The 416,378-nt window shown below is 45.7% G+C and overlaps 1 protein-coding gene across 1 annotated transcript; it reads left to right on the top strand.

Moving 5' to 3' along the window:
* Positions 1 to 57,026: 57,026 nt before the first annotated feature.
* Positions 57,027 to 407,485, top strand: TNR (tenascin R). The gene is made up of 23 exons (XM_090048819.1): positions 57,027 to 57,263; positions 221,406 to 221,511; positions 333,864 to 334,422; positions 339,860 to 340,336; positions 345,313 to 345,576; positions 348,470 to 348,585; positions 353,117 to 353,267; positions 359,588 to 359,857; positions 362,425 to 362,610; positions 380,085 to 380,174; positions 380,627 to 380,890; positions 381,243 to 381,512; positions 382,907 to 383,026; positions 385,544 to 385,687; positions 386,451 to 386,570; positions 387,614 to 387,757; positions 388,372 to 388,502; positions 389,942 to 390,074; positions 394,798 to 394,949; positions 397,205 to 397,301; positions 399,353 to 399,514; positions 401,924 to 402,087; positions 405,302 to 407,485. The coding sequence occupies exons 3-23, from the start codon at positions 333,924 to 333,926 to the stop codon at positions 405,419 to 405,421; spliced, it is 4,074 nt and encodes a 1,357-aa protein (XP_089904945.1). The 5' UTR covers positions 57,027 to 57,263; positions 221,406 to 221,511; positions 333,864 to 333,923; the 3' UTR covers positions 405,422 to 407,485.
* The last annotated feature ends 8,893 nt before the right edge of the window (positions 407,486 to 416,378 follow it).

The following is a 416,378-nucleotide window of genomic DNA, read 5'->3' as shown; positions in this document are numbered from 1 at the left end:
GTTGATAGAAAATAATAGAGCTTTTCTTAGCTGAGGCACATGTGTACTTTATATGATATCAAGTGGCTGATGAGGTGCAGGTATGTGCAGCAGCCGTTCAGTACTTAGCACTCTCACATACCATCAGACGCTAGAGCTGGTTCTGAAGAAGAGTGGGGAGGTGAAATGTTCATGAGGAGAACAGAGTTATTGCCTGGCTGTCTAGAAAAGTGTTGGGGGATCTCTTGTTACCCAGACAGCCAACAGAGCCAGACAGGAGGGACCTGACTTTACATACTTGATTTCTTAGGAGAGGCAAGCACCTGAATTAGAAAAGTTAATGCATTTTGTACATCATTGCTTTATTCTCCCATGGGGGCGTAACATCCAGCTGCAACATATATTGTGCAGTGAATATGCTTGTCTGATGTCATAACCTTTTATCTCTAGAGAAGAGCCACTAGTCCTATATTTAATAGGAGCTGACACCAATTCAGTTAGTGTGTAGATGCTAAGGATTGCTAGCCAGCCCTGCCAGTCCTTCCTCCCACTGTCACTGAAAAATCAAGGTGGCCCCTTGAAATCAGAGCCCAGCCAGAGTTTTGGTCCTTTATTCCCCATGCTGGGGAGTGCTGTGTTTTATGCTGCAGCAACCCCTTCAGGCCAGAGCAGGAGCAGCACTGACTGGAGCCTTTTTGCCTTTTCTCACCTCATCACCTTTCCCTCACCAGTCTGAGAAAAATAAAGGGGGACTGGAAAGATGCTGTACTTCTAAGGGATAAAGAGAAAATGGTTCTAGGACTCAGACCCCAGCAAGACTCTGTAGGTACAGCAAGATACCTCCACCTTCACTGGGGTCATAGAAGCTGAAATTTTTCTGCTCTGAACCCAGATCCACCCAAAACACATGTCCTCATAGTCCTGGTGCTGGGAGCTGTGGAGGAAGACTGGGAGCAAGATAATCTTATGGCAGAAGGGTTTTTTCAAGGTGGTTCTTTCTCCCTCTGGATGCATATTAATAGAAAATGTGCCAGCAGGCAGCACCATTCACTTACAGCCCCTGGTCTGGCAATGGCCCCTGCAGGTTCCCCTGTACTGATTGTTCATGCTATCAGGTACAGACTGCAGTGGGATGGGGTAGCTGCCAGAATATAGAATATAGTCACAGCCACCTGCTCCTTTTGCACCTGTGTGTCAGGCCTGATCCTTATGATAGAAAAGGGGCCAATTTCTGTTTGGCAAGATTATGTTCTTGGCCTGTAAACTCTTTAGGGGCAGGGGCTATCTTCATTGTATGTATATGTGGGCTCATGAGCACCTAACATCTTCTATATGCACATCATGAGAGACCCCAGGCTGGAGAGCAAGTGTCAGGTGGTGAGAATCTCTTAGACCCTTCTCTTGCTTCTTATAGGAATACTGCAAAAGGGGTCAAATGTCCTGTTGAGCCTCTGTGGCACATCAGGGTGGCCTGGTTAATGTACACCAGTTTCAGTAGCGCGTATCACGTTCGGCTACCTGTGATCCCCAGTCCAAATGATTGTGTATCATTTACAGGTGAGTGGGCTAGGACCGGTCTTCAGCACAAGTCTGAAGGAGTTGTAAGAGGCCTTGATCACTCAGATACTGTACCTCTCCTTGTAAGGATGTGTGTGTAAAGAGTATGTGGACATGTGCACATGCACAGCTGTTCGCTTCACTGCATTGTTAATAGCTCAGTACCCTCCAGTGCCCACGGACACTATTGATGTCTTCCTATTGATGGAGAGATGGGGAGAGGGTGCTTCAATGTTGTTATGACAACCAGGGAGCAGCTAGAATCTGTGATTGATCCATGAGAACAAAATGACCTACAAAGGGGCCTCAAAGACTTGAGGGGTAGAGAGAAGGGGAAACAAAATCTAAACACCTCAAAGAATCATGAGATTCATTGTGCTACAGGAACAAAATTGGGACAAAGTTATGCTCAGATGTGTCTAATTCATATCACAGCAACTGCTGAATATAGGGAAGAGGCTTTGCTTCTGGCTATTAGCCACACTCCTGCACCAGTGCTTCACCAGCAAGGTGAATTATGCAATCTAGGCAGTGCCCTTAGGATAGTTATTCCTCTGTTTGAGTAGACCACGGGCTCAGGTGTGTGTCTGTGTGTACACATGTATGCAGTAAACCTTGTATAGCCTTTCTACATGTAAACTAGTTCTTTCTGTGCTGACTTGCTCCTGGTATGCATACAAACCCTATGCTCAAGTCCAGGTTCCTTTTCACAGAGCAGTCTGTTGCAACTGCACTTGCACCTGTGTGTCCTTATTCCTCCCATCCACAAACACAAAAGGCAGAATGGTCTCAGGGTTTGTTTTTTTCTTAACTGCCTCTGCCTGCAGGTTGACCCCTGAGATGCATTTGTGCCTTTTCTGCAGCTAGACATCAGCTCCTATAAAGATGGTAAGTACTAATCACTGTTGGTCAATTAGCCATTTGCTGTTTCTCTGTTTTTTAAAACAACAACAAATGTTTTTCTGAATTAACTGAAAGATGCCCCAGGACCATGGACAGCTCTTCTACGGATAGGTCCAGGGCTTATAAATCTAAATAAATTGTCCACTGAGACCGGTCAAACCACTTCAGGTAGATAAAAGAGAGAGCTCCCTTCTTCTGAGGTATGTAAAACACAGTCACTCCCTCCTGGCTGTGGTAGGAAAAGGAAGAAATCACCCTATCTTCTCTCCTTACAAAGTACTAGTACTTCAAGGCCCAGAATAGGTCCTGTTGATACCCTCACAAGCACCAGTCATTTTTCCCTGGTACCATCTCAGGCTGAATTTTTCTCCTCTCAACATGCATCCCTCAGAACCCAAACCCTCAGTAGCATCCTCAATACCCACTGCACTGGTACACAACCTCCTAGAACCACCACCATCATTGGTGTCACCACACTGGTACAGGTAGCTTCTATCCATCTTCCCTTTCTTATGTCATTTCCAGAGCTAAGCAATCTTACGGTCTCAAAGGAGCCTGAATCAGCTTTGCTGTCCTCTAATTTGAATACCCATCATAGCACCAACCACAAGAGGTGCTGAAATACCAAGAGCTTCATCAGCATTAGTCAGAGCTTTCAATAAATGTACAGTGATAGTGACTCATTTGTGCAAGTATGGAATCCATATTCACCTGAACCGTGGCAATTTTTCCTTTTGAGGGAAATCACCCCAACCCATGAGTGACTCCACTCATCTGGCATTGCAGCGCTTCACTACCTCAGGGCAGGATCAATCAAGACAAGTCCTGGTTTTTGCTAACCCACAATCCTTTTTGTTGGCACTCGATCCCACAATGGGAAAGGCCTGCCAGTTTGGGGAATAATTCAGTACCATATCAGATCAGTCAGCTGCAGTTTTATCCTCTGACACCAGTAAGTGCCTGCCTCAGACTCTTAGAACATGTGGCTGCATTATTTAAGGATGAGTGTTGCTTAAACAGTGTTAGAGCCCACTTTGCTCAGGCCAGAGCACTTACTGTAGCTTCTTTCACAGGCGTCCCCACCTCTGAGAGCTGCAGGCCCCAATGTGGTGATCAGGATACACATTTATACAGCACTACTCCCAGGTTACAGGATCTGAAGCCTCCTCTGGCAGAACTGTGCTTAGGGATTGTTCCTAGAGGCTCTAAGCACCTTCCTGGGCAGCAGATCACTGCAGCACTGGGTTGTATCTGGACAGGCACTTGAGGAAGAAGTTACTTGCAGTAAGTGTGGGTTTTTTAAACAAGTTGTTACATGTATCCCACAGCCTACTCTCTTCCCCTGCTAAAACAGGGCACTGTAACACTCAGATGCTATATTTATGAAGGACTGGATGAGTGGTTGGCCCCTTTGGAGGCCCCAGAGTGGGGAGAGCAAAGAACCTTAGGCTAAAAACAGATGTCACATTTTTGCCAAGACAAAGTGCAGTCATTCAGATGTTTATGTCCATTGTCCCAAATTAAATCCTAAAAAGGTTGATGAGATGAGAAGTACTAATAATGTATCCCAGGATATTGTGGAGTGTATCAAACAGTTATCCTAGGATTGCATCATGGAATTAATAGCAGAAAAGCAGCAATACATTCAGTCCCTCACTAAACCATGATTAGAAAGGCAGTGTGTGTAGTCACCAGTCCTGGGACATTTCTGTTCTGGGAAAATGCAGGCACAACTTATCCAGGGACAAATGTAACATATTTCTAGTTTAGGGCACAAGTACAGCACTCTGTGCACACTGCTGATGATAGGAATATGAGCTCAAGTGAGGAGTCATAGGCACCCAGAGAGGAATGCCGATGGACAGCACATCTTGGAGAGCTCTGTTACTATAGGTAAGTAATAATTTCTGCATAATTCTCCTCCTATACTTTTAAACTGGACTGTAGGTAAGAACGGTAATACTGTAGACAAGAACAACTAATTGTCATTTTATTTAAATGCAATAACTCTCCAGTCTGTGGCTGGTTTTAAAAAGGGTTTCTTCCCTTCCATTGTCCAAGGCATAAGTCTTGCATTCTGCTGTCCCACCTTAGTAGGAGAGCTGGCAAGAAGGGACCGAACGGAGCTGCTCAGCATTCAGTAGATGAGCAATAGTATGACACGGGCACTGAAAGAATAGCTGGCACAGATGCAGATGGAGAGAGCGAGTACATTTTACCGACGTGACATCAGGGCTTGGAAATTATTCAGGAATAACAAATACACAGAAATAATTTGCATAAACAAGCAGCGAGAACAATGCATGTTATTTACACAATTGCTTGCTGGCAAGAAGAGCAAAATGCAGCTGAGATAAATCTACCATGCAAATCAGGCTTATTTAGAGCAAGTATGGCTTGTTTATGAGCTTGTCCAGAGAGACCAAGAAGGAGGAGTGGGGAACATCTATTACATCTTTTTTTTCTCTTCCCTCTGTTTTTAGTTTTTTCCTTAAGAGATTAATGGTAACACTTTGTCTTGTAATGTGACTGTGCCTTATGAATTCTCTGTCTCACCATCATCCTTTAAATTATCCACATAATAAAATATGTATTCAGTGATTTCAGGTCATAATTTGATCTGCTTAGGAAAGAAAGAGAGTGATGGAAAAGGGTTGCCAGCATATTTCACTCTCCTCTATTTGTCTTTATTTATCATCTTTTCCTAATAATCTGTGTGCATAGACTGATGGAAACTGCAAGTACCTGGCTGCTGTTTGTGTGTGGAATGACATCATGCCATGTGTGGCCTAGATTCATTTCAATTCAGAGAGAAAGATTGGTGTTACAGATATTTGGATTAGGCCAAAAGGGCCAGAGGTCGTGACTGTGAATCCATTTTTCTTCTCCCTTCAAGAAGGCCTCCAAAAGAACTTGTCAGATCACTGCATTCATATCCATACATTATTACTAAGCATCCTGGAGGGATTCTAAACCTTCTCTTAATTGAGCTGCCTGTTTTTAATTAATGGGGATGTGGATACCATATGTGTGAAAGGGAATTGGATTGTGGGCAACCAGCCCTACTTGGCATAAAACTCTGTGTCTCTTCTCCAGGATATTGTTCAAGATGGCTAAGCCAGTCAGAGTTTGTCAGATGATGTCATGCTTTGAACTTAGCATTTCATTGGATGGATGCCGTGGAATGCTGGGGGTGGGATTCTTTGGCTACTCCGTGATTTCTCCTTCCTTCACACGCTGCAGAGCTCAGCTCTTTAAAAAGATCCCCGTTCTACCTGGGCTCCAGGCCATTTCATCTTTTTGTATCAGGTGCACCACGTTGGAACTCAGGCTGGGTACCTTCTGCTTCAAAGCCATTTACCCAGTCAGGTAGAAGAACTGCTGCCAGGTAGACTTTTAGAGACAAATGAGAATGAGTAAGCAATTGGAACAGATTAATGCCTATTCCAAGTGAAGAACTTGTCTCTGTCAGTGGCCAGTGATTAACTCCTTCCAAAAAAACATTCCCTAACCCCTCCATAATGCACTTAATTATGCAATGCAACTTAAATGAGAGAGAGATTTCTCCTGGCCCCTGTGATCAGCTTATGTCTAAGGACATAAGGATTCATGGCCCTTGTAGTGTTCATTATTAAGTACCAGAAGAGGGCAATCTCTAGTCTTCTGTACTCGCATCATACATCAGAACAGTAGGTAGTGTTAACAGTGGGGAGTCTCACCAGTCTGCAAATAAAAGGTCAGTGAAGTGCTTTCAAATAAACGTCTCATGGAGAGCTAAAGAAACAAGGCCTCAAAGCCATTTTATGTGCCAAGTTCAATCCCACGCATCCCTTTTTTGAGGGGGGCATGAGAGGAACACTGTGCTTCAGAATTTTACATGTGGTATTGCATAGCCCTGGAAAAGATTGTGATGCTATGCATGTTGGAATGGGACGTGACTGTACCACTCAGGAAAGAGGAGTATGATAGCAGCCTCTCCAGCCATTCACAGACTCACATCTGTGAATTCTTATACTCCCTCTGACAATGGCCCTCTTCCAAGAGCACATGGTCTGGATATAAGCAGGTGCCAGGGCATGGCACTCAGGAATAGCATGATTCTGTAGGACCATGAGAACTGATAGTGCCCTGAAAATGACTTCCTCTACTAGCTCTTTGTATGAAGCCCATGACAGGTCATATCTGTAATGAACTTGTCCTGGAAAATGGCTTTTAAATGTCAGATTAGTAATGGCTCTGGCTAACATTTGTTTTGCATGATCAGCGTGGACCAAGAGCCTGGTTTCCAGCTCCAAGCCTTGTAAGTGATGAAGAGCTCCAATTTAGAGCTAAGTAGATTTAGACCGATTTAAGTAGCATCGGTCATGTTCTGTAGGGGCAAAATCAGAGTCCCAGGATCCTGCTTGGTCCAGCAGCCTCTTTGGCCAGGTCCAGTCCACTCTGACCTGTGTCATTAGAGATCGTTCTTATCATGCTTTCAGATTCAGAAAAAGAAATGAATGTAGCATTGCTCCTATGCAAATATTTCAAACACAAAGGTATTATCAGAAAATGGTGGAGGGTTACTTGGACATAAGACTTTAAATGATACATGGCCACTCATACCACAACACCAACATGCCAGTGTCATAGGCTGAAGTACCAAATGCTGCTGAACCAACCAGCAAACAAAATCCTTGACCTGGAAAGATTATTGATTATTGTTGTTATAGTAGCTAGAGGGTGTACAGAGATTGGTGGCCCATGGAATGTAACTGGGATGAACCTCCTAGGGCATCCAGTCTAACCCCCTGCAATTACAGACAACCTTGCAATACGTGTCTGTTCACAAGGGCATTTACTCTGGTCCCTTCCAAGCCCCACAGCCACATAACATCACTTAAATTAGAACCTGTAGAACAACTCCCCACCCGCACCCCCTCCCCCACCAAACCCATAATGTACTATAGGGGGAAGAAAAGAGAGACAAAAACACTCCCATTGTCATACGCCCCTGAAATAGCAGGGAACTTGTTAGATAAAATATGCCTCAATGATCCTAATAAGTGGCCCATGCCTCACACTGCAGGGAAATGCCATAACCTCCCTCCACCCCCCAAAATGCACATAAACTAAGTGCCTTTGCTAATCTAACCTGAAGGAAACCTCCTTTCTGCCACTTAATCTGAATATTGGTTTGACCTTAAGTGCATGAGCAAGACCCACCAGCCAGACACCCAAGAGGGTTTGCTAGGAACACCAGTATGCCCTGCCCAGTCCCCCAACTCTAGCCATGACCTCTCTGAGGAAGGTGGGGAAAAAAATAGAAGCTAGATGATGTGTTCAAAGGGAGGAAGAAATTCTTTCTGGCCCTTGTTGGCAATCAGTGGAAGCCCTGTTGTAGTTGTGAGATGTGAGACAGTGTACACATGCCCTCCAATGCCCATCCTGAAGAGCTTATAGCTGAAATGCTCAAGACCTGACCAATGATAAAAGGAGCAAGGGTTAGTCTATGGCAGATCAGTGACGGCTGTGAATAGAACCCAAGTCTCCTAAATCCCAGATCAGTGTCCTCACACAGCAGAGCCTGGTGGCCAGGTCAAAGGATATGCTCTGGTGCCTCTGAAAAGAGACCACAGTCCAAAGTCCCTCTGCCAAGCAGGGTCTTCCTCTGGTGCTCTCCTCAACATTGCAAGGAGAAGCAAACAGATACAGGAGGGCTCATCTGATTGGCTATACTCTGACAGTGCAAGGGTCCAGGGTGTGTTTAAGGCTCAAGAATGAATGGACAGCAAATTACCTTTTAATTGTTCAATGTATGGACACTTTTTATGTTCTGGGACCAGTCCTATATGACTCCAGGTATCAAGTCCTAATAGATTCTGCATTGGTTAACTAACTGGGACCCTCAGCAGGCTACTTTGTGTGGGTGACATTAACTCTGACGGCACAGAGGCTGGAATGCTCCTGGCCATAGGGCTGTGTAATATTCAGCATATAGGATGTCCTGAGAACTAAAAAATGAAAGCCTGTCTAGCAGCTAGTGCAAGCTGGGGACATGGTTAAAGGCCCAGGAAAGGAATATTGCAACCTGCTCTGTGCACCTGCCCCCCACCACTCTGCCCTGCCCTACCCCACCCCCTCCCTTGGCTTGAGTAGGTTTGAAATAGAGCATCAGTGGCAAAGCCTAGGCATCAGGGTTATTTTCTGTCAGCATCTAAAAGCAGCAGGGGCTAGATCAACCAGGTCCCCTTGCACAGAGCAATATATTTATGTACTTGGTGTCTGGATAGATTTGCTAGTCTGGAGCCGTGGCTGCAACATTAGGAAGGGGATTTAGGATTTAGAGGATATTTCAGTGTGCATTCTTAAACAACAAGAGTACATGGGATATGGGAAAGTGGGATGAGGCAGAAATCTGGATCTCTTCTCAGGTGGGCCAGAGGGGGAGAGGATAGTGTGTACCTCTTCTTTCCTTCTCTAGTACATCTCTTCAGGAGCCAGCATAATACAGGCCCGCCCTTCCATGAAGGACGAGCGTGGAACAAAGAACATTGTACAGCCCTATGGTCCCACAGAGACTTGGGCATCTGCTCTGGCCTTGTACACATTACAGTGTTTTGATGGAAGAAGTCAAGTGAATACTCAAACCTCCCCTGTGGTTGCAGAACCCTTCTTTCTACCAGCAGAACTACTCTAGCTCTTCTGAGCAGAGCAAGACTTCTGCTGCCACCTGGCAGCTGGCAGAAGGCTCATATAGTCTCTTCTGTTGGCTGCCATGATCCCTTCAGCAGCTGGTGCTTTCCCAGGGTGCACTTCACTCTCTGGCAGCTTAGCTGCTGTTCAGGGATGTGCATACACTCTGATAACTGGGCAGAGGTAGCTATTGTCTTCCACTAGAACTTCTGCCAGCAGACATAGGTGAGCAGAAACAAGGCCTCTATTGCCAGTGTCCGGGGCATGCAGAGGACAGCATGTCATCTTCCCTTTTCTGCAACAGATATAAGGCATGTTGTAGTTCATTGCACTTCCTGTGTGATTCTGTTTGCTTTTGCCTCATAGGGTATGTCCACACTAGACACTTAATGTGCACTAGCCTAATAACACTGCACAGTAGTGTGCCAGGCAAAAACTGCGCTAATATACTACTGCACAGTCATATTAGGCTACTGTGTATAGTAAGCATCACTAAAAAACCCATGCACTGGCGCGACTGTGCAGTAACTGTAGTTACTGTGCATTTACGTAGTTCTTCATTAAGCAAGTAGTAAATTAAATGCACAATAATTACTGCTCATTAATGCTCAGTTAGACAATCATGCCCACAGTGTCCAAAGACAGCTCCACTCAACTACTCTTATGGTCTGGATGGTCCTTGGAAGGTACATGACCATGGCCTGCCCATACTTCATCCACAAGGGACCTTTCCTTCAGGTGCAATGGAAAAGGAGCATTTGACCTCTTAAAAGGAACCTGAAACAGATTCTGGTGCAATGCTGGTGAGGACTAAAACATGGACTGGCTGGTGTGAAACACAGGGCCTGATCTCCTCTCTCACCAGTTTCACAGTGGTATGACTCAACTGATTGTAGTGAAGCTATACTTGAAATATATCAGTGTGAGAGGACAGGGATCCAGGCTAGGAATTCCTTGTTTGTTCAATGTTTGGGATCTAGAAATTATGGAGGCAAAAAGTGTCATTGCTGGAACATGCAAATTAGAGCAGTGCTCTTATCCAGACGAAACATATCTGTGACGCCCACCTATTAGGAGTGCTATTAGAGCTTCCGCTTCAGCAGCCTTAATCCATGTTTTGCAGCTGCTGTCATTAAAAGAATTTCTAGAACAAGCGGCTTAAGAGTGAGAGAGAAAGGGAGGAACTACTCTGCAATGACAAGTGTTGCCCCTGGCTGGCCTACCTTCATGACAAATGTGCCTTCTAATCTCCCTGGAACAGCTCCAGCACAGCACTGAAGTTGGGGTTTTAAATTGCAAATTTTCATTAAGGCCACAGAATTCCTTTTGGGGAAATCAGTTTGTGGGAAAAGTTATCTATCTCCCTGCCTCATTATCTAATGAATTCTGTTTTTACTTTCCATGCCTTTCTCAACTGTCAGTGTAGTATGGACAATGCAGCCAGCGCTTTATCCAGAAGCTAAGCACAATGGAAGTAGCAGCAACAACTACACCAACAGAAAAAGAGATGCAGTAGAAACCTGTGGAAAGGTAAGGGTTAACAGAGTGGACTGAGGAGATTGTAAATGCACAGGACATTACTCCATTCACTTAATATAGAGGTAAGGTTGGCCTGCAGTGCCTAGTACCCTTCCAGAACGTTAGATGTACCTATTTTAATCTCTGAAAGCTGGAGAATAAAGTGTTAAGTTAAAATTAATTTAGGGCCTGGGAGTTCTTGTATTTCTTCCCCCACCCTCAGGGCTGAGACTGATTTCCTGAGTGATGTTGGACATGACATGGATGTTAGTTTAATTCCATTTTTTCAGATGGGAATAGTCCTGGAAAACAAACATAAGCAAGTGCTGGTTTGAGATCTGCTACTGGAGTGGCTGTAGCAGTGTATTTCGATGTGGGATATTGAAATGAAGCTTTGGGTGATGTGATACGATTTGTGCTGTGTTAATAAAGGCCTGCCATTCAACAATCCAGTCACTAGCAAAGAGGAAGGAGGGATTTCCTAATTAAAGCATAGGATTAGAACTCAGGTTTAATTTCTGGCTTTGCCACAGGCCTTGCGCAAAGTCACTAAATCTCTCTGCCTCATTCTCCCATCTGTAAAGTGGGGATAACCACCCTTCCTTCACCTTGCCTATTAGGCAGTAAGCTCCTTACATCAGAGACTATTTGTACCATGCCACTCCATTGAAGTTACAAGACAGAGCCATTTGTCCTCCCCCATTCCCAATTTAATCACATTCCATTTGATCTAAAATGTCTCTGTGTCCCTCTGCCCAAGATGAGCATTCATCACTGAAACACCCGGGGCTGTCAGATTTTAATTTTAATATTGGATTCTAGATTTGAACGTACGTTTTAATTGCTTTAATACACTCCTTAATATGCTATAACATTTGAATGAATTGCAGTGGATAATAGCAGCACTAAAGGGTATTTTGCATTTTTTTAAAATGAATTTATAATGCCTCGCTGAATACTGATGCCTCTCCAGAATATTTCAATCCCCACCCCGCCTGGAAATAAGAAGCCACCTTTCCTTACCCCAGTCATCTGACCAAGCTTAGGGCTTCTAGGGGCTGTCAAGAAAGCTGTGAGAGATCAGGGTTCTGTTATTTGCTACAGAAATGTTTCTGCTGCTCATTTAGGGAGTCTCTATTACTGAGCCACATACAATAAATACCATCTTCCCAAATAAGTGGCAAACAAAAATCCCTGTGATGGTAGGTGGGACTGGGAGTGAGAGTGGGACAAGTGACCATACTCTGAAAGATGCTGAAGATCACAGGCCTGATTTTTCGTTCATGATTCCCACTTCTAGCCCCCCTATCTTCCCTTCCCACAGCCTCTGGCTGGAAACATGTTGCCTTTGTACCACCATAATGATTTTTATGGAAGCACAAAGATAAAGCAAATAGACATCCAAGCCTTTGTCATGCCACAAATGCCTCTATGGCTATGACAAAATATAGTAGTAATTCGTGCTGCTTTTTATGGTAAATATCCATTTGCTTTATGGTAGGAGAACATGGGAAGCCCAGAACTGACCTGGGCAGGTGCCCCCAGGATTTCAGGGGCCCAGCCCTATGTGCCCCACATAGAATCAGGCTCTTCAAGCCCTGGGCACATCTGACTGGCTTTGCCTTCATACAAAGATGCGCCCCTGGGAATCTCCAAAGCACATCTCTGTAAGCAGGGAATCCCGGCTTTCCCTGCTTAGAGATGTGTCCCAGAGACTCCTGGGACCATGTCTCTGCAAACAGGGAGCATGTTGCCCGTTGTCCTGCATGATGAATGGGTAGGACACCAGGTGACATGTTTCACCCAGTGAAGCAGATCAGCTGTGCCAGGACAAATCTGGGCACAGACAATCCACTCTTTATACCCTCTCCCGCCTCCTTGCCATTTACATCCTTTCAAGATTTTCATCCAGTTGCATGCTCTCTGCGTCCAAACAAAATGCATCCTTAAATCCTTGCGGACCCATGCCTTGGTTTCCTTGGGCCAAGACCCCTGCTTGAAAGATAGTCACGTGTTTAAGAACCCTGCTGAATTGGGCCCTTCATCTTTCTTCAGGAATCAATGTCCAGTCACATTTGTGGTTCCTCTCTGAACTCCCTCCAATTTGCCTGTTTCTAATGCTTCTTGACAGCAGCCCTCTAAATTGGCCAAGCGGTATCTCAGACTCTTTGAAGCGTCTACCCCCTCCTGCCCTTAACCTCCCCCGCCCCATCCCTCCCTCCCTGCACTGCATGACCTTCACAAAGTTCAATTGATCCTGTGGTTTGGTTAGTGATGACTCTTTCTCTTCCCTCCCCCACCCCTTCCAGCCAGTCAAACTCAGGTTTATTGACAGGGCCAAAGCAGCCCTTGGGCTTTTCCAGCAAGCCGACCACAGTGCGCAGCAAAATAATTAGTTGCTGAGATGTCAGGAGCAGATGTTGAGCTGACATCTCCCGTTTGTGGGTGTCAGATTCAGCCATTCTCTGCCTCCTGCTAAATTATCAGCTGCTTGCCTGAGACTGCGATTTTCTGTCATTAAACCTGGAGTTTCTCCCATACAGGAATAGTGAAAAGCCTTTTGCTGCCCTTCCTCCAGTGCCCTTTGCCTTCTTGCTTCCATCTCCTCCTCTCCCTTCTTTATTTTGAGGAAGTGTTTTGTTCCCCTTCTCCCCTGGAAATCCCAAGTGCTTGAAGAAATGCTCCCACTCTTCCTCTTAAGCCTGCTCATGGATAGTGAGGGTCAGCAATGGGGATCTAGCTGTTTGGTGACCATTAACCCCTGGCACTTTCCTGCCTGCATGCTGCTTTGTTTACAGCGCTGAAGAGGCCATAGGGTGATACAGGGAGATCTGAGGCAGTTCTGATGAGCGAGGATGGATTTTTCTCTTTGCTTCTTCTAGCAGTTTTTCTGATGAGGCAGCCTCACTTCTTAAAGAGACACTCTTGCCTCATGAGAACTGCCAATAAATGCTCAATTTAAAAGCTGTTTGATCTGTGGATCCCAGAAGAGGACTTCAGAGCAACCAAAGAGGTTTAGATGCACATCTGCTCAGGGGGGAAAGAATCAGTGGGAAGTACATGGTGGCTAAATCCCTCAGCTGGCTTTGTAAATCTCAGCCCTTCTATTTTCTACGAAGAATTGCTTGAGCCATTGGTTCAGCAGGTTCAAATCTTGTCAATGCCAGTTCAGCCTTTCACCTTGAGACACATGTACGGTGCAGCACAGGGCTTCTCCGAGTGGCTTTTACACAGGGGTAGGCGAGTGCAGGCACACAACATATGAAACTCCACCTGCAACCCTGACCAGGCTGTTGTAGGTTAGAGCAGACCCGCTGGCAATGTTGACTCCAGGAGCAGGCTAAATGCAGCTTGGTCTCAGGCAGGGTGCATGAGCATTTATCAAGGTGATTTATATAAAAAGAAAGGTCTTGGGTAGCCACTTGGCATTCCTTAATGCTTTTCCAAGGGATCTGTCTTGTTGGCCCTGTGCTAACTTCCCTCTCCGTGACCCAGAGCTGTATGGATTTTAGTTGAATTGTGCACCATTCACACAACTGTAAAGTACACTGTGATAGTTTCAGTAGAAAGGTATAAAGTCAGCAATGGGTGAAATAGGTCCTTTGCTCCTTTTTTTTCCACCTGGCATCATAATCTTCTCCTTGCACCATAATTATCTCTGCAGCAACTACCTCTGACATCCATGGTTATGACTTCAGAAAAGGACTTTCTTCTGCTCCCACAGTCGCATGCTCATGAAGTACCAGCAGTTGTTTCAAATAAAGGGAGGAGATAGAAGGGAAAGAAAAGCAAAACAGTCTCTAAGCAGGATGCTTTTCCCTTTTTTTTTTCTTCTCAGAGACACCAGCAGCTTTGTCAAGTTTCATCTGGCCCTGCTGGCTCATTCCCTGTCTGAAGTCATACCTGTGTGATGTCATAGCTTGCTACCATAGAAGGGATTATGAAGGCACAATATCAGGCTTATTTGACTTCAGGACAAGAGGTGGGAGAAAGTGAAAGCAATGGGAACCAAACTATCCTTGATAAAGACAAAGATTTTGTTTTCATCCAAATGTAGTCTCTAATAATGATTACAAGAAAAAAAACTCCGGGGGGAGAGAGAGGCAGACAGACAGAGATAGTGAATCTGCGTGAGAGAAATCTAATGGTGTCCAGACTGAATGTTTTCTATGATTTTTCTGGGATCTCCCCAGCGGTTCGGAAAGCATGCAATATCACTTTTGACAGTTCTGCTGCATGAAGTGACAGCCACTCCAATTATGCTCTATGCCTGTGTTACTTCAGTGGACAGCTCTGGTATATCCAGTGAAAGGGTTTCGTTTCCCAGAAGCTGTGTAATCCAGTGGGCTAGGCGACATTACTATTACTGTTTGTTATTTACTATGCAGTAGCATCCAATGGCCTCAACAGAGATCAGGTGCTATGCAAGCGCACAGAGAGAAAGATAGTGCTTGTTTTGTCTATTTAGGTTGATGATTCTCAGTTGGGGTGCCATGAGGTCCTTTTACGGGTATCACAAGGTGCCATGAAATATTAGCATTGTTAGGTGCGTTAACCCCCATACATGATTCAAAAGATAATCCCAGAGGTTTTTGAATAGAAATCAAATCCATTTTGACCTGTTGTGATCTTTCTGAGTTCTTTGCAACAGAAAAAAGACTATTACTTTTCTGTAATCAGAAAATGAATGACAGCTAAGAAGGGGCACTTCCCACTTCTGCGAGCTCAAGCAGTTACACTAGTGAATTACTGGTATGTCTTCAAACAACCTATTCAGGACAGGTCAGTGAAGTTCAGCTTTTCTTGCACAGTGTGGTGTCACACTGCCATTTATATTGGTCATTGCTGAGTATCCCCTTGTGAACTGTGTGGTTTGTTGTGGTTAACAAATTCAAGATATTTGCATAAACTGCCAGGCTGTAAGTGTTTCATTAATTACAGTATAATATTATGGTTATTCATGAGTGGTTTTTTTTCTATTTTGGTTAAAAATGTTTTCCTAGTCATGTTGTTTTTTATGTACTGCAATACATAAATTCATTATTGAAATGGCATGCTGCTCAAGTCAGAGAAGTTAACAGCACCCCCATTTGAAAAAAAAGTTCTCATTCTTTCCCCTTTCACCCTTTGGTCTGAAGAACAGGCGATTAAAATCAATGGACCAAATGCCAAAAATGTAATATAGCCATACTTTGAATGTGGTGCATTCCCCAAGTTTTTCTGTCACTAGATGTGAGGCCAGGGCCATTCTCCTAGAATAAATTATTTTGGGCATTTGGCACATTCAAAGCAGGAGCAAGAGCAGGGGACATTTCCAGGGTTGATCCAGCATAGCAGCACTGAGGCAAGATAAACATGCCCCAAGAAGTTGCATGGGAGTGGAAAAGTGCATAAGCGTCCTGCTGCTCATTTTACAACACTAAGTCATGCTGCACTATTTGTTCCTGCTCCATGCTGAGGAGGTGGCTGTGATGCCAGAACAGAAAGCAGCTTACTTAAGAGCGATTCTGTCACTTGCCAAGGTGCAAGGAGGGATGTGGGAGATGCTGTGTGCCTGAGGCACTCACTCAAGAGCGGGGTCACTTCATACTGCTCCCTATGCAGGGCAGGAGCCATCAATCTACAGTCTACCTCTCCCATCTTATGTCTGTTTTCTTAGTATCCCTCGCTCCCATCTCTTGTCTAGTGGTTGCTACCTGTGCACGCACACATACACACACACAGAGCATTTTACGGCCTGGGCGGGAGAGCCCAGACAAATTTCCCTGCCAGTGGCAGGTGAGCGTTCCATCCATCTTCCCGATCCCAGGCCGTGTTGCTGAGCAGCTGGGGGAGTGAGTGTATGTTTTTGTTTTACAGCCTATTCTGCTTATGGCACTGGAGGAAGGAGGAGGAAATGCCACAGTAGTAAGAAAACAAAGCTTTTTGCATTCTTGGCCCTCTGGCTGAAAAACCACCATGATACGGGAGGTTGGAATCAATGCATTTCTCTCCCCTTCATCCCCAGATAACGTATCAGGAGCAAGAGAAGAATTTCAAAAACAAAATCCAGCACTGGGGCAACTGGAACGGGGGGGCTTGTGAAAAGAATGAGCAAAGGTGGTCTGGGCTTCTGGGACCAGCACACAAAACTGGGATTAAATGAAAGAATTACAGGAGAAGAAAAGGGTTATGGGGCTTATTTGCACACAGTTTGACTTGAAGATCCTGACTTTGGAACTCAGGAGAAGGGTTGTACTGTTGCAAGCAGCTGGGCCAAACTTTGGACCCAGTGGAAAGCTTGAGTTAATTGGGATTCCTGTGATAGGGCAAGGTGGGAATGGGGTTCCGCACAGCAGGCTTTGTTTACCAAAGGGTGGGTCTATCATCTGCCCCCTCCATGCTGTCTTTTCCACAGGGAGCATGGCCTTTGCACCTGCCAAGTTGCATGCATAAACTGGGTCACTTCCAGGACTCGGGTGCAAGTGGAGGCACCCCTCCGCACTCGGTGATACTTCAATGCCTTTCTTGGCCTCCACGGCCAATACAGGATGCAAACCCCTTTTGCTCATTTGTGTACTGTACTCAGCCTTATTTCAAATGGCATCAAAGCCAAGAACTGGGCCTTCTTAAAAGTACAATAAAAACCTATAGTATACTTTTATAGTAGTAGAATTAGAACATGCAAAATGACCAAGGTCAGGTGAATGGCAATGGGCTAATAGCTAACAGAACAGAAGTGTCAGGATGAGATTTGTGTTTCCAGCCTCCTTTCCACCAACACACGTTGCTTCCTGCAAAGTGAACTTGATCCAATTTCTTTAAGTGAATGCACACAGAGTCGTGGCTCCTAGGAGGTCTAGTATTTGTGGTTTTCATTTTTCACAAGCTAGTTTGAACACCTCAGGGAGCCTTATTGGTCTGATGTTCCCTTCATGGCATGCTCAATACCAGGATTGTGGACATACCACAAAGGAGGCCCATTTCCTACCAGCTGCTTGAAGTATTAAAGCCCTCAGTTAGGAAAGTAAGGACACATAACATGGCTACATGGATTTATTCTGGTTTATCCCCAAACATCTCATCTCCGTTTTAGTCTAATTCCTGCAGAACCTGGATCTGCATTCCCAGCTTATTAAAATACCTCTGCTGTTGTCAAAAAATGAGCTGTTTAGGGTTGTCTTGAAATCAGACTCCAGGATGGAAAAAAAAGCCCTCTTTGTATTCTTCTCTGCTCCCTGCATGCATATATCATCCCCTTGCAAGCCAAATAAACATGCAGACTTGGTTCCAGTCAAAGTGATGCTTTGTGCAGGTGCTTTTAATAAAATGATATTATTACCTATTACATTGTTATGATCTCCATCAAACCAAGCAAGCATGGGAAATCAGAGTGAAATTCCACAATGACACTTATCTCCCACTGAAGTTTTTGAGAGAGAGAATTTCTTTGCCGTTTGAATACTAGACTGGGACCCAGGAGATCTGGCACCTTATCCCTAGTATTGCTGCAACTCCATGTGGCCATGGGCAAATCATGTAAGTCAGGGGTGTCAAACCCATCAGGCTCTGTAGCACCCCCACCCATTAGATCCAACACATGGGCATGCACTGCAGCCAGTCTGGGATGGTACTGCATGTGCTGCTGTGTGGGACCAGCCTGGGGTAGATGCCACACATGGAACTCACACCTGCCAGTCAGGGGCCCAGTGGGAAGAAGTCTAGCATCCCAGGTGCTTGGCTACTGCCATGGGAAGAAGCCATAGGCCAGGCTTCTCCTTGCCGTGCTGCTGAGGCTCCAGTGCTGCTGCTTCTGCTCAGGGGCTTGGCAGCTGAATAGGCAAGAGCTGCAGGACTGGACCCCAGCAGCCTCACATGAAGAAGCTGAGCATGCTAGGTGCTTGGCTGCTACTCTGAAAACAAGATACAGTTCCAGGCTTGTTCCAGCAGTGCTCCTGGGGCTCCAGCAGCGTGGATCTCACCCGGGCATTTAGATGCTGCTGCTGGAAAGTTCCCCATCACAGCCAGGGTTAGGACAGTTTGCAGGCTGTCTGACATGGCTCTGTGGGCTGAATGCAGCCCATAGGCTGTATATTTAACACCCCTGATTTAAGGCATGTCTACACTGCCTTTGTGCCACAGCCCAGAGTACCACTGTGAAGTGTACGGTACCGTCCAACCTCCTCAGTCACACTCCATGCATGCCAGAGGCTAAAAAAATGTCAAGTAGCCATTGAAGTGGCACTGAGTACACACCATCAATGCATCCAACCTTGAGAGCATGGGAGTGGCTACAGGCATGTCCCAGGCACATGTCAAACCATGGCTACCTCACTGTGTTTCACTGCAGCACTCCCAGCACCTGTTCTTTATTGGCCTCAGTTTCCTCTCTGAGAAAGGGAAATTGTACTATTTCCTTTATCTAGCTTGATTGTAAGCTCTTTGTGACAGAGTTTAGGGGTGTGTATGCCACGGTAGAACTGTTCCATCATGCTGCTAAGGCAATAAGCCCTGGCTACCTGCTTCTACTTCACCAGTATCAACCCTGGAAATGAGGTAGCAAGGCTGTCCTGTGGATATCTCAACACTGCACACAAAACCTGGGCTTCCAGGGTGCTCAAGAGCAGCAGCTTGGGGTGCTCACAGAGCATCCTCCTCCCTCCCCTTATTTCTGGGGTTGACGCACATGGAGCAGTGACAGAGCTGTTTGCCATTGTGGTGTAGACAGACTCTCTGTGTCTGCCTGAGTTTATACAGCTTCTAGCACAAGGAGACCTTTATCTTGCCTGGAGCCTCTAGATGCTCATGGAATAGAAATAATAATCTTTGTGATGATTACAGCACATTAAAACTGCCAGAAGAGGGGCTGTCTGGCTATGAATAGAATTATCTCATAGCTACCTGTGTTATATCCCCACTCCTCTGCTCTGTGACCAGATCATCAGCTGGTGTAACTTCACAAGTCCCTTTGAAGTTAACGTTAACTTACACCAATTCTGTCTGCGCTCAGGATGTTGCCCTGTGCTCTGCTCTGAGTGCAGCTGTATGTAAAACTGAATGAACAACTCACTATTATTTGGTTACCCTGAGGCCTAAGAAAGTGGATATTAAAAAGCAAGAGATTATAAACCTAGATATATTACATTAAATATCAGGCAGAGAACATCTCAGGTTTGTTTGTAATAAAATTCATGTTTTAAATGTTTTGCGTTTAACACGCTCTTTGGAAAGACCCTGCCAGTTATTTTATTTTATTTTCAGCTGTTTGTATCACTATTTGTCTGTCTGTGAGGCTGTAAAGTCTTCTCTACTGCATTGGTACAACCCTATTGATTTCAGTTGAGTTGGCTGGTATAACAGGGATGGGGATATAATGTAAGAGTAATGCAATCATCAGTTCATAAGAAAGGCTAGAGAGGTAGAAAGGGGCAGGGACCATGGTGGAACTTGCAAAGGAAGGGAAGCTGGTGTGGGCAGGGTCTCCCAGGAGGTGGGTGAGATCTCACTAGCACTGAAGCATAAGAGCAGCACACTGGAGTTTCTTGTTTCCAGCCCTCACCCAAACCAAAGAGACGCACAGAAAAAGAACCCCAAACTGAGTCATTTTTCCCTAAATCTCAGTAGGAACTTGTGCTGCGTGGTAGTCAAAGACTTGCGCTGGTTTTCATTCCACCTAGAACTGCTTTGCCCTAACCTAGAGGGTACAGTGCAACTAGAGGGCTTTGGGGGGAAACGCAGTCGGTGAGATAAACCGATTCAGGATGAAACTCTGATAGATACTTGGGGCCCAGATCTAAAAAGTTGGTTCATGCTTGGGGAATAATGTGTTAGCTATGAGCAAGAGAAGTGACCCAACAGACCCCTTGAAAGAGCCAGACTATCCCATCCCTTAGGGCCTAGAAATGCTGGCTTCTCCTGGGGTGGCCTGAATTTTCCAATGGGTGAGCTTATAAGGATAACATCCCAAGCTGGTGTAGATACAAGGCAGCCCTTTAAAAAAAAATCAGGATGCCAGGAAGGAGGATGCACGAGAGTCTGGTTGGCTCCAACAGCAGGACCTTTGTTGAAGTACCCCTATGCTGCTTCCTTCTGGTATTGCCAGCACCCTTAGGAGACGGCCTCCTCCAAAGAACGCAGCTCTGGTAAAACCAGAGTGACAGTTCCTGACAGAGGTGTCCATTCTCTTACCAAGGGGGCAGTTTTTTGTAGCCACACAGTTCACACCAAGAGATGCTGTTTACAGAGACATTCTCCAAGACATATACCCAAATCTTGTGATCATGTCAAAGAAGAAGACCCCATCTGCTTCCCTCCTATCCTTTCCTGAAGCCTAATGGGCACTTTCTACTCTCCTGTGATCTGAGGACCATAATGCAGCAAAATAAACTATCTTTCAACACTCATTTTTAATAAGCAAGGTCTGAGGGGGCCTAAATTACAGATAAAAATTAAAAATAACACCACCGATATTTTTAACTTAATTCTAACAGTAATAACACAATAGTCTTAAACTGTCTTTACCTTGTTTAGCCTCTGTGACCAAAGTGGGGTACAGATATTCCTGCAAGTCCTCGACTGGAGGAAAGAGAAGGACAAGCTGAAGGGCAGTTGGCAGATGTAGCTTGTTTATACTCTTGGCTTGTGGAAGGTGGATGTGAAGAGGTGCATAATGTTATTTCCTGCGCCTCAAAATATCATGCAATCAGGTGGGGAAAGCACAGGACACCTGCAGTGAGGATTGCGGGAAACAGTTTGAAAGGGGGAACTTCGGGTTAGTTTTGGGGGCTTGATTTTCTAGCCTGTTATACCATTTTCACTCAGAGATCTAGGAGTGAAAGGTGTGAGCACTTCTGTATGAAGAAGTAGTCACACCTGGTCTTGTGCATGATGAGATGAACATGGGGAAGCCTTGAATTTAGACTTGGTCAAAACATGCCGATTGTTTTTATAAGAAATTATGTGTTTTAATTTCCCTGTACACATTTTTCATGTTTTGGGAGGGACCCATTTTGGCTGGAAGTGAGCCAACTTCCCCTGCGCTCATGAAAGGCAGTGACCCTGAGTAAGCTTATTTGTCTCCAGGTCTGCAAGCACGAGTCCCTACAGCCATTGCTGTGAAAGGGAAGGGTTGGGTGTCTTGAGAAGTCAGTAGTAAGGATTTAGCGTTCACCGGGAGTGAGAGTGGAGTGTGGCAGCAGCACATACCGTTCAGAGGCAGTTTAGCAGCTCATTTAAAAGAATACGACAGATGTAGCAGAAATGAAGCGAGGGCTGTTAGCACTTGTTCACCAGCCAGGGCTCACCTTATTTCCCCTGCCATTTTATGCAGACACCAGAATTGCTGCTAGCCATGATGCTCAGTTAAGAGTAAATATTTCAAGTTGTCCAGAGTTATTTAAATAATGATGCATTACAACACAAAACAAAACGCTATTTTCTTTCTCCCAGGAGCCCTGCAGCTTTCGGGCCCCCTACAATGGCCATCTAATTTAACTCTATAGCACAGGAGGGTTTTTATGTGCTAAATTGAATCCAACAGCTTGCTGGCACTGGGGGTGCAGGGAGGGAGGCAGGATATCCTGGGACCATGGGAAAGAGCATGACTGAGCTTCCAGGCTAATGCCAAACCTCTCCACCTTCCAAACCCCAAGGCTCGGAGAGAAACAGCCTCAGAATTTGTGAGGTTTGTGGTGAAGACTTGGATTTTATAGCTGTGCCCATTTCTACTCAAAGTAGGGTTTGCTTTGGGACAGTCACTTAAATGAAAAATCACGTGCTACCGATGCAGTAAAGGACTCTCAGGCCTCCAGTCCCTGTCCCATTTCTTCCTTCGGCTGCAGGGTTTCACTAGAGCCCTGATGTGCTCAGCTTCTGCAGAGCTGTGGGGTTGTGGCTATTAGCCACCAACTTTGCTATTGAAGTTATAAAGTAGAGACTTCCAGGGAACATCATGTCCCCCTCAAGATGGCTTAGAGGCAAGAGATTAAGCAGAGTGGTTAAGATATGCTGCTGATGTCTCAGTGTGAGGAGACTCCATCTCTTCAGCCGTAAGAAAATGAGGGGGAGACAGCAAGTACTCACCGCCTAAGGACAGGGCCTGCATGCTAGAAAATGGCCACTTCAACTTTACAGTTTCTTGGCCTGCCATGTTTAACGCACAAACCCCAAAAGGGTACTGGGAGAAAATATTCTAGTGAGAGCATCCAAGAAACCACCCAAGACAGGGACCACCCCCCGCCCCGTCCCGAGGGAGGGACTGGAGGAGTGGCAAGTACTACAGTTTCATACATGAACTTCTGATTTCTGTTTACAACTTGTGACACATTGCTACATCTGCTCTAGACTACAGGTGCTCAATCTTTTGGCCATGTGGGCCAGGTAGGTAGCATAGGACCCATCTGTGGGCTGGACTGGGCTCTGGGGCCCGGCATCACTCCTTCCTGCCCCCTGCATGTCAGAATTGGGCCCCAAGGCCCAAAAACAGCCCCTCCCAGCCCTTGAATGCCACAATTTGGTCCCAGGAGGGCCCAATAATCCTCATTCTAGTCCCCTGTGTGCCAGAGTTGGATCCTGAGGGGGATGGCACTGCCCCCTCCTGCCTCCCATGCATTGGGATTGGGCCCTGGGGCCTAGCACTGCTCCCATCTGGCCCTATGCACTGGGACTGAGCAATAGGTCCATAAAGAAGGCCCAGGGCTTCCTATGGATCTAGAGATTTGGCAGCAGGAGAGCAGTACCATTGCTCCCTCACCACCAAAGTTCAAGACCTGTGGGGAGACCCATGGGCCTGATGACATGGTGCTCTGAGCTAGATCTGGACCATGGTCCAGAGGTTGAGCAACCCTTCCTAAGGCCAATAGATGCTCCCTGGCTACAATAGTTATAGGACTAGATCCTGCTTAATGGAGAAAACTCCCATTTAAGCCCATGGAAAGACTTCCACAAAGATCCTTGGGCTTTGGATCAAGCCCACACACCAGTGCCAGGCATAACATTATATGAGAGTGACGTGCGAGCTCAGTAATTGATGAGAATGTCATTGAAGCAGTTTCTCTCTCCTGTGTACTGTCAAGCATTGTTCAGCCATCTCCTACTGAGCTGCTCAGTAGGCCATCTCAGCCCTGAGCCCCAGGAGACTGCTTGCCTCTCGCATCTGCTTTTAAGGTCTATTTATTTTGAAGATGGGGGTACTATCTATGAGGACTCCATATATCATGCATGCAAAAGCAAGAGGCCCATCATAGTGACAAGGCTTTAAAGGTGATGAAGTATCAATGCCAGGATCACTTATCTGGGAAGCTGGGAAGGGGGAGAAGGAAAAAGCAAGTGGGTGTCTAGTGACACTTGAGTCTGAGTAGAGCGAAAATAAGCATCTGCCACTTCACATGCTGGACAAGACTACCTGTACTTGACTTCACCAAGACATTGTCTCCAATCCAAGGATCAGAGGAAGCGCAGTGGGTCCTTTTGCAAAGGGAAGATGCTGTTTGACCAGATGATTCACCCTTCCAGAAAAGGCTGGAAATCATCCAAGTTCCCCTCCCCTTCCAAGTGCAGGGAGCTAGGCATGACTTCCTCTGGTTCATCCCCACAGCCAGTCCTTGTTGTCCAATAGCATTGAATAGCAACCCCCAGCTCTCTTACAGGCTAAGAACATTGAGCCTGGCTACTATGAAGTTCCTTTTTGTCTGGATGAACCCATTTAAACATGAGATATAATGATCAGTCACCATCCAAAATGCTCCAGAGCAAACTCTGTGTCTACGTAGCCTTCTCATCTGTGTTTTCTCTCCTAAAAGCTTAGTGTTGCTGGGCTGGGGCAATGGGGATTCATGCCTGCCTTGGCCTCACAGCAGGAGCTGCAAAGGGCACTGCTTGTTGTGCCGCCTACCCTACAATATTATCAGCTGTGTCCTTGAACAAACGTGTATGGCATATGCATTTTAAGTGAAATATTTTTATCAGACTAACTGGAAATTGAAATGCAGCTTGATTTAATACTGCTTCTCAACCAGTGAGTCGTGCTTCCGCAGCTTGGGGGGTCACAGGGTGGCCATTTCATAACCGTTCTAAAGCCACAGCAATGACATGTTCCAGAATAACTTTACAGCAGCTAAAACTTTGTTGTAGGAGATATGGGTGGGGAATTGTTAGCATTAACATGATTTTTATTTACTTTTTATTTTACTGGAAACAAGGGGGGTTATGGAGGTTTTTTTACTTTGAATACAGAGCCGCTGCTGCTGACGTGTGTGGCCTCAGGCAAGTTGCTTCACCACTCAGTTCCCCCTTCTGCTCTTTCAAGCTCCTTCTAATGCACACCTGTGTGCCTGGTTCATTCACAGTCCAGATCCCTGGCTGAGGCAAATCAGCGTAGTGATAGTCCAATTTATGAATTGGATTGCTGATAGAAAATTGACCTAGACTATGCAGCTCTTTGCTGTCAGCACGGCAGGATTTCATCCCAGAGAGATAGATTCTTCATTTATTGCAGGCAAGTTCTACAGAAGAACAGTGGATCATTTTTCACCTGCCGAGATGGCCTTGCTGCTGCGGCTGCTGTTTACGTGAAGCCAGTGAAAAAAAGTAAAATTCAAGGCAAAGCCACAATATCTTTTGTGCTATTTGCAAACCCATGAAAACATGATGCCTTGCCAGTGACAAGAATGATTACTTTTTTTACACTGCTCTACTGAAACTGGGATAAGAGGGTAATTTAAACCTCATGTCCTCCAAGAGAAAGAGAAGAGAAAGGAGGAGGTAGAAAAAAGGAAGAGGATACATAGTTCTCAGCCTTATCTTTACAGAATTTGCCTCCATTTTTCTTGTTAACAGCATTGCCAATATGCAGCAAGGCACTTAAGTACATGGCCTACTCTACGCCTGCAAAAAATTTCAGTTGACTTCAGTGAGATCACTCATAGGATTAAGGTTAGCTATACGCTTAGATAACTTGGTGAATCAATCTAAATACAGCAGGAAACCAGAGAAGAATTGTCCCAAATACAGCAATAGATTTAGGAAGGTGGTAGTTGGGGTGGGCAAGGTGGGGGGGGGGATGCATTTCCTACCTACCCAGCTTGCCCACAGAAAAGAACCATAGCTCGCAGGTGGCACCTTTGCCCAGAGTATGGGTGCAGGGGGTGGGGGACAAGCTCTTTTACTCAGAAAGAAGGGCGTGCCCAGTACTTTCTACAGAAGCCCTGGGGTTCTCTGGGATTTCAACCTAGAGAGGCTGACGTACTGAATAGAGAGATACTCAGACACAGAGGCAGATGCCATTTCAAGTCTGCATTGTGTCTGTAGCCTGAAGCCATGGGCTGCTCCAAACTGAGAACATTAGTGGTTTGCATTCCAAATCTGATTGTTTGAGACAGACTCGAATCCTCAGAGGATAGTCAAAAGCAAAAACAAGAGAGAGAGACATTTCAGGAGTTTAGACGGGAAGCCTTAGCACCAAGAATTTCTTTCAACACCACAGAGCAATTCTCTCTTTAAGGGTTTTATATATAATGTATAATTACATCTCCCAAAAACTGTGCTCAGGGAGTGTTATTAAGGTTGCCAGGTCAAGCACTCAGAAGTTAGGAAATGCTGGAATTAAGGTTTCTGTGCAACCTTAATTCATCCTCCTTGTGCATGTGCATCCTAGTAGTCTTTAATTTACACGCTTGCATACTCCACATTCAGTGTTCTCCTGCCTTGTTAAATGTGCAGCCTGGACAGGGCTCATTGAATGAGCAACTAGTCAATATTCTGCTTTGTCCTTGTTGTGTACTATGTGGCCCTGTGCCATATTTAGTATACACCATTCAGCTCCTGCTCAGAGGACTGAATTATTAATTTCCTCATGGGCTCCTTTGTGGCGCTCATCACTATTGCATTCAAATGCTCCACAAACATCCTATTTTCACAACACTGCTGTGAGGTGACGGGATATATTTTACAGATTGGAGACTGGGGCATGGAAAGCTTAAGGCCAAAAGCAACTGGGTACCCAGTCTGAGATGCCTAGGGGCTGATTTTCCTAAGTGTTTAGCATTAGATATGCACAACAGAGCTGACACTGATTTCGGTGGCAGCTGTGAGCGTTCCACCCCAAGCTTTCAAGCCAGGCACCCAGAAATTGAGGAGAACACGCTCAGTGAACAGCAGTGAATATTTAAATGACTTGCCCCAGGGTCAGGTAGGAACTCTGTGGCAGAGGCTTGACTGCAGTACTTTATGACTTAATCGTGAGACACATCATTTCTCTACAACACTTGAAGCACAGGTTCTGTACACAACAACTTCCTTCGCTGTGCAACCTCGATTCAGCTCCAAAGCAGGTTCATCCTGACTCCTCATCCAATTTCAGCCTCACCCCCGCTGTTCTTGTGATGGCTTCATTCCTAGTCCCATTCTTTCACTCCTGGCCCCAGTATCCCCCGCAAGTTCCTATTCCAATGTATTCCCCCTGCTCTGCACCCCAGCAGTCCCAACCAGAGTATACTCTGTTGGAGTGATGCATACACAGTCCAGTTAGTCTGTTGGAGCTGTGTAGGGGCAGAGCATGCTCAGTGCAGTGGGATTTACCTCCCTAGGTGTAACAAGTCTTCACTGAACACAGCAAATGGGGCTTTTTGTCAGGGCTCAGAACTTAGCCAGACTTAAACCAGGTGTACCAACCTGACTTGATCTGCTAACACAGAGATGAAGATGGAGGTAGGTCCTTGATCTCTATCTGCCTGGTTGCCTCTAGCCAAGCAGCTGCTGCCTTTTTGGGAATTTCTCCTCAGATTTCTGGAATACTCAAGTCTAGCCCTTCTTGCCAAAGATGGGGCTTGAGATGAAAGATCTGCAGCTAAATTAAGACTTGCCAAAGCTTAGGGTGCACAGCCTCAGAGTTGGCCCATTGTGGCTACCATCAATAGCAGCTGGTGCTCACAATCATGGCAGACTGCATGAGTTGGCAGGGGCCAGGTGCTACAGGGAGCACATGTAAACAGCCCTGGGTGCTACTTCTGTAGAAGAGATCTCCCTTTGCTCCACAAAAGCCTGTTGTCCTGCCTCTGCCTCTAGTCAGTGTTGCTCCAGCTGTGCATGGCTCCTTCAATGGCATGCAGCAGATGGCACTGCATCCTGGAGTTCACCAGTCACACTACCCAATCGTGACATCACCACTGGTAAGTTTAATCTCACAAGCTTCTATGGGATCTGGGATATAGGGGATGAAGCTGAAGGAACAAAAGTCACCAGAAGAAATGCAGTATTGCCAACTCTCATGATTTGGGGCATTGTTCTTAAAATCTACACTTCGGGAATGTGAAAAATGTAGTTCTTTTTCTAGTATCTCTATATATATCTATATATCTCTATATATAGAGAGAGATATAGATAGATAGATAGATAGATAGATAAAACAAAGAGCTACATTTTTCACATTCCCAAAGTGTAAACTTTAAGAACAACACCAAAATTCAGGAGAGTTGGCAACACTGGAAATGGAGAGGTTGTCTATACTGCAGGACTGGACTTGATAGCCCTTAGGAGACAGGAAAGAAGGAACAATTAAGAAAAGAACAGATGAGACTATGCTTTAAAATCCTCAATACTGGGGTTCATTTCATCTTAAAATATCATGTTTGTAAGCACAATAGCAAAGCAGTGGAAAGAGATGGGAAATCTGGGTGCTTCCCAAAATTTCAGAGGTTTTCTGAGTTAGGGCTCTGGTTTGACACAGTGAGTGCTATCTTTTAATACAAAATACAAAGGTATCTGGCATCCAGACCCAAACATCTCCAGCACTTGGAGTGGTAGGAGAATAGTGTTAGGTTTGGAGCCATCACTAAAATTGTAGGTTTCTCAAAGTATGAGATTGTGCTACAGATATATATATAAGCTATCACATTTTATTCAGTGTGGCTTTGTGATGCCTTCTTTTTGAGGTCTGCTAGCACTGAAATGCTGGGAAAAGTCTTTTTTCCTGCTGTGGTTGTTCGATTTTGCTTTTATTTATTAAATTTTTTCTCTTAACACCACATGCTGCAGAGTCCCCTGCCTGCAGATAAATACTGTCTGTGGCTTTCTGAAAATTACCATCTGCAAGAATGCGTCTCATCTTTAGCATGAGCTATAAAGCCAGGTTCTGAATTCCCGTGAGTATTAAAAATCTGGTGGCATATTTTTGTAGGGAGAAACGTTTGAACTAGTCCCTTGGCTAAATTCTAAACAGGTAATTGCATCTTGCCCTCCTGAATCAGTCTTGCAGTGTCAGACAGACACGTGATCTTCTCCATTGCCCATTCCAAACAGCTGTGTAGTACTTGGTAGGCTGCTCTGCAGCTGCTATGTCCCATCTCGGAAGTGGTGACATTTCAGTGGTAGGTGAAGATAAGGCTCTTTGGAGTTACAAATAGGATTGTGTATTGCTTTGGGGCTCCGGGGTGGAATTCTCATTATAAAAGTTGCTTGCTATCAGGTAAGTCATTATACTTCTCTACCACACTGTCAGCTTAACTCATCCCATGACAGAAGGTAAGAGTTTTTCATTTTGGCTTTTGTCATGCATCAGGCCACAAGTCTGGCCCCGACCTTCAATCAGTTTGGTAAGTTGAAGGCAAGAAGACATTAGCTTCATTCCCAATGTTAAATTACAGTTATGTTATTGTTCCCAGTGTCATAATTAGTGCTGAGTGATTTTTTTTTTTTAATTTTACAAATAATATGGAATGACCAAAAAAAAAAAAAGGGAATGTTAAGGGTACCAAATTTAATACAATTTGGGGTCAAATTTGATGATATTTTTGTTTGAAAAAAAATGGGGGGAAAATGTTTTTGACATGTTAAAGGAAATGTTTCATTTTGGAAATGCTAAAAGGTTTCATTTGGATACCTCCAAAATGAAACTTTTGGATTTTTTATTTTGAAGCAGTGTTCTAGTCTAAAACTTGACCCAAATTAAAAGAGAGTTTAAAAAAGATATTTCATTTCGGCTAAAATGAAGCATCTTGAGTTGAATCAAAATGGATTTTTTTTCTTCATTTCACTGAAACATTGCTTTCAGTTCAACCTAAACCAATTATTTTGTTCTTGACATTTTTTTCAGCTCAGCATCCAAACAGATTATTTATTAGTCACCCAGCTCTAATCATGACTCAGAAGTTCTGCTTCTCAAATTAATGGGGGAAGACCTCCCATGACATAAAATAAGTGCCATGACAACAAGCTCTGGGTAAGAACTCTGATGGAGTTTGGAGCTGAGGACTTCATCTGTGATTTATCTCTCTCCTGTCAGCTTCTAGGGAGGAAGTTGGCTCCAAGCTAGGCTGCTAGATGACTGGTGCTAAATTAGGAAAGGGATTTCCCGTTCATCAGTGACTCAGATCTCTTTGGTTACTTACATGGCTTTTATCACTAATTCAAGCCCTTTTCCTCAACCACTCAGGTGAGACAGAGAGGACCTGTTATCAGAGAGCAGAGGATTTAACAAGTAAAGAAAGAGGCCACGGTGAAGCAGTCTTGTTCAGTGGCTCCAGTAAGGATGGTGGTATACTCTGCATTTGCAGATCTGGAGATTGGCAGGTCCTGTTTGTCCACACAGTAGGTACGGTACAGGCAGCAGCAGCGTTAGTTTCCCCCATGGTGACTCTTCCAAAGTGTCTAAATCCTGACCTAGACTGATGCATCTCCACGGGAGTTCAGTCCCAGTTGATCCTAGGTGCCTCTGACGGAGTTTCTAACAAAGCACCTGTTAATGCCACTGGGCATGTTAGGTTTTTATGATGTGGCGATCACTGGGAGTAGGAAAATCCTACCAAATGCAATAGAATGGTCCATTCCCATTAAAATGGTCTGTTTTAGGAGCGGTGGGGTTTGCAGGAAAATGGGCAGTGCAGGCAAGAGGTTTGAGGGTGGCGTAGAAGGGGAGAGAGAACCCAGGCTGTCTGAACTTGGACCCTCCCTAGATTAGGTGTAGAGGACCTGTGAGATGCAAGTCTCTGGGGTATTGGGCACATCTGGAAGACAGTAGTGTGGAGAACAATCCTGCTAGTAGAAAGCCTAGCAGGGACAGGTTTAGGATTCAATTTAGTGAACAACCCTCTGAACCGAGAGTTGTTCACTGTAGTGGTGTAGAAGCTGTTTTTGCATTCCTGATAACTTTGTTATCAACCCCTTCCCAGGAAGGGCAACACAACCTAAATATTCTAGGCTTGATTTAGGTTAAGGAGAAGGATCTGGGACAGACTGGGAGGTACAGGGCCATGCTGTGCCAGCAAGGGGACTGTGCTGAGATGGCACTTGGTTATTCCAGGTTCCTCTGTAGCTTAGAAGCTCTGTTTCAAATAAGGGGGCAAGAGGAAGAAAAAGAGAATTCAGCTCAGAGTGACCATTGCATCCTTTCAAATATCTGTTGTTTCTCTACTCAGTCTTCTGCCCCCATTGACGGCTATCTCATCCTCTACCCCAAATGACATCACAGCGGAGTAGGCTGGAGTAAACATCAGTAGTGTTGCCCAGAGGTGAGTTCCAACACCCTATTCTCTTGTGTTGGTCGCTTGAGAGAAGAAGTGGTTGGTGATGCAGAGCTTGGAACATTTTATGTTTGTAACACCAAAAGCATGTCCACCACTGATTCCAACATGGAAGGAGGATGAAAAAGGGTGCCTTTGGGGATGATCTTATGTAAGGAGAAAGGAGATCTGCTCTTTGCCCCTGGCTTTTGTGCATGCTTAGACTATGATCTCCTTGGGCAGGGACTGTTAGTTGCATGTGTTTGTACAGCACTTAGGAAGCCAGTCACAAATGCTACTATAACATATACTACCCAGCTCAGGAAATACAAACACCCATTCCCTTAGTTCCCATCCTTGAATTCAGGTTCATTATTAAGAAATAGATTGACACTCCAGATGTGCTCTTCTTAGATACTAGAGTCCCTCAGCTCCTAGCCTTTGGCCTAAGTTGTTTTTTTACAACACTGAGGACAGAGCCAAAAAGAGAAGTGAGAGCTGCTTAGGGTGGCAGAAGAGTTATGATTAAGACTAGTAGGAAGTAATCAATCCAGGGGAAATTTTAGGCTTTTTCTCTGAGGAACCCATTCCTCTGATTGATCTACCAGACTGTACAATAATCTCCCTCAGAGAGCAGGGAAAGCCTCACTGCTTGAGATATTGGTAAAGTGGAGAAAACCTGGAAATAGACTGTGGAGAACAAGCCTGTCCTGGAAAAGGGATGGCCATGGAGAATAATGACCTGTAAAGTTAATGATTCCTATGGTCCTAGACTACCTCAGAAGCCAGGATTGCATATTTCTAAGACTTCTTATACAATAATCTCAACCTCTAAAGGCAGGGAGGGTGAGTATCCTTCATACTGTGGGTTGGGCCAAGCCTCTGAAGCAGGAGCAGACCACAGGTTCTGGTGGGCAGGCGTCTCTCTGCCCTCTCTGGGTGGTGGTGGCAGAGCTGCTGCCCTGCCTCCTTTACCCAGGCTTGTGGGTCTGCCTACATTGTCTGTCTGTGAGCCAGTGTTGCCTTTCATCTGTGTTCCTTCTCCATCTATCTCACCTGGGTGCTTTTGTGCTGAGGCAGCTGATTACACACACATCAGCAGCAGCAGATCAGGGGCTGGGAAGATAAACATGCCAGCTGAAGCAGGCAGTCTGCATTCAGCTGACTGATGCTGCAGCTTCATCTGTGTGGTTTCCAGGAAAGAACATGTTGCTTGCCTGACCAGAAGAATCTGGGATCACAGTGATGTACTTGGCCAAAACACTTGGCTATCTCCCACAAAGACTCTTCCTATCCTGTTCTCCAATAATAGGGTATTCCTGCCTGCCCAGTCTTCTACCTTCTCATACAACCTCCAGGTTTCTCTCCTGCCTTGAGGTCTCCAGCCCATCCTTGCAGGCAGCTGGCTGGCAGCATTCAGGTCTCCACTACACTGCTTCCTTCTGACTAGCTGCCCTACCTGACTAGGTGTCTTTGCCCAGCCTGTCTCCTTCCAGACTTCTGGGATTTGCATGTGCCCATCCTAACCTTGCCTCCAGCAGTAGGGTGGTTCAGCCCAGTTACCCAGCATCACATGCATATGGTAGCCTCAATATGTTGCTTCTGCCTGAAAAAGCCATGACTCATGCTGCTGCTGTCTCTGTGACTTCCTCTCAGTCATCAGGAAATGTCTTTGGGTAGGAATTAGGTCTGTGTCATTACTGCTGCAAAGGGAGAGGACTCCCTGGGGAATATGTTTTATTCCACTGCTAAATTTAGCTTCTTTTTTTAAAGTAAAACCAAACAAAGTGTGTACACAAATCTCTGCCAAAGCACATATGCAGGTTCCTTAGTACCAGCACCTAGAGTTCCCTTTGTAAATTTAAGAGAGAAAGGAAGAGATTGGGAGAGCTCTCCTTAACTCTTTCATAGCTGTGAATATGTCTACTGGCACTTGCTTACTCTGATTTTTATATACATGGTGTAGTGAAGACCCTGGAAAGTGAATCATCCAGAGCTGTTATCCACTTGCCTGAGATCTTGCGCAAGGGACAAGGAAGGTGTTGTATCAAAGACATTGGACCAATAATTCTCAACCAGAGTGCCTTGAGATCCTTTCAAGGGTGCTTCAGGGTGTTGCATGATGTTAGCACTGTTAGGCGTGCAAACATGAGTCACAAGATAAACACAGATTTCAAATAGTAATCCTAGTGTTAAAAAGGTTGCGGTCTTTCTGAGTTTTTGCAGCAGAAGAATGGCTCTATTATTTTTTATAGTCAAGAAATGAGTGAAAACTAGGAGCTAGCATTTTATGAGGGGTGCCTTGAGTCTCTCAAGGGGTACCTCAAGTTTATTGAGGGATGCTTCATGTCTAACATGGTTGAGAACCACTGCATTGGACTGACTGTCAGGAAATCTAAGTTCAGTCCCTCACTCTGCCACAGACTTCCTGTGTGTCCTTGGGAGGATACTCAACCTCCCTATCCCATAGTTTTTCATCTGTGAAATTAAGATAATTCTTCCGCTCTCTGTCTAGGGCAAAAGGAACCCTTTTCTCTGTCTGCACAGCACCTAGCACAAACCCCCAGTCTCATTTGAGACTCCTACTGTTACTACTACGTAAAAGAAATTAGATTTTAGAGGTGGGATATCCCCTTGCAATTCAAAGTGCCCTACTGACTTAATACAATGTATTCAGGAATTGCTGCAAGCACAACCCCACCCCACTAAAATTCATGAAAGTTTAGGACAGGAACTGGGTATTCAATCGAGCATGCAGTAAGAAACGTTAAAAGCCCCACTGGAATCTGGCCAGGGCAGTCAGACTAATAACCTTGCTGTTGGAGGAGGTTGGGGGAGAAGTTGTAGTGAAACTGCAGGAAAACATTCTGGCTACCTGATGGGGAATAAATGTGAATTCTTTCAAATGGTTATGTTCCAGTGGTGTGCAAGGAAAGGCACGGCAGCATCCACACAAGAGAAAGCATCACCAAAAATGTAATCCTCAACACAATCAGTAAGCACAACACAAGGAAGATGCTGTCCATATTGCAGGAAACCCAGCAGACTAGTAGGTATGAACTGTAACTTCCTGAGCACCAAGGCAGAAGTATTCTAAGCAGTCCAGGTGATGTGGGGATACCCTTTATGTGTGGTATCTGGGCGTCTAGTTCCTTTAGGCAGGGTTGAAGATCTCAGTAGAGGATGCAGTCACTCTGTATTTGCTGATGCATATTTCAGACAAAGCTCATTGCAGGCTGTAGGCCAGACTTCAGCTGGGGCTTCTTTGATGTCAATGCAGCTATTCTGATTTCTAGCAGTTATAGGTTTGGTCCTAGGACTTGAGGGCTGTAAGTTTTAATGGACAACAGGGCCCTTAGCACTTATGCTGGGAAGTATGCTGTGCATGTCCTTAAGTGACTTGCTGGTGACTGATAGCTTGTGTAGAAGCAAACTGGTTATGGCTCCAACCAGGAAAGTGGGAGTCAAAAAGGTGTGATTTGACTAATAGCAGGTTTGGGGTCAATTAGTTCCTCCCTCAATTTTTCACTGTCCTTTTATAGCCTCACTGTCTCTGTTTCCGTATATATTCCCCCGGGCAAACTCCCTCCCTGCAGGAGTCAATGAGCCTGTAGAACTTTGCACTGTGCAAACTACTTGTACACGACCTTCTCCCAGACCACCCAGTTTTCGGGTCCTGAGCTCTGGTGCAAGGCATGAGGGTGAAAGCCTGCTGCACCCCCGTGAGCCCAGGGACCCCCCAGGAGAGACCTCAGGGCCCCCGATGAACCCCGGCCTGCCCGCAGGTAAGCAGGGGCCCATGGTGGGAGGGACATAGCCAGCGGTGAGGCGGCTGAGTGGAGCCAAGGAGGATCATGCCCCCACCCCGGCTCCTACTTGGCTCAGCCCCCCAGGGAGCCACGCGACTGGAGCCTCACGAACAGGCCACACAAACAGGTGTACTTCTGGGCCCAGCACGTGAGTTAGCATGGGAGTTTGCACAGGAGGGTGAGCAGGAGGGCCCATGGCCCTGCCAGTGCACCCTAGGGAAGGCAGTCCCAGGCGTAGCTGGCCTACTAGCAGCACAATGCAGATGGGCACATGCTGCACCCCGAGGGTCCCCTTGGAGTCTGCGCTCCTCTCCCTCCCCCCCAGCACCTCAGAGGCCTCCATGCAGACGGAGCCCCTGGCTCTCAGCTGCGGCAGCTGCCTGGCATGTTTCCAGGCTCCTGGAAGTGGGAGCACGGCCACCTCCCCTTATGGGGTTTGCTCCACTTTGGAGTCTCTGGGGAGTTAGTTGGAGTCTCTGGGGAGTTAGTTGGAGTGGCTCCAGGCCACTGTCCAGAGACTGCATGCCATCAGGGATGGCGAGCAGGAGATCGACTCCCACTGCCAGGCCCTTCACCCCCTGGAGGGTAGACCAAGGTCACCTCCTAGGACAAGGGAGGACTTGGGGATCTCCCGTACTGTCCAGCCAGGGGGTTGGACCAAGGTTGTCAAGGGCCCCAAGGCCTGCCACACCAAGGTCCCCTCCCTTTTGGGACTCTGCAACAGGTATGGACCTCTTGCAGCCCCAGTTGAGCCTGCAGAGATGCCAGCTCCTGCAGGCAAGAGAGGATCACCCACCCCTACTCTTCCTAAGATGAAACGCAGAGTGGTTGTCATGGGAGACTGCCCCCTCAGTCCCCCTCAGGAGGGAATCTGCCACCCTGACCCCCTAATCCAGGAGGTCTTCTACTTCTTGGGGGCCCGCATCAAGGACATAGCAGAGAGGATACCAAAGATTATGCGGCCCTCCAACCACTTCCCTATGCTCCTTATCCATGTGGGCACAAATGACACAGCTCAGAGCAATCCCAGCTGGGTCATGAGAGACTACAAGGCTCTGGGAGTGGGGCTTAGGGGTTGGGGGTGCAGGTGGTCTTTCCCTTCTCAGCCCATGACCCACAACTGGGAGGAGCAAGGAAGAGACAGGTTGAAGTAGTCAACAAAAGACTGTGGTGCTGGTGTCATCATAAAGGCTTTGGCTTCCACGATCACAGTCTGCTCTTTAGTGAGAGGCGGTGGTCTGGTGGAGAGAGATGGCCTCCACCTCAGTCCACTGGGGAGGAGGCTCTTCTCAGCCAGACTGGCTGACCTGCTCGACCGGGCTTTAAACTGAGCCCACCAGGGGTTGGGGGGATTACCACCACTGCTGGCCCACTGGGTAACCCTTATAGATCCAGTGGGCCAAGGCACTTAAGGGAACCCACCCCTACCCTACCCCCAGAATGATCTGTGGGGATGGGAAGGGCCACCAATGGGACACGTGCCTGCCTGTACACCAATGCCAGGAGCTTGGGGAATAAACAGGAGAAACTGGTCCTCCTGCTAAACAAGAATAATTATGACCTCATAAGGATAACAGAGACCTGGTGGGACTCCACCTATGACTGGGCCACAGGTATAGATGGCTTTACTCTGTATAGGTGTGATCGTGCAGATAAAAGGGTTGAGGGTGTAGGCCCCTATGTCAAGGACAGCTACACATCCCTTCAAATTGATATCGGCACCCAGGAGGGATGACTGGAGTCTCTCTGGGTCAAAATACATGGGGACCGTGGCTCAGGGGACCTCATGGTAGGAGTCTACTACAGACCTCCTAACCAGAAACGAGAGCTGAACCAGGAATTCACCAGGGAACTGGCTGATGTTGCATGCTCTTGATGCATGGTTGTCATGGGGGAGCTACCCAGAAATCTCATGGGAAGAGCATTCGGCCAAATCCAATTGGTCGTAAAGCTTCCTCATGTGTGGATGAGCTCTACCTGACTCAAGAAGTCTATGGGCCAACAAGAGGCAAAGGGTTGTTGGACCTGATACTGGCCAAAGGGGATGACATAGTGACCTAAGAGCTGATGGAAAGTTGGGTGATGGTGACCACGAGCTGATCACCTTTTCTATTCATTGCAAAACTGGCAAGTCAGTCAGCAAAGCAGAAGTCCTTGACTTCAGGAAAGCTGGCTGATAAGGGAGCAATCCTGACAGCACAAGGGATCCCATCCCATCTCTGAGGAAGGGTAGTAAAAGGGCGCAGCAACCCCCTTGGCAGGGAACCCCCTTGGCAGGGAACTTGAGGACCTCCTATGCCTCAAAAGAGAGACTGATAAAGGATGGAAGGTTGGAATTACCTCCAAGGAGGAGTACTCAGTACTGGTCTGTATCTGCAGGGAGCAGATCAGGAAAGCCAAGACTGCAACCAATCTGGCTTCACATATCAAGGATAACAAAAAGTCCTCTTTCAAATATGTAGGGAGTTGGAAAAGAAGCAAGGGTAACAATGGATGCCTGCTGAACCAAATGGGCAGTTGATAACCGACACGCAGGAAAAGGCCAACCTGCTTAACAGGTACTTCATGTCGGTCTTTCATCAGTCCAATGAGACCGCCCTGCCTAGCAAGGTGCAAGACAGCCAGGGTGAGGGCATATTTATACCCAGCATTGGTGTTGATCTAGTGAAGGATCACCTTGAGAGGCTGGATACCTTCAAGTCAGCTGGTCCCGACAGACTACACCCTAGGGTACTCAAGGAGCTGGCAGGTGTCATAGCTCAACCATTGGCAAAAATATTCCAAAATTCATGGTTCTCAGGTGAAGTCCTGAAGACTGGCAGAAGGCCAATGTGCTACCCATCTTCAAGAAAGGGCAGAAAGTTGATCCTGGGAGTTACAGGCCAATCAGCTTCACTTCAGTCCCTGGTAAGATTCTCCAGAAAATTACCAATGAGACCCTTCTGGGCAATATCCTGAGCGGGGTAGCCAGCATGGGTTTGTCGCAGGTAGGTCTTGGTTGACGAATCTCATCTCCTTCTATGACCAGGTGATATCACCTGGACAAGGGAAAAGGGATTGATGTCATATACCTGGACTTTAAAAAAGCCTTTGATCTGGTGTCCCATGACCTCATAGAAAAATTGGCCAAATATGGCCTCAGCTACACCACAGTCCAATGGCTGGGAAATTGGCTCCGAGGTCAGACCTAGAGAGTAGTGGTTGATGGCAGTGAGTCATTGTGGCACTCCATGACCAGTGGTATCCCCCAAGGCTCTGTTCTTGGACAGGTTCTCTTCAACACCTTTATCAATGATGTGGACATTGGTGTCAGAAGCGCACTGGCTAAGTTTGCCAATAACGCTAAACTTCGGAACATAGCGTCCACACCTGAGGACAGGCTAGTGATCCAGGCTGACTTGGGTAAACTTAGTAAGTGGGCGGACATAAACCTGATGATGTTCAATACTGATACATGCAAGGAACTGCACCTCGGGGGGTGGGGGGGAAACCTGTAGCATACTTATAGGCTCCGCAGCACTATGCTTGCTAGCACCACTTCTGAATGAGACTTGCCACTAATGCAATGTCACAGCTGGTAAAGCAAACAAAACCCTGGCTTGCATCTATAGATGTTTCTCAAGTAAATCCCAGGATGTCATCCTCGCCCTGTACTCAGCCTTGGTGAGGCCGCACTTGGAGTACTGCGTCCAGTTCTGGACTCCACAATTCAAGAAGGATGTCAAGAAGCTTGAGAGAGTCCAGAGGAGAGCCACGTGTGTGATCAGAGGGCAAGAGAATAGGCCTTACGAAGAGCGGCTGAGAGCCATGGGACTCTTCAGTCTGCAAAAGCGCAGGCTCAGGGGGGACCTGGTGGGTACATATATGTACACAAGGGGTGTTCATCAGGATCTGGGAGAACATCTGTTCACCAGAGGGCCCCAAGGAAAAACAAGGACAAATGGTTATAAACTCCTACAAGACTGTTTTAGGCTGGCCATAAGAAAAAAAATTCTTAACTGTCTGAGCCCCCAAGACCTGGAATAGACTCCCTCCAGAGGTGGTGCAGGCACCTATTCTGGACTTATTCAAGAAACGTTTGGATGCTTATCTTGCTGGGGTCCTTTAACCCTAGCTGACTTCCTGCCCCTGGGGCAGGGGGCTGGACTTGATATTCTTTGAGGTACCTTCCAGCCCTAACATCCATGCAACTAGTTCCCCATCCTTGTTTTATTCTAACCAGATATACATTCTCTACTGCATACATAATCTCTGGGCAACTCCCAGAAGAAAGGCAGTCCGGGCAGGGTCCTTGGACACTGCTATGCTGATACTAACATGGATGGTCTGACTCTGGCTCTCATGCTCCCCCCACCCTCCCTTTCCTGGGAACCCTTTTAACCTCCTGCCAGCTAATTATCTGGCCCCTTTGCCAAGACAGCATGTAAGCCCTGGCAAGCCTACAGCCTGTCCCAGGCTCCTTGAGCCGGCAGGCTGCTCCCTGTTACTGAATTTCTTTGTGACCTTGGGCAATCACCTAACTTTTCTTTGCTTGAGTTTACTAGATGTACATTTACATGGCAATCTCAGCTTCATAGCTCATGTAGCTCTGTATGGTGGTTTCCAAATACTCTGAGTCTCAGACGGTCTCTTTTTGAGAGGGTTGTTTGTAGTTAGAGGCCAGTCCACCCTGCAGTGTTACTTACTGCCAATCTATCATGTTAGAAAGAAAGCAATGGGTATATCAGTTCTCCTGTAGCCTCTGTGATCAGGGTCTAGAGATGGTGCAGGATGTATGATTAGATCATAGAGATCAGTCTGAGGTGTAAAGTGCATACACAATGTCCCAAATCTTGGAGGTTTTTGGTGCCCCTATAGTGCTGTGTAATTGTCATTCTGGTGAACACTGTGGCAGAAACCTCCAATATGCAATGTGCCTTAGCAATGTGCTTATGCTTAGCCACTGTGGTTAGATACAGTAGCAGACAGGGTAAGGGGGTGGTGTTGGGAATGCTGCATGCTTGTGGTTACTGACCTAGGGGACAAGGAGTCCATATCCTAACCAAGAACATTTTGAGTCATTTCTACAGCCACCCATAACAGGAGGGAGGGAAAGAAGAAATGTGTCCTCTTGCCAGTTTCAAAAACCTCAGGGATTTCCTGAGTCCACGCTTCAGATCCTCCACTGGTGTAAAGCAAAATAATTATATTGACTTGCATGAAGCAACAAGAGTTTACAACCGCCCCACCATCAGTGCTGTATGTTCCACTGTTCTACTGCCCAACTCTCAATTGCCCATTTTACCCACTTGCTCACCCCCGCCAACCTCTACAATGCCTTTTGGAACACCAGTACAGCAAGTTGTGCAAAGCTGAGCACTGGGGTTTCCGCTCAGAATTTATATAGCTCCTGGGAAGCTGCTCTGTTATTCACTTCTGGACTGTTTTAGTGTAAACCACTTCGTATGGAGCTGCTTGAAACTGCCATACAATTCGCATTTTGCTCCAGAAACTGTGGCCCTTTGGAGTAGGAGATTAGGCCAGTTTGCTTCAGATGAAGGCCTTGCTTATCTGAATATCATTTGCATAGCATGTTGCATTTAATCCTAATAATGCATAAACTGTCCCATTCTACATGTGTGCATCTATGTGGCTTTTTCATAAATCAAGATCTTAAGTCTGCCTAGTTCACTTCTTTGTTTTAGTGGATGGTGATGAATTGTGCTTTTGGATGATAAAGTGGCACCATGATCTCAGCAAGCAGGACTTGTATGCAGCTGACTCTTGCTACACCAAAGGGATCAGCTTCTTCCAGAAGGACAATGCCAAGAGCATTCACAAAACACCTTGGTTTGAGCTAAAAATATGACTAAATACACAGCCTAGATTATGGAGGGCAAACTAAATCAGTGGTCTCTCAAACTTCTCTGGCCCTTGACAGTCATGCAGAACAAGTAATGCAGCACAGGCAAGGTCATGATCTGTTCTGCCTGTCAGACTTGTTTTTAACCTATTAAGTGTCTATGAGCAACATCAGAGGGTCTTGCAGGCAGTGTGTCGTCTGTGAGTCAAGGGCTGAGGACCACTGAACTAGATAATTGTAATAGAGCCTCTGGTCTTAGAACACAGAATCTATAAATGAATGCAGGGTTGGAAGCACATGTTCCTTTAATGTCAGGATCCTTGTCTCTTAGTTATTCTTTGATTGATCTTAAAGAACCTTGCTTCTCATAATAGGTGACTGCTTTTTTTTCTAAAGTTTTTTGGGTTAGTTTAATAGAGACATGAGAAATATGCACAAAATGAGAAGGAACAAAGTTAGATTTGGTGCTGAAACTGCCCTAACATGCTGATTGAACCCAAATACGGGAGGTGCACTGGGACCATGTTCACCCTGTTGACCACTTATTGTCTCACTGTTTCTTTCTGTTCCCCAGACATCAGCATTCATCTGTCTTCTGTTTTGGGTTTTGTTTCTGTTTTTTTTAAACCTGGGCTGTACATGCTTTGGGGCAAGAACATTCTTTGTGTTTTCTGTTTGTATAGGCACTGATGTGCTACTGCAACATGACTAAATAAAACATGCCAAATTTACACTTTTTTAGTTTCAAAAGAAAAAAATAACTTAAAAGTAAGGACCTCTTCTTTGTGTGCTGCACCATTGCATTGGATCCATGGTATTACCCACCTAAAGGGAGTTCAGCCTTGTGGATAGTGGTTTGTGGTATTTTTTGTACTTCTGCAAATCTGAGACGGGAATAAAAAAAGACCTGTAAATTAATACAAAGAAACCTGCCCCCTGCCAAGAACAACCTGTGTTTAGTGTTTTAAGCAGCGGTGCTATTTAACCACTTCAAATGCAACAGATGACAATTCTATTTGCATTTTATCATATGCTGCCCTGGGTGTGTAAACTCTCATGCTGGATATTTTGGGTATACAGCTTTATGCAATATTACATCTATAACACACACACCCACATACACTATATATAAAAATGTGGAGACTTTACCTATGTTTATATCAGCTGCAATCACCGTCACAAGATTTCTTGGATTTCAAAGTGATGCTATACAATAATATTAATATTTAATACTTGTATATTCCTTCATATGTGGAATACATGTATCACTAAAAAGAAAAGTTTTGCTAGATTTGCAACAAGGTCTCTGATTTGACTTTTATCATGGGAAGTTAAACAAGCTCCATGAAGATCAATCTGGTTTGGTGTGGAGTGGGCACGGTAAACAACAGCAGCCCTTGATGCACACTTTAGGTGTAACAGCCAGGCTAGTAAGAAACATTTTAGAAAAGGCAGTGAGAATGAGAGAATTTAAATAGAAACTGATTTCAGTAAGTTGCACTACATATATTTTCTGACTGGGGCTAAACAGAGTGAAAACCCCTATCATTCTGAGGCTGCAGGCATGCAAATCGTAAAACCATAGAAATTTAGGGTTGGAAAAGACCTCAGGAGGTCATCTAGTCCAACCCCCTGCTCAAAGCAGGACCATCCCCAACTAAATCATCCCAACCAAGGCTTTGTCTAGCCAGCTCTTAAAAACCTCTAAGGATTGAGATTCCACAACCTCTCTGGGTAACCTGTCCCAGAGCTTTACTACCCTCCTAGTGCTTTCAGGTAGTTGAAGGCTGCTATTAAATACCCTCTCAGTCTTCTCATCTGCAGACTAAATAAGCCCAGTTCCCTCAGCATCTCCTCGTAAGTCTTGTGCCCCACTCCCCTAACCATTCTTGTTGCTCTTCATTGGACTCTCTCCAATTTTTCTGCATCTTTTCTGTAGTGGGGGGCTCAAAACTGAACACAGTACTCCAGATACTCCTCACCAGTGCTGAACAGAGGGGAAGAATCACTTCCCTGGACCTGGACCCAGTATGCCATTAGCCACCTTGGCAACAAGGGCACACTGCTGGCTCATATTCAGTTTATTGTGCACTGTAACCCCCAGGTCCTTTTCTGCAGAGCTGCTGCCCTGCCAGTCAGCCCCCAGGCTGTACTGGTGCATGGGATTCTTCCATCCTAGGTGCAGGACTTTGCACTTGCCCTTGTTGAACCTCATGCGATTTATTTTGGCCTAATCCTCAAATTTGTCTAGGCCACTCTGAATTCTAGCCCTACCCTCCTGTGCATCTACTACTTCCCCAAGCTTGGTGTCATCTGCAAACTTGCTGAGGGTGTACTCTATGCCATCTTTCAGGTTGTTGATGAAGATATTGAACAAAACCAGCCCCAGGACCAACACCTAGGGCACTGTGCTTGACACTAGCTGCCAACTAGACATTGGGCCACTGATAACTACTCTCTGAGTCTGATACTCCAGCCAGTTTTTTTTATCTACCCTACAGTCCATTCATCTAGCCCATACTTCATTAGTTTGCCTAAGAGCATGTTGTGGGAAACCATACTGAAAGCCTTGCTAAAATCAAAGTATATCACATCCACTCATCTCCTTGCCTCCACAGAGCCAGTCAACTCATAGAAAGCAATCAGGTTGGTCGGGCATGACTTGCCCCTAGTGAATCCATCAGGGGACAGATCTAATCTGTGGGCTAGGGGCTGAGCACCTCAGTTTAGACTCTAAAATAAAACCACAGCAGATTCGTATCCTATTCGAATCATAGAAAATTAGGTTGGAAGGAGGGCTGTTCCTAATCACCTTGTCCTCCAAGTGCTTGGAAATGGATTCCTTGAGGATCTGCTCCATGATTTTTCCAGGGACTGAGGTGAGGCTGATTGGTCTTCCTTTTCCCCTTTCTTAAATATGGCACCATAATTTGTTAACCCCCTTCTGATCATCTGGGACCTCTCCTAATCGCTATGAGTTTTCAAAGATGATGGCCAGTGGCTCTGCAATCTCATCATCCAATTCCCTCAGCACCCTCAGGTTCATCCCATCCAGCCCCATGGACTTGTATCTGTCCAGCTTTTCAAAATAGTCTCTAACCTGTTCTTTCACCACTGTTGGTTACTCTCCTCCTCCCCAAACTGTGCTGCCAGATGCAGTAGTCTGGGAGCTGATCTTCCCTGTGAAGATGGAGGCAAAAAGGGTATTGAGCACTTCAGCCTTTTCTGCATCCTCTGTCACAAGGTTGCCTCTCCTTTTCAGTAAAGGACCTGCATTTTCCCTGATCCTCTTCTTGCTAGCAACATACTTGTAGAAACCCTTTTTGTTACCCTTCACGTTCCTTGCTAGCTGCATCTCAGTTGTGCTTTAGCCTTTCTGATTTCATCCCTACATGCCCAAGAAATGGTCTTATACTCCTCTCTAGTTGTTTGTCCAATTTTCCACTTCTAATAAGCTTCCTTTTTGTGACTAGTTGGCTGCTCCAGCACTTGCACCTGGATTGACTGTGCACTGCTGTATTGTCCTCCCAGCAGATATCAGGGTGATTGAAGTCCCCCATGAGAACCAGGGCCTGTGATCAGGCAACTTCTGTTAGCTGTTTGAAGAAAGCCTCATGCACCACTTCCTCCTGGTCTGGTGGTCTATAGCAGACCCCCACCACGACATCCCCCTTGTGCTCTTCCCTCAGGCCTGTTGAAAGTCTCTGGGTTAGGGTCAATCTCCAGTTTCCTACTGGAGCTCTGAGAAGTCATATGGCTCTTCTACATACAGCACGACTCCTCCTTCTCCCCTGCCTGTTGTTTCTGAACAGTTTGTACCCATCCATGACAGTGCTCCAGTCATGTGAGCTGTCCCACCAAGTCTCTGTTACTCCAACCACATTGTAGTGCCGTGACTGTGCAAGGACTTCCCATTCTTCCTACTTGTTTCTCAGGCTCCATGTGTTTGTGTACAGGCACCGGAGGTAACTACTTGATTGCCCTGATTTCTCAGGAAGGATTAGAGCACCTCCCCTGCTGCCCCCTCCTGCTTGCTCTTCCTCCAGGTCTCCCGCTTCCCCACTTACCTCTGGGCTTTGGTCTCTTTGGTAAATGCTAAGATGTGGACAGGTCCCGCTGACATTCCTGGTTTACCCATGTTGTCACCCTAGTAGCCATCTTGTGACCATTAGGCCTGTGCAAAGTGGCTAATATTCGCTTCGGATTCGGATCTGGCCGATTTGGGGGACAGTGATTTGATTCGGTGATTCGAATCACTGCCCTGAATCAATTCAGCCGAATCGCCCAGGCCCATCATCTGCCCAGCCCAGCAATGGCTGCCCTGCCTACCCCAGCTCCCAGCACTTGTTAAAAAAAAGCCCCAACTCAGCGGCTGCTGCGGGGTGCGGGGTGATCCCCGCTGCCCCTCACTGCCCCACACTGCATGGGGGGCTCTGCCACGAGCCCCCACCCACCCACTGTGGCTCCGGTCTTTTAAGAACAAGAAAACCAAAAAACCCCCTCGCTGCTCCTGCAAGACGGAGGGCAATCCCCACTGCCCTGCGCGAGGCTCTGCATGAGCCCCCTGAAGCCCCGAGGCTGCTGCAGGAGCGGTGAGTCCTGGGGCTTTTCTCCCTTTTTTTTTTCTTAAAGGGCTGGAGTTGGCTCAGGCAGGGCACCCATGGCAGGGTTGGGGGAGTGGGGGGTCGGGGGGCTAATGCAGAGTCCCCCATGCAGCATGGGGCAGTGGGGGGCAGCAGGGATCACCCCCCTGCCCAGCAGCACCTGGTGAGCACCAGGGCTTTTTTTTTTAAAAGGCCGGGAGCTGGGGCTGACAGGGCAGCCAATGGGGGGGGGCTGACCCCCACCATAGTCTCCCCCGGACCCTTCTCCTCCACCCCTAGTACTTACCAGCTTGGAGTGGCTGCAGCTCCCAGGTGCAGACACTGGGGACTGCCCGAATCATCAAAGCTGTCTGAATCTCTTTCCAAAGATTCAGAGAGCTTTGAATTGATTCAGACCTTTTCTTTGGTCCCCTGATTTGATTCGGATTTGGAGATTTGACCACCAAATCGGGCTGAATCTCCTCCATATCAAATCACCACCTGAAGCTTCACACAGCCCTAATGAACATGCTTCCTGACTCAGTCATGGTTGAGTGGAGACTGGACTTTATTTTTCAAGGCCTACTTTACTCTGCAGTCCATTATCCATCTGAGTTTAACCTAGGTACAAGCACAGCTCTAAATATGAATCTTATTCAATGGGGTCTCCAGCATCTTTCAGCTGGCCTGTTCAAATGGGGTCAAACTCTTGAAAGAAACATTCTCAGGCCTAGGTATAGACTGAGCTAACATGGTTTGGTGCCATCCGGGAGGGGTGTCTAATCAAAGCAGATTTGCTCCTTATTCTACTTAACCAGGGTTCTGAAGTGGTGGTGTTAATTAGGTATGAATGAGCTTTGGGCCTAAATATGATGCAAAACCCAGGAAAACTGGAATAGAGTTGATCTCTCAAATCAACTTGAGACAAACCTATTTCAAGACATGTCCCTTCTGGCATGCTGCTTTTGTAGAGTGGTAATTAGAAGCCCGGGCTCTGGTGACTTTGTGCTCCAATTGGTGTTGCCATAGCACTCCATGCTTTGAGAGTTATTTTGGTGTGGGAAGCTTCAGCATTCCTGCTCCGTTTTTTCATGGCCTTGTATCACATGGTATGTTGCCACATCCTTTGGCCCTTAAATAATTTCTCCAACCCCTGCAGACCTGCAATTATCTCAACACCTAGCATTGTCATTTTATGAAGAAATTATAAAACTCCATTTATTGTAAATGCCCTTAAAAATTACTCCTACCTCATTTAGAATTTCCTGCTCTAATAACTTCAATTTTAGCCCTTTGGTTTGGGTCATTTGTCCTTGTTTTTTTTTGTTTTAAACAGCCAGCTTAGCATGACTGGCCACCAGCAGCCTCTGAGGTATATCAGAAATACAGGGAAAGGAAGGTTGCTTTTACAGAGGTAAGACAGCATAATGCTAACCCAGGGTATGGGCTACTGGGGGGGATAACCTTCAGAGAATGACGTAGACCTGACTTGTATTTCCAGACTTCACTGAGGTGAGAACGGGGTGTTCTTCAGTCCCCCTTTGCAGGGAGTGCTTGGGAGAACATTGCTGCTACTTTCATGGCTCACTGACCAAAAGGCAGGCTAGATTTGCATCTTATAGACTAATTAAATCAGAGATTCATAGCATTAGCTTTAATAAGCGGCAGGCTTACTTCATCAGATGCTGGGAAGAGACTTGCAGGAAGCAGAGCTGCTAAATAGAAAGCACTGGTTAGAATACAGTTGGTAGAGAAAGGGAGGAAAAAGAAAAGGAGGAGAAAGACACTGCTGAGAAAGGTAAGGTGGGTAGGAGCAAGAAAAAGCAGTTAACCCATAGGGGGTATAAAAGCTAATCCAGGTAGGTAGGGAAATACTCCATCCTTGGAGGTTTTTAAAGCCTAGTTTGACAGAGCCCTGGCTGAAATGATCTAAATGGGGCTGGTCCTGCTTTGAGCAGGGGCTTGGACTAGATGACTTCCTGAAGTCCCTTCCAACCCTCATTTTCTATGATTCTAATGGGATAAAAATCTGCTGTAGTCTTACTTTAGAGTCTAAACTGGGGTGATCAACCCCTAGCCCATGGATCAGATCTGGCCCCTGCTACCACGTTATTCAGCCCACAGGGCTCCTCATGAGCCTGTGGAGAGCCTCACAGGCTGTGGCCCCGCATACTAAATAGGGTGCACAGGGTGGCTCAGGGCCTGATCCTAGCACAGGGGGCCCTGGAGCCCAGTTTTTTTCTGATACAATATGGTAGTGATATGGGCATTGCAAGCTTTCCCAGGAGTGTCCAAGAAATGAATTTGCAGAGGGGAGTAGTCCAGAGTGAGTTGATGGAGGGATGGAAGTTGTTAAAGGCCTGGTAGAATTTCTCAAGAGATTCCTTCCCATGTGTCCATGTAAGGAAGATGTCATCAGTGTACCTTCTGGTATACTGGGAGGCTGGGGGGTGAGAAGGCAGCTGTAAATCCATTTTTGTCTCATGACTACAGCTTCTGTCTGCCCCAAATCTTCATCCCAGGTCTCCAGAACGTGCATGCTCTGGTTGCTTATTGAATGCCAGAGTCTGAACCTGTGGAGCTTCACCTATCTCTGGTTATGAAGCAATACCCTGTGGCAACAGTTGCAATGGCTTTGCTCTGCAACCCCATTCCTAGAATGCAGAGAGGAGGCATTGGATCTGTCTAACATGGTTAGAACTAGAGATGAGCCATAACTAGAACCCACAACCCTTCAAGCTTTGGGTGTGTACCACATTTGGGTTCCTGCCCAGGCCCATCTCTCCAGGATGGATCTGAACCCTGTCGTGTTCCAGATCAGTCCAAGCTTATCTTCACTTGGACCCTAGCTGTCCCCAGCAGGAAATGCAGTGAGAAGGGAGTGCACATGCTGTTTGTGGGGTGAGTCAAAGAGCTTGCATTCCACGTTCCCAAAAAGATTGAGCTAAGTTCTGATCAAGTTGCGGCTTTGTTTTCCAGGGGCCTGCTGCAAAGCCAGCACTTATTCCCCAGCTCTGTTTGCTGGCTTCCTCATATTGCCTAATCCATAGTTCTTCCTCCCTCACCCCCTTTTCTGCACGTCTAGCAGTGCTTGCTGCCTATTCAGCTGTTGCACAATGGCAGATAATTTGGTTTTTGATTGTAGGGGATTAGATGGATTTAAAGATTTGGGTTTATTGCTTTCACGATTATAGTCAAACCTTCTTAATATCACTCCTGGTTTATAACGCATTCCCTCTTCAACCCCCTGAGCATTTATGATACCACAGGAGGCAGCTTTGTTTATTACCAATTCTTCTTAGTATTCAAGTATGTCTGCAGTCCCCTACAGGTGACACTGAAAGGCCTGACAGTAGTGTGCCTACATATTTTGCTGGATCTAATAAGTACCGTCTTACTTGTATCTTCTGTTCATACATCAAACCTTCCTCAAGTGAGTAAAACTGCTTTATTTCCCTGCCTTGTCTCTATGGTTCTGTAATGCTGTAGTTACAATCAAGGAGTGGATGGCTCAGGTGACTGGTAATGGGTTTACTGAGCCTTTCATCTTGGTGGCCTGTGTTAAATGAGTTCATAGTCTTGGTTCTAAAGGATATGTCTTCACGCTGCAAAACTGGCATGTTTGGCATCTTTGTCTCTCACAGCTAAGGAACTCTCTCAAAATAAGCTAGATCCTGTAAGGGGAGTCAGTTGAGTTTCACCTCAGCCTAAGGAACAGATGACTGGAGGACTGGACTTACTGGCCCCTTCTTATGTCTCTAAAGGGATGGAAAGGAACCCTAAGCTGAGGCTGCAGCACACTCTGGGGAAGTGTGTGTGTGTGGAGCTGTCAAAGGTTTTTCACTGGGTGATCCAGGGACTACAAATTCAGGGAGTGTTGAGTATGGACAAGCCACAGCCCAGAACCTAGGTGCTGTGTCCTGTAGGAGAGGGTTGGCATGGTTTCCCCCTTACTGTACTATCTAAAGGGACAATGCAGGCTCCCTTTATTAACAGAGTTGGAAACCTGAGTCCATGGGAGGGTTAGCCAACAAGGAAGAGTCAGAAAAAAGGACAAGGGAGCACTAGGGAAATGTGAAGCACCCCCTTGCTGGTACAGGTGGTGTGCACATCCTGCACTGGCAGGACAAGTGCCAGCTGGTATCCAATGAGGGCAAACTAGCTGTTTGGCAGGGGGCAGAAACCCCTGAACAAACCGGAGAGAGAGACTACGTAGCTTGTGGGACTTCCTTCCCAGAAGGGAAGGACTCTAAGAGGGGGCTTGGTCATTGCCTGCAACCCTCCTTTGCCTCAACTCTCATTTCTGCTGGGGGAAGGACAGGATACCATCACTGAGAAGTGGAAACTGAAGCTTCGCAGTGTGGTCAGTTGACAGGAGGGAGTAATACCAATGACATAGTCCAAGTACTGGATCAGCTGTGGGTGCCACCTTCCCTTCCTGACCTCTGGGTCTTCCCTTCACTAGAAAATTCAAATCTGTTGGAATTGGCCACATTGAGCTCAGTTTGTTTTTATGGTGTGAAACTTGGCTCTGTAGCCCAGGTGAGCTGGGACTGTTGTCTTGCACCATGCCATGTTTGTGAGCAAGCTCTGCAAGAACCAGGAGGCATCCACCCCAGAGCACATGGGAGTTCCTTTGAGTAGATGTAGGGAAAAGCAGTCCTGATAACTGTTCCAGTACTAACCAAGGGATTTGTTGTGACAGGGAGGTGTCAGCACAGTACTCAACTAACCAGGGAAGGACATGAGAATAGTCATCTGGAAAGAGACCATTTAACTGGTGTGTATAAATAAGACCCACCCTATGCTACCCAGCTGTTCTTGCTGCCCATAACACCCAAGCCATCTGAGCATTGGCCTTACCAGAGATCCCTTGCTTCTACCTTTTACATCAGTGCTTCTCAAAGTGGTGGTCTGCAGCGAGTTGCCAGGAAAGAGAGAAATATATTTTCAGAAGCATAACATCGATACGTCATAGCGCCACAGTTTGTACGTTCCAACACTCCAGGTGACATCACATTGTGCGGGGTGAGGAAAGAGAAAGAAACAGCCGGTCATGCATTTGTGTAGCGTTGTTACGCACAGTTGCTGCCACCGGCTGAACCGGGCACCAGTCCCTGGCCCACTGGAAAAAAAATTGCCGGTCTGCCACATCAGATAGTTTGAGAAGCACTGTTTTACATGACACCACATCAAATCCTCTGATTTGTGTGTGCACATACATGAAATTTCTGGTGGCTCTCCCTTAAGACTGTTAGCTGAGGAACTGGAAGCTGCCGCTCGGACCTGCAGGATTCTTTTCTAGCTTCCTGATTGCAGGCAGAAATCCTGCCCCTTTCCTTCCTCGTCACTGCAGCTCTGTAGAAGATGAAGAGTTAGTGTGCTCCCTGTCTCAAGGGCATCCCTGTATCAAATGACCTATGGGAATTACATGCCCATCTCCCGCAGACCTGAGGGTTGGCATGTTTCTTTCGGTATTCTCATTGCTACATCTTGTAGCTGTGTCCTCATAATGGACATGTCATCCTGCCACTATTCTCTGGCTCAGACTCTGCTAGGTGATGGCATGGCTTTGCAACAGCCTCCTGGGTGGTGGGCATCAGGTATCCCTCCATCCACTTCATCACCCACAGAAATATATCCCAAGTACCCCTGGCATGGAGACGGCTAGGCAGCACAGCCTGATATGGAGTCAAATACTTTATTCACCATGAGATGCAGGAGCATATGCAATGAGAGCTAATGATGTCTAGCAGCACGCAGATGGACTAATTAACACCAGCCCCCATATTGCAGCAGTGAAACCAAAGCACATGACCATCCAGGGGATGTGGCTGACAGACTTGCTGTAAGAGCTGGGATCAGCGCTCATGAGTCCATGATTTCTAGTCTGGTGCTCAGCCCACACTGTCAGCATGTGCTTCAAGGATAACAGACAAGGTGATAATTTCCTGTATGGTTTTCAAGTCTATTTAGAGCATCCCTGTGTGTGACTTTCTTGTGTCAGCAGGGGGAGCTGTTAGTACTATATATGCCATATGGTATAATGGATGCTGGGGTAGGGAGCCTGCAGTAGGAGTGCAGCTAGCATTCTGTGATTGGTGATGCCTGTGTGCTGTTAATGGCTAAGGTCACAGTTAGGTGGATAAAGCTGCTTTCCCAGATAGACCAGCTTCCTAACCCTACCTCATCTTAGGTAGGCCAAGACACTGAAACTAGAGTACACATAGCTCAGACATGGGTCCACAAACTGAGGGAGGTGATGCTGTGAAACATTGGACTGTGAGTTTTCTAATTCCCTGCCTCCATTCACACTGCCAGGTGCAGACTGAGTTATAGATTAGCCACAGAGAACAAAGCAAGTCATTAAAAGTACAGCGCCCAAAATGTTCCCATTCTAAGGAAAACCCAATCTGGAAGGAGCAATTGTACTGGATGATTCAGCTTACTCAGACAGGCTTGCAGTTGCCAAGCAGGTGACAAGCAGAACCTGATGTGGATTTCTGTGCTCCTCTGGTATAAATGGCATATGCCCTTGACTGTAATGGAAAAAGATGGAATCAGAATGGATCTACACACAATTCCTTACCTTGGTGAATGGAGACATATGTTTAATTTTCTGTTAATGCAGCCTGGGAGTTCTGGCTTATTGTCTAGTGCACAAATAATGATCACTATTGGCAAGAGGCAACCCTGCTTGATACGTGCAGGTTTTTCCAGTATTCCTCTGGAGCTGCTATCTGTAATGTTGCAGTGGTGAAACAGTGGTCACTGGGTTAAAATCCTCCACAGACACAAGCTCTGTGTTTGTTGGCTTGTATGTTTGCCCTGTGTGCTGTGTTGCTCATTCCTAAAATAGAACAGGTCTGTTCAGAAAGTCCCCTGCACCAGCTGAATGCATGGATCCATTTCTGTAACTCGCTAGATGGGAGCCTGCATATGAGGAAGAGGAGGTGCCAAGTCTGAATGTATGTGCTTGGCTGATGACCATAGTACATGCATTTATGCAGCTACTGATGTTGACAGAATGGCAGGCATCCTTTGGGCTGAATGCTTATGAACCTCAGCTGTTTGGCTTGAATCTTCAGAGCATGCTGTCTCACTCTCTGTTGGGAGGAGCATGTGGTAAGATGGCTTTATAAACAGTGCCTAGTACTGCTACCTGATCTGCTGGAACCTAAGTTATGGGAGAGCATCCCTCTGCTCAGCCAATAGATCTATTCTTTTTGTTGGCTCAAATTTTAACCCCTTATTTTCCTAGACAGGCTGGTTGGAGGAACATGGAGTGCAGACCCCCTTCCTTACAGTTCTCTGGAGGGGTCTCTGCTGTCCACTCACTGCAGCCAGCTGGCAGCATTTAGGAATAGCATGTGGCCACCCAGAGTCGTGACAAAGTGGCCGCCAACCAAGCAACTTTAGTGAGTATGGAAATGCCTGCCAAAGCAGTGACAGATGCTGAATCACAGGTTATTTGGGAGCCTGTAAACGGTCTACTAAGCCTCATTATTAAGGTACAGAATTAGCAGCCTTAGTCAATGCATTCCACTCTGTTTGTGGGCCAAAGGAAGAGGCTTAAGGCTCTAGCCTCATTATAATTGCACTGTGTAAAATGTAGGCTGGCATTAGCAGGAGCTGTTTGTTTAAGCATTTCAAAGTCTGGGTCAGGAGTATGGAGGGAGCTCTTGTTTTGTTTAAGGGTACCAGGAATGAAAGTATGATAAAGCTCTTTGATACCAGTACTCTTTCATGAAAACACAAAGGTCTCTGCCTAAGATATGGGGACCTCCCTGTAAATACAAAGACTGTCTCTGCTTAAAGTGTAAATAGACCAGATTATTTTATCCCCATTTCACAGATGGGGAACATAGAGATTACACAACATGCCCAGAAAATCACTGGAAAGGAACTGGGATTGGAACTCAGGTCTTTAAGGTCAGTGCTCTGACTATGAGATCACGTTTCCTTCCTGCACCAATCCCTTGCAAGAAGCTGGATTTAACAGCACTTTGCTGACAGTGAGTCACAGTCGGGTTAAGTGACTTGCCCAAGGCCTTGGGTATCAGGAGGATCTGAAATAGAATCAAGGACCCCTGACCTTTTGTTCAAACCACGTGACTGCACTCTGTGGGAATTAAAATAGATATTTTTTAGGCTGTAGGCAGCAGGACACAACTAGCATGTACCAGCTCTTGTCCCTAGCCAGGAAGATATAACAGCAGCTGAGTAGTATGAACAGAAAGCACATAGCAAACTGTACAGGGGTTTTGATCACTGTGAGGGTGGGTTTTGAGGGGTGTCCTGCTCATCTCCCTTTTAGCTCAGCTGCTGGAATGCTTGTCCAGGAATGAACTTCCTCATCCAAATGATGACTCTGCCGTCAACATGATTTTCCTAATTGCAGCAGCGTTGTTCTGCTGTTATGTAGATGTTTGTTTACAGGGCTGTGTGTATAACACCCTCAGGGTCATGTACATGGGGAGCATTGCAGGGAATTTTATGTTGCAGTGAGGTGTGAAGGTGCACAGTAAGCAGCTTGCAGCTGGGCATCGCTGCCAAGTGGGCCATAGGAAAAGATCCTGCTTATACAACATGTCTCACTGGCTCTGGTACAGCCTTGGTGCTCCTTTGATGAACAATGTTGTGTCACTTAGGTTTTAGATGTAACCTCAATTTCAGTTGGGTATTACTGCAATCCAAGTCCCATAGTGCTGTGTGCTGTACATATTGCCTTGTGGGAGAAAGTATATTTTACTTTGAGAAAACCATTTTGCCCTAGAGGCAGACAAACAACAGAAATGGAAGAAAAGGAAACTAGACTGAGAACCCCATGATCTGACCCTCCCTTTAATCATGACCTATGGCATCTGCCAGAGAGTCGGTGGCTCTAGGATTGGCCTTTCTAGCTATCAATGGACTCATCTACAACTCTTTACTTGACCCATGGGAGTGATCATCCTTGACCATGAGAGATCACCATGCATACAAAGTAAGAAGTCCCTTCCCTAAAGAGCTTATACTCTAAGCAAGACAGACAGACGAAGTGAGAGAAGGGGCAGTGATGAGTGACCTGCCCAAGGGCAGGCAGCAGATCCTTGGTAGTACTGGGACTGGAATCCAGGACTTGGTACAAGGCATGTGTGTGCATGTCTGGATTGGTTCTGCTGCTTATTAGCCTTGATCTTAAATGTGTGCACAGAGTAGGGGGAAAATTAAAACGTAAATCAAATGAAATGTTTTAGGACCTAATCCAAAGTCTTATCAGTGGGCTTCAGATTCAGAGCAAAAGGAAGAAATACTCTAGGAATTTCTTTTTATCAAACAAATTACTTATACTACCTTGAAATGGTCTCAGCTTTTCTGTGGCCCAAGGTTGGCTCGCATCCAAGTTAATGGCAGTGTCTCCATTGATTTTGATGGTTGCTGAAACAATCCCTTAGAGCAATGCTGCACTTATTCAAGTGATCAGCTGCTGAATTTATGTGGAACTCGAAATGGAGGATCAGAAAGAAAATAAGATGAAAATCAGAATGATGTCTTTTTTTTTAACCGCTTCCTGTCTTTCATCCTATTAGAGTTAGGTACCAGATTGAGTTGAGAGAGGTTTTCTTCCCCACTACACACATTGTGGTTTGCTGAAACTTTTCAGATTTTTTTTGGAAAAATGAAATTGGCTTTCCAGTGAAACAACTTAGAATGGTCTCAGACACTTCCTGCAGAAATTTCCATTTTGATTAAAAAAAAAAAAAAAAAAAATCCATTTATCCTCTCACATCTCAAATGAAGAATTTCAGTCAGCTCCACTTGATGCACTTTGGCAGGACTGGTACAGATTCTTTCAGGCTGAGTGAACCTTTCCAAACACTGCTCACCGGCCAGTGAACAGAAAGGAATGGAAAAATATAGTCTGTGCTCCTTGAGAGGAACGATCTCCCCACTGTGCAGAGAGTGTCTTTCATACTACTTAATGGTTCTTGCGCAAGTGTTCCCAAACTACTTGCTCACTCTTGGGAGATTTCCTCAGACATATCTGACTCCTGGTTACAGTTTGCACCTACTCTTTTCCCCCCATCTCTAAAGGAGTTGTTCTTAAAACCTTCCTGCGCTCACATCATGGAAAGCGGATTACTCATCCTCTTAACAACGTTTCCCTCAAGTATTTTTAGGGACAAGGTTTTCTGTCACTTTCTTTTCTTTTTTTTTTTTTTTTTTGCTTTCTGCCACATTGGTTTCATGTACAGTCCCTTTGTACCCATAGTGGCTATAGGGCTAAGTTGCTCTCTCTTTTCATTCCACTGCACATCTGAGTGTTATTAGACCTAGAAGCAATATATCCTAATAGCCTGAACAACCTTATTCATGTCCTGAAGAGGCAAGTAACATTAACTCTTTTGTCCTGACAAGAAGCGGCATGTCAAAAATACCAGACTTGGTTGGATTGCAGGTAAAGCAATTTACATTGCTTAGGGAATACCATGTCCTGCTTCACTGTATTCTTGATTTTAAGGCTGGGTTGTTACTGTTGGTTAAAATGCAAGGTAACTTTTGAAGTGAAATGCCATTTTGATACAAAAATCAAAACAGCATGAAAAGTTCAAAACAAAACATTTTGCATGTTAACAGGTGGGGGGTTTTTGGCTGAAATGCTGATGAATTTGACATGAATTCACAAGCAGTTTTAGCTGATCTCGAATCTGCAATTGTTTTGTTGAATGGCATGTTTACCAAACCCATCTCTCCCAGTTCTAATGGTGACTGTTGGCAAGAGGACACAGATTTGGTCCAAACCGTGTCGGTGACACCATCAAACTGCCACAGGGAAGAGCAGAACATCCTGAACTCAGAACCTCGCAGGTCAACTGCAGAGGGACTGACTAAAAATCCTCTTGTCCTATGCCTTGGCCAATCTGGTGAACCTGCCTAGAGACATATCCTGCTCCATGCACCAGCAAATGACAACCATCTCACTATCCACTTCATAACAGGCCAGTTCTTTTCCAGTTTTGGGAGGCATATTAGCTGGGAGGGGAGACCCCCTTGTGTCCTCAAAGTGGGGTATCCAGAAGAAAGTGCTTAGCAGCCAAGTAAAGCTCCCTAAATTGCTGCCACCACCTCTCCAGAAATGGCTGCATTTCAGTCTTAGGCAAAGGGATTTCAATTTATGTTGGGCCTGTTTATTTTGCAAACCAGGATCCTTTTAACAGCCACCTACTGAGGAGCACCAAGTGAAGGAGTCTGTGTGGAGGACAGCCTGTTTCTGAGAACATGATCATCACCTCCTCTGCTGCAGAAACTCCCTGCAAACTGGCTCAGGCCTCCCCCCAGGTCCCTTTTGGAAGCTAGTGCCTTGCTCCTTGCAGCAGGGAAGTCGGGACAGGCTCTGCTCCGTAGTGGTGCGGCATCACTGAGGATTTGTTTTGCTTTGTAGGATCTAGGTTGGTTTCCTTTCTGCCCACTAGGTGGCTGCTTGCAGGGAAATCGGGGAGAGAGAGAGACAAATAGAGGGGGGGGAAAAAGCCATGCTGCTGAAATTTAAGCAAGAGAGAGAAAGCGAGTGTGTGAGAGCGAGCAAGCAAAGCAATCGCAGGCTTTCTCCACTCCTCAACGCGGCTGTCGCAGCAGCAGAGGCCAGCTGAGCTGAGGCTGTTCACTAGATACAAGCAGCCTGAGAAGGACCGGGTGGGAAGGGACCTTGAATCCTGAGGGGATTTGCCACCAGTGGAGTGGGCCAACTGACTTTCTTTACCTTCTTCCTCGCCCCCCATCCCCACTCCCAACCTGTCATCTTGCCTGCTACTCTCTATGAGGAGGAGAAAAGGGAGGGCAGAGGTGTGCTTGGGAAGCAGGAGACCTAGTCGCCTTGAGTCTCAGGAATTCTCCCACCAACCTGCACCCTCTTCCCTGCTGCTGCTGCTGCTTCCCAGCTTGGGTAAGTCCCGTGCACTTGTTTCTTGAATTTCCTATTTTCCCAGATTTCAGCACCAAGGAGAGCTGTGCCTCCGGCTCTGCCGGCCTGTGTGCATGTGCATCCCCTTGGCAGTGCGTGCGCCTCCCTGTGCCTGAGCAGCCGGTGTTAGGAAGAAGAGAGGGGCAGGAAAGCCTGCCCCCTCCCCATAGGTGTGCTCGGAAAGGCAGGTGAGGGCTGTGCCGCGTAGGTGGCACTGAGCGACCGTGCCCTGGACAACCCCCTAGCTCCTTCCTGGTGCATCAGAAATAGAGACTTGCTGAAGGGGAAGCCAGAAGTTGAGTTGTTGTGGGGGGGAGAGAAGACAGGAGGATGCATTAAGTGGAAGGAATTCTAGCTCCTCTCTGTCCCTAAATTGCCATCATGGGTCAGTGTGGGTGTAACAGGTGAACGCCAATGAGGGCAGTACCAGCATCACAAGGTCAGGTCCTTGGCTGATGTAAATCAGTGCCACCTCGGAGGCCGTAGTAGCTGTAAGTTCACCTCCCCCTCCCACCCTGGTGGCTCTCCCCAGGTGTCTGTCAGTGGCATTGTTTAATGAGGAATGGCTCTGTCTTGTGCTGCAGCAGCAGGGAGTTCAGACACTCAGTACACTTTTAGCCTTTTCTCTGGCTGCAATGAGGTTAAAGTGATTCTGCCGTAGTCTTGCTCCCAGCACCTGCAATTTAGAGAGAGTGCAGGGGGGCGGGGGGGGGCGTTGCTTATTTCTGCATGTTAAGCAGACAGCAATGGGCCTGAGATGAGCACCGTCTTGGACAAGCCTTTCTCTCTACACTTTTTCTCAAACCTGGATGTCTCCAGCTGTCAAGAAGCCCCCTCCTGCAGCCTCTGAGCCAGCCCTTCCTTCCCCCCCTGCTGACGAAAACTGGCACGCTCCTGTCTCAGTTTTCTCCTTTTCTCTCACCTGCCTTTGCTGTGCCCCCTTAGCCTTCCCACCTTCAAACCCACGTCCTTCTCCAGTTCTGTGGGTCACTCTGTAGTGGAAGAGGGGGTCAACACCCCTGCACAATGTTAGGGGGCACTGCGCTCATGCAGGTGCTGTCTGTCACCTGCTATTAGATGGAGGTCCCCACTATTTATGGTCCCTAACAATCCCATGGTGCTTTTGCCAAGAGGAGGGATGTTAACTCCAGTGTTACAACTAAATTCCAGCTTAAATATCTGTATTTTTAAAACCTCCTTAAATTTCTTCTACAGTCTGAACTGGTTGTGATACTTTTTGCTGCTGGGTCAGGCTCTCTAATTTGCTGCTGCCTTCCATCCCAGAAGTTACTGCATTTCAGGGGTCGGAAATGTGATTTCATCATATATTGGATCAGGTCCCTAGTAGGGGTAAATGCACTGAGTTCCAATGGGTTAAAACTGTTCACACCAGCTGGGGATCTGACCTAATATTTTGTAAAACTGAACTTATCAATAAATGTAGAATACGGTCTGATTTTGATACAGAGCCAGAACACGGGTGCAGAGAGTGGGCTGAAAAGTCACAAATGGGGCAGAGAGAGGGAAGAAATGGATGAAACTGTGAACACCCAGAAAGAAGTGCCCAGCACTGAATTTTTTCATGTGCCCTTTCCGTCACATTGTAAATGTTGCCATTCCCTGGAAGTGAAGCTGAAGATGTGTCAAGCTGACTGGGGGTTGGCTCTTCTGTTACGTTTTGGTTATAACTAAGTAAGAGAAGCTCTGATTCTGCAGATATCAGGTTGGCTTCCCATGGATGGGGGAGGGGGAGCATCTGGAAAGGGGAAGGTTTGGTTGTTTCCAAGGCACAAATTAATTAAATGTGCTCTGTTAGCAGTTACCTGTAACAGCTCCTAGTAGGGAGCATCTGCCCTGGGGGCAGGAAAGCTGGGCCCCAGATAAAACGGTAGAGAAATAGATAATTTGACAGCAGGTGCTAGGGATGCCAGGGAGAATGTTTTCTGCCTATTCTGCTCTTCCCCAGTGACAAGTGCATCCTTTTGGGCATGAGACGGGGAAAGGAAATCCCACAGGCTCAGTCAACTACAGATACGGGGAGAACTAGGGATGTGTGGCACTTTGTCTTCACAACCCTGAGACCTGAGATTCCCCTGTGTTTTTAACCATTGTCTCCCACTCCCAGGGAAGATGACCTGCTGGGGAACAAATAACATTGATACCTGCTCTGCTTGCCTACTGTGGGACAGTGTGGTGTACTCCTCAGGGTCAGAGCTTGGGGAGAGCTAGCTTGCTGGTTCATTGGGGGGTCTGTGTTGCAAAAGAAATGTCTCTTCTTCCCTTGGATTTTTGGAAGGCTTTTCGATGGCTCTGCCTTTGGGGCTGCCACAGCACCGGGTGAATACACATGTGAGTTATATCGTTGGACAGGGAAGCTGCAGTTTAATTAATGGCTGGAAAGACTGAGCAAGGACAAACAAACAGGGAAGTACAAACTTTAGCGATGGATGGGCCCTGTAACCAGCTCCATGGCCGTGGCAAAGCATCAGCTTGCTTGTTTATCAGGGTGTTGGGGGATTTGATGGCAAACAAAATACTGTTGGTACAACAGGAAGTATCTAATACAGGCTGACAAGAGGCAGAACTGCTGGTGTTCATGCTTCTGAATTCAGTGCTCTGGGCCTTGGCTTCAGGGTGAGAGAGGTGTTTTGGACCACATGGGCAGCATCACAGGGACTTGATAGGATTTAAGCAAAAGACTGTACAAACATTCAGTCTGAAAAAAAGTTGTTGTAGAAGGTTTGAATTGTGGATTTCTTTATGGCCAGTCAGCACAGTCCTTAACTACTGGCACTGGGAGGTTTTGCACAACCTGATCTTTGCACTTTGCAAGGGAAACAGGCATTCAGGTCAGATGGCTACACTACACATATAGTGATCATTGGGTTCAGTGAAGACAGTCAGGCATGAATGACAAGAATTAAACAAGAGTTTTACTATGGAGCAGTAGTCAAGCCTCTGCAGACAAAGAATTTGTTTCTCTAACTGCCTACTCCCCAGCTGAGGGACCATCTTTCAAGTCCTACCTCTTCTAAATTGGGGTGAATCTCTAAACTTAAATTATCACAAGAAGAACCAGGCAAAATGGGCCTGAGAACTGCTTTTGTTTGTTTGTGTCCACAAGCCAAAACCCATGCTGTAGGAAGAGCTAGTGCTGACTCATTAATCTGGAGCAGTTTGAGGAGGAAGAATGTCTGCCCCTTTCCCCCAAACTCCCAGGGCCCAGTCCCCCTATCCCCCAAGAATTGCAGTTGCAGGAATATAAAAAAGAAGACTTAAAAATAAGGAGCTGGAAACAAAATGGTGTGAAGAGTTGGCATCCTCAGATGTTCAGGTAGAATCTGGTTAAAGTCAGCAGCCCATGGCTGGCTCCTTGGTTGATCTACAGGAAATGAGTCTAGGGGGCCTCAGTCCAGCTGGAAGCTCTGAATGCTGGAAGCTGTAGGGGAAGAGGGCAAGGAACTGGTCAGTTTGGATAGGCCATGCATGAATGCTCCTCCCCTTAATATCTGCTTTCTACCACTGATACTAAGCTAGATGGACTTGGTACAGCATTTGTAATGTTATGCTCTAAGCAGATAGGTTTCCATGCCATAAATAAATGGGGGGCCTCGGGAGTCACTGAGGTCATGTCTACATGATCTGATCCCTAGTCTGCCACTGGCAAAATAAGCCTCATGTATTTGTTCACACCTGGGCTCAGAAGTTAGGCAGAGTAGAAGACTTGTTTCCAGGTTTGATATATACCAAGTGAAAAAGTGTGTGGGGGGCCAGCTTCTCGGCAGTGCTCTCAATAGTAATGAGTAGGGTAGGCATATGATGACTACAAGCCCGAATGGTTGAAGTGGGCTTGAGCAGAAGGGAGATGGAATCTTTAAAGCTCTGAGATACAGGCAAAAGTAGAGAAGCTCCTATGTGATGCATACTGGTATCTACTGATGCTGATGGGCACTCAGGACCCCAGTACTAAGAGGAATGGATTAGTGCAGTGGTTTTCAACCTGGGTGCTGTTAGATCCTTTTAAGGGTGACACAATATTAGCATTGTTAGGTATGCAAATACCTACATATGATTCACAAGATGATCCCAGAGGGTTTGAACAGGAATCCACAGTTTCAAAAACATTCTGACCTGTTGTGGTCTTTTTGAGTTCTTTGCAAAAGAATAATTGGTCTAGTATTTTTCTGTAGTCAAGAAATGAGTGAAAGAGCTGACATCTTACAAGGGGTGCCTTGAGTCTGAGAAGAGAGACTTTGAGTCTAGAAAGGCTGAGAAACACTGCACTAGTGGCTGCATGCGGGAGGAAGGACTCCTGGATTCTGGGTCTGAGCACAATTTCTTGTGTGGCTACGGGCTAATTGCTCCAAGAAGCAGCTTGCTGTAAGAACCAGCTAAGCACCTGTGGCTTCCAGAGACTGCAGCTGGAGTTTCAAGGCCTTAATCTCTCTGTGATCTAGTTCACCACTAGCATGCAGAATGAGGTTTGGGACGTGCCTTGTAGGAGTCTTCGTTAAGGCTTGTAAGCTCATGGGGATCCTGGGCTGGAGTTAATTAGGAAGTATGAATTTGGCATTTCTTTAGGGCTGACCTCAAATGAAGTAGTGGGGACAGAGAACCTGAATTTGTTTTAAGATCAAACTCTGTAAGTTTGTGGTTGGGGTACTGTGGTAGGACTGGGAGTTCTCGATTCAACACTCTGTTGCAGTATGGTAGGTTTGGGGCAATCCCATGCTTTGTGGCCTTTGCTAGTTTGTCTGTAGGGAACAGGAAGGAATTCTCTGCCTCCACGAATACTGCTGGCATGTGTTTCTTAACTTCCTCCTGAAGTACTGGATGTTTAGTGAAGTATGCTGGATGTTTAGACCAGTGATCTCCAAAGTGGGGTGCGCAAGACGATCCATTGGGGTGCAGGAAGAAAATATTAGAACTTCTATTTACATTCATATTTATATAAATATACATGTATTGGGGATGCATGCTCAAAAATTTTTTTACTGATGGGGTGTGCAATCAAAAAAGTTTGGAGATCACTGGTTTAGACAGTGGTGCTCTGCCAATACTTATAAAACATTGAGGTTTCTGGTTAAAGGGTCTTGCTCCTTTTCTCGGGGCTCTCATCAACTTTAGCGTGGAATTTTTTCCCCTTTGGTCAGATTGTCAGGGACTCTGGGAGTTTTTGCCTTCCTCTGTAGTGTGTGTCATGGTCTTCCTCATAGGATTGTCTGAGCATATATTAACAGCTACTTCCCTATTATTATAGTGGCAGGATACTGGAAGTACTCCCATCTCCATCCTATGACATGTTATAGGGTGTTGCTAATGTTCGGGGGGGGTTTTGCCTTGTAGTCATGGGTGTAGGCTTAGAGTGGCAATTTTGAGGGGGCTGGACAAGGAGGCCCCCCTCCAGCTTTGTGTTTGTGTTCCCTGTAGTCCCTAATTAGACTGGACATAGGGCAACTCTGAGGTGCAGTGTGCTAGCAGGCAGATCTTTGGTTAGCAGCACAGTCTTGTCTCTTCAGGTGGAATATGAGAGAGTGGTGGTGGATGGGGCAGTTTCTCCCTGGAGGGATGTGGGCAGTGGTGTCCCCCAAGGCTCTGTCCTTGGACCAGTACTGTTTAATTTCTTCATCAGCGGTTTGGATGAAGGTGTTGAAAGCACCTTTTCCAAATTCGCAGATGACAATAAACTATGGGGCACAGTAAACACACTGGAGGGCAGGGAGCTAATTCAGGCAGATTTGGACAGACTGGGGAAGTGGGCAGATCAGAATAGGATGCAATTCAACAAGGATAAATGCAAGGTGCTGCACCTGGGGAGAAAGAATCTCCAACACACCTATAGACTGGGGGGGTACCATTCTGTGTACCACAACAGCAGAAAAGGATCTTGGAGTCCTGGTTGATGCAAAAATGAACATGAGTCATCAATGTGATGAGGTAATAAGCAAGGCTAACCGCACTCTTTCTTGCATCAGCATCATAAGCAGGTCTGGGGAAGTGATAATTCCCCTCTATGCAGCATTGGTGAGGCCGCAGATGGAGTACTGCATCCAGTTTTGGGCACCACACTTCAAGAGGGATATGGACAACCTTGAGAGGGTTCAGAGAAGGGCTACTCATATGGTTGAGGGCCTGCAGGTAAGACCCTATGAAGACAAACAGAGAGATCTGAATCTCTTCAGCCTCCACAAGAGAAGGCTGAGAGGTGATCTTGTGGCTGCCTACAAACTCATCAGGAGGGGCCAGCAGGGAATAGAGGGACACTGTTTACCAGAGCACCCCTTGGGGTTACCAGAAATAATGGTCACAAACTGAAGGAGCATAGATTTAGATTGGATATAAGGAAGAAATTCTTTATGGTAAGGGTTGCCAAAATATGGAATGGGCTTCCAAGGGAGGTGGTGCTTTCCCCTACCCTGGAGGTGTTCAAAAGGAAATTAGACAGGCATCTGGCTGGGGTTACTTCACCCCAGTGCTCTTCCCTGCCTGGAGCAGGGGGTCAGACCCGATGATCTACCAGGTCCCTTCCGACTCTAGAAATCAATGAAACTATGACCACCATTTGAAGAGAGAGTGCATATCCAACCTCCTACATGGAGCCTCTACAGTGAGTACAAGTGAGATGGCCCTAGGGTATAAATGTCACTGTCAATGTCATTCCAGCTTTTAATCACATGGCCCCTAGTGTATAACCTGCTTAAGCGTCCCAGACTCCATGCCATAGAGCAGCTTTTAAGAGCAACAATCTCTTCACTATTGCTGGCTGAAGGCAGTTCCCAATCATGGGGTCATTTTATCTGAAGAGTCACGGATGGCTCAAAAAAAGTCACAGAAAGCAATGATACCACACAGCAGAATCCATGGTTCTCTGAAAGGCATCATGATAGTTTCATAGTGCTTAGGGTCGGAAGGGACCTAACCAGATCATCAGGTTCGACCCCCTGCCACGGGTGTGAACAACTGCCAGGGTCATAACACCCCAACCAAATATCTGTCCAGCCTCCTCTTGAAGACCCCCAAGGTAGGAGAAAGCACCACTTTCCTTGGGAGCCCATTCCAGAGCCTGGCAGCCCTAACTGTAAAGTAATGCCTCCTGATGTCCAGCCTGAACCTTCTCTCTAACAATTTGTGGCTGTTATTCCTAGTAACCCCAGGTGGTGCCCAGGAGAACAGAGCCTCCCCCAATTCCTGCTGGTCTCCCCGGTGAGTTTGTAAATGGCCACCAGACCCTCTCTTAGCCTTCTCTTGTGGAATAGGTTCAGGCCCTTTAGCCTCTCTTTGTAGGGCCTGTCCCACTGCCTCTGGACCATGCGAGTGGCTCTCCTCTGGACCCTTTCAATGCTAGCCATATCCCTCTTGAAGTGCGGCGCCCAGAATTGGACACAGTACTCCAACTGCAGCCTGACCAATGCTGCATAGAATTGGTCAAGGGGTGATATGCTAGGATACCATGAGCCACCCAGTGAAATCTGTTGGCTGGGTTTGTTGGCAGTGCCAGGGAGAGAATCTTGCCTCTGGCTCAGTAGAGTTCTGATTTACAGTGCATTTGGGAGAGGCAAGGATTTTTTTTTAACCCTACATTTTTATGGGTTTTAAAGAACCGTTCAGTCTGGCCTCCTATATATCACAGGTCAGAATGATACAGACTGAATTTCAGCTGGGCACAGCTGTCCAGCTGTCTTTGACTCCCCAAGGTGAATGATCAGATTTATAATTGAGAATGGTCATCAGCACAGACCAAGAGAAAAGCTCAAATCCTGTTTCTGGCTCCAGAGTAAATACCTTCATTACTCTGCTGCTTTGGTGTCTCCACTATACCAGCAGGACCATTGAGTTCAAGACAGTTCTTTGACCTTGACCTCAGTATTGAGCTCAGCCACTTGTGCTTGATGCAATGTTATAAATTACTTCTGCTTGCAGACTCTCAGTCCTTCCCTGGATAAGCCAAGGCTGAGACAAAACTCACCTTCTTGATCCTACCATTCCCTCTCATCCCTAGTGAGTATGCCCAAGTTTAAAAACCAGGGACCCCATCTTCCTCTTCTTTGCCCCTTTTGCCACCCCCATAAAAGAGGAAGGTTAACACGATTTCTTCTATCTCTTTATACAAGGGGCATGTCTCTGGAGGACCAGGACCCAAACTGGTGTTTCATTCTAAGACATCAGAACACATTATGAACCAAAGTGAATACAATGCTCAGTTTACTCATGGCAATGATTGGGGACAGGTTACTTCACCTGTTTGCCTTGGGACTGTGGCATGTAGCAAACCACTGGCAGGGTTGGATTTCAGATCCTAGTAGCCTGCACGTATGTGTGTTGAAGGTGGGGTGTAGCCTAGGGTGCAGGCAGGATGATGATTGCATTGGAAATTCCTCACTCAGCTATGGTTTCCTGGTTGGTAATTTGGGCCTAGTCTAGTTTTGTTAGCATTATGTCATCCACGAATGTGAAAATCTCACCCCAGCCAAGATAACTGCACAATTCCTAGGTAGATGCAGTTATACTGGCAAAGCAGCCCTTTTGCTGATAAATCTCATTTTCTTTGGGGAAGCAATGTAAACTATACTGGAAAAAGTTGTCTTTTGCTGATATAAGCTGCATTTCTACTGAGAGCTAGCAAGGCTGTTACACATGCATAGTGATACTGGCAAGGCGTTTCTACTGTAGACAAATCCTGAGGGTGCTGTTGGTGGTTCAGCACTCCTGGAGCATAATGCTCCAGGTATAACTTTTACCTTTCTGGAAAAGCTATTTTGCAAACTCCACTCTATTTCTAGAGTCATCTCATTAAGGATTCTGATGGGGGGGGAACAGGGCCAGTAATAATAACTTTAGTTTTTTGTCCTTGAAAGGCATTTTATAGAAAAACTCAGCACTTTTTGGCAAGTCCAGACATTCCTCCCTGAACCCTAGCTACTGTAGATACTTTGCTCTTTTGCTTTTGATGTATCCCATTTGCTCATTGCAAATTTCCTGGGTTTGCCTCTCATTTTTGCAGAGAGAGAAGGGATACTTGTGGGTTATCGCTCAAAGTGAGTTTAAAGTTGGCTAAAGGAATGGGAGTCCTGGGGGCCAGAGTCCAGTCTCCAAGACAGGTACAGTGCAGATGGTGGCAGTGCAAGCTTCCATTTTGCTAGGAGCTTGACTGATAAATGTTCAACCAGTTGAAGAGGAAGCAAAAATGAATAGAAGTTGAGGATTGGTAACAGTCCTGGCTGCTGTTTTGGTGTCCTTGACCATTCATAAATATGGCATCAGCCTGTGGAGGAATTTTCTCCCTTCCTCTCCAGATCTACTCATCTCTGTCCTCTGCTGTTGCTATCTGATGTGTACCAGTCCTGATCCCTGAAATGGATGAAAAGGTTATCTAACTTCATAGCTTGTGCAACCGCCAGCCTTTCTGCTGGGACTGGTTAGCAAGGGTGTTTGATTAGAGCTACCTGGTATGTGACACCTGCTGTGAGAGGAACCCCTGACTGCTGGGAGCTGCACTGAGATCACCAGCTCTTCCCACACAGGCCACAGATGTTAAGAACATTCATCCACACTGTCCTGGATCAGGATAGGTCTGGTAACTAGAAGTGAAAGGCTTATAGCTGATTCCTAATCCCTTGAGCCATTCAGCCCTCCCCTTATATTTGTGTGTTAATCTTTCTTGAGTACATGGCAAAAAGCAATAAACATATACAGGAAGAGGGAATGCTAATTAGCAAATGCAAGTGTGTAGGGTATAAAGTAGGCATTTAAGAATATATTATAAGCAAACATAAAGCAGTCATAAATTAGGTGGTGGAAGAAGTCAATTCATTGATGAAATTGCCCAAGCAGAAGAGAGAAACCAAGTGCACGGTAGCTGAGGCAAGGTATAACACGATGCGGCCTTCACTTGTAATCCTGTCTCTTTAATTATGTCCGTAATGAGAAATGAAATGTCAGTTTCATTAGATTCTGCTCCCCAACCAGGGAGAGCTTGGCCTTTATCTGCTATGGGTTTTTAGTGATGGCTTCATGATTTTCATTGAGACTGCATCAGTGCAGTGCATGGCTTGCCAGCTTCTCTTAGTTGAGGATTAAACCACAGAAGCAACAGTAATGGAAAAACCCCCAGCGTGATCTTTACAGTGCCATAACATGACCTGCTCTGGTGCAGAGTACTTAGGTTGGGGCTTGCATTATTGTATGTAAACCAGTGATTAAAATCCCAGTGTAGATAAGGCCTAAGTCTAGAGGAAAAAGTAGAGCCTTCATGAACTATTGACTTCTCTCTCTTTAATGGCCCCAATAAGCTCTCCACAATGGTTTTATCTGGGCAGGTGGGTCTTGATTCCCTTGTGGAGCTAGCTGGGGCCACCAAGCTTGATGGCTCATACACACCTGCAACCTAAAAGGACCATCAATGTTTTTATAAGGACAAAGGTAGAGAATCCATCCATGTAATGATAATGCACTAGTATCATACTACAGGCAGTCCTTGACTTACAATGTTTCGAGTTACAACATTTCACACTTACATTTATAAATTGACACCCTGTTTCAACTTTATGACATCAGTTTCAACTTTACAACACTTGATCCAATGCGATGCCACACCAGTGAACAAGTTCACTGCATCGCTCATCTCCCTGGAGAACATCTGTCCAAACTTCCTTGGACACTTTCTTTAAGAAAGCAGACAAGACTCCAGAAAAACCTGCAGCCAAGACTTCTGAGAAGACCCCAGCCAAGAACCCTTCAAAGAGTCCAACCACGAGTCTTTCAAAAAGTCCAGCAAAGTCACCTCAAAGTCCTTCCAAATCAATATGATTGCTATTTACAATGTAAATACATTAATGTAGCTATGTTACTCATCTATAATTGATCAAGTACAAAATTCTGGGGTGTTTTTGGTGAAAACAGGGTATTGGGCCTTGGTTCAGGAACCAATCCCCCATTTATAACATTGCTTCTTATGAGAAAATTGGTTCCGAGTTACAATGTTTCAACTTAAGACACCGGTTTTCGGGAACCTATTGGGTCGTAAGTCCAAGGACTGCCTGTATTTCAAAACTGCTCTGTTGTGTCATGTCAGCCTTTTAAATGAACTGTAATGATAGGCATTCTCTCTTTTCCTTCAGTCTCTCATGGGAAAGTCCCTGCAGAGAATAAAACAATCCAGTCAGACCATCAGCCCCTACCAGAAATTATGATAATTCAGAGCATTTTTACAGCAGAATGATTTTTTTCACAAAATTGAGCATGCTAGTTATGCTTTTCTGCTTACAATTTTATTCTATGAATCAAGCAATCCTGCACAGCAACCTTGTGTATTTGTTACTTAAGAGGCTTTTTTTTCCGACTAATGTTCTCTTCTCCATGAATTACCTCGTACATAGGACTGTCCTGACTTAACAAAACATTCAAAAGTAATCCCAAGGTGTCCAGTACACTTTTATTTGACCTTTAGTTAAAGACCATCTCTATACTGAGCAACTAACTCTCGTGCTGGTCTCATAGCTGGTTGCATAATTCAGATTTCAGTGTAATTTAAGAATCCTTTGATTCCATCCTAATTTTGGAGAAAAATGTTTGCCTTATTCCAAGACAGACAAAGGACTCCATGCCAAAGGAGTGCCACCTTGCTTGCCCCTGCAAAGGTCAGACTAAGGGTACTGCAGTGACTGCACTGTAGTATAGCTATACCCCAGCAAGTTTTATACGAGCTAACTTGGGCCAGGAGCAGTCTAGTTGTGGCAGCATGGAGGTGAGTACAAGTTAACTTACCCTGCTTCCCAGGTACTCTTTGCCTCTGCCTGAGTTATTGAGTTTGAAGCCAGCTCAGGTATGTCTAGGGTGAGGTGTAATCATAGAATGAGCATCATTTGAGCTGCATGGATGGGTGGTAAGTGGATGTACAATATCAAGGCAAGTGCTACAAAGACCACTGTCTGAAATGACTGGCTTCAGGACATCAAGATTCTTTACTATGGTTTGTAGCTAATCAGCACATGGGGAACCTACAAGTTGGTATCCTCTTGTCAGTCAATGACCAAGATATACCAGTCTAGATCTATACATGCATGGTTGGGCCTTTATCATGTTTCTGAACATTTAATCATGCTCTGGGTGTCTCATTCAGTGGTAGCAGAACACCTCAGTGCCTTGTATTCTGTATCTGTCTCTGAGCAGTTGCCCTGTTCATGGCAATTTCACTGTCATTTATAGGTAAAAATAAGAAATTTGTACTGAATAGAACCTGAGCTGCTGTGTTTTGAGGTGCTCTGGGGCTTCACCTGTGAAATATCGGTGATACAAGAAGAGAAAAAGTTGTCTAGAATCTGTTCTACTCAAATCTGTCCAAGAGGCAATAAGAAAATGAGACTCCTATCCAGTTTCGCTGCCAAGCAGTCTGCCTTGTCCTGTTGTCATCTCTAGAGATGCAAATGACTCTTGGATTTGGATATTTGGTCATATGTTAATCTAAGTCCAGACTAGAACTCATTCATGTTCAGGGTCACCTGTCAAGCATGAATAACCAGAAGCAAGCTAAAGAAGGACACTGTGGATCAGGGAACCAGGGTCGGAGGAAACCTAGATAGAGCAGCCAATTTGAGGCAAATGAACATGTGGCCACCAGCAGGACACAGCTTCCTTACTGGGGAGGGAATTGCTTCTTTGTACCTAATCTTTTTTGGAAGGAATATCAAGGATTCTGTAATGGGGAGATGATGGGAACCCCTTTCTTATGGGGCTGGCCTGTCAAGAAGAGTTGCGGGAACACTCGGGTACTGGGGTGGGCTTGTCTACTTTTGTGTGTTCCAGTTAATTTCCCCAAGAGTTTACAAGCACTAAAGTCTAAAGCAAAGGAAAAAAAAGAACCGCTCGGTTAAGAAATACATTAGTAGATGGGAGAAACCTTTGATTTTTGGATTATGCAGGGAAGTTTGGACAGATGGTATAAGGGGTAAAGTGTTTCTAAACTTCACTTGTATGTTCCTTGGATATGTCCATGGACAGGTAAAAGGCCAGTGGTCTCTGAACCTGTGATATACTTCCCTGCAGGTTGAAAGGGCGTGGGATGGCTGTATTATTATAAAATGCGACCCATTGCTAAACAAAATACAACTTAACAATTAGGCCTGGTTGGGGATCTTCTGACAAAACATTTGTCATCAGATAAAGACTATTCATCAAAGCCAAAGTCTCTGGGGGACAGCCCATCAATTTTGATACATGAAATTTCTGGTCAAAATGAGGGCTTCACCTAGCCCAGAATAGCCAATAAACAAGTGGTTAAGGCCTTCCTCTGGGAATTGGGTTGTTTGAATTCAAATCCCTCTGCCAATTTAACTTGGGACTTTAAATTGCTGTTTCCCATGTCCCCAGACAAGTCCCCAGATCACCAGGATATTGGTTATTATAGGCTAGGACATGCAGATGTGGGTTTCTGCATGCAAGTAAAAAGCTCTTGGCTTTTTTCTGATGTGAAACTAGAAAACATAGACACTGTGAAGTCATCTGTGGGATGGGAAACCTGTTTCCTGGTCAGTTCTACTTATAGGAACATTTAACTTGAACAAATCCAACTGTGTGAAAAATAGCGTTAAGCAGCAACAGCACAGAAAGTTGTACTAGGTGTTCTGGAACTGGCCCTACAGATCGTTTCCAGAGGTGCCTGGTGCAATGCCTAATTAGCCCACTAGAGAGGCTGCAAGTTTTCTGGGTTCTGTGCAGTATGAAAAAGCACTTCTTTAATGGCATCACTTGCTGTGTCATGGGGGACCCATGCTGCCAGACACCATGATGCCTTTTCATTACCCTTGAGGACGAGAAGGACTAGTTCAGCTTCACCTTGCAACCAGGTTCCAGGGAATTTTTAAGTCTGGCAGCCTAAACCGACGCCAAATCAATCCTATTCTTCTACAAGAGGATTACCCCCTCCTGCTCCCCCCCAGTTAATATGGGTCTATTGATGCACTAAGACTTTGCTTAGCATCAGTAAGACAGAGAATTGGACCCATAGCCTTTGTCCTGCCTCTCACGAACAGTGTCCTGAAATGCCTCCCTCTGGCCATTTCCTATTCATGTAGTTTGGGTTAGTCTGTCTTGCCATTGTTGCTATTTTATATCTTACTGGCATAGGTGGCCTGGTTTGGCTGGCATTTTGTATGTCTCTGGCATGGGGAGCATTGCCTGTGTGGCATTCTGCATCTCTGAAATCACCGGTTAGACTGTCTTGTCATTTGAATCTCCTTGACCCTAATGGTCAGTGCTGGCTGGTATTTCATCTCTCTGGGGCATTAATAAACCTAAACTAGCTGGTATTGCATATCTCCTGAGGCATGAATTGTCTGTGTTCGCTTGCATACTCTTTCCCTTGTGCTAGTAATGTAGACTGCCTCTGGCTATCAGTTGGCTCCAGCTAATCACCAGGAAATGGTCTTTTAATATAACTAGCAGGTGCCCTACACTGACAGTGGCCACTGAGTGTGAGCTGGTAGCTGCTGCTTTCTAGCCCCAGGGTCAAGCTGGTCTCTATACTTCCATTTTATGTCTTTGTCCCCTCCCCTCTCTAACTCCCATCTCTGGTTTTGATTTCTGAATCATCTTCCTTTCTTTATAATTGTTCTAGTGCAGGGTGTAATCTCCTGCAGCAGCCTTCTGATGAAGCCCAGGTAATTGCTTGAATTTTTTTGATGCTTTGCAATGTCAGAGCCTTGAGTTTGTATAGATTGCTACAAATTTATCTCTGGCAAATGCATCCAGAGAGGGAGAGGGAACGGAGCCTACCTCATGAAGTATTGTAAACACTGCAGTGTGGGGAATAGCAGTACTTGTGTATTCGGTGTTCGCCTAAATGGATTTCAGTAAAACACACACTTTAATAAGTCAGCTTTGTCAACCTTGCCTTTTTAAGTGGCAATGGAGAGCTTCCTGTCAGCTTGTAAATATCAAGGTCAGCCTTGGCTGGCAAACTGGCATGGACCAGAGGTCGGGGGTACAATATTTCTCCCTGTTCCTCCCTGCATTATAAGTTGAACTGCCTAAGTATTCTGTGAACACTGCTACAACCAGTGCCATCCCAGGTCTGGAAGTAAATGCGCAAAAGGAGGTTAGACATGGAAGTGGACACTGGGGACAGATGTGGCTGACACCAGAGTTCAGGAAGTGTAATTACAGAAGCCTGTTTGGGGGTGGGAAATAAATAAAGGGGTAGATATACACAGAGTCCATAAAGGTGCTGTCTCCTCTGCAAAACATTGTGCCTACCAGAGATGGATGGAACTTATAAACTCCACAATACAGCCTCCCATTCAAAGCCATATATATTTATAGATGTATAAATGAAGTTTAATGCTGTTGAAAGTCTCTGTAAAAAACAAAAAAAGGCAAAAGACTTCATCTGTTTCTATACACCAAGCAGGGATCAATATAGATTCCCATGTGTCTTTATTTTCTGAGCATATGTGTCCACAATGTGATATGTACATAAGCGCACTAAATGATCAGAGCAAGTACAACTGGGAAGAGGGTGCCTGTAGTGTTTATAGGAAGTGAAGCTGCAGCTGAGAAATGCTTCCTGGATGTTTTCAAAAAGAGGCTCTGGAAAAGTCCCTTTAAATGATGCACTTAAGAATTTCATAAAAGGAGGGTTTTGATTTGCTTGGCTTTTAACAAGCCTGACAGATGGTTATTTCCATGTGTGATAAGGCATGATGGAACGTGTGGTCTTAGGGCTGGGTTGTGCTGGATGGTATACAAGGACTTGGGTAGGGGGTGGCCAAGTGGTTTCCTTTTTCCTTATCAGCAGGAATCCAGGTTTTCCATTTCCCACAAAAAAAACCAAAACCTGGAAAAAATGCAGATTTCCTCCTTTACCCAAGGAAAACACGGATTTTTCATTTTAACAGAGAAATCCAGAGAAATGTATTATAAAATAGGTTCTAAATGCCTATAAATTTTGGTATTTGATTTTGGGTTTTTTTATCATGGAAAATCACAGTTCCCCCTGCACCCTTGGCTCACAGAACGCAGGTCCAGGCCCCTCGCTCCCAAGCCACAGCCCCCCATTTCCCCCCACTCCCACAGCCCCCCCAGCCCTGCCAGTGCCCTTCACTACCACCTCCTTCCATAATCCTCCCCAGCCCTGCCAGTGTCCTTTACTTCCCCCACCCCCATATATACATAGCCTGCTCTTCACAAAGAAAAGAAAACTGTCCCCAGTGTATATACACATATATAGTGGCCTTTCATTTCAATCATGGATTTAAGGTTTTTAATTGGAAAATTTTGCAAGGGTTTTTTTTTATCAGGGAAAACCAGGACCCCTCCTTATCAGATATTTCATTTCTCAGGAGCTACATCACATGCTAGAAGGAGGTGTCTAGCTGCTGGTACTTGTCACAGAGTGAGATCCCCAGGGGTGGCCATGATGCCCCTGGTGGCTCTGTGACGGTGCAAGCTCTGCCCTTAGGGTGCCCTCTTACCTTAGCTGCCACGTCTTTGATGAAAAAATAACTCGGAAGGCTGCCCACAAGCTTTCACTTTGTCTTGGTTCACTGAACCTTACTCAAGCTCTCTGATCTGTAGGCCCGTTGCCAGGCCTCTCTTCAGTACGGTGCTGCATGAGATACCTTAGGCCTTATGGGCCAACTGCATAGCTCCAGCCACCCCTTTACCATGCCCCATGCCTCACAGGTGTTATATTTCTGTTATGCTCTGCTGGGGCCTTGGCCTACTCGGACCCCGCCCCTTTGATATAGCGAGGCCTTCTAGCCTAGACCCACTGTGTTGGGCCTAGCTTTGAGGCATTAGCCCACAAACTCCTCGTATTACTGGGCTCTCCGGCCCCCTGCAGCTTGCGTTCCCCTGGCACTGGGCTCTCTGGCCAGAGATGACCTGAGCAGGGAGTGGGGCTCAGGGCAAATCAGCCTGTGCAGGGTCCTGCCCCCAGAAGCAAGGAAGTTGGTGGGGGATGCCAAGTGGCCGGAGGTGAAGCTGGTGGCAGCGCAGAGTCGCCGCACTGCTCTGCCCAGCTCTGCAAGACCCCTCAAACTGTGGGGCCTGGGGCAGTCGCCCCATCTCCAGCCCCCTGCAACTTGTGCCACCCTGGCACTGGGCTCTCTGACCCCCTGCAACTACCGGTTCAAACAATAACACAAACCTAATCCCCTGGGCTACAACATAACATTAATAATAAAGGCAGCACTCTGCCCCTTTAAGAGGGCCAACTTCCCCCTCCCCCTTAGAATACCAGCCCCTTTTATCTCTGGCCCCCTTGTGAGGGCCTAGACTCCAACTGCATTTGGAGGTAGCAAAGCAGGCAGCCAGATGCACTGGACCACTCTTTTGAGCAGGAGCACCTTCTTGCAGTTGCCAAAGAGAATGACCTCAGGCCAGCCTCAGCCCTGAGCTTATATGTGCCCCGGGCTGTGACTCCTTCCAGTTAGCTGACCACCTGCAGGTGCCAGCCAATTGCTTTGTTAGCCTGTTACTCCGGCAACCCGCAGCTGTGGGGCTCTGGGTGGCCTGCCAGGCTCTTTTGCTAAGCGGCTTCTGCTCTTAAAGGCACAGGCACCCCTAGGTGCCCTGCAACAGTACTCTACAGGCAAGAGTTCTGCAAATGGGATGCTGTGCTCTAAGGATTGCTTCATTGCTATGGTCAAATTCTGACAATTCTTGTCAAAGCCTTAGGGTAAGGCTTATAAAAATGTTTATGAGTTTATAAAATGATAACAACCAGAAGATATAAAAGCTGGTCCACTAAAAGAAGGGATTGGCACAAACACTGGTTACCACTGTACAGTCAGCATTGTGGTTCATCATCTTCTATGGCTTTTGTTATTGTGGCACCTGACCGCCTTGCAGCTTCCATTGAACTCCATGCAGGGAAAAACTCATGGAGGAAGTCATGGAAGTGTGTGAGAGGGAGGGGCAGATGGGGAAGGTAAAGGAGGAATGGGTCAGTGGAGCTTCAGACAGGAGGTAGCTTTGTGGCCAACTCTTGCAATTTCTGCAACAAGTCTCAGAGGTTTTTTGGTGTATTCCTAGGCTTCATTCTTAGCTTCAACATCCTCAAGAATAGTGAGTTAAAAACCCTGAAGCAGAAAGAAGTTTCTAGCCCTCACAGTTCCCATGTTTCATTGCAATGTTACCTAACGCAATATAGCCATACAGAGACTTCCTGTTGTAGATGGGTGGAGTTGTGCTCGTGGAGATCCAAGGACCTATGGCCAGGGGATAGAGAGCAGAAGGGAGCAGAACTGTCTTAACAAAGGACTTCACAGTTCTCATCTAGGTGTTGACATGTATTTTTAAATGCATAGCAGTTATTATCTTAACATTTTCCAGTGCTGAGAAGCTGTAGATATTAAAATGGAAAGTGTGAGTTTGCTTTCCTTCCTTCCTTCCTTCCTGTATTTTATCAGCTTAATTTAAGTCCTTGGCGAATGCAGCCTGTCCTGTATTTATCTGGAAGGCAGGTAAGGCTAAGTGAGTTTCTTCAACATTGTTGCTCTTTCTCTGGTGGTACATTTGTGGAGCAGGCCTTCTTGTCAAGGTATAATAAGCACAAATTCCTCTCAGCTGTGTTCTAGAGCATATGGTGCATGACTGATAATTAAAGCAAAGCCCAACTCCCATTGACTTCAGTAGGTGTTCCAACTCCCCTGACAGTCAGGCTTGCCTGCCTCAAGATGGCCATGAAAATATCTGGGCTTGTGGAAGGAGCTGATGCTTGACTTTAAAAAAAAGGGGAGGTGGGGGCAGGAATGTAATTATCCTTGGCTTTCTAAAGATCATAGAATGCATCCATGCCATGTCAGGAACACAGCATCAGACTCTCTTCAAAGGCTCAGTGATCCTGTCATAACACAACCCTGACTTGCCTGGCTTTGACCTTTGTTACTGACTAAAGCCACTGTTCACTGAGGCTCTGGTATTTCTACCCCACCTGGATCAGTTAAATGGATCTGGAGCTCCTTGTGATTTTTCTCCCAATGTAACGAGACAACTCCAACACCCTGTCTCCAGACCATCACAAATGTGACATTTAGGCTGCGTGATCTTCATGATTTTTATTCCCTTTATAAGCAGCATGTTTGAGTTCTTTTCATTATGTGTCTACTCACCATGGCAAGTTCACCCCAAGAGTTGGTGTATTGCCTTCAGTGAGATTCTTGGGGACAAATTTGGCCCAATTCTTTGTCTCCAAATGCACTTTGTTTTCTCTTGCCATGGAGGGACCAGACAACGAACATGTTAACGAAAGCTGGGCTCAAACCTGTTGACTGTATTCAGTGATATTAGAAGATTTTGTGCATACTCCAGCTGATTGTGGGAAAGTACTGCAGCATACTATCAGGTGCACATGTGGCCTGTCCTGCACATTCACAGGATCTGGCAGTTCTCATTGTAGTGCATTTGAGCAGGAGTTATGGGGCATCTGCTTAGATGCCTTCTGAGTTAAAAAATAAAAATTGATACTACAGAATATGTGTACAGATTTTAGGATTTGAGATTCAGCGGTTTATAAGATTCAGATTGGTTATAGGAAATTAATTCGCAAATTAATTTGGACTTCAAACCCCCCTCCCCTCAAAACCTAAGAATGAAGCCATGACCTGGTCCAATGTGCAGCAATCTATTTTTATAGTAATGCAACTCAGCCTGACTGCATCACTCTCCTCTGTATTGGTTCAGTATGGAGCACAGAATCTAGTTCTGAGTCTCTGCACTGATACATTCATGGTTTAAAACTGGTTACCTGAGAGGGGGCTTGCTGCGCTGCTGTGGCCTTCCACCATACAGCACAGTGACAACCAGCAGGGAGAGCTTTGTAAAGGAGCAAAATTTCAACAGAAGTGGAATTCAATCCAGCAAGGTTGAAGGCCTTGCTGTGTCCAAAACCAAATGCTACACTTGTGTCTTTACCTTGGCTTTCCTTCAACTAGGTCACCCTCCCTCTCTTGTGCACACACACAAATCCTAATCAAACTGTTTCTCCTACAGCCTGTGAAAGAAGAAAGGGAAATAAATTATTATTTCTGTTTAAACACTTAGGCAGCCTTCAGCTGCTACAATGATTGCAGCCATTCAAGTTGCTTGCTAGATAGATGGGACAAGACTTTTTCTGCTGTGCTGTAGATAATTCTGCGTTACTCTGAGCATAAGCTTGTGCCAGTGCTAGCAATGTTTTCCATGGGGTGGGGGGCTGTTAAAAAAATTACATACACGCACACAGCTATTACACAAGAAAAAGAAAAGAAAAAAATATATATATTTCTTTCCTTTTTCTTTTTCCTGTATAATAGCTTTGCCTTAAACAGCCTTGAACAGGTTTCATAGTTTCTAGGGTCGGAAGGAATCTGAGCAGATCATCTAGTCCGACCCCCTGCCATAGCAGGAAAGAGTACTGGGGTCAAACGGTTCTTGGAATGGTCAAATGGGATTCTTCCTAGTTGACCCAATGGAGAGAGAAACAGTTTGGTTTCTCAAAAGAGATAAAGGGCTTGTCAGCAGAGCCTTCTCCTAGAGATGCAGAGCTTGTAGACCAAAGGGTTTTTTCTGCTAGTATAATTACACCACCTCCCCAAATGACAGCTGCTGACCCAGGAAGAGCCTTCTTCTGTCAACATAGCTGTGTGGAGACTGGGAGTTTCACCAGTATGGCTACTTTGGCTAGGATGTGTATGATCTTTTTTGGGCCCATAGCTATGTTGGCAAACTGTAGTGCAGACCAAGCTAAAGGTTTAAGAGCTCAAAGCCTGTTGAGAAGTCAGTAGGTGTCCATTCCATTGGTTTTGGATTAGGTTTTAAGAACGTGTTGGATACAGGAGCTCAGATGAAAGAGGCTGTGTATGAATGGGGGGGGTACATTGCAGCCATGAGGAGAGCCAAATGACAGGAAAGGTACTCAAGAGTTAGTAAGGGTTTCAGTGGTTTGGGACAGGAGGAGGAGATGCAGGGAACTATCAACCCAGCTGAGTCTGCAGTATCATTTGAATTTCTTTGCTAAATAACAGATTTACCAGTAGTTCGTGCTTCCCTGACTTCTCTCCAAGAGCTTAAATGCTACAGTGCGCAGGAGAGAAGGTTAAAGAAGAAATCGTGCTTAATGAGCACAAAGCAGGAGGAAGGGAGGGGGAAGGAGGAGCTTCTGAATGCTCATTCTATGCAGCTTAAGTGTGGAGGCTGCCGTGGCTCTATTTAAGAAAATTGTCTGTTCTGTTTATTCAACTCATTTTCATCTTGAAAGAATGTGCAGCTTGGAGGCTCTCTAATGCCAGTGAATCCACTCAGCAAGAGCACTTCCCTGTTGATTTGTATGTCAGCAATCCAAATGGGGGTATTTAATGGTCAAGCAACAACAATAGAGGTATAAAATACTAATGTCACAGGAAACCAAGAGAGGAGGGAGCTGGTGTTTGTATCTCACCTGATGCCCTGGTTTGCAGCTTTGAGCTCCAGAGCAGAATTGGCCTGTACGTGCTTCTTGAAGTAGAGGGGAATGTTTGTTAGCCAAGTGTAGCTTGGTGGCACACCACTGATTTCAGTAAAGCTATACAGAGTTGTACCAACTGAGGATCTCATCCTTAGAAAGGCAATTGCTTCCACTCCTAACTCTTCACTCCAGTGCACCTTGGTATTAAGCTTCTTCCATTCCCCACCATGGGGATTTATCTTGCTTCTCACAGACAAAAGCAAATGGCTTTGGACAAGTCTGTGTAGTTGAACAATTCTGGCTAGATCCAAGCTGCATTTCATCTCTGTCTCCGCTGTCTGGGGGGAAGGAGTTGGGCAGCTTGAAAAGCTTTCTGCTGAGGTCTCACCCATTTTTTGTGACTCTGCTGGTCACAAAAGGCCTGGTGATTAAGGCCTGGGTCTGTCCATCAGGAGATCTAGGCTTTTGCTGTTTATTTGCTGTGTAAATTTTGCCAAATCAATTTGTGCCTGATTTTTTTGAAGTAGGTGGGCATCTCTGAGTCCCTCTGAGTTGCAGATGCTCTTGATGGAGAAACTGAGACATGTGCAAGCCACAGAGCTACTTCATGCGAAGTGAAGAGCATAATCCCTAGAGTGCATGAAACCAGGAACTGCTTCTAAACTGCCTCTGACATCTCATGGATTTGTCTAGGGGAATTCTGCTTTGAGACCATGTCATCCCATTTCTATTTGGGCAGGAGAGTGAAGCCTGTAATAGAGAAGGGTGTTGCAGGCCAAGACTGATGTGTCAGAAGAGTTTTGGTTTAGAACAAGACAGAGGCACATTGGCAGAGCTGGAGGGAAAAGGTCTGCAAAAATAAGCTTATGTCTGTAGTACACATGGGGACACAGATGTTGAGGCAGGATTGAAGAAATAGTAAGCTACATTGACATAGCTCCAGTGGGACCCAGTAGTGGTACAGCAGGGGGTTTGGAGGTCAGGGCAGCTTTGCTTTAGCAGAGTTTGCCCAGCGTGTGACTCTAGATGATATTGTAACTCTTGTTTATGATCTCTCACAGTCCAAAAAAAACAATATAAAACTGCAAGCAATTGCCCTGTGAACCCTATTCTGATTCTGTGGTGCACAGGGTAGAGGGCCCAGGATCAAAGCAGAAATTATCTTTGAATTACTCTAGACACAAAACTGGAAGGAGAACTCTCATACTGTGTCAAGAAAATGAAGATCACAACACTGAGTGCAGAGGGAGGGGTGACATGACAGATGGAATGAAACTGGGAGCAGAGGAAAGGAAGAGGTTCCACTTATCATATGGACAGGTGCTGGAAGAGCACCCAGTGTGTCTCAGCTGTGCTGCAGTCACTGAGCAGGTAAACCAGCACCATGTCTATACATCTAAAATCACTTATGGCTCTAATAGCAGGCAGGCAGCTCGTGATTGAGGTTAAAAATAAATCCTGGGGTTTGGGCCAGCAATACCATTCTTGAATTGCAAAAAAGGATAGGGGGAGAAGGAAATTGCAAGCGCAGGCATGGGAAGAGAGTGGTGGGAGGTGGTAACAGTAGCAGGTTATATTCCCTTGGCACTGATAGTTCTGTATGGATGGCTGTGGGGAAAGACTGTGTGGGAGTAGTATGTTTCTCCCTCAAGGATGATGGGAGGAACGTCATTCTAGAATCTCAGCTGATCAGAGGAACTTTTGTAGCAAAGCTCATCAGGTAATGATTTCAGTAGCACTTGGAGTCCCAAACCATATCAGGGGTCTGTTGTGCTTGATGTTATGTGAGCATGGAATAGGAGACTGCATGGGCATGTCTGTGCTGTCAAGGAACTGCCAGGGAGTACAGCAATGGAGCACGGCATGCCTGATCCATGAGCGCACTGCATCCCAGCCGTGAATGACTGGTGCCTCCTAAATCTAGGGAGGGGACACCTGCAGAAGCTGTGGATGGCAGCGGCCCTGTCGGGGGGGCACCAGCCCTACTGACAGCATCAGTGTCAGCCATCGGGGGGCACCAGCCCCATCGGGAGGAGCACATGCACCCCTGTGCACCCCCTATGAGTCACCTGTGATCCCAACCTGGATGCAAGATGCTCATTTTACAACAGCATTGGGCAGACACCAATAAATTCACCTATGACTGGGAGCTTATTGGAATGTGCCTTTTGATAGTGCAGATGGGCCCTCCCTGGCCCCAAAATCCTTTCACCTACACATGCCAGACAGGCAGTGGGAATGTTGTTCCAAATCTCTCAGAAACGGTCATGCAAGGAGTCATCAGGCATCCCCATGCTGCTTCACAGAGCTTCTGGGAGTGTTACCAAAGGGCACACCCTCCATCCCACCTTTAAACCCAATCTGGACATGAGGTTATGGAGCCCCTGAGGTGCTCCTGGCTGCCAGCCTTGAAATCTGTGTCCAACATGCTTGGGAGTAGGGTCCTATCAGGGCAGCTTCACCACCTCCTTTCTGGGTTTGGCACATGTAGTGGGTAGGAAGAGCATGCATTTCAGGAGTTCTCTGGAAGCAGTGTAGACATACTCTGGGAGAGCCAAGAAGTGAGATGGTAATCAGAGGGTGACTAGAAAAATTTTAACAAATTTAGTGAAAGCAGAATGAAGGAGAGCGGTGCTGGGACTATTTACCAGCCCCCAAGAGTGTTATGAACTTAAATATGTGACAAAATTCTGCTGTATCAGTGCAAGAGAATCTGGGCCACATTGCCACCAACACGGGAAATTCAGATTGAACAAGTGAGTCTGATCTCTTCAGGATACAGGGAGGATGTTTCTGTAGTTAGAGTACTGTGCCGGGTGTCAGGGGGCCTGGGCGTTCTGCCTTAGCTTCCTTGAGCAAGAGGTGTCTCCCCATCTCAATTTCCCCATGTCTCTAAGATGGGGGTGAAGAGAATAGTAAAGTGTTAACTTTTTATGTTATGCTTGGGTACTACAATGATGAGCTCCTGGCCTTGAAATACAATAAGCTCATTTCACTGTCAAAACTGAGTGAGCATCAAAGGGTGAAGAGTAAATGAGTTTTAAAAACTCCATTCTGCTTTTAATCATGCAGGTTGTTATTAGCAGCACAGGAAAGGAATTATTTTGTACTATTTAATTTTTATCTGGAGTGTGCCTTTAATGTCAAGTCTGGTAGCTTGACAGACATGCCTGAAATGGGACATTTAAAACAATGAAATGTTCCTCTTGTCCAGATTTGAACCGTTTCTCTCTCGTATGGGGAAAAATAATATCAAATACATTTCTTTCAAATGAAGGCCCTACTATGAATGTCTCTTGTCAATATTAGGCATAGGGATTCATAATCTCTCATCACATCCAATTCAAAGCCCGCTGAAGCTGATGGAAATGCTTTTATTGCTTAGAAGACGTCCATGTCTCCAGCCTTTTTTACATCATTCAGTAAGACTGTTCAAATTATTCTTCAAGGAAAGAAAACTTATAGAAAATTTTCTGCATTTGCTTTGAGAATTTCTATGTTTTGATGAAACAAAATGAAAATTTTGCTCAAATGTAGAAGGTGGTTGGTTTGGTTTTGGTTTAAGTAAAACCAAAAGAAAGTATAGGTTTTCATTTGCAGGAAAGGAGATACTTCCTCTATTTTCCTTCCTTGGCCACATACTTTTCAGAGGAGGAGGAAGATACGTTTATGAGGGAGAATCTTTTTTTCCTGAAATGGAAATGCTTCATTATCAAATCCCTGACATTTTTGAAGAAATTTAAATTGATTTTATTCATTTGAAGGCCTGTATATAACAGCCCTGACTGATGTCAGGGCTGACTTATAAATACAGCCCCTTTTTTGCTTCCATAAGTGCCACTGAGGCAGTAAAGGCAAAATGAAATTTGTGGACATACGTAGCTGCATGATGACAGCGTCTGGTCTTCGTATGCAGTTTGGAGTCTATCTGTGCCTGTGTAGCTATGCTATCCTGTGCTTGTCTACTAAGCATACACAGGAGGCTAGACTAGGGCCACAAAGGTGCACCCAAGGCCCCAATAGCTTTTCTGCACTTTGCATTTTAATATTAATTAGATAAAACAGGAAAAGTGTGGGCTGGCTTTGCTCCTTTGGGGATGGTGCTTCAGGCCAGGGCCTCCTCCCTCCCAGGGCAGTATTTAGCTCTCTGAGCCACTTTTACCTTTTAATCTGTGTACTTCTTCTGAGACTCTGGTATCTTCCCTTCCTGGAAGCCCAGTGGACCAGCTTTGAGAGGAAGGCTGGAGGGTGCCCTGGGCAAAGCCTAGACGGTGGTCTGGTGGTTTAGAACTGGGGTTGACAACCTGTGGCACATGGGCTGGACCCAGCCTGTGTGTGTGGCGCTCTGGCTTTGGGCTATGGGGACAGTAGCATCTGCATCCTAGTTCCTCCCTGCCTGCCAGTCTGACCCAGGTTGGGTCATTCCAGCTCAAAGCTGGGTGCTCCCCTGAGGCACCAGTGTCCTAAGCAGCTTAGAGGAATGCATGGCTTTAAATCAACAGTTGAAGAAATTCACTAATCCTGAATTTGGCAACACAAAGCCGCACTTGGTAGACGTTGCAGTTGCACACATGGGGAGGACTGCATGCCAGGCTCAAGATGTGTGTGCAGAATCAAAGCTAGCATAGAAAGGCTTCTTCAGATCAGGGCAGAGGTACATTGGTACAGCTGGTGGTGCAGGGCCAGAATAGCAAGTGATGTTCAAAGTTGCAATTAAGATGTACTGTATTAATAAGCTATGTATGCAAGCTTGCAGCCCACTGCGTTCAGTTCCAGCAGCAATCTTTCCGACATGTCACTGCTGTGGCAGTAGTCCATCCAGGGAGGAAATGATGATTGTTTGCCCTTTGTGGATTAGTTTGGGCTCATAACAATCACCGTTTGTGAGTGGGGACAGGATTGGAAACCAGGTCTCCTCCTACAGTAGCAAGTCTTCTGTAATAACCCCCTGCCCTCCCCCCATCCTAATACGTGTTTTTTTATGAGAAGTCTCTGCTGATTATATGGGGGATAAATTCACTACAACCAGGTATATCTGGTAAATAAGTATCCACTAGAGGACAGTATCACAGTTATTCTATCTGCTCTACCCTTCTTCACCTGTTACATGGCTTAATGTATGAGAGCTTTTATGCAAAATGTATAAAGTCCTCCTCTCCTTAGTTTGGCATTATAATGTATTGCACATATTTATATATAAAACATCTCTAAATTAGATGTTCTGCATGAAAGCATAAAGGCCAGGCTAGATAAGAAATCCCAGTCAAGTGCCTCTCATTCTGGAGTTAAGAACTGAAATAATGTCACTTGTTATAGCCAACAAAGGCTGAAGAAATGCTGCAGTTAACTCCCAAATGTTAAAAAGCTGGAAATCTCACATTAAGATTTTACTTTGCTGGTAAAAAGAATAAGCAACTACCCAAATATGGAACCCAAGCAACCTTAACTCTGCCCTTCTAAAGCCCCTCTGAGACTATGGCAAACTAATTGATATATCCTGCATTTTTACTTCTTGTAGAGTTACATGCATGAAAATACCTTCCGCTGAGTCATGCAGCAGTTGTCTGGACACCTTGTTTTCTTTATGACTATGAAAAGAGAATTACTTTAATTTCTGATGAGACAGACAGCAGGCTGAGGACGGTCATGCACTTGAACATACGCTTTTTAAGTGACTAATCAATTTGTGCTTCTGTGTTCACACAAAAACAGATTTTAAATCTGTTATGATTTCATGCTGTTTCCTATAGGGATTTCTATTAAAAACACTCAAAGGCCTCTCTACTCAAGAGAAGTGCACTTTGAAGTTTGCAGGTACAGCTGTTTCTGAGATACGATGAGCCACAAACACTAGGAAAATTGCTTGAAAGTGTTCTGAAATAACATTTGTGAACTTCTAGTTTTCCAGGAAATGTTCTTTGATTTGTTTGATGGTTAGCAGAGTAATCTTTGCAGGGAAGAGAAGTAGTATGTGATGTTCCAGGTCAGTGGCTTTTGATTTGGTCATGAGGCATAACTTTGGGCTTAAGACCTGTCTAGTTTTGACCTATATTACAGAAGGCAGAGAACACTCATTGATACTACTCTGCAGTTTGACAGTCATTGGGAAGAAGAATAGCCCAGAAGTGCAGGAGCTATTCCAGAATAGCTACAAGAGCTGGGCTGAATTCTTCACTTTGCCACAGTCTTCTTGAGTGGCCTGCATCAGGTCACTGAGGGCTAGACTTCCAAAGGAAACCAAGGGCCTATCTTAGTATCTTTCTCTTTAGTCATTTTTGTAACCTGACTGATGAGGTTAAGGAACCCCACGCTGAGGAGCAGAGAACTGGGAATACCAATAAGCTGCTAGTGACTTGAGCTGCTGGCTACCCCTAACTCCATCTCCTGGGGACTATCAAGTCAGTGTGCCAGGGAAGGAGAATGCATCCTGGTTTGGGAAGCCAAGGAAGCAGGGGCTGCCCAGCTAACAGGTGCAGAACTGGAAGGCTCTCGGTGAGCAGAGAATTTCCTAGTTGGAGGCCACGTTGAAGACTTCCAGAGTCCAGTGGCGTTTCTGTAGTAGAGGAAGAGGAAACCCCAGAAAGAGACAATTGGCTCAAAGTATGAAGGAGTCTAGGGAATTCGTGGCTGGAGTTTGAGAAAAGCTGTATGGATTTATACATACAGGTAGACAGGGGCCTGCCTGGGAACTTGGTAGAACGGGATGATTCAACCTCACCCCCTAACTCACCCCCCTTGTTGTGGATGGTGTCAGAGGTGCCTCCACTGAGAGGCTAGTGACAGTAACAGTTAGAGTAAACTGAGGCTTCGAGCAAAGGAAGGAGAACTGTAATTCTGGGTTTTGCTATGCCTGAGACAGTAAACCAAGCTTCACGGGAAAGGATGGAGAGCAAACCCCAGATGCAATCACACTGACCCCTATTCTTTTCCCTTGTTCCCCCTCTGTAAAACTTCCCTGCTTTGTAGCGGGGCAGGGGTGAAGATAAAAATGTTGGATACTGTGAGGTATTCAGGTACTATGGTGGTAAGGCCTGTGTTAGTGCCGTAGACTGATTTCACCCAGGCTTGTCAAGATGCTTTATAGAGGTGACTAAGTAATTATTATTCCTATAGGGGGAAATTGAAGTGGAGAGAGGCCATGTGACTTGCAAAGCCAAGGACAGATCCCCAGAGCTGTGTCTCTCTTTCTCTCACTCCAGCCACTTGACGTCCTCCCCTCTTTCACTAACAAGATTATTTTGTTGTCTTGTACTATGTGTTGTCATAAACAGGCTGTGCAGTTTTGCCCATTGATTTTCTGTTTCGGAATTCTTGGGAACTGGAAACAAAAGGGCACAATAGACAATAATATGAAGGCAATTTCTAAGTGGAGAGCTGCTCTATTTGCATTAGCTGGGGCATGTGACTGGGTGATATAATTACTCTTTGTTGGCCTGACTGCATTGAATTTGCAAATTGATTGCCGAGTCAATACTGATGCACATGAACATGAAGGAGCTGCTTGCTAAAGGAGAAGGGAGTGTTGTAGGTAGGCTTTCAATTAATAACCTTACATCTAATCTTCTTCAGAGCAGCCAACTATTTTGGCAGGCTACATGCCAGCCCATATAACTCCCAAGCTTCCCTGATGATTGAAAGGCTATGTAGAACTTTTCCATGGCACTAAGTGGCTCAGCCTATTGCCATCTGTGTTCTCTCTTACTCCAGAAAAAGATGGCAGCAGAACTTGCTTACTGTGGCATCCAGCTGCTGTTTCATATACTGTGATCACTAGCAAAATACACAGACAAATGGATTGTCTTGCCATATTTTTGACTTGACCCACCTCGATTTACATGCTCACAGCTCGACTGTCACACAGGTTTTGTTTACCAAGAACAGAGCTGCATGAATAACTTATTTTACAATTTGCTGGCTGAGCAGAAAGCCTAAAAAAATATTTGCAGTTGAGGTTCTTTAACTCTTATCTTAAATTTAAATGGAAATGGAAAATGTCATTTCAGAATGAGAAATCCAAAATGCTGAGTGTCAAAAACCTTAAAATGAGATGTTTCGGCCCTTAATTATTTTCTCAGTGTTTTTGGCCAAAACTCTTCATTAAATTTTGCACAAAATTTGCAAATAATTTTGGTCAACCTAAAACTGCATTGATCAATAAATGATTTGCACAGCTCTGATGGAGGACCACAGTAAGTCATACCAACTCAGCTGCATAGACACAGAGTTAATGTTTCATGCTTATAATCTCAAAGAGCTCAGACCTAAGCACTTACAAGTTTTTAGGGTGTCTGGTATTTGAAGTCAGATCTAGACTTTGCAAAGTGAGTCTTTTCTGTTCGGACTGGCTCGAATTAGCAGCGTGAAAACAAGATGTATTGCACATTGCAATAAAACCCCATTATATTGTATTCAAGGTCTGTGCAATCTCTCTGTTTTGTGATGTGTGAAACTATGAAGGCATCTCTTGCTAATCTACCTGAATACCATGTACAGCCCTTGGTGGCCAAACTTTCATAAAGCTCAGAATTAGATATTCCGTTGCTTAGTTTTCATGGCTGGCTCCCATTTTTTTTCCAGAAGAGCTCTGTCTTGATTTTTTTTTAAAAGCAAACAAAACCCTAAACAGGCAGATTTTCCCAAAGGGCTTGGTACTTGGCACCTCCCTTTGTGGCACCACCAGCCAGACTTGACAAGGAACAGCATGTCCAACGTATATATTGCATTTGAAAATCTGGTTCTACCTTCATTGGTTGCCTAATAGGAACATGAGCTCTTCTGAAGATTTTTAATTGCACGCTCGCTCGCTCTCTCTCTCTCTCTCTGGCATAGATTCTGCACTTCTCTCACCAGTTCTCATCTGCTTTGTCTGTTGCTGCTAACTTGTTGCTTGGGTTCTTGGTGGTGCTTACAACTCCTGGTGTTCCTTTATCCCAGGGTAGGCATTTTCCTTTTATGGTTGCTTTGAGGTCCATGGGGGATCTGTCCCAGGGATGAGTTGAAAGGAGTAGGGAAGTCTTATCCACAACATCAGGTGATTTTTGACAGAGCCTAATGCTTCTCCCCTACTTGAAGCTGCAGTTTAGTTATCTTTGAGATGTTAGCACTGCTGAGGGTACTTCTCATGGAGGAGTAGGATGGCAGTGGGAAGAACAGCATGACCAGTCTTTCCCTTGGAGAGATGTCAAGAGCAAGTTCTCATTGTTATCTCTATTATATGGATATGGAGGTGGTGGGAAGAGATGCGAGTGAATGGCTCAAGGTCATACAGCAAGGTGGTGACAGAGGAGAAAGGAACTAGGATCTTCTGATTTCCCCATGTCTGTTTTCATGACAGGATGCCACATCCTTCCTCCTTAACTGGTGCCAGCTGACGAACTCTCAAATTGAAATAAAGAGTCCATTTACAGAGCATGCAGCTGGCCTAGTAAATAATAGGGGGTGAGAGATACAGAAAAGACACCCTATAATATATATAAAATAATGGCATATTTTATAAGTCTGTAGTACCCCAATCTCCACTAAATGGTGGTCTGGGCACCATCACCTGATTTTTAATAAGCTGGGTTTCACTGCTAGATCCAATCTATACTTATGCCTGGGTTTGCTGGTGCATTCATGATCTCTGGGGCTCTGGCATCTGAATAATTACAGTGGAGGCTCTGATGAATTTGGGGCTAGTAATTAAAACTCCCATTGATTTCTTGCCCCCCTCCTTCTCCTCCCTTACTGTGGAATTCCCTGTAGCTGGAAGAAAAAAATGAGGGTGCGAGGAAAGAATAAACAACCCAAGGAAGGCAATTTCTAAGTAGTGGCTTGTTCAATTTACATTAGCTAGGGCCTGCAACTGGGTGACACCATCGTTTTTCATTGACCTAGATGTCTGGAATTTGAAAATTGATTCTCCCATCAATACTGGTTTAGCTCAAATCACCATCTGGGGAGGAGCAGGATTCACCAGATCCACTTATCCCCCACCATGAATCTGTCTCCTTCCATGTCCCGGTTGGTTGGTTTGTTTGTTTGAATTATGCATAGTATATAATTGGCTCCTTTTAATCATCTGTGCTCATCAAGCAACAGGGTTTTTTTCACCAGGAGCACTGATGCGGGTTAAGTACAGGGTGATGCTTCTTCCAAACAGCATAAGACAAATTTCAGAAAGTCAGAGAGAGGAGAGGCCCAGGGCAGGGGAAGAGAGAAAGAGAAGGGGACCTAGGTGAACTGTATTGGGGTCTGTAGAGGGGCAGGGTGAGTTAGAGCTAGGGAAAGGAGCTGAGGATGAAGGAAACATGGAGGGAGGGGAAGCTGCAGAGAGGCAATCATGAGAAACTCATTTTAGATCTTATTTAAAGATCCCTTAAGTCATTTGGGTGCATTTAAGTCTTAATTTAACTGCTTTTCCTCCAGCTAATTTGAAGCCTTTACAAGACAGGCTAATCAGTATAGGATCTAATGACTTATTTTCCAAAGCTGCCCTTGAGATCTGTTCCCAGGCAGATCCCATCACTCCAGGTTTCTTAATTTCCAGACCTTTATACTCCCGTTCCTGGAAAGGACTTTTCTGCATCTTGATTCACTTTTCTCCCTGAATTTCCATATTTCAGTTTTTTGTGATTTAACAAGGATGATTTTCTTTGATGGGCCTTGAAGAATCACATCCTCAGAGATATTGAGGATGTGGGGGATGACTCTTTTTAGGTTGCTTTGTATAGCTCCTGAAAGGACAGTATTGTGCAGCTCCTGGGTTCTCTCCTTTCCACTGATGAGGGCAGTGGCAGCAGAGCTTACTCTGTACAAATCAGTGCCTTCTAGCAATGGTTCCTAGCTCTTGCTCTGCTGCTTCAAGCTCTTGCTTAGGTTCTTCATGTGAAACAGAAACTGCCTTACTGCTCATACCAGCACTCTAGTTTTGTGGTCCCTGCTGCGCCCCCCCCCCCTCCCCCAACATAACCATGGCCAGAAGCAGATGTTTCAGAGGTAGAGGTGCGGGAAACCCTGCTGGGATTTTGGAATAAACCAGGACAGCTGAAATCTTCAGGATACCATGCTCCCAGCTGAGTTACTGCAACTTTCAGAGCTCAAGTTTTTTCTAAGGGTTTATTTTCTCAGAGAGGATCTTCTCAGCATCTGCTGACTCCATAAATAATGTTCATGAAACTAGGCACATGCTTGGGCCAAAACTGTTTTTGGGGTTTTGTTTTTTGTTTTGTTTTTAAATGATACTTGATTTGGGTGCTTTGATTTTTGGGTGCCTCACTGAGGCTTGTAGGCCTAATTCTTCTGCTGTTACTGAGAGCCTTCACCAGCTGAACTAAGAAGTGGCTGCAGTTCATCTCTGAAAATCATTCATGCTCAAGGTATCTGAAAGCAGGCACCTCACATTAGTGGCCACTTCTGACAGTATGTCCCTCGCACATTCTTGTTGAACATGTTTGTGATAGCAAAGACTAAATAGAGCAGGCATTTGGAACTGGCGATACCCACCTTTCTCTGTGGCCCCTACCAGTTTTTGAACAATTTTTTTGCTGCTTATATTCTTTTTAAAAAATGGAGTCCCTGGGCTTTGAGGTGATTATGAAGTATACCTGAATGTGACTTCATGTAGTGCTGTCTGCCCCAGTGTGCAGACTGACAATAACATGGGGCCAAATTCAGTCCCTGTGTCAGTGAGCGCATGTTTTCTGATTGAGTCCTGCTCCAATTGACTCACGTCAAGTTAGGCATATGTCTCTATCCAGTCTAGCCACAGGTATACCCTGAGGACCTTTGTGACCAATTTGTGACTTTTGTGTTCTAGATTATGTGGCACAAAAGGCTCAATGACTCCTACTCTGGATATGCAAAATGAATGTGATCTTCACTTCTGGGGTAAAGCATGGTATGTGGAGCTGGGAAGCAAACTACATAGAGGTCCAATGCCTATTTCACAGGTTCCTGACACTTTCTAGCAGTGAGTTATTCTCATGTTCATAATGATACTTCAGGTCTGCAGTTTCCACTCTGAAATGGTGATAGGCAGACCCATGCAATGAAGAGCTTATGGGTAACCATTTAGAATAGCACTGACTGAAAAGTTCATGCAAAACTTCACTTTTTGTTCTGCAAGTGACTAAAACAAACACTTTATTTGTGAAAACCCATCATGAAAAATTGATAAATTCTTCAATTTTGAAATCATTCTTTTATTTATTTATTTTTTTAAATATTGCCCTTAACTTTTCTCCCTCCTTTTGCCCCTGGAAAGAAACTGGAACAATAAAAGGTGATCTAGCAGTGGCAGGGCATCTTTAATTTCATTAGCAAATTAGAAAAAATTGAAATAAAACCAATTTATATTGAGGGAAACTTTAAGAAAAGACCATAATTTTTGTTTGAAAAATCTCAGGCAACTATAGTTTGGATTTGGCTCAGAGTAGGTGCAAAATTACTTCTCATTGGAGCCAGATAGTTTTATTCTGTCCTTGGTTGGAAAAGTATAAGCGATTAGCAAAGAGGTGTGCCAAACAACCTAGGAAGGGGAGTCCGTGAGGAATGGTTGTTCCTAGAGAATTCAATCCTCAGAGCACAAGGAAAGTCTATCCTGTCCTGCAGGAAATGCAGTCAGATGACAGGGAAGCCCCCTTGGCTCAACAGGGAACTTCTGGGTCTCCTGAAACTTAAAACAAGCCTACATCAGATGGAAAACTGGAATTATCACCAAGGAGGACTCCTCAGCACTAGCCCGTACCTGTAGGGAGTGGTCCAGAAAAGCCAAAGCAGTAACTGAACTCAGGGTCACCAGAATCAAGGATAACAAAAATTCATTCTTCAGATATCTGGGAAGTCGGAGGAAGGACAAAAGCAACATTATTCCCCTGTGAGATCAAATGGGGCAGCTGACGTCTGACACTGAAGAAAAGGCCAATCTCCTAAACAATTACTTTGCATCAGTTTTCCACCTGCCCAAGGGGGTCATACTGTCAGACAGGATGCAAAGCATCCAGGGCTCAGGAGATAGGCCCACAATTGACCTAGATCAAGCGAGAGAACACCTCGAGAGACTTGACATCTAAGACTTGACAGGCCCGGACAAATTGCATCTAAGAGACTTAAAAGAGTGTGCCCTATGGCCAAGATATTTGAAAGCTTGTGGCACTTGGGGGATATACCGGAAGACTTGAAAAAAGCCAATGTGGTCCCAGTCTTCAAGAAAGGGAGGAGGAAGGGCCAGGGAATTACAGACCTATTAGTCTGACATCCATCCCTGGAAAGATCTTGGAGAAAATTATCAAGGGATCTATCTGCAATAGGCTAATGGAAGGCAACCTACTGAATGCCAGCCAATATGGTTTTATTACTGGAAGATTTTGACTGACCAGTCTTATCTCCTTCTATGACCAGGCAAAGCATTGCCTAGACAAGGGAGACAAGGTTGATGACATTTATCTGGATTTCAAGAAGGCCTTTGACTTGGTCTCCCACGATGTCTTCACTACCAAGCTGGGGAACTGTGGCCTCAACCATCTCATGGCTGGGGAAATGGCTCCAGAGTCAGACCCAGAGAATACTAGTTGATGGGAAGAAATCAACGTGGCACAACGTTACCAGTGGAGTCCCCTAGGGCTCAGTGTTTGGGCCAGTACTCTTCAATATCTTCATTAATTATCTGGATTCGGGCGCCAGATGTGGACTGGCAAAGTTCATAGATGACACTAAACTATGGGGGAAGGAGGTCCTTCTAGAGGACAGGCTGAGGATACAGGCTGACCTAGACATGCTTGCAAAGAGGGCAGACCAAAACCTGATGGCATTCAATACAGGGTACTCCTCCTTGGGAGAAAAAAGCAGCATCATACTTACAGGCTTGTCAGTGCTATGCTCACTAGCACCACAACCAAAAGAGACTTGGGGGTCTTGATTGACCACAAGATGAACATAAGCCACCAATGTGATACTGTGGCTGGCAGAGCAAACCAAACTCTGGCACGCAATGCATCTCAAGCAAAACCAGGGATGTCATCCTCCCGCTTTAGTCAGCCTTAGGCTGCAACTGGAGTACTGCGTCCGGTTTTGGGCCCCCCACTTCAGGAGGGATGTGGAAAAGCTTGAGAGAGTCCAGAGGAGAGCCACCAATATGATGAAAGGCCAAGAGAGCAAGCCTTAAAAAGAAAGGCTGAGGGACATGGGACTCTTCAGCCTGGTGAAGAGAAGGCTCAGGGGGGACTTGGTGGCTGCCTAGAAGTATATAAGGGATCTGGGAGAGCACTTGTTCACCAGGGCTCCCCAAGGGATAACTAGGTCTAATGGCCACAAACTTCTAGACGGCCAATTCAGACTCAATATAAGGAAAAACTTCTTTATGGTCCAAGTGTCCAAGGTCTGGCACAGACTCCCCCCAGAGGTGATACAAGCACCTACTCTGGACTCATTCAAAAGGCGTTTGGATGTTTATCTTGCTGGGATAATTTGACCCTGCAGACTTCCTGCCTCTGGCAGGGGGACTGGACTCGATGATCTCACAGGGTCCCTTCCAGCCCCTAATGTCTATGAAATCTATGAACTGTGTGGGAAATCTCTGTTTTCCAGCTCTTTGCCACTATTTCATGGATAGATCAGAGGTGAGTGTGAGGAGAAGGAAAATCTCAGTTGCCTAAGAATGAGCAGGAAGAAGAGCTTTCCCTTCTTTACTGGAATCAGAGTATCACCAACCACAAGCATTTAAAAATGTGGTGGGTCCCAGGAATCATGACTATGTTATTACTATTATTATTTAATGCAGCTTGTTGTCTGTTTTGCCTTCAAGTGTCTGAGCTTTTATAACACATGGGAGTTGGCAACACTGTTATCCTAGCCCAGTGACTGAACTTTATTTGTTGCTTCCAGCATTTCCCTGTATTGAATTTGCCCACTACATGCTGACAATGGTGGAATTACTCTTCACTTCAACATCAGAAGTTACCCAGTTTTGCACAGTGCATTGTAATTGCTTCTGTAATTGCAACTATTTTGTGTGCTCTTTATTCCAGTAAAGTTTCCTCTGCCCTTGTCCACTGCTGCAGGCTACCAGTTTAGAACAAAGGCTCACTTGAGAGTCAAGAGAATGGGAAAAGTCATGTCCTGTTATACACTGACGTTTGCAGAGAAAAAGTTAACAGGCAGAGCTGGTAATATGAATGCTATGCCTTATGGTATTAGAATATCAATCCAAGGTTGATCGGTATAGCACACTGTGGGAGAGACCTCTGTTAACTGCTGCTATACCTAGTGTGCCTGGGAGAAATTCTCCAGAAAATACAAAGCCTCCCTTTTTGGAGTAGGGCTTGAAATGGGTTTTTATGAAGTGACAGATAGCAATGGGGAAGAAGAGTGGCTCAGAGAAGGACTGGTAAGTTTGGGTGCTCAGATGAACCTCCTGGACCTCCTCAGTCTGGCTGTAGAGCATTCACAGGGGCTTCTTGCTGTGACCTCTGATGCCTCTGGATTTCCAGCTGCATTGGAAATGACAGGAAAAAAGACTCTCTTCTGCTACAGTGAAGCTTTTTTTTCCCTATTGAAAGCAGAAGGTGTCAGGGTGAAAATACATGGAAATGGAGAAGGACCATGTATCCTCTCAAGAGATGTTGTGTTTGGATTATGGGGAAGGTTCAGTGCATGAATGGAGGTTGGGGGGAAGGGACACAGTTCTGTAAGAAAACAACCCAAGAAAAAGCATAACAGAGACTATCTTTTAGTGGAGGTGATTGATACCAGTGATTTTGGGGTGGAAAGGCTGTCAGTGCTTAGGAATCTCTGCAGCATTGTGTAAACAGCACAGTGAGTGACTGGCTAGCACAGGATCTTAACACCACCTAGAAACAGAGCCCAAAGAAAAGGAGGAAAATTCAGGAGAAAAGGGAGGAAGTGTTTAGCTTTCTAGTCAAACTGGGCTGGAACTTGCATTCTATGAAGATATGAATTCAGTTCCTGGCTCTGCCACTGATGCCCTTTATGATCAAGGGATTAAGTCCCTTTATCTTGCTATACCTCAGTTTCCTTTCTGTTTAAACCCCTCCACCCCCAACAACAACATGGGGGAGGATGGGTACACTTTTTCCTTTTCCTTCTTTGCTCATAAGTTTTTCAGTGTAGGTGTGATCTCCCTCTCACTGTGTGTACAGCCACTTGCACAATGCAGTCCTGATTGGCTTCAGTTTCTAGCTGCTACAGCAATATAACAATGTATGTGTGTGTCATTTCTAAGAGCACGCTTATGCTAAGATTTTCCAAAAAAACACCTTTTGCAAAGTGCTAGCATTAAACTTATCTCTAATTACACAGTTAATTTATTATGTAACAGCAGTAACAAAGCAAACTACACGAATGACTCAATGTCTCTGAGAGAGCACTCCAAGAATTACTTAATTTAGTAAATAATTTTAAGTTAAGTAATTATTTACTGAAAAGGAGAGCTTACTGGAGTGCCTCAGGGGCCTCTTTACTCCTGGCCACAAAACCAACCCTCTGTTTAATTCCTGATTAATTACTTTACATGAACAGCACATTGTTTACTTTGAACAGCAAAGGGAATTAGCAGGAAATTGTGGTATTTGAGTGATTTTACTCCTTCCTCACCTTGCACTCATCAACCCTTGGTTGCCTGTTGTGTAGCCTCATGGGCATTAGAGAGCAACTTCAGTGCAATGTGAGGTGCCTTCTTCCCTCACCAGGGACCAAAGGTCTGATCCAGAAATGTTCTAAATGACTCAGTCATCTGTTGAGATCTGTGGGACATACACGTCATGAGTGCTGGACAAAGCCTAGATATGTAGATGGTTGGTTGCCAGATACGGGGCCAGCAGATGGTGCTCAAGAAAGTGCATGATTGCTCTTCCTTTATATGGCCTTGTAAAGTAAGTGGTTTCCTGAATATCTCTCTTCCAAGTGTTCAGCATTTTTTCAAAGCAAATCCTTGTTGACTGCTTCCCTGCTTTGACCTTGGCCGATTCTTTAGAATTTTTTTTTTTTTTTTTTTATCTGCACAGTAGGCTGGGAAAACTTTAAGTTTCACCCCCATGATCCAAAGCCCATTGAAATCAATGGAAAGATTCTTGTTAACTTAGCTTGGAAGCAAGTACTGCCTCATTCCTCTAATGAGTCTGGAGAAGATCCAAGCCTTCTGGCCAAAATGATCATTTTCTGGTTTAAGGGGAAAGCCTGGGCATTGCCATCACGGGTTCCCATTGATCCTCAGTTAGCCCAATGTTTGGTTTAAGCAAGGTTTTGAGAGGAGAGTGGCTCCCTTGTCCCAGGAGAGAAACCAGAGATTGAATGTATCCAGAAGAAGAATTTTCTCCCTCGTCTTTCCAGCTGGTCTCTCTAAGATTCAGTGGCAAGAGCAACCACCTCTGGGTCTCCCACTGTGTGCAAGAAATGCTAGCAGACACATCCTTCAACTCCTAGGCAAGTAGGTGATGACTGTGAGACACAGCTTCCCTTTCTCATGTGGTCTTCTTCCCTGCCTCTTATAGCTAGCAGTGGAGGAAAGATATGTGAGGTCATTAATTTGACTGATAGAAAAATCCCTCTGTAAACCAGGCACTTGTGACAAAGCCCCCTGCACCCTGATGGCAGCTCTGTGCATGTATATAATTGTATTTTAGGCCCTCTGGCAATAAAAGCACTTTTGGGCAATGGCACAAATAGAGGACAGCTCTCCCAACTGAAGTGAGGGATGAAACCCAGGAAATGAATTCTCAGAGCCCAGGTTTTAAACAGCGTGTGCGCAGAATTGGCATATGCCATTGCACATGTGAATTCTTACAATGGGTGGTTATGAGCTATGGACTAATAATGCATGTCATGTTAGACACACAAATAGCTGTTTTTGTTGGCGTCTGCCTACCTTGTGTGCAGTAGCATAATGAGCTACTAGAACACCAGCAATAGGCACTTGATTAGAGGAGATGTGTTGCCAGCCCTGCCCTTGCCACCTTCCCTACCGTCATTGCCACCAAGGACATTGACCCTCATTGTTACACCTCTGCTTTTGTGCACCATGAAAGGCTTTGACCTCATCCTCAGTGTAACGGGGCCTACCAGGGCCGATCTCCATGTGGCCTGCCCACCTGTTCTTGGGCTAACTGCCTGCTTTCTCACCCACCATGCCTTGATCTTAATTGATTAATTAATAGATGTAATTAGGCAGGAGGCTGCCCATTTTCTGCCCTGCTGCTAGGGGGCACTATCTGCAGCTCCATTCCTCCCCTATACCACAGCCCAAGCTTCACAGATGACATCATGATGTTCTCATATACACCAGTCCTCCACGATAGGGCCCAGAATCCTGCTGTAGGACCCCACCTGGGTTCCTCCCTTCAGGCAGACACTGCTGCTGTCATACAGGGCCACATATCACCCTGCCATCAGTTCCCCTTTGGGTGTAGTACCCTCTCTGGGACCTTTGGCTCTCACTAGCCCCAACCCACCTCCAGGCCAGTCAGGACCCCAGGCCCCTGGCTCTTGGGCATCCCTCTCAGTGGAGCTCCTTGCCCTCCTGGTCCTGGTCCTGGTCCCAGCCCCAGCCTGGGCCAGTCAGGGGAAGGTCTGGCAGTCCTTGATGTATGACCCATACTCTTATCCCAAGGTCCCCCTCTCCAAGTCCTCCTCCACAGAGGTGGGGAGCTGGGGTTACCTCACACCAGGACTGGGGCCTCAGGGTCTCACAGGGGACTCTCACCCCGCCAGCAGCAGGTCATGGTGCTACTAACGGTGTTATATTCAACCCAAACTCTGCCTCCCTGCATTGGAGTACTTACTGGGGTCAGGACTCAGCTCTCTCTCTGGCTGAGCCCCCCTCACACTGGTGACTCCACACACTGCCCCCCCTCACACTGGGGGCTATGGGGATCCCCACAACTACCTCCAGTGGAACATGACCCACCCTAAGGTGAGGGCTAGGGGTTAAGGCACCCCAACCCACCTTTCACCAGGGGGATCACTGGCCTGGCATTTCCTGGGAGCCCCCACTCCAGGCCACCCACAGCTCCTCCCAATGAAATTCAGCTACCCTCAGACCAGGCAGTGTTGTTACCTGTCCCCCAGCAGCCAAACTGCCTTCTTTATATAGGCAGCCCTGAGCCTAAAATGGCTGCCCTCATTAGGCACCTGGAGACTGCTAGCTCCAGGGCCTTAAAGTGGCAGACATGCCTAGTGCCCTGCCACACACAGATTTGTGTGGAGTGAATCCAAGTGTCTCTGTGGAGCCCTTTGGAAGAAAATATGGCTCTGCACAAGCCTGAGGGTCCCATTACAAAATATAATCTAGACAGGTAAGCGTATCTGTGCAGATAGGCAACTTGCAGTCCTACCCTTAGCTGCTCTTCTTTGCCGCCAGACAGAAATGCATCTCTGCTGGGCTGTCTAATTTCAGGTGTACCACCCCTTTTGAAATATCCTTTTCCCCAAGCCTTTTATGGGACTTGTTGTGAGGGGAAATTAGCCAAAAAAAGAAGGGGGATGGGGTGAGGGAGCCGTTGATAAGTTGCACTGGGCATCTGTGCAGGCACTTCTTAAGCTGAATGACAGGTTTGCATGTAAACAGCCACGACTCATGAAAATAGCTTTTAATCTACTTGAAAGGCATATTCTCCAAAGGAAATCGAGTTCCCTCCAGGTATAGGGAAGTGCTTTCAAAGAGCAGCTGCCACAGCAATGCAAACTGTTATGGGCAGTCTCCTTTGATTACCTTAGATTCTCTTCCACCCGCCCAAATGAAACTGCCGCTGAAACAAGTCTGTTCTGAGGAGGCGGGGGTAGTTCTCCTCTCCTGCCCCACTGCCCAGGCCTGAACTGCCTTAGATACACTGGGAGAAGCCAGTCAGAAACCTCGAGGTTGAAGAAGTGACTACAGAAAAATTGTGGGGCTGAGATTCTCAGAAATGACTAGAGATTTCAGGTGTCTCCATTTTTTCAGGTCCCCATGTGAGACCCCAGAGGGGCTTCATTACCAGTAAATACCCAGGTAGTCAAAGCTGGTTGTGCCTTAAAGTCCTGTCCCAAAGCTGCGCAGATGCCTGAATAAAATCAGATATCATAACTGTCATGTGTTTTCCCAAAGCTTTTTTGTCCTCAGGAGCCAAGATTGCACAGATGGAATATTCTTCTTCTCCTCTTTCTCCTGTTCCTGGGTCTTGGATACTTTTGGCTCCCTGAGACATTAAAAAAGCCATTGGGGAAAACCAGGATCACAAGGAGGGAACTGATGCAAGAGCTTCTTGAAATGACTCCAGGTCAAATGTAAAAGGATGTCATTTTGTCTGCCCTTGTACTGGGATAAATGATAATGCAAATTGCACAGCAAGAGATAATCAGGAACAAGTACTATAGGCATACCCAATTATTCTAGCAAGCTGGAGTTTTCGGTTCCCCCCAGCTCTGGCTCTTACTCCCTATGGAGACTGCATCTCACTCTGCTTTACTGGCCCCATCTGTAAAATAGAGGCAATAAATTAGTCTTTCTTTCCCAAAGTGGTATCAAAGTCAAAAGTACTCCATAGCCTAGATGTCCAGTCAAGCTGGGATGGTTAAGGCATGACAATTTCTGTAGCCAAAGGTACACAAGGGACTGATGTGGCTGGCATCATATCCAGCCCCTTCTGACTCTTGAACCTGAGTGACCAAGTACTTATTTATAACTGGACTGACTAGGTCTGCTTCTGGCACAAATCCAGAGAGGGACAAGAACTCACACTTCTGGGGATGTAGTGAATAGCTTCTCTGCCACCAGCTTCCCTCGAAGCAATGTGGAGAGCAATAAGAGACCATGAGTACATTCAGGCTGTGACTTCCATGCAAGACATCTAAATGTTGTGATGGGGAATACAGAATAAGGATCTAGATGGATACCATTAGACTGAACATTTGCCCAGTGCTTTCATTATGTTGGCTTATGGGACACTTATGTACCTGTACACCAATGCCAGGAGCTCGGGGAATAAACAGGAGTAACTGGTCCTCCTGCTAAACAAGAATTACTGCAGTCTCATAGGGATAACAGACCTGGTGGGACTCCACCTATGACTGGGCCACAAGTATAGATGGCTATACCTTGTCTAGGAGAAATCGTGTAGACAAAAGGGGCGGGGGTGTAGCTCTCTATGTCAAGGACAGCTATATATCCCTGAAAGTCGACATTGGCATCCAGGGTGGACGGCTGGAAACCCTCTGGGTTAAAATCTGTGGTGAACATGGCACAGGGGACACAACAGTAGGAGTCTACTACAGGCTTCCTAATCAGGATCAAGAGCTCGACCAGGAATGCACCAAGGAACTGGCTGAGTCTGCATACTCTCAGTGCATGGTTGTCATGGGAGACTTCAACTACCCAGACATCTCATGGGAAGAGCACTCGACCAAATCCAAACAGTTGCAAAGCTTCCTCACATGTGTGCACAAGCTCTATCTGACTCAAGAAGTCTATGGACCAACGAGAGACTAAGCACTGCTCGACCTGGTACTGGCAAATGAGGATGATCTAGTCAGTGACCTAATCATCAAAGGGAAGTTGGGAGACAGTGACCATGAGCTGATCACTTTCACTATCCACCACAAAGCTGTCAAGTCAGTCAGCAATGCAGAAGTCCTCAACTTCAGAAAAGCTGACTTAGACAAGCTCATGAGGCTTGTTGGCCAGGCCCTAAGGGACCATGACTCAAAAGGGAGGGGAGTCCGGGATGAGTAGTTGCTCCTCAAGGGAGCAGTCCTGAAAGCACAAGCAATGTCTATCCCATCCCAGAGGAAAGGTAGTAAAAGGGCACAGCAACCCGCTTGGCTCTGCAGGGAACTTGTGGACCTCCTGCATTTAAAAAGAAGGACATATAAAGGATGGAAGACTGGAACCACCTCAAAGGAGTATTCTGTACTAGTCCGGACCTGTAGGGAGCGAACCAGGAAAGCCAAGGCTGCGACTGAACTCCAACTGGCTTCATACATCAAAGACAATAAAAAGTCCTTCTTTAGGAGCTGGAGGAAAAGCAAGGGTAACACTGGACCCCTGCTAAACCAAATGGGACAACTGACAACCAACGCCCAGGAAAAAGCCAACCTACTTAATGGGTATTTTGCATCCATTTTTCACCAGCCCCAAGGGATGGCTCTGCTCAATATGGTACAGGACAGCCAGGGTGAGGGAGAATTGTTACCCATCATCAGTGTAGGCCATGTAAAGGAACACCTTGAGAGGCTGGACACCTTCATGTCAGCTGGCCCAGACAGTTTACACCCCAGGATACTTAAGAAGCTGGCAGGCATCATAGCTCAGCCCCTGGCACAGATCTTCAAGAACTCATGGCACTCAGGTAAAGTGCCCACAGACTGGAAGAAGGCCAATGTGGTGCCTATCTTCAAGAAAGGGAGGAAAGTAGATCTGGGGAACTACAGGCATATCAGCCTGACCTCTGTCTCAGGGAAGATCTTGGAAAAAATTATCAAAGAGACCATTCTTGGCAAACTGGCTGATGGCAACATCCTGAGCGATAGCCAGCATGTGTTTGTTGCAGCTAGATCTTGCCTGACCAATCTCATTTCCTTCTATGACCAGGTGACCTATCACCTGGACAAGGGAGAAGAGATTGACATCATAGATCTTGACTTTAAAAATGCCTTTGATCTGGTGTCCTACAATCTCCTCATGGAAAAATTGGCCAACTGTGGCCTTGGCTATGTCACAGTCCGCTGGCTGGGGAATTGGCTCTGAGGTCAGACCCAGAGAGTGGTAATAAACAGAAGTGAATCATCATAGTGCGCCGTGACCAGTGGGGTCCCCCAAGGCTCTGTCCTTGGGCCTATCTTTATTAATGATGTTGACATTGGTGTCAGAAGCAGACTGGCCAAGTTTGCCAATAACGCCAAACTTTGGGGTAAAGTGTCCACACCTGAGGATAGGCTGGCGATCCAGACCAACTTAGACAGGATCAGAAAATGGGTGGATGGATACCTGATGGTGTTCAACACCGAAAAATGCAAGGTACTCCACCTTGGAGGAAAAACACCCTGCAGCATGCTTATAGGCTTGGCAGTGCTACACTTGCTAGCACCACAGCTAAAAGGGACTTGGGGGTCATGATTGACCACAATATGAATATGAGCCACCAATGTGATGTTGCAGCTGGTAAAGCAAGCAAAATTCTGGCTTGCATCCATAGATGCTTCTCAAGCAAATCCCAGGATGTCCTTCTCCCCCTGTACTCGGCCTTGGTGAGGCTGCAGCTGGAGTACTGCATTCAATTCTGGGCTCCACAATTTAAAAATGATGTGGAGAAGCTTGAGAGAGTCCAGAGGAGAGCCACATGCATAACCAGGGGGCAGGAAAACAGGCCCTATGATGAGAGGCTGAGCACTATGGGACTTCAGCCTGGAAAAGGGCAGACTCAGGAGGGACCTGGTGGCTGCCTATAAGCATATAAGGGGTGTCCATCAAGATTTGGGGGAATGTCTGTTCACCAGAGTGCCCCAAGGGATGGCAAGGGCAAACAGTCACAAACTCCTCCAAAACCATTTCATACTGTCTGAGCCCCCAAGGCTTGGAATAGACTCCCTCCAGAGGTGGTGCAAGGACCTACTCTGGACTCCTTTAAGAAACATTTGGACATTTATCTTGCTGGGATCCTTTGACCCCAGCTGACTTCCTGCCCCTGGAGCAGGGTGCTGGGCTCGATGGTCTTCTGAGGTCCCTTCCAGCCCTAATGTCTATGAAATCTATGAAGTATTCTTATTGTGAGAGTATTATATGAATAATGATGTAACTGGCCTTTTGCTTTGCAATATATGTGGTACTCACTGTCTGCACAACAGAGCTGCGAGGCAAAGCTCTAGCACTGAACTTTAGACCAGGGATTCCTCATAGCTGGGAACTGGGATGTCAGTCTGATCAGATCTCTACTGCAGGTGAGCTTTAAACCAGTAATTTTACCATACTAGTGTGGGAGCATGGCTATTTGTGTGTCTGCTGCAAAGAGCAGCCCCAGGTACCTCACTTCTCTTCTGCTGTCATTCTGCATGGGTGAGCTGCGTGTGTTGGTTCTGGAGACAGTCATATGCTCAGCCCAATGCCATGTGGACCCAAAACATCACTCTGATTTGTAGCACTCCAGCCAGGATGAATTGTTTTTCTCTGTCTCTCTGGCTAGTTGCCTCTTGAACATACAGCTGGCTGCCTATGAGGTAGTGTCTTCTGGCAAGGTCAGTGCCTTTTTCTAGCTGTGCTAGTGCTTTTGGAGCTACTGTGTGATTTACAGAATGAGAGGCAGAGGGGCAAAGGGAAGAGAGCTATGATTCTGACTGTGGGGCTTGTACAGAGCCGGGTCCATCATCTTTTTGCCTGGATAAAGCACTAGAGAATAGATTGCATAGTCTCAAGCTATGATCCATGGCACAGAAGAAGGTGTCAGATCCAGGAGACAGTCCTGGAAGTCAGCTGAGTGAAATCAGGCAGTAGGGGACTGTACTGTTGAGACAGGTAGTGGCTCCAGACTGAGTCTCTTACAAAAGGGTCTGATGAATGACAGAGTCAGTTATGCCAAAGGTCCCCATTAGCCATCAATGGGAGCATCTGCATGTGTAATTAATGTGCATGAATAAACTTATTGCTCTGGAGTTTTTTGCTCTTGGGTGTGCCATTTGAAAGTGTGCCCGGAACAAAAGGCTCCAGAGCATATTACGCTGGAGTTTATTCCTGCACAGCACATGGAGCCCAGTTAGAGCAGCCCAGCCTGGCAGGGGACTCGGGAGTTTCAGCCTGCCAGCCCAGGGCTGCTCCATCTGGCCTCCACATGCTGAAGAGGTGCTGGATGGGGCACAAGGTTGCTTCAGCACAGGGCCTGCCTGCTGGATAGCCCTGCACTGAAGCACCCTTTGCCCCAGCCAGCAAAGGCAGTCTCTACGCATGCACTGCTGCACACAGAAAAACTCCACTCTGCTGCGAAGCTTATTTGATGCGCACATGTGTTCATAAGAGCACATGTGTAGATGCCAAGACATTTACTGCGGAGCTAATTAGTCAACTGTGCAGTAAACATCTTTTGTAGATGTGCCCAGTGAAACCAAATCCAGATCTCCTGAGTCCTAGTCCAGTGCTGTAAATGCTTGACCACCTTTCTTTCCCCTACATAGAGTATGGAGGACTTTATTTATTGATACATCTAGCATAACTGGGAAAGCTGCTTAACCTGGCTTGTTAGGGAAGAAGGAACGAAAAAGTGACCTAAACAGTCTGTTCTAAGACAGTACCTGGAGCCACCCATATTGATGGCAAGACACCATTGATGTCAAAACCCCAGCCAATTGGGTCCAACTCACAAGAGTTTCAGAAGTTGGCAGGGGATAAGTAAATTTACAAGAAGAATCCAATAAGTCCCTGTGTGTTTTTTCAGTCTCCTGAATGTTGACATCAATCCAGGAAAAAACCCAGAAGAGATTGTGCAAGCAGGAGCTGGTTTCACCCTTCAGTCTGTCTGGGGCTTCAAATGCTAGAATGATCTGAGTGTTGCTTTTCCATTAGGCTTTTAACCAAAGAATGGGAGGTGATTTTATTCATTTTTTAAAAATCTTTTTATCTCTGTCTGTTGCTCAAGGCTCTTTCCTTGATTAAATAAGTAAAACCATCCACCTCTGAGCCTGGCATTTCTGGGGCCAAGTACAAGTGAAGAAGAGAGAAATGAAAGTGAACCAAGGGTAAAAGTGCAGCCACCATATCTATCACCCTGTCTGCAGATAGCAGCCTTCTCTCTTGTTCTCGCCAAAGGCATTTTGAGTGACCAGCAATACAGGGACAGTGTCCTTGTGTGTTTCCAAGTCTGTGTGCACTATGCTGGTTGAGAGCCTTTTATCCAGTGGACTGTGGCAAGGATGGTTGTGCAGTGAAGTAGGTACAGGCAGGGCAGCCCCTGCATAGGTCCCAGCCAAAGGGTTGATTCTTCTTTCTGACCGTGGTGAAAATGAGGACAATTGTCACTACCTGCAATGTAGCTAACAATGAAAGGAGTTAGTGTTGCAGGAGCTGGGTCACATCAGGAGCAAGGTATAATGGCAAGGCTTTGGGGGTTGGCAGAAGAAGGTTATATACACCGACAGAGCTATGAGGGGTCCGGGATCTGTCTAGCAGATGGTGTTGTTGATGAGAAAGGTATCCCAGAAGGGCTGGGCAGTGAGCACTCTTGTCTAGCACTCTTGTCTATTGCCAGCTCTGTTTTCTCCTGCAACACTAGAATTGACCCCAGACCCCAGGGCATTAACCCCTCTCCCCCCCACCCACACACCAAGCTAATAGAAATCCTCTTTCCTAAAACAGAGTGGAAAGAAAGAGTGGCCCAGCAGAGTAAGGATAAGAGAAGGGTTAAAGAGAGGAGAGAATAAGAGATGACAAAGGAGGTGAAAGAGAGAGAAAGAAGCAAAAGGGGGAGATGGAGGAGAAAGGGGAGATGAAATTGAGTGGAAGGTCAGCAGGGTAGAAAGAAGAGAGGAGGTAAAGTTGGGCGGGGAGAGAAAAAAGGAGAAAAGAGGGAGAGAGTTTAGAAAAGGAGGGAGGAGAGGGATTGTGAGAGGGAGAGAGAGGGAAGGCAGTGAGATGGAACAAACCCAGCTTTCATGAACAAAGGCAGAGTAGCTTGTTATAATAATGCCATTGATATTGCTGTTTCAATGTACATAAATATTGGTGCGCGCTAATAGAAATGGCAGTGCTGACGATAGCCGTGCTGAGAGGTAAGGTTATTGATGTCTGTCTGAGGGCCTCTGGAGGAGCCTTGCCAACGCAGTAACAAGTATCCTGAAGTTACATCAAGCCAATTGATTCTCCATCACCCTGGGAAGCCTCTCATTCAGGGGGAGCTGGCAAGCGCATGGCCGCCTGTTAGAGAGTCAGTGCATGCACATGGCTGAGATCCTGTAGCTGTTTCATTTTATCAAGGATGTTGGCTGCTCTCCTGCTAGATCCCTGGCACCTTTGCCTTTTATTTATAATTCATTAATATTCATAGCACCACAATAAGCTTAAGTGAAATGTGGTGGCAGGATTCCTACTCCTTGCTAACAAGCTCCCCCTTCAGCAAAGAGAAGGCTACTCATGCTTGAGGATCAGAACTACGAATTCCTTATTTTTAAAAAGCCCATTTGAAATGGGGACTCAGAAACACAAGGCACAGGTAAACAGGTATCACACAAGCCTCCACGCCACACCTCCTCATCCACTAGTATTCTGTAGTCCAGAACTGTAATAGCCCTGCTATTCAAGTGTCAAAAGCTTCTCACAGCTCTAGGAATGCACCTCACTACTGAAATGTTATCTGCTATTCCTAGGCATTTGTATACAGCTGGGATAAAGCCCCTCATCGCTGACTCCCAGCTTCCCTGATATTGCAGTTTAGGGTGCCCTGCATAGCTCTGCCAGCACCCGTCCATGCTGAACCGAATGGTTCAGGGTCTGCCAAGTCATTCTGGGGCTCCCCTGCAGTTCTGGGAGAGCCCCTGCATGCAATTGCTAGGGAGGTGAGTACCAGTGAAGAGATATTTGAGTGAAATATGTGAAGGCCTCTTTGTCCGCACATTCTGATTTTGTGTGTGTGTGTGTGTGTGTGTGTGTGTGTGTCTTTGGTAAGTGAGGAATGTGAGGTCTGTGGTTGGTTGTTTCCCCCCCAGTCTTAAATAAAAAGGCAGAATGCATGTCCAAGGCACAGACTAAAGAAAAATAGATTTCTGTTTTTCAAAGATCTCCAAAAAAAAGAATAGGGAAGGAGCCAGAAAGCATAAAAAATACAGTCTAGAGCTCACGGAGCACAGGATTTCTGTAGTGTGATTGAAACATGGGCCCGTTCCAGCTGGTTCCTTGACTTAGAAACTGATTGCTAGCCAACACTGCAGAAGACCATAAGACCATAAGTGTACCAGCCCCTGCCAAGCCCAAGACTGCCATTGAGAAACAGACCCCACCTGTTCACTCTTGTGACAGAGAACCTGAGAGCAGCACTGATTAATGCACTTGGGACCCTCTGAGATGTCTAGTCCACCTGCTTAGCTAGCTCAAGAGTAGAAGTGAATGGACAGCAGGGAGATTGCTATACATGTAGCCATGGTGAGGCAGAGGAATGGATTGCCTAGGGAAGCAGTGGAATCTCCGTCATTGCAGGTCTTCAAGAAAAGATTGGATAAGGATTGGTCAGAAATGACCTAAAGGTACCTATGCATTGATTACTCTTTGAAGAGCAACAGTTAGAAGCCCGGGAACAACCCTCCTCCCCCAACACTCTCTCTTTCTCATGGGAAGAGCTCTGCAGTCCAAAGCAGGTAGATTGGACAGGACCTGCTCACATGGGGTGAAGAAGGAATTATTTTCCCTCCCATTCTACAGGTGTGGAGAAGAGAGAGGATCACCTTTCTTAGAAGCATTGCATGTTCACTGCAGCCAAAGCTTGAGATTTTCATAGATTTCAGAGACATCAGGGCTGGAAGGGACCTCGGGAGATCATCGAGTCCAGCCCCCCGCTCAAAGGGCAGGAAGTCAGCTTGGGGCATAGGATCCCAGCAAGATAAGCATCCAATTTGCTCTTGAAGGTGTTCAATGTAGGTGCTTGAACCACCTCCGATGGCAGGCTGTTCCAGACCTTGGGGGCTCGGACAGTAAAGAAATTCTTCCTTATGTCTAGCCTGAAATGGTCTTATAGTAGTTTATGACCATTTGACCTCGTCATCCTTTGGGGTGCTCTGGTGAACAAACGTTCCCCCAGATCCTGGTGGTCACCCCGATAAACTTATAGATGGTCATCAGATCACCCCTGAGCCTGCGTTTTTCCAGGCTAAAGAGTCCCATGGCTCTCAGCCTGTCATTGTAAGGTCTGCTTTCCTGACCTCTGATCATGCGCATGGCTCTTCTCTGGACTCTCTCAAGCTTCTCTACATCCTTTTTGAGTTGTGGAGACCAAAACTGGATGCAATCCAATTTTGACTGGAATGTGCCAGTGATCCTGCTGGAACTAAAACCTGGGGGTTCCTGGTTAGAGGGTCTTGCCCCTCCAGTCAGGATGACACTGATTGCCATATCTGGGATCAGGAAGGAATTTTACTCTGATCAGATTGGTATGGACTTCTTCTGTAGCAGAGGGCATGGCCTTCTTCCTTGGATCTCTTAAGTACATTTGAACAGCCCTTGCAGCAGTGAGACACTGTAGCTCTCATCCCCGTGCTTTATCTCACGAAGTCCCTTCCAGCCCTAAACTTCTGTGAATCTGTGACAGGTTAGAGTGCTTTTGGTGTCTGGGCAATATGCCTTATACTTGTGCCACAAGGTTGATTGTATAGTTTTAGGAATAGGTTAGATGAGCACTTTTATGGGATTGTTTGGATAGGGAGGATTTTGCCTCTAGCAAAGGGTTGGACTAGATGGTGTCTTGAGGTCCCTTCTAGCCCTGCTTGTCTAGAATTCTCTGCCTATACCATCTGGCGTGCTGTGCAGGATTTGAGACCATAACCGCACTGAACCAAGGGTGTAACACCTCCCATCAAGAGAAACCCTTACTGACTAGACAGTACTAAAATGCTGGAGTTTAGGAAGCCTGGTGGTCCAGCTGAGGATGGGCACTGTGGGAGAATGGCTGGAGAGAGCCACTAGATTTTAGTATGTCTGGTGTGTAAGGCTGCATAGCTGAGTGAATAAAACTCGGGTTACTTATCACAGATGTTGATTGTATTCCCACCTCCCTGAAGTGACTCTCATCCCATAGTTATCACATAGAAGTATAAATTCAGTAAAAGCGAGATTTGTTCTGCTGGTTCTGGACATGGTCCATGAGGTGAAGGGATGCTTTTTAGAGAAGCTTCTTTTTCTCCTGTCCATATTGTCCCTACAATAGCACAGGAAGCCTGAAGGATGCAAAATTGTGCTGGGAAAACATGCCCTTAACTTTTTCTTCATGCACAGGGGCTTGAACCTGAGACTCTAACTTTCATCTACAGATGATCACAAAACAAATTAAGGTTTTGTTTTGGCACAATTTCTTTGTTGAATGCAGGTAAAGGTCTAATCCCACTGTGTGCCTGGAAAAGTTTGACACAGCTGCTGTTGATCCACTTATATAATCAACAGTCCTGCTTATGGGCGTATATAGTAGCCAACACTGGAGAATTGCTTGTAACTTCCTGGGATAGCTCCATATGGGAGGAGGAGGAGGAATGAGTGTGTTTCCCTTCAGTATGTCTGATTTAATTTGCAGCTTGCCTTACGGTAGCAATTAGTCCATATTGTTTACTTTCCTTCTTAACACTTTCCCCATAGTCTCCTGGTACTTGAATTGCTCGTAAGTTCACGCCTGGCTTGTTCAGTGAGTGGATGGCACTTGGTGTGGGGTGGGGGCCCAGCTCCCTCTCTCCACAGACTCTGGGAGCTTGCAATTCAGTGTTAACATCTGCATCTGAGCAGCAGCAAGGCAGACTCTTTTGCGGGTGACTGTAATTAATTCTACACTGTCAGCTTCTCTCTGAGAAGTGAGGCAGCAAGTGTCAGAGCTTTTGTGAACTACAGGCAGTGGTGTGCCCTTCCTCACCTTCCCCTCCAGTGGCTCTAGGGACAGGGGTAATTGCAGGCTTACCAAGATGTCCTGTTCCAGTTCTCCTTTCCTGACACCCATCTGAAGCTGGCTAGATTTTGCTGCCTCCCACACACTTGCTCCTGATTGGTGTGGTGTCTATGAGCAGACAGGCAGGCTTCCTGTGTTTTTGGACTGGAAAATAATGGACTTCTATTCGCAGCATAAATAGTGGCAGTGAATCCCACCCCAGCTTGCCATGTATTTATGTCTGGAAACTCTCTACAGAAACCAGTATGCTGGATTCTCCATTGCTTTATGTAACCCGCTGCTTGGTGTCACTAACTTGGTCCCTGCTCCACACTGGTTCCATGCTGTTGGGATTGGCCTTGTCCATGTTGGAAAAGCAGCAGTGATCCCATCTTTAGGGCAAAGAAAGTCATTTTGCCTCTGGTTCAATCCTTTGTCTGGTTGCAGAAGCTGCCAGCAGAGGGGTGGTGGTTTTTGTCACATGAACATCTACATACCACGAATTTCAGTGAGTCTCCAAGGCCTCTCTCCTATAGCTTGATTATTAACCTATAGCCTACTGAGTGCCAAGGACCCTCCTCTTCCAAGGAAATCAATAGGTGAAGGTAGTTGATATCTTGCAAGATCTGAACCATGGGGAAGGAAATCTGTGGCAGGTTCTCAGTAGAGGGCCTAACCACTCTCTTCTGCTGTCCGTCATGCACTGTTAAGCTGCAGCTTAAATATCTTTGCAGTTAAAGCTTTAATTGATGTTAGACTATTTTAGGAAAATTGTGCTATGTATGTTTAGTAGATATGACAGTGAACTAGGGCCAATATCAATCTGGGTACTGTTCCTGGCCCTGCAATGAACAACCTGCTGGAAGCGTGTGTGCAAGTTATTTCCACTCTCTTTGCTGCTGGTTCCCCTCCCAGATTGCATCTGCCTTGTCTAGATGGTAAACTCTTTGGGCTAGGGTGAGGAAAAAATCAGGTATTCCAGTGACAAAAGCAGCACAAATGTCATGTAAGATAAGGTGGAGAAAGATAATAAGACTCTGTTAGTAGCTTCTGCTTTGTGTTTCAAGCCGATAAGGTTAACGTGAGTGTTTGTAATGACCTGGAGTGTGGGTGAGTGGGTGTGTGCATGTGTATCTCCTCCACTTACTGAACCAAATTGGAAGGGTTCATTTGTTTGTCATAGGCCTTTCACAGCTTAAGGCTAGCAAGTGTTTCCCATTTATCTCAAGCTGTTTTGGAGCAGGCGGGTCTGAATTCTCGCTCTGTTGAACCCCTGAAAATCCAAGTTGCCATGGAGTACAGTACAGTGACAGCTGTGAAGTCACTAGGTGTTTATGGATTTATTATTGCCTCACTGACTTATTCATAGATCCATCACACTGTTTTTTCTGGCCCATTAACGAATGGGTCAGTGTTCTGATTCCTGACCTACGTAAGGAAGGAGTGAGAGACCAATTTGGTGAAAACCTGCATCTCGGTGTTTTGCTAAAGTGTCATTTCTTTTTGTTGGTTTTGCATAATGAAGACTAATCGCAGTGGGACAAAGATTAACATGTGTTGTGCTTTCCTGCTGGGTGAGTTGCGATGAGAAATGGGAGCTCAACCAGCAGAGCTGTAGACAGGTGACATAAACAGAGCGTGCCGTGGACCAGCCCTCATACAAGCCAGAGCTCTCGTAAAATCATATTAGTACATCTGTATTGCTGTAGGTGTACCAGAAGGAAAAATAATGGATTTGTGAATAAAGCATCAGGCTGAGTCTGGAGATCTGGGTCAGACCATCCCCTGGGGAGGCATAAAGGAAAAAAGGGGGCAAGGTAAAAAATAATCCAAAAATTACGAGACTGTGTAAACTGCTCCTTTCATCATTCCATCCCCCAAGTGACTTAGGTAAGGATAGCTAGGCTCCACTAAGAGACAAGGTTTATTCAAATGCTGCAAAAATATGATCATCTACATTTCAGGGAAACTTGAAGCACAGCAGACTGCTAAACAACAGCCACCAGCTAAAATGGATAGTGTGCATAGGCATAGTGTGCGCTGATGGTGTCAGCTCATGATGGCAACAGCAGCAAGTAGACAAATGGACCAAGTGTGGAAGGACAGAATATAGGAAAACAGTCCTGAATCCTTGGAGAAATGCGCTTCTACCACAGCTGTGACAAATCAGAGGTGTAGGCAAAAGAAAAGCCCCCTGAATGAGCACACACGCTGCTTTGGCCTGTGCCTAATGAAGCTACCCAATCAGTGTTGTTCCTGCTGTATCGCAAGATGCATGTTAGCTCTGGGGTGTTGCTCTTTGTCACCAGTACAAAAGTGAGGCATAATAACATTCAGCCTAAAAAAATCTTGAGCATGTAGTAAAAGGCACAGGGATTTGCATCAGCTTCTGACCCAGCGGGAAGGAGGGGGGCTGGCAGTCTGGGAAGAAGAAATTAGGTAGCTGTCATAAGGTCATTCAAGAGGAACTGTTGGATGGGTTGCTTCCACTTCTGATTAGTGAGTTAGGCTCTCTCATAGGGGAAGAGAGGGCCGCCAGGTATGTTCTGTTGGAATGGGTTATACTTTGTGTTAAGACAGCAAGAAAACAGCAGAGGAACAAAAGTAAAATGTTTGGGAAAGAACATAGTGTGAATGTCTCCATTGTGAGGCTGCGCTGGACCAAATGCAGAATAGCTAGCTTTCTCTTCAGACTAGAAATATACCACAGCTATATTTAAAAAGGAAAAGGAAACAGAATGGTGATACAATGCTGCCCCACCCCCGAGAGGGCAACAGGAAGGACTGAAGGATGGATTTGAGGGAGGGCACTTCCAAGTGGCCATGGGAAAAACCGAGGGAGACGGAAGCCACTGGGGCTTTGACAACCCAAGGGAGGTGGTAGGAGAGAGAAGGCAGGAGGGTTGTCCAAGCTTGCTCTGCAGTACTTCCTGTGACCCTGGAGAACTAAAACAAATGCTGAGAACAAATCTGGTGGTTTCCCTCACCTGGCCCCAGCCTCAGCATCCTATTTCCTATTGGCTAGTCTGCAAAAGTACTGTGTTTTTGGCTGCTTAAGTCCTCTGTAAGGAACAATGGGCGAGTCTACATGAGATGTGCTTTACTGTGCAGCAGACTAATTTGCTGCACAGTAAAGTATCACCTTCTACATGTGCCTGGCAATTAGGTGCAGTAGACTAATTTACTGCAGTGCTGGATACCACTTGTATCTGATGGGACTATCCAGCAAAGCAGTAAATTATTGCACTTAAACACACATGTAGATGGTGATGTCAGGATTAGTTTACTCCAACTCAATTAAGCCAAAGTATATTCAGTCAATTAATTGCACCTGTAGATGTGCCCACTGACTTCTTCATTGTCAGTGGTGGTGAGCTCTGGAGCCGGCACAAGGAATGCTATTTTCTTTTTCTAAATTAACTGCAATTGGAAGCCAATTTTCTGTGGCTTCCTTGCACTCTCACGCACATGCACACTCTTGACCTGCCCACTACTGTATTATCAGCTGCAAGGCACATACTTGCACATGTGGCCATGTGACTGCCCTCGTTGCCCAGCAGGAGAGGAAGAAGTTACTCTATCCTCACCAGACAGCAATGACTTGACTACCTTTGAACTTCAGCCTCTAATGGCTGTAGCTCTTGCTTTATCCTGAAAAAGAGACAGCTGGGCAATGAAATGTCCAGCTGCCAGTTCAAGTATGACCCAGATCAGAAGTAGCTAGAAATCATTCTAGGCTGGGGTCTGCTTGATGATGCTGAGGTAAAATGAAATTATTGCTCAGTCTGATCAAATCCACTAAATGCTGTCATCACCGCTATGGCAGATTTCTCCGCTTCTTGCTGGTGCCCTTCTGGGCACATTCAGTGGAAAGGTTAATGACACAGTGGGTTGTGCCTGAGCTTCCCCCTCATCTTTCAAAATGGTCTATCTTTGGGTCAGGTATGAGGGACATGGGTGACAGCGGAGCAGGAGAAGCCTGTTTTGAGGAGATGTGGGTTTATGGTTGCCAGCCAGGCTCCCTCTGCCAGTATGATACTCACTTTTGATGGAGCCTGGGTTAAAGCAAACCTTTGGCAGGCTGGTTTTCCCATTGCAGGCGGCTGGAAGGAGATTGGCCTGTTTTGTTCTATGAAGATGCTGACTGGGGAATTTTTTCATCCAGAACCTGTGTTAGCAGAAAGCAGAAACATTTCCCATGAGCAAAAAGCATTGGTTGGATTTGCCTCAGTCATAAGCTGGCCCAGTTTTACTCGAGTCAGTGACTGTCATCAATGGGCACTCGAACCCTCCAGTTAGATCTGCGCTCCACATGTTCCCTGCCCTCATCCCCTTGTTCTGCCTCTTGCTTTATCCCATAGTGCCGTGCTTTGACTAAAAAAAATCTTTTGGACAGGGCTAGTCACTCACATCCATCCTTCAAAGTTCCTCACAGCTTGCCTCTGTCCTGGTGCCTGCTAGTAACTACTGAGTGGTCAACTGGGTTGACTGTTACCAGCTGGCAAAAAATGGTGCACACAACACCCATGCTAAAACTTCCTGTTGTTTTTGCTACCCCATGGTCCTCCAGCCAGCTGTCAGGTTTGCTGTTTTGGGCTGTAAGCTCTTTGAGACAGGAATTAGCACATACAGCAACTCACCCTGATTGGGCTGAGTCCTCTATATGAATGTTAAAACACTAGGGCTTAGGTCTCCTTTTAGCAGCTCTTACACCAGTTACACTGTTGACACTGCTCTGATACCATTACCCCAGTTTCAGTGGGTGGAGGATCCCTTGCCATGTCTGTCTTTAAGCACCATGCAGACTCGTGGTGCTCTTTACAGTTGTTCAGTAACAAGCTACTTCACCCATGCTGAAATACAGCAAGCCTTTAATAGCACTCTCCACCGACATTGTACACTGCTGTAGGTTAGGAAGCAGAGCATACTGTAGGTGCACAGAATGCAGTTATCTTGACTGGAATGAGGTCAGGACTGCACAGTGGAGACTCCATACTCTCATGAAGGGTGCCCTACGGTCATTAATGGCCATCAGCACTTAAGAAGCACTTGGCAGCGCATCAAAAGGTGATGCATGCATCTGCCTGGCACCTTGTACCAACACCCAAGCAAGTATTGGTCCCATACTGACTCTAGGGGAGAAATGTCCCCTGTTGCACCCTGGATCTTCACCAGACTTTTCCTATGTACATGTACCAGCCAGAGCCAAGCTCCCTTAGTCCTTAATCCAAGTCCAGCATAGCACAGCTGCAGGCATGTTGCTGCCTCCTCAGGAGGACAGTAATCTCTCCCTGTATGAAGCTACAAGACAAAGGGCCATATAGGATGCATCCCAAACCAAACAGAGTCCTCCTTGTTTGCAGGAAGTGGGTCACCTGTGCCCAAAATATGAGAAAGCGGGTAGGGTGTGGAGATTGTACCAATGCCAGAGAGCACTTGTGACAAGCACAGGGCAAGTTGTTACAACATGTAAAGCAGCAAAGCCCCATCAGATTCAGACTGACACCAGCTGAGAAGCTGACCCTCTGCGTAGAGACAGCGTGCAGCTGTTCTGTCTAAAAGCTTTTCCCTCTAGCTGATGTTCTAGCCAATGTTTGTTTGTTGATGGAAAGGACTAAGGTCCGAGCCCTCAGTTGGTGTCAATCAGCATAACCGCACTGACTTGAGTGCAGCTTTACACCAGCTAAGGATCTGACCTGTGGTTTGTTGTGTCACCTCCTGGCTCCTTCCCTCTTCACATTCGCATTTCGTGGTCCTTGGGGCTACAGCAAATGGGCTTTCTTTATTATCTCCAGCAAATGGGCTTTCTTTTCCTCCTGTTCCCTTCAGAAGTTTCTACCAGTGCTGAAATGTTTCTCTCCTACTGTCTCTGCCCAGCCCCATCACTTCTTTCTTTTAACTGAGACCAATTCTTTTCTCTTCTGTCCCCTCTTTAAAGCCTGGAGGGCTTATGTATCAGGCAGACCCTGCTTCCCCTTCTGCCCTTCCCCATTCAGTGTGCATGCCTTCTCACTTTGTTAGCTCACATTTTGAGTGTGTGCTCCACACTCTCCCGTGGCTGCTTCTTCCCTCTACTCACCTTGCAGCATGTTTCCCTCCATTGCCTCCTTTTGCTTTTCTCTCTGATCCACCTCCCCCCTCCCTTCCTTTCTCCTCTGTCTATTCTTTTTCTCTCTCTTGTCAGTCACCCCTTCCCTTCCTTCTCTCATAGCAGTGCCTCTCTTTTATCTGTTATTTAGTTTTATCCCCTTTTCTCTTTTCTTCTTCATTTGTTCTGTGGTCTGATTGTGTTCCCAGTACCTCTCTTTTTCTGACTCCCATCTCTTCCCCCCATCCATCTCCCATCCTTTGGTGAGTGCCTCTTCTTTCCTTAGAGCCAAGGCCACCTCCTTTCTTTTCTTCTGCTTTTGTCAATGTCTCTTTCTTTTTCCCCTCCACTCCCTCACTCCCCCTCTCTGTCTCTGCCTCCTGTGCCCACTCACTTTCAGCTTCTCTCTCGTCCTTTGTTTCCCTCTCGGATTCATTTAAAAGCGCTATTTATTACATTACGCATTAATATGAAGAGAGTCTCTCTCTCTCTCTCCACTGCAGATGGGAACCTTGTTCAATCCAAGTCCTGTTCTCTGCCAAAGAATAACAATGAACTCAGGATCTGTGGAGAGACAGAGAAAGAACATCTCTGTGTTTCAAGAGACATCTCTGTCTCGGGGGCCAAAATAACTTCACTTGTTTTATTTATAAACTCAGGGGACCAGGGAGTGACTGGCATACAGATGTTGTTGCAGCTGGCACTGTTGATTGTGCCTGGGCATCTACGTGCTTTGGGGCTCAAGGGCAGCTGAGAGTGGGATCCTTCTGAGTGGGAAGTTTGGGGAAGTCTTCAGTGCTTTTAGGCTCTGCATAAACAGGTTCTGTGTTTATGGCAGATGTAGAAAGGTCAGAAACCCTCATTTAACTAAAGCACAGGCTCCTTTAAAGATACTGCTGTGGGGGGTGGGGGTTGCACTGTGCTTGAAAAACAGCTGCATATGTCAAGAGTTAGTGCTGAGAGGGGGTACTAGATCATTTAGGGCAGATCATTTAAAATATGTAGCAGATCAAGGCAGGGGAAGAATCATCTCTCAGAGGAAGGACAGGCATGTCATTTAAGTGGGAGTCATTCTGTTCTTGGCACTGCTACAGACTCATTGTTTGGACACTTACTGCATCCCTACTTTAGTTACCCTACCTGGAGCATGGAGATGATTCATAGATGTTTGGGTTGGAAGGGACCTTAGCATATCATTGAGTCTGACTCCCTGCCCTGGGTAGGAAAGAGCTCTGGGGTCATATGACCCCAGCCAGATGCTTGCCCAGTCTCCTCTTAAAGACCCCCAAAGTAGAGGAGAGCACCACCCCCCTTGGAAGCCCATTCCAGATTCTGGCAACCCTCCCCATAAAGAAGTTATTTTTGATGTCTAACCTAAATCTGCTTTCCATCAGTTTGTGGCCATTGTTCCTAGTTACTCCAAGTGGCACCCTGGTAAACAGAGCATCTCCTATTCCTTACTGTCTCTCCCCATCCCCTCCCCACCCCGATTAATTTGTAGGCGGCCACAAGATCACCTCTCAGCCTTCTCATGTGGAGGCTGAAGAGATCCAGGGCCCTCAGGCTCTCCTTGTAGAGCTTTGCCTGCAGGCCCGTAACCATAAGATTGGCCCTCTGAACCATCTTGAGGGTGTCCACATCCCTCTTGAAGTGTGGTGCCCAAAACTGGATGCAGTGCTCCAACTGCGGCCTGGCCAGTGTCACATAGAAGGGAAGCATCACTTCCCTGGACTTGTTTATCATGCACCTGATAATGCATGATAAAGTGTAGTTAGCATTACTGATCACTTCATTACATTGACGACTCATGTTCATCTTGGTTTCAACGACGACTCCAAAATCTCTCTCTGATGCTCTGCTGCTAAGAAGGTCCTCCCCCAGCCAGTAAGCGTACTGGTGATTCCCTCTCCCTAGGTGCAGCACCTTGAACTTATCCTTATTGAACTGCATCCTATTCTGTTCCACCCACTTTTCCAACCTGTCCAGATCCACCTGGATTTGGTCCCTCTAGTGTGTTAACTTTACCCCATAATTTGGTGTCATCTGTGAATTTGGACAGAGTGCTTTCTGCACCCTCATCCAAGTCACTGATGAATCCATTGAACAGGACCGATCCAAGGACTGCGCCCTGTGGGACTCCACTGCCCACATCTTCCCAGGTCGATACTGACCCACCCACCACCACTCTGTAGGTGCGACCCCTAAGCCAATTTACCACCCACCTGGCCATGTAATCATCTGCAATACAGTAGCTCAGTTTATTTGTGAGAACAGAATGAAGCTGAAGATTGTGAAGCTGAATTTGTGAGTGTGATGCTTGGAGAAGTCTTTGGTACTTTTTACTGAGCTTCCTTTGTTTATGGCAAAAGTAAAATAAATATAAAAAGTTGGAAGCAGGAATAGATATGCACTTCATGGACCAGCTAAATAAGATACACATAGCAAACTTTCATGAACTTGAATTCACCTCATCAGGTTCTAATACAGTTAATTACCCCTCGCAGTTTCTGTTTAGCTGAGATGCAGGCTCCCTTCAGCTTCTGTCTGCAGCTCTGAACAAGGAGGCAGCCTCAGGGGAAGTGATAGCAGGTAGCCTCTGCATGGCTTTGCTGCTGCACTTCTGGGTTTGGCACATGTGAATGGGAGTGCCTGGGTGAGGTGTGCTCAACAGTAATATTCCCCAGAAGAGCGGGGGTGATGCAGGTTGATAGAGAGAGATGGTGAAAGCCCAAAAGAGCTTGCAGTCTAAAAAGGCAAGAAAAAGGGTGGAAGAAAGGTAAAGCATCCCCATTTTGTGGAGGGGGACATGAAGCCATTGAAGAGTAAAGTGAAGTTTTTCCAAAGTTCAGCACTGATTTAGGCAATTTGGTTTCTGAAAGGGCTTGGTGCTTTTGAAAACCCCACTGGACACCTTACACGTTCCTCTTTAAGCACTGAAATACCTTCCAAAGCTGGCCATGAAACAGGACCCAGGTTTTTTACATTGCCCAACATGTGTTTTGCAGTGGGGCAGGGGGCAAAGGACCCACCTATATACCTGCCATCCCTCTGAGGTACAATGGATAAAGAATGAAGAGCACTTCAATAAATCTGACAACTTTATTGGGTACCAGAATAAGAGCCATGAGGTGATATGCTGAAAAATGCAGTGATAACTGATCTCAAACCTTCCTCATTACTGTTTTAACCATTCTGTCCTGTTCCCCCCCACAAATTTCAGCCCAGCCAGAGACAGGAGTGCTCATTTAGATTCTAGGACTCGGATGTTTGGCCAGCCATCCTGTATGATACCAGGTTATTTGTCTGGGATTTTACTAGACAGCCTTAAGCCACGTCTTTCTCTTGTTCTAGCCCCCACGTAACTATACAAGTTAGAAATGTTACCTATGGGGTATATTTTTGTTCTCTTTGATACCAGAATCTGAACAAAGAAACACATATCTTTGCTGATGTCCAATGTAAACATTGGTTTTATTATTTGCAAACAGCCATCACCTTTTGTTTGATATTCTCTCCCTGTCTCAATCTCTTTTTTTTTCTCTCTCTCCCCTTCTGTCACTGTCTCTTCCTTTGTCTTCTGCCTATGAAACAGGCAGTCTGGGAACTTTACAAGCTATTTTCCTGTAACAGTGGCACTACGACATCACTTTAAACCCTTTCTTGATCTACAGTTAGACCAGGGGTGGGAAATCTGCAGCATGAGTGCCACAAAGGGCATGGGCAGCCTCTGCATGTGTAGCATGTGGCAGATCAGGTAAGGGGCAGGCAGCACAGTGGTAGATTGCGCAGAGAGCAGAGCAGCAGAGCAGGCTGGGGAAGGGGATCAGAGTGGAACTCTGCAAGAGTGTTGGGCTTAATTTTGGCATGCCTGCTAGAGAGGTTGGCTCCCGCAGACCCAGGCCACAAAGTGAGCTGGAGCTGATGTGCTGCAGTTATCTCTGCAGGAGCCCTGAGTTGCCAGTGCCTCTTCTAAATTAAAACAAAAAAACACAATAAACCAAAAATAGGAGCTAATAGTCTTTCATGAGAAAAAAGAAAATGATGCAAAGACTGAATAAGTTATATAAGAAGACATGTGCAAGAGGCTGAAAAGGAAAAGAGGGAGACAATCTTTTGGTTAATCTTTGACTGGAACTTAGGAGAGTTGGGTTCAGGCCTTAGCTTTGCCACTTGCTTCCTGTGAAACTTTAGATAATGGCATTATGTGACAGACAACAGAGTGCAGGTGAAAAGACTGCCGTTGCCTCTCACAGTGAGCAATGCACCTGGAGAGGAAAGGGCTCTTAATCTCTTAACTGCAGGAGTCTCCTCACCCACTGCTGAAATGCAACCAGCGCTAAGGAGAGACTCAGGAGCTGCTCAGAAAACCCACAGCAATCATGTGTGATCATTTATGACAGGCAGATGAAGATATCCAGTTTAATTGGAATTGCAAAGGACTGTGCAGATAAAATGTAATGACTTGAATTGGAACTAAATACAACTAAAGCTAACTGTACAGCTACACATCTACAGGCATCCTGAACTACATATAGTTGCACACATAAGGGCATCATATAAACTCTAGTAGCTGTAGAATAATAAATAAACACTAGCATGTCACCAATTTAATAGGAATTAATATTTAAATCTGTTACATGTACAGTACGGATAAAGTATATTGGTAATTTTCACTTGTTGGACAATTGTGAATGACTTACAAAATATGTAGCCAAAGCTTTTCATAAAACTCTATTGTTCCCCCCTCCACCTACACACATTTTGGGGGGCTTTTTAAAGTTTTAGATTGTGGGCTATTTGGGGCAGACACTTTGTGTGTGCAGCCAGAATAGAACTGCTAATACTGTATTGGCAAGGGGTGGGATTAAATTACTGAACTATTCTCGTCCTAAACCAGTCAACCATCCCACAGTTTGCTGGCATGGTCATCAGTCTGGGGGCTGTCCCCAGAGAAGGATTTTTGTCTTGAATTTGAAAAATCAATCCCCAGTTGGGGCCAGGCAGCATCCTGTTATGTCTGCTGAAAAGACACAGTACCCCACTGGTACCGTATGAACATGGCCACATTGCTTCTGGGTCAGGAGGTAGCTCTGGGTTACTAATGAGATAATTAGTCCATCTGCAGTGCTGCATTGAGGTTCTGCACCAAACCATTCAGGTCTGAATATATTCAGGTCTGGATGCCTATGGGGACTGTGCTGCGGATTTTGTTCCGTGAAAGTGGTCACTTTATCTTTTCAACTTCTATCTTCTCTGAGATGATAGCAGGATATGTGTGTGCGCACAGGGATGCATTGTCAGGTAAGGCCATACAGTCAGTGATTAGGACTATGACAGGGGCTTATGTGACCTAGGTTCTTGTCCCAATTTGGGACCTAACCCACTGTGAAACTTGGACTGGTCAGCTCACATCTCTGTTTTCCCTCACTCCCTTTAAACAGACAGGCCCAGGGGCAGGGCTTGCCTGTACTCTGGCTTTGTACAGTGTGTAGCACAGCAAGGTATTGGTTCTTGGTAGGGGCACTTGAGTGTTAGTTGGATGTTAATAACTAGTATCTACCAGCTGGCTGTCTTTGGAAGGCAGTTCAGTACAGTGCCACTATCTATAAGGCACATACAGTAATGACTCCTGTAAAACTCATTTGTTATCCTTGAGAACAGGTTCTACAATGCTGCATAGTGCTAACAAGCTGGCTGCTGTTAGCCCAACACAACTGGATGCAGAGAGAATCTGAAGTGATGGAGCCTTGTTCTGCTGTTACCTAAGGGCTCCTGAGCTTACAAAAGGGAGCAAAAAAGGGCACTTCATCATAATTTATATGGCCTCAAACATGCGTGCGCGTGCACACGCGCACACACACACACACACACACACACACACACACACACACACTCGAATTAACCACAATAGCAATTTGGTGGATTCCTCCTCCACCTGCACCTGAATTTCTCTCACCCCCCCCCCCACATTCTTCCCATCTCTTCCTTGAGCTCCCACTAGTGAATTGGATTAGTCACATTCTTAATTAACTGTGCCGGTGCGAGCTCTATTAGGTATTAAATGTTTGTCACAATCCAATTAAAAAATCCATCTCAGCAGGGCAGGTTTTTCTGAGTCGCTGCAGATTGATGCATTGTGTTTACAGCTCTTGCCTGGCGGTCGGTAATGCGAGGCAGGCCCACCAGGGAGGGAATGTGGAGCTGTGGGGGTTGGAACGACAGATTTCATTTCCTCTCTGGGGGATGGAGGAAATGTTCCACTTTTCCTCTTTGCAGAGATCTCTGAAGGATGCGTCAGCTCAGGCTGGTGGCTGAACACCACCCCCCCCCCCCCCGGCCCAGCAAGGGAAGAGTAGCCTTAGTGATGATGCTGATTATTAAGATGAAGGGGTCAATAGCTGCATACTTTGTCCACCCCTGGATTTGTCTCACAAGGCAGTTTGTCTCACCACCTTCCTACGCGGAGGACCTAAGCACATCACGCCCACTGATAAAGACTCTAGACTAGAGGTTTAACGTGTGGGAAGAGGATGCCACAGGGAAGCTTTTGCTCTGATCTAGCAGAGTGGGAAAGACCAAATACGAGCTAGGAACAGAGGTGATCAGCTCCTGGTCAAACCTTCTTGGGAGCTGATCCTTAGCAGCTGTGAAGAAGCAGCTACAGAGTGATGTGAATATTGCTATCCCAGTTTATACCAGGAAATAATATTGCCCGGTGTTTCAGGAAAGAGCCAGCCTAAGATCATCCTGAGCTCTTCTAAGGCGAAGCTTTGCTGTTCTTTCTCTCCCTCTCTCATCTTCCCCCACACTCATTCTTTTGACTTCTAGCTCATGGGCAGCTTTGCTGTATTTACCCTTCTGTGTCCCACCAGACTAGGGCTTGATCCTGCCCCTTTCTTGCGTCTCTCTCTGCTCACGATCCAGCTCCTCTCTTCCTTGGAAGAATTAAAGCTGGGAACCCTATTGGGAGAGCTGACCAGAGTATGACAATTATGCTATGTGGCAACTAATAGGGTTTTGAAGTTTTGTTCTTGTTCTATCTGGCAAGGAAAACAAACAGCTTTCAAACATTTTCACAAAAAACAGAACTGCATTGAAATGGCCACTTTCAAACTGAAGTCTATGCCATGTCTGCTTTAGAGGGCTCTGAAAAAACTGTTCTGAATCAGGCAGAACAAGGACCAGAATCCAGGTCCCTTATGTCCGGGCCCTTTAGCCAAGCCACCAGGTTAGAGAGTATGAGAGAACATCTCTGTTTGGTCCTCAATCACTCAAACCTTTTAAATGAAGTTCTCATTTGCACCAGGGATAGGATAAACCTAGTTCATGATTCACCCTATTTTTAGTTTGATACAGAATTACATTTTCTCCTGTTACTCTCAGGCTAAGCTCAGTTACCTTCTCTATATTTGTATATAGCCTATTGCCAGTGTATCAGTAATACATTTTATCTTTTCACCTCATTTTCCCTCACCTACCAGAGACTTGTTCTATTTAAAACTAGAGCAGTAGCATACCAAGTCGGGAGGAATGGGGTCTCACGTGACAGCCTCTGACACATGCTGCCTATTAACATAAAAGAGAGGCAACACTGGCATAGATAAAGACTTAAAAATGAGAGTAATGTGAAGATCAGAAATGCACGGTACAGCCTGGCAGCTGATGGGTTAAGTCTTAGGGATCCTTGTGTGGTCTTTCAAAAACTCAGAGCTCTCAGGAATGAGGCAGTCCCAATGGAAAATGATTAGGGATATTTTAAAAGCAGCAATGTACTGAATACACCTCTTCACAATCAGGCTGAGACATAGTAATCCCTGGAAACAGACTGAGTGTTGGCAATTCAGGCATTGTCTCCATCAGGAGAGAATAACCAAACTCATTCCTTTTGCCTAATTTCTGAAGTGCTCCTTTAAAAAAAAAAAGATTCCTGGTCTGGTCCTCAGCCTGTTAAACTCGGGGGGGCTATGGGTCAGGTCCACAGGCTTTGGAGCTTGAACTCCCTGCAGCTCTTGAGTGAACTGGTGAAATCAGTGCCTTCCCAGAGACACAGAGCCCCACTGGGCTGTGATGCAGCTGAAAGATCTCTCATGTGAAACAGGACTTTCCCTTTGGATCACTCCAGTACCACCCTGAGTCATATGGGCTTTCCCTGACAGTCGCCTGTTACAGTTCATTTGGAGGAAAATATAAAGATCCCATAATAAACATTTCCATGGGAACCTATATAATATGGAAGTGTTTCCTGTGGTGATTAGTGCTATGACATTTAAATGGATGGACAGAATGGTAGATAGATATAGGACCCCTCTCCTTTATATATTTTATGATCTTAGCCAAGGCAACTAAGACTGTTATTCAGATAAATACCTAATCCATGTTTCTGTTGTCAAGTTTTTGTCTTCTGTAACATCTAGTGACTGTGCAGGCCATGGGCAAAGGCATCTTATGTATGCATTTCTTTATATGAGTCTTGTATATACTATGTTTCAATTTCCTTGTTCCTGAATTATGAGGAAGTAAAAATGGAGGTTTCTCATTTCTCTCTTTTATACCATGTGCTACTGCATATACCTCTGTCATGTTATTTCCCATTCATCTCCACTCTGGGATGCTACTGTTATCACTCACTCTTCACATAGGATTCTTTCCCTGCCTTTAATATTTTTTCACTGCTGTTTTCTGGAACTTTTCTATTTCTGTCCTACTCTCCTGGGAGAGAAGATGACCAAAATTGCACATGCTATTCAAGCAGATGGTGTGCCATTGATTTATAGAATGACACAACATTTTTCACCATTATTCTTTTTTTTTCTTTTGTTAATACAGCCAAACATCATGCTTACTACGGCACATCTTTTTTTTTTCCTTTCCAGAGTGGTTACAGTTAATTTAGAGCCCATCAATGTGTATGAGTAGTTCAAATTGTTCCTTACCTCACGCTTGTCTGCTCTGAATTCCATCTGCATCACGTCACCCAATTTCCTGGCTTTATTAAGTCCTTCTGAAGTTCTTCACAATTCTCTCTAAACACAGCTACCCTAAATAATGTTGTATCCTTGTACGGCTCATTGGGGCACCCCGCTGGCAATCTACTTCCACACTGAAAATTGACCATTAATCCTCCTCTTTTTCTTCTGTCTCATAGTTGGTTTCTGATCCATGACAGAATTTTACCTCTCACCTTAGTTTCCTTAATAGTTCTTTATCAAGACTTTATCAATGTCTTTTGGAAAATAAGAAATAAATTATATCTATTGGTTTTCCATTATGCACTGTTTTGCTGACTTGTTCAATACAGAACTCTAATAGCTTAAAGTGACACTGTTTTCCTTTACAGAAGTTGGGCTGGTTTTGTTCCTAGCATGCTCCATTGGGTGTTTTATTACTCTAATTATTTTTTTTCAGCTAATTGAAAGAGTCGCTGGTGTGTGATTCACAGGATCATCCTTTGTGTTTTATTGAAGGCTTGGTAAACTGCTAGCTAGCCCTCTGGTATAGTAGTTGATTTAAATGATAGATTACCTATTGTTTTAGCAGCTCAGCTGCTTCATATTTAAAACCATTCAGAACATGGGTGTGAATCCCATCTGCATCCCAGCTGTAACATCTCCTTTTCTGAAAGTGACTGGATAGAGAGCCTCAAAAATAAAAAATTCAGTCTGCAGCAGGGAGTGTGCTGCTTGCTCACCAGGGGGGCACACTTGTCTCTGAACTAGCATTGAAGCCAATGTTGTTACTTTACCTGACCTAATGTGATCCTGGTCTCTGTCAAGGCCTGAAACTGAACCCTTCGCCCCTTGCGGAAGTTACCAATCCCATGTCACTCTTTTTATACAAGTTTAGGGATATTAACTCTACTGTCCTGGCTGAACTTGAGGAACTGTATGCTGCCTCTTTAAATTTCCTTTGCTGTTTTAGTTGGGGATAGCTTCATTTTTCAGCAAGTGCTCAGAAATGTTGTGCAGGATAAGGCTGCTGTGAGTTGTTAAACAGTTGGCGGGTTATGTTCCACAACTGGCTGCACTTGGCTGGTAGGTGTGTAAAACCTATATCCAGTTTATAGCTAGCACAATGCCTGGAGGTTCATAGTTGCCTATAACTGCTGTTAACAGGGATGGGACCAGACAGGTGACTCTGCCAGATCTGCAAACTCCAGGAGAAATATGCTTAGCCCATCTCCTGCTGTTTTGGGCAGGTGCAGCCTCCTGATGTCTCATGTGGCAGAGCTGCTGTCTGTAGATTGTGAGGGCCCTGGTGTGAATCTCAGCTGCAGTAATAGGCAGGATACACATACACGGTGTGGTGGGAGCTTGCCTCTAAGCTGAGGTGCATGCTGTATTCTTAACCTAGTTGCTGACAGAAACAAGGGCCCTCTCTTCATCCTCTCTCTTCGTTAAAGGGCTGGGCTATGATGCTGCAGCAGGTGGAATTCTCCTTCCCTTCTCATTAAGTTGTTGCCTGTTCCACCAAATTCAGATGTGAACATGTCTGAGCTCTGGTCTGGTTAACAGGCTCCTCAGCCAAAGAACTGAATGGGCTTCCCTGTGGAAGTCTGTGAGTGACAGGGGAGAAAGGTCGGTAACTCTCCGCCCTTTCAGTAGCAGCTTCTCATCTTGCAGGCACTGCATCTCTGCTAGGCAGAAACTCCACTGAAGCTGTCTGGGCATTGGACCTGGAAAAATTAAGGTCCTTATGCCTGTAACAAACAGGCTTTACTAATGGAATAATTGACAATGAGAGCCTCAACTTCCTAACAACATTCAATTTTCCACACCCAAATGTCAGAGCTCACTGATCTGGAGAGTGCACGCTGAACAACAGCAGTTGGCTGACACTGCCCAGGAGCTACCTAATCACAGCCTCCGGCTTCTTGGAGGAAGAGGAATGGGACCATCAAGCCAAAGTTTTGTTTTTGCGGGGCTCCAAGTGAAAAGCACTCTAGACAGTGACATCTCCTTCCCACTCCATTGCCCCCCACCCCCAACGGGTGGCAGAAGAAGAGAATGCAGACATGAATCCAGCCCTCTTTTCATGCCATCAGACAGGGAGGAAGGCAGCGGCAGTGCTGAGACTGAGAAACAGAGAGCTTGCATGGGATGGGGATCCTGAAATGGCGCTTGCTTTGCCCATGGCTAAGCCCAGTTTTCCACACTGCCATGCAGAGTATAGCAAACAGCCTGTTTTCAGTTCACCACTGCACTGCACTTTGTGTTGGCAGAAGTTTCTGTGCGAAGTAAGCATTACTTCTCACCTCTAGTGGACTCTGCCCACCTAATTCTGCTGACATGGTCCTTACCTCATACAAAGTGGGTGTGGTGGCTGTGAGCCACTGGGTTAACTCCAAAAGATAAGTGATGGCGCCAAACTGGAGCAAAAATCTGCATTCTGCTTATTCCCTGGGTAAAGCTGATGTAAGTGATTTGTACAAACTAGAGTGACCAAAGCTCTAACTGCAAGTGCAAAGCTGTTGTGCATGGACTAGATTCAGTAACAATGGCTACTCAGCCAGTGCTCCACGCTTGCCCCTATGCTGATGTCCCTGGATCTTTCTTCATGTTTTCCTCTCCGTAATGTATTTTTTTCCCTCCACGATCACTCCCTTGTATATAGGCCATAGAAACTGAAAGTTATATTTGCAACATTTAAAGAATTACCTGACTTTTGAAGAATAAGTATTCATGGATGCAGGAGGACCTGTGCAAACTGGCAACATGAGAGAGAGCAACAAGTGGCCACTGAGCAGCTCAAAGGCTATTAAAGTGCAACTTTCACTCTCCAGATCAGAGGCTTAACTAGCAATTTCTGCACCCTGGGTGAAATCAGCCATGTGGCCAGGTTGATGGTGGAGGCAGTGGCTAGGTCAGCAGCAGCCATGGCTGCTACGATTCTTGAATCCTTCTAAATCAGCTTCCGGGGCTGCTGCCCTGCTTGCCCAGTCCTACCTATGCCACTAGTCCAGACAGTAGTAAGAAGCGCCATGTTGCAGGCTAACACCTGAGCATGGTACAAGAGTACTGTTAGGGCAGTGGTTTTCAAACTTTTTTCATTTGCAGACCCGTAAAAAATTATGAATGGTGGTGCAGACCTCTTTGGACATATAGAATGTAGGTGCAGACTTCTTTGAATTATAAGTGTGGGCATTCACATACTTTTGATTGGTCATAGTCATCTTTCATGAACCCCTTATTTATAATCTGTGGACCCCCGGGTTGAAAACCACTGAGTTCAGGAGAAATTCCTATGCGTGAAACCTTTTCTACAGAGGTGACTTTCCTCTCCAGATTTATTAATCATTTGCCTTTGCTTACATACAGCCCGTTTAGAGCCTTTTCACCTAGTGCTGAATTTCTTCATTCCCTCAACAGCAGTAACAAGTCCAGCTGTTCAAGCCTTGCAGCATTTCCATAGGCCTCCACTTCAGCATTAAGGGAATGAACAGGGCCAGAACTACGGGCTCCTACTTTCCTTCCACTCCTCCTGTTACCCAAAGGAGCTCCTGTCTGCTCATGTGCATTTCTGGAGTGCAAACTACTGGGGAAGCAGGAAGCTGTAACTTAGTTACAACTCAGTTACCCAGAGATTGGCTGCTCTAGCACTCACTTTAGACCTGCAGCCTGGAGCCAACACTGCTGTGCCCATGTTTATTTCCATCCTAACTCCTGGCAGGCCCTGACAGTCTTATTCTGTGTGATTTGTGAATAGGTTGTTTCACTGGATCTCTTGTGGAGGGAGGAGTGGCTAGGCACTGTCTGGATCCACAGGATGGTAGTGGAATAGAGCCTGTCGCCTTCCGGTTACTTGCTGGAATCCAGCCTACATGGACCAGGGCTGAGAGTCTTTGCTGGTGGACAATGTGGTTTTGTGTCTCAGCGGAGCCTGGTAGACAGGTGATCGTTCCACAAAATGTCTTCCCTAATTGAGTGTCTTACTGCCAAGCACAGAGCAGAGAGGCTGGGGCTGTTCTACACAATATGGGTTCTTATCCTGGCCTTGTCACTGCAGTGTTGGAGTGCTTTCTGGTTATACAGCAAGCGATAAGACCAACATCTCCCCCACCCTCCCCACCCCGCCCCACACACACACACTTTCGGTTCTTTTCCTCTTTCCATAGGGCAGGGGTTGGCAACTTATGGCCCATGGACCAGATCTAGACTGTGGACAAGGGGCGTTGGCTGCAGGCACTCTCCCCATGCTGCTACAAAGACAAGCCCACCCGTTTTTGATCCAGGATTGGTCATTCTGGCCTTCGGTCTACCCATCAGCCTATCTCTGCCCTAAAGGAAAATTGTTTCTGCAGTAGAGAGTTCTGGTTTGGTTGGGCTTAGGTTTGAGTAGGCTCTTAAATATGCTCATTGCTCTGTGTTTTGGTTGTTGAAGGCAGGTTGAATAGGTGTATCTTGCTCGTGGAGCAGAAGGGATTGAGGTTTGTGGTCATCCTTCATCCCAGAGAAAGTGAGTTCTGTAGTCTCAGCCCAACACTTGAGACAGCTCCATCTCCTAAACAGAGGAGCTCCCCTTTGGGGTAGGAAGCTCCATTTTTTGTTGGAGAACCAGAGCTGTCCACCAAGGCATTCAACCCAGAACCCTAGCCTCTTTTTGATATGCTGGGCCTGCATCATTGATCACTTTGAGTGAGATCTTGAGTTTGATCTGCTGTTCTTTGGGAAGCCGGTGCATAATTCAGGGGTTGGGTTTGATGTGCTTATAGCAGCCCCATGTTACTATAGAGACACACTGATGGGTTTTCTCCATGATGAAGGTTTCATTTCCAAATGTCTATCATTGCTGTACCCCAGCTGAGAGGTGATAACGCAGGAATCACTGAGACCTGGTCATCATCTGTCAAGACATGGGACAGATTCTCCTAGTCAACATGAGATGGGAAACAATGTTCCTCCTGGATGCTGCTTTGCCAGCTAGCATTAGCAAGGAATCTACAAGCAATTTAAACTATAGACTTTAAGATCAACTGGTCAATTGTGAGTGTCCACTGTCCATCCCAGAAGACTCACCTGTGCTACCAATTCTCCCAAGTGCTTTTCTCTGGTCAGCAGCAGAGTCAGTTTTGACCAGCTGTTCTGTATCCTTAAGCTGATTTTCTCAAGCATGGAGAATCATCTCCTTTCTCATCATGTAAGCTTCACAGAGTACCACATTTAGCTGGGTAGGGAAATGAGATGGGGCCATCTCTGTTCATAACACAAGAATTTTCCAATCTATCTGTGTTGGTCCTGGTACCTTTCCCCAAAATGTTAGCTCCCTTGGATTTTTATAAAAACCCTATAAACTCTGCCATTGTGAAGGGGCCTTGAGAGTCATCAGCAGTGAAGGGGTCAATTATTTGCTGCAGAATGGGCTGCGGAAAGTAGAGCCCAATGGGGAGTATCTCATTTGCAGTGAAGGCAGAAACCTTAATCCCGTTAAATTTCTCTTTATTGATTGTGGATTTACAGCTAAATCACTTGCTATAGAAATGCATTAGCTTCCTTATTCCAAGTGCATTAACAGACTGAGTGAGTCCTCTACCTGTCTGGCATAGGCATATGAGTGCTAGCTGTGTTAGGGAATGCTTAGAGCACAGCACTTGGCATGGTCCCGAGGAAATCCCAGAAGACTTCATCTGAGCCCTGCAGGGCTTAAAAGAGGTTGCGGAGAACTTCTGAGTCAGTTATCGGCCAGTGATGGGATTTCATTAATTTGTAACAGAAACTGGAGGGCTCAGCCCAGCTTCTCTTATGGGTGGTGAAGGAGGGTGGGTTTGTAATGCTTGAGTGCAGAAGCACCGTGTATACCAAGGTGAAAGCATCTGGATTCTCAGCTGTGGAGTGTATCTGCAAGCTCTAGGTGACTCAGCTGAAGGAGTGGGTCCAGGCATGCAATGCAACTTCCAGCATGCTGCCAGTCCTCGTGGCAAAGGGTAGGAGGCTCCAAGCCTATAAAATCAATGATGGACAAACAGGGGAAAATGGACCTGGGAGACTTGCATCCAATGCAAAGCAAACATGAGCCTGTTCCCAAAGTCTACCCTCCCTCCCCCTTCTTCCACTGTGGACATCATAGCGTGAATGGTTGGTGCTATACCCCAAGGGTGTGTGGATCTGGGTGACCCACTCTGCTGCTAAACCTTCTGGTGCTGCCTCAGAACAGGCCCTGATCATGAATGCCTGGCACATGGGACTCCCAAACAGCTGGTGCTTCCAGCTTCCAGCACATGGACAGGCATATGGGGCAATGGCCAGGACACGTTTATCAGTGCTGACCACAAAACCCAGCACCCAGCTGTATTACCCCACCCAGCTCCTGACTCCTCTGTGATTAGGAATCCCAAGTGTCACCATGTGGTTTCTATTATCCCCTGGTCTTCTGGGCTCTGCTGCTGGTTAGGACCCAGTCATGTTCAGGGCATCCTTTTTTGTATCCATGCTAGGGAATTTTTTACAGTAATGGCTATATCCAAGAAGAAGGGGCCTGATTCACCAATGTTTTGCCACTTGTATGGTCACATACCTGGGCAAGTTGGTTGGAAAACTGCAGTTAGTGAGGAGGACTGGGTTATACAAACATAAGATTAGAATCAGGACCATAGGGTGTCACACTTGCTCTGAATGGATGCAAGTCATGATGACACAGAGGCCCAAAGGTCTGTCATGTGCCTTGGGCTCCTTCTGGGGTATAGGCTGCTCTCTATATGTAAGATGGATTTGGGGTTGTATAATAATGTGCCTTTTTCCAACTAGTCTGCAGCTGGGCTTGTGCATATTTCACCTTTCATTGCTTTTTCCTTTCAGAACAAAGCGCATACTGTGCAATGCACCTTTGGTCCAGATTCATTAGTAACCCATCAGTAACTGAAAGAGTACTGGTGGGACTGATTTTCCTTCTCCTCCTGTGTAGGCAGTAGGCAGTGCCAGCTGCACACTTCCTGCTGCTGTGCTTTGCCTTTTCACCTGCGGATCACCTGTACTGCCATTTTGAGGTTGGGGCATTTCCCAAGGGCTTCCTCCAGTTCAATCTCATGTGCCCCAGGCTGAGCTTTTGAGGACTGGGCCAGAGGGAAAATGAAACTCCGACAGGTTATTGATCCCAGGAGCAGAGAATCTGCTGCTCTTGAGGATTTGCTTTCAAGCAATCAATGAAAATGTGTTTATCAGGAAAACATGTTTGACCTGGACAAGTGTTTTAGCAATGTAAACAAACCAGGAGAGAGAGATGCAAGAAGAGAGGGGTAGAGGGAGTTAGATATAAGATGTGAGAGGAGGGATAGACTCTGATATAAAGGAATATAAGAGAAAAAGAGAAAAGGAAAGGGGGAGAGAGGAAGGGAGAGGAAGAAGAGAATGTTTGGAAAGTGATTTGGAAGTGCAAAGTGCAGCAGTAAGTTAGGCATTGTGCCTGCTATTCAGGGCAAAAGCACAGAAATGAAGGGAAGGCAATAAAGGAGACTGAAGGTGCATGCACAAATGTTTGGGGAAAGGGAGGGAGAAAAGTTGAAAAAGAGAGCTGGACTCCCTAGCAAGTTTTGCTGACAGAAGTGCTGTTGGCATACAGCAGCCCTTACTGTACAGCCACCAGGCCACCCACACCTCACCGTGCTTCTTCATAGATTTCACAGATGTTAGAGCTGGAAGGGACCTCAAAGATCATCAAGTCCAGCCCCCTGCCCCAGGGGCAGGAAATCAGCTGGGGTCAAAGGATCCCAGCAAAATAAGTGCCCAAATGTGTCTTGACTGAGTCCAGAGTAGGTGCCTGCACCACTTCTGGAGGTAGTCTATTCCAGGTCTTGGGGGCTCAGACAGTAAAGACATTTTTCTTATGTCCAGCCTAAAATGGTCTTGGAGGAGTTTATGACCATTGGTCCTTGTTTTTCCTTGGGCGCTCTGGTGAACAGACATTCTCCCAGGTCCTGATGTATACCCCTTATGTACTTCTTCTGTCAGCACATATCTCCACCGCAGGCATCTGTGCAAGCTGAGTGTGAAGCACTGGGTGTTTGCAGCAATCGTGTTGCTTTAATGCCACTATGGGTACAAGCAGAAATCGTATTTGTTGGGATGATACAGACATATGCATCCATTATCCCACTTGTAGTCCCTTTGAAGTATGCTGCATAAAATGCACTAGCACTTTTTCCTGGGGCATCCTGTTGTACATTTGGCCAGTTATTGGGGTGCATTTCAGATTGCATGCTCTCACTCACCTCCCACTGGTGATAGAGCAATAATGCAGCATGGAAGGGCGGCATGTGTACAGGTCTGTGCTGCACCAACTTTAATGCAAGTCAAATGAGACACCTGTTTATAGCCGTGATTCTCATCCAGGCTGTTATGGCACCCTGGGATGCATTGAGATCCTTTCAAAGGTAACGCAGGGTGCCATGCAATGTTAGCACTGTTAGGTGTGCAAACGTGATTCACAAGATAAACCCAGAAAGTATAAATAGGAATCCATAGTGTTAAAAATATTCTGATCTGTTGGGGGGGGGGGGTTGAGTTCTTTGAAACAGGAAAACTGCTCTATGATTGTGCCATAGTCAAAAGGCTACTGGCAACTAAGATCTGGCATGTTCCAAGGGATGTCTTGAGTCTAGCAAAGAGTGCCTTCAGTCTAAAAAGGTTGAGAACCATGAGTTTACAGCCAAGTAGTATGGATGCAGTTGTGTCAGTATAAAGAGACCTTAAAACTATATCAACATATTTTATTCCCTTCCTTACCAGAGTAAAATAGCATGATATCAGCATAATTCCATCCATGCCAGGGCTTGTCCTGGTACATTGGATAAAATCACACCTCTAACTAACTGAAATAATTTGAAGAACTGAGTAGACAAAGCTTCTGGAGGACCAAGGAGTGTTTTTCTATCAGTTTAGTAAAATCAGTGCAACCCTGTGTTTGGACTTCCTTATTTCTGTTTAGCTTAGATGGGAACAGATTTAAGTTTAACACAATGTTAGCATCCAGCACCACCCCCACCCCTAAGTTAGTAATTTGCTCTAACGTACAATGCAGGTTCTCTCTCTCCTTTTGAGCTGGCTGAATTTTTTTTCTGTAAATAGTAAATCAGCTGCAACATGGAGGTTCAAGAGGCCAAAATGCTACCTACTCTTCAACCAAAATAAGAACATCTATATGGGGACATACAGCAGTTTAACTTGAACCAGTTTAATTAAAACTAGTGCTGCTTTGTAGTACAGAGAGCAATGGTAGGAATAAGAAGAGAGATCAAAGAGGGACTGGGTTTCCATGGAAATAAAAGCAAAATGGAGCAGAGAAAAAGAATAAAATGATAGAATGAGAGGCAGTACACTGCAAAAGCATGAAGGAAAATTGAGTGAGAGCTGTGAACTGACTGAGATGTTTTGCTGGATATGAATGCATCACAGAGAAGACAGAACGTGGACAGAAGCAGAAGGCTGGTGTGAAAAACAGTGGGGGAGAAATTAGTTTGGGTCAGACCAAAACAAGATTTTTTTTTTAGTTTTCAAGCAAACAAAACATAAGAAATATTGGTTTGGCCAACCCCAAATACCTAGCTGAACCTACGCTGCAATGTGTTGTTTCATTTGAAGGTTAATAGGCTCTTCATAAGACTGTTAGTCTCTTTTCAGTTAGGTCTGTTTTTAATAAAAAATGCCATTCTGATAAATTACATCAAGGCATTTTAGTTTGAAAATACTCAAACAAAATACTCAACATTTTCAACCCTTCGTCCTGCGCCAGTATTTCTGGCCAAAAATATGTGCTGACTTCAGCCTGTAATTTTGGTACCTCTGAAACTACAGTTTTCAGCAAATTTGCCATTTGTCAAAAAAAAAAATCCAGCCAACTCCAAAGTAGAGAGAGAGAGCCCATAATCTACATTAGAACAGGGTAGTATCTGAAGGGGGCCTGGCTACCAGCCAAACATTTAGCTAATGGGGACATTAATGTTGCTTCCATTGTATAACTGCAAAGATCATTCATCTCTGTCTCCCCCTTCCCCCCACCAAAACTCCTCTCTGAGTGAGGATGGGCCTGTGGGAGGCAGGTGTTTTCCTGGAAGCAAAAAGTTCCAGCATTATCTCCATGCCTAATCACTTCCCTTGTTGCTAGCCTCAGTGAAGTAAGAATCAGCACATAGTCTTTGCAGGTCAGTGCTGTCCCTCTTGCCTAGTGGGGCTAACACTGCCGTCCCTTGTGTCAGACCTGTTTGGAGTTAGCTGGTCCTCATTCATATACCCCCTAGGCTTCTTCCTTTGTCTCATCCTCTGTAATTATTTGATCCTGATTTCATGCTGGTGCTGAAGGGATGGCCAGTGCTGCCCATGTGAAAAGCTGAGAGCTGACATAACGAGCTGAACAGCATGCATCAGCATGCATAGCACAACCACAGTCTCTGCTGGCCCTAAAAAACCTTGTCCCTGCACCGCACCTACAGACACTTCACAAACTGGCTCTCTTCATTAGGGGTACTCACTCAGCCCCCACCCCACAGGCCAGGTCTGGCCCCTGGCACTGTGTCATCTTCCCATGAATCCAGAACCTTGGCAGCAGGAGAGTCATGGCACTGCTCCTGTCAAATTTCCAGACCTGTGGGAAGCCCCTGGCCCTGCATACCAAGGTGCGTGTGTAGGGCCCAATCCTAGCATGCAGGGGTTAGCCAAAGCCATGCAGCGCGGGGCTGCATCCAGCTTGTGAACTGGTGCTGCCTCACTCGTCTGACCTGCAGCACCAGAAACTTGAGCACCACTGGTGCACCTGGGTGCAATCATCCCTTTGTTATGGCACCCTTGTAACACAGGTGTACTCCTCTATGGGCCAGAGATACCCTCAGCTCCATGATTCTCTGCTTGGTGTCCCTGACTGGCAAACTCCTTTTACACTTCTGACCTGAAATGGCCTCTCCCTACTTTATTTTCCTTCTATCATCCTGCTTTAATGGGCCTAGCTTATAACTGATCTATCCCTTTATTGCCTCTTCCAGAGGCTTGCTCTTCCCACTTATGGATAAGGGCAAGCACCTATTACAACCTCCTAAGTGCAAATCTACGGAGCAGTATTTCTCAGCTTTTTTGGACTCAAAGCATCACTCATTAAACTCAAGGCACCCCTCGTTAGACTCACAGCACTCCTCAGAAATTGCCAGCTCTTGAGTTCTCTCATTTTTTGACTATGGAGAAATAATAAAGCAGTTTTTTTCTGTTGCAAGGAACTGAGAAAGATCACAACAGGTCAGAAATGTTATTAACACTATTTGAAGTCTCTGGTTTCTCCTGTGAATTGTGTTTGACCACCTAACAGTGCTAACATTGCATGGCACCCCTTGAAAGGATATCAAGGCACCCCAGGGTGCCATGGCACCCTGGTTGAGCATCACTGCTATAGTGCATATGTAATGGTATGTACAGGATATGTGTGTGTATGTGTTTAAGGAATGCAATAGGAGATACATCCTAAGGCAGTTCCTTTTGATACAACATGTTCTAGGCTACTTTGTGTGGAGGACTACCACTTTTTTACATTTCATCCATGAAGAGGCTGTAGGTGCATCTACACGAGACACTTGCAGGGTCCTGGTGTCAAGCAGTGCCAAAATGAGGTAGCTCTCTGCCCCCACCCCTGTCCCAGCACTGCTCAGCTCCAGGCTCCCCACAGGAGCTTAGCAGGACTGGGACTGGGGGCTCTCTTCTTCCCTGCCCAGCTAGGGGCTGGCCAGGAACTGTCCCACTTCTGGGGCAGGTCCAAGCCAGTCCCTGACTGGCTGGGAAATGCCTGAGCAGCTGAGGGCTGGCTGGGCACTGTCCCTATGTGCATGAGACCAGGAGAGCTCTGGCCCCATGCACATCATTTTCTTCCCAATGTGCACGAGGGGCAGGCAGCAGATAGTTGCCGCTGCAGCTGGCAGAGCTCTCCTGGCTCCATGCACATTGGGACCAGCCCCTGCGCTCCCTGCCAGCCCCGGAGCTAGCACCAGAGCTAGCACCCTGGGGGAGGCTGGAGCTCCTCCTGGATGCTGCAGGAGGCCAGAGCAGGGTAGGAGCCCTGTATCAGGCTGCTCCTGTTGGGAAGAGATTTGGTCCCAATAGGGAGCATGCGTAGACATGCTCCCATGGAAAGCTTACTGTGCAGTATTTTACTACACAGTAAGCCTCTATAGCATTAATAGCATGTGTAGGCATGCCCTGCAGGTCCTTTTTATTCTCATTGCAAGAAACAGTTTAAGGGATGGAAGGAGTGTGTTCTAAGGGAGAATTACTGGGTCAAACTCATCCCTGCTGAAGTTAATGCAGTTAACACCAAGCATCAGTTTCAGGTGTCATGGCATTAAATTGAATTTTTTGTTCGCTCCTTTTGTTGAGCTTTTCTCTGGCTAATTTCCACCATCTCATTCTTCTCAACATTTGTCAGAGCAGAATAAGACATTGGATCATTGTACTAAAAAGCCTTGATTAAGGACTTTAATCATTTTTCTGTTGCAAGATCTGATGCCCTACTGTCCACTTTGATGATGTTCTGTATGTCTACAGTATGGATGTGGCATCCAGGGATTCATGTTCAAATGGTCAGCTTCTTGTCTTCCTACTTGTTCATTTTTAACCTACTGGTTGATTGCAAAAAAAATAAAAATAAAAATCCTGTTCCTTTATTGTAAAGCCTCAGGCTTAAATTTTGGACCTTTTCATTTTAGTATCTTATATCTGGGCCGAAAATCATTAGTAGGGCTATGCAAAACAGCACCATTTCATTTCGACTTCCATTTCACAGGTTCAATGTGACAGTGTTTCATTTCGAGTTTTGTTTCATTTCGAAAGCACTTTCCCATTTTGTTGTGTCGAAACTATTTTGCTGTTTTGACACTGTTTCAACATTTTGCCCATAGCCTATAATGGGGAAGCATGAAACTGCCTATAACTTTGTCATTTCTTACCTGATTCAGATGAAACTTGTAGGAATGGTATCCACTTCCGAGGCCATGAAGCCTGCCACATTTCAAGGAGATAGGTAGAGGGGTTTCTGGGAAACTGCACCTCCAGCTGCTGACAAGCAAAACTCCTGATGTGTGTGACACTGTGTGTTAAGGCACAGTGGGGTGAAAACTGCAGGGATGGTAACCCCCCCACCACACACACACACACACACCTTAGTTTCTCTTTAGCCCAGCTTCAAAACTTGAAATGTTTCAAAACTTTTGAAACATTTCGACTGCCCTCATTTCATTTCAAGGCTGTTTCGAAGCCTTTCGTTTCTTTTCGATTTTGCTGTTTTGAGCTCGAAATGAGTCAAAACAGTGTCAAAATGAAATGGGCAGTGAAATTTCGCACAGCCCTAATCATGAGTCATAAAGGATCCCACATAAATTTGCAAACAAAACATATAAAAATGTGTTCCTCCATCACTGACATACTGCCTTCTGTTTAGTAGGATGTGACAGCTGTTTAATGGGTCACCACGACACTGCCCAGCAGTTCTATGGAGGATACTCTCTCCATTTAAAATGCCAATGGGATTTAAGTAGGGAAGATGTAGTTGCACAAACTGAAACACAGCCAGTTCACCAGAGTTAATATGCTTACCCTTTGCAAAATGAGCCAAAGGATCGTAATGACTGCAAATGGTCAGGACCTGGTTTTACATATTTTCTCAGCAGAAGATAAAATGCTTGCCCTTCTGAGTCAATTGGTGTTGCACCATTAACTTCAAGGAGGCCAGGGTTTCACCCAGAATCTCACTTGCCCAGTAGCAAGCTCAGGCACTGGTTCAGGACTAGCTGAGACAGTAGTAGCATCTATTGAATCACTAACATAATTCGCTGCAGAATCAAGCTTTATTCCAAGTGGTCTTCCAATCATACACTGAAGAAACTCAGGTGCCTTTGGCTCCAGCATCAGCAAGAGGGGGTGTGTGTGTGTGTGTGTGGGGTGAGAATCAGGCCCAGTATCTTTGCCGGCAGTTCCAAATGATTCACATATCTGAAAATCAGGCCTCTGATGTTTAAATGCCAAAACACGTATTTACATCTCTAAATTTGGTTACCTGTTTTTTAAACTTTCAGCTTCAGCAAAACTTAAAGTTGATTTGTACCAACAACCAGATGCAGGTGATTTTGGAAAGAGCAGATTTCAACGTTTCATCGCTTGCTGTTACCAGCATTTGGGTGTTGGGCCCTGGACCAGCATTTACACTGGTACAGTATGGGACCATATGTTGCTGGAGATAGGTCTGAAATAGAACTTTGGATGTGAATGCCCCAGACGCTTCTTCCTCAACACCATATACATTATTCTCATTGTCTTTGGTGGGTGTTGATCCCATTTAGGCACTAAAAAAATGGAATAGCTGTCTTGTCATGACCACTGAAGCAGATCATCTCTCTTTCGCTTAACTTTCTCGCTCGCTCTCCTCTGCATGCATACACGTGCACGCACGCACACACATGCACACCCCCCCCATCTGCCTGCTCACTCCCTATCTCTTCCTGCTGCTGATTGCCAAGTGTCAAACCCAGCTCAGATAATAAACCTACCTGATAAGTAGCAGAGGCTGTCAGTATTCCTGCTGATTTTATTTTCTTTCTTTGCCTGATTAATTGCAGGCTGCGCAAGGATGAACACGAAACCAATCAGCTCTGGTCTGTCTTTCTCAGCAAATCCAACAAAGTCCTTCGTACTCTAATCCAAAACTGCTCAGCTACTAAAATGGCTGGGCAGATACCTGGATTGTAGGGCTGTGCAAAGCTTCAGGTGGTGATTCGATTCAGCCCGATTCGGTGGCTGAATCTCTGAATCCAAATTGAATCAGGGGACCAATTTAAAAGTCCAAATCAATTCAAAGCTCTCCAAATCTTCGGCAAAGCTTCAGAGAGCTTTGATGATTCGAGCAGTCCCCTGGTTGGTAAGTACTAGGGGCAGGGGAGGTAAGGCTGGGGGAGGATGGAGGGGTCCATGGGGGGACCCCTGCCAGCCCCTGCTGCCCCAGCTCCCAGTGCTTTAAAAAAAAAGCCCCAGTGCTCACCAGGTGCTTCCAGGTGGGGGGCAATCACCACTGCCTCACGCTGCATGGGGGGCTCTGCATGAGCCCCTCGATGCCCCCCCCCAGTCTCCCCACATCTGCCCTGCCTGCTGGGGCTCTGGCCCTTTAAGAAAAAAAAAAGCTGAGAAAAGCCCCAGGACTCATGGCTCTTGGTGCAGCCTTGGGGCTTGGGGGGCTTGTGCAGACCCCCCACGTGGTGCGGGGCAGTGGGGATCATCCCCTGCCAGCAGCAGCAGTGAGACTCAGGGTTTCTTCAGGTTTTTTTTTCTTTCTCAAAGGCCCGGAGCTGGGTCGTGCAGGGCACCCGTGAGGGGGCTGGGACAGTAGGGAGGTTCGGGGGCTTGTGCAGAGCCCCCCATGCAGTGGGGGGCAGTGGGGATCGCCCCCCACCTGGCAGCACCTGCTGAGCTGGGGCTTTCTTCTCCCTAAGTGCTGGGAGCTGGGGCGGGCAGAGCAGCCATTGCCAGCCTGGGAGAGGGACGCAGGATGGGTCTGGCCTGGCTGATTCAGAGATCTGGCCAAATCGAATCAGGACAGTGATTTGAATCACCAAATCGAATCTCTGTTCCCCGAATTGGCTGAATCTGAAGCAAATATTAGCCGCTTCACATGGGCCTACTGGATAGGACAGCAAGAGCAATGTTTACAAAAATGGCAGGACAGATGCTGGGATAGGACAACAAGAACTACAGCAATGCTGATAAATCATTAAAATTCCTTTCCAAACTGGATGGTTCAGGGGATTGTTAGTGGGGTCTGGAGCTTAGGTGAAATCATACCAGCTGTGTGGTCAGCTCATGCTGTTATGATCCAGGGAATGTTTGGTGAAATTAATAGGTGCTCCAGTCTCGTTCCTAAAGGCAAGTGTTGATACCTTTGGTAAAAATAGCCTCATTGTTAACAGTCTTAATGGAGGTTAAATATTTGATCCAGGAAAAGTAAAATACTTGCTCCCCACTGGGACTCTTACCAACACACTGAAGCTCATGATGGGAGCAGGTCTGCAGAAAGACATTGGCATTGCAGCTGCTGTCACTGAACCTGCTCTGTGAATTGAAGACTTTGGTCTCCAGAGTAGTTGGTCTGTCATGAAGCTCTGTTTTTCAAAAAGGCACATACTTTGTTTCCTGGAAGTGAGAGAAAACCGCATTCTCCCATGCTGACTTCCAGAGCTATCTTCCACCTGAGCTCTCCTGGTGCGCACACATATATCTCTGTCTGATGTTAAATAACCGTAGCAATGTTTACTTTTGAACTAACCAGGAAACATGCAGCACTATCTGTCAGCTGGGGAAAGGCACAGTGCTAATGTTGCTGTGTTTCACTTCACAAGGGGAACTTTCTTAATGGCAGTATAAATAAGTCCCTAATATACCAAGAAAATGATGGCACCTTCCATTATTGCTTAAAATCTTAAACCAAGACTAATGCTAGCATCCACATCTTATTTAATTACATGCTCCCTGATGGGCTTATCTCAAGAGCTGTGGAATTCTTGTTTCATGGTATCTACTGGTAAGTGGGTAGAAACTCGTTTCCCTTGACATGTCGTAGGTTTTTCATGATATATAAAAAACAGATAAGAAAGTCCCCTGATTTCACTGCAGAAGAAAATAAAGCATTATCCTAGCTTTATTTTATATATACTTAGTGAGTATGTGTGTGTGTGCATGCGTACATGCATGTGATATACATTCAGTTTTACAAAATAGTTTCCCCCTTTAGGGAACTGGATGAAATCTAGTCCAGCCCAAGTCAGTAGCAGTTGAAAGCTATTAGTCTCTGACAGCTGCCTGGTGGTATGCTTGAAAGGCACTGCTGCAGTTCAAAATGGGCAAGAGTCCACAAGCATTATCTTGACAATTGCCGCTTGTTGGTAATCCCAGCAGAGAGGCCAAGGATTGAATAGACCAGGGCACCTGAGATACCATAGAAGTGATTGCTATGGATCAGAGATGAGCCACGTTGATGGAGAACAGTGCTGAGAAAGTAAAGATGGCTGTTAATAAAACTGGGAAGGTTTGGGAGACAAGTCAAGGAATCTAAGATCAGGTCTACCTGGAAAATTTGACCTGTCCTAACAGCAGTACCCTTAAGCACATCATATTGTTTTAAGCAGACTGTTTTCTAAACTAAAAGCAGTGTGGCCACATTGGTACAGTACTTCAGATGGACTAGTTACCCTGTTATGTCACATACAACATGCACCATTCTCCAGAAACCAACTGCTGGAAATTTGAGTGCACATTATATGCGAGGAAATATGGTAAGAGATATTTCTGCCACTTACTGGGCAAAAGGGAAAGTAAAGTCTATGCAGGATCCATAGGGAGCAGAACAATGAGCAGACTCCGCTCCTTAGCTGCTGCTGCTTGATTATTTGCTATGGGGAAAGATCTTTTTTCTTTATTTTGCTTTTCAAAAACAAGATGTATATCTTATTCCAGAGTGAGTTGTATATAAAAAAATACAATAGTACTTATGTGTGAGAAGGTGTACCCTTCCCATGCCTCTCTGGCCATTCCATTGGTATGTATAAAGAATGAAATTCAGCCTTCTTCAGGCAGCTTATTCCAGGCCTGAGGTAGCACATAGACCTTGGCTTGGCCATAAGCATAACGGTGAATTTCATTCCTAAGGGATAACAAGTCAGGGAAGAGCTGTAAATGAAAAGGTGTTGGAAAGTGACTGAGCATGCTTCTGAAGGCAATAGTCTGCAAGGGAAAAAGGTGCTATGATCGGAGCAGCATGATTTGTGAGAGGGTTACTTCTGATTCTGTTGAGATTTGTTGGCTGAAATTTCTCTTTTCACATAACTTGTAAACCCATGTGTAACAGGGTCCTACTCCAGGAGTGACCATAAGGCCCCTGGAACCCCCTCAGCTCTTGTCACCTTTACTGTCTTTGGGCATCTCCCCTCCAACTTGTCTGCCATGCCTTGATGTAGTTATGTTTTTTGAAAAAGGGGAGGTTGCCTCCAGACTTCCCAAGTGAGATCTCCCTCTCCTGACCGCTGATTGCCTTAAGAGCTAATTACATGGCCGCCTCATTTCCCCTTTTAGCCATGCCCAAGCCTCACAGAGGTTACCAATTATTGGGTGTTAACACCCATTGTCCAATCCAGTCATCCCCTCATCCATGAGCCTTTAGCCCCAGTGTTAACTCTAGTCAATGCAGGTCTCTAAACCTGGAATGGTCTCTGTCACTCTGGGGGCCTCTGGCCCCGCTGCGTTTAACCATCCCAGTCCCTCCTGGGCTCAGGCCTCTCTTGGGCTCGGGCCTGCATTCTCTGCCCCTCTTGGACTCAAGCTTCATTACTCCCAGCAGATTCCACCCTTTAGAGGCTATAGGTTCCTTGGCTCTACTTATTCTCACTCCTTGCAAACTACAGGTTCCTTGACCCTGGTTCTTGCCCCTTGCAGGCTAAAAGTCCCTGACCCTGTCTGGTCTCATCACTCTTTGGCTATGGCCCTGATCCTTGGTCTTGGCCCCTATCCCCTTGGGCCCTGGCTCTACTACCGAGCCGGTTGAGACCTCCACCACCCCTGAAGCCTCAATCCCTAAACCACCCCTGTTGCCTACTGCAGCTCAGGTATTAGTTGGGAGCCTGGCTGCAGCCCTTCTGCTCAGGACCTCTTTTGTCCATGACTTCCAGGTCAGATTACCTGCTCAGCTCAGGCCCTGGGCTTATATCCTGACAGCACAGCCCCCTTTTTGGGTCTTGTGGCTCTCTTGATTGGCCTCTGCCTCACCTACAGCTTGCTTCTCCTGCAGCTTTCCTTCCCTTAAAGTAGCAGGAACACCAAGCTCCCTGTTACACTATGGCAACATCCTTCCCCTTGTAGCTAAAGCCCTGTGATCTGCACATGCACTGACCCAAAGTGAAGGGCAGAAAAGTCTAGCTAGGCAGTCCCATGCTGTCTCCTGTAATGGGATTTTTCATGTGATTTCGTTACAGCAGCAATGGTTTTTGTGTCACAACAGTGTTTTTCTATATCACACTGACATTTCCACCTTAGGACTTGCCACATGTGTCAACAGCTGTTTCAAAAAGTACTGACATATGGACAGAATCTATTGAGAATTCTTCCTGATTTCTTCTGCAGAGTAAATTTACCAGACAGCAGCTCTCAGACATCCAGCCAACATGCAAAGAGCCTGGGCATCTAGTTAGCCAGCATGCAGCAGGAGACAGGTAGGCTTGGCTAACTGGAGTCAGAATCTGGATTGAAATTCTCATAAGTGTTGAGGGTTTGGATCCAGTGTTCCATATGAGGCCTCATTACAGAAAAAGGATTGATGTACAAAGCTTGAATCTAGATCCAGGCTTTGCTAATATTTGAGGGACTTTGGAGTTCTGGTTTTGTCACTCTTCCACACAGAGTTATCCAGAGTAGCAAGACATACGTCATGAGGAGGCCAGATCTTGATCTTGTGAAGCTCATGCACATAGGACCAAATCTGGTTTCCCTGTAAACCAAGAGAAAAGCTCAGCTGGATCAGGCTCATACCATAAGCAAATCATGCATTAAAGTGATAGGTATTTAGTAATGGGCTGTTGGCTTGTCAGAGCTACATCGATTTTCCCCACATATCCATCTGACTTCACATCCAAGCCATTTAGCTAAACGACTGGTTTCCTGGCCCAAGTGGATAAGCTATTTCATTTGATGCAAGGCTACTATGATAAGACTACAACAGTTTCCTAAGTGGGGAGCCCCATTCACTGGTCCCATTATAGACGTGTATGACTCAACCAGCTGGTATAATGTGCTGACTGACACCAGTGCTGCAGCCTGGAGGTGCCAACAGCTGGCTTGCCCATACAAGCCATGCCCAGATGGTGTATGGACAGACAGCCGTCTTGTTTGCTCCTGTCATAATGAATGCTCTGTCCTCTTGTGGCATATGGTTTGATTCAGCCTGTCCCCTAATGACACTTTAATGAGCATTTGTCTAACGTGAAGTCTAGAATGGTAGACCTGAGTGTGTTAGTGCCTGATTCTTTTATTGCTCGATCTCTGGTGTCAAGGGTGATTTGAGTGATACCTGAGTGAATTAAGCTTGGAGGGAATCAGCCTAATCATTATTTTGGAGGTTTGTCCATACCATGCCCACCCTTCAATCATTTGATCTAGTGGATCGTCTCCATGTAGGGAAGCCCCAGGATAGAAGAACCTGTGTTCTACAGACCAGCAGTGAAAGAACCTGGTAGAGCTTCATGTAGGTCCCCAGAACTGGGGATACTGAACACTACAGTTCAGACCTAAGGAATTGGGGCAAAGCTGAGTGGAGTCCAGATATCAAATAGGATTTCTTCAGGGCTCCACGCTGCTCTCTACTAAGGTAGTTCATGTTATGTGGAGGAACAGCTATGGCAGTGAGCTCACATTTAACTGAGTTTTTCAGAAATGACTTGTGATTTGTGAGTGCCCAATAGAAAAAGACCTCAAATGGACCTGACTTTCAGAAACTGGGAAGTAACTGCCTCTCAAGAGTCTTGGGAACAGCACATTGCCAGTCATCTTTGAACAACTTTGCCTTTGGGTCTATTCAATCCTTGTCCTATCCTGTAATAATGTTTGGTTCCTATGACACAGGATGGTTAAAAATTCATTCTCCATCTCCTGCTACCACTACTCTTGTGAACACCCAACTCTAGCAGTTCTGCTTGGCCTACTGGAGTGGGTATCAGCCTCCTTTTTGTGTCAGTATCTGTTTGTGAGTACATAATCCATTCTCTATGTCTGCTAAACAATACTAGATTTATTGGAGTTGGTGAGTCACTATGGCCAAGAGATCTCCAGTCTCAATAAGAACTTGTTTTCAATGTTTTCTTCCTGGTGAAATAAAGGGTTTATTATAGTAGGGGGTCCATACATCCAGTGATGTGCCTGGGTGACTCATACCACCACATTGATACAGGAATGAGGTCGATGTCTCAAGAGGAAAAATGTTGAGATGGTGGGATTCATTCTTCTGAACTTGCTAAAGTCCAAATATGGGACAAAAACCCATAACTGAAAGGAGAACCCATACAGTTTATACAAGAACACATCAAGCTGTAGGATTCCTTATTCTGTAGTCCATTCCCAGTGTAAAAAAGTAATCCACAACAAGAAAAGTGAATCCAAATTTGTGTGCAACCTGAAGAACTATTAGTACCAAAAGGAATAATGTCCCTGAAAATGAGAAACAGTTGAGAAGCATGATCAGATTCTGGGCTGTCTATTACAGAAAACCACAATTCATTTCTCACCTTGGAGAAATTACATCTCTCTCTACAGAAACAAGATGTATTTTACTTGTGTTTTGTTGAATGTTTCACATAGAATATATTGCTTACATGGATGTACAGGGATTGACTGAAAGTATACAAGGGAGAAGGGATCTGTGATCCTGGCAGTACCTTCACCTCAGTTTCCCTATTTTGAAAGGGGTATTATAATTTTCACAGGGATGTTCCAGGGCAAATTTGCTAATGTCTGCAGAGAGCTTGCAGGATGCATAAAGAATGGGACAGAAAATAATTCTATCAATAGGATTATAACAAGGGTGCTCAACCCCCAGCCCATGGGCCAGACCCACTAGACTGGGTGCACAGGGTGGCACAGGGCCCAATTCTGGCATACAGGGGACCACACAGGAGCAGCATGGGGCCTCAGGAGCCTGATCCCAGTTGCGCTGAGGTGACATAGGTCCCCTGGAACCTGATTCTGGCTGGCTGAAGGCTATGGAGAGCCTCCAGGGCTCAATCCTAGCTTACAGGGGCAGTGCGGGGCCTGTTCCAGCCCAATGACCAACCTCACACCATTCTTCTGGCCTGTAGGGCCAAAACCATAAGCACCACTGGATTAGAATGCTCTTTTATTAATTAATGGTTTGACCTTCCCTGAAATACTACATCCTGTCAAAAAATATTCAGCAGAACTAATGTGTCCATAGTGACAGGGGTGAAACGGCTAGAACCACAGGCCCCCTCTACTGTTACAGGTATTGCACAATTAACTTGAGACCAGCTACACATGCAAAGTAGCTTACCACACAATCAAAACTCCAACTAGCTATAAAGTTAGACCTTGAAAATGTGTACTAACTTTATAGCTGGTTTTTATAGCTATTGAGTTTTAATTTGCACATGTAGCAGGGTCTCCCCTGAGGCTGTTAGCCCCATCAGCTGACAGGGCTCCCAGCTGCTGAGATGCACCAGTGTAAAACCCCTGAGCCCTGTTGGTTTCTGGACCTTGGGGATTGCATCTGCCACAATCCTTAGAGCTCCAGGGTGCAGGTTCTCTGGCCCCAAGGGTTACCCACACCTCCAGAGTGGGAGAGGGGATTGCCCTGTGGTTTCCTGCACCCCCAGGGTGGGGTTGGGGGGAATTACTCCTTCATTGTTTTAGTGTAGCTGCCCAGGGGAGTGATTGTTACCCAACAGAAAACTGAGCTGATAGATGCCATGTGTGGCATGACAGGAAGCGCAGTTGTGTGAATCGTTCATTACATCTCATCGCAATTTTACCTGCACATGTAGAGGGGCCACAGGGGGATGTCAACATGAGGACAAGCTGAAAAGTTCAGAGCTTCTTGATTTGGCAAGAAGATAAATAAGAGGGGATCACAGTAGTAACATGCAAGCTAATGAATGGTAGAGAGAAGAGGAAGGGGCTCAGTGTCTTGCTATTGCTCTAGAGGCATGAAATCAAGCCTGGCTGTAGCCATGTGCTAACCACTGTGAACCCAGCTAGAAAGTAGGCAACTAGTCATTCAGACTGGGGAGTCAAAAGAAGCAGGAAGGGATGTCAGCCATAGGCACTCATATGTGTGCCATTGGGAGTTCCTTCACTGTGTTAGCCCAATGGACTGTTAAGCTCTGGGTGGACCTTGGATAAAGAAGGTAAATCAGGTGCCACGATCCACCCTTCATCAATGTAACACGGACAAGCAGAAACATTTTTTATTTATTTAATCACAAGTAACCTATGGTAGGTTAGGTACCTTTGAAGCCAAAAGAATTTAAGCTAGAAGTAACATTCAAAAGGATTGGCAATTTATATGAATGATCACATCATTTAGAGTTATATTAGATAACATAAAAAGGGAATTATAAAACAGGTAAAACAGTCACGCTTTGGCGTATAAATGAACTACTAACTGCCTGTGGTTAAGAAGATACTTCTCCTCTGGGCATTTTATTCCCTAATTGGTCATTATGAGGCTTCTTCCACCTTCCATATGAGGCACTGCATAATGCCTGTCCTAGAAAATAGGATACTGTACGAGTTGGACACACATCTTGAATGGAATCACTGTTTCTATTCTCAAATATTTTTAAGACTCGAAGAAAGCAATTCCTCAATGTTTCTATCGATTCTAAGCCCGTTTCTTCATCTCTATGCAATAATTCACCCCCTTTTCCCCTAGAACTGTATAACACAGATCTCATGATCTTTTTCTCATCTCTGCTTCTAACTTCCAAATTCATTCTAAATTCACTCCTGAATGTCCACCCATAGAACTTGGGCTTCAAAAAAGACTCTCAAACTTTTCTGATTTGAAGGCAGGAAAGGATACTTTTCTAGCACATTCCAAAAAAACCTCCATTTTACCAAGTAAGTGTTTTTTGGCCTTCTCCTCCACAGAACACTGGCTTCATAACAACTTTTCCATCACCAAAACTTTTTAAAATCAGCTCAGAGTTCAACATGGCCTAATTTATCATGCTGAGAAGCAAAGTTAATTAGCTCTCATTGAGCTCTGTGCTGTTGCAACTAGGTTGTCTTTGGTATCTGAACTATTTGGTATGTGCACACCCTAGAGCACTCTTCAGTGTGTATGTGAAATTAAGTGGCTCACTACAGGTCACCCCGAGTTTCTATGGCAGAGCCAAGAATCAAACCCAGATCTCCTGAGTCCCAGCCTAGAACCTGTACATGTTGAACAGATATTTTTTCACTGCTGGCTGGCAGGCTCAGACTTAGAGCACACATCTTAAGACATCATGACCAAGCATTTACCATGCTGAGCTATACAGATAAAAGATTGTATACATGAGAGATCTAGACAAATACTGTATTTACTTGAATATAAAATAAGTTTTTCCCCCAATCAACATGGGGGGGAGGAGAAAGCTTCCTGTCTTATATTTGCATAAAAGGACAACACATTAAATACATTGCCTATCTTTGAATTGCTGCCAGAAGCAGCATGTGCTGAGTAAAGGAAGCCAAGAGGGCTATGAGGAACTGCTCTTCCGTTTGGTTTCATCAAAACAGTTTCGCTGTTTCGATGTTTTGCCCATAGGCTACAATGGGGAAGCTCAAAACAGCCTATAACTTTGTCATTTCTGGTGTGGTTTGGATGAAACTTGCAGGGATCATAACCCCGTCTGAGTGCATGGTGTCTGCCAAGTTTCAAGGAGACAGGTGCAGGGGTTCCAGGGAAACCGCACCTCAGAGTCTTGAAAGCAAAGAACTCCTGTTACATGTACGTGTTAAGCCACAACGGGGTCAAAACTGCAGGCTTGCTAGCCTCTGCTGAGGCCGCAAAACCTGTCAGGTTTCAAGGAGACAGGTGCAGGGGCTTGGGGGAAATTGCACCTCTGGCTGCTAACCGGCAAAACTCGTGACATGGATGCTTGTGGGACTGTGTCTGTCTTGGGGCACAGGGGGGTGAAAACTACAGGCCTGCTAGGCCCTGCTGCAGCCACGAAGCCTGCCAGCTGTCAAGGAGGTGGGTGCAGGGGGACTCTGGGTTCTGGGGCCCTGCACCTCTGGCTCCTGACAGGCAAAACTTGTGACATGGGTGGGTGACACTGTGTGTGTGTTAAGGTGCGCCCTCACTTGACTGACACCAAGGCAGAAAGCAGGGCAGGTCAAACAATGCTGCCTTCTTTGCAGCTTTTCCATCCCTCCCCCAGAGCACCGGGATTGGAAGGGCCCTCAGGACAGGATGACAGTCACTGGCCAGCTACAGAGTCAATAATGAGAGCACTCCTCCCCCCACCCTCCTTGTTCTAGTTTCTGTTTCCCTGCAGGCAAGCCCAGCTTGAGCTTTGAAACTCACACTGTTTCGAACATTTCGAAACATTTTGACTTGCCCTGTTTTGTTTTGCAGCTGCTTCAAAGCTCTCTGTTTCATTTCGATTTTGCTGTTTCAAAACTCCCAGTGACATTTCGCACAGCCATAGAAACCAACTATGAGGTTGATTAAATGCAACCAGCACAAAGCATGACTGTAAAGTACATGACTCATATGGGGCAAACATACTGATGGGAACTTTTTTAATTTGCTTGGCCCTTAAAGCAAACAGGCAGCTGCTCCCTCAGGAGGAAAAGAGCACCAGGCCTGTAGGTACTGCAATACCAGGCCAGCACTCAGAGGCTGCATCCAGGCAAATGCAGCTGTGCGGTATGTGGCACTACAGACATGTATTTTCCTTAAGCTAGTTTCAACACTTGCTGATAAAGTCTTATTAATGTTTCCTCCAGTTCCTTTAGTATGAGTCCATGTAGTACCATCTCCCACACTAATGACAGGTTTATTTTGGTGACACTCAGAAAGCATCATACCCTTTCCTACACTCCCTTTGCATATGTACACTCTCAACATATATGTCCCACTGCTCCTCCGCACCGCTCCCTTGGACACCTTGATGAGCTTATCAAGCCCCATCTGTGTTGCACTTTTCTCACCAGCAAGATATTTCTTACAACCATCCACACTAGGTCAGCATGTGCCCCTTTTAGTTGGTTACCCGCCACCATTCCCCACACCTTCTTCACTTGTCCTTCCATGAAGTTTTCCACTAGTGCCATGCTATTTCTCTTCCTTTATCACTCTCATCAAGTACTTATGATCCTTCAGGACCTCTGGCCCTACCTTCCCTATTTTATACTTCTGCATGAATCCTTCCATCCTGATGAAATGAATCGGTGACTGCCACGTCCGTGGACTCTTCAGAAAGGTCTGATATACTGCCCATTTCCTCAAAATTGCAGCTGCATTAAATCAGGTTATACACGCTGCTTTTTCCTCTACTTCTGTTACCACCCTGCACATTGTACTTACATATTTCATGTAGATGGACAAAACCTAAGTCTAGCAGCCCCCATTCTCCCACCTCTCTTGCTTTGTACAGTTCAGCTCTAGCCAACCTTTCTCTTTTGGCATTCCAGAAGAACACACTATTTCCCTCTGTACTTTTGCTATCTACTGCCATGTTGGTGGGAATACAATTCTGATATATAGAATAATCTGCGGTAGCACAGCCTTAACCATCGTTACATTTCCAGCAAAGGACAATGTCCTTCCACCATAACCAAAGTATTTGCTATAGCCTTGCCATCACATTTTCCCATGCTGTGTTACCTTTTCCTTCAGCATCAATTGAGATCCCTGGCACTATGATGTCTCTCTCTCTTATTTGAAGGTCCAACTTCTCCAAGTCCCTCCAGTTCCCCACTCTGATCATGGTGCTTTTTGATCTATTTAGTTTAGCTCCCATTGCTTCTCCATACTCTGATGTATGCTTTAGCACCCTTTCCATTGAAAGTTTGTCTCTAACTGCTACATTTATAGCATCTATGTATAGTACACATTTTAGCTCTCCCTGTCCTGGTATTTTTACTCTGCTTTATGACCCTGTCTTTCCTTAGCCTTTGTGCTAATGGTTCCATGCCGCACACAAATAGTAGTGGTGACAGGGAGCACCCTTGTCTCACCCCTGTATGGATTTTAAAGGCCTCACTTAGGTACCCATTAATTTGGACTTGTCTTTCTGCTTCTCTATACAATAACTTTATCCAACATAAATTGCTCTGGGAACTCCATTTTTCCCAGCACCTCAACTATGTAATCATGATCCTCTCTGTCATATGCTTTTTCTAAACTTAGCTTTGCTATAACTGTGTTTGTTTTCCTCTTTTGAATGTAGGACAGTGTAACTCTGATCACTTCAGAGATCCTTCTACCTGGTGCTGCGCATACTTGATCTTCAAATATTATATTCTGGCGGTTTTTCCTTATCCTCAAAGACAACATCTTGGCCATTAACTTACAGTTCATATTAACGAGTGTAGTCAGTCCCCAGTTTTTCAGGTGTTAACTTCTCCCCTTCCTTGAAGAGCAAGATCACAATGCCTCTTGTAAAATCTTTCCCTGCCTCTCCTTTTTCTGCTATTTCCTCAAAAACTTCCACTATATCTCTCCGTATCCATACCCAAAACTTTTCATAAAATTCCACAGGCAGTCCATCTGCTCCTGGTAATTTCTCTCTTTTAAAGGGTTTTAAACAATCTTCCACCTCCTTTAACCTTATCTTTTCTTCCATGTTCTTTGCTCCCTCCTCTGCTACTTTCTCTTCAGTCTCTTCCAAGAAATCCTTCGTCTTCTTTCTGTCTAGTTCCCTCTTCTGGTATAGCTCTTTGTAAAATTTTCTCATCACCTCCAACACTTCCTCCTGCTTTTCCACCCTGGCACCATCTTCTTCCCTCGCTGCTTTAAGCTCTCTTTTTGCTGCCTTCACTCTGGCTGAAAAGTATTAGGACCAGTCTTTGTTTTCTCCCACCCAGCGTGCTTGTGCTAAGGACATTTTCTCTCATTTTTTTTTAAGCCATGTTTCTAGCTCTTGTCTTGTTTCTTCTAGCTCTTCTTGTACCTGTCTTCCTTCTGTGGCTTCCTTTAGCAGCTCCTGAATCTTTCTTTGCAGCTTTCTTAGCTTTTTTGTTCTTTTCCCCATGTATTATCAGCCTTTCTTCCTGAATAATTTTCCTGTCCTCTTCTTCACCATCATTCACATTCTCTAGTACTCCCCAAATATTTCTTCAGTGTTCACCACCCCCATACTGTCTTGTGTACACTTGACCTATCTCTTCATCTTGTAACAGCCGCACATTTAACTTCTGCAGTCCCTTCTCTCTTGTGTGGCACTTACCAAGACTCATTTTCACCTTCAGTACCCCGTAATCACTAAAAGCCACATATCTGGTTTCTTTCTTCCTTATCCCTATTCCTTTTGATACAAACCCAAAGTCAATTCTTGATTGTTTCTTTCCACTGGGGTCTGTTCTACTGAAAACTTTCTCCCCTGCCCGTGCATCTCTTAGCGACTCTTCTTTTATTGTATTTGTTAACTGTCTAAAGCTCTGCTTTCTCCTTCCTCTGTTCTGTCACCCACTTCAATTATACAGTTGAAATCTCCCACTATTATGCATGGTCTCCCTCCAGCCATGTAAACTGCTAGCTTTCTAAACAGCTCATTCCTTCACTCCCTCTCCGATGGTGCATATACATAGAAAATTTCTAATTTTGTTCCCCTGACTGATAGTATCATTCACTGCAATTTGCCACTAATGACTTCTTCTGCCTACTTTGCCCTCTGCTCTGGGTTCTTGAATAATATCGCTACCCCTGCGTCTTTGTTCTTATTTGTCCCTGATCACCAAGATGGGTCCCCATCTCAAAGTGTTTATAATCCCTCTCCCCTGGTATGCCACCACCTTGTAGGCAGATTATATCTGCTTTTGATTGGTTCAACACTGGTTCAATCTGTCCCCATCTTTTCCGTGTTAAGATACTCCTGATGTTAAGCCAAACTATCGTCAATGCCATTTATGCTTGTTTTAAAATGAGTGTGCCTCTTTCTTTAAGGTTCATCCATGACTGCTGTGAGCTAAGTGCACCTGGTCTGTGTTACTGCTTGGGGTGATCGACACCTCCCTCTTCCTCCCTTGCATTCCTGTAGCCTTTACAAGCTACTGAATCACTTTCACATTTAGGCAGGCATGCATGTTCCCACCTCCCTGCTGTTTCCCACTTTCTGATCTCCACTCTGGGCCAGAGCTCAGAGGCCTTAGCAGCAGGAAACTGCTTTGCAGCTCTTCCTCCAACTTACCTTCCTCATGTGATCAGGTTTCTTCTTCCTGGTCCTCAACTCCTGCATTTTCTTTCATTTTCCAACCTGTCTCTGTTCTTTCTCCTCCTGCATCTCCACTTCTGTTGTTTGTAGGGCATCCTTCTTTCTTCCCCACCCCACCTCCATGTCTGGACTGGTCGCTGTTCCTCCCTCCCCTTCCATTCTGTCTCCTGTCTCTTCCTGCACTGCCTCAACCACAGAAACCACAGAACCACCCCCACCTCTTCTGTCTCACCCTCCTACAGGGTTTTTTACCACCATTTCTACCTCAGAGTCCAACCCCTTCTCTCCTCCATTCTCCTCCTCTAGCTTTTGCTGTTGAGATGAGATGGGGGGGTGTACTCTCTCTCCTTTTTAAAAAAAATTTAATTTGACCAAATCTGTGCCAAATTTTATTGGGCAAAGCCTAATAGTTCATATTCCAAATTCTTACTGAGCAGAGCTCAATCGTTCCAGTCTGTGTGTGTGGCTCTGCCACTAGGCAAGTATCCTTCCTCTCAGACCCGTCAGTCCGGGAATTTGGATACTCCCCAAATCGAAGGCAAGCATCCTATGTGCGAGCCCCAAGCCTGGAAGCCTTGGAGTTTGGATGCCCCTTAGTCTTGTTTACTTCTAGCCAAAAGGCCAAGCGCCAAGCCATGGGAGAAGCAAGAACGCAGTCCCCCATTGCCACAAAATTGTGCAGTCAAGTTTCCCACTCCCTCTAAACAGATACAAAAGTACTGCTTAAAAGTATGTTCGTGGAGTACCTGTACTAAAACTTGAAGCAATTTCAAAAAGGGTAACATGCATCAATTCTGGATGAAGTAAATTTATGGGTACCGTATACAAATTGCTATAGCTATGTTTATTTCAAGGTCAGTTTTTTCAAATTTGTTTCTTACTTCTATGTGCTCAGGGAGAGCAGGTATGGCAGGACAAAAAGGTTGCAGGGAGGCAGAGGGCAACGAAGCTACCTGAACCCCAAGGTTTATTTTCCTGGCTGTAGTAGTACGAGATTGACAAATTCAAGACAAATCTCCAATAATTATATTATATACCTGGAAAATTATATCAAAATTATATTTTTCCATATATAGAATCTAATTGTGGGGGGTTGTCTTACAATCAGGATTGTCTTATATTTGAGTAAATACGGTATATCAGAGATTAATAGATAGCCTAGCATGGATAACCGTGGGTAGGCAGATAAATAGCTCAGGCAAGACAAATAAACAGCATGGATGGAGCAAGTGACAGAGAAAAGCAATATAAATGGATAGAGAAAAATGCTAGAGAGACTCAAAAGGATGGCTGGATAAATAGGATAGAGACTCTAAGCAGTACAGATAGGTACAAACAGAAACAATGTCATACAGTACATGACAGGTGAAGGTGACATATCTTGATCCCACGCAAGTGAGCACAGGTGATAATTCAGCAGGATTAAAACACCACGCTCAGTACTGAGTATTTCATCCTCTGTTTTGAAGGAGTTCTTTCCATCAGGCCGTAAAGGGATCTTCAGATAAATTCCTTTGTATTTTTAGTTTTGGCCTGCAGGGAAGTATCTTGTGCTAAGATCCTATTCACTCTCATAAGCCTGGCAGGCTAAGGCTGATGCAGTACTTGGGTGGGAGAGTCTAGGTGTAGTAAGGAGTAGTGTTGGGTCATTCAGCAGTGCAGTAGGGGCCAAACTCCTGGCTGGTGTACCACAACTTAAGCTATGCACCCTCCCTGAGTGCCATTCTGATCCCCTTCCCTGCCTGCTCTGCTGTTCTGCATCTGCTCCCAGGCCAATCTGCTGCTCTACTTTCTATTTATTACCTTAACTGCTGCTGTGCTGTCTGCGTCTCTCTGATCTGCCACCTGCCACATGCCACACAAGAGGCTTCCCGTGCCACTTGTGTGTTGGCCACCCTGCCATAGAAGGTGTTCCGGACAAGCAGGTTGTTTTTAGGTGGCACTGTGTCGCTGTAGTGCTGATTCCTTACTGTTGTAATCCTTGAAAAAACCCATGCAATGTAGTGACCTCTCAAGAATATTGAGCAGGAGTAACTGCAGTCTTGGCCCCTGTTGGAGCCAGTCTTGCAGTGATTCAAAAAGCTCCAGCCTTTAGGAGATTTTTAGGAATGTTCATGGGCAAACTCTCTAATTGCTGCCCTTTGGAGAAGAACAGCCCAGCACAGCTGATGCCTGGAGCAGACAGAGCTCTCCCCTGCCCCATGAATCAGAGGAATTTTTAGAGAAGTGATAGGAAAGAGGGAGCAGCAGAAACCATTTTCGATGGAGAGGAAGAAAGAAAGAGCAGAAAATCCTGATCTCTCCAAGTTTTGTTTCCCTCTTCCCTGGGAAAGATGGGCAAACTCTTCTCTGCTCCTTCCTTTCCTTTATAATGCTGCCACACCAGGAGAATCACTTTGGGTGCTTTGTACACATGATACCATTACCATGTACACATGATGAAAATGTCACTTTGTGTGGCTTAATGGCATCGCACTATACACATGGAAGAGTTTGGGGAGTTTTAAATGAGTTTGCATTGTTGCAATCTAAACTACATCCTGATGAAATTTAGTTTGCAACAATGCATTGCAGCTATTAGTTAGCTCCCCCTGGCCGCAGGAGAGGTGGGCAGGCTCTGCTTAAAAAAAGGATTGGGCCCCTTGTCACTTCTGCCATCAGCAGGCACCTACTGAAGGCAGAAGCGGTAAGGGGCACAATTCTTTTTTTTCTTCAGTAGAGCCTGCCCTCTTCTCCTGTGGCCAGGAGCTGCTGGTAAGCTGAGCAGCCTCTGAGCTGCAAGGGCCCCCAGTCCTTCCCTCCATGGCAGCAGTCCCCCACTTCCACCCCCCAGGCTGCTAGTGGGCCAGGTGTTGCCCCAGTTTAGGGTTGGGGAAGAGCTGGATCAGGACCGAGTTGGGGCAGCATCAGATCCACTAGCAGCCTGCCCAGCCTGTCCTAGGGGATGCCACTGCTGTGGAGGGAAGGACCAGGGCCCTCTGCAACTTAGGGGCTGCTCAGACCACCAGCAGCTCACGCCCTCAGCCATGGGAAGGCTCTGTCCAAAAGAAAAAAAAAAGAGGATTGGGCCCCTCACCATAACAGTGATGGCAAAATAAAATTCCTAAATTGAAACAGTGGATTTCAATTAAAAGCCCACTGTTTCAATTTCAATGACATAAAATGCAACCCCAAGGACTAAACCCTCGTCACGTATACAAGGTCTCTTGGAAGCTATGTTGCAGGCCCAGCTGTGAGAAGACCCTAAGGAGCCTGAGGATGGGTATGTGGGAAGACCCATTCCAGCTACAGGAGAAGCTGAGGTGGGGTAGGTAGAGAAGACAAAGTGTGTGATAAAAGGGGAAAGGATTAACGTGAAGCTGTGGCAAATGTCAGGGCGGGGAGGACAGCAAAAGTACTTGAGATGCAGCTTCAGAGTCGTTGTGGGAGTAAGGTACAATGTTATTTACAGCGCAGTGCTGATCAAAGTTGTATTTCTCACTATAAGTGTAACATGGGCAGGGGGAGTCAGCAGCGGGAGATGAACATAAAGACAGCTAAAAAACCTTTGTTTTATATTTTAAAGATTAATCTTATGGCTTGAGGATCAAGCGTGTTTTGTTTGGAAGGACTGACTCTCAGTTTCTGTACTTTTGGGACTGGCAGTACTTTCCATGGCTGTTTTCTTTTCCTAAATGTAAGAATAATACATCTGGGTGAAATTCTGGATCAGCTAATTACGCCCATAATTTCAGTTGAATATGGTGCTCTTCTCACTTCCTGTCCTAAACTGGCACTTTGTGTTGTTGCATAATTTAAAACAGATTACATGTTTTACCCCAGAACTGGTTACATTTCAGAATTGGCTGAAGTTCTGTTCCTAAGCCCCTGCACAACACTTGTCACTATAGTATGTGAGTGCTTTGCAGGAGTGCATTAAGTACCCTGGCCACCTCTGTCATGCATTATGCTCCCTCTGTGAGCCTTGACTGTAGCTGATAATGTTGGGCAGCCTAATTACTAATTGATATTTGCAAAGTGCACTAAGACTCTCAGATAGAGTTGTTGTAGAAAGGCGAACTATATTATGCTGTGTTCACCTTGTTCCATATGATGAAAACAGCTGTGTCTTTGACCTTAAATGGTAGAAGCTGGTGACATCTGAAATGGAGTATGCAAGAATGGCATAGCAAAGTATATTCAGAACCTTTTTTACAGCCAACAGTCTGTGTTGCATCCAAGGATAAGTGATTTGATGGGCACATGTGAAAGATCTTGTACAGAGTCCTAGGAACACAGGTATTGCCATCTCCAATCAAACTTATGTTTCATCTACTCCAGTAATTGAAGAGTCAGAGAGAGCTTTAAACCCCCGTTGTGGGTAGTTCTGCAATAAATAATGTCCCTGTGAGGGACGTTTCTTTCTAACCATGGCCAGTTAGTACTTGACTTATATCCTGAAGTATGAGATGTTTTTATCTTGTATCTGTTCCTATCCGCTCTAACATAACCAAGGATGGATTTATTATCTTATCAGCAATTAATCTGTTCTTGAATCCCGCTGAGCTCTTGACACAGATGTGCACAATCTCTGGTAGTCATATATGCACATGGTGTTCCCATTTGGAGTGAAGGTATTTGGGGCCAGTCACGTGTCAGTACACTTTCACTTGAGTTACTGGGAAAATCAGGACTCTGATATGTCAGAATGGTAATAATCTGGCTGTGAGTGCTGAGAGGTTTAATCCACTACCTACTCCCACACAGGCCTTTGACTGGAATCTTGCAACCTTTGGTTCTTGGTAGGAGACCTGGAAGCAGAATGGAGGTGTGCAATGTCATCTCCAGAATAATAATGCTTAGTTCAGAGGAGGGCTCAGCAAAGCAGCCTGGACCCATCCACATAGCAGTGTCAAGTCATTCTTGCAGTGCCATTTCCTCCCACATAAGGATCCTAGTGCTGCAGACAGTCTGCTGCTCATAGAACTGGAAGGTCCTGGCAGTGCTAGCTTCTTCCATGCCCTGCCCTGCAGTGGGCCTCTCTCCTAGCAAGGAATGAGTTCTTCACTTTATTTTGTCTTTGCCAGCAACAGAACTGCTGCTGTAAGTGTTTTGAGGTGGATGCTGGGCAAGTTATCGGAAGCAACCAACAACCCCTATCACATGGGGCAGTGACTTAGCAAAAGATGGTAACTTCGGGCCACAACTTAGTCGCACTTGATTTTTTGTCTTCGTTATTTATGTATGTCACACTTGTGTGTAGAAGCCACAGCCAGGATTAGGACCCCACTGGTTATACAGATAGCTTGAGGCAGTTCCTGCCCCAAAGGGTTTGCAGCCCAGGTTAGACAAGAATATGAGAAAAGCAGTGTGACTGCCAATTTACAGAGGCTGAACTGAGCTGCAGAGAAATTAAATGACTTGCCCAGTGTCATGTGGTGTGTCTGTGGTGGAGGTAGAAACAGAACCCAGATATCCTGAAACCCTGTCCCGTGCATGAGCCACAAGGCCTACACAAGCTTTCTTGAACTGAGAAGAGAAAGGTTCTGCATTCAATCAGGGCCTGCACAATACAGGCCTATGGGAGGTTCCCCAGGCCAACTTTTCTGGCATGGGAAGCCTGAGAGCAGGTTAGTACTGGACTGCCTGTGCCTGTGCTCAGTACCATTACTACCTCTTGTCTTTATCCTAAGCATAGCACTGGTACCTGTTTCCATCTGGTTATTTTTGTCCGAGTTTCCTCCTCTCAACCCTCCTCCCACCCCCAATTCAAGCTGCGCTGAGGTGTGAGTCAGTCTTGATTGACTTTACAAATTGCCTCCAAGAAAACCAGCACCTTCCAAAGCTACTGAAAACACAGCACTAATATGCTAGTGGCTCTTGTCCTGATGCTTTACATCTATGTGCTGGTGATTTACATGCCATCGTGCTGAGACTGACACCTTCACAGCAACAGTGGCTTCTTCCTACACTCTTGTTGCACGAGTGGCCGGGCTTCAAACTTGCCCAGTTCTGTGTCTCCTTTCTTCCCCTCCCTTCTCATTCCCTCATTCATTTAAAATGTGTGAGGTGATAAGATCCCAGTCGCAGCATTTCTGATTTTTATAGCCAGTGTGATTAAATGAACTCGGCGACTGTGGGAAGCCCCTGTAATTAAATAATTTGGGTTACAGAATATTTAATTAATTGTAATTGCACATGCCATCTCACAAGCCTCCCATTTAGCCCAGGCTGGATCACTGCACAAATGTATTTTTATTCTTTTCTCTGTCTCTCCGGTGTTTCCCTGACAGACAAGAGAGACCAGAAGAGGGTCTTGATCAATCAAACAGCATTAGGGGCTTTAGTACAGGGATAATAGAGGCTGACATCTCCATTAGGAAAATTACTTCCAGTGCAGGACGAACCCATATTAGAAGTAGCCCGGCAGCAAAGAGGGGGTGTTGGGGAAGGGGAGTTGAGCTGTGGGAATGATGTCGCTTTCCCCTTCCCAAACAGGCTCCACTGCAGGGAGCGAGTGTGTGCAGGGAAGAATCAAATTAGTGGCTCTTGGTTCATTTTGCATGGACTGGAGTCCAGGTCACAAAAGCCACTAGTGCTTTTGTCCCCATAGATCACCTTGTGTCATGCTTTCAGCAAAGCCTATGACCATGAGTTTGAGTCTTCTCTTTCTTAAGCACATACAATGGAAGTGAGCCATGCTAAGGGGCCATGGCTAATTTTGATGTGGTGCCATAATTTTGACAATAATGGCAACAGGCTCTCACAAGCTTGAGGTGCTGCATGCTGGATATATACATTCAGGGTGGTAGGTTGTAGCCGTACTGATCTAAGGACATAGGCAGACAAGGTTCTTTGGGTAAATCTGGTATCTTTTATTAGACCAGCTAAAATAGTTGGAAAAATTCTTCTTTTTTTACACATTGTGAGATGCAGCCTCTGCCCTGACAGGATAAGCAGGGGGAGAGGCATTGCTATCATCCCTCTCCCAGGGGAACATGGGTAAGTGATTCACTGCAGACATCACTGGATAAGGGAGACACAAAATTTGAATACAGTTCTTCTTGGACATAGGCTAGCAGTAGTTCCACAAGACCATTCCTCTTTACTGAATAAAGCCAGAGTTAATTTGCCCTTAGGGCTTGACTTGCTTAGGAAAGCATGTCTTGTAGACAAAAATCACACACACACACTACTCCTCTAGAGGTGGCTGTCTTTCCATTGCACATGCTGCCTGAGCATCTTCAGAACAGCTGACAAGAAGTCCCTTGCTCCTCCTGAGCTGCATAGCATGAGCCAGACAAATAGATCCAGTATACCAATTAAGTTAGTACCACCCAGGCATCAAACTGCCTCAACTTTCTGCCCTCCCATTAAACAAATAACTGACACAGGTTTAAATGTGTCAGAAGAAGAAATTCTACTCAGGTGGAGATTGTACACGAGTCTTCTCTGTTTGCTGTTCACTGCTCTGCTCTGGGATAGATAAAATGCTGCTAAAAACAACAATGGACAAGTGATCACAGGCAACTGCCAGGCACCAGCAAGACTCCAGTAGATTAGAGAGGCAGATGGCATAGGCTTATACATGAAATGCTTTCCTTGAACCTGAATTTGAGGTGTCCTCTGCCATCCCTGACCACCTGGTACATTTCTCAGTCTCTGGTCACGGTCTGATGGGCTGAGTGCACAGCTAAAAGCCAGTGAGTGAGAGTCCCCAGTGCAGCTCTGCTACTGATTTCCTGGGTGATTTAAAAAAAAAAGTCACATAGCCACTGTGCCCTAGTTTCCCCATCTGTTCCCATCTTTCCAGGGATGTAGCAATGTTTGTAAATTGTACTGAAGAAAGCCAGCCAAATCTTTTGTTGGTATAAAGGGGCACAGAACCACATGGATTTCTGTTTCACTAGAACCACATGGATTTGTACCAGTTAAGATCTGACTCTCATAGTGCTGCAAGAGCAGCACAGCAGCAGGCTGTGTGCTACAGTCTGCCTCTGCCTTCAAGAACTGGAAAGTAGTGTGCACCTCTCTACGGTGCCTGAAGAGCCTGAGCTCAGAAACCCCTCCTCAGAGAAAAGGAGATGAAAGGGTTAGGCACTCCCTGCAGGTCCGTTCCCTATGCTGTGGGCTTTGCCAGGCTCTGTTCTGATAGCAGCACCACTCTGTGATGTAAATGTCAGCACATGCCTTCATGTCTGAAACTTAAACCCAAGCCAAACTCGCCTGGGGGCCTTTCACCTTTGGATAAGCCCTCAATTGGTTAGCAAAGGTCAGAGCAAAGATGAGTTTTTGATCATAGTCTGGCCTCAGATAGAAGCATGCCAGCTGCACAAAGCTCCTGAACAGAATGGCACAACAGCCAGAATGCTCCTGAAGGGGCAAGGGAGAGGCAGGCACTGAGTGAATGCTACAGGTCTAGGCTGAGGTGCACTGCATGTGCTGGGGCTAGGACTGGAATAGCAAGCTGATTCCCGTGATGTCCAGGTGTACTGACATTCCAGCAAGGAACCCAAGACTGGAATAACGGGTACAACATGTCAGCATAGGGGTGCACTGGCTGAGCTGGAGTGTCAGAGCTGTAACAGTGGTGCCGAGATTCTAGTGTGGTCTCTCATACAAGTACCAGCCTGTCCCAGGAGCTTTAGTTCTGAGGCCAGGTGCATTCAACCCAGCACATCTGCTCTGTGGCCTACATTAGCCACATAATAGTCCCTCCTGTTGTAGTTCACTGACCCTCCTCCTCGCCCATCCTGCCCCAGCTGCAGGAAGCCAATTGTCATAGCAGCCAGGAGCGACTTTTTCTGCACCCCCCTGGCTCAGTGCTGCTGTTAGGTGTGATCTCAAGCGAGCAAGGCAGCTGGGCTGCCCGTGCTTTCTTGGTAGGTCTCTGGAGCTGTTGGTTAGCCCAACAAGGTATTCAGAAAGCGTTAGTGTCCCAGGTAAATTCAGTGTGAAATAGCCCTGACAGCTTCATGGGACATGTTTTATTTATTAAAGGAATTGGCAACAGTGTGAAGTTAAAGGCAGCAGTGGGAAAGGGGAGTCTAAACCCCCAGAGGAGAGGTGAGTGATATGGAAGCCAGGACTTCCAGCTGCCACCAGCGGGATGCAGGAGTACCCTTCCCACAGACTGCACTCAGAGTGGCTTCCAGGATGAAGGGAGGACTACATCCTGTCACTGATCTGCACCCTCTGTCCAGAGAAACTGAAAGCCTTCCCCCCCAAAACCAATCAGAGATGAGGGGTATCAACCCCAGACATGCATCTGCGTCTCTTACTCAGAAATGATGGTGGGGCAGGGTGGAGGTTTATCCCCATGGACAAAGCAATATCCCCACATCTGAATTCATAGCTCATCTTTGCTCACTTGCTCCCTCTTATACATGCATGCAGAACCCTCTCAGCAGGCCTTTGGCCACGCCAGTGTTATGCTACCACCAGTGGATTGAGAGGTAGGAGATCAGTGTCAAGTTTCTTGCCTGACTTATCTTTCAGGTGAGCAACACAGGGCATAGCCCCTTAGCTGGTGTAATCAGTGGAGCTGTGCTGGTTTATACCAGCTGAGGAGGCCAGTCTGCTTGTTCCTCACTCTGAGCCTGGAGAGAGTGCAGAAGGGCAGGAGAACCCAACAGATGGAGCAGTGCTATGGGGTGTCAGTTGTTCTCTGCTTGATGAATTTTTGGGGCACATTCCTAAAAATGTATTCATCTCTGAGGCCTGATACGAGCCTTGTAACTTCCAGCAAAACCTCATATTTGTACAAATCTCTTCCAGGGTAGAGGGTCCCGTTTGCACTAAAACAGCTATTGTGCTTTTCCAATGAATGAAACAGAAGGCAGGCATGTTCCCCTCTTTCCTGTGAACGCGTTTTCCCCTCGCAACTCCAGCAGCCCATGTCCCAGCACATGGAAAACCCAAATAACAACAATCTGGTCCTTTTTTGTCTGAGCTGATATGGCGTCATCACTTCCTCTCAATCCTCTTGACCACAGCAAAGCCCTGACAGGATCAGTCAGTTGAGAAAGAAAGAGAACAAGCTATCAGAACAATCCTCCCCGCCCCCGCCTCCCCAGTCAGAGCTGCCCCTCCTCATGGCTGATGCCGAGTGTCTGCATCACGTGGGGCAGGAAGCAGTGCTATCGAAAATCCAATCTGATCCACTCGAACTGAGCTATTACACTCCATCCCTGATACCATCATGCTTTCTCAACAGGGTAAAATTAAATTTGAGAGAAAATGAGCTTTCTTTTGTTTCTTCTCGAGTCCTGCAGATATATATTCCTGACGGCTTGACCTTGATAAAAGCAAGGAGCCAGGCAGCAGGCTCCAACTGAGATCGGATGCACAAATTAAATTAATTGGTGGGTCTGGCTGTATTCCTGAGCATGCTGTGCCTTGGGCTGGTGGCAGTGGCTACTGCTGTGGAGAGCCAGGGCTCAGTCAGCCAAGTGCTTCTCCATAGCCAGCATCCCTTTGCTGAGACCTACCAGGACTCCACAGGCAAGATGTGGCAATGGAAAGAGGTGGGAGCTCTACCACTGGCAGGACTCCTAACCTTTTCCCCATGGTGACTCCTGCAGAAAGAGCCTGGAAGTGCAGACAAGTGAGCCATCATGTAGCCTCACACCAATTTCTGTACAGCTTCTTGCAGGAAGAGACAGGCAACAGCTACCTCTGTCCCTCAAAATAGCCCATGGTCCTGTACTCTGCACAGCACTGAACTGTAGCATCATAGCAGAGTGGTATGGACTAGATCTCAAGAAGTCATCTAGTATGGTGCTTCTCAACCTTTTTTGTACCAAGATCTATTTGTAAATAGTCCTGACCCAGTCCCCCTCACTCCTGACTCGCTGTCCCCAGTCCCCCAGCTCCCCAGTGCATGGGGCAGGGGGAGGTCCAAGCAGCCCCTTGCAGGCTGCAACTCTGCCAGCCTGCAAGGGAAAAGTCACAGTTTCCCATGTTTTTCTTATTTAAAGGAGAATCCATTTTTTGTTCACAACCCTTTCATATATTCTTCTGACTCACGGGTTGAGAAACGCTGATCTAGTACATCCAAGGTGAGATCATCCCCACCCTTTCACACAGAGCTGCCTGACCCGATCATCCCCACCCTTTCACACAGAGCTCCCTGGCCCAGCTGCAAGCTTCCCTCCCAAACCTCCCCCGGTACCCCCCCACATGTGCTCTATACTGCTTCCTGCTGCGACAGGCTGGAACTGCTGTAGCAGAGACTTCCCTACACAGCCAGATTTCCTGCAGTTCATGACAACCCCACTAATTAGGGTCTTTTGGAATCCAAGCAATAATGTGCTGCCAATATTTTAATGAGACTTAAAAATCTGCCCCTACTTAGTCTGCAATACCCCCATGTAGAAGAGGAGCATGCACAGCAGACAGCAGGGGCAAGAGCCTAGGGAATGCTGCCACTGTTTCTTTCATTTCAAGAAAAAAGGCTCTTCCCAAACTGTAACCAGGAGGCAGGTGATGTGATACGGCAAACAGATTTTGTTAATTACATTTCCCTTGGAATCTTTATACTTCATCCTCAAATGTGTGTGTATAAAGGCAGATAGATAAAATAAATGCATGCACATGCACACACATGCAAAATGTAATATATGCCCTGAGTAGATTGCTGGTCTGGCCCAGTGTTTGACCAGCCTATAATGAAATGGGAGGGAGGGTAACTCCATAGGGAACAGTCCTCCCAGGAAATTAATCTGAAAGCACTTGACACTTGGTGCATTCCACTTTGCTGTTTGGAAGGAGTTTTACAAGCCCCAGGGATGACCCAATGAAACAGCTTTCAGCAACACAAAGAGGTGAGGGGAGGAACACCTTTCCCATCCAGTTGTTAGAAGCATCTCAGCAAGAAGGTGTACTCAGTGCCTTCCAACACATTGCTTTCTGTGGCTGAGCTACCTCCTAAGCCCCTTCGGGACAAGAGCTAGCTGTCCTGTTACCGACTGAAGTCTTGGGTATATTAGCATTTCCCCGCAGTCTTTACCCTGGATCTCATGTCAGGGCTAACACATTTCACATGCCAATCCTGTCCCCAAACCCAGCTTCTAAGATTATACCCTGTGTCTGCCCCGCTTCCTTTTTTTTGACATTTAGCATTGACTCTTTTAGTGTGAAGGGAAGAAAGGAAATATAGTGTTGTGTTTCAGTTATAGGTTATTTGGCAAAAAACTACCACTGGGACAGCTCAAAAGCCAAATCTTCAGCTCCTGAAGTCCGCCAGGGAGCTATTAGTAGTAAATAGATGCCTTCTCCTCTGGAGCTTGTTTACATACCACTGAGTTTAACTTGTTGTTTCCCATTGCTGCGCTGTGCTCCTTGCAGCTGTGCACTTTGCGAGAATGCACTGCTGTCTCCAAGCACGCTAAATTGTTTTCCTGGATACATCAGGGCAGATGTTCGCAAATCACCAAATACAGCTGTGTAACATCTGCATTCTTGTTGGAGAGGGGACTTTGATCCAGGTATATGATGCCTAGCAAGCCTAGTATGGGGTTGAGGTAGGTCATAGGCATAGGCAAACAAGGATCAGGGATACATCTGGCAGTCTAAACCAGCAAGTTATGTTCAGCCATTAATTGCCTCCCCATCACATCTCTGTGCCAAGCTGCTATCGCACTCAATCGTCTCACTCACAGTATGGGAGCAGTTAGACAGAGAGATGGAGCAGAATGCCAATTAAAGGTCTAATAAAGACAAAACAAACAAGCCACTGCAAGACGCACTGTCCCCAGCAAATTGTTATTATTTATATTACTGTGGCACTGAGGGTCCCATTGACTTAGAGACTGTGCAGACATCACAAGAGAGAGTCCGCTGCTCTGACTAGCCAGTAGTATAAATAGGCAAGAATGACAAAGGGTGGTAGTACTCCCATTTCACAGATGGAACAGTTGAATTTCCTGAGTCCCATTCAGTGCCTTAACTACAATACCCACCTTCCCTGTACATTCAGGCTAGGGACAGGAGTTACACATAAACAGATGTAAGTGAACAAAAACCAGTTCAAATCTATAACACAACAAAGCTAAGTACAGACATTCGGGAGGTTAAATCTGGTTCAAAATGGCCACCTGATTTAAACTTTGCTTATTCCAGTGCTGACCTTACACTTACAGACCTACTCTCAGTGACAGACAATTAGTATAAACTTGCAACTGAACAGATGTTCCATGCACACAAACCAACCTAAAGATTGCAGAACCCAGTTTAAGATAAACCTGGATCTATGTAGTATCCAACTCATTTGTTTGGGACAAAGCAGTGCATAGAACTCCTGTCTGCTTCCCCTGGGCAGCCCAAGGGCTGGGAAAACTCAGCCACTGGCCCTAGCCCTGGGACTGCTCTTGTCACTCCCCATTTCCCTGCACTGAGTTGTTTTTTGTCCCCCAGGCCCTTGCTCCCCTCCCCCTGACAGTGCTCTCAACTCCCATCCCACAAGCCATTCCAGATGCAGCTGCTTTTATCAGTGTTTGCCACTGCTGAAGCTGAGCAAGTAAGTCCCCCTGGGGGATGGGATAAGAGGGTTGAGGGTGTAGGTTCACTGGGGGGGGGCACCCCACCCACAGATTGCAACTGCGCCTCCTACCCCTCACTGGTTGTGCCTGCCTCCCCCACCCATGGGTAGCACCTCCCCCCCCACAGGTCATGCCTGCTCTCTCTGCCCCACCCACAGGTCATGCCTCCCCCACTACACCTTGTGGGTCGTGCCTGTGCCCTCACCACACCTGCAGGTTGTGCCTGCTCTCCCTACCCCACCTCTGAGTTGCACCTTTCTTTCCTACACCTCATAGGTCATACCTGTTCCCCCTAGCACACCTGTGCATTGTGCCTGCCTCCTGTCACTCTACTCCCGGGTCACACCTGCCTCCCATCCCCTGCAGACCCCAGTTCTCTCCACTCTGCTGGACCTGCAGACCCCCACTAATCCTTCCATCCTGACTTTCCTGATTTTGGGCAGTCATTTTGAATCAATTTATCCTCCCCTCTGATGCACCCAAATGTCTGTACGTAGCCCAGAAATTCAGTGCACATAAACTGCTTTCAGAACAGCTGAAACCAGTTTAAGATAAACCTGGGTGGATGTAGTATCAGACTTAACTATTTAGGTTAAATTGGCTTATTAAACTTCTGTCCCAGATCCCCTCCATATTCAAGTTCACTCATAGTCCCTCAGCATCCCTAGATACTTTGCACTTCCCCTGCAAACCCCCCTCACAGGGTGGACAGGCTAGCCTTGGTCCAAGCTGTTGGCTCCACTACAGCAGGGAAGCATGCTCTAGCCCAGGGGTCAGCAACCCCTGTCATACATGTCGAGCACAGCCTGCCCCAAGGTGCCCGCACAGTTGCCACCAGCATGGAGCTGATGGTGGAGCTCAGTGCAGCTTTTTGCAGCCTGCTTGCTGCAGCTGCCCAGAGCCCAGGCTGGCTACAAAGAGCTGTGCTGGGCTTCAGAACCCAGTCACTAGCTCTGTGCCAGGAGCAGGGGAGAAACCGGGGCTGCGCTGCCTCAGGGCCCTCCCCCACCGCCTGCTCCGATGAGCAGCTGCACGCAGCAGTAGGGAGCTAATGCCGGGCTCCAGAGCCCAGCACAACTGTTTGGAGACTCACAGGTGCAGCCAGCCCCAGCTCTGGGTAGCTGCTGCCAGCCAGGAGCTCGGGCTGGAGGGCAGGGGCTTTGGGTAGGGGCAAGGGACACAAGCGGGGCATGCTGCCACGTACCCCCTGCCCTCATTTTGTTTTTCTGGCATGCCGGCACTTTGGCACCTTCCGAGGTAGGGATTGTGGTGTTTTTCAGCACTCCAAGCAAAAAATGTTGCCTACCCCTGCTCTAGCACTCCCTGACTTCTGTCTTGGGCCACTGCAGGCATGTGGTTGCATTTCCAGTATCAAAATGAATGTCTGTTAACTTGCTTATCAGTTCAATCTACACAGCTTAGACTAACCTGCAAAGAGTGAATCTATTCAGCCTTGGGCTTTTTGACTCTTTCTACCTAGCCTCAGAGTTAAGCTTCTGGACAGGGACATAAAAGATCTGCCCAAGTCCAGGAAGTAGAGTCTGGCTTTCATTGAAGTTGACTATCCAGACTGTCTAATTTGCTGGATCAGGTGCTGGGTAGCCCTTTGGATTTGCTTACCAGTGCTGTTCAGCCCCCTTTGGGTTCCCATTCCCTTGTTCAATACCCAGCTCCCCCTCTCCACTCACAACTCCTCTTCCCAAAGCAGAGGGACACACAGGGGCAGGACTTATTTGCTACGACTGTATACATTTCACAATACCCATTATTCAGGGGCCTGCCTGGTTGGGGAAGAGTGTGTCTGGGTGCTCTGTACCAGTCCTGCTTTCAGCCTGAACATACAGGGTAGGGAAGAATATGGCTAAACGTTACAGTGCTACAGCTCAGAGCTCCAGTGGGACCCTGGGAAGCAAGGTACTGGTGTATATTATGAAAGCCATGACACTGGTTGAGGCAGTGCTGGGAGATGAGCAGAGCAGAGTCTGTGTCCAGAATATGGAGAACTCTGAAGCCTAATAGAGCCTTAAAAGTACCGTTGTCCCACCCCTCCATTTCTACATTAGTATGAGCATTGCTGAGTTGTGGTGAGAGGAAACCCATTCACTTCTACATTGAAACCTGAGCCCAATAATAGGTTATTCCAAACAGGAAGCTCCTTAGAATGCAGTCACTTTAAATTACAGGGCAGACCAGCTAATCGCCCATCATTATTCTTTAATTACATGGTAACTACAAAGTTATTACTCTCTAAACCCCCCGCAATTACATTCTAATTACAGGAGCCTCCTGATTATTTGGTAATGAGCATGCTTAAGTAGAGTCCAAAAGCAATTTGCCTGTCATTTGCACTGTGGTGTAGAAGAGGGAGCTAAAACCATGCTGGCTTTGTTATTGCAGGCCTTGTTACCCTCTTTAATTATCCCCAGGCCTCTCCAATAGGATGAAACCCTGTCTGATTAAATTGTAAATAGTCCCTTGAAAGGAAAAATCTCTCCAAGGTATCTGGGTCATGCAAGCAGAGGGTGGTTATTGAAGGAAGCATCTATTTTAGCAATACAAAATAAGGAAACCTTTGCCACTGCTCCTGAGTCTCAACCCAAACCCTTCCCACCAGCAAACAGTCTCAATGGAGAGTGGAAGGGTCATGCACTGACTGCAGTTTGAGGCCCTAATCTGCCTCCTGTGTGGTTTATTTTTCTCAGCTCTGCTCAGTCGCATCTGCTCAGATCCCTGACAAGGAGCGGATTCGTTCCTTGTGTGTGTGGTGCAGAGTTGGTAACAGCTGGGGAACAGTGGAGGGCTCTGTCCTACCTTCTGATTCAAGGATAGTGTCAAGGCTGATGTGCAAAGCAGACAGAACACAGCTTGATTTCTAGATAGTGGGGCTGAGCTGGCAGGCAAGGGAAAAAAAATCCTCCTCTTGTTTTCACTTGTAAGCTGAGCAAATGTGATGTGAGAGCCAAGCCTGGGGAATAAACGTGGCCTGCTGAGATGTCATCTTTACAATTGCTTATTTATTTAACAACAAGGGAATAAAGTAAGGGATGGATAGAATTTGGTAGAGACAGGCAGGGTGGAGGCAGGAATTTTGTGCAAACTTCCTGCAGTCGATCCATGCTGCCTGAATAGCCCTGGATCCTGGTGGTCTCTCTGACATTTCCAACTTGGATCATCCCAAAGTCTGTCCACCCCTGTTTTTCCAGCACTGCATCCTCACACAGCTTTGCCAGTGCACCTCATCCCTGACCTTTGCTTTTGCAGTTGTGGGACGTCACACAAGAATCATAGAAAAAGAGGACTGGAAGGGACTTCAAAAGGCTTGGCCCATGCTCCTGCCCTGAGGCAGGATTGCTTATATTTGATTTGCTTATATACCTTCCCAACCTATGCTTACATGCCTCCAGTGATAGAAATACCGCCACCTTCCTATACAGTCTAGCCCAGTGCTTAACTCCCCTTATTGTTAGACGTGCACTCCTGACTTGCTATTCTCATTCTGGGGGGCTGACCCCTTGTTAGCCCAGTTATGTGCTTTCATAGACATGTGCTTAGTCCTCATTCTTAACTTGCTGTAGCTATGACCATTCAGATCCATGCCTTCTCATCTCTGCCTATGTACTTCTACCTGTATCCATCCCCCTGCTCTTTCAGTCCAGTGCTCATTCATGTGTTGAGCAGAGATTGCCAGCTGTGCAGTGGTTTCATAATATGAATTGGGGGGGGTGGGGAGGGGGGAGAGCCTATGAGAAGGCAAGCAAAATGATTTGCCTTGTGTACCCAAATAAAAATTTGAACCCAAGTCTCTGACAGTGAAAGGCCAGCTGCATTTACCTACTGTGTCCCACAATCGTATCCAGCATCACTTTTCTTATCATACCCAACTTGGAAGCATTACCCAGCTGCAGCTGTTCTGCACTAAAACCATACTGCAGAGGAGATTAACATATCTCACTCGGGATACAAGGCTCGTGGCTGCAGAGAGAAATGTAGTCCAACAGATGCAAAAAAAAAAAAAAAAAAGCTCTTTCCCTCTGCACCTCTATCTGCAGTAAAACTTCAAAGCAAAGTTAATCAGTGACTCATTAATGGAGTTTCCCTGTAGAGATGAACCGCAGTGGATGTCTGCACTGACATTCTAATTGGTGTGTATTGCATATTGGATCTGGAGAAATGATGAGTGCCAAGGCCAGAAAACTGGGATGCCAAGCAACTAAGTATCCCGAGTTATTCTGAAAGAAAATAGCAATCCCCTTCACTGGCCTACCTCTCCTTAAATTGATGTAAATTAGCATAGCATCACTGTAACTTGCACCAACCAAGATTTTGATCAAAATCTGCATTTCTGTTGCTCTACTGTCTAACAAACTTGCTTCAGTGTAAAGAGTGCAGTTCCTTTCTTTGTTTCCCAAATTGTTAAAAAGCCAGGATTGTGAGCATAGTTCTTAACAGGTATAAAAGTTTCCAAATCCCCTTTGAAAGGAAAATGAGTTTGAGAAACTGGCCATACAACCTTTTCAAAATGAATTTATTGCTGGAAATATATTAGATAGGAAGCAGTGGAGACCATACTTTTTGAGTCCACAGGTAAGGGTGTGAGTAGAGGCTGTGACAGCTGCCGCTGTATGTGGCACTCCAAAGATACAAAGAGATGAGAGGGGAACTTGGTCTTTGCAATCCACAACCTTTTAGTTGAGTTTGTATTGGTTTTAGCAGGGGCAGGCAAAATACAGCCTGCAGGCCAGATCTGGTCCACCAAGTACTTTCATACAGTCTGCAGAGCCCCACACTAAATTGCTCCCTGCCCAGCCCTTCTACCCACAAAGGTGGGAACAAGGCGCCCACATGTACACACACCCCTAAACATACCCTATTGCACCTCACTTCCATCCTCATGGGCAGAAAGGCTCAGCTGGGCCAGCACACAGCTTCCAGGGGCAGTTGCTGCTGCTGCAGCCCTTAGGGAGCTGCTCAGCACACATGCCAGAGTATGGCATGCAAAGGCATTTTGCTTAGCAAGTGCCTCAAGGCAGACGGTGGAGAAGGGGCTGGGGCTGTACTGCCACAGCAAGGATCAGGCCCTTCATGGCTCCCCTGCCATCCACCCAGAGGTGGGCAAAATGCACCTACTGCTGGCAACGAGCTAGGCCAGGACTCCATGGACCCCAGTGCAGCCACTTGCAGCCTCCTGACTGCCCGCCACAGTGGGCCCAGGCTCTGGCCAGGTCCCTGCTGCCCACCACGGAGTCCAAGCTGCTCACAGCAAGTGGTGAGGAGTCTGGAAATAGATGCACCAACATCTGTGGAGCCCTGGCCTGGCTCAGTGCCAACAGTGGGTGCATGCACACCTTGTGGAGGGTGGCAGAGAAGGGGCCTTGGCCACACTGCCGCAAAAAGGATCGGGCCCCTTGCAGCTCCTTCGCTGTCTACCCCTGGCGTGCCAACATTTTCCAAGTAGAGTTTGCAGGGGTTTTAGGCACTCTGCCCAAAAATGTTGCCGACCCCTGCTCCAGACCATTGCGTCATCCTACTTGTTTCCACACCTCAGCACTCCCGCTGCAATCAAGGAACCTAGACAGGGCCAGGTCTGTTCATGGTCTGACTAGAGGAAGAATAAATGAAAAAGCGCAATGGGACGCTGACACATGAAATCCAGACAGAAGACAGGAGAGAGTGCCGAGTCAGAAACAATTTGTAATTCTTGCTCCATACTCATCAGTGATATGGGATTTTGAGAACCACCCACTGGAAAATTAAAGAGCTACTGGCAAGGCTGCAAGGGCAACATTATTCCTAATCCAATTGCAAAAGTCAGTGTAATTCTTTATCTAGCAAGGGTTTCTTCCAAAATAAAAATCCATTAGATTGCCAGCAGCACAGTACACCTAAGGCATGGTCACATACGAAGGCAGTACATATTGCTATGTGAGCTATACTCCGTGTTAGATTCCTTGTGTGGCACTAGCTGATCCCTTAACCTCTCTCAGTACCAGTACTCCATCTTTAAAATGGGCATAATAATGCTTTTTTCCCTATCTTAATTTGTATTTAAAGCTTGTGGGGTGAGGGTTGTCCCTCACCATGGTTTGGGAGAGTGCTCAGAAAAATGGCCCTACTTTTTGACCAGAGCTTCTATGCTAATATTTTTTTTTAAGTATCTGCCTTGATTAAGGACAACTGCAGTATTAGGGAGTAGGGTCTCCAAGCAGGTACCATGACTTGTACCAAGTTTCCTGTTTTGTGGGTGGGTAATTTCCATTATAATCTCTGCAAAGGCAGGTGAAAGAGAGAAATGCGTCACCGCTCCTGAAGCAGGAACTTTGCATCTGCCACATCTTGACAAAGTTTTAATATCAAAAACCTCCAGTCCCCTGAGCTATGAAATAAGGTTTGCAACCTCATCAAATAAATTATCATCTGTTTAAAAGTGAAATCCTCCCAGGTTAGCAAAGCAATCCAAGAGACAAAACATTCTTTCTCCTGTCTCCCCTTTCTCCTGTCATCTTACTGAGGAAACCAATAGAGCCACTTAACCCCAGAAGGGGTTAAGATGAGTTTTGAAGAACCATGATTTTAGCAGCTAAGAGAATATGATGGAAAGAAACTTGCCATCATATTGATGGGGTTTACTATAGCAACAAGGAATTGTCCACGATCCAAAAAAAAAAAAGTCAAACCAAACTGGGTATGCCTTAAGAGACATATACAGTAAAATCTGTTTTAAGGGACCAGTCAAGTGACTTGTCTCATAGAGAAGGTTCAAAAAAGTGGAGGGGGTTACAATGGAAGAACTGTAGTAGAAATCTTGTGGATGGTTTTAATTGGTCAATTAAAACTAGGAGGTGGGAGATGAGGTGTACACAATACATCTCCATCTCCCTTTTTCTCATGCAAAGTCAAGGGCAGAAAAGGCAACTGCAAAATGTGTATGTATTCCTTTAGCCCACAAATCCCACATTAGCATATTCAGATATATTCATATTTCTCTTTGCAAAAGGGGTAATTGTACTCACAAGCAGGAAGCTGGAAGTAGGCCAAGCTGCAAGATTCAGAAAATCCCTGACGTCAACATGTTTGAAACAGTGGTTTCAAATCAGGCCGTTAAAGAACTATGGGCCAGATGTGAACTAGAGCACTATCTAGAAACACTATCTACTGTCCTAGAAGTAGGAGGTCCGGGGGCAGTTCTGTATTATGGTGCTTCTATACAGATTTAAAGTTCAGATTTGGGTGTTTGGGTCAGGATCATCTAGTGTAGTTGTGCCTTTGTTTATGGGGAAGAAAGGTGGCTTTCTGCTTTGGAAGCCTCAGACTAACACCTCCTGCAGCTATAAAATGGAGTAAGCATCCTTCCCCTACCCATGTGTTGTGAGGATACATTTTCCTACTCCTGTGGCAACAGGCCATAGTCAGGAAAGTATAGTACCGTAGGGTTAAGCAGTGACTGCAAACAACCTTCCAGATTTGGTCCAAATTCTGCTGTGTTATGTATCCTCTGGGGCTCCTTGTTAATTTAGTGAGAGCACCTGGTGAATGTACAGGAGTTATAAAAAAGTGTGGGAGCCAACCACTCCACAAAACCGTACATGCCAAGGAGAGTAAAGCTGAAAATCCTGCCCATTCCCAAGTGGGAATCTGAGGCCTGCACCCAGGCAGTATCTGGCTGAACCTCCAAGAGTCTGTGCTGCTCAGAGGGGAGGAAAAGGGCTTTCACTGAAGTAGGCTGGTGTCCTTGTTTGAGCTTCTACTCCCTCTCCCCTTCTGCATGGCAATCAGAGGGGAGTGGAGCAGGAGGCAGCTTTTACTGTTGCCCTCACTCTTCCTGTCTGCTGTGGAGAAAGATAACAGTGATGAGAATCCAATATTCACTCTCCGTGGGAGTAGGAGATAATCAGTACGGATACAGTGCTCCAGAGCGCAGCCTGCTAGCTGTCAAGTTGCGGAGCAAAGGAGAGCACAAGCTAATCCATCCTTAAGCTCTCAGGTTTCAAATGAAAACTTTTGCCTCTTTTGCTCCTGATGCAGTCAGGGGGGTGACTGCACTGCCCACAAGGGGTCAGCTTGCTAGTATCATGGCCTGGGTTAGCTATAGCAGCAAATGTCTGGCTTCGCTCCCGCCTCATCTTCCTCATGGTGGGCAGCTTCTCTGTTTCTCATTACAGACTTCTTGAAGGCCGATCAGCCAGTTAACTCACTTGACTGGATGCTAGCCCCTGATGGAGGGCACATTGCGGATGGAATTGCATTCTGTTTATGAAAAACCTTGCAAAACAGCAGCAGGAGCCAACAGTAATATGCAGTGACTGGAGATGAGCTTCAGCGTGGGCCCAGGGACTGAGAAAGCAGTTGGCAGTCCACTAGGGGACAGCAGCCAGATCAGAAGAGCTGGATTTGGAGTTTTCCCATGTAATCCAAGCAGGGGATACTTGCATTTTTAACTCTTTAAGGAAATGGCCAACCTTTTGTCGTGTGTTGTACAGCTCCTAGCACTCTCAGAGTCCACAAGAGGACCTTGCTGGTGATACTGCAACATAAACAATAATATTCCCGATTCATGAAAAGCATGGGTCTGCATGTGTATAACAAAGACATCCTATGAAAAGTAGCCTAAGCATTGCAAAGCCTCTTAAGGGAATTGGGGCCCCAGCTCCCATTGGATTTCCCCCCATGCGCCAAGGTTGGGCTTGATAGTGCTCTCTAGTAACCTGCTTTTCTAACATGTCCCTTTCTAAACTGTTTATAACCTCAGTAACTCTTCTGAGAGCTTCTTGGATCAGACTACACTCTCAACTAATGGAAATGTTTCCAGGTAATGACTGAATAAGGAAACTTCCTTCTTCACAGTTTCTGTCCCTTTCTTTCACTTCACATGTTCATTCTTATTCAGAGCTGCTATTATTATTGTTACCACATTGTGTAGGAGGCCCCAAATAAGACCAGGGCAGAACCTTATTATGCTAAGGACCAGTGTGCGGTGAGAGACCACCCTTGCTCTGAGAAGATTAAAGCTGAAATAGACAAGGGAGACAAGGGTGGGGAAAAAGTTATTACTCCCATTTTCCAGGTTGGGAACTGAGGTTTGGAGAGACAAATCAATCTGCCCAAGTTCTTCCAGGAAGTCTGTGGCAGAGCCGGAAATTGAACCTGGATCTTCTAAGTGCACTGACAATAGGCTCATCCTTCCCCTATCATGCTAAAAGGCACACTCCCTGCATTTTAGTTCTGTGCTTTTCTCTTTTCATTTCCCCTCTTGGACCTTGTGGTCCTAGAGTATGTCTGAGGACCCTATAAATTAGTAAAAGACCCAGGAAATATGATCTAAGTGCTTTCCTAGGGAGTCATAACATGCCCTCGATCTGTGGCAGAACTCATAGGATCTGAGAAGTCAGCTGATAAAGACCTTGGAAGTCATGAGCCACATCTATCTTTCAGGACAGAATTAATCTCTATCACCCCCTTTTTAATCTTTTTGAGTGTCCCAACTAATGGGGCTTCTAGCACTTTCCCAGGAGACTACAAAACTGAATACATTTCAAAGTACCTTTGAGATGTAGAGTACATTTTCCAGAATTCCCTTCCCCTAGGGATCACACTGAATATTGTTTGGCTTCCCAGCCCTGTTAACCTGGCCCCTGGAATCACATTTGATTTTGCCTGACTTCCCTCTTGCTTGTTTGTATTGTCCTAGTAATAGCACCGGACCAAGACTCCTGGCAGCCCTGGGCAAACTTTTACTATTGGGCCCCCCTTTGCCAGAGATAATGACAATAGTAATAATAAAAATTACCATTTTCAGGACCCCTGTCTATCTGGGCCCTTGCCTGTGTCCGGCCCTGGATAATAAGGTACCTGTTGTACTCCAGGTGCATCTGTTGCTTATATGCTTGAATCCAAGGCAGTCTCTTGCTCCTTGTTTGTCTATCATTATTGCAGTTGTTACCACAATATCCAAGTGCCATGTGGTATCCCTTCCTGGCAGAGGTGGGACATGTCTGTAGTCATTATAAAGGGGATTCTTCACCAAAGCTGTCAGACACAGAAAGGGCTTTGTCTGAAAAGGTGAGTTGGTTCCAGCACATGGGTGGAGAACGTGTTTGTAACTCACAACACCCCATGTTCCAAAAACCCATTGGCTATAATCAGCATTTACATCATCCTCCTCCAGATAGTGATCGACTAGGAGCTGGTGTCAGTTTTCTGGATGAAGAAGCTTGGGCGTTGTGTCACACTCAAGGAGAATGGACAGGCTCCATCTGTATCCAGATGCTGAAATAAAGACTCCCCGTTCTGATCCCTACAGCTGAGTCCTTTTTTTTCCCTACTTGTCATGGACACTTTCATGCCCAAGGGTTTACATTCAACTATCTCAGATCCAAGAACTCTTTGCTCTAAATGTCCTGTGTCTTGTAACTTTTTCCTTGCTGAGGTTTCTCCACTTTGAATGCTAGGCTTACCTGACCCTGTTTTAACCACTGGCAACTAGTTACCAGTGTTTGACTTGAATCCATTCTGTGACAGTAGACACAAGAGTCTAGACACTAGACCCACAACATGTTTTCAGTGATTTAAAAAGGGGACAACAAGCAAACACAAAATAAACCCATATAGCTGAGTAACTGAAAACCTGGCATAGAATTACCCTGCAAAAAAGAGCAGTAAAATTTCTCTGCTGTTTTTCCAGCATTGTTGGCATCTGTTTGCAGTTATCTTGTCCAAGGCAAACAGCTATTACATGCTCCCTACTACCTATTAGCAAGGCAGTATAAGACTTCCTACTACAGCAGCTACCCTGGGATAACAGATTGTCTGCCTGCACCAGACCTGAGTGTAATGCGTCAGCATATAAAATCAGTGCAAAGTACATACAAGTATATACTTCACCATGATTGTATATGCTGATATATTATGTTGGATCTGGTACAGACAGACAACTTATTATCCCAGGATAGCTGCTGTACTGTTTAATATGTTATGGTCCGGGACCTCAGTGAGAAGGGTTTTTACCCTTTCATACCCCTGACACATCATATGATACAAATACCCCAGCATTCCTGTGCTTCTCTTCTTTATCATGCCCTCCTCCTTCCTCATGTATTGACTGATGATCCTGCATCAGCCAAAGGGTGGATTATATATAGAAATAGAGACATACTTTCTGATTGCCTCATCTGTGTTGAATTTTCACACTGTTCTAGCTACTGGTTTAAATTGCTTTGTCACTTTTTGGGTACAGTGTATGTCTTCAGAGCTGTTCCATTATCTCCCAGTGAAATCCACTCTATAGGTGTGATACAATCAAGAGCTTAGTCCTGTGTGTTCCTATGGACTTGGAAATGCAGCACATGTACAGGCAAGAACAGTCTCTTAGATGAACTTTCTCTTTCTCACAACTCTCTTGATGGATGGAAGTCAAGGACTTCTGAAGAAAGGGAAAGATACCGTGTTTAAGATTCTGCATTTCTCCTCACTTACCACAGTGTGTCTCACTTATTCCACAAAGTATGCAGCTGGACAGCAGTTCCACGGGGCAGGAAAACAGCTCTTCTAAAGGAGCCAGAGTTTTAAGCTGGATCTGTCCTTCCAGCAAAATCACCCTTTTCTGCAGCTATTATTAGCATTGCTCGTGTCCAGTAGGGAAGCTGTATGGTTCTGCTCCGGGGAGTGCTTCCCACATACATACTCCATTTTTTGCACAGGTGCTGTTAAACTAGAGAAAGCCCTGTTTGGGAGGGTAGACTGAATCCTGACTCTTGTTGGTAGGAGGTACTATGCTCTGGCAAGCGTAGAGTTTGGGTAAGAAAACTGAGGAACATTCTCCTGATAGCATGGTGCAGCAGGTCAGTTTCTTACCTGATATCTGCAGGGTCAGGGACAGTCCCACTCTGTGTAGATCATTTCACTAAAGAGAGCTCCCAGTCTAATTGTATATCCAAAGAGGAGGCATTGTGTAACAGGAGTTCCCATTAAGTCTGGATCACATACAGTCCAGCACTGGAAACCACAGCACACAGTAACAATACCTATCTAGTGCATAAGACACAGTAATGTATTAAATATCCCTGTGCCTAGAAAGTAGGTAAACATGGTGAGTATTATCAACACCATTTTAGAGCTGGAGAAACTGAGGTACTGGGAGAAGATGGGATTTGCCCAAGATCCCTCTGCAAAGAAGTGACAGGAAATGAACCCAGTTGTGCCCAGTCCAGTCAGCCTGATCAACCACACAGGCCAGGAGAAGGGAAGCCTTCAGACTAAGTACAGAAAATGAAGCTGGAAGTCTATTGGCAAGTAAGTTGTCATATGACTGTACTAAAGTAACTCTTACACAGGCTTTGAAGGGAAGTTCTCACTCCCCAAATTAGGACAGATGGGCTTTCCTTGTCAGACAGGTCCCTGGAATAAGAAAGCATGCCTATCACTTCTCAACAGAATCACTTTATTGGAAAGTTAATGTAAGTTTAACTAGCATTCAGTTCAGGCAATGGAAATACAAAAACATGCACACGCCTGGCAGGATGGGTGTAAGCTAGAATCTAGGATCTCTAAACTCTTGTCATTCAGTTCCTCGGTTCCTTCATTCCCGGATCCTCCCCAGATTCACAGTCACAGATATACAGTCATTAATGACATGCATCTATCTGCACTTTGACTGGGAATATGTTAGCTGCACCCCAACCCAGTGCGAAATTTATGATAAGCCTATGACTATCCTAGGCATGCATTTTACCCTATAAAGCATACCACCCCCAAGAATTCATCTCTCATATGATAAGGTTCCACATTCATTGTTTAACAGCTACTTAACTATGAAGGTCTTCAGAGGTTATTAGTTAGACTTACACTCTTGACACTGAATACTATTCCTCATCGTAATGGGTTTCAGTTACGTTGTTTGTGTTACTATGTTTAGCACTTAGAGTTCTGCTGTTTAATTCAACAAAAAACATGGAATCTGGCCTTGTAAGCCTGTCTTTACACAAGGTTAGCACAGACTTTATATTATTTTAGTTACATTTACAGCAACAGCATAGAGTTCCTCTTGTTATATAATGAAGGATGTATACAGGATAGGCACTTATGCCAAGGCCTCTAATGTGTTGGCATTACATGTTAGAGCTCTCACCAGAGTTCCCCAGGGAATACCAAGGTCCAAAAGTCTCAAACTCCTAGAAGGCCAACTTGAATTGAACATAAGGAAAAATTTCTTCACAGTCCAAGTGTCCAGGGTCTGGAACAGGCTCCCCCCAGACATGATGCAAGCACCTACTCTGGACTTGTTAAAAAGTCATTTGGATTTTTATCTTGCTGGGGTCATTTGATCCTTGCAGACTTCCTGCCTATGGCAGGGGCCTGGACTCGATGATCTCATGAAGTCCCTTCCACCTCCTAATGTCTATAAAAATCTATGGAAATGTTCCTTATAGTTTTTACACCGAAGTAATGCCTTTGGTATTACTTCTGATTTACACGAGCAAGGAAAGAATGGCATGCACTTACGTGTGGAGAAACCTCAAGCTCCATAGAACGAACCTCTCTGCCTGCAATACACCACCTGAGCAGTTCACTACCAGAAATTCATCGTGGGAATCTTGTAAGTCTGAAAGTGGGTGTCTTTAGCTGGGGGCCCTGACCACAATGTCAACTGCCTCAGTATCTAGCCTTCTGGTAGTGCACCTCTCTAGGATATGACTGTTTTGCTGGTCATGCACAGTTATGTCCATCTCCATTCCAGGGGGTTCCTTTGGTGAGACATGAGTTTTTGGAGAAATACAGGTGTGAGCAACAAGGGAGGTAGTCACATTGTAGTCAGCTCAAGCCTTACTTGGAGACTTCTTGCCCAGCGTTTCCAAGGTAAAACCAAATACTGTGAAAATTCTTCTTCAGAGCCTGGGAGATGGTAGACAAAAGTCACGTGACTGCCTAGATAATGAGCATCTCAGCAAGATCTTGAGGGAGAATACAGCCTTGTTTATGCTTACACATACATAGGCACTTAGAGGCCTGTTCTGCCCTGAACGGCTGCCTGTGACTTATTGTAGTTAAAGGGAGCTGCTCTCATGTAGCATGCATGCCAAAGAACCTTTCATTCTGATAGTAGCAGCCACTGTAATATAAGTGAATTATACAGTTGTGCTCTGCAAAATTGCAAGACTCAAATATTAAAATTATCCTGCCTTACACAGAGGGCCTGGTTCCATTACTATGGCAACTGGCAACAAAGCCTACAGATCCCTTTAGTTCCTGCAGAGAAACATTGGCCATTGGGATATTGAGAGGGATTTTTAAAAAATATTTTTTTAAATTTTAGGTGACTATTCAGACTGCTGAGTTAGGAATATTTGCATGCCAGCCCATATTCTGCAAGTGTTGATTCAACTGGGAAAGGGTTAAATGGATTCTGCTCACTCACTGAGGGCAGTGACTTTAGTTACTTTGCTTGGCTGAAAGAATAGGGAAGGGGCTTACTGAAGGACAGAGGAAGAAGAGTAAGGGTTGAGCTGTCCTGAAGGAGGACTCCTGCAGCAGCTGAGCCTGAGTTAAGCTTTATCTTGATTGTTGAAATCAAACCCAAGACAGGTCTGGGGGCTCTTACAAAGTGTATGCATGGAGGTTGTGTTTTCTGTTTGTACTATGGAGAAGGTTGGGAAAAGTGTCTGCGTGTACGTGGTGCTGGAGAAATGTGCAAATTGTATACCTGCCCACACCTCTGATAAGGGTAACCTATGTACTCCATCCTGCCCCACAGCAGCCCCTGTCACTCCAGTTCTGGGTTAATGCTTTTGCAAAACATGTAACTCACCCAGCCTGGAACCTCATTTTCTTGGGGCCATAAGCCAGCTAAAGACAAAAGTTTTCTCCTCTGACCAGCATAAAGAAACCAGTAAAACTGCAGAGACATTACTAAAAAGAGGAAAATTCCTACAGTACTGGGGAGGGAGCGGTAAAGAAATATATACAGCTCTTCCCAATGCAGGTCTCTCCCGAGCTCTGTCGGGAGACTTTATGGAAGGTAATTACTGGGGAAAATAGAGAGTCCAATAAAAGAAATTCAGCACTAGTGTCAGTGCAGTCGCTCAGCTATCAATGTGAAATATCCCACCTCTACTTGGTCTCCACTGGGGAGGGCCTTTGCCACCATGAAGGAGTAGTTCTTCCACTATTGAAAGGGAAAACAATGGGCTGTAAAGCTAAACTAGCAATCAAGGGGTCCACCCACACACTTTCCTACCTCGATTATTCCCTGAACACTCACTAAGTTATTCTGTTGGTCTTATTGTATGGAAAGAGATTGGGCATCGCTCCATCTCCTGTGTCCCTTTTCAAGTTTTTTCTCGTTCCCCATCTCAGGTTCTCTGCTCTCTCGCTCTCTGTTGCTGTTGATAAGAAGATCATGTAAACAAAGCAAGGAAATTCCATTGAGCACTACACTTGAGCCAAGTATACTTTAAATTTAGTAACAGGCAGGTTCTCTGGTTACTTGCTAATGCAATTTAACCCCTTTTACTGCTTCTTAACCATTATCCATGTTCTGCTACCTTCATCCAGCAAGCCTTCTGTTGAGCTCAGTGGAATCCAGGCCATACAATGCAAAGGGGTCTGTTCCACCCGGATGTTCTTAGGATTTGCTGAAGAAATGCAAGTAAGTTCCACTGTAGACATACCTAGCACATCCAGAAGCAACCCATGTATTCTACTCTGACAGATCAACATTATGTAGAAGCAAGGCCAACACATTCCAACCTGGATTTTTCTGGGGTGTTCATCAAGGGTCCAACGTTGAACATGCCCGTTTGACATGGACTGCTCCTGCTTAGCTAGGAGTCAGTGACTTCGTACCTTGCATTCAGAAAATTTCTTGGATCCTACATTTATTTGCTACATTAGAAAGTATGGGCATTGCAGATGCACTCATCATGCAGAATGAAAGATCAAATGCTGTCTGTTTAAAGGAAAAATCCAGTGATGTCTCTCAGCAATTTCCACTCAATGAACAGCTTGGATAACATTTTTAAATGTGGCCGATGATTTTGAATGTCTGAGCCTCCAGCTTGATATGCTTTGGGCTTGATCTTTAAAGGATCTGAACACCTGTAGCTCCCATTGACTTACGTTGGTGCTGCAGGTGTCAACCCTGTGGAAAGTCAGAACCACACTTGCCTCAAATGGCAGCACTTGAAATAGAGGCCGTTTCTGAAAATGTTGATCTAAATTTTTATTTAAGGCAAGAGGCTGAAATTTCCTTTTATATAAACAGCGTTGACCTCAGGGTTCTCTTTTGTCCCGTAATAACGAACAGATCTGTGTTTTACTGGAATGGCTCTAAGTGCTCTGTCCATGCAAAACAGGCTGGGTGCGCATTGCTCTGTCATCAGTCCCTTCTAATGGCTCCACCTGTCATTTTACAGACTGCTGTTTAGTGAGTTACCACAGGTGTTAAAGCTGAATAGCTTTATGTCTCTCCATCTGCAGCCTCCGTTAGATTTGTTTTCTGCCTTTACCTGCCTCTGTAACATCCCACATCATTCTGTTTATCCATTTTGTTTAACTTTTCCATCTGTTAACCTCAGGTGTATTATACTGCATATCCGCTCTGTCTAGCTTCTTTGTCTCTGTCTGCTAACCTGCACCCAGATCAAAGACGAATCCCAAAGAAAGATGGTTTCATTTCCTTTTAGCCGGTCTTGCCTAACTTTACAGCAAGAGAAAGTGTTGTGGAAGAGCTAAAGTCAAAAGAAATTCTCTTTCCTGGGACTGTGTTCAGAAGCCTGAAAGACTTGGAAGGAGATGAAAAGCAGGCAGGATCACTTCTCTGACAGCCACGTAGATCAGGGACAGCAGCACTGCCTTCATTTTTTTATTGGGTGTTTTCCTTTGTAACAACCTCAGCCTGTCACCTCTTTCTGCTTATTTACTTACTTTGTTACTATGGCCCCTTTGGTCTGACAAGCAGATTATGCCACTGAGATATGCTCAGGCAGTGGCATGAAGAATATTTGTGTTGAGAAGTAACAGAGGGTCCAGATAAAGGCACTGGGCCAAGCGCAGAGCCACATGATTGATGCCTTTTAGATAGGAAGGTGGAAAGGTGCTTTAAGCCAGCCCAGTCCCACAACATAAGCCACATTAAATCTACACTCTGTGAGTGCCTGCTATTACAAGCCCCGCTCCTGAAGCTCTTAGTCCTGATCTTCATGAATCCCTCCTACTGTGTTCCTGCACATCTCCTCAGCCAGATTGATGCTGTGTGGTCCAGACACTGCAGATGTCCTCCAAGCTCTGGGGCGAGACTGGTGCTGTCTTTGGGGTGAGCATAACCATGAATCCCCAGGTATAATAGTAAACTCCCATAGAGTTACCTAAGAATTGAACTGAATGGTACATGGTAAAGATAGGAAGTTGCCAAGTCCCAGAGAACTCCACCCTCAGCACAAGCCACCAGAATATCCGCTGACAGCACACACAGCAGGATGAAAATCTTTGCAGCGTCAAAATGGTCGGCCAATGAGAATGTGAGTGCTTTTATAAGCTATGCAGTAGCATCTAGAGATGCACTTGCAATTGGCACCCCATTGTGCTAGATGTTGCATATTCACAGAGCAAGACACAGTCCCTATCCCAAAGATCTTATGTATAATAAACCCAGATGGGGGGTGGGATGGGGAATCCAAGGTACAGAGAGCTGCACAAGGTCACATCTCAGGTCAGTGGCAGAGTTGAACTAAAGATCAGGCCTCCCAATTGGCAGTCTAGTGTCTTGTTCTCTAGGCAATGCTGCTTCTCAGCTCCAGGCTTCAACACTACTACTAGCTGCCTGTGAAAGCTACATGCTTCACTTTTTATAGGGGAGTCTGAGGGCTCAGCCACAAACCTCATGTGCCATGTGGCTCTAAGCAGAAGTCAATTTGCTGCACATTGCTATTTGGAGGGTTAATAAGAAGCTTTGATCAAAGATGACTTTGGAAGTAGTCTCAGTAGTACCATATCTACACATAACCTCTAGCCTTCCCTCTACTTGTCCATCTGCCCAGGGAGCAGGTATTATAATTGCACAATGGGACATCATTAAATATTTGCTGAGTATGCCATAGGTTTGGGATGATGTCACTGGTGACAGCAAAGTCAGATCATGAGAACTAGCTTCCAGCTGAGCAGAGAAACAAATCCAATGTGGCAGCTTGAGAAAGGAGCTTGTCAGCACCACATTGCAACTAACAGTGGGATGTTTTCTGTTTACTGGGCAAGGGCTCTGGGACTGACCACAGTAAACTTGATAAATGTTAATAATGGAGACTTCGAATTACCGGCCACAAACATGGCACAGCTCACCACATCATAGTCCACAGTCTGTGGAGCTGGCAAGACCCTAGGCTGAGTGAGGAAAATTTTGATGCTGGACCTGGCTGGAACATAGTACTGGCTGTCATGGGCAGATGGTGAAGTTGGCAAGCAGCCACCAAAGCTGGGACTTTTTCTATGTTGCTGAAATGGCAACACCCTTCACCAGTGTTGTCAAAGGCAGAGAGAGAATTGGCATTCCTGCCCCCAATATCACTATTGCCAGCTGCAAGGTGGCAACAATGAAAAGCAACTACCATGTTATGGAAAGAAGAGTATCTTGGGTATAAAAGCAATGATGGTGACATTTCCAAATGACCCAGAAATTAAAGAGTAACAAAAATTACAGAAACCAACCCGTGAAGTGTCCTGTGTAGAAATCATGGTAGTGGGGATAGGTGTCAACAAGGGAAAATTTGATACCAGTAAATATAAATTCTGCAGTCAGTGTGAGGATCTGCAGCCCAAAGACAAACATTAGGGGACACAGCTAAGCAGCATTGCATTGCAGCGATTTATTTTCATCTGATCTCTACAGGCAAGCGTGGGATTTGGAAGGTTGAAGTAAACCTGTTCCCAAAAGGGTCTACAGCTTCTGATCTGATCTATAACTTGATGTCTGAAGATCATGTGTCTGGGCATTTGACTTGTGCTGTGGGATAGTGATATAACACCTAACTCATCCCAAGCTACGGGTTCAGTACTCGGACAGTACTTTTCAATGTATTCATTAATGATCTGGATTTGGGTGTCAGTAGTGGATTGGCTGAGTTTGTAGATGACACCAAATTATGGGGAAGTGCGGTCACGCTATAGGATAGGCTGGGGATTCAGGCTGCCGTGGACAGGCTTGCAAGGTGGGCAGATCAAAACTTGATGGCATTCAACACGGAGAAATGCAAGATGCTCCACCTCAGGAGGAAAAAACCCACATCAGACCTATAGGCTTGGCAGTGTTACACTCATTAGCACCATGACCAAAAGAGACTTGGGGGTCATGATTGACCACAAGATGAACATGAGCCACCAAAGCGATGCCACAGCTGGCAAAGCAAATAAAACTCTGGCTTGCATCTACCGATGCATCTCAAGCAAGACCCAGGAAGTCATCCTCCCACTTTACTTGGCTTTGGTAAGGCCGCAGCTGGAGTACTGCATCCAATTCTGGGCTCCACACTTTAGGAAGGATGTGGAAAAGCTTGAGAGAGTCCAGAGGAGAGCCAAGCACATGATTAGAAGTCAAAAGAAGAGGCCATATGAGGGGAGGCCGAGAGGCATGGGACTCTTCAGCCTGGAGAAGTGAAGGCTCAGAGGGGACTTGGTGCAGCCTATAAGTATGTAAGAGATGTTCATCAGGAACTGGGAGAATGTCTGTTCACCAGGGCACCACATGGGAAGACAAGGTCTAACAGTCACAAACGCAGGAGGAGGGGTGGATGTCGTATACTTGGACTTCAGGAAGGCCTTTGATACGGTATCCCACCCCATACTGGTGAACAAGTTAAGGGGCTGTGACTTGGATGACTGCACAGTCCGGTGGGTGGAGAATTGGCTGGAGGGTCGCACCCAGAGAGTTGTGGTGGATGGGTCGGTTTCGACCTGGAAGAGTGTGGGCAGTGGGGTCCCGCAGGGCTCGGTGCTTGGACCAATACTCTTTAATGTCTTCATCAGCGACTTGGACGAGGGGGTGAAATGTACTCTGTCCAAGTTTGCAGATGACACTAAGCTATGGGGCGAAGTGGACACGCCGGAGGGCAGGGAACAGCTGCAAGCAGACCTGGACAGGTTAGACAAGTGGGCAGAAAACAACAGAATGCAGTTCAACAAGGAGAAATGCAAAGTGCTGCATCTGGGGAGGAAAAATGTCCAGCACACCTACAGCCTAGGAAATGACCTGCTGGGTGGCACGGAAGTGGAAAGGGATCTTGGAGTCCTAGTGGACTCCAAGATGAACATGAGTCGGCAGTGTGACGAAACCATCAGAAAAGCCAATGGCACTTTATCGTGCATCAGCAGATGCATGACAAATAGGTCCAAGGAGGTGATACTTCCCCTCTATCGGGCGCTGGTCAGACCGCAGCTGGAGTACTGCGTGCAATTCTGGGCGCCGCACTTCAAGAAGGATGCGGATAACCTGGAGAGGGTCCAGAGAAGGGCCACTCGTATGGTTAAGGGCCTGCAGGCCAAGCCCTACGAGGAGAGATTAGAGAAACTGGACCTTTTCAGCCTCCGCAAGAGAAGGTTGAGAGGCGACCTGGTGGCTGCCTATAAGTTCGTTAGGGGGGCACAGAAGGGAATTGGTGAGTATTTATTCACCAAGGCGCCCCCGGGGGTTACAAGAAATAATGGCCACAAGCTAGAAGAGAGCAGATTTAGATTGGATATTAGGAGGAACTTCTTCACAGTTCGAGTGGCCAAGGTCTGGAACGGGCTCCCAAGGGAGGTGGTGCTCTCCCCTACCCTGGGGGTATTCAAGAGAAGGTTGGATGTGTATCTAGCTGGGGTAATGTAGGCCCAGCACTCTTTCCTGCTTATGCAGGGGGTCGGACTCGATGATCTATTGAGGTCCCTTCTGACCCTAGCATCTATGAATCTATGAATCTATGAATCTATGCTGGAAGACCATTTCGGACTGGACATAAGGAAAAACTTCTTTACCATCCGAGTCTCCAGAGTCTAGAATAGACTCCCCCACAGAAGTCGATACTCTGGATACCTTTAAGAAATGCTTGAATACTCACCTTGCTGGGGTCATCTTGAAGGCTCAGATCGAAAACATCTACTATGAAATTCTTTCTGTGTTTATAGTTCTCACCGCTACCACCATGAAGCTCGTAATGGAATATGGCACTGCCAAGCACAAGTGCTCGAAGTTCATGAGTCAGACATCAAAACATCCCGTGAGCTTTAACAATAATAAATCGGGATCTTTTTATTTGCCATCTGGCTTCTGAGTTTATGGTGTTCACATTTTTCAAACCTGTCTCCACAACGATGGGGGCTAGAAAATTATTCTTTTACATAAAGCTGAGATTGTTATGTGGTTACCTGACTGTAGGATGTGGAGCTTCAAGAAAAACAACAAATACTGCCAGACTCAGAAACACTGGGAGTAGAAGACCTGTCTGTTGCTACTAGGGCAAGGTCCCACTCCTTGCTTCCTCTCCATGCATACAATCCCTCCCCAACCCCTTCTTGTCCTACTGTGACACAATCTCTCTCCAGCCTTCTGGCTCCCAGGAGGGGGACATTTCCAAAGGAGTAATCCCCATCCACTGAATGTTGTACTCTGCCCAAGAGAGACAACCTCTCACTTGCCCGTTACCTGCAGCCCTTAACAGAGCCATTAGCACTCACACCCAGGGAAGAGAAATAGCAGGAGGAAGAGACATGCAACTCAGCAGCCTTGTTGCTGTCCCAGGAGCTTGAGCCTAGCAGCCATCAGAGTGACTAGCTGGGCAATCCTGAGTTCAGAGTTACTGTCTAATAACAGCCTTTCCCCAGTGGAAAGGAGTATTGTTCCCACGTGGCTTGACCCGAAGTAGTTGCCTTCCATTCTCCTGCATTGCACTGGCAAGGCTCAGAAGGGCAGTCCCTGTGCATGGAGTAGATGCCCCAGAGATCACTTTGAAATTATTTCCTTTGTGATGGACCGTGTGTCTGATCTGGATAATGGCTGGACAAGGAGGTGTGGGAAGATAGGTCATATGAACTCACTGGCTAATGTAAGCAAGATGAACAGTGTGATAGAGGGCATAAACAAGATTGATACTTTGATTAAAGAGGCAGGAAAAGCTAGGCAAAGTTAAGAATATAAATAGGTAGGACAAAACAGGGGATGTAGATGGGAAATATCAGAAGAATATAAAGGGGCTGAATAGCCAGAGGGATAGATAAACATAGCATACAAAAGTAACAGCATGTATAGAGGGGAAAAATAAGATGGATAAATAAACAGGAAGACAGATAGAGAACATTAACTAGGAAGACAGGGCTACAGAGAGAATTACAGAAAGATGAGTAAGCAGGGTAGATGGATAAGGGCTATAAAGTGAGAGATGCGGAGCAGTAGAGAGGTGTCAGGTTTTAGCATCGTTAGTTAACAATTTTCAACTAAAGGAATCCAGCCCCTAATGGCACCAGCAACATGGCTTAATAATGAGATCCCTGGAGCAGAACTAAAAACAAACGGAAGCCCTGTTGGGATTTTGCTACTCTCCCCACACTTGTCTTTGAGAGGAATTTAAATTAGAACTATTGTGGCAATTAGTGTGTCAGCTAGCAGCTAGCTGAAAGGAAGCCAGTGTCCCAAATTCTCCAGGGCATCTCTGCAGGGCCAGGTCTTGTGAAATGAGCATAGGGAGAGACACGCACAGAGGAGTGGGGTGGTAGGGGAGGCCAGAGGTGAGGCTGGGGCAACTTGGCATAGGGCACAAGATGGGAATTTGTGAGTTGCTTTTCTGGTGCTCTACCACAAGAGGTATATGCAAACCGCCCCTGTGGGATCTGGTTACTCATCCACCCCTTAAGGTCAAGGGCAAACAAGGATGTAGTATCCACACCTGACAAGTTCATGATGTGGGATGTGTCCTGGTTGAGATCAAGTGAGCAGCTCTGCCTGGCTGGCTCACACCCCCAGGAAGCTAATGTCTTACTTCTAATTGAGCATCCTGTGCCTGCTAAATAAGTTGTAGCTGCTGCATCTTTGTCCGTGGGGAATCTCAGAAGAGAGGAATAAAAGAAGAGCAGATTCTGTGCTACGTCAGTCGCTGTCCCTTTGAGGAACCAGCTCTCTCCTCACGCACTGCAGACAAAACTGGCCTCATCTGTTCCCGTCAGAGCAGCCAGACACTGTCCTGCAGCTAAGAGATGCTTTCTTGGCATGAATATTGAAGGCTCCTGGCCTTGAAATGGTGGTTGCCCACCAGTGTGTCCTTGTTTTAGAAGGGCTGTCTTGCTGCATTCATCAGAAGGCAAAACTATATGTCTGAGATGAGAGATTAACCAAAGCATAAAACACGGCCATATTGTCTGACTGTTGAGGGGTCAAACAGTAATAGAATTTGTGTTTGCAGCTCTGTCACTGGGGCAGTGGGTAGCTTTAGGCATGTCACTTTGCTTCAGTTTCCCAATCTGTAAAATGGGAGTAATAGCAGTAAGAATTAATCTTTGCCTCCCTTGGGCAATCATTGGGAAACTGAATTAATTAATATGCATGAACTCATTTGTTAGCTAAAAGGAGCTGTTGGTGTGTACTGTCTTACTTGTATTGCTTGGTCCTTGGAACACTGAACTTGCATGTGTTTGAGCTGCTGTTACGGGGGGTGGGAAGGAGAGAGAGAGAGTTGGTTATCTAACCAGTGCAGTTCTGGCCCCACAGCTTGCTCTGTGAGCCTGGCTGCAAAGTGCTGAGGATAAAATAATGGCAAAGCGTTCTCCTGAGGTCCCTTCCAATGCTAATTTTCTATAAGTCTATGACTGGCTTGAGCTGATTGATTTTGGGTCTTACCAAGGAGCACCTCTCCCAAAGGTAGCACCGAGGGATGTCTTGTAAGAGCCCGCAGCTCCTCCGGCCCACAGACCACTACCCCATGCTCCTTATTCACGTGGGCACCAATGACACGGCTCGGAGCACCCCCAGCCAGGTCATAAGCGCTACAAGGAGTTGGGAGCGGAGCTTAGGGGTCTGGGAGCTCAGGTGGTGTTTTCATCGATCCTCCCAGTCTCGGGCTATGTATGGGCTGAGGAGGGAGAGGAGGATCCACGCAGTGAACCAAAGACTGTGGAGCTGGTGTCATCGGGAAGGCTTTGGCTTCCATGACCACAGCCCGCTCTTTGGCGAGAAAGGCAGCGAGCTGCTGGGAAGAGATGGCCTCCACCTCTCTCCCCTGGGGAGGAGGCTCTTCTCAGCCAGGCTGGCTGACCTGCTCCACCGGGCTTTAAACTAAGCCCGCTGGGGGATAGGGGGACTACTGCTACTGCTGGCCCGCTGAGCGACCCTTGCAAAGCCAGCAGACCAAGGCACTTAAGGGAGCCCACCCCTGCCCCAGCCCTGGCACAATCTGTGGGCAAGGCAAGAGCCCCTAAGGGCACACTTGCCTGCCTGTACACTAATGCCAGGAGCCTGGGTAACAAGCAGGAGGAGTTTGTCCTCCTGCTCAGTGCAAAGAATTATGACGTCATTGGGATAACGGAGACCTGGTGGGACTCCACCCATGACTGGACCACGGGTATAGAGGGCTATACCCTGTACAGGAGGGATCGTGTTGACAAAAGGGGCAGGGGTGTAGCTCTCTATGTGAAGAAAAGCTACATGTCCCTGCAAGCTGATGATGGCGACTGGCATGGACAGCTAGAGACCCTCTGGGTAAAAATTTGTGGGAAAAACGGCACAGGGGACACAACGGTGGGAGTCTACTACAGACCTCCCACTCAAAGTCCTGAGCTTGACCAGGAGTTTGCCCGGGAACTGACTGAGGCCGCTTGTTCCAGGACCTTGGTTATCATGCGTGACTTCAATTACCCAGACATCTCCTGGGAAGATCACTCAGCAAAATCCGAGTGGTCGCAAAGCTTTCTCTCGTGCGTGGATGACCTCTACCTGACTCAAGAATTCTATGGGCCAACGAGAGGCAAAGTGCTGCTCGACCTGGTACTGGCTACAGGGGACGACCTAATCGGCGACCTAGTGATCGATGGGAAGCTGGGTGACAGCGACCACGAGCTGATCACCTTCACCATCCGCCGTAAAGCTGGCAAGTCAGTCAGCAACACAGAAGTCCTTGACTTCAGAAAAGCTGACTTTGACAAGCTCAAGAGGCTTGTCGGTCAGGCCCTCAGGGACCATGACCCCAGGGAGATGGGAGTTCAAGAAGAGTGGTTGCTTCTCAAGGAAGCGATCCTCAATGCACAAGCTAAATCTATTCCAACATGGAGGAAAGGCAGCAAGAAGGCACAGCAGCCCTCCTGGCTCTCTAGGGACCTAGCGGACCTCCTGCGGCTAAAAAGGAAAGCCTACAAAGGATGGAGGACGGGATTCACCTCCAAGGAGGATTATTCCGCGCTGGTCCGGTCCTGCAGGGAGCAAACCAGGAAAGCCAAGGCTGCAACTGAACTCCAACTAGCTTCAAGCATCAAGGACAACAAAAAGTCCTTTTTCAGATATGTGGGGAGCCGGAGGAAAAGCAAGGGCAATGTTGGACCCCTGCTAACCCAGATGGGGCAACTGACAACTGACGCCCAGGAAAAAGCCAACCTATTAAATAGGTACTTTGCGTCAGTCTTTCATCAGTCCCGTGGGACGCCCATGCCTGCTATGGGACAGGGAGATCCGGGTGATGGGGATCCCCTACCCTCCATCAATGCTGACCTCGTGAAGGAACACCTTGAGAAGCTGGACACCTTCAAGTCAGCCGGCCCTGACAATCTGCACCCCAGGGTACTCAAGGAGCTGGCGAGCATCATAGCCCAGCCCCTGGCACGGATCTTTGAAAACTCCTGGCGCTCTGGTGTAGTGCCCGAAGACTGGAAGAAGGCCAATGTGGTGCCGATCTTCAAGAAAGGGAGGAGAGTGGATCTGGCTAACTACAGGCCCATTAGCCTGACTTCTATCCTGGGGAAGATCTTAGAAAAGTTTATTAAGGAGGCCATCCTTGATGGACTGGCCCAGGCTAACATCCTAAGGGATAGCCAGCACGGGTTTGTTGCGGGTAAGTCTTGTTTGACCAATCTCATTTCCTTCTATGACCAGGTGACCTATCACCTGGACAAGGGAGAAGAGATTGATGTCATATATCTTGACTTCAAAAAAGCCTTTGATCTGGTATCCCACGATCACCTCTTGGCCAAACTGGCCAGTTGTGGCCTTGGCTCCACCACGATCCGCTGGCTGGGAAACTGGCTCCGTGGTCGGACCCAAAGGGTTGTAATCGATGGCAGTCACTCATTGTGGTGCCCTGTGACCAGTGGGGTCCCTCAAGGCTCTGTCCCGGCACCCATCCTGTTCAACATCTTCATTAATGATGTGGACATTGGAGTCAGAAGCGGACTGGCCAAGTTCGCTGATGACACCAAACTTTGGGGCAAAGCATCCACGCCAGAAGATAGGCGGGTGATCCAGGCTGACCTGGACAAGCTCAGCAAATGGGCGGACGAGAACCTGATGGTGTTTAACACCAAAAAATGCAAGGTTCTCCACCTTGGGAGGAAAAACCTGCAGCATCCTTATAGGCTCGGCAGTGCTACGTTGGATAGCACTACAGAAGAAAGAGACTTGGTGGTCATCATTGACCACAAGATGAACATGAGCCTCCAGTGCGATGCTGCGGCTAGTAAAGCGACCAAAATGCTGGCGTGCGTCCATAGATGCTTCTCGAGCAAATCCCGGGACGTCATTCTCCCCTTGTACTCGGCCTTGGTGAGGCCGCAGCTGGAGTACTGCATCCAGTTTTGGGCTCCACAATTCAAAAAGGATGTGGAGAAGCTTGAGAGAGTCCAGAGGAGAGCCACACGCATGATCAGAGGTCAGGAAAACAGATCTTACGATGACAGGCTGAGAGCCATGGGACTCTTTAGCCTGGAAAAGCGTAGGCTCAGGGGTGATCTGATGGCCACCTATAAGTTTATCGGGGTGACCACCAGGATCTGGGGGAATGTTTGTTCACCAGAGCGCCCCAAGGGATGACGAGGTCGAACGGTCACAAACTCCTGCAAGACCGTTTCAGGCTGGACATAAGGAAGAATTTCTTTACTGTCCGAGCCCCCAAGGTCTGGAACAGTCTGCCAGCGGAGGTGGTTCAAGCACCTACATTGAACACCTTCAAGAGTAAATTGGATGCTTATCTTGCTGGGATCCTATGACCCCAGCTGACTTCCTGCCCTTTGGGCAGGGGGCTGGACTCGATGATCTCCCGAGGTCCCTTCCAGCCCTGATGTCCCTGAAATCTATGAAAAATCTATGAAAACATGTAGCTTAATCTTGGATCGTCTTGGAATGGGTTTTGCCCAATCTGTGCCAGTACTTGTATGGTCTCTATATCCAGTCAGAGGAGAAGTATTTAGAAACAAGTACTGATGCCTGTCTGACGTCTGACAAGCTCACAGTTTCTTCAGTTTCACTCCCTACTGCATGCAATGAGCAAATTTTATAGCTATATAATCTATTCCTCAACAGACTTCTCTGTCAGGCCAGGCCTCTCTTGGTCTGCTATCTGGTACCATGTAAACCAGTACGGTCTGTTCCAGGGTTGAGTTGTTGGCAACTAAACCAGCACCCCCACCTGGGCTTGCTTTGGTGAGGAGGGTATGTGGACACCCAGCAGGACTGAAAACAAGACCTATCAAAGGGTGGATGAGCTCCCTGCAAACCAAAAGCCATCCATGCCTGGAGAGGAGATGGGTGCTGCCAGGCTATTCTGCCCGAAGAATCACAAATGACACAAAGCAACTCAACTAACCTTGGAGTGGAGGAGGTTGTTACAGCATCTAAGGTGGCCCAATGGTTGCAGCAGCCTAGGGACTGGCTTGACTTGACTAACAGACTTACTCTCAGTAGGAAATGGTGCTCCAGCCTCTAAGATTTAAATGAGCTAACACTACAGTGCTGACTAGGTCTGGTTGAACATTCACCAATGGGAAAAGGTTTAGTTTTTTTCTTTTTGGGGAGGAATAAGAAAATGAAGATTTGTCAAACTAACTGTTTTGTGTGGGTGGTTTGATTTGGATGACAGTCTGGTGGAACACAGTGAGGCACCAATAGGATGTTGACAGCCTGGTTTCCTGCCGGCTCACCCTCCTGGCTCAACTGCAACTTGCCTGGTAGCCTGCAAGAGACTCTGGGACGCCAAGCTTCTCGCACTCTGGAGACTTTGTAGGTTGACAGGGAACTGAGACCCTGGGAGCACTAGATCCTGGGTTTTGAGGCTCCCCACTCAGCCAGCCCAGCAGGCTGAGGGCTCCCCTTCTATCTATCTGGCAGGGGGTTGTTTCAGATTACTGAATGAAAGGTTTTTGTTTTTCTAAATGCATGTTTTTTGGATTCAGTTTTGCAGGAAATCTTCCAAATATTGGGGTTCCAACTTGGAATGAAACCTGGGTTCACAATCCTGTGCTGCCTGGTGAAGCTGAATCACCGTTCTCACCTGACTGTGGCTCTAAGCCAGGGGCGGACAATTATTTTGGGCAGAGGGCCACTTACTGAGTTTCAGCAAGCTATTGAGGGCCCCATGACAGGCAGCCCAGGGCAGATTAATATTAATTTTCTAAATATTTTAGGGGCCCTGCAGGCCAGATAAAATAGCCTGGTGGGCTGCATCCAGCCCCTGGGCCACATTTTGCCCACTCCTGTTCTAAGCACTTCGGTGAAGGCACTCCAGCTTCCGGGCATGGCATAGGTTGCGTGTTCTACACTCAATCCATCCAGTCTTGTTGCTGTAAGCTGTGGTGTGACTCTACATACCCCTTCAGTTCCCAGCTCAGTCACTTCAGTTCTGGGGATGCTAAGTGCTACAAGTGTTGCTAACATGTCAGTAAGACCTTCTCTTCCCACCCCATCACCTATGGCAGAGGTGGGAAAAATATGGCTCATGGGCAGGATCTGGCATGCAGCAGATCTTTGTCTGGCCCATGGTGGGTCCCTTGGTCTTGCCTGGCCCAGGCACCATCCGGCCGTGGAGCGTCCTGCCACCCCCTGGGCATGCAGGTGGGCTGGGGTGGCTCCACAGCTCCTTCCAGCTGCCACCACTGCTGGTCCCAGCCCCATGGTATCTGTGAAGATCTATGCTGCACAGCCCTGACCCCACGCACCCCACACCTGCTCCAGGCTTGCCCGCCCAGGCTCAGCAGCGGCAGCACAGGACAGAAGCTGTTGCTCAGCATGAGGGAAAAGTACCCCTCCCCCTCACCACTGCCAGCCGTGCCTGCTGCAGCCACCTAGAGCCCACACCACACAAGGCTGCACTACATCTACACCACCATCACTGCCACCTCTGGGCTGCCCAAAGGGGCAGCAGTGGCAAAGCAGAGCAGACGCAAGGCATTCTGGCATGGGCTCCGAGTGGCTGCAGCAGGAACAGCTGGCCGGGGGGGGGCAGGAGAAGCCACACACCCAGCAACCCTCCCTCTCCACAGACCCCAAAACCCCCCCACAAACCACATACCCACCCACACACACACCCCCACAAACACCCCCCACAAACTTCCATACCCACCCACTCATGTCCACACCCACATCCTCCCCCACACCCCACATTCACACACATCCCCACACACATCCCCCCACAAACCCCATACCCACCCACCCATACCCCCCACCCCTCCACACACCCCTGTACTATAGAAGAGTAAGACTTCATGTTGAGCTATTATGTAATCACCTCTCTATACACCACACTAACACACGCAAATCAGGACAACATTTTTAAAAATAAAATTAAAATATGTTATTTTCAATGTTTGATTGTTAGTATATAATTTGTTTTTTTTCTGGTTCCAAGAGGGCAAACCCCCTTTCCAAAAGTAGTACTTCCGGGGAAAGGGTGGGGGGGGACTTCCAACAGCAAAGGTTGGGGGTTAGGGTAGATTTCCAGTCCCAAGATGGCAACCAGGGGGTGGGACACCTGTCAAGGGGCGAGGCTACCCTTGCAGCCCTTGACAGCTCACCAAAGCTTATTAAACAGCCCTCCACCTGAAATAGTTGCCCACCCCTGACCTATGGTATCTGCATATGGCCCGGAGAGGGTTACATGTTGTGTTTGTGGTTTGATTCTCTGTCTCCACTTGTCACAACTGTCTATTGCCGATTGCTTTGTAAAGCTGTGCTCTCTCTCCTAGGGCTAGGAGCAGCCTTTCCCTGTCAAACTGGCACTTCACACAAGAATGAACTTGTTTTGGGGAAAATCAACAACCACACAAAAACTCCTGCTTATCTGTATTCCCCTACCAACTTCAAAGTTACATCATGTGGCTTTTTATTTTCCCAGCTGCCTAGGCAGACATCTACTTTAGAGCCCAAGCCCCAAAATATATTCCTTAGGAAAGCAAGCCCTGGGTGAGGGTTAATTTCCTCATATAGAAAGTTACCACAAATAAATTCCTTTCCCCTTGGATTAATGAGCCCCCTACTGTTCACTCCACTCTGCACACAGCTTGTAAAGTGGGTTTTTCATTGTCTTGCAAAAAACAGAAGTCATTGAACCACTCCTGGTCCCAGTTAGGGTTCCTTTGCTCTTTGACAACTAACCAGCTGCTGTCTGATGTTTTTATTTATGCATATTGCAAAAGAACCTGCCAAGAGGAAAGGCTGCCTTCCCAATGAGAGCCTGGGCAGCAGTTAGGCTTGCACAAAGTAAGAGCAGAGCCCCAGAAGCATCTTCTCAGAGGTTTAACACAGCAGCTGGTCTAAATAATGGAAGCGATAAACCCCTTATATGGCTGTTGGGGAATAATAAGCCTTTAAAAACCAGCATGGGGTAGACCTACATTCCCAGTGTTATTACCAATGGGCTTGTCCTGCAATCATACTGGTAGATAATATCTCTCTTGGGACAACCACTTAAGATCAATCATTGCTCTGGTATATCCCATGGCTTGGGCAGTGCAAATATACACCTCAGTTTGTGAAATGGCTAGAGGATGACAGTGTAAGACTTACTGCACTGGCTATACATGTGAGCAAGTGTGTAAGTTCTCTGTGAGGAGCTGGGTTTCTTCCTCTAGGGGCAGGACACCAGGCTCAAGCAGCAATGCTGAAAGGATTTGTTGGTCAGCCTACCCCAATGTCGAGGAAGAATATGAATGTCCCAGATATACCGTGTGTGTGTGTGTGTGTGTGTGTGTGTGTGTGTGTGTGTGTGTGTGGTGGGGAGGGGGAGGGGGGATTCGCTTTCTGTTAGCAATACACAGTCATGTTTCTTTCATTAATTCACTTGTGCCTATTGTCATGATGTCAGGGCATGTGTCTGCTTGTCTAATATTGAGAGGACAGAAAGTTACTACGGCAGACATGGAAGCTATCTGGGGGAAAGGGTATGATCTGATGGCCTGTCTCCACCATGAGGTGGTTTGGAGGCTCAATGTGGAAGAAGTCTCTCAGAAGACACTTTGGCATGTTCCCCTGTTTTTGAGGATGCTTTCCTAGTGAAGCCCTTTTTGAACAATGGTGCAATGCACCCCACATTCCGAAGCCAAAGATTTGGCATTACAGAGCTCTGTTCCATCCTGCCAAGGGAACTTCAGATGAGTTTCCCTTCTTGTCCCCACACTAGGAAGCTGAGATAAAGGTTCGCACCTGGGAGGCACCAGGCTGTGAGCCCTGCATCTGGGGACTATAGTAAATATATGGAGATAGAGGGGTGTGAGCCAACGTAAAGGCCTGGTAGTACAGAAATGTGAAGCCTATTCTGGGGGCTGAGTGAATTTAACACTGGACTGCAACTGAGGAACCCCAGTGACTTTCTGGGTGACCTTGACCAAGTCTCCTGCCTCACTGAACTTTCATTTCCCCTCACTCCCTTTGCCTTATCTATTTAGATTGTAATTGCTTGAAGGCAGGGACTGATTGTTCCTCTATGTATGTGCACTGTCTCACATGCACTAGAGCTTTTATGGCTAAGTACAGAAAGTCAAAAAGCCTGAGGCGGAATCAGCTCAATCTTTGCAAGGTAGTCTGAGCTGCATAGACTGAACCGATAAGCAAGTGATCAGACATTCACTTTTTATTCTAGAAATGCAGCCATGTGCCTGCAGTAGCCGAGGACAGAAGCCAGGGGTTGCTAGAGCATGCATCCCTTCTGGGCTGGAGCAGACAGCTTGGGCCCAGACTAGCCACCCACCTTGCGAGGGGGAGCTTGCAGGAGAGATGCAAAGCATCCTGAGATGCTGGGGGATTGTGAGTTAATTTTAAGCTGGAGAGGATCTGAGACAGAAGTTCAATAGATCAATTTAACCTGAATCGGTTAAGTCTGATACTACATCCATCCAGGTTTATCTTAAACTGGTTTTGGCCATCTTGAAAGTGGTTGATGTGCACTGAACTTCAGTTATGTTACAGATCTGAACAGGTTTCTGACCACTTATACCAATTTATGAGTAATTCTGTCCCAAGTCTATGTGCTTCTGGTAAGAGATGCCTTTCCATTTTGCTATGGTTTAGGGGGTGCCCCCTTCAGAAGCACTCCAGTTCACTCTGGTCCAATCCTCACCTCCCAGGTGGTGGAACAAAGCACAGGTCCCTTGCATCTTCAGAAAAGTGTGTCCATATCCCCATCTCCCCTCTGTATCAGCTGAAGGGGCTGCTGTCAGAGGAGGATGCAACTCAAGAAACAGAAGGAAGCGTGGGAACAGAATTGTTCTGCCCTGCTGTTTAGAGAGCACTAACTTTTAGTCCAGCCCCAGGTCTCTTGGCCTTAATAGGCCAGTTAAGAGGGCTGTAGATCATGCTGTGCAGAGAAGCTTCCTGCAGCTCCTCTCCCATATGCATTACTCATTTCTCTGCCCCATACACATTGACAAGGAGATAAAATTTTCCCTTTTACAGTCTGTCAGAAATGATGTGCTGAGGTGGCAAAATTCCACCCCAGCTGAGGTTTGTGCTGCCTGCTCCTATGCTGCAGTCCTCTGGCTTTCCCCTGCTACAGCTCCTTTCTGTAATTAACAAGTCCCATCTCTCTTCCCCAACAAGGTCCACTCCCTATGGGCATTTCATCTGTGAAAAATGGTCTCTCTGTATTACTCTTTTCCAACAAGTTTGATGCTACTGAAAGGTGCTTTGACAGATATAGAGATTAGACTGCATTGCACAGCACAGGCATAGCACACACAGGCCCATACCAGTCATCAGTTGTATAACAAGGATTGAGGGAGGCCTTCTAAGGGCTCTAGTTTGATCATTGCAAAAACCCTTACTGTCAACGTCAGTGACCCACTCCCATCACAAGCATCTCCTCTGTGTTTTATTCCAGTTGGTCTCCTCTGCTACCCTTCCTAAGCCACTTTGCAAAGCCACATTCAAGTATGTCTTGTTGATCCACACTAATTGTGAAAGCTACAAAAAACTAACCAATTGCCTGTCGCCTGTGCATGGATTTAGGGGTAGCCTGTATATCGTTTATGTGCCAAAAGCTCTGGTAGAGGGAAGTTATAAAGGTTGTAAATTCATGCACTCAGAAGTTAGGAGATACCGCTGTTCAGCTTGCCTGTGCAACCATGCTGTAGTCCACTTATGTGTATGCAGGATGATACAGTTAGTAATGACATGGTCACATGCTATTTTTCCCATTCATGCCACTGTGTTGTTAAGATAATATATTGCTAAAAGTGGCCAGTTCTGTGTATTGCCAAACTGAAACATTCAAGCAGGAGTCAGGCCCACCCAAAATACCCAAAAAGCATCAATTATCAGAGGTGCAGACACAAGTGCAGCTCCTTGGTCTAACACCATGAGTTTGACTGATCCTCCTAACCCAATAGACATTAATTGTTGGAATGGGAGGGTCGGGGATCAAGCTCCAATCTGGAGATAATTCAGGGAGAAAGGCTGCATCTGTGCAGCCTCTTTCCCTAGCTCCACAACCCCCCCCAGCCCCAGCCCTAATCCCTTGGCCCCCAGCTCCCAGTGCTGTCTCACAATTGAACAGGAAGAAGGCAGAGGAGTAAGGCCCATTCTGGGGTTTCCCCAGCCTATGATGGGGTGGGGGGGTGGATTGGAGCCCCCTACGTTGGGGGGCTCCACTCCACCTGTCCCACCCTCCAGCACTGGCTGGGCAACCCCCAGAACCCCATATATTATAAGGGTTCAGATAGTTACAGGATCAGGGCCCTTTTAAAGTACCCTGCAGCCATGCACTTGCATTGGGTCACAGCTGTAGGAAACATGATACTTTTGTTTGTACTGTACCTAGCACATTAATGAAGAGGGTCCATACCATGAGTGAGAGACAATAATCCATCCCTTGCCAGATGTCTAAAATAGTCATTTCATTTGTCTTGGGTTCTTTTAGTGCTTCCTGAAGATGAGGAGATTGCAGTGTACCCAACACACAGTAAATGGCCAAACCATTTATACATGCATTTATACCCTGCATGGCATTCTGAACAGAAAACATCATGAAGTTATTTGTATGGTTTCAGCCCCATTGCCGCTGGCCAGAACATCAGACTGATAAATATCTCTGTCTTAAAAGTGACCTGCAAATGATTTTGTTTTAAAATTGGGCTTGTGCCCTGTTATGATGGATAGGGAATGCCTGGAAGTGTTCTTCTTTGAAAAGGTATGTTTTCATCCTTAGAAATACCAGGAATAGTATATTTGTTTGTCTTTGATTTTCCTGGAGGACTTTTTGGGAGGGCTTCCGTGGTGTGCGTTGTGATCTATCACAATGTACCAACAGGGCAAGGCACTGCATTTTTAAATTAAGCTTGCTTTTATTCTACCTGTCCATTACACTGGAGTTAAACAGGTGTTAACCAAACCTGAAAGGACTCACAGCCACATTGTTGGGAAAATTCACAGGAAGGTGCCAACAAGTGTTAGGGCCCTAAGATCCAACACACATCTGAAAATGCTTTGAGACACAGATTTCTTGTGAAAACATGTTAAATTATGAGCTCCCCAGGCCAGGAATTCCCTGTTACAAAATGTTTGTATACTGGTCACAATAGGGCCCTGCAGTCAGTTAGGGTCTTCAAGGAGTACTGTCATCATCATCACCTAGCATATTTTGCAAATGTGATTGTGCAGTTCCCAGCAAAATGAAGGAGGATGCATGGGATGGAGGTTGCATTGGTCAGTCAGATGGTGGCAATAGCAGGTCTGGTTATGGCTTAGGCACTCAGCTTTGATTTTATTAGCATATTTAAACCCCAGTCCTATGGCTTCATACACCCAAAACTACAGGCCAAGTCTGAGGGAGTTTGGAGGGATTCAGGCCCCAGCCCATGAGTTTACTTTGTTCCTCATATTTCTTCTCTTCACTTTCTTTTGGATACTCCTTGTCTTTTCATTTATTTCCATTTCTCAGTTTAATATTCTTAGTCCTTCTCTGAGGCTGCCTTACCAAAGATGTTTCCTTTATAATGGGGAGCATGTATTCTCACATACAAGAGATGACAGGCAAAAACCACAGTTCTCGGTTCAGTTTTAATCAAGATATTTTTTCTATGTGCTCATTAGGTACTAGCATTAAAGAGGTGGTGCAATTCTGTGGTGGCTGTGGTACCTATGACAAGTGCTGTTGTAAATACAGGGTGGTATCATCCTTACTGAAGAGCTATGGGATGCAGAATATTGAGCTTTAATGGCATTTCTGTATACTGACTCGCCATTTGACAACCATTGTCAAATGATCTCTTCCACATTTAATAGTGTAAGGAGCTGGCTAGTGTGTGTCTGTGTGTGAATGACAGCCCTCTTCTGGAAGGAATCAGAATTGTTCAGCAACTTACTGTGAGCCTCAAGCTCCAGCTGCAGAAAGCCCTGCTTGCTGACTGCATCCTCCCAGTGAGGTCTGAATGCTACAATGTGCAGCATAGGGACCATTAGAAAGTCCTGTATGGCTACAAAATTAATAGTCATGAAAAACAAAAATATTTCTTTTCTCCCTACATTCAAGGCCAAAGGGTTTGGCACAGACAAGCTGTGTTTGATCTAGAATGAAGAGTAGGGATTGATCAATTCAGGCCTTGTCGTGACTTAAAGCAGCCTCAGGGCTGCTCTGTGTTGTGCCCACTCCCCATGGCTACAATCGACTGTTCAAGGATCATGCCATAGCTACATTGCTGATACGCCTTTACATCAAGATGGAAGCATTGTTCTGTCAGGGAACCACTTAACTGGGGGCATCACCTATAAATTTAAAATTTATTATATTTAATTGGCTTAATAAGCCAGCTTTCTGGCTGCTTTGCACTTTTGGACCTACAGAACAGGGCCAAAATCTATTGATGTGATTAAGTGACTTCTGCAAGTCCCATTCAGCCCCACTTCTCTATGATTCTAGGATTAATGCATCCAGTGCCAATCAAAATGAGGCTGCTTTGGAAATCTCATTCTTATTTTTTAAATAAAAATTCAGGTGGAGGTGTAGACAATAGCAAGACTACCACAGAACTTCCTTGGCAGCAACTCTTACAGCCTCCTGCCATTCTCAGGCACTGAAATGCTGAGTTGTGTTTTCAGTGGCTCAAAATAGTCTGTCGTTAAACTGTCAAGATGGCAGTTTCCCTTTGATTGTTAATTATTCTTTTTTATTATATTTAAGACACTCTCCAAAAAAAGTCTAGGTGATTTACACCCCTTTGTAATTAGATGTAGTGATTAGAATCTCTTTTATATTACACTGCAGTTTCCTTTAAAGAAGCGTTGCCATAATGAATTTTCCCAGCAGGCACACAGCACTGTGTGTGAATTTAAAATTACTCCTTGAAACAACCGGGTTCTCCTGTAGGGCTGCCTGTTCACTCAGGCCGTCTGTTCCATGCCAAAGAAGGAAGAGGGCACAAATAGGATTTCTTTCTCTTCACCCCTCTAAACGGAGGGTTACTACAGAAATAGCATACTTGTCACTGACACTGATTCAGGGCTTTTAAGGCTGGAGAGCACCTTTATGTTCATTTAATCTGATTTTTTGCATCAGCAAGGGCACAAAACCTCACCCTGTAATTGTTAGGCTAGGAGCCAAGCTCATTGCTCATAGGGATATGGGCAAATGAGCTTGTGATAAGGATCCTGCAGGGTTGCATCACTTATTTTACAGTTGTGTCTGGGAGCCCCAGTCAGAATTACCCTAGGTGTGACAGACGTTATCCAGAAATATCTGAGAGACAACTCCTACCACAGAAGAGCCTACAGTATAAATGACAGTCACAGGGAATTCCTACCAGCCTTAGAAATTCATGAATCACAGGTTCTACTCTAATGCAGATTTTAATCATGAAGCTATTTCCAATGATAGGTATTTCTGAAAGGAGAATCAGGCCTCAGATTTCATATTTGGCTTTGCATCCCAGATATATTTGGATGCTTTCTGGAGATGTCAGAATGGTCTTCTGAGCCTCCCCACCTGTGTTGTTGATACAGTAGTTGTTGATACTACTTCTGTGAGTCAAGTTATTTTAAATCCTTCCAGCGATACAGGACCCTATTTTCTCTTCCAAATGTAACGTAGATGTAAGTGCAATTCAGAGAGACAGCACCTTTCAGGGTCTTAATGAATTGGCTAGAACCCTTTTTCACTAAATGCTCCAGATGTGACTTTGTTTGTTCCTCAAGCTTATAATAAAATTACTGATGTAGTGAATAAGAAAACTGGAACTGCAAAAATGTGTGAGATATATCGGAGAACTTTCCATTATACAAGCCCAAATGGGAGGATTTATGTATTTAACACAAAATGTAGCAATTAGAAGATAACATTTTTGGATTTATTGGCCTTAAAAATAACTCAGAACCTAAGAACATGGATTACAGATAAAAAAAAAATACTGCTGCTGTCATACAGAAAATTACAGCTTCCTACCTATATAAGGGGATTCAATAAAGCTACTGGGGAAATACACAGCAAATATATACAACTGCTGAAGGAGGATAGAAAATTTTCATTAAATCCAAGTTGGTTCTGTTGGGAATTCCGTGATGAAGATGGTCCTACCTCTTTCTGCAAAGAGATGGTGCTACATTTTATTTAATATTGTGCAGTTTTTAACATGTTAAGCTACATGAGAAATCAGAGAAATTTCCAGTGGTCTTCCTGTATGTTTGCAATAGAAAAATAATGACTAGTTTTCCACTGATTGAAACCTCTAGTAGAGACAGTGATATAACTTTCTCCAGTCTCCCTATGGGTCAAATCCCCAAGGCAATGTGTACCCCAAATGGCAGGCTACCCGGACAGTAAAACACTTCCTCTAAGACACAAACATCCATGTGCAAATCCTCTGGTTCTGCCCTGCTGCTTGTGAGGCCCACCTCTCCCACAAGCACTGTTCTCCAGAGAGCGCCTTGTAAAGGACTGCCAAGCCCCCTGCACAGCATCTCATCATATCCTGCCTTCTAGCACAGTAGCATTTCACAGGTTTCACTGCAAGGGGTTTCTGTGGCTTTGTGAACTGGGGCTGGATGTGTCCTAGGTTTATGAGAGCAGACCTACCCAGATGGAGCCAGAATCTGTATGAGTGTGTTACCCAAGCTTATACATTATGGTTCCCTTTTTCTCACCAGGGGCTGGACACCACAGAACTTTCTGAATCCAAGCTGCCTTTCTGCTAATGGAGCTCAGGCTAGCAAATCTTAATGGTTTTAAATCCAGAGGCCCAGGTTTAGCTCCTGTTGTCAATGTTATTGCTTTACACACATTTCAGCAGTAGAGAGGCAAAGCACCAGTGACTGACATAAAGGATGATCCTCTGAAACTACTCTTGCTTTTATACTGTCTCCTAGACACTGTATCACAGTGATGTGTTAGAGGTGCATAAAATAGTTGAATATAAAGTACTTGAATAGATTAGATTAGACTCAATGATCCCTCAAGTATTTATCTGATGCTCACCTAAGCAGACAAAGGTTGTTAAATTATGTGCCTTTTTCTTTCTGTATTTTTAACTAGCAGCTTTAAAAGTCCTGTAGAAGAGGAGCAGTTGAGAATTGTCAAATCTAAACATCTTATTCCTTACCCTATGTCAGGGGTGTCAGAATAAACTGGCCCTTTGGACTGGATGAGTGGCACAGGGCTGGTCTGCAGGCCAGGTCAGACCCACAGGTCAGCCCTACATTTTGGATCTAGCATAGGCACCACATGTGCTTTATTCTCCAGTATAAACCAGTTAAAAGATTTATTAAAAGAGAGCAGCAATTCTGGGGAATCCCAGTCCCAGTTTGCTTTTTCAGTCAGCCTGCTGTGTAAATGCTGTCTCTAGCACTGACTACTTTTCTTCCTACTCAGTATTTTGCACGTATGTCTATTGAATTTCAGTTTGTTTTCATTACAGTATGTAGCTAAACTATGATGCCCATTAGCAGACTAAAGGGGACCTGGTTAGCGCTGGCATTATCGGCTATGTCTGGGGCTGAAACATAAGCCTATAAGTATGAGTGAATGGTGATGTGAGAAGCAGAGATGGGTCTGATCATGGACTCTGAATCTGAGCCAGATCCTAATTCACAGAATCATAAACACATAGGTTTGCCCCAGCGCTCAAGATATCATCTAGTGCACCCCCTCCCCTGAAGCACTACCTAGTATGCCTAGACCACCCCTGACAGATATTTGTATAAACTGCTCTTTAAAAACCTTCGCTGAAGGAGATTCTATACTTTCCCCTGGTAGCCTGTTGCAATACATAATATCCTTACAATCAGGAAGTTGTTTCTAACAGCTAAATTAAATCTTTTTTTCTTTTTTTTTCCTTTTTCTCTTTTTGCTAAAAGTTAAGCCAGCTTCTTTTCACCATTCCCACCCATTGATAACAGAGAACATTAAATTCAATCATAGTCAAAGCTTGGGAGGGTTCAAATTCCAAGTGCCACTTCAAGCCCAGGAGAGAGATGGCCATGGATGTAAGTTCAGTTGTAGAGCCAAATTTGCCTCCCTTATGGAGGCTTGGGTCTAGTGTTCCCCAAAGGGAGAGAAGTGTTATCTTGTAGGCTTTGCTTTCCATGTGGATGGGAAGTGTGTGGGGGGAAGGAGGGGGTTGTAAATTTATAAGAAACCTCAGCATGTCTTCAAATTTCCAAAGGCTGAGCTCAGCAGGACTTGGCAGCAGGTGGGAATGGGTCCTTGCCTCACCAGGCATGGTACAAAGGAGTAGGTTTGGCTTTCCTGGCTCCTATAGCTGGAAGGGAAAAGTATGAGTACCCAGCTTCCACAGGCAGCCCCAAGGCTGGCAAGGCAAGGAGCTGCCTATAAGTGGGATGGACTCAGATGTAAAAGAGAAGCTAGCCCTTAATCTGTTTGTCTCCCAAGGACCTTCTGGTCTTGCCAAGGTCAATATCACAGTAAGGAGGTCCTGTCCAGATTTAAACATTGGACAGGCAGGGTGACAATATTTGGTCAGAGGTCTGGGAAGAGGTTTTACATGTTACCCACAGCAGCTCCCTCATGTTCTACTTCTCTGATCCCCACAATATGTCCAGTGTGACAGCTGTGGCACTGTAATGGGAGCCATCTCACAGAGATACAGCACTGCCTCTAAGAGCAAAGCCCAACCAACAGTGCATAGCATGAAATAACCAGCAGCAGGTGGGAAAGCTGCCAATAGCCTTTTCACGTGTGCACGCTTGTGCGCGCGCGCGCGCACACACACACACACAGAGTCTACTGATCCCATGCAAACAAATGCCCTTCACCTGAACTATGAGCCTTTTTGCCTTGAATAAAAGTTTTTAAAATCAAAAATAGAACTAAAAAGCTCCTTTTTAACATGATCCCTATGACGGCCATAAGGAGTAGCCACACATGTACAAATGTTGGCAGCACTCAAGCTGTTGAAATCACAAAGCTATTGACTGTTTTTCTCAGCTTGGAAAGTCAGTCTTTGTTCATGGATCCACTTCTCCTCCCCCAGAGTAAAGATGCAGACTGGTGCAATAGGAGAGAGGCAGCAACCTTTGAAGAGCTGTGAAAAGGCCAAGTCACCCTCCTCCCCCTCTCCCTCCCTACTCTTTCAGGAACTATCAGGGAAAAAACTGGCCCATCTGCAGACTCCATGCTCCAGCAACATGGAAACATCCTCAGTTCCTCAGCATCAGTGCCATAGCAAGGGTGGGGTGATGAGTGAGGAGACTGCCCCAGGTGCTGAATTGAAGGGGCGCCAACAGACGCTGCCCAGCTGGGGCGAGACGCAGGACGGAGCCACAAGCAGCTTGTTGGGGGGGGGGCACGGGGACTGGGGAAGGGCAGCTCCCACTACTGCATGCACTCCCAGGCAAGCATGGGGGGGCATGTGCCCCCTGATCTGTACACAGGACGAGGGTGAGCTGCCGTTGCAGGCTTTGCCCTGGGCACCAAACTTTGTTGCTATGGCACTGCTCAGTGTTCATCTTACCAGATGACTATTCAAGATACTTGTCATCCTCCAGGGCTCAGCAGTAACCCTTCCCCTTCAGCACACCCATAGAAGAAAGGCCAGGGGTATCTCCCAGTATTCCAGTGTGTAAGACTGTATTGCTCACCGTGCTGATTGCTACTGTGCTCTAGATGTGGCACCTCCTTGTAACAGGGTCAGTTCTGTCCTGAGCATTGCTGAGCTGCTTCTGGTATGCAGAGGATGTTGCTTGATGAGGAGCCCCAGCATTAGACACCCTGCTGCTCCGCCCCTGTGGTGTCTTGCATGTCATTGCAGAGTGGGTGAAGAAAGCAGACATCTCCAAACTCCGCTCACCCTAGGCATGGCATTTTGCACCCTCTTTGGACTGGGGGGAAGTGGCTGTCCCAAGTTTAGGGTGACTGTGGATTTCTTTGGCATGCTACAAAGTGGACCAGGCTACAGCAGCACAGGTATCAGGGCTCTGTTTATGCCTTTCTCTGCACTAGGCAGTGCCAGCTTCTCCCCTCTTATTGAGCCCTGCAAGACTGCATAGGCCTGCCGCCATCAGGCCACCCTGTCCTGGAGAAAGAAAAGGGCACCCCCTGTGCTCTCTGTCCACTCAAGTATACAGACAGACCTAATTTATCCCTTTAATTCAGGCAATCTCACTGCAAACTTCTGCCTCCCCTTCCTATTTCCTCCGAGGAGGGTGGGGTCTTTGTATTCAGAGATTGTAGCAAACGGTGTGTAGACTGAGCTGTTCTCTACAGTGGTGACCTTTTTTGGGGCCATGCAGACTCAAAGATCTACCTTTGCCATGCTCCTTTCCTTCCCAAATCCACCCCTGTCTCTGGCTTCCTCCAGAATGGCCCCTGCATGCAGGGCTGCCATGGAGGGAGCACAGAACTAGTGGAACTGGTCTGTGTCTACCATAGAAGCTCCCTACTTCAAAGTGAGTGTTCCAGAGGGTGGGTTTCATGTCATCCCTGCAGGCCAAGGGGGCTGGCTTAACCATAAAGGAAATACAGCACAATGATGAGTCAGAACTGGCGCTTCTCTTGGCTTTGGTAACCAATAACACATATCCTCCCCTTCCCTCATGCAGCTCAGCTGTAAGAGGGAAGAGGCATAATTGAGCTCCAAGTGCTTCAGAAGATGTATTTCCCTCCCTGCCGCTTGTGGAAGCATAGTGATTCCATTAGTCCATTTATGAGCATGTTTCTACTTGTCCTTGTTAGGAAACCCTGACATCTGAGCAGTGTTGGTTTACAGAGTCTTGTTTGAACTAATATTCTGAGCCACTTTTCTGTGTTTGTTGTTGCATTTTGGAAGGGGCTGGGATTGAAGTTCCTTCCAGATGCTGTGAAATAGGCTCTGCCTCTGCCTTAATTAATACAGAAACCCTGATAATTAGAAACAAGGAGAAAGAGTGGTAGGGATTTGCTGGAGGATCAAACATGAAGCATTGTTTTCCAATAGTTGCTAGCATCAGCCAGCAACTTGCAGAGGAGGATAATGATACTGGGGGATTATTACATTTGTACGTTTTTGTTGACACTTAGCAAAAGGCCTGAAAGGGAAATTAAACATTTGGGAGTAACAATTTCTAATAAGATGTCAGACAGTTGCCTACAGCCATAGCATCGTATGCTGTGATCCAGTCAAATATCACACCCTGGTAGGCGTGGAATGTGGGTGGAGACCTCCAAGAATAACCCAAGAAGCTGTAGGAAGTAGACAGGATGACCTGAGTATGTGGCGTTGTTTCGATTCCAGGCCAACACATGAACCTAAGGTTAGGGTGCACTGTGCTGCTGGAGGTGTTACCTTTCAGGTGAGGCATATAACCAGATGTCTGGCCCTTTACACAGAGCCTTGCACATTCGAGCAGGGGACACAGTTTTAACTCTGATGTCCTGGCCAAACTCCAATGCAGGTAAGTTGCATTCTGCCTCCCTAATTTTCCCACTGTGGTTGTAACTGTATACATATTCCTCTCCCCTCCTCCTGCTCTGCTGCTGTGAACTGTCAGACAGCTGCTGTCTTTCTTTTCAGTGCTGGGGGAAGCAAGGCCTTTATGTACGGTTAAGGTGAGGCAAGGACACAAGATAGAGAAAGAGCCTTAAAGAGCTTCCTTACTGTTACTGCACCCTTGTTTAGGCGCAGGCCACAACTTTACCCTAGGTTTTTATCAGAATGTTGGTCAGAGTGAATTCTTAGTGCATGCTGATATCTGTGACTAAAAGCTCTAGCTTTGGTTTGCTAAGACTGGGGAGGCCCAAACTAGGGAGCCCCAATCATGTCAGGGCCAGAGGTTGCAGCTGGTTAGCAGCTGGAAGGCCACTGGGATAGCAAGGTACCACTTATACCTTTTAAAGTTTACATTATTCTGTATTGCAGCTTACTGGTATACTGGATCCATTGCCTAGGACATAACAGGGTAGTGTTGTGGCCCTGTCTATCCATGTGGCCCTCCTGCATATGGCTGCATGCAGTGTGCCTCCAGGAAGTAGGGATCACTGTGCTCTGCTGTGCACTGCTGCTGGTGTTCTGGTTGACTCCTACCTCGGAGGGAGAAGGCTCCTTATGCTGTCATTCCTGACCCTGCTAAACACATATGAAGTGCTTGGCAGAACCCATTGCTTCTACAGCATGTGAAAAGCAGAACTACAGTCTCTCATTGGCCCTCTGCGAGAGAAACCAATGATATAGGAGAGAGACAAAGAATGTTAGGCTAAGAAGGAGGTTACCAGTAAGTTAAGTAAGAAGGATGGAGGAAAGCTTTTGGGGGTGAAGATAGTAGGAAGTATTCTTGCAGAAAGTGAACACAGATTGCTTATGACCCTCATGAACAGAGGCACAAATCCTCAGAAGGTATCAAGACACCTAATGCCCTTAAATCCTCAGAAGTATTTAGTGCTCAACTCCTATTAATGTCCATGAAAAAAGGAAAAAAAGCAGGGAACGAGAGAAACAGAAGGTGGAAGCAACAAATAAAGCAGGAGGAGAAGAGGGTGGAAAAGAACAATAACAAAGATGGCCTGTAAGAGCTGGACTATAATGCAGTGAAAGGCAGGAAGCCAACAAAGCAATACAAGAGTAATGTCCTCAGACATTACTAGGGAGAAGATGACCCCTTTGGCTCTAGCATTATCCATAAGACTGAGCAGGGGAGAGGTCAAAGAAGGGAAAACTAAAGTAGTCAAGGCAAAAGATGTTGTAGGTAGGAACATGGGATTTACCAAGGGGAGAGGCAGATGTTGGTAATAACACTGAGGAAGAACTGTGAGGACTTGGTGCTTGAAGGAAGTGACACCAGAGTTGGAAGCCTGAAAGTGCAATCAAGTTGTCAATAGAAAAGTGCAGGACAACGAGGAGTGGGCATAAGAGGAAACACACTTTTTAGAAGAGACTGAGCTTGAGCCAGTGGCAGTACAGCTAGAGAGAGTCTGAGAGAAAGACAGAGGGGTACAGACAGGCAGAGGGTGGGGCAGACAAGCAGACTTGGGAATCTTGCGCAGAAAAGAGGTAGTCGACAAAGCAGAGGAGAAGCAGGGAAATAAGAGGGAACCAAGGACAGTTCTTTGAGGGGTGTCAGCTGATACAGGGAGAGAGAAGATGAAGACAAATGACCAGTCATCATTCAGAAATGGCTTTAGATGTTTTATGTGCAGCCAAGTGAAACAGAGTCAATATTTTATAGTTCGTCAAACTAATGGCTCATCTAACCTTCACTACCAAATACACCAGGGGTCTCTAGTGGTTGTGCTAAATGCCATGGGGGCAGACTTCTTTCAAACAGCATTTTTGGGAGCCTCAGAGGGGGTGAAAAAAGACTATTTGTTCATCAGCCTCTTCCTATCATTTACCCCTGTTACATCCCAGTTTCCCTGGGCTGTTCCTTTTGTAGTGAAGTCATAAATTCTGAGTGGTAACACTGTGTCTTTGACATTATAGCCTGTCACTGCAGTAATGACTGCAATATTGTAAATGCTGCATTACAAGTGGACTTTCCATTGAACAGGAGCAGCAGACAGACTAAGAGCTGGGAAGCAAAGAGTTTGCATGGTTGGCAAATATGAAGGGAGCTTGTGTGTGTGTGTGTGTGTGTGTGTGTGTGTGTGTGCATACTTTCCTATAAGGTCCAAGATGAAGAGGTTAGAAGGGTGAACAAAAGCTGAGTGAAGAAAACAGGAGGAAAAGACAGAAAGGGGCTCAGGTTCCTTTTTTGCAGCCAAAGCTAAACGTCAAGTTAAATGCAGGGAAATTTCACATTTGAGTTCAAACACACATCTGGATTCCACTTAATTGCTGACCCCTTTGGGTTAGTGTTCTGTGATGACTGACATGTTTGCAATCTGCTAGTGCTCCTGCAAATGCCCACCACAAGTCATTTTTAAGCTGAATTGTCACCTTAAGTGAACTGTAACTATCATCCCATCAGGGAAAGCAAGTCTGTAGTGAAAGCTCCCCAGGATTTTGACCTCCCCAAGACATATTGTTCTGGCCCAGACTGACATCCACATAGATGACATCTCTGCCACATTGACCCAAAGTTCTTTCTAGCCTAAACCTCCTAGGGGCAAGCTCTGAGCCTACATACCTAGTCTGCTACTCCCCATCACTCCCCAAATTTACACTTGGAACACGTGGATATAAAGAGCCTACATATTTTGAGGCTCTTTTAGCAGGAACTTGGCTAAGATCTGACATTCTTGCCAGATTCTCAAGCTAGTCAATATGACCAAAGAGCAGCTTTCAGATGTCTTGGACACTCTGATTATCTTCACTCTTCTGTGCTGTGGGCCTTCCACCTGACAGTCTCACAGTACTTTCTAATATTTGTGAATTAAGCTTCTTAACCTTTCTTTGAAGAAGCCAAATGTTAGCTCCATTTTACAGAGGAGAATACTGAGAAACAGAGAGGGTTAACTGACTTGTTCAAGGTCACACAGGCAGTCTTTGACACAAGCAGGAATGGAAGGTACATCTCGGGTATCCCCATGCCATGTTTAACCATAGGGTCATCTCTCATTCTCATCTAGAACATGGGAATGAGAAGGGGTAAGGAGTTAAACATAAGCAATACCTATACACGAACAGCAAGGCTGCTCTGACATGCTGCAATTACAGCATGTCAGAGCAGGCTTGATTAATCGAGTCTGCTGAAGCCTGGTAATTACAGTCTGCTAGTGCTCCAGCAGACTCCAGTGTCTCATGTATTAGTGTCCCCATGCTTAAAAATGGTGGTGGGGGCACTTTAACTAAAGCTCATCAAACAAACTTCAGTTAAAGTGACCCCGCCAGCATTTTTAAGTGCAGAGACTTGATACATGAAACACTGCAGGCACTTTAATTAGAGCAGCTCTCGGAGCCACTCTAATTAAAACGCCCCTGCCCCAGAGCACATGTATAAACACCCAAGGAGTGAACTTAACTGATTCTTTCCTCTGGAAAAAAAGATTTATTTTGGGTAATGTGTTGGTTTCAGTTGGCTTCATTTCATCCATGGCCTCATGGTTTCACACCACTTTGGGAGTCATATGACCTGGATTCATTTCCTGACTCCACCACTTCTTTATAGTTCCCCTTAGTGCAACTACCTTCTCCTTCCTGTGTCTCATTTTTGCCATCTGTAGACTGGAGATAATAACATTGACCACATTTGGCCAGTATTTTGAGATTTATTAATAAGAAGCATTCTGTAAGATCTAGATAACATTGTTAAATATATATGTTACTATGAGTTTGAGTTCTTGGTCTTGAGAATTCATACTTTGGATTTTATAGTGATTTAAGGCTCTATTAGTTCTTTAATACTATAGATAGTATTTCCATAATTTTGGTGCTGAATTTATGAGAAGAGACATTGTCCAGAAATTGTTTCCTGTAAGAATTAATTCATTTTTAATCAGCTGATTGTAATGATCAGATATAAACAATCTTTCTGAGCCAAGGTTAATCAGTACTGAATGGCCCCTTTGCATTGTGTTATTTAGAGAAGCAATTTATAGAAATAATGTTAGAGATGTTATTTAATCATATATTTGCTTTCCCTGTGTACACAGTTTTTTAAATGGGTTTCCCAGTATTTAATGCTGAGAGGTGTTATTTATTTTTCTTATTTGTAGCGAATTTAGTACTGTTGAAATGTATTGGATTGATAGTATTGGCAGCCAGAGTAATCTGTTCCTAGTTCAAGCTTATACCGCAGGGCTTATGTGGCCTTCTGCAACTGAAGATACCTGTCTACACCATCAGAAGACCACATTAGAGAGCACTACAGTAAAGCACAGCACTCCTGCTTTGCACATATTCAACCCAAAAGGATGCCATTAGCTCTGCACTGCATATGGCCAATACACGCACCCAAGATGGACAGCTTTTGGTATACAACCAGCACCGTATTAAGGTGCCAGGGGGTTATGTGCATATGGCTAGGCAGGCCCAGCTTCATGGCAACACTCCCTAATGCAGTATTTTTAACAGTGTAGACATGCCCAGAAAGCTGTGTACCACTTTTCACCTCAGTAATCTCAGTTCTTTCTGTTCCCAATAGTCTTAGTGGGTTGATGAGGTACTAGTGATACTGAAGCAGCATTTTAGTTGTCACATGGGACCAGATCCTCAGCTGGTAGAAATCAGTATTACTCCATTGATTTCAAGCTGCTATACATCAAATGAGAGACAGGCCCTTAACACAGTCTCTGCCACTCGGGGATAAAGCTGCTTGGGGTTCCCCAGGTCAGAAAAGACCTGCCCTGTCAGAGGCATAACTTAACTAGGAATTTTGGTGCCCTGGCCAGGAAGGTTGGAAGGGTGCTAAAGATGAAAAGCCTTACCTCCCCAAGCATTCAAGAATGTGGAGGTATCACAAACCCAGCTCTGAATCCAGGTCCACCTCAAATACACATCTATTCCCTGCTTTGAGAAGTTTCTGGGGTAACCATGACCGCCTCATAGAAAGTCCAGTACAGAAATGGCTAGTCAAAAAAACAGAAGTGGCCCTGGCTTCGTGCTCTCAGATACCAAAAGGGACTACATCTTCAATCAGTAATAAAATATGACACCCAGTCCTCAGCTGTGACAAATTGACTTAGTGGTCAAACAAAATATTTGTTCCTGGATTTGCTATGGTAACAAGTTGATTTGTTCACACAGGGAAATACATGGTCCAAACAATAAAAACCTTCTCCTAAGACCTCTGTTCATCTGATAGCTCCTTCATGGGTTCCTCTGGGCAAGGTTTTTTCCTAAGGGAAAATAAGATTTTTGTCTCATTAGTGGCATTAATGATGTGTACTCTGGAAGAACCTAGTGGCCTGAATCAGGTTTGGGGGCTCTATTCTGGTAGATCCTCTGCAAACACAGAAGAGAAGACCATCCCTATAGCAAAATACAAGGCTCACAAACAGATGAGCCCCAGCAGCAAAAAAACCTGTGTCTGTCTCTGTCCATGCTCCCAAATCATCCAGTACCCAGACTCTGAAAAAGCCTTTAGCCACTATCTATCCAGATGGGAAGGAACAATGTAATAAACGCAGATGGTGCAGTGGGTTCTTGCCACCCTTAAAAATAGTCAGAAATACCCAATTTTTTAGCAGGTGCTTGATTTTAATTTACTAAAATGATGTGTGCAGGAGCCCTGATCTACTTTATTGACATGAACTGTCACACTTAGTTCAGTAGAATTATATTTTATTATTATTACTCTTACTGTTTTTATTATGGTGGTGTCTAGAAGCCCCAGTCAATACCAAAGGGCTATTGTGCTCGATGCTGTGCCAGCATGTAGCAAGAAACAATCTCTTCCTTAAGGCATTTACAATCTAAATAGACAAGATGAAAATGTGAGACAGGGATGTGATGTAGAAGCAGAAGATTGGGAACTGAAGTCACACAGGGCATCTCTGGTAGATATGGGAATTAAACCTAGATCTTCCCAGTCCCTTCTCAGTGTTTATCCACAAAATCGCCCTTCGGTGACATGCATGAAATTAACTTGGCTGCATGCTTGCAGGATTGAGGTTTTCATCAATCCCTTGGAGCTAAAATGACGTAATCCATGAAAAGGCCCATGGGAGGCCTACAGCTTGCCCACAATCCACAGACACATCAGTCACACCGTCAGTACAAGACATGACATGTTACATATTCTACTGGAGGATTACAGACAACTCCTCTCTCTCTCTGTCAGACAGATACACAGATTGCAGCATCTCCAAGTCCTAGGGAAACAGCAGCATGCGTAGAGTCTGTGTTTGTTTTTGGTTTTTTATCTTGTTGTCATGAGCAAAACATATGTCTCAAGATGGTAAATTATCCCCTTGACTGGTGTATAACTAATGTAATTAAGCTACATTTAAGTGTTCTCCAAGGTGTTCCCTTTTCAATGTGGCATTTCACGTTTTGTTATCTTTTAACCACTATGCACCAGGGGCCTTTAAATACTAGAGGATGTGTCAAAATCAGGGAACAGAAAACCAAATTTCCATTATGTGTTACTGAATCCTCCTGTTGTCAGGAGTTTGTGATGAGGTGATGGGATTTTTGCCAAAGGGGAGGGCAAAGGGAGCTAGCCCTATTCGGGAGCAGAAAAACAGAAGGCTGAAACATGTCCTGTTTTTAACAATGTCCCTGAGCTGTGTGATGGGTTATAGACAGCAGACTATGATGTTCTGATGCAGAAAAGCCAGTAGAATATACTCAGTGGACTAGCAGTTTTCAACAAGTTTGCAAAGGCACATAATGGAAGCTGTTCCACTGAGCTCCTAGAGCCTATTTAAACTCCCAAACAGAAGGTAATGAATTATTTGCAGTCTGCAATCATCTGTGTATAATGGAGATTGCCCACTGGTAGGGGACAGTGACAAGACCTATTCAAAGTCTGCCAAACATCCAGATCAGATCCATATTATGCATAAGAAAAGGTTGGGAATATATCCAAAAGTCTTCCTTTTAAAGAATGATATCTTACAGTTACTGTGTTTTATTCTAATTTGCTCCTTTTAAAGTGACAGCTAGAGACCTCAAAGAGGGAGCAGGGGTCCATGGGACTAGGTGCTATATAAACACGCATAGGGAAATTGGGCTTTGACCTCAAAGGCCATGTCCAGATGAGCATGGCCATGTGGTATGTGGCACTGCAAAAGCATCTGCAGCACCACATACCGCACATTTAGATGTTCTCCATGCTACAAGGGTGCACTGTCCATGTGTCCGCTGCTCCACCTTTTTTCCCCATGGGTTTTTTTGATCCCTACTCAGAGGCCAAAAAAATTGGTGGGGGGTGAAAGTGGAGCAGCGTGCACACAGGCAGTGCATGCTGCTTAAAAGTGGAGCTGGACACCTGGAGCCATGCTCCAACTGCTGGCCAGGCTCTGTGCGGCAGAATCGCCACTGCTACAGCCCCAGGAGGCCCCCAGGACCCCTGGTAAGCACAGTGCTGGCCCCAGTCTCTCCTACCCCACCCAGGGTAACTTTCTGCACACCAAAGCACATGTGACACAGGCGTTCCCTGGGGACAAGTAGCTGTGGCGCAAGGTGCACCGCCACTACTTGTCCCTGGAGAACCAAACATCCACTCTCGTCTGGATGTGGCCAAAGAGTCTACAAAGTATACCATCAGAGACAACAACAAATACATGGGAATTTAGATAATGATGACTGGTATAATAAGCATCAGACACATTTAAATGCATGGCCCTGTACCCTTTCATCACAAAGGATCTGAAGGCACTTTGCACATTATGGGGCAGGTTTTCAATGGGTCTCGACATGAGCTAACGGAGACAGACTTTCCAAGAGCTGGGACATACGCAGCAACCCTGTACTCCTTGGATTCCACAGGGAACAGAAGTTGCTCAGCATCACCCAGGAGGCACACAACGCTTCTCAAGATCAGGTCTAGAATTTGTGCCTGCAAATGTATGGACCTTTAAACTGAATTTGTGCATACAAATGAGGCATCTACATGCAGAACCAACTTAGAGAAAATGGTGCCCTGGGCAAATTTGCATTTTGGCAGCATTTCCCCCCAGCCTCCCAAAATCAGCAGCACTGCTGCAGGCAGTCAGGCAGGGAAGTGGAAACAGGGAGGCTGGGGCAGCTGGCCACCCAGATAGGTGGCCTCATCCCTGGCTTGGTCCCCAGCACTGTGGGCTTTTCTCTGGCACTGCCATGGGGGGCAGGAAATGTGCTCCCATAGCCACCTGCACTGCCTGGCCTGGCTCCTCCTGAGTAGTGGCTGGAGGTGTGGGGAGAGGATCAGCCAGGGTGGGGGTAGAGTGGTGTGTGTGTGTGTGTGGTGCGGTGCCCCCTGATTATGGTGCTCTGAGCAGTCACCCACCCTTAAGGCCAGCTCTGACTACATTAGACCCCAGCTCTCCCCCCTGCCCTGCTGTACATTCAGGTACCTACAACCATTCAATTTCAAAGCAACTTAAGTGCCAAAGTCATTTCTAAAAATGGGACTTAAGCTCCTAAGACCCCAGACAGTTTTCACCTTTGTCTGAATCAGTCCTCTTTGAGGGAGGTGTGAAAATATTGGCCCAAAATATATAGCTTGGACACATTTACAGTCATGTTCTCATAACAGCTCTGACATGTAGCTGTCCCTGATGTGGAAACAGAGACCATATTAATGGCCTATTAGAACAGTTCAGGTAGAAGAATGTAGCTCTCAAACTACGTGGGGAATACGAGAGAGGGAGGGAGACCACCTCTGCTAAGTAACCATTTCCCACCAGTGCATCCTGCACCCCTCCCAGCCCCTGGCTGTGTGATTGTTTCAGACAGAATTTGATGTGTTTTCTTTTTACAGCCTATTCTAGACATCAATACAGAGAGCCATAAATTAAAATTAATTAACTTTTTAATGGATTGCAAAATGAGAGCATGAAGGAAATGTGATGGATGTATAATGTATTTAGAACGCAGAAAAGCCTGGCACAATCTTCCTTGAATAATTCATTCCTACGGGTCTGGAGATGATGAGCACTCTCCAATGGATTGAAAACTGGCTGGTACACCAGAGAAGCATGGTAATGATGAACAGGATTATAAGAGGCAGGGGGAGCTAACTGGTGGGGTGCCACCACAGGGATCAGTGGTAGGCCTAGTCTTATTTAATGTTGTCATTGAGAGGCTAGAAAGATGGTTAAGAGAGTATTTCTACCATTTACAGGGGCTGCTAAATTGAGGGGCATTGCTAAGGCTGGTGAAGACAGAAATGATACAAGGGGAAGCTACAGAGAATGAGAATATAAAGTGTAAATGGGATGGAAGGTCTGTAAAATGTAGGTGTATTCTGTACATATAGGGGACATAATCCAAGGGTGTAATGGTGACCCTCTTAGGAAGCAGCTGCTCACATGAGTTGTCCTTCTAAAGTCACCAGTGTAAAGGGATAACAATCCAGGCCTGTTATTCACCATAAGGCAGAGAGATGCAGCAAGACTGAGTCAATGAAGCACAATCCTGAGCAAGGGGGACCCTAGCTCCCCAGGAGAGCTGTAAAGAATACTACTGCTGTAAGTCCCTCCATTTAGACTGGGAGGGAGCAGCAGAGGAATAAAAGTGGAAGGTCCCAGCATTGGGGATATAATGGTAGAGGGATGATTCGTTGCTCTTCCCCCAAAAGCCACCCAAAGCTTCACAAAAATCTAACCATTGTGGAATAAATAAAGCTGGAAGGTGCCTATAGATGACAGTGGGCAGCAAATTGAATTCTGCTGTGCACGTTTTATTAGAGGTAGCTCACAGCCTGATCCGTAGGTCCACAACGCTGCATATTTGTGGGGCTGATCAATTCAGAACATAAGGTCTAAACCTATCCCCTATGGGTTTTAATGTTAGAAGTCATCTGTTCTATGGTTTAAGGTGGGATGTAGCTAAAATCTTGTAAGAGCAGTTGATCATGTGAGATTTTCCCCCGTGCCAGCTGGAACCCCACCAGGGCAGTGCTTGAGACAGCAGCACTGTGGAATCTAGATCCAAACACGCACCTTAGCCCTGCTGAACAGAGGGGCTGCTGTACCACAGAGCAGGGAGAAAGCAGGAGCTCATGGATATAATGTCTCATACTTCAGTACTCCTGTCACACAAGCTCTGTTCCAACAAAGAGAAGGGAGTTATGGGAGAAGGGTGGCATTGGTTATGGCTCTCTGGTTCTGTATTGGCCAGCCCCAACATGAACTAAAACAGGCCAGAGGCTGTTCTAATTTACACCATTAGTATGAGGGCACCAGGGATGGTCTAATTTTAGACGGTCAATGTGGCAGACTGCAGATACAGCATGCACTTATTCCTTCTTCCTCCCCTTCTGGTGATGGTTGGCAGAGTGGAGGTGGCACTTTGGAATGCGTTGGATTGTTCTCTCTGACAGGGCTGTCCTAGACTAGCTCTGTACCAGTACCTGCCTTTTTGTACCTCTTGAATGATAGAAGCAGGACTTGAAAGCTCTGGGTTCTGAGTTTTTGTATCACTATGCCTCAGTTTCCCACCTGTCAGAAGGGGATAACTACATTAACTGATTGCACAAGGGTGCTGTACAACTTCATTCATTAATGTGCCTGAAATCCTCGGTGGTCCAATCACAAAGTAATTATATTACTAGGGTGTAACAGGTCATTTCCATTTCTAATTTCTATGACTCTTTAGGAAACCTGATCAGCATAATCAGGTTTATTTCACTTTTGCTAGGAGTGATGTAATTGCAGTAGAGTACATTTGGGATGCAGAAGGAGTATTCTGTGGGCAATAGATGGTTCTGTGTTTTGCTGAGTGGAAATGATGCAGCAAAACAGAAGAGAGGGTGGGGGGGAGGGGAGGAGAAGGTTTTCATTGCTTCTGGGTTACTAGCCCCTCTTTAGGGAATTTAATGTCCTATTTTGAGAACCACTGGTGTAGGCTAATGCATGAACAAATCAGAACATCATTTTTATAGTGTTATCCCCACAGGAATCCAATAATAGCTGGGTACCTGATGACTGCTCTCTGAATTGCAGCTTTTTCCACCCCTCCTCCCTTTGACACTATAATGTCATAAGCCAGTGCAGAAGATAAGGCACCGAACTCCACTATGTGGATGGGAGTTTAAGGAGTTAATACAAGGGCAGGGAAGAAGCCCAGCCAAGATGTGCCACACTCTTGGGAAACTCGGGCTCAAAAATGCTTGTGTCACAGAAAGTCTGAATCTTCCAAAAATATATCCCTCCACCATGAGATGAAAAGTTTTAATCTCTTCATCACCCTTTTTCTCTCTATAGGCGGCTACGGCATATCTGCCTGACAAAGAGGCTGGAGGGTTTTTTTGCAAACAACATACAGGAAACAGTGCCACAGAGGTGAAAACCAAGTCATCAACTCCAGCAGGTACTGGACCTTCTTATTTTTCATCCTACCCTCTTGTCCAATTCTCCGACTCCCAGATGGGGTGAATGGTCCCTCGTTGCTTTGCTTTGGGCAATTCTCCTGACAGCCCAAGTGGAATTCACCTGCCTGTATGGTTGGCACAGCCTTAATGAAATAGTCCCAAACACTGCTTTATTTACTGAATGGCTCACAAACCAGGGCTCTGGATGGCTGGTATCAGTAGCGCTGACTTGAGGAAGCAGCTAGTACTAACCTTGTTATTTTTAATAATGTACCTCAGGAAGCTGGTGATTATGTGGCTGGCAATAAAAGTGTATTACTGTGCTCAGTCATGCCAGGGGTTTGTTCTTTATTCCTGCAATACCTGATCTCAGATGGGCCAGCACAAATCATTTTTTGAATTATTTACTAACCTAACCGAAAATTTCCAGTGCTTCAAAGCACATAATAAAACACATCCACATCCCCTCAGCTCTCTCCATAACTCTTTATGTTGTGGAAGGAAAACTTGTGTTTCCTTTTAATTTCAAAGATTTCCAGATGTTTTCTTTCCAGAAGAGCTCACCAGGTGTGCAATAAATGACCCAGGCAATGCAAAACTCTTCTAAGAATTTGTTCACAATAATATTTCATTCTTCTTAGCATTTTTTTCTCCTTCTTGCTGCTTTTTCTGTAACTTTATCTTTTGTTTAGCTAAATGTAAAGTTTCAGGGCCAGCTCTTCAGCTGCTGTAAGTTAATATGGCTTTAGTAAGGTTGGTGGGCCAGTATCCCACCTGGTATAAATCAGTGTAGCTCCATTTACTTCTGTGCCAGTTTCTACCAGCTGAGGATCTGACATTGCCTCTCTGGGAGGAAGAAAACATGATCCAGAAATTAAAAACAGGATTGGAAGCCAAAATATTGAGGGTCAGCAGGGCCATCCTTAAGTTACAGGAAATCAGGCAACTGCCCCAGGCCCTGTGCTTTGAGGGGCCCCCACGGAGCCAGGCGGAGCAATTGCGGCCCCTCTCGCAGGGCCCGCCTGGTGCTGGCAGCTCTACCCTGCACCATGGAAGAAGTGTGGAGATTCCACCCCCAGGCACCAGGGAGACCCCAGCCCGTACCCTGCCTTTGCGGGGGTCCCACGGGCCCCGCACAGTGTTAAGGGGGCCCCCACTCAGGCTGATTTGCCCCAGGCCTGCACTCCCCTAGGTTCGGCCCTGAGGGTCAGATTCAGTTTGGTCATGCAGGTGCCTAAATGTAGTTATTGGTATATCTAAAAGGTAGCTATGTGGCCCAGGGAGGACAATCTATTGCAACTGGGTACCTATGAACTCTATCTAATGAAGAGGGGGACTCAGGTGCCTTGGGAAAGCAATCCAGGTAGGTAGTTTGGCACCCAGCATTCTCTTTGGACAGACAATGGGGAAAGGAAGCACCTCCAAAGAGTGATTCAAGAAGTAAAAAAGGTGCCTAGAGATTGCCAGTAGGAAATCCTATGCACAGAGATGTGCCTGAACTCCTGCCACTCTCAGGAACTTAGGTTCCTAGTATTTTTGTGGCTTGCAGAGCAATTGCTGTTTGGAGCTCTGGTGCCTAAATTCTTCCTAAGTCCTATCAAGGTGCCCGTGGAAACAATCTGGATCTTGCTTTAAGTCCTGTTCTTAGTTATTCCACTAATTCCCTTCCCTAAATATTTTTCTACTGTGCCTGTACTGATACGATTCAAGTACACATGCTTATGATACTATGCTAGCACCTGTTCCTGTCCATGTAAATCTAATCTGCCTGCCCATCCTGGATGGTTTTCTAAATCCTCTTCCTCCCTTATTATATCTGACCAGCATGATCACTTAGGCCAGTGGTTTTCAAACTGGGGTATATGTACTACCAGGGGTATGCAAGCTCTTTGCTAAGATATACATCCTTGAATTTTAATAATGGCAGTGAAACTTTTAATTGGTCAATATGGAATTGCCTCCTTTTGACATCGGTGTCAATACTCTTCCTAAGAAATGAGCATGAGAGACATGTTGGATGTAGAGGGTGTGAGCAGCAATCTTTTGTAGCTAAAGGAGCTATGTGGCCAAAGAAGCTTGAAAATCACTAACTTGCATCTAGACACAGTTCAGCCTGGGGTAAGAAACTGTGTTGTAAACTGCACTGCCTCATGGCAAGGTAAAGAGTTATGATTCATCCTATGCTCCCCTCTTGCTTACTTTTCTATAACTGTTAAGAATACAGTTATCTCCCCTGATCTCACATCCAGCCATTTCTACCCCTTCCTACCCATTTTCTCATGGGGACAGGATGGGGTAGAGGCTGCTCTCTCTCTCTCTGCACCCTTGGTCCTAGAACTAGAATTCAGGCAAAGCAGCTGGACCAAGAAATAAAAGTAAATCTTATTCCTCTTGTAGCCAAAGCCACAATCCAGCCCTTAAGCACTTATTTGCATGGCAACAATCCCTGGGCCATTTAGTTGCTACATTACTATCCTGTGCGAAGAGATGTACAGTGCGGTGCACTACAAGCCACGTGCTTCCTAGCTCAGGCTCAGAATCCTGAAAGCAGGGAACTCCAACCTCAGCTTAGCCTGTGAAATAAGGATATCAATACCCATGTCATAGCACAGCAATGTTGCTTTGTGCAGCTGTCAAACTAAAAAGTACAGATAAAAACAAGTCAAAAGAGTTTCTTACTAGAAGAGATCCCACAGCAAGCAAAACAATGATCACTGTAATGCAGATCCAGAGTTCCTTGCTGTGGCTGCTTTGTGCATAAACTCTGGGTTAAGTGGTTGCATTTCACATTTGGATGCTATAGTACCTTCACACAGATATTTTTTGTGGTGAAGAGCTGTGTTAGGGGCGGGATTTGGGGGGGAGGCTGACAGCACTGCCAAGCTGATCGTAGCAAAACAGGTGGTAAACTATAACAACTGCTACTGATTTCCTTATTTATCTCCATTAAACAAATAAGCTGCATCTACAAAATGTGCACACAGCTGGTCTGTGCAAAAACCTGCTGCTGCTCTGTCTCCCACGCTTACCTTATTTTTTTCACATGCCTATTGTGCCTTGTCTTAAAACAGAGGTGACAAACATACAGCCTATGGGCTGGATCCAACCCAGACAACCAATCTATCTAGCCCAACGGTAGATGGGCAGAGGCTACCAGAAGTTGGGGGTGGCCGCTGAAGGTGCCCTGCTGCAGAATTCAGAGTCCCTGGAGTCCATTGCCATCAGCAGCAGTGGGGCAAGCAACAGCTGTGTAAATACAGCCTTCACTTGCCCCACTGCAACCCACCCCTGGATCCAGCCACTGCCACCAGCTCCCAGGCCTGTGTTGCTACCTATTGCTCTACCTGCTTCCCTAACCATGGCTCCCAACCCATGCTGCTGCCACTACCCCCAGACCCACCGCAGATGCTGCTGACTTTCTGGATCTGGCCCAGGAGGAGCCCCCATACTCCAGATATGGCCTGGGGCCCGAAATAATTTGGACACCCCTGTCTTAAACTAAAATTATACACTCCTTAAGATAAAGACTGTCTATTAAATAAGCATGGCATCTAGCCCAGTTTAGCTTAAGCCTGAACGAGACCTCTAAATGTTGCTGTTTTAAGAATAATACTTAATAATTATGAACATTAAACAGTAAGGATCTATCAACACCCTTTCTAGCTGCACCTGGGAGCTCTGCTCTGAAGTGCATCCCATCTATTCGCTCCTACTTTGCACATGCCAACTGCCCAATAGGACACAAGACAGCTGCCTTTAGGGCAGCACTGAGCACTAGGCCTGTGTGAGTAGGCAGCTATTCGATCTGGCTTTGGATCTGGCTGCTTTGGATGCCAGGGATCTGATCTGGAGCTCCAGACTGGGTTCCCACTTTGATCCAGATGAAGCGGCTCTGAAGCTTCGGAGCTGCCTTGGCGATCCAGCTATAGGGTATAATGGGGGAATCAATTAAATATCTATAACTTTGGGGTTTTTTGTCCAATTTGGATGAAACTTGCAGGGATGGTAGCCTCTGCTGAGAGCATGAAACCTGCCAAGTTTCAAGATCAGTGCAGGGGTTTTGAGGGAACTGTACCCCAAATTCTTAAAAGCAAAATCTGTCACGTCTATGTGTTACAACACAGGGGGGGTCAAAACTACAGGAGTTGTAGCCCCTGGTGAGGTCACAAAGCCTGCCAAGTTTCAAGATCGGTGCAGGGGTTTGGGGAGAACTGCACCTCAAGCTGCTGACAGGCAAAATTCGTGACACAGATGGCCCTGTGTGTGTTAAAGTGCAGCGGAGTGAAAGCTTCAGGGATGGTGGCCCCTCCTGCGGCCATGAAACCTGCCAGCTGTCAAGGAGATAGGGCTGCAGGAACCCAGAACCCCCCTGCACCCAGCTGCTGACAGGTGAAACTTGTAACATGGGTGTTTGTGCAACTGACTCTCTCTGTTTTGGGTCAATTGATTGTGTGTATTGATTCTTTCCTCTCCTTGGTCTGTGGTTTTGTACTTGTTAATTGTTGCTAATTAACTGGTTACATTAGCTAGCAACTGTGTATTGGTTGGTAACTGGTAACACAGTAGTTTAGCAGCCAGACCTGCAGTAGTTTTCCCCCATCCCCCACCCCAAGACAGACGCAGTTGCACAAGCACCTATGTCACGAGTTTTGCCTGTCATCAGCCAGAGGTGCAGGGTCCCAGAACCCCCCTGCACCTATCTCCTTGACAGCTGGCAGGCTTCATGTCTGCAGCAAGGGCCACCATCCCTGCAGCTTTCATCCTGCTGCACCTTAACACACACAGTGTCACCCATGTCACGATTTCTGCTTGTCCACAACTTGAGGTGCAGTTTCCCCCAAACCCCTGCACTTATCTCCTTGAAACTTGGCAGGCTTCATGGCCTCAGCAGATGCTACCACCCCTGCAGTTTTCAGCCCCCTGTGTTGTAACACATAGATGTGACATGTACCACCCCTGCAAATTTCATCAAATGAGACAAAAAACAACAAAGTTATAGGTATTTCATTGTTTCCCCTTTATACTCTATGGCCGGATCTCCAAAGCACCTCCAAAGCTTTTCTGAAGTGCTTTGGAAGCTCTGAACTGCTTTGGAAAGCTTAATGAAGCCAGCACTTCAATCTGGACATGCTGCTTCGGATGCTGAAGTACCCAAAGCTTCTCCGGATCCGAAGCAAGGTCTGAAGCCTTGCACAGCCCTACTGCGCACATGCTCAAAGCTGTTCTCAGGCATGGTTTGGTATATACTCAGGGCTATCCTGTTTCTGGAAGCAGGAATGAACTGGCTGGGGAACACAGCAGAGCATGTAGGTATTGTTGACCAGCAGGTGTAAGGTGAATAACAGGCCATGTACTAGAAAAGCACTAGGATAGAAAAGCCTTTACTTCCCACATTTGGGATGAAGAATGGTCTTGTAGGCTGTACCAGTAGACTCGGATTCAGGAAAGCTGCATTTGTCTCCCAGCTTGTCCACAAACTCCTGGTGTGGTGTTGGGTGAGCAACTTGAGCATTTTGATCCTCAGTTCCCCATCAGTAAAACGGGGGTAATAGTAATTTTTCTTCTGTCTTGCCCATTTAGATTGCAAGCACTTCAGGGCTGGGCTCAGGTCTATGCATATATACAGGCTTTCTCCTCCTAGGACACAGATCTCAGCTGAGGTGTCTACATGTTACTGTAATACAAATAGATAATAACAAGAAATAGATACTTAAACTTATCTGGCTTTCTTCCTGCTTGTTTTAAACAAATCTGAGCTATAAACTTCCCCAAGAGAACTGCACTTCAATTACAGCATGGATTTGTTTACTATTTATTTTTATCTTGTACATGATGTTGAGCTGGACTGTGGTATTCTTTTTTTTCCTATTATTTTCTTTAAAGCAGGCTCACACTTGGGTAGCTCATAGAATACAGCCTTCCAACTGGAAAAAGGCCAGCAGCCAAGTTCTGCTATCCAAAATGGAGGGTGTCTTGCATGAACGATTAGTGCCTCCCGAGACTGGGGGGCACCATGGTGGCAAGTGGGAATCGTGCACAGGCGCCGGCATCAGTGGCGGTGAGCAGGAACCACTCACAGGCGCCAGCGTTGGTGGTAGTGAGCAGAGAGCAGGGACCACCTGCAGACACTGGTGGTGGTGTTGGTGGTAGCGGGGTGGCAAGCGGCAAGTGGGGACCACCCGCAAACACCAGTGGTGGTGTTGGCAGCAAGGTGGGGGGCTGGTGGTGAGCAACAACTGCCCACAGAAGCCTGTGGCAGCCAATCTGAGTGGGGGTGAGAAGAAAAACCTGCAGCATCCTTATAGGCTCAGCAGTGCTACGCTGGCTAGCACTATGGAAGAAAAAGACTTGGGGGTCATGACTGACCACAAGATGAACATGAGCCTGCAATGCGATGCTGCAGCTAGTAAAGCGACCAAAATGCTGTCTTGCATCCATAGATGCTTCTCAAGCAAATCCCGGGACGTCATTCTCCCCTTGTACTCTGCCTTGGTGAGGCCACAGCTGGAGTACTGCGTCCAGTTTCAGGCTCCACAATTCAAAAAGGATGTGGAGAAGCTTGAGAGAGTCCAGAGGAGAGCCACACGTGTGATCAGAGGTCAGGAAAACAGACCTTACGACGACAGGCTGAGAGCCATGGGGCTCTTTAGCCTGGAAAAGCACAGGCTCAGGGGTGACCTGATGGCCACCTGTAAGTTTATCAGGGGTGACCACCAGGATCTGGGGGAAAGTTTATCATCAGAGCGCCCCATGGGATGACGAAGTCGAACGGTCACAAACTCCTGCAAGACCGTTTCAGGCTGGACATAAGGAAGAATTTCTTTACTGTCTGAGCCCCCAAGGTCTGGAACAGCCTGCCATCGGAGGTAGTTCAAGCACCTACACTGAACACCTTCAAGAGCAAATTGGATGCTTATCTTGCTGGGATCCTATGACCCCAGCTGACTTCCTGCCCTTTGGGCTGGGGGCTGGACTCGATGATCTTCCGAGGTCCCTTCCAGCCCTAATGTCTATGAAGTCTATGGCCCCTCTATGCATCACCTATAGCGTCCTGCACTTTTTATTGCATGCTCAAATGCATGTGCACAGCCTATCATCTGGAAGTCAGTGCTATCTGTCACAGTGCAGGTAGGGATTACACTGATAGGGCCATTTAGTGTAGATACCCTGGCAATTTACATGCTGAAATGGTCCATTCCAAGAACTGAGGAGCTAGTTTTCCCCTGATAACTCTTCATATACACAAGTGGCATGCCCTACCTGTGGAATTCAGGCAAGCAAGCAAAGGGATGGCCTGTTTTCAGCACATCACCCAGCAATTTCAATTCTGTAAGCTTGGCACTCTGACAATATGGCAGGTAAAGAAATTCAGGCAGAATTGGCATGGCTGCACCAAAGTCTAGACTCAGGCCATTGGAGCATGGCTGTCCTCAAGGGGCTCAGATGTCAGCCTAGCGACACAGCTGGTGAACAGGATGAAGTAAACTGCAGTTATCTGCATTCAGGACAGTAATATCAGTCACAGTGAATCTCTATGCCTGGTTCTGAGAGGAAGAACTGTGGCATACTTTTCAGTAGACTAACATGTAGGGCATGCAAAGCTTTAGGTGCTGATTCAATTCAGAGGAGATTTGGCCCAACTTGGTGGCCCAATCTCCAAATCCGAATCAAATCAGGAGACCAATTAAAAGGTCTGAATCAATTTGGAAAAGATTCTGAGAGCTTTGGCAATTCGGGCAGTCCCCGCTCGCTGCAGCAGGGACCTGGACTCAGACTCCATTCTGCTAAGTGTGGGGGGGCTAGAGGAGGAGAGAGGGGCTAAGGGGGGACCCCTGCCAGGCCCCATTCCCTGCCTGCTCACCCAGCCCCCCTGAGCGCCCCCGCCCCCACCCCCATGGCTGCCCTGTCCTCCCCAGCTTCTGGCTCTTTAAAAAAAAAAAAAAAAAGCCCCCACTCAATGGGTGCTGCCGGGCAGGGGGCAATCCCCATTGCCCCCCACTGCCCCACAATATGCAGGGGTCTCTGTCGTGAGCTTTCTGGCCCCCCACTCTCCTAGCCTTCCCTCCCCCCCATGGCTGCCCTACCTGCCCCAGCTCCAGCCCTTTAAAAAAACAACAAAAAACCCTGGACTCACCGGCTGCTGCATCGGCATCAGAGCTTCTAGGGGCTTGTGACAGAGCCCCCACACAGCATGGGGCAGTGGGGGGCAGCAGGGGTTTCCCCTAGCCTAGCAGCAGCTGGTGAGTGGGGGCTTTTTTTAAAAAAGTCAGGTGCTGGGAAAGAGGGCGGGGTAGCCCTTGAGAGCGGGCAGGGGCTGGGGCTGATTTGGAGATTTGGCTGATTCGGCTGTGGCCGAATCGATTTGGGACAGTGATTCAAATCACCAAATTGAATCACTGTCCCCCGAATTGGCCGAATCCAAATCCGAAATGAATACTAACCGCTTCACACTATCCTGCCCTGTTGTAATGATGACCAGGAATCCTGGTTTTCTCTGCTAAAAAAATCCTCAATTTTCAGATTAAAAGAAGTAACCCAAAATCCACATTTTTCAATGATGAAAATGAAACACCTGTGTGTGTGTGTGTAGTGTTTCATTTTCATCATGAAAAAATGTGAATTTGGGGTTACTTTTTTAAATCCAAAAATTGGGGATTTTTTTAGCAGAGAAAACCAGGCTCCCTGGTGATGACAATGGGTATACTTTAGATAATGCACAGTATAGACTCCCAGTGGAAAAGGAGCCATTGGACATGCTGAGGTGGAGCCAGTACGCCACCATGTATTTTGCCACGTCTACACCAGACCAGACATTATAACTGGGAATGGGGGTTGGGTATGTAGCTACATAAGGCTCTTTTGAAAATCCCTGCCTACATCATCAATGAAATAACTGTTTGCACTTTACCTGTAGTCATTTTCCATCTCCTCTCATTTTGGCTAAACAATCAGTCCAGCTCATGGTGAAATGAGTTGTGGTTCAGGGGCTAATCAGTCCCAGAAACACAGAATGGCAAGCAGGAAGAGTATAAAATACAGAAGTCTTTTTGTTAGGAAAGTGGGTTTGGCCATAAAGGAACAGGGCACTCCAGAAGCCAGTTTGGATAACCCCAACTTCCATATAGACCAGAATCAAACATTACTTGAAAATCTAAAATGAGTGTTTCTTTTTCTTCCCTTCATTCCATCCAGGACTTTGGCTCCCATCCACAAATAAATGTAAGCATGGTCATGCTGTGGGTTGCTGTGTCTACATTTTAGATGCATGGCTCCAGTAACAGAATTCACAAACTCAAGCAAAGTGTTACACCTCAGTTATACCTGGCTTTTAGGGACTATTTCTACATTTTGGATTAAATAGTCATTGGACAAAAGGCATAAACAATGTTGGGAGCAGAACCAGGGTTACAGCAAGTAGAATGACCTCATCACTAGGCTACAGAACCATACTCCCTCTTGCTTGCTCTCTTTCTGGCCCCATGAGCCAGCCCTATGTTTTTCTCTGCACTGTGTCACAGTTTCAATAGTAGGGGGGTGGACAGTTTCCTGACATCCCATCCTGCTGTTTTGGGTATCCTCCTTTTAGAAATAGGAAAGGAGACTTACTCTCCTCCATTCCCATTCCTCCTCTGCAACCTCCCTCTCCCAAAAGGGAGAAAGGTCTAAAAGAGGAGGGTCCACACACTAAGCAAGAAGATATTATACAAATGATGTGTGGGACCCCTGCTGAATCTTTGATTAAAAGTCGCTATGCTTTATGTTGAGCTTAGCTCAGTGTTGTCATCTTGCATGAGGTATAATCCAGAGCATGTCAACTGGACTAGGCCATCTGAGTGACTTAGGTGTGGGGGCACATTTTTTGTGAATCTCAAATGGCCATAGGTAGGAGATGGGTGCTGGGCTGCTCAGCTTAGCAAGATGATGATGATGCCTTTGGGTGTGTGCAGGAACTGAATTTCTAGCATCTCCATAACTTTGCAAAGAGAAGGCAGTACCTTCAGATTCTCAGGCACCTAAGACATTAGGCAGAGTTTCTATGGATGGCTTCTTGACTATAGGCACCTAAATTCCATTTCAGTTTTACTTTAGGCACCTACATGCTTTTTAGGACCGCACCCTGTGGGTCTCTGCTCAGTATCACAGGAAATGCCAGATACTGCCAAGAAAGTTACTATTATGGAATTTCTCTTCTTGGAGTTTCAGCAGCTCACTGAAACTGAACTTCTGAAACAAAGCGTTCTCCATTGCCTTGCAGGGAAGGGAGAAAATGTGCATGGTACAGAAGTCTGGCATTGGAAAATAGCAGATAAGGCAACATTGGGGCTTCTCGTATGTCTGCCTAGAGCCCTCCTCTGCAAACAGAATTTGTCTGAGGCTCTTCTGAAAATGAGTGGAACTACAATCCTAGCCCAGTCATGTTGAGTTCCTGAAAAATATCACTGGGACTACTTTTGTAATACAGCTGCACCTTTATCTTAGCCTTAAGAGTATGCCACAAAAAGCAGTGAAGCGGAGAAAGACCCACCCCTCTTTTGTGTTAACAGAGTTTCAGGGGCTCATGCAGGATAGAACAGGATCACACTTAGATGCCCAAATATCACATTGGCACCTAACAGATAGAGCAGGATCTGGCCCCTAGTTTCTGAATTCTAATTGGACTTAGTCACAGGCTGGATGATAAGCTGCTTATATGGGGCAGGACTGAGGTGCTTCTTGTCACGCAGAGAAGCAGAACTTTAGGTATCTGAGAAAGATTAAGTTTGAGAAGAGGCATGCCTATGGAATTTAGGTGGCAGGTGAACAAGGGTTCTCAAGTTGATCATCTTAGCCTTAGATGCCCCCATTTCATCTGCTTCCCACTTTTGGTGCCTAATTCCCTGTTTGCATCAGTGCCAAATTTCTTTACTATTGGAATGCAGTAGCAAGTCTGATATTTATTCAAAAGATGTGCTAAATAAATTATTAAGAAGAATATTAATCATGTGAAATACCCAGTGGAACTTGAACATGATGATCCAAATCATGTTTTACATCTGAAAGTTAATTCATGAGATGTTCAGAGAGTTTTCATTCCATTGTCCACTTTACTGTAGTAAAGGAATGGTTCCACTTTTTCCAAGCTGGGTTGGAGTTTGACTAAAAAATTTAAAAGCTCTTTGGTTCTTTAGTTAACATAATGCCCAATAACACTCTTGTTTTTATAACAGGGGTAGCTGCATCTTTAGGTGAATTATACCCAATCAGACGCACTACCAGATGCTCTTGCTGTCACTGAAAACATCCATGTGATGTCAGCAAACAGTCAGATATGCATATTAGATATGTGAATAACCATTGGGCATCTTCTGTATATTTTAAGGTCAGAAGGAAAGATTAGATCATCTCTTCCGTAGCTCATAGGAAATTACATTTCACTCAGTTACCCCTGTAGTAAACCCAATAATCTGTTAAATTATAAAGCGTATCTTCAAGAAAGGCAGTCATTCTTGTTTGGAAGACAGCAAGAGATAGAGAATCCACTATTTCTCCTGACAGTTTGCTCCAAATGCTAATCACCCTCACTGTTAAAAATGTATGCCTTATTACTAATTTGAATTTGAATGGCTTTGGCTTCCAGCCATTGGTTCTTGTTATGTTCTCTGCTGGATTAAAGAGCCCTTTAGTACCCACTATTTTCTCCCCATGAAGGTACTTTACACTGTAATCAAGTCACCTCTCAATCTTCTTTTGATAAGCTAAACAGATTGAGCTCTTTAAATCTCTCACTGTAAAACATTTCTCCAGCCCTTGAATCATTTTGTGGCTTGTCCTGTAACCTCTTCAATTTTTCAATGTCCTTTCAAAGATGTGTATGCCAAAACTGCATGAAATACTCTAACATTAGGTCAAATCACCTGCCTGCTCTTTCTTGCAACTCCCCTGCTTATGCATCCATAGGTTGCCTTAGCCTATTTTGCAGCAGCTTCTGAAGGAGCTTGCGTGGAATAGTTTGTCTATTGTGAACCTTAAGCCCTTCTTGGAATCGGAGCTTTCCAAATCTACATTTCCCCATTCTGTAAGTATACCCTACATTTTATGATCTACAATCTGCTTTGTGCTTATGCACAAAGAGCAAGCAATACAACTGCATAGTTGGAGTAATATTCACCCTTGTAATGAGTAATTCCTGAGGAGTTAGTAGACCTTCTTGTGGAATAAAGCCCTACTGAGTGTGACTGTGACTGTATCACGCACTATTTCCATAGGATCCTGAGAAATACAGTATAGCTGGTTCCTTAGAATCAAGTAAAAACTAAGGCTGACACTAATATTTAGATGTACAGGTGATAATTATGACAGTAACTGTAATGATGGCTTAGAGTACCTCACTTTCTCTGTACCTTGAACAGTAATGATGGAGCCACTGGGCACTTGTGCATGTGATGCCATTACCATGTATGTGTGATGAAAATGTCATGTTGTGTGGCTTAATGGCGTCGCACTGTACACATGCAAGAGTTTATCCCAATGTAGTTTAGTTTGCAAGGTTGCAAATTGCAACAATGCAGCTGACAGCTGGACCCTGGCTGTGAGAGAGGTAGGCAGGCTTCACGGAAAAAAAGGATTTGGCCCCTCACTGCTTTTGTGTTCAGCAGGCTCCTGCAGCTGGCAGGAAGCCTGGAGCTACCTCAGAAATGGGCTGGCTTGCCCCTGGGGCAGTGCAGAAAGGCAACGTGAGGGCAGCTGGGTTTGGTGGCAGGCAGAGAAGGTGTGCTGGAAGCCTGGGCAGGCTTGGGAAAGCATTAGATCGGGTGCCTCCAAGCTGGGGCAGCACCCACCCAGCTAGCAACCTGCCCAGGTGGCCCCATGCCCCATATACTATCCCCACCACCTTTCCAGCTGCCAGCAAACCCAGATGCCTTCCTACTGCCTTTCCGTGCTGCCCCAGGAGCAAGCCAGCCCATTTCCAGGGCGGCTCCAGGCTTCCTGCCAGCTGCAGGAGCCTGCTGAAGGCAGAAGCAGGGAGGGCCCTGATCTTTTTTTTTTTCTGGCGGAGCCTGCCTGCCTCTCCCACAGGCAGAGAGTGAGCCAGTGGTGTACCATGGGTCTCTGGTACCCGGGGCCCAATGGTTGCATTTGCGCCCCTCCCCATCTGCAGCCGATCACCAAGTTGGGGGGTGGGGGTCCCCCAGCAGCCAATCTCTGCCGGTGGAGAGGAGGGGGGACGGGGAACGGCAGCTAATTGCTGAGCCTGGAAGTGCTGGCAGCGAAACCAGAAGTGCCATCAGGGACCAAGCCTGACCAGCACCTGAGGACGTGCCTCACTGTCCCCCCTACTGGTATGCCACTGGAGTGACCTGCCAGTGGGCTGAGCATCCCCTATGCTGCAGGGTAGTTACCATATTTCCAGGTCCAAAAAATAGGATACATGTCACGGGGAGCAGGGTGGGGGGCAGGTGACATGCCAGTGCCCTGCCCCTGCCCATTCTGTTGCCCCTCACTGACAAGCCACACCCCCCCAGCCCTGCTGCTGCCCCTCACTCTGGATGCACTGACCTCAGCCCTGCCAGTGCCCCTCACTCCCAAACAGCAGTACCCTGCCCCCCACCCCTTGCTGGTGCCCCTTACTCCTAACACACAGCCCCCTAGCACTGCCAATGCCCTGCACACCCAACATGCAATCACCCATCCCATCCCCCATGCCCCTCACTCCTGATCTGCAGCCCCCTGACCCCCACCCAGCCCTGGTGGTGCTGCTCACTCCCTACCCACAACTCCTGCCCCTCTACCAGCACCCCTCACTCCAGACCTGCAGCACTCTGCACCCCTCCCAGCCGTGCCGGTGTCCCTCACTCAGCAGCTCATGCAGTGCCTCTCAACCTCAATCTGTGGCCTCTACCCCCTCAAACCCTGCTGGTGCCCCTCACTCTCCATCCACAGGGCCCCCAACCAACAGCCCACTGCCCCCCAGCCCTGCCAGTGGCCCTCACTCCTGCCCCACAGCCCCCCTGCTCCCCAGTACTGCTGCCCAAACAGCTCTTGCATTGCTCTCTTGCTCTCCATCCCTCTCTGCCTCTCCATGGCTGTTTTTTGCTGTTCTTCTGCTCTCCCACAAGTTGACTGGCTGTCTGGGTCACATGATGAGCAGCTGGCCCGGGACGGCAGAGGAACAGCAAAAAACCCCGATATTTTGCTCTTATTTTAAAAACCCACCTGGACACAGCACAGGGGACCAAAAAAGTTGACATGTCTGGGAAAAAACAGATGTATGGTAACCCTACTGCAGCGGGGCCTGGTCCTTCTCTCCATGGCAGCAGCGCCACCCAGGTGGGCTGCTATCAGGCCGGGTGCAGTGCTGCACTGGCGGGAGGGGGCTATGCCCCTGGGCACTGGCCTGGTGGGGTGCGCTGGCCAAGCTCGGGCCCTAGCAGCACTTCCAGTTTCACCGCTGGCGTTTCTGGGCTCAGCAACTGGCCGCCCCCCCAGTCAGCAATGGACTGCCGGGGGACCCCTCCTCCCTGCTTGGTGACTGGCCATGGATGGAGGGAGGGACACCATTGCAAGCATTGGCCCCTGGGTGTCAGAGACCCATGGTACACCAATGGCTGGGTGCTGCCCAAGGTTGGGGTCAAGGAAGAGTTAGATCAAACCAGGTGCTGCCTCTGAGATGGGGCAATATCTGACCTGCTAGCAGCCCACCCAGGTGGCCCTGGGGAGTGCCGCCACCATGGAGGGAAGAACTGGGAGGCCCTGTAGCTCAGGGGCCTCCCAACCTGCCAGCAGCTTGCCCTCCAGCCGCAGGCAGGCTCTGGCTGCAACAAAAAAAAAGAAAAAGAAAAATGATTGTGTCCTTTACCATAATGAGATGGAAAAATCGAAACAGTGGGTTTCAATTAAAAACCCACCATTTCAATTTAGAGGACATAGAATAAAACCCTGAGGACTAAACCCCCATCACGTGTACAAGCACCCACTGATGTTAGGAAACATGATTTCAAGAGGATGATGTGGAATTGCAGTATTTGAAATGCAAATAGTTATGGTAACACTACCAGCAAGGAGCATCCATGCAAGAATGGGGGTGATCAAAGCTATATGTGAGGTGGTGTTGAAAAAAATACAATTGTAGTGAGGCTGTTTTAGAGACAGTAATAGAGGAATAAATATAAAAAGTAACATTATAATAGAAGTGTTTCCATCTGAAATTACGGGGATAATGAAAAGAGTGGAGTTGAAATGGAAGTTCTGGCTGAAGTGGAAACAATGATTGATTATGATGCTGTAACATAGGAGATGGTGTCTTCCACTGTGCTGGAATGGCACTGTTAAGATACTGATGACTCTGAAGGAGCTGGTCATGATGATCATAAGATTTGCAATGGAGATAAGTTTGAGGATGATGGAAGTGTAATAGTAATAATGATGAGTGTAATATTCATGGAGGTGGCAGAATTGTAATGGAAGTGGTGCTGGTGAAGATATTGACAATGAATCGGACAGGGTGATTATATATTATGGAGATCAGGGTTATGAAAGCACTGGGCCAGATCAGCTGGTGTAAATCAGCAAAATGCCATTGACTTCAGTGTCAGTTTACATCAGCTACTAATCTGGCCTGTGACATTGTAGTGGAATAGAGGTTGAGTGATGAAGGAAGCAGAAAAGACAGACAATAAAACTGTAATGAAAAATAATTAAAATATGAAAATTTGTATGGAAGTAATTATGAGTACAATAAAGGTGGCAATGATGAAGATAACTGAATTATATAATGGAAGCAATGAATGAAGGTAACTGAATTGTAATGGAGTAATGCTGCCTATGATAACAGAGGTGATGAAGATATGGAATTGTATGGGTGGGGATGAAGAGATCAAAATTGTAATGAGAATAATTATGACTGTAACAGAGGTAGTAATAAAGATAGATAATGGAATTGTAATTGAGGAGGTGATGGCTATAAAGAAGGAGGTACAGATAGCAGGAATGTAAAGGAGATGATAAGGCAGATAATGGATTGTAATGGAGTTGTTGTTAGAGGTAATAGAGTTATAATGGGGACAATGCTAAAAGGTAATGGAGTTATAATGAGGTGATGACTGCAGTAGTTGAAGCGATGATTGTTTTAATGGAAGACAGGAGGACTGTGATGCAAGTAAAGAGTATATTTATAACAGTCATCATGACAGCCAGTGGTAGATGTGATGATGAAGGTAACACTGAATGGGTGTACTGAAGGTGTCGACTGGTAAGGCAAAGATGAACTATGATAAAAAGAGTGGTATTATATTAATTGGAAATATAATGGGAGTACAGATCATATAGTGTTGTTTAGAGCTGTACTAGAGGAGGATGTGATGTTGAGGAGGAGGAAGTAAATATTGAGATGACTTGTGAAATTTGCTTTGTGTACCTAGTGCATGCTGCCCTTCAAAGCTGGAATGCAGTAATAGAACAGTGCTGTGAGAACTTTCCTAATGACTATAGGAGGAATGATAAAAGATTAGAGTTATGGTAATTACAAAGACCTTAGTGAAACTGGCTCTGGAAATGAAGGGGTAAGAGGAAATGAACATTGGTGGTTGTGGATGACTGTAGTTAAAATGATAATGTCAGTAACTAGCCAATGAAGACATGAAAATTATATTCTGGAAGCAAGGAACATGGAGGATGTTTTTGAACTTGTCGCAGTTTAACATTCCAAGAGTTGATTAGTGAATGAATGAGACAGCAATGTTTGTACATTCATGGAATAAATGGTTCTGAATATTTACTGGTTGTAGGGATTCAAATAATGTTTTTAGAATGTCAGTTCTATGAAGGAGGAGTATTGTCCTAACTGAAAAACCTCAGATCAAAATTCACCTTTCTATATTTCTATAAATGTATTGTATATACACAGCCCATAGTATAGGCACTGGAACATGAATTGTGCATTAGGAAAGCACCAATGAGTTGTTTTGGCCAGTAACTACATTGTTATAGACAGCATTACCCCTGATGTTTACTCTCAACAGAAAGATACCACCTATTTTACCATCCAGATTTAGAAAGAAAAATAAGGCAATTCTGGGTCGATACAGAAAAATGTTGCAAATGGAGAATGTATGCTCATTAAGAAAGTCCAACTATCATAAAGATTCAATTGCACAAAAATAACCTCCAAGCATAACACAAAAAAGAAACTAATTCCATCATACGTAGCATCTCCACCACCAGCCAAGTATCTCAGCTCTCGATTAATTAGAACCACAAATACACCAAGGTGTAGAAACTAACCACTCAGAAGGTAGGTCCCATCACAACCAATAGACAAGCAATATTAAGTGTAGTGATAAATAACAGCTCTGAGGAATAGCTCTGATGCCAGTAAAGGAAAGAGAACCTTACTATTTTTTCCTTCAAACTCAGCTTGAGTAAAGCATGCTTTGTTTATCAGTTTTTTACTCCCGCCTAGGAAATGCATGTAGTATCATATTTTGCTTTGCAGGATTTGTTTTCTTCCAGATCCTCTCAATATTTTTTCATGCCACATGCATTGTATAAAACTAAAATAGTTCTGTGCTTGACAACTTAGGTTGACCATAAAAACACATGTACGTAGAGGCAGTGGAAGTTGTTTCTTTCTCTTCTCAAGTCTCCAATGTGTTGGAGTATATTCACACTGTCCTTAGCCATATCCATGGTAGCGATCCAATAAGCCGGCTTAGTTAACAGTGGCTGTGTCTACATGAGACGCTGACTGCACTGCAGCTGACTGACCTTATGGTGATTTCATGAGAGCCATATTTCCTTAGTTTGCTTATGAGAATGTCATGCAGGACAATGTCAAAAGTCCTATTATAGTCAAAATATATTACTTCTACCACTTCTCCCTTATCTACTAGGCCAGTTATCCTGTCAAAGAAGGAAATGAGATTGGTTTCACATGATTTGTTCTTGACAAATCCATGTTGGCTGTTTTTTATAACCTTATTATCCTCTAGGTTCTTATAAGCTGATTGTCTAATAATTTATTCTGGTATCTTCCTAGTTATTAAAGTCAGGCTGACTGGTCTGTAATTCCTTAGGCCGTCCGCTTTTAAAAACAGGTACTAGATTTGCCCATTTCTGGTTCTCCAGGCCTCCCTGACCCTCCTTGAAGTCTCAGAGATAATCACTAATGGCTGAGAGATTGCTTCACCTCAGTCCTTAAGTACTTTCAAGTGAATTCATCAAGTCCTGCCAACTTGAATACATCTACCTTAACTAATCTTCTTTAAACCCTGTGTCCCTATTTGGGCTTGTATTCCTGTCCTCCTGTTTAAACTAATTTTGTTAAATATCTCATCACAGTTAACTTATGTTGTGAAGACTAAGGCAAAGAAGGCACTGAATACATTGTTCTTCTCTCTGTCATTATTTGCTTTTTTCTGTAGTAAGCAATGGTTTTGTTCTTTCTTATTGTCCTCTTACATCTAATGCATTTATATGGCCTTCTCTTCCTGCCTGTTTTGCCACTTGCACATTGTAATTCATTTTGTTTCATAGTTTCTAGGGTCAGAAGGGACCTGAGCAGATCGTCTAGTCCGAACCCCTGCCATGGCAGGAAAGAGTACTGGGGTCAAACGACCCCAGCAAGATGTTCATCTAACCTCCTCTTAAACACCCCCAGGGTAGGAGCCTGCACCACTTCTCTTGGAAGCTGGTTCCAGATCCTAGCCGCCCTGACCGTGAAGTAGCGCCTCCTGATATCTAACCTAAACCTGCCCTCTGCCAGCTTGTGACCGTTATTCCTGGTCACTCCTGGCAGTGCTCGGGGGAACAGTGACTCCCCCAATGCCTGCTGATCCCCCCTGACTAGTTTATAACAGGCCACAAGATCTCCCCTCAGCCTTCTCTTTTGGAGGCTGAACAGGTTCAGGTCCCGTAGCCTGTCCTCATAGGGCCTGCCCTGTTGTCCCCTGATCATGCGAGTGGCCCTCCTCTGGACCCTCTCCATGCTGTCCACATCTCTCTTGAAGTGCGGTGCCCAGAACTGGACACAGTACTCCAGCTGCGGCCTGACCAGTGCCGCCTAGAGGGGGAGGATCACCTCCTTGGACCTGCTTGAGATGTATCTGTGGATGTATGACAAGGTGCGGTTGGCCTTCCTGACTGCCTCCCCACACTGCCGACCCATGTTCATCTTGGCATCAACGATGACTCCAAGATCCTTTTCTGCCTCTGCACTGATGAGAAGGGAGTTCCCCAGCCTGTAGGGATGGTGCTGGTTGTTCCTCCCGAGGTGCATCACCTTGCACTTGTCTGTGTTGAAACCCATCCTATTCTCGTCCGCCCACCCTTGTAACCTGTCTAGGTCTGATTGCAGCCTATTCCTTCCTTCTAACGTGCCCACATTCCCCCACATCTTAGTGTCATCAGCAAATTTGAACAGCGTGCTTTTTACCCCCTCATCCAGATCGCTGATGAAGATGTTGAACAGTGTGGGCCCGAGGACCGAGCCCTGCGGAACCCCACTGCCCACGTCCCTCCAGGTTGAGAAGGACCCATCCACTACCACCCTCTGGGTGCGGCCCACCAGCCAGTTGGCGACCCATTTGACTGTGTGGGTGTCTACACCACAGCCCCCCAGTTTCTTAATGAGAACGGGGTGAGAGACAGTGTCAAAAGCCTTCCGGAAGTCCAGGAAGATTATATCCACTGCTACCCCTGCATCTAATGATTTGGTGATCTGATCGTAAAAGGCCACCAGGTTGGCCTGACAGGACCTGCCACTAATGAACCCGTGTTGGCTGCCCCTAAGCATGCAGTCCCCTGCTGGCCCGTCCTGGATGTGTGCCAGCATAATTTTCTCAAACAGCTTGCCTAGGATCGAGTTAAGACTAACCAGCCTATAGTTTCCCGGGTCCTCCTTCCTGCCTTTTTTGAAGATGGGGACCACGTTGGCCCTCTTCCAGTCCTCCGGTACCTCACCAGAGCACCACAAGTGCTCGTAAAGTTGTGCCAGGGGACTTGCAATGACCCCGGCCAGTTCCTTTAGAACTCTAGGGTGGAGATCATCCGGGCCAGCTGACTTGAATACGTCCAACCCCTCCAGAAGCTCCCTAACTAAATCCTCGCTAACCCGTGGCCCAGATGTGCCTCCCCCGGGGCCCGAGGGGGGCCCAGCAGGGAGGTGGCTGTTCTGGTCCCTACTTAGGAAGACGGAGGCAAAGAAATCATTAAACATGTTAGCTTTGCTGTCTGGTGTGACGACCAAGTTTCCCATGGCATCCTGCAAGGGCCCCACTTTACCTGGGACCTTCTTTTTACCCCCTACGTATTTAAAAAAGGACTTCTTATTGTCCTTAATCTGGGAAGCTAGCCCCAGTTCCATCTCTGCCTTGGCCTTCCTAACTACCCGCTACATCCCCGAGCAACTACAGAATAGTCCTCCCTGGTGATGACCCCTTCTTTCCATTGGGTGTAAGCCTCCTTTTTAGCAAGGAGACATTCCCGGATGCTTTTGGTGACACAGCCTTTCTGGTTTTATCCTAATATGCTTGTGCTATTTTATTTATCTTTGGTCATATGCTTTATTCCCACTTCTTGTACAGCTCCTTAAAGAGCTCTTGATGGCATCCTAATGGCCTCTTAATATGCTTAGTTTGGTATTGTGCATATAAAAATAACTGCTAACAACCCTTCCTTAGATTATTTTTCTCCGAGACCCTACTTACTGGTGGGTCCTTATTCTCCTCTTTTACCTCCTTTTTTTCTTTGAATAGAGAATTCTTTTGTAAGAACATAAGTGCCATACTGGGTTAGACCAATAGTCCACCCATCCCAGTATTCAGTCTCTGACAGTGCCAGAAATGGAAGCTATAGAGGGAAAGCAGTAAACCAGAAATCTCTAAAGCAGTGGTTTTCAACCTGTGGCCCATGGACCCCAGTGGTCCACAGACTATGTCCAAGGGGTCTGGGAAAGATGACTACGATCTATCAAAAGTATGTGAATGCCCACACTTACAGTTCAAAGGGATCTGCACCTCCATTTTTAATTTTTTAGGGGTCCGCAAATGAAAAAAGGTTGAAAACCACTGCTCTAAAGTGATATATCCTTTATTCAGTATCCTTCCTGCAATCCACCATGATTGGTTTAAAGATGCCAGAGGAAACATCTCCAATCATTTTGTTCAGTAGCCATTAATAGATTTATCATCCATGAATATATCCAGTCCCTTTTTGAACCTGACTATGCTATCTGCCTCCACCATCTCCTGTGGCAATTTATCCCATAAGTTAACTATACACTGAGTTTAAAAAGTACTCTCTCTTCTTAGCTTTAAACCTGTCACCTACTAATTTCAGAGGGTGCCCCACAGTGCTAGTAATCTGGTACTTGGTGAACAACAGTTCCCTGGTCACTTGGTCCACATCCTTCATGACCAGAGCATTTGGTCCATATCCTTTATAGACCACTATCATATCCCGCCTCAATCTTCTCCTTTCCAAATTGAAGAGTCCTAGCCTAATCTCTCCTGGTATAGCAACTGCTTCATGGCCTTGATCATTTTGATTGCCCTCCTCTGTCACTTTTCTTCCCCCTCTGTCATTTTTCTAATTCTACTACATTCTTCTTGAGATATAGGGCCCAGAACTACAGAGAGCATTCAAGATGTAGGCACACCATGAATTTACATAGTGGCATTATGATGTTCTCCGTTTTGTTTTCAATTTCCTTCTTAATGATGCTTAACATTTTATTGGCTTTTTTGGTTGCTGGTGCATACTGAACTGATGTTTTTAGAGAATTATCTACAGTGACTCCAAGGTCTCTTTCCTGAGTCATAACCACTAGTTCAGAGCCCATCATTGTGTATGTATAGTTGATATAATTTTTCCCCAGGTGCATTACCTTGTACTTGTTGACAATGAAGTTCAACTGCCATATTTTTGCCCGTTCACTTAGCTTGGTGAGATCTTTCTGCAACTCCTCTCTATCAGTTTGGGACTTGACTACCTGGAATAATTGGTATCATGTGATAATTTCAACCCTAGTTACCTTCCACGTTTAGCAAGTTTGTTCAGTAATAACCATGAACAATGCATGCCCCCAGAGGCTGAGGGGGCACAGCAACCACCCGCAGGTGGCAGCTGCAGTAGTGGTGGCAGCGGGGGCATGATGGTGGTGAGTGGGGAACTCCCACAGGCAGCTGCACCAGCATTAGTGGCAGGGGCGGGCCAAGTGGGGAGTTCCTGCAGGTGCCTGCGGCAGTGTTAGCGGCAGGGGGAGGAGCGGGGGTGGCAACCGTCCACAGGTGCCACTGGCAGCATCAGTGGTGCTTTTCTCAGGGGGCGCACCGCCAATCTCAGGTAATAGTAATAACTTTTATTGATTCAACTGTATAGTTGAGAGAAATGTTAGATGAGCTTTGGGGCACAAAATGCCCTCTCTCAGACCTAGGAAAGAAGCATATATAGCCTAAGCCAAATACCAGGTAGAACAAATACTTTTCTTTCCTGCCCCATTCCATTTACATCAGGGCTATCCAATCTCTGAGTGGCCAGGGGCCACACACTTCCCAACCTGGCTGCATGTCCCCTGGCCACATACTGAACGGGCCATGAGTGCACATCTCCTTGCCTTATGCTGCGTGGGTTGCTTGCTACACAACACAGCAGGTGCCAAGCCACCCCATGCCACATATCCTCTGACTGCACCGTGTGGTGAATGCCCCCCTTCTGCACTGTGTCAGTGTCCCTACACTCTGCATACTGTACCATGCCCCCCACCCTGCACTGTGTAGTACCCATTCTCCTACTGTACCATGCTGGCTCACTGTGCAGGGTTCCCATGTCTCCCCCTGAAACCAAGCCACAGACTTCCTTGGACCCACAGACAGTTTCTTCCTGCCCCCAGGGGCAGGGACAGTCAGTTGAAGCAAGAAGAGGGAGCAGGAGCCCAGACACAATGACAGAAGCTGTTGGCATGCTACAAATTGAAGCATCTGGACCAGAAGCCTGGGGCTTCAGGTCAACCCCTCAGGGACCCAATGCAGCCCATGGGCTGCCAGTTGGACACCCCTGATTCGCAGAATGGGATTAGCAGATCTATCAATGGTAAAGCTGGTCTAATAAATGATATTACCCCAAAATCCTGCTTCCCTCATACTCTCTGTACCATCACAGCTACAACAACACTATCACATTTAATTTTTCAACCAGTTTCTCCTTATCAGTCATAATCAAATCTAAACTAGCTGCTCCTCTAATAACTTTCATCACTTTCTGAAACAAGACATTATTTTCAGCGTATACTAAGAACCCCCTAAGCGCCCCCCAACCCCCACCCACTCCCCCAGGCCCCCCATGGCTGCCCCGCCCCAGCTCCTGGTTGTTTAAAAAAAGCCCCCACTCATTGGCTGCTGCCAGGTGGGGGGCAATCCCCCCTGCCCCCCGCTGCATGGGGGGCTCTGCCATGAGCCCTCCAACCCCTGCCCACTCTCCCAGCCCCCCACCATGGCTTCCCCGCCTGCCCCAGCTCTGGCCCTTTAAAAAAAAAAAAAAACCCAGCCCCCCCTTCGGGCTCACTGCTGCTGCAGTGGCTTTGGGGCTTCTGGGGACTCATGGCAGAGCGCCCCATGCAGCATGGGGTGTCCCCCGCCAACTGGGCAGGAACCAATGAGTCAAGGGTTTTTTGGTTGGTTTTTTTTAAAGGGTCGGGAGCTGGGGCAGACAGGGCAGCCACAGCAGGGCTGGGAGATTGGGCAGAGGGCTTGTGTCAGAGCCCCCCATGCAGCATGGTGCAGCAGGGATTGCCCCACACTGGGCAGGAGCCGGTGGGTAGGGGCTTCTTTTTTTTTCCAGAGAGCTGGGAGCTCGGGCCAGGCGGAGCTGGGAGAGCAGGTGCGGAATGGGGCCTGTGTGATTTGGAGATTCAGCCAATTCAGCAGCAGCTGAATCTCCAAATCAGATTTCAGCCGAAATGATATGGGACAATGATTTGAATCACCGAATTGAATCACTGTCCCCCAAATCAGCTGAATCTGAATCCAAAGCGAATAGTAGCTGCTTCACACAGGCCTATAATTAATGTCCTCCGTTACCACCAGGGGTGGCATTCTTTTTCCCTTGGACATCTAACTGGTAGTGTTCTAGCCATCTGCCTGGCCTTTTTTGGCTCTCTATTTACAGGCCTGTAATGTGAGGCTATATGCATCTTTATATGTATGTAGCTTTATATATATACTGCTGCCTACACATGCAACTTCTAGAGAAAAATGACAGTAGATAAGAAAGAGGTATTTACATAATGGCATTCATGTTTTAGCTTCAGTGCTGAGGTATTAGGGCAGTTGCATAGGAAGCCAAAGACTCAGAGGAGGGATATGATAGTAATCTATAAAGGTGTCCTTAGAACAAGGAGCAACAGTCTCAAGTTGCAGCAAGGGAAGTTTAGGTTCGACATTAGGAAGAATTTTTTCACTAGAAGGGTAGTAAAACACTGGAACAGGTTACACAGAAAGATGTTGGAATCTTCATCTCTGGAAATTTTTAAGACACGGCTAGATAAAGCCCTGGCTGGGATGATCCTGCTTTGAGCAGATGGTTGGATTAGATGACCTCGTGAGGTCCCTTCCAACCCTAATTTTCTATGGTTCTGGGAGTACTCCATGACTGCATGTATCCCTATAATTTTTCCCACATGGTACTCTAACCACCAATATGCAGATCAGGTATTATCCAGGTAATGGTAATTATTTGGTACTCTTTTTGAAGCTGAGCCACTGGCCCTTGAATTTACTAATCATTGGATGAAGCAGGTAGAAAGCAGGAGAGTGAGGGAGTTTCTGCACAGTTGGGAGGAAGAGCCTAGGCTAGAACCCAGTTCCTTGCAGGCCAGTGTCTATCTCACCAAGCCATACAACTGCTTTGACTTTCTTGCTTCTTCCTGGCTCCCACATATTTCCTTCTCTTGACTGCCCAAGAAACCAGCATCAAAAGGAGTGCCAGAGAGGCACAGCACCTGACCTGTGGTGTGGGGATTAGTGCACTATTCCAAGAACAGAAAGATGCACAATTTCAACCTTCTTCTGTTGGGGGGATGAGGGGGGGGGCAAGGCTGAGATTCTGGGTTGCTGGCTTCCTGGGCAAGCACCCTAACAACTCAGCACAAAATACAGAAGGACCCACTCTCTTCTTCTTCCTGAATCCAACAGTCAGTATTCTGGCTGCCTACATTTTCATGCCATGACAACTGCATACATGCACAGCCTGTGGGTGCTGTACTGCATATGCTCGGTCCGTGTGCCCCTACTTACATGTCCACACTGCCATGGAAACTAAATTGTTATCGGCACGTAAGTGGCTTTGTCAGAGGTACGCACAGAGGTTGTGCCTTAGGCAGCAGTGGCATACCTGATAAGGTTTGCACCCTGGGGTGCCAGACTGGAGGTGGAAGGGCTCGAGGCTCTACCTGTGCAAAGCAGAGCGGAAACAGAATGCTGCTGTATCACTGCCAGCTGAGCGTTTCACACTCCCCTGGCCCTGCAACTGCTGCAGATTTATATAATGAGCAACAATGCAAAGCCTTTAACTTTGAGGCAGCTGCAGGACCAGAAAAGGGGTTAACCTGGCTGTTGGTGGCAACATCTCTCCTCACGGCAGTGGTACCTGCCACAGGGAGGGAGCAGCAGGCTGACAGGGGGCCACCTGAGCCAGATTTGTTCCATGATTTATTCCATGTAGTCAGAGCTCAACCCCCTTTGCCTCCATTCTGGTGCCCCTATCCCTTACTCAGTGCCTAGGCACATATCCTAGTCATCCAACCTTAGTTACACTTTAAGACAGCGGTTTCTGCTGGTACACAGACAACCTGTCAGTGGTACACATTAACAGATTTATTATACTGTAATTATTTTATATGACAAAAAGTTGCTGGTGGTACTTAAGGTTGAACTGAAAAATTTGCAACCTTAAGAATACTTAAGGTTGTATTCTTTTAAATTGGTGGTGCACAATCTGTCAGAGTTTGGGAACTGCTGCTCTAGAGCATTTCTCGGCACTTTTATGGCTAAAAACCTGATATTTAGACCTGCAAAGGGAAGTAGAATTCCACCCCACATTCTCTCCTTTTTGCAGGGAGCCTCCTCTAATTCCCCTGACTGTTTGAGTTGCTCTATAGTAGATCCCTTTTCACAATATGATCCATGTTCTTTTCTCCTGAGACTTTCAACAAATTTGCCTCTCACTGCATTCTGGATTTCAGAGCAAGTATCTACATTTTCAACAAACAATGTAAACACTCCTGTTATATCTATCTATATCAATATTCCAGCCCTGCATTTTGTGCCTACCAGTCTCTGTAATGTTGGCTGTCAGTTTTGGGTAAGTATTAATACTTCTTGCTCTTTTCATTTATTCCCCATGCTCCTGGCATTTTTGTATAGACATCTCAAATGTTCATCAGCTTGCCTTGTTGTTCTCCTTCTGGTCTATTTTATGGAGTGGGAAACTCCTACTGGAGTTTCCTATTTTCCTCCCCAGATTTCAGAACTTTTATTCAATCACTATTTTTTTTATTCACCTATAAGCTCCTGCCATTGCTGCCCTTCAAACCTGGTTCAAAGCCCCCCTTACTATCCCCATGCATGGCTGTAAAAATTAAGATAAACTGAGATTTAATTCATGTTTGAAAAAAATGGGAGAAAGGTAGGACAATCTGACATGGGGACTGTCATCAGTGTTTGTAACATTAATACCCTAAGGCTTCTCTTACCCCATGGCCTGTTTTGGTCTGAACTAGACATCCCTGAGGAGGAGAGAGCATGTTTTTCCAAAGCTGCATTAGTGGCATTCCAATAATATACGGGTAAAAAATATTTTTTCATCTTTTGCTGATTGAACAGCATATCACATGAGAGGGCTTGTTGGCTACAGGGCATCTGTTGCATGTTTGCCCCACCCAGGAATCTCACCAACCTTCTGGAGTTTCTACTGTATGCAGATTCTCAAACCTTATCTGCCACGAGAAGATCAAAGTTTGGGGGAACATTAAAAGGATGCAGGTCCTTGCTAACACCAGAGCAGGTTTATCTCCTCTCTTCTGCTCTGTGCTGTGAACAGAAAGCATCTGAAAGCCAAATACTGTTTTACCCATGGGACTTCTTCACATGCCACCATTTGCACTTAAAATCCAGGCTTTCTGGGGCAGTGCTTTAATACTAATAGTTTAACAGTCCACTGACAGGGCAGAATTAGAAAGAGAGCAGTCTATTATGATATATGCAATCATGCTTGTTAAACCTATAATCCCAGCTTTGATTCTTTTTAGTTGTTTTTTTTTAATACTTAGTACAGGAAGACTTTCAGAGGTTTTGCAGCTAACAACTTGGTAAGAGGCCAGAATAAGTCTACCCTGTAGAGATAGACTTGAAAGCTCTTCTACAGTTTGGAGGGTATCTCTCAAAAACATCCTCACCTGCCTCTGGAAAATAAAGAGGAACTGAAACTGTCTCTATGAACCCCTTCTACAATACAGCACAACTCTTTTGTAGCCAGAAATGATAGCTAATGTCTTCACAGCACAAGGCTTTCAAGTTCAGCATAAGATTAATATTTAAGAATTTAACTAAATGGCCTGGGTTTCAGAGGTGTTGAGCCCCTGCCTCTCCTTCTGAAATTAATACATGATTTTGGGGAGTGCAGTACCCAAAATCTGACCCCCAATACTGGACAAATATACTAATGTTATTTCTAACAGCTTAATACATTGCTCATATGGCTTACTTCCCAAGCACCCTCCTAGCAGAAGAGGGTGGCATCTAGAAGGTCATGTTGGCAATGACAGTTCTTACAACCTTGACAAGGGTCAGGAATACTGGAAAATAACTGAAGCACTATATTCTGTTTCTGCTGAAGTCAACAGAAAAACTTCCGCTGACTGCAGGGGATGTCAGATTAGCCTGAGGGCACCTAAGTCACTAAATACTTCTACATCTAAGGAGTACATGTCTAAGTAAAGGTTACCTTATTGTTTGTGGTCTGCAGCAGATGTAGCCTCAGTATGTCTAAAGCAGCAGAATGCTACAGAAAGGGTAGCTGGGTGGGGATGACATGGGCCCTGGATTGGTCATTTCACTCTGAGCTTGCTCAGCATTTGTGATTCTGTCGAGTCTCCCAGGAGCCCATATTTTAATGTGTATAAGTTTAAGGTACCATCTACACAAGCCTGAGAAGAAGGGGGAAAATGTTCTTTAAATGCTTAGGCAACTGTGAAACAAAGAATGGAAGATAAGACCTAATAAAATCAAGGGAATGGCAAAAAACTGGGAAAAGAAGAATATAGTAGAGTGCACTTTCCTCTGAGATAACCTAGGAACATACTTTATCAATGAAAGTCCATTTTCAGTCACAGACGGGACTCTATTTATTTATTTATTTATTTATTTATTATCAGTTTCACAACTGAAAAGTGAAGTCAAAATAACCTTATACATGAAAGGACAAAGCAATGGGAAGGTTTTTTCTGGCCACATGCCAAATAAACTGTGCTGTAAAGAAGGGGAAATATATTATTGGAATGCATTTCCTGGGGGTTGGGATATGGAATTGGAGCTAAAACCCTCTCAGAAGCAACTTATTCCATAAACTAGGGACAGACATTCAAAAAGCCTGGGCCTGAATTGATTTACTCTTTCCGGGTTAGTCTAAGCTGCACAGTTTAAACTGATTAATAACTGGACAGACATGCTCTGTTAAATCAGAAAATGCAGGTATGTGCCTGCAGTGGCTCAAGCCAGAAGCTGGATGGCACTAGAGCATGCCTGCCAGCCACTGCCAAAAAGGAGGGAAGAGACACCTTCCAAGGCTCTTAAGCCTCCCTGCTGAAGCAGTGGGGTATGGCCAGGCAACAGCCGGGGCTAGCAGGTCACACAGGATACCAGCCGGGGGTGGAGCAGGGAGAGAGCTATTGCCAGACTGAGGCATGGGGATGGGGAAAAAGTCTTTTCTCTGAAGCAAGCATGTATTGAACACAACAATTTGCAAAGCATACAACAAGAAACTACCAAAAATCTTTGCCTACGCTAAGATCCAGCCCAGTAAAACACAGCATACACAACTTAGTCTAACTTAAAATGTAAAGCGGGAAGATAAGAGAAAGCCTTGCATAAGTCTTACTAATCCTGAGGGCAGTGTTTCCTTACAGCCAGACATTCAGAAGGCTTTGTTTAGGTTTTACAGGTTCTGCTTTATAATGTAAATGTAGCTCTCTGTATTCTTAAAAAGCTTGCAACTTTCAGCCAGAAGCTGTCTGCAACTTTCCTTAACTCCATCTTCAACACATAATGTGATGATTGTCAGGTCTTTGCCAACACTTCCCACCTTTCAGTCTGGTCCTGCAGGTCTTAGCTCTGGGCTCACAGGTGCAGGTCTTGCCTCTCTCCCGCACTCTGGGACCACTGTGGAATTAATTCCCTCCCTGGCTTCAGGCAAGCTGGACAAAGGGGGATTTAACTCCGTCTCTGCCTGGCTGAGGGAAAGCTGTAGAGGTGTGGCTGGGGCTGGCTAACTCTAGCTGTGATCTGCAGGGTTTCCCAGTGACGGGGAGAGGTGGCAGAGGGAGGAATTTGCCTTAGGGGCCATGGCAGGCCAGCATCTGCCCACACCTCACCCCTGCTCTGGGTAGAGAGCAGAGAGGAGGGGCCAGTCCTGCTGTAGAGCAGAGAGTCCCGCCCAGCCCAGAATGCAGACCAGGATGCTGGGGGTCTTTGATTTAACCTAAACCAGTAAGGGGTCTGGGACAGATGTTGCATAATCCAGTTTGAGCCAAATCAGTTAAATCTGATACTATTTTCAACCAGGTTTATCTCAAACCAGTTTTGGCCATTTTCAGGCTGGTTTGTATGCACTGAATGTCTGTTCTTTTACAAGTTTAAACCAGTTTGTGATCACTTAAACCAGTTTATGTGTAATGTCTATTCCTAACCATAGTGACCTGCTTAATAGTGGACATGGCCCTGGTCTCACTGAAGCCAGTAGATAAATTTCTCATGGGCTTCAATGGTGCAGGATCAGGCCCTAAGACTTAACACATACATTTGTTAGTGATATAAAAGCATAGGGGAAGGGACATATTTTCTTAAACGGACACAGGATAATTTTTGGTATGTACTAATGCAACAATATCATTCTTGGCAGGGATGTTTGCATTTGGGGTCTTGCAAGGGTGGCAATGCAGAAAAAGGCCCCATCATGAAAGTTAGAGTAGAATCTACACCTAGATTTTGCTAGGGTTTGTGACATTTACATTTGGCATGCATAAGGAGCCTAAAAAAAGCCTGATACATCCTCACAGTAGGGCTGTGTGATTTGGCCCAATTCAGTGGCTGAATCTTGGAATCAGAATCAAATCAGAGAACCCTTTTTAATCTCTCTGGATCAAATCGGAACCCTCCAAATCGATTCAGAAAGATTCAGAGATTCAGACATAGACACAGCTTTAAATGTTTTTTCCACATACTTCTAGGTAGCAAGTGGCTCGTGAATGCTGAGATGCTGGGGCAGATGAAGTGTCCCACAGGAGTGCGGCAGGCTCCCCAACGTGCTTGGCAGCAGACCCAGAAGTGGACCAGAAGCACTTCCAGTCTACTTCCAAGTTCACTGGAGAGCGCGCTGCCCGCCTCTCATCTCCCTGGCTTGACAACTGGTGCCTCCTGTATTTGGGTGGGCACCCGGGGTCCCCCTGCAGCCAATCAATGAGCCTGGGGGGACCAGGGGAACCCCCCCCAGGATACTTTCCAGCAGACCCAGAAGTGAACCAGAAATACTTCTGGTCCACTTTCAGGTTTGCCACAAGCATGTGGAGGGCCCCCCAGTGCTCCTGAGGGACACTCCATGCACCACAGCATCGGAGTGTTCACAAGCCATGCCTGGTACCTCAAGGTATGTAGAGAAAACATGTAAAGCTCTATCTATGGCCAAATGGCTGATTCTCCAAATCAGCATCGAATATTCAGATTTGGATTTGGCCAAACCGAATCAGGGACAGTGATCTGAATCAACAAATTGAATCACTGTCCCTGATTTGGGCCAAATCCGAATCGAAATCGAATATATCCTGCTTCACATACCCCTACTTCACAGTGAAAAAAAAGAGCAAAAGAGATCCACTGAAGTCATTGGAGAAGCTTCTACAGGCTTTAGTACATCTCAGCTCAGGCCCATAGGGAAAGAGCTCCTGGTCCAATACATGCTACACTATTAGGAGCTCTGACTATGCCAAGTGAACTGCAAGGTACATTAAGAAGGAAAAAAAGCAGATGCAAAGATGAACATGGTATGCACACAGTTATCCTTTCATAAGCATTACAAGCAGCATTACTCATCTAGGACAGGATGGTGCCAAGTGGTGTATAGCCTGGTGTGTGGATAACCTGTCCTTTAAAGCACTACATAAAAATGCAGCAGTAGAGATGGGGCAATGCATAGCTGCTGGCCAGTTGTGAGGGAAAAGCCAGAATGGAGCCAAAAGAAACAATGGCAGCTCAAAGACAAAGTGCAGAGCAGGGACTGTGCAGGAGACTGAGACTAAGCAACAGCTCACTGCATGGTATGCCAGATCCCAAGATAAATCAGCAGCAGAACCAGACATCAGTATCCTGGGCTGCCACACTTCCTGGACACAGTGGGTTTCCAGGAGCACTTACTTTTTGTCAGAGTTAGTCGTGGCTCTGGAAAAAAAGAATTCTGTGTTCTGCCTTCCAAACACAAGGTGTGTGTCATATTTGGGGGTGTGAGGTATGTGAGAAAATATGATAATAGATAAATGCCTAGTTTTTATATTGCAGTTTGCACTAGTAGCACTCATTAGCTACTAAATATCATTAGCCTCAGGGCAAGGTGGGGAAACTGGAACAGGAAAGTTGAAATGACTTATCCAGGGTGGCAACAGAGTCAGGAATAGAACCCCAGTATCTAGATCATCGTGCCAGTATCCTAGCATCTGGCACTGATCCCCTCAGGCCTAGTCCAGTGTTCTGCCCACTAGACATGGTGCCTCCTTTAATTAGTAGTGCTTGGCCACACACATGATGGTGCAGCTGGTTGTAGCTCTCTATATGGGCTTCCTTCTAGTCCAGCAGTGCTCATCATTAGATACTCTGTGTGAACCTTATTACATCCATCCATCATCTTTTCCTGCCTTGTTCTGCATCTGTTACCTCTGCCGCTGGTACCAGAGTATCCAGTGGCATGCTTCCAGCACTAGTATGCAGAAAAACCACACCAGCCCTCCAGGCATGTGTCTTGTACCACTTAGTCACAATGGGGGAAGAGCTGGAGAGGAGCAATGGAGATAGGGGAAGAGGATGCAAAGTTCTCCACCCACTGATCATACCCCATTCCTGCATGACTACTCTCTCTCTGTTCACTATGGTTATGGCACACACAACTGATGCACACTTTGTTCTTCAGGACATCAATCTAGAGGGTAGCACAGGACTCCTACTTTTATGTGAGCTGCACCATTTCTTGTGTGCACAACACTCACTACAGCATCTTTCCCTCTTTTGACATAACACATAAGATTCTCTGGGCTGGAGAGAAAACAAAATAACTTTGTGTAAATTGTTTCCAGCAAACTAACACATCTAAAACACACTCAGATCATCTGACCTCAATCTTCCTTGCTGAGTATAAAGATGTCAATCATTCTACTGTGTACTGCTCTCTAAGTATTTCCCAGTGGTGCCTGGATGCCTCTTTCTTTACTGTTATGACCGGCACCATGCAACATAATCAATGTCTCTCTCCTTTATGCATAATAGAAAGAATTGAAACTGTTCTGAGACTGCTTGCCCACTGAGCTTGTGCTCTGCATTTCTAAACGCTGCAATGTTATCCCCCCTGAGAAACACCTAGGGTTGTATTTTTCTATCCACAAGAGCAGTCCTGTACTTTCAGACTGGGTGGGTTAGATTTTATATTAAGCAATATGCCAAGAAAGAACAAAAGTAAAGTCCACATAAAACAGCATAGCAACTGCCCAAAAAAGAACAGTTCTCCAAAGTGGACAGCTTTACCATACACACAGGCAAGGTGCTTTCTGACTTAAGGGGACTGTTATGTTATAAACAGAAACAAAAAGCAGGATTTTTGCTATTCAGTTATATAGATGGACATAAAAACTTCCAAAACCAAGAACAGACCTCTGGCAGTCTCACTTCTAGTTCTCTGCTCTAATCACTGGAACATTTGTACAGCCTGGCTGCAGGGCCAAATGTCTGATTCACAAGGAGTCTTGCCCCAGGTCTGGCCATCTTCTGGCTGACCTAGAAAAGGACATGGGCTTTGCACCTACTGTAATCAGTCAGTGAAAGTTGCTGAAACGTTGGTTTGAATCTTAGCTCAGTATAAAAATCTCCAGCAGCTCAATCAACCCGACAGGCTTCTACCTACTACAAGATTGAGTGTATCCCTATTCTTTAATCAGAGTGTAGTAATCACTGAATACATCATGTACAATATATTGGGGAGGGCAGGGCTCTTCATTCTGACCAGCAGACCATGCAGAAACATCACTTCCATATCACGGAGCCCTTTATGATTTGCCACCAATATCAGAATGGCAAGGCATCATTAAGTCAAGTTAAATTGTTCATTCTCCTGCTGAAAAAGAAATGGACAAAAATGATGCAAGAACCAGGACCAGAGCCAAATCTGCCTGCCTATCAGCTGACAAGTCAGAGCCCCTGCGGGCTATGTGCTTGACAGGTTTCATGAGTGGACTAGGCATGGACATGTTTATTATTTGGGTGGGAGGGCTCCAAGGAAAACTTGGCTGCAGCTTGTGGGGCTGGTGATTTACAAGGCTGCACTTCTCTGAGTCAGTGCTGCACCAGTACTCTGATGTGCCATATGGGTCTCAGAGCTCCTAGAACTGACCCCATAGGGGCTTTGGGTGGGGGCTGCATGTCAAGGTGTTACTCCTGATGTCACAGCCACATTCCAGGGTGCTAATTGCATTCTGCCTGTGTAAAATATCCCTGAGGCATTCTTTAATGCATATCCTAAACTGTGGTGTTGCATTGCCATACACTGTCAAACAGCTGTCATATTTCACCCCCAAAGTTCAGGCTATCAGCTGAGGTATATCAGTTTGGAAATTAGTGAAGGTATGCTAACTTGCATCAGCTGCGAAGCTGGCTCCACCTGGGGGTGAAAGTAGACAGAAATTAGACAATAGAAAGAATCTGACATGTAAGTGCAAGGGTTTTCAACCTTTGTTAACAAGTGTACCCCTTCTGTCTCAGAGTTTCAACTTATGTACTCCTTTATATTTTTTTCTTGTTTTTAAGGGGGTGGGGGCAGATTGAGGCCCCATGGTGAGGAATGGGATGTGGCTAGAGCTGGAGATGGGGCTGAGGCTGAAGCTGGAGCAGGGGCAGGCACTGCCCAACTGGGGTGGAGTGCAAGACAGAGTTGCAAGTGGCTCATCCGGGCCCTCAGGGAGTGGTGGCTCCCACCACTGCACACACCCTGGAAGGGCATGGGGTGGAAAGGGGCTATGGGAGGGGCTGCAGCCGCTCCAGAATATGCCATAGCCCCCAACCTCCCCCTCCCAGCACAGCCCAAGCCAACACCCCTGCCAGGAACAGCCCAGCACTGCCCCAGCCTGCCCCTCCCCACATGCACCCGTGCCCTCCCAGGGTGCATGCAGTGGTGGGAGCTGCCATCCCCCACACCACCCAGATGAGCCATTAGTAGCTCCATCCCATGCTTCAACCCGACTGGACAGCACATGCCCCTGCTCCAGCCCCAACACCCCTCCCCCCCTCATTGCAAGGGGGCCCATGAGAGCGGGGCTACAGAGGGGGGCTGTAGACACTCCAGAATTCACTGTAGCTCTCCCAACTCCCTCTCCTAGTACTGCCACAGCTCGACCCAGCCCCTGCCAGGAAGAGTCTAGCACCTCCCCGGCCCAACGCTCCTGCCAGGAAGAGCCCGGCACAGCCCCTACCCCAACCCACCGCAACAGCCCCCCCTGCCCCATCCTGCCCTGCATGCAGATCCAGGGGCACATGCCCCCCATGCCCTTCTGGGGTGGGCATAGTGGTGGGACCCACCCCTCCCCCCCATGCAGCTCAGTCCCGTGCCACACCCCTGACTGGGCAGCCCCTGCCCCTGCCCCTGCCCCTGCCCCAGCCCCGCTCCCTACCTTATGCCCCTTCCCTCACAACAGACTTACCCAGCTGCTCTCCATGTGGCTGGGCTGTGCTTCTGGCCGCCCACGTGCTACACTGCAGCTGCATGCACACACATGGAAATTATTGGCCACATCAGTTCTGCATACCTCCTACAACCCTCTTAATTACCCCCGAGGTACACACACCCCTGGTTGACTACCACTGTGCAAGTATTTCTGAATCACTTTAGGGTGAAAGGGATGCCGCATATCTACTCTTCTCAAAGGTGGATAATAACTTACAATGCCCCATATCCCAAAAGCAATGGAACAACTTACTTGCATAAGAATCACATGCCCGAATATGAATTTTCGAGAATCAGGGCCAAAGCATGATACGCAGTGCCCAGCTGTGCTTGTTTTTGAAAGTACGTAGTGTCTCCCACAGAGGCATTGTATAGACATGCATTTCCTTGCACAGTGACAGACTTCTGTGATGTTTTCTTTTTGTGTCTGCTCTTAACAGCATTTGGATTGGCTCACAATCTTAGAGCCATGTTGTCTAATTATCCACTGGCGGGGGAAGGGAAACAAGCTGTAAGTAACAAGGAATTCACTGGTTCTTAACTCCAAAATGAATTGTACACATGACTCAAATTTTCTTGCAAAAAACCTATTCCTGTTGGAAAATCTGATAGGACTTAATAGGAATGAAACCAACAGGGTTACCTTAAAAAACCTGCAGTATTTAATAACTCACAGTGCTCTCTTTAATGGTATTTTTAACTGTCTGATACAAACCTTACAGGAGGGAGACTAATGCATTCACATTCTCAAGGATGGTCTAAAACACCTGTCATCAATTTGTATTAGACTCTGTAAGACTTAAAAAACCAACACATACCCGACAGTAGCAAAACATACTGACAAAGCCACATCTATTGATTCCCAGATTTATTTCTTTGCTTGCGGCAGTCTTGTGCCCACTCCTTGGAGTCTTTTAGGTGGAGAACTAGCTGGGTCAAGGTTTGTGAGTTAGATGATGCCTATGCCACTCAGGCAGTGCTCCTGGGATCACTGCTGTCAAGGACACTCCTACTCTGCCAAGCCTAATGAATGCAGAAGTGAAGCCAGGCTGAGGGCACCCCCTGCCTCTGCTCATAAAAAACATCTCACACATGTTTGAGAGAGGTAATGGTCAACACTCCCCCAGAGCAGCCCTACAGTCTTATTGCCAGAACTGGTGCATAAAGAGCATGAATTGGTGGGAGGGGCATGGTTGAGAACAGTTCTCCCAAGGATGTGCTGGAAGTAGTATAGGCAAAGCAATAGAGTCTCCATTGCCTGGATCCCAAGCATTTAGTCTGGAGCAATCTCAGTATAAAAACACAACTAAACTCATGTCAGAACAGCAATGATTTACATGGTGTAAATGGTATCAGGTAGTAGAGCAGTGGCAACGCGTAAAGGGTGCACAGGGGTGCATGTGCACCCCCTGAGAGTGCTGGTGCACCCCCTGACAGCCAGCATTCCCAGGCAGGCAGGGGGGGCAGGCGAGAGCACCGGTGCCCCCCTGAGAGTGCTGGCTGTGGAGAGGGGGCCCCAGGAGAAGCAATCCCTGCTGCCCCCCCACAGCCCATCACGCTCACCCGGAAGTGTCAGCAGCATGCTCAGAAGTGCCAGCGGCACACCACTGCCACTTGCTGGATCAGCTGCAAGGGGACCGTGGGGGATCACTTCTCCCCTGCCCCAGTTGCTGACTTGCTGCTGGGGGGGGCAAGTGCCAGTCACCCATGCAGTGGAGTATCTATCTCTGTCTTCTTAACTCTATATGGATGTACAGTGAACAATAGGTCCTAAATCTGACTTGAAGTCTCCAGGCACTACACAAAAGCACCATTATAGCAGCATAAAAGCTTAGACCTTTTGGGTGTGGCCATATCTGGGTGTATTTCAGTCAACGTTTTTCAAACTATTAGGTTCTTAAAGACCTACCCCCACTCCCCTCCACCTTTGCCATAGTATCTGGACACCTCAGAATCATTAATGTCCTTCAGGAGAAGTAACAAATGAGAATTGTACAAGTCTTACAACCCTAATTGTATATACTCTGCACACCTGCCTTTGCAACCCATGCTGTTTTTCATCCCGACTCTGCGGGTAGAAACAGATAAGGAGGTTTATGAAACTGCTCCTGCCTCCAGCTAGCAGAGTTGGTTCTTTAGTTGAGGCAGAAAAGATTCATCCTCTTGGGCTAGATGTGCCCTGCTCACTCCCTGTAGACAACCAGGAAAGCCCAGGTTAAGACCACATGCGGTGTCCTATTGCTGCAGATGAAGCAGGGCAGGAAAGTCTGAAAGCAGTTTGCGCTTGCCTCACTTGCAGTGGGAAGTGGCAGGAGCTCTTACACGCATAAGGAAAGAGAACACACATGTAGCAGAAGCTGTTTCACTGTCTGGTTTGACAACCTTCGTTTGGAACCGCTTAGCAAGATTAAGGCCAAACAGTCTCTCTAGTCACTCATTCATTGCTCCTGCCTGCAAAAACCTGATAAATATTTCAGGGAGGGGATGGCCTCCTCCCTGTAATGTAAAGTGAGGCATTCAGTTCACCCAAGGGGGCTCTCTGAATACAAAGCACCCATCCCTCAGGGAGGATCGGAGAGGGGAAAGCTAAGGGAAGGTTGTTCTGGAGGAATGAAAAGGAGTCTCTAGCTCAAAGATGAGCTCTATTTGTCACATGGATACTGATAAGGTAGATAGGAGGGTTTAGGCAAGCCCAGTGAGGATTGCAGAGGCTTTTAAAATCATTTTATTGTGGCTTCAATGTTGTGCCATGCTTAGAATTCATCTAGCACTAGACACAGAGTATACAGCAAGTTTAAATTCAGACAGCTTCATGCTTCATAGCAGCCGGGGAGGGCAAGGGAAGGAAGCTGAGCATCACTTCATTTCTGTTCCTTGATGCACTTTTCCCTGGGGATGCTGCTCTCCACCTTCCTTCATTAATAAAGAAAAACTGTGGCCAATACAGTCTCATCAATGAAGTTATCAGGATGTGACAGTCTTAAGCTGGCAGTACCATATGGAAATGATCAGACTGAATCACTGAACCACAAGTTGCTGAGCTAGGGGACCAGGACTCTCTGCGTAGGCCCCATTTTGGCAGAAGGAAGTCCCATTTCTGCAGAAGGAAGAGTGACCACTAAAGTTTTATTTGGCCCAACAATGTTCCCCTGTCAGAGGCTTGCCTCTGCCCCTGCTGTCTTCAGAAATCCAGAACCCCTGTAAGTGGGACCTTTTTCTTGCAAGGACAGACCATTACAAACTTGGCTAATGCATGAGCTGCTGAAAGTTTAAGACTCAGCTAAATGAACCAACCATTGTCTGTATCTACACAGTGGAAGCTCCTACCATCAGAGTTTGTCTTTTCCCAGAAAACTCCACTGAAGCCAGTGCTTGAACCGAAGGAAGGAATAGAAAGCATTCACCTGCATATAGAATCCAGCATATCAAAACCTAAAACCCAGTGCCAAACAGCTCTGAAACTGGAGCAGGTTGTAGATGAATCATGAACAACACATGCCCCCAGACGCTGGAGGGTCACAGTGCACACCCGTAGCCAGTGGTGGTGGCAGCGGGGAGCTCCCACAGGCAGCCATGGTGGTGGCAGCAGCAAGAGGGGGGGCCACGAGCACTGACCGTCAATCGATGATCGCGCACAGATGCCACCAGCAGTATCGGAAGCGGGAGAGGGGTGGCGAGTGCCAACCGCCCACAGGCTGTCTCTTAGGGGGTGCACTGTCAATCTTGGGGTGCACATGCACTCCCTATGCATCTCCAGTGAGATGAACCATGGTCTGAAATCAGAGAATGGCACCACTGTCTGCCCTAGGGGCTTAAGCACTGGGCTGGTATTCAGTAAATCTAGATTCAGTACCCAAATCAGCCTGCTGAATGTCCTTGGGCATAATCACTTCACTGCCCCATACCTCAGTTGCATCTCCCATCTCCCCACCCTGAATAGTGCAGATAAAGATACCTACCTTCCATTATAAAGAGTTAGAAAATCTACCAAGGTTCAAGTGCTATGTAAGAGTTTGGTTTTCTTGTACACCCCTTAGATTCACTTGTCATTCCCTAGGAACCCTGACTCAAGCAATCTTCACAAGAGTAGACCATTGCCTTCTGGACCACAATAGCAGTCATGGATTTAAACCACAGTTTTTCCCACAAAAGGGTCCTCAATGGACCTAGATCTAGTTTCACAATTTCAGACTCTCTGATGGTCTGAAAGCCTAGAAGCATTTAGAAAGGCAAATCCCCCTGTCTATGAAGATCCCCAAATGTCAAAATCCAGATCCAGATTTTGTTATTTAAGACATGGTCTTCAGTCAGTGGAGCTTTCCACTACTAATAGGTTCTGCTGTGTATCAACACACTTGTCCACAAAGTGAAGAGAGACATAGGCAGACTGTTCAGGGAGGTTTCCAAGATCTCATCTATTTCCCATTAAAAGTGCAATAAAATTAGAGAAATCAAGGAAGCATCCATGAAGCACAAAGGCAGTGCTAGATTTCAAGGTAAAATGATGCGTTATATTACACGTGTTTGGCCATAAATTTCTCTCTTGTGCCCCTGTAACACTTGGCTTTTATATAATTTGATGCGCTCCTTGCTGTCCTGCTTCGCTCTGCAGAACAGTAGATTCTAGTAATTTATTCTCCCTTGGAAAGCTCAGCTCACAGGCAGCATCTGGTTCTCAAGCAAAAGGTTGCTCTGCTTTTTAACATAAAATCTCCAGCCAAGTTTGGCAGAGACACAAGGAAGTCCCATCTGAGGTCTCAAGTTCATAAAGCAGTTAGTCACTCTACTCAGTGTAAATTTCCTCCCAGCTCCAAGTCTTTTCGCACAGCACACTAGACCCACATTTTTATAGTATATTAGTGGTTTCAGGGTCACCTTTATCTAGTTTAGATTTTTACTGGGCAAGCAGATAGACTGACTGAAATAAGCTAGAAAATAGCAGGCACTTCCACACACAGATGCACAAATACCAGTGTAGGCATTTTGGCTAGGGACAGAAGTTACACATAAACTGGTTTAAGTGATCAGAAACTGGTTTAAGCTTGTAACTTGTAACCAAACAGAAGCTCAGTGCACATAAACTAGTTTCAAAATGGCCAAAATTGCTTTAAGATAAACCTGTCTGAATGTAGTATCAGACTTAACTGGCTTAGGTCAAACCGATTTATGCAACTTCTGTCCCAGACCCCTTCCTGGTTCCCCCAGCATCCCTGCATGCTTTGCAGCCCTGGGCTGTGCTGTCTGCTGGATCAGAGCAGCGTTGCTCCCCCACCCTAGCTGGAGCAATGAGAGCTGGCTGACAAGGGGGTAGGGGTGGGAAACCCAGCTGGCACAGCCCCGTCTGACTGGCAGGGATGGAGCAGCCCTAGCTTTCCACCCCTCTGGCCACTTGCACAGTGGTGGTGGGGGAGGGGGAGAGGAGGGTGGCTAGAGCTGGCTCAGGCAGCATGACATACACAAGCAGCCAGCAAAGCAGAAAGCCAGGGAGAACCCAGCTGGGGTCCCTTTGCCCATGCCTGAGAGGGGAGACAGGTGAGTTGAATCCTGTTCCCTGCCCCCGCTTCGCCTGAGATGCTGGCCTGGTAGGTGTCTGGCCATGCTCCCTAGGGACAATTCCAGGCACACCCTGGCTGGGGTCCCTGCAGGCCAGGGTGGGGGTTTAAGCCCCTCCACAATTATACTCAGTGGCCTGCCAAGGCCTGGCCACACTCCCTCCCCAAGGTCAGCTTCCCTCCAGCCTCAGTGCTACTGCCAAAAGGAAGGGAGGGCTCACTCTAGTGCCCTCTAGCTTCCAGCCTGAACCACTGCAGGCATGTGGCTGCATTTCCAGAATCAAAAATGAATGTCTGTTCACTTGAAAATTGGTTCAAACTATGCAGGTTAAATTAACCTGCAAAGATTGAATCACTTCAGGCTTGGGCTTTTTGAATGTCTGTACTTAGCCTTTCATCCTAACACAAGCACAGATCCAAGAACCCCCAGCTCATGGTATGTGCACAGACTTGTGGCCAACAGCCTGACACATATGTCATCATATGCAAGGAACACACAGACACAAAACAGTAGGTATGCACACACATCCAAAGATCCAGGCATACACACATGAGAGAGGGAGAGGAAGCAGGGGAATAAAGAGCGAACAGGAAAGAGACAGCACAGAAGACAAGAAAAGATGGAAGAGCCTCATATCAGTTTTCTGGGTTAAGTTGCCGCCTTCTTCTCACTTGCCTCACAAAACCATGTGGGCAGTGAGAAAGTCATTTCCATTAGGCAGCATCTGGTATCAGATATGCTCACAGAGAGAAAGAGGAATAAGCCTTGTACTACAACGCAAACAGCTCCCACAGGGAGGTATCCCCAGACCCCTTGTGCTCAGAACAGGGCCCTCAGTGTCAGCCTAGCAAAGGGGCACATCTCTGCCACGATCTGAAATTCAGATGTCAGGGTAAGCATCACCTTTGAATCTCCTGCTGGTAGCTGCAAAGAGGTATCTCTAAAACTAGCAGCCTGGCAGCTGCAAATGAGATAAGAAGCCATCCTCCCTTCTGGATTAACATTCAGGCCAAGACCTTTCCTGATGAATATTTAAATGAAATCTTCACTGTTTACCAACAAGAACTAAAGGAATTTGCAGCTGCTGGTGCCACCTGTGCCCATCAAGCTCTAGACAAGACAGTCTCCTCTTCATAGTCCCCAGCTGCAGAATGAAGGAGGGGGTAGGAGAGAATCCAACCGCAGTAGCAGAACACCAAGGACCTGGCACAAGTACCATAAGCCTGGAATAGGGTATGAGGGCAAATCAAGTTAGTGCTAGCCATGGATTGGCAGATCAAGCACCAGATGCATTTTCTCTTAAACAGCTATAGTTAGCCCGCGCTTTAGATGCCTGGACAGCCAACTTAACTCTGATATAGCAGTTCCCATGACTTTCAGCTCAGCAAATTTCTCTTCATTAAGCCACAGGACCAAAGAAGTCAGAGGTAGAAAGGACCAGTTCATTCATCCCATTTAATACTGCCCCACACTGTATTGTCCTTTAACTGTCTCAAGCGACTGGGCTTTCATGCCTTCCTTTGAGAGATCAACCCACAGCCTTGTAGCCCTCACAGGCAGGATTACTGACAGCTTCCATTTAGCTTTGTTAACTTTCATCCTCTTACTTCCAGTTATCTCTCCTGTGGCTTCTCTAGAACAATTCCTTTCCCTGTTTAGCACAAAGTTCTGCTCTTGCTCAGATTAGTGTAAAATCCCTGGGAACACTGCTAAAGTTAGCTAAATTATACTGCATGCTTCCTTGCAAATAATCAATTTTTCCTGTTTGCTTTGACAGTCTGAAAAATTAAAAATCATTTGAGGTCAATTCAAAACAAAAAGTGTTTTCTTACCCAAAGACATAAAAATAAAGTATGTTTGGATGTACATTCCGTTTTTATTAGTATTACACTTTTAATTGGGTATATTTTGCTTCAAAACACAAAGATGGAAGCATTGTATTTTCAAAATATCACGGAAAATTTTTTTGCCCTTTTTCTAATTTTTCCCAGGGGCTTTTTCTCTTAAGCTTGAAAAATTTAACAGAGATTTATTAAGTCTTGGTCATCTCAAGTTTGCATTTCTCAGTCACAAATTTCCACGTGGCGTTAATTCCTTATCAATAACAATGGTGCTTAGAAGATGTCTACACAACACCTGTTCTCTTCAAAATAGCCCCCAAGCTAGATGCCATGTAGTCACATTAGTATGGCACTACAGGCATTCCAGTTGGCTCTCTCTTTTGGCGCAAGTGAGCTACACCCATGCAAAGCAGCATGGCTTGTCTTGAGTTGTACAAGCCTATGCTAAGAGGCAAAGTCAGCCTTCTCTGTTAATACTTCTCAAATAGTCATAGATCAGCTGCTTGTAGTTAAAGCTACGGCCTTTGTTTCTTCCTCCCTTTTCCATGCATCATCTCCCTGAACACTTTATGTTATCAAATCCCCTGTTATCAAGATCTCATTTCTTTCCTTGCACTATCAGAAAGTGTGTAACTTCTGCTGTATCCACAGGATTTTTCTGGTGATTCAAGCTTTGATTTAGTGCCATTTGGGCATGGTAAATTTAAAAAAAAACAACATTATTTTTTAAATGCCAAGGGATCTGGGTAAGAGCAGTAGGTCATTTCCCATCTCCTTGCCCACAAAAGTAACCTTGACAGCTAACAAAACCATAATTAAAACACCTTGAGTAGGCAGCTGGGGGTACATAATTAATTATTGCTGATCCAGCACCTCATTCAAAACTCAGTGAGAATCAAAGTATTTGAACTGACCCAAAACATTTAATTTTAAGTCAGTTCAGCACTAAGTTGTATTTCTCCTATGGAAGTTCATTGCCTCCTGGGAGTTTGGAGGACCTAATACCCCTACTTTTTGCTATGGGCCAGACTTCCAGATTGGACTTCTTTCCCTATTATGCACCACAGGCTGAGTGGTACGTAGGTACATCAGGCAGCTAAACTACAGCTCTGATTGAAGCACTGTGCACCCACAAGGAAATGCAGTTTAATGTTGAATTGGCATAGTTCAAACGGAAGTCAAACGTTTTGAATCTGGAGTGTCAAAATTGTCAAAACAAAACATTTTACCACTTATGAATCAGTCTTTTGGAAACTTCTCATTCCGTGAAAAACGTCAACTTTTCACTTGGAAGAAAAACAGAAGTTAAACTGTTAAAGTTTCCTGAAGGATGGAAATTCCAAAGTTCACTCAGCCCTAAATATAATGTCCTTTAAAAGGAATTTCTTGATGAGCAATATAATGTCTGCATATGCACCCCCACACATAACAGTCAGAAACCACCTACAGAGTAAACACAACTGTGAAAACAGAAAAAGAAGTCCTCCTCTCTTTCTGATGTCCACTTTTCTTGGCTGTGTGATCATAACCTTAAAAAATTTCTTAAGCTGATTGGGAGAAACGTTGTTCCTTTTTTAGCACCATGTTCCATTTGGGCTTAAAGTACTCTGAAAGAATCTAGGGAGTTTTATTTCAGAAGAAGAGCTTCCACATCTGGAGTTATTCAGGAACTAGTATTCTGGAACACCATGTGTTAAACAAGCACTTTTAGGCCAGGTACAAACATTCCACTTTTACTGGTATAAGTGATCAGAAACTAGTCTAAACCCCTAACAGAACAGAAGTTCAATGTACACAGACTGGTTTAAAAGTGGCAGAACTCAGTTTAAAATAAGCAACCTGCATGCTGCGCTCCCCACCCCACCACCACCACCAAAGAACAAGTGTGTGTTCTGTTCACTACTAATCTAAAGTACGCCATGTACAGAAAACCATGTAACCTAGACCAATTTCACCTCAAGCTTTTTGAATCTCTGTACATAGCCATAGAAAAGTAAATTACAATTACAATAATGGAAACTTGGCCAGCAAAAAGTGCTGCAAACTTCATCAAGAGATTTTACCTCTCATCAGGACATCTTCAGCAGAACAGTGTGTGTCACTGGTTCAGGACTCATGCAATGGCAAACACCAGTTTCTGAATCACCAGTAACTTCTGGCTTTTCCATGAACATTTCTTACCCTAATACCCATCTGGATTGCCATATCACAGTTTGAGTGGCTGCAGGGTCTTTTACTAAATCTTTTTAAATCAAAACCAACAAATAACAACTTTTCTGTTTCTAAAGCATTTTGGTGATATGCTCTAAAATCTTTAAATGCTGTGGATAGTCAATCTGGTAATGGCTCCCAGCTTTACAGTATATGATTCTGTAGCTTCAGAGATCTCTGTTGATCAGCTGACTCATCAAACTAGAGAACCTTCTGTCAATTGAGTCCCAACCCTTGGCACAGAAAAAGCAACTAATTTCATTCCACAAAGCTTCCCTGCAACATCCTGTTTTTCCATTTGAATTGCTCTGCCTCAGAACACGTAGGCTGAAAAGAGTTATTAGATTCAGGACAGTGATGCTCAGTATTTTGGTTCTGTGGGCCAAATGAATAGCTCTGGGCTGGTCTGCGGGCCAGGTCAGACTCTGTGCACTATGACTGGGCCCTGTATTGCCCTGGTGCAGCTAGATTGGGCCCCCAAACCCCACACCACCCCATCCTGTCCCACATCGGGATCAGGGCCTTGGGACCCTATACACTGGGATCAGAGCCCTGTGTCACCTCTGCCTGGCCTGGTGCCATGCACCAGATCAGGCTGTCAAGCAGAGGGGCTAAGCAGTGGAAACTCAATGATATTTAGATTTTAAAGTTTGTGAAATTCCTATTAAAATTGCCCAACCACTTCAAAAGCTGCAGGGGCAATGCGGAGAAGATAAAACAGATACCTTAAGAAAAGGGCTACCCACTCACACCCTCACAAGTCATCACAGGAGCCAATCCTTTGTTTATGTCACCAGCAGTCAACATCATTTTCAGTCAGCTCTGAAGGTTTCAAAACTGTCGGATTTTTAATGCAACTTTCCTTAGGACATGAATAATATTTAAAGAAAGCCAAATACCAAAGGCAATTCCTCATATTAACTGTTATGGGTGAGTTGTATGGTCTGTCCACTATCCTAGCCTAGTGTAGAATCAGAAGTATCTGCTGCACATGAAGATACACATGCTGGTACAAGGGATATAAAGGCAGAAGGATATCAGTGTTATAGAGGATGGGAAGGGAGGGGAAAAAAAAGCAAGCTTACCTGAGCTCAGGAGGCTGAGATCATGACTCCATAGTGTATGAGAGAACTGCATAGGGAACAAAAGAAAATCAGCAGAGCTGCTTAGTCTCCAAGGAGATGAACTCCTCCTCTTGATTAACTAGCACAGTCTTTCCCAAGGGGTTCCTGTGAAAGGGAACAATTATTACTACTGGGATATTGTGAGGAGATTATTACAAATTCTGCATTTTGTTTAGTCAGCAATAGTCACCAGGATCAAGGGTAAGAGTATGAATTCTAACAGGTTAGATGAAAACACACAGGCAGGCAAGGTTCTTTGGGTAGATGTGATATTTTTTATTAGACCAAGTCAATAGTTGGAAAAAAGTTTTTTCCAAGCTTTCGGACACAAACACCCTTCATCAGGCATAGGGACACTCTGCCGGCATTATGTGTTCTCTAAGGTAGAAAAAAAGCTAATAAGCATATTTAATTCCACTAAGGGGTAAGGCCTAGGGCCATACCCCTCTCCTCAGTAAATCCTGCAGGGTAACTGGAGTTGTTTTCCACTGAACGTGGTGGTTTTTATGGACTGTGTTCTGAGTTCTCACTTTCTCACTCATTGTTTCACAAGCCTTGGTACCTTTTTCAGGGCTTGAGACCCCCACTAAGCAACAAAGTTAGGGTTAGGCATTGAAGCATCTTTGAGAAAAGGATGTAAATCACAAGAAGTAGCATGAGGTACAGCACACACATCTTTATCATTCAGGAGGCAAAGTGTCCTGCCGCAACTATAGTTTTAGTGCTTCCGCTGCCCCAGTCCCAGCTCATATCAAACATCTGCAAAATGACAGCAAATTAAAACATACCAAGTCCAACCCTACTAAAGTCCTTGCCTTCAACAGAAGATTTTCTGGAATTGTGACTGCAGCAAGACTGGCTATGCTATACTTTAACTAGTAACTTGACTTAAATTGCAGCAAGCCCTCTGACCCTCCGTGTTAATATTACCTAGCCACTGTTTGGAGATCTGTTTTGGCATGCAGAAGCTCCCAGATCCCTCTGGTTCTCATGATCAACGTTTCAATTAGTCCCTATCCTTTCCGCTCACAGTTGACTAGCCAGTTGGCAGTAATGAGTCAAGGCACAGCATCAAGCAAAAAATGCAGTCGTGGTTCAGTGTATCAACACCAAGTTTTAGATGAGAGGCAAAATCAAGAGTCATAGGACTAGGCAGCATTTATGCAGGGTATCAGCAGCAGCTTGAGATCCCTTAAACAGTCTCTAGTTTCCTGTGGCATGAACCAGTAGGAACAACATACAGGATAGCCAGTCAGGCCACAGATGTGTGAGGATAGGTCATCATACTGCCAGTGAGAAAGAGTTCTGCTGAGTGATGAGCCCTTATCCTTCATGAGAGAAGCAGCCATCACATAATATGTCCTAGTAAGAGGAAAATCCACTGCAGGAGTTTAGCTGCTTCTCTGCTTGCCTTGAGATTTCCAGCATGACCAAATCCCAAGTTTGCTCCATCTTCTTCTACAGAGCAGTGAATGGCTGATTAAACTGAATATTCTCCTTAGAGATAAGGACAAAACCCTGAGCAGGGCTGTATTTTAAAACCCCTTGTCCCAGTCCTCTCAATTTGCAGAAGAATGTTTCTTTTTCTCATTTTTATAAAACCTCCTTCCATCAGACCAATTCTCCCTCTTAGTCCAAAGACCCACACCTCTCCCCACACACTGGGACCTTCCTACCCAACATACTACTATCACCAATGCAGCATTGCTATTATATTCTATTCACAACACTAGATAACACTGGCCAGATTCTCAGCTCATGTACAGCAGCGCTGAAATCAAATCAGTCCAGGCTGATCTAAAGTAGCTGAGGATCTGGTGTGATATTTTTGATTGTTGATACACCAGTCATTACTTATATTACCTAGGAGAGCTACATATACTTTGTATTTAAAATGTTAGCTTATTTCAAAGATGAATTTCAAAACAATTATTGGAAGTGCCTGTCATTCCATCAGCAACTCCCTAACAGTAAAAGCATGAGTGTATCTAGGAGACTAGGTCTCCTGCAGGGAAATATAATCATATATTAGAATGATGAGAATACTCTGTATTTATACAGAACCTTCCATCAAAAGACCTCAGAGAGCTTTACAAACATTAATGAATTAAGCTTCATAAGCTTCCCTGTGAGGCACACTGGGTTTGGCATGTTATGACCAGGCCATTGAGAAACTGCTAGGTTAAATATCAATATTTTTATATGTCCACTAATTTTGGGTGCCTCCATTTTGGGGGAATCTGAATACCAAGCCCCCACAGATGGATTTGAAGTCAGTGAACACTGAACTGATCTGCATCTCTGAGAAGTTATAGCTGTTCTTAGTGTGTGATGGAGGGGACCCACATACCAAGGCATCTAAAATTAGTAGATACTTTTGGTCTCTGTGATTTACCAGTGAATCAAAATGCTGTCAGAGCCAGACAGAGAGCCCAGGAGTCCCAGTCTCTTGCTTTAAACATATGACAACATTTCTTCCAAGTAAATAGTTTTCATGTCCCTTACCCAGAATTAATAAAATAGAACTTGCCTTCCCTGACCACTGGAAGTCTTTGATTCTCCATCCAGTCTGAGCACCAGATGCTCCCCTGTACCTACTGAATGTGCGGGTTCAGCTTCCTCTTTCATCACTGTCTTCTAAAAATTATTTTCTACGCATTTTAAAAACATTTTTTTTCATCTTTCTACTAAGCCCAGCAGAACATGAGGGAGATAAAATGTGTTAACTTCTCAGCTGGGGTAAGCTCACAGGGCTTTGTCAGTTTTAAAGGTGCAATGCTGTTTTATGCCATCTGAAATTGGCCCAGCATCTTGCATATTAAACAAAACTGAAATATCAGCCAGCTTATACCTTCTTCCCTGTTTGCGTATCAGCCTACATCTCTAACCCAGGCCCACTCCTCCCTTTGAAGTTTCTGACCCCAGGCCATACTTCTCTCCTCCTACTCCTTCTGCTTGTTCCATCTTGCTCATTGCTCGATCCCTTCCTCGTGGGAGGTGGGAGCTCTCTTTCTATAAAGCCTCTCTCTCAACTCAGTCTGCCACTGACAAAATAAGCTTTTCCCACTTCCTCATGCTAGAGCATACCACAAGCCAGCCATGAGATAGAGAATATAGCATGGAGTGAGCCTGGCTACATTCTCAGGTTTTCTGCCTTGGGAGAATTTGTAAAAAGAACTGGGGGTGGTACTCAAATCTTCCATAAGTCAGCCAGGGACACCCATGAGCCCTATATGCTGTCTAATTGCCAGTCTCTGGTGAGGACAAATTAGAGAAAAAATAGGTGGGGCTTATTTTGTCAGCAGCAGACTTGCTCCAATATATCACTAGGGATCCTGGTTTTCTCTGTTTAAAAATCACAAATTCTTTGATAAAAATTGCATGCTGTCCGATTAAAACCCCCCAAATCCATGTTTTCCATGATTAAAATGAAATGCCGCTATATACATAGGCATCAGTTAAACACAATGTTTTATTGATATATTTACAATTTTAAAGCAATTTGGAAGCCTACCAGTGCCTCAATTGCTATAATAAAATAAATTCTAAATACATGTACATTTTGATGTTTGATGCTGGGTTCTTTTATCACAGAAAATCAGAGCTCTCCCTGCATCCTTTGCTCATTAGGATGTAGTTCCAGCTGTGGCTGTCCCTCCTTCTTTGCTATGTGGTGCTGAGCAGTCCTGATATGCCGGTGCCCTGCCTATGCCATTGACCCTTACTCCTCAGCCCTGCTGATGCCCCTCACTCCCCACCCACAACCCCCCACCTCCCAGCCCTGCCAAGACTACAGGGCCAGGGACCTGGGTCCATGGCCTCCTTCCCCACCCCACCTGTGCCCCCCCCCCGCCCCAGTGCCAGAGCCCCAGCTGCCAACACAGCAAAGTTTGGAGCCTGGCTCCCCATCCTCCACAGGCAGCATAGCTGGAGCAGAGCCCATGGAGGGAGAGTGGATGTGGGCTAGCAGCTGTGGGCTCAGGGCTCCCTGCCCTGCTGCCCTCCCCCCCAGCGCCCCTGCAGGCCAGTGAGCAGGACCCAGCATGGGAGGGCAAAGTGGGGCAGGGAGGTTCAGTGCCACTGTCAGGATCCCTGTGCTGCCATGGCGAGGTGCCCCCTGCCCACCTGGCAGCAGCATGGTAGCAGTGCTCCTTCACTACTGCCCTAGCATTGGCAGCATAGGGCTCCTGGCAGCGGCACCAAGCCTCCCTGCCCTACTCTGCCCTCTCATACCAGGTCCTGCCTGCTGGGTTGTGGAGGCCACAGGGGAGGACAGCAGGGTGGGGAGCTCCAAGCCCACAGCCACCAGCCTGCATCCGCCACATCTCCCCTCTCCCCCACAGGCTCTGCTCATGCTATCCATGCTCCGCTCTGGCTACAGCAGCCACTGCCTCCCATGCTATGGGCAGCAGCAGGGACTCAGGTGCTGCTGGGGAGGTCAGGTGGCTGTGGACCTGGGTCTTTGGCCCTGTATGGCAGTGTGGGGTGCAGAGGGCAGGAGTCTGTAGGTGGGGAGTGAGGGGCACCGGCATGGCTGGGAGCTGTGAGTGGGGAGTGAGGGGCACCAGTAGGGCCAGAGGGCTGTGGTTTGGGAATGAGTGGCACCAGCAGGACTGGGAGGCTGTGGCTTGGGACTGAGGAGCAATGGCATGGGCAGGGCACCGGTATGTCAGGGAAGCTTAGCACCACAAAGCATTGTTAGGGGACAGCCGGAGCTGGACTTGCATCCTGGTGAGTGAAGGGGGCAGGGGGAGCTCTGATTTTCCATGATAAAAAACTCAAAATCAAACAAAATTTATAGCTATTTTATTATAGTAATTGAGGCATTGGTAAGCTTCCAAACTGCTTTAAAATTGTAAATATATCAGTAAAACATTGTGTTCAACTGGTACCTATATATATAGTAGAATTTAATTTTAATCACAGAAAACACAGATTTTTGGGTTGTAAATCAGAGAACTTGTGATTTTTATCAGAGAATTTGCAATTCTTAAACAGAGAAAACCAGGATCCCTGCATATCACTAAGACTCATCACTATATTCAGCCTCCCCTACCTTACACTCCTGTCTTTAGATGCTGCAGCAGTCTCCAGAAAATATATATACATGTTCCTCATGATAATGCTAAGTAGGCCTCTGTGAAGTGGCTAGTATTTGCTTTGGATTTGAATTCAGCCAATTCGGGGGATAGTGATTCAATTTGGTGATTCAAATCACTGTCCCGAATCAATTCAGCTGAATCTGATTCGGAGATTCGGCCACTGCCGAATTGGCTGAATCTCCAAATCAAACAGGCCCCATCCCTTGTCCACTCTCCCAGTCCCATCAATGGCTGCACCGCCCAGCCCCAGCATCCCAGCACTTAAAAAAAAATTTAAAGGCAGTAGGGCAATCCCCACTGCCCCCCACTGCCCTGCACTTCGTGGGGGGCTCTGCCAGGAGCCCCCAGAGGCCCTGACAGCCGCTGCAGCAGCCAGTGAGTTTGGGGCTTTTTTTCTTTTTCTTTAAGTGCTGGGTTGCTGGGGCCAGGTGGGGCAGCCACTGACGGGGCTGGGAGAGCGGGTGGGGGTCGGGGTGTGCTCAGGAGAGCTGGGAGAGCAGGCAGGGGATGGGGCCTGGCAGGGGTCCCCCCACAGTCCTCTCCCCACCCCCTACTTACTGGCACAGAGCCCGGGTCCAGCTCCCTGCAGTGGTGAGAGGGGACTGACCAAATCTCCAAATCTTTTCCGAATTATTTCAGAGGCTTTGAATTGATTCAGACCTTTTAACTGGTCTCCCAGTTTTATTCAGATTCGGTGATTCGGCTGCCAAATTGGGTCAAATCTCCTCCAAATCGAAACAGCAACTGAAACTTCGCACAGCCCTAATCCCTAGTAGCTTTCAGCAGTGGGAGAACTTTTGTAGTGACTAATATCCATTATCAGGCTCCTTCTGCTTTAGCCCCCATGCCAGTGACAATGTGATTTGTGCTCTGACAGCTAAGGAGAGGCAGTTGTGGTGAAAGCCCACAACCCAGTAGCAGAGCTCATCAACACCATGTACTTCATGAAAAGCAGTGTTGTTATGACAAAGCCCTGTGAAACTGAGTATTAGGTATAAAATGCACAATGAGTTGCTCCTTATCTTCCAGTATAAATCATGTATTAGAATACTGTTCTTCCTATTTATGCCATTTGCACTATAAAACAGCAAGAGGTATGAAAGGCATCATGTCTCAGTCTTATCTCCCAGAATCCAGAATGACAACCACTTGGAGATGGGAAGGCCTTTGAGAGAGGAGGAGGTCCCACCCAAACTTCAGTCTAGATCTCAAAACTAGCCATTACTACCTTAGACCTGGAATCCCTATTGCTCCCTATCCCTGCTAAATAGAAGTTTCATCAGGTGGGCCAAGTGGCTTCCTGACCTTGTGTCTACACATGATCTAGAAAAGTGTTTTTAGATCCACAGAAGAAAAAAGCTTTGTAAGCCACAGTAACCCCTATTGCAAAGAACCAGGATAAGACTATGGGTCATTTAAGCTCACAAAATAGCTTAGAGGCTCTGCACAGAAGATAATTCATCTGAACATCTCAGGGCATTTTGCAAAAGGTGATTAGGCTATCTCCATTTTACAGATCAGAAAATAGGAGTACACAGAGGTGATGTGGCATGTCCAAGGTAGCACAGCAAGTCAGTGCTAAAATGCTAATGGTAAATGGCACTCATATTAAGTAGTAAATGCTTGATTCCTGATGTGCACTGCTATAGCATATTCACTGGGAAACACACAATGAATTGAGTATAACTAAGCTGGTTTAAATCAGGGGGGAAATTTGCTAGGTGTGCCAAAAAAGAGAGGAACTGGACAGCTTTGCAGAGCCATCAGATTCTATGAGATTCATCAACTCCTACTCTTCTGGTCAAATCCAGTTAGAACTGTATTTTGTTTTTTACTAAATGATTGGCAAGGTGGTACACTTGGCCTCTGAAACTGAGTAATCCTGGGTCTGGCTATTATGTGGTTGGGAGATCACCTTGGAAACCCAGGCATCATAGATGTAAGCGAAGGAGTTATTGTCCAACATCTGACAAATATGCATTGGCGACACATGGGGAGGTACGTGGGTAGCCGTGCACCCCCTGGAAGCACCAGCTGCTAAACTGGAAGTGCTGGCGGAAGTGCACTTCTGTTTTCACCACTGGTGGAGACTCAGGAGACACCAGTCGCCCATGCAAATACAGACTATTACAAGACTTCATTTGGTCCCCTTGGGCTCCTATAGATGTGCTGCGAGGCTGCTCCAACATGTTGTAAATCCAGCACGTTGGAGCAGACTTGATTAATCAAGTCAGCTGGAGTGTGGAAATTAATGTGTTCTAGCAGCCTCCATGTCACATGTATCAGCGTCCACAAGCTGAAAAATGGCAGCAGGGCGCTTTAAAGTTCATTCAATGACCATTAGTTCAAAGCGCCCCATTGCCATTTTTCAGTGCAGCAACACTAATACACATAACACTTGGGTACTTTTAATTAGCACAACTTGGTAATTAAAGCACCCCCTGCATGGAGCATGTCTATAAATGCCTCTTGTTACTGCTTAGCTGATGGACAGAAAGGAAACAACTTGATGATCTTTTCATCCTAGACATACACAATAGAAAATGGCAAGTTCAAAGAACAAACAAACATTTTTATTTGTAATAAGCAACAAGCAAAGTATGTTGCATGCTAGCCCTTCTCTAACCACTGATGACCAGAACTCAAATGAACAGATATCCCTGAAACCAAAGAATGGCCATGTATTCAGGACCTGTCTGCTTCAAACTATGATTTTCCCCCTGTTTTATGGACCCTAGAAGATGGGGCCCCTTTAAGGAAGGGCTGATGAAACTGATGACAGTCTGGATTCCTGTATGTACAACTCAGGAAACATGCACCAATAGGTTCATTGGATGGGGTCACATGACTGCACCCACAGTCTAAGATGTCTGAAAATGGTTCCTGACTATGCTTGGTCAGCTTTAGACACCTTACAAGGGTTTGATTTTCAGAGTAGCCCTAGCATATTCTGAAAACGTATCCCCTTTAAGGAATATCAAGTAGGTGACCAGAAGCTGAGGCACCCAGAGAGTCACTATCATCTTTTAAAAATCAAGAATGCTCTATAATAGACCAAGGAGGTGTCTGGATGAAGAAGGGTAAAACAGGCAACCTGCTCTTTCCATGCAGAGCTTAACAGTGTAAATCCAACCCCGCTGCCACACTTCCCTGTGACAGAATTCCCATTTTTCTCCCCAGCTTTGAAAGAGTGGTCAGCCTATGTGCCATAGGCCTGATGCTGCTAGCAGTTCCACATGCACTCCTATACCCTGAGTCCATCCTCAAAAGCCAGGCCATGGTCAGCAGAAGTACTTGCTTCAATGATAATCTATTCATCATCCTTGACACATTTCATCACTGCAAGTTTTAAAAATTACAGGGAAGATTTTCCAAGGCAGTTAGGTGCTTAACTCCCATGACTTTCAGTAAAAGGCAGCAATTATATTACACTGCATAGCTAGTTAATGCTCACTACGCAGTATTCAGGATGCAGGAAATGGATGGTGTCAGTTTTCACTTTGACTATTTCTGTTACTTCTAAACTCTTACCTATTCATAGAAGATGCTGCATCTTAATTTTCCCCAGTCAGTTAGGAATGTATCCTTCTCCCAGTTGAAGTCAATGAGCATTTTCTCATCAATGTCAGCTGAAGTAGGATTGAGTCATTAATCTCTAGCTTTCATATTATTGAACTCCAGTACTGAAAAATGTTTTGTTTTGGTTTTTTTCTTTTAATTATTTACCATTTTCTAACAATGTGCAATTGAAATCAAAGTTAGCAGCCTCAGCACAGAAAACCATGCTTTCAAGGCCAGAGTATATTATTTATCCATATTTATGTATCCACTGGATCATAATGTAATACTGACTAGAGGGGGTCAGCAAACAAAGAGCAATCAACAGAAGAGCTGACATTGGGACTTGTATTTGGTGAAGAGTCCTTATCCCTAAGGGGTAAATGAATTAGCTTGCATGTTTGTGCCCTGTTATAAGGTAACTTCAAGCAGCTTCTGAACCTCTTAACCCCCTGGACTGGCTGCATGTTAACACCTTTTAAATGGATTAAAGTACTCTTACTCACTTTAACATTACCCCACTCCAGGTCAGTATTATCTCCAATCTACCTAATTTTGCTCCTGTTTTATTAACTTGTGGTCACTCCACAGCTTTTCTGCCCAAGTTGAAGTCCTCCAGCATCCCAGGAAGCAGTGGGTCCACTGTGTCTCCTGCCACCTCCTGCTCCAATCAGCTCTGCTCCTGGCGAGAGCAGGGCCAAATGGGTTCAAGCTGGGGAGGGAACCACATTGCCACCATGAGTCAGACCCTCCTTTACTTCCTACTGTGAACAGTCAGCTGGTCTGAGCAGGTGAGGGAATGACATCACTTGAACCAGGCTGTGCTCCCCACTGTGGAGCTGAATCCAAGTGGCATAGTTCCCTCCCCTGCTCAGACCCAACTGTCTCTGCTCATGGTAGGAACAGGACCAGGAACAGAGCTGATCAGAGCAGTGGTGGGAAGCACTATCACTTCCAGGAGCTGGGGCTGCAGCACTCACTGTGCCCTGTGGGAACAGGGAGCCTATTCTTCCCCTAGCTCAAGGGCGGGCAATTATTTCCGGCAGAGGGCCACTTACCCAGTTTTGGCAAGCTGTTGAGGGCCGCATGGGTAGCCCCACCCCTTGACAGGTGCCCCGCCCCAGTCACCATCTTGGGACTAATGTCCCAGGGCCAGCACTGGTAGGGCCCAGAGCGGGGTGCAGGCTGGCAGGAGTCTGTGGAGCTGGGCTGGACTGCACCAGCAGGGAAAGGGGGGAGCTGGCCCTGCTCCAGAGTCCCTGCTGGCCAGAGCCCTGTACCCCTGCCACCCTGCTCTGGGTCCTGCTGGTGCTGGCCCTGGGACACCAGTGCAGGCCCTGTGTTCCCATACCTGATCACTCCTAGTGCCCCCGCAACCCCATGATACAGGCAGGGGGGCAGCACACAGCCCCGACCCCCTGCTCGCTGGCAGGGAAGGAGCTGGTACGTAGCCCGGGGAAAAGTGGCCCTTCTCCAGCCCCATGGCCCATGCTTCCTGCTGCAGCCACTCGCAGCCCACACGTGGCTGTCTTGAGTAGGCACAGGCAGCCCTCTGTGGGTTGTGAGCAGCTGCAGCACAGGACACTGGCCACGGGGCAGGCAAGGGGCTGCTTTCCCCTCCCCATCCCCTGCTTAGCACCAGCTTGTAACCCACCCCCACTGCAAGCCTGGGCCCCACGCTGGCTCCAGGCTTGCCTGTCGCGGCTGCGCCATGGCAGCAGCAGCTGTGGCCCCCCCGCTTGTTGCGCTGGGCAGTGTTTGCTGCTGCTGCCTCCCTCGAGCTTGTGCGCTGGGCAGCCCAGAGGCAGTGGTGGCAGCCTCACCACAGCATACTGCAGTGCAAGCTCCAGGAAGGCAGCAGCAGCAAACGCTGCCCAGTGTGGCAAGCAGGGAGGCTGCAGCTACTGCTGCCATGGCGCAGCCCTGATGGTGAGCCTGGAGCTGGCATGGGGGTGGTTTACAAGCTGGTGCTGAGTGTGGGGGGAAAGTAGCTCTTCACCCACCCTGTGGCCGGTGCCCTACACTGCAGCCACTCACAGCCCACATGGGGCTGCCTGTGCCTGCTCAGGATAGCCCCGTGCAAGCTGCAGGCAGCTGCAGCGCGGGGCACTGGCCATAGCATGGGCAAGGGGCTGCTTTTCTCCATGCTCTGCATCAGCTCCTTCCCTGCCCTTCTCCCCGACCCTTTACCTGAGCTTCCCACACTGGAGCAGCCACATGGTCCCAGGCCAGAAGCCCCTGCTGGGGCTTCAGGCTGGGGGGGCATGGACAGGATTCCCCTGGGTCCTAGTGCCCCTGAGTCCTGTCATTTTTGACAGGAACCAAGGCCAGATACTTTTAAATTTTTGAAATCTTTTTAGAGGGCCCCACAGGCCAGATAGAATGGCCTCACAGGCCACATCTGGCCCACAGCCCATATTTTGCCCACCCCTGCCCTAGCTCCTTGTTCTGCCCCTGCTCACCAAGCTTCTAGTGGTAAGTCACAGCTGTGCAGGCGAAGGATAATCAGAGCAGGGTTTTTGCCTTAACATGTGACTGCTTCACTAAGCCAAACAGCACTAAGCTAATTAACATTTGTTCATCTTACAGCATAAGGTGACAAGGCCCTTTGTATTCTGACTGGATGCAGAAAGGGTAGCATATACAAGGTTGCTTAAATCTGAGCCTGACAGAAGTAAATGGCCAGAAGGACCTTAAAGAACTGCTAGAAGAAAAGGTTCAAGGACTAGAGATGCAGCTGGAAATGATGGTGGAGTTTAGGCAGGGAACTGGTGAAGAAAAGATAGCATAGACAGCTCAAAATTAATGTATGGTAATTGCAGAGATCAAACTGAGTTAGACCTTGTAACTGAAACTGTAACAAACAGTACAAGTTTGTTTGTTCATATAAATTATAAGGGAGCAAGGAAACAAGACGTAATGAGAAGTGGTAGAGATTAAAAAGAATGTAGTGTAGGCATGTACCAAAAACTAATTGGATACTTTGCCTCAGCTTTTAATGACGATGGCAATCTTAAACAAAGGTAGAATGGCTAATAGGAATGAGCACATGGAATTAGAAATTACTGCTAACGTAGAATCAAAATTCAGAGCTGAGTCCAGTTAAGTCAGTAGGACCAGGCAACTTCCATCTCAAAATTCAGAAAGAAAAGGCACATGAAATGCAGGTCCAGTAGCAAGGACTTAATGAAGCTACTAAGTTGGGAGTGGTGCCATCTGAATAAAAAATAGCAGAGATAGTACCTACATTTAAGAAAAGGAGAGAAAAAGAGCTAAGCAACAATAGTATGCAAGTCTTTAGTACATTTTTTAAAAGAACAAATAATTTAAGAAACAAAGATAAGGAAAAATGCAACATAGGTTTATAAAACGTAGATCTTCCCAGACTAACACACTGTTTCTTTGAACAAGGTAAATGTAGTAGATTTGACCTCCCTGGACTTCAGCAAAGCACTTGATAATGGAATCACAGGAAAGGAGGGCTGAAAATGACCTTAGAAGGTCATCTAGTCCAGCCCCCTGATCAAGGCTCGTGGTGCCCTGGTGTGGTGCCAGAGGACTGGAAGAGGGCCAACGTGGTTCCCATCTTCAAAAAGGGGAAGAAGGAGGACCCAGGAAACTATAGGCCAGTTAGTCTTACCTCAATCCTGGGTAAGCTTTTTGAGAAAATTATTCTAGCGCATATCCATGAGGGGCCAGCAAGGGAGATCATGCTTAGGGGCAACCACCACGGGTTCATTAGCGGCAGGTCCTGTCAGACCAACCTGGTGGCCTTCCATGATCAGATCACCAAATCCTTAGATGCAGGGGTAGCAGTGGACATAGTCATCCTGGACTTTCGGAAGGCCTTTGACACTGTCTCTCACCCCGTTCTCATTAAGAAACAGGGGGACTGTGGTGTCGACATCCACACAGTCAACTGGGTCACCAACTGGCTGGAGGGCCGCACCCAGAGAGTGGTGGTGGATGGGTCATTTTCGACCTGGAGGGATGTGGGCAGTGGGGTCCCCCAGGGCTTGGTCCTTGGGCCTGCACTGTTCAACATCTTCACCAGTGACTTGGATGAGGGGGTAAAAAGCACCCTGTTCAAATTTGCTGATGACACTAAGATGTGGGGGGATGTGGGCATGCTAGAAGGGAGGAATAGGCTGCAATCAGACCTAGACAGGTTACAAGAGTGGGTGGATGAGAATAGGATGAGATTCAATACCGACAAGTGCAAAGTGATACACCTAGGGAAGAACAACTGGCACCATACCTACAGGTTGGGGAACTCCCTTCTCATCAGTACAGAGGCGGAAAAGGATCTTGGAGTCATCACTGATGCCAAGATGAACATGGGCCGGCAGTGTGGGGAGGCAGTCAGGAAGGCCAACCGCACCTTGTCATACATCCACAGATGCATCTCGAGCAGGTCCAGGGAGGTGATCCTCCCCCTCTATGCGGCACTGGTCAGGCTGCAGCTGGAGTACTGCATCCAGTTCTGGGCGCCACACTTCAAGAGGGATGTGGACAACATGGAGAGGGTCCAGAGGAGGGCCACTCGCATGATCAGGGGACAACAGGGCAGGCCCTATGAGGAGCGGCTACAGGACCTGAACCTGTTCAGCCTCTGCAAGAGAAGGCTGAGGGGGGATCTAGTGGCCTGTTACAAACTAGTCAGGGGGGATCAGCAGGCATTGGGGAAGTCCCTGTTCCCCCGAGCACTGCTAGGAGTGACCAGGAATAACGGTCACAAGCTGGCAGAGGGTAGATTTAGGCTAGATATCAGGAGGCGCTACTTCACGGTCAGGGCAGCTGGGATCTGGAACCAACTTCCAAGAGAAGTGGTGCTGGCTCCTACCCTGGGGGTCTTTAAGACAAGACTAGACAATCACCTTGCCAGGGTCGTTTGACCCCAGTACTCTTTCCTGCCATGGCAGGGGGTCGAACTAGATGATCTACTCAGGTCCCTTCTGACCCTAGAAACTATGAAACTATAAAAAAAAAAAAGGCTGGATCCTCTCTGACTAAAACATTCCAGCTCCAACACAAATAAAAATAAATTATTTTATTTAATAAATAAAATACGTATTTTCCTGGCTACAGGGGAGACAATAACAGATCATGCTGGGATAGGGGGTACTGAGCTGGAGGGATACTACTAGTGGAATTCCTCAAAAGTCAATCTTTGGGCTGATCTTATTTAATATTTTCATTAAAAACCACACAAAAGTAGGAATGTACTAATGCCATTTTTTATGACGAAAAACGTTGGGAGGGGTTGTCAATATGGAGGACTGGACATCCATACAGGAAAACTGGTTGATCAGGAAGAGTGACATAATAAGGGACAAAAGTTAATTCTATAAAGAGCAAGGTCATCCACTTAGGAATCAATATCAGGAATTTCTGATAACAGCTGAGAGTTTATCACTTAGAAGTGGCAGAGGAGGAGAAAGATCTGTATTTCCTTCCAATATCATGTGATTGTGGAAAAGACAAATCAAATTGTATGGTGCATCAGGCAAGGTATTTCCAGTAGAGATTCGATTCTAAGGCAAAGATTTCCCACCACCCTGCTTTTAACGTGGGGGTGGAGAGGAGGGGCTCATCTTAGAATTAAGAACAAATGCTGTAGAGGGGGAGGCAGCTGCTGTGGCTTGGGCTCCAGCCCCTACTCAGGGCTGCCTACCCCACCACCCCACTCCCTGCTGCGTTTATACCCTGCCTTTCTCCCCTCCTACCCCCAAAGTCTCTGTTACTCAGCCTGTCCCCTGGGCCCTGGGCACATCTCCAACCCAGCCTTGTAACAGTGGTGCTCAGCTTGCATGGCTGCTACAGGGGCTGGGCTAGGACCATGCTCATTTCCCCAGGCTAGAACAGGGACAGAGCCTGCAGGTGGTAAGTGAGGGTAGGGAGTGTGAGGGGGAGCAAAGCCTGGGGAGGAGTGGGCAGCAGAGGTTGGGGAAGAGGGGAAGGGGAAAACAGAGGGTGAACAGAGGCTGGGAGGAGGGGGAACAGAGAATGGAGGGCAGGGGGAAATGGAGAGCAGAGGCTGGGGGAGGAGGGGAGAAGGGAGAAGCAGATGCTAGGGGGAAGGGGCAAGAGAGGAACCAGAGGAGCAAGTGGGGCCTGAGGTTGCAGGAGGGGAAGGAAAGCAGGCACAAGCAGCAGGCAAGCTGCTTCACCTCCCCACACCACCTGACCCTCCCCCACACACACTACCTGCCCCCCTTGCAGTTGTTGTAGGTGGTGAATTAAAGACAACCCTCCATAATTCCATACTTGGAAAATTATAACAAACTGATACATTTTCTATTTATAGAATCTAATTAATCTAGTTATGTATTGTGCAAGACCCTGGTGAGGCTTTAGCAGGAATACTGTGTACAGTTATGATCATCCATGTTCAAGGAGGAGGTACTGTAGAAGTGCAGAGGAGGGCCACTTGGAGGGACATGGAGAGTCCATCTTACAGGAAGAGATTGAAAGAACTGGCCTGGGAACCTACCCAAATGAGGCTAGGAAAGGATAGAAATGCTGTCTATACATCAGGGGGCAGGGAGGGGGAGCAAGAAGGGGTGAGAAGAGGTATTTAAGGACAATATTGGCACAATAACACATGGCTATAAACTGACCTTGGAAAAATTTAGGTTAGAAATTAGAAAACTGTGCCTAACCATCAAAGGATGAGGTTCTGGATCACCCTTCCAGTGAGTGTAGTTGGGTAAAATCTTACTTAACTGCTTGTAAAGGGAATCTTGCTCAGTTTATGAAGGAATTATGTGACATGCTTGCTTCTAATAACAGATATCTGGACTTCACCCAGGATGTCCATTCCTACCCCATGTTCCCTGGTATTTTTTTGGGTACAAATGAGAACACCTGAAAGATTTTTAATTATTCACTTACTATTTACCACCAGTCCCCCGATATTGTCCTTAAGCAGGTAAATGAAAAGTCTACATAGGAGACAGTACAGATCAGTTAACTTGTTCTCACATTCCTTTATTCTGTCCCAGCCCCAAACTCAAGATCGTGTTACATATTTCTCCATGTTACTTAATTATGTACCTTAATATCAAAAGAAATGAATAGCAATAATAAATCCTACCTCAAATTCACAGTTGGTGTAAATCAGTGTAGTTCTATTGATTTATGTGATTTACACTGGCTAAGGATATTGCTTTCTCTGTATAATAAAACCCTGTGTTTGTTTCTCAGGAATATAAAATGTGGATGGATTAATGCATATTCCCAGTTGCTCTAGCTAATAGGGTGACTACAGTTTTCCTCCCAAATTAAGCAGAAGCAAATATTTTTTTATCCAGTTGCTCCAACAAAAGGCTGTAAGCCAAAAATGAAAATGATTTAAAGATATACTCTGCAGTGTATCTTGATTAAAGTAATTTTAACTCAATTCTGCAATATAAGTTTTCATATATTTGCATTTGAAGAGCTTTAGGGACATAAAATCAGGGTAGAATTTCAATCATTTGATTTATATAGCTAAGAGATTCCAAAGAGTTCCTCAGCTGCAAATTTATAAGAAGCACTTGTTTGGAAAGTAGGATCACAAACTTTGTTTCTCCAGAGATTTGGAGCTAGACTGTGGCCTGAATGATAGTTCCTTTCTCCACAATGCTGGTTATGGCCTTATGTTGGTTATGGTCCTCCTGGCCCACCTCATTTCAAAGGGGCAAGAAAGGTCATGGTGCTTCACAGAGAGCATGAGGAGTTAAACCAACCCTCTGGAGTCATCAGACATTCACTGTTGCATTGGGAGGGTGGAAGATCAAGCTCCACTTTGGAGTCAATCCAGCAAGAGAGTCTGTGTGTTTGTAGCCCCTTCACCTAACCCCGTTCCCCTCTCCCAGATCTGGTGCTCCCCGGATGCTGTCTTCAGGAGGTCCATTCTGTGGCTTGCCCAATCTGTGCTGGAGTGGGGAGGGGAGGGCTGGTGGATTGGAGCCTCCCCCCTCATGGGGGCTCTAATCCACCCACCCCTCCCTCCAGCACAGCTGGGGAAACCCCAGAGCAGGCCTCCCTGCCCTGCCTTCTCCCCCTCTCATCCTAAAGACAGCATCCTAGAGGCTGCTTCAGTCCAGCCCTGTACTTAGCCCACCCTAATCATAGTTAATGAAGGTAGTCTGCTTTGGAGCACCTTCATCTGAACCCTTATGTCATGAGTGTTCATGTGTCATGCGATTGGGCACTTTTTAAAGTGATCTGCAGCCATGCACTTCTATCAGTGCACAGCTGTAAAGTAGGGTTGTGCGAAGTTTCGGGTGGTGATCGATTCGGAGGAGATTCGGCCCAATTCAGTGGCCAAACCTCCAAATCCGAATTGAATCAGGGCACCAATTAAAATTTCTGAATTGATTCAAAGCTCTCCAAATCTTCAGAAAAGATTTGGAGAGCTTTGATGATTCGGACAGTCGCTGGTTGCTGCAGCAGGAGCTGATAAGTAGGGGCAGGGGAGAAGAGTTGGAGGTGGGGGGAGGGGACCATGGGGGGACCCCTGCCAGGCCCCATCATCTGCCTGCTCCCCCGACCCCTCCCTCAGCCCCCTGGCCCTGCCCACTCCCCCAGCCCCGCCATGGCTGCCCCACCTCCTGGTGCTTTAAAATAAAGCCCCACTCACCAGGTGCTGTTGGATGGGGGGGTGATCCCTGCAGCTCCCCACTGCCCCATGCTGCATGGGGGGCTCTGTCACGAGCCCCCCAACCCCTCAGCCCCCTACGGGTGCCCTGCCTGGGCCAGCTCCAGCCCTTTAAGAAAAAAAACAAACAAGAAAAGCCCCAGGATTCACTGCTCCTGCAGTGGCCTCAGGGCTTTGTGGGGGCTCGTACACAGCTTCCTACATGGTGTGGGGCAGCAGGGGGTAGTGGGGATCACCCCCTGCCAGGCAGGAACAGTGAGTTCGGGGGGTTTCTCGGTTTTTTTCCTTAAAGGGCCAGAGCCATGGCGGGCAGGGCAGCCATGGGGGGGACTGGGGAAGCAGGGGAGGTCAGGAGGCTCATGCAGAGCTCCCCATGCAGTGTGGGGCAGAGGGGGGCAGTGGGAATCCCCCCCCCCGCTCACCTGGCAGCACCCAGTGAGTCAGGGCTTTTTTCTCCCAAGTGCCAAGAGCTGGAGCGGGCAGGGCAGCCATTTCTGGGGTGGGAGAGCGGGCAGGGGATGGGCCTGGCCTGGCTGATTCGGAGATTTGGCAGCAGCAGAATCAATTCAGGACAGTGATTCAAATCACCAAATCGAATCACTGTCCCCTGAATCGGCCAAATCTGAATCTGAAGTAAATACTAGCTGCTTCACACAGACCTACTGTAAAGTGCTTTCAGTGGCTGATCGCATGACAAAACATCACTTGTGTCAGTGCCCAGAAACTTAAAATAGGAAACCATAGTATTAGACACAGTCTGACATGTTGAGGGCTTTCTGAGGTCTTTATAACAGTAAAACTGCTCTATTATTTTCCGGTGCATGAGTGACAACTAAGAGCTGGCCTTTTCTAAGGGCTGCCTCAAGTCTAAAAAGGTTGAGAACCTCTGTAGTAGCCCGTAGGTGCCTGTGCAGCCATAATAGTCCTGAATAACTCTTAGGGGAGCACAAAGTTGTATACACTGCAGGTCTAACCTTAGTTACATACAAACCAGTCACAGAAAGGGGCAGAGTTAAAGTTCTTAGCCACAGTTACTGCCTGATGTTTGAATGTTTAACGCTGTAATCTTAAAATCTTTTTTTATGGAACAAAGTACAGGTATCTTTTCCTTTGTGTATGCATGTATGTGTAAAGGCTTATGTGTACATGTCCTGATCTTGTGATTTCAAAGGTGGTGAAACTAAGTTCAGAATTGACTTGTTCATTTTGACTCACCATGACTTCCGCTGGTTATAGTCCAAGGAACAATAAGTCACAGAGAAAGGAAAGCTGCCAAATGTGAATGCCATTAATTGACATTATTATAATAGCAGCATGGGGTCATGGAGAAAACTGTGCACCAGGCAGCTTATAGAAACAAAATAAGGGTAATTTAAGTTGCTGTCTGAAAATATCCTATCATTCCTTTAGAAACCTATCACTGATTCTCTTGCTGCAGTCCTGATTTGGGGGCTGCAGCAGACAAGCAAAATAGGGGGAAATTCTGCATGCCCACAGAGAGGAAGCAAAAAATATGAAGGTTATCAAGCAAGAAGAACATGAGAGACTTTAGTGCAGGGTCCTGACCAGATAGAAAGTGGAAGTAAAAATAACAAAGCCTAGCATTCTCTTAGGATACATAGCAGGCAACAGTCTCCATTACAGCTATTAAAATAAGGATTTCTCTGGGCTCTTGGGAAGCCTGATAGCTGCCCTACAGCTAGGAGCAACTGTGGTTCTGAGACTCACCACCTAGGACAAGGATAGGCAACCCCCAGCATGCATCCCAATTAGTGGCATGCAGAGACATTTCCTTCAGTATGCCAGGAGATGTGCTGAGGAAATTGTTTTAAAAAAAAAATTTAAAGTGCTGCTCTGGGCTCTCTGGACCAGCCACAGGTCCCAGCACCACAGCAGGCACCAGGGGTGGAGTCAGGAGAACACAGGCAGGGACACTGTCTGCATTGTGCTGATCCTGCCCCTCGTCCCAGGGCTGCGCCCTTCAACCCAGCCCAGCCCAGCCGCTGGAGGGGAACTGCCGGTGGGTGAGGCCGGGGCCTGGGCAGGTGCTATGGAGGGCCGCTGTGCTGGAGGCTCCCAGCTGGCTCGGCCCCGAGCGCTGCCTGCAGCAGCTGTTCCTGGGGCCCAGGGGGCTCCTGCAGCTGGGCCCTGCAGCCGGGCCCTTGCACTGGGGGTGGCTCCACAATGCCCCCACTGTGCCCAGTGTGCAAGGAGGCTGAGCCCAGAGCCAGGAGCCCCTGGAGCCCAGAGTCCTTCCCTGGCCAGGCAGTGATCCCTCATGGGCAGACCAGCTGTGGCCTGTCCCCACGGAGCTGCATGGGCCAAGCCAGGCCAGGCCAGGCCCCCCCTCAGGTGCTGCTGGGCACCCCCGCCCACCTGCCATGGCCCAGGTCTGTGGAGCCCCAAGGCAGCCCCAACTTCCTGCCCAGCTCCTGCTCTCTGCCGGCTGCTTTCTTCCCAAGGGCCTAGCTGGGCTGGCCTGCCCGCAGCGTCTCCTCCCCCTGCACCTGTTTCTCCCCACACTGCTTGGACTTTGCCCCAAGCATCCGGTCCCGGTATTTGCACCTTGGTGCTGCCGCCGCCTCGGTGGGATGGGGCACCTGTCTGCCCAAGCCCCAGCCGGGCCCTCCCTCCCAGCCCTGGGCCCAGGCTCCCCCTGCTCTAGGCCTGTCGGGGAGGCCTGAGAGCCCCGGCTCTGGCAGCGGCTGCTGGGGTGTCGCTACCTCCCTCCACCAGACACTGCCCTGGACCAGCAGGCCCGAGCTGGGAGATGTGGGTGGCGAGGGACACGCCCTCTCTTTTTCCTTTGTTTCTCTCTTCTCTTTCTTTTTCTCTCTCCTCTTTTTCCCTTTCTCTCTTTTTTCTTTTCTCCTCTTTTTCTTCTCTTCTCTTTCCTCTTGTTCTCTTTTTTCTGTCTTTCTTTCCTCTTTTTCTTTCTTCTCGCCTCTTTATTCCCTCTCTTTTTCTATTTCTTCTTTTTTCTCTTGCTTTTTCTTTTTCTTTTTCTCTCTTCTCTTTTTTCTCTTTTCTTTCTTTTTTCTGTTTTTCATCCCTCCTTTTTTGTCTCTCTCCTCTCCTTGTTTCTTTCTTATTTCTCTTCTCTTTCTCTTTCTTTCTCTTTCCTTCTTTCTCTCTCTCTGCTTTTTCTCTCTGTCCTCTTTTTCTCTTCTGTGTCTCTTTCTCTTTTTTCTCTCTCTCTCATCACAATATGTTTAACAAAAAAAGAATACACAAGAACAAAGGCAGTATATGATGCTTTATTTATTGTCACCAGGTTTAGAATTTTTAGAAAACCTGGTATTTACTGTAAAAAAAACCCCTCAACATTTATCATTATTAACTATATGTAGTGCATCCCAACATGTACCCCCACTCCGGTTTTGTTTTTCTGGCATGCTGGCACTCCAACACCGTATAAGGTAGACATTGTGGTGGAGGGTTGGCACTCTGGCAAAAACTGTTGCCTACTCCTGATGTAGGGTGTTCATACATCTTGCCCTGACTGAGGCAGCCATGGAAGACAGGCAGCAGGCCTCTCATTGAAGATGAGAGAATTAGAGACACTCTGATAACAGCCTGGGGTTTATCCAAGCCTTTTCAGGAGATAAACAAGTCTTAGTTTGCTTCTATTCAGCTGCACAACCAGTGGTCTATTTTTTGTTCCTGCCCTGATGCTCAGGATCATTCAGGTGGCTTATTCCCACAATCAGACACATTCTCAAGGCCACACCTTCTCCTCCCATTCCTTAATACATTTTTGGTGATACACATTAACCACACAACCATTCCCAATCGCCTAACACTATACAGTGTATTCTCTCCTTCCAGTGAATACAATCCCCCCACCTCCAACCCCCTCTCTGCTGCCTCCCCGACTCAGGTTAAAAGCCAGATTAACCTATCTGACACAACACAGAATGTTAACAGCCTGCTTTTCCTTTTATAACCCAGGAGCAAGCTCCAGTCATTCACTGCCTGTAAGGAATACATACACTATATGTCAAAACTCACCCTAGCTGGCTGAATCAGAAAAGAGCGGTTATTACTGCAAACTCTATATACATTATTTATCAAATGAAGTCTCTGCAGCAGAAATACAATTCATTTTTGCTCTCCCTGTCTCTCCCTCTCTCAGTCATTTCAATAGAAGGTGAAAGAAATAATTTACACAATCCTTTTGGATATTACAAATGCAGCATTCATGGCTGTGTTTAACCTCAGAGGAGTACTGTGGGAACTGCACTGAACCAGTCACGGGCACCTTATAGGCTGACTTCCTCAAAATGCAAAAGGACGTTTAGGTTGGATCTTTAGGACCCGCTGTCAAATGAATCTTAGGGCAGTGATGCAGAAAAGCAAGCAGCAACACAAGATACAGTTGACTGAGGCCAGCAGGCCACCTGATGAGATAGGATTTGCTGCTTGAGGTGAAGGAAGGATGGATGACTCAAGGCTTGAAGGGAAGCAACAGTCTATCTGTTTTGGGCAGGCTGTGAAGGAGTGTTTCTCCAGGTCCCACTTTTTTTCCCCACTAACAGCACATCAAGTGCCCTATGTAACTCCTCCTTTTGCTAGAGTGTTTGTGCACAAAAAGAAGCTATCCTCAATACCAGTCATGTTCCTGATCCCCAAGACCTCCAGTCAGAGCCTTTGATGCTACAGTTGGGAAGACATCATCCTAAACCAACTCCTTGGCTCTGAACAACCTCAAACTTTGTGGCTGTTTAAAATCCAGGTCCTAGTTTGCTGTCATACACTCACCTGAGCTGGGAGGGAAAGATCCATCAGTCAATGTAAAATAAGAACCAGCCAGAACCCTTGTCTAAAACTTAAAACAAATCTTTTTCGGGTTCCCAAAAGTTTGGATAAGCCTATTTGTTGCTGCCTCTGCACTTCCTGATTCCAGGCAGGGGCAGAATTGCAAAAGTAGCAGACACTTCATTTTTTGGATGTAGAAAAGCAGCAGGAATTAATCCCTAGTATCACTGCTGGGAGGGGTGAAATTAATAGAAATGTTAATGCAAGCATAACCTTAAAAGGATTATAACTGGTGCCTAGGGTATACATGGTAGGAAATAAGTCCAAGCTAGACTGTGTAGCCTTTCGATGGCAATCATGCTCTAAACGGTTTAGCCACCTACCATTCTGCAGAGTCTGAGTAGCAAACTTCACATGAAGGGCCCTTAGTTCCGTATTTGGTCGGGTTCATATTTCCAGTGTATTCTTCCCATCTTTCTCTGACACAGAGAACGATCCTTTGTGGAGATGCTGCAACTCACAGGAGAGTGGGAAGGCCATCACTCTGCATCATATAGTATATGCAGGCTGATGCAGATAAGTGATAAAATCATGCCTCCACTGAGGCAGGGTGGCACCAGATTAAGTGATTCAAAAAGGCATGAGTTTTTGTAGGCAACTTACTTCATCAGATGCTCTCTGAACCAGTTAGCCTCCAAGATGCCACCTGACCTACCTTCTGCCTGATGTCAGATTAACAGGGCTACCTACCTCTGTACACATCATACCATGGATACAAGCCCTTAATAGAAGTGCTCTTGAGGGAACTGAGCTGTTGTGGAAGAAAAGTGAGCTATATAGTGGCTCTTTAGACCTGATCAAGCCCATAGACATGAAATGAAATTCTTTTCTAGGTTTTAGTGTGCTTTGGATTTGTCCCTTGGCCTCTGTGTTCTTGCTTCTTCCTCCTGCAAGCATCCTCAGATCCAGGGGCAGAACCAGAGGAGGTGTCACAGATGCATCCCCTTTTGGATTGGACCATGCTGAGGGAGCCTCTGGGGTCATTTTGAAGTCCCCAGAGGAGGTGAGAAGCCCCCCTTCTTTCCCCTCTATGCCCAAAGGCATGTCCCTTCCCCTCCATGCTCCCACTTCTCCTCCTGCCACTGCTGCATTCCCTGTTGCCCTGCCAGGAAAGAAAGCTTCAGGGTTGCTCCTGCCCACTTCAGCCACGCAGTGTGGTGTGGGGTCTGGGCTCAGCTGGGACAGGGACATCCACAGCAGCAGTGATGATAGAGGGGGTTCCCCTTCCCCATGCCTGTTTCCAGGACCGGGCAGGGTGGGAAAACTCACCCCCCAACCACCTTCACGGTCACCATCTCAACTGAGCTCAACCCCTGCACAGCCCAGCTGAAGGGCACAGAAGTGGCTCTGAAGCTTCAGCCAATGCCAAGACAGCAGGAAAAGCAGCAGCAACAAGTGAGGGAGGAGGGAAAAGGCCGGGGTGGGGGGAGATGTGACATCCACCAGGGAGGGGAAACAGTAGATTCTTACCTGCTTTTGGGACTTTAAAAAGTTCCCAGAGGTTTTCCCCTGCCCAATCTGTCCATACCAGTGGACAGGGGGAGGGGGAGATGCTGAGATTGGGAGGTTCAGCCATCCACTTCGCCAAATCTTGGATCAACCCCTGCTCAGATCTATGAAGAGCTCTGGATGAAGAAGACAGAGTGATAGGCCTGTGCAAGTCAGCAGCGATCTGATCTGGCTTTGGATCCATCCACTTCGGATGGCATGATCCAAACCAGAGCTTCCAACCAGGTTTCCACCTTGATCTGGCCGAAGTGACTCCGAAGCTTCGGAGCCGTCTCAGAGATTCAACTATAGGGTATAATGAGGGAATCAATTAAATATCTATAACTTTGTTGGTTTTTTGTCCGATTTGGATGAAACTTGCAGGGATGGTAGCCTCTGCTGAGAGCATGAAACCTGCCAAGTTTAAAGAAGATCGGTGCAGAGGTTTTGGGGGAACTGAACCCCAAATTCTTGAAAGCAAAACATGTCACATCTGTGTTATACCATGGGGGTCAAAACTGCAGGGCTGGTAGCTCTTACTGAGGCCACAAAGCCTGCCAAGTTTCAAGAAGATGGGTGCAGAAGTTTAGGGGGAACTGCCCCTCACATTGCAGACAAGCAAAACTTGTGCCATGGGTGACGCTGTGTGTGTTAAGCCGCAGCGGGGTGACAGCTGCAGGGATGGTGGCCCCTGCTGAGGCCATGACACCTGCCAGCTGTGGAGGAGATCAGTGCAGGGGGGGTTTGGGGCCCTGCACCCCTAGCTGTTGACAGGCAAAACTCATGCCATGGGCACTTGTGGGACTGACTGTCTGTCTTGGGGCAGTTGATTGTCTGTATTGATTCTTTCCTCTCAGTCTGGTTTTGTAGTTGCTGATGGATGGCAATTAACTGGCTACATTAGCTAGGTCCTGTGTATTGAGCTGGTCCCTGAGTGAATCATGATTGATTGGTAACTGGTAACACAGTAGCTTAACAGCCAGGCCTACAGTAGTGTCTCCCACACCCCAGCACAGACAGAGTCAGTCCCACAAGCACCCATGGCACAAGTTTTGTCTGTCAGCAGCTAGGGGTGCAGGGCACCAGAACCCCCATGCACCGATCTCCTCGACAGCTGGCAGGCATCACAGCTGCCATCCCTGCAGCTGTCACCCCGCTGTGCCTTAACACATGCAGTGTCACCCATGGCACGAGTGTTGCCTGTCCACAGCTTGAGGGGCAGTTCCCCCAAACGCCTATACTGATCTTCTTGAAATTTGGCAGGCTTTGTAGCCTCAACAAGAGCTACCAGCCCTGCAGTTTTGACCCCCCTGTGTTGTAAAACGTAGACGTGACAAGAGTTTTGCTTCCATGAATTTGGGGTGCAGTTCCCCCCAAACCCCTGCACCGAACTTCTTGAAACTTGGCAAGCTATGTGTCCTCAGCATAGGCTACCATCCCTGCAGTTTTCACACACCCCACCCCCCATGTTGTAACACCTAGATGTTTTGCTTTCATGAAGTTGGGGTGCAGTTCCCCTCAAACTCCTGCACCTTTCTTCCTGAAACATAGCAGGCTTCATGCTCTCAGCAGAGTCTACCACCCCTGAAAATGTCATCCAAATCAGACAAAAAAACAACAAAGTTATAGATATTTTATTGTTTCCCCATTATACCCTATGGCCGGATCTCTGAGGTGGCTCTGAAGCGCTTTGGGAAGCAGAACGAGGCAGCACTTCAACCCAGATGTGCTGCTTCAGATGCTGAAGCATCTGAAGCTTCTCCAGATCCAAATCTCTGTCTGAAGCCTCGTGCAGCCCCACAGAGTGACTTGCCACCCTTTGTATGTGGTTAGAATGAGACAAATCCAAACTCCATCATGGAACATCCATGAGAAGACAGTTACATGGAAGTGGCAAGTTGGCCTTTCCCTGAACAGGTTTTCTTTTTTTTCTCTGGATACTATAGAAATAAATTGAGAATGATCCTCCACTGAACAGAAGCCAAGTTTAACCCATCCCAACATCATTGCTTAGGTCATCCTACAATCACTACATTTATACGATATTAAATTTCAGTACTCTGTTGTGTGTTTTGGTCCTTCAACAAGTTGGCCCCTTTTAAATATTTAAAGTGAAAAAATAAGGCACAGAGCTGCAAACAATATCTTTATAATTATCACTGAATGCAATGTATTTGAGGTCAAGAAAAATGAATAACTCATGAAAAAGCAGTGATATATTTGTTTCTTATAAAAACAGTGCCCCTGCAGGATTTAAATGCATTGCTTTTACAATGGGAGGCATGCATTTTGTCCAGTGGGAGTATACAGTCTCTTGTTACAAGCTGCCGCTGTCATTCTCTGAGTTCAAGGGAAATTTAGGAAAAATTACAACGGGAAGTTTAATGGGAAAAATCAAACATAAGACCTGTAGCATTCAAACAGCCTGATCCCTGCTGCTATATACCAGCCTTAATGTATGTTTTTCTTTTTATATATTTTATGCTAAGAAAAATAAGAGTTTTCCCATGTGGGGACTAAGAACAAATACAGGGCATGATCCAGTGGTCTTTTTGGGCCTGATTCATTTTTCCTCTGTACCACATTTAGTAGTTTGCACATATGAAAAATGAATACAAAATGCACCAAATCAGAATTTTACATTCATATAGGCAATCCCAGTTAAACCAATAATGCACAAATATAAGTGACTAGGCAAGCTGAAAGGCAGGGGAAAAATCATCTCCTTTTACTTCCCTTGGAGTTATGCTTAGGTAAAGACTTCAGAACTTAGCCAAACAAAATGATGTTTCTATACTTGGTGTTGTAGGGAGAGTTACCTTGGGTTTCTATTCAGTTCCTTCTCTAATAGGATAATTATGGTAATAACTTTAGTGGTAATAGCAGTATTTTTTTTCTACCTGGGTAATGGTGCTGTGATCCACTGAAAATATTGGTACATCGGGTCACTGTCCTGGGGATTATACAGTTTAATGGGAACAGGTCACAACCTTCACAGAGCAAAACAATGGGGCTCAAAGTTTTAGCACATTTAGCAGGACACAGCCCTTCTGCCCCTTTGCTCTGCAAACCCTTCCCACCAAAGGGGCAGTGTCGGGGGAGGTAGATAGCTGTCCTTTGAGAGCAGAAAGACATCAGGTTCTTCAGCACAGAGATGGAGAACCTGCTCTTATCTGGGAAGTACCCCACCTTAACAAGTCCCACCCATACAACCTCTCATGATCCTTTCTACACAATGCACCAAGGTCTCTATGGGTGCATCTACATGTTCATTAATGTGCCTTAGTTACTGTGCATTTAGTTTGGGACTTCTGATAAGAGGTACTAACTGAATGCTCAGTAACTAGAGTTACTGCGCAGTACCACTGGCACATGGTTTTTTAGTGATGCTTCCTGTGCATGAGCCTAATAACACTGCACAGCAGGGTATTAGCACAGTTAATAACCACTACACTACTGCATAGTGTTATTAGGCTCGTGCACAGTAAGCATCTTGTGTAGCTGTGCCCTGTGAGACTTGACTTAACTCCTTATTTTTCACATTTTCTGCACCTTCGAAAGCACCGACAAGCTGTACTATTTTTCATTCTTTCCATGTCGTTTCATAAGGAAGGGGCTGGAGAGAGGGAAGGACTTGCCGTATACTGTATATAGTTTTAAAAATATGTGTTCATTTTTTTTCTAGCCGCTTCTCATTTATGTTCGCCACAGAAATAGGTCTGACTTCTAGTATCTCCAAAATATTTTATACATTGTTACAAAAAAATTTTTTACACCAAGTATGTGACAAATCTGAGCTGACATATCATGCGCTGTGTGTGCAGACAATGGACACCAGTGTTTTGATAGAGTCTGGAGGGAGGCATGGCATCCCACATTGTGTAGTTTGTCCCTGACAGAAAGCGCGCTGTCTAAGTGCAGAGAACCTGAGGAGGTCTAAGTCAGCTCAAAAACTCTAATGAAACATGATAGCTATGTATTAGATACATGGGCACAAGGCCTGCTTTCACCTGAATTGAATAATGAGAACAATGGAAAAAATAATATATCCAGCCAGGGTTGATAGTGACCAAAAGTCATTGTCATCTGGTATTGGGCCAGTGGCCTCTATAAAGTGGGTTTGATGGTATCAACATAGGCTCCAACAGATAGACGGGAAGAAGCACTTGAACTGAATATAGTCTGTGTATGGAGAATGGTTCAAGTGGAAGGAAAAAGGAGAGACAGGAAGCTTGGATTTCTGATGCCTCCATGATAAGCAGGCAGAAGGCTTCACTCTCCAGGACAATCAGACCAAAATATCTCATCAACATCAAATTAACTAAAACAAAAACAACTTACATTAATTACTGTGATAGATTGCTCTGTTATTATGCAATCATAAAAAAGTAGCAAGCAGGGGAAAGAGGGAATTCTGTCAACACTTTTGAGGCCAATGGAGTCACACAGTGCTTCAAGCAGGTGAGACTCAAAAGTCCCAGCAGTGTCAGGGTGGCACTGGTCATGGACTTGGATAGTTGTGCTTAATTTTCTTCATGATTTACAACAAAGCACCAACATGCCAGATGCTGCCTTTGAAAAAGTCAGCAAGCTTTTTCCTGAAGATTGTGGTCATGTAAAGGATTGAGGGCAGTGTTTTAGAAGAGGCCAAAGTGAAGAATAAGCAGCTGAGTCCATGGGCTGAACCTGAGTCTGAGTCAGGGTGAAGTGCTTGATGAAGTCAGTGGCAGCTGCTGGGGAAAAGAGTGACTTGCTACCAGAGGAAGCCAGTAGGAAGGGAGCAGCCACAAAGACAGCAGATCTTATGAGAGAGCCAAGGCAGACAGTGGGTGTCATAAATTCTGTGGCAGAAACATGGGAAAGGGAAGGGTCAGTGAAATGGATTGAAGTCTCTCTTGAGTCTATGGAGGAGAATATAGGGAGGAGGGGACTAAACGCACAGAGAAATCAATCATGATGATGGATTACAGATCCTAGAACAGCAGTTCCCAAACTGGGTCACAACCCCAAATGGGGTCACAACACCAACAGATGGAGTCACAGGGGTGGGGGGCTGTGAGTTGGGAGGGAGGGGCCATGCTGAGGAAATGAGGCCATAAATTGGATCATGCTAAGGAAACATTTGGGAAGCACTGTCTGACCTAGAAGGACTGAATGGGTGATATGGAAGCGGGTGATGAGATGCTCAGAGCAAGAGAAACATGCCAGCAAGAGATCAAAGGAGGAACTTTGTTTTTAATGAGGCACAGGTTGGCTAAGAGGGCTTTCTGCACTAAGCACCATATACATGTAGTGGTTCCCTGCCTACGGTTATCAGAACCCCTGTGAGTCACTGGTATGGTTTAGTGCTCAGAAATAGGAAAATCCAAGAATGAAATAAGCAGAGTCACTGAGTACTCCCTGATAAGCCCAGAGACCTCTTGACCTGTACCTGTGCTAATTACCTAAAGTGCTAACCCAAGAGGATGTCGAGAGCTCCTTGGTGCATGGTGCTGTTAGGTACTTTTCCCTGAATCAAAGCCCTGTGTATGTTGCTTTCTGTCTGCAGCATCATCTCTCTTTATGTCAGAGGCTGTAGATTAGGCACTCTCAGAAAGTCATTGTGCCATCATGTTCGCTTTACTGCTGAAAGCCATTAGTCCTAATGCTTGGATTAAGCAGGAGGTGCTTTCCACATGGGCCACTTGCATAATGTCAAACCAGACAAATGGAGACAATTAAAGTCCCTTCATTTTACTGAATTAAGCCACAGTTAATGTAACAGCCATTTTCTGTAAAGATAATGAAGAGAGAAAGAGAGAAAAATCCTTTACACTTAGCATGGGGACCCACCTGGTACCTGATCCTCAGTGTTTGATGCCAATACAATGAGTTCTTCCAGTTTGTACCATCTGGGATCTGGCCCCAAGGGTTCTGCTTGGTTGCCTGTGTAAATGGAAGTGGTGAGCTCAGTCTGTTTCTTAGTGAGCAGGAGTCTGCTTCACACAGATCACCATTAAATACCTTTGAGTGTCTCTGCACCTCAACAAAGGGCACGTCCAGACGTGTATGGACGGTTGGTTCCCCGGGGATAAGGAGCAGTGGTGTACCTTGCACCACAGCTACTTGTCCCCAGGGAACACCCATGCCATGTGCACTTTGGCACGCACTGTGCTGGCCCAAGCAGCCTTACCTGGGGTGCTGAAGGCTTCCCAAGGCTGCAGCCATGGCACTTATGCTGCATGGAGCCTGGCCAGCAACTGCAGCACAGCTCTGGGCAGCTGGTTCCACTTTTCAGCAGCAAATGCTGCTCGAGAATGCACTGCGCTGGGGGGGGTTTACCCCTGGATATCCAGGGGTCAAAAAATCCTACAGGGAAAAAAAAACAGAGCAGTGCACACATGAGCAGCACGCCCTTGCATCACAGAGAACACCAGACTGTGCAGTATATGGCACTACAAAAGTGTTCATGGCGCCACAAAGCACATGACCGCACTCATCTGGATGTGCCCAAAGAGGCTAAAGAAATTCACTAGGCCTCAAAGATTTTGAATTCTGCTCATTCTCCCACTGGAGATGCACAGGCAGCTTTGCACAGTTTCTGCTTGCCACATGTCTACCTTAGGTACAGAGAGAAAGATTTCATTCCCTAGGAATGTCAGGTCTAATAACATATTTTACTATATCCCCATGCTTCTGATTTGTTCTCCCAGTTTTGGGTGATTTCTGTTCCCTTGCCTGCCTCTCTCTCCTGACTGGCACTGCCCTTTCAGATGTTAGAGGTCAAATAACCTGGCATCTATCAGCAGCACGTAACAGGCTGTTATTTGTAAGGCCATCAAGGATTCCAGTGTTTTTCATATTTTGAGTCTTGAATTGGGAGACTAGGACTGAAAATGGTGAAAGCAAGAAGCATGATCAAGAGTAACATAGACTCAGGAGGACTGCATTCAATTCCCTGCTCTGCCCCAAGCTTCCTGTGTGACATCAAGCAAATCAATTAGGCCAGGATCCTCAGTGGTATTTAGTTGAATCTTTCCTACTATTCAAGTCTACACATGTACATTTACTGTGCAGTAACAGAAACTACTGCATAGTAACCTAAAATTACTGTGCAGTACTGGTGGCATCTACACGTGCATGCCCATACTGTATAGTAAATATGGCAATTTATGCTGATTTGGGCATAAATTTGATACCTGTATCTTGCACGTATCAATGTATGCCCGATTAGTTACTGCATAGTAACACATGTGTAGACGCCTTACTGAGCAGTAACACTGTGCGTGGGCTGATTTAGGACTAACTTTAGTCCCAAGTCAATCCACACACAGAGTTACTGTGCTTTAATGCCTACATGTGTAGATGCTGGCCTTAACCCACTTAAGTAAGTTACTGTGCAGTAAATTGAATGCACAATAAATGCATGTATTAACTTGCCCACTGATATCTAAATACCTTGAGAAACTAGGTCTCAGTTCCCTATCTGTAAAATGGGGACATTAGCAATTCCCTGTCTCACAGAATGGGTTGTGAGGTGTTTAATTGTGTACCATAAGGTGTTGAACAATACACTAGGTACACAGCTACTTTAGAAATAGAGTACCTAGAGGTACTTTATACAGATAGTAATAAATATGGTCTTTCAAAGAAGACTCCCAATATTTCACAAGATCTATGGCTCTGTCCTCAAATTCAGGTCATTTTGCAAACTTTCTTCAAGGTTTCTGCTCATTTTTCTATTAGCTACATGGTAATTACATGTTTTTACATTTACTAGGTCATATATTACCCTCAAAATTAACTACCACATACACCATGGCCCTGATAGAGATAAAAATAAAGTCGTATTTATTTTTGTACTTCTATTTTACTTGCCATGTAATTAAATGATCAAGTGCTACGACATAATTAAAGAGGATTTACAGAGTGTTGATGCCCTGTGACTTAACATAATTAGTTCTAATTCTTCCTTTATGACTTTAGAATACTATTGACTAAGCTATACTTGGTTAAACATAGGGATATGGGATTTGCCATACTAGATAACATTCTTGGGCCATGTAACAGGGAGCCAGGGGCTCCTGTTTCTTCAAGGAAAATTTGCAGCAGGCAGCTGAACAGGAGCTAGCTGCACCACAACAAGCAGGCTGACCATTAAGCCCAAAGGGAAACCCCTGTGCTTAATTAGGGTCACTTGATCAGAAGGGGCAGGGCTCTAGGGCACATAAATCCAGTCCTAGGAACAAGGAGGGTCAGTATGGCCCTACAAACAAAAGGAGAGTTAAGCTCCTGAGCCAGCACTCAAAAAGTCCCTGTGAGCTTCAAGTGAAATAAAAGGGGAACTTACAGCTTGCAGGAGAGTTAAGACCCAGTGTGGGGAAAGTTTTGTTAGCTAGCCAGTGGGCTTGTGTTTATACTCTTATTAATAATGGAGGACCAGATGTGGCTATTGGGGGAGGTCACAGAGGGGTGTCTTGTAGGGCTGTGCCTTGGTCCCTGATTCAATTTGGCAGAGATTTGGCCTGATTCACTGGCTGAATTTCCAAATTGGAGGGCACTTTAATCTCTCCAAATCAAATCGGAACCTTCTGAATTGATTTGGACATAAATACAGCTTTAAATGTTTTTTCTACCCTCCTCTAGGTAGCAGGGGCTCCCAAGTACTGCAATGCTGGGATGCATGGGTCCCACAGGAGCGCAGGGGACGCCCCGCACGCTTGGCAGCAGACCTGGACATGGACCAGAAGCACTTCCAGTCCACTTCCAGGTCCACCAGGGAGCACATGGGAGGGGGGCCTGAACTCCTGTGGGACGCTCCATGTACCCCAGCATCACAGGGTTCACAAGCTGTGCCTGCTGCCTTAAAGTAGGTAAAAAACGCATTTAAAGCTATGTCTATATCCAAATTGCTGATTCTCCAAATCGGCATCGAATCTTCAGATTCAGTTTTGAGTGAATTAAATTGGGGACAGTGATCCAAATCAACTAATCAAATCAATGTCCCTGATTTAAGCCAAATCTGAATCGAATAGGGCCTGCTTCACACACCCCCTAATGCCTGGCGGGCACTCAGTAACAGGCAGCCTAGCCTGAAGTCGGGGACCCAGGGTGCCAAGGCTAGCATGCTGCATTAGGCCAAAACTGGGATGGCTGAGGCCAGGGTCAGGCAGCCAAGCCTGGGATTAGGAAGTCTCAGTGAAGCTGAACATGTATGAAAGCATTTGCAGGTGCCACCTTGCCTTGAAAGCACCTAAATCCATGGAACCTTGTGTTTCCACCAGTAGCCTTACGAGTGCCAAAGCGTCTTCTGTTTAGTCTGCGTATAACCACCCAGTCCTGATGACACTTAGCCATGGCAGGACTCCCAAAGCAGTCATATCCCACCTATCCTGCACATGAGGTCTGCTCCCTTGTGTGTTCTTAGGACAATGCCACTGGATCAGGCCTCAAAAGAACAGGACTTCAATGTTTAGAAGTCTTACGTGTAAGCTCTGCAGGGAAGGGACCACATTAGTTCTGTGTTTGTACAATACCTAGAATATGCATGTTATTTTCTCTTGGACTGGGGCTCCTAGTTGCTACCACAATACAAATAAAAGATGATTGGTTTCTCAGAAACTAAATGCATTACCAGGTACCAAAGCGCCCACATTTGAAAATCAGACACAGAGTGTATCCATTTAAGCTTCCATAGACCAGATTCAACAGCAGTTTAAAGTAAGCATGGAGCAATGCATGCATATTAGAAGGGGAATTATTTAATTGATATCTTGCTACCTGTAAATGGACATATATGGTGGCAGGAAAGTCACAAATTGTTTATTTGAGAGCTGCTAGAATGCCAGCATGGACTTGGATTAGATGCTGCGTCCTTGCAAAGATCAAAAGGCGGTATTCTACTGGGGCAAACATATACATGAGAATTCAGCAGTGATTCACTGGGTCTCATACTGGATTTAGACAGTGATCCAACAAACTATTTGGGATAATGCTGTAAGAAGATTTGAAGTTGAACATGCAGAAGTCATGCTTTACCTATTAAGGTACAAATGACCCAATATCATTCAAAACCTTTATATTAAGCCACTGGCTTCTTCCCTGTGAGAGCTTATAGAGACTATTGATATACAACATGAAAATTCAATAACAGAATATATAATGAAAGAAAGATACAATGTAGGCTACAATCACAAAGGGATACATGAATTATTAAGCTGGGACAATTTACAATCAGTTCAGGGAACTATGGATTTCTGCCTCCATATATGCTTAGGGAATGCTGTTAAAAGCAGCAAATATTTCATCCTTAAATATGCAATTAGCAGGACCAAAATCATTAGCTATCTAAAGGCTCCCTGGTGGTCTGCACAAAATCCTCAGTCCAGCCTCTCTAGATAATGCAGGCATCTCTGTCACTAATAAGAACACTTTTTCCTGGTTTTGGCCCTCAGAGAGGATAAGCTTCCAAAAAACCCACTGAAGACAATGGGAATTGATACACCGTAGCAATTCTCAGTATCTGGCCCATAAATAAGCACCATTAGAAGAGATCTCAGGTTTACTCTCTGTAATAGCCACTTATACCCACTATACTAGTGATTCTCAGCCAGGTTACCTTGGCACTCTGGGGTGCCTTAACATTCTTTCAAGGATGCCACAGGGTACCACACAATGTTAGCACCATTAAGTTTACAAGCAGTTTTTTTTCAGAAGGTTGCCAAGTTGCTAGGAAGACAAAACTAAACTCAGTAAAGTTTTAAGACAATTATACTAAAAGAGGTGAAAACGTTACATCGATTTATCATTTTATGTGTGTCTAATCTATCTTTCCGAAGTTATTACTGCAGTGGTTCTCAACCTTTTTAGACTCAAGAAATCCCTTAGAAAATACCAGCTCTTAGCTCTCATTTGTTTCTTGACCACAAAAAAAATAATAGATCAATTCATCTGTTGAGAAGAAATCAGAAAGACCACAACTCCAAATGCTTTGACACTGCTGATTCCTATTTGAAAGCTATTGATTTATCTTGTGAAGCCTGTGTAGGTGCTTCCATACCTACAGTACTAATATTATGTGACAACACCCCTGTCACACACTTAAAAAGAACTCATGGCTCCTAGAGTGCTGTGGCACACTGGTTGAGAATCACTTTATTAGTGATTATTGTATTTGGGTGTGGTGTAATCTGCATAGACATAGCTAAAGTGCAAATTCTTCTAGGTTTGGATTCTGTTTACTTACATGCTTGACTGTACAATACTTAGCACAATGAAGCCCTGATTTTGTTTGGGCCTTTGATGCAGACGTTATAAAAACAGTTCCGTTACTTTTCAGAGAGAACATTGTTCCCCGGGGCTTGGAAGAATGTCTGTAGAACATATTTCACTTCTATATATACTTGATTGATATCCTTAACTTGATTGATATCCTTAGCTAACGTAAATTGGGATGAAATCCATGGAATTATGCCATTTTATACAATTTATACCAACTGAGGATCTGACTAATTAAGATTCTGTAATAGCAGTAGGGCTCTGTAATAGCACCTACTAAGTTTCTACAGGATCTATGACAAGAACTCACCAGATCCCAGTATAATTTACAATGCCATGCATATCCAGTATAAATTACACTGATATTAATGTATCCCATGTCCAAGCCCAGAGTCACAAGGGATGTGAAACACCAGGATGCCGTAGATATTAAAAGAAAGTTTACACTAACACAACCAATGTTTCAGCTGCTCTCCACAGAAAAAGTCAGGTACAAGCTCCAGGGCTTTCAGCCTGTCTTATTCACCAGCTCTGTTTTCACTTTAGACATATATACAATTAGTGCATGATTCAGAGTGTCCCCTGTAGACGTGATAACAAAATTCCTATGCTTAGCCAAAGGGAATTATTTTATTTAGAAGTGATTTAGAGAACTGAAATAGTGCTGCTGCTGCTCTTGTTGCTGGGATAATGTATATCAGCCTTATGGTATATAAACCTTAAGCAGTTAAATTATTTTTATTAATGCATATAATCTGATCTTTAAAAAATTGTATTATATTGCTCAACAGATATATAGATTGCCAATGGGAATGCTCACGCAAATATATGTGGATAAATATGTTGCTGTCTTCACAACTCATTGCACACCTATTACAGCCTTCAAAAGAAAGCCTGTTTTTCACCCAAGGAAATATGTGTGTACTTTACACATAACATCTGGGAAAAGTGATTGCTTATATATACATATTCTCTCTCTCGCGCTCACTCTCTGTCACATGCACAAACACAAATGCGCACGCACACACAAACACAGAAATGCACACATACACACACACATTCACATGCACATTTTTGTAACTCTACTCCCTAGTATCATCTCAGTTGCCTGTAATCTAGTCATGTTCACGATTACCATATTTTACAGAGTATAAGTCAACACAGTGTATAAATTGATGCCAGATTTTTTATCAAAAAAGATAGGTTTTCATATCTGGTATATAAGTCGATCTTCACTTTGCTCTTCGTCACATAAAAAACGCTTGGGCTCTCACATGCTGGCAGGCTCCGAGGAAGTTGGATCGGGCCCGTGGGAGCTCAGGCAGCTAGCAGCCTGCCTGGCTGAGCCCAAGGGGCATTGCTGCCACAGAGGGAAAAACTGGGTCCCCCCTGCAGCTCAGGGCTGCCTGGCCCACTGGCAGCTTGCCTCCCAGCTGCAGGTAGACAGGTAAGCTCCACCAAAAGCAGCATTGGACCCCCTTCAGCCTTCAGCAGGCTCCTGACGTTGGCAGAACACCTGGTGCCATCTGGGAAGGGGCTGCCTCTCCCCATGTGGCTATGTGCATGGGGTGTCAGGCACGGTTAGTGGGAAAGGCTGGTCCTGCCTGACACCCGGAGCCCAACACCCCTAGCCTCCCACAGTGCGCTGCCCATGGGGGGAGGCAGCCTCTTCCCAGGCAGCACCAGCTGTCCTGCTGGCATCAGGGGCCCACTGAAGGCAGAAGCAGCCAGGGGCCTGATCCTGCTTCAGACAGAGCTTGCAGCTGGGGAGTGATCTGCCAGCGGGCTAGGCAGCCCCTAAGCTAAAGGGGGGGGCCAGTCCTTCCCTCTGTGGCAGTGACACCCCAGGGCCCATCTGGGCAGGCTGCTAGCTGGCTAGGTGCTGCCTGAGCTCCAGGGGGCCCAATCCAACTTCCCCAGAGCCCAGATATGGTGTATAACAGGGGTGGGCAAAATGCGGCACACAGGCCAGATGTGGCCCACCAAGTCATTCTATCTGGCCCACAGGGCCCCTAAACATTTGGAAAATTGATATTTATCTGCCCCGGCTGCCTGTTATGCAGCCCTCGATGACTTGCCAAGACTCAGTAAGTGGCCCTATGCCTGAAATAATTGCCTGCTCCTGGTGGAAATTTAAGGGTAAATTTTAGGGGTTCAACTTAAACACCGTGAAATATGGTAACTCATCATTGCTGGTATCTGGTTCTAATACCTTTTTCTCCCTTCATTCCTCCTGCCACACACACTTTTGTGGGAGGGGAGGCAATATTCTTTGGCACATCTTTTAGACTTCTCTCTCCTTTTCACAATTTGCTTTGGTAAATATTAACATTCAATCTAACAGCCATAGCTAGGATGAGCCATAATATTGGCAGGCACTAAGGGCCAGTCTTAACTACTCAATCAAATTTCCATTGATTTAACACATACTGGATAATACAACACTCTGCCAGGATATCTCAATTTGTCCCTGAGCCCTATTCATGCTATTCTGGCTCTGGATCCTACGTGCCTAGTTTTCCCACCATTCTGACCTGCAGCACCCTCTGCTATTCCTCTCGTTGATTTGCAAACAGTTCTGCCAAAGCACCTATGTTTTTACCAGCAGCATCTCGCTTATAGAGTCCATACATGCCAGCCCTGACCAATGTACCTCATATTTTGGCTGTTGCTGTTCCTCTCATATGTACTTAATAGCTAGTCTGGCTAACAGTCGCATCTGTTTCCCTTCTGGTATAATTCCACAGCCAGTTCTTTTTAAGTCCAATTGATAAACTCCTCTTGCTCTGATTTATTAGCCTGTTTTATGCCTGTTAGCCCCTGGTGCTTCATAAACCAAGTGGATTCTGCAAAGCAGATTATTTAAAAAAAATAGAAGAAAGGTATGAAGCAGTGAGGCAAGTTTAAATTTAGTGCCCCACACTACTTGTCTGCTTTCTCCAGGGCTTCTACTTCTGAGAGATTAAATGCACAGGCACTTCAGTGAATCAGGGAAATACCACAGGCATCCAAAGAAATCAATCTTCAATGACGGTGACAAGAATTGCCCCTGTAAATCCTCATTCATCTGGCATATGGGATGTTTGCAATGGAAAAGGGACCGTGGCTTGAGAAAGAGGCCCCTTTGACTTCCTTTCGCTGCTCTTAGACTACTACTGCTTTTATACTGTCTCTCAGCAATTCCTCACTCTCTTAGCTCTGAATAGTGGTCCATGTTGCCTCCAGCCTCAGATATGCCATATTTTCTTGCATATGACATGACCCTGAATATAATATGCACCTTGTTTTTGAAAGGCAGAATGAAGGAAAAAAAGATTTTTCTAGAGTTATGGATTCCTAAAGCAGGGGCAGAGCCTAGACTCAGCTCACTCACCCTCCCTGTCCTGCTTAACTGAGAGCATCTACACAAGACGCTTTACTACACAGTAGCGTAGTTTACCGTGTAGTAAACATGTACTTCTACACGTGCACATGCTTACTGTGCAGTAAACCTTGCTAATCATGAGTATGTTTGCTACCTAGAAATGCAAGTAGAAAGTTTACTTTTGATGGTAACGGCACAGTAGCACTCATGTAGACACCTCACTGGGAGCAATTCTGCTCCTTGTCAGCTGGCCACCAGGGGGTGGAAGATAGCTCCAGCCCCTGGGAGCTGCCTGCTGCTGGTGCAGGCTCTGCTACCAATCCCCAAGTGGGATCTATGTTCTTCTGCCCCAGCAGCAGGGCGCTCCAAAACCCCTGCTCCAAGATCATGACCCTTATCTCCCACTGCCAGCTTCACAGTTGCAGAGATGGTGCTGGGAGATCTTTATCTCACAGTGCCAGCTCCATGGTCTCTGCGCCAGTGCTGTGAGATCCTTATCGCCCAACTCGAGCCCCGAGGATCTCCTAGCACTGGCCCAGCAACCACAGAGCTGGCAATGGAAGATAAGGGTCTCCCAGCCCGAGTCCCATGACTGCTGGCAGGGGCTTGGGAACCTGTTCCCTGCTCAGCTCCATGAGTGTGGACCTTGGTAGGAAATGGGATGGGGAGCTTGTTCCCTGCTCAGCTCTGTAAGCATGGGGCTAGGTGGGGAATAGTCTCCCCAGCCTGTTTCTCACCCAGCTCCACACTCCCCATCCTCCATCCCTCCCACAATCGTGGAGTGGGGGCTGGGAACTGCCCTGGTCAGGGGCAGGTCCCAGCTCCATGCCCTGATTGGGTGATCAAGGCGTGGGGCTTCAAAAGAGCTTCAGGGGTCAGGTAGGTCCCATTCCCTGCCCCAATCTATCAGTGGGGCAGCTAGCAGCAAGCTAGCTGCCCCACTAGCACATCAGGGCAGGGGGCTGGGACCTGTCCTTCCCCTGCAGCTCTTTCCAAGTCTCCTGTCAGGGAGCCAAGGCCAGGAGCTCCCAACTGCTGGGGTGGGAGGACATTGTCCCCACCCCTGCAGCAGGCAGCCCCCCAGGGGAAGGGTGTAATGTCTTAGCCCCAGCTAAGAGACAGCTGTCTCAGTGCTCCCTGCCAACCCCTGGGCTAGTACCAGAGGGAGCCTAGAGCTCTCCCTGGTAGCAGCAGGGGTCCATTGCAGAACCCCAGGAAACAGGAGCAGTTTGTTGCCATTAGCAGCAAATCTGTTCCCACTTCCCTGCATGTGTAGACACCTGCCCAGGATCATTTACTCACAAGTACTTTACTAGTGAGTAAACTGATCCTGGATCAAATGCATGTGTAGATGCACCCACTAAAGGTCAAACCCTAGCTGCTCCTAGAAGATGGTCTCTAAGGGTGGATCTAAGATTCTGAAAAGAGCTAAAGAGTCTCCAAGGCTGTGAAATAGAAGGAGAGAAAAGAGCAGCAGCTAGCACACAAAGAAAATTTCCTAAGAAATGTTAGTTTGATCAGTGAAACATCAAGACCATTCAAAAGAAGTGGTGATCATTAGTACCTCTGGAGTGAAGAACAACCTGTCAGCTGACTCCCTCAAATGCCTGAATAGCAATGCAAAAGCTACTACACTTAAGCAGGAATCAAAGCAGGGTGCTTCTATCCCGTACATAAAATCAGATTCCCTGCTTAATACATAGATCCCAATTTTGTGGGGCTGATTTTTGGGGAAAAGGTACGTGTCATATTTAAGATATTTAAGATAATATGGGTATTATTCCTTCTATACTGGGATTTGGTGCTTCTTTATGATGAGATGTGTGCCTATGTGGGAGGGAATTGTTAATGTGGGGCCTTTTGAAACTGAGAAGGCATGAAAGCAGCTGTTGTAAAGAAGTGAGGGCCAGAGCAGTATTAGTAGCATTATCAGTGCTGGGGAACTGTAGAAATTTTACCAGTAGTTACATTTGGCATTAAGGGATAATTCTGCAATGGGAGATAGATTAAGATGTCTTCTACATCCCTAGAAGTATGAGTTTGAGATCTACTCTAGACACATCTGAAAGCTGTCCCCTGGGCAACCCAGCTGTAAACGAGTCCAGGGTGGGAAAACAAAAGTGGCTGGATATGATGTCAGCCACATGGCTCCCTTGTGTGCTACTGGCTACAGAAATTAGTGTGCCTTAACAAGACAAGCATATGTGCTGATCAGCTCAGGCAACCCACAGACTTTTACAATTTTTGAGGGATATACTTGAAAAAGGGGTGAAGACAAGGGACCAGTAGCATAACGAGTACTGAGCAACTGAGACACCAACCTGGGCAATGACTTAAGGAGGGACACAAGAATGGCAGCTGCGGCTACCACCAGCCTGACTGCTGCAGCAACCACTGCTAGCCTGGCTAGCATTGCCACCACTCCTGCCTAGGGCACAGAACCTGCTTTTTGTACCTCTGCTAGCAATGCTCAGAAACATTAGGGGGTACTATGGGCTCTAAGGGAGGGTGACAAGGTCCACAAGCTAGCCAGGCTTGCTTTAAGCAGGTAAAATTCAAAGTATATTATTTCCCAGGCCTGTGTATCACAACAACAAGGAAAAGTCATATATCTAAGAACCCATTTTCCCAATATTTGATGACACAAATCAAGACATAACTCAGTAGAACAGGCTATATAACAAGAAGCCAGCACCCTGCCACTCTACACAATCAACAATAAAGTAGGTAAAGGAAACAACAGTCTGAAAAGACACATGCTACTGTACAGCTTCCCAAATCCTCTCCTGTTTCAGTTCATTTTCATGATGGTTTTGGCTTACAGAAAACTTTTGACACAGTTTGATATAAAACCCAACCTAATATGTTCTGGGACCTCCTATATACCTTCATAGCAGCCAAATACCATCCTTATTCCAAACATTAGCAATAGTCACAGAGAAATTCATCAACACATTATGGCTCCCAAAAGAAAACCTTTAAACTAAAATGAGGCTAAAGAAATAGGAGATGTGGAACAAATCACAGTTCAAATCAGACAGTTCAAAGATCAGTTCAGAGACCTCTGGGTATTAGCTAATACTCAGTTTGCAATGTACCATGCAATAAAGTAAGAGAAACAACAACAGCTAAAACCATTTTGTTCTCCATTTCTGTGCTGCCCCAGTCTTTCATGCACCTAGCTGCAACAAGCACAATAGCTGGAAATGCTCCCTGGCTATCTACCCCTATACAATTATTCTACAAGAACATATACCCATGGGTGAATCATGGTCATGTGGTTAAGACACTGAACCAAGACACAAAGGGTATATAATCCGTTCTCTCTCTACCATAACTTCCTGTCCAAGCTAGGGCAAGTCCTGCAAGCTCTGTGGCACAGATTCTCTCTCACCTGCTCTTTATACTGCATTCAGCACAAAGGAACCCCAATGAGACCCATGTATATAACTCATTTTTCAGGTCACTGGATGACCCAAAAAAGCAATAAAAAATCAGAACATAGTTCATTATAGATTGATCCCAAACAAAAAAAATATATATTCAGACTTTTTTCAACAAATCTGAAAAATAAAACAAAAAATAAAACATTTTATGTGACCAAATCAGTGGTATAACTAAGGGGGAGAAGGGGATGCTGATCAGGACACCAACTCTAGGTGCCAACTTAAAGGGGTCACAAAAATAGCAGCTCCCACTGCTGCTGTCCCAGCCACCATTGGCAACTCCATGTGCTACCCCACTCAAAACAATTTCCCAGTTACACCTTTGACCAAAATGTAATGTTTTATTCCATTATCAGTTTTATGAAAACATTTCATAAAGAATATGTCAATAGAAGAGAAATTCATTTCAAAACAAAATGCTTGGGATTGACATATCAAAAGGTATCATTTAAAAAGTCAAAACAAAATGTTTTAGTGTTTTTCCAAGGTTTTTTTTACCAAATCAATTTGTCAAATTGACACAAAAATGTCAGATATGCAACAATGTTATCCTTAACCACAGTCAGTATTTTTCAGCAAAGAAAATGCTTTGTTTGGAAAATGTCACCCCAGCAGTAGTCGTGACCTCCTGTGGGGCCCCTTGATGCTATTAGGATATATAAAAAATAGCATCCATTGTGTTATTTACATATAAACTGTGCTATCACACATATGTGCTTTGCAATTCAGGTTCAACATTGTTACATACATACTAGAAAAACAAACCGGAAACAATACCATACTAAAACATTGCAAATGTTGTATTTTCCTTGATTAGATTGTATTGTGTATTATGTCCTATGTAATGAATTATGCATATACATTTTGTCCCCACTTCTAAATTCCAGCACCTTTCAAAGCACAAATTATTCAGTCCAAACTAAAAGAAAATGGTTGAGGTACGGAGGCTATAAATCACAAGGCCAGCACAGTAAAGTGCCCTGACTTATCTCAGCTCTGGCTGCTATCTGCTTGGTTTGTTGTATTTGTAGATCTCAAAATGTTTTACAAAGTACAATAGTTAACACATTACAGATGGGGAAACCGAGACACAGAACTAGAACGTGACTTGCCCTGTGTCACCCCTATCAGAATCAGGAATAATCAAACCTAGATTTCCTGACTACCCACATCCTGTTTTCTGGGACTGTTGAGAGAGTAGTTTGCATTGGCACATAGGTAGGCAGTTAATAGATTAGGTGCCAGTAGATGGGACACAGGAAAGTCATTGGGTTGTGTAGGATCCATGGAAACTGTTGCTGTTGATGCTGGAAACGGGTCTCTCTATCTCTGCAGCTGTTTCACATCATGTCTTACCACAGGTTGTCTCTCTGTTCGGCAATTTACAACAAAGACAAAACAGAAATACGTCTAGTAAACAAAAGAATTAAGCTGGATGCACTGAACGATTTCATGGGTCTCTTCTATTTCTTATGTCAGTGACCCATAAGACCACAAGACGTAGCCCCTGAGAGACAGAAACTATAACTATTAATAGGACCAGAGACCTAAATACTAGTGTTGTCAGTTTGCAAACTTCTTGAATATTTTTCTAGTTGTATATTAGCATGCCTTTCACTGAACTCTCTAGCTGTTTGAATCAGACTGGTATAAGCATCCCCTAAGGCTTGAGATATTTGGATCTGACAGTTTGGGCTGTGCCTATCTTTAATTTTAAAAACTGTTTTTCTAGGGAAATGTAATAAACTTCTATATTTTTCTAACCAAGGAGAAGCTTGGCCTTGGCAAGAATGTTGATCCTTTTGAGAGTCTGTTTTAGCTAGCTTCTAGGAACATCTAGGGAATAAAATTAAAAATAATGCAGCAGCCCGGAGTTTGCGCTTTGCCAGAGGCAACTAGAAATCAAATCTCAAACGTTTTCCATCCTATTTTAAATCTACAAGCCATGATTTTCGAGCGGGTTCGAAGTATGACTAAATGAGTCTTCTCATTGCTAGCTTAAAAGCTGAACAAAAATCAGCTAGGCAACCCAAAATATTGTATACGTCTTCTTGAAAACAATCCTTATCTTTAATATTGGCAATAAAACCCAGGTGAAGTTTCCAGTCTTAACTTTGGATGGGTAGCAGAGCAAGAATTTCTGTTTGCATCTGTCAAAATCCTTTTTGAACAGATTTAAAATGCTTAAGAAAATACAGCAAAATCTGACTTGCAGTGTCACCCAGAGCAGAACTGATACAAGTAAAAAAAGAAAAGATATATTTATTCCAGCCTTTTGCATCTTTTCATCTCCAGACAGTTTCAATCCCCAGCTTATCCCCATGAGAAACAAATTCAAAAGGCATCTTGTTACCCTTCCCTTCCTACACACATGCCCCTACTCATATAGGGCAAAGAGGCAATGGTTGTGGGGAAAGGGAAAGAGTCATAGTTCTTAGGTTTTGGGATATTGTTGGAGAACCTTTTCAGTGAGTTGTTTGTCTGTTGTAAGTCGTTGAGCCTTTTGTATAGGGGAGGATATAAATCCAATAAATAAATAAATACACACTATGGAATTGTTAGTGCAGCCAAGGTCTATCTGTTGCATCTCTGGTGCCAATAGGCCTGTAGAATTGCCAGTATACTGTGAAGAAAGATCCATTTCATTTTGTTTCTGCAGACAAAGAGCTACAGAGACATCTCAGTCAGACTCAGTACTAAATCAACATAAGCATGCAGGAGGCAGCAAAGGGAGACTAATTGGTAGACTTTCATGGGCGACAGCCTACACTCCCAGATGCTATAAGTGGACTTGCAGAAAGCAGACTAAAATGGGTTACTACCTGTGTTCAGTAAAGGCATAAGAAATTGTAGCTCCTGTAGCTTAAAAGGGGTCAACCCAGAGGCAGTGATTTTAGAGAAGGGAATTACAGGGTGTGTCTACACATGGCTTTTGGAAGTACTAAATCACGGTGCAGTAACAGCTTGTACTGTGCCATAGTTATTTTTAGCAGCTACTTCACCATAGCAGCGTGCTATACCGGGGGAGCACATCATTACAGCAAAATAGCTGCTGGTCATATATAGACATGGTGACAGAGCATCACATGTAGCTGCACCCACAGTATTCTTAATGGATCCCTTGGTAACGACTGGTTTAAAAATCAACACAAGTGGACTTTGCTAAAGGATCTGATTCATCTTTTTGTAAGATTTTAGTCCAGCTTTTCAGGCACAGCAACTCACTGGAATGTTTTAGAGGCAAGAATTCTTGTGGGTGATATCTTTTCAAGCACCTACATTGCACACCTTCAAGAGTAAATTGGATGCTTATCTTGCTGGGATCCTATGACCCCAGCTGACCTCCTGCCCTTTGGGCGGGGTGCTGGACTTGATGATCTTCTCAGGTCCCTTCCAGCCCTAATGTCTATGAAATCTATGACATTTTATTGAACAAACTGCATGGTCGGGATGGAGGTAGACAAGCCCTCAGGTATCACAGTACTCTTCCTTGAGTCTTTGGGAAAGAAGCAGACACAGCAGATCTAAGTAAATTTCAGATACTGATTCTCTCAAGTGAACCCAGACCATTTTCCTAAACTGTGGTTTCAGTTTAGATCAACATTTTGTAGCTAGCCTCCTTATAAGAAATAAGCTTCACTCAAATGCTAAGCACAGTTCCAACTTTAGCAGCATTCAGACACCAATCTGACTTTGTTATTTTCTTCCATCTTTATTCCAAATTGTCTAATCCTTGCCGGCCATTTCTATAACATGATGAAATCCCATTTTCAGAATGACCTGCTAACATAGCCCCATGGGGCAAAAACCAAAGCATCTGAACCACAGAGGGTGACAACAGGAGCACCACAAACTGACTTTCATCAGCATGACCTTCCCAGCAAGGCCACAGTGTTGAAGGGAGTGATCCAAAAAGAACAAAAACACATTCAAGGAGCAATTATGCATTCCTGGAGGGCAAATTTGGCCTGACACTACTAATTTTATCAGTGAAGTAACATGGACATTTATTGCTCATTCTACAGAGAATCTGTGCCTAGAGATTAAAAATACTGTTTTGGATCTGTTAACTGTATCAATTCTTCAAAACAATTTGGCCCCTGGAGTAATAAAATGAGGGGATCCATTGGTGGCAGAAGGCATTCATGGCTCTTCTTTGAATGCCTAGAATGCTATGGCTGCAGTTCCTTGAATTTCTAGCATTATGCAGGAAGAGAAAACCTCTAAATATTCCAAAAAGATAACTGGCCCAAACCCAAACACTGTAGGTGTAGGGTGTTCCAGGTCTGTTTGCAACATGCAAATGCCAAGCCAGGCTCCCAGTCCCTGGATGAGGAACAAACCATTTCCTACAGTCTTCTCCAAACACAGATGTGCAGAAGAAAAATCAATAGTCACCCATGTACATGAAAAAATGTAATAGTGATATGCAGAACATAACTGAGGTTTTTAATTTAACCCAGGTAATGCATCCCAATGTGAAGTGCATTATGCCATATTCAGTTTGACACCCCCATCTTTAGCATGTTCCACAAACTCCAGGTCCCTCTCCAAATGATAAGTATAATGAGCTGTAGTTGTAGCCAATACCACTCAATTGAAAGTGTGACCCACCCTTCAGATAAGAGAGATGCACTGAAGAATTTCAGTGTGCACATGTTAGGGGAGCTTCCAAAGTGTGCAGGGGCGGGGAATGCAAAAATTGCACAGAAGCCAAAACTTTCTGTAGTGATAGAAGTTATAATTTAGGGACATTCCCTAATTTAGAAGAGTTAGGAATTAGCAAATGATCAATTAAGTACCAGCTGTTAGTTAGAGATGAAGGGTGCCTATACACGTACTCAAGGGCTTGGGGGAGAAGCATTTTAATTAGAGTGGTTCTCAGAGAGCCGCTCTAATTAAAACGCCACAGTGTCACATGTATTAAGCCCCCCACACATTTAAAAATGGCTGCAGGATGCTTTAAGTAAAGCTCATTCAACGAGCTTTAGTTAAAGTACCCTGGCCACCCTTTTTAACCCAGAGGGACTTACACACATGACTGCAGCAATGCTAGAGCATTCTAACTAATTAGAACACATCAGAGCACATATATAGACACCCAAAGCATATGCACAATTAAAGTTTGTTGTTAGGTTTTTTTATTCATGTTATGCCTGTATTTACTGAACCTAACAATCACTACATGGTGTCAGAAGTGAAGAATGAGAAAGAACTTGAAAGAATTCAAGATCTAAACTGAAACAGAAGTTAGAAACTAAGAGCAAGTGGAGCAACACAGCCATGTGGAAGGACAAAAGCCTCTGTATGTGATCTTCCTTTCTGCAGTCACAGCCTAAATAAAAGGACAGTTAGTCATGGAGGGCCTTCACACAAGTGTTTGAGTAGTACCAAGCAGCCACAGGGGCAGAAGAGAAAAATGACAAAGTCATATCCTCAATCTTGCATACTGTGGGGAAGGAAGCCCTGCCTGTTTATAACATCCTTACCTTTGAAAAAGGTCAAAATATGAAATTAAGTAAAATGCTGTCCAAATGTGAGAAGTGCTGTATGCCAAAGATGAATGCAACTCCTGAAAGACACAGATATTTTTATGTGCAAACAAACAGCAGAACAAAGTATAGATCAGCATGTTACTGGAGTAAAGAAACAGAATAAGAACCATGCTTTTTGGAGCTTGACAGAATCTCTGCTTAGAGATAGGATTGTTTCTGGCATTGTGGACACTGCATTATAAGAAAAGCTATTGTGTATGGGAGACTTATTCCTAGAAAAGACTATCCAAATGTGCAGCACAGCAGAAACTGTGAAAGTGCAGAACTGAATGCACCAAAAGGGGTCATCCATGCAGTAGGCATGAAAGAATGTGGCTAGAACCAGCCACCTCTCAGGGTGGGATTTTCCATTGGCAAGGAAAATGTTACAAGGGAGAGAAAGCAAACAAGCAGACATCTGTTGAATGTGGAAGGCAACATGGCCCCAAATACTGGGCTTGCATTTGGAAAGCTCTGTTTTGACTGTAACAAGAAGAACCATTTTGCCAGGTCCTGCAGATCCTAAACCCAAAACCCTCAAGTGGATACAGCTGACAGCATAGCAAAAAAATTTCATGTAGACATGACAGTATTGAAAAAAATCAATGAGAGGGATTGGATTTTGCCACTGGAAGTGCAAGGTTCAGTGGTTTCATTTAAACTGGACACTGGAGCTCAGGTTAATATTTTACCAGAGCATGAATATAGAAAATCAAAATTAGACCAAAAGTGAGTCCATCAAACTTCAAAATACCTGCCTATTTGGGAACAAATATACTAGCAAAAGGGAGATGCACTGCTAGTATCCAATAGATTATACAAACTCCCATTCCTTGTGGTACCTAGGGAGATGACATGAAATTTGGGTCTGGCAGCTTGTGAGAAATTGAATATAGTTAAGTGCAGTACAAGAATACACAAATTTCATGCCTTCTGATGCTCCCCTTGGCTATCACAGCCCAAATCCACACTCTTTTCCTAGGAAAAAAACATTTTTTCCAGAACATGAGAAACAACCATGTTTATGGAAATAAATGCACCTATGGGAACAAATATCTATACCACCATGCAGAAAGAGAAAATCAGATTCAACAGACTCTCGCTAATGAAGTCTGTGCTATGTGCAAAAGCACGGCTGCCACAAGTGCAAGTCAGTCCTAGTATATGAACTCAAATCCATCAAAATTTGAAGGAAAAGCTTCCCACCAAAAATACAAATCAGAAATCAGATCTGATATTTCAGTGGCCTGAAAAGAAAGTGAAACCTCATGGAAGACTCAGAGACTCATTTAAAGAGTTTCAGAAAAAGGGGGCATAGGAAAATGAGTGGCAAAGACTCAGTCCAGAGTAGCATGCTAGTAACCTTTGCTCTGTAGATGGTCATTGGGTTAATTGATTCTTGTAATTATTGTTAAGGGGAAGATGTAGTGATAAATGTCTGTAATTCAGAGAGACTGTCTAATTTAGCAGAGTTGGGAGTTGGCAGATCCCTCAGTTAGTCCTTCAGCTAGGTACTAGCTGTAAACAGACAAAAGGTCTATAGAGTTTGCTTACTGCTGCACAATTAAAGTTTGTTGTTTGTCCTTCTCATTCACTGTGGCTGCCTATACACATGCTCACTGGTGTTCTAATTAGTCTGCTCTGCATTCTAATCAAGTCTGCTCCTCCTTCGACTTAGAATACTGCAGCATTGCCACAGCATCATGTGAATTAAGCCCCTGCACATTCAAAAATGGCCATGGGGTGCTTTAATTAAACCTCTTTAGATGAGGTTTAGATAAAGCATCCTGTGGCCATTTTTAAAGGCATGGGGGCTTAATACATGTGATGCTGCAATGTTTTAATTAAGTGGGTGCCTGGGAACCACTCTAATTAAAAGCCCTCCCCCCCACCTCGAAACATGTATAGGCAGTCTGTATGCTTACACTGTAGTGATCGTTGGGTAGGTCACTGGCCACTGAAGGCTTGTCTACACGGGAAATTGAGCCTTAATAATAAAATGTGAATTTAAATTGCATTAGTTGAAGTATATTAAGTCCCAGCAGGAATGCTCTAATTCAGCAGTAAGGCAGACTTAAGTTTATTCAAGTGAATTAAGCTTTAAATTCACATGGTTAGTGACACAGGCTGGGGTCTATTCTTTCCACTCCTGTTTGTGGTTTTCAAACTGTTATTGTCTACCGTGCAACAGCCAGGCAGTAAATTTGATCAGTCAAAGCATTGAAGTGAAGTGTGCATCTTCAAATCTCTACCCTCACAAAGCTGGAAGTTTTACCTGGGCAATAGAGCCAGATTTTTAACATTAATAGAAAGGCATCCTTAAACAATCAGATGGGAGCAGCTGGCGGCCACAGCTAAGCTTCATAGACTTCATAGACATTAGGGCTGGAAGGGACCTCGGAAGATCATCGAGTCCAACCCCCCGTCCAAAGGGCAGGAAGTCAGCTGGGGTCATAGGATCCCAAAGCTTTCAGAGATGTCTCCCAAACTTGCACTCCTTTCCAGCATTATCTAGCTCCTCATCCTTTACTTAATGACTTTCTAAAGATAATGTCCAGGTGTTGTGTTAAGCTATTTCAACTCTACATAGGATTCACTTGGTGGAATTCCACAGCCTATATTTTGCAAGTCAGACTAAATGACTGACCTACAAATGTCTTTGGATCCCTGAATTATTCCTATTATAACATTAAAAGGAAAACTAACAGTGCAAAGGGCTGTTTTCAGAGTTATGCAGGTTTGGTTGCTAAAGAATAACAAATATAGAGACAATCAGGACTTCACAGACATTGCTGTGTTTAGCTGAAAGGTGACAGTGGGGATGAGATGTACACACAGACCCTAATCAAATAAAGGGAGTCTTCTTTGGCTGTAGCAGTATTGCAGCCAATGACCCTCAGCTGATCAATGGCTAGAAGCTGAACAAATTCAAACTAGAAAATAGACACTGAGTTTTAAGTGAGGGTAATTAGCAACACAGGACTGAAGAGAACTTCCAGGCCAACAAGCCCAGTTTGCAGACATCCATTTTTCCAAAAAGGTCTCTCTTTGCCTTCAAACTCACCTTTCTTTGCACGCCTTCACAGAAGTTTTTGCACAGTGATTTCCTCCTTCTTCTCTCGAGCTTGATCCTCCCTTCAATATCTTAGTTCAGAAATTTGTAAATAAACATTTTTCTTCCCTCTCTGAAGGACTGAAGAATTAAAGTAGCAGAGAGGAGGAGGCAAATGGAGCGAAGAATAAGAGTCCTGCATGTGAGTGCTAGGTCCAGAAGTGGAGTTTTTTGAACTGTTCAGTTTTAAGGATGAACATCTACTTCTGAGAGCTGGTTTGCTGCATTCCGGTTTTGTACTGTTGCCAAACCTTCTGTTGAAGCCACTAAACTTCTTCACAGCCAACACAGATGCTTAAAGGAACACAGGCTCGGAAACTAATATTCTGGCAAAAGGAGCTCAAATATAAGGTGACACAATGATACAGTTTATTCAGCCATACAGGCAAGTAGAAAGATGCAAAGCACTCCTGTTTTTCAGAAGCACTGGTGTAGGTGAGAGCACTTCGGGGAGAGCAAAGTCTGCCAGATTGTTACCTGCCCCTTTCCCAGAAAAGAATAATCACGGTAGGGACGGGAATGGATGGAGTCTTGTGTCCCGTCCCGTCCCATCATCCTGTTCCCCTTCCCCTCCAGTATCTCAGATACTACAATAGCAGAATTAATTTGTGAAAATACAAGGATTGGGATAAATTTCAAAGCATTTTTAATCTTGATTTTTCTACTACTTTGAGCCACTTTTTTAAATTTATTTGAGGCTCATTGACTTTCTTTCTTTTTTGAGGAGATCATCATTGGGTTTTATGATTAACCTTCCAAAATGAACATATTTTTTGCTTCATTCACTTTGAGTATCCGCAGAAAATAGCCCCACTGTGGAAACTTTTGACTAGTATCTCATACTGGGTTCAAATGATGGTCAGAGGTATTTGGGCTTCAGGCTAGCAATGCAGAGTAGGCAAACCACATGAGCTAATGTGATGGCAAAGGAGTCATGCCCTCAGGAGACAGTCACTCAGAATATGTCCTGCCATTTTACTACTTACAACTTGATATCTACCCACAGATCTTTAGCATGAGTGAAGGTACTGTACAATTGAACACAGCTGGAATTAGTTCTGACCGACTCATACCTCAGTTGAACTAAACCTCATCCTGCTCACATACTCAGCTGTTAGATTTCTGACACAATTTGTACTAATCTGGCATTCTTTACTGCCTCCAAAAACATGAAGGAAACAGAATTTCTAAAGCCCTGTCTATATGGGACAATCAGGAAAATTAATCTGAATTAAAGTGCACTAATTAAACTTCATTAAAACCCTTGCATGAATCCACTTATTCAAAATTAAAAAGACCTTAGTTCAGTTAACTCAATTCACTCTTGAAGTGAAATGTGCTAAAACAAAAGAAGATCACTTAAGTTTTGAAAGGTGTCCGAAGAGGCATTTAATGTCTCAGTAATGTTCCCACACAGGTTTTTTTCAGTTGCTACTGTGCATTAGCATTGAATCACAGTTAATGTCTGCCATTGCTAATGCTCAGTAGCATCTCACACACCCCTTGGCACTTAATTTGGATTAGTTTTCCTCATTCTCCTGGTGTAGGCAGGACAGGCAAGCAGTTTCCAGGAGTAGATTTTAGATCTAGGAACCAGGGGCACACCTATACCATTTCAGTTCTAGCTTTTCTACCCAATTTTAATTCAACTGATGAACCTTTTCTGCTGGGAATTTCTTGCCCTCTGGGCTTTTTCTGAAATATGACAGACCCCATGAAGGCAATTCATTGTTCAGGGAGAAAAGAAGAGACCTGAATTCTTACGGATTTCTCTCACCTGACACAATGGGGCCAAATGCAACTGCACTGCACCCCACATTCTCTGCAATTATCATTATCCTTAGCCTGACACAGCAGTGAAACAATGAGGAAAGCTTTTTGTTTAATGGTTCCATTTATAATAATGTTAAATAAATACCATAGTGATGTTTCCCCTAAAAACAACAAGCAGACATTGGCCTATTCCTCTGCTAAAGCCAAGAAGCTTACAGTGTATAAGATAGGCAAGGGGGTGGGGGGAAATGGTGCAGCTCTCCCTTTTGCACGTCCTCACACTGGGGCCAGCTGCATGCCTGGATGATCCCCAGTAGAAATTATAGCGACCTATAAACTGCTCTAACTTACATTTGCTGCTAACAGCCCCAAGGAGCCAAGCCAGTTGCAAGTGATCATCATAAATTAGAGACATCGTGGCGATCTCCATGTTAGCTTTGGTTACATTCTGTACAGTGGCATCAGAAGGAGTTGTGGAGGGTGCTACTGGCCCCTCCTGGGGTTTGTTATATCAAATGGCCAAATCAGACTTGGTCAGCAGTTTGGTAACAGCTGCACTGTATCCCAGGTCCTACAACAGCAAATGCTGGGCTAGTACCAGGAGAAACATGGCTGTTCTCTCAGGTGTGTGCCAAAGTTTTCATCTGTTCATCTCTGCTGGTATAATGATGTTGGAAAGAGAAGATTGCCTTTCTGGTCCCCTTTGAAATATCTACGGTGGAAGACAAAGAGGGAAAAAAAACCTGCTCTCAGGAAGGGAGAAGGAATGGGCTGAGATCACAGCACAGTATCTAGCATGTCTCATTAGGCAGCAAGGACTCAGCAGGAGTGATATGAACCATGCTGTCTCTTATAAGTCTGCTGACTCCAATGCACCCCCCCCAATCCACCTCATTAACACTATATTAAATAGGAATGGTGGGAGAAGCTATTATCTACTTCTTGTGAATTAGCACTGGACACCATTCTATGCATGCTGAAGTCTGTTCTGATAAATACATTGATAAGAAGGGCTTGGATCGATAAGGCTGCAGATTTCTACTGTATTAGGTCATCAAATTACCATAGCCCTCTCTCTCTCTCTCTTTCTCTCTAGTTTATAGTCAGTAACCATCTAATTTGCTTATGATCATTAGCCAGTAATCTCTATTCTGCATCTGTTACTTTGCCACTACAACACACCATTCATCTTCCATATCCTTGTATTGTTAGGCTCTCTCTTCCATCTCAGACTTTTATCTACCTCTCTCTCACTCATTTCCTCCACTGGTGGATCTCTGTTTGCTCTTCTAAACAAGGTCTCATGTTCTTATTAAACCAGATTGAATTCTGCGGAGGGAAGAGCAGGGGGTATTTTAATTTTCACACATATAAGCTATTTCTACAATCTTGCAATGAGGTTTGCTTTGAAGCTCCAGCCTGACTGTGTGACTGCTTTAGAGCCACAATTACTTCCACTCTAGCATAAAAGGCAGAGAGGAGTCAAAAAGCAGTGAGTTGGTCACCAGTCCATCAAAGGCAGGCAGATCAATTGGTCTCTGGGCCCCTTCCAGTGCTACCCACCCTGACCGGGGGAAAAGAGTCTCTCTTGGGGGCAAGTACAGCCATTGTGGAGTCATTGGATGTCCCTAAGGCAGAAGCTACACAAAATGCTACCTGACTGGAGAAAGGGCCTTCCCGCTATGAGCCCTGCTTGGAAACGAAGTTGAGATCAATTACAGTGGGACCCCTAGCAAGGCTTTATGAGCACTTGTGGTGTTCTGGTGTGGTGCCAGAGGACTGGAAAAGGGTCAGCGTAGTTCCCATTTTCAAAAGAGGGAGGAAGGAGGACCCAGGAAACTGTAGGCCAGTTAGTCTTAACTCGATCCTGGGTAAGCTTTTTGAGAGAGTTATCATGGCGCATGCCCATGAGGGGTCAGCTGGGGAGATTATGCTTAGGGGCAATCAGCACAGGTTCATTAGAGGCAGGTCCTGTCAGACCAACCTGGTGGCCTTCTATGACCAGGTCACAAAATCCTTAGATGCAGGGGTAGCAGTGGACATAGTCTTTCTGGACTTTAGGAAGGCCTTCAACACTGTTGCTCACCCCATTCTCATTAAAAAACTAATGGACTCTGCCATCGACACCAACACAGTCAGATGGGTTGCTAACTGGCTGGAGGGCCGCACCCAGAGAGTGGTGGTGGATGGGTCATTTTCACCTGGAGGGATGTGGCCAGTGGGGTCCCCCAGGGCTTGGTCCTCAGGCCTGCACTGTTCAACATCTTCATCAGTGATTGGACAAGGGGGTAGAAAGCACCCTGTTCAAATTTGCAGATGACACTAAGATGTGGGAGGAAGTGGACAAGCTAGAAGGAAGGAATAGGCTGCAATCAGACCTAGACAGGTTACAGGGGTGTGCAGATGAGAACAGGATGGGTTTCAACACTGACAAGTACAAGGTGATGCACCTGGGGAGAAAGAACCAGCACCATCCCTACAGGCTGGGGAACTGCCTTCTCATCAGCGCAGAGGCAGAAAAGGATCTTGGAGTCATCGTTGATGCCAAGATGAACATGGGCCGGCAGTGTGGGGAGGCAGTCAGGAAGGCCAACCGCACCTTGTCATGCATCCACAGATGCATCCTAAGCAGGTCCAAGGAGGTGATCCTCCCCCTCTATGCGACACTGGTCAGGCCGCAGCTGGAGTACCACGTCCAGTTCTGGGCGCCACACTTCAGAAGGGATGTGGACAGCATGGAGAGGGCCCAGAGGAGGGCCACTCGCATGATTGGGGGCAGCAGGGCAGGCCCTCTGAGGAGAGGCTGTTCAGCCTCCACAAGAGAAGGCTGAGGGGGAATCTAGTGTCCTGTTACAAACTAGTCAGGGGGGACCAGCAGGCATTGGGGAAGTCCCTGTTCCCCCGAGCACTACCAGGAGTGGCTAGAAATAACAATCACAAGCTGGCAGAGGGCAGATTTAGGCTAGTTATCAGGAGGCGCTACTTCACTGTCAGGGCGGCTACGATCTGGAACCAACTTCCAAGAGAGGTGGTACTGGTTCCTACCCTGGGGGTGTTTAAGAGGAGGCTAGATGAACACCTTGCTGGAGTCGTTTGACCCCAGTACTTTTTCCTGCCATGGCAGGGGGTCAGACTTGATCTGCTCAGGTCCCTTCTGACCCTACAAACTATGAAACCATGAAACAAGAAGAAAACCTGTTAGCAATGGGGAGACTAACAGCAAGAGTACTGCTTTACTTTGGAGGTTGTCCCCCAGAATGCTAAAGAAGGAGATTACGGAGATAGGTGAGGCCAAAGGGCTGGAAAATGCAACCATCTGAGACAGATATCTCTGGCCACAAGTGCAACTCATGATCAATCAGAGGGGGAAAAGGGAGACTGCTCAGTGTTAGTTGCAAAGAGGTGCAGCAGAGCCTGAGTCTCTTGTGACAAACACAGGGTTATCATTGCAGGGTGCAGTAAGGGGTCAGCTAACAATGGCAGGGATCATGGTCAGAGAGGAAAATGGGCTGTACAATGCAGGGAAGAGGTTACTGTACACTGCGGTTTCCTGATTGGCCACGACCAGCTGTGCAGATACCTGCTGCTAATAACAGGACATGGGACTGAACCAGGAAGCATGGACACAGATCTGAACATGAAAGTTCAAGGGTAGCAAGGTCATAACTTTCAGTCTAGACCTTTCTGACACATCCAAGTCCCGAACAGGGGGTTTAGACCCTGAGGGAGGCAAACTCAACCAGCTGTAAGCAAGCACCATGGGAAATCAATGGGAAATGCACCTAATTATCCCAAGACTAAATTTAAACCAAGTACTGGTAGTGAAATAGGAACTGTTTTATCTGACTCCAGAGGTTAAATTACTTTTACTGTGACACCTGCTATCCACCTCCTTATAGTGAAAGTTTATCTTTATTTACTCCCATGTTCCTCACAAGGCCACAAAGAGTATAAAGGGGATAGAGTTTGGACACTGGTGAGTAAACAGTGTTTCTTTTTGACATCCACTAAGTTAGTGAAACAGATAAATAACAATATTAAAGAAGTGCATTATGGTACTTCCTAGGCAACTCTAACTGAGATGTTTGGATGCTGGATGTGCTGTGTGCAGTACATATGCATAAGTGAGAGAGGGTCCCTATTCCAAAGAGTGCACAGTCCAAATAGACAACAGATGAGTTACTTGCCCAGGGTCACAGAGCAGATCAGTAGCAGAGCTGGGTGTAGACCCCACCCCTTTGTCTCCCCATCCAGTGTCCATTCCACTGGACAATGTTCCCTTCCTGCCATTTACACCACTTACTCCTATCTTTTTAACAGAACAGCTTCTATTTGCCTCATCACTGAAACCAGCAAGGGCCATCCACAGTAGGAGTTGCACATACCTACAATAGGTCTGAATTACATTTATTTTTTCTTGCTTTCCCAAGAAAAGAAAAGAAAAGAAAAGAAAAGAAGCCAAAGCGTTACCACACATATGCTCATTAGCAGTACTCATTATGCACTAACGCAGGAAAAGAAAGTACAGTAGAAATATTGAAATAACAAAGGATAACAACCCTTGCAATCCTCAAGAGGTGACTGAGTAGTTATAGTTTCAGGCATCTTGTGGTATTGTAACAGAGAAACTAGTAAACAAATATTTGAATAGGGTTGGAGGGGGAACATGCACAGTCATTTCTGTGGAAAACAAAAGGTGCAATACAGAAAAAAAAATAATGATAAGTAATAAAGGACACTTTCACATGTTTACTGCACAAGCGATTACTGATAGCACTGAGAATTTGGTTTCAGTTCAGAGTGTGGGTCAGCAGATGATTTGCAATGAATTTACACTCTGTTTCCATCCCCTGACCCCAGAATCTCCGTGGGGACAACGCATGAACCCTGGAATTGGGTTCATGAGGCTGCTCTTCTATCCATTCCCTGCTGGCTGACACAGTGTTGCCTGTTCTCATAATTAGATCACAAGCCTCATGACATTTGGTGTTTTTCTTAAATCCCCTGTTCCTGGAGTCAAATGATTAGGTGAGACCCTTCATTTTATTTTATAAACACTATGTTTATACCCCTTGTGAGTTGAAGCAAAGGCTTCAAAATGTGCTCCAAGGGCTCATGAAAAACAGAAGACAAAACCAAACCTAAATCTCTAAAAAGATCTCACAATCTTAAAGTCAATCTCATGATTTTTGAGGCCTGACTCATTTTTTAAACTTTGGTGTTGGTCACACTGTTCCCATTGAGCACCTCTGATCATTAGGCCCAGTAAGGAGCACAGTAAACATATAAGTCTGCATTGTATGGCTTAGACCAGGGTGCTCAACCTCCAGCCTGTGGGCCAACTCTGGCCCCCAGAGCCATTGCATCCCACCTATTGGCCTCCCCAAGGGTCAGGAAATTTGGTGACCAACAAGCAGTGACAGTTAATTGTGCCACCCTTCCCCCACTGCCAAATTCCCAAGTCCTGCCGCTGGGTCAGAGCCAGTCCACACCCCATTCCCTCCACATCTCCAGGCTGAAGCCAGGCCATACCCCTTTTTCCCCATGGGGCTGGGTTATGGCCAGGCCAAGTCCCCTTCCTCCATGCAGCTGGATCAACGCCAGGATGCCCCTTGCTCCTCTCCATGTGGCCATATGGGACCCTGCTGCACCCCACGCCGGGCACCAGATCAGGACCACCAGCTTAGCACCACTCATTTGGCCCACTGAACAAGAAGGTTGAGCACCACTGGCTTAGACCAAGGAGGATAGGTAAATTGCTCAGAGGATTAAGGACCAATGTTCCCATCCTCAGCTGCAAACCACTCTGAAAACAACCCAACCATCCCTTCCGGCTCTACATGCTCTCCCCAAAACGGCTCACTCATCAGCTCCTTAACATGCTACAACCTTTGACCCTAAGTGCCATAACTTCTCTCTCCCTTCCTCATCCCACAACATGTACTTCCCCTGCTGACAAAGCAGCCTTTCCATTAATAGAAAACCTACTCCACCCTCTTCCTGGATGAGTTTTTGCCCCTCACTCACCACCCAAATGTTCACTTCTGCCCCAGTGACCAGGTTGGAACCCACAAGGAGGTGCTCAGTCGGAACAGCACAAAGGTGAGTGATGTGTATACTTGGATGGGAACCGTCCCTAAGGTTGGGGCTGAACTTTCACTCTGATTCAGTTTTGATTCTTCACACCAAATTCTAGATTGAGCCTCATCTGGGCTTGAAATGGGCACTTTTGCATGTGCTCCGGGGGTGGGAAGATGGCACTTTAATTAAAGTGGCTCCAAGAACCACTCTAATTAAAGCTCCACAGCATCTCGTGTATCAACATCCCCACACTTCAAAATGGTGGCAGGGCGGCTTGAACTAAAGCCTATCAAATGATCTTTAGTTCAAGCGCCCCCACCATTTTGAAGCGTAGGATATTAATACACGAGATGCAGGAGGATGCTGGAGCGCAGTAATGGCCTCCGTGCTCCTGTACAGGCACTTGAAAACTGCCTCCTCAGGTAAGGCTTCATTTTAATGTTTCCCTAGCCAGGATGACTAGCTGAGGAGTGTGGGCTTTCCCTTTTCACTACCCTACAATGCCATATGTACTTGGTATTGCTCTGCTGATTTGTGAATGTTAAAACAAAACCCAAAAGATCCCATAGTGTTCTCACACCAATGTGTGTGAGGAATAACAACTGAAAGTCAATGGGCCTGCTTTCCCCTCATCATCCACTCTGCATAGTCATTTATACCTGGGCAAGGTGAGTACCAAGGGGGCCTCAGATGCTATGAATGATATACATGACTGCACAAGGTACAATCCAGGAAAGAATCCACTTAAATTAGACTGCCGTAAAACCAGTAGACAGGAGAGGAAGGTCTGGTCTTGCAGTATCAGCCCTGAAAATATCATACACCAATATCATCCAGTAACATCTAGTTATAGGCACCAACTTTTATTTTTGCTGGGGGGCAGGAGGGGGGCTAAGATGATGGACATGTGGAAAGTTTTATGCATTTCAGGTGACAACCCTCTTACCAAGGGGTGTGGGGGCAGGCCCCTCAAGCCCCCACGTACTTGGCTCCTCTGCATCCAGTAATGTTCAGTAACAGTTCACAGCCCCCACAGACAAAAATTCATCATCTGCAGCAATGCTCTGATAAGGAATGTCAGCATTCACAAGACCTTCTTCAAAGGGATGGAGGAAAGTCTATACTGTATGGTGGTAAAGGGCAAAGTGGTGCTAAACCATATTTTTTTCTCACATTTGGTCCTTTGTTCTGTCCTTATCCACATGGCTGGGCATCACCTGTGGTTTACACTGAACTTCAGAGATAAACCAACCTCAGAACTAAGCTAAATAAAGGAATTCAACCCTCTTCCTTTAGGCATAAATCAACACAAAAGAGCACAGAAGGTCAAAAACATTTGTTCCTTAAAATGCTATGCAAAATTTGGTTAATGCTAGAGATGGGCACAAATCAAAAAGCTGAACCTAAGTTCCCTGGAGTGCCAGGGCATATGAGAGCACAACAGCCAGATGCAAATCATAACTTAGCTAGCATCTCCAGATTTGAATAGGGCAAACAACAAACCTGTATCAACCATGCCTGAGTTGTAGGATGTTCAGTACTGAGATCAAAATGAGCCCTTCTCTAATTTAAAAGGGAAGCAAGTCAGTATATGTCAGGGACAGGCAATTATCTCTGGCAGAGGGTTGCTTACTGAGTTTTGGCAAGTTTTCAAGGGCTGCATGGGTAGCCCTGCCCCTTGATAGGTGATCCATCTCCTCGTTGCCATCTTGTGACTGAAAGTCCTGCCCCCTAACCCAAACCTTTTCTACCAGAAGTCACTCCCCTTGCCCCAGGAAATACTCCTTTCAGCACAGGGTTTTGCTGTCTTAGAACCAGAAAAATACCAAATTATATTCTAAAAAGCAAACATCTACAACTTTCATTACTTTGATTTCAAAAAATATTTTTGTCCTGATTTACATGTGTTTGTGTAGTGTACACAGAGGTGATTGCTTAAAATGAAGTTTTACTCTTGTATATTGGGGGGGAGGCATGGGGATAGGTTTTTGGGGGGCTGTTAGTGTGTGGGTATATGGGGTGTGGGGGAGGGTTTGGGTATGGGGGTGTGAGTGTGGGGTGAGGGAGCATGTGGGTATGTATGTGTGGATATGTGGGGTGTGGGTAGATATGGGGTTTGTGGGGAACTGTGTAGGGGGAGGATGGCTGGGGTGTGTGAGGGAGTGTGGCTGTGGGGGTCTGCATTTATGGCAGTGTAAGGAGGGGATGGATGCATGTGTATGGTATGGTAGGGTATGCATGTGTATGTGTATGGTAGGGTATGCATGTGGGACTCACACTATGAACACACACACACACACACACACACAGTCTCTCCTTCCCACATACACACACACACAGAGTCTATGCCTCACACACACACACACACACACATACACATACACACACACACACACACAGAGTCTCTCCCTCCCTCATTGCTCTTTCTCTCTCTCTCCCCCTCCCTCACTGCAGGGACATGTGCACACACTCACATGCAGAGCCCCCCACGCAGCATGGGGCATTGGGGGGACAGCAGGGATAGCCCCCTGCCCAGCAGCACCTGGTGAGCCAAAGCTTTTTTTTTAACAAGTGCCAGGAGTTGGGGCAGCCATTGCCAAGCTGGGAGAGGGGCAGAGGATGAGCCTGGCTGATTTGGAGATTCAGCAGCACCCAAATCTCCACATCAGATTCGGCCGAATCAAATCAGGACAGTGATTCGAATCACCAAATCAAATCGCTGTCCCCGAATTGGCCAAATCTGAACCTGAAGCGAATACTAGCCGCTTTGCACGGGCCTATTGATCAGTTAGTGCTAGCTTGAGTTTGAAGTACTCACATGTTGACGCTAAAAACCTTCTCTGACTGTCTCCTACCTTCACTGCTGTGATCTGCTGCTGGAGGGCTGGTAAGCAGGGCATGACTAGTAGCTACAGCTGTGAGTTGCCACTCCAGGGCTGGTAAGTCAGGACAAGCTTCTATTTCTGCTCTAGTGGGGGTGCACAAGAGATGGGTTGGGGAGGGCAGGACCATGAAGCTGGGAGGCAGAGAGTTAATGGGATGGGGGTGGGTAATGAAATGGGAGGTGAAAAGGCAATGGTGGTGGGGGAAGGGTGGTGAAACAAAGGAATTCAGCCAGTGGGCATGTCTACATGAGACACTTAATGCCCATTGGACTAATTCTACTGCGCATTAGCACAACTGGCAAAAACTGTGCTAATGCACTAATGTGCAGTAGATTAGTCCAATGGGTACTGCGCATCACACAGAAAGTGTTCATCTATGCTAATGTGCAACAGCTCCGATTAAAGCGCATTAAGTTAGTACCTGTTATTACAGGTACTAAACTTAATGTGCTGTAATTATAGCACATTAATGAACATGTAGACATGCCCACTGAAAGGTAAAATAAAAAGAAGTAAAAAAAATACTAATTTAAAAAGAAATAAGGAGGAGTAAATTAAAGGAGGTCTCGTGTATTAATAAATTAGGATTTGGGATTGGAGTGTGCAGGGTGCTGGTCGTGTTTCCTGAGGTGGCTGGGAGGTGGGAGTGGTAAGGGAAAACACTTTTGGGGGAGCTACTCTGCCCCTGCCTGGGAAGGAAGCCCCAGTTCATGGGGACCTAATCCAGCTGCCTACCTTGTTCCCTTGCCACCTCACCTAGACCCCATTCCTGGACCCATCCATGCCCTGCAACCTGGCTAGCTGGCATGTGCTCTGCAGGCTCTTTTTACAAGACTGCACTCCTGGATGTTGGAGGGGGAGTTGGTTCAGTACCAAAGGGGCTGAAAGTTTGTCCACACAGAGCAGAAGGGTTGGGAAGAGGGCACTACATCCTGGGATGCTGGAGAGCTGCAATTTGGGCGGTTCATCTGTGGGGAGTGGCCACACATTAACAAAGCCTTTTATAATTTGCTTGGTAACACAAATCAGACATAAACCTGCCCTGGAATGGAGTAACTTTAAGCTGCCTAAAGTGTGCTTAAAACTAGTTTCAGGTGTTAAAGTATGGACAATCCAGGGGTTAAGAGCTCCAGGAGCTGCCTAAACTTAATGTGTAACAAGGCCCTATGAGTTTCCCTGTGAGGGAAACTAGGCTCTAGGATCTATTTCTGCTTCTGCTACAAACACATTCTCTGGCCTGTAGGTAACTCCCTGGGGCCAACATCTTTCAAACTAATACCTAACCCTAAGCTCCCAAATCCAGATTTGACATCTGCATGGAGATTTAGGAGCCTAAGGGTAGTCAACCATGTTGGAAATGTTTGTCCTTCACTACTCTGTACCACAGTTCCCTCCTTTTAAAAGGGGTAAAATATCTACCTCAAGATTCATGGAATAAATCATTAACACTGGCAAAATGCTTTGAAATACTCAAATGGAAAGGGCTGCACAAAGAACACAGAATTAACCAAATAGAATCAGACCCACAGCCTACCTGCTCCAAGGCCCTACTGCGGGTAGTGGCCAGCACCAGAGCCTTCAGCAGGCATCACAGTTAGTAAGCGAATGTGGGGTCACCTCCCCACCCTAGAGAGTCTCACTCATCCTAGTAGAAATTGATTTAATATGATATTTTACCCTCTGCCGTTTTTTGCTGGCATTAATTATAATCCTGAATTCCTGTGATTCCTCCAGCCCCTCTTTGAAGGCTAAGCACAAAAATATGCTTTTATTAAGTCATTAATGAATTAAACTTGCATACTCAAAGGACTATCTCCTGGCTCTCGGGTGGATATGTGTGGTTGCCCTTAAAATATTTTTCTTTCTTGATGTTGCTACTCTGAGATTTTTAATTGTTTGCTTTTTGCATTGTGTATTTTATGATGCTTTAGGGCACATGTAATGGTGTATTCTAATTATGTAGCTTGTGTTTTTCATGCCTTGATGGTGGAGGGCAGGAAAAAAAGAGCAGACTGGGGATTTGAGGTGAAACATTTTCAAAAGTGCCTAAATGACTTAGGTATTGTAAGTCCCATTAATTTTCAGTGGGACTGAGACAGCTAAATCACTTCAGCATAGTGCAAAATATTATCCTTTTAATATAGAATTACTGGACCACAATCCTGAGAAGTACTGAGCTCTATTTGATCCCCATAATTCCACTGTCTTCAGTTGCTATTCATTGTAATTACTGCAGGAGACAATGCTAAAAATATAATACTACTTTGCATTTCTATTGCACCCTTTAAACCAAGGATCACAAAGCATTTTACCAGCTTTAATTAATTCAAGGCTTAGAAATTGCCTGTGAGGTTAGGTCGATAACAATAAACCCTGTGATTAGAGCTCCCTGGGAAAAGATTTGGGAACTCAAACGAAATGTTTCCAGTCAATCCTTCTGATCTTTCCCATTTTACAAGCAAGCAAACTGAGGCACAGGGAAGTTACATAGAACTGAAAACAGACTGCACTAGCTGTGGCTTTAACTGCTAGCCTACCCTTTCTCCAAACTGCACTCCAATTATACAACATAAACCAGAAACTAATGACCCAACAAGAACAAAATGCAAGCCAAACAGATTGGCAACTGATGTGCCATTCAATTCCTCCACTGCACGAGGAGTAATGAGGGTCCTTTGGCTCCCAGTCACAGTCCTGCCTGTCCACTGACTTTATCCTCTCTGCTTTATCCTCTTTGAAATTCTTCAAAGCAGAACAATCGGAGTTAACTATTGGTCAACATGCAGCAGCCTCAGCAAGAGCCCAGCAGCCAAATCCATCCCTTGGGTAACTTCCAGTGACACTGGGGATTTTACACCTGGTATAAATGTGGCCCTTCAAGTCTAGATCACCCCCTGGAGGCTCCAAATCAATAAGAAGATGAAAAGTTGTCTTGTTCCAAATACAGATGCTCTACCCCATAATCCAGGCTGCAGGTGGGGGGTGAAATTACTTTAACAAGAGGTATTTGTGTGGTCAGAACATAAACCTAAACAAGTTTAATACCATTCAGTATCATTGTAATAGTGCTTAAGGCTAAAGGCTAAAGCTCCTGTTGCTACAGCCACTGAATTAAACTTGGCAGTCCAGTGCTAAGTTTCTGGGGCATAAAATGCCATCTGAGATCTTGTATTGGTAGTGTGATTACCAGTGATCACCCAAGCATTTTAACCAGAGGCCCACAAGCTCACTGTGGGCCTCAAGTGGAGGAGTAGGAGGCATGAGGGCATGCCAACCATGGTAGACTGAGGGGTGGGGCTGGGAGGGGAGGAAGTGGCCTGGGAGTGGCAGGGAAGGGAAGTTTTACCTACCTGGGCTTGTTGCTTAGCATGGGCAGCGTCAGCTCTGGCATCAGCCCCATGGACAGGCTTCGTAGGAGCAGATCCTAGTGCCTCATTCACTAACCCCTCCTCCGTATACTCACACGTTGGGAACAGGGCTGTGCCTACTCTGGCAAAGGCTCCCCTGGGTGGGGTGAAGTATCATTCAGTTTGCCTCCCAGATACACTGGTGCAGCACTGAACTACCCAGCTTGTCTGGCTGCACAGGAACTGTGTAGGGCTTTCTCTGCCAGAGCAAAGACTCCCAGCCAGGGAGATTCCTGGCACTCCCTAACAGTTGACACCCAGGGCTGATGCCCTGCTTGTGCTACCCTAGTTATTCTACTGCTTTTACCCTTTTTCTCTTCCTGAATTTCATTTTGTTACTAAGTCCACAATAGATCCCGTTATGGGACTTTATGCCCCAAACGTATGAGTAAGCTGCTACCAAATGAACCCTTTCACTAAAACTGAACCAACAAAGATGCAAAACTTGTATATTCCCTCTTAAACATTTGGGCTCTGGCCCCACTGAGGTTAACAGCAAAGATCCCATGGACTCCAGAAGGCCAGGGTTTCATCCTGGGATTTATATTAGCTCATGAAGTGAAGCACTGATCACCTGACAAAAGCAGATGAAATACGCTTACTCTGCAAGTAGTGTCTCTGTCTGTCGGGGTGCCTTGAGATCCTTCAGGGGTGCCTTGAGATTCTTTCAAGGATGCCCAAGGTGCCACACAATGTTAGCACTATTAGGTGTGCAAACATGATTCACAAGATAAGCCCAGAGACTTCGAACTGAAAGCCATAGTTGTGGTCTGTCAGAGAGGACTGGGGCGGTGCGGGTGCTAAGGCACACAGTTGATAGCCCCATGGTGGCAAATGTGAGGCCATAAGAGAAGCACCTGCAGCACAGCCTGTCGGATTCCAATGAATCTGCGAATTCAGCTAAACACTTTGTCAGAAGCACACAAAAAAGGAAGGAAAGGTCTTTCCGAATTCTTTTCAACAGAAGAACTGCAATAAAGGAAGTGAAGACAGCTGGCATCTTCTGAGGGATGTCTTGAGTATGTCAGAGGTGCCTAAAAAGGTTGAGAACCACTGGACTAGTCCCTTAATGAAACAATTTGGTGACCACATGGGTGAGTGGGGAAGGGGGGGAAATGGACTACAGTGAGCCAGCCAAATGAATAGCAAAACCAATTCTGCCCTGATTCACATTTCACACAACCAGAATTTGATCCTTCAGTCACAACCTAAGGCCCCCAGTTATAAAAGGACAAACAGACAATGAATGCAGAGTTAAAACCGAGGGGGATTTTCTGTTGTCTCCTGCCCCATGGTAACTGTTTCACCTATCCACTATGATCTCATAGTAATTGAAATCTAAATTGGAGCATCTTGCCCCTGAATTAAATGGTGCTAAGTCACTGTGATTTGGATTCCACATACCCTGGAACAGGATAGGCCACAAAAGAAGCAGAATATGTAGCAAGTCCCCTACCCTTTAATTTGTTCATCTTTCTTCATCCCTAGTGGGCCACTGAATAGCACTATCCAAAGAGCTGACAGTTTACATTTAACCTTTCCTTGAAAATACACAGGTTTTTTGGTTTTTACTTATTTGATTTATATGTCACCTTTCCCAGCAAAGGCTCAGGGTGGCTTACAGGTGAGAGTAAAATAACTTACAAACAGGTGAACAAGAGAAGAAAATAGGCTAAATAAAATCACTTAGCCAATCGGGTATTAAAATAACTGATAGATCAAAAGACCCTAAGCAATATCCTAGCTTCAGCATCTTACAAAAAAAGGGCCAAATTCTGTGCTGATTATATCCTCTGTAATCACATCACTGGAAATATGCTCAGTTAAGTGTATGCTGAGTCTAGTGCCTTGATGCAATGAATATCCTTCTTCTGATCTCAGCATGGTTGTCCTATTTAAAAGCTAGTATCATTCATGTTCTTCTTGTTCTATATCTCCAGGTCCTCACACAGCTTCGTTGTCTAAGGCTGGTTTAGAAGTCTCTTTCCTTTCTGAAGAAAATGGGGACTGACAGTGAAAACATAGTGCTGAGAAACATGATTATCAGTCTCAATTTGATATTCCTGGGATTAGTCCTCAAGCCATTTGAGTGTCGGCTAGAAGTTACAACAGAGAGGATAAGGAGGCAGGTAGTGGATGAGGAAGGCAGCTTTGCCAACTACAGCCCACCAATCAAAGAAAAACCAATGGTCTTCAACCATGTGTACAACATTAACGTGCCCCTGGACAGCCTCTGCTCAACACTGTTCGAGGCCTCAGCTGACCAGGAGGTGAGTTCAGAAGACGACAGGATGACGGAATACACGGAGCAGACCTCAGACAGCGAGAGCCAGGTCACCTTTACGCACAGGATAAACCTCCCCAAGCAGGCCTGCAAGTGCTCCACATCCTCCCAGCTCATGCAGGACCTGCTGAACAGAATTGAAATGCTGGAGAGGGAGGTTTCCATGCTACGGGACCAATGCAACTCCAATTGCTGCCAAGAAAATGCAGCCACAGGTAGTAACTGATGCTGTTAGCTCTTGCTGGGGACTAAGGGCTCAAGAAAGCAAGGAGTATGCACTAGAATTGGAGATGTTGTTTAGATTATTAATGGAAAAAAATCCTGTATTTGCTTATGGTGCTTTCACAGTGTATATACTAAAAGATGTAATATTAATCTGCAGCCTCAACAGTGATCCAGATTTGTTAGGCAAAACCCAGATTACAGGTCCTCACATGCAGAAAGTCCATCAGGAATGAATGTACTGTACCACAAGCCCCTACACATCTAAAGAACCCAAAGGCAGCCTGTATGACCCAGAAGGTGAATGGGGAGGGGAAAGGCCAGGGCATGCAGATTCAGCATATTCTCCCAGCCCCTCCCTACCTTCCCTCCTCCCCTCTGCTACCAAAGTCCCTGTGAAGCTCTGGGTGGGTTTTAAAGCTCCCCTGCCCTCATAAAACCCATAAAGGAGTGTGATAGCAGCATCTTCTTGCAGTAGGAAAAGAGACAGTCTCTATGTCCTCTTGTTCTAGGTCATCCAAACCAGGTAAATTATATCAAAGGTCACAGTTACACTTGAAGGAAAAGATCTGCTCAACAGATGAAAAAAGCCAGTCCTTGAGCCAAATTCAGCTAGAAAGAAGCAGGTGGCACGTCCACTGACAGCTCACAAATTCAGATGCAAATGATGCTGGGTGTTCTTTATGTGCCAGGTACAAGTCGGGCAGAAAACAGGCATCTGTGGTGAAGTGCTTCAACTTCATAGTCAATGGATGTGCAGTGTGAAAGTAATTTATATGCCAGGGAAAAAGAAGGCTTTTCCTAAAACTCTTCAGTACACTCAACAGTGAACTGGAGGAGGTGAGAAAAAAGCTGAATTCTGTTGCTCTTTATACCCTGACCTTCCCCTTCGCTGCTCCACCACTGAGCCTAAAACCTTCCATCAGTGTACTGCTCCACACTGACTATGACTCTCACCTTCTGTCCTTTTGCTGCTTCAATCCCAGGCTGCCACACCTCTTCCATTGACTGTACCTGACCTAGAGAAACACCTTCCTGTGCAGCAAGTAGAAAATCTACAGCCCAGATCTGATTGTAAGGTATAGGATCGGTGTCTGAGTTTCAAGTAACTCAACAGCATCGTGATGCAGAGAAATACCTGGGTCATAATTCTACCCATGCTTTCTCCTTGTTCTTGGAGAGGCAGAAATGTTTTGCTGTTATCTTTTGTCAGCAGTAAGGAAACACACTTCCCCACACAAGTTCAGGTGCTCCACCAAGATGTGGGGAAGGAGGGAGCCAAGCCTCTGCACCTTTCCTGCCCTGTCCTAGTGAGGGAGAAAGTGGATCTAACCCCTACATCCTGTACCCAAGACCTATGTCCTTGGAAATTTTCAAAAGCACATTAAATAGATACTTGGCTGTGATGGTGTAATCAGGGATGATCTTGCCTTAAGCAGGAGGCTGGACAGATGACCTTGTAAGGTCCCTTCCAGCCCCAGTTTTCTATGGCTCGGCTAGCTCATTTCAGAGGGTGGGTGAAAAAAGTGGGAAGCGTAATTCCAGCTTTGGGACCATAGTCCAAGTACCAATCTAGCCATTGTCTTCTGTTATAAATTCCAGCACTTTTCCCTTATATCAGCAGAGAGGGGAGAGCTTTCTAAAGTAATAAAGGTAAACAAGAACTGAACCCTGCAGCAGGATTAATCCACAGTGGGTACGTCTACACTTTAGCCCAATTTAAGGCACGTTAAGGACACATGTCTACATGTGTGCACTCTTAATAATGGTATATTAATGCTGTGTATGGACTGACTTGGGACTAACTTTAGTCCCACATCAGTCTGCACACACAGCGCTAAGGTGCAAGCCTAAGTTGCTTTAATGCTCATTAAACTAATGCTCATTAAATTTAGGCACACCTAAATGCACATGTAGATATGCCCAGTGACTCCAACTAAAAATGTCATCTTCTGATACCACTGGAGCTGAAGCTCCTTAACTGGTAAATCATTCACAGCCACAGCTAACACCATGTTTAAAACAATAGTAGGGTGCCAGCAAAATAATGAACCAGCCAGTCTTATATATCCTCTTCTCCTTAACAACCCTTTAGACTGATCTGTAACTTTCCATGGGACAGAGAGAAGTGATACATCTGCTGGTTGCTTCAGTAAACCTTAGCTGAATATAGCACCATGGGAATCAGTGATAAATGAGTTTTCTATCCTTGCCTTAGAAAGGCTGAATGGTTATGAAAATCACAGTTAAAAAAAAAAAAGAAATCAGGAGATAACTTTGGCTGCCATGAAAGGCATAAACAAAACCTTTTATAATGAAGGCACAAAACTATCAACACAGTATTTCATCTGAATAATAATGCACAAGCTTTGTGGAGCTTTCTATAAACCTTCCATTAGGGTTACTCTTTCAAAAGACGCAGTTCAGTTCATCATCTCTGTGAGGCTGTTCTTCAAAATGAAGGAAATAGTGTGTGGCTATAATGAGATGGGTTAGGAAGGGTTGGTTTATCGAATGAATTTCAATAGAGCAAGAAGCCAATGCATTGATGTTTTTCTTTACATCTGAGGGAGTTTCATAAGAGGAATGTTTTCAACAAAGAGTTTCATCTTGCTCTTTGACCAGCTATAACAGCCCATGTCCAGGACTCTGTAAATGCTGAAGCATGGAAAATGAAACCTCTAATGGGTCTTATGAAAACGCCTCAAAGGGAAAAATATCCAAGCCTGGGATAGTGCTTAATGCTCTTTGTGAGATGCTGAAAACTATCAGTGGACAGGGTAGACAGGGGACAACAGGAACTGGGATTTTATCTCTGGTGTAATTTATAAGTTACGCTGAACTTAACCTAGCTCTTAGTTACACAATAGAGTAAATCAGAAGCAACTCCACTGAAATCAGAGGTCTCAGATGGATGAAAACTTACCCCAGTATCACTTCAGTTTTATATACCTAGGATCAGAAACCAACATGTGCACTTAATTTGAGATCAGTCACACATAATGCCATTATTGCTGTACCTCATTACTAAGTGATTAGGAAGCTTCTAATAGGCTACTCGCCTTTGGCAAATGACTAACCCAGAATGGAGAGGGAGAGACTAAACCTAAATCAGTGTAACCTACACAGGTAGAGTTTTACCATTGATTGTTTTGGAGTAATTCTCCATTGAACTGGGCAGAATTATCTTAGTTAGGAGTTGCATCATTTACTTACTACTTCTTTATATTAGTGTTATTCTGATTACACCAATGTAAATGTCATCTATTCAGAGGTAAATTTACATTACTAGGCACTGTAAGTGAGAGGAAAAATAGCCTCGTGTATGAAGGGGCAGCAATGCACAAACACATATATATCATACTAAGAAGGAACATATGGTATGTATGACACATATGGAGCAGATCAGCACTGGGCATAAATCAGCGAAATTCCAAAGGGAACTATGACAGTTCATGCCAGTTTAGGATCTAGCCCCAAATCCTTAACATCCACACATATGGTATATATTAGTAAATGGATTAAGTAAAAAATTAAAAGTAAAATATTCAGCCCTTAAATTGATGTGCTGAATAACAAGGGTTAAAAGCCAGTAAACAAAATACAAGAAAGAAAATATAAAAGGTGTCAGCTCAAAATAATAATAGGCCTATTTGGGACACTGGTAAAACAGGTAAATGATCTTATTTAATATTCATCACTCAGTGAAATCTCCAGTCCAATCTCAGCTATACCAGAGAAATCTGAAGTAATTCCAATAACTGCACTGCAGTCCTTCTGAATTAATAACAGCCAAATGAGATCAACATCTGTCCCTTAGAGCAGAGGCCAGATCCCACAGACCCCCCATGTGCTAGCAACTTTTCAAACATCCCCTCTCATGTTTGGCAAATTAACCAGAATTGGAAGGCAATTTTTAACACCACATCTGATACAGACAGTGTATGCAATACTTATTACATGTAATCCCAGTTAGGCATACTATACTACAGTTTATAACTAACTTCCTTATATGATTGTTGATCAGCCAGATATATTTTAGAGCTGGTCAAACCACCTAAAGTTAAGGTTGACTACCACTTTCTGTTATGAGACCCTGATTCAATTGCTCACACCATTGCAACGCTTTAACCACTTGTGTTGAAATTTTCTATCCCAGGGGTCTGCTTCACACTAAAATTTTCTGGCAGCTCAAACGTTCAACTCTCTCTGAGAATGCAAATAAGGGAAAATATATGTTTGGCCTGTGTTACAAAACAAAACTATGTCTTGCCTCACACATTGAAGCACAGCATTGGTCTGTAACCAACAATATATTCCCCTCCAGAAGTGAACAGAGAGTCCCAAAAGTGGGTTTCCACTGGCAAAAGTAGGTTTCATCATCCTCTAGTGGCTGGCCCACATAGAAATAGCAGCCTACTATTGCTACTCTTTGCACAAAGATTCATATTTTGATGCCCAGCAAAATGTGGGTAGCTTGTCTCAATGGCTCACTACATCCAAATACTATTGGCCTGAAGAAGCTATGTCACAACTATATCACCATCACAGCTATGTCACCATTAAACATCCCACTAACCCTTCTGCTCATTAGCCCATCATCCTTCTGCATAATGTTCTCCAAACTCCTTTGCAACATCAAACGGATGCCTCCTTGCTTTAAATTATTAGGACAAGAGATGTTTCCTCCTGTTTCCTCACAAAGGATTTGAGCAGGCTGGAGAGTCAGTTGTGAGCCAAAAGCCAGTTTTCTATAGATAAAAATGCCACAACCCCCAGGCCTGAGTCCTGCACTGAAGCTGCAATAGCAGACCTCTGCACTGGTGAAGATGCGGAGCCTTAGCATCCACTGTCTTGTAGCCCTCCATGTATGAAAAGTGCACAGGGCTCTATCCCCAATTATGTCACAGCATCAAAGCCCATCACCACAGGGACAGTCGGCTACAACTAGAAACAAATGCTGGTTCCCAACATTCAGCCCAGGCAGAATGGAATGTGTTGTACCAGAACCCTTTCAGTCTGAACCAAGGCTTAGGTCTGAATTCTCCAACCAATTTATAATAATTATAAGTAAAAAAATATACATTCAGTGCATCCTCGCCTAGCTCTGAATGAATCTTTCAAGCTTATCGGAAAGCCAGTGCACAGCTTGGGGAAAATCAGCACAAATGATACAAGCTCACAGCTGGAATTCTCCCAGGGCACAGCAGGTCATGACTGAGGTATATTGGCAAATTATGCAGTCTAATCAGACTCTTCTACCCATAAGTATTAAAGACCCTTTCCTGTTCACCTCTCACTAATGCTGTAGAAAGCTACAGCATTGTTTGCTGTCCTTACATTTTGGCTATAGTAGTTGCAGCTAGAGTAGCTACATAATTGATGTACAGTCCCTACTGATATCTGACTGGTTGATTTTTGTCATTCCAGGGCAGCTGGATTACATCCCTCACTGCAGCGGTCATGGGAACTTCAGTCTGGAATCTTGCAGCTGCATGTGCAATGAAGGCTGGATTGGAAAGAACTGCTCAGAGCCCCACTGCCCCATGGGCTGCTCAAGCCGGGGCGTGTGCGTGGAAGGCCAGTGCATCTGCGACAATGACTACAGTGGGGACGACTGCTCAGAGGTCCGCTGTCCAACAGACTGCAGTTCCCGAGGGCTTTGCATGGATGGGGAGTGTGTCTGTGAGGAAGGTTATGCTGGGGAAGACTGTAGCGAACTGAGATGCCCCAATGACTGCTCTGGAAAGGGGAGATGTGTCAATGGTACCTGTGTCTGCCAGGAGGGCTATGTGGGAGAAGACTGTGGTCATCTCAGGTGCCTGAATGCCTGCAGTGGACGTGGCATCTGCCAGGAGGGGATGTGCTCTTGTGAAGAAGGTTACAAAGGGCAGGATTGCTCAGCAGGTAGGAGGGACTAAAAATGTGCATGCTCATAGACAGAACATAGACCACAATGGGAACAGACTCAGACCCATGGTGAGGAAATCCAGGGTAGATTCTGAGTTGCTTGGAGGCCTCTCTATACCACTGAGATATATAAAGGACAGTAACTGCCACTCAGGACATTCTAGGGCCTTGAGATGGCCCTACCTGGGACTAGTGGCAAGGGTGCTCCCCACCTCTTGTTAAGAATGTGGATCAGGGGCATGTTATCCATCCATGTCGGCATGGCAGGAGCATGCCACCCTGCAGCAGTTCTCTGATACCCATGAGACACCAGGAGATATGGAGTATAGTGTGTGAGTTAAGAATAGACCTGCAATTGCTCTGACTTACCTCTGGGGCCAGGCAGGATCCAAAATTGTAGGCAGAGCCCTAAACTACTTTTGTTAAGTTCATTTTTTGCCACAAGGGCAGAACTACAAAAAAAAAGACTCTGGCCCCTATGCGGTCAGGTGTAGTTCCTTGCACTGGGATGTAACTATGCTGCAGCTTATGAAGTGACTTTTACCTTTTGGGATGTAGGGGGGCAAGAATACTACCCTGTTGCCATAGCAGGTCCCTAACACATCCAAGATCTCCCCATCCCATCCCAGGCAGCAAGATCAGGACTCCGTCATCCTACCTTGCAAATAAACTCTGAATTGATTTGACAACAAGGAAGGGACAGTGATACTTGCTGTAATACTCTGCCCTGTGACTACCAAGCTGCCCCTTTTAAATCAATTAAAGGGAGATGCCCTATGACACTGATGTTTTGCAGGGAAAGGCTACTGCAAAACTCATGGCTGTTGCTATGGCAACTACAGGCCACCCCATAAGGTTACGTGCATATGTTTCTTCTTTTGGGGGCTTTTACTATTTACCTAGAAACAAAGTGCTCTGTCCTTTTACAGATAGGCATGTGGGTCATTATCTAAAGGGCTTCTCCACTTGTTTATCCTGAAAAAGACCAGTTGAAAAATAGAATAAAAGCCCTGTTTGGCTTGTAAGGGCAGACACACAACACATACGAGGCCTCTCTCTGCAGGGGATGAGGGGAGGGGCACTTCGTCCAAACCAAACAGTACGGCTGTGCAAAGCTTCAGTAGCTGATTCAGTATGGAGGAGATTCAGCACAATTCGGCGGCCAAATCTCCGAATCGAAATCGAATCAGGAGACCAATTAAATGGTGCAAATTGAATTGGAAGCCTCCAAATCGATTTGGAAAAGATTTGGCGCCAATTCAGAGATTCAGCCATAGACTGGTGGCGCATGGTGGTACTCAGTGGCAGGAGCCCCCCTCCCTGAGTCCCACGCCCCCCTACCCCAGCTGGGCAGCCCCAGCCCCAATCCCTCCCTGGCTGTGGAGGGGTTGATCTGCCCCCCCATTCCTCTTCCCTCCCCCCTCCCCCAACCCCAACAGGCTTACCAGCTGGAGGCAGCTGTGTCCAGCGTGGTGAGGACAGCTGCCTGTTTAGTCTGTGGCCGAATCTCCGAATCAGCACCGAATCTTCAGATCCATTTCGGCTGAATTGAATCAGGACAGTGATTCGAATCACCGAATTGAATCACTGTCCCTCCGAATTGGCTGACTCCAAATCAGAAGCAAATACTTGCTGTTTCACACAGGCCTACCAAACAGATGCAGTGTTTTCCTTTGTAAATTCTCCATGTCCCTGAGGAAAGGTATACGTAGGTATTGGCAAGGGACACGTTTGTGAATTTCTGTGCATTTGCCTGAGTGCTGTTCTCTTTCACAGCTGCCCTCTCCCCAAAATAGACAATTTAGATAGAGCCATATACCCCAGCCAAGAAGGGCATGTTCCTCTCACTGAGTATCCTTGGAGGCTTGCAGCTAGGATACCCATCTGTTGACAAACAAAAATCTTGGGTTCAGGGCAATATATTTTATTAGAACAAATAAACAGCAGCAAAAAATGTTCTTTCTTTGCAGGCTTTTGGACCCAAACACCCTTCTTCAGGTTGAGGAGAATTCAAAGATTGTAAAAAGTCTCCCAGGTAGAAAAGGAACTTAATTTTGCACAGGGGATGGGGAGGTTGCAAGTTTATTCCCCTAGGTAATTGAGTCCTTTTGTGAGAGAGTTGCTCTCTGACATGTTAATTAGGCAAACTTCATCCCTAGATGTATCCAGTGTTAGTCAGAGAGTTTTAAAAATACTCTTTTTTGGCTAGCAATGAAGTTTACATTTCCAAACAGCTAAAATATGATATCTTCACTGAGGTACTCAGGGAAATAAACTTCCAAGCCCTCCATCCCCTGTGCAAAATGAAGTTTCTTTTCTGCCTGGAAGACTTTTTACAGTCTTTGAATTCCCCTCAGCCTGAAGAAGGATGTTTGGACCCAGAAGCTTGCAAAGAATTTTTTTTTCTACTATTTAGTTGATCAATAAAAGATATCACTTCCAACCCAAGAGTTTTGTTTGTCTTTAAATCTTAGGTTACAACATATCAGTTGACATGCACACAATTTGACTCTGCTGGTCAAGCAAAGGATACACCAGGGAAAGTGAAGAGGAAAGGGCTGTGGAGTTGTATAGAACCATTGCCCCTCAGCAGGCTCTGCTACCCCTCTCCCATGGCACATCACCTCTTCACTCTTCCCTACAGCTGGGTCTCACTGCCACATACTGCTGATCCTTCCTAAGACAACCTTCACCCAGCTGCAGCTGCTAAATGCAACCTGGCTTGACAAACAGCCACTCTTTTAGTTTCCACCACTCCACTCTGCTGCCTGCCCAGCCTCTAGCATCACCCTCTCCATTCATTCCTTTCTTCCCCTTTACTCTTGCTTCTGCACAGCCTACTGTCCTGGACCCCTCCCAAGTTCCCATAGTGGAGCTGTGCTATTGCTTTCCAAAGCAGTAAGAAAACCACTTTATATTGGGACAGAGTAGGGCTAGGCTGTGAGGACAGAAAGGGGGTGGGAAAGCCTCATCCCTAGTTCCTGTATTGATGTTCTCTGTGGAACACAGTATAACAGCAGGTTGCTTGGGAGAGGTGTTAATTATTTCTTTTGTTTTTTCTTGGATACAATTTAGGACTTGTCATAGACTGCTAAGTAAAGAGCCACATCTCCCTCAATCATGTAACACCTCATGATTTCTATTTTTTTTCTTAATTTCTTTGAAGGCATTTTAAAACCACACTTGAAAGAGAACTTGACCAGCTATGAACACATCAGAAAATAGCCTGATCAAGAAGCAAGCATACCTTCTTTCCACTCCCTGAGGCAAAACTAGTGCAAGATCAACTCCCCCCCCCACTCTTTTGGGAGCAAGAGTGGGCTCTTTGTTCTCTGATGGCTTGACGCACCTCACGCAGAAAGCCACTTCTCTTTTACAAGGGCCCCTAGGTGCTTTTGCAATATAAGAATAAAATGGCATGAGTTGGACCCAGACAAAACCCTTGCAAGTAAACATTTCCAAACATTTGGGAAATTTCACACCCAGATCTGAATCTTGTAGTCCAGGGCTGATGCTGCTTCAGAAATTCTCTCATCATAGCCCAGCATTCAGATAGCAGATCATATCTTGCCAGAGTACTGAGACCTAGCTGAAGAAGCATAGCCTCAGCTGATTGCCTCACCTTTAATTCCATTACCCTGTATTATTTTTCCTTATAGCGTAAGAGCCCTATGCATAGACCAGGACCTCACTGTGCTATGGACTGTACAAACACAGAACAAAAAGATGGCCCCTGCTTCAAAGAAGTTATAATCCAAGTAGACAAAAGACCACAAATGGATGCAAACTGGGGAGCAAGAGGAAACACTGAGATAATATTGGCGGGCAGCCATCCCAGGGCACCAACAGCCTGAGCATGGTCAAGTTTTTTGTGGAAAAGGAAGATATGAAGGAGGATGTTAAGGCAATGTTGCAGTTTATGGGGAGCTCCCCGAAAGCAGGAGGGGTAGCATGGGGAAAAGCACAAAAAGGCTAGTTGGAAAGGGCTAGTTTGAAAATTTAACTAGTGGATGATGGAGGCTAGCCAACTTCACTGGGTACTGAAGAGCTCTTGCACTGAGTTAAGAATATGCTCCCTAAGGAAGAGTTCATTTAAAAGAGCTAGGTTGGAAAAATGGATACTGGAAATAACACTTCTTCCTCTCATTCACATTTGATGTTACTGAGGAGTCTGGAATAACTGTGTGTGCATTCTCTATTATTCCCTGTGACAACAGAGTATAACATCTTTGCTTGCTCACTCTTGCTCACTCTCTCTATCTCTCACACTCTCTCACACGTATACACTGAGTACGTCTACATGTTCGTTAATGTTTCTACACATTAAATTTAGTATTGCATAATCAAGTACTCATTTAATGCACAGTAACCAAAGTTGTTGCATTGTAGTGCTGGCGCACACCTTTTTAGTGACGCTATTGCGAAGTAGCTTAATAATACTGCACAGTCGCATATTAGCACAGTTTGTGCCGTGATGTGCTATTGTGTAGTATTATTAGGCTACTGCGCAGTTAGCGTCTTGTGTAGATGTGCCCACTGGGTCTTCTTTTCTGGTTACTGAAGGTAGTTCACCTTGTGCAGGACCATTAGGAGCATTTAATGTTTCTGATTATTCAAAGAACTAAGGATCCTCAAGCAAGATTGAGTCCCTATTGTGTTAGACATTGGATAAATGCAGAGTTCCTGCCCCAGATTAAATCAACAAGGCAGACAGAGAAGCTGAGGGGAAACAGAGGGTCAAAGTGGTGAGGTGACTTTCTCAAGGAACTAGGATGAGAACCTAGGTCTCCTGACTCTCAATGCAGTACCCTAGCCACACTAGGGATTTGAACTTGACACCCTACCAGGAGCAGAGGCAGATTCTCTAGACATTACACCTTTTCTAAAATTGACCACACTCCAGGGGTCAGGTTAGAGGGTGAATAAGCTATGCGTGCTCTGATGTTCTCTGTGTGTACTGCTTTTCCCTTTAGTTGCTCCACCTGAGGACCTGAGAGTGGCTGGAATCAGTGACCGGTCCATTGACCTGGAATGGGGTGGTCCAATGGCTGTGACAGAATATGTGATCTCGTATCAGCCAGCAGTACCAGGGGGCATTCAGCTACAGCAACGAGTGCCTGGAGACTGGAGTGCTATCACCATCAAGGAGCTGGAACCAGGCTTCACATACAATATCAGTATCTATGCTGTCATCAGTGGCATCTTTAGTGTCCCTGTCACTGTCAAGGTGACTACTCGTAAGTATTGCTTCTGCTGTGGTATGGTTCCATCCCCACATAACCAGAGAAGACTCTTTTGATTAGGAAGAAGAGGCATCTCCTAGACTCGTACTAGACACAACAGCCCTAAAATTAGTCTATTTCTACTGTAAAGATGTTTGTATATTATGCTATCACTGACCCTAATAGAAAGCTTTCCAGTCTAACACTGCTTCTGGGGTGTGTTGGCTACAACATAACACTACTTGATAAAGTTTATTGAAAATTTTCCTTCAAAACTGTTTGTCAATGGCAAACTGGATTTTTGACAAAAAAAATCCTTTTTTTTTGCCAGAATTGTTCATTTCCCACAGAAAATTTCAGCAACTTTTTGAAGAAAAACTGAGCAGCTTAAAAAGCTTCCAGGTCTTTTGAAAACCAAAGTACATTGGGTAAAAAATCTAAATGTGTTTAACAAGAAACATGGCTACTCTGCCTCCTGGGAGTAGTGGCATGGGTGCCTCAGTTGCCATTCACCTCCGTGGCAGGGTCCCCCAACCAGACTGCATTTCCCATGAAGCACCATGGCCAGAGGTTCTCCTGGCTCCATAAGTATATGTATGCTGAGGACAGGGATTATAGTGCATCATGGGATTTTGATGGGAGACCCTGGCTGATAGAGGAGTATGGGAATACAAGGGACTTGAATGGCAAACTCCCATTAGACACAAGTATAGCACTCCACGAGTAGAATTTTCAGCGTGTGGCCAAAAATGTTCAGCTTTTGATTTTTCATCAAGGATTGACATTTTCGAGTGGGGTAGAGGAAGGTGGGCATTTTCTAACCAGCTCTGTTGCTTGTAAATTAATGCTACCTTGCTAGAAGCACATCGCTGAAATAAACTTAGCTACATATAGGGCTTTTCCTGAATTAGCTTTGTCCAACTATGAGACTGTTATTGATATACCATTGTAGTCTGAATGCTTCTCTAAAACCTTTTCTGGTACAGAATCAGATCCAAAACCAATTAAATTTAGTGCAAGTCCTTCCAGTGGCTTCAGCAGATTTTGGAAGTTTATAAAATGTCACATGAGGCCCAAAACTTCAGGGCTTCCAGGATCCACAGTTGTGGGGACACTCACACCATGGAGACTGCTTTGAAGGTGGGGGCTTAAGCGTTTCCAGGGTTTCCAGCCCCAAGACAGGGGCTGGAAAGGAGGTTGGATAGAAGGTCGCCTATCCAACGTCCTTGACTCCAGCTGCCCCATGAGTCTAGAAACCATGCAGCCTTGAGGTCCTTAGCAGCCCCATAGCAAAGAGGTCCTGGGGCTGCAGACTCTGCCTTACTAAAATTCACATGACACTACTTCTGTTTCACTGCTGCTGACCTTTGAGTAAGAGCAACACAGAGCTACCAATGACTCCAATGCAGGACCTTTCCTGAACAGCTCTGACTGGCAGAGACAACTCTGTGGCCTTTATTTCAGTAATATCTAAGTACCTTATAGACTTCAGTGTGTTTATCCTCAGAACATCCCCGGTAGTTAGAGAAGTGAGCTCTATTATCTCCATTTTCCTATGTATAAATAGGAACTGAGCCACAGGTACACAAAGGCCAAGATACTCAAAGGTACTGAAATCAACAGGCATTTGGTATCTATGTACCTTTACAGAAATGAGCCTTACAGCACTGGTTCTCAACCAGTATGCCATAGTACCCTGGGGTGCCTCGAGATCCTTTCAAATGTGTCCCAGGGTGTCACTCAATGTTAGCACTGTTAAGTGTATAAACATGATTCACAAGATGAATCAGAGATTCAAATAGCGTCAAAACATTCTCACCTGTCATGGTCTTTCTGAGTTCTTTGCAACAAAAAATGTGTTCTATTCTTTTTCCATAGTTAAAAAAGCAAGTGAAAACTAAGAGCTAACAATTTCTGAGGGGTGCCTTGAGCCCAAAAAGGAATGCCTTGAGTATATCAAGGTTGAGAACAACTGCCCTAGGGGCTTACCCAAGATCACAGGGAGCCTGTGACAGAGCACAAACTGAATCCAGGTCTCCCAAATTCCAAATCAGGACCCTGAGTGTTGAATTGTCCTTCCTTGGTATAGCACAGTCATGTTAAATACAAGCCCTGAAAATAGCTGAGATGCTATTTAGAAACATAGGACAGAAACATCCTTTCCAGAGAATGCTCTTTTAGATAGTGGCCCTTTAAGCCATTGCACTAAGAAGGTCTTTCCTGCCCTTGAGAAGGCAGCTGGACTCTCACAGAGCACATGAGTGATGCCCATGCTCTAGACAAAGTACCATGAAACTGTTATTCAGTGTCTCTGACTGTGATGATAGCTCTTCAAAAGCACTAAAGCTCCCCCTGTTAATTATCACCAGGGAGGACTTTAGGAAAGGAAGGAGCTGCCTGCTGGGCAAGCTGCTTTGTCTGACACTGGCTAGGAATTACGTGCAGTGTGCTCCTCCACTTATCCTTGACACATGGAACAGTCTGGGGGTTTAAGATAAATGTCATGTCATTTTTTCTCTGCAGAACACTGACACTAGAAAGAATGCCTCATTGTAATAACCAGCTGCTCACCATCCAGCTGTGGAAGTGAGAAAGGTGGGCAGCTGGATAAACTCATTTTGATTTTCCCAATGGAAACATTGACATTTTAGAGGAAAAATTAAACTTTCCCTGTAGAATATCCTGATTTTGCAAAAACTCCTGATCCTCTCTCCCTAACTCTTGCCACCACTTGGAAGTGACAGTTAGCGTTACCCAGCCTGTTCCCCAGTGTTGTAAAAGAAAACTAAACTGAAAAGGAGATGAGGTATCTTTTGCCCAGCACGATGGAGAGCTGTGCTTACCTGAAGCAAGAACAGAGCCACAGTTTGTGGCTCATATAGCTATCATCTACATTGCTGTGTTCTAGATCTCTCTGTTCCACGGGGATTGAAGTTCAAGACTATCACAGAGACCACTGTGGAGGTGCAGTGGGAGTCCTTCGCATTCCCTTTTGATGGCTGGGAGATCAGCTTCATTCCCAAGGTAACAGCAGCTTCAGGTACCACTTTATCTTCCTCACCACTGTCACTGTGTTATCAGTTTTGTGGACAATCACAATAGATCCCATTAAAAGGAGCAGTCACATACAGAATATGTCACAGCACAGAGCTGGGTAAACAAAGTCAGAAACACCATCTGAATAATGTCCCAAGGCTGCTCTGTGCCTACCAAACCCCCCACCCTAAACTGAAAGTACTAAAACTTTATTTTGAAATTTTTCCAAGTATTTTACTTGGTCAAATAAAAAATATTGGATTTACCCAAAGAACTTTGTCTGCCTATGTCCTTAGACCAGCATGGCTACAACCAACACCCCCAAAAACTTGAGGTTGCAATTTTGAAATATCTGTTATAACTTGGGATAAACAATATCAGCTCCGTACTGAACTGTGTTTCTCCAGGGATCCTTTTTATCGAGGTATACCAGTACATTGTTTTAGAAGGAATGCTATGAAAGACATCAACATATAACCATGAAAGTAATCATACCCTCTAGTTCCTCTTCCCTCTTACTCTGTCCTCTTGCTCTCTTCCCTCTCTCTTTCTCCGTCTCCTTTCCATTACCACTCTCTCTCTCTCTCTCTTCCCCTTTCCCATCCATCTTCCCATTTCCCAGTTCAGAAATAATTCACCTGTCCTAAAGCATAACTATAAACTAGTCAGGGGGGATCAGCAGGCACTGGGGGAGTCACTGTTCCCCCAAGCACTGCCAGGAGTGACCAGGAATAACGGTCACAAGCTGGCAGAGGGTAGATTTAGGTTAGATATCAGGAGGCACTACTTCACAGTCAGGGCGGCTAGGGTCTGGAACCAGCTTCCAAGAGAAGTGGTGCAGGCTCCTACCCTGGGGGTGTTTAAGAGGAGGTTAGATGAATACCTTGCTGGGGTCGTTTGACCCCAATACTCTTTCCTGCCATGGCAGGGGGTCGGACTAGATGATCTGCTCAGGTCCCTTCTGACCCTAGAAACTATGAAACTATGACTTAAAAAAGGCCACATCACACAAACCATTAAATAAATATACACGGGTGTCTAAACTTAGGCATCTAAATCTAATAAAACATCTGATTTTCTGAAGTACTAAGTGACAGTCTTTAGCTAAATCACATATGAAATAATTCTCTTGGCAGAATCTTCACTACAGTTATGAACAAATGAAATTTTTGTCTGCAGAAATCAAAGTTTAGGACTGAAAATGTTACTCTCTTTTAAACACACCAATATCTAAAATATTCATCAATCGTTTAATATTTATATGTTATCTGTACCAAACTGTACATAAATAGCTTACCCTGTTTACAGCACCACTCTACAAAAGTACCCTATGCTTTACAATAAAATAAATGTCAATCAAGAGCCAAACTATATAGTCCTTACTTTTTTTTTACATTAAAATTTGGTGTGATAAAGAACTGCAAAACTTGGCCCTAAAGTTTTAAAATATAGAATAGTGGTACTCTAATTAGAAACAGTCCAAAAGTAAGAAAAAAAATTATTTAAACAATTTTGTTTTTCAGGTTTAGTTTCTGACAGACCTGGAGGGATACCATTGTAATTTCACACACAAAATTCTCTTATGAATGGAAGTTCATTTGTTGTATTTATAAGCCCAGAGGTAATTTTCTTTCAAAGTCAGGATAAACCACTAAAAATAAGACATTCTAAAGGAAGCACTCCCAAAGCTTTACATGAGCTAGCAAAAACTAGTACATCTTTAAAATGGTTTATAAATAGTTATGCATAAAGCTTTACAACACCCTGTGAGACAGATTAACTTTGTTCTATCCATTAAGAAATCAAGTCATACAAGAGAGCTTCTGTCTCAGCTTAGTTCTTTGTTAGGACACCCACTCTCCCCAGATTCATTGCACAGACCTATTCCTGATCCTGTCCCATGTCTCAGGAAATCAGTCCCTCATTTTTCTGATGACTGGCAGTGCAGTGTGACATGGTGTGACAGGCAGCACTCACACTCAGTGACACTTGACAGTCACATTTCACTGAGACCCCATTGGGTGCTGGCACCAGTGTAATGATGCCACAGTGTTGTATGGCCTCTAAGATTCAGAATTCACCTCACACAATACAGACAAACCAGTGGCTCCTATTTTCCTATTAGACCTTTGCTCTCATGAAACCTGTGCTGTCTGAATGGCACAGACTGGTGCAGATCAGTAAGTAATGCCTTACAATAGAGCACAGCAGCCACAGCAGGGAAAGGATTTGGGCCTCTGAATTTTGTTAGCAGTGGCATGTCTACACATGTATTTATATGCACCTAAACTTAATGCACCTTTGTTTAAGATGCATTTAGCCGATTTAGGTGCACATCTACATATGGACGCATTAATGTGCATTAAGGCACATTACATTTATGTGTGGATAGCAAAGTTGCATTAGTGCACGTGCAGATACGCTAATGCACATTAATGCAATGTATATCTATTGACATGCACCACGTTAATACACATTAGTGCATCTACACATGCGCTAACGTGACCTAGCTATTCGCACCTAAATTTGATACCTGTTTTATGTAGGTATCAAATTTAGGCTCACATAGCCTTAAATTGCCATTTTTAAGGTGCATTAAGGGCGCACACATGTAGACATATGCCCTTAATGTGCCTTAAAAATGGCAATTTTAGGCTAAGCCCACTTAAAAGAGGTACGTGTAGACACACCCAGTGTCACTTCATGTGATAAATAATTAAAAGTATGGTGTTTATCTTTCTCAACCTCTACAGTCAAGCCTCTACAGAATCTTAGAAAATGGCAGCCTAAGTATAGCAGCTGTGACCTTAAATGAACTAACACTTCAGGTCAAATTTGTTTCAGATTTAAATTTTGTGAAGTTAAACACTTAAAACTCTTTGATCAATGGAAACATTTCCAAGATTGGAGGGGTGGGCACAGGAGGAGGGAAAATCCAGAAAAGACTATTCCCCCTAAGCAGTACAGCAATGTATTGTCTTCATAAGACCTTAAAAATTAAAATTGACTAGAAGCAAACTATAATACAGTGGTTTTCAACCTGTGGTCCACAGCCTGACTACGATCAATCAAAAGTATGCAGATACCCACACTTATAATTCAAAAGGATCTACACCTCCAGTCAAAATTTCCAAAGGGGTCCACACCTCCATTTGAAAATTTTAGGGGTCTGCAAATGAAAAAAGGCTAAAAACCACTGCTATGACAAATTTAAAACTAACCAATACATTTCCATTTTCCCATCTGAAGGAAATGTACACACAGCATAAAGAGTATAAAGATAATATATGCTGCAAGATCACATTAACATTAAAACTGGGGTGTATATGGTTATAAAGTTCTGATATCATTGCTTTCTGAACAGTCTACCTTTCTGTAGAATCCTGTATATAAGGCAGTATCCATTTTGTTCTCACAAGGCGGGCAGCCTCTTACAGAGCTATACATGCTGAGCCCTTGCAAGGAGACTGTATTTCTATTCTTCCTTGTTGGTGCTCCATAATATAAAATATAACTTATTTTGGACTGCAAATATATGGTTGTTTTGCATATGGAAAAGCACTGTAATTTGTGGCAGTGAGAATGGTTCTACAAAACAATAAAGAGTAGAGAAAATGATGGAGCAACAAAGGGGTAAAAAAAAAAAAGAAAAGAAAATTAGAAACTATGAAATGGCATTTGTGGATCAAGTGTAAGATTTCCACTATAATAAGAAACAAGGAAAATTTGAATTGAAATCTATGTGCAAAGATTTGCTTACTGTATTATTAGTGAAGACAGTGGCAAGAAAAGATCTATTGTCCAAATACTGACAGGAAAGGTGACATTTGCAGTTGCTTAAAGAGGCACATTTTCCAGAGGAAAACCATAGAGTGCAATGACTTAATAGAAACACTTGAAAAGCACGCTGCACCAAAAACAAAGGCCTCCTAGTTTCACAGAGAGATATAAACCACAAAAAACAGCTATCACCCAAGGATCACCAGCAAAGAAAGAGAGATCCGTCCTGGGCCCCTGCTTTCATTGCGTGACCTCCTGTGGAATCAGGCAATCAGCTATACACGCAGGCACATGTGTACATGCATTAAAAATGAGGACTGAATAAAATGCCTCCTACCTATAAAGTCAATAGTCTGAAAGCAACAACCCAAGGGTGAGGGAGATTTATCTGATTAGTTCTGAGCCATTCTTGCTGGAAGAAATCACCTTTATTTAGACATGGCTGATATTGTGGCCTGATTGAGAAGCCCCCATTCAGAGGGTGAGCAATTCCTCATGCAAGAAATTCACTGAAAACAATAGAATTAATCAGGTAGTATTTTAGCTGATTGAATAAAGGCCATTTATGAAAAAAACCTAGGTGTCCAGGGATTGTGGCCCTAGAGTGTTGCATCATTCCTAGGGTCTGACCCTATGTATCAGGGCCCTGGTAGTCTCCTGTCTAACCCCATCATCTCCTCTAACTGTTGATTCCTTTGAATGTATTGCCAGTTTCAGATGATTATTCTTATCTCCCCAGAACAATGAAGGCGGCGTGATTGCACAGCTTCCTAGCAGTGTCACCACCTTCAACCAGACAGGACTGAAACCAGGGGAAGAGTACACCGTCAATGTCGTAGCCCTCAAGGAACAAGCCAGGAGCCCCCCTACTTCTGACAGCGTCTCAACCTGTGAGTGACTCTGCCCTTTACCCCACAGTCACGGTCTGTCTTTCCACAACTCCAAGCAGTCATCAAGCACTAGGAGGCAAAGCACAACAGAACCATTCAGCCCCAGATCACCAGCTTAAATCTAATCCAGTTAGACAGGGGCCAAAGGCTCTTATCATCAATTGGTAGAGATAGCTTGGTGGACATGTGAAACAAAACATCAGTTATGATACAAAATTCCTGGGGAACACATACCTGTATCACAGAGAACCAACATCCCATTTGGGATGAATTGTTTCCATCACTGGCAGTCCTGGTTTGGGGCCCAACGAATGAAGAGGCCATGGATGCTGAATCTTCTTCCAGAGTTAGAGGTGGTCACAATAAAACATAACAGAGGCACACAGTGTGGTTAGGATACACTTCCCCTGCAAGGGGCTTAGCAGTCCCAGGGGTAGAAACAGGACTCCAGTTCTTAGGATTTTTCTTCTTGAACCTTTCACCAACAATGCAGTCACACAAAGAGACAACTCCTCAGTAGCTCCCTTTGGCTCAAAACTGAAAAAGCCTTTGAAGAGACACATTTGGATTGACCTGGAGTCCTGAGTGTGTGTTTTGATCCATGTCATCCAAACACGTTTGTCCTCACCATTGAAGGTAATTTGCAACACTGGATTTCCGTTTGCTCACAAACTCAGAGGGAAAAATTCAGCCCTGGTGTAACTCCACTGATTTGCACATGGCATGGAATTGGTCTGTGATATTTATGCAAGCAAAGTAATAATTTGAGATATCAGAGCCAAACCCTCCTACCTGTGAAGAAATTTCAGATCCAAATGCAAATTCTATAACCCAGGCCTATTGTTGATAATACTTGACTAACTTGTGTATTTGTAGTGCCCAAAGCACATTAATAATGGAAGAACTTCTTGTAAACTGAACTGTGATTTGGCTTAAACAAGTACCTTAAATTCTGAGAGCTGATCTGAATCCTGCCAGGATGCAAAAGCAGTTGAGAAACATGACAACAACAGCCTCTCTTGCAGTGTTTTGTCACTATCGGACCTGCTCTGATGCCAGCAGAGGAAGCAGAGGAAAGGTTAAGTGAGCTTAAACAGAGATCAAGTGGAGTTCTGAGTGAAGGCTGAGCTCAGCTATTATTCTATCCAGTTAAAGTCCCCTTCTTCAGTAATCTCCCCTTGGACATATTTCTGAGATGAAAGGCTTAGTATTCCCAGCTCTCAAGAACTGCTCAGACAATGGCAATGTCCACACAAGAGACAGAGAAATAAGGTCCAGGTTCCCAAAGGTGCTCCTGAGTGCCCTCAACTCCTGTCCAGGGCCCAGGTCAGGCTGTGAGTAGCAAAGTCAGGAACCAAACCCGAATACCCTCATCACTAGTTTTTTGTGCTAACTTCAAGCCCATTGCTGCCCACATAAATTAGATTACCTTCTATGAGTGTACAGACTGAGGGCAAAGAAACCCTTTCTTTACTCAGGAAAATACAACACTGGGCAAAGTATATACCTACCAAGTGTAGCATGTTCTGCCTTCACTCTGAACTTTTGCAAGCCCTCCATCCAGGCAATCTGCAAACAGAAACAGGCACTTAAAAAAGCTCTTGGAAGGTCATAAAGGGGGAATGTTCGAGAGAAGTTGTTAATTGGGGGTTTAGTGTTGTCAGGGACTGCCAGGCTCCTAGGAGCCTTTATCTTAAAAGCTCAATATAATAAAGCAGTCTTTGCAGTGCGAGTGGGAAGGTCTTCCAAACTTTACAGAATCGTTCATCTTGTTCTAGCTTTTAGCCTGCTTGATCTCAGCACACACAAACACAAATTCTTCCCTACTGTTTTGCTGCTATATGTAGCAGCTACTTGCATGTGGTGGCTTAACAGAGCCATCTATTGGCCATGCCCCAATGTTTCCTTTCCCTAGGATAAGAAAGCTGCCTCAGACTCGATAGTTTCAGTTCGTGGGGGATTGTTCAAACAAGGTTGGTAGAAATCACAGCTTGTCAGTCCAGAAGGAATCCTTCTGATCATCTAGCCTGGTGGGGGGCACCCTTTTTGGCAGGCCTGCCATAAATTAAGCCTGCACCCTCCCCAAGTGCCACTCTGATTCCTTTCCTCTGCTTTCTGCTTCCTGCCCTGACCTGTCATGTGCCACATGCAGAAGCTACCCATGCCACTTATGACATGCATGCTGCAGACTGGCCACCCCTGATCTAGTGTAACCTGCATCCAGCAAGTCACTGAATATCATTCTGACACCTGCATCTACTCAGCACCTCGTGGTTCCTTATAATTACAAGCTGCCAAAAGATAGCTTCAGGCTGTTCAATTTTGGCTCCCACCGTTCCCATGTCCAAGGGTTAGATCTAAAGGTTTGGCTTGGCTTATTCGGCCTTGAGGGATTGGCCATAAAGTGTGACACTAAATTCTCCTAAAGTCCAAGGATGTTTGGATATAGAGGTTTGGGTCAAGTCCATCTCTTCTGCAAGCTTTGCTATTCACTTAAGGTTCACTGGGGTTTGCACCCCTCAGCTTGGCTTTGAATTTCCAGTTGAAATACACCCAAAATCTCTGCTCCACATTTAGCAGAGCCATCCAGGATTGGTCTGGCTTGAGGCAATAGAAGAACTTTGCAAGAATTCTGCTCTAAGCCATGCAGTAGTCTAGGCTCAAAAACCTTGGATGACCCTGGCTAATGTAGCTGAAACCAGGAAACTTTGCCAGTATGGTTTAAAACTTTCTCTACAGAAATTTTACAGTTTTTGTTGCAAGGAATTCAGCACATTCTGGATAGCCTGCTGACTGGGCTATATTAATACTGGCATGCAAAACAGTCACACAGAGACTGGGGTTCTCAGAGGACCATAGGGACATTAAGGGGTCAAACAGCATTGAATCTCACTAGTATATATAAGCACCTAACTCCCTTTGGCATCTTTGAAAAGCCAAGTGAAATGGTGCAAAATCAGCATTTTGTTCAGTTTCAACAGCAGTTTTCATGTTCAAAAAACTCTCAGGGACTTGTTTTAAAACTACTAATAACTCTTTCTACCTTAGCAGAAAGCCATGCAAGGGGGTTTTTTTGTTTTGTTTTTTGTTTGGTTGGGTTTTTTTGTAGGAGGGGGAGGTTGCTTTATATTTATGTCATTTGATTTATATACCTGGCTGAATCAGAAGAGAATCTGTACAACTCCATGCTTAGGAGGGTGAGGAAGGAACAGTATTATACAGCCAACCTCATTAAACTCAATGAAACATCCCTTCAACCATGTAGCACAGAGAAAAGAAATAGAATAATGTAATAAGGCCAGTGCACACCAAGCACAATAGAGTTTGGATTGAAAAGTGACTTGTATTGTTGCTGTTCCTCGTATCCCTCCTTTTTCTCTAGTTTTCAGTGTTTGGAGCTCAGTTCTGCAATGTGCTACCCCTGATATAGTCATTTACGTAAGTGCCAAAGAAAGAAAAGAAAGAGAGCCCAAACCATTCTGATCTGATAACATTCCTCGCTCACTTTGCACTGGTATAAGTGACTGAACAAGGCATGGGTCATGTGGGAGGAGGGGTGAAATCTGGTCATTAGTCTCTGATGCCAGGACCTAGGAACAGGGTCACTCAACTGCCCCATCCCTCCACTCTACTAACACCTCCCTTGCTCCCACAAATATCCCTGATTTCTGCACTCACTCAAAAATACCCAAGTCTTTCATACATCCTCTCTTTCTCCATTCTTCCTTGATCATCCATCCAGAGGCAAAGCTATAAATTTTGGCACCCTGAGAAAAACTTCAATGGAAGGAGAGCGGAGGGTGAGTGTTCCTTTGTCAAATCTGGAGCAACCCTCAACCCCAACAGCCATAGGAACCAAGCTGGAGAAGCTCTGCACCACCCTGATGTAAGAGATGGATGCTAGGACAAAGTAGGAGCAGCTCTGAACCACCTAGTCCTAGAACCTGAGATGAATCAGCCCCGTGCTGCCTGGCCACAGGAGGGTCTTACCTGCCTCAGTCACTCCATCTCACCTTGGACATCTGCACATTTGGTCCCTATTACTTGATGACATTTATGACACATAGAAAATGCATTTTAAATATGTCTTTTTTTTTACATGCACTGAGTGAATGTCAATGTCAACTTATTTATTACTAGTTATTTAACATAATTTATGCTATCACTAGTCAAAGAAAACCCACACAATAAAAAGCTGGATAATAGGCCTTAGATCCCCAAATAGAAAATAAGTCTCAGAATTGGCTGCTTAACAGACACTGAATGTTAATGTTGCTATAGTACATGAGCAATAACTGAGTGTTTGGCTCTTGTCAACCATTACAATGTTTAGGGCTACAAAAAGGTTATACTCCAAATGGCATTGACCCAGAATTTGAACCAAAACTTCTCAGAAAAGTACTGCTTTCTTAAGAATATTTTTCGTGTCTATGCAGTCCACAGTTCTGAGTTCCTTCTAAGGGAAAAAGCAAAAGGGTCAAAATGGTCAGGTGGGATTCAAACATCAACAGAGAGCAGTGGAGATCCCAAGAGGCAAATCATTTTTCATGCAATTTTCAGACTAGCTATTCCAGGCTCAAGAGACTTTGTGAAGGGCAGGTAGGGCACCTGGAATATTGTAACTGATGGCTAGTTTCTTGACAACGCAAGCTGTTTTCTCATCTCCTTTCCATATTTAAAACATACTAGAAATCCACAGGTTATAAGAAACTGGCTAACTGGTAGGTCTCCAAATGCACCTATAAACAAAGAATCATCATTAAAACCAATGTGTTTCTAGTGAAGTTCCTAAAAAAATCACTTCTTCAACCTTAATCAGTGAACCTATAAGAAAATATGAATTCGCCACTTTCAAAAAAATGTACAGGTGCCACAAAAACTGGGCAAGTAGTAAATAATACAGAGGAAGCAGCACTGATATATATCAATATGAATTGCTTTGTAAACTACACACAAGCAAACAGTATGCATTTTCAAATAACCAAATTAAAGGGAAAAGAATGTAGACTACAGTTACAGCATTGTGGATTTTATCCTAGGGAGCAGTGGCAGAAAAACACTTGTGAAGGTTCACAGAAGATACTCAGCTAGACATAAGTTGCAGTACAACTCTAGATTCAACTCTAGAACAAATGCAGTCTTTGGAAGTATAAATATGAGACTGTTGAGGAGGAGATATAAGTTATTTCCTCAGTATTTTGCACTGGTGTAGCTGCTATTGCAATATTCAATCCAGTTCCAGTATCCACAGTTCAGAGAGGATTCTGATATTCTGAAAAGAGTTAAGAAAAGAGCCACGAGAGTGGTTAGAATATTAGAAAATATGCTGAACAGCAAGGGAGACTCAAGGAGTTCAATCTATCACTTAAAAAAGAGGTTAAGGAGTAACTTGGATCCAATCTACATACAGGTACCTACAAGAGGAAAAGAAATGTGATAATAAGAACTAATTCAGAAATGTTGTAAAGGGGAACAGATTAGAGAGGAACACAAACTACATGATCTCAATGGCCTCTTCTAGCCTTTCAACTGATTTATGTTACTTTAGTAGCATTAATGGTGTATTAGTCTTCCTAGAGTATAGACATTTTGGTCCAAACTGCCAAATTATTTTTGGCTGCTTCCATTTTCTGAAGGCTCAGTTAAAAATTTCTTAAAGCCACACAATTCTCAGAAAGTGCTAGGCACCCACCCTTTGAAAAATTAAACCACTTGAAGGGGCCTGAAATTGAGAACCCAGAAACTGAAGCACCTAAAATCACCAGCAATTTTTGATAATGTGTGTTTTATGTTCTTTTGTCATGGATAAAAATCCAACCCAAAGGCATTTTATTGAGGCAGCACATTAGCCTAATGAATGACTAGGTTATACCTCTTTCTTTAAAGAGCTGTAATGATTCATGTTCTCCTCTTGGTTTAGTCCCACTATACATGGACTTTGGCTTATGGGTGGACAGTTCCCATAAGAATCCTATGCTGTGTATCTATCTGGACCAAACTCAAGAATTTATTCAGATCCACCCACCATTAGAAATACAGGACTGGAGGGAGGCTTCTGAGTGCAGTCCCCATAATGCTTCTTGTAACATCTTATTACTTGGCAGCCAGGAGCAACTCATCTAAACAATTTTGTATCACAACTCTTGTTTGTTCTTTTCCCACTTTGTTTGCCCAGTTATTAAGTTGAAACATGCAATTGGCTCCTTCAAAGACAAGAGGTTTCAAGTCTACCCACTCTTGCTCCAGGGCTGGATTCCCTGTAATTGATGTTTTGCCTTGATGTTTAATTCCCCTAACAAACATGTTTGTTTGGTGTTCAGTAATTGATGGGCCAACCCAGATCATGGTGCGAGACGTCTCAGACACGGTGGCCTTTGTGGAGTGGACCCCACCACGAGCCAAAGTAGACTACATCCTGCTGAAGTATGGCTTGGTGAATGGGGAAGGGGGAAAGACCACCTTCCGCCTGCAGCCTCCTCTTAGCCAATATTCAATGCAAGCCCTGCGGCCTGGCTCACAGTACGAAGTCTCCATAAGTGCTGTACGAGGGACTAATGAGAGTGACCCAGCTGTCACCCACTTTGCAACAGGTATGTTAATGATGCTTAGAAGTCTGTTGCTTGAGTCTGTTCCACAGCCAAGGACTAATATGGCGAGCAGGTCAGCTTGCTGGAAGACTAAGAGATGTACTTAGGAAGACATGTACTCTGGAAGACATGTCCTCCAAAAGGGCAGTTCTCTTTCTGACTGAGTGAGCAAACAAGCTAAATCTCTGCCTGACAGAATGAGCCACACCCAACTGGTTGCTGCCTGATGGACTAACATGCTAGCTAGGCAACTGTCTTGAAAAATGATGAACTGCCTGACAAACAAGCAGACACTGAAATTTAAATCCACTGTGGCCACTTGTAGAGAGAAGAGAGAGTTCCTTCCCACAGGATCATGCTGACTCCTTCTCTACTTGGTCCATGACCAAAGCTAGGCAAGAGAAGGTGACACCTTACTCCTCCTCTGCCACCTGCTGTGTATTTGCCCCTGAAAAAAATTCCTGACCTCCAGGAGACCCCATCTTATGAGAACCTGTCTGCTGTGCTGTGATTCACTGCCTCTTTGTGTGACCTCTCATTCTGCATGACTTCAGGGTAAATTTTTCTCAGGTGAAGGATCTTTCCACTATGGCAGATCTGTACAATATCTCTGTTTGAAAGCTTTTGTCTACAGCACAAACCCATCTATAAGTATTTTACAGGATTTGCTGTCTGTCTTTATCTATTCTGTCTATCTGTCCTAACTGCAATGTGTATTTCCTAAGTGAATAAAAATAATTCCAGGTCTGTAGTGTAATACAGTAATTTAGATTCTCATCCATTAAAATCATGTGTACTTGGACTGAAGTCAATGGGGCTGTTGCAGTAAGGAACTAGTTTGTAACCCAGAGACATCAGTTTGGTACAAGATAAGACTGGATGATCCTTCCATGGGTGTGTGCTCTAACCTTAGATCCAGATCAGAAACTTTCCAGAATTCAGGGGAGTTCAAACCTCTCTAAGTTTACACGCTATTCACGTTACTCACAGCATGAACGTGCCTCACAAAGGACTGGATTTTGGACAAGTATCACAGGAAGGGCTAACCTCTACACAAGTTTCCAGAATCATTTAGATCTTCAATTTAGTTTGAAACTTTGGCCAAAAGTGTCAAGGAACAGGGGGCCAAAAGTTAGCCTCCAAAGTCTATATGTAGCAACTTAAATCAGTAGCCTGATATTCTATTGAATCTACTGAGCATTTTGTTGCCAAGCAGTTAGGAACCTAACTTTAGGTTTGCTTTTATTACAAAATGTTATTCCTCTCTGTACCTATACAAATTAAATACATTAGATGGATGTGCTGCCGGAGACAATCTGCAGTCAAGCAGCTGAAAACAATACAGTTAAAAATGTTATCTTATTTTTATATCTTATAAGAATACTCTAACTGGTCGGTAAAACTTTAATTAATAGTAAGCCTGTGGATAGCTAACAGGTTTAATTTACCGTGCCATAAAGGAGGAGGGAGACAGCACATTTCAGTGCTGTTTTATGGTTTATAAATTACCTTTCATGTATATTACCAGTAGATACTAGGGCTTCTATGACAATAATCATAGTATGTGTACTGTTTATATTTATAGTAAGTTGTACAGGTATATTGATTTGCTGAGTCTGCCTTTCCTTGTTTTATTTCTATAAGAGCTTATAATAAAAAAAACCATAAAAGAAAATTGGCTAATAGTTATACCCTACATACAACAACCCAGCATATAAAATGGCCAAATCCTGTCCTTAGTTAGATTTATGGGAGCCTTGTTTCCAGCAGGTTCATATACTATGTAAACGAGTGGCAAATTTTGCTAACATTTATAAGCATATATAAGCAGTGCTAAACTATGGTGCAGTCAAAATACACTGTTGGAGTCTGTAGATCAGCATGAGATCTTGAAGTCAGTTAAGAAGAACTCAGGAGTTTTTTGCTGTGCCCACTGACCCCTTTTCTGATCATTCCATGCTTCAGTTTACCCATTTGTAAATGGGAATAATTATTATTCCTTACCTTAGTGGGGTGCTGGGGAAGTTCAGTGTCAGTGCAATTTAATGGAAGGGGTAATTTAACAGTCTTTGAAATAACTTATCAAGGGAATTAATTATCTACCATGATGGGGAATTCTCCGTCATTTGATATCTTTAAATCAAGGCTGAGTGTCATTTAAGAGAGATTTGCTAATGCTCTCACAAGTTATTGGGTTTGATCTAGGTCTTACTGAATGGAGTTCTACCAGCTGTGTTGTACAGATGGTCAAAGATGATGATTATAATGGTCCTATATGGCCTTCAAATCTCTGAGTTACCATAGATGCTCAGATACCACAGTGATGGGGATCATATATGCATCATGTCAGACAGACACTTTAGTAAGTGCAACTACAGCCAAAATGTGCATGTTGCTTGCCAGTCAGAGAACAGTTCCAGCAATGTCTGAGGTAGTTCAATACCATAGTCTCACAATAGCATGACTCAGATTCCTTACTGATGGGCAACAGTTTGTTTAACCAAGTAGTTCACATTCAGAGGGGACAAGCCCAGGAAGTGAAACCACATTTGTTTTCTTACATTCTACAGAGATTGATGCTCCCAAGAACGTCCGTGTTGGGTTTCGGACATCAGCCAGCCTGGAACTTGAGTGGGATAACAGTGAGGCCGAGGTGCAGAATTACAAGGTGGTGTACAGCACGCTGGCAGGCGAGCAGTACCACGAGGTGCTGGTGCCACGGAACTCAGGGCCAACGACCAAGACCACACTCATTGGTGAGTCCTTCGTCCACTGCTACAAATGTGGGCTAGGATCCAGAGTTACACCAGGCAGCCTCTTCTCCTCCAAATGCCAGGCTGAATAGGGAGGTCAGCAAGTGAGCACAGAGGGATTCAAAGCGAGTGCAACATACAGCTTTGTCCACTGCCATCTCCATGTACTTACGCTGCTTCCAGACAACTTGGTCAGCTACTTCACATCGACTTGGTATCACATAGGTGTGGTGGCACTGACTTCAGTGGAATGTCCTGCTTGAGGCTGTTGCAAATGTGAGAAGAATCAGGCTCCCTTACACTTTCACTTATTCCCAATTATCCCTATTTGTACAGTCAGAACTATCTGAATGTCACTGCTTCTTGTTTCTAGTGTAATTGACTGCCTCAGCTAAAGCTGTGTAATGTGCATTTGCCAAACTGAAACATCTGAAAATCAAACCAATTAATTCCAGGTCAACTCCAAACAAAAAATGTACATTTTTCAGTGCATTTTTTTAAAAAATGCTCCTAGTCCAACAAAAAGTTTTATATGACTCAAGCCAAACTATTTTCTTAAAGAAGTCAGACACCTTAAATGCTTTTAAAATAAAATTTGAAGAGTGAAGACTTAGGCACCATTTACAAAATGGAGGATTAGGAGCTTGTGCCTACCTTGTGCCTTACAATTTATCAGTTAGGCACTCACCAGGGAGGTAAGGGATACTAATAGTAGCCTTCCTCTATGTCTGGCCTGGAACAGAAAATTGAACTTGAGTGTCCCATCTCCCAGGCAAATGCCAAAACCACTGGGTGGTGTGGGGTTAGTTTCCCTGTATCTATCTTCTTGAAGCTATTCCAGACAGTATAACTAATTAAATATCCTCTGGAACAAGAACAGGAACCCAGCTATGTTCCCCCTCAGGTGACTAACCATCAAGACTAGAAAAATGTCTGCCTACATTCATGATATAGTGCAGTATATACCCAAATTAGCTAATGTGCCAGAAGCAGTTTAGCTGTGGCAATAATTTCCCATAATGGCTAATTTACCTTCTTTCTTAGCAGTGTCAATGAGCCTGCATGGAGCTCCTTGCCTTTTTAGTTATACTGCTTTAGTTTCATAGACATTACATAGACATTAGGGCTGGAAGGGACCTCGGGAGATCATCGAGTCCAGCCCCAAACTGTAATCCAGTTCTGGATTTAGGTTTAAGCTACTTAAGATACAGTTTAGGGCCTCACAATATGAGGGGCTTCTAAATAAGAAAAAAACTGACTCAATATCAAGTTTTATAATAATCAGTTGGTAAATAAAAGAGATACAGGAAAATGATTCTCTAAATATGGACATTTTCATTGTAATATGTCAAAAATATAGCTACCATTTTTATCATATGGGGCCTCTTAAAATAGACATAGTTTAGGGCCTCAGCATGTCATAATCTGGCACTGCTGTAATCTCATCTAGATCTTCGGCAGTGCATAAAATCATGTACTTCTCTTACCTCGCTGGAATCTCTTCTCGCTGGAATCTCTTATGGTTTACTGCAGTTGGACATTTGCCTCCCTGGATCTCCCATGTAGTTGTGGCATCTAGTTCCATAGTAAATGAAGGATATTTGGGGTGGGAGAAGGAGGTGGGGAGCTGGGGTCAGATTATGGTAGATTGGAAGCCACAAACCTTCAGCTGGAAGGGGCATAACACAAGACAGACAGCAAGGCCCAAAACTAATTAAAGCAGTGAAGTCAATATTGCATATGTGAAAAATAAGGTATTAGACACGATTTGTTATTCATTTCATAATGGTAAATACCTGAAGAAGCAGAATTTGAGTTGAGGGAGTTGACCCAGACTCCCAAAATGGGGGTCTGCTTCTACTCACTTGCAGTCTTTCTTCAGAAACATTACTAGGTAAGGGAAAAGAGGTTATTGGTAAAAACTGTAAATGAGACAAATTCTAACCTCAGTTACGCTGATGTACATTTAGTGTTACTCTGTCAATGTGAGCAGAATCCAGACAGAGTTACCCTGGATTTACCCTAATGTAATCAGAGATATCATCTATTACTAAAACTGCAGTCATAGCACTGTGAGTTGCCAAATAAAACCAATTAACAGAAATACAGTAAAAGGTGACCCCCCCAGATAGATAGCTGGATTTGTATACAGGGAAAGGCTGAAAAAGGCTTGTCGAAGCACCTGAGAAAGCCATTTGAGCCAGCTAGCTAGTTTTCTTTAAGCCTTCTAGACAAGGCAAAAGCCACTGAAAACTAGATTGGACCAAGTAGTAGAATTAGATATACTCAGCGAAATAACTCCAGTTCTTTCTCCCTCATTTGTCTACCTTGTCTATTTAGAGTATAAGTTCTTTGAGGAAGGAACAGTCTCCTATATGTGCCAGCGCAGCAACCTATACAATAGCGCACTGGTCTTGGTTAGTGCCCCTATGTGCCACTGCAACACAATTATTCAAAATAACCATGGCAAGATACCCCCCTGTAGGAGAGGGAGAGTCTAAATGAGAGGAAGAGAGTGAGTCTGATATCTATGATACAGGGGCAGACAATTATAGAACTAAAGAGAACCAAGCCCCAATATTGTATTTCTGAAGAGATTAAAATGGCCATAGCTTGAAAAGCTAGACATGCCAAATCAATGGCAAAGCTGCCATTGTCTTCAGCGTGGAAAGGATCTCTTTGCAGAGCTATGTGGTTTGCCTAGGTGCTTTACAAACTCTTTATCTGAGTTCTCCCCATTGTTGCTACGATGAGTCTATTCTGTATGAGAAAAAGAAAGGTGTCACAGTCACATGGGCCACAAATTCCACAGGTATTTAGGACCTGAAATCAATGAGTACCTTTCCATGGACTTCAGCAGGCTTTGAATGGTCATAAAAAGCTCCTACTTCAGTAGGCCATGAGGTCATTGTTGACTACTGGCATAGCAACATGTTCAGCTGGAAGGGGCATATAGAGAATACAAGGCCAAGAGTACCTGGGAATCCCTATAGTGAGGCAGTATACAATTCCACAGGAACACTTGAGGGTGCAACCTCTTGTCACCACCAGCACCACACCAGTTTAGTTTGCGCCTTTCTGGTCTTGCAGATTACATCAGCTTCTGAAGTCTAGGGGCAGCTTTAATTTCTTGTTCTCCTTAAAAAATGCTTCTTTTTAGGAAATCACCTGGCAGTCCCCTTTCCCATGAATTGCCTCCTAGCTTTTCTAGTAGTGATGAGTCAGAGCTGAAAAGATTAGATCTGTACTCAAATATCCCTTCAGACCCAAAGAAGTTCAAACCTGGGGCCTTGGATCAGGCCTTTCTTTAGACTCTAGCCCTGCAGAAATTCCCTGATTAACATGTTCACTGTGTCTGTGACCACTTTCAGACAGCATACAGGCCAGAATTAAGTGCTGTAGTCCAAGTGTCTTATACAATGTCAGGATAATTCCCCCTGGATCATATTAACAAAATATTCATAGATAGCTCTGTTCTGCAGCTCTCCTTATAATTATTCTTTTCTCCTTGATGTTTAGTTACTTTTCCATTATATGACTCAACTCCATAGATATGGAAGCTCAGCCAGTAAAAGTGACTGAATTTTATATAATGCTTTCTTCCACCAGTGTCATCATCATTATGATCATCATACAATTGTACAGTTTCCAGCTCCCAAGGCAGTGTATAACAAAAACAAATATGCTATAATTACAGCACAGTAAAACACCACTCTGTTAAAACAGAAATCACTTAAACTTGACATAAACTTTCCCCATCACTAAAATTTGGCAGCTGCTTTACAGCATAGCAACACTCCACTACAGTTTATGAATGGAAGTGAAGAAGAATAACTATCCAATTAAACTGTGGGAGGAATATCAGTCTGCAGAAGGTAATTAACCAAAGCAGAATTTGAGCAGGTCTCCAGAGCTACTGCCCCTACTTACGCAATGAATTTCAGAAAATGGCTAATGATCACAGCCAATCAGGACCTGGGTGTGATGTGTCATCCAACAGCTAGCACCTCCATCAGCACAGATCTCCTATACATTGCTCATAGGCGCTGTGTCCCCACTGACTCTGGAGGAATTATGGCATCCACCTAATATTAACATCACCTTCTCAGCATCTGAGGTTTCCCTGGAGATCTTCGAGCTGAGTAATGTCAGAGGCCAGTTCTGTTTTTCTAACACATTCTGAGGAACTGAAGTCAGAAACAAAAGGGAGGGAGGTGGCAAACTGGCAATAAAGGCAAGGGAGGTGCCAAACTGGCAATAGTCTGCCATGAAGAGCTGAGGCCAGGCATCAAAGGACTGAAGAAGAAATTCTCCCAGTGGTACAAGCTCCACATGTGTGGCCTGGTGTTTGTGCCCCCAGGCAGGCACCTAGACAATGGGAGGATTGGCCTGCATTTTCAAAGAACATCCTGTTGCCCTGGTACAGAGTTTCACTATTCCCAGCCCCCTCAATCCTTTCTTCCCCACGCATTTTGTGGGGGACACCAAAGGAGAAAACTGGTTGCTGAGTTACAGCATGATTGAGCACCCTGTGGGTGGTGAGAAATTAGGGCAGTCTCAAAGGAGCCACAATGCAGTTATTTAGATGCAGCTAGCTAGGAGGACCGCAGTGGCAACCTCACAGGTCAGCTCCTACTTCCACACCAGGATCCAAATAATTGCACCCAGAAACTAGAGAAAGCAACACAATGTGACTGTCATGACTGGAAGACAAGAGCTCCTTTATTTTCCCTTGGACTACAAGGGCATGGTTGAGCCTTAGATCACTGGAACCCAGTCTCTACTACTTCCATAATATTCCCCTGGGTTTGCACTACTCCGGGCTTCCTTCTACCCAGCTTACCCTTGCAGCCAGCTCTGTCCCTTAAGGATGAAGCTGGTGTCTCCCTCAATCTCATGTTCCCTGTGTCTTTGTTTTCAGACTGGATCTTAACTACTGTCCATCTGCCATATCTAGATATTGATGTGTTAGTGCCTTGCATGGCAAAGATTTTACAGTCCAACTGATTTTTTGGGGAATGCCCAAGACATTTGTAAACTGTTGTGTGGAACAGTACTGCCGCAAAGTGGCTTGTTTAAGGAACTGCATCATTTTTACCATGTATAGCGTTTAGTTAATGTTCAAAAAAGCACCTTTTCCCCAAAACTATTAATTATGGATACCTTGCAGTTGTCTCTGACAGCTGCCTGCTAGATTTGCTCATCTCAAAACAGAAAATATGGCTTCTTAGCTGATATCCCATACCTGGGATCTGAAAGGCAAGCTGTGTTCACCCTTTCCAATACATCCTCCTCATAACTGAAGTTCTGTGAAGGGAGCTTTGTTAACAATTCTGTGGATGATACATGAGTCAAAAAACACACCAGTTCCTGGCACTATATGTTTATTAGTTTCCCAACAGCCCTCTCCTAAAGCCAAATAACAGAAGTCTAAAGCCCAATTCTCACCTGGTGTAAACCTATAAAACAGAGTCCCTTTAGAACAGCTCAGGACTTGACCCAGAGATCACTGAAGTAGAAAAGACTGAATATTGCTTTTTCATTTGTTACTTCTCTCTTATGCAGAAAATAGGCAGAAAAGGTGCTGCGTGCAGCTGATCAAAATATTTGCAGTGAAAGACTTGGTGTGAGCATTGGTCCTTTTTCCAAAATCAGGAATTTTTGTAACTTTTAAAATAAAGTTTTCCAGAGTCTTTTCTCAGCCTTCTCCATGTTTTCTGATTCAGTTAATCATTTTTCCTGTTTCTCCCTTCCCTTCTTTCATTCTCTCTTCCCTCCTTTTTAATGTCAAAATGGAAATTAAGGAGGAAGAAGAAAGGACAACTGAAACATTTCAGATAAATAAAAATCCTACAGCCAAAACAAAAATGTCTTCCAAGATTTTGCAGTTTTTCACCAGTTTCCCTTCCCCTTCATTGTATGGCCAGATCTAGGGTCGAGGTTGGCATTGTGGAATTATTCTCCCTTTCTCCTCATGCACAACCACATACAGATCTTGCAGGATTCCCTATCCTGAAAGAAAGAAAAAAGGAAAGAGCAGGGGAAGAATGCTTCCCTCACTTCTGTTTAACATCTTGGGAAAGCAGCACCTAGATGCTGCACAGATTCAGTAGATGGTCCGTACTGAATCTCATAACTGTGCTTACAGAGAAGTATGAAACAGGTTTCCTTTAATTCCACTGGCAAGGATGTTCTGCTCTATAGGGGGATTTATTTTTAGTGTTTGTTTTGTCTATGTCTCTCCGCATGAAACTAGCTGCCACTGTTGCTTGTCTCCTTGCAAAGATACAGCCTGTTGGCTGGGTCCCTACCGTTTTCAAAGACATTGCATCATTTATGCAGTCCCACTCTGTGACAGCTCTTAAGAGTTCAGAGTAACATGAAATTTGGAGCCCTGGTGATGGCAAAGGTTCCAATTTGTTATAGCTCACTCCCTCTTCTTTTTTTAACTTTCATATGCCTTGTTTCCTGGTTCCTTCCGGAACAGGGAAAGACCAGTCTCCTATTTCTAATTTCCAGTGTGATCAGTATCAGGAAGTATGGGAAATCTCACACAATGAGCAGGCTGGATTTTTAAGCTCAAATGGTTTGGAAAGTTCAGATAGCATGAAGATAACATCTGAAAGTTAGGGATGCTTATTCAAGTATTAGAACTTTTGCCACTGCTGGCCCTGGGATTGTGCTGTCCTTTGTGGAGAAGATGGAGGGTAGGCTCTTACTTCTGCACATAGTTAAGGTGGAGAGGGTAAAAAGGGTAAAGGAAATCATGGGATCAGCATGCAGCACTGAGGCAGGGGGAGGGGGTGAAGGGAGGCAGGGACAGGGGTGTAGCAAGAAAGTCCTGCGCCCTGAGCAACAGTGATGGCGTGAGCAGTGGCCAGGCTGGCAATGGCTCTATTTTTGTGTCCTGGTCATCCACTCCTCACAATGCTGCTTGGGAGTCTGTCATTATGTATAAGATTGGTGTTCTTGATACTGTAGGGTCAACAAATTGAGGAAAGGATTTGACTGCTTTTACAGGCATGGGTAAAGAATCCAGCAAGTGCTGGGTTCCCATCTTCACATGCTTGCTGTGAGGGCCTGTTCATAGAGCAGAGCCATCTGACTGGCTGGGGGAAGATCAGCTGCTCAACTTCACTGTCCTTATCCCACTGAGCAGAGCAAAAAATGAAAACTGGTGTCTCACGATTTGGGGTGCCAGCAGAAGGAATCTGGTCCCATACGCAGAATCTGAACGAATGCCACATTTCATTTCAGCTGAAGTATTGATAGCTCCAACCCCCGAGGATCCTAAGCCAGATTCTGCACCTAGGATTCTAGAGGGGAAGGATCACCACCCTGGACCTGCTTGTCATGCATCTGTAGCTGCACAACAAGGTGTGGTTAGCCCTACTGACCGCTTCCTTGCATTGGCAGCTCATGTCCATCCCAGACTCAACAATGACTCCAAGATCCCTTTTAGCCACTGTGTTGTTGAGAAGGGTGTTCCCCAGCCTATAGGTGTGTTGCTGGTTCCTCCTCCCCAGGTACAGCACCTTGCACTCGTCTGTGTTGAATTCCATCCTATTCTCATCCGCCCACCCTTGTAACCTGTCTAGATCTAGTTGGATTCTGTCCCTCCCCTCCAGTGTGCCACTTCTCCCAACATCTTTGTGTCATCAGCAAATTTGGATAGTGTGCTTTCCACGCCCACCTCCTGCTGCTTTTTCATGTTATAAAGGAGTGGTTAGGATTTAGCTTAACTTAGCTATTCAATTCAATTATTAGTAGTATTACAACCAGGGATGCTGAGTGTGCTGGCTCAGTCAATTCTGGGGATTGAAGGGGAAACAGAGTTAGTGCTCCACACCCCTCACGTTTCCCTTCAACCCAGGTCTCCTCCAGAAAGCAGCACCTTGGAAGAGGCTGAGGTTGTGGAGGCAAGTGGCTCAGCTGAGGCAGCTCCTCCTGCTGTTCAGCCTCAGCCTGCTGAGAAGGAGGAAAAGGCAGGATCCTCACCTTCAACCCAGAAGCGGGGGAGTAGTGTAGTGTGGGATCATTTTGAGGTGGCAGATGATCCCAGATTTGCCATCTGCCAGCACTGCCGAAGGCACATCAGACGTAGCAAGGATGTGAGACACTTCCCCACCATGGCCATACTGCTGCATCTGAGGAGGCACCACCCCCTTGCCCTTCCTGCTGCTCAGCTGGGCACCAGTGCGAGTGTGCCGAAAGGGAAGTCCTCTCTGCTCACTCCAAAGTCCCTTTACCCCAAAAGCAGAGGCAGGCCACCCTGGACCAGTGGGCGAAAGGTGGACAGAAAGGGGAAGGGATGTTCCCAAGGCATGCGAGATCACCCAGAGCACTGGGGAGATGCTTGCTCTGGATAGCCAGCCCTTCTCCCTAGTTGAGCAACCAGGGTTCAGGTGTTCATAGCACTTCTAGCCCCATTTTACAAAGTGCCTGCACACACCACCTTTAGCAGGACAGTGGTGCCCTCCCTGTAGCAGGCATGCTGGGAGTACTTGAGGGAGGAGCTGTGCAAGACAGGGCCGCAGGTAGCTTTGCACTTCACCTCTGACATCTGGAGCAGCCGGGGTGGCGATCACACCTACCTCTCCCTCACAGGGCACTGGTGCGATCAGTCAGGCTGTCGGTGGGCTCTACTGCAAGCCGAGTTGCTGGATGAGTCCCACACAGCACGGGAGATCATGGAGACCATGAACCGCCTGGTGCAGGAGTGGCTCATTGGGCAGGCCAAGGTCACCCACAGGTTCATGGTCACCGACAATGGGGCCAATATGGTGAAGGCTGTCCATGCTGCCAACTTTGTTGACATCCGCTATGTGGCACACAGGCTGCACCTAATAGTGAGGGATGCTTTGGAGGAGAACAGGGCTGCCAGTGACGGTGCCACCACCACTACTGCTACAAGCCAGCTGATTTCGAAATTTCATAGATTTTATAGATTTCATAGACATTCAAGCTGGAAGGGACCCCAGAGGATCAAGTCCAGCTCCCTGCCCCACAGGTAGGAAATCAGCAGGGATCATAGGATCCCAGCAAGAGAAGCATCCAAGTGTGTCTTGAAGGCATTCAAAGTGGGTGCTTGAAATGCCTTCAGTGGCAGTCTATTCCAAACCTTGGGGGCTAGGACAGTAAAAAAGTTCTCCTTATGTCCAGCCTGAATCTGTTGCAGCAGAGTTTGTGACTGTTTGATCTTGTCATCCCTTGGGGCGCTCTGGTGAACAGATGTTCCCCAGATCCTGGTGGCCACCCCTGAGAAACTTATAGGTGGCCATCAGATCATCCCTGAGCCTGCACTTTTCCAGGATGAAGAATCCCATGGCTCTCAGCCTCTCATCATAAGGGCTGTTTTCCTGACCTCTGATCATGCACGTGGCTCTCCTCTGGACTCTCTCAAGCTTCTCCACATCCTTTTTGAATTGTGGAGCCCAAAACTGGACGCAGTACTCCAGCTGCAGCCTCACCAAGGCTGAGTACAAGGGGAGAATGACATCCCGGGATTTGCTTGGGAAGCATCTATGGATGCAAGCCAACATTTTACTTGCTTTACCAGCCGCAGCATCACATTGAAGGCTCATGTTCATCTTGTGCTCAATCATGACCCCCAAGTCCCTTTCATCCATAGTGCTAGCCAGTGTAGCAGTGCCAAGCCTATAAGCATGCTGCAGGTTTTTCCTCCCAAGGTGGAGAACATTGCATTTATCGGTGTTGAACACCATCAGGTTCTTATCCACCCATTTCATGAGTCTGTCAAGATCTGCCTGGATCACCCTCCTGTCCTCAGGTATGGATACCTTACCTCAGCGTTTGGTGTCGTCGGCAAACTTGGCCAGTCCGCTTCTGACACCAATGTCCACATCATTGATGAAGATGTTAAAACAGTATAGGCCCTAGGACAGAGCCTTGAGGGACCCCACTGGTGACTGTGCATCAAGATGATTGGCTTCTGTCAACCACCATCCTCTGGGTCCTACCCCGGAGCCAATTCCCAAGCCAACAGATCGTAGTGAGGTCAAGGCTGCAGTTAGCCAATTTTGCCAAGAGGTGATCATGGGATACCAGATTGAAGGCTTTTTTAAAATCCCTTTTTAAAATGCAGGAAGGTGGTAGGCTACTTCCACCGCAGCATCAAGGGGGGGCAAGATGCTGTGGGAGAAACAGGCAGAGCTCAGCATCATGCAGCACAGAATCACGCAGGATGTGGAGACTTGGTGGAACTCCACATACCTGATGCTTGAGAGGCTGGTGGAGCAACAGAAGGCCATCCATGGCCTTGCTTAGGGAGATAGGGATCAGCGCCCCCCTGAACAAAGCTGAGTGGGGTACCATCTCCCAGATGTTGGTGGTCCTCAATCCGTTCCTCAAGGCCACTGAGACCCTTAGCACTGGCAATGCCCTCCTCCCTTAGTGAGGGAACCGGAGAACCAAACGGAGAAGTTCCAGGGGATCAGTGTTCCTGGCGGGAGCAGGCCACTGTCACCAGATGTGCAGGCAGACGTGAAGGAGGGCATCAGGAGATGGCTGAATCCCTTGCGGTCCAGTACGGTCCACATGATGGCAGGCATGTGCAACCCGAGGGTGAAGGGGAGCATGTGCACTGGCAGCCCAAAAACCCCTGATCACTGGACGCAGATGCTGGTGCAAAGTCAGGGAGGCCGAAGTGCAGAGGCAAAGGGATGTGGAAGAGGGGAATCCACTTTCCCATGCCAGCACTCCCAGCACCGGTGCCAGCACCAGCACCAGCCAGTCTCCTCCACACCAGCCCATGTGGGGCATGGGCATGGCTTCAATGCTGAGGTCCAAATGCACCAGACCCCAGCCTTGGGCAGGTAGCGCTGAGGCTTTGGTGGCTACCTATCTTGCTGAGGACATGGAGCCACTGGAATGTGACCCCCCTGGCCTACTGGGCAAGCCACAGGCAGATGTGGCAGGATCTGGCCACGGTTGCCCGGCAACACCTGTCCTGTCCACCGACCACTGTTTCAAGCGAGAAGGTGTTCAGCATTGGTGGTGATGGTGTGACACCCCACCACACCTGCTTGGATCCTACATTGGTGGAGCAGCTGGTGTTCCTAAAGGTGAACCTCCCACTGCTGGGGTTCCCCAAGCTCCACCTGTAGACGGACTGAGTGCCACCCTCCTCACTCCATCTGCACCAATTTCCTTTTCTGAGGTTTTGAAAAGCCAAGTAATGCCCCGCTCTCATCTGGAGGGGGCACTAACTGCATCACCAGCCAGCAAGGGTAGAACATGTCCCTGCTGAGCTCATTCCCCTGCCAGGACAAACTTGGAGGTATGAAATGGGGCTACGGGGAAGGAGGAGGCCCCAAGTCCTGGGCATGACCACTAAAACTGCATCCTGCCAGGGTAGGGAGGCCTGGAGGGACTGCTGGCAGTGCGGCAGCCCTGTAAATGCCAGGACCAACAATCCCCTGGTGAAAGGCTGGGAAATGCCAGGACCAACAATCAATCCCCTAGGAGTAGGGCTGTGCAAGTCGGCAGCGATCCGATCTGGCTTCAGATCCAGCTGCTTCGGATGGCCACGATCCAATCTGGAGCTCCAGACCAGGTTTCCGCCTCGATCCAGCCGAAGTGGCTCCAAAGCTTCGGAGCCTCCTCAGAGATCCAGCCTTAGGGTATAATGGGGAATCAATGAAATATCTATAACCTTGTTGTTTCTCATCTGATTTCGATGAAACTTACAGGGATGGTAGCTTCTGCTGACAGCATGAAACCTGCCAGGTTTCAAGAATATTGATGCAGGAATTTGGGGGGAACTGTACCCCAAATTCTTGAAAGCCAAACTCATGTCACAGCTGTGTGTCAAACCACAGAGAGATATAAAAAGCAGGGCTGGTAGCTCTTACTAAGGCCACAAAGCCTGCCAAGTTTCAAGGAGATCAGTGCAGGGGTTTGGGGGAAACTGCCCCTCAAGCTGTGGACAGGCAAAACTCGTGCCATGGGTGACACTGCATGTGTTAAGGCACAGCGGGGTGACAGCTGCAGGGATGGTGGCCCCTACTGTGATGCCTGCCAGCTGTGGAGGAGATCGGTGCAGGGGGGTTCTGGTGCCCTGCATCTCTAGCTGCTGACGGACAAAACTCCTGCCAAGACTGTGAGTATCTTGGGGCAGTTGATTGTCTGTATTGATTCTTTCCTCTCCTTGGCCTGGTTTTGTAGGTGCTAATTGATGGCAATTAACTGGCTACATTAGCTAGGTCCTGTGTATTGAGCTGGTTCCTGAGTCCCTGGTCCTTGAGGGAATCATGATTGATTGATTGGTAACTGGTAACACAGTAGCTTAGCAGCCAGGCCTGCAGCAGTGTCTCTCCTCCCCATCCCAAGACAGACACAGTCCCACGACCACCCATGGCATGAGTTTTGCTCGTCTGCAGCTTGAGGGGCAGTTCCCCCCAAACCCCTCCACCGATCTTCTTGAAACTTGGCAAGATTTGTGCCCTCAGTAAGAGCTACTATTCCTGTAGTTTTGACCCCCCTGTGTTGTAACACATAGACATGACAGGAGTTTTGCTTTCAAGAATCTCGGGTACAGGTGGTCTGAAACCCCTACACCAATCTTCTTGAAACTTGGCAGAAACTTTGTGGCCTCAATAAGAGCTACCACCCTGGCAGTTTTCAACCAGCTATGTTGTAATGCCTGGATGTGACCTGAGTTTTGCTTTCAAAAATTTGGGCTGCTGTTCCCCCCAAGCCCCTGCAACTATTTTCTTGAACCTTGGCAGACTTCATCCTCTCTGCAGAGTCTACCATCCCTAAAAATTTCATCCAAATCAGACACAAAACAACAACGTTATAGATATTTTATTCTTTCCCCATTATACCCTATAGCCAGATCTCCGAGGCGGCTCCGAACTGCTTTGGGAAGCCTAACAAGGCCAGCACTTCAACCCAGACATGCTACTTTGGACCCTGAAGCATCCAAAGCTTCTCTGGATCCAAAGCTCTGTCTGAAGCCTTGCACAGCCCTAGCAGGGAGGAGGTGCCATAACCTCCAGCTAACACACACACACACACACACACACACACACACACGTGTCCTGGCTGGGGAACACCCAGACCTGTCACATCTTTGACAGGCCTGACACTTGCTGGTTGCAGTGCAGTTCTGAGGCTCCCGTTAGCCCAGGATGCCAGCTTTAGGGTTGGAAACCCCCTTTGTCAGGCTGAGGAAGTACCTAAAATTGGTCCTGGATGGAAGGAATAGTAAAGAAGCCAGATGCTAGCCTGGCACACAATGCAGACAAGAAAGGCAGTCAGTGAAAATGGTAATGGAGGCGCCGGGAGGGGGGGGGAGGGACAGGGTGAGGTGGAGGGGGAAAGGGGATGTAGCAGCTCAGGTGAAAGTACAGAAGTGCCAAGGGTGTCAGATGTCTGGCTGGTCACGGTGTGCCAGAGCTCCACTGTGTATATGGAGTCCATGAGTTTCTGTATCTACTACCTAGGAGGCTGATGAAGTGCAGCTCATAGGTCCAGCTCTGAAAAGTGGTTTGCATTGTAATTTGTTTCCTCTCAGGATCAGACCTGAGAGACTGGAGGCAGAATGTTTTTTTGGTGAGGAATGTGCCCCCACAAGTAGTTGGGTATTTTTGGGTTTGATAGATTCTGGTGTGCAGTTTGTGGAGGTACTCAAGATAGTTGGCAGGTTTTGTCTTTTGAGCTGTAGGAAGTTGGCTTCAGTTCTGGTGATGAGGTTAGGTGCTTGTTTGAAAGTACAAACAGTAACTCATGGACTCAATATACACAGTGGAGCTCTGGCACACTGCGGCCAGCCGGACATCTGACATCCCAGGCACTTTTGCACTTTCACCTGTAATGCATAGACATGACAGGAGTTATGCTTTCAGGAATTTGGGGTTCAGTTCCCCCCAAACCCCTGCACTGATCTTCTTGAAACTTGGCAGGCTTTGTGGTCTCACCAGGGGCTACCACCCTTGCAGTTTTCAGCCCCCTGTGGTGTAACACACAGCTGTGACATGGGTTTGGCTTTCAAGAATTTGGGATACAGTTCACCCAAAACCCCTGCACCAATCTTCTTGAATCTTGGCAGGCTTCATGCACTTAGCAGAGGCTACCACCCCTGCAAGTTTCATACAAATCATACAAAAAACAACAATATAGATCTTCCATTGATTCCCCATTATACCCTATGGTTGGATCTCCGAGGCAGCTCCAAAGCTTTGGAGCTGCTTCAGTTGGATCAAGGCAGAAACCCAGTCTGGAGCTCTGGATCAGATCACAGCCACCTGAAGCGGCCGGATCCGAAGCCGGATTGGATCACTGCCGACTTGCACAGCCCTACCACCCATCTGACTATGTAGGAATCAATGCTGCAGTCGCCTAGTTTTTTTATGAGCATTAGGTAAGAAACAGTGTCAAAGGCCTTCGTGAAGTCCAGGTAGACATCATCCATCTTTGCGCCCACATCCAAAGACTTTGTGACCTGGTCATAAAAGGAAACAAGGTTAGTCAGGCAGGATCTGCCCATAATGAATCCATGTTGGTTGACCCTCAGTATCACCTCCCATGCTGGGCCCCCACAGATGTGTTCTTTGATAATTTTCCTCAAAGGTCTTCCCAAGGACCGAGGTGAGACTAACTGGCCTTTAGTTACCCGGGTCCTCCTTTCTCCCCTTCTTGTGAATGGGAACCACATTGGCCCTTTTCCAGTCCTCTGGGACTTCCACTGAGAGCAAGACTTTTGTGCTCCCTAGACAAGTATTAGGAACAGTTCCCACCTTGAAGAGTTGACAAGGGAAATGGACAAGGCAGGCAAAGGACTGGAAAGGGAAACAGAGGCACAAGAACTGATGTGACTCGCTAAGCTGCCCTTGGTCTCTAACTTCTAATTCAATGCCTTGTCCTCAATGGGCTTTCCTATATTGTCTCAGTGCCATGTCAATGGGAGTCACCATGAAAGCATGCCCCACCCACATGTACCAGATCATGGAGAAGAGGAGGCAGAATAGCAGCCACCATACAGTGACCATGCTCAAGGCAGAAAAACTAACAGCAGCTCTAGGCTCAGATTCAGTGCTGCTGTGAAGTGGCTATATCACCTTGCAAAAGTTGGTGCCTATAGAGCAGCTGCAAGTGAACCTCCTAGGCACAGTATCAAGGGTTTTGGCATGTACTCAATCAAACCCCCTCTTCTGAAAGTCTGGTCCTAGTGAAATGAGATACACATTTTCAGGAAAAGCTCCTGAGCTTATGTACTACAAAATGAAAACAGAGTGGGAATGAGAGGCTGTCCATGGGCAAGGCCCCTACACTCTACACGATCACATTTTGGCAGTGCCACTGCCGCAGAAATGAGTTTCATTTAGTTGATGTTTTTATAGCTTTTTCTACCTTGATGGAGGAAATCAATTACAGGTAGGCAGGAGAGAAATAAACCCATCAGAAACCAAAGGGAAGTGACAGGCAAACCCATGAGAGAGTCCACGTAGATTAAAAAAAAGATCAGCATTCACTGCTGGGGAAATTAGCTAGATTAGTTAGGTTTTCATCTCTCTAGAGACAAAAAAAATTGCAGGATGTGCCTGCCATGGAAGTCCTGCTAGTTTCAGTGCTCAGAAAGATTGTCTTTTATTAATTCATGAGTATTTCATTCGCACTTCATAAATAAGAAACACAGATGATGATGTTAGATATCAGATCATTTTGGTAACAAATAAAGGTTCTTTATCATCTCCATTTCCATTCAACACATATACCCAGCTCATGCACATGAGCATGTGCATGCACACACACACATGCACACACACACACACACACACACACACACACATTCTCTGAATTTGTGCATCATTGTAGGTGACTACAATAAGTTTCAACAGCTGCTTAAAAAAACTGCCAGATCTGAGGTAGAATAATCCAAGTTTTCTACACAGAGATATGTACAGGTCTCTTAAAAGAGCCTGCTGCTGCAGCACAACCCATGACATGCCTTACCTTGGGATTTGTTACCTAAGTTACTCAGTATTTGTAGTGCTTTGCATTTTCAAAGCATATTCTAAATTAACTGATGCTCACATCAATTCCGTGAAGTAGTAAAATATTATGGCCCCCATTTTATAGATAGGAGAACTGAGGCACAAGGTCAGATTTTCAAATTTAGCCATGCACCTTTCTATGTATATATATTAGTATGCACCAACATAATACATGCAAATCAGGTATTGCACATAACACTAGCCAGCTCAGCATCCACCTAGGCTGAGTGCATGTGCAGAATACTGATTTGCACTCGTGTCAGGATTAGGTATGTGTTTAAACACATACCAGACTTATGCCTAACTGAAAACAGTCTGTAATCTTAATATACACAGATTAAGGTGATTACGGCCTGATTTCACAGATAAGCTAAACACAGCCACCCTACATGAAGTCAATGGAGCCTATAGGTGATAAGTATCTTTGCTAATACAACTCTAAGCACTTTCTATTGGACATATACAAAAAATTCTACACTAAGTGTGTTGCCCAAGGTTTCACATCAGATGTCATGATCAGAATTAGAATTCCCCACTTATGGCTCCCAACCTTCTAATCAGTCAGCCCAACCACCCTGTGCTTTAGGCTTGAAGCCTACCTTTTTGTATCATTAGTTAGCCTAACAAAATGAAGCCTGAGGGGGGCTATGATTGCTGGCTATAAATCCACTGGAGGGTAAATCACCAGGGAGAAAAGCTATTTAAGCTATGGGAAAAAACTGACACTGGTATAAATATATATAATCCGGGCATGAGTAAGTTTAGGCTGAAAATGAGAAAAGTTCTTAACTGCCAGAGGAAAGTCTTTTGATTGGAGTCAGGGTACAAATGAGTTGTCATTTTTAAAGATGAAGCTGGATCAGTTTATGACAGCATTTCTCTAACATGACTGCCTATGAGAAGAGGAAGGCCACTATTTCACTATGGCCAGCAAAAAAATGATCACTACGCTGTTCACAGTACAGCCAGCAAGAAAGTGATCGGGAAGGCCCCTTCCTACTTGTTGTCTTTGTAATTGGTGGGTCTTGTAGGACCAGCAATACTCGTATGCTGAAGATGGCTTCCTCCAGTAGCTCTTCATATCAGCTCTTACCAAAAGAGTAGGGTCCTACACAATTTCTCTTGTGATATCCCTGAGCCATTTCTCCTTTGAATCATCTCAGAAAATGATGCCCTTAAAAGCAATTTGGCATCACCAAATACTTTTGTTTAAAATTGTTCTAAATAGCAACTTCATTGCCTAGATAACATAATGACCAGGCTATTTATAAACACCTAGACAAATGCAGTAGAGCATGGGGTTGTTAGTGCATAGAATATGCAGGAGAGTCAGGGAAGAGCCAAGGAAAAGCTGGTATGTGGTTAATCTCTCTCTCTCTCTCTCTCTCTCACACACACACACACACACACACACACACACACACATATATAATCTTTGTCTCCTGTGTCTATTGCCAGATCTTGTGCCAGGAACAGAATACGGTGTTGGCATATCAGCTGTCATGGACAGTCAGCAGAGTGTGCCAGCCACCATGAATGCTAGAACTGGTAAGTTACATATTACAGGGGATCTCACACTTTTAACAGGCAAAATAAAATGCATGGTATAGTGCTTACTGGGGTCAGTCTTACAGTACAGCTCTACTAACAGCAAAATCTAGCTTTAGCCAGTTCAGTGAAAGGGGAAAAAAATAGTGCCTTGGTGCTTCCTGTACCATAGGATTCCACTAGCTAACCTATCAGCCTTCCTCAGAGTGCTTGGTCTTGAGATAAAGTACTAATTGGCTCCCCTCCTGGCAGTGTTCAGCCCATTCACACCAGAGACTCCCTTATTACACCAGGGCATGCCCAGCAAACATGCACCATCCAGCAGTGCTCCTTTGCTGGTTCATTTTGCCCCTTGCACTCAACTGCATGTAATTCTAATACGCTGAAATCCCACTTCTGCAAGCCCTGTGGCCCAAAGCCACAATTCAACTGCTAACCTTTTCCCCACACAGAACTTGACAGTCCTCGTGACCTCATTGTGACAGCCTCCACGGAAACATCTGTCTCCCTGGTCTGGACCAAAACCAAAGGGCCCATCGATCACTACCGCATTACCTTTACCCCAGCCTCAGGAATGGCCTCCGAGGTGACGGTACCCAAAGACAAATCTGAGCTCACTCTGTCAGACCTGGAGCCTGGAATGGAGTATACCATTTCCATCATCGCAGAGAGGGGCCGTCAGCAGAGCCTGGAGTCCACAGTGGATGCATTCACAGGTACTGAAGGCAGAACTCATCTTGAGCCAATGTACAGTGTATTAGCACCTCTCTCAACATCCCATCTGGTGCTTCAAAATCCCAATGTTCCCAGCTGTTACGGTTCCAAAGAAAACCCTGAAAATGTAAAGTAAGCACAAGTGTTAATATGTTATGATACCATTATGACACTCAGTAACCTTGCAAAAGCAAAATGTGCTACAACTTGTAACTATGTTACAGTCTGAGACACTGTCCTTGCAAGAGAATTGTATCTTTTAAAATTAATGTTCTAGGATAGATGTCTATTCTCCTGTGGCGTCTAACCCCTCCCAGTGACAGGCTTGCAAGTAATTCCTCTCTTTGTCTACAGGTTTCCGACCCATCACACAGCTGCATTTCTCTCATGTGACTTCTTCCAATGTGAACATCACCTGGAGCGATCCGTCCCCTCCCGCAGACAGGCTTATCCTAAACTACAACCCCAGAGACAAAGAGGAGGAGACCAAGCAGGTCACGCTGGATGGAACCAAGAGACATGCCACCTTGTCTGGACTACAGCCATCCACAGAGTACATTGTGTCACTAGTTGCTGTGCATGGCATGGTCAGCTCTGAGCCCATAATGGGCTCCATCACAACAGGTGAAGGCAGCAGTTCTCTGATGGGGTTTAATGTGCATGCCTCAGGATGAAATGTTTGGCATGGTAATTACTACAACTTCACCACCTCACCCCCTTGGATCTGGCCTTGCTACACAGCACCAGCCCTACTAAGCAATATTTTGAAGGGTTGAGGCTACCAGTCTTTCCTGTAGGACAGTCTACATGACTGAATTATGCTATGCATGCTTCCCTTGGGCAGGGTGCATCATGCAAGTCATGTAGTTTCGTCAAACTTATGGTCTGTTTGGCCTCCATAACTGCTATGGCCAAAATATAGCCTTACGCAGACATAATCTCTAAAGTCAGAGCTAATACACTGTGTGTTGGCCCAAGCTGAGTTTGTCCTTCAGTACCTGTGAATGCATCCACTGTGGACTCCAGGCTCTGCTGACAGCCCCAAGATATATAGAGCAGGCAGTGGAGACACCTGGCTTAAAGCTGGCTTCCAATGTTGGAACTAACAGTACAATTTATCTTTACACACACACAGAATGCTATCCCAGTGACTAATAATTTTAAAGGAATTACTCATTTTGGGATCTAGTCCATGAGATCAAGAGGCAGCCCGTTCATCTCAGGATTCCAATTCTACCTCCCCCAGAGCCAGACGGTCCATCTCAGGGGCTTCCAGTACTCATAGAATTTCATATTGTTTTAGTTTTGGGTTTGTTTCGATGTGGTGTCAGAGTCTAAAACAATGCAAAGACACTGAATATTTATCTTCCCTTAATCCTAGAATCTCAGCTCAGCCAAAAAACAAATTTATTTAGCTTGTGTTCAGAGATCCATTAAAGCCTTCCAGCTTCAGAAAAAGTAGCCACAACAAATGCATTATGGGTTTAGAGAGACAGGATCTATAGAAAAGAGAGGCTTATATTGTTTGCATATAACTGTAGCCTGAGCCAAAGAGGTGCTGCTCCCCACACATTTGGAGTCAACATATACCACTCAGGATCCAGCTGCCAGCCCGGAAGGTAATGCGGGTCTTTCACTGATATGTTCCAAGGAACTTAATTCCCCCAGTACCAGTTAGAGCTCTGGAGGGGTTTGGCAGAAGAGAGGCAAAGCAGACTTCTGCATTCCTTGCTCATCTTAGTTGTTTGAAGATCACCTCCCCCGGTATGTCTTTTCAACAAGACATCTTTGCCTATGACTACTGTTCTTAGAACCTGCCCTTCCTTACAGAGGAGATGTCAAATAGATATGGTTTCTCTCTTGGGCAACTGGGGGCTGTGGTATGAAACAGTCTGGGCAGCAGTTATCAGATGGATCAGCAACTAGTTAGAAAGCATATTGCTAAGCCAGTAGTAGATGCTCCATGCCTTGAAACTCATGTTTGTGCTCCTCTTTGTGCTCTGTCCGGTCTCCTGCAGGGATTGATCCTCCTAAGGACCTTGCTGTGGGCAATGTGACTGAGAACTCAATGACCATCTTCTGGGCCCCACCCATTGCAGCTTTTGACCATTACAGAATTTCCTACCAGTCTGCTCAAGGTAACCTTCCAGTCAGCTCTAAATTCTACTCCCAACTAGTCTGTGGCCTCTCCTGGTCTGCATCCAGCACACTCTGACCAGAGGGGACAGGCTGGGAAGAAGGGAGTGGGGCAAAGTTAGCTGCAGGAAGAATCCTGCACTTGGGAATCCTGCTGCAAACTTGCAGAGGGGATAGGAGGCTAAATGGTATCTCCCTACTCAGGTGGTGCTGGGAGTGTGGGTGGGGAATGCAGTGGAAAAGCTGTGGGGAAAAAAGATGGACAGATGACATGTGAGCTAGGGAGAGGAAGAAATGGATAACTTGTTTTGATGACATGGAAAAGCTGAGGAGTGAGTTGCAGACACTGTGGAGGGTGGGGCTAGGACACCAAATGACCTGGATAACCTGGATAAATGGTCTAAAAAAATCAATCAGATTGAATTCAAGATGGGCAAGTGCACAGCCTTGCATTTGGGGTGGAATAGTTGCATACATATTTACGAACTGGGAAATGAATAGCCAAGTTGCAGTACTGTGGAAACAACCTGGGGGTTACAGTGGACTGTAAGCTGAATATGAGCCAACACCAAGTATTAACAAGAGTATCTCTTGCAAATTAAAGGAAATGATTCTTCCAATTCTTCCAATCTATTCAGCACTGGGGCTCTCATCTGAAGTACTGTGTCCAGCTTTGTCCCTGTCCGTCCCCACCCCCTATCTCCACTTCAAGAAAGATGTGGGCAGATTAAAAAAAGTCCACAGACAAAATGAATAGAGGCCTGGAAAGCATGATTTATGAGGAAAACCTAAAGGAGATAAGGTTCCTTAGTCTAGAGAAGAGAAGATTGAGGGAGAATTTCCTAGCGGTTTTCAAATACCTGAAGGGTCATCACAAAGAGGATGGCTTTTTCTCTGTGGCTGTATAGGAGAGAACTAGGAGCAGCAGCTTCAAAATGCAGCAGAGGAAATTTAGGTTGGAGACTAGGAAGAACTTTCTATGAGAGTGGTTAAGCACTGAAACAGGCTACCTAAAGGAATTGTGGCTACACCCAGGAAAGGCACAGATTGATTTCTGAGGCTGCACTGCCCTCTGATAGAGGGAATGATTTGATCTCCCATATCCTTTCTGTTGGCACACTTCAGTTATCAGCAACCCTGTGCAGAAATCAGCTTGAGAAAAGAGTGAATCTAGCTCAGGGGTGGGAAAAATTGACCCACAGGCCAGATCCAACCAGCCAAGGGATTTTGTTCAGCCAGTGGCAGGTCCCTCAGTCTTCCCAGCCCAGGCACAGGGGGCAGCCCGGGCCATGGTGTGTGAGGCCAGTCCCACCACCCCTAGGCTTGCAGCAGGCCTGGGGTGGTGCAACTCCAGACTAACTTCCCTTCAGCCCCAATGGCAGCAGCTCTTTCTGACTGCTGCTGCCATCAGACCCAGCCCCACTGCTGGGCACCCCAGCCTATCTGCTCCCCACCCACCACCGGTGGCAGGACTCATGTGGGCAGGGTGCCCAGCCAGGCAGATGGAGTGGAACTGCAGGTGGGTGGAAAGTGGTGTTCAAGAACAGGACAGACAGGCAAGGCTAGGATCATGGTGCAGGATTGCAAGGCAGTGACAGCGTGGGGCCAGGGCCAGGGCAGAGCCATGATCCGCTACCTGCACAGCCTGCAACAGCCCTGCAGGGGTATGTGGGGAGTGGATTGCTGCTGTGGCCCAGGCCGTAGCCCCATGCTGTCACCATGGCAAGATCCTAGACCCAGCCCATGACACAGCTCCTTGCCTACTCTAAGCCCCATCCCATCCACCTGCCCACACACCCTGCCCAAGTGGGTCCTGGCTGGTCTCCCTGAGGACCCTGGGATCTTGGGCCGGTAACAGTGCAGGGTTGAGATCTGGGGCAGAGCTGCGATCCACTCCTTGTATGTCCCTGCCCATGGAACCACACCCATCACAGGGCAGCAAATCATGGCTCTGCCCCAGGCTGCAGCCCCATGCTGTCACCGCCCCTTGATCCCAGCCTTGCAGATGCCATTCCCCATCCCAGCCCTCCTGCTAAGCACAGAGCAGAACCACTTAGGGAGTTTTGGTGAGTTGTTGCACAGCAGTTGCGAGGGGTTGCTGACTTGGCTCATGACAGCTCACCAGAACTCCCCATATGGCCCACAGGCTCACATAATTGCCACTTGCAGGCAGGGAGGGAAGCAGTTCTGACATAAGCTGAACCAGCCCTGAAAGGGCAAGTTTAACCTACGGCAGCTTCTCCATAGCTGTCTGTGGACTGCATAGCAGCCCAAAATTCCCATAGTGCTCAACTTGGTGATGTCCATCAGGCCCTTATGTGCCTTCTATGCTGGGGCATGCAAAAGATTGGACAACAAAGGGTTGTTTGTATTACATACCAAACATTTCATCCCATTCATAGTCTGCACCAAAAGCCATGCACAGATCTCTAATCCCTACAATGCAATTTCTCAACTTCTGCAGTGTCTTAAGAGCAGGATGATTTGGGGAGAAATAACTCTTTGCTATTCTCCTGCAGGAAGAGTGGACACCACACCAATTGCCAAAGACATCACTGCATACACTCTCAGCCGCCTGCAGCCAGCTACTGAGTATGAGATTAACCTCAAAAGTGTGCGGGGCCGGGAAGAGAGTGAGCGTACCTCCATTAGCATGTACACAGGTAGGCAGAAATTCTCAAAGCATGCTCACAGGAAGCTGGGGTGCCACAGGCTGCTATATAGTGCAGTTGTCCAGCAGTGTGGGTACAGCATTTGAAAGAAAATTTAAAAAATAAGTGTAAGTATGGGATAGAGGACTGCTGCTGATTCACAGGGTAACTCTGCTTCTTTTTGAGCATCATGGCCATGAAAGTATGGTATTCATGGGGCACATGATTAGTTTTGATGGGAAGAGCAGAGCTGCTTAGCCATTTTTTACCATTTCCACATACTGAAGGAGGATCATGATGTTGCTCAAGGTTGGGGCCAGCCTGATACAACTCAACAAGGCTTCCAAGTTTACCTCATACAGTCCTGGTGGGACCCAGATGGACCTTAAAACATGTCCAACTAAAACCCTAAGGAAGTCTGCATGCCCAACTGTAGAGAGGAATGATGAATCCATATAGCAGACAAACCCTAATCAGAGCCAGGTTTTGGGTGGGGTGCTGATAGGAAAGAATGTCATAGCACTAGCCAAGAGAGATACCGCTAACCTCCAGAAACAGTCCCACTGGGGAAAAAAGCACCGGCACACTGGGATGCATAGCCACACACAGACAGCATAAGTATGTCTGGCAGGTAGAAATTTTTTGTTTCTTCTACCCTACTGAGTTACCAACAGGAGCATCAAGGGATGGTAAGGCTTGAAACCAAGTGCAGTGCCCCAGGACGTCTAACTGCTGTTCATGCTCTTCACCTAAAGAATTTATCCTTCCTTTGCAGCCATGGATAATCCACTGGGTCTGACTGCCACCAATGTCACACCAACAGAGGCTCTGCTGCAATGGAACCCCCCTCTGTCTGAAGTAGAGAACTATGTCATTGTGCTAACACACTACACAGGTATGTGTCTGGGAGTGAGAGTTGATGTGGGTTTCCCTTAGCCATTAAGTGTCCAAGCTGGCAAGTCTTTAATTCCAACCAGGTAGACTCCATTAATCATGTCATGAACAAATTAATCAATGTGACCACCAAGGCAGCTGGTTTAAAAGGAATTCCATTTCACAGGAAATTAGGAGGTTGGCTTTTCTCTCTAAGTGGAAAGGAGCTGGAGCAGGGTGGTAGAGTTGAAGCTTACTATTTGCAACTTCTACCAGGGTCCTGCTTAAATCACACCATGTTCATTTTCTCTATTACGTGGCAATGCTTGCAACCTACTTCTTCCTGAAGGCACAGTCAACCCAACAGAGGTAACCTTAACACTTTAAGGATAGGGAGCATTCCTGCATTCCTGCTTTGAGAACCCAGGATCTTGAGACTGACCTTGAAAACTAAGCACCAGGTGACCTCAAAGGTCTCCCACTTTACCAGAACTAGATGCTAGTGTCCGGTGACCTCTACTGAGATGTACAGAACCCCAGTACTGAAAGGGCTTCAAATTATTTCACTACAGCCAGCAAAAAAGTGAGAGTTCCCTATACCAAATCAAATCTCTGTATAAAGCTGTTCAGAACTGTGAAGACACAGGTCAGCAGAAAAAAGAGGCAGGTGGGTTCTCAATTAAAATCTTGTGCTGACCTGTTTTGTGACCTTGAATAACTCACTCACCTTCTTTGAGCCTATTTCCCCATCTATAAAATGGGAATTGTGATTCTTGTGCCTCTTTCTAAAAGGCTTTGAGACCCTTAGATGAACAGTGCTGTTGGCACGGCCTGTTTTTTGTTTTTAATGTGTGCAGAAAATTGGCCATTCTCATTCTTCTGTGATCCAAAAGAATAAGGAAATAAGTCACCCATACAGCAGAGACATGGCAAAATGTTACCTGTTGTGCCCAGGCAGCCTGGAAAAATAGGGCTTTGTTTTCAAGTGGGTCTTTCCTGGACACATTTTAATGGACCAACAAAGGGGCTCAATATTGAATTAAAAACCTCTCCATATGATTCCAGTGGCAGGAGAGACAATTCTAGTGGATGGGACAAACCAAGAATACCAGCTAACCAACCTGCTGCCCAGCACTACCTATACAGTCACCATGTATGCCACCAATGGCCCTCTCACCAGCAGGACCATCAGCACCAACTTTACAACTTGTACGTATGGTAACTTCTCCCATTTCCCACTAAGGGTTCTGAATGCGTTCCTTATCCTTTGCCTGACGAACAGAAGCCAACTAGGCCCTTGAGCAGCCTAAGATTCTCTTATGTGGCAATACAGATGTGTCGGGGACCTGTTGATGGCATAGTGATAAGCAGGGTATAAGAACCAGAATACAATAATGATATACATGAGCTGTCAGTTTCTGTAAGATGCCTTTCAACGTCCATCAATATTGCTTTGCGCTGCTTCCTTCAAATTAGATTTCCTAATGGTTTCAAGAGAAAACCTTTGATTACATACCTTTCTTGCCTGCTGCCATAACGTTTCATCCTCAAAAATTACTTGGCAAATATGTATTTCAGAGCACACTTTAAAGGTACCTATAGAGAACACTTATCTGGCTCTCAGTACCTTGTAAGTGGAACACCAAAATAGGAGTGGGTGAGCTGGTCTGAAGATCAGAGGCAAGGATGGGCTTTTGGCTATAAGACAGGGCCAGAAAAAACTGAATTCCTTGGGTCCAGTCTTGCCAATGCAATTAGATGAGCTGGGACATAACAGTAAGCATGTAAGACTTGCACTTCTGGGCTCCTATCAATCTCTGCAGTTTTGGATCCTCCAACAAACCTGACAGCCAGTGAAGTCACCCGCCGGAGTGCCCTCCTTTCATGGCAGCCTCCCATGGCAGAGATTGAGAACTACATCATGACCTACAGATCAACTGATGGAAGCCGGAAGGTGAGTTTTCACAGATAGAGGGACTCATACCAAACATAAAAGATCACATGAGGAATGAACAGCAGGTGGGAATTAATATTTGAGAAGACCCAATTCAGTAGGGAAAAATGATGTTTCTAAGGGGTTTTGCAAAAATACTAAGGCACAAGTTGGCCACAAGAAAGAGATGCCTTTCTCTGTAGGCAATAGTTGAAGAGGCCACAAACCAAGAAGTCAAAAAAAGAAAAAATGGAGATTGTAAAGAATAGAAGCATATGTTTACAGGTCCAAATGGACAGGATACATCTGAAAGGCTTTAAAAAACTAGTACAGGGAACTTCAGAACCTCTGAAAATTAGCCACTGGCACCAGGAGAAAGGCGTATGACAAATGGAAAGAGGCTAAAAGCAGTACCTGTCCTTAGGGAGAGTAGGAAGATAGATCCAAACAACTAATTAGCCCAGCAGTACAATATGTTTGATCATTTAATGAGGGTATCAATATCTGTCCATCTGGAAAAAATGTGCTAACTTTTGTTTTACTCGAAAGACATCGTTGAAAATCTACCTAATAGTTTCCTTTACAAGGTGACTTGATACCGGCTTTTCAGCAAGGAATTCAGCATAGTTCTAAGCAGATACCAGCTAGACTGAAGTAAAGTGGAGCATGGATTAGGAATTGGTTGATAACCAGAGACGATCTATGCCACTCCTTACACTTTTGTTGCCAGTGATGCCGTGTCTCAGGAAAACAATGCATCCAGATCCTTTGGTTTACCTTTAAAATGAATGTGTTAGCAACATCTGGCCTTTGTGTCAAACTAAAGTTCAACCCTGTGCCAAAAACCATGAAAAGACAATTGTGCTACCTGGAACCCACTTAAACCCTCAGCACAGGTACCCTGTGGTTCCAAGGTCTTGTTTGTCCTGGCTTTCTAACCAAGGGAGAATTTAACCTGAGGTGACTTCGGATTGAAAAGCCTGCTACACGGGTTTTTTTTATTTTGTGAAGCATCTTGATAGTCTTCAAATGATGCTGCACAAAATGTCCCCAGATCTTATGCGAAACAGTAAGTCCTGTCAACGTGGACCCTGAATAGTGCTTAACAGTCACACCCTGTTCTGAAGGACCTCTCCTAGTCACTTCAAATCTCCCCTTGGCTGATGTACAAAGAGAAGACATGGCTGAGCAGTTAAAAACAAAGGCCAAGGAGTCAGGTAAAGTGAAGGAGCCTGCTCCCAGCTTTTCCTTTGATGTGCTATGTGGTCTTTGGCAATTACTTACCTGGTGCTAAGGGTTAATTCATCCAGGCACATAAATGGCATTAAGTTCTCCATTCATATACCATATACTGTAGATAATTTTAGCTTCTCTTACCTCCTTACTTGCTTCATGGGTGTCTGGTAACTTTCCTAGTCTTTTAAATCTTGTATCCACCTCGTCTTGTGACCCACCTACAGGAGCTAATTGTAGATGCAGAGGACACCTGGATCCGCCTGGAGGGGCTGTCAGAGACTACGGAATACACTGTACGCTTGCAGGCAGCCCAGAATGCCATGAGAAGTGGATTCACCTCCACCACCTTCACCACAGGTCAGGGGCATATGCCACATTCATTTGACCAGCTGTGCCCTCCTATCAGCAGTTTTCAGTGAATTCTCGCTCAGACAAGGAGACTGTATATTACCTCTTTCTGCTAAGAAAGACTATTTTGTCTCTAACTAAGCACCATACTGCTCTTATTTAAAGACTAGCTAACTGCCCATCAAGAATGATGGGAGGGGAACAGGTGAGGACAGAGCCCCACCCCCCCGGCCCACTCCCCCTTCCCTCCTGCTGCTTGAGTCCTGGCTCACTCTCCCCCTCCCTGCCGCAGCAGCAGGGGGAAGGGAGGAGTGGGTCCAGGCCTGATGCAGGGGAGGACAGGGCCCAAGGGTGTGGAGAAGCCAGGCCACCACAGCAGGGGGGCAGGAGGGAGCACCAGGCCTGGGCCAATCTGGCAGTGATGGGGGGATGGGAGGAGCTGATTCAGGGCTGACACAGGGGAGCAGGGGTGGGGGAGGAGTGAGCCCAGGCCTGCTGCCCCCACCATGCCATGGCAGGCTGGCTTTTCCCCTGGCTCAGGCCCCCTCCCCACCCCCATGTTGGGCTCAGACCTGCTCCCTGCTGCGGGCCTCACCCCTCTCACCACCACCCCTTCCATCCACTCTGTTGCTGCTGCCTTCAGGGAGCAGGACGGGGAGGTGAGGCCAACTGTGCTGGCCCCAGCACCCCCACCCCCCACTGCATCCCCCATGTCCCCACCGTCATGGCCATGGGCTGCCTTCTGTCAGAATGCTTTTTTGTGTTCTGATTGGCTGTCTGTCAGCCAATCAGAGCGCAAATAAAGTGTGACAGACAGACAGACTTTGGCTTTTATAATATTAGAATTGTGAGCCTCTGCCCCACACTTTGTCGAGATACACAAAAGCAAAGACCTTAATTTTAACTATCCCAAGTATTTTATCTGCCCATTTCCTTATAAATGGTTTAAAGCAGACATGGGTCCATGGTACAAAATTAGGACCAAGACATGAATTCTGCTATAATTCAAAAATATTTGGACACAAAGTCTGATTTCAGATCTTATCTCTAGCATGAAGACCCCCTATTTTAACCCCCAATCTGCTACTCTGCTCCCAGTCCTGCATTCAGAATCCACCTTAGACGTTATGGTTGCCAGATATCCATTCCTTTCTCTGATTTTAGAGAAGTTCCATCTATTAAATATTCCACATTAGTGGAATAGATGTTGTTTGCTTTATCTGTACACAGACTGATATCCAGAGTTGCTATGACATTCTTGTCAAAAAGCTTGCAAGTAGCAGTCTGTATTGAAATGTTGCTACAACACTGCACTTAGCAAACACTTGTGTTAAAAATGTAAGGACAACATACTGGCCACTGTGGAAAAGCTTATTGAGAAAGTGTCACTCAGTAAGCACAATGCACATTGTGCTGGGCTAAATCCAAGTCCTTTTTTGCCAAGACTCTTCAAAAGAGATGACAAAAACTGATGATGCTGTCCACTCCACAGTGCTGAAATCTGCCCCCTCTGTGTTCATTAAAAGGGTTTCTTTTGAATTCACTATACGTATGTTCTCTATGGAGGCCTATGGAGAACCTCTTAACCTGCTTTTAAGTGATAACAAGAGTCAGCAACAATAGTAAAAATTCCTCTTTTCTGATGTTTTTATAGAACAGGGTCTTGTACATTATTTTTACCTCTGCATCGGTGGGCACAAAATACAATGGACAAGAAGATAGGTGGCAGAGAATGAAAAATACATATAACTGGTGGGGATGATCTTGAGTCCATTGGTGTCAATGGACCTATTCTGAGGTTTCCATCAGCTGATAATCTGATCCTCTATAATGTCAAAGAAGCTAATGGCAATGGCTGCCTCCCTAAGGCATGTTTAACTTGCTTCTAAGTAAAAGCAGAAACTAGTAACAACTACAAAACAAGAAATCTGCTTTTACTTTAACTAGATTTGTGAAACAGAAGGATGTGGGATAGAACAATAAAACAAATGATCTCTAGACAACCTTTCTTTTGGGTAAAAAGCAGGGTTCAGAATTCAGTTTACTCTGATAATGTATCTGGGAAACTTCCAGGAGAACAATAGGTTGTTTAAAAAAAACCAACATCATTCAAAATATTTTTCTTCCTTGTGTTCACGGTACATGTAACAGGACTCTTTCATTCTTTTCGACATGTTAATAGCTGTCTATCTCTTTGTTGCATGTTTGCAGAAGGTTCTGAGGGAATTGTATACAAACAGTACAAAGGAAAGAAATAGATACAATATTTATCATTTATAATGGCTTGAAATTTCTTTCAAGGTCTTCTTGGCTTCTAAAGATATGAATATACATTGAGAACCAAGTAGTGTCCTTAGAGCACAAGGGACTCCAAAGTGTTTGTCTGAGGCAGACTTCATTGTATGTTTAATAAGATAAAAAGCAAAGAAGTGTCTCACAAGATTTTGTATTAAAGAGTGTGGGGACTGTTAAAAAGGACTCTTTGACCTTTGGACAAAATTGACTATTCACATAGCAAGAAGAAATGGAGAGGCATTGCAGACACCCAAATAGAAAACAGTAATTTTAAAAAAGAAAGTATTCCTTCCTTTACCCTACCCCCTTGCTGGATAACTTGCACTAGCATTTCCCACCTACAGCATCAAATTAATACCCATTGCATGTGTAGCTGACACTGCCATTTAACTCATTTCATTACTGCAACTGACCCAAGTATATTCTTGTGAGTTGCACCCACTTACACCATGGTCCAGACTCTCCTCAACCTGTCAAAGATTTATAAGAGTCTAACACCACTGCCTTCTGGGAAGTTATTCATGTTTTACTAAGCCATAGGCTTCTCTTATTTAAACAAAAATCACAAATAACTCCACTCAATGGGTCAATTTATCAATTAGACCGTGTAAATCAATATACTTCTTATGTTGGTTGGTCTAGAGTGAGATGAAAATTAGACACAGCTTGGTGACATGGAAAACCTGCTGAGATCACATGGATTTGATATACAGGTTTCCTTCACTTTATACTGTACATGCATTCCCGGAAACTGGCGCATAACTCAAATCCGCATAAAGGGAATCCACTTTACAATGTAACAAATAGGGATATATTCCTTGGCCTTGACCATACTGACCCCTAGACCCATTTCTACCACTTTGGCAAGACAATTTTTGTACTTACCAACAGCAGACAGTACAGCGCTGCTGCTGCGTGGCTTCATGGCTCACAGCTCCTGAGGCGCTGTGTTAATGGGGCCAGACTGGGCCAGGCTGCAGGGGCCAGTGCTTCAGAGGAGCCGGGTGCGGGGCTGTTGCTGGGCCAAGGGCTTCACAGTGGTGCCGCTCTCATGCCGCCCCTCACGTGTGGTGTTGGCGTGCTGGTGGGGGTGAGGAGGGAGTGGGGGGGGCAAGTCCATCCCTGGCCCCAGGTCCCCGCTGCAGCCCATACCACCCGCCACTGCCCCACCACAGAGGGACCTCCCCCAACCAGTGCTGCATGTGAGGGGTGGCATCCAGGCAGCGCCACTATGAAAACCCTGGCCCAGAGACAGCCCGACGCCCAGCTCCTCCACAGCACTGGCCCCTGGGGGTTGGGGAGCAAGGGCCACAAGCAGGGCCAGGGAGTTGTTTGAGGGAGGTGCTGCTCCCTGGCCTGTGGCATCACTCCCACAATGCACCATACAAAGCAGCTGCCTGTGGGCTTCCACCATACTAATCACATAAGAATTAATTTACCTCACATATACCGAATTTTTGGTATAAAAATGGTAATTGCATAAGAGCAAATTTGCACATACAGAACCTGCATGAAGTGAGGGAAACCTGTACCACTAACTTACGCAGCTCCTTCTGAACTTGCCTTCATTAAAAAATTGCAGCAAGCTAGAACATGACTCTGATGAGCCATGATACATAATACAAGGTTGACCATAACTCCAGAGTCTCAATAGTCTGCACACTGATTAGATGTACTCACAACTGTATCTACTTTTTCATGAGCAAACTTGCTGAATTTCCTAGTGAAGAACATCTCTATATGAACTTAATATCCCTGTCATTTACAAGGACGTAGTCAGCAGTAACTCCACTGAAGTCAATACAGTTTGGTATTTGGTAAAACCCTTGTGGATAAAAAGAGAACATTAGTATTTCCAAAACTACTCATTTATACTGGGGATGGTAATTTCTGAGATATCACAAGATATGTGCAAAGACTTCAGAAGTGGTTACATTTTTGTTCTTCATTCCCAGTGGAGTTACTGAACATCATGCTATTATACTTCATGTTAGGTGAGTTATTAGCAGATGCAGGCTGCATCTACACAAGACACTAACTGCACAGTTGTTACTGCATAGTAGCATCACCAAATCGCTTTTAGGTAACACTGACTGCACACCTTGTCACTACTGCACAGTAGTGTCACGTCATGCTTTGTGCCACACGATGCTCCTGTGCAATAGTAATGAGCTACTGTGCAGTCAGCATCTCATGTAGACACAGCAGCAGTGAACTTTATTGCATGGCATTCTGCTGCTCTGTTTAAGTAAACTTTGAGATAGCTTATAAACTTGGAATTACAACAGTCTATGGGGATAATGCTTGACATATTACAAAATGCCTTGCAAGTCAATTTATTTCCTTCCAGGGCTGCAACTGACCTTTTTTTAGACTAGAACTATGTGAGTACAGCAGCACTGTTCCCCTGTTGAAGCTTTCATCTCCAATTTCACAGGAGGCCGTGTGTTTGCTAATCCTCAGGACTGTGCCCAACATCTGATGAATGGAGACACTCTGAGCGGAGTCTACACTATCTCCGTCAATGGAGATATTGGCCAGAGGGTGCAGGTGTACTGCGACATGACTACAGATGGGGGCGGATGGATTGTAAGCCAGCATGCAAGACTCATAATGAGCAGTTTTCTTTCATCTAGTACCTTCCTTCCATCACAAAAGTTCTTTGCAGTCCCACTCATTCACAAAGCCAACACAGCAACTCTGGGGCAGCTGCTTGACAGCATGTGGCAACGGTTTAGAGAAGGGGTATCAACCTTGTCCAGCCCTGAATACCACCAAATAAGTGGTGCGAGGCCAGTCCACAAGCCAAATGAATGGCAGGGCTGGCCCAATGGACTTGATCAGGCCCCCAGATCTCCTTCCCATGGCTAATTCAGCGCAAAGGTCACCTACTTTCTGCTGGTCCCGGACTCAGCAGAAAGAGACCCAGCATCCTAGGTGCTTGGTTGCCACTTCAGGAACAAGCCATGGTACTATTGGGATTCCAATGCAAGGGGTCTTACCTAGGCACTTGACTGCCACTGCAGGAAGATCCTGCACTGTAGCCAGAGTAGGGACAAAAATCTTTAGGCTGGATGATCTGGTTCTATGAGCTGGAGGCAGCTAATGGTCCATATGTTTCGCACCCATGGTTTAAGGCAATAATGTCCCATTCAAAGTGAAAGAAGAAATTTCATAGGCAGAATACAGCCTGGATGGGACGCCAAGTTTCACTTCCTGCTGAAACCTATGAGTGGGTTGTGGCTGGCCTTCCAGTGGAGGAGCAAAGGATAGAACAGGTACAAATATACTCCTTCGTGCAAACTGGCCTCAGTCACAGTCCTCACTGCTCTCCTGACCATAAGGAAACCTCTGTACTAACCCTCCCGAGGCCACAAGCCACTTCAAGAAGGTCCAGTCCCCACCCATGTTAGCAGGGAGCTGGTCAGCAGTGTAAGACAACATGCTATGATATCACCCCCATAAAGGCATAGCTTCAGGCCCACTCCCCCTGACTACCTGCCCAGACTTTGAGATCATATAACCCACAGCTTTCCTGCTAGGACACTGCACTCCTGCCCCACCCCCAGTGCATGGATATACCTAAAAACAAATGAAAGTGCAAAATGCCATGATCAGGATGGTTCTCCAGCATGACTCCTCTAATAAATGGTTCTTACAGCTCCATGGTGGCCCTACCTGCTAGGACTTGGGAGCAATGAAAAGTGAGGTTTCTAGAATAATCCCCACTACATCCTGCAACAAAGTAGATCCCCTCCCCCAAAAACTAAGCAAGTCCAACCCTGCTTAGCTTGACAGTTATGATGAGAACATAACCTTCAGCTCTACGGCTATGAGCCATAGCAAAGAAACACTGCGTGCCTATGACAAATGAAGGCATGCACAGCCCTGTCCAACCAAGCTGTGAAAAAGAGCAAAGTAAAGCACCAGGCAGAGACCAGAACATGCTTAATATTGTATACTTCATTTTCTGTGCCTTGGGGAATGGGTTGTGCTCCGTTAATAATAGTTACACTTGAAGAAATTCCCTGTGATTTATTTGACATGTTTTCAGCTCCTTTTGGGAGCAAAGTTTGAGACTGAAGCTGAAACTGATTTATTGCCCTATAAATGAAATTAATGGATAATAGCTTTCAAAGTGAATGAGTCTCACTCAGACAGCTCACCATATGGTGGTGTCAGCCCTCAGCTGGATTGAGTTTGCACCATACTTTGAGGCACATGTCATTTTTTTTGTTGCACTGCACAATTACAGCCCAGTTCAGATAGAGTAGCAACTTAAGCAAAGAATGCTTTGACATCCCAGTCTTCTTGTGTCACATATGTGCTCTTTTTCATTACGACACAACAATCCAGTGTGTGTCCAATCAGAACAGAACCTTGACATCATTCCTAAGAAAGCTTTTTCACTCTGCTTCAAAGCTTTCTACATAATATTGCACTACAGAATTTACCTAAATGACCAGTTAAAAGCAGAGTTGCAGGCTGAAGGGCTAGAGGAGGTAACATCCATGGCTTAGAGTCGGGGGACTTGGCATCAGTATTACTGGATTTCTTTCCCAACTCTGTATTGATTTGCTGTGGACATTATTTAATATCTCATCATTTTGGTTTCCCCTTCTGTAAATTGACTGTTATCAAACAGATCTAATTCACAGTCCTATGATGAGAATGCACACATTAATCTACCATGGCCTCTGAGACAGTCACATGATATATGCCTTAGGGAAGCAAAGTATTATCTTGATTTCATACATCACAAAGCCCATTCAGCTATGATCTGTCATTCTTCCTAACTAGTGAAAAGATTCCTCTACTTCTCTTCATTTCCTCTCCTTGTGTAGGTGTTTCAGAGACGACAAAATGGTCTGACAGATTTTTTTCGGAAATGGGTGGATTATCGTGTTGGTTTTGGAAACCTAGAGGATGAGTTTTGGCTGGGTAATGCCTTTACTTTTTTGTCTTTCTTTGACAGGGTCCCTCTAACTGCAATCACTGGAAACTATGTATTTTTGAATCGTGCAACTTACCTGTCCCAGCTTAATTTTCACCTGTGTTTTTGTTTCAATAGAAAACACAGCTCTCAGTCTTTGGCTTTTCTTGGACCCCTCTATTGCCTTTACTTCACCACTGTTTCCTCCTTTATTCATCCATGCTCATGTCATTGGTGATGTGGCATATGGAGGAAATGTGACATAGAGGGGTGTTACCAAGGTCAGCTATTCTCTGACTGGTTACAGAGCAAGCTAACATTGTCCTGGCCTTTCACCTTTACAGACCTGAATTCAGACCTCTATAGATCACAAGGGTGGAGTCTGCCTATTTTGCCTATTTCCCTGAAAAATTGTCATCTGTTTCAAATGCTATGCTGTTTGCCATTTAACAGGAATGGCAGTTCATTCTTCAAAAAGACCCAAGGCCCAGAATGGTAGAAATTGAGAAATGTTACAGATTAGGAATTGGCAACACTCTCTGAGTAAGTGGAGCTTGTGTAACTGGTACCCATGATGTTTGTCCCCAGACAACAAGCTCACCTAAGAAAATATGAAGTGGGTAGGAGAAGGTCTGATGCATGTAGCTAGCCTCTTGGGTCCACCACTCACCCCCCAAATGCCTGATGCCCCGTGGGGTGTGACCTACTTGCTGCTCTTTCCAGATCCACCTCACCTCCAGTCTCTTTCCTGCCATGCCTTTGATGTTATTGTTAGTGTATTGAGGAGGTGGTCCCTGGAGCTGAGAGTAGTTTCTCTAGTGTTCCCCCTGTCCTTATTATTACTCAGTCCACACCCTGCCCTGGGGGTCTCTGTGCTTTTCTCAGGGTACTTCCCATTTAAGACAGCACCTCCTCAGGCCTCCAAGCCCCTAATGGGGCTTCAGCCATCTCAGCTTTGACCCTTGTTCTTCTGGTCAAGTCACCATCCCTGGTCCATTGTCTAGAACCTCAGCTCCTGGGCCTCAGCCCAAGCTCAGCTTGTTCTGTTTGCCTCCAGGCCTTGGCCTCTTGATCCAAGCCCAGCTCACTCACCCTGCCCCCTTGGCAGGGCTTGACACCCGGTGTCCAAATATCCTATTATGTGGCCTCCAATCCACCCTTAAAGTCACAAACTTATCTTACAGTCAAACTCAAACACAAAACACCAACCTAACTCGTCCTAAATCAAATACAAACTCCTCTGGGTCATCACATACCCCTCCTGGGCTGTCCTGACTCCAAAATGCACCTAGTTCCACTAGGAGCTCCTCGCCCAGCAGCAGCCAGGGCAGACTGCCCCCTCTATGACCAGAGGCTGGCCTAGATGCCCCAAGTCCATCCCCCTTGCAGTGATGTGACCTCATCCTCTGCTCTCCTGGCCCAAGTGCTGTTGAATTGGTCATTAGCAGCCTGTCTTTCTTCGGTCCATGGCTCAGTTCACATGGGCAGCTCAGACCTGCTGCAGCTTTGCCTTCAGGCTCTCAGCAGCCCCTCTTTAGCTACATTCCCCTCTTCCTAGTAACAGGCACAGTAGTTCCCTGTTACAGGGTGGCTCCAGATAGGAATGCTGCTCTGTAAGGATGGAGTTAGTTCATGTACACACTAAAGACATCCAATGGTAAAACAACCCCTTAACCTTTAAGGAAGGCTTGATTTTGAAAGTGGCCTAACCTGTATTGTAAGCCAGATCCAAAAGCCCCAAGGTTGGACTTCCCCTCCCCCAAAACTACACAGGCACCAGCTCTAAATGAGGTGGCTTTATTCTATCTCATAACCACATAAATGTGTCTTGTACTGTACCTAAATAGCACAGGTTCAGCCATCTAAGGGCAGAGATAAGAAATGAGCCAGCATGACTTTCCCTGTAAGAAGTAATAACTCCCAATTCTTTACCTCTGCACTGTCTAGCTATGCATTTTCACAGAGCACTGAATCCCCTTCTATTTCACTCCCAGAGTTACTAGGGTACTAGAGTTGCAGGGTACTAGGTCTCACCTGAACTCTCTGCTCTTCCCTACAGGTCTGGATAACATACACAAGATCACATCACAAGGACGCTATGAGCTGCGGATAGACATGAGAGATGGCCAGGAGACAGCCTATGCCTATTATGATAAATTCTCCGTTGGTGATGCCAGGAGTCTGTACAAGCTCCGGATAGGAGACTACAATGGCACCTCTGGTACAAACTTGGCATTAACAAGTGCTTAAGTGAAGTAGGAAGCTTGCAGGACCAGTGGCTCTGGAATGCCTGCAGTGCATTAGTATGAACTATGTAGGGAAATCCAAATGGCCTAGGAGTTTATTCCCCTTGTGGCCACTGCCACTTTGGGCTGTCCCTACACTAGGCGTTCTCTGCCTCCTTGAAGTTTGCCACACAAAGTGAGAGGAAAGGCTTGTCACCAAGAGGTATGTGTTCAATCAGCACATGGAATTTTCCACTGGGGATAAAAAGTACTATATAGCAGCTGTTGCTATTGAGATACTCAGATCCATAATCAGAGGTGTGGCCTTGGACAAAAGTAGTAGCAGCTGGAGGGTACATTTGTTATTCTACCATAGGAACTGAAAGCCTGAAATCATCTGTGTAGAATCATGATATATATGTCAAATACTTGCTGTCTTTGCCAGAACATTGCCCTGAGTCATATCTTGGGTAAGACAGAACTGCTATACCTCACCCACCACAGCAATCATGGGAAGATGGCCTAACATCAAAGCATCTTTGGGTGAAAAAACTCAGTCCCACAAGAGAAAGAGTAGTGAGTTAGATAAACAGCAAGAATGGCTGCAGCTATGCTAGCCTGAATAAAAATGAACATTCATACTTCAAGTAAAAGCCAATACTGTCTGTCTGGGTCTAGCAAGAAACTTTCTACTATATGCAGGATGCAAACTTGCCCATTATGGGAATTTTGTACCTTCCTATAAAAGGTTTGGTACCAGCCACTGGGAGTGAAAAGATCTTGGACTAAACATGAAGAATACAGGAACACAGAACTAGAAGCAACTACTTGAGTCCAGTCCAGTCTTCTGCAGTTGTAGGCAACCAATAAAAGTCTGTCCAAGATGCACAAGGAAGCCATTCCAGCCCCTTCCATGCAACATAGCTACAAAGCACCTGATAACACAGAAACAAAATTGCAGTCCACCATAGGAAGACAGCAAAAGAAATACATGCAGTACCAATTCCTTAGGCACCTGAATTGGTAGGGAAATTGGTCAGATATACCCAAGTGATGTGAGGAAATGGATCAAGGTAGGGGGAAAAGGTCCCCATAGCATGGGTGACTAGTGCCACCTTACTTGGGGGGGTGGAGGGAACTGGCCGCTGACTGGTTGCTGGGGGGCCATATCTCACTCACCGCCTTCCAAAAATGGCCGTGGTGCTTCTGGAAGCGGCCACGGCACTCCCACTCCCAGGCCAGTGCTCATGGGGGGGCACCGGTGCTCCTACCATCCCCCCCCCCCACCCATTGCCTAAGTGGGGAGCGCAGCCTGTCAGGGGGTGCACCAGTGCTCCCAGGGGGTGCACATGCACCCCCATTCATCCCCTACACATTGCCACTGCCCCATAGTCCTTTCCAGTCTGACCTGAGGTAAAATGCCATCATGACATAATATTTGATAATCAGTTACCATTAGTTTGATACAACACGGCAGCTCCTGTGTCTGTATATCTTGGAGTCTGACAGTCCCTGCCCTGGCCCCAAAGCAGATGAACTGTAGTAATTCATATGCAACAAGCCTCACTTCCAGATTTTATCAGCATAATTATTAATAAGATAATGTGAGTACTCACTCTGACCTTAAAAAATGGGACAAAAGGTTTCCTGAACTATTCATTTCCCATGGATTTTCTGGGCAAATATACTATACAGGTGCCTGTACTTCTTTCTAAACTGTGCACAAGTATTATTTTCTGATCTCTTTGGGACTTCTGAGGAGTTACTAAGAGTACATTTTTTTCTTGCTGCCATAATTTATTTAGGATCATTTTGAAATGATGTTCACTCAATGGCAGAGAAACAGATGCACCACACCCGAAAACCCAGATTTGAAACAGGTCCTACAACTGTAGGGAAGATAAAAATCAGGAGAATCTGATCCGGATCTGAACTTGGCATTTAATACCTGCCTATAATGAGCCAACACACAACCCTAAATTTGAACAGCCCCCACTTTTGTATCTAAGATTTCCTTCTAACTACTAAATTCATTATACTTGAATGGGCTATGGTTCAGACAGGGCACAGTTTGAAGTGATCAATACAAGAAGCTTACAGGAAGATCTAACCATTAACCTCGGGCTTTTTTCACCATCAGGCCAGGGGCAGCTCCCCTGTATAAACTATCCCTAGCTATTAGAGGTAAGTTAGTAGGGTGTTTGTGCTGAAAAGACCCAAACTAATATTATCCTCATAGCATTCTTCTAATCTTGGAACCAGTGATCGACAGTCTTGCAGAATGAGCAACGTTACTACATGATAAGTTACTCACTGAAAAGAGACGGGATAAATCTGACAGTGAGCTGCATGTAAAAATGGCAAGCACATGCACCAGACAGTCCTAAAAGGATCTCTTTTTGCAGGTGATTCACTCACCTATCACCAAGGCCGCCCATTCTCCACCCAGGACAGAGACAATGATGTTGCTGTGACAAACTGTGCCTCTTCATACAGAGGGGCTTGGTGGTATAAGAACTGTCACCGAACTAACCTCAATGGCAAGTATGGCGAGTCCCGGCACAGTCAGGTAAGACCAAAATCAAGAGACGGCGCCCCTCATTACTGTGAGATGCATGAGCCCTCTTCCCTTGCCCTTCACTGTCATTACCAGGGATCCAGGTTTTCCATTCACCACAGAAAAACATGGTAAAATGTGGATTTTCTCATTTTAAGAAGAAAAACTCAGATTTTCTCCTTTAAAGGAGAAAAATGCTGGTTAAGACAGGTTTCCCCTTGCAGGATGGCAGAGTTCCAGCCTGCAAAGGGCTGGGGGCAGCAGGAGAAGGGCAATCAGGCAGGGGGCATCATGTGCATGTGCACACATGCACATGGGCACCAGGCAGCCTGGAGAGCAGTTCCTGACAGGTAAGTTGTGGGGCAGGGGCTAGATTGAGGCCCCTATAGTGAGGGAGGGAGTTAGGCAGGGCAGAGCAAGCCAGGGAAGCTCAGTGCCACCACCATAAGCCCTGTGGCACTGTGGCAAGATGCCTCCTGTAGGCAACTGGTAGGAGGTGCATGAGGGGGGTGCACGTGCCTCCCCATGGGACCAGTGCCCCCGATGGCTAATACCAACACTACAGGACTGGTGCCCCCCATGACAGAGCCGCCACTGTTGGTGGCTTCTGCGGGTGCCCCCCCAGATTCAGGAGGCACCTGTCGCTCATGTCCCGTAGGGTTACCAACCCTCCTGGATTGGCCAGGAGTCTACCAGAATCAGCACTGATCTCCTGATGATTATTGAAACAATCTGAGAGATTGATATTGTGAATGGGTTGAACAGTACAATTAATGACTAGAGGTGCACCAATACATCAGTCCCATATCGGATCAACATCGATATAAGGAAAATTGACAGTATCGGCGATCAACTTTCTTTGGCTGATGTGGCTGATAATGTTACCAATAAATGCCCCATGCATGCGCACAGCCACAGCGCAGCACACAGGTGGCCAGGCGTGCAGCCAGGTCCAGCTAGTAAGTCTGTTGTGAGGGAATGGGCATGAGGGTGGAGGGCAGATCAAGGTCCCAGCAGTGAAGGAGGGAGTGGGGCTGGGGCTGGGACTGTACAGCCAGGTCAGGGTGCTGGATGGAGCCACAAGCAGCTAGTCCAGGAGATGCAGGGGGGGAGGGTGGCCCCCCACTGCTGGGTGCACCCTAGGGGGCATGGGGGGTGCCCCCAAATTTGTGCACAGGGCAAGGGTGGTTTGCCACTGTGGGCTGGGGCCAGAGGTGGTACTGGGCTTTTCCCAGCAGGTAAGCTGGGCCAGGGCTGTTCTTGGGGCAGGCAGCGACAGCACTGGGAGGTGGATTACAGTGAATTTTAAGGTGGCTGCAGCCCCCGCCATAGTCTCCCACCCAACGCCACTACCATCCACCCCAAGCACAGCCCAGCACAGCCCAGCCCCCCCACCAGAAAGAACTTGGCACCACCCCTGGCCCCAGCCCACAGTGGGCAGCCCACCCTCACACCACATGCAAAGCCAGGGGCACACACCCCACATGCCCTCCTGGGGTGCACGTACTGGCTGTAGCTGCCCCCCCATCTCCCCAGACAAGCCACTCAGGGCTCTGCCCCAGCTATGCAGTGCCTGCACCTGCCCCTGCCCCTGCCCCTGCCCCTGCCCCTGCCCCTGCCCCTGCCCCAGCTCCACTCCATCCCTTACTGCAGGGGACTCAATCTGCTCCCCCACCCTCCTTCCCTTCCCCCTCCCTCTTCTCTCACAACAGACTTACCAGCCAGTCACTACTCTCCAAGCTGCCCAGTTGCATATCTGCATTTGGATCAGTATCAGCCAATATGGCTTGTTAAAGACTGGCCATTGGTATCGGCCCAAAAAATCTCTATCAGTGTACTCTTGTTAATGACATTACCCCATGTTGGAAAACAAAACTTCCAGGAACAGCTTCAGTCAGAGTTGGCAGCCCTAGCCTTCTGCCCACCTGGCAGCAGTGGGGGTGGCAGTGTGGAGTTCTGCCCCTTGCTGCTGAGGGGTGGGCAAGAGGTGCCTCACCAAGGCAGCATGGGGCTCACAGCATCAGCCCTGAGCTTGGAACTGTCTGGCTCTGCCCTGCTGTACCAGGTCTCATCCACTGAGCCTCAGAGGCCCCGGAGGGAGGGCAGCAGGGCAGGAAGCCCTGAGCCCTCAGCAGCAGAACGCCCCCCCCACCACCACCACAGGCTCCGCTCCAGCTGTGCCACGCATGGGGGAAGGGGAGCTGGGCTCTGGGCTCTGCTTTGCCACAGCAGCCACTGCCAGGGCTGAGGTGCTACTGCAGTGATGCAGGAGACTGAGGCCCTGGGTCCCTGGCCCCATTGCCCTGGCAGCTGGGGGTGCCCTCTGGCAGGGCTAGGGGGACAGGGGGCTGCAGGTGTAAGATGAGGAGCACTAGGAGGGCCAGGGGGCTGTGGATGGGGAGTGAGGGGCACCAGCAGAGCCAGGGGGCTGTGGGTCAGAAGTGAGGGTCACTAGTTGGGCTAGGGGGCTGTGGCTTGGGAGTGAGGGGCAATGGCATGGGCAGGGCACCAGCATATCAGGGCTGCTCAGCACCGCAGAGCAGTAGGGATGGGACAGCCACAGCTGGACCTGCATCCTGGTGAGCAAAGGGGGCAGGGAGATCTCTGATATTCCATGATAAAAAACCCAAAACAATATGTATAGGTGTTTAGAATGTATTTTATTATAGTGATTGAGGCACTAGTAGGCTTTCAAGTTGTTTTTAAATTATAAATATATCAATAAAACATTGTGTTTAACTGTGTGTGTGTATATATAGAGAGAGACACACACACAGACACACACATATAGTGGTGTTTCATTTTAATGATGGATTTGGGTTTTTTTAATCCAAGAATTTGCAGGATTTTTAATCAGAGAATTTGTGATTTTTAAACAGAGAAAACCAGGATCCCTGCTCATTACACTGGGCAGATTCCACATTTTCATATGTCAGCAGAGAATTTTTAAGAGGAAACTTTAAAAGGATATCTCTTGTCTTATGGCCAAGATATAGTCAAGAAAATGAAGACAGGTTTGAAAAATTAGGAGTGAGGGGATGGATAGAACAAGCAAGACAGATACATGCACATGTCCTGCCCACAGTGTAACTGCAGAAAAAAATGTTTCATTCAATGAACACCCTTCTTTTCATTTTGCTTCTCTTTTGAGTTCAAATCTGTTTCCTTCTTTTTCTCCCCCACCCCTTTTGTTTTTTCTTCCCTGTGCCTGTCTCCTTCCTGCCAGGGTATTAACTGGTACCATTGGAAAGGCCACGAGTTCTCTATACCCTTTGTGGAAATGAAGATGAGACCTTACAACCACCGTTATGTCTCGGGGAGAAAACGGCGGTCTCTACAGCTCTGAGTCAGCAGGAGTCCCCACCCCCAACCGCCTGACCTTTTCTGTCATTTGTTTGTATTTTATAATATGAAAAGGAAAAAGAAAATACTACTACTCTGAGATAGCAACCTGCCCCATACATGACCTGGAAGGAATAGGTGATGTGTGGCTAGAAAGCCAGTGGGCTTTGGGAAGGGAAGGACGTCAATGTTTTGTTGTTATTCTCAGTGAAATGCCAAGTTCCCAGTTACCCCACCCCCTAGCCCCTACCCATTTCATGGAAAGAGAGAGAACAAGGGTGGGGAGAGAGAGAGAGATTTTTAATATTTTTAAAGACCTTTAAGTCCCAAGAAAACCCCATCAGAACTGTGTGTCCCCATACCCCTCCCACCCGCTATCTCTGTAATCGAGTTTCCTTTACAATGCAGGTGCTGTCAACCAGGGACATCAGTGAAAGTAGATTTGGCCAGGATGTCATGTGGGCTCTCTGTTTAGGCAGCTGTCTGGCTGGGCAGCCTGCTGCTGAATCAGCAAGCACCATGAGCCAAACCTAAACAAGGAGGAGTGAAAATAGTGTCCTGCCATTTATACAGACTCATAGGGAACAAGTCAGAGCCCCTATAAGCTGGGGTCTGAAACCCAATCTTACCCTCCCAGCCATCCTTAAGGACCTGGGAGCTCAATTCTCCCTCCAGCCAGCGACAAAGAAACAAAGAATGACAAAGAAACAACAGCCCCCCCCAGCCCGCCCCCGCACTACCACCACCACCATAATAACCAGTTCCTCCACTAGCCAAGAAGATGCAGCTGTCCCTCTCTCCCTTTGACCAAGAACATACAGCCTCCCTTATCTCCACAAGCTCAATACAGGCACACACACACAGATAAATACAGTGGGCATAAGTAATTTCAATGCCTAGCATTGTGTGCCAGATTACTGGGGGTCAGAGATCTCACAAAGAGAGCCTGGGGTATGACTGCATGGTCTCTCCATCTCCCTTTGCCTTTAGAAGGATCCCTGCCTACCAGTTAACTCCACTATCACTACGCTTCTAACATGCCCAAAGTAACCCTCTGTTTACAATGAATGCATTAGCATTAGGGGAACAGATCGTGTACAGCATCTGCTGATAGGCAGGAACAACTGTACCAGCAGGCAACACTAGCTTGGGCACAGAAGTGGCCCTTCTACTCCTGATTTGAAATCTTTCTATGGGTTATAAATATGATAATGATCCTTAGGTCAGGGGAGAGGACAGGAGTGAAAGAATCAGCAAAAATAGCTTCTAGGAATCTTTAAAGTCACCCAAAGTAAGTATATTTACTTTCTCTGTTATTTCTATACACCGCATTGTCATCTCTCATAGTTGTTTTAGACCCTAAACCAAAGAGTGCTGTATGCAGGTCAGTAACCAGAAGAAATGGCAAGTAAATATAGTTCCATCCTGATTCTGCTAAAATAAGCTGCAGCCATTTGCCATGAAATCTGGCAGATGTGCAAGTTCCTTTGCATTTTGGAGGTAGGATGGTGTTGGGGTGAAAGCAAATGAACCCCAAGTCAGGAAAGGTGAGACTCTCTTCCTCTTCGTTTTGTAGTCAGCCTCCCAGGTGATCTCAAGCAAGTCACAACCTCTCTGTGCCTTGGTTTCCCCACCTCTGAAATGGGAAATTGAATACTTCCCTACCTCAAAGTGAGGCTTAATTCATTCAGCTATGTAAAGCACTTGGAGATTTTTGAATAAAAGGCCCTGCATATAGTCAAGGCCTTATTATATATTCCCTTCTTATAAAGAGACACCTTCATAGGTACAAACCTGATACTTAGATGATCTATCAACTCTCTACCTATTGTTACTGACACAACCTTTAATAATTAAAAGTGAATTTCAAACATTAAATTTACTCCTCATGGCTGATGATGCTGTTTATGTTTTGCACTCTATTCAGTTTGGCCAGTGAAAATAACCTAGCCTCTCTTTCTGGCTCCCATGAACCACCTAATACCTAATCACCTTAGCATAGCCAAGAACAAGCCAATTGTCTCCTTAATTATCACACTTCTTGACTCAAAGGTTTATAAGCTCTACAGCCAGCCTGTGCCCAGTGATGAGGGGGGAAGTTAAAAAGAAAATGCAGTCTCCCTTTCTGCTCCACTCATTGGACAGAAGAACTTAACTAACCTTGGGTTCAGGATTACATGCAAGCCTCAGCCCCCTGAGTATTCCTCTTCAGAGATAAGAAAAGGGATCCCATCTGTTGCTAACTTGACCTTGGGGAATGATGAGCTGCCCTTTAAACTTCTGTTTCTCTCTTACAGTAAATTAGCACTGGTCTGACACCTTAGAATTATGTACCTAGCACTACAACAAAGTCAAGCCTTTTTTCCAATCCTGAATGCTCGCTTTTTCCCCTCCTGTTGATCATATGACAAGATGAGAGGGTGCAGCCTGCTTAGCCCCAGTTTTGAACGTATATTGAGTATGGAGTTTGCTCTACAACCCACTGCAGTCAATGGAACATTTCATCATGATGTCAGAGGTCTTCAGATCAGGCCTTATGTTACTCACTGCCCGTATCTACATGTGCACTTTACTGCGGAGTAGACTAATTACCAGCCGAGTAAACTAATAAGCCATGGAGTAAAGCATCACCATCTACACGTGCACCAGTATTAGGCCGCAGTAAACTAATTAACATCACAGTAAGATAGTACTGTCCAGGACAGTAGTAACTTATGGAGGAGTAATTAACTGTGATTAAAAGCACATATAGATGCTGACCATAAGCACAAATTGCACTTGGTCAACCGAGCCAGCAGAGAGCCAGATTCCTCTTGCCACCTAGCCACACAGCTCTGCACTTTCAACACCCTCATACCTTAACCAGCCCCTCCACCACCTGACACTGCCACCCAGGGCACAGCAGGGCAGGAGGGGCTCTAGCATAAACTGCTTTGCCCCAGCTCAAATTGCTGCTGCCCCAGGCTCATGTGTAGATGCTGCACCCAAGAGTAGTTTACTCCAGGTCAAACTGCTCTGGAGTTTATTGCTTCAAATTAATTGCACATGTGGATGCACCCATCATGAACTGGCTGAGGTATAGGTAGATCAAGGAGGAACAAGTTGTTCGGGATTGAGAGATTTCCACAGGAGGCAGATAGTCCCACACAAGAGGCAGATATCATGAAAGACAGAGAGCAGGAATTCAAAAAGCCAACAAGAAGCAGACAGGACTCAGAGAACCTTAGGGGACCCTTTAGCACTTATTTGTATGAAGACAACTTCCTCTCATCAACAACCTATAAATAGGAGGTGACCTCATGAAATGAAAAATCCATAGCTCACTAAGTGCACAGCTAGGTGCAGAGGCTAAAAAGGCATTGGGCTTACATCCCACCTGAGGCAATGATTATTTGGATGTTTTCAGACTGGATTTGTCACCAGGTTTGATTGTCTCTGTTAAGATGAAAAACTGGCAGCTCAGTATTAACTGTTCAGCAAAGGGAAAGAAGATTGGTTTCTTTGGACTGGTACAAAAACATGTCTATTCCAGATCAGAACCTCATCAAAAATCAGGCTGAGGTGCTTTTAAAGCTAGTTTTGCCAGCAGGTAGCACTGCTCAAAAAAAAAAATGACAGTATTTCCCTACCAGGCATCCCACATTCCCTGGCTACATCCCACATCAATTTTAACCTTATAGCTGAGACGGGAAGGCCCTACTAATAGAACTCCATTATCCAAGCACAGAAAATATAATGCAGTCAGCACTCACCTCTGACCACATGCCAAGACAAGTCGTTGCCATAAAATTGACAGTGATGTTGCCACTGCTGTGTTGTGGCATGAGGTCTTGCCAATCAGCACCACTAGGAAAGGGAATGGACAATAAAGGTAGCCAGTCCTCCCTTTGCCTAAGTCACTGTCACCCCAGTTTTATTTCTCTGCACCTGGCAGAAATTCTCTTCTCTCCATTCCCCCTTTTTGTCCCTTGCCTGTGAGAGAGAGGTTCAGTAAAAATCACTAACCTAGAATAAGCTATGGAGAAACCCTTACTTATTATGAACTTTTCTTCCCCATTTCAGCTACCCCACATAGTACCTGCCTCTGTAGATTTCCAGCTAAACAGAGACCACCTTCACTCAGGCATCACCACTACTGCTCACCTGCCCTCAATCTCTGAGTCTACTAGAACCCTTGAAGGAAAGATGTCTACAATGTTGTGTTTCTGCTGCCTTGGTGATATGCTAACTGTCAGACACCTCAGATGTCTAAAATGTTATGTTTCTGAGTAAATCTCAGGAACAATTGGCACCAACTCACTATCTCACATGGTCTTTTTCATCCAGTCGCAAATGCCCATGAACAGGCTATTGATCTTAGGAATGCATTAGCTTTTCAGCATTGTTTGATGAACTTTTGGGGAACACAGACTTTCTGCCAAGGAGTTATATATGCAAGCTGCATTCAGTATGGGATCAGCCAGCTTTTTAAACATGGTCAGGTTTTATGCTGTGTCACCAGATGACCCGGCTTTTATCTTAAATTATTCTCTACCCAAAAGAAATTTGGTTTTGTCACCCTGTTAGGTTTTCTTTGTACCTAAACGAATCTTGGCAAAAGAAGGCCTGAAATTCACATAAAGCAACCTTCACTCCTATGAAGTGTTCATGAGAAACTAATCAAAAGAGTGCAAACTCAGGTGGAAGTAAATTTGATTCAGATGTTGCCGAGACATTCGTGAACATTCTTCTTGTGTACTCATCTCTAGTCATGGGCCTAACTGAGTTCTAGACTAAATGCTTCCATGGACTTGATCCAAACCCAGAGACATCAGTGGTAAAACTAATTTCATTAGGCTTACTCTATTACAAAGTCTTTTTTTAAAGCCTTATTGAAATCACTGGGGGCTCATCTGCACAGAGAAGGCTTGCAAATCAGACCCAGGATTTGATTTAAAGCCTGAAGTGAATTAGAAACACTTGTCCAAAGTGGATGAGGTGCAAAAGCATAAATTCACAGCATCCATGGGGGAAGTGTTTTGGGGCTTCACCCTGCAAAGTGCTGAGCCTGAACTGTTGCCAGTGGCTCTGATAGGAGTGGAAAGAGCTCAGTACATGGCAGGATTGCACAGTTCTTTCTCTGTTAATAACCTAAGGTGCTGTTCAGATGGTCTTTCTATGAACACAAGTTGTCAGTGTGACAAAATCATCAGCAAAGCTAACTGCACTTTATCACGCATCAGCAGATGCATGATAAATAGATCCAAGGAGGCGATACTTCTCCTCTATGTGGCATTGGTCAGACCGCAGTTGGACTATGGCATCCAGTTTTGGGCACCATACTTCAAGAAGGATGTTGACAGACTTGAGAGGGTCCAGAGGAGGGCCACTCATATGGTTAGGGGCTTACAGGACAAGCCCTATGAGGAGAGACTGATGGACCTGGACCTCTTCAGCCTCCGCAAGAGAAGGCTTAGAGGTGATCTTGTGGCTGCCTACAAATTCATTAGGGAGACACAGGAAGGGATTGGAGATGCTGTGTTCACTAGGGCGTCTCTTGGGGTAACAAGAAACAATGGTCACAAACTGACAGAGAGCAGATTTAAGCTAGATATCAGGAAAAACTTCTTCATGGTAAGGGTGGCCAAAATTTGGAATGGGCTTCCAAGGGAGGTGGTGCTCTCCCCTGCTTGGGGGTCTTTAAGAGAAGGCTGGATAGGCATCTGGCAGGGGTCATCTGACCCCAGCGCTCTTTCCTGCCTAGGCAAGGGGTCAGATTCGATCATCTGTTGGGGTCCCTTCTGACCCTAGCATCTATGAATCCATGAATCAGTGATTCTCAAGCAGGGTATCTTAAGATCCCTTCAAAAGTGCCATGAGCTGCCCATACAACAATAGCACTGTTAGGCATGCAAACACAATTTACAAGATAAACCCAGAACTTTCAAATAGGAATCCACAGTGTTAAAAATAATTCTGACCTAGGCTGGTCTTTCTGAGTCCTTTGCAATAGAAGATTTGCTCCATTCTTTTTTCTGTAGTCAAAAAATGTGCAAAAACTAAGAGCTGGCATTTTCCAAAGGGTGCCGTGAGTCTAAAAAGGCCGAGAACCACTGTTTTAGATTAAGTTCTTCTGAGCAATTTTCCTTTAAGACAATGCATTGAAGGAATGTCTGCCCTTGAGAAACCAACAGTCCTCACTAAAGTACCAAGGCAATTACCCAGCAGTTCTTACAGGATTCCCCTGACTGGTTGTGATTCTTTAAGACTAAGCTCAGCCCCCATTAATTACTCCTATGGAGGAGTTAAAGTGGTAAGAAGTGTGTGTTGAGAGAATGCGTCTCCCTCCTTTTCTTGGGCTGCATTAGAAACTGAAGAGATGGTATTAAAGTCTGGCAAATATTTTTCTGGTAATGGGATGATGCTGCCTCAGGACTGAAAGTCACATTTGATTGACTAAGAACACTCTGAAGTTCACATTTCCCCAACTCACTAGCCTCCAAAATCTAGCCAGAAATATCTTCAGAATGGGTTCTTTCTGGGGACATCCTGTTTTCAGTCAGGTCAGAAATGGCAGTGTTCCTATTTACATTAGAGCAATGCCTAGAGACCACAGCCAAAATTGAGACCCCTATTGAAATAGAAATTAGGCCTCCAAGTATTCAGTCTTATTGTGTCTGGTCCCATGTGCCAAGGCAGAGAGGCCTGAATATTAAAAATACTTGCTAGGGAATTTTTTAACACTTCCTAAGTAGGCTCCATTTGAGTGTGAGTCAAGTACAAGGGAAGGCTTAGCTCCATTCCAGTTTCATCTCAGCCGCTTTCTCCTACCCCTGTTCTACTCTTTGTTCAACAGTTTAAAAACTGACTCAGAGAAAACAAAAAAAAAGGAATGGCAAAGGCTTGAAAGGAAGAATTGCCTTTCCGATGCTTTGCAAAAAAGGTTTAAAAGTGAGGGACTCAGTAGGTTCATCTGCACATGCAATTAAGTCAACTGAATAAACTCCAGCACAGTTTGTCCAGGAGTTTATTGCTCCCAGATTCTGTCTTTACACATGCATCTGGGTCTGTAGCACAATGACCTGAGTCAGACCATCTGCAGCTGGCAGGAGGCCCAGGGGGGACAGCCAGCCAGCCTGCAACTGCTCCAATTGGCTCAACTGTGCTACAGAGGGGCTGGTTGGACCATGAGGGTGCTAAAATGTGGGGCTAGCCTCATTCTCCAGTCAGCCCCATCAGTATCTACACATGCGTTGCAACATGCTAAATAATGTCAGCACAGGACAGTACTTGTGTTTACAAGTACTACTAACCTATGGCAGAGTTAATTAGTTTACTGTGGCCTAATAGGGCCACATGTGTAGATGCTGAGACTTTACTGAGAAGCAAATCAGGCAACTCTACATTAAACATCTCATATAGATGCACCCAGTGAGACCCATTTCATTACCATGAGCAGAAAAATATTCCTGAGATGAGCTCCGCTTGTCAGTGAGTTGTCATTCAAGGATTTCAAGAAACCTTTGCCTCCACCCTTTGCCTTTGTACAAGTTCATAATAAAAATACTGTAAGGGTTGCAAAATTGCATCGTGAATGTAAATACACTGACCCTCACCTCCCTGCTTTGGGATATTATGCATCCCCATTGTATAATACACATTACTGGGCACGTCTACACATGAATATTAATGTGAAGCAATAAACTAGCCTGCAGGCAGCCCTGCATTGTACCACCCTTGTGCCCCAGCCAGCTCTGATCACTGTCTACACATGCACTATGGCAGAAATAACTCTGCCATAAAATAATGCTTGTGTTAGGTAGTGCTATCCTACAGCAGTGTTAATGAGGTTACTCTGGCCTAACAGCACCACTCATGTAGACCGTGATGCTTTACTGTGGAACTACTTAGGCAATTCTGCAGTAAGCATCTCACATAGATGCACCCACTGAGTCCTAAAAAACAAACGGGGACAAAGAGAGTTCAAGTGACTTGCTGAAGTTCACACGGCGAGACAGACCTTCAGCTAGCATAAATTGGTATCTCTGGTTTCAGTGACGTTCTTCTGATTTATACTGAGGATATGCTGAGGATACAGCTCAGCAACTTCAGTTTAAACTGGCTTTGTATCAAGAGTTATTCTATGACAGACCAGGTTTCCATCAATCTGGAAAGTCCATGTTTAAAGATGTCTTCACCAGAGGCACTGCTCTGGAGCTATGAACCAGGTTACAGGGTAAGCTATTAAGTATATTGTACAAGTCAGAGGTCAAAATATCTCTCAATGAACATTGCCCAATTAATCATGTCTACCATTCACTGGTTCCCTTACACCAGTGCTGAATCTTCACAAGAACACTCCCACACAGGACTGACATGCTGGTGGCCAAGGTGTTTCTCAAGTCCAGACAACTAGAGAGTTAAAATATGAAAGGGCAGAAATTGCAGCTGAGCTTTCATTCACTTGATGTCTAGAATCAGTTCACATACCTATTCACAACTGGTTGCTTAAGAAATGCAGAGCTGCGGTGAGCAAATCTCAGTGTATGACTGACACCCTGTGGGGAGACCAGAAAACTGCAACTTCCTACATCCTTTAGGAGCCTTCCTCCCTCTTTCCTGCAGGTCAGGCAAAGAGGAAGGCTGGCAAAGTTCAGAGTTCCCTCCCCACTCCTGACAGTTTTCTGAGACCCTCAGGAGCAGGAGAGGGCAGTAGCAGAATGGGGACAGGCTTACTGACCTTAGCAGTTAACCTGTTGTGTATACGTGTGTTTATAATGCACACAAATATCCATACGCAGCTTATAAACAAACCTACAAGCTTGCCCACCTGAGCACAATTTGTCAAAGAAGCCGCTGCCTCTACCAGACACTGCCAGCTAAGGGGTTATTTGTTCAGATGTCCCCCCTCCACGTGCCCCCTTCCCCTTGTACTACAGTGAATCTCTGCCAAAGGGCCAAAAAAGAATCAGTAGCAAAGACCATGTGCTCTCCCATCTCGGTGGAAGACAGCATTCCTGGAAGTTTCACTGGCTGCCTGTGCCCAGTGGGCTCTCTGAATTGCTACCTAAGACAGATGCTCTGGGTTAATCTGGGAATAAGAATTTCCCTCTTGTCCTTCACATGCCTGCCTGATGGTCCTTAGTTCCTGTTCTGTCTTGGAGCTAGACTAGGTGCTCTGGATTTTTTTATATTGCTTAACTCCCCAGAGTCTACTAGAGATCACAGGCACAGCTTAGCCATGCCTGAAAGCAGAGAGTATTGCCTACTATCCGTTTCAAAAAAGAAAGGGGTGGGAGAAGGGGGAGCCAGCCTCTGAGTATCAGTCAGTGGAAAAAGACCCTCTTCAATAGCCACCAGGGGATATAAACCAAACTCCAGGCTTTCACCATTGTCACTTTTTCAGGAAGATGACAGCAAAACAAAACAACCCCCCTGCCCCTGCTGTACATACATTACTCTGGAATGGTGTTTATTTAAAAAAAGAAGAAGAAGAAGAAGAATGGAGGCAGAGACTTCCTCAGAGAGACTTTGATGAACTAAACAAAAGCGGGAGAGAAAAAATAACCACCCTCCCAACCCTATAATGGAAACGTAGCTCAGAGAATGGGATCTAAGCTTGTTAACCATTGTTAACTAGTATTTTTAGTCCTGACAGCTCTTAGCCTATGTATAGTTCCTTTTTTTAATGCATTTTCTATACGTTAATAAAAGATTCCGAAGGAGCAACCTGTGAGTCTGGTCCATGAAGGTGGGAGAATGGCTAGGACGGAAACTGCTTGCATAGTTTTGTTTGGAATTCACTTCTATGCCAAACCCCATACCCCACCCCCTCTCTGGGCCCTGGGCTTGGCCAAACCAGTCCCAGCCCTACACTCTCCCTATCTGGCACATATCTCCCTACAGTTCCGTTTCTCCATTTTTTCAGTCTCATCCCAATTCACCTTCTCTTCCTGCCTTTTTACCCTTCTGTCCACCAAATTCAGTGTATCTCAGACTCCTCTGTGCACACACACTCAGGCTGCACTAATTGAATGAGATCAGCCTGTTACCAGGCTCAGCGAAATCACTCTTAGCTGCTCAAGCTGACTTAAGAGCATCAGTGAGGGACTTGCACAAATTCAGCTAAATTGATTAAGAAAATCAGGTTTAGTTCAGCCCAAGCAATTTCTGTTCAGACCAGTGCTCAATTTCCCTCTCTCTGTCCCAACTGAATGTTGGCTGAACTAAGCAGGCCATGAACAAGAGCTAACGTGAACCTGCATTTAACTAGAACTCCCCAAAAGAATGGCTCCACCAATTTATTTCTAGTATCCCCCCCACTCCCAAGCTCCCCCTCGTGTTCTCTAGTAAGTACTACACACATTTCTTCCAGAGCCACTCACCGGCACTGATGCAGTCTTTCTCTTTCTCTCTGCTTTCTGTTTTCTTCACCTTTTATTCTGGCTCCACCCAATTTACATGCTTTTGCTCCCTTTGCTTCTCTCTCATCACCTCCTGGTGTCCCTCCCCACCCAGTTTATACAGCATGTCATTTCGGTGCACACCCAAACACCTCTTGCTTTCAGAGCCCTTCCTGAAAGTGGCTCTGCGAGGTGCCAAAGTCAGCGTTCATTCCCACTGGCTGCACACTGTGAATCATCGTGCCTGGCTCTCCAAAATCAACAGCATCCTCAGCCCACACAGGACCCCAACCCAACTTTCATGGCCTCCCATGCAGTCAAAGGGACCCAGCACCCAAGCCTGAGCAGCTGCCAAGACAGCACAAAGCTCGGGTGGATAGGTAGGGCAGAAATCGAAAAAAAACACATAATAACCCTCCCAATGGTCCATTGCAGCTATTGCCAGGGCACTCCACTCCTGCTTGAACGGAGCAGCTGACTCATCATGGCAAAAGAGCAGCCAGCTATTACCGTTCTCCAGGGGTAGGAACGAATAGGTCATCTCTCCAGAACCCACCCGCAAAGGGAACAGACTCCTGG

Source organism: Crocodylus siamensis, chromosome 5 (assembly GCF_052110815.1).
Source record: "Crocodylus siamensis isolate JL-2025a chromosome 5, ASM5211081v1, whole genome shotgun sequence".
Classification (NCBI taxonomy): domain Eukaryota; kingdom Metazoa; phylum Chordata; order Crocodylia; family Crocodylidae; genus Crocodylus; species Crocodylus siamensis.
This window is presented reverse-complemented; position numbering and strand designations above follow the sequence as displayed.

Bases quoted from the DNA above. Each gene is read 5' to 3' on its own strand.
- TNR (XM_090048819.1), top strand. From the start codon at position 333,924: ATGGGGACTGACAGTGAAAACATAGTGCTGAGAAACATGATTATCAGT. The intron at 383,027-385,543 runs GTAACCTTCCAG...ATTCTCCTGCAG, and splicing joins TTCCTACCAGTCTGCTCAAG to GAAGAGTGGACACCACACCA. The intron at 388,503-389,941 runs GTGAGTTTTCAC...ACCCACCTACAG, and splicing joins CAACTGATGGAAGCCGGAAG to GAGCTAATTGTAGATGCAGA.